This window comes from Cheilinus undulatus, linkage group 17 (genome assembly GCF_018320785.1).
Source record: "Cheilinus undulatus linkage group 17, ASM1832078v1, whole genome shotgun sequence".
Taxonomy (NCBI): domain Eukaryota; kingdom Metazoa; phylum Chordata; class Actinopteri; order Labriformes; family Labridae; genus Cheilinus; species Cheilinus undulatus.
Window position 1 is genome coordinate 13,391,007 of NC_054881.1, and position 497,592 is coordinate 13,888,598.

The window sequence follows — 497,592 nt, forward strand, 5'->3', positions numbered from 1 at the left end:
ACCACTCAAGCTCCACGTGAGTACAAAATCCTTTGAAGTCATAATTTACATTATTTTGCCCTAATTCACAAAGGTGTATCAGAGCAAAGAGGGGCTGGGGGTTGGATGGAGGATGAGTGCACTTGTTCTTTGGATAAGCTGGAGATTGGGTTAATTTTATACTTGGAAGTCAAACTCTTTTGGTTGCATGCCTCATTAAGCAATTTTCAAATTAACAGGGACCCCCCAAGACACTATACAGCTCTCATTTTACATGAATGGCACATTACACATGCCCTAGTAGCCTCTGTCTCACAGAGGTTAAATTGATTCTCTGTAGAACAATCCTTACATTCAAGGTCAGCTGGTAAGCCGTCTATAAATAGACTCCTGTGATGGGAAAAGTCATTGTCTTGGATTTTCCAATAGCCAGATGCTGCTCTTTTATTATGTTCTAAAATTAGCTTCACAATTGACAGTAATGACACTCCAACATATGATGTTTTCAAAGGTGATACCAGACAAGAACTCACATTTTAACTGTTTTGTGGCGGAACCAATAGGACGTGTGTAAGTGTTGCATCACTGGTAGAATTCAGAGCCCCCAGGGTCCTTGAAATGACCTGTCTCTATTATAACAGCCCGCTAATGAGGTTCCATTTATAGACTGTTCATTTATATGATGTCAGTGCTCAGGTCAAGCCAACAGGCACTCTCACATACACACATGCATCTCTATCTCAGGGTCTCAAAGGAGCACATTCCTAATGGGTAAATGCAATTTATGAATACCTTGAGAAGCCTTGATTTCCCAATTTACTTCTCAGGTAATTTATGTAAGGAGTTCCTTTTGACCCATTTACACACTGCTACAGTTACATAAATGCTTCATTTACATAAAAACAAAACTTGAGGTTGTACTTGACAATAAAGGCCTCATGGGTAGCATTAAGAAACCATTGATCAGCCAAACACAGACATCATGGCTGCTACTCTAGCATGTAATCTCATTAAGACTGAGGCTGTTTGTCTACTAAAGTGACTGATGAGGGTGCTGAGTATTTTTGGGTGCATGGCTAGACAAGAAATTGACGATGCAGAGCATTGTCGTCATGACTCGTGATACAGTCACGACCGCCAATTATCAATGTTTTAATCAAAAGAGTTATGCTGAGGGCAGTTCTAAACAGATTTTAGCCTGTTGTGTCACCAATTCATGACTGCTCATATTAGTGTTTGTGGCATTGATGAGGATAACATGAGCAGAATTAACTGGCTAAAGGATTGGGTTGACAGTGAGAACTGTGAGAAAGCACTGAAAACAAGTTAAGATGGCTGAAATGGGTACAAAATTTCAATGAATAAATACATTTATCCCCATTTTGTGTTTTTGAATTAATCAGTTGTTATGATGTATCATGTAATAGTCCTGAATCTCTGTTATTGCTAACCACTGTATCATTGTATTATCTATATCATTAGCCAACACTGTGATGTGATGTCTTGTATCATATCTTGTGTTACCCTCAGTCTTCCAACCCCAGGGCGAAGATGTACCTTCTTTGTGAGTGTCTGGTCTGTCGCTTCCTCCACATATCCCTCTGGTTCATAGTACTCTGGACCTTCCGGTAACTCTTAAGGTTCTTCGGTATTACGTGCAGCCCTGTTCTCTCCCATGGTCAAATGAAGTCCCTTACCGGGCCTTTAAAGCATATCTGATGTTCTTAGATTTCTGTTGTGATTACTAAAGTTAGTATGGTAGAAGTTATCTATCCCAAGAGCCTGGTGTAGAGCAGTGGGAATCCTGATTCCCAAGGAGAAGGAGTCTTCTGCTCTGGTCAGCCTTGTATCAACTTTTTAAGTTGATACAGATATTGTTTCATTTAGAGCATGTGGTTTCCAAAAAATATCAAAGTATCAGACATTTTAACAACCTTTCATCATGGGGTGTATCAGGTGTTACTCTTTTTCAACCCTTGTGACAAAGATGCATCAGATGTGGGGATCTGGTCTATTGCATTGTACTGTGTTTTATCATTATGTGTTGTGTCAATCTTATTGCATTACATGGTATTCTATTGTTTTGTATCATATATCGTATTCTTGCTAACCCAGCCATTCCAAATCCTAGTCATGGCTTACAGTGCCTATAGAACATTCACCCCCTTGGATGTTTTACCCTTTTTTTGATTTTATAAATCAGTCATGGTCAATATAATTTGACTTTTTGACCAAAAACTTTTTAGCAAAGTGAGAACAGATTTCTACAAACTAATGCCAATTAAAGAAAAATCTGTCATATAAAATAAGTGACTGGATAAATATCCACCCCATTCTAAAGTGACTGACCTCAACAGAGGTCCAGCTAATTTGTGCTATTAGTCTCACAATTAGTGAAATGAGGATCACCTGAGTGCAGTCAATGTGTCTCAAGTGATTTTAGTAGAAAGACACCTGTGTCTGGAAGGTTCAGTCACTAGTTAATCAGTATTCCTGGCTACCATTACACCATGAAGACAAAAGAACACTCCAAGCAACTCAGGGAAAAGATTATTGAAAAGCATAAGTCAGGGGGTGGATACAAAAACATTTCCACAGCGCTGAACATCCCCCAGAGTTCAGTTATCATCAAGAAATGGAAGGAACACGGCACGTGTAAATCTGCTGGCCTCAAAAGCTGAGTGACAATGAAAGAAGGCGAGTAGTTAGAGTCACTAAGCTTTTGGCAGCTGAGATGGGAGAGACTCTGCATGCAACAACTGTCGCCCTGGTTTTTCAGCAGTCAAAGCTTTATAGGAGAGTGGCAAAGAGAAAGCCACTGTTGAAGAGAAATTATAATAAATCTTGACAAGAGTTTGTCAAAAGGCATGTGGGAGGCTTCACGGTCAAGTGGAAGAAAGTTCTTTAGTCAGGTGAGACCACAATGGTGATGTGTTTAGTGGACACCAAACACAGCACATCACCACAAACCCACCATCCCTACTGTGAAGCAGGGTGGTGGCAGGGTCATGCTGTGGCTGTGGGGATGCTTCTCATATATATTCTAAGTATTTTCATCATTTATTTGTAGAAATAAGTTCCACTTTGTATGATTTTTTTTTTTTGGTCACAAAAAAAAAAATTACCTGACCATACTTTATTTATAAAGTCAATAAAAGGGTAAAACATCCAAGGGGTTGAATACTTTTTATAGACACCTTATTGCTTGTTTAATTATTTAAGTCCAAATACAATGCCTGCACCAATGCAGCCATTAAATCCAACCTACACTCTTCCTCAGGATGCTTCACAATGCCTCTAAGCCTCTAAATTGGATTTCCTGTCCACCTTGAACATGCTTATTGACATCACACTAGACAGGAAACATTACCTTAAATTCTTCCATCAGCTACTTACTGGTTTTGTTTGGGCTGGGAAAAGGTGTGTATATATGTATATCCTTGAAGCAATACAGACTTAACGTCTACTTATAATCTGATCACTTTTGGTGGGTTGTTTGGCTTCTCTTTATCAAATCTGGGCCACAAGGTCCTGATGAAGTAAAGTAAATAAGTGTTAAACTGTTGATAAAGAGTATGTTGTTATTTCATGATAAAAATGGAATAAGACTCCAAAAGTTGGGGGAAACTCCTCAAAATACCCTTTAAATCCAAACATGAGCAAACCCTATTTTTACATTTCCATTATCTCTGGTTAATCTCTGACCTCTTGGTAATTACATTTTCTGATGGAAAGTGGAATGAAGCAGCTAGCATGCATCATAAGCAATTCACTCAAATTAACTTGTTATGATTGATGTTATAAATAAACCCTACAAGCTAACCTTTGTTTAGCAGATAAACGCTGCTCTTACATCTTTCTTGAGCCTGGCTGGAGGTCACACAGCCTGTCTCATGTCAACCTCCAGGACCCCTGCTCCAGGTCAGGGCAAAGGCCGGCTTTGAGACGACCGGCGTCCCACATGGTGCCGTACTTAAAACTCCGCCATTCTGCCAAAAACAATCACGGATTGTGTTCACTCACTTTGATGTCCAACTTTGAAAGGAATGGTGGTTATGAGCTGAGGTCTCATGCAGATTACACTCCTAGCAGCTTCAGACCCAGAGCGTAACATTTTAATGGCATAGCATGGCATTATTTTTATTTTAGCAGGCTCAGAAACAACATATGTATGGCTTGAGGCCTGGAAATACAGAAACAAAATGCAGCTTGGAACTTTCACTTCTAACCACTCAAACAAAGGGTCATTTATTGTGCAGTCATATTCATCCTCACTTGAAAAGAAGCCATCTGTGCTTCTTGTTGAAATTTGTCACCATCTGTATTTTCTGGCAAGTGTATTCCCTCCTCTCTGCAGATGGAAAACTCATTTTGTTTTCCTTCATACTTTCTGTGCCTTGTAATCAGATGTTGCTCTGACTTGGCCATCTTCCTGGTTTTGTTCTCGTGAAAGTTATGACAGATGGTGCATTTAGGTCATTGTCACTGTTTTCAATATTCTAAACTCAATTTATCTATCTGAGTACATTCTTAATTTAGCAAGAAATGAACTCAGCAACCCTTGAGAGTGTGCAGTGAAGAGGCAGCATTGTTATTTGTGGTTCTCCGAAGGCCCTATAAAACTAAAAAGTTGTAGCTTTGAGCTGATGTTTGCACCCTTTAGTCTACATTTTTTACCTTGGGGTGAAAAAAAATGGGTTATACTGAGCAGATTTATTTCTAAAGAATGACTCAGAGGAGAAAAATTGAATAAAAAGACAGATGCAGATGAAAGTTGGGTGACCTAGCTTTGTATTTACAGATTTTTTTTTTAACTTGCAGTTAGTTGCAAAGAATGAGTGAGGGCTTCAGTAACTATTCTGACATGCCACAAGCACTTTTTGGCAGAATCCACAGAGAAAGATGCTCGATATGGCAGGTTTATGTAAGTGATGCTGAACGTTGTCCAGGGTGCAAGGGGTCCATCAGAATCCCAGAGGCTCGCTTGTAGAGACGACTTACCAGAGTTGGGTGTCCGGTCCGCTCTGTGCATGGTGCGGCCATAGACCCGGAATGTTTTCCTGCAGCCAGGTCTCTGTTATTATCAAGTCACAGTCGTCCAAACGGTGGTTAGAAATCTGCAACTTATGTCATCCATCCTGTTGGCGAGGGAGCGGGCACCCGCGTGAAAGATGCTTGGTACAGCATGTTTGTGTGGGACCGCTCTTAGCCCAGCCTGCAGCCTGGCGTGTTTGCCCCATTTGCCTTTTCACACAACGCCGTCTCTGCCTCCTCCCACCTGGCTGTAGGTTTCAGGCTGCCTCCACGTCCTCCTCCTGTCAGTCTCCAAGCGCCTTGTTCTCTGGATAATCTCTGTCGGGAAAGTTGCAAACCTTGCAGGCATGCTTCCTTTGCAGTAGCCAAAGAAGCAGTCTCTTATACACAGAATGTCAGTTCTGCAGTTAATGGCAGTTGTTGTTAGCCTTTAAGCTAGCCAAGAGTTGTAGTGAAGACTGACGTCTTCTTTTTCATTTTCTTTTTTTTGTGTGTTTTTTTCTCAATGAAAATTTCCCATTCTTTCTCTCTAAGGTGTCCTGTACTATCCATTTTCTTTGCTGTCATAGGTTTCAACATATGTTGTCAACTTAATTGTGAAATAACACAACAACTCCAACAATATGTTTCTCAAGAGTGCATCTTTGTAACTGCCAACTGCTCACAGAAGATCACTGAATTCAGAAAAAATGCAGAGGAAAAATAGTGATTTGGTTCTAAGGGTATCTTAAGGTTTTAAATCTCGGCAGTTATTAAATGAACTCCAAAAATGATGAATATTGAAACAGTTTTATCAAGAACAACTTGACCTTTCATCTGTTTTTGCAGAGAGTAACCTCTCAGGAATCATTAGTAAATATGATGCATGATAAACACATATTTATCTTTCCCAGTCCTGATTAAATCTACGTTTTTCTGTGTACACCTCCTACTTCAAGTTCTTTGAGAGTCGAATTTTTCCTGCGTGAGAATCAAACCAAAGACCTTTTTTCAGCAAATGTTTTTCACAAAGTGGGAACCTTCAAAACCATTGATGTAGCACATGACAACTCCCTGAATATGTAGATAAAATATCTCAATTGCCACCTTGTGGCTGGCTGCATAATAGGTAATAGAGACAGCTCTCACTGTTTACGGCGAAAAATTCAAATTCTAATATCATAATATGTTAATTAGACCAAGAAATGTATTTGATCTTAGTTTATCTGAAAGTCTGGCCCCCACAATCTCAACACTAAATCTGGCCCTTGTGCAAATGTAGTTGATGACCCCTGCTTTTAACATTCCTCAGGGACTGAGTGCTGGTGCTACCCAGGTGACCAATCACAGCGCTTGCAGTCTACTACATGGGTCTCCAACATATAGCTCAGATGTAACATTAACTTCAATTTTTTTGATATTTTTTGGGTTGTTTTCAGGATCTTGCTAACCACCAAAATAGTAAAAAGTATTTTGTTGGAAATGGGTGGAAATCAGGACCATCAATGTTGACCTGCATGTTGACCAACAGAGGAGGACGGTGTTCATTTATACCATAGTGTATTTTCATCTACGCAGTGAAACACACATGTAGTATAGGGGAACACTTTAAACGTATGTTTTAAAGAACCAGTCATCTCAAAGTTAGGACATTAATCAGCATAATGTGTCATTCATATCTTCTAAACTGTTGTGATAAAATTAGGTTATGTGCCTTTTCACCCCCTGCCGTCACCAGCCTTGAACGAGGAGAATTTTATCAATCTCAGTGTCAGCTCTGAAGTGAGGTTTTTTTTTCCTGTGACTCAGTACACAACTTTCTGGTATCTGGGAGTGATCACCCGCTGTGTTGAGGCAAAGCGTGATTAATGCCTCTTTTCTGTGTCATGGACATTGCTAATCACAGCCTGATTTGTCATAGCACCTTGAGCCTGACGACCCTTTGTTCAAGTGTTTGTTTCCACTGCTCCTGTTGGTCCCACTTTCAGAACCTGGCAGTACAAGCTGACATTAAGTGTGTGGTGTTAGGTAACAGGTCTGTGGGCGAGGGGAGGACATGTGTTCCTGTTTAGGTTTCGTGTGATTAAGTGAATCTACAGTGAGGTGCTTCCTTGACATTTGCAGTGAAAGAAAGAGAGCGACCGGATGTGGGCTGTTTTTGTGTGAAAGCCATCTAATTATTCTCTGCTGACATCAGTACCACATTTCAGTTCAATAGGAAAACCTTTCAGTAAATACAGCTGATCACTTTGAGATCCAGTCAGCTCAGTGAATAAGTCCAAAATCATCTACACTTTCTCCAATCAAACGTTTATTTTTAATCTGTCCCATTTATTGTCTTGTCAGTCTGTAACAAGTTCCTTTTTCCATGGTTAAGCTTGTGTTAAAATCTACAGATTCAACTCCAGCCTGTGGATCCTGTCCTGCATGTCATTCCCCTCTCTTTCATCTGGCAACTTCAAAAAGACACCTGTGTCTGGAAGGTCCGGTCACTAGTTAATCAGTATCCCTGGCTACCATTACACCATTTAGACAAAAGAACGCTCCAAGTAACTCAGAGAAAATGTTATTGAGATGTAAATAAGGGGATGTGTGCCAGAAATGCTCAAGAAATGGAATATGGCACATACGTAAATCTGCCTAGATCAGCCCATCTAATAAGAGAGGCCACCAGGACACCTATTACTACTCTGAAGGAGTCACGACCTTCATCACCTGAGATGGGATAGACTCGGCAAACAACATCTGTTGCCTGGGTTCTTTACCAGTCCAAACTTTTGGGAGAGTGGCAAAGAGAAAGCCACTGTTGAAAAAAACTCAAAAAAGCTTGTTCAGTGTTTGCCAAACCGCATGTGGGAGGCTCAATGGTCAAATGGAAGAAGATTCTTTGTTCTGATGAGACCTCAGTGGAGCTTATCGGCCATCAGACAAGGCATCAAACACTGCACATCACCACAAACACACTATCCCCACTGTGAAGCACTGTGGTGGCAGCATCATGCTGGGGGGACACTTCTTGGTAGCCAGTCCTGGAAAGCTTGAAGGTAGAGGCCAAAATGAATGAGACAAAATATAGGAAAATCCTGGAGGACAGTCTTATTTAGTATCGAAGAAAACTATGGCTTTGGGAGAGATTTATTTCCCAGCACCACAATCAGCCGGAGCATACAGTATACTATATATATATATATATATATATATATATATATATATATATATATATATATATATATATATATGCAATATTCATACAATCACTTATTTTATATGACATGTTTTTATTTACATATTTTTTTACATTACTTTGATACATTACCCCTTTGAGATTAAATACATTTTTTAGATTTTTTTATTTTTTTGTCATAAAGGCCGAATTATATTGGCCATGATTGATATATAGAATAGAAAATAGGTTAAAATCTAAGGGGGTGAATATTTTTATTGGCACTGTATGCATTTAAAGTAAGTAATTAAAATGTATAAATTTAGCTAAAATGCATTCACATATAAATTGAACAATAAGGATGAATCAATTAATGTAATATGTGCATTTTTATGATGATATATGATGTAATGTGTAATATATGATCAATTCAAAGCATTTTTCAGCAGCTAACCTTTTTACTTTGAGTTATGAAAGAGTTTAGATTTATGTTCATTTACTTGGCCATATATATGGAACCACAATAATTTCATAGAATAAATCAAGGTAAATTCTGATCGTCAAATGAAAAAATGTGTTGAAATCAACATCTTCTCTACAAAAAGGAGCCGTGACAGTTTGATTTATGTGTATACATACAAAGTATATAATGAGGCATTTCAGCAAACAGGCAAGCTCTGTGTGGGACACAGAACACCTTCACTGCAGTTACAACCAAAGTCACTGAAAGAAAGTTCTGTTCTGAGCCTCAGGCATGCAGAATATGGGGGTTCCTCACTCATGGGGTTTTTGGTGACTTAAAACCCCTCCAGCCTTCTTTAAAACTCTCAAACTGTGAGAATAAGGAAAAAGAATTTCTCACATTTCTCATGGCTGTGATGCTGAATTGTTGTCAGTCTTTGGTGTTTGAACTTTACAGGACGACAGGGTGATGAATGCTTTCCCTGAGTCAAACCTGCCCATGTGAAGTCCTCACTCTGGTGGAGGAAGTGTCTGCTGATGATGTCGTCTGAGGCTGAAGAGATGAAGAAGCTAATCCAAGTGTAAAGACAGGATGGTTAATGAGATGACGGAGATGATGAAACTGTGAGGATTTGGCAGTGATGGGGAAGTGGAAGGTCGCACGTGATAATGGCATGAATGGACTAGAGGAGGAGAAAGCCATTTAAAATGGCAGCGATATGATAGGCTAACACTGAGGGAGTGGAGCAGTGCTACTGGATTAATGTGGCAGGTGATAAGAACAGCTGCTGACCACAGGAAAATGAGTGAGCGCAAAGGAATGAATTAAAACGAAGGAAAATCAGTTCCTCTAATATTCAGTAGTTTTACACTTGTCAATGTTAGATTTGTCATTTAAATGAGTGCTACACTGCTACACCAGTAGATCCGAAGCCATGACATAAGAGGAAGGAGACGGAGTAGCTGCAAAGTGCTAACAATGTAAAATACAGTGTTCTGTACTGTTAAGAAGCTCACAGGAGCGCATGTACAAAATTACTTGCTCAAGTTTAGTGACTCCCAGTAAATGAAATATTTTCAAAGTGCTTTTTCCTGTGAAACACAGTGTTTAACACTGTAAGGAAGTTTGCAGGAGTGCATGTACAAAATGACTCACTGAAGTCCAGTTATCACAGATTAATGGGATAACATATGCACTTTTCAGGAGTTTCAGTTTAGCTTCCTTTATCCAGTAAAGGCAGTCTCAGACTACAGGGTTTTTTATGGTCATTCAAGACTGCCCCATGTCATGAGTATTACCTCTAGTTTCCAAATACATCAACTGCACTGCGATCAGCTGGTGAATTGTAGTGTGGAGCAAAATGCTCCCTGTTTAGTCAATCAGAGCAGTTCCACTGCCTATGCTCAAGTCCAGCACTGGCGTGTCCCTGAAGCACCATAACGCTTAGCTTCACTGGAGATACATTGCAGGTCTTTTTTCAGTGCTGGCCGCTGCCAAACCAGGTCAGTTTCCATCTATCAGAAAGCTAACCTGACACGCCAGATGGATGTGTTTCACACATCCATCTGGGAAAGCTTCAATAGGAAACGTTTGAGAAAAGGCAGAGGCTTTGAAAAAAGCTCAGAGTGTGGTTGGATGAATGTTCTGTCTGTCACATCTCTACGGGCCAACAGGAGCAACAAAACACGTGACGTAGCAGCTATCAAGCTGCACGTGCACAGCAACCAGGGAATAACACGAAACATGGCAACTATAGACATGTAAGTGCTCGACTTTTGTCATTTTTGAAAAGAAACAACCCACTGCTGTTCTTTGATCTTCTTTTAACGAAGTATTTTTGTCAAGTTCTGATAAAACTTATGCTTTAGCAGCATCCACGCTAAGCTCTTCCGCATAATTGCACCGACCTCTTGCTGCTGCTTGTTTATGTCACGACTCCGCCATGCCTGAAAGTACTGCCCCTCGTCGCTGATTGGTCCTGTCACTTTCTAACTGGGCCCAAACTGTTCAGATTGGAGCTTAACAGGATGGATTCACCAGTGGGCGTATCCATCTGCTTTGCAAGGTTATCAGAAAGCTCCAAAGCCGAAAACATAGAGTATCCAGTACTTTCAAAATACAACACAATGCATGGACTTCCATTCAGTAATCATCACCAGATCAACATTACGTCTCATTTGTGCAACGCTCTAAACACGCTTCCAGCGTGCAAGGTCGCTCACCTTGTATGTGGAAATTGTGGGTCAATCACTCTACAACAGAAATGCTCTTTGTTACTGTGGCGATCTTTTGTTCATAAAAGAAGAAAAAAATGAACTTATGGGCGAGCAGATGGTCGAGTGGTTTAAGGCCCTACCCATGTACACGAGTGGCCCGGGTTCGAATCCGGCCTGTGGCCCTTTACCGCATGTCTCTCCCCACTCTCCTCCCTGTTTCCAATTCTACCACTGTCCTTCCTCTATCCAGTAAAGGCATGAAAAGGCCCAAAAATAAATCTTTTTCTAAATTGGATAACAATTATGGACATATCAAAAGATGGACAATATTGACTGGTTCTCCTTCAGATTGAATTTCACGTGTGCATGTGATAAGTGTTATGAAATAAAGTGTGATGAAATAAAATGTACACAGTTCTTCAAAGGAGTAGGGATTCTGGTAAAGGATGATGTGAAAATAAGAAGCAAATGCTTTCCAAATAGTAGGCATCAGGATTCACATCGTTGACGTTGGGTTGGGGTGTCAAACTAAACAGTGGTGCAGAAATGTATGTTAGTCTTATCAAGTCATGGTCATTGGGTGTCTTGGATGCATTTGTAATTCTGTCCCACTACAAGAGCTCTTGCTGTCCCAGTGCTCATAATCAGGCCTGAGCCAGCCTTAAATAACCCAAGTAACAATCAAGCCATATGATTTTCTTAAGAATTTCAATTACTATGCTTTGACTTGCTAATTTTTACTGCCTTAAACTAAGGGTACTCAACTTCCTGTTTGAATTTTTTGCTTTTCTTTAAAAAGAAAATTAGGAACTTCTTTAAGATAATAGAATTAGTTTAGCCAAAGGTAAAAAGAATTTGCAACAGAGATAAATTTCAATTTACTAGCCAAAAGGAATGGTAAACAAAAAAAAGTATCAAGCTACAGTGACTGAACCATGGTTTGTGTAAAATGACAAAATAACACAAAATCAATCTTGTATGAAATTTGTATTTTGATTTGTATATTTTGGACCCTTATTGCATCATGAGTAATACTAACAGCCCTACTTTTAATACAAGTTGAGCTTGGCATCCTGATATATAATTATGCTCTTTTTTATTGCTTATTTTATTCATATGTGATCAATTATATGCTGTCTCAAGCTTTCAAATGTGCTTTATAAATAAACTTGGTGTTGCCTTGACTATTGAAGTCAAACAAAAGACACAAACAGGGGGGTCATCTTGAAGACTTGTAAAGTAAATCATAACAGTTTATCCCAAAGTGACACATCAGAGATAACACACATCAGCTAGCACTTTCTAAAGCTGCTTTTAACTGCCTGTCAAATATCAATGGTTTACCTCACCTGATCTCTAAATATTGGCTTCCACATTTTGAAAGCATCCACATGATCCAGACTGAAACCTAAAGTAATCAATAATGCTCCTGCTGTTGTCAGAGGCTCATATTGCAGACTGTGGGAAACCTGAAACTGCTGTGCTTCCTTGTATACCTGCAATTTTTCAAACCACCAACTAAGTACGTGGGACGCAGCGTCTGAGACAGGAATAGATCCAAAGGAAGTGAAAGCAGTCATGGGGTGGAAAAAGCTCATTTGTCATCTCTGAGCTTTTTACGAGGCTTCTGTGGCTACAATTGTAGATTCAAAGACAGTTTATTCTGCCTTTTGTCCAACCCACCAGCCAAATAAAGTGCCTTTTAACAGGAAAGAGATGTTTTTAACAACCCCAGGGATATTTTAGAGACCAAACTGCTGCTCTATTTTTCCAAAATCATCCTCAATCCCACGTGTCTGCTGCTGGTGATGTAACTGTAGTGAGAACAGTCAAAATTTCAGCCTGAAGGAGAAGAAATCAACAAAGGATACACAAAGGGATGGAAAAATAAACAAAACTGAAAAGCTGCACCCCATTATCAGCAGGATTTTCAGACTTTTATGTAAGCAATTTCCATGAGAGATGAATGAAAGAAAAGACAAGCCATTAAACACATGTATGATAATGACAAAATCAGATGTCAGTGACCACAGGTGGTTTGCAGGTCTCTGTTATGACGAGTTTGTTGTTCAGGGACTGTTGGAACAAACATAGACAACATTTTTGTCCTTACATCATTCAGCAGAAAAGATACTTCATTTAAAGCACTCAGAAAAACTCAATAGATACAATAAGATACGATGATAGGATATGATATGATACAGTGATACAATACAACGACACAATACGAAACAGTACAAAATGATACAATGATAGGATACAATATGATACAACAATACCAAATAACGATATGATATGATGATAGGATACGATATCATACAACAAATACATTGATACAATAGGACGATATGATATAAAACAACAAGACATGATACAATACAATAGGTTCATATGCTCAATATGAAACAATACAATATGATACAATGGTACGATACGAAACAATGCGATAAAATGATACGATATGATGATATGATATGAATACAATAAGATACGATACGTTGACATGGTGCGATATGAAACAGTATGATACCATACAATGATAAAAAACGATACCAAACAATAAGATACAATGCGTTTATACGATGCAATATAAAACAATGATACGATACAATAATACATTACATTAGAATACAAAACAATATAATACGATACAATGATAGAAAACGTAACAATGCAATAAAATTATATGATACAGCCAAACAATTCTAAACAATAAGATACGATACAAAATGTTGATATGATATCATATGAAACAATACAAAACAATGATACAACGATACGAGGCCAAACAATAAGAAATAGTACGTTGATTCAATGCAATACAAAACATTGAGATACGATATGATACGATATGATATGTTGATACGATACAATACGAAACAGTGCGATACAATACGATGATTTAACATGTATATACTATGGTATAAATGAACACTGTTTTCTAGCCAAGGGTGTCCCACTGTACCTGACTGGGTCCTGATGCCCAACCACTTGAGACATATTAGGATACATTACATGTCACAATATTTTAAGATTTTTTATAGCATGATGCAATACAATGTGTTATAATGCACTTGGGATACAAGGTATGATAGATATGACAGGATACATAATAATACAACATCACAAACAAGGAAAAATTGTATAATATGGCTCTTTAGTTTGTATCATAACATGATGCAGTTCATACATTAAGAGAAATTATGTACCACATTATTTGGGACTATAAAAGAAGACATTTTAGGATACATTTTGTTATTCTACAATATAAAACCATAACCTAGGATACATTATAACACAGCATGATCAAACACAATGCTGTGTATCTTATAAAACAATGAGTATTACATTTGATAAAGATACAAGATATAATTTATTTTCCCCAATAGAAAAAAAATGTCTTAGATTAGAAGTTGCCACATATTAGGCTCCTCCACAGATTATTTACACAGCAGTCCTGCTACACAAAAAACATTGTTTTTGCCATGAATGCATTTTTGTTACAAACTTTATTGATATAGCTTCATATTCAGCTGAGTGACTTTTCCCATTACTTGAACTGAATCCACAAAAAACTGCGGTGTAAAAATAAACCCATCACATTACTTAACAGACCAACGGCGCTTCGATTCTTCCAGGTTGGAATTTCTCCTGCTGTTCTGAGGATTTGAGTTATGAGATGAAATGGAGCAGATGTTCTGCCTCTCAACTTACACTCATGCTGTGCTTACAACTTAAAAACTACATTTATAATCCTTGTAACACTACTAGATTTATTTAGAGTTTATTTTCATCATAATCTAACATTTAGAAAGAAAGATAATCTTGCAAATCACACCGTATTGCTCAATGAATTAAAGCAGTAGCACTGTTGTATAATTTCATTGAATTATAGGAGAACAAAATTGTTATAAGTAATTGTTTTTAATCAGTAAAATAGATCTGATTTGCCAAATTTTACAATATAAAGTTGCAAAAAAGGCCTGTCGTGTCCTTTCCTGACCAATGCTATCATTTTCTTGCATTTTTTGTGCCGTAGACAGTATTTCCTCTTTTCACCCTATCATTTCTCTCTTAGTCTATTTTTACACGTCACACAATTCACACTGATCTGGCAGCTTACAAAGCCCCATTAAAATTTGGCATTGTGTAGTTACAGGATGTGGCCAGAAGCCAACAGAAAGCAGCTGTTGATGCGTCTGACTCTCATCCTTTATGACAGCGGCATTCCTCACCCAAACCCCGCCCCCCTGAGCCGCCCTGCCTGAGTGATGTGACGGATAGAAAGCAGGAAACAAGTCACTGATATGTCAGATGGTGTGTTTCCATCAGGCGGTCTGGTTTGGCATGGTTTGGGACCTAAACTCTGTTATAGCATGTTTCCTCAACCATTGTCTGTCTGGTCTTGTTCATAGTGATGGAAATTCCAGTTCTTTTTAAAGATCTGGAAGATTTGACGTACCTCAGTAATAAGAGCTGGTCCTTCAGCTCCCAAATGGCTCTTCATTTAGAACCACTTTGACTTTTTATGTATATTCAACAACAACCACAACAGGAGCAGCTCCCTGTTGTTTGTTTAAAAGCGCCAGACGTAAAGTTTATTTGCTTGATAGTATATCGCTGTTCAGGCCTTCCCACAGAGTTAACTGGGCCCTTGAAAAACCCAGACAATGCCTGTGCCTGTGGTTTAGTGATGACATCAATTCGTGTATGTTGAATCAGTATCCTGACTAACATTTACTTCATTTTGAAGCTGTGTGTGAAGCTGTGTCAAACTGTTGTTGGGTTCTGATGAAAGAATTTTACTTTTGACCTGTTTCACCACTTTTTGTCCATTTCTGCCACTTCTTGTTTCCATGTTTAACTGATTTTTTCTGCTTTCTGACGGAGCTTTATTACACTTTTGGAACATTTTTGGAGTTTTTTGCCCACTTTATGCCACGTCTCACTCATTTTGCCACTTTATTTTTTTTTTTTTTTTACACTTTTAGCCCATATGCTGCTTTTCACCTTTTTTTTCCCCTCTTTTGGACCAATTCTTACATCTTTTAGCCCATTTTTACTTCTTTTTATCTACAATCTTTATTCATTTTTGTCTTTTTTTGCCCATTTTTTTTTGCTTCTTCTCAATCATACTGACACTTTTTTTCCACTTTTATCCCACTTTTGCCCTTTTTATTCCACTTCTTCCCAATTTAAAGCCATTTTGCAGGTTTTTGTGACAATTTTGCCGCCCACTTTTAAACATTTTTCCCTTTTTTTTATTTTGCCCATTTTTGCTGCTTGTCCTGCATTTTGTTACTTTTTTGCCAGTTTTATCCATTTGTGCCGCTTTCCTTCCTTTTTTCCACTTTTAATATGTTTTTGTTCCACCTTTAGCCTACTAACTCCAGTTCTTTTTCTAAATTTTTTACCCATTTTTGAGCTTTGAGTCACTTTTATCCTTTTTGTCCCTTTTGTTATCTTTTTGCTTTTTATCAATTTTTGTGTTTTGCGCCCATTTTTCGTTTCTTCTCAATCACAATGCCACTTTTTCATTTTTATCCCACTTTGCCATTTTTGCCACTTTTTTCCCAATTTAAAGCAGTTTTTACTTTTTTTAACCAATTTTTGCAGCTTTTAGCCCATTTTTGCCTACTGTTTTTATGAATTTTTTACCCATTTTTGTGGCTTTTTTCCCATTTTGTCACTCTCACCCAATTTGTCACCTTTTTGCCACTTCTGTCCCATTTGTGCTACTTTTTACCTGTTTTCCCCCACTATTTAACATTTTTGGCGCTTTCAGCCCATTTTTATCAAACTTTTTACCACTTTTAAACTTTCCCCAATTTCAAGCCATTTTGCAGCTTTTTGTCAAATTTTTTTATAATTTTATTCCATTTGTGCTGCTTTTTCACCCTTTTTGCCACTTCAAATCCACTTTTGAAGCTTTTTGCCCATTTTTAGCATCTTTTTTTCACTTTTTTGCACTTTTTCTGCCACTTTTTACCATTTCTTTTTGCCTCTTCTCTTCTACTTTATTTTCTGGCATCCTGATTTTTGTGTACCTCATGGCTTAGCTCTGAAGAAAGACATTACTGTCCTTATTGTTTAGTTCAGTGCACCCATCCACGTTGTTAACATTACCAAAAAAAAAGGTCATTCTGTTTTCAGAGAAGGACTTTACTTTTTAAAATTCTATATTGAACCACATCATAAATTAGTATTTTTTGTTTGATGTGAGTGGTTATTATTCAGGCTAAAAATAAAATATAGTTATCACAGCTTAACTTGACAATGGACTCTGATTTTTCTAACCTCCGTAGGCCCCCAATTTATCTGGCCCCACAAAGCCCTCTCTTTTATCCGCCCTTATGGGCAGCCGTGTCACAGTTTCATTTTAAAGCATCTTAATGACAAAACAAGGGAGAAAAGTTGCTCAGCTTTGTACAAAATATGACATGTTTTTTGTTTGCATGGCAAGTGAAGATTTTGTCATCAAGTCAGCGGACTGGAGGGAGAGGGAAATGCAAATACCTGCACACCATACTGAACTGAACTGAACCCGACTGCTTGGTGGAAGCCCAGCTAGACTTTATCCTGTCTCAATGATTGCATAACTGCACTCACTGGGTCGTTACAATCCCTATCAAACCATACTTGGGTTGACCCCACTCTTGTCTGTGTGAAAAACAGAAAAGTTCACCCAAAAAACCCTAAAAAAGTGCTGAAGTATTTCAAGGATTGCTGCTGAGAGTTTGTTTTGGAGTCATCTCTCTAACAGTCAGACTTACTTGATGCGGCTATAAGCTCTTACTGTATGTTTTCCATCCTCACGGTATGCAGCAATATTTGCTCTCAAAGCATCCTTCGAGGAAATGGTCTTCTGGGGAAAAGTTTAGACGTCTTAGGAAACAAGAGAACCTTATAGGATCTACAGAAAATGCAGAGCCAATAATTGCATGGTGTAGATAGAAATGTATAAGCAAGGGGTAAAAAACAACCCAGTTTGAGCATTTTCCAAATATATGTTTATAATAATAATATGTTATTGATGGAGGAGAAAGTTACAGTTGTGAAATGAGAGTTGAAGCAAGAGCAGTTGAGTTATTTAGGGTCAGCATCTCTAAATAACATCTTATACAGATGAAGGTAGCCTTCATAGTGTTAATGGGGACCATCAATAACTAGATAGTGTTGCAATGAGCCCCTGGTCAAGTGTGGATGTCCCAAGGGCCCCAAAACAGCAAACAGTTTTCATGCATATTACCAGGGGTGAAAAGGCCCAGACAGACAGGTGCTGTTAAGCTTGACCTTGGCTGCTGTGCAACACTAGGATGTTGACATGTGTCAAGCTTGACTCTTGTAGTCCATCCCCCTTCTTCAGCCCCATTTGGCTCCATAATGAATCCACAGCACCTCATGTGCCTGAAATGTATGCACATTAGAGTATGTGTGGTATTACTATAGCGTATACACTATACTTTAGCTAAAATATGAGCTAAATATAATGGTGGAGGCTAAGAGATGATGAAGACAGATGAAGCTATGAAGAGAAAAAGACATATCAAGAGTTTGCATGCAACAGGCTGTAGATGCTAGCACAGTCATATTTGTGTAAAATCCTTTATTACTGTACTCTACAGGAAAGATGGGTCTTCTCTGACCTTGCTCCTAACTTGCAGATATGTCTTCAGATTCTCTGAATCTTCTGATGCTATTATGCTCATGGTGAGTTCTCTAAATTCTCTGCAATGACATGTTAAGGAACGTTTTTCATGAACTGTTGGACTATTTGCCCATACAGTCGTCCACAGAGTGCATAATCTTGTGCCATTGTTGATTGTGAATGGCTGAACCAAATGTGGCCTGCGAGCCATTTTTGACGAATGAAATGAAATATGGTCCACATTAGAGCATGAAACTTGTACTAGATTACATTATTCCTCTGAATTTCAGCACAAAGCAATGCTACCATGCTAATTCTGCAAACAAACATTTTGAGGGGAGGAATTTGTTCATGTTCTTTTTTCTTCATGACAAAATTGAGACCACACCGTAAATTGTAAATATAGACAACCAAATTATAACAATATCTTGATTTATAACACCCTGATAGATCATGACAGCAAATAGCAGTACCAATGACGTTCCAGGGACAGAGCCAGTGGTATCAATGGCTGACCAGAGCCCCCTGAAAACTGGCCACCTCAGACTCCTTAAAATGATTAGTTATTTGCCTTTTCAGCCATTAAATAGCCATTTTAGCATGCCCAATCACAAAGCATTATTTTCTACATAAGACTGGTCTTACTAACTTTAATGTCCTCAAGGTGAGGTATATGAAAGTTGCCCCACCATATCTCTGTATGTGGCCCTGAATGGGAAAAATTTGGACACCCCTATTTTACACCCAATCATGGTCCTATTACAAGTTACCAGTTAACCTAGTCACCTGTGAAGTCTTCCACAACTTCCCCTGCCATTTCTTGCCCCTGTACCAAGTTTTTTGGAACACATTGCAGGCATGAAATCCAAAATGTGTGCACATTTTTAACAAAAGTAATAGTTTGAACACTGAATATCTTATCTTTATGCTGTATTCAGTTACATGTAGGTTTTAAAGGATTTTCAAATCACTGTACTCTCACTTTATATTTTATTCTCACAATGTCCCAATTTTGGGGGGAATTGTGTTTTTAACATTTCAGAACCTTATATTTTCCTTTTTTTGGGGGGGGGGGCTTTATTCAGAGAGGACAAGAAAGTGGACAGTGTAACAAATCAGAGAGAGTGTCTCATATTACATATTACATTATTACTAATTGTGCTACCTATTTATGCTGGATGTTTCATGAAAAATCATTTTCTGAATAAAGTTCTTTGATGGAAAAGCATCATAAGCATGTCATATAATTAAAGAATCCAAAAGGCCGAATATTTTGTTTTATTTTCTCGAGGAAGCATCGTGAAAATGATCATATCACTTGCAGTGTGAGCAGGATTGTTGTTCCTGTGCTTCTTGCTCCAACACTATTGCTCCTTCTTGATATATTTTTGTTGTAGAAATGATAGCATTCACAGTAATGCTATTATTATCATCACTATTATTATTGAAAAGTGCCCATAAACGCTGCGCTCTCATTTGAAACTGTGGTTTCTTTCCTCCTGCATTAACTTGCACAGACTTGGCTGACACATTAATCCTCGGGGAGTTTGCAGATGTATGACTCACTGCCAAGATGGAAACCGCTGAAAAGCCCCTTTGCTCATCCAACGCCATCAGTCACCACAGCCTCAGTGATGGAAGATAAACGTTATAAGGCAGAGATTGGATTGATACTGGATGCCAAAATATTTCTCTCTTTGTGTTGCTGGGGAAGATCTCTGCCAGACGTGTCTTACCTGCGCCTTATGTAACAGCTGTTTATATTTCAGTATCCTGAGTATAGGAATGATTATTCCTTTGTGGTTTCTTTCCAAAGTGAGTCTGTTGCTTCTGGTTTCTGAGTAAAAAGGAACAAAAGCTCTCCTCATAAGCAGCTCAGACTTTTAATTGGCTTATTATTACATCTACAAACAGGCCTGGCTGCATGTTTTTTTCTATAAATGGCCTTGCTTATCTGGCATCTCATTAGCCTCACCACCTCTATATATAAACAGAAAATCCTATTACTAATGTGTGTCTTTTTTTCTGCGATAGCAGATGCTTGTGCTTCTTTTGTGTACAACACACAAGGACAGCTGAAATGACAAGATGGAAAGCAATAAAAGCTGAGAAAGTGTCTGGTCAGTGTTAAAATGTTACATAACCAAACAACTGCAGAGAAACGGAAAATGGATAAATCATTCATCTGTGGCAAACACCTGCAGATGCAGCTCAGTACACCTAATCCATGTGTAAATCAAGTATTGATTAGTTCATGTGGGTTATATGGGACATAAAGGGCAGAGTGTGTGCCTTTGTGACTGTGTATACTGTACAGGGAGTGTAATTAGTCTCAGGTTATATGTGTGCAGAAGCCTTCCAGCTTCTCTGCAGTGGCTCTGAGTATTGAAATGCTAATACAGAAATAGCTGAAATTGTGCTTTTTAGAACATGAGGGGGTGTGAGAGTAACAGCATCACAGGGCACCTTTGATAATCTTTTCAAGTCAGTTTCCTACTCCTCTTATGTACTCTGAAAAACAGATTTTCATTTTATCATTGGCGCTGAAAAATTCAATTTAAATTCAGAAGTAGACATTATGTCTTTGATTTCTATCTGGTAGATGCAAATGGTATTTATTTGGGGCTTTTTATGCCTTTATTCAATGGACAGAGGCAGAGAGAGAGTACTGGAGAGAGTAACCCACCATGGCCTCAAACTTGGAGTTGCTGACCCTCATCCCAACTGCTCCACACTTCCCGCCCCAGTGTCTGCTGAAGGTCATCGGCTGTAGAAGCCAACAGAACTACATCATCTGCAAAAGGTAGAGAGGAAACCAAACTGGAAATCTTCCTCCTCCCAGCTGAGTTGGCCATTAAAGGCAGCTGCTAAAGCCAATTTCAGCTCATTCAGCCATAACTTTAGAGTCACACAACGAACTTGAAAGTTGGGCCAACTTTCAGTCAGACTGTACATTTTTGTTATGCACTAAGTAGTGGGATAAGACGGGCAACCATGACTAGACTACTGCCCCAACCAGCTGCTTCCAATTGGTCGGATGGATTTCGGACATGTTTGATATTTTGGTCACACGACTCAGAACATTTCCAACAGTGAGAGCAGATCCATGTGCAGAATCCTCAACTTTAGGGCGTTTTTACCATACCAGGGAAAATGTCAGACCACGACATCGGCAGAATTGACTTTCAAAATTTTTTCTATCTTGCAGTACACCTTAACAGCACCAATAGCTAGTCAGCAAACTCATGCCAAGACATGGCAAGTAAGAGCAAAGACATCTTTTCCACCAAGACTAGCTTTTGGTGCTGATCTTGCTATTCTTTTATCGAATCATCAACATTACAGCATTTTACAATAACAAAAATGACAATTACAAATGAAGTGCAAGACAGATGGTCAGTATCCATCCTTCAAATTTTAAGACAGGGCTGTCACTGAGATTATTATTAAAGTCATAGACAAGTGACAGCCTGTCACCAAAGGAACAACAAGAGCCAATAAAATACAGTTTATTTCCCATACACATATCGAGGTGGAGGACATCGAGGTGGTGACATCGTATAAATATTTAAGTGTACACCTGGGTAATAAGTTGGATTGATCTAAAAACGTTGACTTCATCTACAAAAAGGGGCAGAGCCGCCTCTTTTGTCTGAGAAGACTCTAATCAATAGACATCTGCAGTAAAATGCTGCAGATGTTTTATCAGTCTGTGGTGGCAAGTGTTTTGTTTTATGCTACAGTCTGCTGGGGAGGCAGTGTAAAACACAAGGATGCAAGGCATCTGGACAAACTGGTGAAAAAAAGCTGGCTCTGTGGTTGGAATCAAGTTGAACTCATTGGAGGATGAGGTGAAGAGATGCACAATGAAGAAGGTGGAGGCCATTTGGAGGAACATGGATCATCCACTTCATATCACCATAAATGACCAAAAAAAAACAACAGTGGTGGACGGCTCCTCTCTCTTCGCTGCAGGACGGAGAGATCTAGAAGATCTTTTATACCCTCAGCAATCGGACAATATAATTGTACCATAAACAGATGAGACTTCAGACAAATGAATTTCCCTTCAGGGATAAATAAAGTTATTGTATTGTATTATACATTAATTGAGGCACTCAGCCTGTTGTGTTTTTTTTCCCTTCTAGAAATGATGAAAGTTCTCTCTATATCTTACCCCAAAGCTGAAATATTTACCTGTACAGAAAGGTTAGTTTTTAAGAGTATTTGACAAGCTAGAAAGCTGCCACTGCAAACATGGTCTAGTGTCTTTTAGGCCATTTCAACCGAGTGCTCCAGTTCCGTTCGGTATGGCAAGGCACGCATTTTTTTGTGTATCCATAGAATGAAAGTTGGAAAGGGTCCAAAAAAAACGACCCGTACCATCCCACTTTTTTGGCACCCTTCTGCAGGGGTTCCAATACCTATCCGTCCCAAAAAAGTTGAAACTACACAGACAACATTCTGGGTTTGCACTGACATCACATCAGTGTGTGTCATGACCGCTCAGCTCCGTGCTGCAAAACACAGAAGTGCTCTGTGAGGCAGAGCGAAAACGGTAGAAAAAAGACTCATATCTGCTTAAATCAGGGATATTTGGACTCCACAGACATCCATACTGCTTCCTAGTCTGTGGATATTGATATGCGGGATCAAATCAAGTTTCCTGACGTTTATCTGGACCTGATTTTAAGCAAACAAAGCAGAGCCTGAGGGCACACATCAGCCTGGTCTATCTGTAATGGATATTGCTGAAGTTGTGTGAATACAAAGCTTCAATTGATTCTCTGTATTGTAGCTAGCTATTCATCTACTTCTTATTTTAGGTAACTTGTGAAAACATCAATCTGTGGTTGTTTAATGTGTTTGTAAAACTTCAGACTGCAGACTATTTAAAACCAGATTAATGTATAATCTGTCATATAAACTGTTATAGACTAGATATATTGCATAATAACATACTGCTATAGCTCAGTATTTCTGTACACATGAACTGAGGACCTGCACTGACAGCGGTTAACATAACTAAGAGGTAGTTATTAAAAAACAGCAGTTTTCAGCTGAAATAAAGCAGTTTACTGTGTATTCCTACTGATTTCTGTCACTCATCATTTCTATAAACCAGCAGCCGGCAGACTCACGTTGCATGTGACTGCAACAGTCCACCCACAAAGTGAGAGTGCGGGTGTCTATGGAAACGCAAACTACTGGTGTTTAGCGTATGAACCATACCAAACTGTACTGAATCAAACTGCACTACCTGATGGAAAGGTGACTTTTGTTCTCCTTTAATAAACAAATGTAGTCCAGTGTGATAGGAACTGTCATTCTGGCTACATACAAATCTAATCCCTGATTGCCATTTAAAAACGCAGACTTCTTAAGGGACGAGAAACGAGAGAAATACCATTTGTTGGAATGTGTTCATTGTGGTCTTTAGACTACCAACCCCAAAATAACCCTAATGGACATATCTGAGTGCTAATTCATCAGTTTTTATAATAGGTGTAATCCTGGATGTGTGCATGAGTATTTCTTTGTCAACTTCCTTCCAGATCGGTCTGATTGGATCATGCCTTGATCCACTTCCAGGTTCTCTGTTTATTCCAAGCAGCGGCCCGCGAGATAATCCGGATCCACATGGCAGCAGAAGATAGTCGAGTAGTTCGACCTTAACGCTGCAAGGTTAAGAGTTGTCCTGGTACTGGTTGGATGGTACAGAGGTAAAACAAAGCTGGGTCAGACTCTGCACTGCTGAGCTAGATCAGAGAGGACTGATGTTTCCTGGATGAACTCTAACCAAACACAAACATCTATCTGACTTCCTCTTCTGCCTCTTGATAGTCGCTCTTTTCACCCAGAGTGTTAAGATATCCAGATCCTATCTTACAACTGGGTCACAAGAAACAAAGCCAAGAGAGATAAATGAAGCATGCTGGTTGTTCTGCATCTTTCTTGAGATTTGCGTGCTTGAAATCTAGTTTCCATATCCTGTGAGGTCCAAAACTGGGGCTGCAAGACATCAGTGTCACATCAGACCTAGTACACAAACCTTAATCTGTTTTCTGGTGCAAGCTTTGGCCTTTATTTTGCTTTTGACAGCACTTCCAGGAAACCATTTCTTATTCTAAGTTGCCAAAGGGGCTGAAACACTAATGCTACTGTGTGTTTTAATGTAAAAAAAAAAAAAAAATCTGCATTTAAAATCATTTCCCTCCGGCCGACTCAGATGATGAGGTATTGACGTTGTTGTTGCTATTTTCACCAATGCATGAAATCCGCTAACTGAGGAGAAAATTACACTGGTTGGTTTCTGTGCTCCAGTGCTCGAAGATTTGCAAGAAAAACGACGCTCAGCAACATGCAAGTTCATGGTCACGTGCAATGATGTGTGAGCGTCATCTTTTCACAGTCATGGATCATCATTCCTCGGATTATGCGGCTCATTTTTTCCATTTTTCCATCAGCCTCCAGACTGAAAGTTTCCATATTACAAGGAAACTGTTCTTCTAAAAATGTTACCCAGGAGTTATTCTTGGTTCAGTAATTTCACACATTTCCCAAAATATTGTAGCCACACAGAAATAAAGTCAGTAAAAGCAATTTTTTGTTGAGATTTTTCTTAGAGCGAGCTTGGGGAATGGAAAACTTTATCATTAAACTGTGTGTGGGCGTTCTGACTGCAGATATCAGTTCCTTCCTGGGTTGTGATTACTCTGCATGCCTCTACACTGCCTATTTTATATAATCTGCGATCAAACGCATCAAAAAGCATGAGTCAGTCCAGATTTTAGAGTGATGTATTTGTTAGGACCTGCCGTGGTGATATCACAAGTTTGATTCATTTCCGCTGCTGTACTTCCCCACACTCTCTCAGACTCATTAATGCCAGATAAACAGATTCAAATGGCTCATTGAGAGAAATCAAACAAGAGTGTTTCATGATGCGCTGCTACTAATCTATGATTCTCATTAAAGAAATAAAAATAAAGAGGCACAGCAAGAAGAAGAGATCCAAGCTGTTGGATCCTGTTTAGACCTTACATTAGCATTGATTAGTATCCCTTTTGGGCCTTGGATCACCTGATCCTGAACGCTAAAGTTAGTCACACCTGAAGACTGGTCCTGAACACAGTTTGATTTCTATTCGCTCCGACTGCAGAGGTGGTCTGGGATGCCTTCATCTAAATTGATTTGATAGTATAGACAGGCTTCTGCATCTGGAAACTGCAAATGCACTCATTTTTTTCTTTGCAAAATTGCTCAAGCTCTGTCAGGTTGCACAAGGATCAGTGTGAACCGCCCTTTTCAAGCCCAGCCACAATTCTCTTTTGGACTGAGGTCTTGACTTTGACTCAGCCACTCCAGAACATTCATTTTGTCATCTTTAAACCTTTTCTGTTTAGCTTTTGCTGTATACTTCGGGTCATCTTCTCCCAAGCTGTAGTTCTCATGCAGGCTGAATAAGATTGTCCTCCAGGATTTTCCTTTTTTTTGCCCTCTACCTCTATGAGCCTTTGAAGGCCAGCTGCTGAGAAGCATCCCCACAGCATGATGCTGCCACCACCATGCTTCACAGAGGGGTGTTTGTGATGATGTGTTTTGTGATGTGCATTATTTGGTGTCAAAAACCACCATTTTGGTCTCATCAGACCAAAGAGCTTTCTTCCTCTTGACCATGGAGTCTCCTGCATGCCTCTTGGTGAACTCTAGTCAAGATTTAATGAGTTTTCTTCAACAGTGGCTTTCTCTTAAAGCTTTGACTGGTGAAGAACCTGGGCAGAGGTTGTTGTATGCAGAGTCTCTCCCATCTCAGCTGCTGAAGCTCGTAACTCCTTTAGAGTAGTCATAGGTGCCTTGGTGGCCTCTCTCACTAGTCTCCTTCTTGCAAAGTTACTCAGTTTGTGAGGATGGCCTGATCTAGGCAGATCTACATGTGCTATATTCCTTTCATTTCTTGGTGATGGATTTAACTGAACTCCAGGATTTTTTTTTACTTATACTTTTCAATAACCTTTTCTCTGTGTTGCTTGAAGTGTTCTTTTGTCTTCATTGTGTAGTGGTTGCCAGGAGTACTGATTAACCAGTGACTGGACCTTCCCGACACAGGTGTCTTAGCGAAATTACATTCACTGCACTCAGGTGGTCTACATTTCACTAATTGTAAGACTACCAGCAGCAGCTGGCTGGACTTCTGTTGAATTAGATCAGGCACTTTAAAAGAGATAAATATTTATGCAATCAGTTCAAGGGGGTGAATACTTGATAACTGACTCTTAATGCTCGTTTTTTTGTGAGAGACACATCTCAACTCCCTTATCAAGCTTCCACCTTTGACAGACAGTAATCTGGCCAGATGTGGTCATCTATCACCTTTCTACAAGTGGCTGTAGTATTTTTTGAAGAAGGGCCACTGCTGCCTCTGGTTGATTGATTCACATAGTGGAAGACCAACTTTCCATTCCCATTTATTCCTGATGGCTGTCCCCAACTTTCTGACCCGAACTGACATTAGGGAACGATGATTACAAACCGCCTAATATTAGCTACCTCTAAAGATGTAAGAGAGGAGAATATGAAACCATTAGCCATTAGATTAACTTAGTCTTTAAACAAAGATTAACTATTTGTTAATCTTTGTATAAAGACTGTAAACAAGCTGACATTAACTAAATTTGAAGGCGTGGAAAAGTAAATATGAAACTGTTAGCTTGACAGAAAGGGCAAAAACAGGTAGTATGCTGCTGTTGCCTTTGCTTAGCATATAGCCGACAAATAGGTAGACATGGAACTAATACCAGTTGGTTGACTTAGCTCAAAGACAGGGAAAAATTGAACTATTGCTAGTTAAGATACTGTCACTGAGCATAAAGATGAAGACAGTTAAGTTTAAAACAGTGCTATATAGCTTAGCTTAGCATAATGGTTGTAAATAAGTTGATACCTAGCCTATTACTGTCAGCTAGAGAGCTTAGCATGAAGAATATAAAGAAGCTGATATAAGAATTGTCATTTAGCTTAGCTTGGCTTAGCTTAGTTTAGCTTAGCATAAAGGCTGGGTAAACAATTATGAAAACAGTTACCAATTTGCTTTGAAGAACAGAAATTGATAAAAATTAAACTATTAGATATTAAACTGTTGCTAATTAGCTTAGCTCAGCATAACAGCTGGGGAAAACAATTATCAAAACTATTACTGCTTTGCTTTGAAGAAGAGAAAGATAAATACTAAACTATTGAATATTAAACTATTGCTAATTAGCTTAGTTTAGCTTAGCATGCAGGCTGGGGAAAACAATTATGAAAACTATTACCTCTGCTTTGAGGAACAGAAAGATAAATATTAAACTATTGAATATTAAACTATTGCTAATTAGCTTAGCTTAGCTCAGCTTAGCAGCTGGGGAAAACACTTATGAAAACTATTACCTCTTTGCTTTGAGGAACAGAAAGATAAATATTAAACTATTGCTTTTTAGCTTAGCTTAGCTCAACTTGGCTTAGCGGCTGGGGAAAACAATTATGAAAACTATTACCTCTTTGCTTTGAAGAACAGAAAGATAAGTATTAAACTTCTGAATATTAAACTATTGCTAATTAGCTTAGCTTAGTTTAGCTTAGCATGCAGGCTGGGGAAAACAATTATGTAGGCTACACTATTACCTCTTTGCTTCATAGAATAGAAATAGATAAATATTAAACTATTAAATATGAAACTATTGCTAATTAGTTTAGCTTAGCTTAGCTCAGCTCAGCTTAGCTAAGCATAAAGGACGGAAACAAGTAATCAAACTATCACCTCTAATTAGCTAAGAATAAAGGCTATAAGTCTGAAAATATGTTACAAACCAGAAGTGTTTCCTAATGCTGCCAGTACTCTATGGATTCTCACTGGGGTAAGAAATTAACAAAAACCTTTTACAGTCACAGCAAGGGAGGAAATCCAAACTGTTAGATTAACTAGAGTACCGGATGATTAATTAAGGATGACAGAGGGATGCAAAAAGTCGTGGGATCACCAAAAGTTCAATGCTTAGAGTGCCTGCGCTAAATTGGAAAGTAATCCACCCAGCAGCTGTCAAGATTTTTGGTGCTAAACCCCCAAATGTTGACATTTAAGAAGTGCCAGAGTGTTGTACGGTGAGGTTTAATGGGTATACTGGCAAACCGGTTAGTGATGGTGGAGATATGTCATGCTGGGTCAACATTTGATCCAAGAATACATTTACAGAAATGATCAACAGTGAGGGTTAAAGCAGGGTAAAGTCCAACTGAAATTAAATGTATTTTATTTTTGTTACAGCATACATGTCTGCTCTGTAAATCCCATGTCCTCAGATGTCTTTTATTGTAATACATGAGCAGGTTTGGGAAACAATACTATAGATACTGTTGATTGTGGAGTAATCTGATGGGGTCAGTGGATTGTTTTTGGTTGATGACAATCCTATTAGTGGGTGCATTATGGCAGCTTAGTGTTGTGTGCTTACAGTCATCATTTAAAGTGTGTGGTTGGGGAAAAGCTCACCTTTTGATGTGTAAGAAATAGCTCATTATAGCTTAGTGACAAAAAATAAACCTTGAATGTGTTCTTTTTAGGCAGGATTAAGATGTCAAAGGAAAGCATCACAATAAAAGCAAGCGTTAAAGGTGAAATGAAAGGTAAAATCATTAAAGCTACTCTTCCCGGATGCTTCCAATTGCATGCACTTTCCTCTCACTGTCTGCCTCTGATTGACCTTGCAGAAGGTCCCTTTGATTCTTCAGTTGGGCTTAAAATAAACTGTTGCATGGTGTTGATTAAATTCTTTTCATTAAAGAGGAACCATCTGGAGTGGTTTCAGCGCTAAAGCTTTCCCCAGGAGGAAGACCGTGTCCTTGAGCTTCAGCTGTGGACCCTCAAAATAACTCTGCAGGAGAAATCGAGACAGCATATTGGTTTAAGACACTGGTCTGGTCCCAGAGAACAGCTGTTATGTAACGTGACTGACGGTTTGATGATATTAGTTGAGAAGTTAAAGAGAACAAGTAGTAAGACAAAGGAACAGGAGGGAGCAATCTGCCAAACCTTGACACAATAATTGCAGAGCTCTGCACATGACTGCAGCAGCAGAGCACGATGATAAATCACTTTTAGATAAATACTCAACAAGGACTGTGAGTCCTGGCTTCCTTTTTTTAAGGAAAGTTTCATTGATTCAAGATTTTTTAAAGTTTTCTAGCTAGAATTTTGATCTGAACTATTTTCCATAAGCTTAGTTTGGTATAAGCCCGAAACAAGCAAAAATAAACTATTCCCAGTTAGCTTAAATTAACATAAAGGACAGAAACAGGTTAATATGAAAGTATGGCTAGGCAGCAAACAAGTGGATTCAAAATACTGCAATCACTATTTAGCATAATCGAAGCCTACAAACAGGACAGTCTGGATGCAAACATGCAGATGCAGTTTCTGTCAGAACAGAAGTGCCAAAATATTCCGATACAACATATTTCCGGTTTTCAGATTCATTCGTAAACAAAGCCTGGCAGTAGCATTCATGAAATAACCACATTGCAAGCATTACAGACTAAGAAACATAAAGGTCAGAGGTCTAATTACATGAATGGTGGCTTGCTTTAGTTTCATCAGCGTTAGCTAAAGCTAACATAGCTAGAGTAGCTACATAAATAACGTGACTTCATAAGCCTATGTAGCTAAGCTAGCATTAGCAAAATGAGCTATAGCAAACTTAGCTAAAGCTCATATAGCTATGTAGATAATGTAGCTACAGCACTTACGTAACTGCTTTGTGAGCTTAGCTTAAGCAACATCAGCTACCTAACTACATTATCTATGTAGCCTATGCAGCTAATAGAGCTACAAATGCTACTTTTGAATGTTTTCACAGACAGCAAGCTTTTTTCCTGTAAGCAGACTATTTACTTAGCCTTATCAAATGTTTTGTGAACAGGTTTTGCAGGCCGGGTTTTTAACTTTTATTTTTTGGTGTCCTTGCTACACTCTAATCCTTACCCTGACGCTAAATAGAAGTTTAATGCAGTTTTATTTCAACAGTTTTAGCAATTTCCATTCTGACAGGGATTGTCAGGGATGTATGTTCTGCCAGACCTTCTTGGTAAATATGAATTTGTTGACAGTTAGCTTTACCCTAGCTTAAAGGCTGGGAACAACTAGGTTAAATATAGCACTAATGCTAGTGAAACATTTATAAGGTAGTTCAACTTAGTATGGGGGCTTGAGGGAGGTTAATACAAAACAATGTCTCATTAGCTTAAACATTAAAGAGAATATAGAAGTGTTGCCAGTTATCTAATGTAGACACAGTGGAAAAAAAAGATGCAAAAGCTGGTGAGTCTGGGTTAGCTTAGAAGCTAACAGCTTAATATTAAACCACTGTGAATATGAAATTTGTGCTAGTTTTCCTAGCTTAGATGAGCTAAAATAAGTGCACAGGTAGATAGACAACTAGGCCAATATTAAAGCAAGCATAAAGGATGAAAAGTCATCAGCATTAACTAATCCTATATGTATGCATGTATACATATTCATACACCACGGACACAGGAGTGGGAGCATCCATTAGTATACAGTCATGAGCATGTTTTAGGTGTACTGGATGCAAAGGATTTGACACAGGGCCCAATGTTTCGCAACCCAGGACTGGAGAGGGGGGACGGCAAGAGACAAGCTGGATACACGTTGACACACAAGAGTGTCGTTTGGCAGCCATTGTCAAGCTTGGCAATCTTTTTATGTTTTTGTTTTTTTTTTTTTTTTTGGTCTGGGCCTTTTTACCCTTGTTAATAGGCATGGAGACCGCGAGCGGTAATGTGCAAGGACATCCAGAGCACAGTCAGGATTGTGTCAATCCTCTTTCCCACCTGATGGTGCCATCAGGCCAGCTTACTTGCCATAACATGGCTTAAGAAAACTAGGCTAAGGTGTGGCCAGTTGATTGACTTTCCAATAGGTAAGCAGCCATGTGGACCGAGGGATAAGTAAAAGCAAGGTGAAACAAAACAGCAGATGCCACAAAGTGCAGAGATGACAGTGGCGTCAGACTTCTAATCTCATGTAAAATACTAAATGAGCAGAATGTTTATCTTAAAGAAATCTGTATCTTTCTTTTATCCCTTCCATGGGCACCATATTGCAAAAACATCAGCAATACTTGAGGTCATCTATATATAAATCCAGCCTTTTCTGAGTAGACCTTTGGGATTGAGCAGCCCTTTTCATTCTGCTTCCTTCCTCTGTCTGTTGCTGTTTTTAAAGTCCTCTTCTGCCAGCAGCAATGACGACATCCGCTTAAACTACCCAGCGACATGCTAATGATGGAAAACTGGACAAGTACTGGAACTGGCTGTGCATGCAACGGCTAGAGTGTCAAGTGTGAAATGTTCCACAATAAAGGTGAGCTCAGCGCAGTTAGGGCTCCCTCGGCTCATTAAAATAGGAATATAATTTTCACTTGAGTCAAACTTTGGAAAAACTGGTAACAAGCAGAAATGGTGCAAAAATGTAAACATATTTTGACTCTAACAACACTGAAAGTTCACATAGTTGGTCCAGAAGTTGAATGAATACTTCAGAATTAGACTCCCAGGTGAGACTCTTTTATTTGTCCTTCATATGTTGAGATCTGGGCGACTGGTGTGAAAATGAGCCAAGGTCTAATGCACAAGAGAACAGACAACAAACAAACACCAAACAGGATTTAAGAGACAGCAGTTGGGTAGACATGACGCTTCCTTTGTTAACCTGCCAAGAGTTGAAAGGATCGGCCGATCGGAGAATTAAGGATTAATCGAAGCTTAAGCCCCTTGACTGCTGCACAAATAGATGAGATCCGGAGAGGGAAGTCAGCAGTGCTTCTGTTTTTTTAACATTATTGTAGGATTAGGACAATGAAAACAGAACATTATTTCACAATTTCAAGCCACAGTATGTCGCATTATTTCACTGATTTTTTTTTTATTAATCATATTCTATCACTGTAAATCAATATAAGGGGGATACAGGGGGGAGCTTTCAAGGGCCCAGCCAAAGTGGTGGTCAGTAAAATCATGATCATTTTTAGTTAATCTGTAACCATATTTAATTTCTAACTTGAGTAATAATAACTCTTATCAGAGCAACAACAATTTATATTTTTAATATTATATTTTAGCATTACCTTTTCACACATTAAATCATTAGCAAAGTACGTCAGAAGTCAGGAGGCCAGAAAGTAAAAAAAACTGTGACTACTTTAGTGAAAAATAATTAAGTAATAACAAAATGGCACACAAATTGGCACCAAGTGATAAAAATGGCTTAAAAGTGGAAAAAGAAGGTAAAACTTGGTTTAAAGTAGCAAAAAATGGCAAGAAATGGCTAATAGTTAGGAAAATTGGTTTAAGTGCCAAAAAGTGGTAAAAATGTGCCTATAGTTGCAGAAAAAAGGGACAAAAATGGGCTAATAGTGGCCAAAAAAAATTAAAATTGGCTAACAGAGGCAAAAAGGTGGCAAAAATGGGATAATAGTGGAAAAAAGTGGTGCAAGTGGGTTAAAAGTAGAAAAACTGTGGCAAAAATGGGCTGATGGTGGCAAAAAAGGTGGCTAAATGGGCTAATAGGTGGGGAAATGGGTTGAAGTCGAAAAAAGTGGTGCAAGTGGGCTAATTTTAGCAGAAAGTTTACAAAATTGGGCTAATAGCAGCAAAAAAGTGGTGCAAATTGGTTGAAAGTGGCCAAGCCCAGCCAAGTCTGTTGCCAGGCCTGACTACTGAAAAGAAAGGTTCTCAGTGACGAAATCCTTAAACCCAGTTATTCCCTTAATATTGGCTTGCACAAGTCAACCCTGCAGATTGAGAGGCAGCAAAAAGTCAGTACTTTGCCAGGGTTGTCAAGGGGGAAACTCCTCCTTTTGTCTGTGTTTTGTTTATGTCTGTGTTTCCTCTTGAGACTCATTTAGTCTCCTCCAGACAGCTGATTACCAAAGCTGGAAAAAGGGAAGAGGAAGACACATAAGTGAATGATTAATAATAAATGAAAGGTTGAGTGGAAATGAAACTGACTTCCTGCTAAAAGCATACTTCATAAGTGAGTCACCACCATAGGCAGAGCTACCAGGTGGTTTACAGAGCTTAAATACATAATTATCTAAAGAGCCCAAAATCTTTCAGGTTACTAAAAAAAAAAATCACAACTCCATACCATCCCCAGACAGTTGTGCTGAACAGAACAATGGCAAATAAATGGAAATTTTTTCAATTATTGAAAGTTTAATTTTGTGTCACACAGACAAAAAACTATAAATTTCTAAAAGCATGCATACACACTATAAAAATAAGACTTTAACACAAAGTATGTAAATTATGCGAACAGGGAGAATATGTTATGTCACATTAAAACGGAAACAACTCACAGTTCCTGCCTTCTCCTGGAGGCCAAAACAAAAAAATACTTGTCTTCCGCATGTTGTAGATAAGTATTTATCAGAAACAGACAACAGTTTGAGAACAATTAGATATGAAAAATATGTTGGCTGTCCCTAACAGAGATAAACTTACAGGAAAGCATACCCCTGGACCCTCCTTGGTTTGGGCTAAGCCCTGGACACTTGGCCCTTCTGGCTCCACCCCTGATCCCCACCAGTGAACCTTATGACCTTACAGTGTTGTGCTAGCTTCATACTGGCCATTGTCACCACCCTGATGTAAGACCAGAGCAAATGGGAGTGTAGCCATATGTCCTTAGTCTGTACATAAAGCTAATGCTAATCTAAGCTAAGCTAGGACAAGCTATATGGTTTTACACTCAGTGGAAATATAGACCTGTAAGTTCTTCTAAACTTCTTGGCTAATTATCTTTCTGTCCAAATATTGATATAATATGGGGGGCATACAGTGCTTCACTTTTTTGCTAGTTAATCCTGTGATAACATGGCTAAAAGAGAAAAAATGACAAGTAAACAAGACATTTGTATCTTAAAATACTGTATTACACTAAAAACTGCTGTGGAGTCAGATAAGGCTTGTTACTCCACATCCTGATGACAAAGTTGTGAATGACACAAAAGCCTGACAAGAGTCTGCCACAGTATTGAGAACGCTGATCACCATATTTGGTACAGCAGAGGAAATGCTAGCTGCTGTGTTTTTGGGGCTCACGTGACGGCTGAATTTGAAAACAATGACAGACAGCGTGATATGGTTTACACAGATTACAGAGAGGAAGGAAGCTTGGACAAAGGGATTTGGTGAAGGAATCCGGCTCAGGAGCGAGACCTCAATTGTCTGGTATGAAAGATGAGCATAAAAAAATACAAGCGTGGGTTCTGGAGACAAAGACAGTCAACAGGGAGCAAGACTGAGAGGAAGCAGGCCGAGAGAAGCGATAGAAAGGCTCCTGACAATTCCTTTTGGAAGGAGAAGCTGTGACTGTCAAAACAGATGGCAGCTGGTAAAGAAGATTAAGCGTTGTTAGTTCTGTTTCCAACACCACTTCAGGCTGATCAAACCTCCCCCTACAAACACAAACACTCCACTATTTCCTCTCATTCTAACCTAAAAACTCAGACAACACTTCAGAATAACAAGACAGCTGAGTTCAGGACGAATGCTGATGATATATACGCTGCCTTAATATGCGATCCTCCATCATTCCTCCATAACCAACAACGTCTGTAAGTTAGGGAACAGTCTACTGGGTTTAATTTATGTCAGAGTTAATTCTGTTCTTCTTTAACAACTTAACATTAGGGTTAGCTTAACCCTAGCTAATTATTCTTTTGTTGTAGTTATTTTCAATGCTAAGGACGCTACAACAAAATACTTATAGGATAGCATGGCAGGGCTAGCTTAGCTCCACTCATAGTTCACCACTACATAGTTCACTTGGCTACTGGCTTATACAGGATGTACACCTCAAAAAATTCTTAAAACACCTTAAAATCACTAGTTATTGTAATTATGCTGGGATAGACTCAGACTAGCTGTTTCATGCTAGGCTAAGTGATAGTGAAGCTTAACTGAGTGGCACTTAGCAGTAGCTAATGTTCTCATAAGCAGTGTTTCTGCCTTGACAAGTACACGGAAATAGAAAAATGGTTTAACCTATAAATTTCAGTCCATAAGAGTAAGTTTGTATTAGTTTGTAGGCTAATCAGTTACTGAAGTCTTTCTGCCAAGCTAAGCTTCACCTAGTAGGCTAGCATTTTATGCTTTCATGCTAACAGAGTGGTAGCTGTTTTTACTTGTATTTACATATGGAAAATGTCAAGAATGTGACATTTTTAAATCTAAAATGAGATATAAAAGTTGTGTTTTAAGCTTAAAGGCTCAGGTATGAAACCTTAGTTTCAGGCTAATCTTTTTGTGCTTAACTTAGCAGCTAGGCTAAATATAGCATCAAATAGCTGTAGCTCAAACAGTCATCGCAGTGGAATTACATAGTAAGGAAAATGTGTCATTTATGAATCTATGTCCTTTAAAATATGTTTTTAAGAATACGGATAAGAAACTTGGGCTAGATATTTTATGCTAAGCTAAGCAGCAGCTTAGCTATTGGTACTGAACAGTACTTTTTAAAACAGGCTAGCCATTTCAGGCTTTTATGCTAAGCACAGTTGTAGCAGTATTTACTAAATATTTACATATCAGTGAGAGAGAGTAAGTGTCAAGAGCATGAAAATATATCAAAGGAAAAAAATGTTCTACACTTTTCTAAAGGCTTTGGTATGAAACTTTAGCATCAGGCTAAGGCTACGTGCTAAACAAAGAAGGTAGGCTAAATGTGACAGTGGCTGGATGTAGCTAAGTTGCCACTCTAGTAAATACTGTAATAAATGAGCTTTAAAGGGTTTTTTGGCAAACCGTTTCGTACATTAATGCTATACCAAATGTCAGTTGTATTCGCTGGTATTTACATATAAGTTTGAGCACAGTAGCATCAAAAGCACAAGTAAGAAATAAGATTAGCAATGTTAGATTAGGTCCTCAGCTTTTTAAAGGCTCTTTTATGGCAGGTAGTATGCGGCTAAGACTTTTTGCTAAGCTAAGTAGCAGCTAGGCTAAATGTAAGCTAAAGTGCATGTTACTTACTGAATTGATATGGAATACCTCTTGAACAAATGAGACACGTATCAAGCTAAAATGTTAAAAGGTGTGAAATCTGTAAAACATGTTAGTTTACAATTCAGTATGTGAATTACAGGTTGTCAGGGAACTCTGGATGAAATCAGAATGTTTTTTGAAGCCTGAATGCTAAGTTACGCCACAGAAAATCTTAATGTAGCAGCAACTTGCAGTCACTCCAGATGTGAGAGAGGCATTGAACAGGAAAATAAAGCAGCAAAATCAAAACAAGGTTTATGAATCAGTGAGACAGTGAAGATACTGTAATGAAGTTTCCAGTCCTACTGCCAGATTGTGAAGCACCTGGCAGTAGGTTTATATTTGCTAGAGAGATAAATGAAGTCATTACTGTGCTCTTAATGGATGTGTTGGGAAATTTTGTAATGAAACGGGCAGGTCGCTTCATGTTTTTGTGGTGAGCTTAGCAGCAGCTGGAAATCTTTATTTTCTCGATTTACATATGAAGTTCAGTTCCTGTGTTGCCTCGATTCTTATTATGTGTCTTGGTATTCATATGTTTGAGTGAATAATGTTGATCAAACTTTTTCACAGCTTCTTTAGTTGTTGGGGTTCAGTTATTTTGTATTGTTTCGTCAAAGCACTTTGTAAACATTTGTTTTTGTAGTGCTATATAAGTTCAGTTATAGTTTCTTTGCAGGTGACATTACACATTAGCAGAGAAGAGCCCTTGGGGGAGCAATTAATGGTTTCACTGCCAAAAAATCCATATTTTGAGCTCTTTACGACTATGTGTATGGTCCATTTCTACAAAGCAGTCTGACTTGGTTCGATACAGTTTTGTCATGGCTCATTATGCTCTGATCTTACCTGTGTTTCCTGATGTCTGCCCCAACAACCTCAAGACTCACTTGTTGTGACGCGAACCAGTTTGGCTTTTTTTTTTTTTTAATGTGGATTAAATAACGACGAAGGATGGAGGAAAGGAAACTGGCATTCAAATGGGAGCTAGCTACAGCGGCTAAAATTAAAGAGCCATTTTGTAGCTCAGGCTTGTTCATGAACCGCTCATCATCTCTTACTCGCTTACCCAACAATGTTTTTTTCGGTTGACAGTGAATCACCAATCCAATCAAAAGCATGTTGTGACAAAATGTGGATTTTTAAAATTGTGTTTAAAGGGGCTCAGCTAGCCTCTTGGCTTATTACAAGACTCCTCTAGACTCTTGTCTCCCTTCATGTGACTAGACGACTCTAGTAGACCTGCAGGACTGAGTAAATTGTGATATTGATTGCCTACCTACCAGGTAAATAATTTAAACTGTGGTTAAAATCCCTAATCTTTTTCTAAAGTGTAAGGATTGTATTCAATGTATGTAGAAATGCAGAATTGTTCTGATGATAATTGCAGACCCCTGACCCCCAACCGACATTCAGGATCATGTGACTGCAAAGAACCTATTTTATTGCTTTTATTGCTCATAATGCTTTCAAACTCAAAGAAGAAGCCAGTGAACCTGCCTCCTATTACTGTTTCATGATGATGGGCTTGAGTCTGTCTTATAAATACCTTGGAATCTTTGGTGATTCTCTGACTTTTAAGCCTCATATTGAGCAACCTGTAAAGGAGTTAAAGTTTCATCTCAGCTTTTACTGCAGTAATACCTCTTGCTTTTCTTTTGCTGTGACAAAAAGACTTATTGCTGCCACTTGTATGCCTTTGATTGATTATTCATACCTCTTCCCAATGCCTTAGATCTTTGGATTCTGTTTATCATGGGGGACTGGGGTTATCTCATCATTGTACCCTGTATGGTTGGCTTTCTTTGACCAGACATTGGCTAAATCATCATACACATTTATAATGCTATACTTAATCTGCTTCCATCATACTTGTGTGATTTTATTCATGTTAAAAGTTCTGGAGGCTACAGCAACAAAATTTACTTCTGCTATCTGTGCCCAAAGTCCGTATTGAGATGGGTCAAAGAAGTTTTGGATATGCTTCTCCTGCAGCCTGGAATCTTCTGCTCGTAAATGTATTCCTTATGAAGATGGTCCCTTTAAATTAAAAAAACAGATTGAAGGTCTTGGAGGATGATGTATCAGGTTGTAGATGGTTCAACTGGTGACTTTCTGCCTGTCTTGGCTTCTTGTAAATAAGATCATTCATCTCAATAGGGTCTGTCCTGGTAAAATACATTTAAATAAATAAATAAATCAGGCATGTGATTGTTATCAAGTAAGGAAATGAAAGGGTGTGAAAACCAAACTGAGACATATGCCTTAATAAGGGAACTTGCTGCTTGGAAACTTTGGATGAGGTCAGGCCAAGTTTTAAGAAGTGTTTATGTGACAATAATTTACAGCTGAACTAAAAATAGAAGCAGCTTGAGTAGCTTCATATTAACCAAACACTTAAGACAGTAGTAGGGTACTTGAATCAGTGCAATCCAATACAAGAGAGTAAGTTTGAAACTGGCAAAATTATCAAATATGTTAATATCAAAAAAGCCACTACTATCCAAACAACTTTCTGTAGTGTACTGGAGTTTATAAACGGCTGATCATTCTGGGCTTTCTTTATCCGTCTGTAAGTAGAAATGCACATAAGAAAACTCACACCACCACACGTTACTTCATCAGTTGGTTGGTTTATTTATCATTAGCAATGACACCAAATGTACTCTACTGTTTTCACTTGCTATCAGAGGAGAGATGCATTTTGAATTGTAAACAGTGAAAATGATAAAATGCATTTCAGAAACTCCTTACAAGCAGTGTATGACCAGGAGAAAAGAGCAGATGGGACCTGCTCTTGCTCATCTATTGTTATTTTTTTTTTAACAATACATGTCATCTTATAGTTTTGAGTCTCTCATATTTACATAGATACAGCTGGGCTCCACAGTCATCACCAGCAGAGACCTATTTGTATTTTGTTTTTGTTTCTTTTTAATGTGTTATCACATAGTTTTCTTAAAGAATTATATTTACAACCATAATGCCCCCAGCTGCCTGCTGCCAGGGGGTTAACACACAGTTAGAATCACTTGCTTAAAATTCATTTAACTACTTATGTTTCTTGAGAGTTTGTAAGTCAACCTTATAGCTCTACGTTTGTCTTTTTTTATGTCTCTTAACAAATAAAGTTAATACAGAGCTCAAGCTGTTCGTCTTTCCCATAAAAATTCAAAAATTATCCAAATAAATGAACAAACAATAATAAAATAAAAATAAAAAAAATATTGCACTTAAAGTTCAGGACAGCATTGGACCTGTTTGGTGGTTAAGAGGAGAAAGTGAGAGCTTTTAGCTGAGTGCTTAAGAGGAGGTGAGGGTGTCTGTAGAAGCATCCAGCTAAATAAATAGGCAAACTTTTGTACAATGTGAAGCATTGAGCAACTTCTGGTGTGTTGCTCAGTAGGTCTAGGGAGTGCAGTAGGAACCCTAACGCATATAAAAACAGTGAGAGTGTAGAAAAACAAAGAAGAGCTGAGATAAAGGTGAATCTGTCATAGCAATGTCCTGAGAATGCTTCCTCTGTTAGTCCTCAATGAGCTACAATGTTAAAGGAAATGTCGTTTGGCTGCGTGGATTCTCCTTCTTCTTGTTCCTTGTTGTAAACAGTCTTTGGAGACAGGAAGCAGGTCGTCTTTTTGTTCCATTTGTGAGTCTTTTAATGTGAGAGTGACACCATCACAGTCCTTCATGCTTTTGCGCATCTCTGCCTCCATCTTTGCCCTCGCTCACGGTATCTTTCCGCAGTCTTGGGATGAGCTGATTTGAAGCCTTGTGAAGGTGGAGGTGTTAACAGAGCCTAGCTTTCATTCAGACATCTTGTGTTTTCCCCGCTCAGTCATACAGAAAAAAGCTACAGGAAGAAGAAAAAGGACTTGGCGTCGTACCAGGAGCTTTGAAGTGGCTTCACAGAGAACAAGGTGGAGGAAAGGAGGGGAGGGAATTAAGGGGAAAAAAGTGACAAAACAGTACCGGACTGTCTTCATGTCTGCGGGGTTTTCAAACAACCCCTCCTTTTCTCCAGTACAACTGGACAAAACTTAAAAAAAAAAACACACAACAAACGAGACAGTGATCAGATAAGCGTCCTGCTCCTGCTCCGGCCCTCTCATGTGGGCGTGTGTATTTTTAGTAACATCCATGCATCCATTCATGAATCCACTCATTCATCCATCCACCTGGTAACTGTAAACCACATTCCTTGCAGTGCCATAGCTTTTCTTGTCCTTTCACATCATAAAATAAAAAAAATCATAGTGGACATGAGGACAAGACACAAAAAAGTAAAAAAAAAAAAAAAAAAAAGGCAAACACAGACCCTCACATCCCCCCCAAACAGTCTACTTTTTTCCTCGTCATCATCTTTGTCTTGTCTCTTATGATGAAGAGGACGTCGGAGTGGAGCTCTGCTTTTTTTGGTTGATTAAGTCCGAGTAGAGTTCTGAGCGCAGGAAGCGGGGGTATGAGTCCTTCTCCATCAGCCCGTATATCCGCCTCTGCGCTAGGTCAAAGCAGGAGCGCGTCACATTCTGCAGGTTGTCCTTCGTGTGATCTCTGGTGTATGAATCCAGATTGACCTGCAGGAGAAATAAGAAGAATGCATCACTCAGGAGGCTTAAAGGGGAAAAATGCATGCTCAATTCTGATGCTTTCTGCCGTTTTACTTACCTCTTTACAAGACTGGATAGCGATGTATTCTGCAAAGATTTTCTTGGCTTTCGACGCCATCTTGGACTGCGACTTGATCTTCTTGTATTCTTCGCATGCTAGCCAGAATTCCAGATTCTCTTCGCTGAATTCTGTGCGCAGAAATGCTCTGAATGCTGCCAGACCATCTGAAGGAAGAGAGGAGGAGAGTAAGGAAACAAGAAAGAGAGTTGACTGCCATGGCAACATCACAGCTAAAGCACTCCTTGGAGTCCCCAAAATAGCTCTGAGACGGCCTTTTGAGTCATGTGGCTGGAAAAGTGAGGCATGAAAAAAACCCTATATTGAAGCGTGTGAAGTGACATCACCCTGCTGACCCAATCCTTCCTCTCTCTGCAGCTTCACTCATGCTGCGTGTGAACAATGAGGTGTCTGTTTTAGTGTAAGTCACTCTGCGCTTTTTTAAAGTTTCACTCCAGTTAATGATTTGAGGAAGACTGCATCCAGGAGAAAGAATAGCAGGAAGCAGAGCCACCCACCGCTCCGGTCTGCACCTTTCCGTTCCCATGAATCACAGAATGCTGTGATAGAGTGAGCCAGAGCACGCGGTCATCCCTTACCTCACTCTGGTGAGCAGAAGTGAGGTAAGAGGAAATTAGGGGAAAGGGGGAATGAAGCTCAATGAGGAACAGATGTAGCGCTGGATTTGTGTCAGGGTTTTTTCCCTTTAGGAGAAACTAGGGCTTAAACTTTTGAGGGTGAACTGTGGGAAACAAAACAAAAAAGATGTCTGCAGGTAGTTTCCCTCCTTTTTTTCTGTGGACTCTGTTTCCGTTTGGATTAAAGGAGCAATCTGCCCATTCACGGCTGCAATATGTGAGTGCATGTGTGTAATCCATTCATGAGTGCATGCTTGTTTCCTGTGCTCACCACCCTCCCCCAACAACTCATGCAAGCTCTCTGTATCTGCTGATTTACAGCACAAGAAAAGACTCCAAAAAGAAGAGGAAGAAGGAAAATTAAAGGAGAGGAATAAAACTTACATTTGTGTGCCAGCAGCTTGTCCAGCGAGTCCCCCCATTTGAGCGCTTCCTCCGGGGTGGGCCTGCAGATAAAAGCAGAGCGGTTCTTTAACAAGCCCATCTCAGCCAGGTTTCTCATTGTGTGACCCATCCGCAGAACTTTGGTCTACGCAGGACGGGTGGAAGTCAATAAATCCTCTCCTCTGCTCACATTCAGCTCAGCTTCTTTACAACACTGTGAATCTCTCTGCTCCAGCCTGGTGGGGGGAAGGCTTTTATATTCCCACTCAATGCAACTTAGAAGGCAGGAGGGGCGGGGCTAAAGGAGACCAATGGGGACGCGCTGACAGGTTCAGAGCCCTCCTCCCCCCACTGGTGTCTGTCTGCCCCCTGCTGCCTCATCCTTTCTGTACTCAGCTGTAAAGCTTGTCTTAACACACTGTAATCCACATCTGAGACCTGACTTGAACCTTAAGGGTGTTTTGATTGTTTAGGGCATGTTTATATGAATTTTGACAATGGATTTGAATATCAGCGTCACTCTGACGTCTTTTTTATTATCACAGCTCTGACGTCTTTTCTTAAATCTAAGCACAAAAATTTGAATGATCTTATAATTTATCTTCTTTTACATTTCCTGTCCACATGTTGTATTCATGATAATAACTTTAAAAAATCACAATGATCCTTTGTTTGAGCACTCCTACAGTGTCTTACTGTTCATGTCGTATTGTGATGTACACATAACTGACACTTTTGCATATTCTTCCTCACATACACATGCTTAAGCTCATATTTTTATGCTCTTATTCGGTGAAGGAGCTATTATTTCACCCAAATTCCCTCCATAGGAATGAATAAAATATCTCTGATTATGACTGTCTTGTATTCAAATTGCCTGCCACATTTTTACCTTGTATTTTGGTATATGTCAGAAATATGTTTGAAACGTTTGGTTTTCAACACCACTTTTAAAGGCCTTTTATTTACACACAAGCCTTACATTGCTATGCAGATGATATTTTGATGTATACATCAAGGAATCTTCATGTGTTCATGGAAAATATTGTCAAATCAATGAAGGTAAAATCAGGAAAATACCAAATATATAAAAAAAGAGCTTCTAAACTGTTAAAAGGCTCTCTGACAGGCATATGCTTTACCCACTTGAATTATTTATGTCATTATAGATTAAATATGTCTACATCAAAAAACATGAATAAAATTCGTCCCGATATTTTCATGTTTATATGTCATATCTCTGCTTTTATTATGAAGGAGCAACTGTAAGGTCCACATTCTCTCCTTGGCCTTAAATAAAGAATCTCTGATTTTGATAGTTTTGTATTTAAGTGTCATTTTTTGCTTATATTTCAGTATATTCTAAGTCTTAACCTCTTATTTTTGCTCAATGCTATATGCCTTGAGAAACATGCAACGTTATGAATGTTTGTATTTAACTATAATATGTAAGGCCCTTCATAAATTCCTTCCTTGTGTTGCTTTGTTGATGATATTTCAACTTATATGTCAAAAATGTATCAGGTTTTCCTAGAAAATCGATGTGAAATCAACAAAGTCCAACTTTAGAAGTACTTTTATTTCAAAAGAACTCAAATGCAGTGAAAATGCTCTCAGACATCAATGCCATTATAAGGGTTAAAAAAGTCCCCAAAAACCCTTCATAAAAATATTATTATGAATAATTCCCCATACTTTTTTGGGTTTAATCTTTCAATCCACTTCTGGCCTGATCAAAACTCCCAAATGCTACCTAAACACTTCAAGGGTTAATCCTTTAAATGTCTGTTGGATTTAACAACGTCACTGTTGTTTGTATTCAGTATTTGTTTTGGGGCTTTTTTGCCTTTATTCATAGAAGAGGACAGAGGATAGACTCGGAAACAGTGATCAGAGAGTGGGGAAGGACAGCCACAAGCTGGACTTAAACCGGTACTGCCTACGTACATGGGGCGTGACCTAACCACTAGGCCATCTGCACCCTGTCACTGTTGTTTATTTATGGGACAATAATCCTTATTTTCTTATTTTCTATATAATAAATAAGAACTTAATGGGAAATCCAATGGCTTATTGGGGTAGTACATTTAAAACTGGACACTGCACAAAAGCTGATTTTGATACATAATTTATGGATGCACCATTTGCATGTACATGCCTTAAAGACCAGATATGATTTTGAAAATGGATGATCTTGTAAGGCATTGTTTCCCAAACATTTTTCCCTTGCGTCCCTCCTACATGTACCTGAGAAAAGTGAAGCCCCCCAGGACCCAAGAAAGAAGAAAAAGTGGCACACTGCCACCAAAAATCAACATAGATTTTAACTGTTTCACTGATAAACCCCCCAAAAAGGCCTGTGCATGCTTTTCTTATCAAAAGATTGTTGTATAAATAACTTAAGAACTTATTTATCATGGCTTGAATCAATATTTGAAAATTTAATTTTGGCAGCCTCAATACAGACAAAGCCTAGCAACCCCCCCTAAGATTCTTGGCGGGTCCTGGACCCAAGGTTGTGAACCAATGTTGTAAGACATACACTTGATGAACTGCAACGTGATTCACTTAAATACATACTTTAGAGGGGATGGGAAAAAATATATTGGTTGTAGCCTCTTGAACACCAAAAATGGCTAAAAATCTAAGAGACAGGAGTGACATAGCAATGCTAAGACCAAGGATGAAAATGAAAGATCTTGGAAACTGAAAGTTTTTGCAGTTTTTCATAAAATTCCCCCATGTTTTGGGGGTTGATTTCAAACAATTCTTCAGTTTTACAGGGTGTTAGAGGGCTAAGGGTCTAAATGGGTTAATCAAACTGGCCATTTAAGGGTTAAAATTCTAACAATGTCTAAATATTTGATATTTTTGATCAGAACTAAAGCTGATTGAAGGATTTAACCCCTAAAAGTTGGTACAAATAATTATATATGAAGTTTTATGAATGTTTTTGGTTCTTAATGGGCTTAAAGGACAGTAAATTTGTACAGTGTATCATACACCTAATTAAAGAAATAGAATTTTAAAAATCCAGTGAGAACAAGCCTTCTTGGAAAAAAAATGCCATTTTGCAATTGAAAAATAAAAAGTTAGAAATGGCTTAAAGGTCAATAATGCTACCAAAGGGCTAAACAAGGGACTTTAATTTATTTGGTAAAGCCTTTGCTTGGCAGAGTATAGCTTTTAATATTAAAATAAATTAACCAATTATCTTTAATATTTTCATGGGGATTTAGAAAGGTTACAAACTTCAACATGTCTGATCTACTTTTTAAGTCTTTCTCAATCACTAAATCACATGTATGGAAACAAAGTAAGAGCTAAATATAGCAGGGATCTAAGATATTTCATCCATGTGATATCCAAACTTGACTTTCATACAAATATTTTCTCTAAAATTAGATAAACAGCATTCAAACTGTCTCCCTTTCCCTCCCTCTGACGTGCTACAGCTCCACAAACATTCTCTCATTCATTTCATTAATTCCACACATAACAGGCACACTCCCATCCCTCCGACTGCCCACACGTCTGTCTTCCAAGGCCAGGTCACGACCGGGTATTGTGGCGAGACCCGGAAAAACAGTCTGACATCCACCCACATGCACACGCCGTCAGGAAGAGGCCACTTACTTGACTGACTTCATAGATTTGTCCAGCTTGCCAGCTGGGTTGCTTCCTGGGGATTCATTCCTCCTCCGCAGGAACGCCAGCCGATTCTTCATGTCTTTGGCCCTGAGTGGAGGAAAGATAGAAAGGAGGAGAGAGATGGCAAAGGAGCAGAGAGGGAGAGAAAGATTTATGGATTTAGGAGGAGGATGAAAAGTGATGAAAGAAGAAGAAAAGAGGGAGACAAAAAGAAAGAAAGAGTGTTGAGTCCCAGTCCAAAGTCCACATTTAAACAATCCAAGGGCTGGAGATCATCAATAAAGTTCTTCAGCACTGTAAATCCACATGAATCAGACCCATCAATGCCAGAAAAGAGGAAAATAAATGCTTTCTGTTTACATTTCTGTCTTCAGTCTTGGTTGAGAGTTAGAATTTCTCCAAAAAGGCCGATTTCAAGCTCCCTCTCCTCGCTGTCTCGCCTGTCAATCTGATATCTCTCCGCTGTCGAGATGTGTCCCTGGCAGGTTCCTCGGCAGGGACTGAGTGAAAGTGACAGAGAAGGAGGAGAGAGACTCAATCCTCACTCCTCTGTTTCATCACGCCATTCCTCAAAGTGTGCCCACAGGGGGCCACAGGGAGGAAGCTGACCCCAAGGGCCATGGCAACAGCAGTGACCCTCCTAGTGCAGGATCCAAAACCCTCCTGACCGGCCCACCTCACCTTTTCTCACCTTCGCCCAATGCAGATCTACTACCTTAAACCGCAGCCCCTCAGTCCCTTACATTCCCATAATCCCCTGGTGCGTGTCCTGGCTTTTCCCGACCTGGTGCACGTGCTGCCTCACTGGGACGCGACCTCACTCAACACCCATTTCCTGAGTCCCTGCTTTTTTGATTTCCACTGTGGATTGCTCTGGCCCGCTAATAATGCAGCGCTGAAGTGGCCCTAATCACTGCAAGCTGTCCCTCTGCCAACCCAAAGCCCCCCCAAGGAGAGAAAGCACGCCCCAAATTAAGACCAAGGCTTCCAGTAATAGATATCTGTCAAACATGCATACGCAGGAGGGGGTGGAAGCCCCCACAGCTGCAGATTAGCACAAACACAGAGCTCCAAAATATCCAGATGGGGATGAGAGATTTCAAGAATCACCCCCCTCCGTTTGTGCCAACTCATGCCCACTTCACTGCCGCTTTCATGCCAGCCACAGGTGTTGGAAAACTCCCCTCGTGTGTGCATGTGCATGTGAAGGGAAGTGGCAGAGACAGATAATTTATGCACGTTCAAACATACGTGGCAAAAAGAAAGTGAACAGAGAACACAGTCAGCTGTCTGAGGTGAGTTTTTCCAACAGGAGAGGTAGAAACATGCCCGCACACATGAGACAAGATGACTGTACGAGCTGTTGGAAGTGGATGAATGGGTCTTTTAGAATCAGGTTAAAGGTGACTTTGTGGGGGTTTGATTTGAGTGTGTTTTGGTTTGGGGGGTTGAGCCGGGGCAGGTTACTTAAGTTCATGAAGGGATGTATGAGAGGCCTTTTTTGGCCAAATAGGTGGTTTTGGAAATTAATGCACAACCAATATGAAAAAACAGTTAGTTTAGGTGGGGCATCTTAAAAAAAAAAAAAAAACAAGTTGAATGTTTTTTTCTTCTTTCAGGCAAGGTAAGGAAAGTTTTGATCTGATTTTATTATATGTAACTCATATATAAAGCAGCTGAAACAAGCTTACAAGACACCAATGAATCTGCTGAGACCAGAAACAAAGGCAAACTCAGGAAAAATATTCAAGAAAAAACATCCCATTGTTTTTTTTTACCATACATCAGGACTATACCATACAGTAGTGTATGAAACAAACAATGTGATACATTAGTATACAACGTAAGCAATCTATCACAATATGATACCATACAAGTCAAAGTGATATGTAGAGAGACAATAAAATAAAATGCTATAAGCTGGAGGATATGAAGCAATGTGATGCAATCTGAAAAATGCTATAAAATACCGTATGATATAATAAGATATGATACGATATGATACAATGTGAAGCAGAACAATATGACTGGCAATATGACACAACACAATATGATACAATAGTGTATAAGAAACGATATGATAGATATGAGATCACACTTTACCATACATCAGGACTATACCATAACATTCTATGCCATGCCTTACCATACCATGACATTCTATGTCATGCCTTACCATACCATAACATTCTATGTCATGCCTTACCATACCATAACATTCTACGTCATGCCTTACCATACCATAACATTCTATGCCATGCCATGCCTTACAATACCATAACATTTTCTGCCATGCCACACAATAGTATGCCATGCCTTGCCTTACCATGCCATAACATTCTATGCCATGCCATGCCTACTTCTCTAATTTTATTTTATATTAGGTTTGTTGGCACAGAATAAAGTTTGAATAACTGAAATGATTTTCACATTGAAATTTTAGATATTCAGTTAGTTTTATTTAACTATAATATCCTTGGATGGGATATAGTATAATTTCATGCTGGAGACAATTCAACACAACATATGAAGCAACATGTTACAACACATTACAATACCATAGAAGGTGATGATACAACTTATAATATGACATGATGCTATACTACATGATATAAAGCATCAGGATGCAAAGAAGTATGCTATGACATAGGATGTGATGCAATATCATACCAAGCAATACCATCTGACACAATAGGATACAATATGATCAGATACGATATAATACCTTATGTGTCCCATGACAACAATATCATCACAATACAATGATTCTAATTTAACTTGTAGTGAGACATGAAACACTAAGTGTGTCTTAAAGCTTAATCATGAAGATGAATGTATTTGTTTGTTTCACCTTTTACCACACTAGTGTATTTTCTAATCCAGCACAGTCCCGCTGTCTTCTTTGTCTTCTTGTATCTAACTGCCTAAGGGTGCACTCACACTGGGCCCAGTTGTCATATAGGTCGTTTCTGAAGCTTGTGTGTCCCCCCTCTCTAGTCCTGTGCTGTTCTGCATTCACACTGGGCCTTGGCACGGAGATGTTCTCACGTCGTTATATGACAGCAGAGTTTACAAAAACATGCGGTGTCATAGAGTCAGCCCAATATAAAAATACACAGACAACACGACAGTAACTTCACTCACCTTGTGGATTATTTTGAGTCATTTTGGTCCGATACGCTCTCTAACACTTTGCTATTGTTTACAGTTATTGTTGAGAGGAACAGTCGTATAATTATATGTCATATGCATGTTGCACACTGCTTTTGTACATGCTTGAGCAATTGTAGTGAGACAAAGCCGGCACCTCTTTTATCTATACATGTGCTCAGGAAATGCACCATACCAATTTACTCTCACTCATGTCATAAGCATCATTGTAAAGAGGCATGAAGTGGTGACGTGATGAGTCAGTCTGGATGGAAAACTATTTTGAATGTTGTATCAAAAGATCAATTTGATGATTAAACAGGACAGGAATGCTGAATATTAAACATTTGCTCCACCAGGATGCTGCTGGTGCACCAGAGTGTTTCACAGATTTAAAAATACATTGTATTGAACACGTCATAATAGGGATTATACTAAAGAAAGATTCATTTTCACCCCTTTCACACCATCTCTTACACTTGTGGATAAATAATTCTGTTGACTTTGAGGTAAGGAGGTGGAAATGTTCAATGCAAAGAGAAAAAATGACAACAGAGGCATAGAAATTTTCATTTGAGGAAGCAGATTTTTCTGTCAAAAGCCAGAGAGAAAAAAAAAGGCACATTCTCACTTCAAACCCTAAGGAACACCTGAGCTTCCTCGCACCGTCACTGCTGAAGTGATGACTCATCCATTGATTGAAAATAAAGCGAACGCCCTGCATGAAGCAGTGTTACACCACATGCAGAACTGCTGCACAAAATTCAGGCCTCTCTTTCATCTTTAACAGCCTGAAGGACATTATTACCCAAATAAAACCCCCACTTGCTGTTAAATAAAGTCATAACATCAGAGCAGGATTCATTAGGCTGTTCTATTTTTAGCTTGCACTCAAGGCAATTAGGTCTTGAGCTATGCAAAAAAAGGGAGCCGGTGCGTGTGAAGAGGATGAGAAACTTTGCTTTTATGAGCGCTGGAAAATGTTTTGTTGGCAAACAAAAGGTGGTGTATTATTTATGTCTGGTTTTATACAAGCTGCGCTTGCATGGGAATGATGTAACTGTGATGTCACTTAAAAGGAAATGCATGTTTCTATCCTGCCACCATGTGGGTGGCACTGGATACTGCAAACACAAAGGACGTGACACTTTAAAGCACCGCTGCCACACAGACTGCTTACAATGCATTCTTTGACTCGAGCCGCTGCAACAATTTCAGCTTGCAACATAGTCTGATTTATGTTTCTAATAATTGTGAGGACATAAACACTTCTCTAGATGAAAACAAATGGTAAATATTATGGAGACGCTCCAGTCAAACAAGAACATATAACTGCAACACTTAAGCAACACTTTCCTCCGCAAGACTGCAGTCGCACTGGATGGCATCCCTGCATATACAGACTTTAAACACTGCTGCTTTTAGCCATAAAAACTACCTAAAGAAAGGCAGACACATTCTTCACCTTCAAACAGGCTTATTTAGAGGGTTAAGATTATTTCTGTTCCCCCAGACACACAGATTAGCATCAGTATTACACCAGAGATTAGCAATATTAGCTAACTATTACTAATCCCCTTAATAGAACAACACCAGCACCATTAGCACACAGAGCAGAGCTTCTCCAAGGAAACTCCTAACTCCTGAGACTGTAGATTTGAATACTATTCATACATTGCAATACACTTTTACATTAGACACAAACAAAAAACAGTGTATTTACAAAAGGAAGGCCCAGTTTCCATGTACCATGCTAAAGCACACCTTATCACTCCCCTGCGGGCCAGCAGTCACAGTGCTCCAAGCCCAACTGGAAAAGGGTTTATCTATAGGCTTGCAGGCAGCAGTTTCAGGCCTGCAGTTTCAGGACACCTAAAAGAGTTTTACTTGGTGGAAAAGGCTCTGCTAAAAGATCCTCCCTGGGTTAGTCAAGCAATATGCTTTGACTTTCTCCATTTATGACAATGAATACAATAAAATTAGATCAAAAGCTATTCATCCATAGTAGCATGAATTTAAGCCACCAACCTGCTTCGCCATTCAAACACTACAGTAGTGCTAGCCTGTATGGCTCAGGTTAGTTTTGGAGCTGCGCATGACAGGCAGAACCTTCATCCAATCACCTTTCAAGAGTTTTTTGAAACGTCTTGCCCTTTTCCAAATGCTTTTTATGGGAGATTTCTGAAATGAAGGTAAAATATATCCATGCAATGGATATACGAAACAGTCTATCTGGTGTGTTGGGCTATAAAAATGGGGCTGTACCTTTAAATTTTCCCCCTTGTTTCTTGCTCTTTTGTGCTAACGAGGCTTATTCTCATAGTCCCTCAGCATAAAGAAGTGTTTAAAGTAGGAACCTCACTCAGTAAAGAAACAACAGTGAAGTTTACAGTATCTCTCCAGCTGAGCTGGCACTAAAATCATACTGTACCAGACTCTAAGCATTCATTACACACCATGACCCCTTCACTTAACCTAATCTGCTAAAAGACTGACACATGCTCTGCAGAGGATTATCACATTAGGATCATCTTTGATCTAACATGCCGCCACTACAAAATGAACCACACTGCTTCCCATACGTGCAGCTCGGGCCTTGTGTGTACACACGCCTGATTGTCTGCTTGTGTGAGGAAGATTTATGTGCTCAAGTGAAGGAGCAAGAGGTCTTTAGTTTTGCAATTATCTGCAGGTTTCCGTCCTCTTTATTCCCTCTTTGCTTGGCTCACATTAGACGTGCTAATAGCACCCCGCTGGCTATTCCTGGTGTTCTGTAAAAGTAGGCCGCACTCCCAGGGAAAGGCTCTGGGAGCACATGTGGGGAGAGCTGCAGACAGACAGACGTACTGCAGAGCACAAAGCACCGAGACAAATCCACAGCTCTGCTTAAACCCCACTTTTTTAAGCTTGCATTGTTTCCCACAGTGATAGGAGTTAGTTTGTAAAGCCTGGCGTGTGAGGTCGGGGGTGCAGCAGCGAGAAGTGAGAGGGGGATAGAGGTGCAGGAGATGAAATGTGCACAACGTGTTAGCGTGTTTTGATTCACTCTGCAACTTTCTATTTACAGAAGGCTGTGTGTGTCTGTGTGTGTGTGGGTGTGGGTGTGTGGGTGTGTGTGCGTGTGTGTAGTGGATACAGGACAGGGCAGACAAATAACACCAAGCAAGTGTGAGGGAATGTTTGGGTATCCATTTCTGGACACATGTAATAGGTCAAGAGTTGAGTCAAAAGGCCTGTCTTTGCAGATTTGTATGCATCATTTCTGTTTTCTTTATATGTTTTTAACTGCCTATTATTATTTTGCTTTTATAGCATGCACAGGAAGGGTTGTCACAGTACTCGAGCCTACACAGAAGTCATAAGCACTTGATACTGGGTCATTTTTTACTTTTAATTACCAAAAATTGCCCATAAACCTATGCACACTGTCTAAATTGCACAAAAATGTTGGAAATGTTCCATTATCAAAACATTGCCAATGCTTTTGTGCAATTTAGATGTTTTTTTTTTTGCAATTCTTGATATAATATGAATACGATTCATCGTTAAAATAACAGATTGCATCATTTTAAGACACATGGCATTGAAAAGAATCAAAGCATCTGGCATTTTGCCAACATAAATAGGCATTTTTTTGTATTAACTATGTTCAAAATTGGAAAAAAGGGCACTAGAATCAACTTTAACTCTTTATGGACACTAAGTGGAGTGTGATCAGAATATTTTAGGTGATTATCATGTCCGTTTTCCAAATGCAAAGCAGTCCAGAGCAGTGATTTTGTAAAAATATGCACAATCAATACAGCTCTTCATTTAAAATAATGAGAAAGTTGCACCATATTCCTAGAAGAACTATAAAAAAAAAGGAAATTGTCCTCAATTTCCTCCATAAATATAACACCATCTCATTCACAGTCTCACTCAAAAAAGTCAGCTCTATTTCTGAGCAAACTCACCTTCCTAGCCACCAAGACCACATGAGCGCTCCTATTCCTGAAATCCAGGCTGCGTATAATAAGAAAAAAGGGGCAGCCTCAAGTTAGAAGTTAAAAAAGCTGCCTCTTCTAAAATAGTTAGCCTCACGGGGGATCCTTTCTCCCTCACTGCGACTGTCAAATGAGATCCACGTAGAGGTCACATAGCTTCCTACCAGCTTGAGAGGAACCGCTCCTATGGGACACAAAAAAACAGCCCCCACCCTCGCCTCCCTTCCTTCCTTCCTCAGCCTCCCCTCTGATGTTTCTAATTCCTGATAAGGAAAACACAAGAGCTTGCATAAACAAGGGCTGCGCTCTTACCTTTCCAGGTACTTCTCAGAGAAATCGACCATAGTGTGAAACATGGGTGCCGGCCTGTGCGCGGGTTCACTCGCTGCATGTAAGCGTGTGTCAGGAGTGCTGGCGCTCGGGGTCCAGGGGTTTTGTTTGACAATCACATTCCTCTAACCCCTGAGAGGCTCTTGTGGAGCTTTTTATAGTCAGGAGGGTCTGGAGAAGGCGGACCCTCGGGTCAACCAATCACAAAGCAGTGTTTAGACAGGATGGAATCTTTCCACTGGGGCCTGGTCAGGATTTGGGTTTTAATGGGTTTGTAGATTAAGATGACAGTGGCAGAGAAGTGATCAGACTACTGTTAAGATGATTTCATCTTTGAAAGAAACACAGTGGTTGAATCTACACCAGTGGTTCCCAAAAAGTGGTGTGCCATGAGCCAAGACTGGGAAATTTGTGCAACTGTACATCATTACTACAACTATGCAGCAACTAAAGATAGTGGAACATGTTTTAAAGAGCTGGTTTGTATTGATATGATGGGCCTTGAGAGTTTGTCTTATCTTAGGTGTGCCTTGAGCAAAAAAGTTCAAAAAGCACTGATCTATACCAAAGAATCCACATATTCAATATTTCTCAGTAGTTATACTGCACTTGATTCTAGTGATCCTCTGTTTTTATGTTACTGATTTATTCTAATGAGGCTGCAGGTATCTCAAGAGGCATGATGTGATGCTAAAAAGAAGCTGCAGTGGTAACTGTGTAAGTTATACAGATGAAATGGCAGTTGTTGCTTATATATCAACACTATGTGTTGTTGAATATATCCAAAGTATCAGCAAAAGAGTAGAAAAATCAGATTGGCAGACAGGGCAAGACTGAAGTGGCTTCATGTGGTTCTGCAGCTGTAGCATGATATGAAGCCATAGCATCAGCTCATTTGCTCACAGTGGATTTTCCTGTATGTAATCTGTCGTACCTCTTCTGGTGCCTTTACACATGCCCAAAACTTTGAAACATTCTAGGGGCACAAGGCTGCACACAGCAGACATCCATAAACACATGCAGCTGGTATTACCTCTTGAAATCAAAACGCTCCCCACCCTGCCGACCTTTAAAACGTGCCTTATTGTCATTTAATTATTTATCCCTGTGTTCTTGTTTGCTTGTGCTCTATTTCTACATTTTTACTGTGCAGCACTTTAGTTAACTTTAATGTTTTTAAATGTGCTACATTAATAAAGTGGATTGGATTGGACATCTGAAAGTGCATGAGCAGTTAGCTTCTGCAAACACCACTATCCACTGTAAATATTTAAACGATATAATAAAGTAACTTAGAATCAGCCATCCTATAAGGCCCTATCCTAACCACAAATTCTCAGTTTAAAAATTCCAAATGGATATCAAAACATTGGATATATTAGATATATTCAGCAATGATAACGTCTGATGTTTAATAATCAAAACAAAAGCTGGGAAAAATAAAGGCATGTAAATAACTGGTGAACTTTAAAAACAACAAAAAAGTGATTTGAAACAAATCGATTTTAAAGTCTGGTATACCCACTATTTCAGTTTTAAATGACAAAACACAAATGTTGCTGCCCATAATTTTAAACTCTAACAATATTAAAACCCTAAAAAGACGCTAAGGAGAACTGCTTTCACCAGTGAGTCCTCTTGATTCACAGATCAACAAGTGACCTGAATGGACATGTGTTTGTCAACTGGTCTGGCATCTCCCCCTCCTTAAGAGAAAATTTAACCCAGTTTTTTGAAAATGTTCAACTACTCAAATAACTTTAATGAAAAGTTGTAGCTTGGACAGTACATGGAAAAAAAACCCCACACTGAACAAAGACACAGGGCAAAACAAACACGTTTAAAATCCAAAAAGGAAGAAGGATGTGAAGGATTATTTTGGGAACACCAGCTGTGTTGTCCAAAGAAAATAAGATAAATAAGGAGAAATTTCAGGACAAATACTGTAATTAACTTGTTATCATAGGAAAACCTAAAGAGAATGAATATGAATTTACTGTATATCAGCTTAGTAATTCTGTACAAAGGTTTTTTGCCACATTTTTTTTTCCTGACACAAATTTGCAACCCACTGGAAAGAGCTTCATGACCCACCACTTAAGAACCTCTTTGCTAAATAATACCCACTAACATTAAAATGTGCATGTGTTCATGGATGTCTGCAGCCAGGTACTGTTGAAAAATACACTACATTTTCAGGTATCAGGAGTTTCAGTTTCAGGAGTTGCATGTGTGAATGCGGAAAGCCGAAATTTTTGGTATGAGTTCCTAGAAGTTTCTCCCAACAGCCTGCAAGCGTATTTCCCATATTTAGTGTGTATATGTGAACACAGTAACTAGATGGATTTGTTTCACACCTCCATCTGGTAAACCTTCCATAGACTGCGTTTGGGAAAGGGCGGAGGGTCTGAAAAAAAAACTCAGAGGCGGATTCGATGAATGTTCTGTCTGTCACATCTTTACGGGTCAATCAGAGCAACAAAACACGTGACGTAGCTGCTACCGAAGGTCACCACTACGGAGGATTAAACTCCATAGAGAGCTGCATAACGTGACTGTGGCGACTGTAGACATGTCAGTACACGACTTTTGTCTTTTTTGAAAAGAAAACAACCCAATGCTGTTCTTTGTTCTTCTTTTAATGAAGAAATGTTGTCAAGTTCTGATAAAACTTACGCTTTATCAGCATGCTAATGTCTTCTAAAATTTCACATATAACTTTTTTGTATCACATTGATACATTAGGCATATTGGCAACTGATAATCGACTGGAGGGCATTTTTATGATTTATCAGATTTTATTCAGAAGGTTTTTAAGTAATTTATGGATCATGTTGATTAGTTAGAGGTCTCATAAAAGTGTGTATCAAATATGATACAGTAGGCATTAAGGGGTTAAGATTTGGTATTGTATTTTATATTTTTATTCTATGTATCTATGCAAAGAGTCCAGATGATAAAGATACCATAAAGACATAACCAGTTTAATTGTACCACAGTGTCAACATTGACTCAACAACAGGGTCAGAGAACATCATTCACCTTGACCAACTTTCACAGCCCACGAGGACTGCCTTACGTGCCACTCTGGAGCAAATCAGATGAGTCATTTGCCTGAGCAATGCTCCTGCAGACAGCGCAGAATCAGTATCATACTGAGAAGCACAGCTCTATACTGGCAGAGAAGCATGTCATCGACATATAAATGTAATTTGTGCTATGTTCTCTAAGAACACCTTACAAACACTCTGCCTTTTATCCTGTTGTTCTCTGTCCTCTCAGTCTAACACCATTTCATGTTTTTTTTATGATATAAAGTTTGATACCATTTCTAATAACTGAGCTATCTCACGTCTTTTTCTTGCACATTTGTGTAGTAAAGAACACCCAAAGAAATGAAAAACTCTGCCTCTGGGTATGCATCATGTTTATAAAGTTAGATTAATCTGTTGAGGAGCTCACATTTCTGCACATATGAGCCTGGTGCTCTGCTCAGTGAGCTGTTGGTTTACAGTTTTATTGCAACTCTTTTTGTAAACTGCTGGATGGGAAATCGGGATCTATTACTTAGGGAAGCAGAACACCTGGGCTGAGTAAAAACAAAAGGTCATTATGGAGGAAGGGAGAGGAGGAGATAATACGGACAATTTCAGGAAAACAGCTGTGCTGAGTCTAGAGGAGTAGACACAAGGAGCTAACGGAAGAGGGCTGGAAAGAAACAAAATATAAAAACAGGGGAGTCAGAGAAGTAGTCAGGGTTGGAAGGAAAATCTGAGGTCTGAATGGGGTTTTTGTGATAGATGATGCATGAATGACCGCGTGTTTTATAAAAGTAAAGAGGAATATTCCAAGGTGATTTTTTTCCATCTAATTTCATCTTAATTACACAGCTTTGGTTGATGTTCTTGCTTCATTGATTATCATCTGAAATCTTCTAATCACTGATGATAACGAGGGTGTAAAGCAGATGTTTTATGGTACGACTATAACAGGGGAATTGACCTTTAGGGGACAAGATAGTAAAATGTATCATAGTACAGGATCATATTTTATGACACCATATTGTATCTTATCTTTTGATACCAAATCATATAATCTCGTATCCTGTTTGATCAAATGCTACTATGTCACATCCAGTCTTATTGAATCATACTGATATGAGGTATTATTACATAATAAATTGTATTTTATTGTATACTTTCTTATCCAATAATTTGATTTGTATCCTATCAGAACATAAAATACAGCCATTTTATTGTATTTTTTATTGTATTCCTCGTGATTTACTGCTCTGTTTCATGTCACATCCTCCTGTTATATCATCTTGTGTCCTATTATGTCATGTTCAATCCTATTCCACCATATTGGAATTTCTTATCTAATCTATCATTGAACATTGTTGTGTATATTTAAGAATAGTTATGTGCAGACTAACGTTTTAAGGATGTCTTTTAAACATTTCTTTAATTCCAGCATAAATCTCACCAAATGACCATGTTCTTATTTTACATTTAGGCAAACTTATGCATTTTATTTATTAAAAGGCATAAAACAGCATAATAGCATGTTAAATAATTTACTTTTACTTTTAGCCACATTTAAGTCATTTCTACCCCTTAGGGCTTTAGTCTTGTTTTAGTCCATAAAAGTCCCTCCATTTTAGTCTTAAAGGTCACCTATTTTACCCTTTTAAGACAAGTTTATATTGGTCTCAGAGGTCCCCAAAACAGACCTGTTAAGTTTTGTTGCTGAAAAAACACTCCAGTATCGGGTTTTTGCATGGCTAAAAACATCTGTTTCAGCCCTGCTCAGAATGAGCTTTTTCTATAGCTTTAGATGTTACTGAGCTGTCTGACTCCGCCCCTGACTCTGCTCCTCTCAGGAAATGGATGCGACTTGATGGATTTTGTTCTCCTGATCCTGTAGGAGGATCAGGAGAGGAAGACAGAACTTTCTTCCAAGCGGAGAGGGCAAACCAAACCTGGGGGCGGTGCTAACTCCCCACATGACATCATGAGGGGAAAATCTGAGAACGGCTTGTTTCAGCACACATTTTCTGAAAGGTAAAGAAAGAGGTGGATTTTCCTGATTCTTGGGGGGATTGTTGACAGGCCAGGGGCCCATATTTTTGCTTGAAAAGCCTGAAAGTATAAAATGTATTTTGCATAATATGTGACCTTTAACTTTTAGTCCAAGTATCTATTCTGTCCTAAGTCTGGTACCAAATCATGGTAGTGTGTTCTCGGCACTCTGCCAAACCTGGGGTCCCTGCTTTCCACAGCTGAAAAGCAGAATGGATACAGATGCATTGTATTTTGACAGATTTACCCAGAAATATGATGGACTTTGAATGTCAGACGAAAATTACATTACATTTTAGTCTAGTTTTTGTCATCTTGACGAAAACTAAAACAACTTTAAGTCAGTTTAAGTCATCAAAGAGCTATTTTTGGCAAGTCTTAATCTAGTTTTTGTCGTGTGAAAAAAGGTAGTTGACAAATATTTTTAGTCATTGCTTTATTTGACAAAATTAACACTGATAACATATTGTGCTCTATGTTATCATATTACATGGTGATTTAATATACCTAAACCAGGGACGTAGCTAAGGATTTTGGGCCCTCAGAAAGAATATTACACAAGACCCTCCCCCTTAACCAGCAATTTTTTTTTTTTACAAATATCTATGCATTTTAATGCATTTTTGAACCATAATTTCTGGATTTATAAGCAATGTTTTTACAATGGTTAAATCAATTTTACTTGCATTATTTCGCAGTGCTGAACTATAACATTTGGACATTTTTGAGGGAGGTGCAGGGGCCCCCAGTTTTTTATTTTACTCTATTTGATATAAATTTCAGTCTGTTGACCAATTGATTTAGTTGCTTTTGATTTAATAATGACACTGAATACTGTACTTAAGTAGTTTTTTGAGAACCCGTACTGTTTTGAGTACATTTTGATAATCAGCTATTTTACTTTTACTTGAGTGCATTTTGGGGGAAGTCTTACTTTATAATAAAAGTGTGACACTACCTAAATAAGCAGATAATGTGTATCCTTGTGTTGTCATTGTAAATAAGGAAACATCATATTTAACCATGCATCTTCCCAGTTGCTACTCAGTACTCAGAACTTTCAGGAAAACCTTAAATTAAATACTTTTTTACTTATACTGTTTACCTATTTTGCCCAAAGTTACTGTACTTTTACATGAGTAAAATAGTCGCACTCTTTCCACCTCTGAATTACCCTAATGTATCCAGTCGTTTTTATTCTACTGTATCATATTGTAATGGAACGTACCAGAACATTGCATACCCTATCACAACAAATCATACCATATCATACCCCATCACATCATATCATGTTGTATCATATCAAAGTATTCCCACCTATCCTTTAATAACTAGACTTAAACCATCTACAGATGGGACGTTTCTGTGGTTTGTCCATGTTCATATTGAACTGATCTGGTAAAAGTTAAAAACCCACTACACATATTGAACACAACAGGAGGGACAGTGAGAGGACAGAAAATCAATCTGCTGCTATTACTGCAAACTCTGCAGCAAAAATCAGACAGCTTGAGGTCAGACTTCCTTCTTCAAGCTATAAATTGCTCCATCTCTCCATGTTTTTTCCAGGATATAAGATCCTTCTGGCTCCTGTCATGCATCTTCTTGTCTCCCCTATATGTTATCTATCAGCCCCTAACATCTAGAGAAAATAATTTAATTTCCTTCATGCTTGGTTTTAAAGAAAGCCTGTGATTTCTATCTATAGCAACATCATATTGCATTTGTATTCCTCTGAGAAACATGGGAAGATATTGTATTGAGGGCATGTTTATTGGTGTGGCTTATTATGATTGAAGAGATTATTGCCCCTGTTATTGGTTTACAGAGTGGCATAATGAAAAATGGTTGAAAATGGGTCAAATGCTGGACAATGAAAACCTATTTATAAATGATAACAGGATCATGGCATTGTGGGTTTAGTGGAAATGAGGGCTGTGAAATGCAGGAGACAAGTGTGTAAACATGAAGAGTTTCCACCACGCTTTGTGGCTCGTCCTTGTTGGTTTGGCTAATGATGATAGACAAAGGGTTGAACTCAATGGTGGGAGGTCATTGTGACTACAGAAGATTGAAGGATTTCTATCAGGCAGCTTTTAATGCCGATAACAGACGTGTCTTTAATGGTAAAATCAAAAGTCAACTTTTGGAGTTCACCAGTATCCCGTTTTCAGAATGAACCATCAAAATCTGGTAGAAATGTAAATGCGTTTTTAGAATTATCCATTTATTTGAAGCTTCTGGGACTGCCTGAACACTCAATATCTATGTACTATATCTATGCATACTGAGAAAGAAGGAACAATTTTGATAAATGTGACAAAATACATTGAGATGCTGTATCTTAATCAGAAGAATGTTTTATCTGCAGACTTTAGATTCATCTTTTAAAGTCAAGCTTATTCAAACAAATATCCCAAAAAGGTCCTTCAGCAAGATTTCATCGCTACTCATGAAGAAATAAAATAGTAATCCTTGCTTTAAAAAAGCCCTATAGATTTAAATGCTATTCTTATATTTGCAATTGTATTTTAATTTCAATTATTATTTATTGTTATTTGCAATTTGGTCACTTTAGGTTTTTTCAAAGCTCCGTCATCTTCATGCCTTCAGGCATCTGCACTGATACCATGATGGTGTAATATTATCAACAGTGAGTTTTGCAATGCAGGATGATGACAGTACACGGCACACTGGGAGCTCCACATTGTGAGTCATCGTCATTCAAGTCAAAATTGTTCTTTATAAGTAGTTTTATTTGTTGTCTCTTTTGAAACCTGCATACCAGCTGATCAAACAGCTGACCAGTGCTGAGGCAGAAAAACACACAGCCTATTTACTGCATCACAAAATAGTAAAATAGTGCCAAACAGAGGGGCTTTTCTCTGTTATGCCTTCATTTAAGCCAGCACTGATTTTCAACCCAATTTGACATAAAATTCTCTAAATTACTCAAAACAACTAGGGCTTGGGTGTTCCAACAGCCCCACCATAATACAACTCTACCTGTCTGCAGCGCTGTGAAGCCCAGCTTGCTTACTCGTACCCTCAGTACTCTCCTTAAAGGGGTAATGCAGACTTTAATCTCTTGTTTAGTAATACAGTTACTACTAAGAAGTACCATTAACAACTTCCAAAATACCAAAATGCCTGTTGAAAAACATATTGCACTTGGAATTGGGCTATAGAAACAATCACAATTGTTCTTGAAACCATGCAATATCATGATAGATACTATGCAAATCCAGTATAATGATACATGAAACGTTGTGAGTTGAGTGGGTCCTTTCCTCCTTATACTGAGTACAAAATAATTTACTTATAATGTTTCCACATCTGTGCAAATATCTATAAGTTTAGGCATAACACCACAATTGTACATTTACTGCTGACTTTGTTGCTGCTATCCACACCAGTATGTTTCTCTTCCTGATACAGTATTGCACTTTTAATCCAAAAACAACTCTGGCTCCTGCCTCTTGTTTATTTTTCTAACATTTCTTCCCTGTTTGTCCCACTTCTCTGCACGTGCAGATGTACTGTTCTCTAGGGATCAATAAAGCTCAGCTAATCAAAGAACAACCTCCACATACGAAGGTTATGTATAATATTAGACAAGCTAACATAATGATGCATGTTTGTTTACCTATTATTGCTAACATAATCACTGTTTGCTAACCTCGACCTGTGTCAACAAATACTCTCAAGCAAAGATGTGGAGTTCTGCCATGTCTGACTGTGCTGGTTCAAAATGTACAGTGAGTCAGTCAAGTTTTCAGGTGAAAAAACTCGATGTTTCTGAGTTTTAAAATACTTTGAGGTATAATTTACAGAAGTCCCCAGATTTACTTGGTATTAGGGGAAACTGAATGGATTTAAATGTATGAATGCTATTCTCATGGTGCCTTCAAATTCATGAGAGGAGACCACATGAATGCCCTTCTCTTATGGTATTTGACACACTGTGATAGGAAATTTTCTGAAAGCGGCAACTTCATGAGCTGTGACGTGTTTGGTGACATTTTCAGAAATGGCAGAGCTTATGTATTTCAGTTTTTAGACTCACATGAAACCAAAAGGAGTCATGGCAAATGTTAATCTAGATCAGCACCTTCATCTTCTTGTTTTATTTTCCTCCGTGTGGCATTTAAACACAAATGAGTGATGCAAAGTGAGCATTTCCATGAAGAAAGCCAAGAGAGAAAGGGATGTGGGCAGTAATGGATTGTAATTTCTTTCCAAAATGGATCAGAAATTGATCTCTGATATGTTTTAATCTCTTCTTTTCAGCAAACTGAAAAAATGACATGCAATCTAGATTGAAAAATGTGTTTAAGTAGGAGCAGAGCCCCCAAAAATCACTGCTGTGTTGTGTTAAATGTCTGCTTTATTAAAGGAAATGAAGCTGGTCAGAAGCCTTCAGTAACAGCTGCCAAAAAGGAAACATACTCCAGATTCTAGGAAAAAAAGGGGGCTGAGGAATCTTAATCACTTAATCTGCTGGTTAACCAAACAACATAAAACCACAGCTTGTGTGGAAGAATGGGTGGCTATCAGGCCTGAGGACAGCCTCGCTGAGTGGTTTCATTGTCCTCATGGCGTGAAATGTGCTTTCATCTTGATGAACGGGAGCGTGAATACAGCTCATTCAACAGCTGATGAATCACCGAGGTGTCGACTGACACATCTGACAAACGCACACAAACCTCGATTCTCACACTGCTGAGAATGTGTGGCACACATATGGCTCCACACTCTTCAGCAGCACACATCATTGGCTACTTAATTAAAAGGATGATCATCACTGTTAAGTGATTCGTTTATACCTTCACTATCACCTTAAGATGAAAATAACTGATGAAAATGAGACTAGTGAAAAGTGTCAAATCCATCCATCCTGGCACGGACATGTCCTGACATTTCCCTCTCTACTGACCCAGTCACACCATCACCAGGTGTCAGAACTTAAGTCTCAATTAACCCCCCATGTGCTCTAGAAGGCTTTCATCACTCACCACTGGTTTGGCATTAGAAAAGACATTCATTAAAGAATGGTTGTAAAAAGGGTGTGAAATTTTAACCCTTTCATTGATTTACCATGTTGATTAAATTTGCATGGGAAGGAGCTGATACCTCAGTGTTGACCGTAGGAATGGTTAATTTTAGATAACAGTTGAGACTATAAAAGCAATCTACATTTTACTAAATGTTGTATTACCATTTGTTTCCCTACTAAATACAAAGTGTCACAGTCATTTTTTTATTTGACAAATAAAGCAAAAAGTTTTTTTTCATGGTACTGGTCTGGCCATGGTTATTATATTTCACTAAAACTAACTAAAACTTAAATGTAAAAATCATTTTAGTTAACTGAAACTAAATAAAAAGCAAGCTTTACAAAAAAACTAAAACTGTATCACATGCTTACAAAACTAACTAAAATGAAATAGAATTAGGGACAAAATGTCCTTAGTTTTAATCTTTAACACTAGCATACTGGCTGACATGAACACCCAAGCCTGGAAAGAGTAAACATGCCGGATTTAATTGAAGACAACTTTAAACAATGGTAATTTTAGGTCTTAAACATTAAAATTGAATTATTAAAATATAGAAGTACAGAGACCTTTTGGGTCTTGCGCCTGGCAGGTATCTCTAATTTCAAACAAAACTAACACTAAAACTAATAAAAACTAAACTAAAACAGAGCATTTTTGCAAAATAAAAACTAAAATAAACTTAAAAAACAGTGGTAAAAAAAAAACTGAAAATTGAAACAAAAGGTGAAAACCAAATAAAAATAAAACTAAAGAAATTTTCAAAATGATTATAACCTTGGGTATTCTGCTTAGTTTTATGTAGCAAAAATGTAAAAGATAGTCATTTTGTCATGGATTTAGCTATGTGGATTCGTAGTATCAAAGCTCTTAAAAAATATCACACGTTGCGGCTGAATTAAAGATGTTGAATAAGGGATATGAATGCCAGAATCCATCCATAGATTGGCAAAAAGGTAGGCTTCTGGATACAATTTACTTCATAAAGATCTGTTTGACGGTTCCTGAGATATTGAAAACAACGCATGCGCTTCCACTTGGAACGGTCAGTGATCCTGGGCTCAGCGTGTTTTAAGGTCTTAATCAGTGATGGGCAACTGGGGGCCACATATGGCCCTTTTTTTACTTGATGCAGCCCACAAGTCAATTTAAAAAAAATCAAGACACAGAAAAGTAAATTTGAGCTATACCTGGCTGTAATTGTTGCTGATTAAATAATATTTCTATGTATTATTAGAAAGATTTGCATTAAATATTATTTTTGTAAAAGAAATATTATAATATCCCTAAGTTTATGTTCATTGTATCAAAGAAACAGTTTAAATTCTGTGTCTATCTGATTAAATCAGATGCCATCATTTGCATTGCGTTCAAAAGTATAAATGATTTGTTAAGGAATTGTGATGACAGCTATGAATTTGTCCCTTTCATTTAATTAGAGCTTATTATCCTTGTTAACTTGAAAGTATCCTGCAATTTGTCCAAAATTGGCCTTTATAACACGAAAATTTCATTTTTTTCCTCAATATCTTGCCTTATTTGTGATGTTTTCTCACCATGATTGAAAGGTCATTTTAACCTTCTTTATGGCCTCCAGCATTATTCGTGACAGGTTAAGGTCCATCATTAAGGAATTGCTTTTTCTTTTAATTGCTATTAATTGCAAATAAATCCACCAATGTTCCTTAATGTCTCAGTACACTTAAAAAAAAAACTCAGACAGGTCAGAGGACCAGTCAAAAGTCAACTAGACCTTGTGTTACCAGAGAGGGAACTTTTTAAATGGATAGATAGTTGTTTATTGTCATTGCATTGTAAAAACACAATGAAATTACGTTTCATTCTCCTCTGTAGCAGGAAACACAGTTGTCTAAGCGTGGGTTAGAAATCCTTCTGTCGGTAAAGATGTAAACTCCGTGGGTATGCTGTCAGTTCTGGTGTACATGTAGGCTTTGTTTTGCTGCTAGTGATGGAGCGCCAGGCCGCTGCGTTTGTATGCGCTGCCCCATGCTATCTCAATAGGTAGCATTCAGTAATCTGCTGTTGATCAGGCAGTGTTCCATGACAGTTACTGGCAGTTGTTGTTAGTTTTTAAGCTAGCCAGGAGTTGTAGTTGAGACTGAGGTCTTCTTTTTCATCTTCTTTGGGTTTTTCTTGATGGAAATTTCCCGTCCTTTCTCTCAGAAGTGTCCCGGACGATCCATCTTCTTTGTTTTCATAGGTTACAACATATGTTGTCAACGTAATTGTGAAAAAACACTATAGGTGTTACAAGATTTACTGTTTCCTTATTTCCTTTCCAATCCATAACAAGTTCCTTTTTCCCTGATTAGGTTGTCATAATCTTCAATCTACCCAAAGTCTCTTATTTTCTTCCAAAGTAAAGGAAGGTCCATATTCAAACAGGAAATGAGTTACCCTTAGTTTGAGATGGATCAAAAATCCAAAATGAAACAAGAACAGTTCTAAATGCAAAATAGGGCCATGAGGGCAATTACTTGTGATAAACAGAAATTCTAAAATTAATCGCCATTTAAAAACTTTTAAACCTTTGACATCCCTTTTTCCTAAGAAATTCATTAAAAAAAACAAAACAAAACATAGCGCTATAAACCCAAGATAATGACATAAATAAGCTAAGATGTCCAGAAAACATTCCTAAAGTGACCATTATTCCTTGAAAATGAATCTGAATCAAAGTAAAGATGTATGTCTGCTTCGGGCTTCCATAGAAATTCACATTCAGAAAAAACATCAGTGCCATTTCGTCATGCAGCTTTAAACACAATTAAATTCTGAATGAAAACTTAGTACAAATGAAAGCACATGAAAAATGAAGATTTGACTCACAGGTTCTTGGATTTCTTCTTCTTTGTCCCGTCAGAGCCAACCTCACAGCTACAGGGGGATCCGGAGCTCAGCTGGGGGGAGATGAAGGAGAAGACACACTGCATCATCCGGCCTCCTCACAGAAAGAAAGGCCCTGTGCTTAAAGCAGATACTGTCTCTAGCTTTAACTCTTCCCAAACACTAACGAAGCTAACTTGTAAATCCTCAGTGAGTCCAGTTAGGCTTGACTAAAACTGGCCTAGTCTGCAGCACACAGCCAGCCACAAGAAAGCTTAATCCATAGCAGCAGTCCACAGAGTAAATCCCAGCAGGCGCAGCTCCTAGTGGTGAGTAACACAGAGAGTGTGTATGCAGCAGATGGTGTTTGTAAACAGTTTATGTCTTGGTTTAGCAAAGTCAGGAGATTCTGAGAGCGTGTGAGAGTGTGAAAGACCGCGGCTGTTGTTTTCTGTTGGCCTCCAACTGTGCTCCAGGTTTGAAGTGTGGAGCCAAGACCCCCGGTTTCACATTACACTTTCTGCCAACCCTCCATTGTGATTGGTTGGTAGAAAAAAGGAAGTTGCCTTAGGGTGGGGAAGAGGTCAATCTGCACTAATCTAATGGCCTGGAGCTGCCCCATTGTATGTGTGTGTAAGGCTCTAAATAATGAGCCATTGTATTACAGGAACAGGAGTTGAATCAGAGCTGGACCCCAGTAACAGCTGGTAACACATGGTGAGTGAGGATTCTATCAACCTTCAGAAGGAGGACGTTTTGACCAAAGTAGGGACGCATTCAGGCTGACCTTCTTATTCTCAAGATGTTTGAATTAAAGAACACATTCAAGTCATCCCCTATAGTTTTAAATTTATACCAATTTCCAAAAAAGTTGAGGCAATGTGTAAAATGCAAATAAATCAGAATGCAACTTTATTCACAGTAGAACATAAACAAAATATCAGATGTTGAAACTGAGACACATTACCATTGCTTATTTTGAATTTAATGGCAGGAGCACATCTAAAAAAAGTAGGGACAGGGCAATAAAAGGCAGAAAAAGTAAGTGTTACTAATGAAAAACAGCTCAAGGAGCATTTTCAAACTAACCAGGTTAACTGGCAACAGGTCAGTAACATGATTGGGTATAAAAGGAGCATTTAAGAGAGGCAGGGTCTTAGATGTGAAGCTGAAATTGAGGAACAATTTCAGAAAAATGTTCCTCAACGTAAAATGGGAAAGACTTGGAATATCCCACCATCTACAGTACATAATATTATTGAAAGATTCAGAGAATCTGAGGAAACATCTATGTGCAAGGGACAATGTTGAAAAGTAGATAGTGGATGATCTTTGGGCCCTGCATTAAAAACATGCATGATTCTGTTATGGGAATCACTGCATAAGCTCAGGAGGACTTCCAGAAGTCAGAAACACTACTGTCTTCTTTTGACAGAAACTCTTTTACGAGGGACTCAGGCAATATGGAAAACTGTTTGAAATTCTCTATGAAAACCAAAGATGTGGTGTCATGCAGACGAAAGGTTAGTGGGACCATCTAGCTTGTTATGAGCGCACAATGCAAACTCTGCATCTCTTGCCTTATAGCAAGATGGTTCCTGCTTCTGACAGGACAGGTTTGAATATTCTCCCTTTGCATGGATGGGTTCTCTCTGGGTACTCTAGTTTCCTCCCACAGTCCAAAACCATGCTGGTTAGGTTAACTGGTGAGACTAAATTGCCCACGGGTGTGAGTGTGACTGCTTGTTTTTTTTTATGTCAGCCCTGTGATTGACAGGCGACCAGTCTATGGTGTACCCCCCCTTCTGTACAATGACAACTGGGTTTGGCCCCAGCCCCCAACGACCCTGAATGGGATAAGTGGGGTGGATAATGGATGGATGAATGGATATAACAAATTGCATGTGACTTGTATGCTATATATTGCATTGCATTGTACTGTCTGCCATCTAATCTTTTTGTATTGCATTGCATCGGGTTGTATGAAACGCATGCACAGAATTTTAAACAGCTGTTATCAATTTAATTAAACTGCATTGTGTTGTGTAAACCGTGTCAAATTTTATTGTTTCATACCCTGTTGTGCCCTGTGACTGACTGGCAACCAGTCCAGGGTGTTCCCTAACTTTCTCCCAATAACAGCCAAGGATTGGCTCTAGCCCTCCTAGACCTTAAACACAGATAATGGATGGACATCCTAATGAATTGAAATTGACTGTATTGCATTTTTTCCTAATTTTATTGTATCGAATATATTGTATTGTATCAAATTGCATTTTGCGACTTCAGATCAGTTTGTTATGTATTGTATGATAATACCAATTTATAGCATTGTATAGTTTCAAATAGTATTTCATCATAGTGAACCATTTCAAATTAGCCTTTCAGGATGTCAAAAATATTTAATTTTTCAAGCAACCCTTTATGTAAGGAACTTGACATTTTGGGAAATCTGATTTTCTCTCCTTCAAGAAATTGAAATAGAAGATTAGTACATAACTTTTATGTGTCCAATTTTACACTCATACATTGAAAGTATGTTTTTGTGTGCAGACAATGTGCTTTTCAGACTATCATTTTATTTGAAAAATAACACTAGTCCCCATTTTCTGTGTTTTTTGGCGATACATCTAGGTAAATATAGCAGCTGCAAGAAGTGATATCCTGTTGTGCAAATGGATTCTTGATGAACCTTGTCAATACATCACCTATATAAAGCTGTTTAAGCGACTGGCAAAGAATACAGAAAAACAGCAGGTGCCAGTTTAACCCATAAGGACCCACCATAGTAGAGGTGTCACATGACCTTTCAGTGTTAATTCATGAAGTCCCTAAATTAAACTCACTGAACATTTGAACAGAATTCTTATTTCAAGATAGAAAAAAATGGGTTACAGAAATGCAAAAAGGGGTAAAAATGGGTGGAAAATGTTGAAAAGACGTTAAAAAGTGGCAAAATTGGGTATAAAGTGGAAAAGTTGCAAAAATCACCAGATGAAATAGGAAATTTGGGTTCAAAAGTCACAAAAATGAGTTAAATGTAGAAAACATGGGCTAAAAATATAAAAAGTGGCATAATTGAGTAGGATCAGTGGTGAGAAGGGGTTAAAAAGCCCACATTCTATGAATCCAGCACACATGCATTGATGTCATCAACGAATCATTACTGTTTTTGAGTCTGAAAAAAAAAAGACTTTTCTTGTTAAATCTAATTGATTTGACTTGTGCTGTATTAATACAAATGAAAATGTATAGGAAGTGTTATGCCCCCCCTATGTTTTCTATTAGGAGAGCTGGGTGCTTTATGACTCAGCACATGACTGCAGGAGATGGGGATTAACCTCCAACCTTCCAGTTGAAAGACAACCAACTCTACCGACAGATCCATGGATGTTTGAGGAAACTCCTCAAAGCCCTCTTGAGATGGTGCTTTCACAAGCAAGGGATGAACAGGCTCAAAAACTTTAAACTTTGAACCCCAAAAATTGAATCAGTTCATCCTTTAGCCAGAGTGAACATTTCTGCACTGTTTGAAGAAAGTCAGGTAAAGTTCTTGAGATACTGCATTCAAAATGATGGCTTGGAGATGGCCAACCTGAAACATAATGCAAACAGCCTCTGCTACCACCAGTGCGGAGGCTTAAAAGGCTAGCAGTTATTTTTCTGTTGTTATAAATAAAAGCTTTGTACCAGGAGAAGAGCATAGAAACTACTCATGGATGTCATGGTTGAAAACTGTTCCTTGTTCAGTGCTGATGTGGGTCAGTATGTGTGTAAGCACTCCTTGACCTGAGATATTCCTATCTGAGTTATAGTAAGTGAACTATCTTGTTTTCTTTCTGATGGTAAAAATGAATGTTAAAGTCTGTAAACTGATTCATCTGCTCACTTGTCCAGGACATATCTGCCTTATCCCTCCACTTCATTATTCCTCTCTCCAACTGAGATTCAGATTGAAGGAAGTGTACGCTGATGCACTCAGTGCTTTCTGACTAAAGTCACAGTTGACTGTGAAAGGTGAGCGAGTGTCTGTTATGTAGGAGCTGTCTAAAAATAAGTACAAGTTAAGTGAAGGGACAGAATATTTTTAGAGCTGCTGTTTGATGGGAACAAAGGCTTGCTGAGTGTATTCCCATGACTTCAAAAAGGCCTGGTGTGTATTTTCAAGCTAATTTAGTATTCTGTTTCATAACCAAAACCACCATGATGCATTCTCACACTACAATGATATATCAGGTCCTAAAGTTACTAAATCATCCTTTCCGAGAGAGTCTCTGTCACAAGGTTCAAGTCATTTAAGGTAAGAAAAAAAGATAATATCTAATCATTAATCTCAGCAAAACAAGGAATTTCCAGTCTTGGAGGAGCTGCCAGCCACGCTTTTCCCTGAAACCACTCCAAACAGTCAGCAGACGATGTAAACTTTGCCCCTTCTAGAGACACGTCACCCTGCTGTAGCCCCCCAGGACAGGATCATTCAGTGGAGTGAATTATGCTGCGTAGTCAGTGGAGATCAGAGGGAGAATGGTCTGCTTGCTGGGTCAGCCTTTGCTCGACTCACTGCCTGCATGCAGGCTCTGAATGCTCATTGACACTACGCTGCTATGTTCCAGCTGGATGAGGTCCACATGGAAACTCACTGAGTCAAATGTGTCTGAGTCCAAGCTACAGCTGCCATAACCTAATTGGATAATAACAACAAGATCTGAGATGCTGAAGCTAAAACATTTAACCATTTCATTAAAATGTTGGGTTGTTATAAATTTGAGAGTAGCAACATATCTCAAAAAAGTAGGGACAGGGCAACAAAAGGCTGGAAAAGTAAGTGGCGCTAATGAAAAGCAGCATTTTGCATTTTTAAAGAGGTTGATTGGCAACAGGTCAGAAACATGACTGGATATAAAAGGAGCATTTTAGAAAGGCAGAGTCTCTCAGAAGTAAAGATGGGCAGAGTTTCACAAAGCTGTGAAAAACTGCATCTAAAATTCTGAGACAATTGAATATCTCACCATCTACCATGTATAATGTCATCAAAAGATTCAGAGAATCTGGAGAAATCTCTGTGCCCAAGAGACAAAACGGAAAGTCAACATTGAAGTGATCTTCGGGCCCTCAGGCGGCTTTGTTAGTGCAAAGTTGTTAGTTTTTCAGGGCTGATGCTGATATCAATTATGAGTAGTTTATAAGACCATTACCTGATATTTGAAACCAGTTCGCAACAGTATGACATACAAAATATACTTAATATTGCAGAAGTAAAATTGCATGATCAAAAAAGAGAAGAGGAAAATAATAATATGTAGTCCTAGCTCTACCAGCATTAAAAACTGCACAAAGCAGTAGAAGCCAGTACTGGTTAGTACTTATGCGACATCCAGCCAATCAGACTGTGTTGTAGCAAGGACATTTGTGGAGACTGTGGAGAGTGAAACAAAGCCAGAGGGGATACTGCTGATACTGATAATCAGCCAATTGCCATACAAAGGGGGCCAGTTATCAGTTAGGCTGACAATTGGTCGACCCCTAGTATGCTGTGCCATCCATAAATGCAAGTTTAAGGTGCATCGTGCAGAGAAGAAGCCAGAAGCGTTGCCATCTTCTCTGGGCCTAAAGCCTGGTATACACTGTGCGGTTTTGGGTTTCTCCAGATGAAAGATGACCAATCGTGGTGATACCTTTGGTCATGGCTCTAAAATGGGGGTCCTATGTCACACTGTGAGACAGTCTGGCAGACAACCATTGTCATGGTCTTGCAACCAAAGTTAGCCCGGGATAATATTCTGATAGTGTCAGAAATTTAGGATGACCAGTGACACAATGTGACTGCTGTTACGACCAACATCGACCAACCAACCAATAGGAATGCAGCAGGAGAATGACAGAATGATGAACGTGACAATGGCACCAACAAACAAACAATTTATCAATGGAATGAAGACAATGCCAAAATGCAGAAGTTTGTGGGATTCCAACAAAGAGCAAAATGTTGATGTTGCTTTGCTTCATTATTTACCGCAGCACTGATGGCGTAAATGGATGATCTATACTGATGACGTTTATTTCATGGATATTGGCAAATGTAGTAGCCTGAGATTCAGCGGCTTTTAGAGTGAGTTGTCATCGTTCAGTCTTCACACATCAAACTTGAGATTCATGTCTCACAGAGCAGTATGCCAGGAACTTATAAGATTGCTAAAAATGCACAGTCTGTAGGAGTTTTAAGCACATTTAAAATGGATGGAGGCAAATCTGGAAAACTATTCAGTGGTAAAATCAATCAAAACTTAAAATTCTCTTTGGAAACCACAGATGCTGCTTCCTGCAAACTAAAGAGAAGAGGGACCATCCAGCCTGCATCTGTGATGTATGGGGTTGCATTAGTACCTATGGAGTGGGCAGCTTACACATCTGGAAAGGCATTATTAATGCTGAAAAGTATAAAGAGGTTTTAAAGCAAAATATTCTCCAATACAGACAGCATCTCTGTCATGAAAGGCCTTGCATATTTCAGCAAGACAATGCTAAAACACATACCGCATCTATCACATTAGCATGGCTTCACAGTAGAAGAGTCTGGGTGCTGAGATGACATGCCTGCAGAATATCCAGGACTGTTGACCTGCTAGAATCCTTTAACTGACTAGAATGGGACAACATTCCTCTCCCAAAACTCCAGCAGCTAGTCTCCTCACTTCCCAGACATTTACAGACTGTTGGTAAAAGACGAGGGGATGCTACACAATGGTAAACATTACCATGTCCCTACTTTTTTGACATGTAAACCTGCCATCAAATTCAATATGAGCTCATATTTTTCATGAAATGTCTCAGCTCCAACATCTGGTGTCGTTCATCTTTTATTGTGAATAAAATATGGGTTTCTTAGTTTTGCAAATCATTGCATTCTGTTTTGTATTCACATTTTACCTAGTGCCCCAACTTTTTGGGAAATTGGGTTGGAAGTTTAACCTCAGATTTCTTTTTTATCTTTATCCCTCCTGAAGCTAGACCCCAACCAGGCCCCCCACACAAGGGACTTATCCACTCTCTCTCCCAGACTGCCCGGCAAAGGCCAGTGGAGCATAAAAAGTCTGACTCTGTTCTAAAAATAACCCTGGTGTGTGTTCAGGGGTGTGAGTGTGCATGCATATGTGTATACTGCTCACCGAAGACAGAAAGAAAACACTGATTCTGCCAAAGACCACACAACAATACAGCCCCCTGAGGCATGTGATGCAGATGTTGACACTCTTAAGGGCTGCTGGATGGCCGTGCAGACACACAGATAAAGATTGAAATGGGCTACATGTGTGTTGCACACGTGTTTTTCTAACCACTTCTACAGTCTATAGTGTTTCTTTATGCACTACACGTGTGAAGGAAATCACGTTTCTGGCTAAAGTAAGTTCAGGAAAAAATTTTGTAGGCACACATGACCTGTCAACATGTCTGTTTAGCCAAAGCGAAGAAAGAATAGTGTGTGTGCATATCTATGAGTGGGAAAGAAGTTTGAGACACAAATGGTCTGCTATTCCCTGATAACTGTCTGTCTTTGTCTCAACAAACGTCACATTCTTCGCTTTTTCTCTGCACCAACAAACACAATCAAGGAACAATATTGTGAACGTAGCTCAGAGACAGTCTTGACCCACTCAACCCAAACTCCCAATCCTCCATCAACCTAAAATCATGACAGGTGGAGTAATGAATCTCTCTTTGTGTATTTAAACTTCTTCTCACCAGCTAAACTCCTGCTGCTTTTCTTCATCAGACCTCCCTCAGGCTGCTCGCCTCCTTCTCGTTTCATTGTTTCTTCTTTTATCTTCAAATAAATTGGCATGCCAGCGCATAAACAGTGTTTCTTGGATCCAGACAATCTCCTACTCGTTTAGCACAGTCATAGATTGGTGCTCTGTTTTGGAGGCTAGTTTCCTGACATTGTGGGTCTGTACTGTGTGAGTCATGCTGCTTTTAGGGCTGACGCAGAAACATCCTCCAACCTGGCATCACGACCTTGCTGCTCACCTCAATTTATAGAAACTGTGAGGTTGATCGGCCTCCAAAGAAACACAAGTTTTCAGAGTAACTACAACGAAGCAAGCCAGGATAAGTGTTGTGATACACATCATCTTAATGAGCCTGATGGGATAACAGATTAGCAAATGAACCATTCCTAATCACAGGTAATGTTATTTGAGCATCAAAAGAAGCAGAAGAATCATGGTTTAAACTGTCTTCCTGTGTTGGGATTTCTATTGTGTTTTGCAACTTCAAGTTTCCCTGCAGCTGTGCAGCTCTTTAAGTTTAGCTCTCATCCTGCAGTAACATAAGCTGTGTTTCCATTATCCTTAGAAATGTGCAAAATCTAAATATTGCAATAAAAAAATTGTTAATGGAAACACCTGAATTTCAAAAACCCTCTCAAATATTGCTAAAAAGTTTTTACGCTCTCATGAGGAGGTTTTTCAGACGTTTCGGTATAGAAATATATGCAAAAGTGCAATGGAAACACTTTTTTCCTATTAACAAGTCACAGGATTTGACATATGGTGTCACATGACATTCACTCTGAGACAACATTGCATGGTACGTGTGGACAGAAGAGGAGACGAGACTTTTCTTAACATCATACTTAAACCCTTAAATGTGGCTTTTGCCATACATACGGACTTTGCCTCTGAACTGTCATTCATTGAGTACGTCTTTGTTCAAAATCATCAAGACAACCGCTGTAGATGAAATCATGACTGTACCAACTGTGCTGAATGTTGTTACTCATTGTTTTGGTTATATATGAGTATGACCTGGCACCAACTAAATTTACTTTATCCCCAAATGGTGCCAAACCGAGCTGTCAATAGCTACTGTTTGCAGATGGTTGTGTTACAATTAAATACTTCCAAAATGAGTATTTGACTGGGGTTGTTAGCATGAAATGATGGAAAAATGCTAAGAATTTAGTTAAATCACTAGCCATTCTTTTGCTCACTACAGAGGGATCCGTCTTAAACCATTTAGCTGCCTACTCATGTGCATCTGTGAAAGTAATGTGTCTAAAGTAAAGCAGTAGTTTTTTTTTAAACCAAACTAAAACAACAATAGGAATAAAGCTTTATCTGTCAACCAGTCAACTTCACTGCTGAGCTACAAAACACTGCACTCACTTTTCAAAAGTACTGTCAGCCAAGTCAGTAACAGAGGAAGGGCAGGGGTCATGTTGATTCTACCTTAAAAACACTGTTCCTTTAAAGGAAAATTGCATCTTTTAATGTTTCTTCTGGGAAGAAGGCCCTTTTATTCAGAAGTTTCATTGAATCTGTAATAATCTTTGTTTTGTCGCTATTCCGATAAGAATAGACTAGGAGGTCTTGTAAAAACAGCCAGTGAAATCTCAGGAAGCTGGCAGATTTGGCTTCAAGCCATTTATAACAGGCAGGACCTGAGGAGGGCTAAAGCTATACTGGATTGTCCAAATCCTCCACATTAGACTGAGTCTGAGCTTTTGCCCTCAAGCCATCATTTCTGGGAATCAGTGAAGACTCCAGATCTTGTTATGCCCTCAGCAATTCAGAATGGAAATTAGCCCTCAGGCTGTGCTTCTTGCACTATTATTGTACATTGACACACCTGCACCTTGCACTCTGCACTCCTGACTGATTTTATGGTTGATATTAAAATTAAATCTTTTATATTATGTTACTCTAATAGTGTCAGGGCTGGTTTTAATTGGGGCTGGTTCTATGGTTTATGTTGTCCTTCTTTGTTGTCTTTCTGTGCGCTAATGACGCAAATAAAGATAATTTGAATCTGAAGGCTGCCAAAGATAGAAAAATATGAAAACCTTGTACCCTTGTTGCACCAGGTCTGAATGTTGAAGGTCTGTTGATAAAATTAATCAATAATAGATTGGCAGCCTCAAGTTAATTGAGGGATAAAGACAGTAAAATAGGTTAGAATTTTCAGAAAAAAATACTGAAGAGAACCGTTCTACATTTTGAAAACTATGGATGTTTAACGGTGATAAGTACGTGGCTTTTTGTGAATCTGGTTACAGCATCATGCTAAATTTACTCATTAAGGATTAAAGGATCCTGACTTATGTTAAATGCAAAGCACAAAGTCACGTAACTAAGATTAATATTATGTGGCCAAAATGGAAAGAGGACAACTTTGACCATAGATATCAACAATGACTGCAAAGATTGGGCTTTTACACAGTAAGGTTTGCTTATGCACGCACACAAGCAACGGTGTGCAACATGACCACGCCATATAGGGACTACCATTTCAAACAACTGTGGAGTGCTGGAGGGTCGTATCGGAACAAAATGACTCTAAACGAGCAATAAAGTGATTAAAGTTGCGTTCATGTCCTCTGTAATGTTCCACATTGTGCTAATCCTCATAAACAAACCCATGGATGTGTGGCATTATGACATGACATTTGTACGATAGGTAGCCGTGCTCCAATCTGGGCCTGGGACAACTGAGCCTTGTGAGCCCTAAACAAAGCAAAACAATAAGCTACAAGTTAGATGTCACAGGAGGAGAACCTAAACCACTATCCAACTAGTCACATTCAGTGGGCTGAGAGTCTTATTTTTCACAAGGAGACCAATCAGACAAAATCTAAAAAACTTCCCTTCTCTTTCTCACAGAGCTTGCTTGTTTGAATGGAAACAAACAAAGCTTTCTGTGATTTATTGGGCCCAAAAGCACTTTAAACCCATTGTTTTTAACACCGTTTGAAAAGCTGATACTTTGAGAAGAAAAAAAAAACACACTTGTTGATTAAGGGTTTTCCCTTTGTATTTACTTTCACTTTCCACCATAAACCACTGGAAAAATCACCCATTTAAAACTTAACCAAAGTCATGTGTCTTTACCAGGATGCAGAGCTATTAAGAACAAAAATAGAAGGGGAATTATTCTCTTAATTGTCTCCATGTGACTTACCAAACCAGACTTTTAATTCATTAGATGCTTCTGCTGTTTGGTAAACAGAAAACATGGTCGCTAAATGTATTCAGCTACCCAACAATGAGCTACAAAGGCAAATAAAAAAAAACATAAAAGAAAAGTTTTAAGGCTTATCTGTGTTGATGAGAGGCTTTAATGTATTTATGAATTTAGTTTAATATCATTAGATTCAGGTTTTTATTCTTCCCAACCTTCTTAATCTCTTCAAATGTTTAATAATGAATGGAAACAGGATTGATATAAAGAATGCTGGTTTGGCACAGGATGAGATGTGAATCACAGCCAGTTAACACTTGCTGTTTCCTGTAAGGGTGTAAAAAACAAATTAACCACTTATTAGACTGACGTGTCAAACACAGCAGACTAAAATTGATGCTGTTTTTAAGCACTGAATCAGTCTGCTCTTTGGTTTAAGTAGAGACGTGGAAAATAAAATGTTAATATAACTTTAATAATGGCTCCATTTTTATAACTATCCTTTATATCAGTGGTGTCAAACTCATTTTCAGGTCAGGGGCCAGATTTGCTCTGATGAGATGTCCTGCAGGCTGGACTATTTTTTAGCAACATCAGTGTGACCAAAGACTGATAAATCGGCTGCTGGAATATTTATAAATGATATAATATTAGATGCAGATGAATGCTTCATGTTTGCACACAAAAAGTTAATTAGCTACTTTAAACAGAGGACTTACCTGCAAGAAACTCAAACAAGTCAGACAAAATATAGTACATATGGCATTATATTACACACATTCATTGTTTTTCAGAATTGGACAGATAAATAATCCAACATGCTGATGATAATTTCATTTATGTGCATAAAGAATAGATGAATCAAGAGAATAAACCAATATCAGGGACACTGGTTATGTACTATCTCTTGCTTCTTTCCTGCATGACCTTCCTCACTCTTTCTCCCCAATTTCCTACTCAATCCACAGACCTTATCTAATAAAGGCATAAAAGTCCCAAAATAGATCTTAAAAAGGATTATTTTATATTTTTTTTACTACATTACATACTACGTTTCACTGAAATTCATGCTGTTATTCATCATTGCCAGCATTAGGCTGCACGTTTTTAACTGCAGCAAAGATTCTGCTGAGAAGGCATCATGTCTTCTACTCCACTACAGAGAACTCTCTATGTTTGGAGCAGGGAGTAGTGAGTCAGGGTGTGATTTTGTACACAGTGTTAGCGAGATGGAATGTGTCTCTGTTGGAATTTGATGGAAATCTTAGAAAAAAAACATAGTTTCAGATATAAACCTAAAGTCTCTATTTGTAGTCCTGTTATCTGGACACAAACATACCTAATTTTAATTCATGAAGAAAAACATAAAGCTGTTTGCTGTTTCTCTGTTGAAATGTTCATTTTTAATAACAGGCATTAGTAAACCAAATAAATAGGTGGACACAGTCTGCTTGTTTAATGATATTCTTGGCCATTTCTCTGCCTTGATAAATGTCAATACTTCCTGAGAAATACCGGCTAGAGGGGTGAAAGAAAATAAGGAGAAGTAGAGGAAAACAGAAGACTGGACTTCCTCTGTGAGGGGTTTTGAAGGAACAATAAAGCCTTGATGAGAGCCAGAAAATATAAGACAATACTGGATTGAAAATTGAAAGAAACACAAATTTATGTTGAAGCAAAGGACATGTGGGAAAGACAACAAAAAAGAAAAGGTGTGTTTGACCCTTAGGAATTGTTTTACTGACTATACAAATATACAAAATATTGTAAATTAATATTTCATTCTACATTCACTGAGCTATTTTTCACCCACAACTCACCTTATAACTGATATCAAACACTCATTAAGGTTTTAAAGATTTTAACCCTTTGAATACCAGTTTTTGTCATGATACCACCGTATTTTTCAGTGAAAAAAAAGAAAAGTGAATTATTTTCAGTATAAACTACATGCAAAGTAAATGTCTGTGTGTTGAATTGTTACAGCCTGGAATATGTCAATGATTAGCAGCAACACTGATTTTTATGCATTATTATTTTTTGTGTAATTTCACATACTCAATAACAAGCTGGTAAGCATGCAAAACGCACTTTTCATAAGGTAGCTATAAAAACATATTATACATTAATATTTAATTCTATGTTCATCTAGCTACTTTTTTCACCTAAAACTGACCCAATTATTGATATAAAATATTTATCAATTTTTAAGGATTGGCATGTTTTTTTCTTAAATGCCAAATATGATCAAAATGATGCCATCTGGTGAAGAGTAGTAAAAATGGTAAATTCCTAGGCAAAAGCCCAGATTGACACCCTGATATAATAAAATGCATGGATTATGCTTTAATGGAAGAGAGATCAAAAATTGCAGTTTGAATGGGTTTCAATGGTGCATTTTTGGCACTTAACAGCTTGAGTGTAACTCTTGCCTGTAAACTGTATTTTTGACTTACTGGAGGAGTTGAGCTGGAAAATAAAAAAGATGAAATAAAAGTACCACTCTTACCACATGAACACAGCCAAAATAATAAGAAAAGCACATAAAATGTGAACAACCTCCCTTAAGGGTTAAGTGTTTATTAAGCAGTTTTTCGACAAATGTAATATCTCAGAACACAATTTAAAATCAATACAAATATGGACAACACATTCGTACAATGGTGTTACACTCTCCAGTGGACCAGAGGAACCAATGCTATTAGGTTACTTTGTATTTTAGTCAGTAATGACATTTGCAGTGTATTTTGGGGCCATAACAGCAACAGAAAGTAACATAATAGATTTAGCCTACGAAGCACAAATGTTGGTCAGTCTCTAAATGAGCTTACTCACTTTGAAGGTGCTCACAGAGAAATTTATTCAACACAGAACATCCTGTACATTATCAGAGGCCTCTTGAAAAGGCAGAGCCTGAGCTGTATTGACTCAGGGAGATAAATGACTGCATCATTTTGCATTGGGAATATTATGACCAAAACTGTAGCTATAAAATATAAATAACAGTGACCCCAAGACTCAGCCCTGAAGAACACCATTTTTAACTTTAAAGGTAAAGTCTCCTGCTCGTACGCACTGCAATCCTTATAATTTACCGTTATATAACTGCTTCAACAGAACTTGTTCTCAAAGATAAACTGTGTGTATTTTAGGATGGTTTTTCCTCACTCTTGATGCTTGGATAATATGATGTCTTTCAAGTCCAAAAAAAGGATCTTTTAAAATAGCACACCAGAGACATGTTTTCCCATCTTTGATCTTTTATAACAATACTTTCTGAATTCCCTGGTATTTTTGTTTTAATCTCTCTCACAGGAGATTGTTCTCCAGTTTCCATGTAAGAAAAAATGAAGGAAACTGGGCTGAAAGGAACCTGTAATTGTAGCTGAGGGACTATCACTTTGTATTTATGTTTTTGTGAGAGCATGTGAGCTTGTGTAACTGGATGACAGTGGCAAACACACACTAACACACAGAACACACACATACAGTCGAAAATCAGAGCCAAAATATGCAGTAATATCTGTAAATACACCCAGTGACCCACAGACAGGATACTGACTCATTCCTACTCAAACTACATAATGAAAGCGGATACAAATGGTGCATTGTGAGCACAATTGTGTGTGTGAGTGTATTATTTTGTGTGTATTTGATTCTCCTCGGCCTCCTGTTTTTCAGCACTGCTCAGGAGATTGTTGCTTCCTGCAGAAGTACTTCCCATATCGCAGGATGTTAATGAAAAATACTCACACAGCGTCACTTCTGTGAAAAGTGCTCTGAAAAGCTGTCAAGTTACACCGTCCAGTAACTGGAGCTATCTATTAAAATGTTGTTGACATTTTCTGACCAGGGGATGACCTTTCTGCTTGGTATTTTCACGGCTGCAGGCTAACAGTCTATTCCGAGCATAAGCAGCAGGTCCAGTCAGTACTTCTAGATTGATTGACAAATGAACTGACAAATCAGGAGTGAACTTTGACGTACAGAAAGTTTGTTATGTTTTTCCATTGGCCAAATAGCAGCCTTCTTGGTAATGACACTGATTGACATTATTTCAGAGAAAGTTTTACAGGCATGGTGCATGTTGCAAAGTTTTGGTATTTCCCAATTTTCATTTGGCTAAAATTAGGACAGGGGTTGTTTAAAAACAGAATATATTGCCGTTTTATAGATTTTTGTCGGGACACGGAACACGGAGCCTGAAAACGGGACTGTCCTTGGTAAACTGGGATGTATGGTCACCCTTCGCCAATGACTTCTTCTTGTCAAAATGTTTGTTTACAGAAGCAACGCAGCAACACTGCTGAGTGCAAAAAGTAAGGAGTGCAACACAGTCTCACATAAGGCTCATGCTCTGTTGCAAGCAATATTTCACTTTATTTTTTGAACTTGAAGCCACTTAAAAATGGATAAAGTGGCACGGACTGTGGTTTGGACCACCCTGAGTTACTAATCTGAAACTGTAACCACCTTAAGAGTGAATATTGAAATCTGTAATAGTAGTTGGGCTTGTGAATTATAGTGACCTAACTAACTGCCATACTTGATGAAAGCTTGGGTTGTTCCGATTCCGACACCAGTATCGGAAATACGCCTGATACTGCTTAAAATGCAGGTATTGGTATCAGCAAGTACACAAGTTAATGCACCAATCAGATACTGTTTTGTTTAGCTTTATATTTTGCTTCATTTAGCCATGCTAAATGTTAGCACTATAAAACATAAATCAATTCTTCTTTACTGTTTGAAAGCACTGCATGCACATGGGATACAGTCCATGGGGCTATTGTAGAAGAACCAAAGGACCCACTGCAGCAGAGAATGAGGGCTGCGTGAGTTTTTCTCTGAATGTGATCGTTAAATTGCCTTCCAGACCGGCGCTGTCGTACACAACAAGAAGTGGCACAGCTCATCAGAAGACATAATCTTTAACCCATAAATCGTTGCCTCTTACTTGCTTTCCTGTTGAAGCTAGCCGTTGTGCCTCCCCATTGACGCTACTGATGACTCTGAATCCCTTGCAGCAGCATTTTCAGTGAGCCTGGAACTTGTGTGACTTTTGGGGACTTTACTGATTAAATCCACACCACTTGAATCAAATTACAATCGTTTATTACCGCTAGAGAGAGCCTGCGATGCAGCCGTCTGTATTATTCTTATTTTAATGTTTGGCAGTAAAACTCAACAATCGACAGAAAACAACTTTAGGGTCACAGAGATGCTGTACATCATGGTTCCATTTGTTGAGTCGAATATAGGTCTAAAATAATTTGCTAGTCTGCACAGTCAGTCCAGAAAGTTCACACTGCTATCAGATCAGTACTCGGTATTGGCCGATACCCAAAACCTTGGTATTGGGAAGGAAGAAATGGTATCGGAACATCCCTAATGAAAGCCTGTTTTTAGGCAGTACTTTGTCCACTTCCGACACAGGAATGCTATTCAAACAATTGTATATATTCAGAACATAAGCTCCTCATTTCCAGAGAAAAATAGCTTTATTTGGATATCAAAAATTCCTGATGAGCTTTTGACGCAGTGATACATTTCTCAAAACTTCTCCTCCAAAGGGTTAAATCACCGAGGAGATGCTTAAGAGAAGAAAATGCTGACAGTGAACTCTCAGACTACTTTTTCAATCAGGCTTTGGTTAATTTTTTCCGGTGTGACTGATGAGGCTGCTGGTTTCATTGCTCAATCTAAATATCTTCATCCCATTATTAAAGCTGCACTCATTCATCATGCACTATTACTACAACATTGCTTTGATTAAGTAATTATCACAGCTGTAGTCCAGTTAAATAAGCTTATTACGTGTACTCATTCTAAATTTGTTTTCGGACATGATGTACTTCAATACTCTCTGTCCATATACATACTTTTATAATGGGCACTTTTAACCAGCATTCCAGGCATACTGCTCATTATTTGTATTCATGTATTGAAAGAATAAAGTCATTTTTATGTACAGAAAAAGCCAAGCATCACTGAAAATGCATTTCTCATGCTATACTGCAGAGCTTTATTTTTTGAGCATTTATGTGAGTGACGTCCAGCACAATATCACACCGGCCTGACGTTGTAGCGTGAGGCTTGAAGGCTGTTGCCGATGCCTCTACACATTCCTCTCCCATTCAGCGCCTCTGACAATGCCGCAGCCTTGACCTCGGTGCGGTAACACCCAGAGAAGGATAATTGATATCTCCACTTAAAGAGGTGTTGTGCAGGTGCTGCTAGGTACCAATTATTAGCTACAGGAATTCTATTCGCAGCTTAAATGAGGAGTGGGTTTCCAGATAAGCAAAGCCTTTTTCTAGGAAAGCAGCGTGTCAGGAAGAGATGTTTGGCGGCCGAGAGTGAAGGGAGGAATGCTGCGAATGAGATTCCGACAAGGGCAGCCAGGGAATGATGTTGGTCACACAACTGCTCATGTAAAGGTCGCGCTTCACCTCCCAGTGGAAGTAAATAACACACAGCAGTCATGGAATATCTGACTTTATGTTTGGACTCTATTTGTGGAGTGACAGATGAAATTGAAGCATCTCTTGAGCGTGTGTTGAGTGAGACCTGTGTCAAAGATACAAGCTTCATAGCCTTTGTTATATAATCAAAACCATTAGAGTGTCTCAGCTATATTTATTATCATAAATCATGTATGCGACAGGGGGCTGGTTTGGTTGGTAAAGCAGGCACCTCATGTACAGAGGATACAGTTCTCATTGATCTGGTCACAGGTTTGACTTCTTACCCTGACACAGTTTGTTGCACATCTTTCTCCAACCTTTCTCTCTTTAGTTGTTGTAAAGCCCCCCAAATAAGCATAGAGGTCAAAAGATACAAAAAAAAAAATAACAAAGGCGAACTGAAAGCTGAAAAGAATCTATGAACACCCATGCCTAAAATAATGAACGGTTCCTGCCAAGGTCTTCTGAAGAGAAAAAACATAAAAATTCCTGAGGATCACATTGATTTAAATACTTGAACTCCAAATTAGACTGAGAAGATTGAGGATTGAGATAAGTTTCTCTAAGAGAAGCCAACAATTTTAGCCAAACATCCATGGAATTATTTCTAGCCTGGTATTTTTAAGAAATTAACAGATGTAATCTCTGAGTGTTTGGTGTTAACATTCTTTTTTTTGCTAACTTTATCTCTTTTGGGGAGAGATGGTTGGAGCAAGGCGTTAATTCTATGACGTTTCTTTTCGTTTTCTTTTCTCTTTGTTGATTGTAAAGTTGGTGGTAATTCACTACAAATCATATAGGATCATCAGTGGTTGTCTCTTTTGGGTGCTTTGTTTTTGTCTTTAAAGATCTTACATGGTTAAATGAAAGTTGAGTTAGACATAATTTTACTGCACAGTTTATTTTGTTTTGACATGGATAGAAAAGAATATGACAATTATTTTTACACAAGATATAATAACATTTATTCTGAATTGGTGCAATACATATTCTGATTATTTGACTTATTGATTAGCTGAATGTGAAGCTCAAGGAGTTGCCCTATAAATAAAATATATACACTTTTATATGCTTGCTGTATCATATATGAAATATGAAGTTTGACTTGACTAATCTTTTTTGTACAACATACATTTTAATACACAGTTTATATTTTTTACAATTTTTTCCTTTTCATTTTACACTATTTTTTAATTGATTGTTTTTGTCACTTTTATTGTACTCATGGAATTTTTTTTTACTCATATTTTCGTGTCCAAAATGTGCATATCTCTTGGGGAGAAAGGTACTAAAACATTTCTTTAGTCCATTTTTCTATCATAATTTACATTTCTAAACTATCACTGTCAAATTGAGGTTTTTATCTTGTATTTTCAATTAATTCAATGTTAAAAATGTGCTTTTTCTTAACTTGACGGATGCAAAAAAACATTTGACTCTGTATAAAAGTCCATATGAAAAAAAATGTGATAAAATTAAACTGAAATTTGAAGTGATCCTTAAGCCTGTCAGATAGTTATATCATCATGCAGGTCTTTATCTTACATCAAGGAGTGAACTTCCTTCTCTCTACCTCCAGGACTCTCTGTTTCTGTTCTCTTGACCTATAACAGCGTGTGAGCTCCCATTATCCCTCCAGCATTGTTCACCCTGACTCCTGCCTCCTGTGAAGTGTGACTGATAGTGTGTATTTATTGTGGGTTTGTACTTTGTTTCTGTATGTGCTACTACACTCGTGAGTCTTGCATCCAGTTAGAGCCAAGGTAACATGCTGTTGTGGACCGCATAGCCGGCATGCAGATGAAGAACACAACGTTCTTGTTATCTCACTGTATGTTCTGTTATTTTATCGCTGGAGACGGAACACACCAGGACTTGGACAAAAAGTTGTGTATCGAACACGCATGGATGCAAAAGCCTTCCTTAAATGGCAGTGGATACGCATTTAAAGGTGTAAGTGCTGATTTCAGGTGCAGGAAAGCCCAACCTTACAAAAAATAGGGAACAGTCAAATACAACTTTTAAAGACCTTTATATCACACATAATTGACAGCACTAATAATCACTCTGAATACATTTTTCATAGAACACTTCTTTTTTTTGCTAACCTATTGACCTAACACTGAATAACTGATTTAGACCATGCTTTAGTGAGTGACATAATGTTACAGTGTGAAAAACAACATAAAAAGGGAACAATCATTAATCGTTGTCATTAATCTTTGTTAAGCTTTGAGAGCAGGTCTGACAAAGCGATCTTGAAGCAAGTGACACACTGAGAATGCAGGCCAGGAGTCTGTGAACCTAAAATATCTCAATGTGTATGCACATGTTGCAGTGATATAACTCCACTAATGGTTGGGTCACTGTTTAGAGAAGCAAACAAGTTGTTTAAGGTTACTCAATGACCTTGGTTGTTCTCCAAATGGGTCATTATCAAGGTAAACTCGCTCCTTACAACGACTGTTGAGGGCTGGGAAGAAACATCAAATATTTAGGAATTCCTTTCTTACTGACACAATAAAAGTCCTAACACTTTATACTACACTGTTTCAATGTTAAAGTTTTCTGTCTTTTCTCCAAATAGTCAAAGATCCTACGGCCAGCTTTACGAGGATGAGGTCATGTGTATACCCTTAAGAGAAACCATTTATGAACATTTATGTAACTGATTCCAGATTCAGCCAAAATTCTGCTATGGCAACCAGCGGTGTAAACACGTCCATTCAGGCATGCACAGGACACAGCTATGAAACAAGGGGCCTTCTGGATCCTCTCTTGGGTTAGGTAATGTCAGGAGAAAGCTTTGTAGTAGCAGTGACAGCATCCATAGTCCTGTTACTTAATAACTGCATAGAATCTGGGGCATTTCAGTGGGCAGAAAGCGTGGGATCGCTAAAACAGGCCCAGTTACTCAGCGCCATGACATCAAACCATCACGTCTTAATGATGCTGAGGATACTAATCATTACTGTTGTATATGAGCTGAAGTTGGTCCTGCGTAACATATGATGTGTCTTTGCGTTATTGTATTAGTCACGGTGCTTGTCTTCATGTTTACTTACGCAGTCAGACCGGCCAGTGCCAATGGAAACAATGCCCAGCCTCCACCTCCACTATTTCCAGGCTTTGGCCAGCTGGATTCTACTGTAGGATGTATATAATGGAGCTCCTTTCACACATGCACTGAGTTAGGGCTGTCACCATCACCAGACTGAAACTTTGATTCAACACTAGTAAAAAGAAAAAAATATTTGAGCCTGTTTCAATACCATGGTGACAAAAAAAGTAGTCCTAAGCATGCAATATAAGTTATTTCTTTGATCAAAGCTTGTAGGCGCTCTCCTGCACATTACAAAGGTTCTACATTACTTAGGTAACATTTAGTATTGCCAGATAAATGTGTGCAATTGAGATTATGAAGGGAACAGAAGCAATTCGACGGAGCATTGTGCTCTACCCACCTTTGTTGCCTACTTGCCCTTGTTGAATTGAGGAGTCTGTTCAACAAAAACCTCTCCTGATACTGTCTATTTATGATTACATAAACTACAGTTGTCAATCTGTGAATACTTTTCTCAAATTTAATTAGAAAAGATGCCAGAAGGAACTTTTAAACATCTTTTCTCTCTCACTTTAAGAAATTCTTTCATGAAAAACAATAATTTCCTGAATAGCACCCACACCATGTGGAGTTCAAAGTAGGGCAATACTGTTAGACTGATGCGTCCTGCCCTCATCAGGGTCAGTAATCATTTGTATACCCAAAGTCTTTGGTTTGATAAAATTGTCATCCAAACTTCAAGGTTTGCTAGAACTTGATGTTTCCTTTGAGACTATTTCATCCTCAATACATCTTTGTTGGGGAAGTTGTACCAGAAATACCTACTCTAGTTCTGCATTTCCGATCAGGCTGACTCAGACTACATGATTTTTCAGGCCTTTTGCTGTTGCACCACGTCAGACTATGCAATGAGATTCTTGTCCCATCTTGGCCGACAACCTGGTCATCATTTGCTGACGTCACCACTGTTTGTCTTGGTCATGTTGTTAACCATGTTACACTACAAGAGCATTTGTGGTTCCTGACGCTCATCATCGGGCTTGACTTTTGACAATAAGCTTCAATGTGGCGGTCGGGCCAAAATCTGGCTGAATTTGTATAGTCTCACCAGGCCTTTAATCTTAACTGATCTTTGTCTGTTTTTGGTTCTGTCCAAAGGAAATTTCAGTATCTACCGACCAGCTACTGGTTAAAATATGACTGATGAAATGAAGCCTAGCGTTAGTTCCTGTAAGACAAGGTAGTCATACCCCCAGCCATGATCAGCTGACAGCCAGCTGATCCTAATCACTGTCTCCCACAGCCAATTACACCTTTTTCACTCAACACAGCAGTGTATTTAAATCTGATGTACTTCTCACTAATCCCTGCTTGCTTTAATGCTGATGCACCACACTGCTGCTAGTAAAGCTTAACCTTCTCTGCCCCAGCCTCCTCCTTTATAGCATAAAGCATGTTGCACCCTCATATTCACATTTGTATTTGTGTCAACTTTTCCCTGAAAATCTCCAGACACTGTATAGATAGGAAAAGTGCTCAACCCCATTTCAGGTAGACTTTTTCCTTCAAGCTCCCTAGAAAAAACATTTTTGTGAAGTTGGGGTGAACTTGTGTGAATGGAGTTAGCTGAGTGAGGACTTTTGCTGCTTTAAACTCTCAACTGCTCATTTTGATTAGAAGTGTTCATTTCTAACTATCTCACAAAAACATCTTAATAAATAATGTAGAGGATGTTGTAACAGAACACTCCACCTTCTAAACTGTGAGCGTTTTGGTAATCTTCCACTGTAAATGTGCAAATGTGAACAGGAAATACCTGATAATATCAGAGCCGGAGTGTCCGGAAATGATCTAAAATAAGGCAAGAGTTCATGTGTGGAAAGAAAAGAGTTATTATTGATGCTTCCTGAAATGTACATGTGAGCATTGGCTAAAACCAGTCATCACTCCTACACCAGCAAGATAAAACATTAACAAATTGTTGGTGGGAAAACATGGACTGCTGACATGTTCTTAACTTCTACAAGCACCAATCAGTTAATGATTGTTATTTTCACATGATAACACACTTGAAACCAGTCATTTAAAAAAACTATCAAAACCCATCTTTAATTCCTTGTGAGGTTTTTCTTAAGTAGTTTTTGCTTTCCAATTAGTCTCACTTTTGAGTATTTGGATCTCTGGTTGTTTTTAAATGTATCTATGTGTTTTATTATTCAGCTTTTATGCTTTGATTGTACAGCACTTTGGTCTATTTTGGCATTTTTTAAATGTACTTCAATGGTACAGTATGTAGAATGAATTGTGTACATTTATTACAAAATGACTACTGCTATGTTATTTATGTTTAACACAATATATATAATTAACTGACTACAGTACTTAAATTCCATTAAATATTTTCAACAGTTTTCAAAACCAGAGAAATTCTTAATTTTCATGGTTTCATGTCTTGTTATGGTGGCTGTCATGACTGAGCCAAAATGATGGGCACAACCTCTTTATTATTGCTGGAGAAACATTGGATATTACATGAAAGACTGTTACATAATAAAGTATGAATTGTGACCAAAAGATGTCGTTCTGCTATTGAATCTCATTAATGTTTCATGCTGTTGTTTTGTCCCTGCAATCAAGAGGATCTGGCTGCAGACCTCTATGATGGGACGTTTTGGGCTCATCTGTTGCAGACCTCTACCATCTGGGGGTGGGAGGTGAGGTACGTGACCCAAGCCAGACCAGAATTATGTACTGAATGATGCACATTTTCCCCTCACTGTCCCACTGTCAACAGATGAGCCCAAAACACCCTATCAGAGAGGTCTGACCTAGGCTTTTCCAGGTCGAGACGCACTGCTCAGTGCCCCAGCCTCTGCAGCTTTATTCTTTTATGAATCGAGGACTCTATAAAATAAAACCTATAGTCCATCAGATGTATTTACTAAAGAGTAAACTGATGTTTTGGTTTCACTGGTGAATTTCACATAATGGGGGAGAAAAGCCGTTAAAAGTAGTTTGTACTTTGAGTTATCCCAGAATGCTCAGCATCAACCAGGAAGGTCACTTCTAACAGCTTTTCCCCCTCATTATTTGAAATTTATCCATGAAACCAAAACATCAGTTTACTCTTTAGCAAATTCACCTTAAGGAATGATCTACAGGGTTGGTTGGAGCTAAGCAGCATGTCTCTACTCTTCATCTTCTTATCATTTTGATTGAGAGCCTCCTGGTGGTAGAACTTACTTGGGATGTGTGCAGTTAGCTGGTTAAAGGGCTAAATTGCGGTATCAAATCAGCCAGCATGAGATTTAAAAATAGTTTAAAATGATTATCTATAATTCATCTTAAGAAGTTCATCGGTAGCCACTGCAGCTTCAGTTAATGTTCGCTACCTTCCTGCAAGAGCCTTCCCCTGGCACCATGCTGGATTGCTGGAAGTAAAAGAGATAGCATTTGTTGTAGAAACAGCATGGTATGGCAGTATTTTAAACTAGAAAATGGACAGATAATTAAATGTTGGCTCTTGACGGTTAAACGCATGCATACCTACCTAACTGAAGTGATAAGTAACTAACCTTGCAAAGCAGATGGATACACCTGTTTCCATGTTTCTCACTGGTGAATCCATCTTTCAAAGCTCCAGTCTGAATCGTTAGAGCCCGGTGAGAAAGTGACAGGACCAATCAGCGATGAGGGGCAGTACTTTCGGGCACGGCAGAATCGTGACCTATGCAAGCAGCAACAAGATGCTGGTGCAATTATGGCGGAAGAGATTAGCACGGATGCTGCTAAAGCGCCAGTTTAATCAGAACTTGATGGAATTCCTATGTTATAAAAAGAACAAAGAACAGCATTGAGTTGTTTTAAAAAATGACAGAAGTCATGTACTAACATTTCTGTAGTCGCCATGGTTCGCGTTGTGCAGTTCCCTATGGAGTTTAGTTCTTGTTAGGGGCGCAGCTCAATAGCGGCTACGTTACGTATTTTGTTGCTCTGATTGGCCCGTAAAATTGTGACAGACAGAACGTTCATCGAATCACCCTCTGAGTTTTTTGCAAAGGATCTGCCCTTTCCCAAACCCTATGCATGAGAGGTTTACCAGATGGATGTGTGAAAAAAATCCATCTGGCCTGCCTGTTAATGAGTAACCATATTAAGCACAAAATTAATCAGCAAAGATGAATGAAAGCAGGTGGAGCTAGCTGCTAACTTTAGCCATGCTCTACTAAGCATACTGGCTTCACATCACACAGCCACTGACACAAGGACCCTGAGATTAATTTGACTGTTTTCTGAGCATTTTCTCCATTGTAGACTAGTCATTTTAGCGCAATTTAAATGTGCAGTCTAGCCAAATAGCTGCCTGGAAATATCCTTAGAAGTTACACACCGTGTTTAAAAATAAATTTGGATAGGATTTGTGGGGTGCTTATAAATCAAGGTAGAGGTTTGCACCAATCAGTGTACCTGCTGGTACCAGAAACCACATTTTAGCCAACATTTAAAGCCAATATATGACATGATAACCATATCCAGACAGCCATTCATTAAATCAGTTATTACGCATTCTATCCCTGCTGTTAGCTTGTCACGTACAGCTCTGACATGAAACATTTAACTTTTCCTCTTTCATTCCTTCTCCTCGGTTCAGATCAGAAACTACCAGGAACACATTACTCCATGGAATCAGTTCCAAAGAAAGCTCTTACATCCCTGATTCACAGTGTATTACAGTAATACCAGAGTTAATAAATGGAAACAGAATGTTCCCACGCTCCTTCACGCACACACAGTTCACCGCATTAACAGTCCAGGTAGCTCATTAAAACCCTCCAGTAATCACATTCAGCCCACTAACAAATAAACAAGAGGAATGCTAGATTAGCCCTTGCAGTGGGGATTTGTGCAAGGGGGAAAAAAATCTCTGTAAAGGCCTCTGAGTGCTTTTAGTTTCAGTAGAGGAAAAGTGTAAGAGGGAAATTGAAGTGAACAGGTATGCAGGCACAGTTTCTGACCATGTGGGAGCTTCTTTGGCAAAGATGGACAAGTGTGGGAAGCTATGAAGCCTCATGAGGTCAGAAGGAGTTTGACAAGAAAAACATGGAAATTTCAGGGGAAGAAAACCAATAGATGCATGACTTTGTTTTTGGCATAAGCTTGAATAACCCTACTGGTGTTGTGCAAAAACTTGGATCTTAACACTTAAGTTAGTTCTCTCAACTTACTGGAATAAGAAATCAACAGATCAGTGATGTTTATCTACCACCTTCTTATCTAATTGGGTTATTTTGGCACCCTTATTCTACTAATGTAAGAATTAAAGTAAAAAGCAGACACTCAATTGTGCCCAACTTTCACTGATTGCAGTGAAAAATAGAAATGTAGTAAGATTTTATAAAGAAGAATTAATTCAGTTTGTCAGTTGAAGTTAAAACAGAAAGTCTGTATGAGACAAGAGTGTAAGGAGTGTCTCCCCTATACATTTTTTTCTTATATCACAGTTGCTTAGATGCCAGTGGACTTTCCCTTTTCTGTCATCGTTGCTGCTAGCTCTGAAGCATGAATATCTTTTGTACTCGTCTCTGTCTGCTAGTGGACACCTTCTGAGAGAGATGTGTATATTAAGTAAACAAATTTGCAACTGGCTGTTGCTACAGCACTCCACAGGACAGTAATTATCCAATGATAGCTTAGCAACAATAACAAGACACAACATAGCCCATCAAGCTTTGGATCTTCAGCCTGTTGAAGTATTAAGCAGAGATAACAAGTAAGAAGAAAGCTCAGAATCGTATTTAAACATTTTTTGACATTTGTTCAAGAAAACTGATCATCAGTATGATTATCTTTGTTTCTTTTTACATTTTTTGAATTATTTTTCAAATCTGAGACTGAGAAAAGAAATCGGAGTTGTATTTTTCTCAATTACCTGTAATATAATTCCTTACATCAATAATCAATAACCTTTTGTTTGATAAAGAATTCCTGTTATCGGGGTGCAGATGGCCTGGGCCATGCCCAAGTGCACAGGCACCCTGGGTTCAGGTCTATCCTGTGTGCCTCTCCCCCAGTCTCTTGTCCCTGTTTCTGACTCTGTCTGCTGTCCTCCTCTCTGAATGGCGGTGCAGAGGGCCTAACAAATGTATCTTAAAATAAAAACACCTTTTAAAAATTGCTGTAATATTGTACAAGATGAAGAATTTAGGTTTGAAAACCTGCGTTTTGCATCCTGGGTTCTTTTGTGACCTTCTGACTTTTTGTGAGTCGGCCACTCCTGGTAAGGTTCACCACTGTTGCAAGTTTTCTCCATTTCGGGATAATGGCCTTAGAACTGGCTTTGTAGATGTCAAAAAACTTTGTGTCTCATCTCTTGATTGCGGCATGATGTGTTGCTTTTTAAGATCTTTGTCAGACAGGTTCAATTTAGGTGATTTCTTGATTTAACAGGTCTAGCAGTATTCAGGCCTGGGTGGGACCAGGGACATTGACTCAGCTTTCCAAAAACCGTGGTTAATCACAGTTCATTCATGATTTAACAAGGGGGGGCAATTTTTTCGCCACGTAAGGCCAAGTGGGTTTGGATTGTTTTTTCCATTAATAAAGGAAATCATCATTTAGAAAACTGTTTTTTGTATTTACTCAGGTTATCTTTGTCTAATATAAAATTGGTTTGATGATCTGACACATGTTAGTGTGACAAATACGCAAAAAAATTGCTCAGGACACAAAAGAGGACATTAACCTGAAAATAGAACCCAAAGCAGGTGATTTCATCACTTCTAACTTAAGCCATTCTCAGAAAAACACAAATATTTTAGTGCTCATATGCTAGTGATTTTCACTCAGAATATTCCACCAGTTTGAATTTGAATTTTAACAGACAAGCAAATTGGTGAGAACATATCTAGATGAGATTATAGTCAGCCAAATAACAGAGTTTGATCTTTTAAGATTCAAACAGCAGTAAACTGCTCATGCTACATTTGAAAGCACATCTTGTCAAAAAGCCAAGGAGGGCAAATGTTAAAAGGGGGCAGTTTGATTTATCATACTGTACTTTAAATATAAGCAGAACCAACACCACACTATTAGCCATCCTATGTTTATGTGTGTGCATGCCTTTGGGGCCTTTAATTTTATTATCATAAATTTTCACAACATGTCAAACTATTCAGGCCAAGGTTATGAATAACAAGAATGAAGAGAGCTGGGTGCATAATGGAATGATAAGGTTAGAGGTTGTGATATCTATCTTGGTTATGACTCTGAAAACTTGCCAAGAAATGGCTGTATATGTGTTTGTGTGTATTACAAAAGAAAGAAAAAATATTCCCTTTTTTGTCTTCTGCTGAACTTTTTTTTCTTTGTATTTTGTACAATACTGTCCATTATCTGGGTGGTTTGAAGGCTATTAAAAACCAAGCAAACTGAAAAACATCATGTCCAGTTCTTTCATGAAACTGTCAATGTATACAGTACATGGGTGTCTCCACACTATGTTGACTGTCCTGGAAGGTTGTTCTGTTTGCAGCAGTAAATATTTACTTTTTACTTATTTAGCCTGGACCTGGAAAGATCCAGCCTAGTTTAATGAACTCTGCAGACCCTTTGTCCCAACAAGGCCACTATGGTCAAACAGAGCTTCTACCGTAAAATACTGAACTCTTGTTTGCCTACATTAGGTCTAATTCAATGCTTAATGGAGTTAATTAGCCCAATCAATTCAGGAACATATTTTTTCATATTAGGTTAAAAACACATTAAAGCTGAGACTGGTGATCAGTCATGTATTTTTAAGCTTTTCCATGAAAACCAAAGTAGCTCATTTAGCAGAAAACACACTATTATTAGCTGCTGTCACGTGCCCTGACCCGTGAGGAGCACATCAGTTTGGAAATCAACATGCTCTTCTCCTCTTTGTACAACAACCTTATAGTTAACTTTGGAAAATTACAAGGAACACGAACATTAGGGCTTTGTTTGAGAGGTCAGAACAAATAGATTTGTCTTGGAAAACCACTGTGAGTCTAGACATGGAGCTGAGGTACTTGCAGAAGAGTGGAAAGTACAAGTAGTTTACTAATATTGTGCTGTGTGAACCTTAAATAGCATATTTAGGTTCCTGTTACTGTTTATGCTGCTTATCTCAGGGCAGTGGACATCAAGTGGATGTCCAGGAAATGGAAGACACAGTGTCCTCAGGCGGTACAATACTCCAAACATGTTGTTTTAAACACATTTTTCTGTGCTTAACTCAAGATTTGGAATGTATATTTTTGCGACAACATGTAAATGTACTTTAAAAGAATCTTTCTGGGGTCCAAAGCAACCAGCAAGCATACACATTTCTGCTAAAACACTTAAAAGTCTAATTCACACATGCAGAAACCTCCTTATAGGCTCACTACAATAACTGGTGGCATTTGTCCTTGATGCCTCTCAGAAGACTTCTTGGATGTACCTGTTTGAAAATGGTGCCATAACAAAATCGTAAATATCTACAGATTTTCTATAAAGTCCAAATTTGTTACACTTCACCATCCCCACGATGCACAAGAGGAGACGCTCTTAAACACATACAAAAGGCGAACATTTTTTTGTCCTTTGTCCCTTGTGAAATCTGAGGGAGAGGTCAGGGTGAACTAATGAATGAATGTAGAAGGATATATTCCTCAGGAAAATTCCCCTCAATCAAGTGGGAGGGGTTGATGATGTGTGTATCTTGGGACTGCCACACGACAATGCAATCTTTGTGTAAGTACTGAAGCTACATCTTTCTGTGAATCCATCCAAATAGTAAATAGTATGGTAAACAGTCTTGAGCTTGGACAAAACTTTCCTTGTCAGCAGACCACTAGAAGCACTGAGGATGCTCTTTAGAGTGGCCATTATTATTAATTAATCCCATTCATATGCACCTATATACGCCTCTTTGCGGAGTTAAGTGTCCTGTTGTGTGTACTGTCCAAGGACACATTGACTATTGACTGAAGGAGCTGCCCTCATCGTGTTGGACTCTGTTGCTTGTCCACCATGTTGGGACGACATTTAACTTCATATCTTTACTCTAAGATCCTACTGTCTGGCAGGGAAAAGTCTTCTACTGTGGAGGACATATTTCAGGAACAGATGGAAGTTTTCAAGAGATTTTTAGGCGTGCATATGCTAAAACAGCTACATCGTCATATGTCCCTGACGCATCTTTGGATGTATTTGAATTATGTATCTTGCAGTATGTTCACTGGTCATGGCTGCAATTTTTTCTGAAATACTGTTAACTGTGGCTCTCTGTGTTGGCCAGAACTCTGTAAGGTTTAACTTTATGGTTTATGTGTTTAAAGCTTTAAAATCCTTAAAGACCCCACTTTTCTCATTTACCACCATTCATTTTGATGGAATGCTTTCACCCAGAAAAGGGCGGGCTGGCATTGTTTAGGCAAAGTCCCCGGAATAACAGCTCTTATCAATTCACTTGGAGTCCATCCAACCTACTGTTTAGTCTCATTTACTTTCCTGTATATTCATTTTGGGGATTAAGCTCCAAGGACAAAGGTGACTTACATAGATTACATGAAACAATGTCTACTGCCCAGTGTTACATTAGCATGTACTCTTTAGACTGCTATTTTAACCTAAACATGCAGCCAAGTCCAACCAGTCTGCAGCTTTTGTTGATTTGCCTATGAGGTGATTTCTCACTAGAGTCATTGTGGGTGTTGGTGTACTAGAATGCATAATATTGGAAGGCATTTGCACTATTATATTTCTACCCACCCCATTAACACACAAAAGGAGGGAAAATATTGGCAACAAAGACTGAAAATGTACAAGCTTCATAAAGGTAGAATTTATTGTAGAGCGAGGCTGCATTGCATTAGAGAGTAAAGGTGGGCTTAATACTATGGCTGATTAGTGTGATTTACATTGTAACTTTAATTAAGTTGTGCAGAGGCCTACAGGCTTGTATTAAAAAGAAATAAAAGATGTGCTGATTATATGTGCAGTGTGCATTTTAAATGGAAACTGGCTCCTTGAGTGTTGAATTTTTACAGCAGTAAATGTTAAACTAGATATTATCTTCTCCTGTCTCCATTAAAGAGTGAATTGTTTATATAAATGATTGTTGGTAATGTTTTACATCTAGATTTTATCATGAAAAGACTGAGATGTAATTAAGTAAAAGTGATAAAGCACAGGAGCGAATGTTCCTCTGTCTGATTAACCGTTCTATTTCATTTTGTTCCTCACAATCTGTACAAAACTCCCAGTTACTCCCTCCAAAAGTCAGTTCTGCAGAACCAGAGCATTCACATCTGCTCATTCTGAATCACCCTGTAGGTGTCGAGTCCAGCATACCACATCTATGTGTCAGAGTCTGCTTGTGTAGAAGCCGTGAGCCCACCTGCTCTCAACTATGAATGCATGATAACCCAATTTCATGTGGCCTGTGCTCTCCTGTGCATCCTTGACACAGCACAGGAATGTATGCCATGACACAAACACCAGTAAACACAAAAAAATATGTTTCTCTTTGACGTCTGCAAGGACAGCTGATATTTATCCACATTTCAAACAAACACTTAGACCCTGTAAACTAAATGTTTGGCCTGTTAAAGCAAAAGCACTACAATCGGACTGTTGTAACAATGTCTGTGTGGATACAACACATTCACAAGCTGGAGCTAGATGATGGATGGAGTGATGGGTGGAAGTTAAAGAGGGAGAATTTGATGGATTGAAAGGCGAGAGGAAGGTTTAATTTAATGGTGTTATCGGAAAGAACATGCAGTGGTTTTGTTTTACACTGTAAGGATATTTAGTGCATGCCTTACGTTGTTTTGTGATGGAAAGTTGGAATTTATTCGTGTCTGAAGCTCCACTGAGGTTGCAAACTTGTACAGGTCAGGAGAACTGGTTTTATGACTTTTTGTTCCTTATTCCATGAAATTTCCATATCTGTGGTTTTACTTCCTTTAATTTTAAATGTGGTTTTCATGATGCCTTCTTTGTTAGTATTCATGATCAAAGCATTGTTTAAGCAGCACATATTTCCTCTAACCAATGCTAAATGCATGATTTGGATCTTTTTCCTACAGCACTTCTAAAACCTCCTTCAGTCACAGTGTAGGATAATTCGGTGTGCAGACTAGGGGTGAGACAAAATATCAATATGGCAACATATTGATATCATGACTTGTGTGTTTCCATCAGCAAATTATGGGTGCAGAATACAGATCTTTTATCAGATTTCCCTTCCCTTTTCACTCACTGCATCACAACTTCTAGACTCCCCAAGGCAGCATTTTCTTTAACAAGGCTTACTAAGCCCTGCCTTGCCATCACTTTGGACCCCCTTTAGAGCAGTGGTTCTCAACTGGTGGGTCGGGACCCAAAAGTGGGTTGTGAAGCTGTTTCCAATGGGTCGCGACCAGTGTCTGGGAAAAAAAAATGCTGGCAAAAGGTCCGAGAAGTACTGCAGTCTTAGTGGGCGTGCATCCATACATGTTGTTTTACTGTCTTTCATCATAATAATTGGTAAATGTAAATGTTTTGTCAATATTTCAACTTAATTGTCTCCTGTTCTTGCAAAAACAACTTTGCTTCTCCCATGATAATTAGATAATTTCTCAAAATCATTTGAAATTATAAAAACATGTATTCATGGGGAAAATGGGGTGAAAACATGTTTTATGTCTCTTTTTTGCAGTCATTTATTTGATCTATCCCATATTCAAACTGCAAAATTATTCATTTAATAAAAATACGTTTGTTTTTTTTTTTGTTTTTTTTTTTGTTTTTGGGGGTCCTGATTTGTCAGTGAGGAAACTGGTGGGTCCCCAGACTTTGGGAATCATTGTTGTATGGTCTGTAATGGTGCTGCACAGTGTTTTATGGTATGGTAATAATCTGAATGTACACCATGATTCCCACCTCTAGTTCAGTCTGTGGTTTCACTATCAGACTGAGCCAAACATAAGCACCAATAAATGGGTCAATCAAACATGTAAATCTCTACTGAACTGGCCTCATAGAAAAAGGCCAAATATTTAAGTAGGCCTCCACAAAGTCAAGTTTTTGATCAATATTTCAAACCTTCTCTCTCTTTATTGGTGCTTTTTGCCAGCAAATTCAGTAAACTTAATGTAAAGACACACAAAATGCTTGGATAATGAACGCAGAAAACAGATGAGGTTTAATTGAGCAGATTCAGACAACTTTTCCATAGTGAGTGTCAGGTTAAACACAGTTTCCATTAGGCAGCAGTGAGAAAAAATGTCCTTGTCAAACAAAGTGACATTTTCTCTCTTAACCTGCTCTCTTTCTGTCTCCTGCATGGATGATAGTGCACATCAACTGAGAGGGAACGGAGCAGAGAGAAAAAGGTGCAGAGTGGAAAGACAGACACCAGACTGTGTGTTTGTTAAAGGGCGAGTAAAAACAGGCTGGCAAAGAAAAGTGAGGTGACAGAGACAGGGGGCAAGAGAGGCTTCACATTATGCAACATCAGTGGAATAACAATGTGTCTGTTCCACTGTCACACTTCTATTATTATGGATGTACTATCCCGTAGAACAAATACATTCACACTACATACAGCACTGAATAACTTTGAATGGGTCTAAATCTAAATAAATATAAGGTCTGGATTTCTTCCAAAAGGATAAATGCAACCAAAATCAGTCCAAATCAGCTTCACATGATGGCCCTATGAGCATTCTTTCTTGTGCACCAGTGTGACCAATCTTTGAGTATCCCATAAAGTTCTCTGGGTCAGAGGCTAGACACACAAACACACTAAACCTCTGCAGCTAAAAATGTCATGACATATGAACAAAAAGGAGGGTGAACTGATCATTTAATGGAAAACCCAGCCCTAAAGGGACTGTGTTCATGACGCCAATAGGTAGTAAAATTACCCTTGAATCTGCCAAGAGCAATAGGCTACAGCCCTGTCTGCTGCATTCCTCCCCTGCACAGCTCACACACACACTGCCATTTAAGGCTGCCGAGTGTGCTGACAGACTGCTGCGAGGAGGGAAAGATAAAGAGGAGCAGAGCTTCTGAAATTCAACAAAGACAGAGTGAGCACTTCATCACTTTGTGATTTGTGTATCATAAAGTCAAAATGATGTCTGAAGCTCTGATATCACTGTCATGTTCGCTCTCTTTTTTTTCTCATCATTTGTCTGCTCTTGTTTTTGAAAGAAGAGTCAGTGGGAAACTCATACTGATGACTTTGGTTTGCTCGTTCAGACAATGAAAAATACAGTCTCTGGGGAAAAGACTGCAGACAAGATGACCTGTCAGCATTCCAGTCAAGGTGTAATAATTTTTGAAAAGTATTTCTAATCATTACTCCATTTTTAAAAGGAAAATGAGTCACTGAGGGATTTTTCTCATGTATTGTTCATTGCTCAACCTTGGCTGGGATGAAGTAAGAAAAGATGTGATGCACTTTAATGAGAGGCTGTGGGGCTAACAGACTGTGAAGAATGGCTCCCTCTAATGGAGATGTAGCTAGACTACTACTTGCACTTAAATTAACAGTGGTGTCACTGCAGAAATTATTCCTAATAAATGCCAAATTGTTATTATTTATAGTCAAAATATATGAAGAAATTACCAAATTGAATGACAGGATTTGCTTTAATATGTAGTTCATGTAAAAGCTGAAACTGAAATGTAAAAATGTGCAAACCAGGATAAGATTTAATCTCCTATAAGCACTTTAAAAAGAAAAGGTATTATCTTACATTAGAGGAGTAAAAATAAAAGGGTTTTAATTGGCAAAAAACTGCAGACAAACTCAAGCAAACAGTCTGAACTGCACATTTTGCTAATGCTTCATCACAGAAATGTTGGCAACTCATTAGTGCAGCTGAGACAATGCTCTCTTTGCTAGTGGCAGCTTTTGGTTTGAAATAAGAGTGAATATCTGAAAGTTTTCTTAAAGCTACATAAGTCATGACTCAGCTCATAAAATGGGGCACTGTTCTTTTTTTTCTACAGATTCACTTAAGCACATAATTTGCACAAAAAATACAAATTGCCCATTTTTACATGATACATTAAACTCCAGTGAGTTTCTTTTAGGTTGTGTAAATTCTAGCGCTCCTTTGAACAAAGCAGCACTTCTTATCTCTTTACTGATTCTATAGTATGTAATGCTTTTTGGCTTAAAAACTCTTCCTCTTTTGTTTTGTATATCTTACATGACTCACATGATTAATCTTTGGGATAAAAAATGGCAACAAAAGCTGAATCTGCAGCATGCTGTTAATCACCTCATCTGTCACCTACCCTACTGCAGCCATGCTTACAGCTATATTAATGCCATATATGACAAACAAATAAACATCTATGGAATCAGTCATCTTCCAGCTTGTTTTGTTAATGTTTTGTTGTAAAAAAAAAAAAAAAGGCATTAATTTACATTTCAGTCTGATTCCTGACAGGCTTACAGCTTTCACAGTTTTATTCTCCACATTTTGGACTGTAAATGAGAGTGGAAACTTTTGTTTTTGATAAATATTTAGGTGTTTTTAGGAAAAAGGGAGAAAAATGTACAGTCTGTGAAAAATAAGGCATGAAATCTTGTTATTAGTTAATTTATGAATAAAAGAGTGTGAGGTCAGAAAATTGAGGTTAATCCAGCATGTTTAAGCCTCCTCATCAGCCTATGTAACACTGTCTGTGAGGTAATTGTGTTGATATAGTCAAAATCAGAAAATACAAATGTTTGGCTAATGCAAGAAGCTTTTACGAATGCAAATGCAGCTGCGGCTTTTAACTGCTCTGCCAATATTCATTAGAATATTCATATTATATTACTAAGGTATTTGGTATTTGTCATGTTCAGGAATTTAATACATTTTAAACTTATTTTCAATCTCCAGTGAGGTGGAAATTATTAGTAACATCATACAATTCATATATATACATACATACATACATATATATATATATATATATATATATGTGTGTGTATGTGTGTATACGAATATACATACATCTTGCGATGTCCCAGGAATGAGACGATAATTACCTTGTGATAAATTGGCATTTTGCAGGTTAAAACTTGGAAATATGGTAATATTAAAGAAGTATTTAAATAGTGATAATGTTACATGTAATATTGTGTCAATTATCCAATAATTAGGTGGTGTTTTACCAAGTCATTTCTTACAAATAAGATGAAGAAAAAAAACGTTAATTATTTTGGCCCAATAAATCAAGGCACCTAATTACAAGAGAACTGCCACATTATTATTATATTTAATAAATAATATCTAATTAATGGGTAAATACTTTCTTAACATATCATATTTCCAAGTTATTACCTGTAAAATGCAAATTTATGAAAAGGTAATTACCACCATATTCTTCAGAAATTGACAGATAATTTCCAGTTATTACTATATAATTTCCAGGTAATTAAGACCTCTTAGAGTCTTACTAACATTTTCTGCAGATATTTAAAGCTGATAAAAGTGCTTCATGTAAGAGCAGGTTTACAAACATGTTTTTGCAGCAAACTACTTCAGCTGAAGTGTATTTAATGTCCTCGTTGCTTCAAGCATCCAGGACTAAAGTTTCATGTCTTCACTTTATTTTTTTGCACTTAAGAAGAATGTCCTCTCGTTGTTTCAAGCACATTTTTAGGTAGCAACTCTGCATACCTGTTTAGTACACAGAAATAATATTAATATGAAAGGTTAAGCTCAATAAAAACACGTTTTTTATAAAGTGTGCCATGGAGCTTTACTGTCTAAACCACGGGTGTCAAAGTCAGTTTCAACCTGGGCAACATCAGCTATAATTGTGTCCATAAGGGGCGTGTAGGAGTCATACTTGGAGGCCATAAGGTGTAATGCACACATCTTTCCAGAAGATGTCACTGTTGAGTACAGGTAGATCACTTTTAGGTAGGAACCTTTATTGAGTTGTTAGGTGTTGCTAGACGCCACGCCGGGAAACACTGAGTGATAATTGTGAATCTTTAAATGGGAGTTTATGGATTTACTAGAATCTTGCATATGAAGAGCATTGAAGACCATTTCTTGATTACAAATAAATCTTCCATTAAAGAAAGAGGATATTGGACTGTCTTATTTCACAAGACGCTCAATTAGTCCGTCTACGTAGCCCCTCAGTGGCTTTAAGTTTAGCCTTAGCCGCTATAGGGCGGTTGCTACAATAAAAATCAATGGCCTGTTTGATTATCCTCATTTTAGTGATAGATTAATGTATGATAATAAATTAAAGTATGCCATTAAAAATAGTTTGGTAAAGACAACAAACGCTTGTATTAATGTATGGAAATGCAACATTTTTATTCACCCTTTTTTAGAGAGAGAAAGTCATCATTATACTCACTGATTTATTTAGATAGTACTTAATAAAGTTCTTTTTATATCACCCAAAAAAATATTGTCAAGTACTTCTTATTAAATGAATAACAGTGTGACTGCACTTGAGAAAGGAGGAACTACAGTATGACACAGAGATTATGTAGGAAATGTGATAATACTGTAATTTGACTAAAACAAAGGTTAGCATGCCACTGATAAACTCCATATCCTACAAGGCCATTAAGTTGATCTTCAGTCAGTGGTTTCGAATTGTCTTATAAAAAACTTTGTTCTTCAGAAGCTCTCGCAGGCCGCATAAAACTATGATACTGGCCGGCTTTGGCCCCAGGGCCTTGAGTTTGACGTATGGGGTCTAAATCTATATCAGTGCTGTTTGTATCACTCAAAAAGCAGATGAAGCTTTTTACCTTTTAATGCCGTACCATTCAAAGCAGTGTTAATTTAGACAGCTTTAAAAATTTAAGTCTTAGTCTTCAGATTTAATGCCTTTCAGTTTTAGTCACATTTTAGTCATTTTTACCCTTTTTATTTTTAGTCTAATTGTAGTCCATAAAAAGTCCTCACATTTCAGTCTTTCAGTCAAAGCATTTAATCTCTGGCCTGAATCTGGTACCAAATCATAGTAGTGAGCTCTCCACACCTTGCCAAACCTGGGGTCCCTGCTTTCTGCAGCTGAGAGGCAGAATAGCAACAGATGCATTGTATTTGGACAAAATTAACCGACAGTGGAGAAATATCTTGGAATTTGAATATCTGACGAAAACTAGATTACATTTTAGTCTAGTTTTAGTCATCTTGATCAAAACTAAATTGCTTTTAGTAAGTTTCAGTCATCACATATCTATTTTTGGCTAGTCTTAGTCTAGTCTTTCTCATGGAAAAAGGCTGTCGAGTCATAGTTTAAGTCGACAAAATTAACACTGATTCAAAGACATTGTTTCTCATTTCAGAATGTCAATACAGGAAATGAAAATTGGAAACACATTGTCTATGTCAGATTCAAATGTTTGTCTTATCTTTTATGTCCATTTATACATAAATAGGATGTCACTGTAAGAGCAGTGGGTGAGTTATAGGACTTGGTATCCAAGCAGTGATGGAAAAGGTGCACAAATATCAGTATCAATAGCTGTATCAGCTATAATGAGTCTGGAAATATTGGCATATATGTGCAAAAATCCATTAACATGCATCCCTGGACTGTACTGGTGCACAACTACAGGTTTGCTTGTTTAAGGCTCTTGTTACTGTTGGAGTAAAGTGCAATAAAGTCAACGCCATACATACAGAATGACTGTGTATCTTCTCCTTCTTACCACTTGATGTCACCCTTTTTATAGAAACCACTAAACTGAAGCTTAAGCCTGAGCTGTGACATCACCTCATGTAAAGGCTGCTGATGCAATGGTGAGAAGAGTGCAGGTATATGTATAGCATGTGAATCAGAGAGAAAAACTGCATAGATATCAGTTTAAGTGTGGCTGTGTGCTCATCATCATTGATCTTTCTCCTCCTCTAATTTAAATGAAAACTGTCTACAGTAAAAACAAAGTTTAATAATCATGGCATGAAGGTCTCTTTGTCTTATTTGCATTACTGTGTCAGTTTAAGTCTGCCTACCTTCCTCCCAGAGAACAGCATACATAGCTGGTGCATGGAGCCTCCGTTCTTGGTCAGCTCTTTCTTCAGGGTCTTAGGTGATGGGAGCGTCCACCCGCCCTTGTGCCCTCCCGCCGCCTCCAGGCAGTTGATGGCGTTGTCAGAGGTGAAGCATGGCGTACGGGGGTCCTGCAGCAGGCTCCCTTCGCTGTGCGTGCGCCTGCGGAGGGAGTTCTGCACGCTGAGCCCGCCTCCTCCGTGTTTCTCACAGGTGGCCCCCTCCACCATGCTGCGCCGCTTGCTGTCGCTACGCTGCAGGTAGGCATCGTCGCTGTCGTCTTCGTCGTCATCCTCCTCCTCTTCCGATTCTTCCTCTTCGTCTTCGTCATAGTCTTCATCGTCAGTGTTAGGTGAAGAGAGGGCATCGGCGCTGAAGGAGCGATCGAGGCGCAACTCTGGGATGACGAATGAAGACGAGGAGGAGGAAGGGGGAGCGTTGGTGTCTGGTGGCTCTGAGGCGTTGTCTTCGTCTGTGTTTGACACCACCAGGTTCACGTTCACCTCCTCTTCGTTCTTCTCGCCATCCTCCTCATCTCCATCCTCTTTCTCCTCCCCCTCACTTCCTGGACTTTTCCTGCTTCTTCCATCCTCCCCTTCATCTTCCTCCTTCCTGCTCTCATCTTCCTTCCCCTCTCTCCAGATCTCCATCTCATTACCCTCAATGCTCTTGCAGTCCTCCCCCTCGGTGGAGGGAGGCGGCGTTGGAGGCACCTTGTGCCGCTCTTCGGACCCCATGAGACCCCCAAGTGGCATGTAGATGTCATCCAAAGGGGTGAGAGACTCAGACGGGTGAGGACTGCCAATGGTTGGTGGCTCTGATGGGCTGGAGGGATACAGGCTGCTCTCCTCACCCTCAGAGCTGCGAGGAGGCAGGTGGAGGCACACACCTCCGCGGTCTCCCGCTACTCCGCCCAGCTCACATGAAGGGGCATCCACCTTAGGCTCCAACATCTGCAAAAAGAGACAGAGAGAGAAGCATTAGTCAAATCTGTTTGGACAATTAATGCACTGTCTATAAAAGTAACAAGTTTAACTCAGCATGATTGAGATTTACTTCACAGCCACCAGCAAATCCCATTATCACAACCATTCCATTAGCAGCTATTGAATTAGCTTCTGAAATGTCTGTGCCAAGCTAAATGTTGGTGTAACTGAGCCATTATACAAAGATCAGACTGGATGACATTTGTATCTTTGATAAGGTCACAATGTCAGATGAAGTGATTATAGTCTGCCTTGTGTCGGCCATGAGATGGACGACTTATTGAACTCTGGCTGACCAGATCATACAGTCTGTTGTGTCTTCTGACCTCAAACTGAAGGCAGAGAGTCGGCTTCCTGGGAAGAAATGTCTGCAACTGTCAGACTTTAAATAGAATCCTTGAGAAGGATATAGACTGTGGAGGAAAAGTGAAGCTGATATAGAAAAGGGAAGGGTCAAAATTAGGGGTGGGTATGAGAATTTAGGAAGTCATTGTTCCAGTAACGTTTCACAACATGCACACAGCATATATGCCATTTTAGGCTACAATGAATTAACTGTGATTAACCACATTTTTGGAAAGCTGAGTTCAATTTCACTGATGAGAAACAAAGTCAATGACACCGATCATTCTGAAAAGGATGACAAAGCCATTTCTAAGGCTTTGGGACTCCAGCAAACCACAGTGAGAGCCTTTATCCACAAATGGGGAAACAGTGATGAACCTTCCCTGGAGCGGCTGGCCAACGAAAATGACCCCAAGAATGCATTGATGACCCATCCAGGAGGTCACAGAAGATCCCAGCACAACGTCTAAAGATCTGGAGGCCTCATCTGACCCAGTTAAGGTCAGTGTTCATGATTCAACATTAAGAAAGAGACTGGGCAAAAATGGCATCCATGGGAGAGTTGCAAGGCTGAAACCACTGCTGATCAAAAAGAATACAAAGGCTTGTCTCACATGTGCTTTGATGATCCCCAAGACTTTTGAGAGAATAACGTGTTATATTGTGTCATGTCATATCATATTGTGTTGTGTCTTATCGAGAGTTACCCGTTGATTCCTGCCCCTTATATAAAAGTGGCCTAAATCTGCATTTTTTTTCTAGGGGCCTGAGAGCCTATAATCAACAAAAAAATGGAAAAATATATGATAACAAATAGAAAATGGGCCCTATTTCAACATCGAAATTCAACCTTTTGGTCTTACTTGCTGGTTTAAAGTCTTCTTTGGGGTGCAGATGACCTAACGGTTAGCTTGTACCCCAAGTATGTAGGCGGCCTGGGTTCAAGTCCAGCCTCCTGCTCCTTTCCTGCATATAATGATTGACATCCCACTCTTTCATCACAATTTCCGACTCAGTCTACTGTCCTCCTCTTTAGGTAGGGGCATAAAAAACTTCAAAACATATCTAAGTCTTCATTTAATACAGTATAATATTTGTGATTAATGCTTCTATAAAAGTACATGAAGGATAGGCATAATGTGCTTTGTGTTGTGTATTGTGTTTACACTTTGACCTTGTAGAGTGGTCACATCTGGTTCCAAAACACTGAGATAGATAACACTGAAGTCTAGGTATTTATCAGTAAACATAGTAAACAAATTCTACTTACACAGGAGAAAAAAACTGTAATCTAAATAAATTTCTTTTCCAAGAGTGTCCTTGCCAAGACAGGCAGCAGAACAAATAAAGTTTCCAAAACTCATAGCAGTCAAACATACAGTACAAACATATTAGAAGATCCATAATAACTTAAATACAAACAGCGTAGTGTCTATTGCTTTGCCCGGTCCTAAACTGCTTTAACATGACTGAAAAAGGCTGCAGTGCAGGAGATCATGTTGAATGTTGTATGAGTGCAATAAGTTAATATGCTGATGATTTCTTACTCTTGCAGCTATATAGCTACATCATTATGCTTTCTGCACATATTCACTCAAACTAGCTGGTGCTGGGCCCTCAGGGGAATGTGGGATATGAAAAAAGCCCTCATGTAGAAATTTATAATATTGCTGTTTCAAAGTGTTAGCAGCCACATGGATGTGCTTCCATCATTTTGACATACTGTAAATTTCCCTCTGGTCCAAATGAGCAGCAGCATCTCAGGGTTGAAGAGGAAAAATCTCTACCCCGACTTTTAAACCCATGTATAGAGCACAAGCAGACACACAAAGCTCGGCCTCATCCACTGCCTTTTGTAGTCTATCCGTGAAACCTCCCTCCTAAAATCTGCTGCTTTTTTAATGCGGCTTTAACCTCTCCCACCTCACAGAGACCTCAGTGGGACGATCATCACAAATGCTTTCTGTGTGGGCCAAATTTGTGCAAATCCACAGAACTGCATTTTAAATTCAGCTTGGAATCAAATGTTGTGATGACACTGAATAAGTCAAGCTGAATTAAGAAGTTCTGGGAAAGTCAAAACAGAAAACATTTTGATATTTTTCTCTCCAAAATAAATATGTATGCTTTTATAATTGAAGTATTAAATAAGTAAAATCAATTCTTGCACCTTGAAGTCAACAGAAAGTCTTGTGAAGAGTCTCATTGTGCCGGACAATTCAACCCATGATGCAAAGCTGCAGTCACAAGATACTCTGCTCTAAGTAAAGATAATGATGCCTGCTATCAGAAAGCTCTCATGATATTTCACAAGCTGTTTGTGCACTTTTTGTGCTCAAATGAATTATCCCCAGATACCCCTAAGCCTCATTTGTACCAGCCCCTAAACTTATAAAAACTGTACCAAGACTTCAGGCCAGGAAGGAATCAAAAATTCAATACAAAAACTAATTTTATGCATATAAGCTTTTACAAACTTTGTACAAGAATATGACTGTAATAAATCAGATTAAGACTGCATTTCTTGTCTTACATTACCTTGAGTTACAAGCAAACTCTTGCACTCAATCTAAAATACACAAATAATTTACATTGGGAATATCAGGTACCAAAATATTGCCTGTCTATTGTGCCTTTTAGACAGTCACCACTGCTCTCTGAGTGCATGTAAGACACATAAATGTAACTTGGGTGTCTTTATGAGATATCTAAAGCAGTGTTTCCCAACCATTTTTTCCTTGGAGCCTCCCTACATGTACCTTAGAAGCACAGTACCCCAAGACCCACATGAAAAGAGAAAATGACAAATTACTGTCAAAAATCAACATAGATCTTAACTGTCTCACTGACAAAACCATAAAAAAAGACCTATGCATGTTTTTTCTTATCAAAAGACCTTTGTTTAAACTACTTAACAACTGCTTTATCATGGTTTTATTCATTATGTGTAAATCTGATCTTTGCAGCCTCAGGATAGATAAAACCTTGAGATCTCTGGTGCTGCCTCTTGGAAGGAGCTTGGACCTCAGATTGGAATCCAAAGCAGTGATTCTCAACTGATCCGGCCTCAGGACCCAACACTAACTCCTGATCGAGCAATCGCGATCCAAATTTCCTAAAATTTTAATACATTGTTGTAGAGACCCTTAACTGATATGAATGCACAGACTGTATTTTATTTCCTATTATAAGGTGTAAATTTTGGATGTTTTCTAGAAATTCTGAGAAACTAACACATTACATCAAGAAAGCCAGTTTTGTGTTCCTCAGAAAAGGAGTTAAATAGGTTTAGATATCAAGAAAATGAGTGAAATATATCATGGGAAAACAGAGTAAAATAAAATGTAGGAATGTATTTTGGCTTTGGCCCTCCGTCAGTCATGGACTTTTAGATGCAGTTTTTCTCCACAATCACCTTCACACAGCTCCACGACCAACTTCAGGGTCCTGACCCACCAGCTGAGAACTACTGATCTAAAGGACTTGAGAAACGGCAGTATTTGCCAATGAGATTTTAATCAATCCCAGCTGCTGTCCCTGTTTTGCTTGTAGCAGCTTCTAGCTAAAGCAGGGTTTAAAGTATGGCTTAAAACTGTTTAAATGTCAGTATTTTAAGACTACTGGTCATTAAAATAACAGATAATCAACCGATTTTTATAGCATCAATTAACCTACTTTCTTTGTAGCAATGTGAACTCTAGGCCCATGCCTGATACAGCATTTCTCATTAGGGTCAGTGCTATTTGTAGAGTGGAGAACCTCAAAGCTCTAATTTAAGCCCATAGCTATTTACAGTGCAAATTGTAATTTACTGGGACTATCAATCAGCCGATCAAAATGTATTTTATCAACATTAAAAGTGCTAAAACAACTCTGTTGCAAAGTCACCATAGTAATTTGCACTGGGCAGAAAAAGTGAGCTAATAATGGCATTTTGAAACCCCGTTATTCATGTTGTGCACTTTTGAAGAGTTTTGCCTGTTTTGATGAAAAGTAGTGGTGCTGGCTTCAACTGCAGCCTTGATTAATGATGGGATGAATCATTTGACCACACAGTATCACTCAGAAACATTAACAATATAATCATATTCAAGTGTAATTCAATCAGCCAAGAAAAACATCACATAAATCGTTGGTTGTCTTTGGTGCTACTTCACTCATCACTCACTGACAGCCTCTCAAAATTAAGTGAAGATGGGGAAAGAGAGGCTTTTAAAGGGACATCAGATTCACTTTTCTGCACTTTGCAGATGTCATGGTGACCTCTGTGTGATACTTAATAGTCAAGCAGAAAGAGGAGAGAATATGGATCCAGCCAATTTAGTTCATTTTCTACTAAAATGACTGAATTTTTCCCTTGGGTAGCATGCCATATTCAAATCCAAATCTATTTTCAGCAGTTATCAATGGACATAAATTGATTAAGACAATTCAAGAAGCACAGTGTAGTTCTTCAAAGGTTTGTCTGGTGTCATTATGTCTTGAAAGAAGCCAACTGGTGGCTCAGGCATATGGTAAGTGAGGCTTGTGAGGCAAACAGAAACCTCCATGGTTGCAAGTGCAAAAACTGTCATTTTCCTCAGTGCCCTACTTGAGGCTGATTGCAAAAGCTTAGGAACACCGGTTGGGTCCCATAATGAAATGCTTGGATATCTAAACAGTATAAGTATACACCCGTGTAGTCTGTTTCAAAAACAAATTTGTTATCAATAGCTAATTTCTTTACAGGTAAAACTGTTTCTATAGTGTATTTTTAAAGGAACCCTGCATTCCCATATCTGTCAGATTGTGCTTACCTTAATGTACTGTACATTGCAGTAACTCTTTCTGATTGTCCTCTTCACTAATACTGCAGGTCCAAAGGCTCTAAAGACAACTCTCTATAGGACAATGAACAATACAACCATATGATATTGCTATCCAGAGTGCATTTCACAAACATAGCAAGCTTGCATGTGAATCTAATCTATACATTTTCTCAGAAATCTAGAAATATGGTGTCTCTTTGTACAACATACAGTCATGTGCATACGTTTTCAGCAAGTAGGGCACTACTATTCATAATGGAGTTGAATGGAAAGAGGGGCTACCAACGATGGTTTTTGGGCCCTTGGGACATCCACAGGTTGAGTTGACTGGTTAGAGGATGCATCGCAGCTGTTTGCAAGGTGGTTTAAGTCTCACTTCAGCTCTACCTCTGTGCCTGTTTCTAATTGAATTCAAAGACATGTTGAGACGGCATTTCCAATATGTCTTCTGAAACCAGTAAGTGACATCACTGAGCCTATGTCCATGTTTTAAATGGTCTGAGAACATGGATAGACCCAGAACTCCTTAGAGGAAACATTTCTCTCACAGCTATGCCTCGGAAATTCATGGAAACTCCAAAAGGACTGATAGTATTGCTTAAGAGGGATGCACTGACAGACTTGCTAAGCCTATTGCCACAAAAATCCTGACAGAAAAGGGACCAAAGAAGGAAATCAAGCACTCAACAATCCCAAGCCCCTACAGCAGAAACCCAGCCCTTTTTCCTATATAACTGACAACCCATGCAATATTGTATTTTTTGCAAGCTTTTTCCATTCTAGAAGGGAAGAGAAGCCCAATCTATAACTTACTGGACCTTTAATGTGTTTGTTTATTTGTTTGTTTGGGTGTTATGGGTTCAATTTATCATGTTTCCCAGTGTGCTGACTGTGAAACCTCTTGAGACATGAGCAAAAATGCAAGGCTGTAAATATAACCTTGGCCTGTCTTGATGTTCATGGGTATATATGACTCTCCCCCCAGGTGATCCAGACTCTCATAGTGCGTTCTAACTCCCTCTTAACCTCGCTCTGATCCCATCCAAGGGTTCACAGTGGTGTTAAAACCAAGACATCAAGGCTTCTTACTGATGCGCCGGCTGGACGAGGGGTATTTTTAGAAGGCGATGCACTTTCATAAAAGCATCAATGGATGATAGTGGAAGTAAAGCCTCTGTCTTTATCCCTTTCTGTCCCTCCTTTCCCTTGTTTATTCATGGTGGTGGAAGTCAGAAAAGAGAAGCACTGTCAGAAAAATTACAACTTTTGATTTGCGATTCTTGTCGTGAGTGTGAAAATTTTGAAAAATCACCAGAGAGCCATTTCTTCGTCTTCCTATCCATCTTTTATTCAGGCCTGTGATTTACACGGACAGCTTCTCCTTCCCTTTTGTGACTTTGCTGACCTCCATCTCTCTTTCCCCGTCTTCCACACATAAACCCCTGTCTGTTGAAGATATGGCTTGAGACACAATGGAGCCACCTGTCCTGTCAGATACACTTGTTTCTTCTTACAGCCTCTCCGGTGGACACACACGAAGGAACACGCTGCAAACAAGCTATGTAGCGAGAAAAATCCCTCGCGTCTTTCAAGCCTGTCCTCTTGTCTTATATGAGGTATGAAAAGAACAGAACATATTAACAAACATGTAAATCTTCAAGGCATTTTCTAATTTTGCTAATTACCACCTCCTGCATTCTTCTTTCAATGAGTCTGCTTCAAAAGATGAATTAAAAGGCACCGGCTAATGAGCAATATGCTTGTCGTCCTGTGCATGTTTATGTGCAACACAAATGTATTCAACTACAGCTCAAAGTCATCAATGATTCAACACAGTACAAGCTCTGGCATCGCCTCAATTAAGCAAGGAAACAAAAACCAGCGCTAAAAGGCAGAGAGAGTGGAAGGCAGGGTGTAAGTGATGGAGGAGACAAAGTGGATAAGACAAGCAGAAGGGAAGAGGGGAGTGGGAAAACGGCAGTGACACAGAAATGAGATGAGGACAGAGACAAAGACATAAAACAGGAAGAATAAATCCTGGAACATGTCCATCTTGGTTTTATCATGTGCATGCACCATGAGCAGAATAACAGTTCTTACAATAACTCGACAGAATAGGCAGATATTTCTCATAGTCTAACAAGAAGAATAAAAATCCAAACATCCTTTTTGATTGAGTGTTTTATACATCGTTGCACCAAAGAGTCAAATAATAAGATCTGGATTCAGCTAAGTATAAAGATGTAATTTAATGCGTTGATGGCCTGCTAACTCCTTGTGTTCAATGAGCTTACACTCTGCGTCTTGGCCTTTTTGTGCTCAAGGCCAGGAAGCAGACATACTGGCTACTGACATTTTCTACCACGAGGTAGCAAGCCCCAGGGAGAGTCACTCTGGGTCTTTTTACACATCTTTTATGTGGTTGGCTTTAATCCAAACACCATTTACCTCTCTTTTATTTCATGACAGAAAGATTTTACTCTTCCTCTTCTGTAGTGGACATGTTCATGCATGCTTTTAAACACACTATGGCAGGGATCACCAACTACATTTGCAAAAGGGCCAGATTTTTTTCTTGGCGACATTCTGGGGGCCAGATAGTTGAATAAGCAAAAAAATCTATTTAAGTGTCTTTTATTTCCTTTGAAATACTGTATACCTTATTTTTAGCCATTAGCAGTGAATTCCGTCCCTTTTGCCTTTACTGCAGTCAGCTACAAGGGGGCGATTGAGCTATTTTAGCCACATATTTTAGAGCTGTCCCATTGTTCATCACTGGGTTTAAGTCAAATACATCAAATCCTGATTGGTGAAAAACACATGCATGAAACAGGTTTTTTGTTTTTGATATCCAGGCATTCTTAAAGCACCTGAACTGGCAGGTTGATACTGTAACCAGCAGCTTTAACCAAGAATGAACTGATGAGTATATATTTGTCATGCATCTTAATGGCTGATGGGGGATTTCTGTACAACTGTGCAAGCATCAAGCCAATCTAGAATAGCTGTAGGGATTTTTGAAAATGAAAAGACACCGTAACAAGTTTTCTGAATCTAATAATCTTCTGGGGGCCAGATGGGAAGCTGTGGGGGACCTGATTTGGCCCCCAGGCCTCCAACTGATGATCTATTCACTATGGGCATTAGAAATCTCTTGCTCTATTGTTATATCATTTTAAATGAGTTATGTAAGTCTCAGAAGCACAAAAAACTCCAAACAACTCTGAAATGGGCTGTCATGACCCTGAAAACTCTAGTGATCATTTTTTAAATTTGAAAAAATCTGTTAATTAATTCATGGTAAAATACCTTCTAAACTAATCACTCTTCCAAACACATCTAAGATTATTCACATGCACTAAAGCAGCATTGGTTGGTCGAGACCCAAATGTGGGTTACAGAGCCATGTTCAGTGGTTGTAAATGTATGTCTGGGGAAAAAATGCTGGATAAAGTCTATGAAGTACTTGATTCCTTAGTAGACATGCTTTATACATTTTATTCAACTCTGTTAACTATGATAATCGGCCGAATTACATTTTTTCTCTAGATTGCAACACATTCCCCTAATTTTGCAATAACAAAGCTGCTTTCCCAAAGTAATGAGGCAACTCGAGATCTTTGGAAAATTGGCAAAAATTGTACATATGAGGAGTAAAACATGTTGGTTTTGGCCTGACTGTTCTTTTCAGGCAGTTTTGTTACATCCAAGATCCAGACTGCAACAGTTTTCACTGAACAAATGTGTTGTTGAGAAGTTTTGGAAATTTCACAGCAGAACCTGCATACTCAAACTAACACTGTCAGAGTAAATACTAACATTTTCACAGTGTATTTAAGGGTTCACACCACAGAGTGTTGATTTAACTCTTGTTGGAGAGTTGGTACCTAAACACTATTTCAGTGTCATTGTTGACTCTTAACATTAACCAGTGTTACTGTAGCCCAACACTTACTTTTAGTGTTAGAAATTTACTCTCTCAGTGTAACATTTTTAGAAGATGAGAGATTTCCTTTCATTTTCAGTGAAAATTCAAAATTGTCGCAGTTTCTAAATGTTTTTAGTATTACATAATATTTGTCATAGTTCATAATATATGCTATTTGATATTAGACATCTGTGGCAAAGTCAGATACTCTTTAGTGATGGGTCATTCATGAACAAGCCGCTTCAGACCCGGCTCTTCTACATGAACAATAAGAGCCGGATCCCACTTGAGAGCCGTTTCATATCATTATTACTATTAGCAATTTTATTTTTATATAGATTGTGTGTGTCAGTATGTTATTTGATGGATTAGTAGAGATGATCTTTTGTCCTCTACCCTAGGCACACCATGCATGATAGACTTGTGTTTGATGGTGTATCATAAATGTTTTATTCCAGGTGTGTCATACAGCCTAGCCAATGAGCAGATTTTATCTGATCTGCAAGGTGTTTTGGGGAAACAGCACATTTTGAAAAATAATTACATGATATTTTCATCAATTTTAAAAACTGAGCATAGTTGAAGTAAAATACCTGCCAATATATCAATCAAATGTTATGACATCGCTAAAATTAGCAGGTCAAATGAAGCCAAACCCGTACCCAAATGAAGAGCTGTTTGGGAGTCAAAAGAGCCGGCTCTTTTTACTGGGCTGAGCCAAATGATCCAGATCACTGAAAAGAGCTGCAATTCCCATTACTAGTGCTCTCAGGTAAGGATGGAGAAAAGAGCATAATGCAGAATCAGGAGGCATCCATTTATAAGGAACAGCTCACTTTCCTGGGGATCAAGCTCAACCACATGTGGGAAGTCTATAACCCAATGGGCAATGTCACTCATGGTGCATATGTGTCTAACATCTAAAACAATAATCCACCAGATACATGAGCAAATGGATCCCAGCAGTGATACTATACAACAGGCAACATCTAAACACATATAAATACATCCAAAAACATCTAAAACACATCTAAACACACAAAGCATGATGGGAAAACTCTGCTCCCAAGATTTGAAGTGGCAGTGTGCAGAACTATCACTGAATGTATTAACACTGTCAACTAACTCCAACACTGAAGACCATTTCACTCAGAATGGAGTTAAAATTACACTTAGGGGCTTCAAATCAACTCTGAAATGTTTAACCCTGAGATTTCAACACTCCAAGTTTTGCTGTGTTGGGCCATGGTTTGGCATTAAAGAGACTGGTGGGTCCTGAGGCTAGACCAGTTGAGAACCATTGCTCTAAAGCATCGCACTGCTATTTCCACATGTTGACTAATCCATGAACTTCTTTTTTGGGGGGATGAATGAATTGACTATCGTGGCATTTTGCATTTTGACAACAGTTTTGCAGACCAAATGATGACCCTCAGTGCTCTGCCCCCCCCCCACCTCTGCACCTCACTAAACCCAGGCATAAACTGTGCGATTTGAAGCCGACTCTATGACAACTGTGGTGGGAAGCCAGCTCACACTGTGCGTCTGTATCATTTACAATCACGCACGATAAATGTACTACCATGCTACAATCTCATGGCTGTAAAGAACCTTAGTTCACACTAGATGGGTTGGCATGCATTGTGACAAATGCCAGTGGACTTTTCTTTAAAAAGTCTCACATACTGAGGTTGAAGTCATAAAATCTTCTCTCTCTCTTATCATATCTCTCTCATACACACAGAAACGGTATCCCCAGCAAGCACATCTAGCGGCTAAATAATAAATATCAGTGAGAGGCCTTCTTCTTGCTTGTTTACTCCCTTTATTATAAGGAAGACACATCAAAGAGGCATTCCAGCTGTTTTCACAGTGATTTAAACACTGTCCAGCAGTAAACAAAGGAAGAAATGCCCACCAAAAAAGTTGGAGAATCTACTCATGGCTCGACTCTCCCTGTGAGCAGTCATGCAACAAAAGTATCAAACATGCCAGAAATCCATCTGACCCGGTCGGGAGCAGCTGGTTGGGCTGTGGTCTGCCATCACACAGCTGGACCAACAATCATCACCAGACTGAAAGTTGCCCTGACTTCAAGGAGAGTTTGAACCTATGTAGAAGCCTGTGAACAAAAATGAAATATCAACCTAAAAACGCCACAGACTGCGAGCCCTGTGATTGTTCCACTAGGTAGCAGTGGTCAACTGCCATTCTCTGAGTAATGTCTTCAAGCATATGGTGTGTACTCTGGCATGAGATTAAAGGCTGCAGATGACAAAACGGTTCATCAGATCTACTTGCAGTCATCTGAAAATATCAGAAGTACATTATCCCATCCTTGTCTTTCAGTGGCTGAACAGGTGCAAAAAAAATTCCCATTCTCTGCCTGAACTAATTCAGCAGCTACAGTCCATCTCCTCCAAAGTCTACTCTCTTTTCTTCCTTGCAATAACTGCAATACATCAACTGCTGCTCAACATTTGTCAGCTCCAACAAAACCTGCATAGAAATCAGACAGCAGAGTAGCATTTTTGCAGAGTGTAGCATTGTGATGCATCACACTACAATAACGTAGTGATGTAGCAAAGTATAAACTAGGTTGAAGCCTCTTTAGGCAGCTAAAAAGTATGTAATTGCATGAACCAATAAAGGAGCATGTACAAGCAAAGTAGAGTCAGCATACTATCAGATGTTAAGGGCTACATTCCTGTGATTAAGGTCAGTTTAGTCTTATTTCCAGAGAGCAAATTTCAGCGACAGAAAAAAAGGTTTTCTGGAACCAAATATGTGGGAAAAGGCTCTATGGCTCTGAAACTTTATTTATGAAATGCTGAAAACAGATGTGTCTCTTTCCCCGTTTGATAATCACTGCAGGCAACAGGGTAAATAGACTAAACAGTCACACTGATACTGAGCATCTAACTGCACCCAGAAAAAACAAACAATGAGTCACTGCCAAACCATATGCACGCTCTTCAAACTTGGGAGTCCAAAAATAGGAAATTTAGATTTTTATAGTAACATAGGGCGCAGAGGAAAGCTCCAGTTTCCCTGAGGCCACCGAATTCCCTGCATTCAGCTGCTTGTTGATACGCACAACTACACAAAGAAGGCTCAAAACTGCATTCAGATTGTAAAAATACCAATGATGTTTAATTTTTTAAATCTGACTATCCATTTGAGCATAAAAAGCAACATCTAAATAAATATGACCACCAAAAAAAATGACTTTGACATCGGGTGTAGGCAAATTTTTTGAGGATTAATTTTTGGGCTTTAGAATGGGATATCCCCAAAAATTTTAAAAGATGTGTAATTCTTCGAAAATGTTGAAGATGCTCCACATGACAACAAATGATTGATTAAACAGGGATTTCTGCTGGTGTGTGGAAAGCCCTTACTTCTGTGCTTATTTCTTCAGTCAACCTAAACTGGTCTTAAATTTGGTCTTTGGACCTTCTGCATCCGACATTACATTAGTCTGTCCCGTCTGGCTTGGCCCACATCTAGATGGCAAAAATGGGAAAAATATTCATTAGATGCTAGTGTTAAATGAATACTCCTGTCAATGGAAGGTTTAAAATCTTGAAATGTCAGTATTAGATGCCTGAAAAATATTTTATAAGGTTTATAACAAAGTATTTTCTGTGGTAACATCTAATTTGCTGGAGAAGCACTAAATGGGCTGAGGCTAATACTAGCAAAGGTCAGTGTTACAGTTTAAACATGATCCTGTTTACAGATGACTTTCAACCAGATGGGATGTCTGATCACTCTCATCACACCTTGGACCATGGGAAATTTGGACTAGATAATCTATGTTCTTTATTTTTCAAAGATTCATCTTTCTGCTTTTTTTCCTTTATTTGAGAGATAGGACAATGGACAATTTCAAAATGTATTTAACCAGAAGAACCTCTTTGACACCAGGAATCTCATTTACAAGTGACCTGGACGACCTGATGCATCATCCTCTTAACCTGACACGCCAGATGGATTTGTTTCACACATCCATCTGGAAAACCTTCAATACTAAGCATTTGGGAAAAGGCAAAGGCTTTGAAAAAGTGTGAATGGATGAACGTTCTGTGTGTCACATCTTTACAGGTCAATCAGAGCAACACATCACGTGGCGTAGCCACGACCGAGGTGCGTGTGCGCAGCCACAGTGGAAAAACGGGAACCATGAAAACTATAGACATGTTAGAACTCGACTTTTGTCATTTTTGAAAAGAAAAAACAAATCACTGCTGTTCTTTGTTCTTCTTTTGATGAAGAAATGTGTCAAGTTCTGATAAAACTGGCGCTTTAGCAGCATCCATGCAAATCTCTTCTGGCATAATTGCACCAGCCTCTTGTTGCTGTTTGCTTACATCACAACTCTGCCGTGCCTGAAAGTACTGCCTCTCAATGCTGGTTGGTCCTGTCACTTTCTAACCGGGCCCAAACAGTTCAGACGGGAGCTTTGCAAGATGGATTCGCCAGTGAAAAACAACGAAACGGTTGTATCCATCTGCTTTGCAACATAATCATCCTCCAACACCTTTAATATACTTTCATAGATTTAAAGAGACCAGCTGTCCAGACACAAACTCATCTGTAGCTGATTCCAGGCTGCAGCATACCTCAAAGTCCTTAAATCCATTTCAAACAAAAGTACATTTTGTGACAGAATCACAGACCAAAGACCTTAACTTCCAGCACTTTTCACATGGATAGAGCTTGAAACAAGGATGAGAGTGGGGAGTCAAAGGGTCACAAGCACAATCCAGGGATCCACCCTGAGCTGTCTGTGAGGACGCCACATCTGCACATTTTTCATCTTAAGAGGTGTTGGAAATGCTACTGTGCCAGGCTATTCAAACACCAAAATTTAGACTCTGATATACTGAGCCTATAAAAAGTTTTCACCCATGTTTAAAATCCTCATCTTTAAATTCAGCTGTGTCCATATCTGACAAATGTAGTAGAGTAAAAGTACAAAGTTTGTCTCAGAAAGATGGTGGACTATAAATATATCAGGGTCCAGTGCACATTGGGACTGACCCAACCACCAGTTATAAAGAAAATAATAAACATTAGTGTTTTTCCAACTTCTCTGGCATTCTTATTTTTTTTTAATCAAGATCAGATCTGATCATTAATATCAAATGTTAATTACCCTTTTTAGGAATTTAACACTGTCAATGCCAATTTGAGCACCAAAAACAAACAAACAGATTTCTGTACTGTTAAAAACACAAAGAATTTATATTTTTACGTGAAAATTGGATTTCCTGGACTGGGATTATCACAACCTTGAATATGTTTATAACAGGCAAAACTTTTTATGCATTATTTCTTCAAATGTTAAAATGTTAAAGTCCCTGTAAAGTGAAATCCACTGAAATCTATGAGTGACTGATTTTTTTTATTTGGACTGTCAGAAAGTTGTTCATCTCTTTCCTGGCTTCGTCTAAATCAGGTCAATTACAGCAGCTCATGACATCACTGGTCGTTATGGGGAATTACCCCGCCCCCTAACGCTACAATGACATAAAACCACCTCTCAGTACAGTCTGTTATTAGCTGATGTCACCACCTTCATCAAAAGTTAACAGCCAGCTACATGCTGTGTTCTTGTTTGTTGTGAAGTCATTTTTTTAAATCGATCAGCCACACTGGCCTACAGGTCATTAAAGTATCATAATGGGAAGATTTGTGCCAGAAAACAGTAAATTTAATCCCCAACTTTTGTCTTTATGCTGTGGCTCTAGGCATCTGTGCTCTGGCCAGAAGCATTTTTTCAAATTTGAGAGGGCTGTATTTCTCATGAGTAGGCGTGGCTTTGGCTCACTCAAGTGACATGCCCACTCCACCCTAGAGCAGATTCCACTGCCTCATTTTTCATGATTTTCAAACTTGATTTAATAAACTTAGAGATGTTTTTCAGGACTGAAATTAAGCCTGGTTGTCATACAACAAACCTGAAATAAAGATTGTTTTTATCACTTCATGGGGACTTTAATAAATTGTTGTTGACATTTGGTGATGAACAGGAACAACTGCACATTTGAAGCTATGACTCCAGAATGAAAACTTAAATGGTAAAATACATGTGTTTTGGTTTTAAGCAGCTTCAGTGGTGCATTTTTGGTCATGAACACCCTGAATGCATACAAAACATGTACAGAACTTATTATTGACATTACAGGTTTTGATAATGAAATTTCAAAATTTTATGTAGAAAAGCTTACTGTCCAAATTTAATGTCAGCATTAATATAGTCAAAACAATAAAAAAAGAAAGAAAAATTGACCAAAAAAGCTGCAAAAAGGCTACACCACCCTCTACGGTGTAATTGTCACTTTGCTTCATTTTGTCAGAATGGGAGCCAAAGGGCGCAGGTGGCCTAGTGGTTGGGTCGTGCTCCGTGTGCATGGATGGCCTGGGTTCAGGTCTGGCCTGTGGCTCTTTCACTGCATGTTCCAACTCTTTTATGCCTGTTTCTGGCTCTATCCACTGTCCTATCGCTCTCTAATTAGGGCAAAAAAAGCCCCAAAATAAATCTTAAAAAAAAATTGAAAACAGGAGCCAAAATCAGTTTCATTATCTCCTAGTATGCTCTGCTTTACCTGTATCAAGCATTATGTAATGAGAATAAGAATTAGGTATCAAAAGCACCCAACTGTCAAAAGATCCCTCTCCACCTGGCATATGTATTAAACTAAAAAGCATATGCCTTCATTTAGCACCATCTGTTAAGAAAATCAGCTACACCTTCAAGGTAAATCTGCCAAATTACTCCATCATGACTCATGCAAAGTGTAACAGTGCCAACTGGGTGGAAAAGACGGAAAAGAGAAGGGGTCCTTGGTGCAGATTACATCTTTAAAGTAGTGAAGAGCAACAAAGCTTACTTTCATTTTTAAAAATGCTCATTTTTGAAGGTCCAAAACTCTGAAGGTCAGTGTTGTCATTTAAAGATAGAACAGGAAGCAGACACTGAAACACTCATGTCATCCAGGGACAATCCTGTGACCTCTGTCCCAGTTACCATGGCAACAAGACCCATCCCAGGGGAGCAGCTGTTATCCAAAAGCTAAAGAAGCACCTATGAACCCTGTCAGTGTATTTTCCCCCAAACCTCTCCCGCTTCATAATCTCAGGGTGTCATCTTTCATCTTTATCTCCTTCCTTTCTTTTCCTTCCCTCCTTTCTCCTTTCCTTATTTAATTTCCTGTTTTTTAAGCACACAGAAGAGCATTAAAGCCTTCCTCTGCCTCACTCTACTTAGTCTACTATTAATGGTTTAATGCTTCTACCAATACATGTGCCAAGTCAAACTCCAAACTCCATAAATCCATCTCAACTTAATGCTGTTAAACGTATTGTACAGTGCCAAACAGAAGGGCATGTATTCATCTCTTCCTCAGTACCACTCCCTCAGTCTCGCCTCTCTTCCTCACCATAACTCAGCACTGGTTCTGGATGACAGGAAGGTGGCTGGCAGGATGTCTAATTGATGTAACTCCACCCGATCAGTCTGCATTACTCGTTTGCCCCGCTCTTTGGTTTTCTGTGCCCGCGGACATATCGATTTCCTCAAAGGACATGTAAGGTCAGAGAAGTGGAGACTTCCTGCTTTGAACATTATATGAAAAAAGGGAGAACAAGAAAAAGGAACAAAGATAATAGAACGAGGCATTGTGCACTGGTTCTTTTACTTTTTGTTTACATAATGATTAATGATGAAGACACGCTGAAAGAAAAAACTAGTGGTTTCATGCTTCAGCGCTTTTGAAACTACAAGCAGTGATTTTTTCTACAGTTTAACAGATTTACCCAGCGTGGAGGTGAACACTATCACAAATACTCAGTCCTGCAGACCTCCAAGCGTCATCTAGTCAGGTGAAGGTAAACACAAGTCTTGCAAGCAGCTAACAGGCTATCTGATCATTTTCTCATAAACATTAATTGAAGCATGGATGTACTATCAAGCAAGTAAACCTTGTGTGAAAAGTGACCGAGTAATGATGAGCCATTCACGTACAAGCCTATGCTAGGAAACTTATGTTAGCTGTAATAGCTAGCTCCAGTTTGAGTGCCAGTTTCCTTTCCTCTATTCTTTGTTGTTATTTGATCCAAAGTTAAACTGGTACCAAATGAAAAGCCGTTTGGGAGCCAAACAACCAGCTCTACTTAGCTGAGCTAAATGATCCATCTCTAAAAAGAGACAGATTTCCCAAATCCCGTCACAGCTGGAGGTTGGTGAGACGGACATCAACTGAGGAAATACAGATAAGATCCGAGTTTAATGTGCTAAACCGTGACAAAACCACACTGAACAAAACTGGACTGTTTTGTGGAAACTGACCATTCACACGTGTTGTGTGACACTGCTTTTCCAGAGACTTTTTTATTTCCTGTCTGCTGACATTTCTCTGCACAGAAGTTGCTTAAGCATTATGAATGTTTATATTTTTACACTTTCAACACTTGATGTGGTCATAAAAAGCCCAAAACATGGCCTTTTTGGTAGCGTTTCTCTGTACCGCTACTGTTCTCCGCTACTGTGTGATGTCATCTGCAAAGGACATATTTACAATAAAAGTGTCAGATATCACCATAAGAAGTCAGTTAACTGACTATTATGCATGCAGAATCGGTGTAACCCCTGCATGTGTGTTTAGGCCACTGCTGCTGCCATCACAGATACACCAGCATGATGCTCAAGGCAGACACTCAGTAAAGCAAGGCCAAGGCAAGTGTGTTCCAGCGTCTCAGCAGCATTTCATCCCTGTGCTTTCAATATTCTTATATCATGCTTCTCTTACTCTTGCAACTTTTTTTGAGGTACACTCACAACATTTGTCTGGTAGGAATATTTTCATGGGATTTATAAAAAAATTCTCAGAGTTAAATTGACAGCTTCAAACAAGCGAACAAACTGAACTAACTCGGCAGGGGACTTTATTTTATCAACCAAATCAAACAGAATAGCTATGAAGGCACTCTTAGAAATATTTTTATACCACTCGAATTTAAGTGATACAACAAATTATTTAATGATTTTCAGATGTGTATCGCAGGAATTAATCCATCAAAAGTTATGAATAATCCGCTGTCTAAATAGTAAAAATATTTAGGATTTCAGTACCAAAACATTGCTACTGTTTATGTGCAATTAGATGTATTCTTAAGTGTGCCTTCATTTTTTGGTCATTAAAAGCAATCATCCAACACTGGGTGTGAAGGACTTCAAAACAGGAAGATGCATCATTAGATTTTTAGTAGTTATAAATCTGGCATTGTTACAACCCTATCATGGAGGCAGTGCTAATTAAAACATGAGTCAACGCAAACTTTAAAGGTGCAAAATTCAACTGAAGTGTTAAAAACAAACGTTTTCTCTGTGAACAAGCAATGTCATTGAAATTCTTTCATTTAAATACTAATCGCTCATCAGTCTGTTTTCCTCTATCATCACTAAGAGGTGTTGTTTGATTACACAAAAAATGCAGCTGAAATTTGCATTTGGTGCTTTGAAAGGTTTAGTTTGGATCATTCATGGCATTATTTTTTATACAGTACAGCAGCTAGAGACAGACATTGGGGGAAGAGAGAGTGACATGCTGGAAAGCAGCCACAGGCTCTATGTGAACATGGACTGCCTGCTTGGAGGACAACCACTTTTGAACACAGGGCACATGGCCAATACTAGAGGCTATTACACCTTCAACCTTCTTTCTTACACTGAATTTACAAGGGCCAGTTGTCTACATGCAAAACCCCTGATGATTTATTACAGCGTTGTATTTTGATGTTCCCCTGAGGAGGGTTTGTAGCCAAAATTATCTCTTCTGAGTCAGTGGAGTAAAAAGAAGACTTTCCATCTAAGAAAGCTGTTTGTGGAGGGGAGCAAACCTTACAAGGAGGTTTTTTCTACATGTAGGCAAAAAAACATTCCCTTTAACGGCCTCCCATTAACAAACCACGTCAGCTGTGTCTACAAAGCACAAGGACTTATGTTATATATATGTTTCCCTACATTTTTCCTGCCAACCTGAAACATCAAACTGGTATTTTGAGGGGGGGAATTGTAGTTTTCACTTTACATTTTTATCTTACAGAGAATTCAGATCCTTGACTGAAGTTAACGGAATAAACTCTATGCTTTTATACATTATAATAATCACTTAATTATCATGTATGAATACTGATATGGACCTATAGGTCTGGAATAGAGTATAAAGTAAAATATATTATCTCATGAATATTTGCAGAAGAATTCCCAGATAAACTGGCTTCATCTATTAAGAAGTTTTCCCTCCAACCGATCCATGTAACAAGTAGCAATTGGGATCAAACTTTAAAATCCTCATCTGTAAATTCACCTAGGTCCATATGTGACAAATGTAGTAGAGTAAAAGTACAATGTTTGTCTCAGAAAGATTCAGGATTATAAATAAGGAGTTGCAGATTATGGAGTATCATTGATTTTACTTAACCTTTTGGCACTGACATTCACAACACTAAAATATCACAGAAGGTTAGAGTTTTATTATTTATAGCTCTGGTAGAAACCAATTTTACCTGAAGAGGAGCTCATGATATATGAAACAGAGAACAAGAGGCACTGACAAAAGTTCAACAAGCATTTGATCTGATAAAAACCCACACTCTCTGGGCTTTAAAACCTTCAGTCATGACAAACTTTCCAGCACGTTTTAACACCAGCCTTAATCATGTAATACTGATATTTTTATGAAAATAACAAAAATCAAAGTGTTACCACCTCATGTGCCACTTATGAAATGTAGGAGGGTAACTTGAGCAAAAGTTTATTGGCCAAAGGATGATACGACAGAAAAGCAACGGAAGACAACAACGGTAAAATTGCAGTCAATTAATACATAAATCATACAATATTAGATATTTTGGATCCTTCAGTGGCAAAAAAGTAACTGATCATTCTACGAATCTCCTGCAAAATATCAACAAAATGGCTCCTGTGTGAGATTACCACAAGAGCAAAGAGCACATTGCAATGCATAATTATGTATTTTAGCGTACCAAAAGGTATCGTTTCATATCTTATTGCATTGTACTGCATCATGTTTTCTTGTATTGTATTGTGTCCTATTGTGCTCTAAATAACTTTTCAATTATCAATCTCTACTGTCATACTTGTGCCTAAGACTAATCCAAATTTCACCAGGACAAAAATCTTACCGTACCCTGTCACATTGTGTTCAATATTGTTTAAATGAGTACATTTTACAGTTAGACTTGTGCCTTATTCCTAGACGAATTAATGTATTTTATCACTTCCTATAATATTGTATTATATCACATTACAAAAAGTTAAAAACCAGGGCAGTATCTATAAATTAACATTTGAAAACTACCATTTACTTGTATTTTTGTTTGAGATAAATTAGTACAAGTATGGTGTTTAAATTAAGAAATTTTAAACAAACTAGAGTTTTTAAACTTATTTGTGGTTTGTAAATCAGAGTGTCTTAGTTCACTGAGCGATATTATTTATAGACCGCAAACCAGCCCAACAGACAAACACATTAGGTAGAAAATAACTTGTGCTGTTAAGTGAATGATCAGGTGTTACCCCGAGGTAGCTGAAGTTGCTGACTGATGTCCAGTGGTCTCTCATCAGTGTAATAAATGTAGCTCGGGCCAGCTGCTCCACTTTAGTAGCCTTTTTAGCTGTCATACAGTTCAGGGATTGTTGTGACAGTAGTTCTCGTAGGTGTTCTGTGGTATGGGTCATCCGAGGCGACCCGGATGATGTCTTGAAGCCCCTTATTGTCAACGATGTCAATGGTCTTCAGTCTCTGGCGACCCATTAGCAATCGCATTAGTTAGCTTTGGTGTTGTTGTATTGGGGAAAAATCTGCTGGACTGCGCCAGTGTAGCTTGGCGCTATGGCTTGATCCCATGTTGTTGTTAGCGTCTTTGCAAGCATTAGCGACATTAGCCATCATAGCTTGATCCTGTGCTGATGTAAGCGTCTTTGCTAACATTAGAAAAGATGCGTTTTGCCTGGAGGTGGTACTTCAGACTCGTGCTTTGGAGTAAAGACAGTTCATCACTGCAGTATGTACACACAACTTTTGTTTTATCCAGACTTCCATTAAGCAGCTTTTAAATCAAAATTGGCTGAGAAGCAGACCTGGGTCTGTCTCCTCACTCATCACTGCTGGCTGCGTTTGACCCGCCTTTAACCTTTTCACCCCAGGGACGTAAACATCCGTGCAAGAGGACTACGGGAAGAAGCTGTGGTCAAACTAAGTCATATGATTAAATTACGTTAATCTTTTAAAGCGTTAATCTTTCCAGATAAATCACGAGCGTTAGCACATTTATATTAACAGGCCTAATTTTTTAGTAAAAAGCACTTTCAAAGAGCTGTACATAAAGTTAAAATAATGAAAATGAATACCTGATAACAAGAATCTTTAAAAATCTGAAAGTTATTAAAACTGAAGAAATGCTGTGATTAATCATGATAAATCACAGCACAGTGATGTGATTAACTTGATTCATTTTTTTTAATCAATTAACAGCACTAATTTAAAGATACTAAATCATACTGTGTGATACATCATATAACAGGTTACCCTTCAAAATCCCACTCTCACAGTGAAACATTTTTATTTCGAGACACAGAGCCTTGTTTTGAGTGTTACTCTTCCTTCCTCCCTTAACACAAATAAAATCTTGTTTTCCAAAGTTCCTGTAAACCACATTTTCTTCACTAACTCCTTTTTAAACACCAAGGTTATTTATTTATCTAGAAAGAAATCATTTGCTCAAACCTACGTCACAGGTTGTTATGCAATCTCAATCTCATGGTTCATTTTCTACATTCCTGCATTCACAGTCACATTTAAAATTGACTCACACGCTTTGTCCAGTTTGCGGGAAGTTTACATGTTGATAGTATTATTTGATTTTATCATCCTGTTGATGTAAAATGCCGTTTGAAAAAAGTTAAAGTTATCTCAGCATCTGGGTGTGTGTGTGAATCTATGCCTGCATGTTTGCACCAGCTGAATATACATTAGATATGTTTTGACGTGGACTGTCCAGATCAATCTGTGGTCTGAGGGTTTAGGAGCCATTATTGTTTTGTGTTATACCAATAACTCGTTAAGGGGCCGGGCCGTAGAGATGATCAATCTCTGAGTGGACTCATTATATGCACAGCAATGCGCTGGCCTATTTTCCCCTCGATTTCACTGAGAGGAGAGCGATGAGACAGTAATAGTCGTTTATCTGTCAAACCCTGTCGTTGTGATCAGGCCAAAGGGGAAGGAGAAAATGGAAGGAGGAGCAAGGGATTAAAGGAATAGAGGGTCTGTAGATCAACGCAACCCAGGAGGAAAAGAGAAAGGTTGACATTTGGAACATGAAAGTACATATTTTAAAGAAATGGTGGCATAAGACTGCTGGCTTAAGAAAGGGATAAAAAGGGTTACAGGTTTATGGAGTTTTTAAGGGTCTCCAGTGTTTCTGAAGACTCCTGGCCAAAATTAGAACCTTTTCATACAAATAACAAAGCAAAATTGTTGTGTTTTACTTCTTAGGACATGCAAAACAATGTTGATTTGATCTATTTTTACATTTATGATAAAAATAAGTGGATGCTGCAATGCAGAAATTACTTTTACTACCATATAAACATAATATATTGTTTTTCCTCCTTTGACAAACTGTCACATGTTCACTCGGAGGCAAGAGAATGGCACTGACTTCTTCAAATTGAGTTTTGAAAGTCTTCTATCTTTGACCCAACTTATATAGACTTACTGATTTACAGAATATTTTCAAGATCAGTGAAGTTTCAGTATTAAAATCAGCTGATTGCAACAGTCAGCAATACACAATGTCCAATTTAGTGGGCAGGTGTTCCAACAATATTTTCTCCAAACCCAAAGTCAGACCTAGAAATTTAAACTATTGCTTGATATAGTAGACCACAGCAGGATTTACGAGATAATGCTGGGCTGCATGGCATTTCTGACCTTCTGCAGGCTATCTTAAATTGAGAATTTTTTTTAATAACCTTATTATAGCTGAATAATGAGTGGAAAGCTATGGGAAGACACACTTCTGTCTTCTAAAGTGGCTGATGTGAAACGATTCCATTAAAACCAGTGCAAATGTTAGAAAATGTTTCGAATACCTGTCTACTGTAGTGACCACTATGTCTGAAAGACTAAAATGTCAAACTTGACCTCTGCAATATGATAACCAAATTGTGGATGCACCCATACCACTTTTATTCAGATCAAGTTCATATACAAATATCAGGGTACATACTGATACCAAATGTGAAAAATGTCTCACAAAATAATCAACCATCAAGCAGTCAAGCTGAAGTGAAAAGTGTCCTTCTATTGCTCCTGATGGTTTAAAATCATTTGTGTGGCAACTAGTAAAGAATCTGAGCACAGCTGATCATGACCACTCTGAATCACCACTGACATCCTCCTCGATGCACACATGTATGCACAATAAAGCTGCATTTTACCTACAGAAAAATAAATCATTAGTGAAATAAATCTGCAGCTGCTAAATATAATTGTGCAGTCACAGTGAGAAGAATAACGTGTTTAATTAGTGCATATATTCACGCCGCTCCTGGAACAGAGATGGCTTGCAAAGTGATGATATGCATTACTTCCTCAACGTTTGCACCATTTATCTCACCGCATCTGTGTCACTCAACTATCAGCTATTAGCTATATGCCATATCAATCAAAAACTTACTGTAAGTAATGTATCAGCCCATTTTGCACTGTGGTAAACTCAGTAGAACAAACTCAGCAGTAGAGTGCTTTATATGCTCCAAAAACTGGAGGTATGCTGTTTGTTGTCTGACACACACACTGCTGAATGAATACATGTTATTGAAAAGCAGATTTCTTTGAATGTTTGCAGTGGTATTGTCCCTGAGAAAAGATGAGAAATATTTGAATTGAAGTGGTGCAGCGTTTTACATTTTGGACTGTTTTACTCATTTAAAAAAAAATTCAGATACTTCAGACTTATCATACTGCTTCTATCATCGTTGTTTTCATTTGAATTGTAGCAGCAGGAGGTGAAGTAATGTGGATGTGACACAATATTAACATGCATAAACATTTGATATGAAGTGCTGTTAAATGCCTGTTTGAGCCCTGACTTCCAAGAAATTAACTTCGGTATATATATTCACAGTGATATTTAGTGCATAAGGAATGATAGTTAAAACTTTACAAAATAGCCACTGTATAATCTTCTAGTCATATATTCTGCTAACAAAGTTAAAATATAGTGTAAAATCTTGTCTTGTCTCGTTCTCATCAGCCTAGATCTTGTCTTGTCTTGTCTCTGAGCTAAGTGTCTCGTCACACTCCTAATACTGAGACGCGCCTTCATCACTCAGAGTGCAGCTGCCAACATTACCTACTGTATGTGACCTGACACACTTCAAAATACATTCATTATGTAAGCAGAAACGTCACTGTACTTTCTGGGATACAAAGTGATGCATACCAGGCTGGTCACCCTGCTTTTTAACATCTTTTCTCCTTCACAAGTCCATGATGCTGCAATTAAAGAAAACAGTGTTGTACTGTGAAGTAGAGTTGGCATACTGGTTTGATTGGAAAACATTTTTTAAATGCAGACAAAAAAATGAATGGGGACTCGATCGTCAGCACTTCACAACGATCAACACAAGCTGACACTTTAACTACTGTACAGGGAAGAGTGCAAACTCCACATGGGAACAAGTAAAGGAGCTACATGGGTGCACAAGAAATGAGTGCTGCATTATTAATCTAATCAAAATTTCTATCGCGATGTCAGGCTGTGCAATAATATGACCACATAAAAGGCTGCAATTATATTTGGATTAAGTCGCACTTAAAAGAATTCTAAAAATAAGTAAAGAAAGACTATTAAAGGTGCAGTGTGTAATATTTAGCCTCGTAGCATTTAGTGGAATAATATTTACTGTTACCACCAGAAATGTGAGCATCACAATCTAGAATCTGACTGTTAGCTGTTTCTAACATTCCCAATTTTACACACTGCACCTTTAAGTTTACAATAGTGCCACTGCATTTGCACTTTCTAGAAGTGCCTAAAAACTGTAACTTTTAAGGGAAAAAAATAATTTTGAAAGCAGCACTGTAAAAACTTCAGGTTTTGTATTTTTCTTTACACTACTTAACATCTTTATGTTTCGAGTAAAGAAATACACACTTGACTATCATTACTCTCTCATTATTCTTAACCAGCAAGTATGATACCATTTATGCATCATATTATATTACAATCACAAAATTGCAACATTGCCCAGTATCATTGCAATTACACATTGCACCACACAAATAAAAATCTTCATTTAGGAAGATGTTTCAAAGTGTCTCATACTTTTGCAACACATCAAGACTTAACAGCATTCACATGCAAAATCAAAACAAAGCTTTCATCCTGTTTCAATATTGAAGGGTAGCAGATTAATCTTCATGTTAGCAACACTGACTGAAGTAGAAAAGCTGCAGGAATAAAGTGGTTCAATATTGCACATGAATACTTGGCACTGAGTTAAACCTTGGAGATGTCAAATGCATTTTATTAGCATGAAATCTATCCTCATTAATATTAATGCCAAAACTCAGAGCTGGTGACGCTGCAGTCCTTTATGCGCGGGTCTATTTTGGTTATTCCATCCCAGTAAAGCTAATTTTTAGGAAGAAAATCTTTGGAAGAACTTAGAGGCAGTCTCTCTTGGTAAAGAGGCCAGAGTGGAGGGAGAGATGGGGGGTAAGGGAAGGCTGGGGTTTTTGGGGGGGGGGGGGGGGTGAGAGTATGTGTCACATCCAAAGATGCAAAGGCATTATTGATAGAAGCCGAGGGTTTCGGGAGAGAAATGTCATTGACGTAACTTGCCCCGTGACGCCAGGCAGCTGAAGACAATGTGACCACTGAAAAAGACTGGGGAAAAGGAGCAGAGGGAGATGTGTGAGTGCCTCTGTTTATGTGAAAGAGAGGCTGGGGAGAGAAAATGCATCCATCTTTTGTTTTTATTAGTCTGCCCTGTTGCGTGTGCTGTAGGGGTCGTGATGTGTGCGAGATTGTATTTCCCAGCTTATAACAAAATAGCAAACATCTCATTTGTACAAGCTGGGACCGGCTGTGAGAGCGGCTGATGTATCACATTCAGTCACAGACACGCTCTTGTGTGCAGCAGAGGGACAGGCCGGTGACACTAACAACTATTGATCAGGGACAAGGGGAAGATTGAGGCGATGAAACTCCATATCTTTACACCGCTGTACTGGAAAATCCACTCAAATGCATGCCTACATTTGCTCGAACATCACTCACTTCCTTATTTGTGCATCAACAGGCAAACATCTAGAAACAACACTCCCTCTCCTTATCCTTCTAACTAGACGATAACCTCTCAATTCCCCTAATGAGGAAAAGCAATTTTCCCCAGTGAGCTTCCTGTTGTTTATTTCCCCCTCTGGTCCCTCTGTTTGCTCTGTCTTGTCTCTGTCGCGTTGAGCTTTGCTCCAATTCGGTTAAGAGTACATCTTCTTATTAGCTTTCTCCCTCGTGCAGATTTACATCGTACGACTCCCCAGCCATGTGGAGGGCTAAATCATGACACTGGAACACGGCCAGAGCAGGAACGAGTGAAGTAAAAGTGGCAAAGAGGGGAAGTAAACAATTTGTTGTTCAGGAAATGCTGCCCAAAACTCTCATTTGTTAAGAGGGAGGCGATATTGCAAAAGAAAGAAGAGTGGATTTAGTAAAGAGAGTGAAATCTAATAAAGAAAATCACAAAGTTAAATGGATCAAAGAGGAGTACAGACTCCTTTTATGAGCCTGCCATAAAGATGCCAAAAGATAAATTCGCCTTTATTACTTTTCCTATCTTTCCTCCCATCTCTCCGTCTTTGTATGACCAAACCGCTCCCTCCCCTGTGGCTGTGCAACTATAAGCAAACTATCAACATGAATACTCTACATATTTTCCTCCAAAGCTGCATAAAAGCGCAGAAAAATCACACCTCCTTTTTTGATAAACATTTCCAATAAGAGTAAAGAAAAGTAAAGCGATGGTTTGTAATCCCTACCTGGCAAAAGGAAGCAGTTCCAGGTTACAATCCACTTACAGGCACTCCACACATCCCTATTAAAGTGGCCTACTTCCTCTGACAAACTGAGTGTTTGTGGCCGGCTCGCTGGGCTGGTGTGTGTGAGTCTGTCAGTGTGGGCTAGGCCGACTGAACTGTGCGTACAGAGAGAGAGAGAGAGAGAGAGAGAGAGAAATAGAGAAAGAGAGAGAGGGAGCAAATGCCCAAGAGGCTAAGAAGGTAGACTCCCAAGCTGCACAAACAAGTGGGGAGGAAAGGAGGAGAGGGAGGAGATAGCAGTAATGAGAGGAGACAAATGAGCAGTGAGCGCTCAGAGAGAAGCACATGCATGCACGTGTGTGCTCTGTATACATACCGTCTGGTTTCCATGATTGCAGATGTGTGTCTGCAAATATTGTCCGACATATGCGTGCATATATTGTGCCCATTTGTTTCTGCAAAACACCCCCGCCCCTCTTCTCTTTGTGGAGACATTAAAGCACTACAGGCAGGTCCCACAGGATGCACAAAGACAACACAACGGATGTGCATACACACAAATCTGTGCAGCAACAGTTAAGTTATATGTGTCAGATCATCACAATAAAGCTCAAAGCTGCCATAAAAAGGCAGGAAGTACGTTATGTTGTAAAAACTTCCTATCTTTAAAGGAAAAAGTTTACAACCTCTCCAAATCTAAATGTAGGAGGAGCAGGTGGGCTGTGAACATTTTACTGCTCTAACTGTTAAACATTTAGCAACATAAACTTTCCAGATTTGAGTTTCTTTTCCAAAGTACACATGTCTGCATCCTCTAATAGCTTATTTTAGCGCTAAATTTCAGAGCACTTCTCCCTCCTGCTCACCAAAGTTGGCACACAGCATTTGTGCTTCTATCATGTCTGCTTAAAATTGCTCTGATTGCTTAATATTCACTTTACTTCCAGGATATTTTCTTAAGAAAACATAAAGAGTAAAATAATCATATGATGTACCCTGAAAATGATAATGCTGATTAATTTATCCTCTGCGGCTGCAGTTAACAAAGTTGTCATCGTTCAACGTCCTATCTGCTTTGGAATTTACTTGGTCATAGGGCTCAAATATTTGTATTCCTCCAAAAATGTCAAAGTTCAAAGGTCAGGGTTTGGTGCATGTAGTCACATGAAAAATGCATCTGAATGAAGAAAAAAATCACACACATGGCAGCCTTTACACACCAATCTATATGACAGTAAGGCATGTAACTGCTAACTACATAGCAAAGACACTCAGCCCAGATCCGGCTAAAAGCTGGCACAGATCTGGTGGATCAGTGCCAGCTTTAAGGTAGACTCCCTATTAGGTAGATCCGGCTCAAAGCTAACACAGATCCGGTGGATCAATGCCAGCTTTTTGATCTAGGCCGACTCTCTTGGCAGTGTGGGAACTATAATAAGCAGAGGAAGTGGGCACAATAAAATATACGAAGAAGAAAAGTTAGCTGTAGTAGCAAGACGAGCAGAGTAATGAGACCCATCAGATTGGATCCTTCTCCCTATCCACTCCACAGTTTTTGAAAAGCCTCTGGAAAGCAGAGGGTCAAAGACTTTACTGTTGCTAATAACAGTGCGCTGCTCAGGCTCCATTGCAATGTGCCATCCTGTCTTTACATTTACATTAGCTAGTCTGGGGTCCTTCACTGGTGTACATGAGCTACTAAATATGTGACGGCGTCACAGAACACTTTATAAATCATAAATATGACACTGAAAATGCAAATATTTTAATTTGCTTTTTTTTACATTGTATTTATTTTAGCACTGCAAATCAGAAGATATTAGGCTATTCATGTCTATATTGCTTTTTTTGCCTCTCAGGCTGTACCAACTATTACTGGTAGTTCTAGATAACACTTAATGGATCAAACTGTAAGTTGCACTACTTTCAGTTAAAAGTGATAAATTAGGGAATCTTCGAATTATAAACCCAAGACTTTATGTTGCTATAGTCCTGATGACCCAAACCCATACTAAACTGTGACCCCAAAACTGAGGAACGTGGAAGAAGCTAAATTACATTACATTAATTTATTGATTTTGTATGTGTAAAAAATGGCATGAGTGGACACTGTCCTGAAAGCCCTTTCACACATGCACATAACCACATAAAAAAAAAGCAGAGTCAACTACAAACAGTCAGGTTTGTTTTATACTGACCTTGCCCAGAATTTTTTTCTGCAAACTAGTCAAGTGTCTGAGAGAATTCAGGACGAGCCAATGTGTGAATGCAGCTGGAAATATTCAGGTAAACTCACTGTGAGCAGGTAGGAGGGGGTGATGACAATCATATCCTGTAACTGCTGCATGACCTGTGCAATCTCAGTGCATGCAATAAGGGTGCTTCATTATGTTTTCTGCTCACCAGCATGTTCTTTTCCACTCTAAGTATGTCCAGTTACACATAGCATTGACAGAAAGGCTGGAAGTGTCATCATCGGGCATGATTGTCGTTTGTCCATTGTTTGACATCATGTCCAGCCTCCTGAGATCCCGCCTTCCCCACCACATCTGACAGAAAAATATTGCCATTGAGTGGGAAAACAGTTAAAGTTTGCAGCACTTTAAGCATTAAAAGAATTCATTCACTTTGGATATTTGGCTGATAAATCTTACAGCTGTAAGCCCTGACATCTATCCATAGCTTTTTACATATACAATATGTTTGAATGCATATTTTTCTATGAAAACATATTTATTTGTATCATTCAAATAAAGCTCCTCACTATCATTCAAATAAGTCCAGATGGGATGGGGTAACGTATGCAGATGTTCACTACCAAAATAAAAGTCTCTTATGCCGAAGCATTGTGATGTCTTAACTACATATTGCACTTGTACGACAGGATACATCTAAAACACAGTAATAAACAGAGATTTGTATCTCCTTTTTCTGTTTTGGGTTTTATTATAATATTACTAAACACATTGGTAAAGTTCATATGCTTTATACTCGTGACTTGTGATTAATCTGTAGCGATAGCACAGACGGTGATTCTGTTTAACGTTGTTGTCTTGCTCACATGTGCTATATAAAGATATGTTTTCACTTTTCAACAACACTGAGTCTCTGAGTCAGAGCCTGCCACAATAGCCTTGACTCCAATGACATCAATGCACCTTTCAGTTCAAACACTGCCAGAACGAGACAGAGAGCAATGTGGACTTCATGCACCCTGCAAGACAACTGGAACATGTTAGCCTACTTTCAACTGAACCAGACTAATGATGGCCTCTGACTTCAGCACCTTGGGCTCCAGTGCTCCAAGCAGACAAATGCATTTCTGCAAGTTACTGAGGTGAAATAAACAAACTCAAGAAAATGTCTCACACAGAATCTACAGTGCCCAAAAAAGTATTCTATCCCCTTGGATATTTAACCCTTTTATTGATTTTATAAATCACTCATACTCAATTTTAATCAACAACAAGCACCAGTTAATCAGTACTAGTAGTCTCACAGTTAGTGGAAATAAGGATCACCTTACAGTAATGCCATGAATGTGTCTCAAGTGATTACAGTATAAAGACTCCTATGTCTGGAGGAAGGTCCAGTCACTGGTTAATTAGTGTTCCTGGCTACCATTACAACATGAAGACAAAAAAGCACCCCAAGTAACTCAGAGAAAAGGTTATTGAAAAGTATAAGTGAGGGGATGGAGACAAAAAAAAATCCAATGGACTGAACAGCCTCAGAGTTCAGTAAAATCCACTATCGAGAAATGGAAGGAATATGGCACATGTGAAAATCTGTCTGCATCAAACTTGAGTGACTGTGCAAGAAGGAGACAAGTGAGAGAGGCCACTGAGACACCTGGAAAAGTGTCACGTTGAAGAAAGCTCATATATCTCGACTACAGTTAACCAAAAGACATGTGGGAGACTCCACGGTCAAGTGGAAGAAAAGTCTTTTTGTCAGATGAGACCAAAATGGTGCTTTCTGGCCAACAGATAAGATGCCAAACACTGCACACTACCACAAACACACCATCCCCACTCTGAGGCACTGGAGTGGCAGCATCATGTTGTGGGGATGCTTCTCAGCAGTCGGCACTGGAAGCCTTGTAAAGGTAGAGGGTAAAATGAATGCAGCAAAATATAGGAAAATCTTGGAGGACAAACTTCTGATACATTCTGGCAGGGGCATAGCTAAGATTTTTGGGGCCCCGAAAGGAATATGACACAGGGGCCCCCTTAACTGGCTAGCCAAGCCACAAATGTTGTGCTATTTTTTCAAATGTCTATGCATTTTAATGTATTTTTGAACACGATTTCCCCATTTATGAGCAGTGTTTTAACTATGGTTAAATAAAATTTACTTGCATTTTGTTGCAGTACTGGACTACACCATTTGGACATTTTTAAGGGAGGTGCAGGGCGTCCCCAGTATTTTATTTGACTCTATTTGATACAAATTTCAGTCTGTCGACCAACCATTTAGTCCTTTTTGATTCAATAATGACACTAATTAATAAGAAAAAATAAATAAAAACACACTTTTCATTGTAGGCTTCTCAAGGGCCCCTCCCTACTGTGGGCCCAGGTAATCAATACCTCCCCCCCTCTTGTGATACATCCATGCATTCTGGTACCACAGTTCCTTGAGATATCTATTACTGACTTATTTTCAATGTAACAGAAGAACCAAAGTATATGAGCAACAGTTTTTAATGTTCTTAACACTTCACTTGTTTTACAATGGGGTTGCACGCATAACTATAAATAAAAGTAAATGCTACTAAAAAGGCAGCACATGAATAAATCTGTACTTTTATTTCCAAGAAACTGCCTAAAACTTAAAAACCTCAGACTACAAAAGCAATATACTTCAAAGTCAAATGGAAACAGACTTAGCAAATAAATCACAGCATGTGGCTCAAACATTTAGTGATGCTTCCTCTCCATGGTGAGACTGAAAATAGCCACCCACTAAAACATAAGATCTTTATGGAACAACACTAGGCTATGATATTTGTCAAATTTATTACATTTAAAAGAAGATAATGTTTGCAATTTTTTTTCAAACACTTCAAGGTCAGACTCTTTTGATGCATCCTTATATGGAAAATCTTTTTCAACCCACACAGAACCAGAGAACTAGCACTGCTGATCCTGACTTAGACAAACAAATGTTCTCGCTATACCTAAGTGGCTTATTGAACCACGCTGTACTTACTCTCATACTCACTCATTCACACAGACGCTCTCACTCTAGTCTCTCACCTTTCCCTTCAATCTGTTATCTCAAGAGCCTCTCAGTGCTACTCAGGACACAGGTTTTTTATATCCTCGCTTTGACATGGAACATACGGCAGCAAAAGGTGGAAGACACATACCTGCAGCTCTCAACAGGACAATAAAATACCTTTGAGTCCTGAAAGTTCAGTTCACCAAAGGTGTCAGGGTTGTTTGGTTCGGGTAAGATCAGACTGATTATGGAAGCAGTGTGGAAATAAAGCCAAAAAAACACCTTGCAGTTCCTCAGTTGTCCACTTGAGGCTGGCTCTAAAAGCCTCAGAAACTCTATTAACAATCATGTTGTTTAAATGTTGAGTTCAAAAACAGTCTTGATCTGAGTACCTCATTTCCTTCCTTTCTTTCTACAGACTACAAGGGGTGGATATTTTTAGAACTGTTTCAATATCATCAGGGCTAAAACATATGCATAGATTTGTATAACTAGGGTACTGCTGATTGGATTGACAAGTTACTGTGTGGACCACTTTGTCAAAAAACACCTGGTCATTAACCCTTGGTAGTGTCTCCCATGGCAAATTGGTCCCAGGGGAGGGTCCGGTCACAGAGCTGTTCAAGACAGCCCTTATGAGTCTGAACCTTCAGTCTGGAGTCATCTCTCCCAGAATAGGGACACAAGGGCACCAACCTGGAGCTAGACCTAGGAGGAGCGTTTGGTGGCCAGGTTCCACTTCATGTGGCCCGGTTGGGCTTAGCTGGGAAATTCAACATGGAGCTGCCACCTTGTAAGCCCACCACTTGCAGGCATGAGGGTCTGGTGCAATGGCGACCGGATGGCTGGTTTTGGATACAGGAGACCATTGGGCAGATCCAGAACTTGCTGGAGGGGTTGCATATCACATCTGGCCTGAGAGATCCTCGGAATCCCCCAGTAGTAACTGGGAAACATTGCTGGGGACAGGGGTCTCTGGGTTGACATACTTAGCCTGCTGCCTGACCTCAGATAAGTGGATGGATGGATGGAAACATCTATGATCCACTGAGGAAAGAGCTTTGCAACACACTTTTGGATCCCGGCCCACCAGTTTGGAACGAAGGGTTTTGAGGGTTGTTTGACCATTCATAGCAGCAGCAGCTGCAGCTCCCTGTCTCTCTCTTCTTTGCACCATAGCTTCTTTTTAAACACTCTGTTGTGCCCATTCTATGGGTACCATCGATAGCACACAATGGATAATGGTCAAAATTTCTAATTAAAACCATTTACAAAACAAGATAGAGTGAAACTGAAAACACAAGTTAGTGCAAAAAAACTGGAGATGGGCTGAGCCAATCCTGGGGTTGAATATCAGTCTGATCCTGACAAAAATAGCTAGACCAGTGACCATGTAGCGATGCATGGCGCTGATTCTTGAAGTTGAGGTATACATCTCACTCTGTGTTTACAACCAGCATGTGCGTCCGCTGTGTGCTGTTCTCAGTGAGTTGGTAGCCCTGTGCTTAGCATGGTGGAAGCTAATGTTAAAGGCTAGATGCATTTTACACCTTAAATGTAGCAAAATTGAGCAAAACAAGTCAAAACAGAACCAGTTTTCTTTTTTAAGACCTTGGCTATAGATTCATAATCTATCCAGCCAATAGACAATTTTAGATGTAATCCTTTTGTTAACAAGCCTTTTCAAATTGGGTCAAGAAATGTTCATGTCAAGAATTAACTTATGAAAATCTAGTCAACAAGGGATGACTATTCCAAAGCCCTCAATGACATATAGTAAGAGCAATTTCAGCAATGTTCTTTACTCGGAAGACGATCCAGAGTGATAGTAGACGTAAGCCAGAGATAACATCCTGCTGTTAGCCAAGGGAGGAAAGCCATTCAAGTTAGTTATCTCCAAAATCAAAAAGGGTCGTCTCTACCTTGATGGAAGCAGTCATGGATAGCTGCAGAAATCCAACCCACTTAGCAAGGACATTATTGCACCGAGGGTAAAAAAAAAAAAAAAAAAAAAAAAAAAAATTGGGCTCTGACACAAAGGAGCAGCTGTGTGCCATCATGCGAAACTCTCCATTCAGCCTTTAGCAGAATGAGACAATCTCCTTTGACAAAAAAACAAGCTGTAGGCACACAAAATGTCCCCTGTAAGACCTCCAACAATCAGAGGCTGAATGAGGAATTATATCTTTGTAATATCTGGGAACAATCCCAAAGAGACAGACCGTTTTTAATTAGCTTGACTTGTATCTAAGGCAGTACTCACTCCAGGCTTAAAGTCCTTGGATGTGATAGTGCCCATCCATAGTTGCCTTCAATCCCCTGCCAAAGGAGGAGATCCTGCATACCCTTACATTCCACCAAGTTAAAGCATTGTAAATAAATCTAAAAGTCCCATCATTCATGAGAATTTGAATGTTATAGTCGAGGCAATAAACAAAGTAAAAGTCCTTGACCTGAATGACGGACAGTTCTGACAGCTGTGTCAGGAAAAACGGACAGATTTGCACTTGCTTTAGGGGTCTCTTCGACCTCCATGTTCCCCTCTGGATGGGGCAGCCCTTTCAGGCAGATGTTACTGCACGCAAGCCTAATATCAGGAGTTTCTTGTCAACAACCAGAGCAAAGGCAAGGCTCCAGATTTGATTCCACTCTTTAAGGGGTAACAAACTTGCCAAGTATACCAAGCATTACCCAAGACATCAAGCACATTTTTTCCATTTACAGATTTTTGGGGGAAAGGAATTGATTTTTGACTTACCATCAGCTCCAAGTTCAAGAAATAATTTCTCTCAACTCACTAAAACCAACTTTTCTGCAACTTGCAGGGAAGAAACTGACATGAAATGCAAGTCTAGATCAAAACAAGCTCTTACAAAAATCTGAATCTCAAATTTCTAGACATTGCTATTGTTTAACAATAATGACTATAATATCTACCACATGGCCTCTTAAATTTTCGGCAAACAAATTCAAATACATTCTAGTTGTGGCACTGGTTAAGGTTAGTTGGTATAACAGATGCCCCACATACAGATGCCACTGCCCTCGTAACACTGGTTGCAAATTCAACTCACGTCCTGGTGCCATTTAGAGCATGTCATCCCCCAGTCTCTCTCCGAAGGCTTAAAAGCCCAAAATATAACCTCTGAAATATATTCCAGCTGACTTATTTTAACAAGGTCATGAGAAATTCTGATAAACATTTACAGCCAGGGTAGAAAATTAGATTACACTGTATTTGATTGGGAATATAAGACACCAGGATAATGGTTAAATGGTCAAAAATAGGTCAGAAAATTACAGAAACCCTGGTGAACCAATATGCATGTTTAACAAATGATAGTATCTCTCAGAAGGTGAATGTTTAGCAGTTATACAATGGGCTTGTGTAAAACACTATGTGAAATAACTAGTAGAAGAAAACACACAAAGAAAAAAACTAAAGCATCAGTGATTGTAAAAGTTTGATTCAAGTGTAATCCACCTTGTTGTTCAGTAATGTGTCAGGGATGGTGATGTCAAACAAAGTTATAAGTTGCAATCCCTCGAATATAGTCGACTAACGGCCTGATTCACCTTCATAACCTTTGAAACACTAAATGATAACAGAGATGAAACACAGAGAAATGTGCCAGTTTTTCAAAGGGAAGCAAAGAAAATGAAGCAGAAGAGAAAAAAGTCACAACAATCCGCAGACTTTCCCACACGTAGATACACAGGTGGGCCACCCAGGTATATTTACAGCCACATAAGAAAATTTGCCATTTTTTCTGGTATTTATCTTTTAACAATCCTAATCTATGAGAGAGAAAAGAGCTCAAGTAAGAGACAGCACACTAGAGCATGAGATCCCTCCTGTAAATTAACCAATGTAGGTGCAACATCTCATGTTGTTTTAATAGTTTTCTGCAGTTGCTTGCTACCAATGCTGTCCTGACCTCATAGTTTAGAATGATTGCTGCAATATGCTATCTGGTTAACAACAAGCAGCACAAATGAAACATTTTAAATAGTAATTAGGGCTGTCAAATAATTAATTTTTTTAATCGTAATAAATATCTCTACCAGCTCAAACTTAGGGTGAATTACTTCCTGTTTAGGTAAAGGCCTGCTTCCATGGGTCGACTGAAGATTTTAACACGAATTTACCCACGTAAGGAGGTTGTTATGGATTGTAAAGGAAATAAAGGGATAGTATTAAGATAAATGTTTGATTTCACATGGTGTGGATGACTTCTGACTTGTCTACTGAGTGTCTGACTTTTTTAAATGTGAAATGAGACAATAAGGACTACTTGTGGAATTGTGGGTACTGGATATTGCATTTTTGCTGATATCTGATTTTCTGAGGTCTGCACTGCAGCGCAGGGGTTGCCTCACAGCCAGAAGGTTCCAGGTTCACTTCCCTATCAGGGCCTTTCTGTGCACAGTTTGCATATTCAGGCATGGGTCCTCTCCGGGGACTCCAGCTTCCTCCCGCCACCAAAGACATGCTTGTTAGGTTAATTGGTGACTCTAAATTGGCTGCAGGTGTGAGTGTGAGTTGTCTGTCTCTATATGTCAGCCCTGCTGGCAGTGTAACCTGCCTCTCGGCCAGTGACAGCTGGAATAGGCTCCAGCCCCCCCATGAGCCCAATGGGATAGGCAGAGTAGAAAACAGATGGATGGATGATTTGCCATACTTCAACACATATTGATACTGGTATTTAAACGTAGTTACAACACACTGTTTATAGTTTTAAGATGAACAAATTAACCAATTTCAGTCCTTTAAACACACTTTAAAGCGTAAGAAATGATTTTTAAAGAAAATGCCTTTAGCTGATGTAGGTCCAACCTAAAACTCCACTGACTTATTTGTTTGTATGTCCCAATATCTACAGCAGATTTAAGAATATCTAATCATTTAGAAAATTAGGCAATATTTAGGCTATTTTGGAACAGCCAAAATATTGGCAGAAATTTTCACATCTGCCAATACTGATATGCTGATATTACCGTGCATTTCCAGGGGACTTATGTGTGCTGAGAGGGACTATAAAGCATGTAGGTAATCGGGATTAAAACCATAATGCAGATCATAGTAAATTGTGATTAATGTGATTAATCTTGAAAGCCCTAATTGTAATGTCACATTATTTGAGATTCTTTATAAAATGTATTGCATTATGAAGCATGTATCCATGCTGTTTGTTAGCCCTATGCTGCCAACTGAGTAAAAGATTGCTTCTTAGGTTTAAAGGAGCATCTCACTGATGTCAACGGTTTACTTTACCGGATGCGCTACAGCAGGGGTGTCCAAACGTTTTCCACTGGGGGCTACGAACAGAAATATATAAGGATGTTGGGGCCATTTTTATATACCTCAACTTGATATTGAAGTTAGTAAAACAGGTTAGGATATGCTCAGTGACTGGGTATGATTAAATGGTTAGTTGATGGCTGACAAGACAAATAGCCAATCATTTCAGCATTTCTGGGGAGGCCAATCAGATTTCAGGGGCCCTGGTCGGCTCTAGCCACCACCGTCATTGGTGCTGCTTTTTGCTACAAGAATCTATTAGGGTGTTATAAATCAAGATATCTTTATCATTGCCAATATGTTTAATATTTATAGTGTTGTCTCAATTTAGTCCTGAAAACACCAGCATAAAAACTTGTCAAAATGTTTGTTTACAGAGTAAGCATGGAAGCACTGCCTTTTGCTGGCACTAAGAAGAATAATACATTCTAGTTCAAGCTTCATGCTCCATTGAGGGCCACATTTCATTTAATTTCAAAGAATGACATTTTTTGGTGGGCCAATCAAAAATGGGCGGTGGGCCACATTTGGCCCCTGGGCCATAGTTTGAACATATCTGCGCTACAGATACAGTATGGCAGTAGAATTGCATTACGACCAGGCTCTGCTGAAACTAACAGAAAAAATATAGTTTTAAGAGTACTATTCATTCCGTTATGATCTATAATAATTGAATGACTATTTGTCTGATCAAAAGCTATGCCTCATCCCTATCATGTATTTATTATACCCTGTCAAATATGACCTCTCTGCTTTAGAATTTCATAATTGTTCTCATATAAATGAGTGAAAACTAACATCTTGAATTTTAATTTCTCTGCTTCTGAAAATACATGCGACTCAACTTACTAAGAATGAATCACACTGGAGCTGAAGCCAGATTTCTCACATACTTTTTTTAAAATCAATGCACTCTGAATCACAAAATGGCATAAATTAAGAAAACTTTTTTGACACCATGTGGACACAAATGAAGAGTCAGAGCAGACCACATAAAAAATGACTGGTAGGATATTCAGATCACAGAAGTGAGAAAGAAAGAACATATTCATGCTTGTCACAATGAGAAAAATGCTGTAAAAAGCTTTTACAAACTCAAAGAAAGAAAAACTGTGCAATGTTGTGTATTTCTTAAAGTAATCCCAGATTATATAAATGTGTGAAATGTAAAAATAGTTTTGACCTAACTAGGACAACATTTGCATTCCATGCCGACAGAGCTCCAACCTAACCTAGTCAGATTTATTTACACTATTTTCACCATATTTACAGGAATAAGCATGCACACATGAAGAGCAAAATAATCCCAATCTCTATGAAACACCACCAGAAGTCTGATTAAGTTTGACCTTGGTGAAGAAGATGTCATACGTTACCTTGGACACAGGCATCTGGACGCGTACTGTGCTCGCTGTCTTGTGTGTAAAGGAGTTATAGTTGGTGTTGTGTCCCGGGGTGAACGCCACAAAAAATGGCACACTTCTTACACACTCACATAAACACACAGTCAAAAACGCACATGTGCAGCCCCAATGGATACAGGCTGCTAATCCAGTGTGACCATATGTGACTTTTTTCTTCCTGTTCAATTTCTCTGGCTAATATGTCAATGCTTCTTTTTGTCTCCTCCTTGTCTCTTGTGTCTTGTCTTGTCTGTGTTGCTGCTGCAGTCTTAGCTTCAACCCCCAGCTTGGCAATAACGTGCGTGCCAACGTGTGCGCAAAAGAGAGTGGAGCGAGAAAGGGCGAGCAAGGGAGAGGGAGAGGGAGCGAGAGCGAGATAGGGGGTAAAGAGGGATTTGGTGAAGGAGGAGGGAAATGAAGACAGATGGCATCAGGGAGAGAGAGAGAGAGGTGTGAGAGTGAAAGGAGGAAATGTAAGAAAGTGATGTATGAAAGATGCAGAGGGAGCGATGGTGATGAAAAGATCAAATGTAACCAACTCTCAGGGGACCAAAGCGGTCGGTGTCCTTCGTTCTGTCTCCCCCTCGCTCTCTGTCTGTCTCTCTTCTGTGTTCTATATGCTATTTTTAGAAGTTGCTCTGTAGCAAATCAAAGCAGTGAATCAAAACCTATCAAAGAACAAGATGTTAAGGACCATGTCTTTCACACCCAAACACACATGAGCCTTTCTATAACAGTAGATATGTGTCTGAATCAGGCCTCAAGGGAGCCATTTATCAGGTCTTATCTAATCTTATCACATGTCAATAAAACGCATTTAAAATATACACTTCTCACAAACTGATACCTTTGATACTAGATCATATTATAATTTATTTAACCCTTAGGCACTGTTTAAATATTAGTCACACTTAGTGCAAAAATGCCCTTTTCATACAGTAGCTATAAAAAAGTTCATGCATTAATATTCAATTCTACTTTCATTGAGCTATTTTTCCACCTACAACTGGCCTCATTATTGATATCAAATAATTATTATTTTTAAAGTTTTAACCCTTTTAATGCCAGTTCTATGTCATGATGCCACCATGTTTTTCGATGAAATAAACAGAAAAGTAATGACTGTCAATATACTACATGCAAAGTAATTATTTTGTGTCCCTTATTTACAGCCTGGGATATGTCAATGTTTAGCAGGAACATTGATTTTTATGCTTTATTATTTTTTGCACATTAGTATGTTTTTCTCCATATGCCAAATATGGTCAAAATGACACCATCTGGTGGAGAGTAGTAAAAATGATCAATTCCAAGGCCAGATTGACACCCATATATAATCAAATGCATGAATTGTGCTTTAATGGAAGTGAATGGGTTTCAATGGTGCATTTTTTGGTGCTTAAAGGGATACTTCAACATTTTGGCAAATTCACCCATTGCCATAATTCCTATAGTCTGAGTAATAGGTTAATTTCCGTTAGTTGTTGGTGCAAGCTGTTTCTAGATCTGAGGGGACAGATATACCAGCTGCACAGCTAACGCTGTGTAAGCAGACAGTATTTTTTGCTTTCCCTCATCAAACTCATCAAATACACAATCCAACAACTCCAAAACCCTCTCGTGGACAAGTTGTGACCTGCACATTCACCATGCTATGAAATAATCATGGAACGTTACAAGATGGAGATGTTTTAAAGTTAAATGCAAAGCCGGAACTACACTCCAGACATGGCTGCTGCACTGTGTCACTCCGCCCAGTGGTTTACTCAAGAAATAGTTCAGAGTATTTGCTTTATGTATCGTAATGTAACATAATTATACGTTATTATTTCATAGCGTGGTGAATGTGTAGGCCACGTCTTGTCCACAAGAGCGTTTTGGAGTTGTTGGATTGTGTATTTGATGAGTTTGATGAGGGAAAGCAAAAAATACTGTCTGCTTACATAGCGTTAGCTGTGCAGTTGGTTTACCGGTCCCCCCAGATCTAGAAACGGCTTGCACCGACCACTAACGGAAACAAACGTATTACTCAGACAATAGGAATTATAGTGATGAGCTAAAATTGCCATAATTTGCTAAAATGTTGAAGTATCCCTTTAACAGCATGAGTTTAACTCTTTCTTGTTTATAGTGTATTTTAGACTTAACGCTGGAGCTGAGCTAGAAATAAGTTCAAATAAATCATGTATTTATCATACATCAACATCTTTACATTTAAAAAAAAGAGTAAGACATTAGTTGTTTTAAATTAATGTATGTATATGATTTTGTTACAGCCTAATACTAATGTTGTAAACTAATGTTTTTATTTTTCTAAATACTAATACTAATTACTTACTAGTAATACTACTATTACTACTAATACTAACACTACTAATAGTAATACTACTATTACTAATACAATTACTACTTACTATTTTTATTAGTTAATGTTTTTATTAATGTTTTTAATGCATTATTGCATGATTACATCATGCAATAGCTATGAGATCAAAAGATGCTGTTTGAATGGGAGTCAATGGGACGTTTTTGTCCACGAGAGATTCAAAAGAGTCGTAAATTTTAAATCGGATGCTACACAAAAACTAGTAATGCATCAAAGTCAATATTTTGGCTACTGTTTGACATACCCAGGACTGATTAACCCCCCCCCCGCCCCACCAGCATTAGTTATCTGGAAAACAATCACTGTTTTGTGTGTTCTTTTAGAAAAAATATGACCATCCTGTAATTAAACTTGCATTTAAAGGGTTAAAACCCAGAAAATTATTCAATAATCGATTGTTTTGATAAGAACTGAAGTTGATCAAAAGATTTGACCAAAAAAAGCAGAAAAAAATATTAATGTATACTATTTTTATTGCCATTTTTGGAAATGGACGTTTTTGTCCTTAATGACTTGAAAGGGTAGTAAATTTTAAATTGGATGTTACACAAAAACTAATAATGTATCAAAGTCAATATTTTTGCTAATCACTGACATATCCAAGCTGGATCTAGAAATGATGCCCCAGCCATCCAACATTTGGTTTAAGGAAGATATCACATTTTCACCTTTTTCCTTAAAAAACAACATTGACTCTAAGTAATCAAACTGGCATTTAAAGGGTTAAAATCCTCAAAATAATTGAATGTTTGGTAGTTTTGAGCACAGCTGAAGTAGTTTAAGAGATGTATGTAAAAAAAAGCAGAAAGAAATATTAATCTGTTAAGTTTTTATAGCAGTTTTTTGGAAGTGGACATTTTTGTCCTTAATGGCTTTAAAGGGTAGTAAATTAAAGTGATGCCTGAGGGTTACATTGTATTGCACAATACTGCTATTATTACTCCTGATCAGCTTATTTTACTTAGGTCATTTTTAACGTTATAATGGACACTGACCAGACGCCAGTGTCCCTCACTGTCTCTGACCAAAAGTACTTTTGTTTCCATATGAGAGTGTATAAAGTAATGATTGACACCAAATGAGTAGAGTATCAACTGAACTGGTTTCCTCTGCTTCCACACATTGCTCTTTTCCTGTTAATTTGTAGCCGGCTGTTTTAATCCGTCTGTAATCAAACACTTGCACTAATCAAAAGTGTCCTTGTGTTAAAAGAAACCCTGTTATTTGCAAATTGGACTATTATCCCTCTCTGTTGCATGCTCAGTGGAGCAGACGTCATCTTCCAGAGTAAAGAGTGCGCGTAATTGAAAGTGATTTCATGCTCTGCTGTACCTTCTTAAGGCTGAGACTGGGAGGCTCTTATCTATACCAGTCCCCATGCTGGTGCATAATTGCCATTATATAACCGAGTTATGAATAGTTAAAGGTGAGCTAAAATAAAGCCAAACACCACTCCATCAAAGGGAAATCATTAATGTTTAAAGAGGGACATGGGAATTAATCCTACACTACAGGCCACAATGAATAACATGGCTGAGCCTGGTGTGAGTGCCAGCCTGTGTGTGTGTAATGGACAGAGAGGGGAAGGTTGATAGGAAACAAAGGCAGCCATAACGGTAGATAGAGAGAATACGGAGGTGAAATACGAAATATTTGCACTTGGCAGGTGTCATAAAGATTTGAAGGGTAAACAACTGATAATCACTGGAGTGGAAAAGACAGGAGAAGAGAGAAAAGGGGTGTCTGACAGAGGTTAAAGGAAAATAGAATAAAAACAGGGAATGAAAAGTAGAGGGTGGACAGAATTTGACCTTTTGGAACATTTACATTCTTCTTTTGTGTGGTCAAATGTTTAGATTTTCATTGATAGCTTTGACAAAAACGAGGAAATTGCATCAGGAGCTTAAAATTAGATGCTTGCTAACTACATTTATAAAGATATCTTTTCAGGCTTTAGAGAGGAGGACAGTAGATAGAGTTGGAAATAGGGATGAGAGAGTCGGGGTAGGACAGGGGGAAAGGAAAACTGCAGGCCAGACCCAAACTTCTTTTCTCAGGGAGGTCTGGATAAGATAGCAACAAAGTTCAAATTGTTTGTTAAAATACTAATTTAAGACAGTGTTTCCTAACCATTTTTCCTTGGAGCCCCCCCCCCCTTCATATACCTAACAATAGTGGAGCCCCCCACAGGTCCCAAGAGAGAGGAAAAAGTGACACGCTGCCACCAAAAATCAACATAGATTTTAACTGTTTCACTGATATTCTGTTTCTCACTTAATCAATGCCATTCTGCTGTCACTGGCACCTGCTCTGCTCTGTTTTTATTTGCTGCTTCTCTCCCTGCCTCAGGCCTTCATTGTACGCCCAGTAAAAGCAGGAACATGTGCTGTTACTGCTTGATGCTTTCCATGCACAAGAAAAGTGAAAAGTCAAGCAATCAGTGAAATACTGTGCTAAATTTGCTGCCACATTATAACAATGTGGCATACACAGAAGACAAAGCAAATTTTTAATACCTTGAATACTTAACTTCCAGTCATGTATGATTTCTCTGCAAAACCAAAGATGCAAAAGACTGTCAAGGAAGTTTTCAGAAATAATTTTTTAACTAAAGGTCAGAAATATGTTCATAGAAATGTTCCCAATTTTTTAGTGCTTACTAACAGACCAGCAGGGTAGAAATGCTGCATTTAACCTTCATGAAACATGATCTTTATAAGGGATACATTACTTCTTGGATCTCCCCAGAAGTACCTTTTCTTAAAAGCAGTGATCTCATGACACTGCACAGTCAAGAAAGAAAGCTGCACCCTGATGTAAGTGCATCAGGATTGTTCAGCTCGGTTCCTGCTATCTGCTCCATTTGAACAAGTTCTAAATTTGGATGTCACACTTTGAGAGACTGACGTCCCACAAATAGCATGCAGCATGCTGTTTGTGTGTGTGTGTGTGTGTGTGTGCAGACGTGTGCATGGGCATGCATGTGTGAAAATAAAAGACGAGTGAAGACAAGATGAATGGAATTCAAGCGTGTCTAATTAGAGACAATGAGGGGAAAGTGTGTCTGTGGAGGGGAAACAAAGACAGAGGAGAAATGTTAATCATGTGAGGCAGAAGCACAGATTCTGCATGTATTCTGCTCATTAACAATCCTACTTAAAACAAAATGCCGCAATAAGACGTTCACAAATGTCTTTTTATATTACCTAGGAGGGTTTTATTTGTATTCTTACTTCCCCACTTAGAGCAGGTGTCCAGCAGCCTCACTCTCACCGAGACTCTCAGAGGAAGAGTAGAGAAAATAAGCTGTTAGACATCTCACACACTCCTTTTTCAATTACTTTTTAGCTTTGCTGTATTCTCCTGTGTCAGTCACTTCCTCCAAATGGGCCTGTCTCTGTCTCTGCACACTGCCCCGCACCAGATTATCACCTCTAATGTGTTTCTTTTATTATCTATGTCATTTCACAGTCCCTTATACCTACAAAATCTCTCTGGCAAAAAGACCAACAGTCCCTCAAAAGCTCCTGAGGGAAGCTGGTGCATTTTGCTGACATTTGACCCCCTGAGTGACAAAGAGGGACAATTTTTCCCTTTAGTTGTCTTGTCCCGTACATGTTTGAGCAGCACTATCTAATAAAAATAGCATCAGTTAGTGTCTAATGTTACTTACTATAAATCTCTGGCATGAAAACTCTCCAAAAGCCTCTTCTTGTTCCCTTTTTCTGCAGTTAATCATTCCTGCTGACACCAACCCTACAGTCGCAATCTCAGGCTGTAACACAATCATATATTATTAATCCAGTTTTGCTGATAATCTTCCTTGCTTTCAGAGATTACATGGAGACATCAGATCAATCTTCATCAAGCAGTTTGGAAAACCAGCTAAAAACTCCTCACTGGAGCTTAAAGTTAGTCGAAGATTAGGTAGGCACACATCAAACTCTGATGTTGACCTGGTTCTTCACAGTTTCTCTTTACATCATGTCTAACAGGCCTTTTCTCACCTGCCTTGGATCCACTTTGCACGAACACTTCCATTTATGTACCGCATACTGTCACTCAATACTTCAGCAACATGTTAATTTAATCTGGCATGCTAAATATCCCCATTTTCTAGATCAAAATACAGCTAAACTGCTGTTCCTATTGGATGGCATCGATGCTGTCTGTATGTCGTTTACATTGGATTAAAGTGCATTATAGCTGCATGGCAGTAGCCAATAATCACAGCTATAGTGGCTACTAGTTGCGTGTGGCTGAATTAGTTTATTCGACTGTGACTGTAGGCTTGAACTGATGAAATATATCATCAATTATTTTAACTAACTAGTAATTATAGTTGTCTGGCAAGGGATTAAAATGTAACTCACTTAGCAGGCTAATCACAAACCTTCCTTACACAGTAGAGGTGCTAGAAAACTTGATTCACATGAAAAAGCAAATATAGTTTTCTACAAAACAAGACCACACATAAGGGGCATAAAGGGGAGATTTTTCTGGGGCCCTGGTTAGGTAATGATAACAATGTTCAAAATGGGGCAAAGAATTTGTGAATATTGGTTGCAAAAAAAGTGGCAAAAAGATCCTTCAAAGTGGCAAAAAAGGAGAGAAACTGGGCTAAGACTGAAAGAAATTGTGGCTAAAATGGGTTCAAATTTGCATAAATTAACTGACGGTGGTAAACGACAAATGGATTAAATTGGTAAAAACTTGCTTAAATTGGCTGAAAGTGGAAAAGAAAAAGGCCTTAAATGGGTTAAGATTAGCATAAATGGGCTAATAGTGGTTCAAAAATAGTGGCTTAAATGGGTTGGAAGAGGCAAAAATAAACTTATAATGGTAAAAAAAAGTGTCTAAAATGGGTAAACAGTTGCAGAAATGGGCTAATAGTAGTCGAAAATTTAAGCTAAAATGTGTTAAAATTGGTGGAAATAAGCTGATGTAATGAAAATTATAAAATTGGTTAAAATTAGCATAAATGTGCTAATAGTGGTTAAAGAGTGGTTATAATGGGTTAAAAATTAGCATAAATGTGCTAACAGAGGTTAAAAAGGGGTTATAATGGGTTAAAATTTGCATAAATGGGCTTAGAGTGGTAAAAAAAAATTGTGTCTAAAGTGGCATAAATGGGCTAATAGTAAAAAAAAAACAAAGTGGCCAAAATGGGTTATAAATGGCATAAATGGGCTAATAGTGATTAAAGCAAAGAGTGGCAAAAATGGGTTAAAAGTGGCAAAAAAAAAATGTGGTGACAATGTGTTTCAAGTTGTAGAAATGGGTGGAAATAGTGGTGAAAATGAGGAAAAAAGTGTCATGATTAAAGGATTTAAACATCAGACCCAATAAAAGCTTGAAAGACTTTTGAGCTCCAAAATGAAGCCACTGTTAGCCAGGATGCTAGCACCAATGCTACCAGTCCAACACACATACATTGGCATCGTAAATTAATCACACCTGGAGAGGGCCCATTCACTGGGATTTACTGGGTGTGGGTAATTTATTAGAATATATATTTTTGGTAATTTTATGCCTTTATTAAAGGAGGGGGATAGCGGATAGTCGGAACTAGGGATGAGAGAGTGTGGGTGAGATATGCAGGTAGGGAGCCACAGGCTGGGCTTGAACCCAAGCCCCTTGCATACATGGGGCACGCCTCTGTGCCTCTTAGTCTGGGTCATTTTTACATGGATCTGTCTGGTTATGGAGCTGTGAGCTACTCAGCTCATCCTGTTTTCATAAAAGAAAAGTGTTAAGACAGGCTGTGGATTTTACAATCCCTGGATAAGAGGAACCATGGCCTGATGAGTATGCTAGGTGTACTAGACTAAAGTAAAGTAGCCTTTGTCTGGATGAGTCAAAAACCTAAGATCCCAAAGTAAAACTAAGCAGAACAACAACCACACTGGGTTAATTGATTCATAAATCTTTATGATGCTTACCCAGCTCACACTAAGGGATACCATGTATTCCTCTTGTTTCTGGAAATGGTTTCAAATGTCTCTTTGTGTTTTCCTAACAAAGAACTTGTGCACTACCATTACTTTATTTTCATTTTCCAGCATTGAAAAGAGACCCAGAGGAGCTAATGTGGTAAAATTATGGTAGGAAGGCAGCACCAGGGAGTACAGTCAAATAATGGTATTTCCTGTGAGGATGGCACCGTTTAAGACACTGTGACAGTGTGTGCGCTTCCTGAAAATCTTTATAGACAAGGAAAAATAGGAAAAAATGAATTATTCAGTATTCTGGATAAATCCTAAACTCAGAGAGAGCAATCGTCTCATTCTCTGTTTGTTATTTTTTGTCGCTGCTTAAGATTCAGTGTGCCCTCGTAGTGAGATATGAAAAAATGCATATTCACCGACACTTCCTATCTGACGAGAGCTCAGTGTGACATTGATGGAGCGTGCTGAAATATGAAATGGAGTGAGAGCAGAGGAAGGAAACAGAGGAGGAGAGAGACCACACCACAGTTTGTAGAGTATGGAAATGAGACAAGGTCTTTGTCATAGTGCGTCACTGCTGCCTCCAACATAAATGCTGTATTATAACCACTTCAGCAGCTAAAACAGATTCTCATAAATGTCAAATGAGACAGCCAGAGAACAAGCAGAACAAGCTGCCTCCAAAGCTCCACAGACACACTTTGTTCATTAGCAGCAGCCCTTCTTCTTTTTTTTGGTCCGTTCGCGATGGCCCATTCTCTCACATGGAACATTTAGGCGACTTTTACTGCAAAGAGTTTGCTTTCCTCTTCTGACTCAAACATGGGGAGCTAGTTTCGCTCATCAAATGCAAACAGAGCATGATGAAGTGGGGTTGTCATTTTCAAAATGGCCAGTCTTGCTTAAATTCCTATTTCAGGGTTCTCGCATGTTTGTGTGTGAGCGTAGCTGAACAAATGCATCTCTCCAGCAGTCCCATGGCTAATGCAGCTCAGACAAGAATGTACCGGAAGGAAGGAAGTCACTGACTTATGATGGCAGCAGGAGACCAGACCAAATTGTACGTGTTTGTCTCAGGAGGAAAAACAACGTTTATATAATATACACATTCAAACTGCCTGATGTTGCTTGAAAACACATACATCATCTGAGCTGATTTGGAAACACAACCTTCTTTCTCTCCTTTTACTTTGATTAATAAAACACTTCAAATCTAACAGGGTTCCCACTCTATACTATAGATCTTCTTCCAGGATATTTACTAACATGACAATCTTGCTGTAATGGCAGACATGCATTGTAACGATTCAACATGATCCTTTCTGAGGAACTCTGATTCAGAAGATGTGCATTCTATTATGAACATGAACTTTAACATAGCGCTTACCATGGTATAGCATTCATTTTTTCCCACAACGCCACACGTCTCCCATTGGTTTCATAAGTCAACTGTGCACTTTCACATACAATTAGACATGTTTGGGCCAAAAATTGAGGCTACAAGAAGGTGTAGATGTGAGGAGTAAGCTGAGAGCACCATCAGGCTGGAAGGAGGATTGACACAACCCCGGTCGTGCTCTAGATGTCCTTGCATATTACCAGGAGCATGGGAAATAAACTAACTAAAGTCCACATCTGTAGGGTGGAGTAAGAGGTACACTTTATTTCCAAAAGAATTCACTCGCCCATCCAAATAATTGAAATCAGGTGTTCCAATCACTTCCATGGCCACAGGTGTATAAAATCAAGAACCTAGGCATGCAGAGTGTTTCTACAAACATTTGTGAAAGAATGGGTCGCTCTCAGGAGCTCAGTGAATTCCAGCGTGGTACTGTGATAGGATGCCACCTGAGCAACAAGTCCAGTCATGAAATTTCCTCGCTCCCAAATATTCCACAGTCAACTGTCAGTGGTATTATAACAAAGTGGAAGCGATTGGGAACGACAGCAACTCAGCCACAAAGTGGTAGGCCACGTAAAATGACGGAGCGGGGTCAGCAGATGCTGAGGCGCATAGTGCGCAGGGGTCCCCAACTTTATGCAGAATTAATCGCTACAGACCTCTAAACTTCATGTGGCTTTTAGATTAGCTCAAGAACAGTGCGTAGAGAACTTCATGGGATGGGTTTCCATGGCCAAGCAGCTGCATCCAAGCCATACATCACCAAATGCAATGCAAAGCGATGGATACAGTGGTGTAAAGCACGCCGCCACTGGACTCTAGAGCGGTGGAGACGCGTTCTCTGGAGTGACGAATCACACTTCTCCATCTGGCAATCTGATGGATGACTCTGGGTTTGGCGGTTGCCAGGAGAATGGTACTTGTCTGACTGCACTGTGCCAAGTGTAAAGTTTGGTGGAGGGGGGATTATGGTGTGGGGTTGTTTTCCAGGAGCTGGGCTTGGCCCCTTAGTTCCAGTGAAAGAACTCTGAATGCTTCAGCATGCCAAGAGATTTTGGACAATTCCATGCTCCCAACTTTGTGGGAACAGTTTGGGGATGGCCCCTTCCTGTTCCAACATGACTGTGCTCCAGTGCACAAAGCAAGGTCCATAAAGACATGGATGAGAGAGTTTGGTGTGGATGAACTTGACTGGCCTGCACAGAGTCCTGATCTCAACCCAAGAGAACATCTTTGGGATGAATTAGAGGGGAGACTGAGAGCCAGGCCTTTTCGTCGAAAAACAGTGTGTGTGACCTCACAAATGCTCTCTGAAAGAATGGTCAAAATTTTCATAACACACTCCTAAACCTTGTGGAAAGCCTTACCAGAAGAGTTGAAGCTGTTATAGCTGCAAAGGGTGGACTGACGTCATATTAAACCCTGTGGATTAAGAATGGGATGGCACTTAAGTTCGTATGTGAGTCCAGGCAGGTGAGCGATTACTTTTGACAATATAGTGTGTAGCATGGACTAGGTCTCTGGTTCTCAACTGGTGGATCAGGATGTGGTTGCGAAGCAGTTTTCAGTGGGTTGTGGATGTGTGCCTTAAAATATGAGACAAAAAATGTATGATGTGCTTTTATTTTGAAGGATATGCCTCAGCCCCTTTGTTTTATTATATCTTTTGTTCCATCTTAAACTCAAAATGGCACCAATTTCATTAAAAACACTGAGTTATGATTGCAAAATATAAGAACTTTGGGTCATGATTTGTTGTTAAGGAGATAGTGGTGGGTCCTGACAATAGACGAGTTGAGAACCACTGACCTAGGATACTTTGTGAGAATTTGTGCCCATTCATTCTGTAGACCATTTATGAGGTCCCAAAGGTGATTAATGGGTTTGAGGTCAGGGCTTTAAGCAGACCAGTCAAACTTATCAAACCATGTCTTTATAGTCCTTGTTTTGTACTCTGGGGCACAGTCATGTTGGAGGGGAAAAGGGATTTCCCAAACTGTTGCCATGAATTTTTTAATTGCAATTAATCTCAAAATTACTCTAGTTACCCGCGATTAATTTCAGCCATTTTATTGCATTGTAAATCTACACTATTTTGCATTCCAAACTGCTTTTGTGCCATTTTGGATTTCTCTACTGTCTTAAACTAATGTTACTGATTTTCTGATTGGACACTGACCTGGTCAAAGATTATAACATGAGTTAAACCACAGAAAGAGGAACTTGCTATGGATCTTGAAGGAAATACAGGAACAGTAAAAGGATAAATGTTTGATAAAACAAGGTGCAGATGACTTTTGACTCGTGTGCTAGAAGGCCCATTAAACCATGAGATAGATCATGATAATAAAGTGTAGTAATTCTGGCCCTTCATTAATCACAATTAACTCGATTAATCTCGACAGCCCTAACAGAAATGTCTAAAACCTATCTGTATGCTGAAGCATAAAGATTGTCGTTCACTTACTGACTGTTGAATACCCAGCGGGGATAAACTTTCACAAACCATCTAACTGCAAATGTGGCATCCACCATACTCATCCCCACCTTGATGCCTAACTGAAGGTTTAGGCATCAAGGACAGCTGAGGGGGCTGTGTAGGACAGCTGAGGATCACTCTTGCATTAAAACCCTTGAAAGTGCAGCTGAATTTTGTCATCACCCTCGGTGACTGTTTCTAAGTCAGAGAGAAAGAGAGGTATCAGTTATTCAAGTTGAGGTTAGTCATCGTAAACATTCGCCCCCATTCCTCTGACTTTAAATGAAGCTCCACACAGAACAGAAAACTCTCATCTCTCCCCACTCACAGAAAGTCTCAAGGATTAGATAATCTCTCAGTGAAAAGGGCTCATGTCCAAATATTTCCATTCAAAGCAGCGAGGAGCTGGGGGACAGCTGCTGACACCAACACTGTCGCAGAGTAACCCCGTTTACTGGAAAAACATGAATGGAGACAGTGACGTGAATAGATGGATGTGATTTCTTCTGCATGCATGTGTGAGTCTTCCCTCAGGAGAGGATTCTGCTCTCTCTGCACACTCCAAACATGACTCTTGAGTAAAGTGCATGCTTCAGCTAAGTGTGGATTTACTCAGCTTTGTGCATGAGAGAACAAATACCGTTTCTGACACAAGGGAAATGTGTGAGTTGATGGGTAATTTTCTAAAGCTCCTTTGCTAAAACTCTTACTCACTGGCAGGGTTACACACAGAGCATCAGAGACATGCTCTATTCTGGTGACAAACTAGGTTCATGTGTTGACTCAGTAGTGATAATGAGCCATGGAGTGATTTCAGCACAAATGGAGGAATATTCTTCTATCAAATCAGTGAAATATTCATGGATGGCTCTCAGAATAACCTTTTTGTTCCTGTTTTGTGCACAAGTGTCAGTCAGTTTAAAAAGTCCTGTTTATAATCCAATGATACTTCCAAAGATGCACAGGATCCTCCACGTCAAACTATCAAACAGCAAGGAAAAAACTGTGGCATCCTCATCAAACTGCCTGTCCTCGACAAAGCCGGTCTGCACATAATTAAACCCATTTGGAGTTGACTGAATACAAAGTATTTGCCTCTGAGGTACTCTGGAGAAATGCAATCAAAAGTGAACTAATTTGTCAAGACGTAAAATATTATGATTAAGCACGTATTCCCCCTGCCTTCGGGACACCATTCAACGCTCGTTTAATAAGGGATTACAGTAAAAGGTTCTCATAACCACAAAGAGATGCAAACAGATGTAACCCTGCAGGGCAATCCATGAATGTGAGCTTGCATAGTTTGCTCACTGGGACTTTTCAAGGAAATGTGTTTAAGTTTAAGTTGGAGAAAACAGGGTTAACATGCATGCCAACAGTGCTCTGCAGCTCTGTATATTCATGCAAATCCACTTTGTACAAAGAGAATTTATGAAACAAGCCTCAATTCAAAAATTCCTCCACATTTTCTTCTAACCCTTATTTTATTTACACGGGGCAAACACTATGATTGTATAAATGTGGAAAGTCAACTCACAAAGGATAAGTTAAATGTTTATGATGCATAACCAAAGCTCATGATTCATGTGTTTACACTATGCAGACCAACCTTCAGTGTGGATCTGAATGCTCAAAGTCAGTACATGTACGTGCAGTTAGAAAAAGGGACACAATTCTGAAAGAGTCGCTAAAACTAGACTTTCATAATGCATATAGACATGTTAGTCTGGCTGTAACTGTACTAAAGCAAATATCTCAAAGTTGGACAAATACACCTAGATAATGCGGTTGAAGAAAATAAACTCACATAAACTCATAAACTCACTCATGTATACAACTCAATCCAAGGCTTAGATCCAGAAGTTACTCAGCATAAAAGCTTAGTGTAACAGATCCTGTCTTGTTACAATATGTTACTTTATTGTAAAATTTGTCTGCTGCACATCAAGCTGCCAGGTAATATTGTGTAAGTAACTAGAAAAGCACTGGGAGAGCGCAGACCTCCGTCATTAGCCCTATCTCCCAGTAGTAAAGAATCCATCTGGATCCAGACGGTGATCCGGATTACTCCCAAAATCTAATCAGTTCATCCTTTTGCCATTTCTGACATTTCCTGAAAATTTCATCAAAATCTGTTTATAACTTTTTGAGTTGTGTTGCTAACAAACAAACTAACTAACTAACAAACTAACAAACCCTGCCAATCACATAACTTCCTTGGCAGAGGTAATGAATTAGAACTATTGAAACAATGACCTCGTGTACAGAGTCGCACATATCAATAAAGATGCAACTACATAACCCACACATATTGCACATGCCCATACTGCAAAAGGGTCTCATGGAAATAGTTAAAAAAAAATGCTGGCAATCGATAATAATAAAAAGAATAAAATACAGCAAGATAAAATGTAAGATAAAAAGATAACGTGACATTATTGCACAATCTGGCTACATTTTCAGAAATCATTATTCAAAATCCTACTTGAGGTAGGCACAAACAAGATTTGTCACCATAAGCTTGGAAAAAACTTGAGATGAATGCCTGGCATTCATCACAATTGTACCAAAAGTGAAGATATGGATGGAGTGTATGGAAACAGACAGTAGGGCGGCATGATTTTGACAAATATGCTAATCACAATTATTTTGATTAATATTGAGATCACAAGTTTTAAACTTTTTAATCCCAATTAATGTTTAATGAAAGGGACACATTTTTTTATTGTTACTGTTTTATTTTGAAAACATAAATGATACTAAACTTTTTCTGGGCTCAGTCTGGACCAATTTGACAAAGCACATACAGTACATATATCAGAGTATAAACAGAAAATCTGATATAAAATTCAACAGTTTTCAATACTTTTTTAAGACCCTCCTCATACATTTAAAAATTCATATCTTTTGGCTTGGTTTAAGTTAAAACTGTGACAACATAGAAAAGAAAATGGGTGAGCTTTCTCAGAGATTTAGAGAATTGATTATGAGAAAAAAGACCTTGTTTTGGTACTGTAAGGTATTCAAGTGTCTTTTTTTGAAATAGCTGACAAAAATCCTACTTTCCTGTTCATGAACAGCATAACGTCAAAATGATCATCCCCTTCAGTATAGCAATTGATATCAAATTTGATATACGAACCAAAATCCCAATTAGATTGTTTTTTTTTTTTTTTGTTTTTGTTTTTGTTTTTCAAATCTTTCATCCCTAGTTTAATTTATCTAAGATTGTGCTGGCTGTAAGATAGATTTATTGCTTGAGTTTGTTGAACAATACATACGATAAGGAACTTAAAAATAATTGCAAATTAAATCATAATATTGGAAAAATATTCACACGGATTATTTTCACAAATTGTTCAGTCCTTGTCACAATTGTGATTGTGATTAGAATATAAATAGTGCAGACCTCATGTACACAGTTGTAAAGTCTGTCCATGTTACCGTTGGTCAACATACTATGGATTAGCTGTTCACTAAATTGTTACAAAGGTAGACAGAAATACGGTCCCTAGTTACTCGCTGCAAGGAGACATATCACCACCTACTACAGTGAGGGTGACAATAAATCTGTCAATAGATCATTTTTTCCACTCTGCCTATATACTGGGTAAAGTCCAGTAGTCCAGTTAAATTCCTTAATCGATCAATCACTACAGCTTTACTGAAGTGCATTATAAACATAATGAGCAAAATAAGTTACATCAGGACTGAGCAATGACAACTGTCAATTAAGTTTCATTTAAAAACTCCCACAGATGAAGGCTGAATCTATGTGTAATCTATGTGCAGTTTGTGAGGCTGCAATCTGGAAAAAAAGCCCTGAAGTTAGGGGATTAGTGTGTGGCTCTTAACCTCTCAAAGCTGATGGATTGGCCAGATTCCGTGTCTGTCATCAGAGAGATCTATCTTGTAAAGATTCAATCTGAAATGTTCTTAGTACGAGACTGAACGGACCAATCAGCGTCATTCAAAGAGAGTGAGCCAGAGCTATGGTCGGGGTTTAGTTACACCGCAAGCCTGTAAACAATGGCAACCAGGGATTAAGTTGGATGCAGCTATAGCAGCAGCTTTTATCACAATGGACAAGATTAATTTATTAAATGAAGAAGAAAGAATGACACCGAAAGCTTGTCATGCTATAAAAGGGTTAAGGGACTTCAAAATCAGCTTACATAAAAAAATTAGACAGAAATGGTCCTAATTTGCACGTGTGCCCTGCTTTACCATTCAGACAGGTGACCAGAGCATGTGTTGGAAATGTAAACCCTTCACTCAAAGTATTACTGCTACGAAACAAGCCAACAGGCTGACTGAAACACATGACAAGTGCTGTCTAATTAATGCTGTCTCTAGGTAGAAACACATTGTAGAGAACTCATTTAAGGCTTTGGCGATTTTTTTGCTTCCAATAAACCTTTGAAATTAAAAACCTGAATCTTTCAGAAGCATAATGACTTTTCATTTATACAAATATTTATTATTTACACCAGCGGAATACTGCACAGTAATCATGGCACAACAAATACAAATTGGCAGGGCTGTTTCTTTACCACGTCTTTACTGATCAATACTCTTCTTGGTTCAATGCTGTTTGGGTAAATCCTATTGACTGACGTGACTTAGAATGCTTGCAAAGCTGTTACATTATTGAATGTATTGACCACTGCAGTATGTGTGTAAATGTGCTTCTACATTCAGCTGAGTGCACATAAAAAACACAGAAATGGAAGAAGGAAGGCGTAAAAGCAGTGCTGTGCTGATGCTGAATGCTAGAAACACATTTTTGAAGCTTATGTATCTAATTTTTTAAGTTTTAGAGTTTGAGGTTATTAAAATGTTAGGCAAAGTTTATCAAGTTCATCATAAAGTATTTCAAATATGGGAGAATAATCCAATACAGGCCAAGTTCTGGGTCATTTGCACTTCTGGGTAATCGGCTCCAATCCTCCATCTTTGCATATATGTGCAGCACACAGGGTCACACATGAATCCAACCACGCAGAGAGAGAGAGGGGGATGAAAGAGTGTCGGTTTGTCTCTCTCTCTTTGTCTCTTTCATGTGCTGATGAAATGAAGCCCTAATGTACAACAGGTGTGACGTCTTCACACAAAGCTATCTATCTCTTTTAATCACCTTTCAGCTAAACTTAAATGAAATCCCTCAGAGGGCTTTTCAATTTATGACGTGAGCTGGCTGTCTTTGGTGTTCATAAGGAATAAAAGAGGTGAGAAAAGAAGAAAATAAAGAGGCTTTAAAACTGAGTCTGAAATGGTAATGGATCTCCTATAACAGTCAAGATATTCCACACCTCTGAGCGCGTTTCCAGAGAGCACAACTGTTTTTCTAAGGTTCATCGGAGTGGCAGTCGTCAACACAGCCTCCGAAAACATCCCCTAATAGCAATCAGCAAGAATGAAAGAAAAAAAGATGGAGAGCATATTTCCCCTGATAATTGCTGAATGACCGAATTGGGCCACAGTCATTTCTCTCTCTCATCTCTTCAGCTTCACTAAGTGCTGTTCATCAGTCACAGCAGCATACCCCTAACAGCACCCAGCACAACCCTGAGCTCCATAACAAGCAAAAGATTATTGATTAATCCAACAAGGATTTTGTCTCAGTCTTCTTTTTCAACATAGAATTTTAAAACATTTACTGTGCATGGCAGCTTTGATCTATATTTCTATAATCTAAATATATAAAATCCTCTTGGGTAAGTAAAGAACCCATTTAAAATCAGACCTGCCAATCTTGGCACAATATTTTGAGTACCACTTGTGTCGTGCATCTTTTTTTTAATTAAGATTTATTTTTGGGCCTTTTCGTGCCTTTGTTAAATAGAGGAGGACAATGGGTAGACTTGGAATCAAGGACAAGCCACCGGGCCACCTGCATACGTCATGCACGCCTTAAACCACTCGAGCATCTGCACGCCCATCATGCAGATTTTTTCGCAGAGTTTTGTGAATGCTTTGCTTTGCACACAGTAATTTCCCCATTCACTGGCTGGACCTGTATGCTAAAACCAGACGTGTATTAGCTTGTTAATCAAACAGCAGCAGCTACAATATTAGTGAAGAGAAAATGCATCGTTTGATACATTAATCTTTAATCAGACGTTTGCACAGACTGAGGGTCCTCACTAACAGCCAATTCACTGTGACCATGCATGTCTAATTGGAGAGGACGAGGAGAATGGAGAAGTCAGCTAAAAGATAGTCGTTTTAAAACATCGTCCAGCCTACCTACCTTAATAAAAAACTTGGGATTAAAGCAGCACTCCTCTTAAACATGAAGACCACCTGTACTGCGTATGCCCTGAGCCTGCCCCCTTCTGTATGAGCTGCTGCGGGTCACATTCTCACCATCGTATCAGCTGCGGAGCGTGGCCGCTCGCACTCCAGATGCAGAGGATTACGCATGTCGAGAGGAAGCGGGGAGCGGGGATATAACACTATAGGTTCAGCAGACTCGTTATTCTCCGCTAATCTGCATAATTTGTTGAAACTGCTTCACCACGCTGCTGCATTGTGCTGTCAGACACGAGTACGGCACATGCACATTTCCAACAGAACTCACGTCCACAGCTTGTTGCATAGTTTAGAGGGGCGAGTCATACCAGCGTATTTACACGTCAAATTGCGTACCTGCTACGCAAAATATGTACAGGTTGGCAGGTTGCCCACCAATTCACGCTCATATAGGTGAGTTCAGGTACAACAGGCAGCTATTTTTGCAGATTTGAACAGAGGAGAAATGAGCTAGTAGCTAGGGACTAGAGAATTAAGCACAAAAGAGGAGGATGTTACTCTCAGGAGTTGGTAGACAGAGAGAATATTGCAATTGAACACATTCAGGGAACACAGATCCACTCCTAGCTGAATGCTAATGCTGCTACATTATCTGCTTAAAGACCTTCTGTAAAGTGATAATAAATCTGTTTTTAGGTGTGTTTACTGTAGTTTATGGTGTTATGAACCCCAAGGTCAAATTTCAGTCAAACAAAACATCTCTAAGTTTATAAAATTAAGCGTCAAAATCATGAGAAATGAGGCAGTAAATTCTGCTCCAGGATTGTGTGGGCGTGTCTGTTGAATTAGCTGAAGCCACGCCCACTCATGAGAAATATAGTGGTGCAGGAATGAGTCAGGAGAAATGAATCGCTTTGTACATTTTCAACACAGCGTACAGGCAAGCCAACATATTTTCTTGGTCCATATTTGTGCAAAACTTGTTAAACTACGCCATTATGCTGTGGATCTCACTGCACTCATAATAACCACAGGAGCAACTTTTACAGGAATCACTGGAGGCTAATGCCACTATCATAGCCAAGCACCTCATCAACCCAACTTCAAAAATCCCCAAATATCCCTTTAACTGTGTTTTCACACAAGGGTAAAAAAAAAAAAAAAAAAAAAAACTTATTTTGTTAAAATAAACTTTATCTTCAAAGCATGTTAAAAAAAAATCAACAGCCTGCTTTTATAAGCAACAAAGATAATTTAGCAAAAAAGCCTTAGCACTGAGCAGAAGACAACCTGAGTGGGTACTAGTGAACAGAAAAAACATTAAGCAACTAAAGACAGAGAGATGTTACTCTCAGAAGATGGTAGAGAGACAAGATGTAGGTTTGAGCCCTTTTTACTCTAAAGCGATTTTCTGCTACCTTTTAATACTTTTATATTACAGCTCATCTCATCTTGTCTAGTCTTGGGAACCAGCACCATTTCTTTAAAGAGAAATAATGACTCAGAGTTTTTAAATTTTTTTTATTTAATATAATCAAAACTGTTCTGGTTTGGACCTTAGATGTAATAAATCTTATGACTCAAAGAGACCAGGCAAAACATGTTTAAATGGCACATTGCAACAAAAGCCCTAAGAGGACATGCATGCACACATTTATTTTACCCTTTATTCTGTGATAATATGCACATTTTGGTTGTTTTCTAGAAATCTCAAGCATGTTTAAATGGGAAAACCAGCTTAGTCATCTCGAGGTAAAGAGATACTTAAGCCATAGATGATTCTGGACCCTTTTAGGAGTATTAGGGAACCCCTTATTTTCATCTCAGCACCCCTAAAATAATAACTGGGGAAACAGACGTAAAGTACATTTTCAGACCACAACCTCAGGTTCGATTGAATGCTCCATTTCTGCTTAAAGCATAAATACAAAACACAGTGGCTAAAATGAAAGCCATATCAGCTCTGCAGCTCTTTTCATTGACCTTTTATATCTTTTTTTTTTTTACTGCCAGTGGCCAAAAATCATCTCCATCCCAAAGCACACATTCAACTGACATTACTTTTAAGAAAACTTTTGCCCTCAACAACAAAAGCTCTTTCGGCGCTGTCATCATAGCACAGCTAAGCTAGCCCTCCTCAACCATTCGGTATTTCTAAAGCTTTGACACCAGTGTGTCCTGTGTAGAAATTTATTCAAATAAATACAACAACTTAAGTTTAACAAGACCATATTTACAGTGTAAGTTTGCAAAATATAATTTAAATGTATGAAGTAACAGGAGAGCAAACTTTACTCCTTTATCACAGCTGAACAGAGAAAAGTCGAGCTGACTTTGCTCTGAGTTGACTCTTCATTTAAGCTACAAAACCAGCCAAACAGATGGATAAGAGGAAGCCCTAAACTTGCCCAAAGAAATAAGAGCAAAGTGTAAAATCATAATGATGCTAATGCGAGCTGCAGGAAAGAGTTATATGCTACTGACAGACTGTGTTTGCTTGGGAGTGTGTGATTCTTCCGGAGTAATCTGCAATGGGGGCATGCACAGAAACATGCATTCCCATGTGTTTACTGATTCATCTGAAATGAAACAGGAAGTGGCCCTAGACGTGTGCGTCCGTGTGCTGTACCTGTTCAAAATGCGGAACGGGAGGCTCCCTCCTGTGAAGCTGGAGCTGCTTGTCAATGTTGTCCTTCAGGCACTGACACACTCGGCGCTTCTGGTCTGCAGAATAGGCTTCCAGGCTGAGCAGACAGTCACACTTCTGGAGACGGAGAGAGAGAGATGAGAGAGGAAGAGGAGCGAGAGGGGAGGAGGAAAGACAGCGGGCAATTAGGCATCTACTGTCACAGAGGAGATGAAGATGAGTCCTCTGGTCTTTGGATAGTGGATAGAAAGCAAAGTAGAGGTAAACGGTATAAACGGAAGAAAAACTAAAAAGCAGGTTGAACAATCAAGAGTCTGTACGAGTTGCTTATAACTGACACTGGCTCTACTAGTTCAGTCTGTGCTGTCATTGTCACCTTCTTTCCTCTCAGACTTGTCTTTTGCATGCTCATTTGTCATCTAAACTTTGTTTTCATGATAGAGTAGACTGTCAAGTGGCACAGCCCTCTGGCCAGCCAAAAAAAGCCAGCATTAGTGAAATTAGATAATGGCCTGTATCGACTTTAGGCAGAATTTGATATGCTGACAAAACGACTGCGTGACCAATGGCAAGATGGCACTCCTAAAGGAGAACAAATCAATATTCCACTGCAGGGAGGAACGTAAGAAAATTTGACAATCAGGGGTTAAGTTAGAGTCAGGAAAGCTTGGTCTGATATCTTTTCACTCATCAGAACACAAATACCATTAGGGGACTTTCCAGAATATGCGTTTAATCTCAATCAGACCAAAACTCCTAACAGTTCAATGGCCCCATTTTAAAATTCAAGCCATAAACATTTGATAAAAGAATCTTGTAGAGGAAAAAACTAGTCCTTGGTACAAAGCAGGACATCTATTAAGTTCACTATAGCAGCAACCGCTTTTCTTAGGTTTCCACAAGGAGTGTGATTGGGAATTTGTTCCAGTTCAGCCAAAGTTGCATTTGTGAGGTCAGGTGCTAATTTTGCATGAGAAGACTTCAATCCACTCCCAAAGGTGTTCAACTGGGTTGAGATCTCCTTCAAGGCCATTAGATTCATCCAAAACAAGCTCATCTGACCATTTTTTATAGGACATGTTTCATAAACAGGGGCAAAGTAATACAAACAAAGTGTTTACATATGGTTGGTGGCCCCCAATGGACTCCAGTATCTTTGTGTCCTGTGCTACTGAAACCCTTCATAAACCCAAAAAACAGAACAAATGACACCAAACTTGACAATCAAACTTCCACTTTGCAGCCACTTTTGTTCCAGATGACTCCTGCATGATTTGTGATTGACTTCATCAAAGAACAGGTTTCTATTTTTCCAGACTCCTTTGGCTGCATCCTATACAATACCTTAAGCAATGTTTGGCATCATGCTTGTCACTCATAATATACTGCAATTTAGGTGGTGGAGGCTTTCGTTTTTTTTAAATCTCTTTATGGTATAAATCTATCTCTTTAGAAATGTGGATTGAGCCTGAGACCAATGAAACCAAGGCAGTAGCCTCTGGGTGCCTAATCTACCAACTAAATGACACCAGCGCCCAACAATTTTCTTTCAAATTAAAAAAATGTAAGAGTAAAAAGCCTTTTATTTGGTTTTTGCGGCACTATATGGATTGATACCCAGATTTGTTTTGTTGTTTTTTGTCCTTATTTGAAGAGGACAGAACAGTTGATAAGACTTGTAAATCAGGGAGATAGCAGAGACTGATGTGGAAAAGGAGCCACAGGTCTGACTTAAACCCAGGCCACCCACCTACTATGGGGCATGATGTAACCTCTAGGCCATCAGTGCTCCTGTTACCTGGCTTGTTAACATGCCCCTTGCATGCTTTTAGTTTTTTCAAGATTAAACAGCCAATATGAGGAACCATGCCATGGATTTACATTGCTATGCCAATGATACCCAACTGTATGTGTCAGTGAAACCCGAGGATAAAATTTAGTTATGTAAATTAGAAGCATGCCTTAAGGACATTAAGACCTGGAGGACTAGAAATTTCCTGAGGTCATTTTGCCTAGTCCCAAACACCTCCGAAAGGCTTTTTGTAAGAGCGTAACTGCCTTACATTGCACTAGCCTGACATCCAGCACCACTGTGATAAATCTAGGAGTTCTATTCGATCAGGATGTGTCCTTCAACACCCACATAGAGCATGTGTCAAAGACAGCCTTCTTTCACCTTTACAACCTCGATAAAATCAGGCAGAACTTCTCTCAAAGCGATGCAGAAAAACTTGTCCATGCTTCTGTTACCTTTAGGTTGGACTACTGTAATTCTCTTCTATCAGGCCGTCCTGGTAAGTCACTAAGACCCTTCAGCTGGTCCAGAACACTACAGCATGAGTCTGGTCTGCTTGACATTCCTGCCCTATAATAAGGAAGGTTTTTGTTGCCACTGTAACTGGGCTAAATATTGCTAGTGTGTCACTCATGGTGAAAAGCACTGGTCTAATATCATAGGCCTGGCCTAGACCTGCCCTCTTTGTAATGTGTCTTGAGATAACTTTAGTTATGAAGGCTTTTTACTGATCACCAGAACAGTGCCTTGGTGGTACTTGTGGTAACAGTGGTACTTGTTACTCTGGATCACGGATGCCATCGGATAGTGAACCTACATGAGGGGATGTAGATGTTGCCTAACAGCTGTGATGCTGTCCTCAGACTAGCAAGGGGCAGGATGACCAAACCTGTATATAAAAACGACTTACAACAGCAACGTCAACAACTCTGGCGAAGACTGCAGGATGAAAGGGGTCAAACAAGTCAAGGAAAAAACAATTTTCAGTGAAAAAAAACACCAGATATACAGCCATATTTTCAACCAGAGCAGCCACGAGCAAAAGGGAGAGAGAGGTATTGTGCAGCAGTGGGCAATCAAAAGAGTGCAAGCACAGCTAGAGACTAACAGAGCGATGATCCTGAGGAGTAAGACTTTATTTTCTGATTGTTTCACGGCACTTACACTCTAAAGAACTTAGAAACACTCCAATACCTCAGACGTGAAGGGGGGTTTAAGGTTTTGTTTCATTATTGCAGAATAAGTGCTTATTTCTGCCTGCTCTGCTGCACCTGCTGACACAGCTTCTACCTCATAAACTGTGTAATTTACCAGCGAGCTAATATGTTTTATCCAGCCTCTTTAGCATCTTATACAGATACACATAGTAATCTTAAGGTTTGCTCAAATGTGCACAAAAATCAATGCTAATAAAATATCATAGACTACAGAGAGATCGGAGTCACTGCATACACTTCAACTGGATTATTAATTATAATAATGTATTTCGCCCTTCATGAGATTATCATTTTTATTTTATAGTATGTCTTCAGTGATTCTTTCTCATGTGTGAGTTGGAAATAAAAAGTAACTAAATCAACCAGATCAGGGAATCATTTCTTGTATTGAAGCAGGTATCAATACTGTTGGATTTTTGCCATCTTGCCAACATTTTCAATCCTGGTAGTGTGTCAACTCTATTTTAGATTATTATCCAACCAAACACTCATGCATGCTCACACGAGCTCTCATCCAACTCTGCAGTAACGTCACCAAGGTATTTCCAGCTGAATAACAGTTTCCATGATTCCTCCCCTGTCTCATTTTAGCCACACATGAAAGGACACCATTGTGCCCAAGTACAGTTTAGTTTCTATTTTTTCCTCTTTCCAATTCGATTACTTCCATCCACCTCGGCTGCTCTGCTTCAGGCGATGTCAGGAAAAACATTTGTGTCCTGACATTTTTGGGCACAAGTGGGGCTACTAATAGGACATTTAAATTTGTGCAAGTCTTCAGAGACCAACTTTAGTCCTCAGGGAATTGTTTTGACGTTCTGTGCCCTGGTCAGTGCTGAATAATGATGCTAGTTGATTTTCCTGTTTCCTGGCTGAACAGGCTTTAACGTGACCTGCTGTGCAGCTAATAAATGGACTGCATGTCGCTTTCAATGTCACTCAATGTCACACTGATGTGGGATAGCTGCCAGTGTAAGGTGTCAGTGTAGTGGCACAGTGTTTGGAGAGTTTAGCCAAATAGCGAAATAGATGCTTAGGAACATTCTTATTCAAAACCTACAGAAATCAGTGGTGATGTTCTTTGGTTTTATATCTCAGTTTACAAAGGCCAAGCAGAGGCAATAATACAAATAAAAAATGGGATTTAACTGCCAAAAATCTTGTGAATTCTGGTGCTGATGACAGAAGGATTTGACATTTTAGCTGGTTAATTTCCATAAACTGCACCACTACAGCTGAAAAAATTTCACATCAAAGTTGAAACAACGGCCAATGTCAACATGAGTTTGTGTCTGTTGTCCAAGTAAATGAAAACAGAGGCAACCCTTTCATCATTTTGCTAATATAAGCATTAAAAAGCAAGGAAGACTTTAGGAAATTATGTCTAGCTTGTTTCCTAATCAGAGAAGAGAATCATTTGTCTTTATTTAGCCAAAAATCGTTCTGACTAATTGACATCAATTGATTTAAATGTCGCCCAGAGTTTAAAGTGTCACTTCTTATGCCAAAAATATGTCAATCTGTTTTGCACCATGGCTATTTCCGAACCTTTACTTTAAACAAGACAGATACACCCAGTGCACCTTCACTTTGTCCAAAAACACATTTTTTTATGTAGTCTCACACTCGTCCATTCAACACACATTCATGCACCACATTCTCACTACTATCAACATACATACGCAAAAAATTGGGATCAGCTGCATACTCAAGATACAGGGTTTTTTTTGTCATTCAACCCTTTCATCATTTTGCTAATATAAGCATTAAAAAGCAAGGAAGACTTTAGGAAATTATGTCTAGCTTGTTTCCTAATCAGAGAAGAGAATCATTTGTCTTTATTTAGCCAAAAATCGTTCTGACTAATTGACATCAATTGATTTAAATGTCGCCCAGAGTTTAAAGTGTCACTTCTTACCCCACTCCAAACTAAAACAGCACTTTGTGCAGTTTGGGTCTTTCAAAAATGACTCCTAGTTACACCCCGAAGAAATGAAGACTCAGTTCTTGACACCTGTTAATAACAGCCAATATTACTGAATTTTGGAAGAGTTGTGTGTTCTCTGTTTTTACATCAAAAGTATCTAAAAAGCTTGAGAATTCCAGGAAAGATTGCCTCATGAGAGAGATTTTTCCAGCAATTCTCAGCTGTCCCACCTTAGAGAAGAAACATCTGTGAGGAAGCACCTCTGGGTCCCAAAGGAATATGTTTACCTACATCAGAATGCACTCCCTTACTTTAAGATTACTGTACACGCTACAGTTTACCTTACCATACATTCCTACTATAGCGACATATTTACAACACTAGTAAATAGAGAAAGGCGACCAGCTGGGCTCTCGGCTCTCTGAGTCATAGCGAGGCTCAGGTCCCTGAGCTGCATAAGGGCTAACATCCTCATCTGTCAGAGAGAGGAAGTGTGTATGTTTACACAGGCTGGGTGTGTAAATATGAGACCGTGCATACCACACTGTAAACCACTCACTGACATCATGCACATTTAGTCTTGGGTAAAGAGAGAAGAGGGGGAAATAACACATGATGAGAGATGCAGAATAGAATCAAGGCCGCTCTTATTATTATCAGTGAGCGTACACGGTCAAACATTTCCCTTTTGGCTTTTTAAAATAAACGACGCTCGAGCTACAGTGTCGCTGATGGTGACCATCCTTTTGTTTATTGGTCTATACAATTATTAGACATCATTCTGCTGTGCTGTTAGGCCGAGACACATCATACACATCACAGTATTCATCAAATAGATAATCAGTCATGCCGGCAAATGAGTAAACTGTTGACAGCTGGTCTCAGACCACATGTTTGAAGCAGGAATTGTCTGCAGCCAGCTGGAGCTTCTATAACGTTGGCAGTGCGCTCTTCTTCACAGAGCAGCTGTCTCTTGGTTTGAACCAGATTTAAGAGGATGCATACAGAATACAGAAGAAGAAAAGATTGTTATTTTTATAATGATGTTATTTAAAATGTAGCCTCATATTACGGCTGGGATAGATTCGGCTTCAGCATTGCTATTGTTTAGAGTCTGCAGGAAATTCAGTGTATTCGCTCCGACTCTGCAGAAGCAGGTCATAGGGGATTTTTCTTTTAAGGTTGTTTGGCTTCTTGGTATTTAAAAGCTTCCGGTCAGCGTTCCAGACTGTGGCTCTACACACAATAAGCTACCCTTTTTCTACCCTTCAGTCTGAGCAGGTCAGAAATAATCACCTAAAACAAGAGGTATTAACTAAAACAGCTAATTGACCCAATACTACAGCCCCAGATTTTCTTCACTCTGTTTTTAAATCTACTCATCCAGGAGATAAACATGGGAGCTAATGAAACAAAATTCAATGAATGGCCACTGGCTTACCATGGAGTAGCTAAAAATACAGGCAGCATTTCCCCTTAATCAGATTGATTAAAGTGCTCCATGCTTGAAGCCCTCCCCCTGAGCCATCTGGCAGATGAGTTTTCACTGTGTTACTGGACTGCTGTCAACACAGCTCACCTAAGCTGTTTCACTGCAGGTTAGCATGCTTTCACTCACAGTTAATGCACAATCAGGAGGAATTTGATGTACTCTCTCTGGTAGTATGACCTGATTGTAATGTTTATTTACATCATGTTGTATCATATGAGGGGTAACTGTAGCTCAGAGGATAGAGTCGGTCATCTCTCAACTTGAAGATCAGGGCTTTGACTCCAGCTCCTGTAGTCACATGTCAAAGTGTCCTTGGACAAGACACTCAACCCTAAACTGCTCTCAATGCTGGGTCAACGGCAAGTGAACATGTATGGCTGTGATTAGTTAAACTAATGCTCACTTTACACAGCCATCAGATAGTGGATGTGGAGTTGATGGGTAAGTGTGCCCTACAGTGTAAAAAGCACTTTCAGTATGAAGACAACTAGAAAAAGTGTTGTACAAACTCAAGTCTATTTACTTTATACCATAATAATGTTAAGGGAAAACACCTATTTTTATTCAAGTCAAGAATTAGACAAGGATAGATGCAAAACTTTAGTAACCTAAAAATGAATCAGCTGATTTGCTTAGTTACATAGATACTCTCTCTATCTCTCTCTCCATTCTGCTCTATTCAGGCAGCAGGATGTGATGACGGAACAGCCTGCAACTGGCTGACAGACCCGCACAAAGGGTAAACAATATGACTGTTAGCATTCAAGCTAGCGGTAATAAATGGTTGTAAATGGATTCAAATGGATAAAAAGACATTCAGTATTGGGTTTACTGGTGTGGATTTAATCATTAAAGTCCCCAAAAGTCACAAGAGTTCCAAGCTTGCTGAAAATGCTGCCACAAGGGATTCAAAGGCATCAATAGCGTCAATAAGAAGGCATAACGGATAGCTTCAAGAGGAAAAACAAGTAAGAGGCAAAGATTTATGATTCAAAAGTTATTTATCTTTTGATAAACTTTGTCACTTCTTGTCGTGTACGACAGCGCCGGCGTGGAAGGCATTTTAACGATCACATTCAGAGAAAAACTGTCACACAGCCACCATTCTTCGCTGCTGCAGTGGGTCCTTTGGTTCTTCTTCGCTGCTCAAAAAACTGTAGCCCGTGCATGCAGTGCATGCAGTGTTTTCGGACAGCAAAGAAGAAATGATTTCCGGTTTATAGCGCTAACATATTGCATGTCTAAATACAGCAAAATACAAAGCTAAATGGTACTGGATCTGTGCATAAACTCATTTACTTGCGGATACAAATACCTGCATTTTAATATAATCAGACCTCTTTCTGCCACTGGTATCGGAATCGGAAAAACTCTACTGAAATATTTACAAAAACTCAGACAGAAAGGCCTTTAAGTTTACAATAGTGTCACTATGGCTTTTTGAAGAAAAAAAAAAGTTATTTTGAAACTAGTACTGTAAACACTTCAGGTTTCTTTTCAAATGCTTTGAGCAAAGAAATTCACACTTTAAAACTATCACTCTCATGATAACATTAGTGTATAATATAGTCATTGCAGTAGCAAATTGCAATGCCGTCCAGAAATTGCAATCACATATTATTCTGTTTTGTTCAATTTACTTCAACTTATCCATTGCGACACTCTCAGTATTTAACTTTTACTATTCCTTCCATCTGTAAAGAGGTTGGTTGGAGGTCCTTCTGCTTTAAGGCTCCCTCAGACTGGAACCATCTGCCTCCATCACTGAGGTCACTTACCACCTTAGGCTCCTTTAAAATGACTTTATTTACATATTTGAAAACTGACTGTCAGTTTTTTTAATGGCAATGTTTTCTCAACACAGTGAAACAACTATAGATATATTTTATATAACTATATATACAACTATGAATACATAGCTATATATATTATATATGTATATGTGTGTTTATGTGTATGTTTATATATATATGTGTATGATTGTGTATGTATATATATATATGTATTATGTGTACATGTATGTATATGCATATATAATTATATAGATGATTGTATGTAAATGTATATATGTGTGTTTTGACTCTGAGATGTAGGGGGGGTGGGGGGGTTGCAAGCAAAATTGTCTTCTTGTGTTTGTCAGTATTGGCTGTTCTGTGTTTTGTACTCTGTTGTATGTTTTGTGAAATGTTACATGTTCTTGGTCCCCCTTGAAAATGAGATGCTGCCCCTCAAGGGGATTTCCAATGAATAAATTTCAACTTATTACCAAAGCACTAAAGGAATGCATCAAAATTTGCTTGCAAACTTCCTCACACTCTCTAATTGTGCATATACACTGGCAACATTTTGTCACCAGTATGTTGCTAGTGTTTTTGTGCATTTTGGACAATGTGCATGAGTTTGCATTAATGCTAAGTCAAGAAACGTAACAAATCACTCAGTTTTGGGTGGACGGGATTTCTATTTGTAATGCATTAAAACAGGTATCAATGTAATTTGAGGTTTATGGGAAATAAACTTGACACCTTAGAAAGTCATTGCTTCTGCTAGGCCTAAACAATTTGCAAAAAAATCATCTAATATTGATTTTTTTTTTTTATCCAATATGGCAATTGAGATTTAATGTGCATTTGTTGAAAAACAAATACAAGCAATAAATCATTCTATATTATAGCCTATATAATATTAGATGGAATAAAACAGGGCAGATCAATTAAAAAAATATCTATCTGCGATTATTTTGGCTCTTAGTGCATAGATTGAAGAGAATGGTCATTTTAATGTCATTCTTGTTTCGATTAAGAAAAATGTAAAGAAGAGAAGCAGGATTTTTTGTAAATTATTGTACACAAGGACTTGAATGTTTGCAGAATGTGCATAAACTCTGCTGCAAAAAATACATATTAAACTGGTATTTTGGCACATTTCAAGTTAAAGAAATATTGCAGCTTCAAAATTTGTAAATTGTTGCGATTTAATTTAGTTTGCAATTATTACCCAGCCCTAGCTCCCACCTGAAAATGTTACTGCAAATAAGGACTCTCAGAGCTGAAATAATCCTTTTTATTGTATTTATCATACAAAGATAGTCTTCTGTGGTGTTGCTCAGTGGTTTTAATACAAAAAATAGTTCAAAGACATGAGATCTACTCATCTTTATCAAACTGGAATTTAAAGAGTGACTCTCAAAAAGAGGGATGCAGTACACTGCTGGGTCTTGAGGAGTGCTGTGGGAATTCATACCACCAGGCACAACAACCGTAAGATGTGAAAGAGGCTATTTTTTACATGAATATAATGTGCCTTGAGCAAACGTTGTTCCTTGCATTGTTTTTTTCTCTTTTTTGCCACAAACAAAAATAAAGAAAGTCTCTTTTTCTCTGTCTTATTTGCTCCTATTTCAGATTTAACTATGATATTTTTGTTGATTGAAATTTGTTCAGAAACACATTGAATTGTTTTGAGAGCACAGATGGGAGTCAGATTTGGCTCACTCTTGAAGATAGATTGTAAACAAACTATGAAAAAGCACACAGGGTGACATAGTCATTGACAAATGTTAAAAAAAGCAAGTGAAATCTGCCTTTTCCACTGTCCACACCACTGAAGATCAGCGCACAACAATGAGAACAAATATCCTCAATGTGGTAACTGTAATCTCAGTAAAGCAGTTAAACAGGTCTGTACGGAGACACAGTGCCAGCAAGTGCACTAGTTTTATAAGATCATGAACAAGATGTCAGTACTTTTACAGAAAAAAGCAGGAGCAAGAAGGGTGGGGTAGATAATCTAACCATGTCTGTGTCCAGTCCAGTCTTTGGTTTTTCTGTGGAAATCCCCATAAAGTGTTACAATGAGGTACATCATACCTGATCAGTCACAGTTCATACATCGATGCTAAACATAGTATCATGACCTGACAAAATGCATCAATCAAGTTAGCCACACATGAACAACAAATGCGTAATTGTCCTTTATTATCTCATGGGCTTACTTCATGAAAAGAACATGACTGACCATTCCCCCAGGGCCAGAACCTTCATCTTGCTTTCGTTTTCTGTGGGTTTCATTTTCACAGTTTTCTGTAAAAGATGTTGGGGGGGGGCTCTGTCTGCTCAGATGTTGTCAAAATTAGATGTGCATATATTTGTTAAAAACCATGATAAGACATAATGTGCGACAGCCTATTAGGGCCACCCAAAACATTAAAAAAACAAAAAGGATCCGTTTACTTTTTAAAGGAAAAAAAAAAAAGCCAAAATCTAAAAAAAAATATTTTTTGAGATTATATCGTAGATATATACAAGAAACCAGACTGAGTATTTCAGAGTTTAAAAAGTAGAAATTTATGAGAAAAATGTGTAATTTTAAAGTTGAAATAGTAAACAATTTTGAGCTTAACATAAAATTTCAAGATTTTTGAATTTCCAACATCATAATGTTGTAAATTTACAGGAAACTCAACTGAGAACGGTGGATGGATTGCACCAGTTTACAGAAATGTCCCTTTTAAATCTCGATCAGTGGTTCTCAAACGGTGTGAGGAGGAAAGTCAAGGTGTGCCTTTGGAATTTGTGCAACCATGCATGATAAAAATGACTACACAACAACCAAAGATACTTTTACATATGTTTGCACAGGTATTTTTGGATTTTGTCAATGATTAAGATAACCACTTTTAAAACTCACAATATCATAAGGTATCAAAATATTCAAAAAATAAACAACCTCTTGGGCAGCTAGATTTTTTTCTGCAATATTTTGTGGATTTTCTCACTGTAACTTTATTTAGTGTGCACGTATTTTGGAAAATCTTGTGTAAAAATACCATAAACAGTCTAGACTGGCTACAGCAGATTACTTGAATCAGCAACTGTGTATAAGGCTGGTATTGTTAAAATTTAGACTGCAAAAACATACATTTTGGCTTTTTTTCCTGTAGTTCAGTTGTTCCCAGATGGTGGAGTGAGGCATGTCCAGGTGCGCATTGTGCTTAGACCATTTGCTCCAGATGATAATGAAAATGTGATAATTCTGGGCTAATAGCACAATTATTTCCTTTTGATCAGTCCCAATAAGAAGTATAATTTGATTAGGCTCTCAACTGCAGTACTAGTGCAAGGAGAATGCAAATATACAACTTTTAAAGTTAAAAAAAAAAACATTCTCTTGTAAATTTGAAACTGTTTTCACTTAAAAAGGTTATTATTTTTTTTTAAATTAGTAGATCCTCTTCATAAATTTTTCTTCTAAAGTGGCACTAATACAGCATTGCAGTAATGAATAGTTTATAAAGAGATCTTTTGGAAATAACTTGTCATGTAAGTAGGCTCACTATTTCAGGATTTTGTCAATTTAATCAATTACAATTGATGTTTAATTTTTCCAAGTGGATCATGGGGGGTCTTAGCTTTACCTAGATTTGAGTGGGGAGACCCAAAGGAAAAAGGTTGGGAACCCCTGTTGTAGACCACGTTTTACATTTCTATACAGTTCATGAAGTCTTGCATAAATGCATGCTAACATATTGCATTAAAGCATTTAATGACAATAGTTGTGTCCCAATGCAGGAGGAGGCATCCTTTGGAGGAAACAGCCTTTGATGGAACCAGTCCAAGCCTGCATAGACCAATCAGGCTGAGCTAAATGGTCAGGTCCACTGAGGACTTCCTGTTTGTTTTGCCAGCTGAATCTGCAACCTTAATATCCACAGAAAAAAATAACAACTAGACTTTTTAATAGACAATCTGAAGGTTCAAGAATCTTTTTTGACAAGTTTATCGCAAGATTTTCAACTGGTTTGTTACTATTTATTTGCATTATAAAATGCATGGCTTAGTCACTTGAGAATTCTCCATCTTGTTTTAATTAGCATGCAATGAATCTTGGAATATGTTTGACTATGAAAGATGCAACAGATGAATACTTTCTAATCTAGAAAGAGCAGGGCACAATTCTTCATCTGGGTTTGAAGAATGCTTTTGCGATGAGACAGCCTTGGGCACACCTCTGTGATGCAATCAGCCTTGAAATGCAACCTATAAAGGATGCAACTCCTGAATTGGGACCAAGCTGTTGCCTTGTTAACTTCAGGTATCAATATTGCTATTAAGAAAATTTGATAATTTTATATTAGCACCTAGCTAAAAGAAATTGGTTCAGTTAAGCTAAACTGACAGGTCATCAGTTCTCTTTATCAGGATACAATTTTGTTGTTTCCTTGTCTAAATCAGAGGGATGTTTGTTTTTTTTTTACTTTATCAGAAGGTCTAGTAAGGTCAGGGTGAGGTAATGGCCTCTGGCTCCTCTGGTTTTGCATGACTGTCCCATGACCACACTAAATAAGGATGAAGACTATAGATTGCTGAACCTGAACTCTATATAATCAAAGGTCATTGGCTGGTTATGAAAGGGCTCTCTTTACAGTTGAAGTAGAGACTTAAACATTGCATGAATATTGTGTAATTTAAACAGAAAAATCTATGTCCAGATTATGTCAAGTTGACCTAGGTCCAGTAATGTTTAAATTAATTGGTTCGGGATAATTTCATTGATATATGTGGTCTTAAAAGTTATTATGAACAAACAGCACCACTCACAAACAAATGCATTCCACAAATGTAAACAGCATAAAATCTTATTTCCTCTTAACTTAGGGACTTTTTCCACACTCTTTCATCTATTTCTGGTTTGTTTCTCTGGTCTCTAGCTCTTTTTAGTTTGCCTCTATAAAGCTGCCATGAAAAGAGCATGTAAAGCGGAGATCCTGACCAGATGTCTTTTGTGTAGCCACTGGGGAGGATGATAAGCACATAACAGCCCCTGGAGGAACTTTTCTGAAGTTATGTAGTGTTTTAAACAGTAAAGGTTTTTTCAATGATGTTTTGCCTCTTTTTATAGAAACAGTAGTTTTCCGGGTTTTCTTTCAGCGTAACAAAAACCCAGTCACTAAGTTCATGGTGCATTTGTCTTTTTTTTTTTTTTTTTTTGCCTTTGTGCGTCACAGTTACAGTTGTTTTTTGGTTGCATAAACTTCAATGCACTATTTTCATACTTTAGCCCTCAGGTTCATACCAATTTATTTTTTTTAGTTTGTTTATTTTTTAAGTTTTTTTATTTTCATACTTATGGGGAGTTTCACAATCAATTCAAAGGCTAGGATTCTTGGGTTGTCAGTAAATATCACAGACTGTATACAACATGGACATAGTCTCAGTAACATCACCCATTAGAGTGTGACAAGGAATTATGAAGCCCAAAGATGATGGCTGCCGTATTGGAATAGCAGCCTCAAACTAACTTTTGATTTACCCAGGCAGGTTTTCAAGGAAGAGTAAGGTATTTTGAAATTGGGTTGAATGATGTCTTCTCAGTAGGAAGTATATTAGCATCAGGACATGTTGCGCAGCTACACCCTGCCAGAGCAAAACCAGACATGGAGGTTGGGTTACACAACTTTGCAGATAGGGCTGTTTGCGCCAATCTTTCAGCCAATCTTAAAAAGAAAAACAGATCTAAAAGCAGTTTTACACTATATAACAAAAAAAATCCAAAGTGATTCACATTTGCTACCAAACCCCTTTCAGACTAGCTTTTCCAAGACTTAGCTAAATTACGTGTATAAAAACAACCATGTCTGGGTGGCTGTCTAGCCTAACTTGTGAGTTGCCGCAGCGGCCAGTCTCTCCCTTAAGGGGCCACAATGACCGGCATCCTCTGTGGCTAATACAGAGGACTTATTACTGACAAATACCTCATACCCCACCTCCTAGCAAACAGCTGTGAACACTCAATGTGTTAGCTGAATTAGCCATGCCTATTATTATGTAAATTTCTGAATATCTACAAAGCTAAACCCAAACTGATGAGACATTTGAAAAATCCCTCTGTACCACTGAAGACATGAGCTACCAATTAGGAATGGGTACAAGTACTCACATAGGTTGTCACTGCTCAAGAAATATTTAATCACTCATCGACTGCATTTACAAAGTTTAGGCCACAATGATCCACCTCATTTAGTGTTTTATTCAAGGGGCGGAAAGCTACTAATTGCATTTACTCAAATTACTGTAACTGAGTAGTTTTTTGGGGTACTTATACTTTTTTAGTACATTTTGAAATCAGTACTTTTACTTCTACTCAAGTAAACTTTAACCAGAGTAACTGTACTTTTACATCATCGTTGTTCTTGCCGCAGGAGACCCACCTTACTAGATTTTCAAGAGTTACTGCAGCTCTGTCATGATGTCAAATTTTAAACGCTTTCAAATGTGTAGTTTAACTATATGTAGTGAAGACCAACACAGAAACTTTTACAATGTTAGATTTAACTCTATGTGAGTTAAATCAACACTGTCAATTTTGCTGTGTATTTTCCTTTATTATAGAGGTGTAACTTTAACGTGGTTACAGAGCTGTTCTCTTGTAGTTCTTGTCAGTAAGGAAAGATCATATTTTACTGTACAACTCCAAAGTAACTGCTCAGTACTCCATACTTAAAGTTAACTTAAAATAAAACACTTTTTACTTTTACTTGAGTACATTTATACACCGGTACTTTCGCTTTCACTTAAGTAAATGCAAACATAGTAACTTTTACTTGATAATAGTTGTGTACTTTTTCTACCTCTGTGTATTTATAACCACAGGCATGGACCTGAACTACAAAAACACCCTACATTGTGTTTTCATTTACACAGAAAACTCCTGAAAATATCCTTAAATTACAACTCCTAGGGATGCAACAAGATGATATCGGCGTGATACTGGTATTGGCAGACATTAGCTAAAAATGGCAAATACTGGTATCAGCAGATATCAAAATTTCTGCTGATATTTACATCCGATATTTTGGCCACAAATATCAGCATATATCAACTGTAAAATTTGGCCACATATACTAATAAATTAGTGGAGTTTTAGGCTGGACCAACAGACCTATGGAAGTTGAGATCTTTAAAGTGTTTAAAGAAAAAAGTTTGTTTCATTTTTCATCCTCAAACCTTAAATTGTGTTTAAAGGACTGAATCTTTAGTTATGTAAGACATTTAAATATCAATATTGATATTGATATCGGATACAATGAATCTGTAAATATCAGCATATTGGATATTGGCAAAAATCCAATATTGTGCATCCTAAAGAATTCCCATAAATTGCAATTAATGGATGGGTTCAAGCACTACTTACTTGATGTGGCTGGCATTACTTGAGTATGCTTTATTTCTTGCTGACAGTGCACACATTGTTTTAGGCTACAATATCTCAACTCATTTGGCGTTACATGTATAACTACATTTCCATGTTTGTCTGACCTAAAATACTTGGTGGGAAACAAGACAATAACAAATGGTACACAGCGCTGTAAGTTTGCCATAGCTTTGGCTTTTATTGCACAGGGGGCCGGATTGCAGCAAGAACAACTGCTTTATGACAGGTTCAGAAACTCTCAAAGGACACACTACTCGAAAAGCAATTGAAAAATTTATCTTGTTAGCAGACATGGTCCAGGTGGAACCAGAATGGAGAAGATTAGAAAGCCTATAATGATAATGGTGACTAGAGATGCTTCAGCTAGCTCATAGCATCTTTGTTGATTTAGAGTAGAAGCTACCATTACGACTAACAGCTAGGTGACTGTAAAAGGGGTGTGACAAGTGTGTGAGGAGAGAGCAGCAGGATTGAGTGGGTACGTGTCCTGGAGCTTAAGACTTGTGGCAGATTTCTCTGGAAGTTGAATGCTACTTTGTCTCACAGTTGCAAGTTTCAGTCTGGCAACAATGACCGAATAAAGTTTGAACACCTCGTGCTCCATGTTAGAGTTTTCTTTTAATTTATATCATTACATAAATCATTACCTTTTGTTACATGATCACTTGTAATTATTTAACTCACAACAGGGGTTTGAGGTACTTATTAGTACACTGATTTTGTTTTATATAATTTCTGTAAAATCCTATCCAATACCAGTTTCTTAACAAGGCTGTACACATGATTATCTCTGCTGTTAAAATTGGCATGTTAATATGGAAACTAATAAAAATTCTTTGGTTTTTGATGCCAGCCTCCAGTGAACCCTCAAGGAACTGCAGTTTTTGTAATTCAGTGTTGGTTTCATATTCAACACCCGAGGTTGCCACATGTTAAATACTGCTGGTACAAACATACCAGTGGAACTGAAAGATGAATTATTAACTTGGAGTTACCTCTGTACTCTTTCCCATAAAACCCAGTGAATAATGCAGGAGCTGATTACCATTTGCCCTGCGTCTAATGCAGCAGAGAGATAAACTATAGTTCAGTGCAGCTCTAGAGAATACTTTAATCACTGAAATCAATGTTGCTGGATAAGTTGTTGGTGGTCATAGATCTCAATGCAATCACATTGGTTGGATCAAAGTCTTTAAGTGATTATATTTAGATGAATGGCCATTGTAGATGCAACGCTGCCAATCTGTTCTAGAAAATTAAATCAGAAAAAAAGTAAAGTTCACTTGAAGTTGTGGCCAAACTGGAATGAAGAAGGTACATTTCAGTCCAATCACACCCCTGAGAGAGCAGTCCTGGCCTGGCTATGTTATGGATGACTGCCATAAAGAAGGTATTTTGCTGACAAGAGCCTCTGGGTGCCTATCATTCACACCCTGCCTTCAGACTCCAAGTCACAGCCTGTTTGTCAAGTGGTCAATGATGACCCTGAAAGCACAGAGGAACAGCAGAAATGCATTAAAAGCATACTGTTCTCTATTTGTATGTATATATGGCAACCAAGTGCATGTATGTTGGCATTATAGATATCTTGAGATCTCTTCTTTGTAATGGAAAAACTGTCTCCCCTTGAAGTAATCAAATCAAAGCAGCACTATTATTGACTGTGTCTACAAACGTCACAAGAGCGTCACTCTCCGCATAATAAACCGAGAACAATCTGACATTTTATGGTGCGGACTCCTAGCAGGAAAAAGACTATCTGTACGCACAACACTCTGCTTTGTGAGCCTGATCACAGAGCTGCCTCGCTGTTCCGCGGCCTACACGCAAGCCATCACACTGTGATTTCACCTAGTTTGGCTGTGCCTCTCTGCACTCTGGCTCTTTTATCTCATCTTATCTCAATTACCGCTTTCCCTCTGGAGCTTTTCAGGTTGACAAAAGATAATTCAGAACCAATAACTTCACACACCTTATCAAATATGATTAACATGCATGGCTCAGAAGAGAAATAGTTTCCGACATCTGACCACTGTCCAAGTACAACTCTGATAAAGTGATGGATTGTGATGACACTAGTAGTTTTACTCACTGTTGTTGCTGCTTTGTAAGCAGAGATTATTCAAGTTTTCATGCTCATTAGTGTCGACTTCACTGCACCAATTAGACACAAATGGCTTCAATGGCAATTTAGGGGAAATAGATCTGAGTAACTGGCCATGCACTTAAGGGAATTCTCAGCTTTCACCTTAGGAAACCATTAGCACAACAACCCTATTTATACTGTAAGTTTTACTTCAGTGACAGTGCCTTTAAAAGTGGAGTCCTGTCTACCAGCAGGCACAAGTGGGGCTATGAAAACCTGGATAGAAGAGGTGGCAAAATAGAATGAAAATTTAAAAAACAGCTAATAGCATTATTCTTGGCAAAAGCATCAGAGAGCAGTTTTTCCCTGGGCTTTACTAGTTAGCAGGACTCTGCATGCTCTGATGTTGTCAAAATTAGATTTACTGTACATATATTTTTTTTTGAAACAATGTTTGGAAAAATAATGTATTAGGGCCAACCTAAAAGCTGAAAAAAATGAAGAGAATCTGTTCATTTTTGTGCAACAAGATCAATATTTTCAGGAAAAAAACTCAATTTCAAGGATTTTAAAGTCATATATAAAAGGAATCAAATTCAGAAGATGTTGGAAATTTACAAGAACGAACTAAAAATGTTTCAATTTTGACAAAAAATGTCAAGATTTAAAACCTAAAATTTACAACAGTGTAAAGTAAAAAAACAAACAAACAAACAAACATGAAAGCTGAAAACAGTGGTTGGAATTTAGACTTTATAGACTCAAAAATGCTATGTTTTGGTTCAAGTACATTTATAACTTTTAAAGTTAAAAATTTCAATTTTTTCTTGTAATTAACAACTTTTTAGAAGAATGTTGGTTTTTTTCTTTAAAATTAAGAAAGATTATTCACTGTCATAGTAATGGATCGTTTATACATTGATATTTTGTCAAGAACAAATGTATGTAAGCGTATTATGTTGGGATTTTTTCAATGAAAACATTTAAAATTGATGTTTAATTTTTCTTAGCTTTTCTTAGATGTAAATGGGGGGAGGGCTAAGGAAAAAGGTTGGGAACCACTGCTCCTGGGGTATCCTCTTATTTGACCTAACATGATAAAGTGCCCTTCCCTATCCTGACCAAGCTCCTCAAAACAGTCTACATACTACATCCCCAGTGGCAATTGCTTGAGTAGAGCAGACTGAAGTCGATACAGACCCAGGAACAGATGCAGGTAAGAGACTTGTGAACTTATGCTGCTGTCTATTAAGGTGAACTTCCCAGTCGAGCAAGGGCTCTGATATCTCCAAACACATGGCCAAAATAAGAATTCCTACTCCAATTCCAGCCCCTTGACTACTTCTTCCCTGACTAAGCTCCTTGCTGTAAAGATCATTTTCACTGACGTCCTAACTTTTGTGAAATATATGGTTTAATGGTTACCAGATTCTTTAATACACTGGTATAGTAGGTATAACCACATAAAGTTTAATCCTAACCAATCTTTTTAATTATTTCACTATAAATATGATATATGATAAACTGATGCAACAGACATAACAATGGCATCGGTGATATTTTGCCCAATGAACAGTTTGTCCTGTTTTAGCCAACAAAATAGTTCACTGTAAGCTCTTGATTTATCACATCGTACATCATGATTTTTATCATATCTAACATAAATAGAGGAAAGTTTTCCAACTTCATGCCAAGAATTAATTATAGAACTTATTTAAAATTGTGAATGGGTACATTTTAGTCGAATTGACTAGCATTAAACAGCCATAAAGTCATCTATTTTATATAACTTAACTTAAAAGCATAAAGACGTCAGCACTGGCAATACATATGTAACATTAAATAATAGCATCGAAGGGAAAAGACCGTTTTCCTTTAGCCCAAGGCTTTAGTCTCACCAACTTCCGCTTTTCCATGCTTGCAGTTCATATAATCACTTCTTTGATAAATGAAAGGATTTCTGATGATTTCTTGTTGCTTATAGTTAAATGTCACTGTGAGAAAAAAGCACATCCCCTCCTCTAAATCTCTGAATGCACCAGAAATTGATCACACTTACATCTCCAGAGTCAGATAGCAGGTGCCGCTGCAGAGAACTTGCCTCCCTGATGAAGCGTTTCTTAGGCCCGACCCGGTCCGATAAGTTTCCCATGATGGCTCTCTGTGATGACCCTGATACACTCGACTGGTCGGTAATCTCACACAGCGTCTCTCCTCACTCTCTGTGTTTGTTCGTTTACCTACAAAACGCTTTCTTTCTTCCTCTCCTCCTGCGTCACTGACACACTTACACACAAAACACACATTTGACTTTCCTGAGACACAATTCCTCCTCTCTCCTTCATCTCACCCCACATACATATACACACACACGCACTTTATTTAAATCTGGGTTAGATCAGTTCCGTTTTGAGCAAGCGCTATAATAAGATGACCTCCGGAGATGGAGGAGAAGGGCAGGACGAGACAAAAGGAGGCGAGCGGACCGTGACAGTGTGAGATGGAGGAGAAGATTGACATTGAATAACTGCTAAAAACAAGGCAATGTTTTCTAACTTCTGCAGAATGATAGTGCAGTTTCACCTTAATCTAAACCAACATCTTTTTTGTGCCTGTAGGGAATTTCTTTCACAGAGTGACAACATCCAAACCAAAAAGCCTGAATTTTTTAGGACAAACAAGAAAAGTCCAACAACACACTCAAAATTTTGCCTATTGCATGGAGGCCTGAGCATAATCTCCATGCTTTATCGCCATTTAGATGCAGTCCAGTGAAGCTAAAGCTGGCTATCAGGGGCTTTCACATGAATTGGTTCCAATTCAGTGGTAAAAAAATTGCATTGTAGATTCATTTTAGATTCAGGAGGCACATGTTGCAAATACAGATATTGTGCAAAACACTGCAGAGGGCCACAGAGAAAGTCTGGGACAAACTTTCTGGTTGTGTTGATCTTGGACCCCACTGTGAACAAAGTGGAAGGCCTGATCTCTGAGCTCATCCAGCCCTGTACATGTGTGAATCAGGTCAGGTCAGTTATGGGAGCATATGCCAGTTCGGCACGTCAACCATGGTCCTGCTCTGCTCTGCCCTCCTCATGACCATCATCCAGGCCTGCACCAGGCCCATACCCCATCTCTCCAGGTTTCCTCCCAGCTGCCCCCTCCACAATGCACACTGTCTCCCCAGGTATCTGAACCAGCCCACTGGGTCCTGGAGCCCCAGTATGTGGTGAGCTGGATCAGGCCCAGGAGAGTGCACAATACCCCAAAATGCACCAAAGAGAAGTCGTCACAAAGCAGTACAGTTAGTGCCTCTAGCCACCAGTCAACATCCAGGCCTCACAAGACTCTACTAAGACCAGGAAGACCAAGGACTGAAAGACTGACTCTCATCGGGGAACACCACAGTCTCTTGCTCATAATCCATGTGTAAATGGGTTTTTGCTTTTTTTGGAGGGGGGGGGCAAAATATTATCTTTGTTAATCATTTAAATCTGACACTCAACTTGCAATATCTTTGGCATAAGATTTTAAAAAAGGCATGCTGTTATCAACTTCTTAGACACCTACCTCATGGCTGCAGGTTTAAGCATTCATAATACCTACAATGTTATTCATTGTCTCTCGGATACTTGCTTGCTTTTGTGAATCTTAATGAGGTATATCAGACCGACATTTCAGAGGCCTATATGCACGCTTATGTTTGTGTTTAATTTTCACGAACATAAGTGGCTAGTATTTATGATTTAACAGTTTTTTAACTTTTCATAGCCTGTGTCACTTTTTTGTCTACAACACCAGTTTCAGAGGGTTAAAACTGTAATGGAGCCTCCTGCTAAGAGTAGCCACTGTTGCTTCAGTTTTACTCATGAACAACTACTCAACTAAGGTGATGAGTTACCACATTAAGTAAAGACGAACTAAGGCTGTTGAAGGTAGCTGCTAACTTTAGCCACACTCTACTCAACACACCAGCTTCACATCATATACCCACTAATATAAAGACCCTTTCATCATTTTGACAGTTTTCTGAGCACTGTTTTCTACTTTAGACTAGTCAGTTGCACACAACTTAAATGCTCATTTGGTTGAAAAGGGAAATAACTAGCAAGAAAGCAGGTAACTTTATTTATGGAGCACATTCCAGTTACACTGAGGATTTAAAAACATCAACAAATATTTCCAAAATCATACAAAATGCTTAAAGAAGCTCGTTAACAATCACATCAGAGACAACACATAGATTTAAGCATTCGATCTGATTCTAGGTACGGCTAAAGGACCATCACCTGACGTTATAAACTGTGAGCAAGACAGAAATGTATTCATGGACTGAGCCATTGAACCATAGCAGCCTGGGAACATCACTTGTTATCATACTTATATCTTTATAGCAAAATAAGACACTGCTATTATACACTGCACTTTCTTCTTCTTAAAGCAAGTGGGATGCTTACTTTTTATGTTCTGGCATTTACAAATCAAATGGCAAAGTCTGTTGGATGAAGAGTGAAAAACTGTACTTGGTGTTATATAAAAACCTACTCAGAGGTCTACACTAAAAATCTAATCTCCAGTTTTAGACCCAAAATGATTTCTGTTCTGTCCTGAGGTTGCTGCTACAAACACTTTTAAATATATTTATCAACAGTGTAGGGGAAAGCCTGCCAGGCTGGTAAATCCAGTGGTGGACAAAGTATTCAACTCCAGTACTTGAGTCAAAATATTGATACTTGTGGTCAAATCTTACTCAAGTACAAGTAAAAGTTGCTCGGTGAAATTTTACTCAAGTTAAAGTACTAAAGTACTTACTTTTAAAAATACTTAAGTATTCAAAAGTACAAAGTACATTTTCTAATATCAGTACATTGCTGTATTGTTTTCTCAGTGCTTTTACAGAACCTTGTAACTCTCTGAAACCACCTAATGATGTACTGACTTACATGTAGAATCACTCTGCTAAAAAAAAGTCTATAAAAACACCTGTATAAACTTCACCATAAAAATGCAATCAAAAACAATAAGGACAACTATTGTCATTTAATTTTTATGATATGAATAATTTCTTATTTCTGAAATCTCAAATATCGAGCTGAGATATGGCCATGGGTGCGCTGGTTTTTCAGCTTGAATTTCTCCTGCCATCTCCATTGCCGAGTTTTGTTTGAATGAAGGCGGGAGAGCTTGCTACACAGAGCGAGGATGACGTAGCCTATTTCCAAATCCATCCCAGATGCGATTGGTTCTCTTCTGTGAGGAGCACAGTGTGTGCTCCTCACAGAAGAGCACACACTGTGCTCCTCACAGAAGAGAGGAGCACAGTGTGTGGCCAATTGCATGTAGTGGAGTGAAGGTCATAAGTTTCCAAAAAATCAAATACTTCAGTAAAGTACAAATACTGAAAAAAATGTACTTAAGTACAGTACTCAAGTAAATGTACTCTGTTACTGTCCACAACTGGGTAAAGCTGATTTAAATTCTACAAGATACATCCCGGGTTTTGATGCATTTGAAATGTAGATCTTGGAAAAACATTGCAGAAGCCCATTTCCCATGATTATGATAAATTTAGTTTTACTATCTCAAGATGTTGACTTTTTTACCTCTTTATCTTGGGCACTGGTATTCCTGTTTCTGGATTTGGGTGCCCCATGTAGACAAAGTGGTATATTTTATCTCTATGCTGTACATGCATAAGTAGTTTTTTAAACAAAAAAATCTCTTCCTGAAATATGCCCCATGTACAGAAGCTCCTTAAAACAGCTGGCCTGGGTTCAGATTCAGCTTGTGGCTCCATTCCTACATGACATTCCTGACTTTTTCTCTCCAGTTTCTGACTCTACCCACTGTGCTGTCTAAATAAGGCACAAAAGGCCACAAAATCTTTACCCATAGAGAATCATTGGTCTGGTAAATATCTTTGAAAAAATACCATAAACTATCTCGTCTGACACCTTCCCCTTTGGCGGTGGTTACAGGTATAGGAAAATTGTGATATAGACATGGTAAGTGATAATCTCAAAATTATTCAGAAACTATTTCAGTATATCAGTAATGATATCAGTCGGTTTCATAACCAGTTAAAAACCCCTCACAGAAGCTTTAAGAATGGGCAGAAAGCCCACATCAAATCTGTTTTCATTACATAAGTCTGTAATTTACTTAAAGCCAAAATAAGGCAGAAGTGGTCTATCTACTTAAAGAAAGTGGGGTAAAAGTCTTCCAGGCAAATGCAGTGTTTAACTAAAATCATGCAGTTAGCAATAAGACCGCTAATTCTGGCCCCTTCTTTGTGTTTGTGTCTCCATGTCTGTGACCTTTGCACAGACAGGCCAGAAAGAGCAATTCAATTAGAGTCCATCACATAACACACATCTCCGATTGGGTAAACACAATCAAACACACAAACAAACAGAGCAGCATGAGCCAAGGTCGAGCTCCTTCAATCACTTCAAACGTGCCTTCATCTTCTCTGATCACCAGAGTTAGATGGTCTTGCTTTTCCAGACCACAGGGGATGTTTTTCACCTGTCTCCTTTGAAATCTTTTCCTCTTTCCTTGTCTTTTATCCCTTTTCCACCTAACTAGTGTGTACAATTGGAAGAACTTGAGGGCTGCAAAGACTCATCACTCAAAGATAAACTAACTTGCCAAGAGCTAAAGAGAAGCTCACTTTGAATTTACCAGGGTTAAAAAGAATAGCACAAAAAAGGATGCCCCACTGTTTATTTGCTCCATCATCAGCATATTTTAAACTACACTTCATTCTAGAATATGGTTTGTGAGACAAAAAGTGCTGTTTCAATTTAATCTTGATACTAATACCTACATTTTGGAATCTGCAGATACAGGATAATGATCAAATATCAGCATGATACGCTTAAAAAAAGCAGTTAACTATTCAATAATATGATATAAATGTTTTCTTTATATATTTCCACATTCAGAGTCAATGGTAGAGACCTTGATCAGATGGGTATGGTGGGCAGTGAGAGTTAGTATGGATTGCGTTGACTCTGGAACACCACAACCAACAATCGAGCCTCCTAAAGGTGTCATGGACCTAAATTGACAAAACAATGCTGGAGGGAGATGCCCATTAATAACTATGTTAATGCATTGACTAATGCATTCTAGTTTCATGTATTAGAGTAGGTAGCACTTGCATTGTCACTACTTGGTGGTTGCAAGTAGCCTGGTTCTGTTGATGGGGTTGAATTTGGTCGAAGTGGTTGGGCTATGTGGTCGGATATCTGAAGTACAGGTTGGGCAAATACATCTCAATCCTTCTCGTTAGGGCACAAATATCCTGTCTTTCTGTTATATTCTCTTATTATGCAGTTAATCTTTCATTATAAATGACCCAGTATGAAGATGATTTGTTCAAGACAACTCTCTCATCTTGTGTCTAATTAAGAGACTTTGGGAAACACTTTCTCAACGGGAAGCTGCTGTGTTCATGTTTAACAGTTTTAATTACCAAATTGGCTTGATATGAAGATTATTCTACTAATTATCAGTTCTGCAAATTAAGGAGTCACAAACAAACAACCGAACTAAGATAAAGCTGATCAAATGCCCATTCTGATACATAAGCTATGTTAACACGTGCTTTGTTTTTTTTACCTTGATTAAAACCATTCTGATTTGGGTTTTCCCTTCGGTCTGCTCTACTGGAAATAAAAGGAGATGGTGGTCCAACTGCCTGTGCTTAAAAACAAAGCACTGTCACTACAATTGAATTCTCCTCTTATCTCGCGTCTGTATCTTGATGTCCAAATTTTATTATGATTTAGAGTCTCCAGATCTGTTTAACTTTTCTTCAACTCGTTTGAGGAACTGTGAGTTTCTAGCCTTTTGACCATCTAGACATTCAACAACCCCAAGTTCTTTTAAAGTTTCCAGCATTTAAGACTACAGACCAGGTTTGCACTGCTTCTGCCATGTTTGTATCAATTCCAGCGATTAAAAATAAAACTTATAAATACAGTATAGTATATACTATATAGTAATATGGATGAGAAAGTCTATTCAACAGATAGTAAAGACACTGGATTATTTTGGGTTTCTTTAAACAACATAAGGCTGGACATGAGTCAAGTGTGAAATCTATGTAAGCTGTGCAAAAACAAGGTAAAACACTGCTACAACACAGCCAACCTCTATACATGACAAGACACCAGGCTAATTAGCAGTTAGCAATAACTGCTAGGCTTGTGGCCCATGTGCAGTCACATCCAGCTCTGAATGATGCTGTAAAGTCCAAATTTACCTCAACTTCTGAACAAAATCTAAAACTTACATGCAACACTTTTATGCTTTTGCTATTGCAAAGACTTGAGCCCTGCATCATAGCTGATAATGAAGGCTTCAGACAGCTGCTTTAGGAGTGTGAGTAAGGCTTTAATCGTCACTCATTGATTGTTCACAGAATTGTGTCCTACATTAAACACATAGGTGATAGTGTGTTATGACAATGACATTTAACTGTGAAGCAAAATGTACCTTGAGGAGGGTAACTGGGGAAGACAAAGAGTCTGCATGGCCCCTGATGAATTTTAGAACCTCACAGACTCGCTGAAGGACACCATCTGCAGATGGATATTATCTGCTGACCATTCATCTTTTGCTGTTGCATACCATCCTTGCATGACGATGTAAATGTAGACTTAAGCACTGTTAAAGGATATTTAAGATGTTCATCACATTGCAAATTGTCATGTCTTTGTACCTGACCCAGCTGCTTTAATAAAGCCTCAACATACTCAACTCGTCTGCCTCTCTGTCTTCCCTGTGTTCATCTCCTACCAACAAGAGGTAAAGCACAAAGACATTCTTGCAAATACAAGTGGGCTTACAGTAAAGCAAAACATGAATATTATTGTATGAAAAACAAAAGCAATACAGACAACAGAAAAGGCAATTTCAAGAAAAAACAGATAAGATAATACATTTATGAATAGCTCAGTGATCATAAATAGGACATTTTAGTTTACTTTTATGATCTCTTAGCACTAAAATACATTTGTTTAAAGTTTTAGGATACTCTAAATTTTGCCTTTGCTGTTATTTTCAACAATAAAGAAGAGCTACTGTTGTAAATTCTGTGTTGGGTGTTTGTTATCTGAAATGAAAGCATTTTGTGATACGAAAGAAATAGGTGAACATGGGGCTCAATGATCTTTAACACTGACCTTCCAAACCTAGTAAGTTCCTCCTTAAATCACAGTGGACATTGGCAAAGTTTGAAGAAAATCCCTTAGTTTCCTTGAGATATTGTATTCACAAGCAAGGGAATATCATGAGGTCTAACAGCATTGACCTTTGACCAGTGACTGCCAAAATCTCACTGGTTTGTCTTTTTAGTCAGAGAGGACTTCTATGCAAAGTTTTAAGACAATCCTCAAAGCAGCCTTGAGATATTGCACCCACTAGGGATGATGACAAAGCCTAGAGACCTTAACCTTTGACCTATGACCTCCAAAATGTAATCAGTTCATCCTCGAATCAAAATGGAAGTATGTGCAGAGTTTTAAAATATTAATTTAAAGGATTTTTGAGATATTGTGTTTGCAAAAATGGCTTAGATAGACTGACAGACAGAATGTACGACCTGAAAATATGGAAAATTGCTTTGTTGTATAAAGCTGCAATGTTACTCCTACTTTTGCTATGTGGTAATCCATTGTCATAATATGGATAAATTACTCAAAAATGAGTTCTTTTCTTCTCTTAAACAGAGAAAGGTCAGAGAAAAATGGAGGTTATTTAGAGCTGGCTACTGTTAGATGTATGCTCCAATATCAAAGGCATTTTCTGATACTGGTCTTGGAATTGGAACAACTCTAGTATGTGAGGAGTACATGATGATACTATAGATCCAAGAGAACATTTCTGTTACTGCACTGGTGAGAAATAAAGAGCTAAGATAAAAGCGAACTGCATGCTGTGTTTTGTTGTAGGTACTCTGTTTCCCGGGATATGAAATGAACGGCTGACAGGTGTATCAAATATAACAGACGACTGCACTTTTGTATGTGCTTGTGCTTGATTGTGTGTGGGAGTCTGACAGGATGGATGGAGAGATGGGTCTGATGGAGAGAGGGAGAGGAAAATGAGCAGAGTAAATCTTAACTGTAAACAAGCACACACTCACATACAAAATATCTGCACTGTTTCTCTGTCAGTCTTCTGTCATCTATTCGGCACTAGTTTGGTATTTTTGGGATCATCCGTGAGAGGCTGCATCAGCTGACTGTTTTGCTGCAGAACTGGTAGGTCTTTTCAAGCCTCAAGTGTCAAACTGTCAGCTGTTCTCACTGCTGCAGGAGGATAATAAAATATGAGATGTATTTGTTCATATTTGTCTTGTTTTAAGCATAAAAACACAAACAGGCTACTAAAGCAAACAAAATAATGATTATATAAGGGATGCAATGCAGTTACAGAAAGTAAAATACATCTCACAACATCCATAACCTGCCTTAAACTCACACAAACTCTCTCCTTTCCCCTCCTTCCTGACTTACGTAAGAGATTCTATTTATATATGTTCCCTAATTGGATAGACTGAATAATTTTGAAGACTTTTTCCTGCCTTTTTTCCAGCCTGTGGGATGGATATCAAGCCTCCTCTCATTCTGTCTGGAATATCTGAAAAAAACGACTCCCCCTAAAAGATTCATAAGCTGCTAATGAGGTTATGCACCACATTTCAAAGCAGAAAACTAGTGTGACGTTATGTGTGTGTGTGTGTCTACGTAAGGAGGAGCTGGGCAAAAGATTATCCATATGAAAGACATGCAGTCGCAGAGGTGTCACGGTACTGGGATGGAAAACAACGCCTGCAGCCACAAGTTATGCAGTTATGATGTTGTAAAGCACCAAGACAGTCAATGTGAAGTTTTAGCATGTTTTTAAAAGCTCCAGTTTTACAGAATGGTTCTGATGATGGATGGGTTGTCTGATGTGATTTGTTTGGGCAAGATTTTACAGATTTACATGACATTCATTTGGGTTGAATTGTGCATTTCAGGGTCACAGCCCCTTATTTTCAAAGATAAAGTCAATTTAAACTGAAGATATCTCATCTAATCAGCAGGATCAGTATCAAGGCTGATCTGGAAACATTTTATTGACTAAGATTATTTCAATTAAAACCAATCTAGATGTAACATTTAAATTCTAACAGGTTTGCTTGTACCTGTTGCCTTCTCTATTGAAATGTGACAATATATTCAACTTTAGGGCAGATTTGCTCTTTTTAGACATACTTCCCTCATCCTCAGCCCTTCCTGCATCCACACTCCATTCACCCTGTCAGTGAGATGGAAAGTGACAGACAAGTGCTGGAAAACACTTGAAAATAAGATTCTACGAGAAATTTCAAGTGACAGTAAGCATCTCAACTTTAACGTTTATCTCTCTTCCTCCATGAATACATTTGGCAGTACATCCCAGCTGGGTGTAGATTTTCTGCATGGGGAAAACATCTTCTACACCTACGTTCATCGTTGAATGACTGACACCATTTCTTACTGACAGAGTGGCCCACTACCAACTGGCTGAAACACACTCAAAATGTATTCTAAAATAAATAAATAAATCTATATTTCCTGCTGTAAAGTAATTTTAGCCTGTGGTCTTACTGATCCAAAATAAGTGCGAGAAACTAAAAAAACGAATTCCAAGCAAAAGCTCGAGTGTCAGGAGGATATAATATGATATATGATATAAAGAAACACATTAGGATAATATGATACCATAATATGAAAAGACAGTAGGATTAGCAACAAATCCCTTAATATGCAATACAATACGATATGATACAATAACAAACAATACAATATGAAAAAACACAACATGATAAGATACGATATCACAAGATATGATACAATATGATATGACATTCTACATGATACAATATAATATGACTAGAGCCCTGTGAGAGACTCTTTCCTTAATTCCACTCCTGCCTGGATTCTAAGAATCCATGTCAAATATTTAGAATAACAAGTTATTATAACAGTTTTTAATTAAAGGAATGGTAAAATGAATGTGTTAAGCACAACCTTGACAAAGTTTTCTCCCTGAATGAAGGAAATCTAAGAAAACAACCTCAACACTCAGGTCTTCTTCATGCGTAAAGTTGCCACACAGGGATAAAAAACAGCTGAGAGCCTTAGACTGATTTAATTCCTGGTAATGGCTTAGAAATAGTGATGTCAGAGTAATATTTACTGACCTTGTTTAGACATCATTTATCATAATTAATGTTTAAGTCATACAGAGGCTGAATTGTTTGAATTAAGCTGTAGATGTAGGTAATTGTGCCTACAGATGTGAAACATAGAGGGACATATTTTGTCTATTGCACATCTTGTAAACCTAAGTCTGATAAAATTACAGTAAAGATCAGTGAGTTGGCTGCAGCTTAAGAAACACGTGATGATAAAGTAAAAGATATGCCAGGATAAGGGCTAGTGTTAAGTAGATGTGATGATGAAAATCCCATATGGCAACATACAAGTGTAATAAGACCTGCAGCTTCAATCCCTCACTACACACTTGTGAATAAAAACCATAATAAACAGGCCTGTAGCGCAGCAGTAAGAAAGGGAGGAGTGGCTGAGGAGACAGGGAGAGAACAAGCAGCCAACACAATCTGCAAACACGCTCATTAACTGCAGCAGAGCTGTCAGGGCTAAAGAAAATTTTAAGACTGGAAAACAGCCAAACGGGCTCCAGAAGTATCACATCCTATCACGTCTCTTCTATCGAGTGTCTGTCAGATCAGTATCACATCGTCCTTGTTTCTGCCTCCTTCCCAGCAGCAGACTTTAATGCTGTCGGTTTCCTCCAACCTGAGCTGTTTGAGTGCAACTGATCCAGTTTTTTCATGACTGTGAACGCAATGACTTCACATTATTGAAACTACTTGGAGGGCAGGCACTGAATAAGAAAATAACAGATACTTTACATCACCAAGTCCGATGCCTGGCATCGGATGGAGCGGTGCAGTCCTGTGGAGCAGTGGAAACATGTTCTGTAGAGTGACAAATCACGCTTCTCTGTTTGGCAGTCAGATGGGTAAGTCTGGGTTTGGTGGACACCAGGAGAACTTACCTGCCTTTCTGCATTATACCAACTGCACAGTTTGGTGGAGAAGGGATAATAGTATGGGGCTGATTTTTAGGGTTTGGGCTAGGCCCCTTTCACAAGTGAAGAGCAATCTTGATTCTTTAGCATACTATGCTTCCAACTTTGTGGCAACAGTTTAGGGAAGGTCCTTTTTTATTTCAACACGGCTGCGCCCGACTAACAAAGCAAGGACTGTAAAGACCTGGTTTGATCAGTTTAGTGGAAGAATGTGACTGGCCCACACAGAGCCCGGGCCTCAACCCCCTCAAGCACCTTTGGGATGAACTTGAAAAGAAATTGCAAGCCAGGCATTCACGTCCAATATCAGTGCCTGACTTCATATATGCTCTATAGAATGAATGGGCAAAAATCCCCACAGAAACACTCCAAAATCTTGTGGAAGTAAGCCAGAGAGAAGGTGCTGTGTAATTTATATTTTGCCTGTTAACTGAGGCTCATGAGAAACAGATTAATAAAGCAAAAGCTGGTAGATATTACAGATGAAGACCTAAATGCTGCACAGAAAAGAAAGTGTTGGCTGAAATAAAATGATTGCAAATGGTTTCCAGATTAATATTGTCCTAACAAGACCAATAATACAAATATGTAATAATGCAGCAAAGCTCCAATTCAACATAAGAACTGTTTTATGTTAGATGATATACAAACATTTTTGGCCCAAATGTATCACAACAAAACTTTTTAAAAGCTTGATTCTTCAAGTAGGTCACTCTGTGGTTTAAAAATCTTCATTATGAGATGCATATAGAGAAATCAAAAGCTAATGCATGTTGTTTGTGTGACAGAGACAGGCCTGAGGAGGATACACAGAGAAAGACATTTTCATTAGAGCTTTCTGCTAATCCTTGTGTCTTCCATGTAATGTGATTTCCACCAGAGTCGATTGCCCCTGCGGCTCACAGACGAAATAGGCTGCTCACATTAGACCAAGCTTTTACGCTGTTTTCTTTCACACAAACACACAAACATGAAACTCAATCCTTTCCCTTACCTCAGTCATGTGAATCAAGTAGAATCTCAGCTCTTCTGCGTAATCTGTAAGACAAAAAAGAGAGAGTTTTATCTTTCACGTGCTCTCTCTGTTTTGTTTTTACTAACTTCCCTCCTTTGTCTTGAACATCAAGCAGCAGCTTTGATTTCTGATTTTGATTTTGATTTTGCCATCACATTTTAAGTGATGGACGGCTTTTACTTTAGGTCGGCCTTGCAGAGATCCTCCCATAATGCACTGCAGTATTCCTCAGTGAGACAGGCCTGTGGGTCTGCAGCCGAGATAAATGGTTTTTAATCGAGTGGGCCAAAGAAAGACACTCACACGTACAGCCACACAATCTATACATGTTGTGGTGTTGTTCATTGTTATATTACTAGTAAAGACAAACACAGAGACAAACCCACATTATGACTGACAGGTAATCCCTCTGCCCAGGGTAAGATTCGATATGATTACATACATTTCATAGAGACAGGAATCATCCATTCATGCCTACATACCTCCTTTTCCCATCTGTCCTCTACCTTATATTGGTAAAGATAGCTATCTAACAGTCCATCATTTATTAATGTATTTTTCGACCAACCAGTATCAGTTATACTCCTCTTTTCTGTGAATGAGTTCATCTGAGACTTATTAATGTGGGACTCTATGGGTCCATTTTGATCAGTATTGATCTACAATGACCAAACGTTACAAGATTCATGTTCTCTTTTATGATTTATGTTTAAGCTTTTTATACCTTTGATCATAGACGAGGACAGAGGATAGAGTAGACAAACAGGGCTTAGAGTGTGGGGATTAAAATGCAGAAGGAGCCACAGGTGGCATGTGTAAAGACGTAACTGCTAGGCCATCTGCATCCTGCAAGATTCAGGTTTATATGCGGTTTGTTGTTTTTTTCCATTGTTTTTATTTAATAATTACACAGTTAAATCAGTTAAGAATACACACCAGCTGAATCCAAGGAATATTTCTCTAAGGGGACTGTAAAATGTACCATAACATATTGCATAATATCTAATCTTACCCTATAGCATGGCAGCATATGATATCTTACTGTATTTTTCCACTAAATTCCACTGTATCATATTGTTTGTTTGAATAAAGGCTTACACCATACTGTGCCCTGTCCAAAGGGTATCACTAGTATAAAATGGTTATGTACAGTAAAGTATGGTGTGATCATGCTGTGTCTTATTAGGGTTGGGTATCATTTGGATTTTATTTGATACTGGTACTAAATAAATACTTTTTCTATGGTTCTGGTGCCTGAACTGATACTTTTGAAAGAAAAAAAAGTGTGTTGAAAGTTGGCAGGTGAGTCAAAGCTTTCTTGGTATCAAAAATGATTTACAGAAATATCTACAAAGGATACCAGTAGAACATGGGATAACCAAAGTGGAGAGCGTGCCTTTCATTTTGGGTGAGAGTGAGTCGCACTGGGGTGGCAGGGTATCAAAACAAAGTATCAATATCTGTGTTTTGATTTGGCCCAATTGGTACCGGTACCATATCGGATTTCATTACTCATCCCTATGTCTTCACCATCATACCTAACGGTATGGTATTGTACTGTATAGCAGAGTTTCCCAATCATTTTTCCTTGGAGCCCCCCTACATGTACCTAAGAAAAGTGGAGTCCCCCCCCCCAGTACCCAAGAGAGAAGAAAAAGTGTCACACTGCTGTCAAAAATCAACATAGATTTTAATTGTTTCACCGCTAAAATCCCCCAAAAGGCCTTTGTATGCTTTTCTTATCAAAAGACCTTTTGAATAAACCACTTAATAACTGCTTTATCATGGTTTTAGTCAATGCTTAAAAATTTACTTTGGGCAGCCTCAGCGCAGACAAGGCCTGGCTTAGTTCCAATAAATGAAGGTTAGAGTCAGTTTATGAGGGCACAGTAGCCATACTCCCACCTATGACCAGCTGACGGCCAGCTGATCCCAATTAGTGCCTCCCAGCTCCCACAGCCAATCAAAGCCCTTTCTCTCAACACAGCGGTGTATTTAAATATGACATACTTCTCTCTGTTCCCTGCTTGCATCAATGCTGATATACCACACAGCAGCTGGTAAAGCTTAACCTCCTCCACCCCGGCCTCCTCCTTTACAGCATAAAGCTTGTTACACCCTCATATTTAGATTCATGCCACTATGGATTAATTGCTTTTGAACTAATTGGTCGCACTCAGTACACATTGTCATATATGTATCCATCCAAAATCGGGGTTTCTAGCTATACACCCCCTAGAAAATCAAAGCATGCTGCTTGACTAGGCCAGGGAGTATTTTTGAGCAAATCCTTCTCCACCAAGTAAAACTGCATATTCATTTTGCAATGAAATGGTAACATGTATGAAAAGTGTTCCTGGCTGAAAAAAGTTTCTGTCTGTGTTTGCATTATCTATCAAAGTTTATCCTAAAGATGATGAAGTAATTCATCCAAAAACTGGTACTTTTCTAAATTTAACCTAATCTTTTTGGTGTCCTATCCTATCCTATCTTAATTAGTATATTGGTTATAGTGGGGTTAGGTTAGGAAAAGATCAGTTTGGCCCAAGCTTATAGGTCAGCGTGGATTTCTGCATGAGACACAGCTATGTCCTGTACATTTGGGCCAATATGAGCACACTGCTCTGCAGCAAAAGAGATTTTTTTCCAAAAACTATGAGGGCAAACTCTGAAAATGAGTCCCAGCTAATCAGGATGGTATTACTTGCCAATTACAGCGCAGACAGGTGGGATTAGATGGTCAGCTTTCAGGGACATGCTAAGAATCAAATTGGGGTCTGAATTTCATTCTCTAGTAACTCTATTCATGATTTTTTTTTTCATGTCTTGTTATTCACAGGTGACAAAAACAGACCTCTGAGAGGGACTGACTGAAACAACTTACTGTTTCAATACTTTAAAAAATAAATCCCCTATAAGTCCTGGGGCTGTCTTTATTTCTAAGTAACATTTTGTGTCAAAGTTCTAACACTTTTGATGTATTTATTTATGTTTTAAGATTTATTTCTGAGCTTTTATGCATTCATTCAGATATGACAGTGGATACAGTTGGAACTGGGAGGGGAGCCATATACTGGATTTGAACCAGAGGGCTCTTTCTGCAACAACTTTTCCTCTCCTTGTGTCTGGTTCCTTATGATGCATGGAGAGAGTACCTGAATGTACTACTTGCACATATTTAAGAGGCAGCATAGGGAATCTAACCCCCTGAGACCCTGCATGCACAGATGAGGACATTGTTACCCTTTGTCTTTCCTACAACATAGTTAAAAAATTCTGCTATTAGAGTTTTTTTTTTAATAATTGACCAGAATTTCCATAAAAGTTTAAGTCATTTTCTTGGGATGTCTAGAGAGTTCTCTTAGAAATTTTCAGAAATCTTCAGACTTTTCCCAGTAAATTTAGGGAATATTTGAGGACATTTTGGGGTATTTTTGAAGAGATTTTTGGAATTTTACATTGATTTCTTGTAATGTTTTGACAATCTGAAAATTTAGGGGGATTTTTATGTTTTGGAAGTCTGTTCAATTTAAACAGAATTTTTCAGGACCTCTAGAACTTTTAGCAGAAATTTTGTTTCATACCAGTCCTTACTGACTGAAGGGCCCTCTACCAACTGGCCCTACACACTCGAAATGTTTAGAAATGTATATATCAATAAAATTTTGTGTGTTGTACAGTTAGATAAGTCTGTTGTCTAGATATGCGAACATCATATTTTGGTCAAAATTACTTTCTGTTCAAAGACGGGACTTAGGTTTTTCATTATCAGGTCCTACTGATCCTAAATAAGTGAGAAAAACTAATAATGTGAGGATATTCTCAGAATTAACTGAAATACTTGATTTATCCACTGGGAGAATTGAGGTGACAGTTGCTCTGAAACACAATAGCAGCAGGAAAAAAAGTTATTTAAATGTCAACAGGAATAAAACTTAAAATATCAAAAAGCACTAAGCATTTAAATAAATAAAACCATGTGCAAAAAGCCCAGTTTTGACTGGTAAGATTTGCACAAACTACTGCACTGAAAACAGTATCCAGTTTAATATCCATGTATTGAGAAGCATAATAATTAGAGAATCCTGCCTCTTCCTCTCCTCTCTGAATAGTGGCAGCAGCCAGTCACTGCAGAGGAAGTCATCAGGTCTTTAACTTGTTCCTGTTTCTGTATTTCTCCATTCAGAGCTGCAGCTATTGATAGTGGGAAAAGAGAGAGACGAGCGCCACCCTGAGGACGGATTCAGATTCAGAGCAGGAGGGGTCAAAGGCAGTGTCTGATGTAGGTGGGCCCGTGTGAAATGCTGCATTTTGCCAATCTATAAAAAAAATGCTTCTTCTCAGAGCCAACAGCAGAGGTCACTGTTGGATGCATTTCTGTTTTCAGAGTGTTGTTCTGTAGCACAACTGTGAACTCCCAAGATGTCAAAGTGTGGAAAGTTTGGTAATCTGCTGTGACTAAATTTCACTTCCTATCAAATCCAGGGATTTTTTTAAGCCCTCTTGCAATGTGGCAAAAATAAATGATTTAAATCTGGTCTCCATTCTGACATTTCAGATCACACTTTGAAGTGTTGATTTAATAGTCTGGATTGACAGATGTTAATTATCGCTCTCACAGTTTCCCACGCTCCTCGGTCGAGTATCGGGGTGACAGGAACACAGGAAAGCCCCTGTACTGAACTCTCACAGTGTCATTACACACATGCTCACACACACACACACACATTGGTCAAACACACCCTCACTGAAACAAACACAATCCCCCGGCGCCTCTTTCCTGAGTGACGCTGCTGAAGCGAAATAACAATGACAGGCAGCAGGGTGGAGATGTGTGTGCGTTCGAATGAAGCACACACTCATGAGACAGGCAAACTGGACTGAATCCCCACCCTGGTGATCTCCTGATTGTTTGGGTGAAGGGTGGAGGTCCAAACTGATGTGAGGAAGAGCAGTTCAGGCCACTCTTAATCATGGTGATATAATCTTGTTTCAGAAATATCCATTCTGGTGGGTCATTGACTGTCTTTCAGGACACTTTTTTTCTGTTGTTACATTTGATATACACCTTTTTAAATGGCAAAATCTATGGTTTCTCTTGATTTAATTTATACAAAAAATCAGTTAAAGACACACCTGTTGGACAGACTTTTAGGTGAGAAGCAGGGTGCACCCAAATGGCAACATCTGTGATTAAAAAAATGAAGAGAATGCTTAAGTGCAAAAAACTGCAATTCCTTGAATGTCCACTTGAGGTTGGCTGCAGAAGCATCACAAATCAAATATAAACCCTATGTTTAAATCTATGTACAAACCCTAGTCCATTTTAATTTTAATATGGATATGAGTTCTGCATAATAAAGGGCATGGCTGAAAAGACTGCAAGCTAGTGAATAGCAGCCATTTGCCAGGAGGCCCAAGGTTTGCCTCAGCCCCATCTCTGTGTCTGTCTCCAGTAGGGGTGGGCGATCAATCAGAGTTTTGATTACATGGCAGTCATCAATTTTCAAATCGCAGATTGCAATTTCATTTAATCATAAATTTGTGTTTAAACACAGTTTAAAAACTTCTTTTATAGCAGAGATGTTACAATGTCATTTAGCAGATGCCTTTGTCCATCATCATCATCATCATCATCATTATCATCATCAATTCAAATTGTTTTCACCAACAAATAATGACCAAAGTACCAGGTACTGGGTCACTCATAAAGAGCTTGGCACAAAACCCCAGAAGCAGAGCAGGACAGTGCGAGCCAACAGTAGTTGGGAGACTCCAAAGAGTTGGGTAATTCATTCCACCATGGAGGGACAACAAAGAAGAAGAATTGAGCCAGTGACTTAGGGCAGTGGTTCCCAACCTTTTTGTCCTTTGAGCCCCCCTACTTGTATCTAAGAAAACTTGAGCCACCCCCAGGACCAACACAAAAAAAAAAAGTTAGTGACATGTTTGTATGAAGTCAAAGACACATTTTAAAACAATCCCTCGGTCAAATAAATTCAGTTTCATAGTACTAGAAATATTTTTCAAAACATTTTAACTGCTCATATAAGCATCAATCTTTTACTACATTTCAAGGTGTCTTCACATCCCTGCTAACCAACATATTTTAAGAGAGATCTCAGTGCAGTGCTTTTGGATTTTCTGGCTTTTACTGTGCAGGAAACTGAAAGCAGATGTTCACATGTTTCTCGTGTGATGGTGCAGCTTGCTTTCAATAGCAGATGAAGCATCATTTGTTTGGCTGACTGAATACCATAATATTCAATCATTGATCTCAGAGCCACACTTGTCTTCCCCTCCGCTCACATTGACTCCCGTGATTAAAGTCATTATTCTGCAGGACTAAGCATACAATCTCCTCTCAACAACATCCTTTTAACACCTGTTATCCTGCTAAATCAATCCCATAATCCCCTGGTATTTCAGTCTTATTTATCGACTCTGCTTTGACACTATTGCCACGCAGACTTCAGAGGATGCACTGCTTGTTTTTGTGGTTTATATTCCACTTAGCATCATAATGACCTGATCCGACAGGCAGTATGACAGTCAGCTGGAGGTGGGAGTCGTTTGTGATGGTTTAGTACTTATCAACTTTCAGCAGACTAAGTAAACCTCCTCTCGTCTGTCTCCTCTGGCTCTCTCCCAAGCATGACTCCAAACTTTGTCCCTGCCTCCGCCCACCTCTCTAAACACAGATATTTACAGTCAGCACCATTTGTTTGACTCGCCCAGGCTTTGTGCTGCACTGAAGGCCAGACTATTCTCTCCATAATGTAAGAGGAGGTGACTGTTTACAAGAAGGTGAAAGAAAAAGACAAAGCAGCAGGAACTTTGGCACCATTTTCATAAATATCCTGCAGTTCAAACTGACTGAAAATATCGCTGTTGCATTAGTAGAGAATGTTTATTTCTAGCTGCTCAAATTATGTGCTTTATTGGGAAATTTCCCTTTTTATTCAGTGTTGTATTGTAAAAGCTTCAAAATGGTTTATGATATGATTGTTTGGAGTTTTTTTTACATAATCTCAGACACCATAAACTGACCTATACTCACCAGTTTTTTTCTACACCATTCCCCCATGATAATGAATAATTCCCAGCCTTTTTCTCAAGACCTTGACTTATTTTTGCAGTTTCTTTGTGGGAAAATAACTGATATAACTTGCTGTCACATGAAAACCAGTGTCATTAAAAGTTAAAATCTCAAAAATAGAGCTAAAATTCAAGTGTTATCCCTTCAAAAAGAAGTTAAATACCATGTGTAGATGAATGTCTTCTTGGGCCTTTTGTACATATTTCAGTTTTTGCTTAGTTCATTGATGTGGTAACATAATTTCCTCTTATATTGTTGCGCTTAACTTCAATCATGCCAGACTTTTGCTGATAAAGTAGCTATTTACTAAGAAAGCTGGGAAATTTCAAGCATTTATAAATGGAAACATACCATCCTGAAGCCTCAGCTGTCGGAGGTACAGGGGACTCTGGAGGACGTTACACCTGCCTGGCTCATCCTCTCTGGTCACCAACATCAGGTCGCTGTAGACAAACACTGTGACCTATAAGATTGGGGAGGGAGGGAGGACAAGAGAGGGATGGGAATTTTGTGAAAAAAGGAGGAAGAGAAAGAGGGGAGATGGTTTAGAATCAGGTGAGAAGGAAGAGAGAAAAAGACAGCGTTTAGATTTAGATTTAATCCTTAATGTTCTCACCAATCACAACTTACAACCATACATCTAAAGTCCAGTGACATGCACTAACAACTCCTGAGACTCAAAAAAAGGTTTGCACAATAGGGTTAGGGTTAGCAACAGTAGCTGCCGTTTCAGCTATCTTGGGTATTCTAACAGGCAAAAAAATTGAGCTAAGGCCAGTCTTTAGCCTCCTAGCAAACAGCAGTGACTTGTTCACTTGTCAGTCAACTCAGCTACTCTCCCAATCATGCAAATGCAATAGTAATCCTTAGCCTTTTTACAATGAAATAAAATAAAAACAAATAAATTACATTTGTTTAAAAATCACCACCCATGTAGTGTACACCAATAAAGAAAGGAGCTCTAGAGACCAAAAGTGTTAGCTGAAACAGGCTGTAAATATGTTTAATAAGGAATCAGGGATGTAAAATGGATGGAACCACAAACATTATACTGATCTGCAGTTTTTAACAAAATAATCCCACAGGCGTAATTAAGTTTAAATGGATTAAAATGTGTCAAAACAGTGTTCTGAGGAAATTATTAAAAACACACAGCCATTTTTATTGTTTTACAATAACTTAACCAATAAGAGCCCACACCCATTTCTTCTCATAAGAAAATTATGGGGGGCATAACGCAGACTCAATGGACCAACACATTTCTGACCTTTTTAACACCTATCACTAATGCCTTAGATATAAAATATATTTTATTTGTATGTACACAGCATAGGTCAAAATCATTCAGTTTAAAGAACAAAAATAATTTTAAAGTTTTGATCCCAGCACATCATCCCAGTGAAGGGGTCCTCCCCAGTTGTGGTTTAATGATGGCATCAATGCATATTTGCTGGATCAGTAGAACTGGGGCTTTTTACTCATTTTCACCACTGTTTCTGCTCGTTAGTGTAACTTTTTTCTATTTTCAGCCCATTTTTTTCACTTTTAATACATTTTTGCCACATCTGAACCGCATTTACCAATTTCATATGGCCATTTTTGCAACTTTTTTAACCCCCTTTTACAAATTTCCACCTATTTCTACCACTTTTTTTCCAATTTTGCCTACTTCATTTTACTGTGACTTTATTCTACTTTCAGCCAATTTTTTCCACTTTAAACTTGTTTTTGCTCTTCAACCCATTTTTATCCACTTTCTCCCAATCTTTAACTGCTTTTCACCATTTTCCCCTTGCTACATTTTATGTGGCAATTTTTTTTTCTATTTAATTTTTTCCTCTCTTGAAACCTTTTCACCACTATTTCCCCTAATTTTGTAACTTTTTCTTCATCTATTCAATTTTTTCAACTTTTAACTCATCTTTATACCCCTCTGTGGGCAGCCTTGCCAGTCACATGACCACATCGGAATTTTTCATGTGTTTCACTCAATAACTTCATGAGTTAACATTTAAATATCATGTGATACCTGTGTTACAGTGGACCCTTATGGGTTAAAATCCTCATTCACACAAAATCTTAAGTTTGTGCCCTTTATGTTTGAGACACTGCAACTTGCTTTAATAGGGAGAGAAGTCAAACTTTGATGAGCCAGCACACCCCTGTCCTTTGAGCTTTGTTCACGTGCAAAATAATTGCTTTTAAATTTTAATTAACATATATTTGGATCAGATGAACCCACTCAGAGGACTTAATTCAAGAAGAACCCCTTCTTCCAAAATTGATATCAATCCATTCCTTTTCTCATTTAAATATTTGGTGTTAAGGTTCATGGCACTACCAGTGTTCTAAGACTGCAAAAAAAAAACTTCCTGTTTCATGGCAAACAAAAACTTGCTGTAAGTAATTTTGATGTTGACCTGAACCCATTTGTAGCTGTAAAAATGCTACAAAAATGACCATGACTACCATTTTTCATATTTACATTACTTTTATGTAATGTTAGGAGGGGCTGTCATTTATTTTCTGACAAACACAATAAATCTCTGCAGATATCAAAGTTATTACATTGGCACTAAGCAGCTTTTATAAGGTTTGTGGTAAATGTATTTTGTTTGTGGGATAATTACACTAAAAGCTGCAGATATTTATTACATTCATGGTTTATTACATTTGCAGGGATCCAATGGGGATTCCTAGGCTTTTGCAGCCAGCCTCAAGTGGTTACTGGAGGAACTGCTTTTATAATGCATCCTGCATTGGTCTCACATTTCAGCAGTGGAAGTTGCTGCATATACCCTCCCATCCCCCAACCCCCAAACCACCATCAACACCTTTATCTTAACACAAGATGCAGTCCACACCTACAGCCACATATATGTGAGCGCACTTTTACCCATGTCTTGTTTTGTAGCTTGTCAGATATTAATCCTTTGCATACGATGCTTGTACTATTCAAGCCTCCAATTAGTCACAGACATTCATACTAAACTAACAATATTAATTAAACAAATAGAGAAACACCTGTTGTGAAAATCAAGTTGTTATCCAGCTGCTAGTTTCAATGTTTTTCATTCCTTCGGTGTAATTCTTTACTTCTTTATTTCAAATGAGATTTGAAGTAGTTAAAGTGTTTCTAATTGTCCTCATCTTAAAACAGTAGAACAGTTCTAACAAACTGCTTGTTGCTGATCTTTCCCTAAGACTACCCTACAAATTCCACTGCCTCCTAGTGCACATGCTCATAACACTAACCATGCTCCTACTCACACCAATGGACAATTTAGTGTCACCAATTAACCTCCCAAGTGTCTTTAGACAATCCATCCTGATTAATTGAGTGAGCAAATAAATTATTGGGTGCACTTTTGATAACTGAACTAGCTGATAGAGCTCATTATATTGAGTTTCTTAAATTATGTAAGTTATGCCAAGTGATATGAATATTTTTATAGGAAAAAAATTATTTCAACGTACGTCTTTAGCTATGAGAATATTATGTCAACTAATTGGCAACATGAAGTAGCCTACTAAGTTGTTTATTGTTTTGGGCTACAACATTCTTTTTTACAGTGTAGAGAGAACCAGAAAACTCCACAAAGCAGGGTCTAGTCCAACAAGGATAGGAACCAGGAACCTTCTTGCTCTGAGGCAACAGCTCTTACCCCTGCACCACCATGCAACCCCATAGGGTATCCAATCAATTTCAAAACAAAACACCAAGTACAGACTGCCGATTTCATGCGCTATCACTGTAGCAAACAGCTGTTTGTATGCTGTTTTCTTTATTCCTGTATGATGTGAACATGTGATCAGCTGTGTGCTGGGCTGTGTTCATGAACAGATCCAGTTGGTTAAGGCATGCCTTGTTGAATAGAGAAAAAATGGCACACACAAATCCTGTGGGTCTTAGGAGTTACGCTCCCACGCTGCAGACTTTTCTCCATTGATCTCTAAAACAAATCAGTTTGTGACGACTTCTGCTAAATAAAAACCTCTCCTCTCAATCAGCAGTTAAGTGCACCAGTTTACTAGCATTAAATAGCTGAAACCCAACAGATGCATATCGGCTACTGACATGGGTGCATGCCACCTTATTTCAGGTCGATATCTGTCAACAGGGCCAACATTGGCCAACACTGTTCAATTGACACGCTGGTGCGCCCTTAATGAGATCAATTTCATGTTTTGGCAGAGTGTGTTCGGAAAGAAAAACTGTGGCTGCCGTATTAATAGCTCCAGTCATTCAATAGCTTTTGAACTACATTACTACTGACAACAATAACCACATCGAGTCCATTCGTCTACTATGTATTGGGCCTCTGCTGCTTTTAATTCATCATAAACCCCTCATTCTTTTAAGTGTAGGAACATCTAAAACTCATTTTGCTTCCTAGAAAGTGTGACAAATACTCTTTGGTCCATATCACGTTTATGCATTAAAAGGTGGCTGTTATGACTTATAACGTGAAGCCTTAGTGATGCTTTATTTTCCAACTCTTCCTCAAACTCAACACTTACCTAATTTACTCAATTTTTAAATTTGAGTATGCTTATTGCTGATAATATGTGCAAAGAAGCAGCACAGTAGCCTGAAGCCTTTAAAATGCAAACTCCAACCTTCCCTAGAATAATTTCAGAGTGCTACTTCAGGGATTTCAAACAGTTTTCCACTGGCTTTATGCATCTGTGTTTGTTAAGTAAGTAAAGTCGTGCCAGCGGGGCAGTCAAGTGAAAAATAAAGGAAAGGAACAACGTATGAAAATGAAGAGCGAAAAAGTAGCTGATCTAAAAATAGCCTAATGTATGTAAGGGAGTTCATTACATGAGTTTGTGCTTTCATGCAACATAACACGCAAACAGTCTCATTCATGTAGATGGGCAGAGTTTCAAGACAATGCATTTGCTTTAGTGGTTTCCTCTGAAGGGTGAGATAGTAGAGAGGGTGTTTTACATGCTAGAATGTGGTTCGTGTGCATGTGTCTCTGTGTTTAGGTTTGAGTGGGTGGAAGAGGATGTTGGTGAGAATATGAGCAAGGACAGGGCACATGAAAAGCAAGTCACAATCAGATTATGAAACCCTCACATACTTGCTGGCAAAAATATCGTCCTAATTTGCTTTCAGTGTCTAACCGCAACTCAGAATGTCACTTGAAGTTTAAAAAGGCTATTTTGTACAGCCAACTGTTAAATCAGCTCATCTGACACCCACCTAACAGCAGCAGTTCAAAGCATTATATATTCAGAATGCTCTTCCCTCTGATAATATTCTTTGCTTTTGTGGTCATATAGGGTTATCCAGAGGGGTAAAGTTATTTGAAAGCCCCAGGTAAAGACTGTTATGCTCTTTCCCATTCAGCCAAAAGCAATCTGAGTGAGTAAATTAAACAGTCTAAAGCATGTTCTCTCAGATTAAACAGCCACAAAACAACAAGACAGACTCAAATCTAAATTCTAAACACCCAAATACCCTCCTATACTTCCTCAGCTCTTAGAGGAGCTTAATAAAGTGCCTATAAAAAGTATTCTAACCTCTGATGTTTTAGCTGTTTATTGACTTTATAAAGAAAATATAGTCCATATAATTTGGCTTTCTGGATTACAAAAACCTCTTTAATGTCAAAGTGAAAACAGATTTCTACAAAGTAATGTCAATTAAATGAAAATATGTAAGGTAAAATAACTGATTGAATTAATATTTTCACCCCCTTTAAGAGGTGACTGATCTAATTCAAAGGAGGTCTAGCCAACTGGTGCTACTAGTCTCACAATTAGTGAAATGGGAATCATCTGAGTGCAGTGAGTGTGTCTCAAGTGATTGTAGTATAAAGACACCTCTATCTGAAAGGTCCGGTAACTGGTTAATAAGTATTCCTGGCTACCATTACATCATGAAAACAAAAAAAAACTCCAAATGCTCAGAGAAGAGGTCACTGAAAATATGGCACATGTTCAAGTCTGCCTAGATCAGGCCATCCTCACAAACTGAGTCACAATGGAAGAAAGAGACTAGTCAGAGAGGCCACCAGACACCTATAAAGCAGTTACAAGCTTCAGCAGCTGAGATGGGAGAGACTCTGCATACAACAACTGTTGCCCCGATTCTTCACTAGTCAAAGCTTTGTGGAAGAGAAAGCCACTGTTAAAGAAAACTTAAACTGAATCTGGACGAGAGTTCACCGAAAGGCATGAGGGAGACTTCATGGTCAAGTGGGAGAAAGTTCTTTGGTCTGATGAGACCAAAATGGAGCTTTTTGGCAATCAGACAAGACACTATGTTTGGCAGACACCAAACACTTCATGTCACCTCAAACAAACCATCCCCACCATGAAGCATGGTGCTGGCAGCATCATGCTGTGGGGATGCTTCTCAGCAACAGGCTCTGGAAGGCTTGTTGAACGAAGAGGGTAAAACGAATGCAGGAAAATATGGGAAATCCCTGAGGACAATCTTTTTCAGTGAGCAACAGAACTGCAGCTTGGGAGATACTTGATTTTCCAGCAAGACAATGACCTAAAATAACAGTGAACGCTACACAGAAATGGTTTAAAGCCATCAAGGTGAATGTTCTGGAGTTTCTGAGTCAAAGCCCAGACCTCAATCCAAAAGAGGGTTAGTGGCTGGACTAGAAAAGGGCTCTTCACACCAGATCTGTGTGCAACCTGGCAGAGATTGAGCTGTTTTGCAAGGAAGAAAGGAGAAAAATTGCAATGTCCAGATGTGCAAGCCTGACTGAGACCTATCCACACAGACTCAGTGCTGTGATTGCAGCCAAAGGTGCAGCTAACATACTGACTTGAAGGTTGTGATTATTTATGCAGTCACTTACTTTAAAGATTCTTATTTAATTGACTTCACTTTTAGAAATCTGATTTCATTTTGGCATTAAAGAGGTTTGTTTGTACTTTTCCTGTCAAAAAAGCCAAATTAAATTGATCATGATTTATGTTTAAAATCAATAAAAGGGTAAAACATCCAAGGGAACGAATGCTTTTTATAGGCACTGTGACTCAAACTCATTGAAATGTGTGGTCATGTCTTATGGCCAAAAAATAAAAGTATATTTATTATCACTATTGCTGCAATATCCGTTCTTCTGCAGCAAAACATCCTTTTTTATTGCATCCCATTTTCATGTTTTACCACACAGAAATCCACAAATTTAAACTTTAAATATTCGTTTTGTTTTCACATATTATAATTAAAGTTTCTCGTGTTATGAACAATAGAGTTTATGTGTTTGCCTCCTTCGTAGACTTTTCTGTCTGTGGTGAATAATGAGTAAAAGCTGGAACACCTCTGACATGTCATAAAAAACAAATCGTATAAAGAGGCTCAGTGGAGAGAGAAACTCCCTCGTAATAAACTCTGGCTCTTAAATATTTGTTTTATGATCGACCTCGAACAGAGAGAGAGAGATAGGGCGGGAGCAGCATCATCCTCCATGCCAGCAGTCACCACACTTCCCTGCATCACACAGCAAAAATGATCCGACAGGAAGCACTGAAGAACAGCAGCGAGCCTGATTCGATACAACCGCTCTGTCTACCTTTACTCTTCCAAAATAAATACAATTCTTGAAAAACATCAAAAAGAGCCAGTCTGATTCACTTATGGTTACACAGCATCTTATCCTGATATAACCTGAAACAGCTACTTAGAAGTGATCAATCTTGTCTATAATTTTTGTTTTTGCTTTGTTGGGTCAGAGGAGACTGGATATGGTTTCATAATGTTCTGAACTAGCTAAAACTCACAGAAGCTTCATTTAAACTTTAATGATTAATCAAAGTAATTATGAGTGAGAATGCATTAATGGGCATCACTTTTAATTCCAGCAAAGTATACAAAACATTTCTACAGCTCTACTGAAACCTTATACTTCTATTTATTGAACTTTTACACATTGATATATTTCCTTTTTTATACAAATATATCAGAGATTTTCCACTTTTTCTTTAATGCATAGCTTATTTTTATAACACAGGAAACCTTTCCATAGTGAGCTTAATGTAATGTGAAAGCCTCATAAATTTATATTGAAGGGGCTACAGCTCTTGTTGATACATAAAACAGAATTTCTCTCTCAGTCAGACCTTTGGCACTCGCCATATTTATCAATTATTCATCGTCCTCGTCTGCTGTGGGCCGAAGAGTTCAGAGTAGGTACAAGTTCTCAGATCGTTTCCTCGTTTTCTTCTCGGGATGTGGCTCTTTACTTGTTCTTTCCATCTTCACACACATAACGCTGAAACATGCACATATTTTGTCTTTGGGATAATAGACCGTCACTTTAAGTCTGGCCAAATATACAGAATATGCAACTGGATGTGACAAAGCAACAAAATGTTTATAGCCACAAGTGTTTCAGTAACAGACTTAGAGAAGAGAGGAGAGGAAAGAAGAGGAGAGATGGGGATCCATAGCAGGATCCAAGTCTGTATATATCAACATGAAAATTATTCTATTATTTCGTGTAAAGACAACTGAAATTACACCCACCCCCTTCAAAGGAAGGGCAGAGATTTCAAGAAGGTTCACTCAAACTATCTATCCATTCATCCATTTTCTATACTGCTTATCCCGTTAGGGTTCACGAGGGGGCTGGAGCCTATCCCAGCTGTCACTGGACGAGAGGCGGGGTACACCCTGGACTGGTTGCCAGTCAATCCCAGGGCTGACATATAGGCCTAATCCGAATACCCACACTCACACACTTGCTGACTTTGAGGCCCTGCTAAGCCCGTGAGGGCTTAGGGCTGTCCCACTGTCAATCATAAAGTGCGTGACAGTGGGACTCTCGCTGACTTTTTGAGCCCTTCATGCACCCTTTCCTTGAGTGGGTATCTCTGCAGACTTAGCGTGAGGGAATTACCCATAGTTCATTGCATTGTGGCGTATGACAGGGATTCTCGGAGGATGCCCGCTGATAAACGCTACAAAAGTGAAGTGAAAAGAGCAGAATTGTAAACAAAAACCATGAAGGGTGCAAAAGGGGGTGGACGTTGCAAAAAGTAAGTATTTTCCTGTAAGTATATTATATAAAACAGGCTTCATCTACTGAGAAAATATGTCTGTAGGCGAGGCACGCTTGTTTTTATCTTTGTTTTAAGCTCTGCAAGATGCCGACTGTCAACCGAAAAAACAAAGGGCTGTCCCATTCCTGTTTCTACCACTTCAAGCCCTTGCAGCCTCACTCACTCAATCACTTTGCAGGTGCAGTCAGTTAAGTCAGTGTGGGCTCAAGGCTCAGGGTTCAGGGAGGAGTTGGAGATTCAGCCATAGGGACAAACAACCAAGCACGCTCACACTCACACCTACGGCTGATTTAAAGTGATCAGTTAACCTAATGAGCATGTTTTTAGAGGTGAGAGGAAGCCGGAGTACCAGGAGAGAACCCACACATGCACAGGGAGAACATGTAAACTCCACACAGAAAGCGAACCAGGGACCTTCTTGCTTTGAGGCAACAGCGCTAACCCCTGCGCCGCCATGCAGCCCTCAAACTATCTAAAATCATGATAAAATTCATATGAATGAGTCATCCAATGGTCTTTCAGTAATAAAACTTGTGTTTTGGGCTGTTTTGTTCAGCTGTAAACGATGAACATAATTCAAATTTATGTGTATTTTTCATAGTTATATTTCACTTTTTTCTTAGCTATGTGAAGGGGGGGCTCAATGGGAAAAAGGTTGGGAATCACTGGTCTAAATGCACCTAAAAATAAACATAAGCATTTTCCTGCTTGATAAATCATTTTCAACCTAGTTATGAATAGTGACATAACATCTGACTCAAAAATGATCACACAACAGTAACTAGCTAGTATTATCAAATAACTTCATATCATTATTTTTGTCTTATTTATGATGATAACAACTAACCCCTGGAGCCCTAAGCTACTTTTATCCTATTTTGTCTCACCTGGACTTATTGTCTTTAAAGCTTGTGAAACATCAGCCTTGTAGTGCACATTTAAGCTCTTCAAATACCTTTTTTTTCAGGAAAACCTGGGCTTTAAGAATATGTGTGCTGCAGTAGTTCACTTGGATATTAAAGTTATGGGGCTATAAAGACAAATCAAAAAACTAAAAAGAAATTAAAACTCAGATTTTTATGGGTGATACATAGTAAATAATAATGACTAAGACTTTTTTTGTCACAAACCTATTCTCCCATCTCTTGGGGACAAAAAAAGTAATGTCATGCTGGGACAAAAATTCTTCAAGATATTGTGCTTTTTCTATTTGCACTATTTGAGAGATAATTCCTCTCTGCAGTGACCCAGAGGGACACATTCCAACATCTCTCTCTTTATTATGATAAATTCAGGTAGTCTCCTGTATGATCTAAGTGTAGATACAGCAGAGATAGCATGATGCACCAGCAGAACAGCCTGCCGTTGGTTGTCACAGCCCCTCAAAATCCTGTTGTGGGATACAAAATGGTGAAGGGCATTAGCCACTAGCAGCTGAAACAACTGAAAAAATTCTTAAAAAGGGATCGAAAGGCACTAGAGGACTATAGAGCACTATATTTCAGAATCACTAGTGTGGATTTAATCTTTTAATACCCCAGAAAGTCACCCAAGTTCCAGGTTCCCTAGAAAAGCTTAGGTAAGGGCTACAAAGGCATGGATAGCGCCATTGGAAAGGCACAGTGGCTTGCTGCAAGAAAAAATTTAAGTGGCTATGATTTATGGTTTAAAAGTTGTATTAACTTTTTGTAACTTGTGTCTCTTCTGTTCATACATGACAACGTCAGCCTCAGAGGGTTTAACAGGACCCTCTGAATCCAGCCAGCACTGTGTAATTTCTGAGTATATAGCTGACAGCATGCAGTCTGTTTACCAAGGTGAAGCAACAACAAATTGGCACTTTGGGACATAAAGGAAAAACATTTAAACACTAGGAGATATCACAGGCTTTCTCCCATGCTCTCTTTCTGTATGTAAAGGACAATAACGTACATTTTAAATGTTTCATAAAGGAACTTAATACAATTTATTGGCAAAGCAGTGAATTAAAGGTAGCGGGAGTAGATGTGGCAGTAAGGCAGAGCAGCGATACTTGCAGCACCATATCAACATAAATTCTGTATCCAGATCGCCTACTGCTGTGCGCATCTCTCTCTCCCTCAGCTGCACGCTACCATTTCTCACAATAAACTTCTCGACACTTCAAGATCAAACCCTGCACGTTATAAGCACCATTTTGAGCTTTTATGTTTGTTTCTTTATATTAAGTCCAGTTTAGGTAATTTTAGCATCAAATTTCTGACTTTTATGAAAAACAAACTTCCCACCCAACACTGTAAACTGACATGAATGCTCAAAGACATTTAAACAAGGCATAAAAGTACTGCAGCAAACATGCATACAGCTAAAAACATTCACACAAACACAGAGCTGCTGCTTACCTTGAGAGAGTGATGCTTGCTCTCATGTAGTATCATCTCCTCAGATATGATGAGAGCTCGGCTGCACAGGTCAAGAGGCTGCACATGTAACAAAAACAAACCAACAAGACTAATTAACCTCCTTTATCAATGCTTAATAAGTGCTGTTTTATTCGCCATGGTACATCGCTGGATTTATCACCCCTATCAAAGCAGTTAAGCCATAAAACAAAGTAAAAATCAGTCAGTATAAATTATATTGTGTTTCTTAATCATTAGTATAATAAGTACCAAGTCCATTTTGTCTCCACAGTCCATTAAATCCAACAGTGAGTCTTTTCTTATGGTGAGAATCTCAACTGAAACTGGTTGCACTAAGATTGAAAGCGAGATGCGACAGTGAGGCGCAGTGTGTGGTGTGTGTATGATGAGACACTAACACTTAAGATGGGCTCGAACAACAGCGTTGGTGAAGGGGACTTCCTTTTTAAGTCTGAGGTGTGACACAGAGACAATTCAATGTATAAAAGTGCTGCATACTCTCACTGTGTGAAGTGAGGTCAGGGCTCAAGGTTTCTATATGAATTTACAGGAAGTAACAATTCTGCAATGACACGGGACTTCACAAAAGTTACTCCTGAAAATTTAGACATTTTGGCTTTATGACAAAATACAATACATTAAAATCAAACTTTGAAAAGTTCATGGTATTTTGACAGGATGAATCACAAAAGGCATTTCATGTGTTGCTCTGCTGTAATACTAATCCTGTGTTAAAAGGGTGACATAAAAATGTTGCACAACCACGTTACACAGAAGGTCAGTAGCAAGACAACATCACAATTGATGCAATACACACTGGAGTGGATGCAATTTTCAAGCCCATTGCATCTTCAGGTGAAATCAAAATTCTGAACTTAAGTAATGAATAAGCCTGACTCCATGATAGCTAATCAGAACTGAAATAAGAGAATAAAAAGGATAACATCAGAAATGGAAGAAAAACAGTCTCATCATCAGGAGCCCTACATTTGAACTTAATTTAGCTGTAGAAAAAAAAACAAGAGGGAGAAAGGACAAAAGCATAATAAGAATTTGAAAATGTATGGGTTGGGGCAGTGGTTCTCAAATGGTGTGGGGAAGCACACTAGCGCAAGTCTAGGTGTGCCTTGGGAATTTGTACAACCGTACCTTTTTACTACAACTTAATGAAAAGTACTGTAACAAGGTCCACCCACAGAATTAACTGAGCCCCGAAAAACCTGATGAGTTGTTATTTATTGATGATATCAATGCATGTCTGCTGGGTCTGTAGCACTGGTGAGTCCTGACTAACTAACAGTTCCCTCATTTTGGAGCTGAAAACTGTGGCAAGCTATTGTTGGGTTTGGATGTTAAAATGGTTTATTTTTGGTACTTTAAACCAAATGAATGACTTTAACTACCAATTTTTGCCAATTCTTTTGACACTTTAAACCCATTTTTGCTGCTTTTTGCCATTTGCCACTTCTTTTAGTGGCATTTAACCCATTTTTATCCCTTTTTCCCACTTTTTAGCCATCTGTGGCCCATTTTTGCCTCTTCTTCTCACCTCTTTTAACCCAATTTGTTACTTTTTAGCCAAATTTTGCCACTTCTTCCCCAGTTTCTGCCATTGTCTGGCAACTTTTTGACCAATTTTGCCACATAAACCCATTTTCTGCCAGTTTTCACCCCTTTGTTGTCTCTTTTCACGGTTATTCAATTCTTTTTAATTAATGTTGCCTCAATTTTTTTCTGGTTTATTTTCTGGCATCCTGATATCTGAGCACATTATGGCCCAGCTATGAAGTCAAAATTACTTTCCTTGTTAATTATCAGCCTGCCCATCCATTTTTTTTTTTTTCAAGATGTATTTTTGGGCCTTTTCATGCCTTTATTTGATAGAGGAAGGACAGTGGATAGACTCAGAAACAGGGAAGAGAGTGGGGAGAGACATGCGGTGGAGGGCCACAGGCCGGATTTGAACCCGGACCGCCCGCGTACATGGGTGGCGCCTTAAACCACTCGACCACCTGCACTCCCCATATTTTTTAACATTACCAATAAAAAGGTAACTCTGTTTTAAGATGATTGCATTTGAGGAAAGCTATATCCTACCAAAACATAACTAAATAAAATTTATTTTTGCTTTGATAAGTGTTATTAATTGGGCTAAATATATTGGTTATCACAGCTTAATTTAAGAATGGACCACGGTTTTGCTGACCTCCATGATCCCCCAGTTGGCTGGGATTCAGAAAGGTGTCCCCTTCATCCCCCCTTATGGGTGGTCTTGACTGTAACATCATTTAAAGAGTCTGTTTTGTATCAATATGAATATGATGTGCCTTGAGACTTTTGGCTTAACCTTAGGTGTACCTTGGGTTAAAAAATGTTGAAACCCACTGGGTTAGTTATCTGTTTGTAGAAAGGTGATTTATTTTGGACCAGGTTAGCAAACATCACAACAGTCAGCACAACTATTGCTGACTAGCAGTATGCACTACTTACACTACGTATTTGGAGACATTTATTGTGTTCTTTATCAGAGGAAATACACCAACAGAAGTGGGTTTAAGTTTCACTTTTACACCAACTTTTGTCTCCTCTGACAGACTATAAGAAACTGTAGTTTCAACAGCCTTAGGGCAAAACTTCAATAAAATCAGCACACTAATTCTGTGCTTTGTCTGTAAATCCCACTATCCCAACTTACAGTGATAACAGTACCTTTATCTACATAGCAAACAATGTTTATAAAGTGTGTTAACTGACAAGCATAGTCCTGAACTTTGAATTTGATGAAATAAACATCAGGCCAACCAGAGAAATGTTGAAAAGTTGTACAAGTTTAAATTCTCAGACAGAAGGTCAACCTGTTTCATCTCAGCAAACCACAAATGTCAATTTCCTCTGACCTAAATTTCCTGCTAACGTCATCAGATGAAGAATTACATCTAGAATACAAATCTGAAGTGCAGTCATAGTTTGCAGCAATTATACAGAGATTCACTAATTGTCCACACAGGACTAATGATGGTCCTCAGTTGGTCTATCCTCATCAGGACCCACCACAACCTCTTTAATAGGAAATCTTGACCCAAGTTTGTAACATTTTCTAAGTTTTGTATGAAAAATATAGCATTTTGAATCTTACAGGGGGGAAACATATGATTGAAAAAAGAGACAGGACAAGACAATCATGTTTTAAGGTGTGCCATTACTAAAGCCCAGGGTGGACATACATGCATAGCTACATTTTCTTTACTCTAAACCGGTTCATTTTGGCCATTTCCTTGAGATCTTTGGTATTTCAGATAATCATGTGAAACCCAATGTTGTTATTCCAAGACACCTAGATAAATGAGTTCAGATATAAAGAATACAACTGACTACACCTTATTATAAGAAGACCAGCGTTAATTTATTATAGTAGAGAAGTCGTATTACTCTTGGATTCAATGAAACTGTTTCAGTAATGATTATAGAGGAAAGAATGATGTTAAATGATGAAGCAATGATCACTGTAAAACTAGCATTAGCAAAAATGATGGTGGTTAAGAGAAATATGTATAACATATATAAAGGTGATAATGGAAATGCTATAAAAACTATTTATCCCCATTTTATTGATTTTATAAATCAATTATGGTCAGTATAATTTGACTGTTTGACAAAAAAAATTACAAAAAAACTCTTTAATATCAAAGTGAAAACCAATTGTACAGTAACATAAAATAAATAAAAAATATATAATGCTAAATAAATGCATTGAGTTTCCCCCTCTTCAAGTCAGTATTTAGTAGATACTCTTTTGGCTGCATCCACAGCACTGAGTCTGTGTGGATAGGTCTCATTTAGACTTGCACATCTGGAAACTGCAATTTTCCTCCATCCTTCTTTGCAAAACCATTCAAGCACTATCAGCCCTTTTATAGTCACTCAACAAATTCTCTATTGGACTGAGGTCTGGGCTTTGACTCAGCCACTCCAGAGCATTCATCTTGTCTGTAGCTTTTGCTGTATGCTTTGGTTCATCGTCTTACTGGAGAATAAATCCTCTCTAAAGCCTCTCTTGGGAGTTCTCTTGCAGACTAATTGAGATCCCCACAGCATGATGCTGCCCACCGCTGTGCTGCATAGTGGGGATGGTTTGTTTGTGGTGATGTGCAGTGTCTGCCAAACACTGTGTCTTGTCTGATGGCCAAAAAGCACCATTATGGTCTCATCAGAGCAAAGAATTTTCTTCCACTTCACCATAGAGTCTCCCTCATGTCTTCTGATGAATCCAGTCAGGATTTCATGAGTTTTGTGACTATCTCTTTGCCTTTCTCCCATAAAGCTTTGACTAATGAAGAGTCCTGGCAACAGTTGTTGTTCTTCCCATCTCAGCTGCTGAAGCCTGGAAAGTGTTTTGTATCCATCCTCTAACATACATTTCTATAACCTTTTCTCTGTGTTGCTCAGAGTGTTCTTTTGTCTTCATGGTGTAATGGTAGCCAGGAATACTGATTAGCCAGTGACTGGACCTTACAGACAGAGGTGATCCCCATTTCACTAATTATGAGACTAATAGCAGAAATTGGCTGGGCCTTTGTTGAATTAGATTCATCAGTGTAAAGGGGGTGACAATTTATGCAGTCATTTATCTACATTACATGTTTTTGTTTAATTGACATTACTTTGTAGAATCTGTTTTCACCTTGGCATTAGAGAGGTTGTTTTTTGATGTAAAAACTGAGAACGGCTTGTTTCAGCACACATTTTCTGAAAGGTGGAGAAAGAGAGGGGGGGAGAGAATGGATTTTCTGGTATTTGAGGGTATTGTGGACAGACCAGGGACACATATTTGTGTTAGAAAAGCCTGAAATAGTGATTTTTGCATAATATGTCCCCTTTAAAAAAGCCAAATTATATAGACCATGATAGATTTATAAAACAGTCCAAGCGGGTCTTCACTCGTCACAACTTTCATTTGCCTACATATCATTTATCTAGCAGTGCACTGCCAGCTGATGGTTTTTATTTTAAAAAATAGAAATCAACAGTTTGACATTTTGGGACACTCGTTTGTTTTCTGAGAAGAGAATCAATAACACTTTGAAATCTGATGATTAAATATTAAGGTACATCAATGCAGCACAAGAAGAAAAAGGGCTATATTTTGTGTATGAATTGATTATGTGTCCTTGTTATTCAGTGTGTATTCCAGTTTTGAGGCTATAAATCATGAAGGTTAACTTTTATGCTCACATCTCTGTCTGCTATCATTCCTGTATGTTTAATATTCTTCAAAAGAGCTTTAAAGACTCCTGTTTATGGAGAAACTGCACAAAAATATTTGACTTTACTTGCTGAACACTGAAGCTGGAAATGACAGCTTTTCTTACACAACCACACAAGAAACTTTCTGAAAAAAAAAAAAAATCAGGGCAGCTTGTCCTTGAAATCTTCCTGAGTTTTTCCTCCAAATATATGACAGAGTCTGACACAATAATGACAGTCGTTGCCTTTATATGAATGCTTTATGTAATTTGACACATCAAAGGTATGAATAAACAACTGAAAAAGACCAATATAGAATGCATTAAAGAGCTGAATGAAGCTTCATAGTGGGGTAAGAAGTAAGGCTCTTTCTCTCACACATGAAGCTAAATAAACACAAGCTAGCTTACCTGAACAAAGATGGGGAAGATAAGTATTTTAGGTGCCACTTTAACGTATCCATAGTTGGCATGTGAGGTGTGCGAGCGCACAATCGTACAGTTCTGGTAGTTGGCGAAGTTGGCATTCTGCTGTTGGTAGTTTGGTGCGCCAGCGTTAGTGGAGGTGGAAGCAGTTTTGGTTGTCTTGGAGTTGTTGGACCGCCGTAGGAAGCCCGTACGGTTGGAGAAACCAACTCCACCTCCACCGCCACCGCCGCCACCTCCACCACCGGTCACACCTCCAGAGAAAGCAGCCCCACCTCCACCCTGGGACTGCTGACCAGGCGTCTGTCGTGTTGGGTATAACCGGGCAGCTGTGGAACAAAACAGGTAGAGCAGTTACAATCTCTAGAGAACGTTTGCAGTACAAGTTCTTTAAATTCTAACTCATTTAAGCAATCTGAAGCATGTAAACATTACAGGAAACGCACTTATTTACTTTTTTACAGGATCCTAAAAAATCTCAGATGTTAGCCAAAACAAAAATTGGTCAAGGGGTCATTTAGCTAGTAAGACTCTGCTAAACATTTACAAAGTTATACTACCTATCCCATCTAAAAACTCAGTGCTTTATATTGTCAAGTTCTAGAGGGACAAAATATGGCTTTATGGAGAGCACTATATGGACAAAGGTATTTGGTCACACCTGTAAATTACTGAATTCAGGTGTTTCAATCTGACCTGTTGCTACAGGCATATAAAATCAAGCCATGCAGTCTCCATTTGCAAACATTTGTGATACAAAATGGGTCATTTTGAAGAGCTTAGTGACTTCAAGTATGGTACTTTGATGGATGCCACCTTTGCAGTAAGACGGTTCATGAAATTTCATCCCTGCTGGATATTCGACTGTCAACTGTAAGTGATATTATTAGAAAGTGGAAGCATTTAGGAACAACAGGAACTCAGCCATGAAGCAGAAGCCCAAGTAAAATCCCAGAGTGATCATGCTAAGGTGCATGATGAGTACACTTTGCTAACGCTTCGCTGATTCAATAGCTGAAGAGTTCCTAAAAAGCAAAAAATCTGAGCTACAGGAGCTTGATGTAGTGGATTTCCATTGCTGAGCAGCTGCATGCGAGCCTCAAATCACCAGTCAGACAGGCGAGTCTGGGTTTGGCAGATGCTGGGAGAATGTTACCTGCAGATGGCATTGTGCCAACTACAAAGTTAGGTGGAGGAGGGATAATGTATGGGGCTGGTTTTCAAGGTTTGGGCTAGGCCCCTTATTTTCAGTGAAGGCCAATCTTGCTTCAGAATACAGGGGAATGCTATGCTTCCAACTCTGTGTCAACAGTTTAGGGAAGGAGCTTTTCTAGTCCAACATGACTGTGCCCCAGTGAACAAGCAGACTATAAAGACATGGCTTGATGAGTTTGGTGTGGAAGAACCTGGCTGGCTCAGACAGACTCCTGACCTCAGCCTCATCAGGTATCTTTGGGTTGAATTGGAACAGAGATTGCGAGCCAGGACTTCTCATCCAACATCAGTGCCTGACCTCAAAAGTGCTTTACAGAATGAATGGGCAAAAACTCCCACAAAAACACAAGATTAGAGGCTGTTAAACCAGCAGAAGTGGGCCAACCCCATATTAGAGTGCATGTATTTGAATACTTTTTGTCCATATAGTGTATGTGCTTTGTTTTTTTTAGTGCAAATAATGATTAGTGGCAACTCACGTCCTCTTTCCTAAGGCCATGCAAATACAGTACTTAACTACTAAAACTCCTGTAAACTCCCATCAGGCATTGAAAATCACACGCAGAGTCGCCACAGTTCAAGCTAATGGTCTGAAAACTCCGGTCATAAAAACCCATCGGTATCATTTTTATCCTTTTTCGTAACCACATGACAACTCCTCACATGATCTTTAAGACTTTTAGGAAAACAGGGTTTGAAAATATCCAGCAATTACTTTATTTCTAGGGTTGGTGTAATTTGAAACTACTCCAGTCTGCCAAGTAAATGCAATCATACTCATTAAAATAACAACGTGAAGTCAAAAATTAAATTAACATTGGGCTACATCCAAAATATGAAAGCCAAATTAAACAAAGGCTGTGAGCCAGAATATCCACATGAGTTCACTGCAGCCTTTAACAAAACATCACATGAATATAATGAACAATATAATAGGCGTCTTACCTAACGTCCCCTGGTTGTCTTGATAAACAGGCCGCAAGATCTGAAAGCAGAATAATATCCAATTATATTCAGATTAAATGCACATGTTTAGAAAGTATGGCAACTTATCTTTATACAAGTCTAGACTGGAATAAAGCTATTAAGATTATTAAATTATTGGCATCAGACACTGTGTCATTGCTTAATGCCAAATGGAATAAATTAAATATTAAATATGATAAACTATTTTCTCAATTTACTTTATGTCAAACTTTGAGAAAGATTTCTTAAGAAGAAATAATCATCATAACATTAATATACATAACTGTGTAATAAAACATGGCCTGTAGTGAGTAGTGTGTGAGTATAGTGTGTAATGGTGTCCTGCATGTTTTATATGTAATGCTATGCAGGATGTTTCTATTTTAAAGATTAAACATGTCATTTTTACGTTTAGTTAATACACTAAATGGATATAAATTCAATGCCCAGGATTCAGCTGAACCCGTTTGAACTGCAGAGGATGTGGTGACTCACTGATGGGTTCAACATGTCATAACAAATTAAGATCAGCCGAGCGAGTAAAGAAAGAAGGCTGCCACCACATCACATGTTGTTCAGATTATAATGGCAGGTTAATTAGTGTTAGAAGAGTAACACTGGTGAAACATCTTTTTTCAAGTCATAGGTTATTATGATGGATATTTTCAGCTGTGTGCACTTAAAAAGCTCGTTTTAGTGAACTAGAATATTGTGTCTGTGTGATTTGTCACCAACATGACCCATTTCTGCAGGGCTTTTGGTATATTTAGCTCGTGATGGCCACCACAAAATCTCACCAAATCCCTGCGTCCTTTTTTTTTATTGGGATAGATGTGGTGAATGTTAGAAGGTGGATGTTTGTCCTTTATGTACCTGCAGCTGTTTCCTCTTCTCCCAGAAGCTAGCAACATATTTACATAATTTTTAATATTTTCTTGTGATTTTTCTTTCAAGTATAAGACTTAAAAGAAGTTAAACAGAGGGAAAGATAATAAATAATTAATAATAATAGACTACTAACCCTACATACGACAGCAAAAGAAGTTAATTTGTTTGTTAGAGGAAATGTTTAATGTTAACTGACTCAAAGCTCTAGGCTAAACTGAGACTACATTCTGCTTTTAAAGAAGGCTCTTTGATAATGCTTTTGTTTTCTTGAATTTATACAATTTGTAGGCTGATAGGTTAGTATTTTTGTTAGTTTTGTTAGCTGAGGAATTCATTTCAGTCTTTTTGATTTAATGAGTTGCTTTATTTTATTTTATGATCAAAGCTTTTACCTTGCATACATGATATCATTTATAAAAATGACAAACACACTGTATAAAATGGCAAACACATGTCACACTGTACTGTACTTTCAGTGCATGGATGTTAGACTAAAACTGCACATTGTGCAAAAGACCAGTGTTTGAATATAAGCATTAAAATACTATTCCTTTGACATCTTTCTCTTACTTAAAGCTATTGGTTTTGAAATAGTCTCGTCAGATATGGCTGGTTTGAACGGGCAAGTAGGGCTTAATCCTTTTCTTAAACAAAAAGGATGAAACATATATTTTATTTTACTTCATTTTCCCGCGATTAAAGGTTTATGTTTGTTTTCTCAACATCTAACAAAGCTGTGTTTCCCATTATAAAAAGCTAATTTCAGTCCGTTTCCCCAGAGCTTGAGAAACAACTTATTATTATGGGAAAATCACTTGGCTTTAATCTTGATATACGAACATAAATAAGCTGACATCTTGAGAAAACAACAGGCAATTACACAGAATCATGGGAAAATGGAATATACAAAATTAATCCATGTATGTTCCATTAGGGCTATTGTATCAAAAACTTGTTTTAAATTATGGTGGAACCTAGAGCATCAACCAAACCAGATATAAATAATAAAAACACTCCGTTTCTGAAAATCAGGATTGTTTCTTACAGCCAAATCACTGCAACATCCTATTTAATTCACTTTAGCGGTGTTAATGAGTCACAGCTGTCGTGGGACATAACCCCTTGATTTCACTTCATTTGAGCTAAATTCATTCAGCCCGCAGGCCACTGACTTTTAAACAATGACGTGACCGATTGTAGAGCAGTGGTTCTCAACTGGTGGGCCCAAAAGGGGCACATGGAGCTGTTTTCAGTGGGTTGCGATTATGTGTCTTGAAAAAATAAGTGGCAAAAAACAAATCAATGATGTGCTGAATCCCTAAGTAGTCATCTATCCATGTTTTATTTACCATATAAACCACCCTGATCCAGCCAAAGACTTTTTCATGGAGTCTCCTCAAGATTTGGATCAAAGCATCCTCCTCTGATTTCCATTTTGTTCAGTAAAGTCCATTACATGTAGTTCCCGTGCAGCTGTGTCGCTCTTTTATTACCACAGGTTTTCTGCATAAGGAGTTAGCGCAGCTACTAGCTATAATACTGCAGTTGAGCTCAGCCTGCTGTGATTGCTGTGAGACAAACTCACAGCACATGAGTTCCTCTGCCCTCATCCACTTTACGACAAATTTTGGATTCCACTTCATAGAGTCTTTACAGGGTTTCAGTCAGCCAGCACTCCACACGGTTTATCTGCTTAACAGTATACTTCCCATTTCTTCTAATGCAGGTTTATTAACTCACAAGGGAGAAAAGCGGTTCAAGTGTGCCGCCAAGGGGCGGAGATGGCCTAGTGGTAAATTAGTGCTCCATGTACACAGGTGGCCCTGGTTCAAGTCTGGCCTGTGGCCCTTTCCCACATCTCTCCTCTCTCTCTTATCCCCATTTTTAACTCTATTCATTGTCCTCCTCTCTAAAAATAAAGGCATAAAAAGCACCCCACAATAAGGTGGCGCCAAATCCTGCCAGTATAACCCTTACATATTCCACCATGCCTTAAGCAGAGAAGCGACTGCTTGTTATACACAATGAGTGAGGTAATTAACAAATAGGTCCTGTACAGTGTGTGACAGTGGCACACATAAGAGGCAATGATGGCGCATGTTTTAGCATTACATGAGTTGAGGCATGCACTGTCATTGCATATGTCATGCGTCCTACATACCAATCATTTTGTACATATTATTTTACAGGATGCAGCTAACTTTTTAGATTTAAAAACAAGTTTTAAGTCAGTCCTATACATCAGATTGCTGCTCCTCCTTTTAAAGCTGAAAGTTTTTGACAATCTAGGTCATAATTTCTCATGAAGTCAGTGATAGGTCCTAGGGTAGACCAGTTGAGAACCACTGTAGAGAATGATGAGGTTCAGAGATTCAACTTCCTTGGGTTAAAGTTACCATGATAATAAAATCTGTTAGCCAACTAATAACTATTTCCATTTTGTTTTGAATGAAGATGTAGGTTTTAGTCCACTTGTGGAGAATTGTTCCCTCCTTCAGAAAAAATGCCCCAGCCACCACTGCAAACAGTGATTTATAATCTATGGCACCATTGCTATGTATTTAGTCTATTTGATTTGTGTCAGTTAAATTACATCTACTACAAATGCATTGTTTTCCTGTCATGAACTGTGCTATGTTGAAAGACTGTGATAAAAATGTTGCCAAAGCTTCACATAGTACAAGCATACAATATATTATTAATAGCTAATTGTATGTTATTATCTTCTCTTGCTTTGCAGTCTGTTACTCCACGTGTAAATTGCACTGCACAGTGAGCAGTGTTCATCTGTCTTAAAGCACACATCAATGAGACAACAGTAACCCAAATGGCACAGACACACACAGTCCATCTATCTATCAGCACCGGGGATGAAAGGTAAGGAGACATATCTAGGATGAGCCACCATATGACCATGGTGAGGATGAGGAGGACGAAGGAGATGATGAAGATGCAGCCCACCACCAGTTTGCGGTACCTGGCTTCCGGGATTGATGGGGGCCAGGATGATGTAGTTGTCCCCGTTGGACGCCTTCACCCTGGTGCCCTTCAGCGTGGCAGTGTGAGGGTGGTGGAGGAGTCGCGGTTTCCCGTCCAGCTCTTCTGCTGAGCCTCCCTGGGCCCCCCATGCGAGGGTCCCTAAGCCTAGGCCGCCACTGTTCCCGGCGTCAGAGCCATTGACCAGCAGCCTGCGGGCGGCGGTGGCACGATGGTGAGCGGGGAGAGGCGGCACAGCTGGGGGTGTTTTGCTGTTGCCGAGGTCAGGTGCACGCCTTCGGGTAGGAGGCGAGGGGGCATCGTAGTTTGAGGTGGAGGGCTTGTAGGAGGGACGGTGGATGAGGCCCTCAAAGTTAGGCTTAGCTGAGGGGCCCGTGCGCCAGACGACCACTGTGATTTCATTAGCACTGTTTCTGCAATGAGAAAGAAAAATCAATGAGGAATGTATTTGAAAATGCACATAACTATTTAATATTTAAAGGTGACTTTCAGACAAAAACAAATGCTTTCTTTGAATGCCTCTTTGGCTCCCTCCTCCACTCCAGTCTCCTCACTTCCCACCCCTCCCTTATTGGTTCACCAGCAAGTGTCTGTGAGTGTAGTGAGTGGCAGACATGCGCTGATAAACATCTGAGAACAAGGTTCTGTGAATAACTTCAAGCAATGATAAGCTTCTCAAAGTTATTTGTTTGTCTTTCAGGCCAACAAAACTCTTTTCTTTGTTTTGGAAAGTCTGTTCGTTCTCCTTCAGTTGTTCTCTTACAACACCACTCCATCATAATACCCTGAAGACAGCGTCCCTGAATGGGTTCGGTCGTCTTTCTTTTGCCATGTGGTGGCATGATTACTACAGCTGCTACACTATTTCCAAGCCCATTAGAAACACACCTCTTAACTCCATTGACCTCCTGGTTTAACCTGACTTTTGGAATTGAGGAGTCTTAGTGTTAAGTATAAACTGAACTGCATAAGGTTTAACTACTAAACAGTAAACCACTGATTTCTTTGAATGCATGATTTTGACCAAAAAAAAGCAAAAAAGCTGTTTAACGATCTGTGTCAACAGCTAGCGCTTTTTGCTCTCAGTGCTCTCAGTTCAAAACAGTTCAACTTTTGAATCAATGCCATGCTCATCAATGTCATTTCTCCCACACTGACCAATCAAAATCAATAACGGCTAAATTAGATGAACCAGCTTTGTCAACAAAGATTGGCTGAAGGAAAACTGATCTGACTAGTCGTTTTTGGTGGCAAAGTTTTCATGTCTACAGCTGCTGCTAAAGCCATTTCCTTGAAAAACTGAAAATATCAAGTGCACTGAGTAATATAAAAATGATGTTACGGATACTCAGAAGTCACTTTTCATAACCTTGCAACAATGAACACTGGTTAGAAGCACTCTAAATCTAAGGACACAAAAATGTCAGCTGTGGCCTTAGAAGTGGCACTGCATCTCTGCTTTGCACTTAAAGCTATCCTAGAAATTTTTTACAAGTAACTCCTTGCATTAATGAGGAAGGCATCACTTCCAGTAAACAGCTTGTCTACCTTAGTATCTGAAATTTCTCCCTGCAGCAAAAAGCTGTAGTGTACTGTTTAATAATAAACTATATGGGGTTCAGATTTTATTGAAAAACTCCTCAAAACTGTTGAATAGTGGGGAAACACCATTTCAGATGGGCAGGTAGGAGTACATAAAAATTATGTATGAAAAATGTTGGGCCCACTGTGAGACACAATAAAAAGCTGAAGGAAGCGCAGTCCAATAAGTGTGCAGAAGGAGCTGATAACAATAAACCCAAAGGGAGTTTAAGTTTACTTTCATTTAAAGAAGTCATTACTCCACAATGCATTTACATGAAGTAGAGGTGGGGGGGTAAACAAACCGATTTATCAGTCTGCTGATCGGTCAGTCGGCCTGTAGGTAGGTTGGTTGGTTGGTTTGTCGGTGGGTTGGTAGGTAGGTAGTTCCGACAGCTGGTCCATCGGTAGGTACATAGAATAAGTAGTAGGTCGGTCGGTCAGTGAAGATAGACAGGTAGGTAGGTCAGTAGGAAGGTAGGTAGGTCTGTCGGTAGATAGGTAGATATGTAGGTAGGTCAGTCTGTAGGTAGATAAGTTGGTAGGTTGGTTCTTAGGTAGGTAGATAGATAGATACTTTATTAATCTTGAGGAAACGCAAAAACCCAAAGGTAAAAGTAATGCCACTGAATGGATTTTTGCTACACCGTCATTACTGGTAGAAGTCATTACACCACAATGTATTCACATGAGGTAGTGGTGGGTGGTAAACCAACTGATCTATCAGCTGATCAGTCGGTCTGTAGGTTTGATGGTCTATTGGTGGTTGGCAGGTATGTATGTAGGTCTGTAGATAGGTAGGTTGGTCTGTCTGTAAGTTGTTAAGGCGGTAGGTAGATCAATAGGTTGGTCCGTTGGTAGGTAGGTTAAGTAGGTAGGTCTGTTGGTAGGTCAGTCAGTGAGCTGGTAGACAGGTAGGTAGGTCAGCAGGTATTTGGGTAGGCCAGTAGGTTGGTCAGTCGTTAGGTCCATCAGTAGATAGGTCAGCTAGTATATAGGGACGTAGGTTGGTTGGTAGGTAAGCAAGTGGATAAGTAAGTGCGTAGGTCTGTCTGTAGGTAGATAAGTTGGTAGGTTGGCCTGTAGGTAGGTAGATAGATACTTTATTAATCCCCAGGGAAATTCAGTAACGTCAACAGTAAAAGTAATGCCTCAGAATGGACTTAACCTGCAATACAGTAAACAGGTAAAATGTGTTTTTTCCTTAAAATCAGATGTCTGTAATAACAGCAACATACCAACATTGCTTGCTCTGCAGAGCGTCTGTCAGCCTGTCTGGGGCTTTAACACAACATGTGTTGTCTCAGTTTGTTTTTAGTCCTTGCAGTCATTTGGTATAAACAACTCTTTAAAGGTGTGTTTAAACTCATGACAGAAATGCAACTGTAAACACTGAAGCCAATTAAAGTCTCTGGTACGGCTGCAAAAAAAAAAGAAGAAGAAAAAAGAAAAATCCTGTGTTATATTTTGGCCATATTCCCTAAGCCTAACATGAGGTATAAATGATTTTGATTTATTTGATTTTTTGCTGCAATAATAATCAGAATGTTGCATGTTAAGTCTCAAGTAAATGGATTTAGAATAGAATTATACAGGAATTCAGTTAAGTTAAACTGAAATAAAACATAAATTCAATAATCATGTTATTGATTGAATACAAGTAAATTTCTGCAAGTAAACCATGTAACAATCACAAAGAAATAAATACGTAAACCATCCAAAAAAACAGGTCTAAAGTACCATTAATATGTTGCACAAAGTCTGATGGTTTTTGGGTGTACTTTTTCTTTAATTTCTCTGTGTTTTATCTGTGCTGCCACTGATAAAAGCTGCTTTCTTGTCTTTTTCTGTTTTTATTGCAATGACAACAAAAATGCAATTCTACTCTATGTAATATAATAATTCAATACAATGAATCCATTCAGAGGAAGAAATCTACTGGTGGTATTTGTTATTAAATTAATCCATTAAATCAAAAAATGCATCTCTCAATAAAGAGCCAAAGGCTTTGATAACCTTTCTGACTGAAAGTTTACACTTCTTATCTAATCTTGCTAAATTTTATTTGCAACAGGCAATCAATATTTCAATCACTTCACCAAAGTTCTCTATCAGATTGGTCAAGTCCCAAAATTAACTCCAAAAACCTCCCAGTCTATCATATAGTCATTACAAATCCCAGATCATGGGTCCTGAATAAGCCTAGGAAAAAGACTCTAACATTCTGGTTTTAAATCAGCCCATAATCCTCTGTCCTGTTGGACTCATTACCTGATAGCATGGGCTAAGTCCACACATTTCCACTGCTCCACCGGCTGACCGTTCAACTGCAGGAGAGTGTCCAACTGCTGCAGACCTGCCTGATCCGCCGGACCCCCTGCAACAGTAAAGGAACACATTAGTCCAAACACTGCTCACACTCAAGGTCCTATTGTCCTATTCAGCTCTGTAGCTGCTTTTTGTATCAAATGTGTCGATTCTGGTTCAGCATGGCATATCCATTACTGCACCAATAATCTAAAATGAATATTGTGTTGTTTTATGAGATGAAATGAAGTTTGTACTTCTGCTCAGCTTTCCACAGGGTATTGATCTGATCTGCTCCAGCGTGTTGTTCAAAAGCCTGACAACAGCATGGATGTATGCCAACATGAAGGCTCATTTCCATCCATTGGAAAGACAGACTCCCTATTATCAACACCACACTGCTTAAGTGGGTGCTAAAGGCAGAAAAAGTTACTTATAGATGGACTGAAACTTTCTTGATTCAAGGAACATTCATTAGATCCTAATGCTTAAGACTAAGTAAAAACCATGAGGTGAAAAAGGACTTTATACAGTTATATGTTAACATCATCATCTCTAATTAATTCACATTTAGTGCCTTGTAAGGTTGTCTATATTTTTGACGTTTCATAACTTTCAGTATTATGTGTCATAAAAGCCGGTAAATATTGAGTGGTAGTAGATTTACTGTAATTATTGGTAAGGGAAACATCAGAGGAGACAGACTATATGGTTACTGGACTAGTTGAGGCAAAGGACAGGGGGATTTAGCGATTTAGTGTGCTTGTTCATCCACTGAGACGCAGATGATGAAAGGCATTTCTGACTAGTTGTATTGTCATAAGTAGCCATTTTTCTCACTCCAATGGCTGTAGACATCACTCAGAGGCTGCTAGTGACCCAATGCTACCCAGGTGACCAATCACAGCTTTGCAGTCTGTGTTGTGTGAACACAAAATCCAATTTTTGAGGAATTGCATGTCAGGCTATGTGTGTAGGTTCTGCGTAGGTTCAGGGCTAAGAAAACCTATGACATATGCTTAAACATAGGTTCAGCTGTAATCTAATTTTTGTGTAAAAAATCATAATATAAAGTTCATATTGGTGTCCTTCCTAAATTTGTCATAGCCCTTGAGCCAGGTTTTGAAAAATGGGGGCTCGTCTTGGATTTCAATCTAGAATCTTTTGCATGTACAGTACTGTGCAGAACTTTTAGGTATGTTTGGGCCGAAGATTGAGGCTGAAGTAAAGCAAAGATGTGGTGAGTAAAGCTCCCGAGGGCACCATCAGGCAGATGGGAGGATTGACATGACTTAAGTTGTGTCTAGATGTCTTTGTATATTTCCAAGGGCAAGGGTAAATAATGTGTTGAAAGAAAAAACAAAACCCACACCTATAAAAAGGGCATGAAACAATAAATGTAGTTATCATAATTAACAAAAACGTCTCTCACTCTGACAAATCATTACTGACAGCCCAAGCAAATTTAAAAATTCTTAATTAGATATAACAATTTCAAAACAAGGGTGACGCCATATTCATGATGTCATCGGAATAGTTCGCTTAACTTCTCTAGCTAGGAACGGCACTGAGTAAAACAAGTCAAGAGAGGCATGTTTTCTATTGCCCCAGGCTATGCCAATGAATTTCATAGAGTTTGTTTGTAGATTTTTAGTTAGATGGGAGAAGACTGTTCATTTTCAGTGTTTGCTGATTAAATAACAATAGCTAGCAGCAATAAAAAGGAAGCATCCACCAGTTAGCAGTAATGCTAGGGTTTGTAGTGAGCACTTTGCAGCTCAAAACTACAATACAGAAAGTTTTTTTTTGTTTGTTTTGTTTTTTAATGAGGCAGGAGTAGAAGGGACTCATTGCTCCAAAAGATTAAAATTTCAGGCTTTTCCTCCTGTATTTGACTTCTCTTCTTATGATACTGGGTAGACCATCCTGCCCAATCTAAAAGTAAAGAGGTAAAGAGGAATGGGTGGATGTGGTGATCAAGCATGGACTAAGGTACTATATGGGCAGGTAGGAGGGCACTGTGAGCCCTTGGTCCTGTCCCAAAGGCCCTAAAACCAGGAGGGAAAAGGCCCGTGGCACATTTGGCCCCATGGTGTTTCCTTATATCCTTAAATAGCAACAACACTAGATTTATGTTGAACTAGAAAAATAGCATCTCAGTGGATGTATGTATAGTTTGGGTGTGTTTCTCACACTGAGGGCAGACTGCCCACTTAGATCCTTAAATGGCAAGTCAATAATATGGACAAAAAGCAAAGCACCATGAACCAGATGAGGAATTAAATTAGGATAAGAAAAAATAAAATTCATATTAATATGTAACAGCTACAACTAGAGGAAGTGTTAAAAATCAAATTGTTGAAATAAAGCAGGATCAAAAAAGCAGCCTTTGAAAATTCTGACCTCACTCTAGGGACATGCAACAGTACTCTATTTGAACATTGTGTGTGATGAAATAAAGTAATGGAGTTTGGTTGCATAACTTGTTACTTTCACCTTGAACAGCTTCATAAATAATAAAGATTACAATGACTATACTGTATTAACACATCCTATGGTTGTTAGAGTATTGATTTCATACCTGCAAAAGTAAAAATATCTCTAACAGTAAGGATATGAAAAACAAGTCTTTTTTATAAACCAGCTTTGCTCATGGCTGCTCTCTTTTTCATGAATGAATTTTGTGTGTCGGAAGTAGAACGAAAAATTGAATTGAGCAATGCCCTGTAAAACTTCAAGATATGTTTCTTCATTTTTAAACACCACAGAGCCAGAAGCCAGGCAGCAGAGACATCAAAATTTAAACAACAACCTCCTTCTGAAAAGTAGAGTTGAATTCAGACAGACGTGTTCATGTAAAACTTGCCTGGATCGACAGCCTGCACCCTCACAGGGGAGTCCGAGCAGATGGTGAAGCCATATCCATCCTTTCCTCGAAGGATGGTCACCTGTAGGACACACAAAAACACAGACACACACACAGAGTCAAATTTTGATAGAAAGATAGTGCTTCTCTCTCACCACTCTCTCTCTCCTCCTGCACCGGAGGAATGAAAAGTAGCGTGCTGGAAAAATAATCGACTTCCTTCCTACAGGATGATTAAAAAGATTTGTGCTCTGCTACATCCATTAAAAACTGTCCTGACAGCAGTTTCCTAGTGACCCCAATTAAGAGAGACAGTAGGGGAAAAATAACACCAAGACAAGAAAAAACAAGACATTCCTCAGCTACTTGTTGGGAAAAATTAAGTGCCTTATATTTATAATCTACTAGATGATAAATGAAAAGGTCTAAAAACAAACACAAAAAATATATCTTGGACAAAAACACTGGTAGTCTTACTTTAAAGAGAGCTAACAATGGACACTGAATTTTTCTTTCTAATAAAATTAAAAAGATTTTGAAGCCTTAACATAGACAGTTTAATTTGTTAAACATAGACAGTTATTAGTTAATCTTAGAGCCCCCTTACTGTTTGTTTAACAGCAATTCTGTCCCATGGTGTGCCTCAGGGATCAATCTTGGGTCCCACTGTATTGCCAACCCCATAAACCCTCTTTATCTTATACGTTATCAGTTAAATTGAAGGAACGTCATTACACTCGTATGCTGATGACACTCAAATGTTCACATCTTTTAAGTCTAATAAATTCACATTTTTTGTCTCAACTAAGAACTGGATGAATGATAATTTCCGTCACATTAATATTGAAAGCATTTCTTCCGATGATGCCAATAGCACATTTCCATTGAGTGGTCCAGTTTAGTTCGGTCTGGCATGGTACGCATGGTTCGTGCTTCCACAGGAAAGGCTCCTAAAATAACCAACTGGTACAGTCACACTTTTTTGCACTTCTATAGGGATAAAAAGCGTACCTATCCAACCCTAAAGGGCTGAGCAGCACACAAAGCTTAACATTTTATTTGTTGCCTCACAAGCTGATTTAGAGATACTAAAACACTTTTATATTAACTAGCAGGACTGCAACAATTCCCTTTCCCCCTGCCCCACTTCATCCTCTATGAACTTATTACAAATGATCCAAAACGCTGCTGCAGACTGTTGACAAGGTTCAGCTTGGCAACTGTCAGGAATGATAAGCAACACAGAGTTCCTCCACTTTTTTTTCCTTCTCTGTTTTGCAAATTGTTTTGGACCAGTTTTGATAAGGTAAATAAGCAATGTGTCAAGCTATGTTGAAATGTGACTGGCTTGTCTGATAGTCTTTAATGCACCAGCAGTGTGCATGAAGCTGCTGTCATGTCACCTTTGCATGATATCACAAGACTCAGGTAGAAGGCTGCCGCTGAGAGGATGAGAAGACGTCAACTTGCATATTACCAGACTCTACGGCTGGCCCAGACGCACGGACTTGAATGAAATTAGTCATTATTTTTAGTCACAACCCAACCAAACAAAAACTGAACTAAGAGGAAGATTGGACTTGCTGATCATCGCAACGCCTTCCAGTCCAGCTGGCTGGCATGCAGGTGATCTTACCCAGCTTGCATCTCCCATCTTGAAAACCAGTCCATTCTTTCCTCTGTCTCTTTTATTTAATACACTGGATGTTAAGGCTAGTAGATCTTCAGTTTATGTACCTTGGCTTAGCTCGCAACAAAAAGTCCCATTATTCCTATTTTATTCCACTAAACTAGCTTCAAATTAATTTCAGACTTTTCAATAACAGGGGTGTCAAACGTAGTCACAGCAGGGGTTGGATTCTGAATTTAGGTCAAATCTGAGGGTCAGGATTTAACCACCAACTGTCAACCTCAATTTCAGCAGTAATAAATTACGGAAAATGACTTTGAGATTAAAGAAAAGTAAAGATGATAAGTTTAAGGGCTCAAATCTGAGCTAAATGTCAAACTTATTAGTTCAAAAGGTCGAAAAACAAAATTAAGAGTAAAAAAAAAGTTTTTGAAAGGCAAATATATAAGAAAGTCAAAATTCTACGTTTTAGATGTCAAAATATGAGATATAATTCAAAATCATGAGTTTTAAAGGTCAAATTATGACTTCAAATCTAAGATTGTGTATCTGAAAGGTCTAAATATGAGATGAAATTCAAAATCATGAGCTTAAAGGTCAAAATATGAAACAAAATGCATATTCATGAGTTTCAAAGTCAAATTATGACTTCAAATTTTAAAATTCTGAATCTTAAAGTACAAACGAGATAAAATGTCAAAATTATGATTTAAAAAAGGTCAAAATATGAAATCAAAAAATACAAAGTGATAAGTTGATGTTTTATCTAACTACTTTTTCTTTTTACTTATTTAAATTTTTAAGATTTAAGGATTCTTGAAATCATCAATGTTAAGTTCACATTTTTATACTGGAGAAAATATATATGTATAATCCTATACAAGTGGGCCAGTCATTATAAAAATATGATATTATCTTGTGGGCCGGGTGTAACTGTACCACAGGCCAGATTTGGCCCCCAGGTCTGGATCCCACAGTTCTTCTGATCAGAGAAGACTTGTTGTCCCTTGAGCTCATCTGAAAACAGAAGGTGATTGTGTCTTTGAATATTTGGCTTGGATATTTGGAGCTTTTTGATGCCAATGCTTCAAAAGGATTACAATAGACATCTTTTCTTTTGTGGTTTTCGAACAATTGAAGTATTTTCTACAACATTATTTCTTCTGTAATTTGGTTCATTTTCGTGATTGTTTTTGTTATTAATATGATTATTGTATATCAGTTTTGTAACTTATTTTTTGACCTTGTTCTGTTTAAAGTACAATACCAAATAAGTCTCAATTACTTTTTTACAGCACCAGAAAAACTTAATTACAAACAAAAGTCCAACAGGTGATATCATAAAACTTCATCCAAACTGGGATCAATATGTTAATATGACAAATCTTGAAGTCATGATAGTGAAATTAACACAAACACAACATTAAGATGTGATGTTGATCTACCCGAATGTGCCACATCCGCCCCTACTCTCATGCAGTCACAGGGACAAGGCTGAATCCTCTGTCCTATTGTCTCTCGTTCTCTCTGACCCTGCACCGTCAAACATTGTGTACCTGTGCCCGCCAGTCCGAGCCAAAGTCAACAATGTTCCCATCCAAAACATCTCACTTTCCATCTCATCTACTGTCAACCAGGGGCCCAAAACACACAGACAACCCCCCGCCCTGCCAACCACTCTTTCTCTCGCTCTCTCTCTCTCTCTTTTTCTCTGTCCTCTCTGTCTGTCTTTTGCAGAGGAATGCTACACATACATGCTGCCAAATTACAATCCACTCAAGACGAAGCAACTTGTAGGAACACGGAGATTATTCAGGGGCCTGAAGCTTGTGATGACCCTAAAATGTCGGGTATGATTTTGCTTCCTCATAGTCCGATGATTTCATGTGCCCCATGTTGCGTTGTTAGGGCTACGGCTCCTGTACCATATTTGACCGCCCTTTGTCCCTCTGATCTCTCTCGTCATTTGATTCTAGGTTCAAACTGACAGTGCCAGGGAAATTATTTCACTTTATTATCTGCTGAGGTAGGAAAGAAATTACTGTTGTCACCTTTGGCCTTTTTGATACTCCTGGACTTGATTAACCATCACATTAGATAAAGTCAGTGAGATTTAGTCTTCATAATTAGAGTGGTACCATTTTCATCAGGGCAAGAGTTTAATTTGGTGGCTAAAGAAGAGCTGAAATACCAATCTTGGGTGCACACTTGCTTAAAATACCATGTAACAAAGAACAAGTGGCAATAACTCTGATATACAGAGCAAGAAATACAGAAGAGAAAAGAGATGGTATACAGGGAGAGAGAGGATAAAAGACGGATTAAAAAGTGATAGAAAGAGGGCATTGGGACTTGAAAAATTGACACAGAAGATGACAAATAGAGGAACAGTTGTTAAAAAACAGCACTTGATGCATACTAAAGATCCGCTTGAGATTTAAAATGAAAGAAATTATTAAAAAAGGAGAGAGGATGTCTCAAAATTAACAGAAAAGAAAGAGATATTCCTCTATCCTGCCTCATCTATAACAGTATCTTTTTTATCAAAGCCTCATCCAGACATTGTGTCCTTTAAAGGGAACTCTCAAGGCTGCCTAATTTGGACCCATTCATCCAGACTCTAGAGCCTTTACAGCGTTAATTTAATTTGTAAGCATAGTTGAGCCCAACCACTTGGACTCTGGTCTGCTAAAGAGAGGCAGTCCCATGCCCTCTTTTCCTCATCCTAATGAAAGCAGAGGGATTATTCTCAAAGTGGAACAGAAAAGAGGAGACTTGCCTGAGAATATTGCAAGAAATCAGGAGCAATTCTTTTTAAAAGTGGGTGTTTTTAAAGTGCGTTAATCACAGGACATACTGCACAAAAATGGATAAAGAAAGATGAATCAGAGAAGTTCTCTGCATGCATTAAAAATTCAAATAATATGAGCAATGGATTAATAATTCAATCAAAGACCCTGTGGAAGATGTGACAGGGCTAAAACATCTGATTTTAACTTTGTAATGAATTTCGATGTTCCCGGAGGAAGAAAAAGCCTGCTGTGAGTACAGTATGCTTTCAGGCGTGTGTGCCTCTTTTTACATTCATGCCTCGCTGCAGAAGATAGAAGCAGAAATTCTGCCAGTCTGACTCTGAGGATTACAGCACATGTCTGGTCTGCTTTACAACAGCACAGCAGAGGTAACAATTACAGCAGACAGGTCTGGGTAAACCAAATAACATCTACCAGCCACTGACAATGAATATGTATGTGGAGAGACGGTGTTATCTGTATTAGTAGACCAAAGACAGCCCCAACCATATACAGCAGTGAGCAGCCTCTGGTGTTTTTATCCTGTATGCCCAGTAGCAGAAACAGGATTCAGCTGTTTTGTTATGCTGTCAGCACAGGCTGAAATTTTTTAGTCTTGCTTGTGTTACATAACATTCCTTCTCTTTCTACAAAGTTAACATTTATATTTTTGGTATGTGTTGATGTCAGCGCCCCCTGTAGGCTTAGGTAATTAAAATGATTTGAAACATATTTGACACCATGTTTTCAAATGATACTTTCTCTGGTATTCAAAGAGCATAGGAATAGAAAAAAAAATTATAAATATGCTAATTTCATAAGAAAGTTGCATAGAAGAGGAACATCTAAATTGCCACTGTCTATATTTCTATATCAAAGTGTTGCCCATAGTTTAGTAAAATTCAGACCAGTGTTAAGTTTCTAAATGTAGTCTTAATCTTTAGAATGAAATGCCTTCAAGTCACATTTTAGTCACCTCTGCCCTTTATAGTTTTAGCCTAGTTTTAGTTGACAAAAACTAAAAAACACTGTAGTCCATTTTTAGTTGATAAAAAGTTCTTATATTTTAGTCTTAGTCTACGTACCCTGCAAAACGTGGGATCCCTGCTATTTGCAGCTGAAAGGCAGAAGAGCTATTCATTCATCCTGCCTAACAGCTTGTACTCTCTCATACCATAGATTTCAAACGTCCAAAGAAAACCTACATTACGCTTTAGTCTAATTTTAAACTCCTTGATGAAAATAAAACTGCTATTCGGTAGAGTTTTTATCACAAAAGATCTATTTTTAGTATCTTAATTTAATCTTCCTTATGGAAAAAGGTTTTAGTCAACAAAATTAACACTGATTGAGACAGTGTGAACTTTAGCTGCAACTCTCTATTTCTCTGTCATTTTATTTTTCTGTTCGTCTCCCTTATATAATTGGCTTTTAATTTATTCTTTTTTTTCTTCTCTCATATTAGCTTCTACTTTCTTCCTTTAATTTAGGCCTGAGCACCAACCTCAGTGCGAGAGCCCTGTTGTATTTGCTTATTTTGGCCATTCGTGGTCTGTTTTCAGGGCCTTAAAGTGCCACGAAACTCACCAAACTTTTCCCAAAATTGTCCCCCTGCGGAAATAGCAATCTGGTGGTGGAACAGTGCAAGTCCATCACACAGTCACCTCTGGGGGGGGTGGCAAAAGTAAGATAGGGACCTGGGTAAGACCTGCATGCATGAAAATTGATACACATATGTATCATGATTTGATGGAAAAAAAACAAAAAAAAAATTACATTACAACCATCCTCTACAATGTACAGGAACTGAACTACAAACAGCGAAAGGTAAAAATTTGGCTTTTTTTTTTTGGCCTTTTCCGCTGATGGGCACTTTGCACATTTTAACAAACTTGTCCAAGGGATTTCATCTGATTGACTCCAGATTTTTTTTTCTCAAACTAGACAACCTTGGGACCAAAAGTAAGCAAACTGTGAGTTTTCACCCTAGGGCAGGGCCGTTATCAGGGCCCAAACTTAAACTTTGTTTATTCTCATTATGTTCTTTTTATTCCTAACCGCTCTGTCCCTTTATCTCATTTTATAGTTTTATCATCCTTGTGTTGATTTTTTTGTCTTTACCTTTTGCTCTTATTTCCTAGTTTTTCTAACACTTTTTCTGTCCTATCTTTAACATGCTGTCTCTTCTTATTGCTTTATCTCTTTTTATTGTATTTATTCAGATTTTTTTTTTTTTAACTATTTACATCTTTTGGCCCACTGGCTTCAATTTTTGTTGTTGGATTCTTCATGACGTATTTCTTGAGTTCTTGCAGTGTTTTGGCTAGTTATGTTGGTTTACTTTGTCTTCATGGGTTATGATGCTTCAAACATGCTTTGTCATTGGTTAGGAAATTATGTGTCTTGGTTTTTATGCTGAGTTCTTTGTATGGTCTCTGTGTTTGTCAAGCACTCTTGAAACCCCTGTTTCTTTCAAGATTTATGTTTTGGCTTTTCATGCCTTAATTGATAGTGGAGGACAGTGGATAGACAGGGAAACAGGGATGACAGAGATGAGACAAGAGCTGCAGGCCAAAATTGAAACTTGGCTGCATGGGGTGCAACATGACCACTAGACCATCTGCACCCCATAAAGCCCCTTTTGTAAAAGTACAATACAAAAAAAGTTATTGCTAATATTATAAATTTTGACAATTCAACACAGCAAATTACCCATTATTTAATATATTAAAATACATATTCATATCGGCTTAGAATTTTCATTTTTGACTGCCTTTTCTGATCATGGACTTTGTTAACAACCTGAACAGTCACCTATTTATTTGCAAGTATCAATATTGTTGGAATTTACTATTTTAATATTAAAGTTTAAATCTTTCCCAATTATAGCTCCAACAATTTAAAAAAGTGTTGCATTTTATGTCATTACAGACTTTGTCTTAAGAATGCAAGATGTGTTTAACAAAAAAATCATATCCTTTTTTTTCTAGTAACAGTAAAATTGATCACTTATTATGAAAATTTCAGCAGAAATTGCTGAAAAGAATGCTGTTTCTGCAGTCCTGTTGCTCAAATTGTCTGACACCTACCTTGCTAAAGCTGTGGCAGACATTAAAAATAAGAATAATCAGTCTACAGAAGGTCTTGTTTGCTTTCGTAGGTCATAAAGAGGCTGTTAATTCAAGGAAGTGTCAAAAACAACTAAAACCTCCTCAATGTGAGGTAACTCTAAGTTTGGCCCCCTATAGAAGAAGTGGTCCCTCTCAACTCTTTCCTGACATTATCCTTAACATGCAACTTTAACTCTGACCGCCACAGACAGCATTTCCTACCATCCTGTTTCTTTAAACAGTCAAAGATATTACTCACCACATGCTGTGGAAAATGTAAACAGGCTGTTGTACTTGAAGTTGCCTGATCCCTGACCCCCCTTGCAGTGGTTACACATGAAAAAATACAACACAGAAATATTTAAACTTGTAGCTTAAAGTTTTGTTTGCTATAGTACGCCGTAAGGAGTCATCACTTTTATTTTAAGAGAGTTTCATTGCTTAAAATACTTCTCATTGAGGCTTTGACTTATAAAACTTTTATTGTTGTTCCATAAAGCTCTGTTTCTTTCCCTACAACAATTACACATTTAACTAAATTGGATGTTCTGTTGTGTTACTCTTGATTTGAAGCACTAGAATGTCCTTTTGGATTAACAAAGTTCTGTCTTATCTACTTGTATTTGACTTCTTATTTGTGTAATGTGCACAGAGATGAGCTAAAACTGGATTACATAACAACTGAATCGTACATCTTCACTGCAATACCCGTTTTTCTTTTAATGTAAAGGATAAATAATGTAGAGGACGGAAAGCTCGCTCTCCTCTCAAGAAGCTCTCTCAATTTAAATATCCTGCAGAGCCAATAACTCCTATCAGGATGTGCTGGACAAGCTGTTAAAAGTGCATTTCCCTCTGAACACTGGTGGCATAATAAGCACTGTGCAAAATATAAAGGCAGGTCAAACTTTACAGTGCTTATGTTAAAGAAATTTCATAAGCATATTTAAAAGCTACAGCCTTAGCAAAATATGATCTTTGTTGGCTGATAAACTCATGTTAACACTTGCCTTTATCACCCCTATTCTCAAACCATCATGGGTTAGGGTTAGGCTAGAGGTCCCATTGTTGCATCCGTACCCTAAACCTAACCCTATTTCAACGAGAATCATGTCTCAAGTTTAAATTATGGTATCGTGACAACCCTACAAGAGGCACTACTTTCCAACTTCCTTTGTTTATTTCTCTCAGACACACCTGAGGCAGCCTACATCCGATGCAGAGGTGGCACAGCCCGTGGATAGTGTGCATCACACCTCCACCGCTTCCTCCTCCTCTTCCTCCTCCTCCCTCCCCGTTCAGGTCTGCAGCTAGCACACACACACTGCGGCGGTGATTCTCCACCTGGCTGGCCGCTCTGTTGCCTGAGTATCTCCACAGCCTCCTCTGAGCGGCTGAGTGTGTGCTCCTGGGGCTGCGCTCCAGCGGCGGGGTAGACTTGAGTGTGTTATGAATCATGTTGACACCAAAAAGGGGGTCTTGCTGTGTCCAGAAAGTCCAGGTTACAGTTGAGTAGCTTTTAGATAATAGTAGGTCTTGACTTGCTGGGACAAAGACAGGAATCTATCAGGTGTCATGAAAAAAATTGCGTCCTTGGAGTTTCTTGTCCAGCCAAAGCAGCCTTCAGTGTACATCAACTTTTCCAGAATGATTCCCGAGTAATTTTTCTTGCGTCACTGCCACTGACCTCTAACTTTCCAGCGTTCCCATTCAGGGTTTGTTAAAAGCGCCTCCACTCATCGATCCACATTCCTCTGTGCAAGTTTTACGACACTGTACCTGTCATGTTGCCCTTTTTGCTCCTTCAAAACTTCACTTTGCTCCTCCTTTCTCCTTCCCTTAAACTTTCCTTCACTCTCTTGTCTTCTTGCATTTGCTGTATCCCTGCCGTCCGGCTTCCCGCTCTGCGACCTGACGAGCAGCAGTAGTAGCAGTAGCAGCTCCCGAGATCAGCTGTGTGAGAGTGTGTGTGGCGGCGTCACGCAGGCGAGACTGGCGCTGGCTCGGCCTGCTCAGGCCACACTGTAGCTCCTGGCAGGGGCGCTCATGGGAACTCTTCAACAGCAGAAGAATAGGAGGAAGTGCCTCCCACCACCAACACCCCCCCATCCCCTCCAAACACACACATACACACACTCTAAAACATACCTCGCCATCCCACAGCCAGGACAGCTATGTGTGTCTGCCCCCGATAAGGCCAGTTTGCTTCCTGAGTCCACACTATGAAGCTGTGAGAGGTGCTATAGCTCTCAGTCATTTACAAATATACACTGCAGTGACTAATGTAGGTTGCACCAGTGAATAATACATGAATAAGAAGTAGAAAAGCAGGATTTTTAATGGGGTTGTTCTGGCTACAAAAGCAGACTTGTACTCCAGACTACAGCTGCGATGTAAACGCCAATTTTTTGACGGTTTACAACTCCTGGAGAGCAAATTTGGCAACAAAAATAGAACCAACTAATGTATTACAAGGCTTTCTGTACATCACGTCTTAAAACTCATTTTCATAGACTTGCCTTTATGTGATGTCATCTTCCAACTGTCTCTTACTGTCTGCTTTACTGTCTTGCTCCTCCTTCTCAGGCCTACCCCAGTGTTTTGCACTTACATTTCTAGTGGTAGGATGTCCTGGTTCTTGTTGGAGTGTAGGGGTAGGGTGAAGTGGTAGGACTACATGGCCCTTCAAATGGAGTTTTTCCAGAGTGTTATCTCCAAAAATGCAAGATCAGCATGATTTGACATTGATGAGATCTCTGTTTATGTAAATGCTATCAATAATGTATTAGAAACTTGAAGAGCTGTCCCATTTTTGAAGGGAGGTTTCATTTCTACCTTTCTTACCTCTGCTACAAGGGGGCGAAAGGGCACTCAGAAATGACAGCTGAAAGTTTGGAACTGGACTGAGCCAGAGTTTTCCAATTGCATTCAAAATTTAACTTTGCAAAGCAGATGGTTTGGTCAGACGCTCTAGCCACATTTCCACCAGGTGGTTTGGTTTGATTGAGTATGGTTTGGTATTAACCTTGCAAAGCAGATGGATTCACCCATTTTCTTGTTTCTCACTGGCGAATCCATCTTGCAAAGCTCCCGTCTGAACCGTTTGGGCACGGTCAGAAAGTGACAGGACCAATCAGCGACAAGGGGCAGTACTTTCGAGCGCGGTGGAGTCGTGACGTAAGCAAACAGCAACAAGAGACCGGTGCAATTAAGGCAGTTTTATCAGAACTTGACAACATTTCTTCGTTAAAAGAAGAACAAAGAACAGCATTTAGTTGTTTTCTTTTCAAAAACAACAAAAGTCGTGTACTGATATGTCTGCAGTCGCAATGGTTTGCAGAGTTTACTCCTTCGGTAGGGGCGCAGCTCGGTAGCGGCTACATCACGTGTTTTGTTGCTCTGATTGGCATTGCATTTCCAAAGACACTCATACCCTCACTTGGTGAGCATGCATGTGAAGTCACATGCAGAGCGAGTCTGCTGGTCTAGCCACTGAGTTGTACAAAGGATGAGTGACAGATATCAGTAGGGAACAAGCATTAAACAGCTTTATTCAGCTGGATGAATTCACCAGGCTGATATGAGCCTTCAGGCCCTGCTTCGTGTACTTAAAATCAGGTCCAGATAAACATCAGGAAACTTGATTTGTGGCCAGATATCCACCGACTAGGGAACAGTGTGGATCTCTGTCAAGTCCAAATATTCCAGATTCACGCAGAAATCATTCTGTTTTTCTCCTGTTTTTGTTCGCTGTTCACAATGCAGACTTCTGTGTTTTGGAGCCTGGAACCAAGCAGTCGTGTCGCACGCTGACGTGACGTCAATGCAAACCCCCATTGTTGTGTGTGTAGCTCCACCTTTTGGGATGATAGGTAAGATTGGTACTCCTACGGAAGGTTGCCAAAAAGTGGGACAGTACGGTTGTTTTTTTGGGACCCTTTCTAACTTTTGCTTTAATGAAATGCAAAAAAATGCATACCGTGCCGTACTGAAACTGAACCGGACTGCTCAGTGGAAACTACCTATATGTCTGTCATCAGGTAAATCCATCTAGAAAATTTCTGGCCTACATTTGTGCCAAACCTAAAATGATTCCGACCAATCAGCATTGTTTGAGGAGAATTAGTCAGTAGCTACTGGAGGGGTTTTGTTGTACTGGGGTTTGCTCGGATATGCTATAGTATAGTGGCAGTTTTATCAGAGCTGGGCCACATGTCTTTACTGAAACAAGAGCAAAGCGCCTCACTGAAAGCTTTTCATGATGGAAAAGATGTTTTTCGCTCTTCTACTGAGGTTGTGCTTGTTCCAGGGAAGGTTGAGTTTTACTATTAGCCAGTAGTATTTAGCTTGAATGTAGATATAGAAAAGCAGCAGTTTAATCAGACCATGTCCATATCACTTATCATCACTGAAGCTGTACTATTACTTGAGTACTATAACCTAATAATCTTTCCACCATTGATATCTAACATGTTCTTACATCTCTAGTTCTTAGGTCCCTAGTTCTGTAGTAAAGGTCCTGTATGCTTGGGTTTGTATAGGTTATTCTAGGTTCTCATGATGTTGGCTAAATTCTTCAGGGATTCTTTTGCTGTTGGGTTTGTCTTTGTTGTTGTGTCCTCCTGCTTTTTTTTTTTAAATATGCCTTTGCCTGTTGTCAAAGCACTTTGTAAACTCCTGATTTTATAAGTGCGATACAAAAAGAATTATTATTATTATCATTATCAAAAAATGCCCGACACATAAACGCCTCATCCAACATTCTCACCCTCTTTCCACCTTCGCTCCCACACTCCCTTGTCTCCGTCCAGACATTATGCTTGTTTGTTATGCTTTGTACTTCCATATTTCCTCTGCTTTTCCTTTCAGCCGCCCCCCCCTTTACCTCTCCCCCTCCTCATCCCCAGCTACAACTGTACCGTGCGGAAATTCACAGGTCTGTGAACTCTGACGGGCCTCCCCTCCTCTTCCATTTATCCAAACATGACTTTTTATTTGTGTTTTTCATATCTCCTCGCCTGGGAAAGAGGTGGAGATGGGAGGAAAAAAACACAAATAATACCTCAATGGGAGTGCATGAAAAGCTTGTTTAATTACAGCTAAAACAGTGGCCAATCTAACCCCTAGCAACCCCATTAATTCCCAGCTTGTGTCTTCTCCTTTTTTACCGTTTGGATGTCTGGCTGAAGGAATGAAACATGGACAGAAAAAGAGGGAAGAGGGTGAAAGAGGAGCGATGCCGCACTAGTCTGTACAACGCTAATAAAGTGGCAGAAAAGGCCGTTGTCTTAAGATCCCGTCATGCCAGTCGTAATGGCAGCTTTTCCCTGTTTGCCTTTTGAAAAGGGCGAGGGTTACCCGTCAAGCTCACAAAAAACACTTTCTCTCCCTTTCATGCTGCGCTGTTCACCTCTAAATAGGCAGAAGGACGGATTAGAGGGAGAGAAGAAAGGGGGAGAAGAAAGCATGTCTTAGGGAGAGGAGTGAAAGAAGAGTTTGAAAAGCTTGTCTAGGAGCCAGACGAGGCCAATCTGCTGTTTAGTAGTGTGGGATCTCTCTCTCCCTCCCTCTCTGTTGCTCTCTCTCTCTCTCTTTTTCTGACCTGAATAAACAGCTATCAAAGGAGGAGGCGTCTTCCAAGCCAGTGAACACAAGATGGGTCCAAGGCCAAGTTCAGGGTCAGAGCTCAGGTTGTACTTAAAATCCAAACTGTGGAGGCTCGACATATGGCCTTGGTATAGTAACAGCGTTTTGAAGGTGATATTGTGCATAATGACACAGTGAGATGAGGTGTAGTGTTTAAAATAACCTGTGCCATGTTTTAATTTAACTTTAGAAGGTGAACATCAGTGCACTGAGCAGCTTTCAGTCCTGCAGGGTGAAACATTTGTGTAATTTTGAAGCTGACTGTCGGCACCCTCAGCTTCTTATATTTGGTTTGTCTCTGCTTTTGCCCAAACTTCCTCTGTCTCTCCTTTAATTTCAGGGTTCCTACACTTTTCACAAGCAAATTTAAGATGTTTTCAGACCTGAGCTGAGAAAAATTAAAGCCACTATTTATGCAGGAAACAGTCAAACATGAGAGGAGTGTGAGATTTCGCAATACACTTTAATGCACTGTTAATGAAATGTGAATTGATACGATACATTTTTGGGTCATAAAATCTGAAATATGATAACTCCTGGACTATTTAATGCCTCTTTCTATAAATATAATACAGTGATATACATCATGACATACATACAAGCATATGCACAAAAAAATTATAATAAATGTAGCTAGAAATGAAGGTTGGCTAAAGACATGTCTTATTCAATGTTCCTTCTAAAATTTAAGACCTTTCACAATTTAAAATAAGTCCTTTTAAGACTTTGTGTGGTCTTAAATGTAAAAGTCTCATTTAAGACCTTTAAAGGTCACATATTTTACCCCTTTAAGACAAGTTTATATCGGTCTCAGAGGTCCCCAAAACATGCCTGTGGAATTTGTTGCTGAAAAAACACTCCAGTATTGGATTTTTGCATGACTAAAAACCTCTCTGTTTCAGCCCTGCTCAGAATGAAGTGTTTCTGTGACTGTAGCTTTAAATGTTAATGAGCTGTCTGACTCCGCCCCTGACCACACCCCTCTCAGGAAATGGAAGTGGCTTAATGCTTAATCCTCTCAGCTGAGGATCAGTAGAAGAGGGTGGAACTTTCTTCCAAGTGGGAAGGGCCAACCAAACCTGGGGGCGGGGCTAACTCCTCACATGACATCATGAGGGGAAATCTGAGAATGGCTTGCTTCAGCACACATTTTCTGAAAGGTGGAGAGGGAGTTCTGATTCTTTGTGGGATTGTAGACAAGCCAGAATTGGGAAAGCCTGAAAAAGTGTATTTTGCATAATATGTGACCTTTAAATACTTTTCAAGGATCTGCAGGAATCCTGTGGACCAGAGATTCACCTTAAAGTTTCCACTAGGGCTACAAAATTTTGCCAAAATGAACATCACATTTACTCTTAGCTAGGGCTGCAACAACAAGTTGATCAAACCAAGGCTAATCAATTTTTAAAGGGGTTGGCAACAAATTTAAGTATTAATTTGCTGTGTCATCTGATTCTCACATCATTTGCCATAGCATGGAGCTTTCCACATCACACATAAACCAACAAACTTAATTTCACATAGCCTGTTATGTTGAGGGTAGTAATTTCTTGATAAACGAAAGTCATTCAGAGAACTGTTCATCAACAACCATCTTCTTTGACAGAGTTAAGACGCTGGCATCATAAAAATAGATCTTGCTCGTAAAACTCCAACAGATAAAACTATACCTACAGGCTGTCTGTCATTCAGAATCCTTCATACTTTCCCCACAATATGTCTTATATGTCCATCAAAATCCAAGCATTGCCGAGTAGAGATAATGTGTACACTGCAGGCACAGAGCAAGAGGAGCAATTGCTTGTGTGTCTGTGTGTGCATCAGTGAATAAAAACAACAGAAACAAGGACTGTCGGATGACAAGTTTTATGGACCTAAAGATAGCTTGGCTAAGCAATGAGTGATGAAGGTCTGTGAGGTATGATAACATCAATAACCTTTGAAGACTAAATGGAATAAAGATGTATAAAAACTGTCAGAGGGGTTAAACGTGTAGCTTTTCTGTGCTAAAATGTTTGCTAAAGAGTGTAGGGAGAGCACTCTCACTACACTGTGATAGTATTATTTTACTGTTATTCCATGGCATGTTACAGATATTTGATGTAGCAAAGCGTGTAAATAATAAGTCTGTCATTTAGTTTTTAATGAAAACTTTTCATGATTCCATATTATTTTCACAGCTGTGGGGATATATATCTTGTCTTTGAATAAAAGAATGGAAATAAACATCTGATTCAGCACTTACAATGCGTTATTAGCTATAACCGAGCTAATCAGTCCAGCAGCAGCCATTACCGTCATGCTGAAGCAAGTCAGAGGAAGAGTGAAAACATCTTTCCCTTCATGAAAAGCTTTCAGTGTTGTTGCTCTTTATTTCATAAACAAATGTGGTCCAGTTCTGATGAAACTAACACTATGCTATAGCTACATCTGAGCTAATAGCTGCACTAGCAGCAGCCATTGCTATTAACTTTCTTACATCTAAACCTCACCGTGGCTACTGCCTCATTCTACTCAAATGATGTTGAATTGTTTGATCGTTGTCAGGTTATACTCTCTATAGCACCGAGTGATGATATCCAGCACAGGAGTGGGCACACTAGCTGCAAAGAGGACTGAAGGTTTGTGGAAACAATCAGCTGATCAATAAATTATTACAATAATAATAGTTGCAGCCATGCATGCTGTGCACCTCATCTATTGCCAGGACCGGACTAGTACAAAAGGACCTTCCCTTGTATTTGAACCTTACCAGCTCTTAATGACCGCCAAACATGACCCAGCAACAGACCCAGATATACTCCCACTGTTCTACTCTTATGTTCATGCTCAAGTACAAGTATTTTAGAAGAGAATGTTAAAGACAAAAGAGTGTGTTTTTAAAAAGGTTTTCAATATTTTTAACGTCATTTGACAGCTTCTGTAAGTAACCAAGTAGGTTTAACAATCAAGCCAAGGACTCTCCTCAGTCTTCTGTGCTGTGCTTTGTTGACTTGTGCTTGGAGTACCTTATCTCCTGTTTGGGTTTTTAAAAATGCTTTTATGTTGAAAGAGAAAAAAGTCAGGCCTTTGGCATTCTCATCTAAGACTACTATTGTGACACTGTATAGTTTGCACCTATCAGGCGTATAGATTATAACTGATTATAAATGTGATTTATATGAATCACCTTTCTCATAGTTGCCATAGGCAGCTCTGGTACATATTTATAAAAAACACACTGATGCTTATGTTGACTGGGTTAAATTGCCCTGCTTTAAAGTATCAAACAAACAAAATACAAAAACTGAACTGTAACATGTATAAAAAAGGCCAACAGGCATGTTGGCAGCTCTTCAAGGATCACTTTGGCCTATAGTAGCCTTTGAGCTAACGTCAGCATAATGCGCTGACAAAGATAATGTGCTGATATCTGATAACATCAATAACTGTCTCAAGGTTGTATGCCTCAGCCAGCCTATTAGGGTTGCAATTTACATCCATCAGGGTTTTACCCCGAGTAATACAGCAACCTTGGTTAGAAAAGGAGACAGAAGACAGGTGATCAAATTGTTTACCAAAAGTGAAAAATGAAAAAGGTGGAGCAATCATTTTCAGGAGGAATAAAATACCACAGGACCATCCTCTCTCTGTGGGTTTCTCTGCAGAGCATGTGCTTGTTAGAAGACTCCCCTCATCAGAGCCGTGCAAAGAAACACTCAAGAAATCATCTTCTGATTTAAAGTGCTCTTGAGATATCACATTCACAAGGAAGAGATGAACTTGAGTCTTAACAGCCTTGACTTTTGGCCGACAAAATCAGATCTGTTCATCGTTGAGTCACAGTGGATACATGTGCAAAGTTTGAAGAAAATCCTTCAAAGCATTGTTGAGATAACAAGTATGGTACAAAGAGATGGACATACATATGTACTGTATAGGCTGGTTGCAGTCACATGATTCCGATGACAAGTGAATGCTCCATGCAGAGGCAGGAAGTGGGGGACAGCCATTAGGAATGAGTGGGAATGGAGAAAAGTACGAATTTCAGAGCTCTAAATGGACCCGTGCACTGCAACTATCATCAAAAATTTCTGCAAACATTGGGTACAATTCCTGCACTTTATACAAAAGTATGTTTTTCCAGTTTAACTGCTCTACATAAATTACTCAGTCCTTCAGACCTCCTAGCATCTAGCATCGCTAGACCAGGGGCTCTCAACCTTTTCAGCTCATGACCCCCAAAATAAAATTGCGAGAAACCGGGACCCCCACTGTACCTGAAGGTAGTTGAACATAGCCATGCAAAATCCAGAATAGTCATGTGCAGACAAGGCTGTCCATAAGGGGAATAAAGGGAAGAGCTTCCTGGGGGCTTTCTGGGGCCCAACAATGAAGTCAGCAAAATTATGGTCCATTGTCATATTAATCTGTGATAACCACATTTAATTTGTTTACCTGAATAACAGCCACTGTTATCAAAGCAAAAACTGTGGGTGTTTTTATTAACTTGTGCCATAATATATAATCACCTTAAAAACGTAAATTCCTTTTTTTGATTTCGAAAGGTGGTAAAATGGGTAAAAATTACAAAAAGATGGTGGAAAAGGTGGTGAAATGGGATTTTGAAAGTAGCAGAAATGGGTTAAAAGTTACAAAAAATTGATACCAGCGGCAAAAAAGGCATAAAAAGTGGTAAAAAGGGTTAACACTGTCAATATTGGCTTAAAAGTGGCCAGGAGTGGCATGGGGGGTAAACATGGGGAAATCAGATTAAAAAGTGGGAAATATTGGGTTAAACTGGCAAAAATGGGCATGACAAATAGCGAAGTGTGGTTAAATTGGTGCAAAATTAGGTGAAAAGGGGTTAATGGGTCAACAGAAGCAAAATTAGGTGGGAAAAGTGGTGGAAAAGTTTTAAAAGTGATGAAAATGTCTTAAAAGTGGACAAAATGCACAGAAAAGGCATTGAAATTTGATTGAGAAGTGGTAGTAATGGGAGTAATGTAGCAAAAATGTATTAAAAGGGGCAAAAATTGGCAAGAAAAAGTGGTGAAAACAGGTTAATATTTGGCAAATTTTGTGTAAAGTGGCAAAAAAAGGGTAAAAAGAAGCAAAAATGGGCTCAAATTGTGCAAAAAATATTCTTACTTTCTTAAAGGCATCTGCCCCCAGCATTGAGAACCACTGGTCTAGACAGATGAAGGGGTCAAGGGTCTTGAGGAGTCTTGTGCTGAGGTAAGAGTACCTCCCTGCCTCTGCCCCCCTGGCTATTACTGGTGCAGAAAAACTTCAGTTCTTCAGCAGCTGATGCAAGAACAGTCATATCACCACCATTTCTAGGATTCATAAAATGAATATCTATAAAATATTAGGCTGATTTAGTCAAGATCAAAGTAGTGGACTATCCAACAGACTATCATAGCCATTCAGTAAGCTTTTTCCATCTGACTAGGACAAATGTCCTTAAAAAGCCTCCTATTCACCCTTCTACAAACATACATCAATAGCAGCAAATCAGCCATACAAGGCCCAGCCATCTGGAGCAATATGGAGTTCAGGGTTTTGCTCAAGGACACAACATGTGGGCAGGAGTCGGAAGGGATTGAACCACCCTGAGATTAATGGGCCAATCACTCGCCCACCTGAGCCAAAAAAGTCTGTACAAAGTGATAAACACTGCAACTGCAGCTATAGGCATTCAATCTTCTGTCTGAGTTTTGTTCTGCTACTTCTTCAGCAGTAAACGTGCACGCAGCAGAACAGCAAGAAGAAACGATAAACACTCATTCATCCTCCGTCTCAGCAGAAAAACAGAACCACCATAAGGCCTGAGCCTTAAAATACTCACAAAGAAATACGTTCTGGCTATAAAATCAGCCGTTCTTCATTTATTCTGAGATGCCTGCCAGAAACTCTGTGCCCTTTTTTCAGCTAACCTCACCCTTCCTTCTCATCTTACCCATCAGACTCAAGTGTCAGACCCATTTTCACAGCAACGGTGTGGGAGCTAATGCTAGCTGACAAGCAGAGTGATGCGGGAGGACACATTGTCTGGGGCGTATCTTTAGTTAATATGCATTAACTCTGCTCACTGTCAACAAAATGAACATACAGTTAAGCAGGGTTTTTGCCAGTAAACATGAATGGTAAATGCTGACATGGCAACTGAGAAGGGGAACTCTTATGATACATTTAAATTCTCTTACACGTCACAAAGCTCTATCAGTGACAAGATCTATCTAGTGTTTATTGAATGGCTGTAAATACTGCCACAGGATCAGTGTCATATAAAATGTTTTTGTATATTGAAGAGACAGATGTTTTTACACTTTCCATCAAATATCTACAATGCATAACTGTTTCATAAAAGTAGGATTTTTTTTTCTTTGGTCTAAAAAAGTACTTTACAAAGGGCCGGACAAGAAATGCCAAGAGCTGAGATGACTTATTTTGTCCACAGGGGGCACCAAAGTCTCCACAAAACAAAAGCTCCTCTCAGGAGCTTTAAACACTCTAATGTCAGCAGAAAGAGGCTATTTACATTCACTTCTTAAGATGAAAATCAGCTTTAATCAACATGAAATTTGAGTTGTTAATTCAGGAAAACAGAGTAGTGCTTTTAATTTTCATGAGTGAAAGCAATATCATTTTTTCCCCTCTAGTTGATGCCTTTAATCAAGAATATCTGTTTGCTTGAACTCTGACAGGTAAATCAAACCTACAATGACAGATATCACCCCTATGCATTTTAATTATGCATCACATCCTTGGTTTTCTTCACTATACAGCTCTAATAAGATCTTTGACTGTACTAAACACTGTAACACACTTCATTTAGAGCAGGGGTCATCAACTACATTTGCACAAGAGCCAGATTTAGTCTTGACAGAGACTCTGGGGGCCAGACTTTCAAATAAACAAAAATGAAATAAAATATTTTGATCTAATTAACATATTACTGTATTAGTATTTGTATTTCCTTTCAAATCACAGGAACTTTTATGCAATACAGTGAGATCTATGCCTAGGCCCCTGAAAATACCAGAGAAGGGGCCCTGCCCAGTTGTAATTAAGCACCAATACTTAATCATATTTGATACTTTTTCTTACACCTTCTCACTGCTTAATTTGGCCATTTCTGCAACATTTTTTGCTAACCCATTTTTTTAACAGTTTTGCAACTTTTAAACCACTTTTTGTCCATTGTTCCACTCTTATCCCCTTTTCACTATTTTGACAGGCTATTGTTACATTTTTGCCACTTTTGACCAATTTTTTAGTATTTTTTTGCCCCTTTTTGCCTTTTTAATCCAGTTTTCCCATTCTTTTACCCATTTCACACAGCTTTTCTGCATGTTTATTCCTTTTGTGCCACTCTTACCCATTACTTTTCATCTAATTTGGCCACTTTTAACCCATTTTTGATTGGCATTTATTGACATTTTAACCTCTTTTCACCATTTCTCCTGCCCATTTTTGTCCCTTTGTGCCACTCCATAACCCATTTTGACACTTAGCCCCCATTTTTGCCGCTCTCTAACTTCTTTTCACCTTTGAATCTGGCCATTTTTACAACATTTCTGCCAGTCATAACCCTTTTTTTAATTACTAATAATGGCTGATAAGTGAATCTCTGTAAAAACAGAGCAGATGTTAGGTTATTCTAAAACTATTTCAATATTAATTGATTTTGTGGTGAATCTGACAGCTGCAGACATTCAAAGCCAACTCTTAAAATCACAACATCTTCTTTTCTAAATTCAATGATCTTCCAGTAGCCGGACAGGAAGCTTTAGGGGGGCCTGATATGGCCCTCAGGCTGCCAGTTGATGATCAGTGATTTACATGTGTGCCCGCACTAGTAAATAAACCTTGTGGATTGCTGGTTTGATTGGAAAGACTGCTCATTTAAAAACAAGTGACCAGCTAGTCTACTCTTACACTTGGGTTAAGAGCTTAGCTACTGTAGCGTTAGCAGGAAAGAGTGTGAATTCCACATGTCATATTTAGATGATACTATAGAGCCATACAGCTGCACAGAGATAAGGATAGTGGACTTGTCTGGATGCAGTAGAACTCATCAAGCAGAAACCCAGTTTAAACTTTTTCCCTCTGGGAGACCCCAAAAACAGACCGTGTCTTATATACTAGTGTGACATATTCTGGTTATTACAGCACCTATTAATAAAGATTATTATTGCAATGGCAGTTCAGTAAAATACTTAAAGGTATTGTACTTGGGTTTTCTTTGAGCGAAATAATGAAATTTTCTAAATATCACCCCGACTGAAAGCTGCAATTTCATTTCAAAATTTCTGTCCCTGTCTAGGACTAGTGTTTATCCAAAATGCCACCTTTTCTTGCCTAAATTATCTGGCAAAGTTCATCACAGGAACCCTTTTTTAGGAAGACTTGAAGGTAGCTTCAGGTCAGACAGAAGAAGCAAAAGAACTCGATTGGTGTGACATTTTTAAAGGATAATTCCTACTGAACATGGCAATTATGTAAACACAAAAGACCAATAATCAAAGAAAAGAAAAAGCTGGAAAAACATTGTAAAAGTGCAGCCAGTGGATAGTAAAAAACTTGAAATAGCCTTGTGGTGTTGAGAGAGACATTCCTCTATGGGTATCAAGTGTCATCTTCAGCAAATCTCTGTGTAAATCCCTGAAATTATTCACGTGCAAGGTTGTCATCAAACACAGAAAAATGTTTGAGGAGGTACAGAGTGGGCAGTTAATGACACCACAGAGCTCTTTGTGCAGTGGGGGCAACGGCCATGGAGTGAGAGGGAGAAAAAAGGGGAAAAAAGTGGAGGAGGAAGAGGAGGAGGCCACAACAGTGAGGGAGGAAATACTCAGCGGTCTGGAAGAGAGCAAAGACAAGGCCAACAGAACAGAAGAGAATGTCTAAAGGGTTTTCATTCTCTGTTAATTTAGTCAGTGGATGTACACCCCCCCCCCCCCCACCCCCACCCCACACAACTCTCCTGAGACTGGCCCATGAAACCACACAATCATCTGTTACTCTGATTCACCCGGAGAAGAGGAGGAAGACAGAGGAAGACAGAGGGGGAAGAGGAGCATTCCCAAATACAGATGTAAACTTCAACTTCCATATGACTTCAACAGCTCAGACTCTTGGCATGCTAAGTATGGTAGCAGCAATATAAGCTATGCCGCAGATACACAGAAAAACACACTTCGCTTGTGATAGAAGGGGGAAAATAGAAGAAAAGGCCCAGAGTCAAATGGCTTGACTATGTGAGATAAGAAACGTCTGTTTTTGTGTGAGCTGCACTGAGTGTAAAGAAAGGAGGAGTGTGTCAAAGGAGAAAGTAAAGTGAGATCCCCTCTGTCTAATCCAATCCAGTCAAGCTTCTTGGCGATATAGTGCCTCTGTATGAGCACTGTTTTGACAGAGCTCACATCCTGGAAGCAATGCGGATGTGCTTTACATTCATACTGATTCAATGAAGAGTCACTACAGGGATCCAAGCTGTAATTATCTATGCTTAAAGCTCCAGTGAAACTTTAGGTTGTGCTTATTTTGTTGCCCCCTTTCTACAAAAAAAGGGTGATTTCTCTGCTGATTTTGCCGTGTACAAAGTAGGTAGCAATATTAATTTCAGATTTCCCACTAAAAATCGCCCACTAAAAACTCTTCATTGGAGATTTGAACTAAACTAGTCTTGGAACAAAAATTAATGAAATTTGTGTTTGGTAGATTATTTCTTTGCTGTAACAATGCTCTTGGCAATAAATCTTATAACGTTGGAGAGATGGTTGTGCCCATGAAAAATCAGCCAAATATTCTCTGTCAATGGCAAACAGCTTATTCTGCTGTGGCCATTGGCTCTTGTTCTGAGCATGCTACAGCGATCAGTAGGTATTTAGTCCAAGAATCAGCACGTCACATTTGACTGATCTGGATAGGGCCAGTGCAATAGGGCAACTTCAAGCTGGTGTTCCACAAAACCAAGTTGCAGCACTATTTGGAGTTGGCCCGAGTACCATCTCCAAACTGAAGGCGAAGTTCTATGTAACAGGAATGTCAGAGACAGCCCACGATGGGTGCGTCTAGGGCTGGGCGGTTATGGCAAAAATCACAGTTAATTAACTTTTTACCTCGATTACAATCAATGAACGATTATTCCACCCCCAACCTCTGACTCGGTTTCTTCTGTAAATATTTGTAGAATCTTAAAACAAACAACTGAAAGGAACATGCACAGATTGACAATTTATTGTTATTTATTGAAACATTTGAAATCAAAACACAAATCAGCTGAAATGAAAATGTTTTTCACAAAAAGTCCAATCTTTCCAAGAAAAGGGGAAAAATCGAAATAATTGCCAAGGCAGGTTTATGTCGGTTAGAGGCTTTAAATGCCGGCTTCGATTAGTTTTCGATTAATTGCCCAGCTCTAGGTGCGTCCAAGGACAACAACACCCCAAAAAGACCGTTTCCTCACCCTGTGAGAACTTAGAAAGCGTAGACTGTTGTTTACAGATTTGCAGGACAATATGGCCAACAGCCAATCTCCAGTCTCATATGGCTGCCAGGAGGTCTGCCATGACTGCCCTTCACAGTAAGGCCCATTTGTGCTAGTGTCAGCAACACATGCACTGGAACCTAAAAATGTGGATGAACATTGTGTTCAGGGACAAGTCCAGATTCTGCCCATGAAAGTTGGATTGAGGGTAAAAGCGTGAAGAAGACACAGACAGCGCTATGCTGATTACTGCACCAATAGAGCAACATCTTGTGGTGGAGGCAGTTCGATGGTGTGGGGCGGCATCTCCCTCATGGAAAAACAAGGCTTGTCATCATCTGAGGCAATCTCAATGCAGAGAGATATCGAGATGAGATTCTACAACCAGTGGTAATCCCATATCTCCAAAGTCTGGGACTGAACTCTACCCTCCAAGACTATAACACTCACCCCCACGGAGCAGGGTTTATCAGAGACTACCTCCAGAACTTCGGAGTGAAGAGGATGGAATAGCCTACCAGCAGTCCTGACCTTAACCCCATTGAACACTTGTGGGATCAGCTTGGGCTTGCTGTTTGGGCCGGAGTGAACAACACAACCACGTTGGCTGACTTGCGACAAATGCTGGCTGAAGAATGGGATGCCATCCCACAGCAGTGTGTGACCAGGCTGGTGACCAGCATGAGGGGGAGGTGCCAGGCTGCTGTGGCTGTGTATGGTTCTTCCACACGCTACTGAGGCCCCTGCTTGTTAAACTGTTTCTTCAGACTTCAATCATCCAATCTAGCAAACACCAAACAAGAGTCAACCGCAGAACAAGCTGTTTGGCACTAGCAGAGAAGATTTGCCACATTTCCATGAGCACAACCTGAGCTCTTCTGCTCATCCCACTGGGCCTGTTTGAATTAATATTGTAAATAAACATTGCAAAGGACTGATTCAAACTCAAATAGGCTGAAGTCAGTATGGTTTTGGACTGAATTAACTGTGTAAAAAAATGCTGCTCAATTCTAACCATTTTCATTGTGTTTTTTTAACTCAGACTAGTCACCTACTCTAAATTCAACTTTAACAAAAAGGGAAATTTGTTGACAGGAACTTCTCTAGTAAGGGCACTTCCTTTCTTCAGGAAATATCACTTATTAAAAAAACATTTTGTCCTGTAATAACTGGGCTGTTATTCAACAATTTTTTTATTTCAACCCACAGACTTCTGTCTTGTGAAACACAACAGACAAGACATGATGTGAACCAAATGCGAAAGTTGTGCCACTTCTACTCTGCAGTTCATTACTGTTGCTCTTCATTCACACAGAACACCACAACGACCGCAGAAGAGCACTATCAACACTTTAAGTACACATAATGGATTATTTATTCTGCAGCTGAGTGTCTTCTAGTGAATGCTGAACATTGCAGGTTCTCTTGGGGGTTTTTGCCCTGCTTCTGCACCACCACAGGTTATCAAGCAACCTCTTAAAACACCGAAGTTTTTTTAATAAGAGGCCACTGAGCTTCACTAGAAGTAGAGGGTTCAGGGCTAAACTCAGAGAGTGAATGTGCAGTCTTTTTTGTATGTGGTGAGCATATTTGGAGCAGACCGGGGCATCTGTCATGTAACAGACGGTTGGGCCATGTGTGGTTGTGGTTTTCACTTTCTCAGTGCTTATGGTCTGTCAGTATGTTTTATTATGATAGCGCTTGAGCTGCACAGCACTCTGATGATTCGCTGTAAGGATCAATGGAGGATATATGTTTTGATTGAATGCTGCTTAATGCTCTGTGTTTCAAGTGCGTATGCACTGTCTTCATTTGTGTCCTTCAGTCTGGAGTTGTAAATATACCAGACTTAATTATTTTGGTATAATAGTGATGAGTATCATTTGATACTGATCTTTTCATACCACTGCAAAAATAAAGATCATGGGCATCCAGTATTGGATAATTTATTGTTTTAACCACCAAAAAACTGCACACATTAACAAAATGTTGGCAATGTTTTTGTGCAATTTAGATAGTGCTCTCCCTTACTCTGTCTCTCTCTCTGTGGCCTTCTAGGCCATCCAAACCTGCCTGGCCCGGTGTGAAATAGTAACTGCCCCCTCAACCAAACAACTGACTGGTCCACCCAATAATTTGCAGTGAGTTTTCACATCACTGTGGAGGAATTTTAGCCCACTCTTCTTTGCAGAATTGTTTTAATTCAGCCACATTAGCGGGTTTCCGGCACAAACGGCCTGTTTAAGGTCACAGCATCTCAATCAGGTTTAAGTCCTTACTTTGACTAGGCCTCTCCAAAACCTTCAGCCGTTCAGAGGTGGACTCTCTGGTCTGTTTTGGATCATTGTCCTGCTGCATAGTTTACATCAGCAGTTTCAAATGGTTATGAAACAGAATCAAATGAATACAAATGCTTTTTTTGCATTAAAAATCAAACCACGTCATTAAGAGGACTGATTGTTCTACATAATTGACTTCAGTCAATCTTGCCACAGGGTAGATGCCACATGAGGTTTTTCACAGCCTGCAGCAGAAACAAACTTTTTGATATATTTGCATGCCAAAGAATGATGAGTGAATCCACTTTTAGGCAATCAAATTAACAAAAGTTGAGATTGTAAAAAGACCTACTGCCACAGGTGTATAAAATCAAGCACATAACCAATGCAATCTCCATCTGCAAACATTTGTGATGCAAAATGTTTTTTTTCTGAAGAGATTCCACCTTTGCAACAAGACCGTTCATGAAATTTCTTCCCTCCTTGATACTCCACAGTGATAGTGATATCATTCTGAAAGTGGAGGCATTTAGGAACAACAGCAACAAAGCTAACTCCACATTAAAGTGCATGTATTTGAATACAAAGTCATTACTGTTGCCACTGGTGTAACGCTCAGGTGGTCAAATACTTTTGTCCATATAATGCACATTTAGAAGACAAGATCAGCTAAGAGACAGACTGTACAGCTTTGTCCAGCAGTATCAGATAAATAAACACAACATGTTCCTCAGAGGAGCTAATGCTAATGCCAAATTGCCAAGAAATATCTCTACATGGGCTGCTACACAGCCACTGCATTATCACCTTCACTGTGCATTTATCCTGAATATTTCCAGAGTTGACCTATATTTGAGAAAGGCAGAAACACTTTATGTACAAAACAAAACAATAAAACTAATATCTTCATAAATAAAGCAGAATGTTGTGAACAACTGTTGTTTCAAAACTTCATGTTCAAAGGTTGGCATATTTTTGTTGTACATGTGTTTAATCCAAAGTTGGTCCAACATTAACACCCCCTTCCTTCGACCATGTTTTTCCCCAAGTTCCTCAAGCTCTAAAGTATTTCCGTAACTTTGCTGACAAACAAATAAACGGCTAAGAGAACTCCCTCTAGGTGGAGATAACAAGTCCCTCGAGTTTGACTCAAGTTATGTAAGACAGAAACACCAATGAAGGGAGGGCACTATACATCTCCTCTAAATATAGTCACTGAGACTTGTAGATAACAGCCTGTAAAAGTGAATTTGCTGAAGCATAATCCATGGAGGTATCATGTGGTAAGAGGAGCCGGAGTAAATTTTCCATGAAAGTCACTCTGGAAATTTGCCAACTCAGAACCTGGCGGGATTAGAAAGTCATGGAGGAACAAATCTCTCCCCACAGCCATAGTGTGAGCAAAACACATGCAAAAAGATGCAACACTTGTAGCAAAATGGCAGCTACTATCTGTGGTGTGACTCTGCAGGGAGGGTCAAATGAGTCAGGGAGTAAAGCTGGAGGCAGTCGTCCTCTGCCAGCAGAAATGTGCCTATTTCTATACGTTTCTTTATCTTTATGACATTAACAACACTCTGCTAGTGGCATTGTGCATTTAAGCATGCATACAACTGCAGAAACCTTCTCCCTTTCATTAGAAAACAAGCTGATGTAAAGCATTTAAATTTTATCTTGTGTAGTCATAAAGGGCTGCCTTTGTTATAATTTTGTGGCATGAACATCTAACCCACACTGTCTTAAATCCACAAAGTATTTTTTTTTCCTCTTAAACACAGCAAAAAGAACACAAACTATCTAGTTTTTTTCACTGTAAAGGCTTGAAAACATCCCAAACTTCAGTCCAAAGAATGCACAGTTAAAGCAATTTCCAAATGCATCCTCCTCGTCATTTTAATTGTAGAGGAAGAAGAAAAGGCTTTAGAAATGTTTCAGAAAGCCTCCAATTGCTTTCCGGCCTTCAGGACCTTGTGCGGCTTTGCTTTGTTTCTGAATGACAGCTGAGCCCACAGTGGGACAGTGACATGATTGTAAGCCCCTCACTCTGTGAACTAAAGCTCAAAACCTTGGGCACAAATTGTTTAATAATAGATATTAAAGGTTGGCAAACACTCTCATTAAAACAAAGCCATATAGTTGTTGAAATGGCCATGGCTAAAGTCCTATCTGGCATGAAAAACCATGTTTCATTTATTCTGTCCTTTCAATTATGTGTTTTTAGCTCTCTCTTAACAAACCAAAGTTGTTTGAATAAATTATTTATCCCAGAAATAAAACAGAAACAATGGGTTATGTGTTTCCATAAAAGCTGAGTGATTGCTAGTGAAACAATGCACTTTTCACAGTGCTGACATTTGGTTTACTTTGGTGGTGGTGGGGGGGGGGGGCACAACAACAATGACATATGATTTTTTGCCTTTTTTTGCTATATCTTCCAACTCAACTATGATACAGTTGATCACTGAGGTTGTAACTTTTAGATTACTACAAATTTTTAAAGCTGCTATTTGTAGTATCAGTTTTAATTGTGGTACTGACTAACAGTAGGGCGATATCTTTCTGGCTGGATATGATTTCCTTTTCAAAAGACTATTTGAGGATAAAGCCGTGGCAAAGAAGTCTCAAAAAACCAAACACAAATTCAGTTAAGTTTACTAACACAAATGTTTGGCAAATTTAGATCAGACAGTCAGTATATAAATTATTTGTGTCAACCGAGTAAAAAACTAGATTAAAAACAAGCCTCGTAATAAAATAATCACAATTGATCGCATTATTACCAACACTATAGGAAGGATTGCATTAGTGGTAAATTTAACAATCTGAAAGAGTATGCTTATCAACAGGATAAATATTAAATGAAAAAAATGGAAAATATATAGATAAAGGCTGTAGAAGTAGTCCAGATGAACCTCAGCACCTCTAAGTATGCAAGAGGAGGAAAGGCTGAGGGCAGATTTTACACTTATGGATCAATTTCAGACGATGCTGAACCTTGGGATGGACGAAATAATACAAATTAAGAGCAAAGAACAATTTTTTCATGTTTTTCATCATATTTACAAGGCTACAGTAAATGGTTGTGTAATGATGCCAGAGTTCTATTAATCTGCATGCATTAATAATTCTGCTATTTTTTCTGTGATTAATTAACCCAGATTAATCTAATTTTTGGCAGCACTAACTAAAATGCAAAAATAGCCAGATAAGTTATTCATATAACTTGTAAATATTCATCCAGACATAACTGTAGGTTTACATTTCATACCTTAAAAAACAAGAAATATTATATGCACATGCAACATCCCTTTCAGTCATTTAATATAATTCTCCAATCTGCTGTGTGCATTCTTACAAGGATTGATCTGGCTCCATATATAACTAAATAAAAAAGCCTCTTACAAAAAATATCTTAGACCAAAAAGCTTGAATGCGGACAAATTTGAAATCAGCTTACTCTTTCTAAGCATTTATAAAACATGAAGGAAAAAATTTCTCAGGCTGTATTGAAGGTCCTCTTTGGGAAACATTTATCAGACAATACTTAACATTACAGCTATGAGAATGACCAAATACCTTTTACATTCTGTCAACTACAGCTGTTTAAAATTTTAAGCCTAAGGGCCAATCTTCATGGGAGGAGTCGTTGTTGTCACCTCCATTCCCAAACCTTAATCCTGATTTATTTGTTTTAATGTGTACCACTTGTTTTGCCTTTGGCTGTTTTTAGGTCATCTTTGGGAGGCATTATTGAGGCAATACGTAGTGTTACAACTATGAGAATAAACACATACTTTTCACATCTCTTCAGCTGCATTTGTTGAAAAATTTAGATCTGTGAGGCAAACTTTATGGACGATGGTTAAGTTTGTGTTTTAACTCGTGTCCCAAAAGCTTAACAATGCTCAGGAGATTCAAATGTTCTCTTGTTATTCACTTCAGTTGCATTGTAGATTATATTTGAGAAGCATTATTGAAACAACTGTCAGTGCTACAACTATAAAAATCAACAAGTACTTATCTCATTTTGTTAGCAACGTAAGTTGAAAACTTATGACCTTTGGGACAAACTTTTTGAGAGATAGTTAACCCCAATCAAGGATTTACATGGTAGATAAGATCAATTTGTTAACAACTTTGGCTGTATTATAGGCCATCTTTGGGGAGTAGCGCCAAGGTAACACTCAATATTACAACTATGGCAATTAAGAAATACTTTTCACATCTTGTCACCTAGATTAGTTGAAAATTTTAGAACTGTGGGGAAAACTTTTTGGGATTTAGTAAACTTTTAGTTACTGTGTTTGACCTGTTTTGCCTTTCTGTATAGTAGGTCATCTTTGAGAGGCATTATCTAAGTGATACACAGTGTTACAGGAATGACACCACACATTTTTAACACCTTGTAAACAACATTTGTTGAAAATTTTAGACCTGTGGGACAAACTCTATGGGAGATGGTGAGTTTTACGTTTGTGGAATAACTGGTTGCCTGAAACCATGACAGTGATTGGGGGTTTTACATGATAGATATGTTCTACTCCTTTTGCCTTCAGCTGCATTGCAGATTATGTTTGGGAAGCATTATCAAGGCAACTTTCAGTGTCAAAACTTAAAAAATGAACACCTATTTTTCCCACCTTGTCAGCTATACTTTTTTAAGTTTAGACCAGTGCAAAAAAACTTCATAGGACTAGTAAGTTCTAATTTTTGTGTCATAACTGGTGTTCTCAGACCTTAAGCCATATTGGGGATTTACATGGTATGATCCACTTGTTAACTTAAGCTGTATTGTAGGCCATCTTTGGGATGCATTATCAAGGCAGTCATAAGTATTAAAACATTGTAACTTTCCAAATACCTGTAAAATCTTGCTAGCTTTTTTGAAAAATTTAGATCTCAGGGACAAACTTTATGGGAGATGGTCATTTTTGTTTTTAGTTAAAGATGTCACTTGCTTCCCCAAACCTGATCTATTTCCATGTTAGAAGTTGTTTCACTTGTGCCTTTGGCTGTTTTGTTAGTCATTTTTGGACACATTATGTAAGTAATACTCAGTGTTACAGCAATGAAAATGGACACATACCTTTCACAGCTTGCTAGCTACATATGTCAAAATTTAGAAATGTGTGACAAAGTCTGTGGTGTAACTTATGGCTTGAAACCATAACAGTGGTCGGGGGTTTTACATGATAGATGTTTTCCATTTATTAATGACTTTTGCTGTATCATAGGCCATCTTTGGAAAATCATTATCAAGACAACACTCAGTACCACAACAACAAAAATTACCACATACTGTTCACTTCATATCAGATACAATTTTTTTTTTTTTTTTTTTTTTTTTTTGTAAATTTCAGTCTTCGGACAAACTTTAAAGGAGCTAGTAAATTTTAGTTCAAGTTGTCACTTACTTCCCCCATGGGTCTAGATGGTAAAATGTGTTTGACTTATTTTTCCTTTCTGTATAGTTGGCCATCTTTGGGAAGCATTATGTCAGCAATGCACAATAATGAAACTATGAAAGTAAACACCTACTTTTCACATTTTGTAAGGTACATTTGTTGGAATCTTTAGACTTTTGGTACAAACCTTATGGGAGATGGTAAGTTTTAAGTTTGTGGTGTAACTGGTGACCTGAAACCACAACAGTGATCAGGGGTTTTACGTGATATTTATATTCCACTTGTTTTGCCTTTGGCCGTATTGTAGAGGTTCTTTGGGAAGTTATATCAAGGCAACGTTTAGTGTTACAACTTTAAACGTTAACACCTATTTTTCCCATCTTATCAGTTTTTTTAATGAGTTTGAAGTTTGTGTTGTCTTTGCCACTCCCAAACCTTAAACCTGACTGGGATTTAGATGGTAGATATGATCCACTTGTCAATGACTTTTGCTGTATATTAGGCCGTCTTTGGGAAGCATTATCAAGGCAACACTTAGCATTACAACTATGAGAACTACCACATACTTTTGACATCTTGTAAGCTATATTTGTTGAGAATTTTAGACCTGTGGGACACACCTTATGGGAGCTAGTAAGTCTTTTGTTTGTGATGTCACTCCCATCCTAAATTTTAGCCCTTATTTAAATGTTGAACATGCTCCACTTGTTATTGCCATTATTATCTCTGCCAAGGAGGTTATGTGATCGACAGGGTTTGTTAGTATGTTAGTTAGATTGTTTGTTAGCAACATAACTCAAAAAGTTGTGGATGGATTTTGATGAAATTTTCAGGAAATGTCAGAAATGACATAAGGAAGAACTGATTAGATTTTGGGAGTGATCCGGATCACCGTCTGGATCCAGGAATTTTTTAAAGGATTCTTCACTATTGGGAGCTAGGGCAAATGACGGAGGTCTGCGCTCTCCGAGTGCTTTTGTAGTTGCTGCTGTTGTCAAGCAAATACAGACTTCAATAATGACTTCTTCCTAATCCCGGCTGCAAAGCGGGTAAAGGTTTCATCAGTCATGCTCCAGTGTCTCAGTAAACAGTTTAAGTGGCCCTCCTCATTCATTTTTAATTAATTCATGGCTACAGTCAACAAAGTGGAAATTAAAAAACCTACTGTAAAGACTACTCTGATAAGCTCTGTCTACACTTCTGACTATATGCTCTACTCTCCCTTTTTGCCTTTCTCATGACAAGTAATCATTCTGCTCCACATGTGACTCACACGCTAGCGAGCTTTATTCGACAAATGCTGTCTTTCAAGAAATGACATGTTGCTCCATTCACTGCTCAGAGCTCAAATGCATGATTCAATTAGTTACTATGGCTGCTGAGGATGTGTAACATGGAATCCATGCAGTAAATATCTTAGTGAGGGCATGTTTATGCATGATGAGTTTGTTGGCATTGGTGCAATATCACGGGTCAATAGCTTCATATGTATTAAACACAGGCCTATCCATTCATGGTGCAAAGGCATGCAAATGCAATGAATAAAAACATGCAGCTTTTATGAGAAAAAGTATGCACAGAGAAAAAGTCAGAAACTTTCAACAAATAGTTGCTGCTGTAGATCTGTCATACATTTATGTAATAAATCTTAGGCTAAGTTTACAAGCACTCAAAGAGAGCTGAAAAAGTCAAAGTTATGAGGATGTTTAAGCTTTACAGGCACAGAAGAAAGAAAAGAATAGGTTACACTTACTGTTAAGCATTGCATATTCTCAGGGCGATTGGTCTCGGGGGCAGCACCATGGTTTGACAGCACAGCCTCTGAAATGTAGACAAAGGAATCACGGGCTGAGACAGTGCCTTTGGAACACATTTCCCTCTCTGGCAATGAAAAACAGCCTTCTGGATGCACAAAAATAAAGTCCTCAAATAGTTCTGAGAGTCCATAAAAAGTGACTGGGAGAGATAACAACAAGCAATTATGGCAACAGTTGTCTGCAGCAGCCTTTCGCCGGGCTGGGATTCAAACTTCAGAGTGTGCATAAAAGGATATAAAAAAAGGAAAAAGAAACGGGGCAGCCGGGTTAAGGAAAATCCAGTAAGATGCGAGGATCCAACAAACTGGCCGGGAGAGGAGTGGAAGTGGGAACAAGTGAGAGGGAGAGAGAGAGGGAGGGAGAGAGGGAGGGAGGGGTGAAGAAGAGAAAAGGAACTCCTCTCTCACTCTATTATCCGTCCGTCACAGGGCTCCTGGGAAGTTGCTATGGTTACAGGGACTCACGCCTCAGTGTCCTTTTAACTATTGCTCATAAAGGCGCTATTCAGCTTTGGGCCACAATGCACATCTCCCTCTTTTTCCTTTCTACATTTCCTTCTGTTTACATCTTTTACTCAGCATATACATCTTTTCATCTTGTCTTTTTCTTAAACTTAACAAAAAAAAAGAAAGAAAAAAAAAAAACAAGCCCATCACCCCCCTCCACACTCCCACCTCCCTCCAAGCCCGACCTCATTCTTCTGTTTTTTTTTAATCCGTCTCTTCTCTACCTCCATCACCAAAGGAGAGAAATTATCCCACTCCCCGGACTGTGAAATGTTATTTTCCAAACTCTGCCAACCAAGTCCAAACTCATGCAACACAAGTCAAAGAGTTTAAGAGAAGAAGTGTCTCTCTATTTACCTCAAATCAAGTCTGAATAATCACATTACATTCAAACGCATACCCTGAAATGTCCATTTAAGTGGCTTTAAAGTAAGAAAATGCATATATTCACACTGCATTACAGTGCTTTTTATATTTTCTTGAAAATTCCTGAGTAACACCTCAGCAGCTATGTCACTTGAATACCAGATAGTGTTCAACCTAAGATGCAGTCTTTAACATCTTCTTACCATACAGGAAAAAGACAATTCCATGTAAAACTTCATGATAAAACAAGCATTTAAAGAAAGCCTGCCAAATATATCAGACAGTAAAGGCCTTGCTGAGATCAACAAAAACAACCTATGTTTTTGTAAGCTACTTAGTCCCCAAGCAGCTGTAGTAATTATGGCCCTTGTCAGCTGGGAGCAAAGGGGGAAGTTTGGTGATGTTATAAAAGCGCCAAATGGTCCGTATTAGAAGAGACCTTCGTTGATGAGCTGGTCAACAAATGCAAGCCTTTTTTGTTTGAAACCGACACTCAATATTAGTAATGTGTTTGGAAAAACTCCTGTGAATGGGCCCTCCCCAGCTATTATTATAAACGTATGTGTGTTGGATCTGTAGCATTGGTGCTATCATCCTGGCTAACAGTCACGTCATATAGGAGCTGAAAAAAGTGTTAACCATTTTTAGGGTTCTGATGTTAGAATTATTTATTTCATGCTACTTTTCAACCAATTTTCACACTTTATCCAGCAATTTTGGCAACATCTACTCTATTAACACTCTTACTCTATTTTTTATACTTGCTTTTTTTTAATCTTTTTATACCCCCAAGCCCCTTTTTGCCACTTTTCATTGATTTCTGCCTCTTTATGATATCTTTTACTACTTTATATGGCATAACTTACAACATTTCTGCAACTTTTAACAATTTTTGAACACTTACATAGTTAATACTTAATGTAACTTAACCCATGTTTAATATTTTTTATCTTTTTAACCAATTTTCAACATTCTGAGCTGAAAAGTGTGTCAAACTGTTATTGGTTTCTGATGTTTAAATTATTTATTCGTGCAACTTTTTAACCCCTTTTCACACTTTATCCAGCAATTTTTTGCAACATTTGTCCCACTCTTACTCCATTTTTACACTTCTGCCAATTTAAACCATTTTGCCTCTTTCAAACCCCTTCTCACTACTTTATCTGGACATTTTTAATAAAATTTTGTCTCTCTAAACCTATTTTTACACTCTACCAAGCCCCTTTTTTGCCACTTTAAACCCATTTTTTCATCCATTTTATGCCACTTTTTACTTCTTTATAGGGCTTTACTTTCAAGATTTCGGCCACTCTTAAACCATTTTTGATACTTTTTGCCCCATTTAATCATTTGATGCCTCTTTTAACCTTTTTTTGCCATCCCTTGACCCATTTTCCTTACTGTATCCAGTCATTTTAACAACATTTTGCCACTTCTCCCCCATGTTTGCAACTTCCCACCCTTTTTTGTCACTTTTAACCAATTTCAGCCAATAATCTCACGTTGAAATCTGTATAAGCATTTATTATGCAACACAATATGTTTGGCGTCAGGCTCTGACTTAATCACTCCTCACAGATTTTACATTCAGAATTGGAGGAGTTATAAGATAACAGCTTAAACCCCCCACTGGGAGCCAACAGGAGGATGCTGGGGTGGAGGTGGGTTGAAGGTGAGAGCAGTGTTGATCCGGGCGCAGCAATGCAGCAGAGGAAGAGACTGGGATCCTGGCCGCTAAATAGCTCACTAGTTTAGGAGGACATGAGTCATGTGATTTAAGATGACTGTCAGGTGTGAATGATTGTGCTCGAGATTACTGACAGAAATAACTCGCAGGCTTTATTTAATTTTTGCCACTTTTGATCCAATTTCACTACTTTCACCAGCCAGTCTTTTGTTGCCCTTATCAACTTTTTCAACCCATTTTTGCCATTCTTTGACCCATTTTCACTACTATATTCAGCCATTTTGCAACATTTTTGTCACTTCTCACCCATTTTTGATACTCCTCCCTTTTTTCACCACTTTTAACTTGACTGGCTCACTTTTAATCCATTTTCACAACTTTCATCAGCCAGTGTTTTTACCCTTTTCGACTTTTTCAACCCATTTTTGCCACTCTTTAACCCTCTCTAATATGTTCACTACCATACAGGAGGCGGTTCGCTTTGCCGAGGTTTCATTCAATCCATCCTACCATGCAAGAGCGGGTATTCTTCTTCTTTCTCACATAAGCAAGCAGACTGTAGGTACACCTAGTACTTTTCCATTGTTGCACTAGCTCCAACAATACAAGTCAGTGGTGCACTGGCACCACATGAAAGCAGATTATTTTTTTTTTTTTTTTAGATTTTAGATTTATTTTGGGGCTTCCTATGCCTTTATTCTGAGAGAAGGACAGTGGATAGGGTCAAGAACAGAGGTGGGGAATGTCATACCAGAAAACAGCCACAGGCTGGATCTGAACCCAGGCTGCCCACATACATGGTGCACAATCTAACCACTACGCTTTCACAGACTTCCTTTATCTCCTCTCCCCTGGCCAGCATTAAACATGATACAAGTGAATTTAAGTAACAAAAGCCACATTAATGGACACTGAATTTTTTAGTTAGAATTTAGTTAGAATTAAGTTAGAGTTTCTTACGTTTATTTTTTCAAAAAACATTCACATTAAAAATTATAAAACAATTCATACTGGTGATAAACAGATATTGTGTTAGTAGATTTGTGCCCAGCTCTGTGTTTACTCTCTAAGTTTGGTTATTAGTAGGAATGTGAAAACATGAACAGAGTTTTTTTAACCTTTTTTTAACTCCTGCTTTCCTATATGGTCAAAAATTTCAAATTCATATTCACTACTTTTTTTATCTTATGCCCAGAATTTTACTTCACAGAGATGTTTTTTTAGTAATTATGAAAATGATATTTAACTACTTTAATCTAATAGTTTAATCTATACCCTATATTGATCTTTAGTCACATCAGAATTTTTAACATGTTTTATTTTAATGTCTTACTGACGTTAGCGACTGATTCTCTTTTTTCAAATCATTTTAAAATTGTGTTCCGATCTTTGAACTCCTTTTTTTAATTTGTAGATGACCCTAAATTGCCTAGATGTCAAGCAGAGGTGAGCTAAAAATATGCATGTGGAGGGTGGAATTTTTCTTTTTTTTTTTTTTTTTAAAAAAAGCTCTTTCTGCTTTCTTGAACAGTCAAATGTGTCATTCACTGAGAGTCTTAGTGGAAAATGTAAAAAAGGCCATCTCTGCAGCGTGATGATAACTTCATCTGGCACCTTCCCCATGGCCGGTACTAAAAATAACTAAAGAAATAAAAGAACATATATATGTGCTGATGGTTTCTCTAGCTTTTGTAGCCCATAAAGATGCATCATACTGATATCAATCTGTTTTATAACCTTCTAATAAATACTGAGAAAATGAACTGATACACTTTAATAGCCATTACTTTAGAGTCTGATTACTTTACAGCATGTCCTTTTGAGTTTAAATTTCCAATGAAAAAATGTCTACATCAAGACTTTAAAGTGGTGATATCGCTTTCTAGTAGCTGAACTTTAACTTAAATGTGTTGCTTATTAAATACTACATGCAGAAAATAAAGCAAACATTTCAGACACAGTTACTTCTTTATCCTGTGAGCCCACAGTTTAACCCCACACTAGAGGGCTTAAACCCATAGATGTAATTACCATGGTAACCTCCAGGCTTTTTTCAATAGTAACGGACTCTTTCACTTGTGAATCTGAAACCTCCAGGGGTCCACAGGCTAACCTGGCTGGCATCAAGCCCAGGAGAGGAGCCTTTTGTGTGGGTGAGACTTCAGAAACAGAGGGCATACGAGGGGAAAGATGTGGAGCAGCTGGTAACGAGAAAAATCCAGCATGACTGACGTAAAAACAGAGGGATGAAAAGAGATAGAAACAGCAGACAGTGGGAAAAGTCCACACAAATTAAATTCAGGGAATGAGAGAAGAAGATGGAAGCAGGAGATTGTAATAGTTGAAGAAAGCAGATTATATAAAAGGAACAAAATTAAGACAAACAAAAGACAATAGAAAAGAAAATAAATCAAAGGTGTTGGCAGTCTCTCACAGAGTCAGCGTTCGTCTCAGATCTGCCAAAAACATAAAAGCACTCGACTCTGCTCAAGTCCTTCACTGCACCACTCACCCACTTGACACCCAGACCCTCTTTTCACCTCCTGTCGCCCACAAACAAACACTTGATTGAGAGGGTGGAAGAGCCAAGTTGGGAGGAGACTGCCTCCACTTCAGAGCACAGTCTCTAAAGATCAAGAAATGTTTATTGATTGGAAACTTTTAAAGCCACTGGGCTAAGACTAAACTGTTGCCAAGGCTGGTAATCAATCAGCACATTCCTGGGTCACTGTAAAAATGGTTGGCTTTAGTGAACTGACTGAGATTAAAGTGGCTATAAAGTCCATGAAGTATTGTGGTTTAATAGCTGGAAAAGTACAGGCATTAAAGAACAGTAATAGCTGCAGTTGCAACATTACAAGGAGGTACTGATAGAAGATCTTTCCTGATGAAAGATAAATAGATCTACAAAGTAAGGACTCTAAATCCAGTATGATATTCCTAAACGTTTTAAATTAATACGCATAGATTACCTTCCCACATGGCTCAATTCTTCTGTGATTTTAGCTATGGGGTGTGAAAAGTTTGCCTGCTTTTGCTGTCGTCTCTTCCTGTTTTTGCCTGAGAAAAGGCTTGCATCCATTTAACAAGAGTAGATTGTTTTTAATGAGGTTTGGTGTACAGGAGAGTTCTTTACGGAAGTTTCTAGCTGCACACAAAAAAACCACAGAGGAGTTGATAGAGATCAGAAAACAAAGAATAAATTATATGACAGCAAAACAACTACTCATAACCATCATTTAGACAGTAATTTTACCATCCAAGTGATAAGGAAAACATCAGTAAAAGTAACAAGGCAAACATTACGATCTGTATCCTGTCAAACCACACATTTGATCACACTCAATGATCACTTAATCAGGTACACTTCTTCAACTGCTCGTTAAAGCAAATATCTTATCAGCCAATCACATGGCAGCAACCAATGCATTCATAACAAAGGAGAAGGTGGCTGAAGTGATCTGAACGTGCCATGGCTATTGTTGCCCAACAAGTCTGAGGATTTCCCAAAATGCTGATCTATAGGGATTTTCCAAGCACCACTATCTCTAGGATGTTCAGAGAATAATGTACTGTAAAGGAAAAGGTGAGTTAAGTTTAGAAATATTCAAGTGAGTAGAAAGTTTTGAACTTGACCTTGGAAAGTAGACAGATTGGCCAGATTCCATGTCTGTCATCAGGAAAATCCAAGCTCCAATCTGAAACAACTGTGCCAGGTCTGAAAATGGACCTAAGAAGAACAAGATAGTAGCTACACACAGGGTTCTGTTGTACTGGAAATGGATAGCAATGGCTGCTACTGGTGTAGCAACTAGCTCAGACATAGCTATAGTACAGCGGGAGACCAAAGAACCTCACTGAAAGCTTTTCATGGCTGAAAATAAGTTTTTGCTCTTCTTCAAACCTGCTTCAGCATGAGCTTGGATAGTAACAAGTGAAGTTTAGTTGTACTGTAAGCTTGTGTTTACATTGGCTACCACCAGTGTCGTGATTGGCTTAAATGTAGCTATATTACAGTGGAAGTTTCATCAGAACTGGGCGTCATGTTTTTTTATTAAAAAAAGAGCAAAGAGCCACCTTCTCTTAGCAGAGAAGATGTTTTTGCACTTCAACCGACTGGCCTGGGCAAGCTCTAATGTGACAGAACATTTGTCCAATCCCCTTCCGAGGATTTTTTTAAAAAGTCCTGCCCTTCCCAAACGCTTTATATGGGAGATTTCCCAGATGATTGTGAACATATATCTAATACAATGGATGTATGAAAAACTATCAGGTGTGTCAGGTTAGTTTGACCTCATAAAGCAAAATATACATAGATATCTTTTAAAACTCGAAATGAAAATATAAATGTAGAGTTGTGATTACTTGGACAGTGACAACATTTTTATCGTTTTGCTTATATTTACCACCATAATTGACCTGAAATAAAACGATCAAGAAATGATTGAAGTATAGAACCTATATCACTTTCTAGCATTCCCCTGTCTGGTTTTTGGACCCAGGTGGTATCCTAGTGGGACCGGTGCACACCTGGACCAGTACATCTTTCTTACATTTACAGTAATCTACTCTGACCTGCACAGCTTCCCTTGTCTATACCAGGGGTTCCCAAATTTTTCAGCCTGTGACTCCATAAAAAAACAGCATCAGAGATCAGGGACCCCCACCTTCCCTTGAGGGGGATAAAGTGCATGATTTTGCACAAAGCATCATGTACAAAACTTGCATTTTAGGGAGTGTTTTTAACTTTTATTTGCATTTAAGCACAAAAATCAATACTAACTACATTTGGATTTTAATTTGAACTCATTTTAATATTTTTTCATAATAATAGATAAAATGTATGATTTTAAATTAAAAGAAATTTCTATTTGTTTTAAGGAAAGCATCCCATTAGCCCCTTCACTGTCTCAAAATCCACAAGTCATGTTGATATGTCTATTAAATCTATCCTTGCAATTTCACCATCAACAGAACAGAAGCCATGTCCAAAATGATCAGACTGACAGAGAATAACTGGGGATGACATGCACTGTGAACACTGACTAAGTGGCAAATGTCACCCACTTATAGCAGGGCTTTGTGTGATTCTAACTAACAGCTAACTGAGTCATTCCTCCCTTTTTTTCAGAATCATCTTGGCAAAGCAGCTTCTGGATTCAACAAACCTTACTGTTTTTTTAAAAAGAGAATATGGTAGGACAACCGCTTGGCCTCACTGAACTGAGCTTTTTTTTTTTTTTAATCTGCATGCAAATGTGACTTTTTAGTCTAAGTAAAGCCCTGCAGAGATGGTAGTCAAAACTCTAACTCTAGAAATCTTTTTGCTACAGTGAGCTACATGATAGACATTGAGCATCTGATACAAGCAGGAGCCATGTGATAACATGTTTCATATAAAAGGACAAACTATAATGAAATAGATTAAGACACATTAACATATAAAGCAGACCAGTTGACAAACAAAAGCGTGAACAGAGGTTGAGTTAATTGAATGTTTTCCACCTTTGATGGAAACTTTATTAACAATGACAGAAAAATCTGAAGGCTGTCCCTCATTTTGACTGATAAAAATTACAAGTCTGGCAGTTATGATGCAGGGAAATCCCATACAAATTCAAAATCCCATTTACAATGCCATAACATGTCCCACTGGAAAGCTCCTTACTGGATATTTTCCCTGTTTCTGAGCGTTCTCTGTAAACCCTGGTGTGTGAAAATCCCTGTAAATCAGCAGTTTCTGAAAAAACTGAGACCAGCTAGTCTGGCACCAACAACCATACCACATTTAAAGTCACTTAAATCCCCTTTCTTCCTCATTTTTGATGCTCGGTTTGAACTTCAGCAAGCCTTGACCATGTCTACCCCGTATTCCAAGTTATTATGCAAATTATATTAAAAAAATATATATAAAAATAAAAAACTAAAGATGCATTCTTCCAAATTATTATGCCCAACACAGTTTCAAAATATTTAATAGGTTGTAAAGAACTGAAATGGTCATTTGTTGAATTTGCAGCATTAGGAGGTCATATTTACTGAAATCAAAAGCTATTTCAATCAAAAACATCTTAACAGGCCAAGTTACATGTTAACATAAAGACCCCTTCTTTGAAATCACCTTCACAATTCTTGCATCCATTGAACTTGTGAGTTTTTGGAGAGTTTCTGCATGAATTGCTTTGCAAGATGTCAGAATAGCCTCCCAGAGCTGCTGTTTTGATGTGAAATGCCTCCCACCCTCATAGATCTTTTGCTTGAGGATGCCCCAAAAGTTCTTATTAGGGTTGAGGCTCCTTTTATGCTCATAGCAGCCAATTACTCAGTGGTTTGCTACGGAAGGCACAGTTCTTCTTTTTATACCATGGAAGAAAGTGGTCCGTCAGAAACTCTTTACCGAGGTCATTTTCACACCTTCAGGGACCCTAAAGGGGCCTACCAGCTCTCTCTCCATGATACCGCCCAAATACCTGTTTGCTGATTTGTAATGGCATTTTAGCAGCTGCTCTCTTAATCCAATGAATTTGTCTGGCAGAAACCTTCCTCATTATGCCTTTATCTGCACAAACCGATCTGTGCTCTGACTCGGACACAAATTTTTTCACAGCATGATGATCACACTGAAGTTCTCATGAAATATCAAATGTTTTCATTCTTTGTCCAAGGCATTGCACTATCTGACGCTTTTCAGCAGCAGAGAGATCCTTTTTCTTTCTCATACTGCTTGAAACCTGTGGCCTGCTTAATAATGTGGAACGTCCTTCTTAAGTAGTTTTCCTTTAATTGGGCTCACCTGGCAAACTAATTATCACAGGTGTCTGAGATTGACTTCAGTGATCCAGAGAACCCTAAGACACTATACCATCCATGAGTTACACTGAAAAACAAAAAATTAAATGTTTATGACTGTAAAATCCAATTTGCATAACAATCTGATTATTTGATATGTGTGTTAACAAGCAATTGAACAGGTGTACCTAATAAAGTGGTCAGTTAGCGTATTCATGCAATGGATATATGAAACGGTATATCTGGCGTTGAAATGATATTGCCATTGTAATAAAGGCATGGATTTCTGAGGGGTTAAAAATTTGCAAAGGCTCTTTAGGAATTTGCTTCATCATTTTTTATTTTTTACATTTTTCATGCCTGTAGTGTCTGGTTTCTCCTCTTTTGATTGTGCATAATGTTCCTCCATTTTCCAAGAGCACCTAGGACTATTTAACATTTATTTTACTTAGACCTCATTGAGCAGCCAGTCACCCCTCTTTGTCTCTACATACACAGTTGAGATTTCTAAAGGGGATCATGGCCACCCCCCTTAGACACACCCTTGCTATAGACTTCATTTCAATGCAGAAAATGAACATAGCAGTCAATATACAACTAATTCATCAAAAAAAACTTCAATCTGCTCTAAAAAATCCCAACATAAAACCCTTTAGTTTCTTTTTAACAGCTTTATTATTTATTATAATGACCTGCTCTTAGTTCTTTGATTCTTTCATTTCATGCCAAGGAGAGCTCAAAAGTAGGCCAGTGTAATGCAAACATGTTTGTAAATGGATGCCCAGGTAATGTACTGTACGTGTTCAACAGATACAGTTTGATCCCTTGGTGGAATGCATTTTGTTTATGCATGAGTAATCTGCACACTATCAGCCCAAAGCTAAAAACATCTCAAACATGACGCAGGAGTAAAATTTACATGAAAAAAAGATCAACAATAAGAGATGTTTGTGCCCTGCTTCTGGCTGACAACACTAACCGCTGAGCAACTGACTCATTTATTGCATGAAGCCTTACAAAACAAGACAATGTGATGAGTTTTGGCCGCGCAGGATAGCCGTTCAGTTGTGACTGATGCATTTCCTTTTCTGCCTCTGTCCAACGTAAGCAAGGCAGCACCGCCAGAAAGGATTAAGTCTGCTGTCTGCTCACTCAAAGTGTTGAATGATTGTCCCTGAGAGAGATTTGTAAAAAGGATTTGGAGGGAATAAACGTGGAAATATGAGAGAATAGGAAGCAATTTCAGCCTCTATAGAACCTCTAAATCCAACAAATTTAACCACTACCACTTAATCAGGTTTATCCTTTGATTATGAAATCAGAAACACCTCAAATTACATGTTCTTATCTGTGCAGCTGAAGTAATCTTTCTCAGAACTGTTACAAATCACCAAGTGAATACCCGACTTCCACTTTAATGCTTGTTCTATATCTAACATTTTGAATGATGAGTTGTGTAATGTTTGGCGTTGCACTTATATTTGTAAGCATAAGAGATAGGGCTGCTGGTTTATCATCCTCGAGTGAAGATAACTCTTTGCAAGAAGATCAAGTTTGCGTAAGCGGGAGCATTAAGCCACCCTGACCTCATTAATATGTATCTTAAAGCTCCTGTAAGAAGTTCCCTGATGGATACAACACAGACTGAAATTAATATTGATGCCTATGAGCTAAAAAGTGAATTAAGCTGTCAGAATATGAATGTTTCCATTTAGTTTATTTTCAATGCCTGAAACCTGCTGCTGTGGGCAGGGGTCAAACAAAGTGATGCATATATTGATATCAGCAGTAGAATAAGACATGTTTCACTGAGAGATGTCAATGTTTCATCCAGATTTTTTATATAAAATAACTGACTGAAACATAACTACTAAGAAAATGAACAGTTGGACAAACTCAGCATAACAACTCAAAATTACAATAGTTTTAAGAGTGATAAAAAATGATTTTCTGCATATTCTAATGTTATCTGACAAAAGAAAAGTATGTATTATAAGTATATATTCATTAAAATGGTCACAAAAAGCACTTAGACAGTCTAAACTAACAGTCTTTGTAGAGGAGTCTTTGCTCGAGTATTTCATGTCTGTGTTAGGGTGGTCAAATGATTAGAATTTATAATATAAACAATCTCAGCATTTCTATAGATAATCATGATTCAATCCTCCCTTTTCATGGTGCACTTTAAGGTTCCAACATTTCGTATTTATACTGTTTTTGTTTCATTTTGGATTTTTGTTCCATCTCTAATTGACTTCCTCTTTGGATATGGACCTGGTTTTATTTTGAAAGAAAATACAAAACGTCATGTAGATTATCATGACATGAACTCACCACGAAAAAAATGAACTTATGGATAAAGTAGTGGTTGAATGTCTGAATCGTCACACAGATATGAACTAGCAAACTAAAAATAAGGGCTAACAATTAAAATAGCTGACTTAAAGCGGAAAAAGTTAAAACTAGAATGGCCGTCTGAGGTGGCAGACAGACGCCTAAGCAGCGCCACCGAGGAACTCACACTCTCATTGATTACTATGGCGTTCAAAATGCGAAGTCCGAGAAAAACCAAACGGGTGCGTGGATCGTCACCAAAATCTAATTGATTCTTCCCCGTCACTATCCCAATATTCCCTGAGAGTTTGGTGAAGATCCAACTTTCCGTTCTCAAATTATCTTGTACACATACAAACAAACAAAGAAACAAACAAACAAAGATACAGAGCCCTTTACATAACCCCTTGCCGATTTCATCGGCATGGGTAAAAAGGAAATAAGGGAACACTTAAGGCGAAAAATTAAGAAACACAAACTTCAAATGACTTGTGACTCGTCTACAAAGCACTGAGTTTTTTGGGTTTTTTTTTTCTTTTTTTTAATGAATGGAGACATTAAGACAGTGATGGACTTATTTTAGATCACTGTGGCTGCAGAAATTTCATTATGGGAGATTCAAACATGGCACTGTAAAGATGCTACAAAAGCTGAAAACTAAACCAGGTTTACTTAAAGATGCAGTGATGAAGTTTGGGCTAATGTTGATTTTGGCACCCCTTAAAGTCCAACCTCTATTTTTTAATCTCTTTGCTGATGCTGTCCTGTACATGCTATGTTTTAATGAAACGTCACCTGCTGTTTTTAAACTCCCAGCTAATCTCTGCCATAGAAAATGCAACCTTATGCTGTCATCACAGGGCTATGTTATCATGTTATCCAACAGCTACCCTGCAATAGAGTTTACAGCCATTAATAAAACTAAGGAGAAACAATCAATCTACTAGTCTTGTTTGCTTGGATATGTCATACAGACACATCTGTGTCAGTTTCAGTCTGTTTTATAACTGACTATAAAATCCTCACAGGGGCTCTAAGATGCTGGAGAACATTAAAACTGTTAGAAAATGAATGAATGACATTTTTTAGCTTTAAAATGCAAAAACACTCTCAAATGCAGTCCTTAAATTAGTTGAATTATTCTGAGCTGTTGCTTAAATACATCTTTGTTTATGGTGTGAAAATGATGTGTCATTCACCCCAGAATTGCAAACATAAGTTGTGACACATGATGGTGATGTTTTATAGCTGAGTGGCTTAAAATGGGCAGGATGGGAGCATGTTCTTTCTCTACATGACTGCGTCCCTTATTGGCAATCACACTCCCTCAAGTCACGCCTACTTAGTTCCGCCCACCTCAGACAGGCTCAGCCTTTCTGCTTATCAGGAAATTAATTCAAATTAACTTTGTGTCCATGACGACATTCAGCCGCTGAGGTTCATTGCTTCTGACCCTGACACATGGAGGTGTCCACCCACTGCAGATTAAACACTGTGACTATTTGGGGGCTGGCAGTCTGCACAGATTCATGCCTGTGATGCTCAGAATTTGGATCGTAGGAGGCTGAATTTTCTCTGCATGTCTGAGGCTGAATGTCCGCCTTCCCTTCACCCGTCACGCCTCTGCTGGTAATAATCCCCCTGCAGTCTGCAACCTTGTTGTTCGGGTCATCATCAGTGATCACTGAAACGTATCCTTCATGTATTGGGTGGTGAGAGAAGCACTTTAATGTATCTGCTTCAGTTAACAGAAAATTAGCTACTTCGGTATTGTTCTCCTTTTGTTCTCTATGTTCTTTAAATGTAGGGACACATTAGGTCTAAAAACAGCTCTAAAAACAGCCATGAAACCTGTCGCACACTTTAACGGATGTTTAAACCTGCAGTGCTCAAAGAGAGCAGAGGGATTAGTAACATCAAGTGCAGTATTTCCTCTCAAAGCTCTTCCTAATTTCATCCTGAGTAGAGGTTTAATCACCCATAATAATTGAAAAACCTGTGTGTGCACAATTTCTTTCAGACTTTACACCACAATGGAATCCTATTTAATCACATTCTTCTTTTCAACATTTAACCTGCTGACAGAGATGCTTCTGAAGCTCCAAAAGTACTATCGCCTTTGTATTTCCACCTTTTAGCAGTTAAATGTTAAGAAAGCTTCTGTGTGGTTTAGGGATGGCTATGGTTAAGATTTTATGCATGCCAGGGTTAGCCATTTTTCTACTGCCCCCAGTCCCTGATGAAGTCTGATGAGAATTTTCATTAGGAACTCACTTTACCAAGGACAGAACTAGATGAAGGTTTCATTTTCAATTGCAATAACCGTATTTTCCCCCGTGGCAGTGGCACTTTACTGTAATCAGCCAGAGCAGCAGACACAGCCAAAACTACCCAAGAGGTGAGGGGTGACAGGAGAAGTGCAAAGTTGTTCCTGGAAAGCATAGCATAGCTTAGAATTGAGTAGGGATGATAGGAACATGTCTCTACCAGTATCCAGGTACCACTGAGTTGTAGTAGTTTTTGGTCAGTCATCACACAAAGTCCCAAAAAAATTCCACAAGACAGTTTAAAAAAAAAAAAAAAAAAAGTCAAAAGTCATTAGTGACTGAAAAGGCAGAGGCAGAAGAAACTGCTTCTAAAAGCCTATCACCTACGCTTTTTTTCAGGATGTATCTTTGGGCTTTTTTATGCCTTTCTTTGTGGAGGAGGTCAGTGGATAGAGCCAGAAACAGAGATGAGATAGAGGGGACTGACATACCAGAACAGAGCCACAGGCCAGACTCGTGTTCATGGGGCACAACCTAACTGCTGGGCCTTGTGCCCCTTTGGCATGATTTTGTCTGAAATTTAAAACTACTAAATCTACTACTAGATCTCTGAGAGGGCGTTCGACCTGTAGAGGGATCATTCATAAGACAGCTGTCACATTTGTGTCTGGAAACAGAAACTGCAGAAAGCAGAGGATTTGATGTCCATAACTGGAGGTGAGAGTTGTAGAGCAACTAAAAAATACAAAACAGGACATTAGATCATGAAGATCAAATGTCCTGTTGTCATTTATTGTCCATAAGTCAGGAAGTCTTTATCTTCCTGTGGAAACATCAAAATATAGGCTATAGTAATTTAGCATATAGCATCAGTTCAGGCAGCCAACAGAGTTAAGTGCTGACATAATTGAGTTCAGTTAGCTGATTTACTCTAGGCACACTATTGGTTGATCGCTCTCATGCTGCTTTATTATAACTGCTTTTACCCGGCTACGATCTGCTGCTCTCTCTGCAAGCTACCCTTGCAACCTTCCTCCACCCCAGCTCCTCCTTCATTCTGCTTCTAACTTAAAGGTAACATAATATGTAAAATATACCTTTTCCCCAGCCTGTCCACAGTTCCCCCCAAGAATCCCCCCATGATATTACATTAAAAATGTAATATCATGAGGACCCTACTACATACTATAGCTTACTATTTACCATTGTGCTTGAGTATTTAAAAGATAAGTTTCCTGTGAAAACGGGCATCTGAATTCACTTAGTTTGGTTTGATTTTGATCCCTATAAACTTAACATTGTTTAATAACTTATCTAAAGAATTCCATCCTGCTACGCGTCTCTGAGACGGGGAAATGAATTGTCAATTAGCACAGCTGACAGTGTCAATTAGGTGCAGGAGGTTCAACACAGTAGCCAGGAGTTTGAGCTAAACAGGTCACATGCTTAACTTTAGGTCAAGTGGGAATCAGCCGGAGGTCAAAACATCAAAAGCCTGGCATGTCAGACACATTTACACCAACACGCTGTCTCATGCACCCTCTCACACACGCACACATTCACAGCTCGTATTTAACAGAACAATTTAACAATACAACCCCTCCTCCCTCCTCCATGCCCATGTCCAACCGCCCCATATAATGTAATCACACTGTGTCATTTTAATCTGCTGAGTTGAAGACACAGCTTGCCATCTGGAAAGACCTGGCAGTGTTTGCGTGTGTACAGTACGTCTGGACAATATTCATCTATAATGAAAAGTGAAACAAGTGTACGATGCAGATGACACACTTTTAGAGCCTGAGCCCAATGGCTGTTTAGCTATTTTTTGCTTTCATGCATATACAGACCACCTGACCCACATTGTAAGCTTGTTGGAGGGAAATGCATTAGCCATGGTCAGAAGCACACACACGTACATGTCACTGCGGGTCAGTTGTCTTTGTTGACACACTGCGAGCCAAAAAATAAGCAGAGCTGAAGCGGTCTCTTCAACACTTGCTCGTTCCTCACATCAGTAATTAATGCCTAGATAGAGAACAGAAACATATGCTTGGCAGCAAAATGCACAGATGAGCAATAATTTACCCAATCTCCAAACTAAAAACCTGCCAGCGCGATGAACAGCATGCCTAATTTGTTGGTTAGAAATTAATCATGAGCGCTCCAGTGTTCACTGCTACAGTACATAATTAATTTAGCATAAAACAAATCCCTGTTAATCCAAATAGACTGCTTTCTGCTGCTTTGAGACAATCCACAAACTACACACATTTACACAAACAACTTTTAGAAAGGCTTAACAAGGAGCAAGAGCATACTAACTCTGAATTTCTATTCCACTTGCATAACAGTCGGAGTACACTTTAAACAGTCTTTCTCAATAGTTCTATTCGATGAGCTTTATTAATCTCCCAAGGTGCACTTGGTCTTGAGCAAAAAAAAAAAAAACTTGAAAAGCAGCCCTTTACAGACCTTAGAGAACAAGGATGGAGTAAGATATTCAAAAAATGTTTTTTAATAGAGAGTGAGGTTAAGGCTTAAGGGGCAGCCTTAACCTTTAAAATCGTTGTGCTCAAGCAACAAAGAGAGTAAGAGCACAACAGTCTCCGAGTGGATTTGTGGATTTGATCCAAGAACAAACTCAAACAAAGTAGAAACTCCATGCTACAATATGTACATTTTTTGCACTGAAATGTCTACATAAGTTTAAAATGACTTTTTAGTATATTATTTGTTGAGGTTTTACATTACCTCAAATATTTCCAACATTTTTCAAAACCAGACACATTCTCATTTTTTATAGCTGTAACCAGAAATGTCTTCAGCTGATGGCTGTCTTAATGGAGCCACATTTAGGGGCCATTACTTGTTTTTACGTTGGATGTTATATGGGAAACAGTAAGGCGCTGAGCTGTCTGACTCTACCCCTGACTCCGCCCCTCTCAGGAAATGGATGTGGCTTAATAGATGTGGCTCTCCTGATCCTTCTCTCAGCTGGCATGTCTTCCCCAAAACTCTTTCTCCCCATCTGTCCTATCAAAATAAAAGCAACTTGGGGACGTACCCCACGTACGCAGGTGGCCCAGGTTCAAGTCTGGTCTGTGGCACCATCTCCTGCATGTCTCTCCCCCACCCTCTCATCCCTTTTTCCTTTGTCCATCCACTCTCCTCCTCTACCAATAAAGGCATAAAAAAAGCCCCAAAATACAGTTACAGTGCCCATCAAGTGATGCCAAAATGCTTTAGAAGTAGCCTACAGCAGGGCTATTCAATTACAAATTTAACAGGGCCATATTTTAAAATCAAGAAGCACAGCCTGGCCAGACATGTTAGGCAGCCAAAAAGTAGCTGGTAATAAAAAAATTCGAAACTATACAGATCAATTTGATGAAAAACATGCACTTTTTGGAGCCACATTTAGAGGCCTTGACTTGTTTTTAGTCTTAGTCTCATAGTCTCCCTTTAAAATTTGCCAACATGACAAAAGCACAGCAAAAAGTACATAAAAGTACAACAACAGAACTGCATTTGAACATAGCCCGAGGTAGTAGAATATTTTTATCACTTGAATAAAAATAAATTGGAATGAAAAATAAAATGAAATTCTATAAATCTGTGGGGTTTTTTTGCCCAAGGCACACCTAAGGTTAAGAATATTTTTATCACTTGAATAAAAATAAAATAAATAGAATGAAAAAAATAAAATGAAATTCTATAAATCTTTTGCCCCAGGCACACCTAAGGTTAAGCCAAAATCTCAAGGTACACCATATTTAAACTGATACAAAATAGACTTTTTAAATAATGTTACAGTCAAGGTGGCCTATCAGGGGAGAAAAGGGGAGAGCTTTCTGGGACCCATCGCTAGCCACGCTTCAAAACAACGCAGTGCATTGTAGGTAGACTCTTGCTAGGCTACGCAAAGTGTTGCATTCACTGTCTAAAATACTGTGGAAATTTATGAAAACTTGCACAACAGGTTGCCCTCAGCATCTCTGGCATGACCACAGGCTGGGCCACTTGGGGGTGGGGGTTGGTTACTGAATAGGCCTGGCCTACAGTGTGTTAAATTCTGGTCATGAAATTGTACAAAATTCATTTTAGAAAGTTGTAAAGAGATGATCTTTTCCTGACATCACATGTAAACATATAATGATGGCATTTTATTTACTTTTGCCTAAAAATCAATTTACTGACTAGACTTCAAACACAAGTCTGGTAGCACTCCAAGGCCTGATTTTTGACCAGATATGCCTCCCTGCCCTGATCATCACAGGGTGGCTCAATTAACACTTGTCACAACTGATTATTTGTCTAAATAATCCTCAAGTGTGTGAGGTCAATACGACTGTTTTACTTCACCTGATTAAGTCAAATCATCCCCTATCTCAAATAACAAATCTCAAACATGTTTGCTATTTACAGTTCCAGATCTGGCAGCCTTAGAGAAAATACCAGCAATAGTTTGTGAGCGTCACCAGCAACATGGTTCACATATTTACAGCTCACAAACATTACAGCCAACACAAATGCAACTGTGTTTAAAGCCAAATGGATTCATTAAAGAGAAGATCAGCTTGTGGAATCGTGGCAACAACTGATAATATCAATCATCCTCCATGTTTGTTTTTCTTCTTAAGTCACATTTGACCCTGAGTTTCTGCGAGACCTCATGTCTGTAAATACCACTGTAATATTGTTACCACAATCTGCAGGTGTGTGTTCTCACGATCTGTGTGAGTTGTCTTGTGTGCAACAACTGAAACTGTCCTTATGTCTGTTGTTTCTTACATTTTTAAAAAATCTGCAAAGTTTCTGAAATAATCAAGTGTGTTATCAGCCTAAATAATCTTCATCTGGTTCAGAAAGCTGGCTAGCTTATAGCTGCTGATTTCAACATATTTCAACACTGGATAAATATTTTTCACTACAAAGTCTGGATGTGTTTACTACTGCTGCTTTGAGAGGAGGGGGTACTGTATTGCAGCAGAAGCAGGAGATGACTGAGATTCAATCAAACAAAGGAGCTGCTCTTTAGTTTATTTTGCACCAGCAGCTGGTCTTCAAAGACATGTCTTGACTCCATGAGACAAGCTTAAACATTGATTTTCAGGTTTTATATAGGTCTGATCCCTATGATCCCTAAGGACTGATTAGATTTATTGATTTTCTTTGTCTGGTTAAGACGTAGAGTAGACCAGTGGTTCCCAATCCTTGGAAGCCCCCACCCATTTTGATTGTTTCATCAATAAAACCCTAAGAAATGGATCTATATGTTTTGCTGACCAAAAGACCTTTGTATAAGTTTTTAATCAGTGTTTTATCATGGTTTTAGTTCATATATGCAAATTTAATTTTGTCAACTTCAGAGCAGACAAAGCCTTGCACCCCCTCTTATATCTGTGGCATCCATCTCAGGGGTCCCGGACCCCAGGTTGAAATGTAAACTTCATTCTTTCTTTTTTTAACAGGTACTGTTTGCTTCACATGGAGTATGTTAGCTGATATTATTGTGTAGATGTACTTTTATAATTGCTTTAATTGACTATTTTTTCTTCCTATTGTTTAATAAGCATATCTAAAATAAACACCAATCAAAAAATCAAATTAAAATGTTAGACAATCTGGACAGCACAACAAAATGACCACTCTTGCTAAAAGTATAGAAATTATGAGTATAGCATATGTTGTAATTATTTTTGTTAAAAAGCATCTAAAGAGTTGTTTACACCTTTCAGTTACACCAAAATTTACCAGAGTATGACACAAAAATGTCCTGAAAATCAGCACTAATTGCTCTGTCACTCGTTATCTCAGGGATGTTGTTTGGCTGCCACTCATGCACAGCCCCCACATTTCAGTCTCTCAGCTGGTGTAAAGCAAAGTAAAGATGGCAGCCTCTTTATTGTCCCCCTACGGTGTAATTAGCTGTCAGCGGCAGGCTGATAGGTTTTGTTATGGAAGAGGAGGATGCCGCGGGAAAGTCTGTCTGGTACGAGTGAGTACAAGAAGCTCGGCTTGTTACTATCTGATATAAAGAGAGTTATTACTTTTTACTCCATATGTGAAATGCTTGTATCTATGTCTAGTTCTCCTGCATGTTTCACTAGGTGTGTAAAATACTCTGCTATTATTTCCACATTCAATTTCACTCAGACTGTCCTCTTTCAAAATATTGAACGTCCCGAGTGAGCTATTAGGTCAGTGTGCTGCTCCATCACGTGCACAAATGCTGCCAGCTTCCCAGTACAACTTAATTCTGCCCCCCAGGATTTTTGGCCTGGCACTGTCCTGGATCCGAACTGGCACAGGTCACTGTGTGAGGGATTAGTCAGACACACTGATCCAAATAGTTCTCCCCTTGTGAAAGTCTGTGCACATTAACATGGATTAATGTAGCCGAGCAGTAAAATACTTGTTTCAACAGATGATGTTTGCTATACAAAGTGCAGCTTTCTTTTGATGTGGATATGGTTTTATGGGATTAAAGCAGTTCAGCTGTTAAAATTCAAAGTCTTTCAGGTCGACAATAGCTGTGAAATGTTTTATTATAATCAGATCAAATATTCAAACTGTGACTCTAGCCTGGTTAAGCAAAACAACATGAACGATAATGACCAAGGGTAGTTGCTTTTGGTTAAAAATAGGAATTCAGAGTCATTATTTCACTCCACTGACTAGGGTTATCACAAAAAATGTAAACTTTGATGATACTATATAACACTTTTAATACAACAGTAAATAACATAAGCCCTAGCCACCCTATATTGGGATATATCATTCTTTTGTTTTTTTAATAATTGCATTTAAATGTCCGCCCACTGTCTAAAATGCACATAAACATTACAGTGTCTCCTCCTCCGCTATCTGTCTGTTTGTTAAAGGCAAGAAACAACTTCTGCTTCTTTATAAGACACTGAAAGGACTTAATAAACATCAGTGTTTGCTAGCCTGTGAATTTGAATGAACCACAGTTGCTCTGTGATGAAAACGTGGTATCAGAAATAAGTGTTGATTGATTATCTGCCAAGCTGATTATTGGGCCAATGTGTGGCATTTGGCCTTTTATCTGTACCATTGTTCTATTTTTGCATTTGCATGAAATTATTAATATTTTTTTTTTTAAATGCATAACTTTTGATCTGCTGCAAGATGTGTCTTCCCCTCTGGCTCTGTTTCACTCTTCAAAGTCCCTATCCGAATCAACTTTAATCAATCTAAATATACATTTTAGAAATGAACATATCTGTAGTTATAATCTAGTTGTTCAATACTATTCCAACATTCAGTTTTACTATTCTAACATTCAATTTTACTTTTTTATAAATTGAAAAAAAGTATTATAAAAATAATATTTCATTTGTCATTGTTACATTTATTTAAGCAGTTTTGAATGCAATATTTACCATTGTATCAGAGTATTTTTACAGTACAACATTGTTACTTATCCATAAGGGAGGAATCTAAGCACTTGTACTACTAGTCAGTACATATTCCATATAAGATGTACTGTTTTCAGAGATAAAAACTCAACTTTATTGCTGTTGTGCACTTTTATCTTTAATAACTAGCAATCAGTTAGCATTAGCAATTTCAAATGACACAGGGTTTGAAATAAATGTTTTCTTCTACCTGCCACTGTGGCCAGGGGATTCAAACATCTACCAGCAACAAACATTTTTACAAGTCACTCTTTTTTTAACAAGCAGCATTATTTGATGAGGTATATGTAATATATTCATCAAGACTTACAGTATTCGAGTTATAGACTATTTAACAAGAGAGTGTTGGTGCATAAATGATCCGAACTGTCACTCATTTTTAACCACGTTTTTCCTACAGGGGTACTGTAAATTCATAGGCATTTTCCTGCATTAAAAGGGTCCAAATTGAATATTTTTGTGCACAATTTTAGCAGTCCCATGCCACAGTTCTGGCTTTGCTTAACTTACTAAGACTCAAGACAAGCAAGCAAATGGTTCAAACAAATAAGGAGGAGGATTAAAAATAAGGAAAGACACAACGGTCAACAAATATACTTTGGTGACCTGCCTTGGCATGATGTGTGCTATGTGTTGGAAACACTGGGTCAGTGAGCGTGTAGCTCCACTCAGCTTGGCTGAAAATGTCAGTCTGAACAGCCAGAAAAAAGGGGGTTTAAAAAAGGGGTTTCATTGTTGCTGTTTACTGTAACAAAATCACTCCATTAGGTTAGGCTTCTTTTATTACCTGCCCCAGTGGCTGGTGAGTCGAGCAAATTCACCGGACACTGCTCAGAAGTACCAGCATTTGGCTGGTGGGGGGGTATTAATCCCACCTAGATGACAAAGCGAATTTTTGCAGTAAATGTGTATCTGTTTTCAAGTTCAGTCATCAGTCTCAAAGCCCCAGTGTTTCCAACACATATCATATCATGGCAGGCCACCCAAGTATATTTGCTGACCTTTATGTCTTCTTTTATTTTTTGTTCATCCATTTAAAATTGCAATTTCTGCACAAGAGAGGGGTGCCTACTTCTATGTCCCTTTTGTAAAAGTACCATCTGAGGAGTATGTCTAACGTTAAAAACTGAGCTTCTAATGCTGTTGTTTAATGCTGTTGCATTCTTGGATGATGAATGCAATATACAATCTCAAAATCTCAACTGCTTTGGTTATAGAATATCAAGTGCAACATGAGCATCTTTATACAAAGTAAATCTGATAAATACTGTCAAAAAACAAGAAATATAAAAAATATATAAATTTCCAAAATTAGGTGGAATGGGATGACCCCTGCTGCTTCCCCCTCCCACCCTATTATAGCATCTTTCTGTGGGAGATGCTGAACCCACTACTAGTTGGTATCGGTATAATACCTGATCAAACATCTCATTCTGAAGTCAACAAAACATAAAACTTGGCTAAGATTTCCTGATGAGCATGAAAATTGTACACTGTGCTTCAACTCTTACACTAAGAGCTCTGAGGTCCATCCATTATCTACACCACTTCTCCCGTTCAGGATCACAGGGGGCTGGAGTCAATGCCAACTGTCAGTGGAAGAGAGGCGGGGTCACACCCAGGACTGGTCGCCAGTCGATCAAAGGGTTGACACATAAATACAAACAAACAACTCTCACTCACACCTACAGGCAATTTAGAGTCACTAATTAACCTAACTGACATGTCTTTGGACTGTGGGAGGAAGCCAGAGTAGGTGGGCAGAACACATGTATGCACAGGGAAAACACTGGATTTAAACCAAGAGCTAGTGCTGCACAATTAATCTAATCACAATTGCAATCACAATGTCAGGCTTTGCAATGACACAATGGCATAAAAGGCTGCTATTATTTTTTTAAGGAATAGTGCTTGAAAGGTTAACAAAAATACCCGCAGAAAGGCCTTAAAGTTCATAATAGTGCTACTACTGCACTTTGTAGATGCACCTTTATTTTCATAGAAAACCGTTTTTGTTTTTTTATGCTACTTAACATTTTCAGGTTTTGAGTTGAGAAATTCACATTTCTAAACTATCATTATTCTCTGCATTTTCCTTGATGACCAAGCAAGTAGACTCATGATACCGTTAATGTATTGTATCTTAATTGCAAATTGTCTAGTATACCTGCAATCAAACAATATTACCAAATCGTGCAGGATTGCCATGAAACTTCTTGCTGTGAGGCAACAGTGCCTAAACAGAGCATACCATAATTTTCCAATGTACGACACAAACAAGATGCATAACCAAATACAGTCATAACTGGACAGCTAATTCTGAGCACATACCCAGATAGTCATCCAATGACTTGCTCACTGGCAGCAAAATAATACACAAACTATGGTTGATTTAAACTTAGCTTTCAACTTAAATTGAAGAACAAATAAACTATTCTTATTCCTTTATTAAGTCAGTTGAGAAGAAAGTGACAATAAAGGTCAGAACCCCTATAAAGTTGAGTAAGACAAGTTAAATCTGGAACTGCACACACGTTTTTGCCTTTTTAGAGATCACTGCTTTCCCAGTAATGCTTAAGAGCATTAAGGAAGAAAGAGAAAGAAGAGAGTTAGGATGACATGTAGGAAAAATGATAAATTAGCCTTGAGTCCTGAGCTTTACAAGAACAAAGTGAGCCTGCCAAGCTCCCTGTATGCCTCCTCACTCTTCTGAAATTGCAGGATTCCCTTAAAATATATATACTGCAAATACAGCAAATCATCGACTTGTGCAGTAGGGCGGCTGGTGTACCAACAAATTGTTTGTTTTCTAAAAGCCTTTTTCTTTCTGCCACATTGCTGGGTTACATAAGGGATGGACTGAGGACCAAAAGAGCAAGTAAGAAACAGTGGTGAAATCAAAGGAGAGGCAAGAATACAGGCAAGAAAAATAGTAAGAATACAAAAGACAAATATAAAGTTCCTTATGTGCTGATATATGAATTTGTGTACTCAAGTTAAAAGGGACTGGCAAACAGAGAGAGGATAGGCGCAAAGAGTAATATGATAATTAGAGGGATTTTGGTCATTTCAATGCCAGTGCATGTCATGGTGCAGCAGTGCCTGCATGGCCTACATTCTGCCAGCTGGTAGCACACATGTGCATGCATGGGTATGCAGCCCCCATTCACACACATGCACACAGCCACACGAACGTGTACACACATGGATCAGATGAGACAGTAGTGGGGCAGTAATGCCATAGTGAAAGATTATTACATTCTACAGTTATTAAAACAGCCTAGCATGCTGTTTCTCACTTATTTAAACTCACTTGAAATTAATGGACATAAAAATATACAACTTAAGTGGGTGAAAGTTGTCGTTGTTGTGCTTTATCAGCAGATGTGGCTATGTATGTCTAAGTTAAACACTGTTCAGCCTATTAGCTCACAGTCAAAAGCCCTCCTCGCCTCTGTAACCCTCGAGTATACGTCAGGATTCCCTCATGCGAGCCGGTAATGGTTTCCTGCTGGCTGAGTCCAATCTGATACCCCTTGTCCCAGTTCCATCCACAGAAGCATAAAACTAATTTTAAAGTTGCATGAGGCAGATTAGCCTAGTTCAGCCAGGCAGTGTAAATTGGGATGGGTTAGCTAACGTCTTCTGATATCACCGTCACTCTCATAACCCAGAACGGAACAACGTGAATAAGCAAAGAAGAATCAGCGACGCTGATGGGAGGGATTGGAGCAAATAAATGGGTCTGTGGGAGCATGTTATAAAGGGTTTGTGTACAAAAAGTGTGCTCATATGGTAAGTAATCCACTGAATGGGTAAGCTAAGCTCCTTCAGGGGTCTTCCAGGGAAAGCAATTGTTCCAAATTTAGCTCAGTAAGAGAAAATTAGATAAGATTTGGCAGACAGGCAGAGTATGCAGAGTAACAAAGAGAGATTAAAAGTAAAGTAGGTAACAATAGAAGACCAAAAACATTAGGAGGAAACAGGCAAAGAGAGGGAGAAAGATAAACAAAACAGTGGAGATGCAGAGCGAGAGTGCAACAGAGAGGAGTCCAGAGAGCATCCTGAGAAGATTTCACTTTATGCTGTGAATTTTCTGCATGCAACTTCCAAAAGAAACCCACAAACATCGAGTAAAGTCAAGACTGATAACACAAACATAGTACTCACCTAGTCTAGGCTGCCCTTATGGCTGGCACACAGTAGCATAACTCCAACACATACACACCACCACCACCAAACTACGAGTGAGTGCACACATAAGTAAGAAGAGGAGAAGCACGCGCAGGTGAAGAGAAGAAAAACTGATTTCCAGATAAATGTGTGTGCGTGTGCATGTGTAGGTGTGTGTGGGTGTGTGTCAGCGCGTGAGGGGAGATCCACTCCAGCAGCGAACGTTAACCGGTGAGCTCTGTCTCTCTCTCTCTCTCTCTGGCAACTATGACGCGTCAGGGTTTCGACCAGACCCCTCCCTCCCTCCTCCCTCCCGCACGCTCTCTCACTGTCTCTCCCTCATTCACTCCCCCACAATCCCTCTTTCCCTCTCTTAATCCCTTGCTTCCACAGTCACCCCACCTCCCGACCCAAAGTCTGATAAAGACTTAGAGCAGTTAACCTTACACACGACAGGCATTAAAAAATACATGAGGATGCATAAGGCGCAGGCCTAAATGATTTTAATACAAGTTATTTTTATGATTTGCATTTAATTTTTAAATGTTTTTCCCTATGAACATGTTTGTTTTTCCTTTCATAACTTGGCTTTGTAAAGTGTTGCAGTATCATGAGAAGTGCTACATAAATAAAATGCATTAATAGAATGTTTTTATTAGTTTTTTATATAGAGTTGGTTTGGCCAGATTATCTTGGTCCACCAATTTTAATCCATACCATTGTAAGTTATCTTTAAAAAAAAAAAAAAAAAAAAAAAAAAAAGGAAAAGGAAAAAAAGGTCAAAAATGAAGGTATAACTTACTGGCCAACCTTTCAAATCTTTCCTCCTAATGTACTGCTGTTTATCAAATACTTCTTGTTTTATAGTTACTATGTATGCATCTATTTTTCTGTTAGCATTGCACCGATCAATCTGGAACATCTTTATCCACAGTTGCTTTCTTGTCATCATTTTGATGCAGGGTGGGGTGCATGGCCATGCAGGGGGTGAGTGCTGTAGCCTCGCAGCAAGAAGGTTCTTGGTTCACTTCTCAGTCAGGGCCTCTCTGTGCAGAGTTTGCATGCGTGGGTTCTCTCTGGCCTCCTCCCACCACCAAAGACATGCTCGTTAGGTTAATTGATGACTCTAAATTGGCTATATGTGTGAGTCTGCCTTGTTGTTTGTCTCTGTATGTCAGCCCTGCAATTGACTGGTGACCAGTCCAGGGTGTACCCTGCCTAGGGTCCTGCAAACCTGAAGGGAATAAGTGGTGAAGAATATGGATAAATTTAAAACAAACACACAAGTTCAATACAGACATTTAACTGAATGGAAGACGTCACCTGTTGAACAAATATGTTGTCTTTAAAGATATATATTTTTGCTTTTTATGCCTTTAGTCAGAGTGTAAGACAATGGATAGAGTCGGAAACAGGGATGAGAAAATGGGGGAGAAACGTGCAGGAAAGGAGCTGCAAGTCGAAACTGAACCTGGGCCACCTGCATACATGGGGTGCAACATAATCACTAAGCCATCTGCACCCTGAATTAGTTTATTTTCATGGTCAAATCTGAATGAAAATGTCTTCAGTTTGGGGTTCTTTCACCATCTCTTAGAGAGATGCATACAGTACATGCAGTCTGTGTGACATGTTCCATTTAAAGAGATGGGCCTTCTGACAACATTTTAAACAGATTAAAACTCACAGCTCATTTGATAAACAGGAACAAAGATCTACCAAATGTGTCTGTACCAGGGAAGCAGGATAATACTGGCATAAAATCAGTATCAACAGTATTGAAAATTCTGCTGATATATTGAACTCCCATATCGGCTGTAAACATTTGCCTAAATTGGCTGAAATATCAGCCATATGTTGGAATAAGTTTGTGTAGTTTCAGTCATGCCAACAGACCTACATCAGCTGAAATCTTTGTCCTTGCTCATCCTTATTCTTTAAACTTTAAATTGTATTTTGAGGACTGACGTTTTAGACCTGGACTATGATGTTAAACCTGTATCAATATCTGTATCGGCTAGAATGAATCTGATATCGGCAAAAATCCATTATCATGTATCCCTAGTCTGTATCTGAATTGGTACCAGTATCTTTATCTCTACTAGCATCGTTTCTGTGTCTGTACCTTGATAGCATTATTCAGATCTGTACTGGTCTAAGTATCTAGATATGTATCAGTTTAAGTATCCATTTACTGGAGAGTTTGCAAAATACACCACATAAAAGCCAAAGGGGCTTTCATGTGGTGTATTTTTAGTGAATTTTTCTGCAATTTATTAACCCTCTGAGCCCTAAGCTATCATTTTAACCAGTGTGTCTCACCAGGACTTTTTGTGTTAAAAAGTTTGGAACTAAGGGGTTTCATACAAACTTGGTTCTCCCATTTCTTTAGGATCAAATAATTAAAAAATAATCATTCTGTGACAAAAAGTCTTAAAAATTGTAAATAAAATATTCACTTTTTTTATCCTTACACTATTGGGGAATTGATTCATTATTCAAAGCAGTTCTGATCTGCAGTGATGCTGAGGGCTACATCACAACCTCTCTGTGTCATTTTCTCTCTATTATGAGTCATTCAGGCTCTCTTCAACAGTTTCAAAATCTGTGCACAGGCACAGTTCCACAAAAGCATGACGACGGAACAGTCTGCCATTGGTTTTCACAGCCCGGTCACAAAGCATTCTGGGATACAAACAGAAAATATGGCAGCAGGCTAACGCACTATCTGCAGGAATGGATTAGAAATGGATAGAAATGTGTAATATCAGAGTTACTTGTGTAGATTTAATTTTGAAAGACCCCAGAAAGTCACCCAAGTTCCAGGCTCGTTAGAAAACTCAATGTATGAGCTACTTATGAAGGCGTGGGTAGCTTCATTAGAATGGCACAACAGAGAGCAGAAGCAAAAACAAGCAATTGCTACGATTCAGGGTTCATAAGTGATTTAACTCTGAATAGCACATGTCTTCTTCTTGTCGACAATGCCAGTCTCAGAGGGTTAAGGAATGAATGATGGAGTATTTAGTGTTGCATTGCCTTTTACAGTGGTTCCCAACTTTTTTCCTTTGAGGCTCTCCACTTGTATCTAAGAAAACTTGAGCCTCCCCTGGACAGACACGGAAAAATGGAGATACTTTGTGGACAAAATTAACATAAATGTTATTATTTCTTTGTGTAAATACAAACAAAGTAGCTCTAAACACAAATTGTTTTACCCAAAAACCATTGCATGAATTATTTATAGGTATTAAAACCATGATTTCTGTTAATATATGCAAATCTAATTTTGCACATATTATTCTGGTTACCCCCCTAGGGAGTCCGGGACCCCAGGTTGGGAACCAAGGCCTTTATACATAATTAACATATTTGCAACATTTCTGTAAAATGTAAAGAAAATGTTGTGGGCACTTGCTTCAGTTATAATAATTTTAGGGCTGCTGAGATAAGATTAAGTGATCCACCAGCACTCCCTAAAAAAGGGTCTCTAACTGGCTATGGCTGGGGTTCCAGAAGGCTGCCAGCAATAGTGGCTGGTGACTGAAAATAGAGTAAACTCTGCTATATCTGAATGTTTATCTGCATAGGCCTTGATTTTCATTAATGACAAATCCCTATTTTAATGCAACTTGTGCATTTTTGTGACTTTGGAGTCTGTTTATATACCCTAACTTCGTTCTGAAACTGGTGCCAGGTTCTAAAATAACACCTTGGTTAAAACTTTTATTCTGTGTGTGCAATTAAACTTCAGCAAATTAAAACTTTGCCTGAAATACATATACGCACAGAGAGAAAAGTTCCCTGGTTTTAATGATGACATTTCTAATCAAAATAGAAACGAAGCAGGCCTAAGAATGTAACCCAAGCCCTTGATGCTATCTTTCAAGGCTTCCCACTATTCCACATTGGTAACAGCAGGAGCATATCATTAAAAGTAGGAGTTTCGACCCAGTTGGTTAATTATGATTGCCTTAACTTACCACTGAAGTGGCAGCTGTCGTGTGTGGGCACTTTGAGATGCTTCTTCCTCCCCAGCTCTTCCCCAAGTAGATAGTACCATCCGTGAACCTCCTGCAGCACACGCACAAACAATCACACAGTGTTGTGTTCAATACGAGCATGTGTAGGCATGACTTCAAGCTCAGGGATTCAACCTAATGAGAGCTAAATTTAAATGAATCCTCTTTGTGAAAGCATAAACATATTGTACAGAAAGACACACAAACAGGAGCTCAATAGTTTGCTCCTGCAGGGCTGGTAACACACACATCACTCTCTGTACTTTAGCTTATTCTAGCAGCTGATGCCCCTCATCTCTGCACTTCTGCCTTGTGAGCCAGATGGCGTATGTGTGTGGATTTGTGCAGATGTGTGTTACGTGTTTACAACTACTGTACGTGTGTTACATAAAGTCATGCATGCTGTGGTGGAGAAAGTCTGATTTGTTATCCTGATGTGTTAAAAACATGGGAATGAGGATGGCTGTGATGTTATTTTACTGAGGTACACACATATTACAGGACGCATACACGCACTGCCAGCCTCCTCTTTTGTACTAAATAATGTGATGCCATGGACAGTGACAATAATCTCCATTTTAAAAGCATCTTATCTGAGTGGACAGATTTCTGCGGGCTGTGGGACAAGTGGGGGAGGACGGGCGGCGGACTTGTATAGAAGATGGGGGAGGGGAGGGCATATGTCCTGGAAGTCAGGGAGGGATTTACGCCATCGTTCAATATTATACCCAGCGCATGTGACAAAAGGGGAACCGTTGGGGCAAAGAGAGCCTGAGCGGGTCTGGAGAGGGAGAAAGAGAGAGATGAGAGTGATGAAAAGAGAAAGCAGGACATGGAGAGAGAAGTAAAAAGCACAAAGTGGCAAAAAGGTGCAAACAAATGACAAGATGTGACAGGCAAGCAAAGCAGGTAGCAAAAATAACAGCTAACACTCATACGCTCCAAAAGCTCCTGGAATAAAGCGGGAACACACCGGAGGGAAACCGAAAGGGATGGGTTCAAAAGGAAGAGGTGAACGAAAAAAAGAAAGAAAGATGTGATGGAGGGGTAAAGAGGCATAACTCTGTGTGACTCAAAGCTAAATCAGCCATTTGCATATTAAGCCAATTAAATATTAACAGGGATAAATGTTAGAGGAAGGAAAGCAGGACTGAAATATAATTTCTTTCCGTTGTTTGTTTTGCTTGCTGACGAGGCTGTTAATTGAACTGACAAAAAACACTTACTGGGAAAGAGACAACAAGAGGTTTTCCTAATTTGTTGCCATGTTTAAGCCTCAGTTTATTTCAAAAATTACTTTATCTTTGACCAACTTTTAAGCCAGCCTGAGAGAAAACAACAAAACTCAGAGAAAGAAAAAGATGCATGCATGGTGAAAGCATAATTGAACGCAGGCGCTGTTTTCCTGCAACTTAAACAGTCAAAGTTAGCGTTGGCGCCTTTCAGAGCGGTTCTAAATATTTGATCAAACAGCCAAAATTACAGAGCAATTCTCATGACTTATAACGAGACAAAAATATTTATATTTAACAAAGTAAGAGAAGACTCAAAGCTGAAAGAAAAGACACCAACGGAGGATTGTTTTTTCTGAAGGCGTTCTTTTTTCTGAATGATTTAACTCAATCTCAGAAAACATTTTTCTCTAACTTTAGGGAGAGCTCTAATTAAATGTTTTCTTTGATGAAAGTTTTCACTTTTCTCTGACAGTTACTGCTCAACTGTGCTGTAACCATAATGATCAGACATGTTTCCAAAGGAGAATCTGGTAAGTCTGAGTACACTTCTTCTTTGACACCAAGCAGGAACAATATTTTTCTTACTTTATGCATACTTCAAATCACTTAATGACCCAATGGAGGCTTAAAATACACACAAATTCATTCTCCATGATGTAAGAACATACATAAATGATAAGAGACAGAGGCATTACATAACCAGCGTTCACGGTAGTGACTGCACTAACCTCTACAATGTGGAGTTTTTCTTTTACATTGCAGGAGAAAACATGAAAGGCATCAGTAAGACAGACAGACAGGTAAATTAGAGTTAAATAATTCAACAGTGAAGGGAAATAGCTGAGAGAGGATATAGAGTAAAGAGGAGGAGAATCTATCCTGACTCATGTTCATCTGCGATCACCTGGGACAGTTTAGGGAGGAAAGACTGGATGTGTTGCAACCCCTTGTGTCCCTGAGCAATGAGCATAAAAAACTTAGGGTCTCACAGACTAAGAATTCACTGCTGATCTTTGAATGTCATTTTTGTGCTCATTGATCCATATTCTATTTTAATTAAGAGTTAAACCACATAATTAAACTATTGTCCTCTAGTCTAGGAATGCTCCTTTTTCAATAATAGGACTTGATCGATCCTTTTCTCACTCACAAAGTCTGCATTTTGGTGACCTTATAAGGAAAACACATTTGCCCATTGTTATCTATTGGGAAAGTATAATGAATTAAGGACCAGCCAAATGCCACTGCTCCAATGGCCTAACAAATATGACAGTCCACCTTAAGTTACTGGGGTGATTTATTCATGCACATGCTATGGAGACTGATTAGAAGTGCATGAGTTATATTCAGAATTCATTTAAAGGTATGTGGTAGTAATAACTATGTCTACATCATAATCTTTTAGGAGAAAACAGGCAAATACATGTAAAATTACACATTTAACATCCCTATAGAGCTGGAATAAAAGATAATTGTTTTAGAAACAGGTTTACGATTTGAATGAGACTTTTTTGAACAAACTGCCAAATGAGTGTGATCACCCTTCCTCAAAACTGTGTGGCAAATAATTGGGAATTAGTGGCTGGCAATGACGCACATAAGGGGAATAAAGGGGGGAGCTTTCTAGGGCCCAGCTGAAAGGGGGGCCCATGGAGGTCAGTAATAGGTCTATTGTTAAGTTAACCAGTTATAACCATACCATTTTAACCTGAATTGTTTATTTATCATGTTAATACTGCATTTTTTTTAATGTGAACCCCCTTCTTAATATAGAATTACCTTTTTTGAACTAACACTGTGGATGGGTGCATTGACTAAACTTTGAAAGCAGTGTCAGACTTCATAGCTAAGCCATGATGTGTACAAACTCAAGGATGCCAAAAATAAAGTACAATGAACTGAGACAACTTTAGGGGGAAAAATCGATAACTGCAAAAATCGGTGGGGAAAATAGTGAAAATGGGTTTAAGAGTAGCAAAAAGGGTCATAAGATGGAACAACGGTATTGTTACGGCCTCTTAAAAATTATTAATTTAAACCGGGAAAAAAAAAATAAGGCTCGTATCAAAAGAGACCATAACATATATAAAAGGACACAGACAAATGGTTTGAGTTCCAAAATAATCCAAGCTTTATTTTAATAAACAGATCAATGAATTAATTTAAACATTAATCAAATCAATGAAATAAAAGGGCTGCAGCTGCCGGCCAAAAAGAACAAAAGAGGGGTGGTGGACTGGCTAACCACGCAATGGGCCATTGGACCAGCCACCACCCCTAACTAAAACTACCTAACCAAAAAAAACTAACTATTTAATCAAGAAAAGAACACAACGAGAAAACAGGACTACCGACGACTACAGCCAAACTAAAACAACAAAACCCAGCAATCTAAACATGCCTGGGGAGGGAGGAAAAGGAGAACGGGAAACAAAACGCTTGGTTAACCGAATGAATTAATACTAAACGAAAAAATAATTACTCAAATACCAAAGAAAACAAACCTCCTCGCGCGCTTCTCCATGAGAGTGTCACGGGTGCCTGGCCCAGCTCTGCTCTCTCTGCTCTGCATGCTCTACTCCCCTGCCACTCTAAATACTCCCCCTCCTCCACCCTGAGTGCTAACAGCACACAGGTGTGCTGCAGCCCACAGGTAGAGGGAGGAGGGAGACCAGAGAGCCAGGGAGAGAGAGGACATGCAGCACTCCAGGACGCACGTAACAGGTATTACAGAAGCAAAAAGGGAGAAAAGACAAATAGATGTAGAAGTGGCAAAATGGGTAAAAGTAGAAAAAATTGGGTAAGTTGAAAAAAGTCGTTGGATATAGTATTGAAAATGGGTTTGAAAAAAAACTGACAATAATGGGTGGAAACAGTGGGGAAAAGGGGTCAAAAGGTGCACATATGAATAATTTCATTACAGCTTTACACACTTGTCCACTCCAAAATGAAACACCTGTTAGCCAGGAGGCTAACACCAATGCTACTGATTCAACACACATGCATTGATATCATTATTAACTCAGGGAGGAACCCATTCTCTGGAGTTTTCAGGGGACCAGCCAGTCCAGTGGGCAGGTCTGGTGATTGGATCTGGGATGCTTCTTCTGAACAAGAATGTTTAACAATGTGTTAAGTGAATTAAAAATGCCATTTTTGAGTAGTTTAAACCAACTAAAAGTGGCTGAATATGATTAAGGTGTGGATGATATGACTAGGGGAAAGATAAAGATAAAGATAAAGAACAGTTGCCCCTGACGAGTAAAAAGTCTGCAGACGAGACACGCAACGACAGCGAACACGAACCGGAGGAGCTAATGCAACAAGCTAGTGACATGGCTAACCTACACACAATACTTCAAGAGTTAAGAGACTTTTGTTGGCAAAATGCGGACTCTCTCAGGGGAATTAAAGAGGGTATCAAGACAACTAATAAGAGAATAGATGAGGTCAAAAGCTGAATCTCTGAATCAGAGGACAACATTCAAGTGATGGAGGAGGCTCTGTTAGAAATACTAAAACTACAAGAGACTCTGGAGACCAGACTCACTGACCAAGAGGGTCGTTCCCGGCATAGGAATCCACAGCGTACCAGAAGGTTCGGAGGACAATTCGGCAACATTTTTAGAAGGCTTGTTACGAGAGAAATTACATATTCCCACCCCGACCAAACTGAGAATTGAGAGAGCCCATAGATTCCTCTAATCTAAACAGGCACCAGCCCCCCCCCCCCCGAGGTCACTGGTTGTTAAATTTGCCAGCTTCAAAATTAAAGAGGAAGTTTTAAAACCTGCCTGGCAGAAAAAGGGGTTCTTTTACCAAGAGAGAAAGGTTATTATTGATCACGACTACGCCCCAGATCTTCTAAAGAAACGTTGGGAATACACAGAGGCAAAGAAGGTCCTGAAGGAGAGTAAGCTACATTTTCAGACACCTTTTCCTGCCAAACTGAGAGTATTCTACGAGGAGGAGACGTGTGTTTACAACTCCGCTGCCGAGGTGGCCAAAGACATGGCAAGGTGAGGGCTCCCCATGTCTGTTTTCAAGATGTCCGCGAGCTGGTTCAGCGTGTGGGATATAAAAAGAAACTCGAGGCTTTCAGAAAAGACGAGCTTATGGTCTTGGTAACTTGCACAGCATTATGACTGAAATTTTACCACTTCGAGGTAATGTTTTATTAGGATTAGTTTTATTAGCACCTGCACAGGTTTGTGTTTTATTATATCTTTAGTAGGATCACTGATGTGATGAAGAGGAAAAAAGACTGCAGCGCATTTACAAATGACTGTTTCCCCACAATTTGGAAAAAAACATCTTATTTAGGGGTCTCTGGGGTAGCTGAAATGAAAAGTTGTTTAAATGTGGCATACTGGAGCAACAGAGGAGGGCTCTCTTTATTCTGTGTGGAGCAGAGAAAATCCCTCTGAGCTGTCATTGTATCACGGCTCCTATAAGGTCATAAGAAAGACCTCATTACTACAAGTTTAATTTCTCATACCCAAGTTTTTTCAGTGTTCTATTGTTTACTATTATTGAGTTTTGTTCTATATTTGAGTAGCAAGGAGGGAATTTCTTGTATGTTGATTTTATTTTTCAGTAAAGTATAGCAGGACAAACAACAACAGTCAGGGTAATTACCTACAATGTAAAAGGTGTCCTCAACCCCACAAAAAGGAGCAAAATGTTACATAAAATGAGAAAAGAAAAAGCAGAAATAGGATTTCTACAGGAGACTCACTTGTCAGACCTGAAACATGTGAAATTGAAAAGACAGAGATTTAACCAGGTGTTTTCTTCATCGTGTCGCAACACCAATATCTGCTAGAATTCCATTTGAAAAAATGTCTGAAGTCAAGGACAAGGAAGGTAGATATAACATGGTGAGTGGTAGAATAGATGGAACGGCGGTCACTTTGCTAAATGTATATGCCCCTCCAGGGGCTAAATGGGCATTTTACAAGGATATATTCTATTTAAGGATAACCAAAGCACAGAGAATAATAGTATGCGGAGGATATTTCAACTGAGACTAAATCCACGGAGAGATGCATCTGGAAACAGTAACAATCCAAACAATGCTCTGAGTAGGAAAATGAGAAGGATGTTAAATGAAATGGGTATATTTGATATTTGGAGAGTGTTTACTCCAACAACTAGGAACTACACCGTTTTTTCAGCGCCTCACTCATCCTATTCTCAGATTGACTATTCTTTTATGTTTAATATGGATGTTAATGGAATAAGAAAGTGTAAAATTGGATTGATGGACCTCTCAGACCACAGCCTGGTATATGTGGATATTGACATAAAAAATAAAACACTTTTTCTTGGAGACTGAATTGTAATATACTTAAGGGACCACTCAAACAGAAGCTACAAAGAGATATTCAGACTTACTTGGAGGACAACGACAATGGGGAGGTCTCCCTAAGCACACTCTGGGATGCCAGTAAGGCAGTGATGAGAGGGAAAATAATTGCTAGATTGGCACACTTAAAGAAACTTAGACAAGAAAAATTGAAAAAACTAGAACAAGACTTCAACAATTTAGAAAGAATAAATAAACGCAGTGTAAATGTGACACTACACAAAAAATTACAGACATTAAAAGCCAAAAAAATAAACTATACTCACTAGAAATACAGAAGAAATTGCTATTCATGAAACAGCGATACTATGAAGTTGGAGGCAAGTCCATAAAATTTTTGGCTTACAAGCTAAAGAAACTTCAAACAGATAGAGTAATACTCAGAATAAAAGATCCAAATAATAAACAAGTAAAGCACAAAATCCAAGCTATTCAAGGCAAAATTTTTTATTCTAGAAATCTATACACTAAAAAGACCAGAAAAGGAGATTCTGATTACAGACAAATTCTGTAACTTCCTGTAATCTCAGATGAGCAAAATACAGCTCTATTGGCAAAAGCAACACTCAAAGAACTGGGAAGCACAATTAAAAGACTAAGGAAAAACAAATTTCCAGGATCTGATGGATTTAGTGCTGAATGGTACAAAATCTTCAAAGATGTATGTAGATACATATAGATGTATTATCACCTTTATAATTTTGTCACTCTGTACCTGGGCCTAGGACCTGAGATTATTGAGGGTTTTTCAAATAAATATCTGTTTAATATTTTAATGTTAGCAAGTAAAAAAGCTCTCACAAGAAAATGGATGTCTGTAGTAGTACCCACAGTTGAGAATTGGTTTGATGTGATCCATGATATTTTAGTAATGGAGAAACTCACTTTTAGGCTTAGACTCGAACAAGAGAAGTTTGTAAGTTGTTGGACACCTTGGACTTTGTATATCTACACATTGGCTTTCTGGTCCTGAAGAAGCGGTGCGCATGTGCTGGCAGTTTTTCTACATCTGTGAGAAGCTCTGTAAACTTTATCTTTTGATCAAGGTTTCATGACATTTTTTAAAGCAACATTTTAGATCCTGGTTGTTTTAGGGCATATCTTTATTTGGTGTGCGTTTTGTGAAAATGTCCCAAGGGTTGAGGACTTAGATCCGATTATTTATTTTTGTTATTATTATTATTATTGTGTTGTATACATCCTTTTTGTCTCAGTTTGTTTTGTTTTTCTGAAAAAAGGAACAGGAAGTCTTGTGGCCAAGTTTTGATGTGGAATGTTATGGCTCTGTTCTCAATAAAAATCAAAATAACAAAAAATAGCAATCTGTAAGTCGTTTCATCGGAACTTCAAACTATGACAGGTAACAAAGTGGGCATCATACTTGCACTGCAGAAATAGCTGTAGGTTCTTTTAGTCGTGGGAAAGTTCAGTGTTCACACCAGCAGGTAGCCGAGCACAGAGCAAAAGTTGGGAAATGCACAGTATGTGCAATGACAACAGGACAGGATGTGCTGTTTTCTGACAGCTCAAACGCAGGATGACAAAAGGACTCAACTTTGGGCTTTGTTGTCGTTTTGACAGAAAACAACAGAATATGGTTTTGTGATCTTGGCAGCAACAGTGATAACAAGATTACATTATCTATTGGGATGTACTATTTACTGCTGTTTGGCCGTATCGTACAACACTTCATTCATTTAAAGTAGACTGCGGCTGCCAACAGCTCAATAAATCAAACATCAATTGTGCCTGCAATCTGCTCTGTCTCAAGGTACAATTTAAAAGCCTATTGCACTAATGATATTAAAGAGCAAACAAGACCACAGTAATAATGAAGTACAAACATGTCCTGTATAATGACCTGGACAGTCTCCACACATGGTGACAAAGTAGTGTGTTTATGCAGGGAATGAGCCTCTGACAGCCCCAGACTGATTTAACCCCTTGTTATAGGGCTCATTGATTTTACAACAGCAATACCGATGTGCGCATGTGCAATAGTAACATCACAGGATGTGCAATATTAGTCACATGATCTGAAGCATATCATGTTGCCACTTCTGTGTAATTGGATGTAACCCACTACTGCAAATTTTCTTGTTTTTAATCCAAATTAAATTCTGCCTGATAACACCGTCAGCAGAGAGCTGAGCAATGTGCAAGCAGAGTATGGTTCCTTGTGCATGTACATTCAGGGGGATACCACAGCCATCACAGATACACCTGAATGAGGCCCCAGGCAGATGTTCAATCACAAGAGGCCGATCTTACACAAACAGATTCCTGCTAACAGAAGCGTTTATTTTACAGCTCAAAGTGAGTGAGTAAAAATCAAAATATATATTACAGAGAGACAAACTATATTAACGTCATTTTTTTCTGTATCATTCAGTCCTACCCGGTTATATTAATTTCAAAGTAAAATGCATGGACTTAGTTTACAAATAACTGGATTAAGCCATACAAAAGCCCAGTTTTTTGAACTGACCACTGGAAAGCTTATGCAGGACATCCCTTATAAATACTGAGGTGCTTGGGGTGCTAATTCTGTGTGCACCCTGTACAGAGGCTGTTCAAATCCTGCCGTGGCTTCCCCCTTAAATATCATTCCCCACTTTTTCTCTCACCTATTTTGGCAGTGTAATCCTCACACCCACTGACTTTGCCTCACACCTGGGGCAATGGGTGTACTGGACAAGGCAGTGTGATGCTTCCAGCATCTGACCATAAGGATGAAAGTCAGTTCCTCTAGGTCTTTAGTCCTCCCAGTCTAACTATACTCTTAATAGGCCTGGATGTTGACTGATTGCCAGAAGCCCCCCACTGGACTTCTTTTGAATGACTTCTCTTTGGTGCATTTGTGGGTATTGTTCGCAATACCTTGTGTCTAATGCTGACATGCTCAGGAGAGCAGAGATGGGAAAGGTCATCTGCTGGATACAGGAGTAGCAGCTATGGCTCTACAGGCACCCAGTGCACTTTCCCAGGCCTGATCCTGCTCTTTGCATATTGGGGTGCCTAGGATCCAGCTGGTTGGACGAGACCTTGAGGGCAGCCTAATGCATCATGGAGGGATCAGCTGGGAAATACTTGGAGAGATGGGGCATAGGCTTGGCGCAGGCCTGGATGATGGCTATCAGGAGGCCAGAGCAGTGCAAGGCAAAGGCTGACTCTGTTAAGTGCCAAACAAGCATAAGCTCTCAAACCGGACCTGACCTGACTCTCTCTCACCCCAGTGTCTGATTCGATCCACTGTCTTATCAAAATGAAGGCATAAAAGCCTCCTAGAAATAAAGCTAAAAATACTGTAAATGGTTGTAAATTAGATGCTGTTTGGCACCAATTCAATGCATGATTAATTAGCATCAATGCACTGAGACTGGAATTTAGGGATGCATTCAACCATTTCTGTATGTTTTGTGCATTAGTTAGGGTCTTTTTTTAATCTCATTTGAACAGGTTTAGCGGGTGAAAGTTAAGCAATATTTTTGTAAATCAATAAAATTTGTATCTTAAACAAGGCTAATGCACTGGCAGAAAGATCTGACTCTAAGTGAGAGACTCAAAAGAAATGCATGTGTGATCCCATGTGACCCTTAGCATTTCAGCAGAGAGTGTGACTCATATTGTGTTTGACTCAATATTCTGGAGGCATTGCAGCGATCTAACACTGGTAACCCCAAACTGTTTCCTCCTTTAACTATTGAGGTCACGAAATTCATTAAAACTGGGCTGAACTCTCAGTTTTAAGCTGCACACCCACAGAAAGAATTAAAGGTGAAAAAGATCCTAATGAGGCTGTTAACAGACCTTTAAAGTATCTTAGGTGTTGGTGTTTAAACCCACCTTGTCCGGGTCCATGAGGGAGCACACACCAAAGCTCATACAGCCCATCAGTGCACTGATCCTGTGATTACAAACAAGGAGATAGACAGGGAGAATTTATAAGCAGCAGAAAAATCAATTAATCCTCTAAGTAAAGCTTAAGTGTGATCAAACGGAGGTCTGACATTTATTCTGTGTTTTGTAACCTCCAAAAGTGCTAGATCCAACAGGCCTTTCTTCAAATATAAACGGATCAATGTGAAGTTGTTTAAAATTTTATGGTGTTTTCCATCTTGGTGTCAGTTTGTGAAACCTAATCCTATTCAACATTACTGCACAGAATTATTTATGACAAAAACGATAAAAGAAAGATGATCCCTTGAGTAAAATCTGTACTTTTATTGGCACATTAAACCCTAATGAGGATAAACAAAGCAATAAAATGTCATGCTTGAGGTAGCTTTTTTTCACCTTGTCATCCTACTGACTTTTGATGAATATATATTATTACAGTCGTGGGAGTCTGCAGTGTATGTGGTGGAAATAAGGGTGGGGATGTTTAATTATGCATAAATGAGAGAAACTATTCCCGACAACCTCCCAGCTGGACCGGGCTAATGCAACTGCAGATGCTGTTCTGAGGGCAAACTGGCCGTCAGCACAAATGAACACCAGAAATGTTTCTAGGCTCCTCTCAGCTGAATGAGCCAGTGACCGAAAAAGCTCAGTAGCATTGACAGAACGTCACGAAGACAACGATGAGTCTAACAGCAGAACCCCCAGAGAAAACAGACTCAGCTGTTTCCCCAGAACAGGCAAATTGATGCTTTTAGCTAAATGTTGACTTACGTACAGTACATTAGCAGCCTAATATAGGTGATGTTATAATGCTTATGTTAAGCAGGGATGTTGAACCAGTGCATTATCTTACCTAAGCATATATATTTCCAACAGTAATCACTTAACATAATTGAATTGTCAGCATTTTGTGGATTTCTAAATTGGGTGTGCTGTTCCTAGATGGGAGCACATGTTGCTCTAAAACCTTGATGTACTTTTCAGTATAGATACTGCCTTTCCAAATGTGCAGGCCGCCCATGCTATAGGATTAATGCAACACCGTACCATCAGAGATGCAGGCTTTTGAACTGTGCACTGATAACAAGCTGGATGGTCCCCCTCCTCTTTAGTCTGCAGGATACAGTGTCCCTGGCTTCTAATCAGAATTTCAAATTTTGATTCATCTGACCACAGAACAGTTTTCCATTTAGCCTCAGTCCATTTTAAATGAGCTTTGACCCGGAGAAGGCAGCAGCATTTCTGAATCATGTTCACATATGGCTACTTCTTTGTATGATACAGATTTAACTTAGATTTGTGGATGGGACTGTGAACTGTGTTGACAGACAATGGTTTCTGGAAATGCTCTTGAGCTTATGCAGTGATTTCCAGACCAGAATCACTCCTGTTTCTAATTTAGTGCCACCTGCCAACTAGAAACATCAAGAGCATCCAATATTGACCTTCGGCCTTGTCCTTGTGTCTCTTTTCTCTAGATTCTCTGAATCTTTTTATGATATTATGGACTTTAGATGGGGGTATATTCAAAGTCTTCACACTTTTACATTGAGGAACATTTTTCTGAAGTTATTCCAAAATCTTCAGATGCAGTTTATCTCAGACTGGCGATTCTCTGCCCATCTTTACTCCTGAGAGACTCTGCCTCTCTAAAATGCTCCTTTAATACCTATGCATGTTACTGACCTGTTGCAAGTTAGCCTTGTTAGTTGCAAACTTTAGCTGTTTTTCATTAGTATCACTTTTCCAGAATTTTGTTGCCCCATACCTACTTTTTTGAGAAGTGTTGCTGTTATCAAATTCAAAATTGTCTAATATTTTTCATAAAATTATGAAATGTCTCAATTTCAACACATGATATGTTATTTTCATTCTACTGTGAATAAAATATGGGTTTATGAGATTTGCAAATCATTGCATTCTGTTTTTGTTTACATTCTATACAGTGCCCCAACTTTTTTGGAATTGGGGTTATATGAAATATTACACTTGATATGAATAAATACATTTACTGTTAACTGTAATTAGGGGAGATTTAGGGCACTGAAATGTTGGAGATTTTTACAAATTTAAGGTATAGAGACTTCAGAAATCGCAACCTCACATTTTATGGAAATAAACGGTATATTACTTCTCCATTACATCAAGAGGTTAATTATTCACACCTTCCTTAGTGTGGTAGAAGTAATTTAATATACATTTCATTACAAAAGAGCAACATAATCAACCTTAGACAGCTTTTCTCTACATCTTTTCAAAAGAAACCTCAATAATCTTTGTTATCAGATATTCTGCAGATCAAACTCACTCTCTGTTTGGCCAGATAACTGTTAGCTCGTTAAAGCTCATTTTCACCATGCTGCGGCCTCACTCCCCTTATGTTCATAATGTAACGCCACTTCCCTGACACAAACTCTTGCACCGTCTGTTTCCTATCTGGCAGTGCGACGTACTTCTCCTCCTCCATCTGATCTTGTGTATGTTCCTAAGTGGCGTTTGGTATAAAAGCAGCAGCACTGCAAGGACTGCAGAGTCTTTACAGATTCCGCAGCATCTTGATAAAATAATTTTGACTTTGCACTTTTTATGCATATAAAACTGATCATTCTATGTTGATATATGACTTCCTTCAAACACTTTTACTTTCACTGTGCAGGCAGGATGGGGAAACTTAGGAAATGTGATTGGGCAAGCCAACTGGCACTATGAAGAAAACAGCCAATGGGCTGCTTTCCCTGCTATGTGGGCTGGAGATTGGCGTTCACACACAAGCAAAAAATCATACCAGCCCCAGTGTGAGTCGGCACAACAGTAAAAGGCCTGGTATGCCATATTACCAGTCCAGCCCTCATACCAATCTGGCGTTGCCACTGTGTTGCCACATTCAAAAACAAATGTTCATGTAAAATACAGTACTGAGTAGAACTTACAGGCATGTTAAGACTAAAACTGAGGCTGAAGTAAGGCATTGATGTGATAAGTAAGCCCGCCTGAGGACACCATCAGGCAGAAAGGAGGATCGGCACATCCCAGGTCTCTGGATGTCCTTGCATATAACCAGGGCCATGGAAAATTACCTGTTGAAAAAGGAGTCAAGTCTACACCTTTAGGACACAATAAAGGATGGATGTGGCCAGTCAGCATGGGTTAGGGTACCATCAGAACAGGTAAGAAGGTTGCAACAAGCCTTTACTCTACAAGCCTCGGTTGAAAAAGGTCTGGACAAAAGAGATGCTGTTGAGCTTGACCTTGACTGCTGAGCAACACACATGTGGGTTGACATGTGTTAAGCTTGACTCTGCCCTCCCGCCCCTGCCCCCACGCTGTGATGAATCCTTAGTGCACTACATGCCTAAAACTAAATCACATGACTGAATATATACTTCATGATCGTTTAACACAAAAGTTTTTTTATACCCAACCTCCCCGTGTGCAAACACCTGCTGCAAATCACAACCACTTAAATTTAAATTATCTTGCTGTGTTCACAGTGCCAAACAATGTGCAACCAAAATCAAACACAAAACAACAACGTCTCCAACAGTAATTTGTCAACAAAAGGATTACAATCTGTTTCTGAGACAGGGGACACACAGTCTCTGCTAAATTCTATCAAATTAGAGTTGAGAAAGTTCCCAAAAAAACAAATATGCAAGTCATGGTGGTTCTAGTTTACCATCTCCACTATCACCAATGTTGGAAAGAAAAACGGGGGCTCCTTCAGAAAGAGAATAACACAGAAGAGTTTTCTGAAGGGAAAAGACGTTCTTGCACTTCTCCCAACAGGCTTTTGCACCTGCTTGTTTTGCCAATTGGCTCTGCAGATTGTCTGAGGTGGGATAGTCACAGAGACGAAAATCCAAAGCTCATGACAGCACCTTTAAATGCTTGTTTGAGAGTGTTTGATCTTTTCCAGTTTCCAAGCACAGTTTATCAAGCCATTAGAATGCAGAGATTATGTACAATGCCATGACAATGCCCAAAATCAACTCTGCCTTTGCCTTTTAGCAAAGACAGCAAACGATGCCATTTTACTGGTTTTCTTGTGTTTATACGACACTACAAGACCAAAAGAGGTACACCGCTTCCCACATTTTTATGCAAATGACATTTTTCCTTTATTTTCCTAAATATTAATGCAAATTACAGTCAGAATATTTTTCAAGTCATCAGCCATTAACATGTAACTTGGCCTGTTAAGATGTTTTTGATTGAAATAGCTTTTGATTTTAGTAACTATGACCTCCTGTTGCTGCAAATTCAATGAATGACCATTTTCAGTTCTTTACAACCTATAAAATCTTCTAAAACTCTGTTGTGCTTAATAATGTGGAACAGTGCATGTTGAGGTTTTTATTTTTTTAAAAAGTAATGGTTATCATTATGAAGTTTGTTCAAAAACATTTGAATTATGCTCTAACGGTCAATGACTTGAAAAATATTCTGACTGTCATTTGCATTAATATTTAGGAAAATAAGAAAAAAAAGTCATTTGCATAATAATGTGGAAACCGGTGTATGATGGAATCAAACAGCGCGATCAGAAAATGGTTAACAGCACCATGTCAGCATCTCTAAAAAAGTAAGGGGGGGGGGGGGGGCGGGATTCCAGACAAAGAAACATTGTTATGATTGATCTATATCCAAGCACTAAAGTAGTGCTGTGCAGAATTTTAAGGCATATTTGGGCCAAAACCTGTGGCTGAAGTAAGGTGTAGATGTGGCGATTAAGCATTCCTGGTGGCCACCATCGGACAGGAAGGAGGCTTGACACAACCTCAGTAGTGCTCTGGATGTCCTTGCATATTACCAGGGGTATGGGGAAATAAACTGCTGAAAACATTAAAAAAGTCCACACCTTTAGGGCACAGTAAGAGGTGGATGTGGTGGGTAAGCATGGTCTGAGGTACTGTCCAGGTGGGTAGTAAGACCCTGGTTATGCTGTGGATGTGGCACAACAGCTGGGCGTATTACCATGGGTGACAAGACTCAGAAAATGAGATGCAATTGAGCTTGATCTTGGCTTTTGAGCCACACATGTGTATTGACATGTGTCAAGCTTGAGTGTGCCACCCCAGCCCTGGGTTGTGGCATGTCGTGCCCCGTGGTGAATCCTTACACCCTACATTCCTAAAATGTATGCGCAGGACTACAGGTCTGAAAAAAGACTTAACAAAAATGTACATCTTGAGTGTGTGGATACCAATGGTTTTTTGGTCTTGAACTCACCCCCTTCAAAATTATTCTCTTCAATGAGCAGCATTGGTTTAAGGAATGTCATTATGTCTGTTCAAAAATGAGACATTAATCTTATGTAACTAAGTACAGTTTCAGTGGGACAGATAGCCTACTTAAAAGTCCTCAGTGCGGGTTGCCGAAGTTCAAATCTGGCCTGTGGCTCCATTCCCCAAGTGTCACTCGCCACTCTCTCCTCTGTTCCTAACTGTATCCAGTGTCCAGCTTTCTAAGGCAAAAAGCCCAAAATGCAAATCTTGAAAATAGACCACTTTTAGTTTGACTTACATAAGCAATCAACTTTTTAACATAATCTGAATATACTTTAAGATGTTCAAAAGGATATTTAACTGTTATTGCTGCTGGCTAAACAGCAGAATAACTTTGGCTCACCATTTCATCTTGGTAACTTTTATACTGTATAAACCAAACTGGCAATTAATTCAAAACATTTTACTTGGATCTTGAGAGGCATTTTCTGCCAGTAAATTTCACAGCCTCACAAGAATCTTCCCAATAAGTTCAAAAAGAAAAGTGGCTCTCTTTCAAACAAGAAAGAGACGGCTGGGAGAGGGAACAGAAAAGTGACTCATAATACAGAATATTAATTATCTGCATCAGTGTTCATTGCCCCCTATAAACCTTTCTCTAAGAGATATATCATGGGACATTCAAAACATTAACATAGTAGAAATTAAGTATGTCATGTCAAGTCCTTCTGGGTTTGTTTTTCCCAGCTTTGTGTTTACACTGACATAGCAGTGCAACCTTCAGCTCATTTTTGTTTGACTCAGAGGCTCAGACATGTTTTATCCATGTTTTTTTTCACATGAACTCAGCCTTCTCAAACTTTAGGGGCGGAAATGGCTGCATCCACACAAGCATGCTGTATGTAGGCACAAACGGGGGAGTTTACAGGTGCATCTCAAAAAATATGAATATCATGAGAAAGTTCAATATTTTTTTCACTCTTTTCTGAAAGTGAAACCCATATATTATATAGACTTGTTACACATAGAGTGAAATATTTCAAGCCTTTATTTCCATCAACATTTCAAGCTATAAAGGATTCAATACATTTCACTCTATGTGTAACAAGTCTATATAATATATGGGTTTCACTTTCAGAAAAGAGTGACAAAAATATTGAACTTTTTTAATGATATTCTAATTTTTTGAGATGCACCTGTAGACTATCCAAATCATAGTAAAGACTCTTTGGTCTAAAATACTCAGAAGAAATGAGAATCAAGTCAACTTTAGGCTATCCATTTGAATGTAGGTCAATCCTACACTTGGTCTGAACAGTAAGCAAGGGCGGAGGATGTTGCATCGAAGGACAGTGAGGGTATGGCTAAAGAAATGTTTTAGTCTAAGAAAATGATGCTAAAGTGTAACACTTATTGGACATCTACTCTGAACACTGCATATGATAACATTAGTCATTATTTTTTCTTCTTATAAACACTAAGGGTGACCATGTTCTGCCTTGAACTCATAACTGTCCATACATTACAGGAATGCTCCCAGTCATGTAAGGACCAGCTGGTCCTGACTACTGCACCACCATGGTCAATGTGCAGTGGAGTTTAAGAGGATTTGCTGACTGCTGCCCACAACTTCTTCACAGCAAGACAGCAGAGTTGAAGAAGCACATTTTCCTGACATTTTAGCCTCAACTTTGATTCAAACTGCTGAGGAATATATGGGTGGTACAGAGGTTAAGATTTCCTCTGCAGAGACCACAGTTAGTGGGCTCCGGTGTGGGACTTTGAACGTGTCCAATAATCTCTACAGGGTCTTAAAATCCTCATTTTGAGGTGTACTGAGGCTTCAAGACCAGATTTTATAGTTAAACGCCAGATAAATTGGCATCTTGTTCCACACTGTCATTTTTTACAACCAAGGGATTTATAACTTCAGCAACTTTTACGCCTTTACATGAGTGTCTTGGGAGGGAAGTCTTATCACTTTCTTGCTCTTACATTACCATTTAATTAGTGCTTATAAAAGACCTTATAGTGCCATTTTGCACTATCATGAGGGACTATTTAAAATTTGATAGGGTTTCTGGAAATTGTGAGTAACACGGATCTTTTCTGCACTTCTCCCCTGTGTCCTTTGCTCTCAGAGACGACCCATTCAGAGTTTACAAATGAGCTAAAAAATACACTATTCTCTTCTCCATGAAGAGTTCAAATCAGTCTTTTCATGCACAACAAGGCTGCTCTGAATGCTACGATTTTGTGCTGTCCTTGTGTGTACAAGGATGTACTTTTTCAACAGGTTGTAATTTCAGGGTCATTTCCTCGAGCAACTCTGTGATAAAGCTTTGGAAAGGGTTGTTCGGATCACTGCTACCCATCAGACTGCTAACGGTGAACAGATGCTGCCCTGGTTTATCATGGAATACTACTTTTCTTTGCTTGACAGAGCATCTGGAAAACCTCTGGTTATGTGTGAAATGGCTCTGCATGGATTTGAGGTGCGTGGACAAATCTGCTAAACAAGAACACTACCTTTGGTTCTAAGTCATTTTGAGAGAGAAAATTGGAGCTGCTTGGGTCCTGCAGCCAATTTATACCTCATACCAGGAAAGAAAGTGGAGAGGAAACTACAATTTACACATAGCATCATATCAAAACCCAAAAATATTGCCCAATCAATAGTGTCCTGCCATTGCAAATATTTACCAAGTGACATTTGATGTGAATGAGGCTTAATTGCTTCCCAAAGAGAAGTAAATCACTCTTAATCTGTGGCCCAGAAACTGTCTGGTTTTAAGAACATTCAATGAAGTTCACCACTAACATAAGTCTGCCTCTGTATACAACACATCGTCATGCAACTGTTTAAATATGTGGTTAATTCAGGAAACAAAGTGCATTACAGTGTTTAAATTTCGTGGTAAAGAGCCTTGAAGTGTATAAAACCTGTTTAAAGGGATGTTTTTCAGCATTTGAAGTACACAACTTTGCTTTTCATCTGTCTGCTCAAATACAACAAGGCACAAGAAATTTGTGACTCATCCAGCCGTATGTCCTCCATCCTCAGCTATGACCCTGTTTCTGCTTCAGTGTGCTGAGGCAAGAGTAACACAATCCCTCTGCCAGATTCAGGAGCAGACTTACAAAATTACATAAAAACACAAAGAAGCAGGCAGCATCAATTATAAAATGATATTTAACCACCAGGGGAAAGATTTGTTCCTGTAGAAAGTTTAGTGTGATCAAAAATTTAAACACAGGTTTATAGGACAATAAAACAAAAATCCATTTGATGTTAAAACCTTTTTGATGGGAATGTACAATATTGTAACCTTGCAAAGCAGATGGATTTGCCCGTTTCCATGTTTCTTACAGGCAAATCCATCTTGTAAAGCTTCCATCTGAATCATTTGGGCCCAGTTAGAAAGTGACAGGACCAATCAGCCTTGAGGGGCAGTATTTTCAGGCGCGGCAGAGTCGTGACTTAAGCAAGCAGCAACAAGAGGCTGGAGCAAATATGGCAGAAGACATTAGCGTGGATGCTGCTAAAGCGTAAGTTTTATCAGAACTTGATGACATTTCTTCGTTAAAAGAAGAACAAAGAACAGCATTGAGTTGTTTTCTTTCCAAAAATGACAAAAGTCGTGTACTGACATGTCTACAGTCACCATGGTTCGCGTTATGCAGTTCTTTATGGAGTTTACTCCCTCGGTGGGGGTGCTGGCGCAGCTTGTTAGCGACTTTGTCATGTGTTTTGTTGCTCTGATTTGCCTGTAAAGATGTGACAGACAGAACGTTCATCCTATCACCCTCCGAGTTTTTTTTTCAAAGGCTCTGCCCTTTCCCAAACATTGTCTATTTAAGTTTTTCACACACCAATCTGGCGTGTCAGATTAACGATATTGTATTTTTTCCAATATCCATAATTCCAACATTTACAAATTAATTTTAGCTGATACTGATATTTATATGTAGATGTGCAATGATTAAGAAATAATGATGAAAAAGAAAAAACTTCAGATGATGTTGGGGAGAACAAGATTGGTTGTCACACTTTTTACCCTAGTGTGAATTAGTCATCTTACAAACATCTTTCAATAGTCATTCCAACATTAAATTGAAGCCTAAGGTTTTGGCTTGAAATGTGTATCCCTGTCATTTTTCCAATTTATTGTAACAAAGATGTAATTAACTTTTAAAGACATTGTGACACATTGGGACAACCAACCTCATCACGGGGACAGTTTTCACACAGTAGGGTTGGTTGTCACAATGATTTTAATGGAAAAGTCTTAAATATAAGGCTAGAAGGCAGAACTAAATTTGAAACTTTAATTGCCTTGACAAGTTGACAAATACATAACCTAATGCAACTTAGCATGAAATGAGCAAGGAACATGAAAAAGAACATCTTTAGAACAGTCTATAGGCCTATAGCAACATAAAAAACAAAACTAATAGGGCTAAAAGTAACAGCCTACTCGACTAGGCTAAACGAATTCACTATCTGAGTTACAGTGATGGCAACAACATTCTCCCATAGGTCTGTTGGTGCAGCCTAAAACTCCTAACACTAACTTATTGTTAATTTGGCCAGTATTTACAGCTGATATAAGCAGATTTTTATAGCCTGAACATTGGTTGTAGAAATTTTCCTATCTGCCAATAGTATTTTGCATCACTACTTTTTGATCATCTTCAGTAACATTTTCCATGGTTTTCTATGTGTGCTCTTGTAAGCATAGGTTAATAGATCAGCAACAAATACAAAGATGCAAAAATGCATGCAAAGATCAGCAAGTGTGTAGAGCACTGAGTTGTATTTACAGTATAAAGTGGCCTTTCAACTGGCTGCCTATTTCCATATCAATTTTGCTATGCTTCTGCTTTCAAGAACCACAAACATGTTTCGATCCACAAATGTATGAAATACAACCTTCAGCTCAGACTCTCAGGCTTACATTGGCTAACCTCTTCTACCCAGCCTTTATGGTTTTGTTTTTTTCATGAATCCATGAGTCATTTTTGATCAAGTAGCACCAAATGTGCAGGGATTGATATCAATATTCTGATATATCTAAACTGGTATTTTAGACAATGTCAATATTGATACCAACATATGCATACCTCTAATATTTAAACATTTAAGGATATATCTACACCTTTTTAATGATAAAAGCTCTATAATTCTCCACATTCATAGCAGGTACCTTGTTGCGGTGTCAGAGTTCCACATTGTGAAGAGCAGTCGTTTATGAAGGTCCTCTTCGGTGACAACACTAAAAAAGGGACAAAGTCAAATCTTAAACTACTAAATTTATTATACTGAGCATTGCAATATGTTAAAACTAAGACTGTCAGGCATTAATAGCAAATATTTAAGGTTCTGAAATCCTTAACTTTTGTTTAGCCATTGCAACGTCTCCCTGCAGCCACACTGATTTAAAATAAGTCCACCACTGCTCCTCATGCTCCTTAATTTCTCAATTATAATCTCACAGACAGCTTAGTGGACAAGTCAAAAGTCATCAGTACCTTGTGTTATAAAACAAGTACCTCTTCACTGTGTCTTTATTTCATTTTCAATCCATACCAAGTTCCCTTTCCTTTGGTTAATTTTATGATATAAACTTCAATCTGCCCAAAGTTCCTTAATGCCTTTCAAATAAAAGCAGGTCTGTGTCCTTATAGGAAGTCAGATACCCTTAGTTTAAAACAGTACAAAAATCCAAAATGAAACATCAGTTTAAAATTCAAAATAACAGCATTTTGAAATGTAAGAAAAGGTGTGATAAATTGCAATTAGAAAACAACCAAACAGATCAACTGTACTTCTTTGTCCACTGGGGGAGCTAAAATCAACACGAATCACAAGATCCCCAAAGCCGCTTTAAAATACTTTCACAGATTTAAAAAAGTATATTACTGCATGCTTACAAGTAAAAGGTTTGCAGGAAGATTGGGCTCCTGCAGTGAGGAACCATCCTTGTCTTCTGTCTTTCTCTGGGATCACTGTCTGGGAACATGCCAACCTGAACGGGACAACAAATCAAAACTTAAAACATTCTAATCTCCACAACTGTGTAATATTTCCCATGGGTTTTCATCATATCTGTGTATGGTGATTAATACCTTAACATAAGAGTCACATGGCCCCTGGCTGTCCTCTGCCATACCTCTAGCCTCTAAAACTGTGAACACATACAAACAGAACTGAATTAATTATAACTCAGTTGCATTAATTATGTATGTGCATCTGCTCATTTTCAGGTGCTCGGTCAAACTGTCACTAGAACAAACAGCTGACCTACTATTTCTGTACTCCACTGTAAAGCTGTGTGTGGTTACAATCAGAATGTTGTGCAGTGTTTCTGAATGAATCATGCAGACAATCTTTGTTACGAGTCCAGGGTGAAGAAAATGCAGCAGTCTTTTTAGTGTTTTGTATTAGATGAACTGCTGTAGCTGGCAAAAAATGCTGTTAATTTAAAAACAGTTTGCCTCCCTCCTATTATTGCACTCATAATGCCATTTTTTTAGGTATGGTGATACTGGGTTTGTTGTCCAATTGTTAAAATTAGATACTAAAATCATTTAAGGCATGTTTCAGTACTTCAGAACTTTAAAAGTGAAGTTGCCAATATATAGAAAAGGCTAATCAAAATGGGAGTGTAAATCAGGACTTAAAGAGGACTTATTTTACCCTTTTAAGACAAGTTCATATTGGTCTCAGAGGTACCCAAAACATGCCTGTGAAGTTTATTGCTGAGTAAACACTCTAGTACAGGATATTTGCATGTCTAAAAACCCCTCTGTTTCAGCCCTGCTCAGAACGGCTTTAAATGTTACTGAGCTGTCTGACTCCGCCCCTGTCAACACCCCTCTCAGGAAATGGATGTGGCACTCCTGATGTTACAGACACTTTTATCCAAAGTTAGGGACCTGACTGGGATTTGAACCATCAATTTTCCTGATCGGTCAGCAGGATAACCCACTGAGCTATCCAGCATCTCAGCTGGCAGCTGAGAGGAAGATCAGGAGAGGAGCGTGGAACTTTCTTCCAAGCAGGGAGGGCCAACCAAACCTGGGGGCAGGTGCTTACTCCCCATATGACATCATGTGGGTAAAATCTGAGAACGGCTTGTTTTAGCTCTCATTTTCTGAAAGGTGGAGAAAGAGAGGGTGGAAGGGAATGGATTTTTCTGGTATTTGAGGGGATTGTGGACAGGCCAGAGGCACATATTTTTATTAGAAAAGCCTGAAAAAGTGATTTTTGCATAATATGTCCCCTTTAATACATGTGTTCTCTACCTTAGCTTAGCAGTAAAGCCTGTTTCAGTCAACCAATCTTTGTTTGTTTAGTGCCAATTCATAACCAGTGTCTTTAGTGAGTGAGTGGGTGTCTTGTCTGAGTTACAAAGCAGGAAATTTCTGGTCATCCAGGTCTTAACGTCTTTAAGGCATGCCCTTTACCAGGAGCAAAATCTGAGAACGGCTTGTTTCAGCACACATTTTCTGAAAGGTGGAGAAAGAGAGGGGGAAAGGGAATGGATTTTTCTGGTACTTGAGGGGATTGTGGACAGGCCAGGGGCACATATTTGTGTTAGAAAAGCCTGAAAAAGTGATTTTTGCATAATATGTCTCCTTTAAAAAGTACATTGTCCATGGTCTGATAGAACTATTTCACAACAGAAATATCAGTAATTGTTCCAGAATTACAAATTAAACATCCCAGCTTTTGTTGTCGGAAGATGTTTTGATTATAGATGACATAGTTGTACTCAGCTGCAATATTTTGTTCCCCTGAAGTGCGTAATTTGGAGTAGTAAAATTAGATGTTTAGGTTTTCAATAAAAGTGCAATGAAAAAGACAAAGAGTGGACAAGAAAAACATGAAGAAAAACATCTAGCTTAAACACTCTTCACTCAGTGAAATGACAGCAACACAAAAGGCGTTAAGAGAGGAGACGGAGATCGACAAACAAGAGTAGGAGGGTGCATGGCTGTGGTTGCTGGGAGACCAAAATAAACAAACACTTTTACTGAACTCAGTTTGACAAGTGATCCACACCCTGCCTTGTAGTTTTTACTGTCCTTACACTGATAACCAAAGTTGGCTTGTAGCAAAAATTCCTATGACTGAACATGTTTTTGATGTTTATTTGACTGTGGAAAATGTTACTGTGTACTCACCACTGACAACAAGAACCTCATCCTCTGGGATGATTGACAGCTTCAGCTGACCTATCCAGAAAGAACAGATATGAGACTAACACAAAGTGACAGGAATAAATATTTTATATATTGGTTTTAATTGGAAATATTCTTAATTGCTCAATCATGAGGATCAATACCACTCTGCATCAAATATGAAGCCACAGCCAGGAGGTTATTAAATTAGCTTTGACACAATCTGGTCCTAGTGGGAGTTATGTGTTAGACTTAACATGGCTGCAATGACTGAGAGAAGTCTCTCTTTGTTGACTGGAGACCTCACAAGTCCAGGGAGTCATAGAAAGCAGAAACACCCCTCTACATAACCAACCGAGCAAGCGATTTCTCCATTTCCAGCCCAGCATAGCATCTCCTCACTGAAGCATCATGCCTAACAGATCCTCTCATCCATGTTTAAAGAAGAGAGCTGACATTTCCAAAAATGTCAAACTTTCCTTTCCTTTATAACATTAAAATAAAGAGCACAAATTTCACATCAATAATATCAGTTTCCACTTTACCCTGAATGCATCTTTCTCTGTTTCAAAGATAAAAACAATAACATTTGCGTGATGATCCTTAAAACATGCTGAAAGCATTAAAAACAAGTGGCAGCAGTGAAAACATGAGCAAACAGCTGTGAAACACATCTCACATGCAAAACAAAAAATGTCAAATAGCCTCTAGAGACCCACGACTTTTGGGTGTACTTAAGTGTGCTTACAGAAATCTACAAAACCAGCTATGTGTTTTTTGGTAAAAGCTTTGTGAATGTTCTTTTCATGGGACTTGCTGGTCCACAATTCGACAAGAAATACTTTATTTTCTTTCAGCCTAGGCTGCTGCAAGTGAAAGAGGCAGCACTATGTCAGCCTTGTGTTGGTAATCAAACACAAGAAATTACCTAACATTGGTTGTCTATGGCTTTTAGTTTTGCTGCTATGCTAAATCCAAACAGTTCATCCTATAGTCAGTGTGGATGTCTGTGCAAAGCTTGCCGAAAATATCTCAAAGTTCTTCAAATATGACATTAACAAACAAGGGGGTACATGAGACCTACTGACCATGATCTTTAACCCATAAACTGCAAAATATCATCTGCTGGTCCCTGAGTCAGAGTGGATGTTTTTGCAGTAGAGGAAAATCACTGAGAGTGTTCTTGAGATATTGCATCCACATGCAAGAGATGGCTTTAAGGCTCAATGACACTGACCTATGACTTCAAAACATCTAATCAAATGTTGGAGGCAGTGCGGGTCTCAGGAGGCCAACCACTGGCACACTTTCTGGGATTGTCCAGGGATAAAATCATTTTGGTTAGAGTTTCATAATGCATTAACATCCATTATTGAAACAGACATACCTCTACATTTTGCCACTTTATTTTTAGGAAATGTAGATTTCCAGGTCAGGAGTAGTGATAAATATCTTTTCGGCATATTGACGGTGACGGTGGTTGCTTCCTGAACCCCCCACAATCTAGGAGTGGCTTAATATTGTAAATGATATTTATGCTATGGAAAGAGTTACTTTTTGTTTACGTCTGCAAAAGATGTTTTTGTTAAACTCTGGACCAACTGGGTTAAATATGTCAAACCCATTCAGACAGATTTTGTGGAGGTGATGATCTAAGGAATTTGTGGTGCTATGTCATCTTGGCAAATAACAATTTTGTTGTGTTTTTGTTTTAAATTCCGCCACTCAAGACTATTTATGGTGTATTTTTGGTTGATCTTGTGTGCACACTTTGTCTCTCCCATGTTGCATTTAGTTCCTTATACTTACATAAGAAAAAGAAAAGACTGAATTGCATTGGAAACTCAGGTATTCTTTCATGTATATGATGTGCTCTGATGTCTGCGTTTCAGAACTGAAAAATAAAAGAATTTCACAGAAATTCTGACCTCCCAAATCTGATCAGTTCATCCTTGAGTCAGAGTGGGTGTCTGTACAAGTTTGAGGAAATCTCAAAGTGTTTTCGAGATATGGCATTCACAATTATGGCATGTACACAAGTCCTAATGGCCATGACTTTTAACCCATGACCTCAAAAAGCTAATCAGTTGATCCATGAGTAGACATTTGTGAAAATACAGTGTTCATAAGAATGGCCTAGACAGATGTACAGATGGACTGATGTACTGGCATAAAAAGTCCACATTTCGCATCCATGCAATGCAGCCAACAACTAATTATTTAATATAATAATGTCCGGTCAGACAGCGTTTTCAGCAATTGTTTTAAAATACTCTTCCATGATTATTCTCGCATATTTTACTGTACTATGTTTTAGATCATCTCTTCTACTTGTACCACTCTGATACTCAAAGAAAAGGTGGCAGAATCTGAATATGTCCTGTGTTTCTCTGTGCGCAGACATTAGTGAGTGTGTGTATGCATGTCTTTGTCCAGTGTCTATCATCTGTCATGGTTTCTCCCCCTCACTCCCACCTCCTTTCAGCTGGTTTCTCTCCTTTCCTGTAAGTCTCCTAGCTGTGACTTGTTAGCAGTGTTGACACGGCCACAGCTAACACTGCCTTTGTGCCGTTTCAAATTAATCCTGCTCATAAGAGTGAAGTCTAAAGCTAAAATGTGGGAGTCTGGGTGTGTGATAACGCTGCTGGCACTTCAGAGCTTGGGTACAAGGGATGTTTGTCGTTCCCACACTGAACTTGGCATGGTTTTGTGCTTCTGGCCACGGTGGAAGAACAAAGTAAAAACAGTGTTTGAAATGTCTTCCTGAACATTAAGGTACAGATGAAGCTGTCTCAAAAACACTGAATGTCGATGTACCCCTGCAGGTATCAGACAAATCAAACGGTAAACAGTAAATGCAGACATAAACAACATTTCAGGACACCTACAAAGATGAGTGAAAATTGAAAACTGCAGGTTCAATGGTGTGGAGAAAATAGCATACAGTGTGGTGAGCACTGATCAGTAAAAGCAGATCTGATCATTTGTTTCCATACAATTTAACAAACTGACAAGGTGGGCACAAAAGCTGTATAGATACTGTGAGTGTTGCTGGTTTGACTGGTTAGAATAATGATCAGCTAGTATAAGCAATCAAAGTTAAATATGCAGAAGTTTCTTGAAAACATTCAAAAAGGAAGGAACAAGGAGGCACAAAAGAAAAAGAGAGCTGTCTCTTTCGAAAGCAGATGGCCTGTAGGAGTGGAACCACGACATTGTGGAAGCAGAGGTTACAGCCTGAGAGAGTAGGAGTGAATTAATAGGGCATGGCAGACGAGACAGCACTGTGGGTCAATACATGCTGAAATGAAAACACGCCCACGACACAAAACACACAGGAAAATGCACTCCAGCACAGCTGCAGTATGGATAAAAGCTACTCTGCCCATTTTTTTCCGCCCCAACAATATTTTTTCATGTGCAATGTATTTTGTATTTAGCAAAGACGGCACAAAATAATGTTTGGAAAACTATGCCATGCATTTCTAACCAATTAACAAAAAGACAAGACCACAGCCATGTTTGTAGCTTTCAAGAAAACTTTCAGACAGCATGCCCCGGAAATCTTCTGATGTTACTTATTCACATACGTCCCTCACAACGTGAAGTTTTCCCTGCCTCAGGAAGCAAGACATAGCACTGCAGGCATCACACAGTATTAACAAAAGAGCGACAATTAAAAATACTGGTGAGCGAAAAAAACTATAAGTCAGGTTCCTTACACAAGACTGGTCACAGGATATTAATGCCATCACCTCTGCCTGCTCACTCACTTTAAATTTTCTGGAATATTACTTGCTGACACTGGCTCACCCAAGTCTTCGTGGTAATCTAACCATGGGTCCCGTATAAAAGTGGTTGAGTAGACTCGGGTGAATATTTCTGCTGTTTGTTTTTACATGTGCAGTTAAAAAATAAACAAATAAATAAAGACGGACAATTTTTAAGAGATTTGTGCAGGTGTGAAAACACCATATGAATAGCTTGCAACTGTCTGTAGATTATTACTAAGCATACCAATGTAGATAAAGGCAATGTTGTAGGGCTGACAACCCTCCATTCAGTGTCTGTTAGTTGGTCGATAAGTTCTCAACAAATCAAAATCTCATTGGTCAGATAATCACAGAGTGGGAGAGAGAGAAAGAAGGAGAGACGTTGAGAGACGATGCCACAGACAGACCTGGACCCCTAATAAAGACAGACTGTGCACCCACTGCAGCCAACAGGTGGCAGAAACAGAGCTGCACTTTTAGAAATGTAATTTTTTTTAACCATAATTTTACCTTCTAATCTGTGAATACTTTTACTGAAAACTTTCCCTTTTAAAATCAATTTGTAAAGTTTAGCCTACTTTTTTATATATGATGATTATAATACATTTATCTGTTTTTCTGTAATTCCATTAAAATACATCATTTATGATTTGTAAAATACTTCGACAATACAAACAAAGGTTTTACACACCAATAAAGTTTACTGAAATGAATTCATATGAATCAAGAGAGAGAAAGAGAGAGAGGCAGACAGATAACACTCACAGGGAATGAAAGAGAAGCATGGAGACGGAGGTAATCAAGGAAGAAAGAGGAGCAATGGCAGACAACCAAAAGGGACGCAGACTAATAAGATGTTATTTTCTGACTGTTTCATAGCAAATACATCCTTAAGAACTTAAAAAAAACATTAACAACTCAACACAAATGAGTTGGAAGGTGCAAGGTTTTGTTTGTATTGAAGTGGCACCGTATCACCACTCTTCCCTTTGTCACAGCCTTGACCACCACTGTCTTACTACCCATCAGCAGAAACGTCTAGCTAGTCCCTTCTCATCAAAATGTACATGTTGATGTTAGAGTCTGTGAAAAAAGAGAGCAGAGGAGAGAGAAAGTGCTTCTCAACCTGGGGGTCAGGAACCCCTTGGGAGTCATAAGACTCTGAGAGGGGGTCGCCAGATTCCAAAAATCAAAGAATATTTTTATATGATTTCAAATTGTATATTTGACCCATTTTTTAGAAAAATATCTGCATAAAATTGTTCAATTAAAATAAAATGGTAATTTGGTGGGATTTATGCTCAATCAAAGTAATATTTTAAAAATCCTTAAAATGTAAGTCTTCACATGACTATTCTTGACTTTGCACGGCTGTGTTCAACTGTGCTTCAACTACCCTGAGGCACAGCTTCTGGCACATTGATTTTGAGGGTCACAGGCTGAAAAGTTCGAGAACCTTGTACAGGTACCGTACAGGTTTTTTGTCGAACTACCAACCAATTAGTTGAAAGTGTGGGTAATTCAGTTTGCCAAGTTTAAGTACTTTTTCAATAACCATCAGCAGCATAATAGAACTATACTCCATAGGTTAATGTGTGATAGAGACTGTTTTCTTCTGTGAATTTCTTGATCTGGGTTTGTTTCACAGACTTTCTGGCTTTTAGCAATATTTTTTAAAGCACTTTTGTTGAATAATATATATTTTATTTACAAAACAGTCAACATTTATTCTCCCAATTCCATGGCTTGGATTTAGGAGTATTCTGATGTTTTGCCCTGAATAGTTTCCTTCTCCTCAAGCTCTGTAACTCTTTAGTTCCTTTGTCTTTTAAAAGCCCTGTAAAGCCAACCTTAAATCCACCTCAGGCACAACTTACACAAACATGTGACCTTATGATGGTGCCTGAAGAACAGTTAAGTAACAACAACTTGTCTTGAGGGAGCTTCAATTCCTGGACCAAATCCATCACAACAGTGGACGAAATATGTCATTCAAAACCATAAAGGTCAACGTCATGTTATAGGGGAAAAATCTGAGACAAGCAGTGTAAGAGAGTGTAACTCTGTTAGCAAATAATATACACCAAAAAGCATCAGATTAATATATTTTATATCACATGGACACCCTATTATTGTCAGACCATGTACTGACTGTGACTCCAGTCCTTACAGAAAAACATTTTAGACCTGTTGTCCTACGAAGTCACAGCAATAAAGTTTATTTCTTGTCTTACTTAAAGAAAGTACTTTTGAAGACTGCTGCACTAAAATGCTGCCCTCCTGGATAATTCACCAGCACTAATGGATGGCAACCCAATCTACTGCAGTCAGAGAGATTTCATTAAGGGTGAAAGTTAAGCTACCAGAGGAACTTCAGTGAGAGACACCACCTTCTTGTTGTAAGCCGCTGTCAGCCAATCAAGTCACAGATTTGATCCATCATGTTTCCAACAGAGTGGTAGTGCAACCTTGACCAGGATGAGTCATATTTGTATAATAAAATACATTAAGGAAAACTTTGGCAAAACAGCAGTGTAAGTGGGTCTGCTTCAACAGGAGAGATGGAACAATAATTTAGTACCAGCATCGCCTGTTTCTGTTCCTCTGCTGAGCATGTGATTGTCAGTGAACCGTTTCGTAACAGCACACGAAAAATGTTCGTGAGAGATGGGGTGAAGACAGATTTTTAACAGGCAGCATTGTTTTCTCAAAGGCTTACAAAATGACAAGAGATACAATAAAATTCCATCCAAGCGAGGCTGAGGTACAGCATGTGAGAGGACAGAACAGTGGATGGAAATTGGGTTTGCTGTGATCCTCATATATATCCTTTTACCTCAAAATTCTGATCAGTTCATCCTAGGGTGCATGAGGATTTAGTGCCAAATTAATTCTGAAGCAAAGATGGGTTGTTTTTTTCACTGGGTAATGGTACGTCACAGAGAGGTTGATGTTTTTGGATAAGAACCAAGCAACAACCTGCAATATTAAAGAAAACAATATAAGAATGAAAAAAACATTAAACTTCATGCTGGCTATGAAAGCCAAGGAATCTTCATTAAACCCCCTTTATAAGAAATCTCTTTGACAGCAAAGGTAAACATGTTCAGTCTGTTTCAGAAGCTGTTTTTGTCTCAACAGCTCTTTTGTGTTTGTAGAAGCAGTGTGGAGGTTGCTTTTTTACATAACTCATTCATTATAATTATATCAAGGCTACAAGTTTTGCATAAATTTGGCACAGTTGCATCATGGCTGAGTTGTTTTACAGATGGATGTTGTAGCTGTTTGCCAGGATGCTTAAGATCCGTCTCAACTCTTTTTCTGTTTCTAGAAAAAGAAACAAAAGTTAATATTTAAATCATATAATGGTACCGATAGTTGTAATGAAAAAAAATTATGTTATTAAAAGCAAAAGAGTATCACATTTGTGAAAAAGACTGGTTCAGTTTCATTTATTGCTTTTCATGAATATTAAATTACTATTTTCCCCCCTCACTTGATAAAATATTGTTGAAGACATCATCCCAGATCATCCTTCTGATATACAGCAAGAGAAGACAGGGAGTCATGGCCATTTTAGACACTGTAAATATCACAGAATTAAACTATTTTATTCAAAATGATGTTTCTCACACCCTCTGCATCACCACCAAATATACGGAGAGTTGAAGGCAGGTTATTCAGAGGTAAAGAGAAAGTCACAGAATGAATAACATCACAACACTAAAGTTAGCTTTCAAAGTTAGCTTCGTAGAAAGCTAACAGGTTTGCTGTCCAACCACGTGAGCTTCCAGCCAATAAAAATGTGAGATATCATCACAGCCAGTCATTATGTGCTACATCATCAGAAGGGCAGGCCCCGTACAGATCTGTCAGCTTGGACACATCTGGTACCTGCACCGGACCAAGACCACCTCTTTTGGTCTGACAAAGCATCAGCTCTTTGGACCAGACCACAGTCCAAGGGCAGTTTCACACTTAATGTTCTGGTTCAGATCAAACTGAAACATCCGTAGCAAAAGACACAGGCATGTGAAAGACCCTTAAATCACTATCGTTGTAACTTTGTTTGTAACTGCACTCAGACCAATGTTTGAACACTTGGCCATAAACATCTGAGATATGACTGTATGAATTTCACTTAACCTTAATTAAGTTACCCCTAATGAAATCAGGGGAGAGCTGAGCAAAAGTGGCAGCAAAACACAGTTTTAAGAACAAAATAAGTCAGGCTCATACACTATACATTAAAGTCAAAGCGAATGCAATGTTTCCCACTCATAAAAGATACCGTAGTTGTTTAAATCTGCATATAATTATCATCTCTGCAACTGGAAGACATCCACTAGCACTTCCTTCCAGTAAATGCACTGGTTAATGAGCTATTTATCCTGTTTGTTTTCAGCTCTTTTTCTGCAGCTTCTTGCAGCTAGCATTATCTTGTACTCCTGCTCTTATGGATGAAGGTACCTTATCACACATGCAGCTCAGCTGCTTTGATTATGGAACAAGGCGAGTGATATACCTGCGCATGATTATACAATCTACTGCTAATAAATGCTTCTGAAAGCACCAAAACAACAGAAAAATAAAATCAATGTAGAAAATCAGGCAGGGTGGGGCGGCTAACCCTTCTGCTCAAATGTCATTCCATAGGAAACACCTGGATGTTTCTGTAAAATTCAAAGATGCTACCTCCAACTGTTTCTGAGATAGTGTATTCACAGGAACAGGCAGAGGGACAGACAGATGCCAAATCCTGAAACATAATTCCTCTAGCCACAGCGGTCACCACACATAGCCATAGTACACTTCTCACACACTGGCCGACTCAGCTAACTGTATGACTTAGTGTGCTTTAGCTCATGGCAAAATTGTCCGGGTGAAGTACTTTAAGGTCAAAGGAAATCAAACCTTTGGTGCATGGGAAGTGTTAACATTACAGAGTGAAAGAGAGAGAGAGAGAAAGTAATTAAAGCAATGCAGCGTAATAAATGAAACTTTTTATGGCAGCAGTAAAAATTAATGAGATCCCTTGACAACAAAAGTATTCGGTACTTTTGGAGCACAGGTTGTAATAAAAGGTTGATATCTAGACAGGACCCAATCGAAACGACAAATTCAACTATTGTGCTTGAGTAAATATTTAATACTCTGAATGTATAAAATGAAGAGGCTCAGTTTCATTTTCATGTGTTTGCTTTTGAGTCACATTTCTAATGACCAAGCTACAAGTGTACAGAAATTCAGTGACAACTTTCCTTTTAATTCATTTTTTGCTACAGAAATTCAGTGACAACTTTCCTTGTAATTCATTTTTTGCTACAGAAATTCAGTGACAACTTTCCTTGTGTAATTCATTTTTTGCTACACCTTCCAAACTCACAATTTACAACCACAGCTGGGCTCCAGTTTGGGAAAAAAAAACTTTAAAATGTTGTAGCTACTTTTTCCCTGCAAAAATGCCACGCTTCTATTCGTCAGATGTCAAAGATGAACTTTAACATTTATTTGTTATTTTTTCTAGTTCCAAACATAACAGCAGCATCCACTTTGCAGATTCTGTCACATAAAAAAATGTTTGAAATGCTGTCCTACTTTGTTATTGTAACAGCAGCCCTGTCACCATGCTGTCACTCAGAATGATGCTGCGCTGCCATGTAGCTCTGAGGCTTCAGTCCTGATTCAAGGCAGATAACAACCCAGGGCCATAACTAAAGAAAAGGACACCAAGGTCAGGTCATCTTTTTTCATAAGGTGTGCTTTTACCACTCCAGAAATACACAAAGAAAACTCAGGAAGGAGTAAAGAATGCCACCCCAAAATATGTCTTCTATTTAATGACAAAAAAAAGAAGAGAAGGTCATACCAGGGTTTTGAATGTTTTTTCCTTTTCCTCTACCTCCCACTTCTTCTCATCCTGCTTTAAAAGACTGTGCTGCCTATTTGTCACATTTACATCTGAAAACCCTGTGCCCCACCAGCACCCAATAAGGGCCATACAGGGGACACTGTTGGTCTTTATGTGACAGTTAAAGCAGCAATTATCGGCAATAAGGAGCCCGGAAAGAGACTGCAGTTAATCAGTGTTCTGTAACGAAGACGTTTTAGAAAGTTGGGAAACTGCTGTGCATATGGGATTTAAAGTTTTCAACTGGGGCGGTTGCCAATTCATCCTATTTGATCCACGAGGGAACAAAAGAGCAGATTTGATGGGCACCACACAAGGTGAATTTCTTTTAATGGTCTTGCTTGTTATAAAACTTCCTGTGCCTCATCTTCTCCTGTGTAAGCTGCCAAAAGCAGTGGCATGGATCTCTGATCTCAGGACTAGATTAAATTTATTGTGTTCATTATATTCTCAGAGGAAGACACCATTATGTCAGATGCCAATACGCTGAACAGAACAGTATTATTTGATAGCTGCAAAGAAAAAAGGTCTGCAGGGAATCAGTCTCTGGAAGACCCCACATTTCATATATCTAAAAGGCCTTAGCTTGTGTTTAATATTTAATCATCGGAAATGCTCAGTGCACTTTAATCATGACGACAAGGAGCTTCCATCAATTACACACAATTATTGGCAGGTGTGTCCATCCTGAGGTTAGGGAGAGAGATAAAAGACACATGGATACAAATGTGGTCAATTCAGCTTGAAAAAGTATATCTATAAATCCACATGTTAAAACTCCAGTAAGGTGTATGTCTATTTTGATGCCCCTATGGACCAATAAGAACATTTTAACCCTTTGCTATTTACTCTTGTGTATGTGTGAAACATGTTTTTACTAGGGGTAAAAAGGATCAGCCTGGCTGAATACTGGGGCCAATGTTTGCCATTTCACCAATAACCCCTATGGCAATTTTACTGATTAAAAATAAAACAAATCATTAATTAAAAGTGCATTATTGTGCTCCACTGTGACATGATGTCTTCTCCATGAGCTTAGTATTCATTCTCCACATTCTCATTTAATATAGGGCTGGGATTTCCAAAAGCTTCACAATGCAGAGCCTGCACTATGATAGGTATGGTGATACATGCTGATTAGAGATAATGAACATGTCCTGCAACGGGTTCACTCCAGTTCTTTGCCATAGAGAATAGCAGCAAGGGGATAGTTTTAAGCAGTGGTTCCTAAATGGTGTGGCAAGTGTGCATTGGGAATTTGTATGACTATACATTACCTCTAATATTATACAACAACTAGAGACAATGGAACATGTGTTTGCATTGATTTTTTTGATACTATCAAAGATTAGAATAATCAGTGTGACAACTGCATCGTTCTAAACACACATCATACAATTTATATTCATATTTCAGTCTGTTGTAAACTGTTTTAAAGTACTTTCAAAATAATCTAAATGTTTTTATTATTACTGTAATTGTAGCAATGGGTGCATAATTTAAGGAGGTGGTAAACTATTAAAACGAAAAGTCTGATTTGAAGAGTATTAAAATGTACAGTTTGAGTCAGAGCTAGATAAGACAAACTGTACGTAAGCATTGATAGCCTGTTAAGAAAAAAGAAAAGTTAGTTTAAACATTTCCTAATAGACCTGAATTGCTTTGCAATCATGACTTTCAGATGTATAAAGGACATATTTTCTGTGCATGTATTTTTATTTTATTTTTTTTCAAAATTAAACAAAAATGTGTAAAATCTCATCATGTCTCATTCTTGTGAGCCTAAATCTGATTACCTGTGTTGGGGGGGAGGGCATGACGAGGGCCACTGTCTTTTTCTTGTACTACAGAAGCCATCATTCTTAACGACACTAAGACGGAGCAGGTCTTAGTAGTACTGACTGTGTATTTATGGTAGCAGGAGTAAAAACCAGCGGTAGCTTCAACAGGCTTGTTTTATGTTGGCTGCTGGCTGCAGTGTTATCGCTATGATATCTTGCTCTCAGATTCGTTGCGTTGTCTGAGTATTTCCCTCTGGTGTGGCATAGCCTGCAAACAACTTGACTCCTGTCTAAGTTTGTACTGTTTTAGTGTTTCTGGGGCCAAAATAAGTCCACATATCTGCTATGAATGCTACAGAAGCCGCTCTGCTTAGTAGGCAATAGTGATCGACTCACTCAGACCCATAGACTGTAGAAAGAACTGGATAAAACCCTGTGTGACGTCAGCCGTTTGCTTACAATAGGCGGACTCAAACAGCTCTTGAGACAAGTTTGGTTTTTTGAACCAGGCTGTAAACCAATTTATTTTTAATGTAAAAACCGGCTGTTTAATAGGTGTCCAGACAGGACTTCCAGTGTTCCTGCAGCCAGCCTCAAGTGGACAATCGCTATATTGCAATTTTTTGCACTTCCACATAGGCTTCATTTTTCAGGACCAGAGGTTGCCACTTGCTCAGACCTGAAGGCGTGATCTCGTTGTCTAACCAGAAGAGAAGAGGAAAGAATCAAATGCCTGCTGCCAGCTAGCGGTGTCTGCCGCCAACTGGCAGTCAGGGGTTAAAATTATAACATAAAACTATAGCAACAAAAAGTAAATTATTGTAATATATTTTATATATATATATATATATATATATACATATATATATATTATATCGATACAGTAACGCACTACAAAATATTGCAACATTTATGTGTATCAATATTTTCTAACACCCCTACCTCCTACAGAGCTTTAATGTCAGTCTAGCAAAGGTCAACAACTGGAATAGTTTGAAAACTTGAAAATATGAGAATTGAAAACATAGTGAGATAAAACTTATCAAAGACAAAGAAAGAAAAGACATTCTGGTTATGAAAACAGTCTCAAATTGCATACTATCAAGCATTCGTCTTTTTTCTCACACATACAACCAGCCATATAGCGTCCCAGCTTCCTTATGTCTCTTCCTAACAATGGCATTTCTTCAGCCTGAGTCAGTGGTGCTGTAATCACTGATAGATTTTTAGTGTGACTGCACGCAGGGTAGCAAAAGTCATAAACACAGAGGAAACAACTTGAGCCAATAGTTATGCATCAAAGCTTGTTGCCCCAGGATTAAACTTGACTATTTTCAGTTTGTTTATACAAGCACAGTTTTTTTGGGGGGGTTGTGTCTTTTTGGTTGTTTTTCTGTGTGTTTATTTGGTTTAATGGCAATAATAATAAGTGGAAAAGGTGCGCAAAAGTTGCTAGTGCCTGTACACATACAGTACCTCAGTAAAGTCACTGCCACAGTAAAATGTAAAGAACTGCAGGAGGGATTTGTAGAAGTGAAATATATACAGTAGATAAGCTACAGGTACCAAGGGAAATGAAAACATCAGGTCCCGACCCAGTTGGGGGCTTTGAATCAGTCTTGGGCAGAGAAAATCTTTTCCTGAGGGTGACAGAAGAATTTAAACTTCTGGAAGAAGTCGAGCTCAGGGCAAAAGTTTGACCCAGTTCTGAAAGGGCACGCTATCAGAATGAACTCAGTGAGCACAAAAGTGGGAAGATCATCCAGAACGTAACATTACAGATTAAAAAGATTTAATTTGACTGTTTTGGATTGCATGCCAGATGGGAGGGATCCTGAGCATTGGTTGACAGGGCCACCAAAATCACTCAAATTTATCTACAGCAAAACACTTAGGCTGAACATTTGATGATTGAAGGGTTAAATATAAAACTGTTAGACCAATATGAAAGTAAAGAAGGGTGTTCAAGCCTTTTTTTGGAATAAAGCCCAGAGGGGGTTTTCATGCACCACGGTTCAAACCTAATTTAATCCAGCAACAACATAAACACCTCTCATAAGCTGTCTTAGGCTACTTGGGGGGCTTCATAAACCCTGGATGAAACAAAGTGATTGTGTAGCTTCATTTGCTTAATGTCATCCATACATTATCCACATCGCTTATCCTGTTTGATCATGGGGGGTTTGGAGCTGATCCCAGCTGTCACTGGGTGAGAGGGGCGGGTACACCCTGGACTGATCACTGGTCAACCAAAGGGCTGATATATTGAGACAGACAACTAGGCACGCTAGCGCTCTCACCCACAAGCCATTAAGAGTCACAAATTAACCTAACAAGCATGTCTTTAGAGTGTGAGGGGAAGCTGGAAGACCTAGAGCCTTTCTCAAACTGCTTCCTCTTCACTCTGCCTCCAGTACAGCATAAACTCTGTACCAGAGTGAGAGTCAATGTACTGGAGTAACCTCTTTCCATAACCTCCTTCCATTAAGGTAGAGGGTTTAAACCGAGAAGCAGGCTTTGGGACAATCTTCCATCACTGCCACAGAAATTTGAACTTTATGTTAGGCGGACTCATTAAAATCACTCCACAGTAGGAGAAAAAATACATCTTAAACATATCATAATTTTAGTGTGGCGACTCTTCCATGAGTTCCTGCAAATGGAGAGGGAAGTGCAGGAGAGGGTGGGAGCAGTTTGAGAAAGGCCCCCAGTGAGAATAGAGAGAACAGTACTAACCACTGCACCACCATGCAGTCTTACTTAATCTAATTCTTTTTAATGCTCTTAATACTCTAAATGTTCTGGGGTTTCTTTGCTCTGTAAAGCCCTTTAAATTGATGTATGCAAGACTGGAGCTATAAAAGTAAACTAGTATTGCCTTAACTTTTTTACAAAAATATCACACATTTGATTTTCTTGTAAGTCTTGAATCTGGTCGTATGCAAACTGTGTTTTGCAGTGACATCATTGTCATCCACAACCAATGGGAGCCGGTGTTTGTGTAAGCACATTAAATCACGTCATTCTTCAAAAAATGTTTGCGAACGTAGATCAGTCTGGAGCCGCTGAATGTCCACTCAAGAGATTGAAAAACTGTTCTGATCAGAGCTGCAGTCAGATCTCCGCACCTGTGTGTTTGTGTGCCTTGTCTGTGAATTTATTCCAGGCTGACACGACAGGTGCGGCAAACTGTCACAGAAATTTTCAAAGTAAAAGCTCGATCAGTTTGTTCCTGTGGTGAGACTACCCATGTTTTTTCATACAGTACTTTTATTCTGAAGTGTTTCTTAAATAGTTCAGCGGTTATTGCGGTAACATACCAAGTTGCTTCAGTGTTTAACTTTCCTTTTGCTTCTACTTGATGTAAATGGCGATCTCCATCTCCTTCTACATCTTTTTCTCTGCCCAAAGATTGTTGTTGGGTATTTCCACCAGATGCATGATGGGAAAAAATCTCAAAAGGAATCATATTCAGGTCTTGTAGTTAGTGACCACCATTCTTTGCAAAATCTTGGTTTGAGACTAAAAACTCCAAGGCTTGCTGACAAACTGTCTTCAGATGTGAGAGGGTCTCAGGTGTCAGTCTTTTTAGAGTCTTTTGAGTTTTAGCAGTCTACTGATGTAAGGCCAGCGTTAGTTGAACAGATGACTGAAGAGCAGGGTTCCTACACACTTTTAAGAATCAAATTTAAGACTTTTTAAGAGTTTTAATACCTAAAGTGAGAAAATTTAACACAATGTTTTGTGCAGCAAATGGTCAAAAACAAAAGCAATCTGAGTTTTCTTGATACACCAGGTAAAGCTGAGTTCTCTGAACTGTAAATAAAATGTCATCTACATAAGACAAATATTTTTTTGGTCATAAATCTCCAAATTTTATTGATGATTTTTAGCACATGAAATGCCTCTATTCTATCAATATGACCAACAGTGATGTTTATCACAACAAGTATATGCAAAAAAGAACTATCAAAATTGAATTAATTGTATTTAATTTAGCTAGATGATGATGAAGACATGTCTTCTCCATAGTGCCTCCTAAAGTTGAAGGCCTCTCCTAAGTAGAAATTAGGCCTTAAATTTTTCAAAAGTCCAACTTACGACTTTTTAGGACTTTTCATGGATCTGTTGTAACACTGGAAGAATGTCCTTTTTTAAAAAGTAAAAATATTGAATAAGACATATTCTCCTGGTTTTATTTCTATACACTGTGTGGAAATTAATCTTTCTCTTAGACCTTTAAAGTCAGCAACAGCTGGAACTTCCCCCGCAGAAACTGTTACGGCACACCCACACTGGCATCACAGCCTTCCCTTTCGCTGTTACTGCACCTCTGTATTACCTTCTGCATATTCATCAGTACTGGATAATGAATGAGGCTTTAGCCTCATAGTAAACAGTACCACTGCTCCCTCCTCCTCCTCCTACTTAATAATTGATTCAGGGTGCCACAGGATAAGGAGGGACAGTCTCATTACCAGACCAAACTACTTGTTGCTACATCTGAGCTGGCTTGTTGCTGTGAGAAATATGCTTCTCACATGAGAGCTGCTGCAGGATCGAGTGTCGGTGCAGGCATATGTAATGCAATCCTTTAACATGGATACATTCCTTTACTCTTATTAGGCCTGTACCATTACAGGAAAATATGCATTTACACTATTAAATTTACATTTATTGAATTTATCGACCAACAGCTAACCTTAGAGTTAGCTGAATACACCAAAATGGTTTGAAAGCACAGCCATTAAACTAAAGCATTCATTGTAAAATTGTAAGCATGCTGGAAGAGAAAGCATTGCTTGTGTATACAAAAAAAATTTCCTTTTTCATGATAAATCCAGGCCTTATGCAAAGTGTTTATTGCAAATGTGCTTACCTCCAAAACAATGACATTGCAATTAATTGCCTAGCTCTAGTGCTTATTATGATGGATTGAGACGGACAGACAATGTGCTCCTCCTGATGTTTTTGTTAATATAATGAGAACTATTTTCAAGCTATCATCAACTACTTTCTAAAACCAACAGTCTATTTTCCTCGGCATGAAGTGAGTCTAACAAAAAGTGAAAGGAATGAAGCTCACCATGGGTACTGAGGAGGAAGGACGATGTCTCGAGGGGGTTGGCAGGGGGCTTCCGCAGGAACACTCTGACACAGGTCATGTTGGAGAGAGCATGCTAGCTGCCGCAGCAGTGGAGAGGGTTTCAGTCACTCTAAAGGAAGAGAGGATAAGAAATTTGATGCTTGCTTGTGTGAGGATGTGTCTGTGTGTATTTGTGCAGGCAACACAGAGGAGATACTGCAGGTAGCACAAAGGAAAGAGATCAAAGAATGCTCCAAATGATGTGAAATGGTTAGATCTTTTTTTCCAGCAGTAGGATGTGACCCATTAGCATTGCCAGCAAAAACAAAAGGCTCACACTTCTTTGTTTTTCAAGCATCCTGTTGGATGTAGCAGCTGAGTCAAAGTAATTACTTTTTAACTGCATACAATAGATACTAAAAGACATCCTACATAATAACTCTGGAGACTCTATGAATCACTTTTCAATAAAAGCATGTTAAGGCTTGGCTAACGGCATTGTCCCTGACCTTAAGCACACTCTGAGCAGTGAAAATGAACAATAACCATCAATCCTGAGATACAGGATCCCACTGTACATTTTAATAAGGTCAGACTGAAAAACTCTTCAGTCCAGCAGGCCATTGTAAAATTGAAAAAGGAGAGCAATGTTGTCCCATTCTTGTCTAATGTAGGATTCTAGCTGCTCAACAGTCCTGGGTCTTGTTTGCTGTAGTTTTCGTTTTATGATGATGCCCCAGCTGTTTCCTATTGGTTAAAGGTCTGGACTGAAGACAGGCCAGTTCAGCATCCGGATTCTTCTACATTGAAGCCATGCTGCTGTTACAGTTGTGGTATGTGGTTTAGCATTGTATTGCTGAAATATGCAAGGCCTTCCCTGAAAGAGATGTAACTAGATGGGAGCATATGTTACTATAAAACCTCTATACTAGTGAATCTCAAAAAATTAGATTATCATGAAAAAGTTCAATATTTTTGTCACTTGTTTCTGAAAGTGAAACCCATATATTATATAGACTAATTACACACAGAGTGAAATATTTCAAGCCTTTATTTCTTGAAATGTTGATGATTATGGCTTACAGATGAGAAAACCCAAAATTCAGCGTCTCAAAAAATTAGAATATTCCATAAGGTCAATAAAAAAAGGATATTTTCAACAGAAATGTCAGGCTTCTGAAAAGTATTATTTCTATGCCTTCTTTGGGCCTCCTTTTGCATGAATTACTGCATCAATGCAGCGTGGCATGGAGGCGATCAGCCTGTGGCACTGCTCAGGTGTAACTGAAGCCCAGGTTGCTTTGATAGTGGCCTTCAGGTCATCTGCATTGCTGGGTCTGGTGTCTCTCATCTTCCTCTTGACAATACCCCATAGATTCCCTATGGGGTTCAGGTTGGGCCAGTTTGCTGGCCAATCAAGCACAGTAACACCATGGTCATTGAACCAGATTTTGGTACCTCTGGCAGTGTGAGCAGGTGCCAAGTCCTGCAGGAAAAATAAAATCAGCATCTCCATGGAGCTTGTCAGCAGAAGGAAGCATGAAGTACTCTAAAATGTCCTGGTAGATGGCTGCATTGACTGTGGACTTCAGAAAACACAGTGGACCAACACCAGCAGATGCCATGGTATCCCAAATCATCACTGACTGTGGAAACTTCACACTGGACTTCAAGCAACTTGGATTCAAGGTCCCAGAGTCTGGAGGAAGAGTGGAGAGGCACAGACTCCATGTCGTAGATCCTGCAAAAATATGGCTTCTTCTTTGCATGATACAGTTTTAAATTGCATTTGTGGATGGCACAACCAACCGTGCTGACAAACAATGATTTCTGGATGTGTGCCTGTGTCCATGCAGTGATTTCCAGTACAGAATCATGTCTGTTTTTAATGCAGTGCCAAATGAGGGCCCAAAGGTTACAGGAATCAAATACTGACCTTTGACCTTGTCCTCTGCACACAGAAATTTCTCTGGATTCTCTGAATCTTTTGATGATATTATGAACTGTAGATGATGGGATATTCAAAGTCTTTTCAATTTTACATGGGGGAACATTTTCCTTTCTCTTTTGTTATTGACAACAATCATTTCACAGAAAAATCTTTATTTTGACACTGGGCTGAAGTTTTCCTGCTAATTTTTGTTATTAATAATAAAAATACCTAATATTTGGTGCCTTGGACTTCTAATTTTGTTGCTGTTGTCATCAAACAGATATAGATTTTGTTTATTTTTACTAGATTTGTATCAAAGTTCAAACATTCTGGTATCATGACAACCCAAACAGCAATATCACTGATAATATAGTAGCTTTTGAGTCTATCCATTAGGCTAAAAAGCACATCATCATAAGGATCTGCGACAGCCGTCTAAGCCTGTTTTGCAGGGTTCATCTGAGTGTTTTCATTCATTCTGTGTAATCTGCCCATTGTTTCATGTTATGAAAGAGCCTCTGGTAAGCAAAGGCTTTGAATCTGATGTCAAACAATGTTGTTTCAGAAAAGATTGCTTTCTATTGTAATGCAGCAGTTTCCTGATTTTCTATGGGTTGGTTAATATTATACCATTTTGAGTCACGACAATGAGAGTTTTATTGGCTGTACTGCTTTTAACTACACATGGAGGATTACAGATAATCTGCAGTATTATACACATATAAAAAGAACAAGTATAACATTTGTTTCCAAATAACAGTATCTGCCTAAAACCCATGAACTGCAATAGTGTGAATACAAACCCGTAGCTTAAAGGTCACATATTTTACCCTTTTAAGATAAGTTTATATTGTTCTCAGAGGCCCCCAAAACATGCCTGTGAAGTTTGTTGCTGAAAAAACACTCCAGGATTGGATTTTTGCATGTCTAAAAAGCCCTCTGTTTCAGCCCTGCTCAGAACAAGCTGTTTCTATGTCTGTGGCTTTAAATGTTAATGAGCTGTCTGACTCTGCCCCTGATCACACCCCTCTCAGGAAATGGATGTGGCTTAATGGATGTGTCTCTCCTGATCCTCCTCTCAGGTGGCAGCTGAGAGGAGGATCAGGAGAGGAAGGTGGAACTTTCTTCCAAGCAGGGAGGGCCAACCAAACATGGGGGTAGGGCTTAAACCCCACATGACATCATGAGGGGAAAATCTGAGAATGCCTTGACAGCCTTGAGGGGGGGGATTTTTCTGATTCTTGGGTGATTTGTGGACAGGCCAGGGGCACACATTCTTGTAAGAAAAGCTTGATAAAGCTTTTTTTTTTGCATAATATGTGACTCCTGTGATGCCATTTCAATTTTGTTGACTTTGGCGCCCCCTGTGGACAAAATGGTATGATTTATGCCTCCTGATTTTGTTCTGTACATCTGTGAGTGCTCATTTTTGTTTTTTACAACAAATCTCATCCTACTGTATCGATCAAATGTAACGTGCTGTGAAAAAGGTAAAAAAAGAAAAAAAAAAAAGCTTTTTGAGTAGCACACCGCCACTGTTACAGGCAACAATAATATCAAAACAGAATTAATCAATATTGCCTCTTATGGTCTTACATGCCATTTAGAGATGTTCATATTAATTTCAGTCTGTTTCATGACCAGTAGAAAGTTCCTTATAGAAGCATTAAGATGGAGCACTTGAATTCAAAATAAAAGAGGCTTTCATCATCCCCTTGAAGTGTAATACAGGGAGGTTAAAAGGGGATTAAGTTTGCCTTATTCATAGAAGCCAACACAGAACAAATGACAGAAAAAAAGCAGTCTGCCTCTGGAGCAAACAACACAGATGAAGACATAAAAACACACGTCTTTAAATCACAGATTAAGTTCTCAGTGACTTTGTGTCGTAGAATCGATGGAACTAAGCCAGTGTTTTGGTTTTGTGGCAATAATCCAGATTACTTTTCAGCATGACTTAACGCACCTCTGGGTTAAATGTGACACAACACTGATAACTACAGCACATTGTTTTGACATCTTGCCCAGTGGCAGTGTACCAGTAACCCACAGATGAACCGCGCTGCTAAGCCTGATTACAAAACTGCCCGCCCACCAAGCAGGCACTCAAATCACGCTTTATTTAAGGTGGATGAAAAATTTACAGAGCCCAAATTCAGTATAGAAACTACTTCACACACATGTTCTACTACTTCTCACATGTTCACGAGAATAGCACGGCTATTTTGAACTGTCAAACACCATATCTCCTATTATCTGTTCCTCCTGTCCTTTCCTCAGGACTTAAAAAAGTCATAATCATTTTCCCTTTTCCTCTCATTCTGTCCCTTCACAAAAAGCCCCTGATTCATTTGGTGCTTATCAGCTATAGTGATGGGAAAAACAAAGGAGTTCTCTGAAACTCATACACTGCCTCCCTAAAGGGGAAGCAGGGCAGATAATGCTGCTGTGGCATGGCCTGGTCTATCTCTGACAAACTGAAGTCCAGCTTTGTCCCCTATGCAGAGTCAAAAAAAAAAAAAACCCTCTGGGACATTTATGTCCAAAATTTAACGGGCTATTAATAATCAATGATGCAGTCTCTGTGAAACACTTCATGTTACCAAAATAAAACAAATGTCTTATCTTTACAACAATATTTTAAATTCAGTTTTCAAGCTACAGTGTATTGTCTGCACTCAATGAGAACATAAACAAAGAAGTGGGTAAATGTTTAGCTGCTGGTTGAATTTGAATGCTTGATTTGAGGCTCACAATGGTCTACTAATGCTCTGTACTTTCTCACTGTTAAGGCTACAGAGCACTTTTCCTTTCTCCCTCCTTTTCTCCTTCTGTTGTCTTTAAGCTCTGCAGGAGTGTCTAGTGATAAGAATTATGCGCTTTATATGCTGACGATCTGCTTGAAAACTTCAGGTGAAGCAGACATAGTAGAGATTTCTGCCTTACTGCCTCTCCAACAGGGATGCTGTGCTTTTGCTGTGAAATTGTGTTTTGTTAGTTTAGTCCTTGGTCGATCTTTGTTTTATTAACTGGTAAGGATGCAGCAAAATCAGATTTTTGCTGATATTCGATATGCCGATATTCACAAAATAACTGGAGCTGATACCAATATTGATAATGAAATATAAATGCAGTTCAGACCTAAAACTCCAGTCCTTCAAAAGCACACCTTACTTTGCAAACTAATCTTAGTCACATAGGGCTGCCATAGTTGGAATATAGTGCTCACAACCAGAATAAAATATCTCCTCCTATTAGTCCATAATTTTAGTAAACTCAACACTTCCACATAGGGCAAAATGTTTGCGCTGGTCCCACTGACTTTGTCAGGGGGCCACATGTACTTTCTCCTGAGAGTATTTGCTTCTAGATAGTCAATATTACAAGCAACAAGTCTGATCAAAATCAAAGTGCCCTGAAGACAAATTGCATACCTTCTTGGACCTGTGTCCCAGACAGGTTCAGCCATGATAAGGAAGTGCACCCAAAGACAGTTTTTCCAGGTAGGGAAGTTTGAGGAAGGGGCAACATCAGGTGCAGCTATAAGAGGAAGGCAGAGGCGAGGGAGACTTCATTAAGATAGCTCAGATAAGGACAGGAGAGCGGAACATGTTCCCCCATAAGATGCATTTTTCAATTTATCCTCCAAGATTTGATGGGGGTTAGATGTAGAGGGAGGAGAGACGAGGACTGTGCAGAGATGTTCAGATTGCCATAGGAAACAGATGTACCATGACGACTTAAGTTCATGGCAGTCTCATCAATTAAGTGAGTCTCACACTACAAATACCTACTAAATAAATGCACACAAACAACTTGGCAGTCTTGTTTGTTGTCTGAGAATTCTTTCAGTGAAAAGGGAACTGAAGCATCTTAGAGGCATGCTTTTTCTTTTTGAACAAGGGTTAGTTTGTGCCAACTGCAAAATATGCCACAGTAAAAGAGAAGTTTTAACGATCTCAGAAGAACAAATTATCCTTCTCTTATTCAACACTTGCCAGAAGCTCCTCTTTCAGAAAATATTTGTCCTGCAGCGGTAGAAGAAACAGGGCACACTTGTCCTTGCTCAGTTATTCCCAGATTTCTTCTTTATTTCATGCACAGGGCAAATCATGTTAAGAAATTTTCATGGTTTTTACTACTTTTAGATGTAAGGTAACAAAGATGAGCAAGCCTAATCATAGATAAATGCTCTACTCATTCATTTTTACATGAATGATTCAATGCAAGGGTGTGACTGGACTTATGCAGATTTGTTCACTCAACTTCCATTGTGTCTGCAGGACTGCTGACTTTGCAGGAAGCTTAACATTTATGTGACTTTGTCGATGTATATTCCAATTAGACATTCTATCTTTATCGTCCATAATGGTCCATTAAGTATATCTGATTCTAGGTACATTATCCCGCTTACTCTAGCCGTCTTTTCCTGGCACAATGTTTTTAGTCAGTGGTTTAAAGAAATATCATTAAACTAAAAATACAATTATTTTAAATTGTTTTATAAAACTCTTTCACCGTTTTTATCCTTAATAGGATAGAATCACACTCTAAAGCAGTTGTCCTAATGTTTGTGTGAAACAGAACGCCTTTATAATAAATGTGAAGTGACTATACTATCTTAAGTATTAACCTTTCATCAGTCTAAAAAATATTTAGCTTCTGACAATGCATTGTTCTACTTGGAGCAAAGCCACAGCCAGGGCATACTTGAGAGAAACATCCAAGCAACACTTAAATGTTTCAAAGGCAAAACAATGGCTCCCCCTACTGGACTTATAATAAAATGCAGTTTAAAGTCTGCAGACGATGATAGTGTAACTGGAGGAATATTCCTCTAAATGTTAGTCCCCACAGGTAGTAAAAAAATATACCACATTACCAGCAAATAAACTTTATTATTCATATACGTTTGGATTTTTGAACAGTGGCTATGTGATGTGCATTCAGATCGTTCCATCAATTTCATATGTATAAAATTAATTTTATATTTCAGAGTCCATATTGAACAAGTAAATGTATTAATTACCCAAAAATTAATGATAACAAGCACCCATCCGTTTGTTTGCTGTTAAGTGGAGCTTCCTGAGTCAGCACCGATATCCCTGGAGTTTGCTGAGTTGAGTAGTTGCCTAGTCCTGTCAAAGGAACAACTTAACATTACATGCCTAATTTGATGATATTTTGATATAATTATATTCTAATGTCTTATTTTTTCTTCATGTTGTGTTTTTAATGTTCTTGGTTTTATAAATATATAAATATATAATATAAATATATATGTCACTATTTGACTTTTTACTTATCTGAGATTCAGTCTTTTTTTTTTTTTTTTTTTATTTACTTAAATTGCTTTTTTTTCATTTTGTCCATAAGTCATTTTGGGCTTGAACATTAGTTTGCTTACCTGAGTCTAAGCATTTTCTCTTTTGCGAAGCCATGCACCACAGTCTTGTAAAATGCTTATTCAATCAAACAAAAAGAGGCGAAGAAGGGGAAAAAAAACAGAAGTATTTACCTGCGACCTGAAAAGAACTTTCACGCCGAGATTTTCATAAGTATTAAAAATTTGCACTGAAAAAACTAATATTCCAGCCAGAAGTAACGCTCTATGTTCCTCCCCTTAAAAAAGATAACTCGAAATTCTTCAATGTTACTGCAATGAGTAGCTATACTTAAGGTATAAGTGACATAAATGCAGATAAATGGACGTTAACAAACGCCAATAACGTCAACGGATAAATGCCATGTTGTGCCACCATCCCTGTCACATTAAGCTAGTTTTATCATAGTAAAAATGCACTTTTTATTATTCTTTACGTGAAATAAGCACATTTTCTTCACTGCTGGACAACTGCGCCTTGGAAATGTATTCATGTCACATAATGATATCAGACAACTATATTTCGAGAGGCCGTTTAAGCGTTTAACTTTCCGTCGAAATAAGATTATTAGCCTGGCCTGGGACTAGCAAAAACTTGGGTCTCGTGTTTCCCACAGCCCACCTCCTTACCTGAGGCAGTTGAAAGTATTGTTTCAAAACAAAAATAATGGTCTTCCATGGTCTGTGGAAGAAAATTTACTTATTTGATGGCTCTTGGTGAGTTAAAGTTACAATTCATGGAAAATAATACAGAAAAAAGGTTGAAGCTCGTGACAATAATTGGGCAGTTTGGCCCGTCAGCGTCAGGCAGAACTTCTCAATGCGCACGCGCTTTAGAAACTATAGCGACTACGTTTGTAACGTACATCAACAAACGCAGTCATCGTCACATTATACGTACTGGTTTTAACGTAGTTGGAGTCGTGTTTGGGTCGGTTTGGATGAGTGCTTGTGCTAATTTTATCGATTCACTTAGCTATTTGCCGCTTTCAGTAAAGCATTATTAGACAGTGGTGCAATAGAACAGCACCTTCTACTCAAAATACTGGGATAAGCGGTCTCTTTTTCACCCGGAAGAGCAGCTCAGTAGGTAGGAAGCTCTTCACATGCTCATCTGAGTTAGCAAGTAGCAACTTAATAACGCTTTGTGTGTTCTTAACTCATTGACATAGTAGTTAATTGAAGCTACATTGCGGAGGGGATTTTCACGACTGTGTTTTAAACGCGACTCTTTGCCAGCTAATTACAAGAAACTATAGCGACTACAGACACTCATAGATACTTGGATTGCTTCGATTGTAGCTTTCACGTAAATGCTTCTGTGAATACCACTAACTTACGACTATGCGATCAAATGAATGTAGTATGAAAATGACAATGACAGCAGGAGCATAGAAAACACGAAACCGGGTTCTCTCATCATTTTTGACAGCCATGGAGTTACTTCCTGTGCTTGACCCAGTAGATAAGCCAAAAGGAGGACTATGGTGAGTAAAGTCAGTTTATATACTTGCTCTTGGATATGAAGATACAAAATTCTTGCTGAACTTGTCTTGTCCGCAGGTATTCTCTGATACCCAGAGGAAGTGCTCCAGGTGTTAGTGTGGGTCACACCTGCACCTATATCCCATCTGAAGATGAAGGAAAAGGCAGAATCCTGATTGTTGGAGGAGCAAACCCAAGTGGCAGTTTCTCACATTCAGATATCATAAATCTAGGTAAAAGGACCAATCTGTGCAGAAATGATATGGTTACTGGCAATTTACAAAGCATATGCAGATATGGAGCTATCCTTCTTTGCTTTCACTGTGGAGAAGAATTCACATATGTACTTTTGTGGATACAGTTCACTGATTGAAAATTTGTTCAGGAAGCTAATAAAGTAAAATTAAAACAAATTTAACCTAGGCAAGGTAGGTGTATGATCTATTTGTCATATAACCCAAGATTATTGCTCATGCAAATTTAATTGGATGAAATTTAATTTACAAAGTAAGATTGGGAGTTCAATGAGGGGAGATGCAAGCATTGTGCAAAGTGTCACTTGTCATGTCAAAATATTGCTTAACACTTTTCTTCACATTTTTCTACCTGAAACTCAATTTAGAAAAAACCCACTTTGCTTGTCGTTTGTTGTGCACTTTGCAGTGTTAACTGTGTGATTTATAATTGATTTCATTAGTGTTTTTTATTTTTGCCTCTCTGACTCACCTAGATAACCACGAATGGGACATCCCAGAATGGGAAGGCTTGGAGCCACGTTATGAACACTGCTGCTTTGTGCCAGAAAGCTGCCCTCAGAGCTTGTGGGTGTTTGGAGGGGCACAGCAGAGTGGCAATCGCAACTGTATACAGAATTTACAGCTAACAGGTAATCATCTATTCAAGTTCATCTAAGAATCTCTCATTTTTATTTGTAAAATGTGCTCAGATTGTTCAGAGTTTAATCAGTCAACAGTACTTTGATTTTTTTTTTCTAAATTTGTTTGGGAATTGATCTGGGCTTTCTGAAGACACATGGAGTAGTCAACCTGTTGGAAAAATTAGACAGCCAGTGGGGTCAGAAAGCTTAATCCTCTGGTTTATTAAACCCAGTGTGGAACAAGTATGAAATGGAAATCTGGGGTTCCTCCCCCAAGAAATGTCAAGCATCCAACACATGATTCCCCACAATCTGGTAAATATAAAAGCAACAGTCTAGGGTGGGAATTCAGTTATGAAAAAGGAAAACACAAAGTTATCAACTTATTATTAACAAAAGGTGACAAGATTTGATTATTTACATTTTTATTATGATGTTGGAAACCAGGGTTTTAATGTAAAAGACAAATCATATTATTTAATTATGTTTACCTCTTTTAACACTTGATTTATAAACTCTGAGTTGGAAACCTAAGTCACAAACCTTAAATAACAACAAAATAAAACTGTTGATGATTCTACCATAAAAAAAAGAGGATTAGGTCTATGTTTATGTAACAAAGAGACATTTTAATCCAAAATTACTTGTTTTTAAAGATAATACACAGTTACAATGAGTTAAAAATGTACAAGAAAATAAATCACAGCTTGGTAGCAAACAATGTATTCAGTCAGCAGCAGGAAAAAAGTAGCTGGCTGTAATTAGGTAATTAATTGTCAGCTGGTGCTTGTGGAAATCCCTGAATTAATGCCAGATTAAAAAAATGGCAAGCAAGGCTTATTTTAATCTTACTCTGCCTTTTGTACAAATTTGTCATAGATCTTGGTATTCTCCTTAAATATTTTCATCTTTTTTTGCTAATTACCAGGAATAAATTTCCTTTACTTGTTCAATATGCACTCTGAAATATAAGATTGTTTTTATATGTATGAAATTGGCAGAATAATCTGAATGCACATAGCCACTTTTCAAAAATTCAAACATATATGAATAATAAGGTTTATTTGAAAGTCTGATTTTGTAGGTTTTTCACTTATTTTGTGTTTATTTTCATTATCCCTAAAAGCCATCCCAGATTCCTCTTCTACTCCCCCAAAGACGAAAACAAAAAGCTGCTTTCTTCCAGGGCAAAATTGAATGTACAGACCTACACTAAGTATTATAAAGGCACCATAAACGTGAATAAACAAAATCTTTTATCTAATCCAGTACTTCTAAAACCTAAAGTGTTGATGATTTTACTGAAACTTGGCAAATATGCAAGAAGAATTTGGCCCCGATAAAGAAATTAAGTTAAAAGGGAATAAAAAACAAAGTAAACATTTATTTCTTCCTTGTTTGGGAAAAACTCTAACTTTTAAGTTCATAGTACTTGTGCTAAGAAATATACAACACATAATTTCAGTTCTGACATACACCGTATTGCCAAAAGTATTCGCTCACCTGCTCTGACTCCCATATGAACTTAAGTGACATTCCATTCTTAATCCATAGGGTTTAATATGACGTCGGCCACCCTTTGCAGCTATAACAGCTTCAACTCTTCTGGGAAAACTTTCCACAAGGTTTAGGAGTGTGTTTTGGGGATTTTTGAACATTCTTCCAGAAGCGCATTTGTGAGGTCACACGCTGATGTTGGATGAGAAGGCCTGGCACTCAGTCTCCGCTCTAATTCATCCCAAAGGTGTTCTATCAGGCCGAGGTCAGGACTCTGTGCAGGCCAGTCAAGTTCATCCACACCAAACTCTCATCCTTGTCTTTATGGACCTTGCTTTGTGCACTGGTGCACAGTCATGTTGGAACAGGAAGGGGCTATCCCCAAACTGTTCCCACAAAGTTGGGAGTATGGAATTGTCCAAAATCTCTTGGTATGCTGAAGCATTCAGAGTTCCTTTCACTGGAACTAAGGGGCCAAGCCCAGTTCCTGGAAAACAACTCCACACCATAATCCCCCCTCCACCAAACTTTACACTTGGCACAATGCAGTCAGACGAAGTACCGTTCTCCTGGCAACCGCCAAACCCAGACTCGTCCGTTGGATTGCCAGATGGAGAAATGCGATTTATCACTCCAGAGAACGCGTCTCCACTGCTCTAGAGTCCAGTGGCAGCGTGCTTTACACCACTGCATCCAACTCTTTGCACTGCACTTGGTGATGTTTGGCTTGGGTGCAGCTGCTCAGCTATGGAAACCCATTTCATTAAGTTCTCTCTGCACTGTTCTTGAGCTAACCTGAAGGCCACATGAAGTTTGGAGGTCTGTAGCGATTGACTCTGCAGAAAGTTGCCGACCTCTACGCACTATGCGCCTCAGCATCAGCTGACCCCACTCCATCGTTTTAAGTGGCCTATCACTTCGTGGCTGAGTTGCTGTTGTTCCCAATCGCTTCCACTTTGTTATAATACCACTGACAGCTGACTGTGGACTATTTAGGCGCAAGGAAATTTCACGACTGGACTTGTTGCACAGGTGGCATCCTATCACAGTACCACGCTGGAATTCACTGAGCTCCTGAGAGCGACCCATTCTTTCACAAATGTTTGTAGAAACAGTGTGCATGCCTAGGTGCTTGATTTTATACACCTTTGGCCATGGAAGTGATTGGAACACCCATTTTATTTATTTGGATGGGTGAGTGAATACGTTTGGCAATATAGTGTATATAAACATAGTAAATATCAAGAGACTGAAGTCCACAGTCAGAAATCTCCTCTTTTTCTGCTATGGATCTGCATCTTTACACAAAAAGAGCTAATAAACGGTTTTGTATGAAAGTAGCAGTCAGACGTACTAGAAAAAATTCAGACTCTGCCCTCCCTCATAAAATGATTTTGATCTTTCAAGTGTAGAGAATAAGTCTATAAACGTTACAGCTTCACTTTGTTTTTAATTGTGTCCAGTTTAGTTGCCGTCGTCTGAATATGCTGACTGATGTTGTAGTTTGTAACGATTTATTTCTGTGAACTTATTTCTGTGTCACCAGACAGTGATTCTTGCTGGAAAAGTGTATCAGTGAATGGCAAGCCCCCCAGTCCCAGGACATATCACACCAACTCGGCCTGCCTCGGGGACAGACTTTATGTCTTTTCTGGTGGGGAAGCAGGAGCTGCACCGGTCTCAGACCCAGCACTTCATATATTTGATACAGGTTTGTGCTGACTTTATCAGTTGATCAATAGAGTTCTGTCATGCAGTGCTCTACAATGGTACAAGCATTGATTCTGTGTTAGATAATAATGGACAGAATGCTTCAGCCGGTGAAAAAAAAAACTTGTAGAGCACTGAATCTCTGTACCACATGTGTAACTTCCTCCAAGGACACACTGTAAGCACAACCCAGGCTAAATTAAATGTGTTCTATACTGTAGTCTCTATTAACTTCTCAGAAAACACAAACACCTCAGCCACTTGTGCATACATGCAGACAGCCACAGAGCTTATCAGAAAAGTTTGGATATATGCAAGTAAAAGAAAATCAAAGAGTGAAGGCTGGGTTCAATATTTAAATACATTTTCTTTTTATTTTAGGAAAAGCTGTCAATAAATGATAAAATAACTAGATCTGAAAGGTGATGGTAAAAAACTACACATATTTTGTTGCTATTTAAAGGTGCTTTACATTTAATACATGCAAAAATCATGTGGACCCCAATAATTAACTGAGTTTTTGGATATTATACGTTACGTTATTTGTTTTTATAACATATTTTGGAATATTCCACATACATAACTGTATATCCATACTATAGTTTATATGTATATGTAACAGAATGCATATGTGTATACTGTTTTTAACCTGATTTTTCATCTTTTTTTGGACCAGTGTTGCTGTGTAATTGCTACTATACAAGAATTTGTATTTATAGTGCAACGTTTTATCTTTTTTTTATTCTTAATGCACATTTGCAGAGAAACTTGCGTATCTAGACTGTGAAAAATACTGGAAAAACCCTTAGTCAGCCATTGGGTTTCTGATGAGGGGTTTTTGAGTCCAAGCCGGGCATTTTGAATACACCATCTATAACTAATTTTAGATCAACCTGGTAACAAAGAGGAGAAGCAGAAGTGGTAAACATCGTGCCAGCTTGCAGTTCTATCAGCCATTCCTCTAATTATGCATAACTCAATGCACCCTAAAGGCGTTAACCATTCTGGTCAAAATATTTTTTGCCTGGATTTTTTGCAGTTTCAGTGCTGTATATTTTGTATTCAAGTCCTGCTTTTCTTGTTCTGTGTTGTAAATATCACGTTACTACTGCTACAGTCATCTTAATTTCCTCCAGGTGTCACTGAAGTAATCTAGCTGTTGACAATAGTAACTGAACATGAAATAACCTTTATGTTTTTTCCCACAGTGTCTTCCGCCTGGTCCCAACCAGAAACTCAAGGCAAACAGCCACCAGCCAGACATGGCCACGTTATCGTAGCAGCAGGTCCAAAGATCTACATTCACGGAGGCATGGCTGGGGAAAAATTCTACAACGATATGTACTCTCTTGATACAAGTAAGCCAGATAGGTATCTCCTGGATCAGAACAATGTATATCTACTTCCCAGCTTTCTCACATCTTAGATAATACTAGACAAAATGAAGAGCCTCAGAACTTGATCATTTCAAGAGGTTTTTTGCTTGAAAATAAAAACAAGGTGTCTTTCGTTCAAAGGAAACATGAAGTGGGAGAAGGTGCAGACCAAAGGAGACATCCCACCAGGAGTAGCAGCCCATTCAGCTGTGGCGCTGGGCAAGAACATCTACATATTTGGGGGGATGACTGCAGATGGAGCAGGCAACTCCATGTACAGATTCAACACAGGTACCTAATATTTAAGAAATCTATCACTTTATTTGTAGCTTTTTCTGTATAAATACATGCATTACTGTTTTTAGAAATGTTAAGGAGCACTTTACTCATTAAATATTAGCCTTAAAGTTTACCCTCCATTGTTATTCCCATTTTTGCAGACAAGAGTCGATGGGCCCTAAAGAAGTTTGAAGGTGATTTGCCCCCCAACCGTCTGGACCACTCCATGTGTTTACTGCCTTGGAAGATGTGTAAGGAAAACAAAGAGCAATCTGGAAACCCAGCAGCATCAGAGACAATATATTTAGCCTTTGTATTTGGAGGGATGGACACCCAGGGTGTCATTCATAATGACTGTGTTGTTACAGTGGTTACATGATGGAACATTTTTCAAAACACTCATGCATTGAAGATGCTTTTTTTTTTACCATTAATGAAGATCAGAGCTGAAGAATAAATCTTTGTGATACAAGACAAGGCTGCAGATATAATTCAAATTGAGTGAAAGTGAGAGTGAATGCAAGGACGGACAACCAAGTTGCATTTTGTATCAAACATTTATTTCAATGTCTTTCCAGAAGTACAATGATCAGATTCAATAAATAACTTTTAGCCTTGCCTGTGGACATAATGAGCCCTTAATCCCACAGACTGGCTGAATCTCAAACTCCTCCCTAAACCCTGAGCTCACATTGACTTAACTGACTGCACCTGGAAAGTGATTGAATGAGTGAGGCTGCAAGGGCTCGAAGTGGTAGAAACAAGAATAGGACAGCCCGTTGTTTTTTTTTATTGACAGCTGGCATCTTGCAGAGCTTAAAACAAAGATAAAACAAAGAACAACAAAGAAGGCTGTTTTATATAATATACTTACAGGAAAAATACTTCTTTTTTTTTTTTTTGCAACATCCACCCCATTTTGCACCTTCCATATTTATTGTTTACAATTTCGCTCTTTTCACTTTACTTTTGTAGCGTTTACCAGCGGACAATCTCTGTCATACGTCACAATGCAATGAACTGTGGGTAATTCCCTCACACTAAGTCTGCAGCAATGCCCACTCACGGAAAGGGTGCATGAAGGGCTCAAAAAGTCAGCGAGAGATCCCTCACACACTTTATGATTTGACAGTGCCTGAGAACAGCAGCAGCAAGCCTCATATCCAGGCTGACAATTATCTCTGCCTTCCAGCGAAGAGAACACCTCTCACACACTGAAACTTTTTTGAAAGTCTTTCAGGGGATTCGGTATGGATGCTTGTTAGCGCCACCCCTTGTCAACCGTTCCTCTCACTATTTGAGTCCCATCAGTTCAATATGTACATCTAGGTGCCACTACCAGAGGCAAGGGGCAACAAATGTCGACAGCAGACCTGCCTACAACTCATCCTTCTCATCTTGCTCGGTTTCTGCGCCCTCTGGTGGTGGTCCTCCTGCACTACCGTAAAGCTTGCTAATGATGGGTTGGACCACCTCTTCAAGCTCCTTCTTCTTGGCCTGGAAGTCCTCCAGCTCAGCCTCCTGGTGTGACTCCATCCACTCAATCTTCTCCTCCGCTGCCTTCTCAATTGCTTCCTTGTCCTCATCTGACAGCTTGCCACCCAGCTTCTCCTTGTCACCAATCTGGTTCTTCAGTGAGTAAGCGTAGCTTTCAAGCTCGTTACGGGCATCAATTCTCTCCTTCAGCTTCTTGTCTTCATCGGCGAAGCGCTTAGCATCGTTCACCATGCGCTCAATGTCCTCTGGCGTCAGGCGATCCTGGTCATTTGTGATGGTGATCTTGTTCTTGTTGCCCGTGCCTTTGTCCTCAGCTGTGACACGCAAGATACCGTTGACATTGATCTCAAAGGTGACTTCGATCTGTGGTACGCCACGAGGGGCAGGAGGGATGCCAGTCAGATCGAATGTGCCCAGCAGATGGTTGTTTTTTGTCAGTGGACGCTCACCTAGAAACAGAATCCATAATTAAACATGCAAGTTTTTCATTTTTGCTCTGAACTCAAAGAAATGAAGTTGATCTACATTTAAATAGTGTTTTTGCTTACCTTCATAAACCTTTATGGTGACAGTAGGCTGGTTATCAGAGGCTGTAGAGAAGATCTGAGATTTCTTAGCAGGCACCACAGTGTTCCTGGGGATCAGTTTGGTCATCACTCCTCCAACGGTCTCAATACCAAGAGTCAGGGGGCACACATCCAGAATAACAACTCCTGAAAGAGAGCAAAATGTTTAGTAAACCAATCAAAAGCTAGTTACAGTAAACACTGTGTGAGAGGAAGATGACCTACCAGGGTCCTCCTCTCCAGAAAGCACTCCAGCCTGCACAGCAGCTCCATAAGCCACAGCCTCATCAGGGTTAATACCCCTGGAGGGCTCTTTGCCATTGAAGAACTCTTTCACCAGCTGCTGGATTTTGGGGATACGGGTGGAGCCTCCAACCAGAACAATCTCATTAATATCAGACTTCTTCAGGTCAGCATCTTCCAGCACCTTCTGGACAGGCTTCATGGTGGAACGGAACAGGTCCTGTTATAAAAGAAAGATCAAAAGGTTAAAAGATATTTTTATAAATTCAGGTTTAAATTGTGTTCAAGTCACTGTTTTGATAGCTTAGGATATAGTTTAATAGTTTACCATGTTGAGCTCTTCAAACTTGGCACGGGTCAGGGTCTCAGAGAAGTCTTCTCCCTCAAAGAAGGACTCGATCTCAATGCGAGCCTGGTGCTGGGCGGACAGTGCTCTCTTTGCCTTCTCAACCTCACGACGCAGCTTCTGCACAGCACGGTTGTCCTTGCGCACATCTTTGCCTGTCTTCTTCTTGTACAGCTTGATGAAGTGCTCCATGACGCGCTGGTCGAAGTCCTCACCTCCAAGATGGGTGTCACCGTTGGTTGCCACCACCTCAAACACACCATTGTCAATCGTCAGCAGGGAAACATCGAAGGTGCCACCACCCAGATCAAACACAAGAATGTTCTTCTCGCCGTCCCTCTTGTCCAGACCATAAGCAATGGCAGCAGCAGTTCTAAAGAATTGACATAATGAGATCAGGTTAATAATGAGTAGATGATAAAATTTCTTCTGTTTCCAAATACAACATACAATTACATTTTTACACTTACGGCTCATTGATGATTCTCATGACATTGAGGCCAGCGATGGTACCAGCATCCTTGGTTGCCTGACGCTGAGCATCATTGAAATAAGCAGGGACGGTGACCACAGCATGTGTTACCTGAGGAAGAGATTAAAACATTAGATGACAGTTCTACATTTTAAACTACAAGTTGTGTAATGTTTGAATTGTATGTTTTTACCTTCTTGCCCAGATAAGCTTCAGCAGTCTCCTTCATTTTAGTCAGCACCATGGCAGAGATCTCCTCAGGAGCAAATGTCTTCATCTGTCCACCACCAATGTCAACCTGAATGTGGGGCTTGTTCTTTTTCTCAGTCACCTAGAGAAAAAATTAATCAATTTAATATCTAGGGTGATTCTCAAGCGTTAGCCAACAACCTTGACACTCCATACCAATTACTTTTACAAGTTTGGAAACTTACCTTAAATGGCAGGTACTTGATGTCCTGCTGCACAGAGGATTCTCCCCATGTGTGCCCAATTAATCTCTTGGCATCAAAGACTGTGTTCTCAGGGTTGGAGGTCAGCTGATTCTTGGCAGCATCACCAATAAGACGCTCACCCTCACTGGTGAAAGCCACATATGATGGGGTGATGCGGTTACCCTGGTCGTTGGCAATGATCTCCACACGCCCATTCTTGAACACTCCGACACTGTAGGAAAAACACATTTTAGACGTAGCCCTATACAAAAGGCATCAAATTCCAAGTTTGAGCTATTTGTTAGAAGTTGCCCAGTTGCATTGTGACTTAATACAATAAAGACAGCTGTCATTGCTCCACTCACCATGAGTAGGTGGTCCCCAGGTCAATTCCAACCACAGTCCCAACACTGTCCTTCTTGTCGTCGTCATTGGCAAACACAGTGCCGGTCACCAGTAAAAGAACCCACAACAGCTTCATCTTTACTTTCTTTCAATCAGATCCACAGAGAAATCTAGAGAAGACATAACTCGTTAGAACAACGTGGCCTTACGCTCCTGACGTGTTATCCCCGCCTTCCTTGTTCACCATGTTAACAGGTAATGCTAATGCTAAATGTCATTTTCTAGAACTCAGACTCATGCAAGAGAAGTGTGGTCTTTTCCAATTAGATAAAAAAACCATCAACCGACTAAATCCGGAATGAACATGGGTCAATGGGTGGAGCTAAACTGTCTCCTTTCAGCGTTCACAACCCTGACTAGTTTTTTTCCCACCCGCTGGTGTTCTGTCATTTTTAGCTACCCATCAAAAATTGCTACCGTGTGGTTCTGCACATGCACCCTACGCCATCAGCGTCATGCCCATAAGGGTTAAGGTTAGGGTAGGGTCAGGGTAGTCGATAGACGTGTTTATTGGATAAAGCATCGGTAGCAAAATCTGACAGAACACTAGCTTAATCAGAATGAAAAATGCATCAAAATGACATCAAATGTACAGTCCCTGACAAAAGTCTTGTCCCATGAGGACATAGTAAGTTAAAATGGCATATAACTTTATTTCTAATCAATCGATTGTTAAAATAAATGTTTCATTTTAATGTCAAGGGCTTTCACATTAATAACTGGGTGCCAAACGAAACCGTCAAAAAGTGTCCTGATATTCACAGCTTGGTAAAGCCCATAACGTCTGTTTTTGCAAGGACAAAAGTCTTGTCCTGTCTTTAAATGATTCAACCAATCACAGATTAGAGCTTCACCTGTGACAAATACTGTAATTAACACATTCCCAGGTGTGTATAAAAATAACCCCAGCACACCAGTCCTTCATGTGAAGTGTAACCTGACCTCTGACAACATGCCAAAGATTCAACCACAGACCAAAGTGCTGATCATCAAGAACCTGAAGACCAGGTCTGCTCCTGAGGTGGCAGACATCTTTAATGTATCCAAACGTCAAGTGGAGAGGATAAGACAAAGATCTGAAGAAACTGGGGATGTTCATGACAAGCCCAGGTCAGGCAGACCCTGCAAGACAACTGTTCGAGAGGACTGTTTGTTGCTTCAGCAGTCCAGGGCCAGCCCATTTTCAACTGCAGCCGAACTACATGTGAATTTCTCACCAGAAACCCCTGTATCTACAAGAAAAGTTTGTTGAATTCTCTCACGCAGTGGTTTCCATGGCCGAATTAGTGCTCAAAAACCAGCATTAAACAGAAGACAACAAAAAAATCGTGTCACATTTGCCAAGGCCCACAGCTTGCAGAAAGGATGCACAGTGGAAAAGTGGCAGAAGGTTGATTTTTCTGATGAATCATCCAATGAACTGCATCCCAATCGACGTAAATGCTGTAGAAGACCTGTTGGAACCCGCATGGACCCAAGATTCACCCAGAAAACACTCAAGTTTGGTGGAGGAAAAATCATGGTTTGGGGTTACATCCAGTATGGGGGTGTGCGAGAGATCTGCAGAGTGCATGGCAACATCAACAGCCTGAAGTATCAAGAAATTCTTGCTGCCCATTACATTCCAAACCACAAGAGGGAGCAAATTCTGCAGCAGGATGGCGCTCCTTCTCATACTTCAGCATCCACGTTGAAGTTCCTGAAAGCAAAGAAGGTCAAGGTGCTCCAGGATTGGCCAGCCCAGTCACCAGACATGAATATTATTGAGCATGTCTGGGGTAAAATGAAGGAGGAGGCTTGGAAGATGAAACCAAAGAATCTTGAAGAACTCTGGGAGTCCTGCAAGACAGCTTTCTTTGCCATTCCATATGAAGTTATGTGAGTCATTGCCGAGACGTATGGATGCAGTCCTCCAAGCTCATGGGAGTCACACAAGATATTGTTTTTTGCAAGGTATCATGACTTTATGTTCTGATATTATTGTATCATGTTTGTGTATTTGACAAGACTTTTGTCCAAGTGAAATCTGACCCTTCTTTCCTACTTAAATGATAAAATTCAATGAATGATACAAAACTTTATTTTGGTATAATAAACATTATCTAGAGGGCTTTGCCTTTCATATAAGCCATTTCTGATTTCAGTTGGTCAACTACAAGTCAAGTTGTTATCTGTTGTTCCTACAACTTGGATAAGGTGCAAGACTTTTGTCAGGGACTGTAGGGTTGCCAACTTTTGTGCATAAAAATAAGGGATGCCCTGCACTCCTTGGGGCCACAGCCACCGTGGGCCATTGCCACATCTACTATTAATATTCTTTTTAGCTTTCTTGTGTAGGCCTACTAGTACTTAAAAAAAAACACTGATTTTAATCAGGTAATTTTTGAGAAAATTAGGCTTATTGTACTTTTGCCATATTACACAGCATTTAACGAAAACAAATGTTTAAAAAATGGTTATCCAAGCTTTTCATCACCATTCACCAGTTATTTTTCTTCTGTTTAAGTGAATTTTATTCAAAGACACTACACTTCTATATGAATACATTATTCTGTCAGTCTTCCTTCCCCTTTAAATCATAACTTAAAACAGCAATGTGAGGAGAGTTTGGACTGAAAAATTATCATATGTCAATTGTATATACCAAGATAGATCATTACATTTTTATAAATTTGAATGTAGGGATCAATAGGCAAGTACTTAAAACTTTTTGAAACTTTTACATTGACATGAAAAATACACAGGAATCTCTACTGACAGTTTTAGTCTGGGCAAAAATGACTAGGTTAAATATTTTTTTTCTCTAAGGACTGTTTGATTTATTAATAAATGCTGGTTCTTTCAGCTTAGCTAAACTTCTATCACAGTTGTTTTCTTCTCGGAAGGGACACATGGCATCCGAAGCCACGCCCACTGCTCATTCCTTCTCTGAGCTGAGTGGAGAGGCAGGCTGACAGACAGAAAAACCTCATGATTCATGACGTTTTTGACGATTCATGATGTCCCATGAATGGAACTCCCATCAAAAAGGGCTTTAAAAGCTGTTATTATCAGTCTCAGGGCATGTTTTGGTAAAAAAGAACCGTGACACCACCGTATGTCTCTTTTGAGTCCTGAATCTGTGTTACTCTCTGGAACCTTTTTGTACGTCTGTCAGCCCACGGTGCTCCACAGAAAACACTTGAAAGCACAAACTGCATATGGATCTGTATTCACGTTCACCGCTGCTGTCTGACCAAGTGTTTACTTCTCCCGTTCACTTCCGTGCGTCTATAACTGCTCCAGCTTCAAGTGCTCGAAGTATCAGCCCCGCTCCGTGTTTTGCAAAGAGATGACCCGCCTTCCTCTGCCTCTGATTGGCTCTAAGTCTTAGCTGACCAATCGAACTGACGAATGCAACGGGTATTAACCAACTACCGGTCTTCACGATGCCTCGAACAGCTTTTGCTTCTCACAGTAAAGCGTGTCTCTCCTGCTCGTCTTCTCTGTAGTCTTTGCTTTTTGAAGTGATGCTGAATGAACTGTGCTCTCTCTATATATAAGCCGTCACTTCTTCCCAATCGCGGAGGCGCGCGATTTGCTCAGCAGTAGCTCGTTGGAACGCGCTGATTGGTTACCCCCGGCATGCTGGCCGCTGCTGATTTGCACACATCGGTTCATGGCGACGTCACGGCTTTTAAACACCGTGCCGGTGTTTCATCAGATGAATTAGATTGTCTGAGCATTTCATCATATTTTGTATACTATGATAACTTGGGTCAGCATCCCCATTTTAAATGCAAGTAACCTACAATAGGTCAGTTTGCACATTTAATAGTGGCTTATTTTAATATGTCTTGTAACTCAACAGCATTTAGATTATGGATTTACTTAAATATTTGCACACTGAAAACTATTATAACAAATACTGATATAAAATAGTACAGTCTTTTATTACAAAAGTCCAAATAGGTCAACATGAGGTTGCCTTAGCAAACCCTTTCAATTATTCAGAATCATGATTTATTGTAGTTTTACAAAAATACTTCATCAGATGTCACATGTGTTTATGTTCATTTTAATACCCTCTCTTTTTGTTTAAGAAACCAGCTGTGATTTTTTTTAAAGACAGAAGTACCAGAATGAGGTCTTGCAAGAACAAATCTTCCAATTGGAATGAGACCCAAATACAAATAAGTTTATTTCAAGAATTTGTAGAATGAAGGGTTATTTTTCCTTTCTTTTCTATTATCAATTTTTTTATTCATCTTTCAAATAGTTCACAACAAAATTATTGACACATAATTAATATAAATAAGAAATACATGCATATTTCGAAATAAACTGTGTTAAGATGTTGAGTTGTCTCCTGTCTACAGGTTATAGCTAATGTCCCCAGTAAACTGAAGGGGGCTGCCAGCCTAGGGTCATGTCCCTGTAACAAGTTGTCATTACACTTAATTGAGTAAATCAAACACTGGACAAAGGAAGACATCACACTTCCCATTCTGTGAGTGGAGGTTTTCAACTCAGCATGATGGCTGTGAGGATTCATCTTGATTCAGGTTCAGGGAAACCCCTGAAAGAGTTAGAGTCCCCCAAGATAAAAAGGCTTGGTATAAATGGGATATCCAGACCAGCTTCTGGTTTGATTTTGTCATGATTGTTGTCCACTTAATCTAATCTACTCTTTTGCAGGACCACAACAGCAGAGTGCTTGTGGTTTCTCATTACATCACCAGCAAGCTGGGTCCACTCTCAACCCTACCCTATACAGTTATGCAGGGTCCATTAAACTCTTTCCTTCTTTCCTTTTTTACATCAAAGCTTTTCAGCATATTCTTTCCTGATCTTTAAACAACACAAAATAAGCTACTGGTAGGCCTGTGTGTTAAATGTAAGCTTTGATTAGACAATGACCAAGTCTGACTGTGAGCCAGGTTTATATTTATGTGTGATAATGATTCTTAAACACAAATAGCCTGTACCATTCTGCTGTCAGTAAACTGGCCCTGTGGCTTACACTTTTTCTTTCCACAGGCAGACTTTTATTTGTTTATTTGCTTGTTTAATTTCACCCTGCATGGGTGGAAGAAGGCCACTGTCACATGCTGGGGACGATAAAGAGATAAGGGAAAAGACCAGTAAGAAAAAATAATAATCATAAACTGATATTTATTTCTTTTGTTGTCTCCTTTCTTGGTGTGTCAGTTTTTCCATTTGTTTTACACAAATAATCTTTTCCTTTCAACCTTTAAGCTACTCAATTCAGTAGCATTGACTGTATTACACATTTTTCACCTATAGAACAGCTATTTTATAACTATTAAATGCAAGGTTGAAACATTTCTGATTGCCCTCTTATCTTGTTGACATTTTTTAAAATATTATCTGCTTCTCTTATAGAATATCTCTGATAGAAAACCAATAACTTTGGCTTTAACATTTGGCCAGAATGGACACTTTGTTGAGTTATGTTAATCTATGTCTGTAGTAATTTAAATATCTGCCTGTGTATTCTTACAAAACATATTTTATGAATTATAAACATTGTTATTGTTAAAAGAATGCATTATAACCAGAGTAAGATGAAGTAGAAGTTGAAGAGCTTATTGATACATTTAAACCTTTAAATAGATTTTATTTTAAAAACAAAGTATGTCATTAACAGTGTCATAGAAATTTCAGCTACTGCACTATGAGGTCAGTCCTCAGTGAAAAGAAATAAAAATCCCATATTGAAATAAAAACTCCATAACAAAATAAAAATCCCATGTGCTTGAACTTGACAAGAAACATAAATGATATCTAAGGATGGCAAAATTGTTATCTTTGATTTTTCTATCTGATTTATTTGGACTGTCAAGTTATAGGCTGATCTATGGTTGATAGAATTAAATATTTAATAAATATTTCTCTCATGTTTGTTATAGTGCTTTGTCTTATTACTTTATTTTTATGTCTGCATTAGCTGACCAAACCGAGCCAAAAAGACAATTTAAATGAGGTTGTGTGCAGGTAAAACAAAGTCAAAGAACATAAAAATGATTATGTTTATTTTCCATACTACAGAAGAGTATGAGGACCACTGAAAAAAAAATTGAGACAATTTTTTTTCACTTATGAGAAAAAAGTCAGAATTCTGAGATTAAAGTCAGAAATCTGAGAAAAAAGTCAGAATTCAGAATTCTGACATTAATCTCAGAATTCTGGCTTTTTTCTCACAAGTGGAAAAAAAATTATCTCAACTTTTTTTTTTTTTTTTTCAGTGGCCCTAATACTCTTCTGTACCATTCAAGCACTGAATCAAGCACAAAATAATTAGGAATGTATAAATAAAATTAAATGTGTTTTGTGTGTTTTTATCTCATCTCAGTCTGGTATTTCTTCTTTTTAAACGGTAGGACCACAGGCCGAGACTACGCCCCCTATCGGCAGAGACATTGACAGACTGAAACTGATAATGTGGTTCGGTCCATTGACCAGAGCAGCAGTATGGCCAACCAGAGCAGGCAAATTAAACTCGCTGCAGCTAAGAAGAAGGTCAGTTCTGGCAAGATGGTGAACTGAGCAGTTGTTTCCACCTGAGCTCTAGCTAAGGTGCCGGAATATTACATTTTTTGACGATTGTAATCCAATTTAATATTCAAAAAGAAAGGAAAATTAGCCCAAATATGAACAAAAACAACAACATGAAATCTACGGTGGCGACAAACCTCCCGTTCACAAATCGAATTAACACGAACGAGCATGGCTACTCAATGCAATTGGCAGCGGTTGAAGCTAATGCTAACAGCAACAAACAAGAAAGAGGGGGAACAAGTCCAGCTAACATCCCAGAAAAAGCGCACAAGGACAAGAAACCAAAAGGTTTGTCTCAGGGAGAAGATCACTATATATATACTGAAACCATATTGAAAGCTATCGAATCTCTTGGAAAACATGTCGACGACCGCATGGAGGAAGTTAGCAAACAGATGCAACAGCACAGCTCCATGCTAGCATCCATCGCTAAATCTGTGCAGCTAAACACAGAAGAGGAAAAAGAGTGCAAGACATAAATTAAACACATGGAAAGACAAATCGAGTCGCTCACAAAAGAAAATGGTGCTATGGAGGATCGTTTATTAAATCAAGAAAGATACAGACAACGATGGTGCCTCTGCATTAAAGGCAGGAAGGAGAGGGTCAATGAGAACATCAGAGCAGAAGTGGTGGAACTTCTGGGAAGAATTGCACTGGACCTAAAGGAAAAGATGGATGAAGCAGTCGACGTGGTACATAGAGTGGGGCGAGTGGCAAATCATCGTCCTGTTTGCAAGGCGCACAGAGAGAGACGACATCTGGAGACGCACAAAGGCATCACCAGTATGCAAAGAAGAAGGGATCCATTTTGCTGAAGGTCTGATCCAGGAGGGCTGGCAGTCCTCAAGCACTATGGCCAAAAATTGACCCGGCTAGAAAGGAGGGCAAGGATGCATGCTTTAAAGGCCTATTTGGCTACATAGAGGGCAAGCATATTGTTGAATAGATTCCAGTTATAGACTGTTTTCAGATTTAGTCAAGTCTTCTGATTTTTTTGTGTTGCTCCAATGCACATAAAGGCAATAAACACATGTATACCAAAAACATTTGTAATTGCAACAATTTCTGCGAGAAATGGTGTATTTTCTGAAAAAATTCCAAGGGTGCTAATACTTTCATCCATGACTGTAACGCTGTTTGGCAGAACATTGCTAACCAAAACTGAGTCATTATCCAGGTTAATCTATCCATCCTATCTATAAGCATACTCCCTAGCAATCCCTTCATGGATTATGAAAGAAGTTAACAGAATGAATTTCAATTTCATATGGAAAAATAAACATCACTACATCAGAAATAGGGACTTGGTGAAGAACAATGAGGATGGTGGTATAAATGTAATTGGTTTTGAAATTATTAAAGGAATGTTAAAGATTAATTGGCTCAGATCCTTTCTAAGAAATGCAGATGAGATTTCGTTCTCCTTACCCACCCTTATTTTTTGACAAAGTCGGAGGTATTGAATTTTTATTAGTGTGCAACTTCGAATTATAAAAATTACCAATTAAACTGTCTAAATTTCCCCAACAGGTTCTATTACAGTGGAAAATGATGTTCAGACAAAATTTCAGCCCCCATAATGTCCCATTGTGGAATAATAGAGTAATACTGAGTAGAAGGAAAACAGTGCCTGAAGCAAGCTAATAGCACCCAGGCAAATAGATTATACACTGCTATAGAAAAAATTGACTTATCCTGACCCCTTGTACTTTCTGTTTTATTTTTGTTGTTGTTTTTATCCAATTATTATACAGTGCATCTGGAAAGTATTCACAACGCTTCATTTTTTCCACATTTTGTTATGTTACAGCCTCATTCCAAAATGGAATAAATTCATTTTTTTCCTCAAAATTCTACACACAACACCCCATAATGACAATGTGCAAATTTATTGAAAATAAAAAACTAAGACATCACATGTACATAAATATTCACAGCCTTTTCTCAATACTGTATTGAGGCACCTTTGGCAGCAATTACAGCCTCAAGTCTTTTTGAGTGTGATACCACAAGCTTGGCACACCGATCTTTGGGCAGTTTCGCCCATTCCTCTTTGCAGCACCTCTCAAGCTCCATCAGGTTGGATGGGGAGCATCAGTGCACAGCCATTTTCAGATCTCTCCAGAGATGTTTGATGGGATTCAAGTCTGGGTTCTGGCTGGGCCACTCAAGGACATTCACAGAGTTGTCCTGAAGCCACTCCTTTGATATCTTGGCTGTGTGCTTAGGGTCATCATCCTGCTGAAAGATGAGTCGTCGCTCCAGTCCAGAGGTCAAAAGCACTCTGGAGCAGGATTTCATCCAAGGATGTCTCTGTACATTGCTGCATTCATCTTTCCCTCAATCCTGACTAGTCTTCCAGTTCCTGCTGCTGAAAAACATCCCCACAGCATGATGCTGCCACCACCATACTTCACTGTAGGGATAGTATTGGCCAGGTGATGGTCTGAGAGTCCTTCAGGTGCCTTTTGGCAAACTCCAAGAGGGCTGCCATGTGCCTTTTACTAAGGAGTGGCTTCTGTCTGGCCACTCTACCATACAGGCCTGATTGGTGGATTGTTGCAGATATGGTTGACCTTCTGGAAGGTTCTCCTCTCTCCACAGAGGACCGCTGGAGCTCTGACAGAGTGACCATCGGGTTCTTGGTCAACTCCCTGACTGAGGCCCTTCTCCCCAATCGCTCAGTTTAGACGGGCAGCCAGCTCTAGGAAGAGTCCTGGTGGTTCAGAACTTCTTCCACTTACAGATGATGGAGGCCACTGTGCTCATTGGGACCTTCAAAACAGCAGAAATTTTTCTGTATCCTTCCCCAGATTTGTGCCTTGAGACAATCCTGTCTTGGAGGTCTACAGACAATTCCTCTGACTCCATGCTTGGTTTGTGCTCTGACATGCACTGTCACCTGTGGGACCTTTTAATAGACAGATGTGTGCCTTTCCAAATCACATCCAATCAACTGAATTTACCACAGATGGACTCCAATTAAGCTGTAGGAACATCTCAAGGATGATCAGTGGAAACAGGATGCACCTGAGCTCAATTTTGAGCTTCGTGGCAAAGGTTGTGAATACTTACGTATATGTGATGTCTTCGTTTTTTATTTTTAATGAATTTGCAAAAATTGAAAAAAAAAACTTTTTCTCATTGTCATTATGGAGTGTTATGTATGGAATTTTGAAGAAAAAAATGAATTTATTCCATTTTGGAATGAGGCTGTAACATAACAAAATGTGGATAAAATGAAGCGTCGTGAATACTTTCCAGATGCACTGTATATCCATTCTCCCCTTGCTCTTTTCTTCCAAATATTCTGATCTGCATTCTTGATTTACATTTCAGGGAATTGTACCAAGGAGGTGTGATAACTCTCTGATTCCAATTATGGAAACTTACATTTGAGTATGTTAATGTTGTTTATTATCCTCACATTATGCAATGATTATTATATATTGTTGTATAATATCCTTATATGTTCAATAAAAAAAAAGCTAAGAAAAAAGTAAAGTATTTTATTACTTACTTTACTAAAAACCATTAGAAGAACTGGCTCATCCTCTGTTTTGAGAGTTTGTGTTGCCAGTTTTTTGTTGTTGTTGTTTTTGTTTATAATAAATTCTTTGCGGAGCAGGGGTGTTGTCATTACACGTGCTCCGACCTCTACGCTGTCACTTATCCCATCTCTCGCGCCTGTGCAGGCTTCAATGCACAGGATAACTGGTACTTCTTTCTGGCCTTTATTGATAGCATTAACTTTCCCAGACTATCGTGACTATTTTTAGTTCATCGTGGCATTTATACCATCCCATGCTGTTTATCCAGCCACTGTTGATATTCGGTTCCCTCTTTGTCATGTCTCTGTCGGTGATGGTAAATATGTTAAAAGCAAATTCTACATGTACCCTCTTGATACAAGTAAGCCAGATAGGTCTCTCCTGGATCAGAACAATGTATATCTACTTCCCAGCTTTCTTATGTCTTAGATAATACTAGACAAAATGAAGAGTCTCAGAGCTTGATCATTTCAAGGGTTTTTTGCTTGAAAAAAAAAAACGTGTCTTTTGAAACATGAAGTGGGAGAAGGTGCAGACCAAAGGAGACATCCCAGCAGGAGTAGCAGCCCGCTCAGCTGTGGTGCTGGGCAAGAACATCTACATATTTGGGGGGGGATGACTGCAGATGGAGCAGGCAACTCAATGTACAGATTCAACACAGGTACCTAATATTTAAGAAATCTTATCACTTTATTTGTAGCTTTTTCTGTATAAATACATGCATTACTGTTTTTAGAAATGTTAAGAAGCACTTTACTCATTAAATATTAGCCTTAAAGCCTTTATTCCCATTTTTCCAGACAAGAGTTGATGGGCCCTTAAGAAGTTTGAAGGTGATTTGATCCCCAATCTTCTCGACCACTCCATGTGTTTCCTGCCTTGGAAGGTCTGTAAGGAAAACCAAGAGCAATCTGGATACCCAGCAGCATCAGAGACAATATATTTAGCCTTCGTATTTGGAGGGATGGGTACCCAGGGTGTCATTCATAATGACTGTGTTGTTACAGTTGTTACATGATGTAACATTAGCAAAAGTTAATGTTTATTCAAAACACTCATGAGCATTGAAGATGCTTTTTTACCATTCATAAAGAACAGAGCTGAAGAATAAATTTTTGTGATACAAGACAAGGCTGCGGAAGCAATTCAAATTGAGTGAAAGTGAGAATGAATGCAAGGACGGACAACCAGGTTACATTTTGTATCAAACATTTATTTCAATGTCTTTCCAGAAGTACAACGACCAGATTCAATAAATAACTTTTAGCCTTGCCTGTGGACATAATGAGCCCTTGATCCCACAGACTCCCAACTTAATGGGCCTCAGAAACACCCCCCCCACCCAAACCCCAGCCCACCCACTAAGTCCCTCCCATCTACAGAACCCCAACAGAACTGCCTGAGAACAGCAGCAGCAAGCCTCATATCCAGGCTGACAATTATCTCCGCCTTCCAGCGAAGAGAACACCTCTCACACACTGAAACTTTTTTGAAAGTCTTTCAGGGGATTCGGTATGGTTGCTTATTAGCGCCACCCCTTGCCAACCGTTCCTCTCACTATTTGAGTCCCATCAGTTCAATATGTACATCTAGGTGCCACTACCAGAGGCAAGGGGCGACAAACGTCGACAGCAGACGTGCCTACAACTCATCCTTCTCATCTTGCTCGGTTTCTGCGCCCTCTGGTGGTGGTCCTCCTGCACTACCGTAAAGCTTGCTGATGATGGGTTGAACCACCTCTTCAAGCTCCTTCTTCTTGGCCTGGAAGTCCTCCAGCTCAGCCTCCTGGTGTGACTCCATCCACTCAATCTTCTCCTCCACTGCCTTCTCAATTGCTTCCTTGTCCTCATCTGACAGCTTGCCACCCAGCTTCTCCTTGTCACCAATCTGGTTCTTCAGTGAGTAAGCGTAGCTCTCAAGCTCGTTACGGGCATCAATTCTCTCCTTCAGCTTCTTGTCTTCATCGGCGAAGCGCTCAGCATCGTTCACCATGCGCTCGATGTCCTCTGGCGTCAGGCGATTCTGGTCATTTGTGATGGTGATCTTGTTCTTGTTGCCGGTGCCTTTGTCCTCAGCTGTGACACGCAAGATACCGTTGACATCGATCTCAAAGGTGACTTCGATCTGTGGTACGCCACGAGGGGCAGGAGGGATGCCAGTCAGATCGAATGTGCCCAGCAGATGGTTGTCTTTTGTCAGAGGACGTTCACCTAGAAACAGAATTCACAATTAAACATGTGCAAGTTTTTTGTTGTTGTTCTTAAATTAAAAGAAATGAAGTTGATCTACATTTAAACAGTGTTTTTGCTTACCTTCATAAACCTTTATGGTGACAGTAGGCTGGTTATCAGAAGCTGTAGAGAAGATCTGAGATTTCTTGGTAGGCACCACAGTGTTCCTGGGGATCAGTTTGGTCATCACTCCTCCAACGGTCTCAATACCAAGAGTCAGGGGGCACACATCCAGAAGAACAACATCACCTGAAAGAGAGCAAAATATTTAGTAAACCAATCAAAAGCTAGTTACAGTAAACAGTGTGTGAGGGGAAGATGACCTACCAGTGTCCTCCTCTCCAGAAAGCACTCCAGCCTGCACAGCAGCTCCATAAGCCACAGCCTCATCAGGGTTGATGCCCCTGGAGGGCTCTTTGCCATTGAAGAACTCCTTCACCAGCTGCTGAATTTTGGGGATACGGGTGGAGCCTCCAACCAGAACAATCTCATTAATATCAGACTTCTTCAGGTCAGCATCTTCCAGCACCTTCTGGACAGGCTTCATGGTGGAACGGAACAGGTCCTATTATAAAAAAAGATCAAAAAGTTAAGAGATTGTTTTATGAAGTCAGGTTTAAATTGTGTTCAAGTCACTGTTTTGATAGCTTAGGATATAGTTTAATAGTTTACCATGTTGAGCTCTTCGAACTTGGCACGGGTCAGGGTCTCAGAGAAGTCTTCTCCCTCAAAGAAGGACTCGATCTCAATGCGAGCCTGGTGCTGGGCGGACAGTGCTCTCTTTGCCTTCTCAACCTCACGACGCAGCTTCTGCACAGCACGGTTGTCCTTGCGCACATCTTTGCCTGTCTTCTTCTTGTACAGCTTGATGAAGTGCTCCATGACGCGCTGGTCGAAGTCCTCACCTCCAAGATGGGTGTCACCGTTGGTTGCCACCACCTCAAACACACCATTGTCAATAGTCAGCAGGGAAACATCGAAGGTGCCACCACCCAGATCGAATACAAGAATGTTCTTCTCGCCGTCCCTCTTGTCCAGACCATAAGCAATGGCAGCAGCAGTTCTAAAGAATTGACATAATGAGATCAGGTTAATAATGAGTAGATGATAAAATTTCTTCTGTTTCCAAATACAACATTCAATTACATTTTTACACTTACGGCTCATTGATGATTCTCATGACATTGAGGCCAGCGATGGTACCAGCATCCTTGGTTGCCTGACGCTGAGCATCATTGAAATAAGCAGGGACGGTGACCACAGCATGTGTTACCTAAAGAAGAGATCAAAACATTAGATGACAGTTCTACATTTTAAACTAAAAGTTGTGTAATGTTTGAATTGTATGTTTTTACCTTCTTGCCCAGATAAGCTTCAGCAGTCTCCTTCATTTTAGTCAGCACCATGGCAGAGATCTCCTCAGGAGCAAATGTCTTCATCTGTCCACCACCAATGTCAACCTGAATGTGGGGCTTGTTCTTTTTCTCAGTCACCTAGAGAAAAAATGAATCAATTTAATATCTAGGGTGATTCTCAAGCGTTAGCCAACAACCTCGAGACGCCATACCAATTACTTTTACAAGTTTGGAAACTTACCTTAAATGGCAGGTACTTGATGTCCTGCTGCACAGAGGAGTCTCCCCAAGTGCGCCCAATCAATCTCTTGGCATCAAAGACTGTGTTCTCAGGGTTGGAGGTCAGTTGATTCTTGGCAGCATCACCAATGAGACGCTCACCCTCACTGGTGAAAGCCACATATGATGGGGTAATGCGGTTACCCTGGTCGTTGGCAATGATCTCCACACGCCCATTCTTGAACACTCCGACACTGTAGGAAAAACACATTTTAGACGTAGTCCTATACAGAAGGCAACACATTCCAAGTTTGAGCTATTTGTTAGAAGTTGCCTAGTTGCATTGTGACTTAATACAATAAAGACAGCTGTCATTTTTCTCCACTCACCATGAGTAGGTGGTCCCCAGGTCAATTCCAACCACAGTCCCAACACTGTCCTTCTTGTCGTCGTCATCGGCAAACACAGTGCCGGTCACCAGTAAAACAACCCACAACAGCTTCATCTTTGCTTTCTTTCGATCAGATTTGCAGAGAAATCTAGAGAAGACATAACTCGTTAAAACAACGTGGCCTTGCGCTCCTGACGTGTTATCCCCGCCTTCCTTGTTCACCATGTTAACAGGTAATGCTAATGCTAAATGTCATTTTCTAGAACTCAGACTCATTATGCAAGAGAAGTTTGGTCTTTCCAAAGAAATAATAAAAAAAAAAGGCAACTGACAAAATCCGGAATGAACATGGGTCAATGGGTGGAGCTAAGCTGTCTCCTTTCAGCGTTCACAATCCGGACTAGTTTTTTTCCAACCCACCGGTACCTAGCTTAACCACGTTAGCGTGCTTAGCAGACAAGGAAGCATAATTCACCACAATGACCATTAAATTGAAAATTCTTTTGACTTTTAATATCACTATCACATTATCCGACTATATGCATTGAAGGCTGGGTAAATGTCTTTAAAATAAACGACGACCGTCAAAGGGTAGCTTAGCTAGCTTAATCAGAATGAAAAATGCCTCAAAATGACGTCAAACGTGATATAAAATACCAGACATTGCGTCGTTGCATTATCATATCTAAAATAATGTTGATACATACCTTAAATGTAGTAATGTCAGTGAATTAACGGCCTTCACGATGCCTCGAACAGCTCTTGCTTCTCACTGTAAAGCGTGTCTGTCTTATTCGTCTTCTCTGTAGTCTTTGCTCTGTTAACTGATGCTGAATGAACTGTGCTCTCCATATATAAGCCGTCACTTCTTCCCAATCGTGGAGGCGCGCGATTGGCTCAGCAGCAGCTCGTTGGAACGCGCTGATTGGTTACCCCCGGCATGCTGGCCGCTGCTGATTTGCACACATCGGTTCATGGCGACGTCACGGCTTTTGACCACTGTGCCACCTCTGATTGGCTGTCTGTCAGGCGAATTCATTAACACGGTTGGAGCACTGACACGCCACTCTAGAGACTAGGGAAGTAGGCCTTTTCCTCAATTCAAAGGCTTTTATCAGAAGAAAGTGCTGCTTTTTTTAAATAATGGGTTTCAAGTATAATGGATTGGCTTTCATTTTCATGTTTCTGCGGTTTTAAGTGGTATGTTTGAGTGCATACTATGTTGGTATTATAAGCAGTTATGATGACTCACTCATGAGTAAGAAACGTTCAAACCCTGTGTAATATGTGACTAAACAGACTAAAAGCAAAGGTTGTTACATCAGATGAATTAGATTGTCTGAGCATTTCATCATATTTTGTATACCATGATAATTTAGGTCAGCATCCCCATTTTAAATGCAAGTAACCTACAATAGGTCAGTTTGCATATTTAATAGTGGCTTATTTTAATATGTCTTGTAACTCAACAGCATTTAGATTATGGATTTACTTAAATATTTGCACACTTAAAACTATTCTAACAAATACTGGCATAATATAATAAAGTATTTTATGACAAAGTCAAAATAGGTCAACATGAGGTAACTGGTTGCCTAAGCAAACCTTTTCAATTATTCAGACTCATAATAGCCAAGGTTTGTGGAAGCATTACAAAAATACTTATTCAGATGTCACGTTTTTTGTTTTAATTTTAATACTCTCCCCATTTGCCATCCTTTTTTGTTTAAGAAGCCAGTTGGGATTTTTTTAAAGACAGAAACCCTAACCAGAATGAGGTCCTGCAAGAACGAATCTTCCAATTGGAATGAGACCCAAACACAAATCAGCTTGTTTCAGGAATTTGCAGAATGAAGGGTTATTTATTTTTTCTTTCTTTTTATTATCTTTTTTTGTTGTTGTTGTTTTTCAAATTGTTCATAGCAAAATAATTGACACAGTTAAAAGAAATAAGAAATAAATAAGAAATGCATGTACATTTCAAAATAAACTGCATTAAGATGTTGAGTTGTCTCCTGTCTACAGGTTATAGCTAATGTCCCCAGTAAACTGTAGGGGGCTGCCAGCCTAGGGTCATGTCCCTGTAACAAGCTGCCATTACATTTAATTGAGTAAATCAAACACTGGGCAAAGGAAGATCCCACACTTCCCATTCTGTGAGCAGACATTTTCGACCCAGCATGATGGCTGTGAGGATTCATCTTGGTTCAGGTTCAGGGAAACCCCTGAATGAGTTAGAGTCCCCCAAGATTAAAAAAAAAAAAGGCTTGGCATAAATGGGATAGCCTGACCGACTCCTGGTTTGATTTTCTCATGGATTGTTATCCATTTACTCTACTCTACTCTTATGCAGGACCACATCAGATATGTCAGAGTACCTGTGGTCTCATTACATCTGGGTCAACTCTCAACCCTACCCTATGCAGTTTTGCAGGGTCCAGTAAACTCTCTCTCTCTCTCCCTCTCTCTCTCTCTCTCTCTCTTTCTTTCTTTCTTTCTTTCTTACTTATATCAAAGCTCTTCTGTCCTGATCTCTGAACAACACAAAATAATCTACTGGTAGGCCTGTGTGTTAAATGTAAGCTTTGATTAGACAATGACCAAGTCTGACTGTGAGCCAGGTTTATATTTATGTGTGATAATGATTCTTAAACACAAATAGCCTGTACCATTCTGCTGTCTGTATACTGGCCCTGTGGCTTACACTTTTTCTTTCTACAGGCAGACTTTTATTTGTTTATTTGCTTGTTTAATTTCACCCTGCACGGGTGGAAGAAGGCCACTGTCACATGCTGGGGACGATAAAGAGATAAGGGAAAAGACCAGTAAGAAAAATAATAATCATAAACTGAAATTTATTCCTTTTTGTCTCCTTTCTTGATGTGTCAGTTTTTCCATTTATTTAACACAAATAATATTTTCCTTTCAGCCTTTAAGCTACTCAATTCAGTAGCATTGACTGTATTACACATTTTTCACCTATAGAACAGCTATTTTATAACTATTAAATGCAAGGTTGAAACATTTCTGATTGCCCTCTTATCTTGCCAACTTTTTTTTTTTTTTAAATATTATCTGCTTCTCTTATAGAATATCTCTGATAGAATATTCTCTGATAGAAAACTAATAACTTTGGCTTTAACATTTGCCCAGAATGGTCACTTTATTGAGTTATGTTAATCTATGTCTGTAGTAGTTTAAATATCTGCCTGTGTATTCTTACGATAACCATATTTTATGAATTATAAACATTGTTATTGTTAAAATCATTAATTATAACCAGAGTAAGATGAAGTAGAAGTTGAAGAGCTTATTGATACATTTAAATCTTCAAATAGATTTTATTCAAAAAACAAAGTATGTTCTTTACAGTGTCATAGAAATTTCAGCTACTGCACTATGAGGTCAGTCTTCAGTGAAAATCATATAATGAAATAAAAACTTCATAACAAAATAAAAATCCCATGTGCTTGAACTTGACAAGAGACAAATGATATCTAAGGATGGCAAAATTGTTGTCTTTGATTTTTTTATCTGATTTATTTGGACTGTCAAGTTATAGGCTGATCTGTGGTTGATAGTATTAAAGATATAAAATTAAACCAGTTTAAACAGCAAATCTATACATTTTTTAGAAGGAATAGATATTTATCTCTTGTTGGTTATAGTGCTTTGTCCTTTATTTTTATGTCTGCATTAGCTGACCAAGTAACCAAGCCAAAAAGACAATTTAAATGAGGTTGTATGCAGGTGAAACAAGGTCAAAGAATATAACAATTATTATGTTTATTTTCCATTCAGGCACTGAATCAAACAAAAAATAATTAGGAATGTATAAATAAAATGAAATGTGTTTTTTGTGGGGGTTTTTCTCATATCAGTCTGGTATTTCTTCTTTTTTAACGGTAGGACCACAGGCCGAGACTACGCCCCCTATCGCCAAAGACATTGACAGACTGAAACTGATGACGTGGTTCGGTCCGTTGACCAGAGCAGCAGTATGGCCGACCAGAGCAGGCAAATTAAACTCGCTGCAGCTAAGAAAAAGGTAAAGTATTTTATTACTTACCCTACTAGAAACCATTAGAAGAACTGGCTCGTCCTCTGTTTTGAGAGTTTGTGTTGCCAGTGTTTTTCTTTTGTTTATAATAATTTCTTTGCGGAGCAGGGGTGTTGTCATTACACGTCGTCCGACCTCTACGCTGTCACTTGTCCCGTCCCTCTCGCGCCTGTGCGGGCTTCAATGCGCAGGACAGACCGGTGCTTCTTTCTGGCCTTTATTGATAGCATTAACTTTCCCAGATTATCGAGACTATTTTTAGGTCATTGTGGCATTTATACCATCACATGCTGTTTAGTTAGCTACTGTTGATATTCGGTTCCCTCTTTGCCTAGAGGTTTTGTATGTCTCTGTTGGTGACGGTTAATATGGTAAAAGCAAGTCTTGACGTGCTAACTAAGGCAAGTTAACGTTAGCAAGCAGGCTAACTAATGAATAGTTGGCTGTGTGTGAATGTAAGGAATGTCATACAGCACTCAGGCAGACTTCTTCCTTGTCTGCAGGACATCTCAGTTATTTCAGAAAATGGCTAGTAAACTATATTTTTATACAAACTCCGGACTAGCATTGTAGCACAGTTAGCTTTTGAGAATGACGGGGACTGTTTTGACAGCTGACACCCCTCTTTCCTGTCCTGCTGTGGGCTTTGGCTAGGTATGTTGTTAGGCTAGTCAGAAAGATGGCCTTATCAGCTGTGAAATGCTAGCTTCAGGAAACGGCTCGTCAGCGTTTGTGTTGTCCTACCAAAGTCTTAGAAAAGTGGTCTTGCTAATAAACATGAAACATTTAGCTGCAGTTTATCCTAAATGATTTAAACTTGAAGCTCTAGCTGCACCCCTTGGGTCCTCTGTGGTCCCAGACGACAGCTGCCAAGGGCCGCATGCCAAAACAAACATATCACCTAAGCACAGATGATCATAGTTTGCCACATGTTATCAGCTTTAACTTAAGTTAAGAACAACCAGTCATTAAACAAGCAAGCCAGAGTTACATCCAGTAACAAATTGCCAGAGGCCACATATTCAGTCAGCATTTAAAACTTTATCTTTCAAGTATGTGGTGTATTGTCAGTGCAACTATGTGAGTCTACACCACTTTCCACATTATTAAGCAAATAACATTTTTCTCTTATTTTCCAAAATATTTATGCAAATGACAGTCAGAGTATTTTTTAAGTCATCGGCCGTTAAAGCATAATTCAAATGTTTTTGAACAAACTTCATAATGATAACCGTATTTTTTTTTTTTTTAATAAAAACCTCAAAATGCACTTTTCCACATTATTAAGCAGGCCACAGGTTTCAAGCAATATGGGAAAGAAAAAGGATCTCTCTGTTGCCGAAAGGGTCAAATAGTGTAATGCCTTGGACAAGGAATGAAAACTTTAGATATTTCACAAAAAATTAATCATGATCAAAGAAATTTGTGTCTGATTCAGAGCACAGACAGGTTTGTGCAGATAAAAGCATAATGAAGAACGTTTCTGCCAGACAAATCATCAGATTAAGAGAGCAGATGCTAAAATGCCATTACAAAGCAGCAAACAGGAATTTGAAGCTGCTGGTGTGTCTGGAGTCCCACCAACCTCAAGGTGTAGGATCCTCCAGAGACCTGCAGTCGTGTATAAACCTACTATTCAACCGCCCTATCCAATGTTCACAAGCAGAAACGATTGCAGTGGGCCCAGAAATACATGAAGACTCATTTTCAAACTGTCTTGTTAACTGATGAGTGCTGTGCGACCCTGCATGGTCCAGATGGAGGGGTAGTGGATGGTTGGTGGATGGCCATCATGTCCCAACAAGGCTGAGACGTCAGCAAGGAGGTGGTGGAGTCATGTTTGGGCTCTGACTGACCACTTTCTTCCATGGTAAAAAAAAGTAGCAAAATTTTCTTCATGCATGACAATGCACCATCTCGTGCTGCAAAGAATACTTTTGTGTCATTGGCTGCTATGGGCATAAAAAGAGAGAAACTCATGGTGTGGCCCCCATCCTCCCCTGACCTCAACCCTGTTGAGAACCTTTGGAGCATCCTCAAGCTAAAGATCTATGAGGGTGGGAGGCAGTTCACATCAAAACTGTCATTCTGGGAGGCTATTCTAGCATCCTGCAAAGAAATTCATGCAGAAACTGTCCAAAAACTCACAAGTTCAGTGGATGCAAGAATTGTGAAGGTGATATCAAAGAAGTGGTCTTTATGTTAACATGTAACTTGGCCTGTTAAGATGTTTTTGATTGAAATAGCTTTTGATTTCAGTAAATATGACCTCTTAATGCTGCAAATTCAACTAATGACCATTTTCAGTTCTTTACACAAAAAAAATGTTTTAAAACTCTGTCGTGCTTAATAATGTGGAACAGTGCGTTTTGGGGGTTTTATTTAAAAACAATAATGGTTATCATTATGAAGTTTGTTCAGAAACATTTGATGACTTGAAAAATACTCTGTCATTTGCATTAATATTTCAGAAAATAAGAGAAAAATGTAATTTGCTTAATAATGTGGAAAGCAGTGTACATCTCAATTCTGTCAAATTATCTAAACCATTAATTGATTATTCCAGCCAGTCAGAATTGATATTTCCTTTCAGTGTACCAGAAACAAAATCAAAAATCGCAAGAATCAACCAGATGAGTTTTTGTCTGTTACATCAAGGTTGTCTAAATTTCCAGTATTTTTTGCATTTTTGATAGCAAATGTTTTAAAAAGAAAGTCTAGCTTATTTTGATAATTGAAAAAAGCACTTAAGTTTTAAAACTGCAGATTTTTAGTCATTTGTTAAATCAAAAGCACTTGCACATTGTCTTAATTGTCTGTGTTTGAAACATTACCAACATGTTAGTGCAATTTAAACTGTGCAAGAGGTTATCTACATCTTTTGGTAATTAGAGACAAGAAAATTTCTACTATTGGGCTCCTAGGGCACCAGTATGGATTCTTCCAAGAGCTGTATCAAAGTTTAAATATCTGGCATTGTGACAACCCTAGGTAAGATATGAATCGCTCATTGACTTATTTTTGCATGCATTGTTCCCTTATGTGCTGCTCAGCTGAAGGAGTTCCAGCAGAAGAGCTCCCCTGCTAGTGTAGGAGGAGAAAAGGGTGGTGGAGGAGTAGGAGGTGGAGGTGCAGGGGCCAAGAAGAAGAGGAAAGTGAAGGGGCCGAACCAACACGATGCACCTTCACAAGACAGAAACTCTCCGGTCAATGTAAGTCAGTCCTGGTTGTTGCACTTGTCTTCCTGTTTGTTAAGTAACAACCCCTCCTTGTGCTCTGTAGTGTCTAAAACCTAATATGACCCTTTGAAATCAATTGAAATATCCTGGAAATTTAATCCTGCTGTTGAACATTCTTACATACTTAACTATACAGCTGTTTAACTGCTTGTAAAGTTGCATACTCTTTCGAAATACAAAGTTTGAAAAAAACAGCACTTATTTGCTAAGCTGGTGGCAGGTTGAAAACTATACCTATCAAGGAAACTAAGGAAACCAGGCATAGATAGTTTTAGCATGTGGCTGAAGTAAAATCTGTTGTAATTGCCAAGATTGAAGACAGGTACAGTTGTTAAAAATTTCAGTCACATATCAAGGATTAATTTGGAATCAGAAGCTTTTCAAGTCTGCATCAGTTGGCTTGCAAACACTGGATTTTCTTGTCCTATTCTTTGCACCATTGTCAATGAAATATACATTTTGTTTGCTCCTGATTTTTCCAACATGTTATCACACTTTTGACAATGAAAGCAGACTAGAGTTTTTCTAACTAGTCACTTTGTCTACTTTATGAAAAAAAAATCTTATTTGAGTAAGTTGCTAGATACTAGATAACAGCCTTAAATTGGTTGAACTAAACAGATAAACATTGCTAACATATGTATGCTTATTCCACATAATGTGATGGATGGCAGATATTTGTAAACAGGGCCAATATCAGCTGATGCCAATGTCAAACCAATGCATGGGTGCGTCCCTGTTTCACATTGTTCTGATTTTGTGGCTTGCATTTTCTGACATTTTGAAAAATTCCTTATATTGCAAGTGTTTATGAGCTGAAGTCTTATTTTCTGTCACATACTGATTAAAAACCACTTGTTTGATCATTTCTGCTGCTCTGATAGAAGTGACAGAATGTGGACAGATGAACAGGAATTTCGACAGTCTGTAACTTCTACGTCTAATTCATTTTGATAAATGTTTAGAGCCATGAAAGTGTTAATAACTCCAAAATGCTGTGACATGTCAAAATTAGACTGGCTGGAGAGTTGAAACATCTCAAATGCCTATCTGTTAAAGCTCAAAGACACACAATTTGCTTGTTTTTTTTGTTTATTGCTACTTTAATATTGAACATCAAATATTGTCTCCAACTGGGCTGTTTTTTAAGCTCTTTCAAGCAAAAGGAGAGTGCCATTGGGGACACACAGTTAGACATGTGACTCTGGCACACAGCTTTCACACACAGGACTGGACTGTCGGGTCAGTTTTCCAAAGACAATGTTGGTCAGTAGTTTTTAAGCCTGATAGGAATCCGAGCTTGTCAGAGTTGGAGAGCTTGCTGTTGTGTCTTGTTTGCTCAGACAGAGTTTTTTCCTAAGGATTTTGGATATTATTTGGCCAAGATATCAAGTTAGAATCATGCAGTCTGAAACAGAATAAGACAAAGGAAATCTATCTTATTTGTGAGATGCTGATAAGTTTTGGGTATCAAGGCACAAGAGTTGTTTTAAAATAATGCAGGATGATTGCTCAAGTTAAAAGATCCACATTTCTGCTTATTTAGCCTCTAAAAGACTAATAATTGACCTTAAGTGTGATTGTGAGTAATGAATGACTTGGTATTGGTTGTTCTTATAAGGAGAAACATGAGCAAGGTCAATTTGTCCATTTGTGGTGCTGATTGCTGAGGATGCTTCAGCAGCTTGGAATTTGTAATCAGAGATTCTCAGGTACTAATTGCAAAAATGCCGCTCTGCCCCAGTGCTCTTGTAAAGATTTGAGTAGTGTTTACATGAGTCATATTGATGCTGATAGGGTACACTTGCTTCAGTCTTTAGCAGACTGAGTAAGCAAGCCTATATTTCTCCTCCTTACTCACCCTTGCCACTTCTTAACACCCTCCTTCTTGTCCTGTAGCTGCTGCTTCTCTGTGCCTGTTTACCTACTTCTCTATCACTGTCTCAATTTCCCACCTCTTCCAACTCCATCCTTGTTTCTTCTTTCCTGTAGTTTGACCGTATCTTGAAAGCGTTTACTCAAAGCAATGGAGTAGTCCTCCCTCCTTATGGCAACAGTCAGGTGAGCCTCTGTCTCTGACTCTTTTTCTCCTTTGTTTTTCTCAATCTCTGCATTCCTCAGCAGCTCCTCATGCGGTGTTTAATATTTCACATTGCTTTCCTATCCTGACTTTCTCCTTAATTCAAGTGTGCTTATTCCTTTTTGTCACATGGAGCAGAAAGCATGGGACTGACTTGAGTGCAAATTCTTGAATTAGTGTTGCGTTTGTCTAAATCCTTGGTGAGAGAGTGACACAAAAGGGGGTTGTACTGTCAATTTTCTGAGATCATCATTTATTGACGTTTAGTTTTGCCGAGCAGGATGCTCACATTGAGTTGCATGGATCTCAGTTGGTGCATGGCTTTGATAAATAAGCTTTGGTGCATGCATGCATCTTTGGGATGAGAAATGTAAGTGTAGGCTATTTTTCTTAGTTTGTTTTCTAGTTTTCTGTGTCTTGTTTGCATGCACTCTTAGAAGTATTCATGTACAGACTACAAATGTCTGGTATGTTGAATTTAATGGTGTGAAAGTAAGAGTCTTGTAACAAAGAAGGATCATTTGTCAGTTGTTCAGATTTATGTTGGCATTTACGAAGCACAGTCTGAGTTCTGTCAGTGCTTTCATTCTGCAAGTGTTGCAGAGAGCCCCATGGGTAGCTGGACTATCAGGGAAACGGCTTTCTAGCTTCAGCTCTCAACACAAGCAACAGAGCATGCATTCAGATATACCCAAGTCCCTGCCTCCATCTTATTCCAATATTAAGTTTTCATAGACATTGCACTATCATGTATTACTTCAGCATTTAATGAGACTAAACTACACCATAACATCAGTGTAGTTCATCACAGTTTTCACTTTTCATGCTCATAAGCCCATGCCTATGTAGTTCAATATGTTACTGTTGTCTTTGTGTTGCTCATTCCTCATAACTGCGTGTTTTCCTGCCATTAAACCAGTGTGCGCATATTTTGTGTGTGTATCACCTCAGACATTTGCCAACATGGAGGTCGTGGGCTCCTCAGATCCCCCGCTGCTGGAGGACCCATCGGCCGAGCCTGGTCGCAACTCACCCGTGTCTAACACCGCTAGCGCTAACACTACTACTAACTCAGAGTCTGCCGGTCACAACGCTGACCTGCAGGTGTGTGTCCTTTTCTCCCAGTCTCTGAGAACAGCTTTTATACTCCTGTATGTGTGCTACATCTAAGATGTAAGAACTTAATGACTCTTATGTGTGTATTGCCACTTGCTGTATTTTTACTAATGTGTGTGTCATGAAAGCTACAGTTCCTCTGCTTGTGATGTGCAAATGTGCACTGTCATTGCAAAATATGTTTTAACTGTATCTTTTTATCTCTCTTTCTCAATATTTCTTCCCCTTTTGGTTGTATGCTCTCTCTGTAGGACTATCCTGATACCAACGGCAATGAAAGCTTAACAGAGGAAAATAGGTAGGTTACTCTATTTCACACTTGTTGTGACTTTTGGATTTGTTTCTATGGAATGCTACTCACTGCCTACTTTATTAGCACATCTTGCCAGTACTCCCTTTTGCTTTCTGTTTTGCCTTAATTATTTGTTGCATATACTCAGTAGGGAGATGAAACAATCCCAAGAGATTTTGGTCCATGTAGACTTGATAGCATCAGTTGCTGCAAATTTTTCAGCTGCACGTCCTTGATGTGAATTTCCTGTTCTGTCACATCCCAAAGGCACTCTATTGCAGTGGTTCTTAACTGATGAGTTTGGGCCCAAAAGTGGGTCAGTTTCAGTCAGCCCCAAATGTATGCCTGAGTAACTTTTGAACCATAAATTGTAGCCACTTCTTCCCTCTGAAAGCCCTCCATTTTGCCATTCCAATGGTGTTATCCATGCTTTTGTAGCCATTACAGAGGCTTTTCTAGCAAGCCATGAACTTGGGTTACTTTAAAAGCTCTCTAAGCATTAAGTAGTCCACACCACCACACCCAATACTGAATGTCTTTCTTATACGTTTTTAATCAGTTTTTCAATTGTTTCTGCCACTAGTGGCTAATGCTGTTAACCATATTGTTTTGTCACATGGTCTCTGACTACCAATGGCAGGCTTTTCCGTTGTCACGTCATGCCTTTCCAAACTGTGCCTGTCTTTACTCTCAGATCATGCAGGAGACAGCCTGAAAGAAAGAGAGACAGAGAGGCTGTGATGTGGCTCTCTGTGTCACCGCAGACAGGAACTGCTTTGATAATGGCTATAAAAACAGCCAATTCAAAAAAAAGCACAAGGACTTCATGTAAATATGTGAATATTTTGAAAAAAATATCCACAGAATGATTATTTTTTCACTTTTTGGTTCCTAAGAGATGAGAGAACAAGTTTGTGTCTAAAAGTCTTAGTCATTATTGTTTACTGTGTGACATAAAAATTCCAATTACATTTTTTTAAAATTCTAGTGATATTACTTATGCACACACACATTCTTAAAGCCCAGGTTGTCCTAAGAAAGGATGTTTGGAGCTTGACTGTGCATCACAGGGTTGATGTTTTGCTAGTTTTTAAGACAACAAGTCCAGGTGAGACACAACAGTTAAAAAATAGCTTCAGGCTTGGAGAACATGTGTTCGAAAGTCTGTTAAAGGCCTTCAAAACCAGTTTGTTACATTTCTTTGGTTTGTCATGTGTCGTACATTTTAAGGTCCAAACTGCATGGTTTTTACATTAGATAAAACTAATTAGTGGTAAACTTTTAAGAATTTGGGTTGAGTTAGTGGTGGGACTGAACCCCCGCTAGATAAGCTGAAGAAAATGGATGGATGGAGTTAGTGGTGGGTCCTGAGGCTAGACTAGTTAAAAACCACTGGTCAGTTTGTTGAAATCTGGTGCCTGTGAAAGCCATCTTGGAATTATAAATTCATGATCAAGAAACCAGTTTAGGATGATTTAAGCTCTGTGATATAGCATATTACCTTGCTGGAAGTATCAATCAGGAGATGGGTACAGTAGGGCCATGGTGGGATGGACATGATCAGCAGCGATACTTGGGAAGGCTGTGGTGTTGACACGATGCTTAATTGATTTTTGGTGTTCCAGTAAAATATTCTGAATACCATTATACTGTCACTACCAGCCTTATCTCTATGTCGTTGATATAAGGCGGGATGGATCCATGTTTTCATGTTGTTTACACACCAAATTCTGATCCTACCACCTAAATGTCATAAATCCAGACTCATCTGGCCACAATTTTATATCATTTCAAGTTTGATGAGCCCATGTGAATTGTAGGCTCAGTTTTCCGTTCTTAGTGGCAGACTTGGCACCTTAGTTGTGATGAGTGGTAATATGAGTAATTGTTGCCTTTCTGTCAGCTCAGACCAGTCTCGTCATCCTCCTCTGACTTCTGCTATCAACACAGCATTTTGGCCCAGAGAACGGCCCTTGCTGGATATCTCTTGTTTCAAACCATTCTCTGTAAACCCTAGAGATGGTTGGGAGTGAAAATCCCAGTAGATCAACAGTTTCTGAAATATTCAGACCAGCCTGCCTGACGCCAACCTCTGTACCATGTTCTAAGTCACTTAAATCATCTTTTTTTTTTAAATTTTAATGTTCAGTTTAAACCTCTGCAGATGTGTGTCTTAACAATCAAACATTAATGTATATTTGAGGTTGATCATTTCTGTGTGTTTTCCACAGACCATTGTCTTCCACAGAGAGCCTGCGACAGCTCTCCCAGCAGCTGAACGGCCTGGTCTCTGAGGTACGGCTGTAAAACCGCTACTGTCATTCTGTCTCTCTCACCCACACAGACACACACACTTCTTTGTCAGATAGTGTAATGCTCTTTACAATACTGCACTGCCACTGATGTGCACTCTCACCGAGGGTGTGTTACGTCTATTTTTGGCAGGAATGCACTGGAAGCATTTTCAAATTTGCCAGTTGTTCCCAGTGGCCTCAAGCACACTGGCAGCATCAACTGGTGCACCAGTACAGTCAGATATATTTACTCTGAATGTCGTAAAGTTGACAACAAATTTGCTGATATAAGAGAGTGATATAACAAGTATCCTAATGGTTAATCTTACAGTGAGTCTCACATAAATGTGATAAGCATGCTTTTTTGTATTCTCTGTATTATTCTTAAGGTTTCTTTGAACTAAATGCATAAGAAATGCAGGTGTAACAACTGCTGACTAGGCAGAGTGCCCATCTGCTATGCATCTAACACATCAGACTCAGCCTCTGAAAGAAAGGTCATTTTTTATTAGAGCGCTTTGATACATTTTCTGTTCCATGTCTACAGGGATAGCTGAAGGAGAGTATTGTCTTGAGGCAGCAGAGAAATTGAATCTTTTTGTATATAGGATTTATGTGATTAAGGTGATTTAAGCTAAAAAATGTGTGTTTGTCTTGTCTTTTCAGACAACTGCTGCTTATGTAAATGGAGATGGAGCACCTTCTGTCAGTGAAAGAGAACTGGAGGTATGGTGGGAATCTAACATTAAGTATAGCTTTGAAATATAAGACTAAGGTCAGAAGCTTTTCAATAGCATATTAATATCATGGGATTTACAGCTGTCTAGAAGCCATGCAAAATATGGCCCTCTAGATTGTCAGTATAGCCAACAATTTAAATCAGAGTTTAGCTTTTGTTGGTGCTGGTATTTTTCGGTAAAAGACTTAAATCTTATCTAGTGTATTGTCTAATTTCTGTCACCTATTCCGACCATTTCTGCTGTGTTTATACATCAGAATTGGCCAAAATATCTCATTACACTGAGTAGAACCAACACTGACACAACAAGTTCTGTTAAAATCTTATTTCAAGATATTATTAATCAAAAGTTAAGGCCATTATTACTTTTAAGTAAAAATATCTGCTAGTGTGGCAGGCAGAATGTACTATAGTGTCTTGAAATAAGATAATGATTTAATTTTAAGAAATTTAACACGTAAACTTGTTTTCTACATTGGCAGATAACTTACTTGAAGCAATTTAGTCCTTTGTCAAGAAAGTAGACAAATGCACTAAGATTTGAACTTATTTATCGTGATATCCAGCATTGTAAATGATTTCAACATTGACTTGCTGTGACTCTTTATGTGAGGGTAGCCACTCTTATTTGGAGTAATCTAATGACAAGATAGAATACATCCTGTAACTGTGCATATTAAAGAGTAAAAGTGCAGGTGTATTTGGGTTTGCAGCAGGGTGAAGGAATTAGCCCCCGCAAACAGCCAAACGCAGATACTTTCAAGTGGTGACAGGTGAATTTGCTCAAGAGCTGCTGTTAGATGTTTCTAGGCAGCTGTGTGTTGGGATGGTTTGACTCAGGATCATATGAGAGTAGTTCTCCACTGCAACTGGTGTATCTGCAAGGAGTTTGTTTAAATCAATGTCTTTCTTGTTGCAAGTCCAGGGCAGTTAAAGAAAGCCTTCAATTTTGGCTTGAGACTGCAAGAACTGCACACAAAATAATTAATTCTTGCAAGTCTAGCACCTGTAATGCAGGAAAATGCCTATGAATATACAGTGCCGACATTAGAAGTACAGCAAGCATTTGCATGATTTAAATATAGACGAATCAGTCAAAAATTTAGGTTTGGATCATTTATGCACCATGAATACTTGGAGCCTTGATTATTATATTATACCTTATTGAATAATGCTGCTTGTTGAAATAGAATGGCTTTTTTAACCACCAGATACAGTGGCAAGTAGATGAAAAAGTTAATTTCCAACCCTGTGTGTAGATAAGAGAATAGAAGGGAAAAAGTCTTTTTAACATACACAAATTTAATATTCATATAACCTAAAGAAAATCAGGTTCCCTCACATCACTCACCACCCAGGTACAGCTCCGTTCTGTGGGAAACACTGTTATGGGTGGAAATACGAGTAGGTATCATTATAATGATTGTCTGTGTTGTGACAATGAGCACAGATTATGAGCAGACCACAGACAAAGGGCTGTTTTGGCTTATTTTACATTTTGTGGCTCAGTAAATACTCCGAATACCAAAACATGTACAAAAAAACCTAAAGTGGGGTTTTCATGATATGCCCCCTTCAAATAGTTCAGGGTTAGGGTGCCAGTAAAGTAAAAAAACAATAAGATGGTACACAACATGATACTGTATCTTCTTTGCACGGTTTTGTATTATTTTGATGACATACTGTTGAGGTTTTTCATTTAATTTGCCCATTAAGCGCAACTTAGAAACTGTCAGTTTCTTTATATGACAGTGTGAACTATTTAAGCTCATGTGCCTCCCCTCCTCAGAGAGATGTTACATAGACCGATGGTAATGAAGACTCAGCTTTGTTCTAAAAGCCCCTATTAATCAGTTTAACAACCATCATGTATTTTAATCATTTGCTTCTCCTCTCATTGAAACACATTTTTTTGCCATGTGTGCAGGTGCTATTTTTTGCCTCCATGTTGATAATACACATGAATTTTTCTTCTCCTCCCACGTATTCTCTGTTTGACTTTTATCACTGCACTTTATCCCTCTCTTCTTTTGTTTTTTGTTTTATTTTGTTCTTTCCCGGATGCATGTGTGCACGTGATAGAGTCGGAACCAGGAGCTGGCAGCCGCCCTGGAGTCCAGCAACCTAACAAACTCTCAGCTCAATACCAAGCTAGACCAGCTGGTAAGAAGCTGTGTTTGTACGCAAAAATGTGTGTGTATGAGTGTGTGGAGTAGCCCCTTTTTCCCAAAAGTACCATCAGTGCATGAACTGCTTGCATTCTGCATGTCATTGTCATTAACACGTACAAAATAAAATCACGCATGTATACCGTGTCACTCATCTTTCATTTAGGTTGACTCAAATATTCATTCAAAGCATAACAACTCCATAAGATGTGTTCTAGCTCCAGAGCTGTCATAACATGACAGAAGATGCCTAACTAAAGGATCTTTCATGCAACTTCAGCTCACTAACAGCACAGACTTAAGCTTCAAATAAACACAGACTTTCAACATAACATAGACTACAAAACTGGTTCATTAATCCAGTATATCTTGCGCTATGCCTGTCCTGTCTGGTATGCAGATGAGTGCTTTTGTGCAAGAAGTTTGATTACTTTTCAAAGGGTTACAATTATATAACACTGCTGAGGTGATGAAAGAAATGTTGATCTTTGTCGAATTTAACAATACATTTTTCTCCTTCTGCCAGGTTCAGCAATCTCAAGGGCTTTCAGATCAGCTGCAAAAGGTAATTTTTTTCATTTCACTCCGTCTGCTCAGCTGTCTGTTCATTATTTTCTCGCTTTTACTAGTCTATTGAATTTTTCCCAGGAGGTCACTCTTAAACTTGGGTATTGTTCCTCCCACAGGAGCGAAAAGAATTTGAACAGAGATTTTCAAAGGAGCAGGGAGCCATGCGGGAGCAATTACAGGTAATTTCCCCACCCAAAATATGATAAGAGAACTTGAAAGTGTGTTTTTGTGTATCTGGAAGTGTGTCATTGCAGAATAACATTAGTTTAAAAAAATCCTCATTATACTTGTAGGTAATGTGTCAATATATAATGCCCAAGATTATGGCGTCACCCTTTCCCCCTGATTTAATAAGAGAAATGATGTTATTAGTGCTCATTTTACCACAGGAATTTATGTCTGCTATGACAATGTCTTGTCTTAAACGCAGACTAAAAGCGTATCTTTTGCACAAGCTTTTGGCCAAATCTTAAATAGTTAGATTGTACACAATATGGACAAAAGTATTTGGCCACATCTGTTAGTAATTGACTTCAGATGTCACAATCAGACCCGTTACCACAGCCTGGTACTATGATGCATGCCACCTTTGCAATAAGACAGTTTGTTGAATTTCAGCCCTGCTAGACATTCCACAGAAAACTGGGTGTATGGTCATTTCCTTGCACAAATCTGCAATTATCAATCTGGACGTTAGCAGAGGATATGCTCAAATCTCAATTTTGTCAGTAGGCATTACATAATCAATTGGTCCATGTGGAGATTTCAATAATATGAGATTTAAATAACCATTATAACACCGCTGTGCTTGCACACAGACCTACAGCTAGAGGTTTTAAGACCTCGACAGGACCTCATCCTGCCTTTTCAAAATGTAAGAGTTTAGATTATGTTTGGCAAAGGGGCTGTGAAAATGCCAAATAGCCAATCCATCAAACGCTTTATTCTTTTATCCTTTACCAGACATTTCAGGTTTTCTTAATCTCTCAAAATCCAGGGTATCTGCGGGTTCTTGAAAAGTATTAAAGGTGATAAATCAATTTTGGGAAAATTAAGACCCTTAAAAAGTATTAAAATGTCTTATCACGACTTTATAAAATCTTAAATTTTGAAAGTATTTTTTCTGAATTAGCTGTCCTAGAGTTTGAGTCCCCAAAACATCGTAAAAGTGTGTGAATTTATTCATTTTTATTAAAAAAAAAGATGAACAGGTACATAAAAAACTAGGCTATTGTGGGTGCGTCCGTAAATTGTCTCCAAGAGCGCCAGAGCGAGCGAGCGGGCGGGCAGGCGGGTGGAAATTCAGAAGCACAAAGATTTACTATCCCAGCCTATTTGAATTTTGTTGTATCATAGTGGTCTGTAGTCTTTTTCACAAACTAAAACTGTTAAGTTAAAAATATCACTGATGTAAATGGTTACAGCTTGAAGTGGCGGTGAGGTATTAAAAAATATTGAGAAGGTCTTGAAAAAGTCTTAAAAAGGTATTAAAATTAACTTCAAGATTCCTGCATATACCCTGAAATCTCATTAGTAGCAAAGAGAGAGCAGTTTATCTCAGCCATAAACTTGCATCGATGTATGCTCCCAACTACCTATGCCTGAAAATGAGGAAAAGCAGCAACTCCCTTTGTCTGGTGAAGATTTGGGCTGGTGTCCAGCTGGCCTCCTCTGCCTGGGTGTTGCTTCTTTTGAGCCACAGCACACTCTTATGTGGTGATCTAAAGGGCTGAGCACTTTTTTTCCTAAATGTAAAGAACTGTGATTAAATCATATACAAGTTATGCACACCAATCAATCAGTTTTTGTTTGTATAGCGCCAAGTCATAAATGAAGTTATCTCAAGATGCTTTACAACGAGGGCAGGTCTAGACCGTACTTTCTGATGTAGCGTATCATAAAAAGACCAGCATTATTCAGCATGAACTCAGCACTAGCAGAATTTAGCCGCATTACAGTGGTAGGAAGTTACTTCCCCTTTAAAGGACAGAAAACTCAAGCAGAACCAAACTGATGTTGACAGCCATCTGCTGAAGCCACACTGGGCTTGGAAAGGGGTAGAAGGGGTAGAGGGTTGGAAGAAAAGCAGAAAGAGGAGAAGGACAAGAGAATCAACAAAACAATGACACATGAATGTGTAATTAAATAGTCAAACATTAGTTGGAGTTCAGTTGTCCACAACAACGCTATTAACTACACCTGATTGATAAATGAGGGTCATTGACTCTATGCTTGCCATTTGAAATTTGCTAACTAAATTAAATTGATTTGACTTAAAAGTTGTGCTCACTGTCAAGCTGTCCTTTCAAGGTTCACATCCAGACCATTGGCATACTGGTATCAGAGAAATCAGAGCTGCAGACAGCACTGCAATACACACAACAGGCTGCACGGCAAAAAACAGGTTTGTCTGCGTGTTTTAAAAACTTACATGCATGCACTTGAATGGCATTTTACCATTCTGACATTGACCTCACTTCTACAACACGTAATAGTCGTGCTTTTGTCTCTTTGTGTATGTGTTTGCAGGAGAGGCAGAGGAATTGAATAACCGTCTGCAGGCAACAAAACAGAGGGTGTCAGAGCTGGAGAGAACACTTTCTTCTGTATCAACACAACAAAAACAGTTTGAAAAGGTAACAGTCTGCTGTTATTGCTCCACTGTTGAAGCAAAATTCACTTTACATTCAACTGCTACAAATTTTGCAGACATCAGGCTGTATATATATATATATACTTTCATTCTTCACTTGCTTAATATAGATTCAATTAAGAATTGCAGTCATGCTGGCTAAGTTTCTTTGCAATCTCTAATATATCCTTTTCTCTCATTATCCTTCAGCACAACAAAGAGTTTGAAAAGGAGAGAGACAGCCTGAGATTAGAGGTGTTTAGACTAAAGTAAGTCACTTAACCACAGCTGAAGCCCATTAATGCCTGTTTAGAATTTGTCAAATGGTCCGCAGTTGTATAGTTTGCATAAAACTCTAGTAGAATAGAAGTAATGAGCATCCTTTGTGTGTTTACAGCAATGTGTGTGAGGAGTCAAAGCAGCAGAGCTCCGAGCTGTCTGAGCAGTTGCGGCTCAGGACGGAGGAAAACGGAGCAATGAGGCTGGAGGTAGAAGATCTCCGCAAGAGGCTTGAAATTGCAGACCTCATGCTGCAACAGGTGAGTAAGGACGCTCACCCTATTCTTATCAGTAATGCAGTGTTCATCAGTGTAGCATCCAAGAAACCCACTGCAGGGGCTTGGTGTTAATCTAGGGCCCCAAATATTCACAAATGAGCCATGCTCACCGGCATTTAAATCTGATGTTTATCTCTTTTATTTCTATCCAGTGTTCCAGCCAATCAGATCCCTCCAGTGCCAGCCAACAGGTCCAGTTGCTGATGGAAGAGAAGCAGCAGCTAGAGGCACACAATCACCAGGTCTGTTTTAAAGGGGTGCACAAAGGTTTTTTTGTATTTTTTTTCTTTAAGCTTCTGCAGCTGCAGGTGTTATTTTTACAATGTGACAACATGATACCAAATGATACGATATGATATGATACAATACACTTAATTGTCCCTTTTGGAAAATTTCTCTTGATGTCCAGTGCTGCATACATTGAGCCCTCTTCTGCAGTAAAGTCAATAAATTTAAACAACAGAAAGAAACAACAATCCTCAGAAGCATATACCAGTGAAAACCAAGGACATTACATTTTGCATAGTTCCTGTATTGTACAAGATCCATTAAAAAACAAACATAATGCTAGAAAATTCTAACACCATGATGCTATTGCATAACCTATACAGCTGTAGGAAACATGCTTATTTAATCTACAGACTGACTTCAAGCCATTATTGATTATGAAGAACCACTTTGTTTTAAATAATTTGTAGTTTAGCATCAGTTTGTGTTTGTGTCACTTGAAGTCTTGCATTTTAATGACATGTGAAAGCTCATATAGCCATCATACCTTTTCTTACCTTCTGACTATTATTATTTTATATGTGAACATTTCCCAAATTCGTGTAACAACCTTTGCCTGTTTATCTAATGCAGCCTTTCTAAATCAGGGTTCCACTACACTTCAGGGTTCCTTTAAAATACTTCAAATTTAACCAAAGAATTACTGTGAGCATGCAGATCTTGCATAGATAATTATTATTGTCCTATATGCCCTTTGTATTTATGTTGGGGCCAGAGAAAGAGTATGCTTGTATCAGCATACACAGTAAAAAATCATAGTTTTTTCCTTTCTTTTCAAGGTCTACACTACCATTCTGTAAAAATATAGACGTTTTATTGTTATTAGAGAATGCTTTGTTGCTACAGGAATCCTTCTGCAGTCACTGGATGTACAGTGTCCATCTTTTTATTAAATTAAAAAACCTAAGTGTCTTTATTTACTTTATGTAAGGTGACCTTGGGTGACTTGAAAGGCGCCTCTAAATAAAATGTATTATTATTATTATTATTATTTGACCAAGAGAAAAAACTTATTGAGATAAAAAAAGAAAAATCTCTTTTCAAAAGTGTCCTTGCAGAGACCAGCGGCAGCCCTGACAAATTACAAAGTTGCAGATAAAAATGAGTAGCTATACATAGGAAATTTTTAACCCATTACAAATTACAAGTAAAACAGCAGATATTTGTCAAAGTCAACAACATCAAAATACAGCATCCAAGATGTGTCTGCCTCCAAGCCATTTACCTTCCTCTCAAAACATCCGATAAGACCGGATCATTAAGTTTTAGATCTTTCTGTAAATCAGAACATTTTGACTGGGAAGACATGGGATTTTTCAAATCTTTTTAAGGGTGCCTCAACTTAACAATAGTAAGAAATGCTGCTCTTTGTTGTAGCTGATGGAGTCAATAGCCCAGCTGCAGACAGAGAGGGACGTCTATGCAGGGCAGATCCAGGAGGAGGGGCGTGTTTGGAAGGACAAAACAGAACAGCTCCTAACACAGGTATACCACCCTGTACATACCAATAACACACCTCTTACTCTGCACTTTAGCTTTTAAAATCAAGAATGTTTTTTAATGTACACTTTAATAAGATTAGTGGTTGATGTGCATCATTTTCCCTGTTTGTGCAGGTGTCTCTGGTTGCAGAAGAGAGGGATAGAAATATCAACAGAGTCCAAGAACTAGAGGCTAGCATTGCAGAGCTAAAAAATGCTACAGGTAAGAGGTTCACACTGCCTTTATAGACTGTGTTCTCTTTTATTTGATTCCTGCAGGTCTTCACTTGGTATTAAAGACACCACTTTCTGCAAAAAAGCCCGATCATAGCAGGGTGCACAGAATTAGATAGCTGGTTTTCCTTGTATTCTGGTAATAAAACAATGTTGAGGTGCATCTGACGTCAGGGAAAGGAACCTGCAGCACACCAATCAATGAGCTGATTATTGCCTTCTGTAAATCACCCAGTGTGCTTGAGTCTTTTCTTCCTCCATAGAAGATCATTATCGTCAGTGAAAGAGCTTACTTTCAAAATAGTTTAACGACTTGTCATGATAAACTACATTAATCATTACTTTCAAAGCTGTGGTATATCATCAGTATTTTATATCTTTAGCATAAAGCATTATCTCAGTCAGCTAAATTTGTGAATTTGTCACTCTTCCTCCTCTTCTCCAGCTCTGTTGTCTCAGGAGAGCCATGCTCAAAAAGAGGCCGAGCCTCAGTCCTCGGGGCCATCAGAGAATGAAGTGGCTCTGCAGGAGGCCCTCAGCACTGTACAACAGGAAAAAGACGCTTTAACTGCACAGTACCAGGCACAGGTATACATGCATTTTCATTCTTTATAAACATTTTTACATTGAACTATTTTAAGTAGTGTGATGGTAATTTGTCCCCCAACCGTTATTGATCTGTTCATTACACATTTGTTCAAAGATTACTGGTACACTTTGGTTTGAAGCTCCTATAACCAGCCTGTGTGCTGTGATGTCATGTTTCCTGCAGCTCCGAGATAACGAGCAGCTGAGTCGACTGTGTGCAGAGCAGGAGACGCGTCTGGGAGAGCTGGAGCGGCAGGTGGAGAGCCAGGTTCAGGAGGCAGAGGACCGCAGGCGCATGTTAGAGGATGTTCAGTCAGACAAGGCGACTATTAGCCGTGCTCTCACCCAGAACCGCACACTGAAGGACCAGCTGGCAGAGCTACAGAATGGTTTCGTCAAACTGGTGAGGATGAAAACGAGCTCACCATCTGTCCTTGTATTTAATGACACATTTCAAAAGTGTTGTCATTTATACTTGGTATTTATTTAGTTTCTCTGGTGTGCTCTTTTCTTTGTACATTCTGCTCTTTTTAGCTTAGGATGCATTTTTAGCCCAACATGTCTTCATGTCTTTCTATTTGTTTATTTAATGTAGTTTTTCTTAAGTCTTCATTCCTGTCGATCATATCTATGTAAGAATGTCAGAGTTTTTGTAAATTAGTTAAGACTGATAAGGCAACGGCTGTCTTAAATCCTTAAGTCCTGTCACATTTTCGTCACTACAGACTAATGAGAACATGGAGCTAACCACTGCCATCCAGTCAGAGCAACATGTGAAAAAAGAGCTAGCTCGCAGAATGGGTGAATTACAAGAGGACCTGCACAACGTCAAGGAACAGGTATGAATACACAGTCCACTCACTCTTTACTCTATTACATGATTGATGAGAGCAGTCATATGTCACTTCCCACTCTCCAGGGTGAACCTAATCAGGTGCAAACAAGCCCAGGGACTGAATGGTGATATGTTAGAAAATAGTGGTAGCAAGTAACACAATTAAACACTATGGCATTGTTTTTTGTACTTAAAGCTCTGGGGCTGAAAGTAGAGAGGAGTTATGTGGTAAAATGAGCAACTGGCTATAACTATGACAGCAGGAGCTCTAGCCTGCTCCCTGTCAACAGAAACTAGCATAATAATGATATTTTAAAATTTAAGACCTAACTCATTAAGGATGGTTGAAATAATGTATAAGGTATGCAATGTTGACGTTACATCTGGTCACAAGATGGCCTTGTTTATCCAGTCTGATGGCAGGTGTCTGAGCAGACAGTAATAAACACCTATTTTTATGGTATGATTCCAGTCACCTTTCAGAAACGTCTTTCATGCTTAACTCAGTGGCCACTGGATTCAGGATTTTAATAGCCTTTAAATTGTATGGCTTTTGTATTTTAAACTATTAAGTCTATTTTTTAAAAAAACATCTTTTCCATTTACAACCATTCATTTTGGTGGAATGTTTTTTACCCAGAAAGAAGTGAGGCTGGCATAGTTTGGGACTAGTAATATACTTACAATATAGTAATATAAGTAAGTCTTACAGTAATGACTTTTTATGTACGTATATATTTTTTTGTAAAATTCCTAAGTACTTCACAACCAGCCAAAATACATCACAAAATGATAAATCTCAAAATAACAATACATTATTACACTTAATAATGTTTTAAAAGAAAAACAATGCATTCAAAAGAAAGATAGAATAAATAATGTCTCACAAATAAAAGCCTTTTATAAAGTAAGGTTTGAGGAAAAAATAATTGCTGTGACAGTGTTAGCAAACTTGATATCAGTTAGTAGGTCATTCCAGAGTTCAGGAGCTCAGACTTTAAAAGCCAGACAACCATTAGTGTTTAGCTCTGGGTAACCATCCAGTAACCCCTGATCAGCTGATCTGAAAGGGGGAACAGGCTCACGGGGTGTTAAAAGGTTGTAAATATCCTTAGGAGCTTGGTTGTGCAGTGCTTTGAAAGCAAGTAAAGAAATGTTAAAATCTGAATGTAAATGGAGGCCAATGTAACAAGACCACGTCTGGGGTCTGTTGTTTGTTCACGTTTTCTTGAACTAGTGGTTAGTCTGGCTGCAAACGTTCAAGACCATTTGATGGCGCTGTAAGGAAGCTAGAGTAATACCTCTATAGAGTGAAAATCAAATTCATGATCAACCTTGTGTGAGTCATTAAGAGAACCTGATACTTGAACTTGAAAGAACTGATAAAAAATCTGAACAACTCTCTTTACCTTATTATCAAAGTACAGTTCAGATTGACATCTTCTGTATTGATGTACAGCAGTCCAACATTGTAGTCCACGCTGAAAGCCTTCAGACAGAGGCTGTATCAAAGCTCTTATCTGCTTATTCTAAGTTTTAATTTTACTCTTCATTTCTTCTGCTTCAGCTTGAAGTCAAATCTAAGGAGACTCAGGGTCTGATGGAGCAGAGGGAGCAGTTAGTGGCCCACCTGCAGCAGTACTCCGCAGGCTACCAGGCTATGGCCTCAGAGCGGGAACAGCTCCACCACCAGTACCTGCAGCAGGTTCAGCTCATGGACCGGCTCCAACACGATGAAAGTCAAGGCCGTGTGCAACTGGAGATCAGCCACAATCAGCTCAAACAGGCCCAGGTGTGTATAAAATCACTGTTGATGAATAAAACGCTTTTATTTTAACAGTTTGGCTGATATAGTTTAATGGAGGGGAAAAATGTCATGCACTTCTATTGTTCATGCTTCAAGGCTGTTTTGAATGACTCTCTGTCTCCCTCTGCAGGAGCATTTAGAGTTGTTGGTCAGAGACAATGAGCAGCTGAAGGCTGAAGTGAAGGAGCTGCTCAATAGTTCAGCTCTCAGTCCGTCATCCAGAGACCAAGGTAAAGCTCAAATGGTCTTAATAGAAATTACTTAAGAGGCATGTATTGAACCGCACAGTGGCTTCCTTTTTCACTTTGTTGAACCAAAGAAAAAACATAGAAACTGAGAACTTATTTCTGAAAAAAATTCCGAAAACTTTCAGGACCACTGTAGCTCAAACTTTAGACCAGAAGTCTCGACTCGAAGGGCATCACTTCAGGCAGGGGAAGTAAGAGTGAGAGTACTTTTGAAACTAGTGCCACCAGTTTCAAAAGTTACAAAGGAACTGAATTGCAGTCTCAGACTACTCTCTTGAGGAAATGGGAAAATATTTGAGTGTTTGAGTGTTCATCCTTTCATTTGTCTCTGTCACTCAGGCGATGGAGTGGAAAGCCAATCCCTACAAGAGAGCCCAAAGAAGTCTTCCTCCATAGTTATCCCAGAAGACTTTGAGAGCCAGAAGGAGATGGTAAGGAACTTAATGTAGAATCTTCTGCAAATTCTTCTTGCTGAAAGACTCTTTTTTTTCCCTCAAGAAGTCCTAAATCAAATTGAAATTTAGTTTACAGAGGTTTTGCACTGCCCTCAATACACTGTTTTAAACCCCACAGGAGGAGTTTATAAGAGGAGCCTTGGCTGAGTTGGAGGCGGAGAGGGATGAGGCCAAGAGGCAACTGGAGGAGGAGCACCGGCTCCACATGGCAGCCCGGCACCAGGCCACTGTGGCTCTCAGTCTTCAGCAACAACACCAGAGCCATCATTCTGTTCATGACCATCATCAGGAGCACGATCACTCTCAGGACCACCACAGTCACTGTGAACACAGCCATGAACATTCAGGTGAGGAAGACGAGAAGGTTTGTTTGGATTATTTCTCAAATAAAATGCATGGATTGCATCTTCAGGGAGTCTGAATATATATTTTCAAAGTTTGATGTTCACATATTGTAGTTGTGGGTGTCGGTATATAGATAAGTTTACACTTTGTTGTCCTTTCTGCAGATGGAGGAGTACCAGTGGAAGTTCATCAGGCCTTGCAAGCTGCAATGGAGAAGCTTCAGCAGCGTTTCACCTCCCTCATGCAAGAGAAAGCAGACCTTAAAGAGAGGGTGGAGGAGCTGGAGCATCGCTGCATCCAGCTGTCTGGAGAGACCGACACTATAGGTGAGACAGGATGCTCTTTTTTTATAAGGAGAGAAGCAGAAAAACGGTTTATCACCTTAATAATTTCTTCTTCTATTTGTTGGTGGTTTTTAGGAGAGTACATTGCCCTGTACCAGAGTCAGCGGGCCATCATGAAGCAGAAACACCAGGAAAAAGAGCAGTACATCAGCATGCTGGCCCAAGACAAAGAAGAGATGAAGGTACTAGAAAGCGAAGGTTTTATTTAAAATAACAATCACAATAGAGATTTTTTTCTTGATGCTGATGTCTCCTTGTTTGATGTCTCCTTGTTTCTGTTTTCACCAACCACCAGGCGAAGCTGGCAGAGCTGCAGGATCTGGTGATGAGGTTGGTTGCTGAGAGGAACGACTGGTACAGCCGCTACACTGGAGCTGTGTCAGGCACAGGAACAGTGAACCCTGACCTGCTTCCTGCCGGGGAGGATCACACACACCCAGAGCACCAAGCACGCACACACCCAGAGCTGAACGCTGTCAGTGGAGCAGGTAGGCACCATTGCAGTGTCCATGCTAGCACACGAACTTATGAAAAAGTAATTAAGTGCTGATCTTGTTCCAAAGGAAAGTCCAGTTGTATCTAAGCAGGGTTGTCCAGATCAGTGCAACTTTCTTGTATTTTAGAAATAGGATTTATCTCTTATGAAAGTAATACTGGTGGCTTTTTTATAAAATATGGGAAGCAAAGACTGGTCTGACTGCGTCATAAGTCATGCATAGGGCCCTATAATTTCCGCGTTAACAGAATCGCGGAATTGGCCGATAAAAACGGAATTTACAATTTCACGCAGAAATTGAATGAATTTGACTGAAAATGCTGTGTTTTTTTAGAAAGAGGAACGTATATATGAAGAATATGTTCCAGGGATCACTAAAGTGCACATTGATAAAATAGAGATATTAAATGTGCCAGATTCTGGTGTTTATGACCCAAAATGTCTCTTTCCTGTACTCTTTGACATTTTATAAACAGTTTTTTGAATCAGAAAATTCAGCACTGGTCTGGTATATTGAGAAAAGTCATATGCCTTTCACTTTTGACTGATTTTCACACAAAATCTGGTATTAATTTTTTTGCATTTCAGGTCTTTAGAATGTCGTAAAATGTCTTAAATTTCATATTTAAGAGCATGTAGGAACCCTGATAATGTTACCCATCCCTAATTATATCGCTAGTTTATATTTCAGTGAACAGGCATTTATGTAAATAGTTTTATCAGTGTTTATTCAGATGAAGATCAGCATAAGATGATTGCGTGCAATGTAAATGTTTGTCTGCTCTTTGTATTAAGAGTAAAATGCAACCTGCTGAAACCCTTAAAGGACTGTATTTTTCATGCATTGAAACTTGAACCTGTGACTCCTCTTCTCCTTCTGTACTACAGATGTCATGGAGGTCATTCCTCTGACAGATTCCACCACAGGATCTGAAGCTCCACCATCACAAACCATTTCCACTGGCTCGGCTCAGTCTGACTCGAAGCCTCTGGGGCCTAAAGAAGATGGCACGGCCCAGCAAATCATGCAGCTCCTCCAGGAGATCCAGAACCCCCAGGGGGCGCCAAGATCACCCCCGTTCCTTGGCGAGAACCCCTGCATCCCTTTCTTCTACCGACCAGACGAACAGGATGAAGTGAAGATCCTGGTGGTGTGAGGTGTGTGTGTGCCAGAGGCCGTATGTGTGTGAGAGATAATGGACATGTCTTGAAGTCTTGGGAGAAATAAACACCACAGTTTCTTATTTATCACAGTCACAAACACTTTAAGAACTTTAACACCATGCAAAACTGGTCACAGGAATGTGAATGGTCATTTACATTCAGAAGCCTCCTCTCTGTTCTGTGTGGGTGCATTGTTAGAAAGACAGATTTGTTTGTTTTATTTTTGTCCAAGTTACTCGTCCCGGAGATGAGATAATCAGTATTCCTTTAGGCAGTCTGATTATCCTCCTTACCACAAGTTTCTCATCCCCTCTTTCGTCTCCCATCTTACACACAAGTGCAATAAAGGGGCCGTATAAACCGTCCCCTCACTGATACAGTACTGAAAGAGCTGTAAGATAGAAGTAGCCTACTGGTGTGCAAAGTAAATCTCAGTTTTTACACAATTCACTGTACAAATGCCAAAAAAGAGCATCACGTTTGAATGTAATAGACTGATAATATACGTGTGAAATGCAAGGAGAAGTGATGAAAATGTAAGAGATAAGAGGTGAGATTTAAATGAAAGTCAGTAAAGAAACTTAGTGCACATAATAGCTTTCAAAATAAAGCGCTGTTCTGTTGGAAAGTCAAGAACGTGGCGGTTCCATGATCGGGTTCAGGAAGACGAAGGCAGGTGTAACAGATTGGTACTTTCCTTCTTGTCTATGTTGTTGTTTTTTCATCCGAACACTGAAATAAGACGTTTGTACAGTGCAAAATGCTAATATATGTGAAACTTGAGTGTTGTCAGAGAAATCACCGCTGTTACAAAAAGGTGGTTTCTGTCATTGAGGGGGATGGATGAATTTGAAGACCCCATGAAGAAGAAACACACAGTAGATGGAATTTTTAGGGTATTATATTCTAAATAATATAGCTCTCCACACTTTTGTATCCTCAACTTTGACTTTATCTTTAATCTTTTTGTGTTCCAGATACAATTGCACAGTGGCATGATGAAGCTTGGCGCGAAAATTGTTGTTTCTGCACCTCAATTCGTCTTTCGTCGTCATATTTTTTGTATTTAGGAGGCATTTCTATGCCTCTCATACTTGAGCTCCACCTTCTGTTTCAAGGGGTCTTTTTCCAAACACTATAAAAAAAGGCAGGTCTTTTCTGTTACGTTTGCTTGCATTTTTCCACATATCAAAGATCAAATCCTGCACATCCTTTACAACTGGACTGAATGAGTGTGTACGTGATGATCCAAACAGTTCCCCCTTTTTTCAACCGAAGTTGCATCTGTTGTAATTTTTTTTGTAGAGTTCTATCAAATAATATGAGTATGATTGCACCAAAACTGTACAAAGCTTCTCATTCTGTCCTCTAAAGAGACGTTTTCCACCACAGAGCCTCTTATTAACATCTGTGGAGGAGGAGAGGAAGCCCATGAAGCCATTTGGCTAGGCTGAGGTTTCCAAGTGAAGCAATTAGTGTGTTTATGTGTGCAGTGTTGCACTTTGAGGATGAAGTAGGAAGGTTTGTAAATATGAGAAGATGTAACAAGATTGCTCACTGCAAAAAGTTGTTGAATAATTCCTGAGAGTGAGGGACCAATCAGGATTTAAGAAAATGAACAACTCTGCAAAACAGGAAAATTAAACGAGTCAGTGTTTTTTTTTTTTGTTTTTGTTTTTTTTTTTCCCGAGACTGATCTTTTTTGGGCATTAAGACAAGAAATGAGATCTGATCTTAAACAACTTCATGTTTAATGATATCACAACTGCAAGAGAGGGACAGTCATATTCACAAATATTGATTGAAGCCCTTTTCCCTTTGACTAATTTCTTAACATTTTAGATTAAACCATAACCAAGGCTCAGTCCCAATGCACCCCTTGCCTCTACTCTTTTGCTGTACCTTTATGTTTTGCACATAAATTCTTGTCAGAAGAGGCCCGAGATATACTTTTCATTTCACCTTGTGTTTGCATACAAGTCTAGCGGAGTCATTAGCGTTCCTGTAAATATACTTACCTATATGCAAAACTGCAGGGCACATAAGAGAGCCCAGGCCGTGTAGAAGTACCTGATGTGTGGGATGTAAACTAACACATGGAAACAGTGAATACGGTGATGTTTTGAGCTCAAAACTATTGTTATCAAAGTTAGTGATCAATAGAAACATCCAAAAAGCTCAGACTGATGACTGGTGGTCAGATCAGTCCGTCTGAACTCAGTTTCTTCAGTATTTTCCTCCATGCACCGATGTAATGCTCCCTGGTGTATAGGTTCTTAGCTGATGATGTTACACATCTGCAGAGAACACCCCTTGCGGGGCAAGAAGTGATTTCTACATAGAGAAACTCTGTCAAAAAGGCCACATTTTGAGCTGTTTGTAACTATGGCAAGCATTCAAAGTGTGAACAGATGGACATTCTTAATTCTTAAGCTACATTTGTGTCCTGAGAGTAGTTAAATATTTAGGCAAAACATTTGAAAAGTTATTAAAAAGTAACAGAGAAACAGCGACGGAGGATTTTTTAAAAAGCCGCCGTCTTTAAAACTTTGCTGAGCAGAGTCATACAAAGCTGGTATGGTCAGTTTCCACAAAGCGGATAACTTCAGTTCAGTATAGTGTTTACTCAGCTGATGTCTCTCCAGCCTCTCTCGGGACATGAAATCCATCTCTTTTAAGAGATCCAGATCATATGGCTAGCTGGTTGTTTGGCTCCCAAACAGCTCTTCATTTGGTAACAGTTTGGCCTTTTAAATGTGGATTAATTAACCAAAAAGTAAGGAGGAAAGGAAATTGGCACTTAAACAGGAGCTAGCTATCACGGCTAACATAAAAGAGCCATTTTGTAGCACAGGCTCATTGACGAACAGCACATCATTACTCGGTCGCTCACCCTTCTCATCACCGTTTCAATGAAAAACTCAAATTTCCAAATGAGGATTTTTTTTTAACTGTTAAAGGGGCTCAGCTAGCCTTTTAGCTTACTATAAGTCTCTTCAAGACGCTAGTTTGCCTTTATCTGGCTTTACAAAGCTAGGAGGTCTGCAGGACTGAGTAAATTGGGATATTGATCGCTACCACGGCAGGTAAATCAGTTAAACTGTGGTAAAAAATCTCTGTTTTGTAAAGTGTAGGAATTGCACTCAATGTAAACAGAAATTTTGTGATGATGGAGGTTGATTTAGAGCTGTAAAGTACTAACTTTCCTCCGTTTCTATTCATTCCTTAAGGCTATCCCCCACTACCTGACCCCAATGGGCATTCTGGATCACTTGGTTGCAAACAACCTATTTGTTTTAATTAGTGACTGTGTTAACTGGAGTCTTCCAGCCAACTGCATTTGCACATGTCATTGTTACAGCAGCTAATGAAAAGCAAAGGATCACTAGTTTTCACGGTGACTTTTTAAAAACACCAATCTTTAAGGTCAGCCTCTAAAACAGACTTTCTGTCCCAGCTGCTTTAAAAACTTGTCTCTGTGAAGTGACGGTAACACATTGTAAAAATGTAGAGGATTGTGGACTTTGTTTACCAGTTTGTCTTTGTTGTTGTCGCTGCTGCTGTGTTGATCGTCACACCTTCTCCATTTCCATGCTTCTACTACACACGTATACCACATATCTTGTTTCTGTGTTGCATTAATTTTTTGAGGACGAGCACAGCTGATGCAAGGGACACGTAGCAGCCCTGATACGTCTGCGTCCATGTCCACGTAGTTAACAGGAAGTATATCTCTGGCCATGGAGGGGTAGGGTGAAATGCTCAGGGTTCATGGCCCTTTAAATAAAGGTTTCCCAGAAGCACACTCCAAACAGAGTGCTGTGGGAAATCTTCTACCTTCATAAAGTATGAAGGTCTTGAGGGGCCGCCCCATTTTGTAGGGGAAGCCACTACACCTTATAGCTCTGTTTCAAGGGGCAAGGGGTCACTCAGAAACGTATAAATGGGACTGAGCCTTTTAATCGCTTCATGATTTTGAAATGCCTTTCAAGGCTCTCATTTCTACCTTTTGTTTTTCCCTCTGACTTGGAAGTCTATGAATTTCAATACCTCTTGCGTTTACCTTGAATTAGAGGACACTTTAGTTAAATTATTTTTGCACACTTGGTATTGATCACTAAAAAAGCATTAGTGCAAATTCTAGTAGTTGAGGCCTATTATATAAGCCAAAATGTGTTTAAATCTTAATGTGGAGGCCATTCTGTATGTAATCGATGCACTGCATCTTCCCTGAACAACAGCGCTTTGGTGTAAGCACTGTGCTTGCTGCCATTTTTGATTTAAAATTCCTTGCTTATAGCATTCTTCCCCTCCTTGATTTTCTTTCAAACAGCCACGAAATCAGACTTTTCCTTCATTTTGTATTTGGGAGTGGTTGTACCAAAAGAGATAAATATACAATAGAATCATAGTGTTACTTCGGGGCTTGCAAATTAACAAATGTGGATGAAATGACTCCCCACGCTTTCTAATTCACTGTTAAATATGTAATGTGTGATTCAAAGAAATAGCAACGTGAAATCATCTATTGTCTTTATTGTAAAGGAGGTGGTGTATATACTGTAACTGTGTAACATATTGTATATTCATTTTGCCTGGTGTGTGGGGGAAAGCTGCTCTGCCATATTTGCTGGCAGTGTGAAGTGTGTGTATGTTCAGTCAGAGTCGGGGCATTGGCGGTTGCTGACCGGCTGTGATTTATTACAAAGATTGACTAAAAAAGATAAAATATTCTATTTATTTGGATAAGTTAGTATCGCAACTAATCAGTTTTATTGTAAAATAGAAATGACTGATGGATGGAAATGAAGGATCTTTCACAGAACTGATCGGTTGGAGGGTTGCTTCTGACAGAAGCTTACTGATTTGTTTTTTCTTCCTTGAGTAATATTTTCTCCTCTTTTCCTGAATAAAGCTGATTGAGCAACTAAAACACATCTTGTGTCTTGATTTATTTATGATTCATCACAGCCTTTTAAAAGCATACAGAACTACAACTACAGCCTGGGTTTCTTCAATCAATCACAGGATGCTAATTATAATGGGAATATTCTGGGAAAAATTTACAAGCAATATCTTGTTTCCCAATCCCATTTCAATTTGACTGGGCTCTCCACTGCCGTACTTGTGCAATGCAAACAGCTACATCTGGTATGATTTTCTTCCACATAAAAGGCTCTTTATAACTTTATAAATAATTTAAAATGTTGTGGTTTTTCTCTCTAAAATATATATCTTTTTATTGCTTACAATTTTGAATGTTCCTCGTAAATAATAGCATTATAAGCTAAAAAATGAGTATTTCTAATTAATAAAGGAGTTAATCTCAAACATCATTGGTTTTCTTTTTGAGTATTCCTTCTTAAAAACTTTTCAGACCTAAATTTTGATTTCTTATAATTTATGACTTAATAAACTCAAAAACTGTTAAGTTTCTTGCAAATTTTCAGCTTTTTAATATCAAAATAATTAATTTTTGGCTCCTCGTAAATTTGCAACATTTGAATCTCAAACATTTCTATCTATTTTGTTTTGTAAACCTGCAACTTTTAAACATCAAATTCTAAGTTTTTTACTTTTTTTATTCTAGCATCTAAAATTTTGAAACATCTTTTTTTGTCAATGGTCTACTCTGTGTCTCAAATGCAAAATTTTTCTTGTAAATCTATGACTTTTTAAACTCAAATTCAACTTTTCTAACTTGTGTAACTGGAAATTTAAGGTTTATCTTGTTGATATGACTTTATAATTGTAACTCAAAAAATTCTGAGTTTGGTTGCTGATAAATTTAGGAATTTATAATCTTAAATTTTGAGCTTGGTTTCTTGTCAATGTATGGCTTTATGAAAGATTAGGAGTATTTCCCCAATAATAAAGGGATCATATTTTTTTCTTTTTTAGATTGGCCCTAATGCCTTGAAAAAGTATTTGCCCCCTCTCTGATTCCTGACTTTTTGCATATTTATCACACTTAAATGTTTCGGATCATCAAACGATTTTTTTATATTTCACAAAGACAACCCAAGTTAATACAAAATGAAGTGTCTGAATGATTGTTAAATTTTTTTAAGGGGAGGGGGAAATCCAACTGCTCATGGGTAGGTTCACCACTGTTCCCAGTTTTCTCCATTTGTGGACAATGGCTCTGACCGTGGTTTGCTGGAGTTCCAAAGCCTTGGAAATGCTCACATTTTCTAGACTTATAGATTTCAATCATTCTGTTTTCTTTTTCTTTTTTTTTTTAAATTTCTTTGAATCGTTGCATGATGCTTTTCTTTTTGAGATCTTGTAGCCTACTTCACTTTGTCTGACAAGTTCTATTAATCTATTAATTCCTTGAGTCAACAAATCTGGCGGTAATTGGGCCTGGATGTGGCCAGTGAATTTGAACTCCGATTTCCAAGAACTGTGGTTAATCACAGTTAGCTCATGATTTAACAAGGGGGGCAATTACTTTTTCACATTAGGGCCAGAGAGGTTTGGATTTTTTTTTTTTTTTTTTACCCCCTTGAAACATTAAATAACCATTCAGACACTGCATTTTGTATTTACTTGGGTTGTCTTTTTTAAATATAAAAAGTTGATTTGATGATCTGAAACATTTAAGTGTGATAAATATGCAAAACATCAATCAAACAACTTATGTCTGCTCCATAAATTACTGTCACCACAAGAGTAACATGTAAATTCTAGTATAGGACAAAGGGATCAGCATATATCATCAAAAATAAAATACTGTGCAACCCAAGCTTGTAAGTAATGCTGGAAAGAAAATTAATATGTGGTTCAGACCATGTCGAAACATGTCTGTTTTGACCCTGTTTGTCTACTTTATCAATGGTCGCCAAAAGGCAAAGAAAGAAGCTTCACTCAGTACATTGAATTTTGATTTAATGTGTTGACAAAGCATGGCAGTCCTGCAGGGTAAAGTCATCATTTCATCCACAGCAGCTTGAACAAGATGCATGGCCTGTCGGCGGCAGGAGTTCACACATTCACACTGGCTCTCCCTGAGAGAGAGACAAGAAAACAAACAAAAAAACCCTCTGCTACTAGCTAAAGTATCAAACAAACTGCCAACATCCATAATATTCACTGCATTACACATTTTTATAAGTTTTTAAAATATGATTCCCTTGTACACATACTCATTTGTTCAGAATAATTTAAATACTCAGCAATTAAATACATTGTGGACTAAAATAGCTAAAGTGGAAGTATAAGTCCCAGAAGATGCACCACACATATACATAATAACACATCAAGATATGTCCATAATAAACTATTTACTGGTAAATAATAAGTAGGATATGCTTTTTGTGTTTGAGTTGCAGTTGTGGAGTACTGAGAGTCACAAGAAATCACGTTTGAGGCTGGTGGGTTTGTTTCAGGAAGGGATCAAAAATTCAACACATCGCACTGACAGAAGAGTTCAGTGACAAAACACGTAGTGAAAAGACCGGATCAGATCACAGGTTCTCAGCAGCGACATGAGGTGGAGACAGGAGGAGCGAGTGATAGTTTTATGCATAGACTGTGGCTGTTTTCATTTTCTCACTCACCCCCGTGACCACTGAGAGAAGAAAGAAAAAGATGAAAAAGAGGGGAGACAAAAAGAAAAAAGAAACAAAATAAATGGCAAAGCAAAATGATAAAATATATCCTATGATATGTATCAACTGATTTTACATGTAAAAGCCATAATTTCCTCTGATATGACATCAAGGGAGAACCTAGCGACTGTTGCATTGTCATACTGCTGTGTCCCAGGCTGATAGTATGATATGTAATTTATAAGTGAAAACCTTTAGGATTACTGGGCAATATTTTAAGGTTAAAATCTATTTGAAAACCAGTTAGCAAGTCTTAGCATTCAACATTTTAAGCTGTAATTGACTTTGATAGTCAACATCTAATCACAAACTTCTTTCATTTTCAAGCTATTTATTTTAGGTAGTTTTCACGTTCTTTGATAACTTTTTTCATTCCTTATTTATAGCAAGTATGACCTTAAAAAGCTGTTACTTTCCATGATAGCAGTAGTAATCCTTTTAAGTTTCTTTGAGGTCCTAGCAACCATTTATTTCTTAATTATCCTATTACTATCTAGCAATAATGTTACAGGCTAATGATAACACTTGTACCTAGAATACATGTTCCTAGCTAACTTTTTTTTTCACAACCAACATTTACATTAATGTGCTAATATAAATATTGCAGGCTAACATAATTTACAAGCTGATACACTCCAAACCAACTTTTTTTGTTTTACTAACATTCACATTTCTAGCTAACTTGAGTGTTCAAGCTAGCATTTCCAGTCCTTTCTCATTACTAGAAAATGTGAATGTTCTAAGCTTATAATTTTGATTTTACAGAAAATGTGTGCCTCAAGCTAGCATTAACATTCCAACCAACATCAACTTTTCTGCCAGCATTAAAGTTCTTTCTCACACAAATTTTATGTCCAAGCCAACTTTATTAGTCTTAATATGTAAAAGATCCAAGCAGATATTTTACTTTTGTATCTTAAGTTTATATCCTGACATATTATTTTCTGTCTTTGCCAACATTAACATTCATCAGTCACATTCAGCAAACTCAAATAATTTAACATTGATGCTTGCTTAGCTCTTGCACTAGATGCTCCTAGAAATCATTTCCTGGCTAGCACAAGTTTTCTAAGCTCATGTTCACATTTAAAGCAACGCTATGGATAGCATTGTTATTTTTCCTTGGTAATATTTCCTGTCTAAGATAACTTTCACATTCCTAACATGAATGTCCTAAGCTAATGTTTTCACTACTCACTTGCATTCACATTTTTAAAAGCATGAAAGTTAGCATAGAGGTTTTTCGCTCACGTTGATTTTTGACACTGTAATCTGTGGTAAGACCAGAGAAAATCAAATAGTAATGCTATCAAGTTGCCTAAAAGTAGCCATTGTGTTATCAAATACATGGTTGTTTATGAAATACAGCCTAATTTGGCACCAGAATTTTACTTTTTGATATCTTGACTGATTTGGATTGGTCAGATAGAATATAATATCAGGATTTTTGCCCCATAAAAAACAGCTTTATGGCACTGAAACAGCCTTTCTCCTGAAGCATTGTACCGAGGGAAAATGACCACCACATAAATAAGGTAAATGGTTGAGCCAACAACAAAAAATACACTTCTAATATCTAAAACCACTTTCAAAAGGAACCTCATTCCCTCTGAAAAAAGGACCATTTAGAGCATATAACAGTCTTTAGGGTGCGACCCAAGCCACCAATTTCCTGCTCTCTACTTAAAATGTACTCCAATTCGTCTTTGTCTGCTGCCATTTAAACTTCAGCAGAAGGATATTCAATATATTGCACTTTTAATTTAAATCCAGCCTCGATAAGATAACTTGTTGCTAAGAAGAGAGAGGGAAACATGTCATGGGGGCACCTCTTTAAGCCAAAATAATGTTGGGAAACTTCTTTGTTGCATAGGTTCTGTGGAAGCACGGACAGCAGCGCTTTAGAGAGGTGTTTGTTTGAGATGATTTGAACTTTATGGCTGTCCACTCAAAAAGAGTCAGTCACACATGAAAGCTTCATCATAGGTTAATTTAGAGACAAAAGGAAGAAAAGATTAAGAGCAGCAGCCCTGACAGTGGTGATGGGAAAACAGGTTAATGGGAGGACTGGTAGGGAGCTCTCAGAAGAGAAAGAGTAAATATAGTAATAGATATGAAAACACTTGACATACAAGAGAACCCTCAGTTATTATAAACATGGTAAGACCCAGCAAAAGTACCTCATACATATTATTTTGTTGCCTGACGTGCCATGTGAAAGAAATATTATCCCTTTGACTTAACAAAGCATGAGCTTCTGTAGAGTTTCTACAAAAACAATTACTATAAAATAACATAAGTGGTATTCAGCTGCTCAGTATGTTGTAAAACATGAATTGTCTCAAAAGAACCTGAACAGAAGAATTATTTTTAAACATTCAGATACTATTTTTGCCCTTCAAAAGTAGCTACCCTGAAAACAAGAAGAAGCAGAAAATTCTTCTTCAAGCATGACATGCAATACAAGGTGAGATAGTGATGCACACAAAAATGGTGAAGTATTCCTTTAAAGAAAAGGAAATTAAATTAGAGTGGGGAATAAAGTATTGTGTTTACTTTTTAAAGAATACTCATAAATAGGCTGCAGTAGGTAAAGTATCATGCTTAGTAAGTGAGAACAGATATTCTGAATGTATTTGCCTGTACATATAAACTGTAAATATATGCGTTTGTATTGATGAAAGCACTTGTGCATGCATGTGTGTACATACACACAATTTTTTTTAATTCCATACCCTCTACAGAGTTTGTTTAAATTTCGGAGGATGCAGCATGTTTGTATGTCAGTCATGCAGGTGTGTTTCAAGTATTCTGCAGCATCTCTGTACAAAACAGAGGGGTGAGGGGTGTTGGTGTGTGTGGTGTTGCTGGGTAAGGAGGTTCTAAGAGGGTTGAGGGAGCTTGGCTTGTAAAGGAGCAGGAGAGGGTAGCTGGCCCAGGTCAGGTGTGGTAGAGGACGGCAGGAAGGTGGCACTGTTGTCCATGGCCTCTTGGATAAATAGGCGAAGGGACAGACGGGGAGGGAGTAGGTCAGGAGTCTAGTGGGTTGGAGATGGTGGGGGTCTTCGACTGCCATAGACACATAAAGACAAACAGGTTAGATTAGTGGTTTATAGTTATTTGTTTTCTTCATTTAACTTCCGGTTAGTGTTCACACTTACATTTCATCATATAAAAGCCCCTTGAATCAATCCATGCACATAAATACAATACCTTCACTTGCTAAGACAGTCAATTTTATCATAAAACAGCACATTAAATGGAACCTCAAAACACAACCAATATCACAAAGATATTGACTTTAGTCAACATTTCCAAAATGCAGTAATGTATCATGTTGCATTTTATGACGTATCATGATGCATTTCCTCAAATGGTACTTGCACAACTCAGCTCAACTCTACTCAGCTTTGCTATCCCTGTTGATACTCTAGTACCACTCTAATGTAGGTAACATCATAGAAAAGAGACAAGTTTTTTTTTTTTTTTCCCAGGGATTGTTGCAAGCAGCAAGACCATACAGTTCACGGTTTGTGAAGTCATACAGTAATGCAAAGCCAATAACAAGAGGGGTTTGATTTCCATATTGTGCATCCCACTTGTGACACTCCTGGTAAGAATAATCTCTGACCACTCCAGGGTTTGCAGTGTCTAGTGGTCAAATTTTAGTATTGGCTTTGCTCACTTGGAACCACACCAAAGGTGACAGCATAAAAAATAACAGTTATGATCATTATTAGAAAATTAAGAACTGAGTGGAGTTGAGAAGAATAGAACAGGAACCACATAGTGGAAAAGCACTACGACTTTGTGTCTTAGTTGTGTCTTCAGCTGCATGCACAATACAGGCTGGATACTAATCTGAGCTCAGTTATGGGTCACAAATACAGATGTATCTAAATTTGGGGACAAATTTAAGAGGAAATGATTTGCTTTCTTGCAAAGATTTGAATTCATCTAAGACCCAAAAGCAATGTCAGAATAATTGAGATTAAGGTGGTCTTAACATGAAAGCTTACTTCTTTATTTCCTCTATTAACAGTCTTTTCCCTAATTTATGACTTAGGAAATGTTAGTGTTTTGACTTCTTGCATGTCAATTTGTAAAACAGCAAACAGCAGTGCAATATTATAGAAATGTTTGAGCTTCTTGCCCTTTCCATGACAATCTGAGAAAATCACTTACCATGTATGTAAAGAATGAGCCAGTTAGTTTAGCTTAGCATACAGACTGGGAACCTTTCAGCCAGTCCTAAACTAAGGTTACGGACTCCTTTAGCTAGCCTGAGAAGCCAATTATTGTACTCCTAAAGATAAACAAATTAATCCTATAATAATACCTGTTTAAGGGTGTAGATTCCCCCTTTTTAGGCTAGTCTGCCTTTTGTTATATCTTCCTTTATTTCAGAAGGCAACTAAAAATTTCTGGCATTCCCTAGCCTTGAAAAAGTTTTGCCCACATACCCATGATGCTCCACAGGATAATGACATTGAAAGATACCATACATCTCAAGGACAACTTTTTTTCTAATTCAAGACCATTTATGGGGTGGATGGGATTACATGGCCCACATTCCTTACATTTAACAACTACAAGGCAACAATAAAAAGGTTTTTGGACATTGCCGTTGACTCATGGAAAGTCATTTCCCCCTATAAAATCAGAAAAATCTTCAATCATGTAGACACATTCTCATACGTTGACACCCCCTGAATAAACAATTAAATTAGCATCAACTCCAAAAGACTCAAACACTGATGCAAACACACACATCCTCTGAGCTGGGTGTGTGTTTGCTCATGCAGCACTCTGAGCAAAGAAACTAAAAGTAAAAGAAAGAAAATGTCATGCTTCAAAAAGATGCTCATTGCTCATCAAGATGTTATTGATGATGATAGTTGTGCTGATGATGATGACTGACAGTACCCGAACATACCCAAAATGTTAGTCCTCATTGGTCAGTGATTGTGATTCTGTAAAGGGGACCATAGTCATGTGTGGGACAGAGATGGAGTGAGGTAAAGAAGGATGACAAGAGAAAGGAGTGCAACAGTTATACCGCAGGAAAAGACCAATGTTGCATGTGTTCAGCTCTCACTTTTGACGGACTAAATTACATAAAAACAATCACTTCTGTTGAGTTTAGTTGAGGCTTTTTTTTTAGGGTTTTTAGATCTTAAATTATCCAGTGAGAGTTGAACTCAGCAACCTTTGTGGCCCCTACTTTAAACAAAAAGCAAAGCTGCTACTCTAATAGTGAATCCAGGATAAAAAGAAGTTAAAAAAGGCAGGCATACAGCACATTTAAAAGGAGCAAAGGCAGATATGATTGCTTGAAAACGATTCCAGTGAAACAAATTTCTAAGTATGATGAGAGTGGTGAGGTGGGAGTAAGCCATGATAATGAGAGTGAGAGTTATCATTTGTGATGTTTGACAGCATGTTGGATGTTCAAAGGTGGAGGCAAAAAAGGCAATTTTTTTCCAAAAGCAAAAGATAAAGGGGGTAAAAGTCCATTGATAATGATAAATAAGTTAAAGTCATGTCTATACATCTAGTAGGGTTTGCTATCAACTATTCTATTCATCTACTACAACCAGATTTCTAGCGCTGACATTTACCTCCTTTATCCCCTCATCCAGGTGTCTTCACATCCCCCTTAGCAACAGAAATATCCACACTTCAGGCTGGATATCTTGTTTTCAAATTGTATGTAGTGGTTTGGATTTTAAAGTCCTTGATCTGTAAGAAAAGTTGGCTTTTCTCCTTGTTTTCACTCACCTTGGGACACTGGGGGGTGCACGGTTAGGCCGAGAGGGCACAGTGGGTGGCGGCCCACTGTAGGGGTCCGGAGAAGCCCCTGGGCGAGAGGGTACAGGGGGTCCCCCAGAAGGAGGAGGCCCAGGTGGAGGACCACGAGAGACTGGGCGACCTGGGGGTCCTGGTGGAGCCCGGCGGTTTGGAGTAGGGCTGGTAGCGGGTGACCTGGAGACATAAGGAGAGGAACCAGTAAGTATGAAAATACTGTAAAATCACAGGGTTTGATGGTCCCTGGCTAGCTTAATTAATCCATTTAACACCAAGGCCTAAATGATGCTTTTTCTTTTGAATTATAGTAGAAGAAAGAGAAAGAGTTACATTTTTTCTTCCTACAAGTCCTTGCTCTGTCTGTTTTTGTCTCTGCTTACCGTCCTCCAGAGCCTCCACGCTGCACCTGTAGCCAGGAGTCATCCACAGGAGGCGGCATAGCTGTGCTCACGGTGGATGTGCTGATGTCACCGATGATGTTGAGGGCCTCCTTCAGGGCAAAGTACATCCGAAGCATCTCATCGCGATGCTGGGCCTGCTCCTGAGACTCCTCCATCAGCGTGTTCTGGTCGCCACATGAGTACAGCTGGGCTAGCAGCTCAGCGTTTATGAACTCTTTAGTCTGAATAACAAAGAGGACATATAAAGAAAGAGTTCACAGCTGGAAAATGTCATAGAGCTCTATAGAGACAAGCTTTTCATTTCACCGACTCTCATTTTATGAGCAACTTTTACAGTGTAGGGAAATCAGGCTTTATTTCAAGTTAAAACATCACATCTAATCACCTGTTAAGCTCAGTCATTTAGCAACTAATATTAGTAATCAGTCACTTCATGAATAATAATATCATTATCTTGTAAGTGGCTAACAGCTGGTATTACTTGAATTCTTGAATGCAAACCATTTGCTAGTTTATTTCCTTGCCGGTGTAATGTGAGCGACAACTTTTACTTGTTTGATTAGTGTTACAGAGGAGTTAATTCAAAGCATTTTTAATTTAACCAAGGAATTTACTGGCTCCTTTGATTGGGGTAGTGTTAACCGTGTAAATGCCCTCCACTATGGTAATCACTAAATCAAAAGTCTAATGTTTCTGACATCTTCGAATTGACAAGTAATGACGTTTTTGATGTCGTTTTCAAAAATGACAGACCTTAAAGAATTCATTTGCTAGCTTATGGAGCTATGGGATGTGTTTATCTAGATCAGTGGTTCCCAAGCTTTTACCTTTAAGCCCCCCTTTTTGTACCACAGAGGAGCTGAGCCAGGGCCCATGTGGACTAAAGGTGATACATACGGGTCAAAAGTTAAGATCAGATTTATCAAGCTAAGCATTAGTTCATGCTGGACACGGAAGTTTTTATGCCCAGCTGATGGCAAGCTGCAATTAGTGTCTCCCAGCTCTCACAGCCAATCACAGCTCTTTCTCTCAAACTGGCGGTCCATTTGAATATGGCGTCCCTCTCACTAAACCCTGCTTGCATCAATGCTGATGCACCATGCTGCTGCTGGCAAAGCCTTACCTCCTCCACCCCAGCTTCCTTACTTATAGCATAAAGCTTGTTGCACCCTCCTATTCAGATTCATGCTACTTCCACTTTTACTCATGCTTATAACTTAATTGCTCTTGAACTAATTTAATTGTATTCAATATGCATTTACATAAATTTATCTATCCATATGGGGGTTTATAGCTATGCACTCCCTTGAAAGTCAAAGCATGCTGCTTGACTAACCCAGGAAGCATCTTTTGAGCTGAGCCTTCTCTGCCAAGTAAAACTGTACATCCATTTTGCAATAAAATGGTTGAATAAATGATGACTAGAATTAGTTTTTATTGTTCAAATCCAAACAAAATAGCCCTGAAAACCCTGACACACCCCTAGGAGGGTCCTTGATCCCAGATTGGGAACCAGTGATCTAGATCAATATCTTTCCCGTTTTGTCTCAACAAGAGACAAGGAATCTGTTGTTACTTTATGCAGCGCTTTAACATAAACATATTATGTAATGTATCCATTTCCATATAGAGAACCAGGAGAAGAAAAAGCCGTTTTTGGCATCTATGTGACCGTTGCCCAACAACATTGTTTCTATACAGGTAAATTTACTTCCAAGCTTTTGTCATGTTACCTGGTAGTTTACCTTCTAGTTTACACAATTATAGATTGAAAGCACTTGGATCCTCTCGACTGCTGTGAAATTGAAATATGGCTCAATATCTTTTAAGTTTCTGGCTTTAAATGACTTACATGGAAAACAGAACATCAATATCTTAAAAGCAGATGAACTTCCATTCCTCAGCTTGACGTCAGAGGAAAATGTCATGATGAGTGACTCACATTGTTAATCATGAGGTGCATGATGGTCTTGGGCATCAAGTCGCGGACTGTCTTGTTGACGATGGCCATGTATGAGTCAACCAGATTACGGATGGTCTCCACCTGCCGCTCAAGCTGTGGGTCCATGCTGTGCATTAAGTTATCAGAGCCATTTTCATCACCGCCGTCACCCTGTGGAGAGGAAGTACAGAAATGTAACACATAAAAACATTCTAACATTTGTTCCTATTTACATGTTTTGTGTGAAATGTCACATAAAAGACAAAAAAACGCTGAAGACTTACCTTTCCTTCCTTATCCTATATGGTCAAAAATCAATGATGACAACATGAAAAGGGAACAGATAGAGCAACACATAAGAGACTTAACAACATTAAAATAAACTCCAAAAGCAGTGAAGACAACGTGGCAGAAACACTTATTAATTTGCTCCACTTTTTAATCCTGTATTGTGTATTTAGGCTTATGTTACATAAATGGCATTAAAGGCAATAATCAATAGAGACATATTGACTTTCTATGTCATAGTACAGTTTTTGTAAAAGCTCTTACCGTGACACGTTCAGGATAAACTCCAGCTCTTAGGAAGGAGGCCTTCCAGGCATCCACGTCCTCCTGACTCTCACAGGCCAGCTCCAGCTGACGGTAGTCCTTGTACACATTCCTGTGAACACAAAAAATAAAGGAGCTGTCACTGAATTGTGATCTCATGTTCGTATTTTGGTTTGAAACAAAAAGGGTTTCAGCCGCTGTATATCCTTAAAAGGTCACATATTATGCAAAATACACTTTTTCAGGCTTTTATAGAAAAAATTTGGGCTCCTGGCCTGTCCACAATCCCCCCCAAGAATCAGAAGAATCCACCCCCTGCCCCTCTCTTTCTCCATCTTTCAGAAAATGTGTGCTAAAACAAACTGTTCTCATGTTTTCCCCTCATGATGTCATGTGGGGAGTTAGCTCCGCCCTCACGGCTTGGAAGAAATTTCCGCCCAGCTCTCTTGATCCTCCTCTCAGCTGGCAGCTGAGAGGAGGTTAAAACAAAGTTAACAGGTAGAGCATGAGACAAAATCAGGGGGATGTCCCTCATTTGGCTATTTAAGTGGACTTTTGAGGCTAATTTGTGGCATTCAGCATGTTGAAAATATTTTCTCTAACCAACTTTTGATCAGCTGGCCTGAAAAACAGATAGAGGTGGAGTTGATGCAAGTCTTACGCCTGGCTGTGCTGGCTTGCAGTCATATCAGAAGCACCTCAGTACATTCAGAAAGTATTCAGACGTCCTTCATTGTTTTTTAGTTTTGTTATGTTGCAGCAAGCCAGTTCCTTTGACCTCATGGCTTAGTTTCTGCTCTGATTTGCATTGTCAGCTGTGAGGCCTTCTATAGACAGGTGTGTGCCTTTTCAAATCATGTCCAATCAATTGAATTTACCACAGGTGGACTCCAATCAAGGAGTAGAAACATCTCAGCAGCAGTTGAGAGAAATGGGAAGAACCTGAGCTAAATTTCAAGTGTTGTTGCAAAGGGTCTTACAATGTGATATTTCAGTTTAAATTTTAAAATTCTGTTTTCACTTTGTCGTTATGGGGTATCAAGCGTAGATTAAGGGGATTTTTTTTTTTTACTGTAGCATCAGGCTGCAACATAACAACATTTTTAAAAGTGAAGGGGGTCTGAGAGCAATGTATATGATGCAGTTACAAGTTACTTTTTAAAGGTGATAAATCCTGTATATCTTCTCCGTCCTGTCTTAATGTACCTTTGTTCAGTGTTGAAAAGAGCAAAGATGTGTTTGCTGGACATGAAGCCTTTCTCCACATCACGCAGCTTCAGGTTATCCACCTGCAGCATGTACTTCTTTTCTTTCTCCTGCAGAGGGCGACAGAGAAACACGCTGGTTACACATGTGAGAGACAGGAGGAAAGAGACTGACTTTATTCCACTGGAGAGAGAAAGACTAACGATATCTGCACTGACTTTACTTTAGAAAAACTCTTCTAGGGTTAAGAAATGTCCTACTTCATCCTATGTGCAGTTGATATTTGAATATTTTGCAACATTAGCATGAGAACCAGGTTTAGAGAAATGATAAAAGCTGTTAAATTAAAAGTAGAGAGGACATGAAAGGGTTCAGAAAATCAGCAGACATAAAAAGGGAAGAAAAAGGGGGAAAAGGAAAGTCATACACAATCCCTGAGTCTGTGGTTTTGATTACAGTTGTGCAGAGTACAAAAAAGGGGGGCGAGCGACAAATGAGAAACACACACTAAAGAGAGAGCAAGAGAGCGAGAGAGATGCGTTCCTTGTACTTGTAAAACTGCACACAACATATGATATCCAGACATCCAAGTATTTATGAATCAGAGAGCCTCAGAGTTAGTCAGCCCCGTCTGACACATGCCAACACGCTCCACCAACTCTATCACAGTATCCCTATCTCTGTTTTTAACACATAAACACACACACATGTTGTGGTTAAAAGTCTTTTGTTTTAGAGTGAAGTTACTTTGGATATGTGCGTCTGTGAATGTTTTACAGTGACAGTAAAAGGAGGATTTAAAAAAAGAGACGCCGAAAATAGGACAGGGTGAGCGGGTTTACACATATATACACACAATAGGGCTGGGAAAAAAAATCCAGTTTTTATTATGTAATTATAAATGAAATATGGGTTAGACAATATCATTAGTATTGATATGATTTATGTTTACATTGATTAAAAAGTAGATGTTAGATCTGATACTAAATAAAAGATTTTTCACAGTAAAAACCACAAACAGAATCATGTTAGGGACCACAAGATAAACTATTTGAAATGTAAAGTCAAAATAGGGAATTATCTTATTTTCTTAATTCAATTAAGGAGCCTTTACACTATATGGTACTGTATATTTCCAGGTTTTTTTTAAATTAAACTTTATTCATAAACAAAGTCTAGCAGTTACATTCATGAGATAACCACACTGTAGATTAAGAAACATTTCATAAATAAAATAAAGAAAAAGGTTAGAGGTCTAACCTAGGATTAAATTATGTATAGACTCATTTTAGAAGTAGTTACATGAACAGTGGCTTGTTTTAGCTTTGTTAGCTTTAGCTAAAGCTAGCACAGCTATGCTAGTTAGGTGATTAACATTACTATGTAAGCCAATGTGGCTAAAGCTAAGGTAGCTACGTAAATAACATGCCTATTAGCTTGGATAGCTACTTTGTGAGCTTAGCTCTAGCTACATTAGATACGTAGCAGTGTTAATTTCGTTGACAAAAAGTATGCTTAAAAAAGGTTGTCGACAGCCTTTTTATCCATGACAAAAACTGGACTAAGACTAACAAAAATAGATCTTTGATGACTAAAACTGACAAAAAGTATGTTTAGTTTTCATCAAGATGACTAAAACTTAACTAAAATGTAACAAAGTTTTTGTCACAGTCAAAATCTGTGATATTTCACCTCTAAGGATAATTCTGTCAAAAAAACAATGCAGCTGTAGCTATTCTGCCTTAAAGTTGTAGAAAGCAGGGACCCCAGGTTTGACAGAGTGTACAGAACACAGTACAATTGTTTGGTACCAGATTTAGGCAAGAGAATAAATGCTTGGACTAAAAGTAGAAACTAAAATGTGAGGACGTTTTATGGACTAAAACCAGACTAAAATGTTTGTTTTTGTTGACTAAAACTAGACTAAAGGGCGCATAGATGGTCGAGTGGTTTTAGGCGCTACCCATGTACACAGGCACCCAGTTCGAATCCAGCCTGAGGCCCTTTACCGTATGTCTCTCCCCACTCTCTTCCCTGTTTACAAGTCTATCCACTGTCTTCCTCTATCAAATAAAGGCATGAAAAGGCCCAAAAATAAATCTTAGAAAATAAATATAACTAGGCTAAAACTAAAAGGGTAGAAATTACTAAAATATGACTAAAACTGAAAGACATTTCATCTAAGGACTAAGACTAAAATCAAAACTAGCTGCCAAAATTAACTCTGCTATGTAGCTCCATTCTCTATTGCTAAGCTAGCTTTAGCAGCCTGAGCTTTAGCAAGCATAGTTAAAGCTAACTTAGCTATGCAGATAACATAGCTATGTAGCTTTGTGAGCCCAGCTTAAGCTGCATTAGCTATAATACATAGGTATGTTATCTACATAGCTACTGGAGCTATATGAGCTATACTAGCTGCACTAGAATGTTTTCACGGAGGTCAAGCTTTATTCCTGTCAGCAGACTCGGCTTTATGAAACATTATGTAATTAGGTGTTTCAGGTCAGGTTTTTAACTATTAACTTTTGGTATCCTCACCCTTAACACAAACACTAAACAGAAATTTAATCCGATTTCATTTCAAGAGGTTTAGCGTATATTTCCTTTCTTAAATATGCGTCTCAGGTCAACGGTCTGTGAGAGTGGCCATCACAAATGACCGGTCTTCTTTATGCTATGCTTCCAACTTTGTGGCAACAGTTTGGGGAAGGCTGTTCCTATTCCAGCATGACTGTACCCCAGTGCACAAAGCAAGGACTATAAAGACATGGTTTCATGAGTTTTGTGTGGAAGAACTTGACTGGCCCACACAGAGCCCTGACCTTAACCCCACTGAGCACCTTTGGGATGAACTGCAGCAGAGATTGTGAGCCAGGCCTTCTTGTCAAACATCAGTGCCTGACCTCATAAGTGCTCTACAAAATGAATGGGCACTGATTCCCAAAGAAACACTCCAAAATCTTGTGGAAGGCCTTCCAAGAAGAGAAGGGGCTGTTAGAGCTGCAAAAGGGGGGTCAACTCCATCTATAGGTGGCTGAATACTTTTTTACAGTTGGTGTATATTGTGCATTGCCATTCAGTTTAAACATTTTAAGGTGATCATTTTTCGTCCGTTTTGCCCAGCCCTAACACAAACTCCTTTGGTTGCTAACAGCACCTTTGAGCGTACTCTCTAACTAACCTTAAAACCATCTGGATGGCTAACCACGGGCTGGCCCTGCCCAACCCAGAGTGTATGAGTGTACGATACAAAGTGTGTAAGGGAGAGAGAGAGTTTATGTGAGTGACAGAGAGAGCAAGATGGGGGGTTGTGACCAAACTCCTTCATCAAAGGATTTATGACCTGTGCAGCCAAATGGTCGTATCCCCTGAATGCATGTAAAACTCTCTCTTACAAACACACACATTTGGCAGCAGCAGCACACCCAGGTGTCCGCTGTATAAAAAATGTAAAACCAAACAATCAGCCGCTCCAGACATGCTGACATCATCATTTAAAGTGACGGTAAGGGCAAAGAAGTCCCCGTCCTCCGTCTCTTAAGTTTGTTCAGTAATTCTCCATCTTTGCCTTCTTCCTTCATCTTTTTTTCCCTCTTTCCCCCTTGTTCCCTCGCTCGCTGGCTTTCCCTCTCCCTGGGAGTGAGCAACCTTGGACTGATTCATACATTTTCCTCTCCTCTGGCCAGTAAATCCAGTCAGGAGAGTTGGAAAGGGAGGGGGGTATGAGTGTGCATGATGTGTGGAAAGTACAGAGAGAGGGAGCTTAAGCAGGGACAGAAGGATAAAAAGTATGAAAGAGCATACAAAATATGATAATATAATGCAATAAGATGCACCCTCTGTAGGTCATTATTAGAAAAAGGTGGCTAAAAAGAAAGGAATTACATAGGGCCACAAAAGAGGTCTTATCAGTAACACGTTCCCCACATTGTTAGCTTATCTACATGTTTCCCGTCTGTCAATCAGACTGTCCTGCATGTGTGTATTTTTTATAGTGCTTGTGTAGTTGTGCTGAGTGAAGTCGGGGATTGAGTACTTTCACATATGCTCCCATAAAAGCCAGGCAGCTACAGCGGGGCCAACTTTCAGACATTAAGCACACACACACTAGCAGACTCAAGAGAAAACAAACATTCAGATGCACACATGACATGTATAAGTTATATGAAACGCATATGTACAACACACACTAAACCTTTGAAAGCAGCGTTTTACGCCGATAGATCCGAATCTTTGTGAATCAGTGTCCAAGAGACAAAAACACACAAATACTGCCAGTGAAGAATGGATTCGTGACGGCTAATTCCCTACTACTATAAGACTTTAAACTGTGTAATACTTTAAAGTTTTTTGTATGCAAATGCTTATGGGAGGTTGAAGGAGTGCAGTGTGTTTTCAAGGACATGTATGGAGTAAAAAGTTCTTAAAGAAACAAACATCCCAATGAATACTACCTGCTTTTTGCTTACTTTAACAGTTAACTTTAGGTATTTTATCTAAAATACATTTATTGTCAAAAAATAAAAGTATGCACCAAATAAGACTGTGTTCTGATTGCATTTTCCCTTCCTTGCCACTCAAAAAACCCTCTAAAACTAAAGTATTCTTTGCAAACAACACCAAAAACCTATAAGTTTTATTTAAAAAACAAAATAAATAAAATAAAACTGCACAGAATTTCCACATGTACTGAAATGTATATTTCTCACATCATGCCAATCATGTTGCAGTTTGTCATAAGTCTTAAAAATACGGTTAAAGTTAGCTGCTTATTTTGTGTTTCCACATGTTGAAATATTTCATCTAAGCATTTTTAAAGTAATTTAAAATATGTCTTGGGAAAAGAAGGACCTTGACATTTTACTAGCTCTGTCTTACATTAAATTCTAGCAGCACAGCCAGCTGCTTTTGTCACCACTTTACCACTCTAAAGATGAGAGACCAGATAAAGTTCTCTACTCAAAATAGTTATTGCTAGTGGCAGGCTTAATGTACATTATATCAAATGTATGTATAACAGAATTATATGATATCTGCGTGAGCAACTGTTTCTGTGAGTAAAACAAGGCAACATGTTACGATGGCAGATAAAATATTCTCCAGCTTCAGTGTGGTGACTTATGTACTTGTGGCCTTGAGGTTATGAACTTTCCACCTTTTATGCTTTTTTAGACAAGGGCCATCTATAAAACATTGAAACAGTATTTACTCCATTTGACTATATGCACTGTTCTTTAGTTGAACATTAGGAGTGCTGCTACACAACCCCTGCATGTCAGCCAAGCTGAGTGGAAGTGAATAGTGTACTGACTAAATAATTAGCAGGTTAGTGTTTAAAAAAACGTACCTTTATAATAAATGAACTATAGGAGCAGACTTTTTGTTGATTTGTGGTGCCACCACTGTCATTTGCTTTAATATAGCAGTGCACCAACAGTATGCTTTACACACCTCATTCCAATAAAGCTTGCGACCTCATCATGTGGTTGCTGGCTGTAAGAACTGAATCAATACACAATTACAAACATCCAAAACATGCATTTTTGCACAAACTATATCTTGAACATTTCCTACCAGTTTCCACAACAGCACCATGATGAGGATCTGCCATCATATAAGCACTGAGACCTTCATATTGATGTGCAAAGGTGGATTATTGATGTCCCCATAAAATAATTCATAAGATGTTTTGGCATTGCCCCTAAGAGTAGGGCTGAATCATTTGAGAAAGTAATCTAATTGCGATTTTTTCCCTCAATATTGCAATGCGATTTAATATGTGATTACTTTAAGGTCTCTCATCTTATGTATCTTTAACAAACAATAGCAAAAAAAAATGTAAATTATAACCAATGCAATACTAGATAAATTAAACTGGGGAAAAAGAATTTGAAAAAAATAAATAAATGTGATTTTGGCTCATGTGGGGTGGGGGGTAGGGATGATAATTTTTTGTTATTCTCATTTTGATTAAGAAAATCATATACACGAGCATGAAAAGTAGGATTTTACTTAACTATTTTGAAAAAAAAAGACACTTTTATACATGTGCACTGGTAGAGCATGAACATTCTGCTGCAAAAAATTGTATCAGATTGGTATTTTGACACATTTCAGGGGAAAAAAAAATAACACTGCCTGTGATTTGAAAATTGCAGCAGGCAAAACTGCAATTTAATCTAATTTGTGATTAATTGCACAGCCCTACTAAACCTGCGCGGACACATAGCGCTGTGCTCCTACAGAGGCTTAAACATCAGGTCTTGAATCTACTATCTGAACAAATGTGAATGGAGCAAGCAATTTTTTAGGAAAATTCACAGAGATCATGGAAGTGGGTGATGACGTTTAAATCATGCAACTAGGTGGCAACCAGAATGATCCTGCTCATAATAAAACTGCTTCATCTTGGTGTATGTTTCAGCATTTTCTCTACTCTTTTGTTGATACATAGCATTGATATGAAGGTAAAATCTGCTTACACTGCACTGAAGTCTTGGTGCATCTTTTTTAAGTAAGCTCTTGCCTTTGGAAACCACCGTCCAGTTTTAATGGCCAACTTTCCATTGTTAGGCACATGAATGAACATATGAAGTATCTCAGTAAGATTTCAAGAGGCAGTCTGAAATTTTCTCAAATTTTACGCTTGCCCATTTACACTCTGAAAGTTTAAGCTGCTATGTGAAGTGTCCATCAGTATTAACTTATCCATACACATTTAGACTTTACTGTCATGATAGTAGAAGCATTTAGAAGTTAAGATGATGGAGCTGGGGATCGAACGCCAAACGTCAACCTAGGACTGCATGTGGGAAAAGTCTGACCATTGACAATAAGATAGTGATCAAGACTTTTGAAGGGTACTGATTCAGTCTTTTATTACTTGATCATTTAATAAACTGTCTATTATTTATGATAAACATCATTAATAACCTAGCCTTCATTTTGTCAAATATTTTATTGCTCCCACACGCAAAAACAGCAGCCGAGGCAATACTCTTGGTATGTAACCTGTGGTGTTTGGCGCAGTTGTGAGAGCGAAGTACTTTCCATGGTTTTGTTTTGCTTGTGAGTAATAGCCCAGCTCATTATGAAAAGCCAGAGGAAGTTCACTTCTGGATTCATAAAGGCACTTCACCACTCTGCACACCGTCCAACAACGCGCCCCACAGACTTGTACACTATTTCAAAACGTGGATGAAAAATGGCCTCTCCTCGCTCACACACACAGAAATGCCACAGTATGTATAAACAGCAGAAACAGACACATATGGGCGCGTTACACAAACCAGATCTAATTAACACTTGGGAACAAATGCGAGTAGTTTGATTGGTGAGAAGACAGTCGTTTACACTGTCGTTTATGTTGTTTTAACAGGCTGTATGTCTTTGTGTGTACGTGTGTGGTGGTGTGTATGCTAATGCGAGTCTGATAGAAAAGTCCTGGTGACTTGGGCCATGCATCAAAGAGCTGCGGAGAAGCCGCACGGCATCTGGGAGCAATAACGTTGCTTCTAACCCTTCATTACCACAAAGATTGGGCCCTGGGTGGCAGCCAATGGCAATTTTCACAACCCTCCTCCTCACCTCCCTTCGTTTTTCTTTCCCTCCATTCTTCTACCATTCCCCCCATTGGGCTCCGTCTTCAAAAAAATTAAACACAGAGAGCATTTCTGTGATTCTTACACAGTGAGGAAAGGGAAAGACATTAGAAAGATGGTACAAGTTGGGTTTGAGGCATTTGTGGAAAGCTTGTTTAGCATCATCCAAATGACTCCAAGCAGAGCTGTTTCTAGAAAAGGACAGATATCGCTGCATCCACATTGCATTAAAAATCCCGCTACGCATGCAAAAATGTGTTTGGGCCATGAGTAATGCGTCTTTGACAAACAGCATCTGAGGAAACTTGTCTTTTTGGATGTAACTTAGAGTAAAACCACATGTTGCTAGAATTTAAAACAGGAATAGAAAACAATTAAGCAGAGAAGACTGGTTTTTCTGGAGTAATGTGTAAAAACTCACAGCTGTTGGTGACTCATCGAGCAACAAGGTTGTGCAATAATGCTTGAGACAAATCACCTTGGATAGCCTGTCACTGTCCACACTTTTTAGTGCTTTATATATGATGGGAAGTGTGAATTGCTAATCATTTTCACATGATTACAAACATAAACAAATACAAAGAAAGTTGATTGTTTTAATTACATCTCAGTCTTGGCCAGCAACAGTGAAATCATCATGGTGCCAAGCCTGGTGCGAGACTGACTCTGGAGGATCATGCAAACACTGCCCAGGTGGAGCCCAACAACAACCAAAAGGGACATGTACAAGCACTACCTGCTCCTAGAACCCACCAGGAATGACATTAAGTGGGGTCTGCGGGAAAGGGAGATTAGCAGAGGCACCAGCTTCCTGGAAATGGTGGTAAAGCAGGAAGAACAGTGACCAGTCACCAGAGACCAGCCCTCCAATATCAACCCTGACCTGGAGCATCAGTTTCATTACCAGCTAAGGGCCCTCTTTGGTATTCTCTCTAATCTTGCACTGCAAGCTGACCACCTCACCACTAGATTCCCCAAGGGTCAACTCTTGGCTCTGCTTTTTTTTCCTGTAAAAAATGACTTGCTGATGACTTTTCCTGAGGCTGCTTCCTGCGTTACGCAGATGATGCAGTCGTTTATGCTGCTACTAAGTCAACAGAAAGTCTATGAGTTGCTGGAACACAATAAACGGGTTTCAATGTGTCACTCAATTAGAAAACAATGCTTACTAGGAAGAGTTAAGATAAAGAATAAAGACAGATAAGGGTTCAAGTTATTTGATACAGTGTTAGATTCAAAGCTCCATTATTATTGATTTTATAGCCATATCCTTCAAAAAGGGAGATAGATTGATAGCCACAACTGCCATAAAATTGTCTTTCATTTGTTGTTTTGTTGTTTCTCTTGTCCCTCTCCTCTTCTTTTCTCCCACCCTGTACCCCCCCACTACCCCTTTCAACCCTCATTGGTGCTACCACAGAGGGTTGTCACATGTCTGGTCTAATAGACATTCCTACCGTTTAAGGGAAGGTTTGTGTCGCCACTGTAGCAGGGCAAAATACTGCTAGTAATGTGCTTATGGGGATTAATGCTGGTCTATATTTTAACAGGCCACAACAGAGAGTACAGTTGAGACCTGCTCCCTTTGTAAATTGTCTTAGGATCATTTCAGTTAGGAACTTGTGCTATACAAAGACTGATTACTGAGTAATTGTTTTTATCAGTGTGCAGTCAGGTCTTGAATATAATAGACAAAAGGAAGCTATCCAGATAACGACTGAAACTACATATTTCTGGGAACTTAATGCATTTTTGTGCCATTAAATTGGTTTCAAATGCATTAACAATCTCACCCCTGAACCTTCCTCTTAGATATGTTCAAAGACAAAACAGAGTAACTATAGGGATGATGAATGGAAACTGTAACATACAGTATCACTGCATCACATTAATTAGTTTGTACACATTGGTACAAGCAGAGTCAAGCTTGATGTCAAAATGCCTAGAGACCACTGGTGGTTTTCAGGCCCTTGGGACATCTACAGCACAACCGGGGCTCATGACAACCTTACGACCTCCCGGACGGTACCTTAGGCAGTGTTTACTCATCACATACATCCCATACTCCACCGTGAAAGTGTGGACTCTATTTTTTTTTTTTTTTTTTTTTTTTACAGATTATTTTCCCATGCTGCTGGTAATAAGCAAAGACATCCAGAGAACGGCTGGGGTTGTGTCAATCCTTCTTCCCACTGAGGGGGGCTCAGGTGGCTTATTTGCCACATCTACGCCTTTCTTCAGACTTCCTTTCTGGCCCAAAGAAGCCTAAAAGTTATGCACAGTACTGAATTTATTTCATCTTCAATATATGAGCTCTGATCACTTCCTTATGAAGACCTATTCCACAACTCATTATTGCAAATATTATCCCAGCCAATCACATGGGCATGTGCCAATGCATTTATACATGTAGACATGGTCAAGGAGATCTGCTCGAGTTCAAACTGAGCATCAGAATGGGGAAGTAAGGTGAATAAAGGGACTCTGACTGTGCTATTGTTGTTGGCGCTAGATGGACTTGTCTGAGTTATTAGCAAAACCTCTGATCTACTGGGAGTTTTGGTGAAAAACTGTCTCTAGGGTTTACAGAGAATGGTTGGAAAAAAAGAAAATATTCAATGAGGGGCAGTTCTCTGATGGCAGAGGTCAGAGGATAACTGTGGTATGCAGAAGAACATCTCTGAACGAACAACATATTGAACTTTGAACCTTAGGCTACAGCAGAAGACTACTTTCCTCTTCTGCCTACTCAGAACAGGAAACTGAGACTACAATTCCCATGGGTTTACCAAAATTGGAAAACAGAGGATTGGAAAAACAAGCCTGCCAGACCACTGATAAGAATAGCTAAATAGATATCTGCATTAATGAGTAGTGGTACAGGTGTACCTTAAGTGACAGGTGAGTATATCTACACTGTTTTATGTTACCGAATATTGCATGCTTTAGAGAAAACAATAGCAATAAACTGTGCAAAATGTCAATTTTATGCTCTGTATTGAAATTGTGTTAAACTGCATTGTTCTTCTACATGGATTTAAATTCTCACGTTTTTTATTTCAACATGATTTTTTCTCTGTCAAAGCTTGATTTGTATGTGAAATCTCACATAAAAAGTGACAGTTCTGTCTCTATTTAGCTCTTCCTGTGGGAACCAGCACAAACACAAATAAACATTGGGAAAGGAAACATGGTGTCCACATGACAATGACACATTCAGTCCACAGTCCGGTCAAGTATCCTGGCAGGTCGGTGATACCTTCCTGTTTAGCAGCTAATTGCCGAGCGGTTAATTATCCGCACTGTGTTTTACTTCAGCAGAGGGTCAGTGTAACTACCCAGGGGGTCGAGCCGCGACATGTGATCAATCACTGCTGACCACCAAAGAGTCAAAGAAGGCGGGAGGAGGCGACACAGCCTGCTAACCACATAAACACGTGAAAATCCTGACACGTCCAGCGACTGCTGTCTGACAGAGGGTAAACGCTCTGGTCAACCTGTGTGTTTAGAGTCTGAGTGAAATACAATCGCTGCCACATGCTGACATGAAACCAAAAGAAGGTTCTGTGATGAAAAAGGCATGTGAATTTAGTTGAGGAGCTCAGTCATGCAAAGGAACTAATTGCCTTTACTCAAGCTTTAAGTCACAAAATTTGAGACATTTATTCACATAAATATCTACATTACAAGTCTTTTTTTTTGTTTCATGTCTACTACAAATATGGTGACTTTTTTAATGACAAACTAAAAGATCAAGTAAATCTTACATATTGTCACCAACTGCTGACTGCTGATTGGTCATTGACTGGAGAGATATGAATTATTGTAAATGTGGGGGAACACAAATATTGCTTACGTGAGATAGGACGTATTTGTTCTACTAAGTTAGCTGTGATAAGCGTTTTGCTCACGAAAGTAGGCAGTGTCATGCCCAGGTTGACAACTATTCTTGGAAACAATAACCAGCAGGCCCTGCCAGTATGACTGCCCTCTGCTGGGCAAATGGGCAAATTAACATCCAGGCATGGTGCAAGCCTGTAAACAATGGCAGCCGGTGAAGACAATGTAGCTATAGCATCTTCTCTCAACCAGCTTTGGGAAGGGTTTCATTTCCCAGCTGGCCCCACTGATAGCAAACAGTAGTACTGGCTGATTGTGCAGCTTGCGTTATATTTACTTCCTAGGTCGGTGCATGCCTACTTTGTAAAGGCCTGTAATGAATGTAGCAGACTGAAAGTTCATCCAATCATCTTCAGAGATTATTTAAAATTGGTTTTGCCCTTCCTAAATGTGGTGTATGGAATGTTGTTCAGATGCATGTGAAATATATCCCAGTCAATGGATATGTCAAAAACAGTTTAAATGGTGTTTCAAGTAATACACCTGAATGCTGAGATTGATTAACATGTACAGAAAAATCAGTGTTTAAGCTTGACTTGCATTATATTGTATGATGGCTTTTAATGGTTAAAACAGCCTGGGCAATGACACTGAAATGAGTATATGTAAAGACAAATCAGTGTTGCTAGGATAGTGCACTTTTTGGCTTTTAAACTGGTTAAAACCAGGAAAAGGACTGTTAAAACTGGGATGGGGTATTGTTTTATAGACATGTGTCAGTTTCAGTACATGGAGCTTGAAACTGAATGGTCTTCGTCAATCTAGGATGCGTGGTCACCCCAAGAAAGGGGTGCCCAAACTTTTTTAATTGAGGGCAACATATAAAAATGTATAAGAATGGTGGGGCCACTTTCATACACCGCACCCAGAGGATATTAAAGTTAGAAACCAGTCTAAGGTAGATTAAGATATTTTTCATGATTGAGAGTGCTCACATGGTTAGTTAGTGGCTGGCTGACAAGGCAAATAGCCAATCAATTTAAGGATTCTGGGGAGGCCAATCAGATTTCAGGGGTGCCTGGTTGGCTCTGGTTAGCACTGGCTGTGGACCTAGAACACTGTTGGTGCTTTTGCAGATTTTGGACATCATCATCAAATAGGCTGTGTAGTTTTCCTTTAAAACATGGCCGCATTTGCCTCTTTATGTTTCTAGTTTCAATCAACTTAACCAGTGTTATCTACAGTATTGAAATACAACATACACAGCGGTATTACTAATCCCGAAACAGAAAGAGTAAAACCTGAGGGAACGTTGCCCTGCATGAATACTGTTGGCATTTTGATCAACTTTGAGTATTTTACAGTGATAACAGCTCCATATTTTTGGTTGGTTGAGTTTTTCGATGCAAGACTTTTAACCAGCAAGTGTAAGAATATTTAAGTAGCCTACATAGAATTCAAGATTTTGCACCAAAAAATAAAAAGTTATGTGTGCTCATTCCCAAAAACATTCACATCCAAGAAAAGGATGTGATGTAAGAATATGGTGAGGAAAATTTCCAAGCCTTTGAATAAACATGAAGTCACATTATACAAACGTATACTCAGCTTTCTGTTCTGATCTGTGAGTGTACACAATATAGAGCCCTATTATAGCATCAGGGAGTTTGCATAGTCCTAACCCCTAATCCTTAATTTCCCAAATTACTACTGTCATTTCATCATCAAAACAGCACCAGTAAAATATGGAAAGAGCTAAATAAACAGCTAGAGAACTTTTTATAGGAGAGTGACTGACATAATGTCAAATTTTCACCCCTAAATATAACTTGTTCTACAAAAGTAGACAGAGGGTGTGTTTGGACTGAGTGTATTTTTATGACATGATTGTGCCGACGGTGGGCAGCTTTAAAAGTAGAGTGTACACACTTAGTGTAAGGCTTGTAAAACTTTGTAAATGTAGAAATCTCTTCCTAATGTCAAATATTAAATCTCATTTATTGACTCATTGAGAAAAAAATCTGAAAAAAAAACCCCAGAATATATTGGAAAGTATACAAATACAGATGCCTGCCACATGACAGTGTTCTTCCAAAGAATATCAGGAGTGATTAAAGCATCCAGTAATCATCAGATGTCCGTCAATTTTCCTTCAAAGGAAGCAGAGAGCCTGCAGAGTCTCAAACACACGTCAAAATTAACACACACACACACACACACACACAGAGGCTTTATGCTACATGCCAGGAGATATTGCACTTTTATGGTTTCTTTTCATCCGTCTTGTATCTGTTTGAGTCTATTCCAAAGCTTTGCTCATCTAATTATTTTGGTAAAGACAAGAAGTTCTTTAATGATACTTGGGATCTTTCAATACTTATACATATATATACAATTTCAATCATTTTAACGATAAATGGTATTTAAAAAGTAAGGAAGCTTTTAAAAATAAACATATTTAATCATATTTAACCCAAAGCATTGAAGGACTCTGTCAGGAGAGGATGGACTAGTCGATTTCAGAGGCAACTGTGGCTCAGTAGGTAGAGCTGGTTGTCTCACAATCAGAAGGGTGTGAGTACAATTGCCAACTGCCAGTCATATGTCATGAATGCATCCTTGGACAAGACACTTAAGCCTGGTTTGCTCCCAGTGCAGCATCAGTGCAGTGTAATCAGTATGGATGCATTTGACTGGAACTAGCTAATACTGATGGCTGTAGACCCTCTCTACCATCAGGATATGAATGTGGTGTGAACGGGTAGTTATGAACTGTGGTGTAAAGGGCTGGAAACTAAAAAAGGACTAAACAAGATCAAGCCCATTAACTGTTTATTTTTCTTTACTGAAGACTGAAAAGAACCAAAAATCATCTTCAGTGCTTTTCATCTCTGCAGACAAAGACAAGATGGTCTTGTACAGCAAAGTTTCCCACTGAACAGAAAAATAAACAGTGTGCAAGATCTCTGAGTAGAAAGACTTTTATCAGTTTGTGGATGAATAGACCTTTAGCCAACATTTACTCAAAATTGTAGAGTTAGAAATGAAAATCAACCTTGTACAGTCTCCTACTAATGCTGCTGTAGAAAATGAGTTTTAAATATGGGATCTAATAGGAATTTCTAGGCTTTAACACAGGGTTGGAAAGTAACTAATTATATTTACAGATATTGCTGTGATTGAGTAGTTTTTTTTTCTTTTCTAGTACATTTTCAAATCAGTACTTTTACTTCTATATAAGTAAGTTTTAACCAGAGTAACTGTACTTTTACTTGAGTACAATACTCCTGTACTTTTTTCTCTTCTGTTGAATAAATAGTAGCACATAGAGAGAATGACCCTGCATCACATCCCAATGCTGCGGTTGTACACACACTGGAGTGTTGATATCTTAAGAACTGATTTTGACTCCAGAAGTCTAATTCTTACTCCATTCTGAGTGAAATGTTAGTTCCACTCTGTAAAGAGTCAAAGAGTCAATACATTTTAGCTCTGCCCACTGTGATTTCAAATCTGGTGGGACGTGTGGAAGAAGTTTCCCATCATGCTCTCAGGCAGAGTGTTTCAATGTGATCATATGTATTTAGCTGTGTTAGGATGTTGTACAGGGATTCCTGCTGGCGTTCTTTTGCTCATGTTTCTGGTGGATCGTTGTTTTTGATGTGAGACATTTGCACCATGAGTGAAGTTTTCCACTGAGTTAGAGTTTCCAATTTAGGGCATATTCTTCATCAGTATGAATTTCCTTACAATGAGGTTGACTTGCTGCTTTATTCTTGCTAGAGGGGACCCAAACCTGCCACAAATTTTCAAGAAGAGAGTTTAACTTTATGTCAGGGGGTGACCAAACCTTTTTCACTGAGGGCCACATACTGAAATATGTAAGAATGGTGGGGCCACTTTCGTTTACCAAACCTTAAGGACATCAAAGTTAATAAAAGTGATCTAATATAGGTTAACACATTCTTAGTGATTACGATTCTTACATGGCCAGTTTGTGGTTGACAAGGCAAATAACCAATCAATTCAAGGACCTTGGGGAGGCCAGTCAGATTTTAGGGGGCCCTGGTTGGCCATGGCTACCACTGACTAGGGACTAGAATATTATTGGTGCTGCCATTTTCTGCAGTGATCAATGGGCTCTAAGCATGAACTGCTTCTGCATTTGGCATTAGACCGCTCCCACACTTCCAGTTGGGAGAAGAGAAAGGCGTATGATGGCAAATTCGTTGCGGTTTACTCGCTGTTTGCATGAGTTACCTGAGCTGACTGTCAATGACGAGTTAAATTTAGCTAGAGATGAACATTGCAGCACGCAGCAACGATGTCCAGAAGTGCTTTTTACCTGTTTTTGAAACATCATTTTAGCATTTTTGGATGCCAAGCGATGATGATAGAGTAAACACAAACAACAATCAAAACAAAAAAAAACAACGAAATGGAAAAATTAAGGCAGTATAGGAGGGTTTAGATTCCGTTTTGGCTTAGCACGTATTGTTGGGCGGAAGTTGTGAACCGGTCTTATTTTCCAGCGGAAATACGCAACCCCCTGACGTGCATAGAGCCCATTAGGGTGCTATAAATTGAGATATTGTTATTAATTTGGTTGCCAATATGTTTTTATCATTTACGATGTTATGTTTCTTTAGTTACAAATTCAAAAAACACATCAAGAAATTCTTCTTGTCAAAATGTTTGTTTACAGAATTAGCATGGTAGCACCACCTTGTGCTGAAATGAAGACGTGCAATACAGTCAAGCAAAAGCTTCATGTTCTAGTCTGGACCATATTCGCTGCGAGCCAATCAAAAGTGGATTGTGGGCCGCGTTTGGCCCCCAGGCCATAGTTTGGACACCCCTGTGATATGTAGTGTGGACTGATTTAAACACTTTTGAAATGTTAATTTAACTCTACATGAGTTTTATTAATGATGTCAAATTAGCTGTTTATTTTACTTTGTCATAGCGATGTGACTTTAGCTGAACAACCTGGTTCGAAATCTATCCTCCTGTTCTTGCCGATAAGGAAACATCATATCTTACTGTACGACCCCTCAGCAGCTCCTCAGTACTTAAAGCAAACTTTGAATGAAATGCTTTTACTTAGAGTAGCTTTATAGACCACTTATTTTACATTAACTTTAATAAAATCTAACTAGAGTAACTGAACTTTAACTTGAGTACAATAGTCATCTACTTTTTCCACTCCTTCTTTCACACACTTAAATTGGCTGCTTGAAATATGACACAACCAAGTGACATATCAGGATTTCAATTTAAAACTTTTACTTCTAATCAGTTTTTTAAACTCATCTCCTCAATTTAACAGAAAATGCTGGAATACTAATGCCATGTGACAACAGCACTATCTTTTGGACAATATCAAGTATGTGTTTGTCAGTTTCTCGGTCTTCCATGTCAACAAATAATGACTTGATATTTAGAGGGAGGGAGCAAATAACACCAAGCCATTTTGTGGTTTACATTTCTGTTATTCCAGTGAGAGTAATGAAGGATTGACATGCTATCTCTGCCTGAAAAATATCTGTGAGCTCTCACTGTAACTCAGCTGACTGATGACACTCGCGTGACTTACAGTGGATCACATTTTGGGGCTGAATTTGTGGCTTTGGACTGCATACTACACACATTTTTTACTAAATCCACAGCATGAGGTTGACATGCTTTACAAGAAAATATAAAAGATAGAGAGAAGAGTGCAGAGCTAATGCTTTAGGCTAAATTAGAGAGGAAAAAGAGGGTTTTCATTACAATGTTAACAAGCAGATTATAACGCCTTTAGATGTGTCTGTGCGCATACTTTCTCAGTATTTCTGGCTTTTCTGACTAAGACTTAGTGAAGGAAGCTGCCTGCTTGCCTGGTCATCCAAACAGTGGAAACAATGTTGGTGCGACCGCAGCGCTCCCCCCACCCACCCATTAAAATTCACTCCTTCCAATCCCTGAACCCGACACTTAACTGCAACAATAATGAGGATTGATTTCCTCCATCCTCTTTTCTGGCTTCTCTCTCAGCGACATTTTTCATTTCTTTTTATTCCCCAACTCCTTTTTCACCCCCCAAAATTTTTGAGCTGCTTCCTTCTTTCATCCCCACTTTCCTCCACGTCCCTCCATCTGTGCGCCGGTACTGCTGACTCGTCTCTCCTGGGATTGTGCCCTGCTTTGATTTGGGGCTCAGAAACCATAGCTAAAACAAATACGCGGCTGCACAGACGCACACATATTCATACACCTGGAAACACTAGCGCTGATTACTCTTGTCTGCCAAAGAATGGGGCCTAAATGTGCGTGAGTTTGTGAAACGAAGAAGGTGAAGAAGGCAACTTTTACTACTTATGTCTCAACTTTGAACCACCGTTTTTTTTTTTTTTCCACACACCACCTCTTTTGCTCTGGTTCTGATTTACCAGTACTATGTCACCCTTCGCCAGTAGCCCCCCCCCCTTTACTCCCTGTGTGAAGGCAGCATAAAGGGCTCTTTATTCACGTCGGACAGGGAGAGGAAATCAGCTTTAGAAGTAAAAACAGAGGGAGCAGGAGAGAGATGGAGACCACAGGGCTGCACATCTGGAGTTATTACAAGGCTTCCTCCCGCTTGCCAAGAAAACGCCGACATTCCTGCCCCTCGCTACAAAGGCCGTGGAGCCTCTACTCTCATCCAGACCCACTCCTACACATACATCCATCACTCCAAAAACCACATATACGCTCACATGTACCATAAGACGACACTGGATGCAAGAGAGGACATCCAAACGCGTCCATGCCTCAACGTGAGTGCACAAACGCCTCGCCAACCAACATACGCTTCCACTAAAAGTAGTTCCCTCCCTCTGCAGCCAATTCTTCACTCCCTTTCCAAACTTCCTGTTCACCTTTGACCATCCACTTTCTCCTAAAAATCCAGAGAAGAAAGAAAGAAGGAAAGAAGGAGGGTAGGGGGGAGGTAAAAAGCCAGACAGAGGGGAGGAGAGAAAGAGAGGAAGAGGAGAGAGGAGAGGAAAAATGGGGGGCCGGCGAGCTCCTCCTCCTCCTCCTTCTTCTTCTCTCCATATCTCCTCTCTCTCTCTCCTTCCTTTTCTTCTTCTGTCTCTGGAAGGGGGAACTTGATGGCCAGTTGTTTGCCACGTCGAGCCTCCAGCCGGTCAGCTTTGTGCACTTTTTGAGCTGAAAGAGGAACTTGAGGAGACATTTTGGGTCGGTTTTGTCTGGTTAACTTAATGGGAAATCAACAGGAGACTGATCGAGCAGAGGCGCAAGAAATATGAGCGAAGAAGAAGAAGAGGCATCACTGAAGACAACAAGATGAGCTGAGAAGAAGAGGAATGAAATTCCTTAAGGTATTCCTTACAAAAGCAGGATTCTGTTTGGGTTTAGGACGCGCCAAGAAGATAAAAGATGGGTTTTTTAGTGGAAATGTTGACTCAAGCTTAGCATGATCTCAGCTGACCACAAATATGCTCTTTAAGTGTCTGACTAAGAGTCTAAAAAAGCTGGCTTTTGTGATCTTTAATGTTAAAACGATAGTTTCATCTTATGAGAGTAGAAGCGCAAAATGTCCAGAAAATTCAAGTTTTATTTATTATTTCTTGGCCTGGGGGTCAGCGGGGGCAACCTGAGTTTACATTGTACAAATTTGGGCTGAATGGGGTATGACCCTTTCTGTGTGTTTAGACATTAGTGCTTTATTTGTTTGTCTTTATCTTTGTGAGCCGTCTGCTATTGCTTATTTTACACAGCAGGAAAAAAATGGTGAAGATTGCAGGAGAAAAAATGGTGCAAATTTGAGCAATATTAACTAGAAAATACACAGAATTCACAAAGCTAATCGTCAGATATATGAAAGGGATTTCTGACTCTTAAAGAAATCTTTAAGATGCTGATAACTGCTTGAGTTTTCTCTAGAGTTATGTCTGGACTTCTGCCTCTCACAGCGGGAGAAGCAAGAGGAAATGTCATCCAATCAGTGTCTTTCACATCTGTCTAATCTCTCCCCTTCCTCCTTTCTGCCGACCCCTCCATCCCGCTCCATCAGCACTTTCCTATCAGAACAGAACGAGTCTGAATCAACGCTGGAATCACAGTGAGTATAATTCAGAGTATTTCTGAATGAATCCGCTCCTTTGCAGCCTTCTCTACTCGGCCTGGCCAGGCCCGGCCCGCCTGCCCAGTGTTCAGACTACCTGTTCAGGAAGTAGTGGTTGTACAGTAGTCTGCACATTGGTTAGGCTGGCCCGGGGAAGCACTCACAACAACTCTACAGCAGCAGGAAAAAGAGAGGGCATCCGGCACATGAAGTTGCTGTGGGAACACACAGCACCACCCTTCATCCATGTGTACAAACCGAGGCACAAGCCTAAAAAAAGCACCCACCGCAGCAGGCCTAACCCTGGATTTATGAGTGATGGACACATGAGTCCAACTGTTTGACAAAAATTCCCAACTTTGTATGACTTTTGCAAAGTTTGACTTGTCTAAAATATAATCAGATCACTGTAAAGTTGTGTAAATTGCCTTGGAATAAACATTTGTGTATCTATTTGACGTTTCTGTTTCTTTATTTCAAGCAACACAAAGATGAAACAGGATTACACTCATATAAATAGAAGTGATGGTTGCATGACATTCACATCATGTTGTTTATTTTCCTGCAGAAGCTGAAACCAGAAAGAAAGGCTTAACCACACAGGGAAAAAAATGCACGCTTACCCAAAAAGATAACTTAAACACTGAGTAAACCCCCAGCATAGCAGTGCATGCACACTTTACTAAAATGTACAATTACGTCTCTGCCTTCCCTGCTTAACTTTCGGTGGTTTTACCTCAAATGACCATGTAATGCTCAGAGAGGCAGGAAGCCACCATACAAAAATATTCGCCATTTTTATGACTCTTTGTGTAGCCTTCACCAAAGAAAGACAGAAAATTGCTTGTGGTTTTTGGGTTTGTAGGTGACGTCATGTAAAGTTTAGCCTTCTAGCTCTTCATCAGCGGCGACATTTGTCTACCAAGTTGCTTGTGTTTGATAAAAAAAGCCACAGCTAACAATTTTAAACTGCCTTTGTCATCTTAAGAACAAAAAACAATGAAGAAGAAGGGCAGGGATGTTCACACAGTGTCCCATCACAGAGCGAGGAAAAACCACAAAGCAACCTGTTTCCATTTAAAGCCTCTGCCACCACGTCGCACAGCAAAAAAAAAAAAAAGAAAAAAAAAAAAAAGCACATATACACTCAGAGATGGCAGACGTGTTCCTGGTGAGTGCATTGAAAGCAGCAGTCGACCTTCTCCCCCCTCTTCAGGATGTTTACAGCTGGGATGACCAGGCGAGTCTGGCTTTCTGGCAGCTTTACAGCATGAGCAGGGAAACCCGGGCACACATAAAGAGGCAAAAGGGGCAGCCAAAGAAAATACAGCCAGCAAATGACACTGAAGTGGTGTCTGAAACGTATATTTAGGTGCTTTTTAATCAGTTTCAGTCCAATTTTGATCATAAAGTTATATAAAAATCACCCATTGTGGCATTTTTAAGCCATTTTCCTTGATTCACATCTCCCTCCCTCTTTTTTTCTGCTTTGGGAAGCAACAGAGCAGCCTGATTCAAAGAATTGGCATGTCCTGTGGTAATACAGACCAGAAGGTTTCTAGGCACACACATAAAAACACACACACATGCACTCTAACCAAAACATCCTGGCACCGCTCGTTGGCTTCAAAGTTATTATTAGTGTCTGGGGGTGGTGTGTGTGCATGTGTGTGTGTAACCGGGCTGCGGCGAGGGTTTTCCCCATGACGAGCGGCAGTCAATAAAACGGTGCCGCGCTGGTTTGTGAGTTGGTGTAAAGCAAAGTTATTATAGTAAACTAAAACAAGCTAAATAACCTAAACTAAAATATAAAAATCTTTTGAGTTAACTGAAACTAAAATGAAAAACTAAAACGGAATAAAATTGTATTGGGATATTAAAAAACTAACCAAAACAAAATTAAATATAAAGGAAATATCCTTAGTTTTCATAGGTGACACAAGCATAATGTCTGACAGGCCCTTTATGATTCATCCAACACTGTAAGACTGAACAGTTGAAGGCTGTTAAAAAAGGAGTTGTGTTAACTTTAAAATCCAAAAGAGCTATTTTAGCTTTATTTTTCTAAATGAATAAAACACATTTTTAGTTTTAAGAACACAGTACTCGATCGTTCTAAGTATTTTTTTAATTGTACGCAAATTATTTGACAATTTTCCCCTAGACAGCAGAGTTATCCCAGAATGCCTTTGGGCATCAGACACTTTTGCACCATGAGTGAAGTTACTGACTGAGTTAGGGAAGTCCCACCTGTGAAAGCAACATGAAGGATGTTATACTCAAAATGATGGAAGAGGACTTGCTGGTTCAGTGTACACCTTTCTTTTATTTTCACTTGAAGTCAATTAAGTTTGTCCTCCCTCAGTGGCATAAAGATTCAAAATTAAAGTTTGTTATAGAACTAAAGGGAAATTACAGTGGATAAAGAACATGTATGAAAAGTACTTAAACATGTTGTTTTGAGTTGAATTTAACAAGAATGTTGTGAGTGTAGTAAAGTTTCTAGTGTAGTTTAACGTAAAAAAGGTAACACAACATAAATGTATGAGTAAATTGAGTTTATATAGCTTTAAATGGCTAAGAACCTGCTACAAAACAGCATTTTTTCAATTACTTGAAACTTTTATGTAATCAGTTGCCTCTAATGCTTTGATTTTATCAACTCACCAGGGATTATTAAATAAGTATGTCTACTACCACTACTTAATAACGTTATCAGTTTTTACACACACACACACACAAAAAAGAGTATTTTCAACTTGTTCAGTTTTACAGTGACATTGATTTATCTGCTCATTGCCAAAGTTAGAAATTACTGACTTTGGACTTATGCAGGAGTGGCCTTAAGTTTGTATTCACACATGAATGAATAGCATGTAATATATTTACATGTTCATCAACATCTCCAATTATCGAGTCTACTTTAACATCAAATATTTAAGTCAAAATGTTGGGCCATCCAAATGTTCCCCAAACCAACTAAGCTTTGTGAGTGAAAAACTTTCTGATCTGATTGTGCAAGACTTCACTCAATTCAAATTTTAAGACTTGAATTGAACTTAAATATCATATTTGAATACATAGCATGAAAAGTGAAGAGAAGCCTATAGAAATATATTTCTAAAATGGAAGACTCTACTTCTCACATTACTGAAAAACAACAACACCATGTCTGAACGTGAGCAAGCTTCAGCGACAAAATCATCTTGATTGCACAGATTAATACTCTACTATTCTGACAGCACGCAAGCGAAGCAGCACGAAGAAGCAGGATTGCTCACTTTGAGATGGGTGAAAAAACAAGGAAGCAGGTAAGTAGCGAGGCAAAAAGAGTGCTGGATGAATTTCCTTGATTTTCTCTCACTTTCCTCACTCTACAGTAACCTCATATGCTGTTTTATATATCTATGCATGGATATATTTTACATTCATCTGGAAAACCTCCCATAAAAAGTGTTTGGGAAGGGTCGCATTCATTATGGGAGGATCAGAGCAACCAGAGCTAACCTGAGCTGTGCAGGCAAGTGCTGCTATAGTTTATGAATGGCAGAGTTTGTTGATGGAAAACTCATGCTGAGGCCAGTCAGGAGAAAAAACATCCTCTCAGCCAAGAGAAGCTTTCGCTGTGGCTCGTTGCTCTTGTTTTAAAAAAAGAAAAGTGGCCCAGTTCTGATAAACCTGCCTCTATACTAAAGCTATATTCAAGCTGATTGCTGCGCTGGAGGCAACCATTGTACATACACCGGCAGTACAAGGAAACCCCGCCCGTAACTACTGCAAACTCATATCGAAACAAGTCAGGAGAATAGCAGAAACATCTTTACTAAAGAAATGTGGCCCAATTTTGATAAACCTGCTGCTATACTATAGCTATATTAAAGCTGATTGCGACACCAGAGGCAGCCGTTGCAGTACAACCACTGTGCGAAATACGGGGGGTCTGGGGGGGGTCTGAGACCCCTTAATTGACACAAGAGACCCCTTGAAACCCTCAACTGCAAAATTTTGGGGGGTCTCTTGAGAAGTATTTATAACGTCATTTTTTCACTTGCTATTGTCACTACAAATGCCATTTGAAAGTACGTCATGTTTGTTTTAATTAAGTTCATTGTAAAGAATTTATTCACATATAAGAATACGGAAGAATAATGTCTCTGATAAAGCTTTCAAACATAGGGGGCGCTGTTTCAAATGTTCCGCAACAATGACCTTGTGTAACCCTGCCATACAGCTTGTGTATTTCTTACGGCTTTGGTTACTCTCCTGAAATTGTGGACTCAGTGTGCTTAAATTCAGCGAAAAATGTCAAAGAGAAAGCAAAGTTCTTTGCTTGAAAACTTTGGATTCACATCTAAAAGACTAAACCGAAACAGGGATGAAGGTTGAGCAGAGACATCCCGAGCTAATTCTGGCGAGGCAGCTGCTAGCACATCTACCGGTGAGTTGGGGTCTCCAAAAAAAATCTATTAAACCCAGACTTAATTAACTGAATGTGATAGACCTCCTGTGCTTCATATTGAAATACATATTTTGCCATACATCGGTTGGCTGGGTTCATATGTGCGTGTATGCGTGTGTATGTGTGAGCGCGCGCCCACACGAGAGGGACGCGTGAGTGTCCTATATGGTCACAGAGCAGAGTTGCCCTGTGGTCCTGCAGCTGTGTGCAGCTTTGTTGACGATGATGCTAGATTGGGTGATGTGCGTTTAATGTGCGTGTATGCATTACTTGAGGTCCTGTATACTGCATGCTGTGTAAGACTTCAGCCTGAAACTGGAGCACTAGTTTGGGTGGACCCCCCGATTGAGGCTGGGTATTTCGCACACTGAGTACAACCACACCCATAGCTACTGCCTCATTCTCGCAAAGCTATTCAGATCAAAGCTGTTAGAAGCTTAATACAAAGCACCAGAGTTCTGATTCTCTACTTTCAACATAAAAGGCTTAGATTGCTATATTTTTCCAAGTTGAATCAGAAATTCACAGGGCAGAGCATTAAATATGTAATTAATCCATTGTGGATAGCGAATGAATGCTAAAAAACAGAAACCAAACTAAAACTAGAAAAGCACTTACCTCGCAGACCTCCGCCATTAGCCCTATCTCCCAATAGTACAGAATCCTTTAAAAAATTCCTGGATCCAGAGGGTGATCCAGATCACTCCCAAAATCTAATCAGTTCTTCATTATACAATTTCTGACATTTCCTTAAAATTTCATCAAAATCCGTCCATAAATTTTTGAGTTATGTTGCTAACAAACTAACAAACAAACAAACTAACTAACATACCCTCCCAATAACATAACCTCCTTGGCGGAGGTAATTCATGGTTTCCACTCGGGCTGTCAAAAAATAGTATTTCAAACAGAGATTAATCTCTGAATTTCTGCAGTTAATTGCAATTAACTGTATCCTTTTTATTAAGATAAAAAATTCTACTACTGTGCATTCAAAACTGTTTTTGTGTCATTTTGGATTATTAAAAGTAATTGACTTCCTGTTTGGATACAGATCTGCTTTTAATGGTAGATTGAAGATTATAGCATGAACTTCACCATGGAAAAAGGAACTTGTTATGGATTGAAAAGGAAATATAGGAACAGTAAAAGGTAAATGGTTGATAACATACGGTAAAAGTGACTTTTGACTTGTCCACTGAGCCGTGTGTGAGTTTTTATAAAAGTGACACATTTAGGAGCAGTGGTGTGCTGATTTTACATCACTGTGGCTCAGGGAGCCACTGACGTGGCTTAACCAAATTGTGCTGAAAGCGACAATAAAGCAAGCAAATAACTGCTATAAAATGCACTGTTTTTGGATCCTAGTTAATTGAAATTAATGTGATAGGGTTTTTTCACTGACAAGTATCTAATTTTACTGAAAACTTACAGTAAACAACTAAAACCCAAACAAAAATGAATAGTTTTTGCTGAAAAAAAAAACAGCTTTAAGAAGTAAAAGTGAAAACAGAATCATTTTTATGTGTGGAGTTAAAACTGGACAAAAGACCCCCAAACTTTCTTCTCTTTCTGTCCTTATTTTCTTTACTTTAAATCGAAACACATATCTGCTTCCAACTTTTCATCAGCCGTGTGTATTTTGGCGAGCGTTTACCCAGGTGCACATGTGTGTATATGCCCTCATGAGAACCTCTTGTGGGGCGTTTGTGTGTGACTGGACTATAAAAATGTTCAGCTTTGATAGAAAACATAACGTGAAGCTCTTTTGCAGTTTCCCTTCAGCCTTGGCACCCTGTGTTGGTTTTGGGTCTCTGTGCGCCCTCGCTGTTCCATGTTCAAATAAATATACAGTACAAGTAGAGAGGGGGGAGGGAAGGGGGAAAGAATGAGACAGAAAGAGAAAGGAGCGACACGTGAAGGGAGGAGAGAAGAAGAGTTTCCTCTGGTTTTTGGGGGATAAAGCTTGGAGGATGAATGAGTGAGCAATGGGAAATGAGAAGAGGAAAAAGATAGGAAGAGAGGATATTAAAGCAAAAACCTCCACTCTGGCCCTTTCTCCCTTTTCTTCCCCACCTCTCCACTTTCCTCCTCCCCCCTCAGATGTTCCTTGTTACTCCTGCTGCTAACCAGCTAACAAGAGACACTCCTGCCTCCTCCCCTACGATCCAGTCCTGCTCTGGCATGCTCTTTGAAATGAACTAAGTTTATTAGAAGCAGCTTGTATGTGTGTGTGCGTGTGTGTCCAAGTGTGTGTATAATTGGGAGCAGGGCAGGGCAGGGGGCTCTGGTATGCACATGTGGGTGCCAGCTTCGGTGTCTGACATTCTGGGGGGTCTTGACTCTTTGTAAAAGGCCTTCTCAGTTCCACGCACATACAAATACACACAAACTCATATGTCAGTGAGCAGCGGAGCGGCTGTGGCTACGGCCTGGAGACACTGAGACTGTGGCTAGCTCCTAATAGTTCTGCAAAGCATCATGGGATACTGCTTTGACCAGCCGGTCCAGTAACAAAACACACCAGGTCAAAGCGTCTCAAGACAAACAGTCATTTCTGCCTTCGGACAGGACAGTGGGACATAAACTCTCAACGCTAACACTCACATACAACAAAAAATTCTTCTGTTTCTATGATTTATTGGAAAATATTTAAGTGTTATACGAAGAACTACTTTATTTGGATGATGATGTATCGAATCATTACACTTAAATTGTTGTAAAAAAATTTTTCCCTTCTTCCCAATTTCTAAAATTTTGCATATTTGTCACACTTAAATATTTCAGATAATCAAACAAATTTTAAAATTAGACAAAGATAACCTGATCAAATACAACATAGTTTCTAAATGATGATTTCAATTATATCAAGGGAAAAAAGCCATCCAAACCTACCTAGCCCAATGTGAAAAAATAATTACCCCCTAAACCTAATAACTGGTTGTGCCATCCATGGCAGCAACAACTGCAAGCAAAAGGTTGCAATAACTGGCAATGAGTCTGTGGAAGAATTTAAGCCCTCTCTTCTCTGCAGAATTGTTTTAATTCAGCCACATTGGCAGGTTGTCCAGCATGAAAGGCCTGTTTAAGGTCATGCCACAGCATCTGAATCAGATTAAGTCCGGTTTTTCAGTTTGCCACTCCGGAACTTTTATCTGGTTTTTGCAAGCCATTCAGTGGTGGACTTGCTGGTGTGTTTCAGATCATTGTCCTGCTCAATAACCCTAGTGCCATTGAGCTTGAGGTCAGGAACTGTTAGCCGGTATCTCCTTTAGGATTTCCTGGTAGAGAGCAGAATTCATGGTTCCATCAATTACAGCAAGTCGTCAAGGTCTTGAAGCAGCAAAGCAGCCCCAGACCATCACACTACCACCACCATGTTTAAACCTTGGTATGATGTTCCGGTCAGATTTTGGCCCAACTACGTTATCACAGCTCATTGTCAAACATTGAGCCCAATAATGGTGTGTCCAGGATGATAAACAGTCTTGTAGCGTGACATAATTAAAAATGCATCCATGACACTCCACAATCATGACTTGACAAGATTAGCACGTCAGAATTTTTCTTGCATCGTCACCTTATTTGACATCCTGACCTGATGTTAACAAAGATAAGGCTTTGCTCTTATCTTTGTATCATTATTTACCAGAGTGACTGAAGAAGTTGCAGCTTCTTCTCCCTCTGGGTATTTATGTGTACATACAGTGATTTTCTCAACATTTTATCACATTCATACCTGAAGTTCTATTTGAGGGAGAGCTGGTCCATATTGTCCTCCTGTTGATACATTGGGAAAAGTCCATAATTGTTTATATGTTTCTTTCTTTTTGTCAGAGCAAAAGACCGCTAAGCATCACACAGAGTACCTCTATGATTCAATCTCTTTGACCAGCTGCCCCGTGAACTCGTACACAGAAAGTGGTGACATCGTCATATGACGAGTGGTTTGGGTCAAACTTGTAGTGTGGCCAAGATGGGACAAGATCAAGATTTTAGTTGACATGGTGCCGTCATGAACGACCAAAAAAAATGGGTAGTCTGAGCCGACCTTGAGTTAGATATAATGGGATGGACTCCTTCAAAAAAGTTCAACTTTTCTCTCATCAGTCCACAGAATATTTTCCCAATAGATGACAAATGTGAGACGAGCTTTAATGCCATTTTGCTCAGCAGTGGTTTTTGCCTTGGAACTCTCCCATGGATGCCATTTTTGCCTGTCTCTTTCCTACTGTTGAATCAAGAACACTGTCCTTAACTGAGTCAAGTGAGGCCTACAGGTCTTAGGATGTTGTTGTGGGTTCTTTTATGACCTCCTGGATGAGTCATCGAAGCACTCTTGGAGTAACATTGGTACGCCGGCCACTCCTGGGAAGGTTTACCGTTCCAAGTTCTCCCCATTTGTGGGTAATGGCTCTCACCATGGTTTGCTGTAGTCTCAATGCCTTAGAAATGGTTTTGTAACCCTTTCCAGACTGAAAGATGTCAAAAACTTTGTTCCTCATCTGTTCTTGAATTTCAGGTAGGTTTTGATGCCTTTTTGTTCCCTCAATAAATGAATTCAACATTTAAAAAAAAAGCGTTTTTCATTTGCTCTGGTTATCTTTGTCTTAAATTGAAATCAGTTTGATGATCTTAAAAAGTTAAGTGTGACAAACATGCAAAGGGTGGATGAGAAAGAGTTAAAACATTAACACTTTTTCTGCAAATTAAACTCTGAACCCATGAGAATCATATAAACTCTGAAAAAGCGTTAAACTGAACAGTATGGGAGTTGGATGTGTTGTGTTGTCTCTAATGGTTTGTTTGCTTTTGCAGCTCATAAAGAGGCACCACTTATAATTCCAGTATGTTTAAAAGTCAGCTAAAAGGAGCTTTAAATACATCATTATAATGTTTTCTGCCATGTAATGAATTCCTCATTTTTCCTTTGTATGGAAAAAGTTTTCTGCCAAGTGATCCTGCTCTGCAACAAACTAATCAGCGATGAGCTTTGTTCTTATGACAACACTACGAGGAACATAAACAAGCAGTCAAATCAACTGTTGCATCAAAAACTTGAATGAAGCCTGCAGCTCTGTGGAACTAATCGGAAAATAATGCAGTGTGCAGAAACACATGTAAACTTTGTATTTGAGTCTTGTGTGCGCGGTGTCTCACCTCATCATCCTTGTACCAGGAGAGGGACTCGGCAGTAAGGACGAACCAGTACTCCTTGGCTCCTCCCTTCATGATGCCGATGTTGTTGATGGTCAGCCAGCCCTTCCTGATCACCTATGAGACACACAGGTGAGAGACACACATTAAAATAATATTCACATGCTAGAAACACATGTTAATGAGAGATTTGACAGCATATTAGTAATCCTGCAGCTCTAACAGACTACTCCTGCCACACACAGCAGGAGGTTAACGCTTCACCTACATGACTAAACACACTCCTCACACACTTTTTTCCTACTTTCTTCTCTTCTTTATGTCATTCTCTCCACCATAAACACAGACTACAGACACAAACAGTACATGGTGTGCGTGTTAATTACCTTAAACCGATCGTTAACTCCTCTCTCCGGCTGGATGAGAATGTGGAGAGAAGGTTACAAAGCTATACGCCAGCGCAGGGCATTTAGCAACAAGGTTAGACCCGCACATTACAGCTGGCTGCTGGGACGGCAGCGAAGGGGGGCTGCAAGCAGGGCGGGTGGGGGGCAACAAGGGCAATAAGGAGGCTATAACAAGAGTGGTCCATGTCCAACCTTTTTAAAGACCATGCAGGGAGGTGCAGGGGGCTATCTGTGTTTAAGACTGACATTTTCGTCTTTTTATTTAACTTTTCTTTTGACAGTATCTGAATATAAGGTGCAAAGAATACAAAAAAAGGGTTCTTGCTTTTATTTAATGACTGTTAATCCTGCAGGATGTTAGGGTTAAAATGTGAAACAGCGCATTTTTATTGTAAGGAGGCTACATGTGTTTTCAGGGGTTTTCTGGAGGTCACTGGGTTGTTTAGTCAGTAAAACAGAAGCTGCAAGCCGAACTCCATTTATCTCTTAACAGGAAATGCAGAGCACCACTTTGTTTACTATGCGCCTCAAACCTCTGACCCCTAACCTGGGTGGTTGTTATGCCAACTGACAACTACCTATGGAGGTGACATATGTCGGGTCCTCAGGGCCTCGGGGCCTCTGCTACTTTGGGTGAATCAGGAGGGAGCTGGGAAAAAAATCAATACATTGGAGGGAAACGTGTACATATGCCCACATTTTTGATAATCTATTTTTATTCCTGTTTTCCCCGCTCTCCTTCAGATGCATTCAAGAGCAAGAGGGTTTTAATTTGTGTTGTTCAGGCTAAAATTGGGGGTGCCCCTCTTTACTGCTAAAGTAAACTGTCTTCAGTGTCAGAATCACATAAGCATTTCAACACTGAAACTTGGTGAATCAGGTCAATTCGTCCAAAAAAATCTTCTCTGATATTTCTAAGCTGGCTGAAATATGGTGACATCTGTGTGTTAGTGCCAGATTTTTCTGGTTTTAGAGACTTGCTCATTTCAGGATTACATCGAGGACGTAAACTATTCTGCTTAGCAGAGTTTTTTGCCACAGCATTGGTTTAAATCCCCACTTTGTATACATCAATTTTGCTGTGGTCTTATATTTTAATCTATTTTACAATTGACAGCTTTTTTGCTATTTTAATCAACATAAAGTATTTTTTATCTTGACTTTTGATGCATTTAATTTCCTATTTTTGCTGAGTTCCACATATTTTGACGCTTTTTTTTAAACTTAAGATCTTTTTATTGAAGTTTTTCAAAATATAAAAAAAGTGCAGCGATGGCTGATCATTACAAAAAGGATTAACCAGGTGTTGGGTCACATTAGTGACCAATCAATCATTGTTATCAATCATTGTGGCCCACAAGATAATATCAAATATCAGTCAATTGTAAACATGACAAAATCTGCCATGAAGACACTTAAAATAGGAACATTTTCATAATAATTGATGACTCTTTGCAAGAAATTGGAGATAAAGTTGACTTTTTTCCCTGTATATTTTACATGTATTAAAGACACAACGTGTAAAATTCCACCAGAAGGGGATCTCAACCAAAACAATTACACATATGAAGAGTACAGATCAGCACTGTCCAGCTCCACCTATGCCCTCAGTTTACTTCTTGTTTAGAATGGAGGACTCTGTTCAATAAAAACAGCACCTCATAAGGCGTGTGTACTAAACAAAAAAATATTTTTTTGTTATTTATACATTTCTTATAGTTAGGGAGAAATGCACTTAAAGTGCTCTTCCTGGTTTGCACTCTAAGAGGTCCCAGAATGCACATGTGCCTAAAACGATGGTAGAGTATATGCACATCCTGGGGCTGCTTCCATGACAACACATGTCCTATTATAATAAGGGCTGAACACTACAGGAAAATTATCTAATTGCATTTTTTTTCTCCAATATTGCGATTGCAATTTGATATGCACTTATTTATTCTGTTTCTCATCTTACGTATTTTCTGTCATGTAAGCAGTAATCAATACTATATTATAACCAACACAATATTAGATAAAACAAAGGTTGAACAATATTGACAAAATATCTAATTATGGTGATATCAACTAGTATTGGAAATTGGAAACGAATTGTTGTATAGAGGGGAGTGACAATTTTTATGTCATTCTCATTTAATAAGAAAGCACATACAAAAATGAAGAAAAGTAGTATTTTTTTGTAGACTAATCTCAAAAACATATTTCTCAAAAAAACACATTTCAGGTTAAGAAATATTGCACCCTCTGCAATTTGAAAACTGCAGCAGGCCATGTTGCGATTTAATCTTATTTGCAATCAATTGCCTAGCCCATAAAAATCATAAAAGTTAATACCTCTTTCTTTGAAAACTTATGGAATTATTTGAGAAACTGGAAGACCTCAGTTAAAAGTCAGATAACTTAGGAATGGACATTTTTAAAAACATGAACTACAGATATTTCAGTGCAAAAATTCTTTTAATATATGCATTTATAAAAGAATAGAAATTTATGGTGAAATACACTAAAATAAGCAGTAAATATTTGGTTGATTGCATGTTCAAAAAGTAGCTTAAACTAGCCTGAATTCTGTGTGTAGTTCATTTAATATCTTTAGATTTTATAGCTTTACATTTGCCTGTCTTGTTAAATGTGAAGTAATTACAAGTGTTGATTTAAGAACATCAAACAATTCCATCAATATGCCCCCTGCAGTAAAATAAAGTTGATGTTGCCCTCCTGGTAATCAAAGTTTTTCATACATGGTTGAGAAAATTTATAATAAGAGCCAACATTCCTCAAAGTAGAAGAAATAAGATCGTGCATGTGCAGGTATTTTGTAACTCTGACTATGAGGTAGAGTGACCCCTGGGTGCTGACGTTATTTATGGATAACTGATGGGGGGAAAGGTTTCTAAGAATGTGTTGTGTTTCTGCAGTGACGACGCAGCTGAAAGAAAAAGAGAAAAGGGAAGCAGCCAAGCATCCCCCACCACAGCCACCTGCCCATCTACTGGAGGATAGTACAAAGCTCATTTCATACAAACACATCCACACACTCATTCATAAATCCACAGTCAGCTTTAACTCAGCACTCAGACATGTAACTGTACACATATTTATCCTGAAATATGCAGAGCATGAAATAATGAGAACTTATGTATGAAAGCCTTTAATCAGACATGCAAAGAATTGACCAATCAAACACATTCATTGTTCACACACCGACCACACGCTACTCACCATGATCTCATCCTGGAGCAGAAAAGTCACAGAGAGGACAATAAAGAGACGAGACACAGAGAAGAGAGAAATCACTCACAGGAAATGAAATCAGAGAAACACCAAACAAAGTACAGAAGAAAAGATTCAACGTGAGGAAGAGGAGATTTACATGCTTTAAAAGAGGAAAAAAAAACAGTAAAAACATGCAAAATCAGAGTCTGTGTTGTATTTACAGTAAGTTTTGTTTGTTAGTGTTGATCTGTTTAATGATTACTGTAAATAAATGTGGCAAAAATGTAAGTGGAGTTTTGTGAAAGGTAATGTTATTGTCCAGGAACTCAATTAAGAAATTCTCAATATTGTGGCAGTTTATAAAAGATTTTTCTGTTGTTTCTTTAATAAATAAACTAAATAATTTATTTCAGTTTAAAAAACATTGTCAAGTACTCATAAACCAACTATTTTTATTGTAGAAGATGAAAAATCGATCCATCTGCAACAGTAAATTCAGTTTATTTTACACTTTTTTTAACATTTTACACAAACATAGGCTGACTAAAGATACAGATAGGATCTAGTGGACACTTGTTAAACTTGTCAACTAAAACTATGACAAAAAAAGTTCGCTGGCTACCCTTTTCCATGAGGAAGACGGGACTAAGACTAGGTAAAAATAGATCTTTAGTGAATAAAACTGACTGAAAGTGAGTTAAGTTTTCATCAAAGAGACGAAATCCAGACTGAATTGTTTGTGCTGGACTGTTGGACATTCAAAATCCATGATATTATTCCACTATGCATGTAAAGCGTGTCAGTATTTTCATCACTTTATTTTAAATCAGTCTAAATATTCATTGCACATTTATTTGAGTGCTTTACCTACATATTAATTCCACAGTTTTACTGCTTGTATAAGTTCAAGTGGATAAATGCAGTGTTAATTTTGTCGACTAAAACTTTAACTAGAAATGTTCATCGACAGCCTCTTTCCCATGACAAAAACTAGACCAAGACTAACAAAAATAGATCTGTGATGACTAAAACTGTCAAAAAGTAAGCTTTGTTTTCATAAAACTAGGCTAAAATGTAATGTAGTTTTTCATCTGTCATTCAAAATCTGTGATATTTCTCCACTGTGGGTAAATCTGTCAGAAACCAATACATCTGTTGCTATTCTGCCTCTCAGCTGTAGAAAACAGGGACCCCGGGTTTGGCAGAGTGCAAGGAGCACACTACCATGACTTGGTACCAGGTTTAGGCAAGAGAATACATGCTTGGACTACAAGCAAAGACTAAAATGTGAGGACTTATTATGGACTAAACTAGACTCAAACTAAAAAGGGTAGAAATGACTAAAATGTGGCTAAAACTAAAAGACATTTCATCCAAAGACTAAGACTAGAATTAAAAATAGATGCCAAAATTAACACTGGCTAAATGTTGTGACTTAAAGTAAAAAATGAAATATAAGGGCTTTTTATGAAGTAAAACTGGACTAAAGTATTTTTAGTTTTCGACTAAAACTAGACAAAAACTATAAGGTTAAAAATAACTACAATGTGACTAAAGCTGACAGATATTATAATCTAAAATCTACGACTAAATCTAAAAAAAAAAAAAAAAAAAAATTAACACAGCAATAATGAAGAGATGTCAGAGTGAGGGCTACTGCCCTTGACTGAGCAGCTGGGGGTTTTCAGGCTTGCTCAAAAGCACCCCAGAAAGTACTGAGGAGGTGAATGAGCACCCTCCAGTTACAAGATCAATTTCCAGACTTGGTGTGACTGAGACTTGAATCATAAACTCTACTGTTCCCAACCCAAGTCCTTACAAGCTGGGTTAATTTACTCTAATTTACTACTGGCGCTTAAAAACAATGTAATCTTGCAACTTTCCATAACTTTTGTTTCTTATTTCTGACAATGACTGTATGTTTATTTTGGAGAATGAAGTACTGTCCAGCAGGGGTCCTTGGGGATCACCAGGGGATGATAGCATGGTCATGGAAATTTGGGGGGGGGGGGCAAAAAAAATATACTAATAACATTAATAATTAAATTTAAATGAGTGTGTTTTTATATATCTGATCTTTCAATTCAAAATAGCACACACGACTGTGGCCAATGATATAATAAATGAATACTTTATGAGAAGAAATAGATGACCAGACTGAAATGCCTCAGCTAAAAAGAGCTTAAACACAAGAATACCTCCAGGAGACCTTAAACTATAGCTGAAAAAAGCTTGCATACACAAAGTACAGCTTTACTGCACAAGTAAGAGTGCCCATGATATGAAATACTGAATATAATGAATAAAAAGAAAGATAAACTCAAAACAAACACTGTTACCATAAATGTTGATTACTGTTAAGACAGGTTTTAAAATACAGTTCGCAATAAAGATGTAGAATAAATAATGAGACTATAAATGTGTATAGAAATAAGGAAATGTATTAACAGGTTGAATGTTTAGTTTTTCTATATTTTCTATTGTGACATATAAGGAATTTAAGAAAAACTGCAATCATGGGATCCCCTCTCAGAAGCTTATACTATATGTGCTTAACATGGCAAAACTGAGAAACTGTGTTGATTTTCATGTCTCGACCAAATCTCTATCATAAATCAATGGATTTTAAGGATTGAGGATTGTGTAACCCTTGCAGAGGAAACATTGTCTGTGATATTAACGCTATAACTCTTCATATTAAAGTCATAAACTGTCTCAAGGTTCCTACATCTCAATAAAACTGAGGTCTAATATTCTGCAGCAGACCTCTTTTTGTGCTGGCGTCGCCGTGATTTCCACCAAAAAGAACAAGTTGTCTCGAGATCCAACAACTGTTGTCGATTAGCGTGCAGAAGAGCTGCATTGTGTAGGATATGGACTGTCGCCCAGGGTAACAAAATACGGTATAGCTGTGCTACATTTAGCATGGGCAGAACGCAGAGCTGAGTGCTAACAGGAGGAAGCCTTGGGGAAAGTCTGTATGAGGTTCAGATGTCATGTTTCTGGCAAACAGACGAAACATGAGTTCAGTGAGGAAACACGTCCCTGCAGCTTCAGGAGAATGGCTCTGGATTATAACCTGTATAATGTAGAGGGGCCTGTCAGTGTGGGGTTTACAGTACCTGGTTTCCAGATGCTTTCTTCTTGTTCATTTGGCTGATTCTCTGCTGAGCGCTGCGCAACAAAACACAGCATAGGATACTTCATTAGGCCTTGAACTGTGCATGAAGTTACTGAGCTGTAAGTACTTCAGTATGTTTATAATGTAAAAGAGGAAAAAAGAAACTCACTTGGCAAATCCAATAAAGTCCTCATGGTTGGTGTTCATGTAGGATAACTCAATGTCTATCAGCAGCAACACCTGAACCGAGAGAGAGTGAGAGAAAGGCAGCTTTTATTAATCAAAGACCTTTATTAATGATTGGATTTTTACATATCTTTGTTTAAGGAAGCTATAGCCTGACAATCACACCTACTGTTTAAATGTAATATCATTTAAAGGAGAGAAGCAAGAGTTAAGTAATATTTTTTCTAAGGAGTTTAAAAGTTTCTAAAGTCAACAAATACTGGATAATTACAGCATTTACAAGAAAACCTTGCCAGAAATTAATCCAGTTTTTGTCACAACAAAACTATATTCATTTATTCTTCGTGAACTTACCTGATCCTTGGTGCGGCTTTCTCTGTCCCTGATATGTTGGGTGACAATCCTCTCCATCTCCTCTCTCAGCTGGGGATACTGGGCCAGCTGCGAGCACAGAACGCAGTAGGTAGGTAGCAAAAACACAAAAACACACACATGCCAAAACACTTTACACATACACACTGTCTAAGAACCACATACAAGTTCTAGTCAACATTTACATTATCAACTCACTGAAACACATCACACAGTTCCACTAACACAACAAAATACACTACAGAAACACAACTGAAAGGTCATTTTAATGGAATTTATCGCAGACTCAGCTCTACTCTCTGCACACCCAAAACAATGGATGGATTTGAATTTAAAGTCCAATTTAACCGTCATAATTTGCTGCTTATATGCAAACAAATGCAGAAGAATAGCGCGAGGTCTGTGATATTACTACACAAACACAGAATAAACAATGTTCCTGGCAAAAAGGCATCTTTTTCCCCAGCACACTGCGGGTCTTTTTCCATGAGCTCATTGCAAACCCACGAACGCAGACATTGGTGGGCCTCCAATGTGACACAAACACATTTGGAGAAGTGTGAGAGAAGAAGAAGAAAAATCAAATCAAAATCACAGCCCATGGAAGACAAATACAGGCCGTTTAATTTCAAGTTACACTGCATCTTTCATGACTGGTGAGTTACCTATTTCTGGTGCCAAAGTTGATAAAGGTTTTTTTTGAGGCTGCTCTTATTATAAAGCCCTGTAACATGCATGACAAACAACTGTGTGTTATAACTATGGGGAAAGCTTGACAACAAATTAGTGTAATTCTGGCTTCAGATCTAGGACTTTCAACCGTAAATTTTTCTCACATTGTTCTTGGAAACTAAACTCTAAAATCTAAAATAAGATGGATTTATCAAGCCAAGAGAGATAAAAAGATGGATGGATTTATACTTTATTAATCCCAAGGGAAATTCAAGAGCCAAAGCAGCATCTGCTTACAAAGTTTTGAATTAGTGTGCATGGGGCTGGAGAGTTGTCTTTTCTAGCATTAGCTGCCAATGTTAATACAGCTAAAGTGGCTACAAGAACAAGGAGTAAAATATTGACATTATTTTATCAGAAAAACTCCATATTACCACTTAATCAGTGTCATTTCATGGTGCTACTGTCCTTCAGCTTACTGCTCCTTTATTTCCATACAACATGGAGCACGACTCAAGACATGCTAACATTCTCTCAGGAACTAGCATTAGCCTCAGTCTGTTTAAATCTAACCACTACATATACACTGAGTATGGTTTAACATGTTCAACAACAACAAAAAAAGAGGTTTAATAAAAGGTTTTAGCAGCTGGAAATAGAGGTTACATCAGTCACAGAGTTAGCTTAGAAAGCTAGCAAGCTACAACAGCAGCTAACTGACATGCTAACTTTTTTTTAATCTGGTAGCTATATTTAGCTTCAGTCTTTATAAATATTATCAACCATCACCTGTAGAGACGCACAGGTGACATACTTAACTTCGTTACGTAATGGGAGAGCGAGAGCGTTTATTGATCATAGACAAGTTGCTAAAAAAGGCAAAAAAAGGAACACTTTGTCACTCTAGTTAACAGTATGGTGTATGATACATAAAAAAATGTTTTGTATGGAATTTAGAAATAAAAATCCCCATTGCTGCTTTCATGCAGCGCCTCCATGCTTCCCTTCAGTCAGTAGATTTGTTTTGATGTTGTCTATCCCACCACAACAAACACTGATCAATAAACGAGTGATCTCTCTTGGCTCTCCCATGACCAAGGCTGAGCCTGTCACCTGTGCTTCTCTACAGGTGATCAGACGGAGAGGAAGACGAGAGCTGTTCTCTGTCCTGTTAATGTATGAGTGTTTAAGACACTAACATAGAATCGTGCCTGCCTCCACAGTATGCCTTATGCCACATATCAATGTGAAATTATACCTCATCATTGCATTTAACAACAAAGAGATTCTCTCTTTTCCTCATAAACACACAGTGTCTATGATCCGCTGTTAATAAAAACTTTTTTCTCAACATTTCAACTTTAATCTCTAAATTACGTTTCAACTTAATTCTCGAAATTTTGTCTTTTTTCTCATCATTTCAACTTTAATCTTGAAATTGTGTTTCAACTCTTTTTCTCGATATTTCGACTTCATTCTCGAAATTTCGACTTTATTCCCAAAATTTCAACTTTATCTCATCATTTCGACTTTAATCTCAACTTGCCCAAAATTATTTTCTTCATCAAAAATGGCCCTAATCAGCTTCCGTAAACAACTGTATTGCATGTTTGACACAGAAGAGTTTTGAGCTGGAGATAGGTTTAAACATAGTTATGGAATTGGCTTAGTAAGCTAGCAAGACACAACAACAGCTGAAGGCTACGCCAACTGTTTATCAGGGAGCTAGCTTTAGCTTCAGTCTTTATAATCAAAAAACTTTTACTTAAAATTGTTTTACATGTTTGACCTAAAATTAGTTTAATATAAGTTTTGAAAGCCCAGCTGGAAATAGAGATTACAGCAGTTTACCAAGCAAGCTAGCTACAATTACAGCTAAGTTATATGCTGTTTTTTTATTTTAAAGACTGACCTTAGCTCCAGTCTTTTTAAATGTATCAAACACAATTTGAATACTGTTTTATACGTTTGATATAAAAAAGATTTAATAAAAGTTTTTTAAAGCATGGCTGGTAATAGAGGTTACAACATAGTTATGGGGCTAGCTTTAGTAGTGTTAGTATTATCAGGGAGCTAGCTTTAGCCTCGGTCTTTTGAAATATAATCAACACATGTTTCTTTACTACTATTTAACATGTTTGACAAAAGTGTCCTAGGTTTTACAAGCACAGATGGATTACAACACAGGGTTAGCTTAGCAGGCTAAATTTATTCAGCCTTCAGTGAAGCTCTTGAAGTCTTTGAGTCACAGGAAAGGCATAGCTTTCAAGTGGTAATTATGTGAAAGTATGCTTTAATTCATTACATTCACAATTCAAGGCATTTCCTGAATTGTTATCTAAAAATTGTGTAGACGATGGAATTTAAATGTGTATATTCTGTGCTATAAAAGATGCATTGTAAGCTGAAGGAGTACAAAGGGATTCAATATCCGATGAAGAGTCACGAAACGTGACACTCAAACACAAAACTGACAGCAGAAAATATGTTTTTAACAACCAAGGCAGCAGGCAGACGCATTCAAATTCAGACCAACATGCAATGCAAAGGAGTGCAGAGGATGGGAGGAAGGGAGTTAAGGATGTGAGAGAGGGTGATGGAGGAAGACTTTAAACTGACCCCTTTATGGATTTTCCCAACCACATCACAAACTTTAAATTCAGTTTTTGAAAGTAAAATCAGGATAAAAGTGTGACTGAGAAGAGAAATCCAAAGGAGGTCACGCTCTTTTTCTGGTTTATTTTGCTCTGCGAGGAAGCAGCAGGTTTTAAAGGGTTAAAGGACAACAGGATGGAGAGGATGAAAGAGAAATAAAAAGAGAAATAAAATGATGAACAAAGTTGGTTAATTAGTCAGAGTGGAACTACACAATCAGTCACTCCAATGTATTAAACCATACTGACAAAGACAAAAGCAATATGAGTCTCAATAAAAGGTTTTTAGATCTCTTCATGTCAGTAACTTGCATTACATCCTGGTTGAGAAGTACAACTTTTGACATTTTTAAAAGGGGGCCACTTATTGATAAAAAAAACAAATTGCAAAGAAAGTTTACTTAAACTGTAGGTTATATAGGCGCCTAGAAGAATCTGGAGTAAGGATAGACCGATTTCTGCTGGATGGAGCATTACATTTTTGTATTCATATAGCCTATTATTGTTTATATTTTAGTTTTTTCCCACAAATGGTGAAGGTATGCTTCTGTTTTTTAATGATAGATCCCACCAGAATGCATAGAGCATCAGTAGGTTGGCACTTTTGGCCACGTCATACTGGACATATTTACAGGGGAAAAAAGGAGAAATTCCATTTCACAATACACATATAAGGAATAAATAATCTGTAAAAAACAAAGAAAATATTTTTCAAGATGAAACTTTAAAGAGGCTTAGCTTAAGTTGTAAGTACCTGCTCAAAGAGTCCCTGATTTAAAAAAGAAAAAAAAAAAAAAAAAAAAAGCAATGCAAACCTACATTTTTTTTTTTTTTTTTGAATAGGTCAGTTTGATTTTATGTTAATGCAAATAGTCTGTGATCTGCTTTTTGCTAACTGTACGGTTAAATAAAATATTTTATTTAAAAAAGCATAAATCAACAACACATCTATGTTTCCAAATAGATGCAAATCACAAGTCTTTGATTTTTATTTTTCTATTTAACATTTTTGGAAAGAAGAAAATATTTCGGTCTAACTACACCTAAATGCTAGAGTCAATATTTAGGTAAAATTACATAATTTAAAATTTAATCCATTAAAATTTTGGTTAAAAATGTTGCTAGTTTAACCCCTAAATGCCTATTGTATCATATTTTATGAGACCTCTATCTAATCAACATGATCCATGAATTACTTAAAAACATTTTAAATACAATCTGATAAATAATAAAAATGCCCTCCAGTGGATTATCAATTGCCAGTATGCCTAATGTATCAAATGTGATACACAAAAAACAAATATATGCTAAATTCTGTGGCAATTTTTCCTTTTTTAGATTTTGGTAGAAGGTTAAATAAACATTTCAGTTTCAAAAAATTAGAATTTTCTGGCTATTATTTGAGTCATCAGGCATCAAAGGTTAATCTCATGATAATTACAAAATTAAAATGTCCATTATATAAAATGTATCTGATCTGTGCCACCCTCCCTTGCAGGCCAGCTGACAGATTTGCTTGTGTCCTGACCAAAAAGACTCTTTTTGCTGATATTTCAATGGTCACAGGTCATTTAAGTTTAGTTTCGTTGAACTTAAATCATTTCTAAATTTTAGGTTTGGCTATTTGTTTAGCTTTAGTTAAAGATTGTACAAAGAAATACTGAAAGGAAGCCGTTGAAATGATTTTTTTTTGCCTCTTGTAACACCTAATATCACTATAACTGAAGTCCAGCCACCGGTCTACACCTACACATATAATTAACAGAAAAACTGTCTTTGCTCTTGTTAGGGTTTTACCTTTTGACTACACTTTTGTATGGTGGAGGTGAGTTCACTCACAACCATATCTACACACTTCAGTGTGGGCTCCTTCAGCTTTTGGATCTGCTTTTTCACTATGGCCTCAAAGGCAAGGTCAGGGGTGAAGAGCCCCGTCCTGTAGGGATAAACAGGCAGCACGGGGGAGAGGAGTAAAACAAAAAACCGAAGATAAAAAGTTGGAGAAAGAGTAGAAATGAAGGTAACAAATGAGGAGTTGCAAGATGGGTAAAGAAAAGGGAGAAATGAAGGTGGGGATATGAAATCAAAAAGAGTAAAAACAGATGGTGAGGGAAAAAACAAATCAGAGACAAGGGAGGTTAAAAAAAATTGGAGGTGGAACAGAAGAAACAGCAGATTGTAGATAAAGACGAGGAGAGGTGCGGGGGTTTGGAGGGATAAACAGCACAGAAGGAAGAAAATGCAAGTGAGACATTTGATTTCCCCGAAGCCATTCTAAAACAAGACAGCGCTGGAATCTCTCTATCAGTAAAGAGAAAACAGAAAGAAGAGATAAGAGGAAGAGGATGAAAAAGAGGGAGCTCCCAGCCTGCACAACTCCACCATCAGCCAAAAAACTCCAAGCAACATAGTGCGAGACCGCAGCTGTGCACCTCCGACATTCAGCCAAAAGACCCCGATCCCTCCTGGTGTTGACCCGTATTCCACCCGTCCTTCCTTCTCCTCTGACTTCTGGTGGGAGTGTAACCATAACATTTATGATCCCAAGGCCTCCAGGTTGTTTCTGCTCCAACCGCTGTTAAAATTGTTTGGTCACAGCGGATCAATCTGGATACAGACTACTGCTCTTTCTCTGGCCACACTCACAAACCAGCGTAGCTGAGAGAGCAGGCCCTGAGGCCCGTTGAGGAGCAGTTAAAATGTAATCGTCATGGCTCCTGTCTGCTGCAGGTGCACAGCTGCAGCCTCACACATACAAGAAAGTCTGGATGCTGAGGTCATCCAATATGGTTGCCAGGGACTCTGAATAACAGACAAATAATTCTCCTAACATGTAAAAGTAAAGATGGCCGACTTGGAATCAAAGGTGATGATAATCTTTTCTTCATGACAAAACTTGTAAAGAGGCTGCAGTAAAGGGACAAACTCAAACCACATGCCAATAAAACTAAACACCAACTTTGAGGGAGAATGGACACATCACAATTTAACACACTCGATGTGCAAGCAAGATAATAACTTGAGGAACAAGATTATCAATTGCACAAACAAGATAACTTGTGAAATCAAAATTTTTGCTTGCAATAACCAATGTTTTTATTAACTTGCCTTTTAAATCACTTGTTAGAACAAGATATTATCTTGCATGAAGAAGATATTAAGTTGCATTAACAAGATTAAAATGTGCAAGAAAGGCTAACTTAAAATTCTAATTTGTGAGAAACATAGGAAAACAAGATTAAAAGAAGGCAGTTTCAATCCAATAATTGTCTTATTGGAACAAGTTACATTTAGTATCTTGTGTGAACAAGATACTTAAGATAACTTTTGCCAATGCAAAAAGACGTTTTAAAAAGTAAGTAGCCTATGCAAACAAAATAATCATGTGCAAACAAGATACTGCATCTTGTCTGAACAAAATATTTTCTTTTGCAAACAAGATGAAGTCAGTTAAAGAGTATCTTGTCCATTTAAATATTTCTTGAGCAAATTCTTGAGCAAAAGTCTGGAATTTTTAGAAACAAAATGCAAACAAAATACATGTTATAGCTTGTTCTAAATGGATATCTTGCACAAAAAATACTTGTAATATCTTGTGGCAAGATCAAACTATATCATTGTTTGTCTTTAACCCTGGCATGATGTCGCATGACGACCAAGAAAGAAAAAAAAACAATCTTGTCAAATGCTGCTTGTCAACACTGCAAATGTGATCTTGACCAATCTCTGCATGCTCTCCTCATGACTGTCTTTATGAGTGTGCTCGAGTTCAAAGGGCGTCAGGGAGGCGGGATAAAGAGTGTGTAGAGATGTTGAGCTCTAAATGGAAGAAAACAAAAAATAATGATTGTGGACTCATCCCTATGCATCAAGAGCAAGACAATATGGACTGAGTATTCTTCAAATACAACTTCAGATATGATTGCGATAACAGGTCAAGACAATTAGCCCAGTTAAGCTAGCTAAGCTAGCTTTGTTTTATTAAACAGAAGGCCCTCTGGAAGGGAAAGATGCTGATTTTGGGGAACTGTATAATAATCCCTCTGGTTGGTTTAGATTCAGATATATGTTTAATGTTGAGAGAGGAGGATGACTGGGCGAACAAACTTGCAACAGCAAAAAATGAAAGAGTGACTTGCCAGATTCGTGACTGGTGGTGAATCAAAGCGCATAAATATTCCTGGTTAATAAAGGATATTTATCACGTCAGAGTGCCTCGGACTTTCAGTTTTGACTACCATTTCTACTATGGACTATTTGCAATTAATCCGGCGAGTTATCATTCATTTCTTTCTATTTATACATTTAATTTTGTAGTTAGGAAGTAAATGCTATCTGAGTGGATAGCATTAGGGTACATACTGTTGTCATCAGGTCAGGCTGTTAAACTAGAGCATGGGCTCCAAATCTGGAATTTGGGCATCAGAGATTTTAGTGGGGGTTCAAGGCTATGTCCACTCTAACGTTATCATTTTTAGATTTGCTCATGTAACTAGATATATGAATGAATGGATAGTAATTGGTTTCCAACCTGGGGTCCGGCGCCCTGGGGGCGACAAAGATTTCAGGGGGCTTTGTCTGCTCTGAGGTTGTCAAAGTTAACTAAAATCATTTAACACTTACTGGATGGTTAGTATATTAATCTTTTGGTTGTGACGAATGTGTATGAGCCTGTTTTATTGGGGTTTTATAACAAAAAAGTTGATCCTGATCTTTTACAGCAATGCTATTTTTTATGTCCATGTTGGTCCTGGGGGGCTCGCCATTTTTTACGCTACAAGTAGGGGGTTCTCCAAGGAAAGAGTACCACTGGTTTATACAGTGATCTTTGGGTAAGAGAAAGTGTGTTTAGGCCTATAACGTTAGGATTTTATCAATAAGAGCGTGCCAATTTGCTGTGAATTATAACTTTTATCCATGCAGCTTATCTAAGATACAAGGAAATAATGCTCAAAGGGGAAAATGTAAGAAGAGGGAGGGAAGATGTAAGAAAAAAGCTGACATGTCAGGCTTGTTGAGGGGTCATGGAGCATCCTGGAAGCATTATTGTTAATGTCACACTACATCTGTCACTCCAGTTTATATTTGGGCCTGACGTTTATAATGGGCTGCAATGATGCAATTTGGTAAAAGTCCAGCCAAATTTGTGTCATTTAATACAGCCTTTACCGAATCAATTTAGGTAGATGAAATAGCAAACCAGGTCAATGAAACAATATAACATGTTTGATCAAGTTGTATGAACCTATGTATTCTCTACACTGTCATGTTGCGTTAGTTTGCCCCTACAGCCTTTTTATAATCTTGCATTTCAAACTTCATGCATCTACAAAAGTAATCATAACTCTGCTTTGAGTTGGTCAAAAAGAATAACCCATGCTGACAATTCAGGCATGAAAAACCACTCAGTCGTAGAGCACCTCTAATTTTCCATTTTCCTTCTTGACTCATTTGCAGAAATCCTTTTAATCAGATTTATACACATAACTCCTGAGGCAGCTTTGACATTAAATCTTTGACAGGCAACCATATATAGATGACTGCTCAGCCTCCACACTGGGTTTATTCAGCACAGCTTTCTGCCATGGCCAGCCTGTCCAGCCAAACACCTCCGAAGCGGTCAAGTAGGCAGGCAGGCAGGTACACCGCAGCCCACCCTGTCATTCCAGGAGACCCCTCGCCGTCCCAAGAAACAGCGAGGGCTGGAGCGAGCCGGGTGGTTACAGTCAAAGGGAGTGAACAGCAGAGGGACTTTGCAGATGAGGGTTTAAAACAACAAAAGTGCTTTCCACTATTTAGTCTCTTTGTTTACCTTCTTAGTACACGCCCTAACCGTACTGACTAGCTCAGAAATGACCATGTCCACACATTTGGTGCAAGGCTCTTTAATCTTCCCAATCTGCCTTTTCACAATGGTCTCAAAGGCCATGTCCGGGGTGAAGAGGCCAGTTCTGCCCGACAGAACAGAGAAAACCAGCCAAAGAGCCAAAAAAAAGAAGAGGGGGATGGTTGAGAGAAAAAAACAGATATGGGGAGGAGGGTTGGGTGAAGAGAAGAACGTTAATTGTTAAGAATTATCCTCAGTTTTATGAGCTTTTACTCCAAACACAAACACAAAGAAACACAAAGAAAGAGAAAGGGAATGAAACTATGAAAACTGTCCAAAGCTAAATTTTGAAGAAATATTAAGTACTGAGGCAAAATCAAAGAACAAGATAGCATGTGATTAATGTCATTCTAAGATCTTTTTGCATATGTTTGGAAAATATTCAGTCATTTCACTCAAAGGCTAAGGAAGTGTTAGGAATGTAATTCACAACCCCAATTCCAAAAAAGTTGAGGCGCTGTGTCAAAAGAAAATAAAAGAGAATGCAATAGTTTGCAAATCTCATGAACCCATATTCTATTCACAATAGAACTAGATGTTTAAACTAAGACATTTCATCATAATTAAAAATATTAGCTCATTTTGAGAGGGACAGGGCCGTTTTTACAATTGTGTAGCATCCCCTCTTCTATTATCTGTTAACATGTTGGAAGTGAGCAGACTTGTTTCTTGAGTTTTGGGAGAGGAATGCTGTCCCATTCTTGTCAATAGTCATGGCTCTTTTTGCTGAATTATTTGTTCATGATGCACCAAATGTTGTCTACCAGTGAAAGGTCTGGACTGCAGGCAGGCCAGTTCAGTACCAGACTCTTCTACTGTGAAGCCATGCTGTTGTGATGGATGCAGGATGTGGTTTTGCATTGTCTTTCTGAAATATGCAAGGCCTTCTCTGAAAGAGACATTGTCTGGATGGGAGTATATGTTGCTCTAAAACCTCTTTATACTTTTCAGAACTGGTAGTGCCTTTCCAGATGTGTAAGCTGTCCACACCATAGGCACTAATGCAACCCCCATACCATCAGAGATGCAAGCCTTTGAACTGTGCAGTGATAACAAGCCGGATACTCCCTCTTCTCTTAAGTTTTCAGGATACTCATCCATGGTTTCCAAGAAGAATTAGAATTTGGATTCATCTGACCACAGAACAGTTTTCCATTTTGCCATTGAGCTTTGGCCCAGAGGAGACGGTGGTATTTCTGTATCATGTTCACATACAGCTTCTTCTTTGCTTATTTGTGGATGGTACAGCCAACTGTGTTGACAGACAATGATTTCTGGAAGTGTTCCTGAGCATATGCAGTGACTTCCAGTACAGAATCATGCCTGTTTTTAATGCAGTACTCCCTGAGGGCCCAAAGATCATGTGCATCCAATACTGACCTTGAGCTATGTCTCTTGCACGCAGAGATTTCTCCAGATTCTTTGAATCTTCAGATGATATTATGTAATGTAGATTCAAAGTCTTCAATTTAATGTTTAGGAACATTTTCCCAAAGTTATTCCACAATGTTTTAATGCAGTTTTTCAAAGACTGGTTAACCTCTTCCCATCTTTACCTCTGAGAGACTCTGCCTCTCTACAAAGCTTCTTTAATTCCCAGTCATGTTACTGACCTGCTGCCAATTAACCTAATAAGCAGTAAAACACTCCACCTGTTTTTCACTGGTTCCACTTACTTTTCCAGCCTTTTTCTTGCCCCGTCCCTACTTTTTTGAGAGATGCTGCTACCACCAAACTCAAAACAAGCTAAAAGTTTTCATGAAATGGTAAAATGTCTCAGTTTGAACATCTGATATGTTGTTTATGTTCTACTGAACTTTAAATATGGGTTTATGAGATTTGAAAATCACTGCATTCTGGTTTTATTTGTATTTTACACAGTGCCCCAACTTTTTTGGAATTCTGGTTGTAAAACTTTATATTAAGAGAACATATGGGGTTTTTTGGGGGCATGATAATTTTTTTTTAGTCTGCTGGTTTTGGAGGGATACTATCAGTCAACAGGATATTGGAAAATAGCATCAGAACATCTCTAGTATTTTGTATATTTTCACAGAGGACTAAATGTTTTTGGAATCAAGGTTTCATTGGGACACTTATCTTTGGATAACAGATCTGTGAGACAGAAAGACACCAATATGATGGGAAAATATAAAATAAAAACAGACTGCAAGGTCACAAAAACAAGTTCCACTCAAGACGTAGTCCCCCATCTGATCCCAACTGATGTCATTAGTATTCAAGAAAGCATGTAATCTAAGTATGGAGGTCTTTGTGATTAGATTAGCAAAGACAGTTAGAAGCTGTCTGGCCGGCAGAGGTGACTCAGATGAGAAGAGGAGGGGAGTTAAAGAGGGGAGGGAAGCAGGGACGAAAAGAGGGGTGAGCTTGAGGGCGGACGTGCCTGATTCCGTGAATGTTCTTGATGGCGTAGCTGATCTCCTTGCGGAGCTCTTTCTCATCAAACTCCATCTACAAGAAACAGACAGAGACAACAGGGAGGATTAGATACAGACACCGTCTCTCCTTCTGTTCAGCTTTCCCACATCAAAGATCCATAATTTTCTCAAAGCATGTTCTATAAAAATCTAAAATATCATAGTTTTCTCTTTTATAAGTCAAGCTTCTGGCTTGGAAACAACCTGCTCTGTCCACGCAGCAGGAAGTCGACACGCTACTTTTTAAGGCTTCATTCACAGACACTAAGTTTTATATCCACAGAGGGAGGGTGAGAGAGGACAGAGAAGAAATATGGATGAGCTGAGAGAGAGGGTTGGTGCTGAGAGAAAATGTTAAGAAAGGATGGAAGATTTACAGTAAATGAGAGTCGTTTTATAGATGTTTGGGTGACGTAGAAGGATGTGGGAAAGGAGGTAAAATGTGACAAAGAAGATAAACTAAAGAGAGGGAAGAAAGCAACCATTGTTTGGGGGAGAAAAGCCCAGAATAACCATTTTCTTCCTTCATTTTATCAGAATCCAATCGACAATACTTGTACACAGATCTAAAATCTTACTCTGACCACATTTTCAGTCGCTGTGAATCAATCTTTTACTGGGATATGAATGTTTTATGTCAAACAAACACTCTGAAATATCTTTTCTGCTGACTAAACAGGCCATATTGCCACAAATCAATACAGAACAAAAAGAACAAAATGGAAATAACCACAAGTCTGATAAATGTTCCAAGGAATTTTTGGATGAATCTTTAGTGCATAAATATTTACGGCTAGTAACAGACATGTTTATGGTTTAGTGGTTTTGCCAAAGCCTGCAAAAATCTGATGTTTTTGTTATTGAAAATTTCTGCCACAAAGAGTTACATTAAGGCTGCTTTCCCTGGGGTTGTAAAGATTGAGAATAATCACTCGTTATTTCTTCCATTATTTTCAAAGGAAAGATCAGACGGACAGAAAAGTGAGTCTCAAACAATGTTTAATGTGTTACCAAGTTTAGTTAGACATGAAGAGCTTTCCAGAAAACAAAAGTTACAGCCCTACAGTGATTTAAATGCTGTCATCAACTTTGTCGCTGCATTAGATTAGCTGATTCATTATTACAAGTGGTGTGTTTAAACAGTGTAATACTAACAGGAGGCTAAAGAGTGTGACCTTTAGACGACCCTTTCTTCCTCACAGTGGACTTCCATATGGAGATCTGTTCTGCATTTATCCAAATGTGTTAGGTAAAAGATTACTCAACATAAGGTAAGGTATTATGCCGAGCTTATGTGACTCCTGTCAGAGTTGCATAGTTAAAGTGGAATAAGTATGGTTATCTATGGCTCATTATTTCATCTGTTTGGGGAAAGTCCAAGCCTTCAAAGGACACATATTATGTAAAATACACTTTTAAGGCTTTTCTAAGAAAAATATGTGCCCCTGGCCTGTCCACAATCCCCCAAAGAATCAGAAAATCCTCTATCTTTCTCCACGTTTCAGAAAATGTATGCTGAAACAAGCCATTCTCAGATTATCCCCCTGTGATGTCATGTGGGGAGTTAGCCCCGCCCCCAGGTTCGGATCGCCGTCCCCACTAGGAAGAAAGTTCCGCCCTCCTCTCCTGACCCTCCTCTGAGCTGGCAGCTCAGAAGAGGGTCAGGAGAGCCACATCCATTTTCTGAAAGGGGTGGGGTCAGGGGCGGAGTCAGCCAGCTCATTAACATTTAAAACCGCAGACACAGAAACAGCTCGTTCTGAGCAGGGCTGAAACAGAGAGGTTTTTAAACATGCAAAAATCCAATACTGGAATGTTTTTTCAGCAACAAACTTCACAGGCATGTTTAAGGGAACTTCGAGACTAATATAAACTTGTCTTAAAGGGATGAAATATGTGACATTTAGAGTGACCTTAGAGTAGCCTGACCTGCCCAACAAGGACAGAGCAGCTAGTCTCCTAAAACACTTTAATGAGTGTCTTAATGGACACTGGGACACTGACAGAAGATCTCTGGGTTGACGGCTAGGTACGGTTTGTTATTGTTGTCTCTGCAATGATGCGATCTCTTGAAATGATATATCTTTAATTGCATAGGGTCCTTCTGCATATATCAAACTGTTCCCATTATGTGAATATTTATGGTCTTCTTATCCTGTCAGTGTGATTTTGAACTGCGAGAAACTCCATGTAACCACATCATATGTTTGTTTGTTAGCTTGTTCTTCTCTTCGTATCCCCCTGTTAATTTTCATCGTGCATTGTTTAAAAAATCTAAAGAAAAAAAAATGTAACACAATATATTACTGGCGTTGGCCCAAATCTTTGCATCTCCAAAATCACCATGGCTTGCAGATTCTATGCATGGGCTAAATCTTACTCCAAGCTAATCATGGTGGAGAGGTAAATTTCAGAAAAACAGGAGCATAATGTATTTTGTTTACTATTTTGGTGGGCCAAGGGAAAGTTTCAGTTGTGTCAGCATTCCAACTAATGCCACTATTACTAAAGATATATTTTTAAACGTTTTATGCCTTAATTCACAGAGGAGGACAGTGGATAGGGCTAGAAACAGGAATGAGTAAAGTGGGGAGGAACATGCCAAAAGGAGCCACAGGCTGGACCTGAACCCGGGCTGTCCACGTAAATGGGGTGTGCCTTAACAACTAGGCCACTTTTTAAATTTATATATCTTTCTGTGAAATTATCCAAATGTCTATTATCTAAAAAGCTACTTAAACTATACTGCAAGTTACAAAGTCAAAAACTATGCACAGATATGAAATGATAAGTAATTCAGCATTATTCTGACAGATAGAAGATGTTCCTTTCCTTTATCCTTTTTAATCCAGCGACAGGACAAGCAAGTTGATCCAGACAATCCAATACCTACTACTTTATCTGACCCCTCCTGGGAGACCCCAGTGGCATTCCCAGGCTGGAAGGGATATATTCTATAATCCCTCCAGCAAGTTTTGAGTCTACCTCTAGATCTCCTCTCAGTTGGTCGGGCAAGGGAGGCATCCAGGAGGCATCCAGGAGGCATCCAGGATGCATCCTGATAAGATGCCTGAACCACTTCAACCTCTTTTTGGCATCTCAGCTGGCTATGCTTCAGTTTAAGACTTCTTTGTTCAACAGTGACAGGAATAGTCCGCCTTTTTTTAAATGATCTGATTAGTGCAATAGTGGCTGTTTTGGAGATGACATATCCACTTGTAAAATAAGGTTTAAAGTATTTGTTCTCAACTGGTGGGTCAGGATTCAAAAGTGGCCACTTTCATTGGGTCACAAATGTGTGCTTAAAAGAAAGTATGTGGCAAGAAGTCTTTTGTTCCACATAAAGTCAAATCTGCCACAATTTTCCTACCAAACATTTAATTTTGGTTTCAAAATGTACGAAATTTGGCATTGTTGTTGAGAAGGAGGTAGTGGGTCCAGATATTAGACCAGTTATGAAGCACTGGTTCAAAGCTTTGATATTTAAGACTGGTACTTGAAATTTTTTTTTCATCAGAAATCAAAACTTTACTGATTCTAACTGGAAAAAACAAACACAAACACACGTGGCTAACACACACCTTGACCAGTTCAAAGGGGAAGCGCTCATGGAAGATGCGGTTGATCCTGGCACCACCTGAAAGCTCAGCTGTGTCAATCTGATCTCCAGAGCCTTCGATACACTTCTCAAAGTCCACAGAGAACTGCTGCACCATCCTGCACAGACGGAGACATCAGTGAGCCCGTATATATCTTAAAGTCTATCCTTTATTTGTATCTACTCACTGGAGAAGAGCCTTGGTCTTGCGGGATGGATCGTCAGGTCTGAAGTTCTTGTACTCCTCCACTTCCTTCTCTATGGATAGGAGCTGACTCTGCAGTTTGGCCCGTAGACCCGGCAGGGTGTCCCGGATGTGGTTGGTCAGTTGCTGCAGGGGTCAAAAGATAGACTCTTTAGGTCACTTGGACTTTACTGAAATATCTAAACTCCACCATTTAAGCTAGATAAATATTTCACTCAAAATCCATCTTTTAATTCACATTAAGTGAATAAAAGTTAGTAAAACCAATCCAGTGTAAGGTTATTATTATGTCTTAACAGCATGCAAAAATACTGGCAGTCCATTGTGCACTATATTCACTGCCCTGTAAATGTCAGTTTTCACTTTCTAAAAAATATGACATCTTGTGCTTTTATTTTGAATGCTGGGAAACAAAGGTTTTGTACTTTGTGCTGACGAGCCTTTGACGATGTGAGACACATGGTTTTGCCTCAGTATCAACAAAAGTCAAAGCATAATTATTCAAAAACAGATATAGATAGTATTCATGCACCACTATTTCTACTCTGTAAAACAAGCTAACAAGCTCTATGAGTGAGAAAAGTGGAGAAAATTTCAGTCAGTCTTCCTGTCAGACACTCTTTGGTTCCTGCTCATCTCCCTCTCTCCTTGTTCCTTGCCGATGTCAATGTGAGCAACAGAAAGGAAAATAAGAACAGGGCAATGGGAGAAAAATGTTGTATTTTGCTACATCATCCAGGACATGTCTCCTGTGGGCTGTAAGGAAACTACAATAGGAAATTATGAATAGAGATATCATTATTATTTATAAGGAACAGGAATGTTGATAGGAATAAGGAATTCCTCTTATCAAAATGTTTGTTTACATAATTAATGCAGTAGCACTGCCAAAAAAGTCGAAACAAGGAAGTACAGTATAGTCAAGCATAAGTTTCATGAAGTTGTGGACAAATCGGAGCAGCAAAACAAACAGTGCCTATGAAAATTATTGAACCCCTTTGATGTTTTGCCCTTTTATTGATTTTATAAATCAATAAAATCAATATATTTTGGCTATTTTGACTAAAAAACACCCCTTATTTGATGTCAAAGTGAAATTAGATTTCTACATTGTAACGCGTGAAGGTTGGACTTGGACTGTTTCTTTCTTTCTCTCATTAACCCACCTGATTGAGGACTTTCTGGAGGTAGGGGGTGCCCATACGTTCAGCCAGGTGTCTGTAGCTAGGATGAGTGAGGAAGAACTTCCTCTCAGCAGCCATAGCAGCATTGATATCCTTCTTACCATCTATATCCTTCTGACTCCTGTTCACCACACCGATGTAACCTGGACACAACAGGGAAGAGGGTTTAAAACATTCTGGAAATGTTGCAGAAAACCAGGTGCAAACATTTTTATTACTTCCTGGAATAGTTTAAGCAAATTGAATATTTGGAGTCTGACGGGGGATTTAACTGGAAGAACTCGCCTTGGCGCAATTACTGGGATTGAGCTGAGCTCTCAGTCTTTTAAATATCAACTAAGTTAAAAAGGCCAAACCAGAAAAGTACAAGCCCTCCTTGACCAAACCGCTTAAAACCATGTTTAATAACATTTAGCAGAGGAAAACCACATTTCAGGGATTACAGAAAAGCTCTATAATAATTCTGAATAGAGGAAAGAAGGAGGGTAAGGAGGAATTAAAAGAATAAATGTCTGCATGTGTGTGCCCAGCTTTTTAAGACAGAAAAAGAAAAACAAGAGGAGAGTTCAGGTCACGTAGATCCTGTTTCACCTCCAGTTAAGTTTTCTCATGCATCACTCAGTTAAAGGCCGTTTCATGCTCTATAACTAATGCAACGCCGAGCCAGCAGCCTTGTAAATGTGAACATCCACACAGCACTAGACAGAGAGGGAGAAGAGAGAGGAGGGGAGATGGGGGAGAGAGAAAAAAAACATAGAAAAACAAAAAGACATGGAAAATATTCAAAAGCACATGCCTGGGTTCTAACCAAGTGCAAATGGAAAAGAAAATCGCTGCATCAGCACATTGCAAAAAAGGGCAGCTCATAAGATGCATGCAAGCTCTTTTCCAGGACGCTCTTTTCCTCTTCTCCTCTTCATTCCCTCTTTCCCCTTTCCAACTCTTCCTCTTTTTTTCCTGTCTGTCTTTTGATTTCTTACACAGTTAATTTTTATTCATCCCACCAGCCCTCCGTCCTTCTTCTGCTTTTTGATTTTTTAGCGGTTGGAGAGTTTCTGAGTGCAGCTGCCGTGTTACCACAAGAGGGAAACAGAGGGTCACTGCAGGGCCCTAAAGTAAAGAGAACCAGTGCTGTGTGCAGGTTTGTGTGTCTGTGTGTGTGTGTGCGCTCACCCCTCCTGAGTGGAAGCAGCTTATTCTCCAGGATGTCCTTGGCATCTGTTCCCTCATCCATCAGGTCCAGCTTGGTGATTACACCGATGGTCCTCATACCTACATAAACGTACCACAATTAGTACGATAAAAGCCCAAAAACCAACAGAAAATATGTTAAAATGCTATATAAATAAATGATGTAAAGTCTTGTAAAATACTGAGAAATACTGATGACAGTTTTCAACTGGAGCTGTCAAATGATTAATCTTTCATTCCCACAATTGATCACTGAATTTTATAGAAAGTGACAATTGCATGTTTTTGCATTCATAGCAAATATTTAGATGCATATTGACAACATGAAGCTTTTCATGTCAGTGTCATTCATACCAGATGTATTAACCCCTACTAATGAACGAAAACAAAAGCCAGTGATTTGAAAATGGTTCTCAACTTACGGTATATTCTGTTGCACAATGACAAAGTATTTTTTGTTAGAACAGACACATCTGAATTTGATGCCTTCAACATTTTCAAAAAAGTTGGGACAGGTTCATAATTATCTGTATCTCATCACCTTTTCATCTGGCATTGTAAGAGTCTAAAGCTACTAATTATTGAAGTTTTGAAAACAAAATTATTTCCAATTTTCAATTCTTGGTCAGGCAGTGTATATTAATACTGTTGGTTATAATTCCCCACAATTGCCTGGCATTTGTCTGTTTCTTTTTTCTTTTGCATCCTCCCCTTGCCCCTTTTGTATAAATCCCAGTGGGAGAGGTGAGTGCCCATAGTTTTGTCCAAAATTATATCTGTTATGTTAAATTTTGATGCATATTTTTTTGCACACTGATGTGCTTTAAATTTCTTGTATACTAAGTTATTTGAAAGTCAAAGACACTAGTTTGCCACACACGGCAAGTTAAGCTTGTTTACATGGGCATTATATTCATCTAACCTATGTGCACATAATTTAAAGCTAATAGGTCCAACGTATTTTTATTTTGTGCAGGATCTGGAGTGGGCTGTGAAGTTTCATGGAGGTTTTTGTCTCCTAATCATTTAGAGACTCTCAGTGTTGCAGTATCCTTTCAACATCTTTATAAACACAACACAGATATTTCCACCAGTTACCTCTCAGTATTAATGGTGTTTTTACAGATGTGCAAGTGACACCCCCCCCCCCCCCCACACACACACACACACACAAAAGATAAAGTCTGTCATTTGACATTTTGTCATTTCAGTTGAATATAGGTTGAAAAGCATTCACAAATAATCAAATTCTGTTGTTATTCACATTTTACGCTGTGCCCCAACTTTTTTGGAACTAGAATTTGTACTTTGTAATCTTGACTTTAAGATTTATTTTTGCAATTAAAGCTGTAGTGCTACATTAAATTTTCATAGTTGCGCAGAAACATTCATTCCCCCCTCAGTTGACACCCATCCCTAGCACCATTTCTAAAGAGAGATTGAAATTAAATATAAATAAAAGTAATGAAATGTGAAGTGAAAGTTCCCCTTCAGTATAGTTCCTATCATTTTATTTAGACACCCCGTTGTAACTTTCCTTTACTACCCTGTCTGTGTGAGTTTGTGTCTGTGACCACACACTCACCCTGAGGGTCGACCTCTTTGGCAATCTTTAAAGCGTCAGAGTTTGCCAAATCCGAGTTGGCCGGAGACACGGCGAGCATCAGGCAGTTCTCTTTAGTGACGAACTGCATCAGCATGTCTCTGATCTGGGCCTCGATGTCTGCCGGCTGGTCGCCCACCGGCACCTTGGTCATCCCCGGCAGATCCACCAGCGTAAGGTTCAGCACTTGGATGAGGAAAAATACAAGGATGACTCAGCTGAGCTAATTTAAAAACAACGCTTATTCAGATGTATGGCATGTAAATAAAAAGCTTTTTCAGACAGTGAAAATAAGATGAAATGCACCACAAATACTAGAGGTCTGAGTAAGGATTTATCACTCTCACCGTGAGGGGAGTAGACACGCAGGTTTATGGGGACAGGAGAGATGCCCTTGTTGGCTCCGGTGATTCGATCCGTTTCTGCCTCAATCTCCTGCCGGACTTCATCAAAATCTGTAAACTTTTTGCCCTTACAGTGAAGAAACTCCGCATATTCTGGAGATAGAGAAGGAAAATTCATCAGTTTAGATGTGTGATAAAATGGATGTGATGGAGACATAGGGAGACATCATAGATTCAGAGTTAATAAAGATTTTAACCAAAACGACATATACTAATTAGAAAATTAAATGTCAAAAATACCAGATAAAAATAAAAACTATAAGACTAGATCATCATCAGGTATGAAACTGACGAAATTATTAAATTAATTTGACTTTGAGTTGGTTGATTTTTCCATGAATGTTTCACACTGAGATCCTGATTATTCTGCTGTGTATTATTGTTAAGGTTTATTACGTGCTGTGGGACATTTCCTCCTCAGAAACAAACAAGGGGCACCAAGAATTTATTGACCAGTTAAACCAACTTGTTAGTTAATATATTTTTTTTTTTATCAGCAATATGTGCTGAATTAAATTGTAGCAGCCTCTTTTGACATTATACCCACAAAACTTTAGACCATCATCACTAACTTCAATTCTGAAGAGCAAGTAAAAAGCATTTATCAGATTAATACACAGATTATCTTTCACATCATTTGTGCATCAAGTCAGCAAGATAACAGTCTTCATATTACTCTTGTTCTCTCCTGACATGCTGCTACTGGGCTTCTTTAAGAGGAAACATAACATATCTTTCACTGCTATGTCGACAACACTCAGATACATTCATGTGCCTAAGTTTAAGGCATGTAGGGCGCTAAGGATTAATGATGGGGCCCAATGAGCCACAATCCAGGGCTAGAGAGAGGTGGGAGGGTGGCCAGAGTCAAGCCTGACACATGTCCACACATCTATTGCCCAGCAGCCAAGTTCAAGTTCAATATCATCTCTTTTGCCTAGGCTTTTTAACCCCTTCTGATACACTTGGAGACCACAAGTATTTTTTGAGGCCTCTGGAACCTCTACAGCACGACCAGGGGCTCATGGCTACCTCATCACATCCACCTGTACGCCACCCTACAGGTGTGGATTTTCTTCGTTTTTCAGATACATTTCCAATGCGCCTGGTGATATGCAAGGACATCCAGAGCATGACTGGAGTTGTGTCAATCTTCCTTCCCACCCAGTGGTTCCCCAAGGCAGCTTACTTGTCACATTTACGCCTTTATGCAGCCCAAACATGCCTAAAGTACTCCTCTTTGGCCCATTTGCTCTCACCACCCAAATTCCAAATAATAGTAGCCCACTGTCAGAGTGTAAAAAAAAAGCTTTGGTGTGCAAAAAAACCAACCTTTGGTGTGGTCTTTGACTCATCATTGAATTTTGAAAAACAAATCAACTGTGTGATGAGACGCTGCTTCCTCCAGCTAAGAACCCTCACCCCTGTTCCCTCCTCCCTCCACTGGCTCCCCATCCAGTTTGGAAGTCATTTTAAAATGTTATTATTCTTTTATATCCCTCCATGGTTTAGCTCCTTCTTATTTATCTGACTTTTTAATCCTCTACACTCCACTACAGTCACTCTGATCCTCTGATCAGTCTGGTCATCCCTCGGACTCAGAGGTGACGGTGCCTTGTCAGTTCAGTTAACCATACGGATATACTGTATGTTTATTTGTATCTTGCCTTTCTCTGTGAAGCACTTTGGTTGGCTCATGCTGTTTTTAAATGTGCTATACAAATGACACAGCAGTAGCAATAATCAGGAGCAGAATGTTCAAGAGGCTATAATATTCTTGGAGAGCGATGTGTAAAGCTCTTCCACATGTTAAAGCAGCAGCCATGACTGTGTCAAATTAACTTTAATTAATTCCTTAGCTGCACGGTGAAGCTGTGCAAAAAGGCGTACTTGCAGACACTGCATCAACCTAATGAAGTTTAACTACAGTAAAATAAGGACGCAGTGATCCCAGATGAGAAAATGACTTTCATGCCTTTCAGATCTAAAACTGCTTTTTCTTTCAATTTTCTTAAACTAAGAAATAAACATCATTATGAAAAAGTTGGCTTTGTGTTATTGAAAGTTTGACGTGAAACAAAAGGTCAACTAGAATAGAGCATGAAAATGTCTTTAAAATGCAATTCTTTTACTGACCACAAGATGCTGCATTCAACCCAAATCCAACAGAATCAACAGAGGAAAAATGCATTACAACTTCCTGCCTAAAAAACATGTTTTCTTCACCTATGTGCTTGTCATATCTTCAAAAACTCTTACAGTCTTCAGAGACTTTATTCATCATTGCCAGTTCATGTGCATCATGCATCAATAAACCCTCTGAGGGGTTTACAGGTGAGGTGAGTTTACCTGTGGGACAGTTCATGAGCTGCAGAACCAAAGGACGACGGGTCACAATCCCAGAGCCACGGGGAAGGAAATCCCTGCAACACAACAAATAAACAACAGGAGACAGTCAGTAAAATCATCTCCAGGTCCAGAGAGTCTAGAATAAAATGTAAATAAAGAAAGACCGGTATATCAACAAAATTTAAATGGTAATTCAATAAGGATTTGACTCGTTAAGCAGAGACAAAAAACACGAGTCAGTGCAAAATAACCAGTAAAAACAAAGATTGGGGTAAAATGGTAAAAAGTAAGTTAAAATTCAATAGGGTCCTTGCTTTGAGGCTGGTGCTCAAACCCTATTTAGCTCCAAAAAGTAGAACAAGTAGAAAGCATATGTTTGCTTGTGTTTACAGTGATAGTGTTGAACCAAACTCACATAGAAAGTAAAAACAAAAGATATTTCACTTTTGTAAAAACATGTAAACGTTAAGTTATAGATTTTTACTGAAATAAAGAAGGGACTATCTTTGTTTTACATGGGGCTACTCCTTTAGGTAGTAGGGGGAGGTAGAGCAACAGCCCAGTCTGGCTAGCACAGAGCTTATTTATTCATTAAAAAGGGACAGAGCACATTAATGAAAATAAGCATAAAAGAATAGGTCTGTAAATGTATGTGCATTCATACCGTACCCATTCAGTATGGGCCTCTCAGTACGGCACAGACGTGTACTGAATGGATACATGTGCATGTGTTGGCTGGGAAATTTTTGTGTTTAAAGAATGGGTATAAATATGTCAGTATGTCAATATAAATAACCTAGTAATTCACAAATTTTTGTGTTTAAAGAATTAGGGGTGTAACGATTCATCAATCTGGATCGATATATCGATTGTTTGAGCAATGATTCTGTCAGATCGATTGAAAGTATAATAATCGATATCCATCATCATTTTTACCTTATGCTTTAATTTTGAAAGTCGCCCCACACGCTTGGTTGACAGTTTCCACCCAGCCACGAGTCACAATGCTGAATAAACACTGCATTTAAAACTGACAACTGCAGCACTTTAAAGTGAAACACAAGCATTTGTTCACTTTGTTAAAGAATGTTTTTCATGTAAATGCCTTAAATACTTGGAAATAAAATTCTCAAAACGTATCAATACTGTGTTTATTTCCTTTATGTGAAAAAATAACAGATTGTGGTAAATGGGTTCACAATATCGTCTGATATTGATCACAGGCCTCTAAGTCAATCTGTGAGAATCATATCGTATCGTATCGTGATGAAACTGGTGATTTACACCCCTATAAAGAATGGGTATAAATATGTCAGTATACCAATTAAAATAACCTAGTAATTCACAAATGTATTTATTAATATTTTTATTCACCTTTTGGAAGGAAGTTGCAGAATTATTAATAATTTGAATGTGATTTATTCAGCCTATTTATTTTGATACAATTTAAAATTTTTCAAAAACCTGTTATTTATTCATTTTAATCGCCGTACCGAAAACGTATCGAACCGTGACTTCAAAACCGAGGTATGTACCGACCTGAAATTTTTCCGTACCATTACACCCCTTGTTGCTCTTGTCCTTCTTTCTGCATCCCCCTCTTCTCTCTTCCTGCCCAGTACCCCCTGCAATTTTTCCAACTCCAGCGTGGCTTCCACAGACAGCTGTCAACATGCCTTTAGTTCTGGTTGAGATTCCTGCCTATCAAACAGAAAGTTGTTTTTTTTTTGCCACTGTAGTGAAGTTAAATACTGCTACTGCGAAGTTCATGGTGATTAGTGCTGGTCTTTATAATAATAGGCTACGTCAGATACAGTCTAGAGCTGCCCCCTTTTAAATAGTCTTGAGAAAACTTCAGTTATGAATTGGCGCTATACAAAGATGCTATCTACAATATTACATAGATTAAACCTGGGCTCAATTTTGGAAAAAAACAAACAAACAAACAAACAAACAAACAAAAAACAATTGTGATTATTTGTATTCATATTGCAAATTCATTATTAACTGCTGTATCAAAGGGAATGATCATTTTTTTAAGTCAGTCTCATTTTGATTAAGAAAAACATACAAAAACAAGGAAAGTAGGACTTTTTGTAAACTATTCTAAAAGAAATTGGCACTAGACTGTTTTCATAATGTGTAGGGCATAAAAATTTCTGCTGCTTTTTTTTAATTAAACTGGTATTTTAACACACATTTCAGGCTAAAGAAATATAGCACCTTCTGTGATCTGAAAATTGCAGTGTAAGACATAATGCATTTATCTAATTTTGATTAATTTCTCAGCCTTAGTAGGCAGGATTGCCGCTGTCACTATTGGGAGCTTGCATGTACATAGTCTGTCTCCTTTAGAAAATAGCATTGCAGTTTGGGCATGCCTGCATGAGAGTGGGTGGTGGCATTGAGGCACTGGAGCTCACTTTTCAGCCCTCCCGAGGTGTTGTGATGAAACAACAGTGAGGAAAGGTTCCCATTGGCAACCCCTGTGATGTCCTGGCGCTTGCTGGCCATTGGTTGACTTGTGGGGGTGAATAAAAAGGGCATGGTTGGGACTTGAATTATGTTATAATAGAAAGAACTGTGACACAAGGAGTAAAACTTTGCATTAACTTTTTTCTGTAAAGAACAGTAAGTTTTAAAAATGTTAATTGATACAACCAATGAATAAAACGACATTTTAAACAATTTCATGGATTTTGGAGACTAGCAGAGCTAAATCTATGAACGAAAAAGAAAATTGGCATCATCAGTAGGACAAAAGCTCCAAACGTTTCAGAACATTTGTGTAGCTAAGACACATTACTGGCTCCAGGAAGAAAAAAATGAAAACTGGAAGCCTCCAAAAAATTAACTCCCTTTTGGATTCATTTCTTTAGTAAGTAATCCTTTTATTTTTTTGAAGATTAAGTAAACTCTAGGCTGGCAGCACAGATAATGTTCTTATTGTAATCTAATATATTTCCCTCTTCTAACAACCAAAATACTTAAAGCTCCTGTTAGGAGATTTTAACTTGTTATGAAACAGACTGATATTAACACTGATGTCTCTTTATGACCCACAAAAGAGAACAAGATCATCAGTGACAAGACTGATTATGACTTTATTGTTATTTTTTATTCAAGTAACTTTACTGCCATGTGGTAGGAGTCAGGCAAAGCAATTCACAGCATGCTGAAGAAACACACTTTGATTACTGATGTTGCCGGATACACTGCTTACTTTTGTGCATTTGAGAATATCAGCAGTACATAGGGACTGCTTTTTCCACTAGGCAACCTACAAAGTAAACCAAAAGTTCCTCACAGAAGCTTTGAAACATCCACCACTTGCTTTCCAACTATGCTAATCTAATGCAAATGTTTGCATCTGTAAATGACTGAAACACTGTCCTGAAGTATCTGAGGAGAGAACTTTGTTTACACATGACAGCGTGTGTCAACACACATGACTGCCTGCCAATATGTTTTTACATTGCTGTTTTTTTTTCACACACAAAACACACTGTTTTCTTCCAGGGTGCGTTCAGCTGCTTATGCAACATCAGCGTCAGCTCGCCACTGGCACTGTGTGCTCCCCAACCAGCTGACTGGACCGTTCCTATTCAGTGATGTGTAGTGTGACTGTCTGTGAGATAGTGTGTTTACACAAACAAGGGGCTTTTCCAGCCTTGCGTTGTTGTGTTCATTCTTAATTCTAATGTTGAACCTATTGGCTTGCCTTGCTAGATGTTAAAAGATTTAACATACTTTTAAGTGACAGAGTTAGCAAAAAGAAAAATGTTTAGCCCTTCCAAAGATCAAGAATAAATGTAAATGTAGTCAAATTAGAAGAATCATAAATATTGATGGAGGGAGTCTTTACCAGTAAAAATTAATTAGACATACATGAGGCTCCTAAAGCAAAGCCTGGGGCAGTTTGGATCCACACGTCCTGAGCTGAGAGTTTAACAAGGCCAGACTGCTTTTCTCCAAACTGTGACTCAACTTAAACATGAGAACGAGCTTTTATGAAAAATGTTTGCATCAATACCATTGTTCTAGCATCTAGTTAACTCATTGATTGCCATTGACATATATATATGTCATTTATAAAACAACGCTTGAGTGCCATTGATGTATATCTATATATATATATATATATATATATATGTCAAAGTGTTTTTTCGGCGGCTGGCACAAGGGGGCGCTCTCACGCTCCCTGTGAGTAATTTTGGGGCTTCTGGGATACGTAGTCAGAACACTACAGGACAAGCAGGAGAGGACATGGGCGTATAGGGAGGTCCCGTGGAGGCCGTCCAGTTCCAGAGTGTGAATGGCATGACAGTGACTGGAAGCATTGTTATTTATTTTACAATAAAATAACATTTGCAATACAATTTTCAGATGTCTTTTACGTTATTGAAGGCAAAAATATAACATTCAAATCACTGTTCTGCTTGACAGACTCTCTTTCACAAAAAATGCATTTTTCTCAGCTTTCTAGAAAAAAGTGGTCTTTTTGGTGAAACTAGCCTCTATTCAACTCAAGATAAACCAAGAACGGAACAAGCTACAAACAAACGTTTTTTTCCCATGATGAAATAGAGAGGTTCTTCTTTCATTTGAGCTATTTGGTGTTTTCAGAATCATAGTACAAAATATTCTGTGGGTCTCGAAAGATGACTCAAAATGGCCAAAAACGCTGGCACAAGCCACTTTCCATTTTATAAAAGGGCTGGCACTCAATGAGTTAAACATCTAAGGGACCTCTTACCTTATTTTTTACCTTTGTTAAGAGGAAAAAATTTGATAACACTGTAATGTCTGTGAGATATAGAGTATCAAGCTGGAGCTAACAACCAGTTAGCCTAGCATAGAACTGGACAGGTTCAGTTAGCCTGACTCTGCTAAAAGGTGAAAAAAAAAGAAATGCTTATCTGCTCCAAAGGCTCACCAATTGACAGACTGTGTTATCTGTTCTATACATATAAAAAAAAAAGTTTAAACAAATTCCATTAATATTTAGGTGAGTTTTTGGTACATTGCTTCTAAGTAAGCTAGTAACTGGCAGGAAGTTACAGGACAGTTTAGGTCTTACACCATTATGTTAAATATTCTAGTTTTAGAACGACAGTTTAACTTATTTGGAAACAATTATTTCTTACCAAGAGCGTATTTTGGAAAACTGATACCACTTTTATTATTGTGAGCTGTTAAGCATACAACTGGAGCTAGACGCCAGTTAGCTTAGCTTAGCATAAAGACAGAAAACAGCAGTTAACACTTAGCTCAGTAGCTCAGCTTGCGCTAAAAATATCTTTCTTTACCATTTCTTGCTTGTTTTAAAAAGCACTGATTAAAACAATACATTTAAAGATTAAGAGAATATCTTAACCACTTTGGCATTCCTCTTAGAAGAGGGAAATCTTAGCTTGTTGCCAGGCAAATAGTCATCTACAGTTAACTCAATAAAAAAAGATTCAAGTCATTTTAGAAGTAGGTTATTTTATCTTACATTTTTCTCACAGAATAACATAAAAACAATATCCTTTTTAATTTTTTGACACATGTATTCTTCAGCAACTGTTGTCAGATAAAAGAAGCCAAAGGTAAATGGCACCATCTCCTGGTTAACAGGAGTATTGCAATATACATATATTTTGATTAATTGGTTCAAATAGAGCAACACTACCCAAGTTAGACTTGGATAATAAGTAAGATAACTTCTTTTCAAGAAAAAACACAGTTTATTCAAATACCCACAATCTTAGAGTGTCACAGTGACATTTCTGATTAGTGGGGTCTCTGGTAACCATGGAAATTTCTACTATGCCCACGAATGAAAACTGTTGACCGATAGATGCATGCTGCCATAGTATGAGGCCAAATTTTTGCAAACTAGGATATATTAAAGTATTATAATTTAAAATGTAAACAATGCAATAAAGCACTGATAAGAGGTACTTATGTGGTTTTAAAGCTTGAAAAACTATGCTAACAAACAAAATGAATCACAATGGATTGTGGGACACATAGTTACTTCAGTCTCATAGAGAAATATGTGTACAGTCTTGAACTTTTGACTTTATCTCTGCAATAATTATTTTTAAAAATGGCTATGGGGGATTTGAATGGTGAATTTTACTTCCAGAACCAGAGAAAAAGTGGGTGAACACTGTTAAGCTACATTTTCCTGTATCTTGTTGAGTTAGTCTGTTAGAGAAGTCTCTCTTTTCATTTTCTGACTTTGCATTATGACACGTTCTGCATGAGAAACAACCTTTGAATGTGTGATTGATACGATAGGCCTAAAATGTCATAGCTAATATTTGCCAAATTTCTGCACCTGCCACATTAACAAAAGCAACAACAGAGTGTCTAGTTTTTGTGCATTGAATCAATACTAATCCTTCTCTGTTGGCTTTTAATTGTGTCTGTCCATCTGCTAGTCTACCTGCCTGCCAGTGTGCACACTGATGTGTATTTGTGTTGGTGGGCCGTCCCTCTCTCCCACTTGGACGTCTTTTCAGAGCAGACAGATGGCTTAAACTGCAGGTTTTCTCACTTTACTCCTCTTCATCCTCCCATCAAACCGTCTCAACAAGAATCCCCCGAACACACACACTACACACAGCCCTACTGTATGTTTTCATGTACATCCTGCCCTCTAAAACACCATAACAGGGAAAAAGATGTGACAGTAGTGTTCACTCATCATATACCTAATCCTGCTGAGAGGGAAAGAGCACCTCCTGCTGCCCCCACCCCCTCCTGTGTTTTCATCCCCACATGATAAGGCAGGCGAATGAAAACAAACGCTCATGTGTCTGCCAAAAAGCACAGACACAGTCCTGCACACAGGAAAGACACAAGAGAACTGGAACAGGAAAAGAAGTACAGACAGTGATGGAGACTCAAGGAGAGATGAATATACCTTCAGCATGCACTTACCTATAAGTGCACTTAGCATATACTATCTATCTATCTATCTATCTATCTATCTATCTATCTATCTATCTATCTATCGATTTTTATCTTTTAACAGCCCTAGATATGATATGTAGATGCTATCACAAGTCTATTCACTTACTTATGAAGGAAAATCAATGAATAATGATACTTTTAAAGTGTATATTTCTAAATTCAAATATTAAGTAGCATTAAAAGAATACAAAACTCTATGTTTTTACAGCTCTCTTTTCAAAATAAGTTAATATTTTCCAAAAACTAAAAGTTTTTCCTTTTCAGAAAATAAAGGCACTCCTACAAAGTGCAATAAAGGCACTGTTGTAAACATAAAGGCCTTTCTGCACTCATTTTTGTGAACCTTTCAAGTACTACTTAACACAATAATTGCAGCCTTTAATGTGATGATGCAACTGCACAGCCTGATATTGTTTAGCACTAGGTAACACACATACACCTTTTCAGCCCCCCTCTGCAGAAAAAAAAGTGTATTTTCCTGCCAACTGCAGTATAATTAAACTATTGATTAAGGGTGGGACAAAATATTGATACGGCAATATATCCTCATCCTGACTTATGTGGTACAATTATTGCATCACTCCTGCCATGGTTCTCTAATTTAAAAAAATGCTGCTTTGACAGATTTCCCCACCAATGTGACTCACTTGGTCAAATCATGTCATAAATATTACAACTCAAACTCAACACCCTTCTCTGTCAGTCTCTTCATATGCAAACAATCCTCTTATCCTGTTCTAACACCCCAGCCTCACAGCAGTGAAGAGGCAAAACCAAGCAGTGATTCTTCCTGTCAGTGAATGAGTCTGCCTTTTGGTGATGAGTTCACTCCCACACATACACTTACTGCTGAAAGCAACAGTTGTCAGATAGCCAATGAAACGGCAGGTTGCTGGATGGTGGACATCCAGATTAGACGGTAGCCAATGGGAGAATGTGTTACAGGTAAACTGCGGCCCAAACAGAGATTAGAGTTAATCCTCTGTATCGGGACAAACGCTCGCCTCTCTTCCTCCTCTGAGTGCTTCCTCTCTCTTCCTGTGGTCAGACACACTGCAGGTTTTTAATTACATAACTCTTTGAAAGTCATTTTAATAGCAATAACTGTAATAGTGGCAGCTTATTTTATGAGTCTAATAGATGTTGATCAACCACCATGATGTGACCTCATACAAGGATTTTATAATTTAGTACAATCATTTTTCCATAGCAGAAAAAACAATCTGCAGCTTTTTTGACAGAAAAAATGCCAAACAATTGCCTGCTTCTATCTTCACCACTGTCAGGCTTTTGTCTTTTATACCAGCTAACTACAGAGGGAAATTTAACCGTTATTTCATAGGATAAACTCAGTGGCCATTTCATTAAGCATACCTGTTCAACTGCTTAATAACACAAATATCTACTAAGCCAGTCATATGGCAGCAATCAGTGCTTTAGGGTATGTATACATGGTCAAAATGATGTGCTGAAGTTCCCACTGAGCATCACAATGGTGATTTAAATGACTTTGAATGTGCCATAGTTGTTAGTGTCTGACTGGCTGGTCTGAGTATTTTATAAATTGCTGATCTACTCCATTGCATAGATATCTTTAAAATTCATCTGGGAAACCTCCAATACAAAATATTTGGGGAGGGCAGGAATTTTTCAAACAATCCTCAAAGGTGATTGGAGGCTGGGCTGGAACTATCATAGTTTTCAAACAGCTGAGCTTATTAGTGGATAAAACACATGCAGAGGCTGGTCTAGAGAAGTGTAAAAACATCTTCTTCCCCAAGAGGAGCTTTCAGTGAGGCTCTTTGCTCTTGTTTTAATAAAGAAATGTATTCCACTTCTGATAAAACTCCTGCTATAGCTACTTTCAAGCTTTTCACCACACCACTGGCTGTCATTGCTATTGGCTTCCAGAACAACTAAACCCTGCGAGTAGCGACCACCTCATTCTCCTGTAATAATGCTGATTGGTCAGACTTGGAACAACTGTTCCAGATTGGAGCTTTGCAAGATGGATTTCCCTGATGACATACATGGAACCTAGCCAATAGATCTGCTTTGCAAGGTTATCATATACGGTTTTCTATGGAAAGGGGTTGTAAAAGGAATTTTCACAGAAAGTACACACTCATAATCATTGTTTTTCCTTAGCTATTTATATTATTGTGTTATTTTTGCAGCACTAGTAATAAATAATCACCTCAGAGGCTTAATGGGGGGATGATGTGAGCCCCTGTTGTGGCCTCCAGAGAAACAAAACATGAACTGAAAGATGGGGACATGTAATATGTGTATCACTGTGAATGTCTCACGGCATAATGATGGCAAATGTACTGTGAAAACAACTTGAATTCCTGTACAGACCCTGTTAAGTTGTTCACCATGAGTCCATGACATCACTGGTCTTGATGGGATATTACCCCGACTCCCTAACGCTACAATGATATAAAATCACCAAGCAGTTCATCTCAATATAGTGTGTTGTTAGCTGATGTCACTGCCATTGAAAATCAACAGCCAGCTACACACTGTGTTTGTTCATTATGAGGTAATTTCTCAAATCTATTGGGCTACGGGTCATTAAAAGTATCATAATGGAGAGATTTGTACCAGAAAACAGTAAATGTAATCCCCAACTTCTGTCTCTCTGCTCTTGCAAAGCCAGGCAGCTGCACTCTGATCAGAAGCATTTTTTAAAAGTTGAGAGGACTGTATTTCTCCTGAGTGGGCGTGGCCTCAGTTCATTCAATTGTCATAACAAAAACCCTCCTAGAGCAGATTTTACTGCATCGTTTTTCATAATTTTGAAGCTCAATTTCATAAACTTAGAGATGTTTTTCATGCATTAAATTTGACCTGGTGGTTCATAACACAGTGGCCTGTCATACAACAAAACTAAAACAGATTTTTTTTAATCACTTTACAGGGACTTTAAGATTGTTCTTTGAGTTACACATTAGCCTTTGGGCAGCTGTGGATCAGCAGAGTTGGTCATCCCTAAACCGGAAGCTCAGGGCTCGATTCCTAACTGCTGCAGCCACATGCCAATGTGTCGTTGGGCAAGACACTTGACCCTTAAATGCTCCCACTGCTCCGTCAGTGTTGTGTGAATGGGATTAGTTAATACTAAAGGCCAATTCACATAGCAGCCTCCACCAACACTGTGTAAATGCGGTGTGAATGGCTCAGTAAGATCTGCATCGTAAAGGCATTTCAGACTTGTTTGGAAGACTAGAAAAGTTATACAAGCTCAAGTCCATTTACCAATTTCATTGTTTTCTGACAGTTAAGACTGAACAACTAAACTGGTAATCAAAACCCTCTGAATGTGTAGTTGGCCTACTATAAATGGTGGCAAACATAGCAGAAAAAATGACAAAGTGGAGCCATTCAAAGCGGAATATTACTTCCTTCTAAAATGTTTGGTTTACGAGATGTTTTAGTTGTATTTTCAGAGAACCTTCACTGAAAGAACTGCAAATACATTTAGAATTGTAAAAATTGAGCAAAAACTTGCAATAGCACCAAACAACCAAAGAAGAAAACACAACATTCTTGGACAAATTGTCAGCCATGTATGTTTAGCTTACCTATTATTTACTTAGCTCCACTAAAATTTCAAACAAAATGTTGTCATTGCTAATCTCCCTTAGATCTAAAGACCTCTGAAAAAGACTACTATGTCCTCTGTCACTCTATAACCCGAAAAACAGCCAGATCCTTTCAGTGTTTACTGGAGAATGAACTTTTACTCCTGATTGTATTTCCTTATGCAGCATCTTCCTACTCCACTGCCCTCCTCCTCCTGCTCCTGCTTTTTTACTGAAAGGCATAAAGGCTTTACCGGAGCACTTTACTGTCCTCATCTTTCACATGAATGAAGCTGCTGCTACCCGTCGTAATGCCTACGGCCTCATCTGTGTTATGTAATACACGAATCCAGCTATATATCATTGACTTAATCTCTGAGTGGGGGTTGGAAATGGTGAAGACAGCAGACGATGAATAACGTCTACGTTGTTGGGGTTTAATGTTCCTGGGTTGCACTAGTGGCCTGTACTTATAACAAATTGCAGAGGCATCCCAGGAAAATGTCAGAAAGCTTGTTTTTTGTAGGCCAGTGTCAGCACTAAGACTGACCCTAAATTCTGCAAACACCTGACAACCATAAATTATTTTGTGCTCGCAGTCTCAAGGCAATCCTCTGGAGTACCAACAACATAGCACTGCAAACATTTGATACAAACAGGAAGGCCAATATTCCCACATATTTAATCAATTCTCTTTTTAATGTAGATGTTAAAAATGCCTTCCATGTCCATTATCTTTTATTCAGAATTTGTTGGTTGTGTTTTTATAGAGGCAGCTGCGGTGCTGATTTAGGATTAGCAGTTTTTAAAGGAGCTGTCCGTGGTGCTGAATTGTCTCTGTACAAAAACATGAAGCTGTGATAACACATTATGCTTTTATAATTATCATCCTTACTTCGCTGCATGCAATAGGAAGAGGCTCATTAAATATGAATTATGCCTGCTGAATAAAAGCCTCATGAAAACTGTTTACTGCAGAAATTTGGTGGATTCCAACCTCTCTTTACTTCTAGTGTCTAATGAGTCAAACTGACAAAACGTTTAACTTCAGAAAAATGAATAGGAAAAAAAAATGAAATAAAAAGCTTTGTTTCCTTTTGCCATAATCAGGGTGTTAGAATATATAAGTGGGTACTGTAGCATACTATATTTATTCATAAAAGCATTTTTAAAGAAAAAAATCTATGATTTTCAGAAGCTACGACTTATTTTGCTCAGTTTACCTGTGACAATAACTATATTTTGGTGGTTTTCCCAGCACATGACTTATCTAATTTCAACTTTGGGATAATGACACAGGTTTTACAGATATTTCCAGTGAATTTCTTAATATGTCAAGTAAAATGGGACAGTAATAGCTAATCCCATTGAGGGATTAGTAAATTATATCTGTAAACAGCTGAAATTAAGTTGTTTTCACGGGCAAATCAGTGCTGTAATCCCAAGATAATAAGATGAATGAGTCAAGATGTTGAGAAAACAACTCAAAGATACTCTTTATCACAAGAAATTGAGGGTTAATCAAATTTGCTGATACAGGTCAATTTAGGGCTTTTGTATTAAGTAGAAATGTGCAGACATTAAGCTTCTAAACTTAATTTTGGCCTGCTTTCAACACTACTGGTGCAATTATTTCACTCCACTCAAAAATAAATGTGACAATAAACGTTACATTTATTTAAGGTCAACAGATGACCTTATATCCCTACGTCCAACTCCACCTAAACAGGCTGTTTAAGGCACTGGAGACCACTGACACTCCCTGCTATGTTTCTGGGTAATTAGACTCAAGGGAGAGTAAATTACACAGTGGGTGACAGATGCAGATGGGAAACAGGGGGTTGTGCTCTGATTTAGATTGTGGAAATGTCTTATTTACTGTTGAATCGCATGCAGACCAGTGGATCTAACTAAGAATGATGCTTGACCTATGACTGCAGATTTAGTAGATATAGTTCAGAAGGAGGCGTCTATTAATTCATAATTGCATCAGATATAAACATGTCTAATTATACTCTAATTACTCTAAGGGATGTCACAACAGAAAATATACATTTTTATATGTTATTTATAAATTTCACATGATATAAATACCTGTTTTGATATGGCAACAAAAAATGACACCAGATATCGGGTCATTACTTGATTTTAAGTCTTAAATTAAAGGTAAAATGCACTAAATTGAATAGAGCAATGTTTCTGTGCAACTTAGACATTGTGCAAAAGTTTGCCTTCAATTTTTGATGGATGTATTTCTCTCCTACACACCTGTCTTATGAAGTAAAAGCAGCTTTTAAATTCTGGGCCCTTTTTGAAACTACTGACCAATAAATTAACAGAAACTGCTTGACTATGAATCCTGTGGTAATGAAAAAGTGTTGAAGTATCGAAAACTGTCACAATTTTAGATCTGATATATTTTAGATAAATTTTACTGTGTTGGAGTGGCTTTGGTGTTTCTGGCTTCATTTTAAAGTAATTTTTTAAAATTTTCTGACAGTTATACACTTAATTAGGGCCTCAAGCACCAAATAGTGCAAGAGCCCTATTGGAACCCAAGTTTATTATCATTTCATATATTTGGCTGGACTTTGGAGTATCTAGACAGGCTCCAGAAGTCAGGAAATTTGCCACGTGCATCAGGTTTGGTGAAAGATTTTATGGTTTATTTTTTCTCAGATATGGATGTGGAACACTTTTAAAATGATGCAAATGGCCTGGTGGCTATGGGACGCCCCATGTATGTGGGCCACCCGGGTTCAAGTCTAGCCTGTGGCTTCTTATCCACATGTCTCTTCCCCACTCTCATCCCTTTTTCCAACTCTATCCACTGTCCTCTATAAATATAGGCTAAAAATATACATATTATAAAAGACAGTCCCTTGAGTAGGTGTCACCTATATAAGAACTGAAGAAGCCTTTTGGAGGAGAGGCTCAACATTTTCAAGAGCCTCAGTCAAGTCCAGTCAGCCCCTTGACAGATGTTTGGATAACCATGACCTGGATGAATAAGAACCTACACAGACATCACCTAGAAAAGTTTTGGTAGGTGTATCCAGCACTGAGACTTAAAAAAAAGTTTACTGCCATTGTGGTGAAACCCACTCAGGAAGTTCATCAAAAAGATAGTAAAATTTAGTGGGGGTATTTCTGGCCTTTTACAGGGTTATTCTAGGATTATGTCCTACAATGGTACCCATCCAGTCTGGCTAAATGTTGGTTTACAGCAAAAAAAAAGAAGACCTCAATGATGAAAAATCCCTCAACTTTTACTCAAAGGGTGCAGCCATGGCAAGCTCTTAAACTTGTATGCTTCACAACTAAACGGTAGGTACTTGTTATCTCAGCTGTGCAGGCTTATATCCAACCCAAACTTGTAATGATATGGCAGTACTTGAAATCAGTAAAGAGGCTCCTGTTATTTTATGGATTTAACAGATACAAATCCAATTATTCAAAGCAAAAAAAAGTTTTGTTGCAGGCCTAAAAATAACAAACACCTTGATATTTTATAGCATTATCAAGTCTAATGAATCTCCCCGAAAAAAGGAAAAGCTGCAAATCAACCTAGGAAATAGGATAAATACAGTCCTCGTGCACCAAATATTTTCTTCGCCACTGTAATATTATATCAGATAGATCCCGCCATCACCGTTTAACCTCACTGCTTTTGCCTTGTAGTTAAAAACTTTCATTTTTATCAGAAAAAAAGCCGCTTTGAGGCAAGTCTAAACTGAATGAGACAGAAAAGTCTGGGATGAGAACGCTGAACAGCCTGTCTGTGAGGACAACTGATGAAAGGAGGATCAACAAAATGCCTGAAGGACGATACAGGGGGAAAGAGATCAATTTGATTAGTGTCCTCAGATGTTCTCTCATGCTATTAGCACAGCATATCTCTGCACATTGGGTGTCCTTGTCCCTGAGGCCCACCTACCAGGCATCAAAATCTAATTCCTCTGAGGGTAAAGGTGTCACGGCTAACTATCGGAGTCTGGAGGGAAAGTGAACTCTTCTCAGCAACAAATAAATCAAGCCTGTGGTTGCTGGTTTTTGCCTTAACCCTTTCATCAAAATGCAGACACCTTCTTGATGTCTATAAAAGATAAAATAAGAGAAAGCATCAACTTTCCCGCAGGTAAGATAGGTTTGATTAGGTCATTTATCTTTGTTATTGTCATTTAACTGGATACTAATGGTTTGTGTTAACTGTAAGCTGCAAATGAAGAAAGAAAAAAGCCAAACCTGAGCTCTGTGAGCAAAATAATCACTCCAATATTACTGCCAAATTTTGCAGCATTGCTGGCAGTTTCTATTAAAAGTAAAAAGAATTAAAAGGGAAGCAGCTTAATAACAGCCAGAACGATTACTGCTCTGATAGAGAACATCACATTAAATTGGTTTCTGAGTGGGTTTCTGAACAAGAGTGCAAGGGAGGAGGATGAAGCTATAGAAAAAGAGCACTGTGACATCCAAACACACAATGCAAAAGTGTTGTAGGGTGTGTTGCTGCTGGGAGATAAGCCACACAACACAATGGGAGCACTGGGGGGGAGGACCTGAGCGACGTCACCACAGCTGCATAGATTAACACACACACACGAGCGCTGCATGACAGGATGATGCTGAGCAATCTGTTCGCTGTAATGAGATGGCAGGGAGTGCAGCTTTAACTGGCATGTATAAACAAACCATCTGACATCTTTATTACACTAAAATGTTGCCTTTATTCAGTGTAATAATGTTCCATTTTTTCTTTGTCTGTCTCCTGTCAGGATGGGCTGAACCATGGGTCCCTCGGGTGAGGCGGCGTAATTAGGCACAAGCTGTTTCTATGGCTACAGCTGAGTGATTGCAGTAAATCTAGCCCTGCTCATCAGAGTAGGGAGATTGTTTTAATAGAAATGACACAAAAAAAACTCTTGCTTTATCAAAGAGGAAGGAAGGAAGAGATACAAGTGACAAAAACAACAGATGCTGTCAACAATTCTCAAAAATATCTTAATTGTAGGCTGTTCAAGGGGATAAATACCTAAGTATCCTTATGTCACTTTCTATTTTATTATGATTTATTTAAAATCAAGCAGGTGCTTAAAAAGTTTTAGGGGAATGAACAGTGATATAAGGACATTTTGCTTTAGGCGACACTATGCTATATTAAAAAAAATACTGTCTCAAGAGATGTCAGTAGAGCCAGAGTCAGATTAGGATAAAAAAAAAAATTTAATGAAGGTACAGAATAAGACAGAGGAAAAATCAAACAATGTCCATCCATTATTCATTGCAAAGCTAGCATTCTGAGACTACCAGTGTATCCCAAATCGCATATCTTTGTACTAAATACTTAATACTCAAGAGTGCATAAGTGCATAAATAGTGATGTTGCAGATATGCAGTGTGTCTCATATCACATTATTCTGTTAGTATAGTGTATTACAGTACAAGTAAATACAGTACAGAGCACTTAATCACAGCACGTTTGTATTGTCTCAAAATCTGTGTTACGGTTTTGCACTTACATGAAGAGACAGAGGTTTAACTGCTTGTTTTCTTCTACTTCTACAGCAAGTTATAAATAGACATTAGGTGACTATAATCAAAACTTGATGGCTATTTTCATTCACAATTAGATTTATATGACTTATTTCAACATTATTCACTATAAGAAAATTGACTTATTCTGCCTCAAATGCCTTTTTCTTGATTGAAATCTGCTGCTGTTGCTAATACTGGTTAGCTAACATGCTAGCTAGCTAATGGATGCTGGCGTTAGCTAGCGTACTAGCTTGCTAACAGTACCATATCTGCTATCTTACCAATATAGCGTTCATTGAGGGTGCAAAATGTCCATTTTTCCACACTCAATTCTTGCATGGTTTTGAGTGCACCAGTAGTACACTGCATTAGAGTATAATTCTCAGTGTGAATGCACTATGTGTACTTATGAACTCAAAATGTTCAGTATTTAGTACAAAAGTATATGATTTGAGGTTACATTGATGCTACTGTTAGCATGCAAAAGGGCTAGCAAATTTTAGCATTCCTAGCTAGCAAGCTAACATGTCATTAGCAACAGCAGCACATTTCAATCAAGAAAAAGGCATTAAAGGCAAAATAAGTTCTTTAAATTCAAGTGAATAATGTAAACATAAAACTGAAGTTACATAAATTTAATAGTTAGTGTATACGGATGTAAAATTTTGGTTAAAATTGCCGAATGGGTGTAAACAACTGCAGTTTAAAAAAGAAGTAGAAGAAAACCGAGGCGTTAACCATTGTCACTTTCTGTCAATGCAAAATGGTAGTACATGATTTGGTACAATACAAACCTGCTGTGATTAAGTACTCTGTACTGCATTTAAATGTACTGAAACACAGTGTACTAACAGATGTATGTGATTTGAGACATCCTGTAGGCTACAGTAGTTGTTTCCAGGCTAGCACATCTGAATTTTGGATTATCAGTGTTTATTTGTGGGTTACGTAGGCAACAAGTTTAAGTAAAAAAAAAAAAAAGTAACAGTGGAAAATAAAGGAAAGTATTTATGTTTTAGACTTTGGTTTCATTTCAACTTTAAAAAATGACAGTAGTAAAATATTGCTAGCTTAGCTTGAAGACAGCAGCTTGAAGCTACATGAGCCGTTACCTGCTATAGTATCAGTATTGAAAATTTCTTTGGTGGTTAAGGGCCACATTATTGCAAAGACATTTTTTTTGAAGAAGAAGAAGATAAAGAAGATAACTCTGGATCATGCCTAAATTTTAGTATTGGTGTACAAAAAATGTGGAAGTAACTAAATGCCAAATCCCAGGTGTGGGCTAGCAAGCTAGGTCAAAGCTACATTAGCCAAAATCTCAGTGGTTTAATTGAAGGCTATGCATGCATCACATTTTAGTAAAGAAAATAATGAGTGGAACAAACATGGAGAATCAGTCTAGTTGTTCTGCCTTTGATTTCATTTTCAATCTAAAAATGTCAGAGGCAAATAATGTGAAGTTGTAGAATGCTAAATTTCTGTGTGAAGCTAGTTGGAGTCTAGATTAGCTGCTATTGAACCAAATTTAGGGTAGGAAGAAGAGTTAGTGGAAAAAATAGACCATATTGATGGTTCTTATTTCTTATTCTGTTTATTTTAGTTTTCTGTGGAAGAAAAATGTAAGACACTAAAGCCTTAATCTGCTTGAAGCTAACAGCTTGAGGCTACTTTACATGCTGATAGCCTAACTCGCCTGAATTTCTCCCACATTAGGGGTCAACTTGCACTATGTACCAAATTTCAGAATAAAAAGATCAGTTAGTGGGGAAATAAGAACAATGCGCCTCTGCTATTTCTGCCTTAAATTTATTCTTAGTATTAAAAAACAGGAGTCATATGCTAAGGCTCTGTTTGAAGCTAGCAGCTCCAAACTTTTTGAAAAGAGACTAGCATACCTAAATTTTCAGGACAAATCTCAACATTTGTACACTGTGTTGTTGGTTAAGTAGGTAACAACTTCAAACAAATAAGAGTTACAGGAAAAGAAAGGAAATAACTGAGTTGAGTGCTTTAATTTAATTCCACTGTAGAATTGTTACAGTAGCCAAAACGCTAAATCCGAGAAGGGTTCGAAATCTCCTGAAAGGCTGTGTTGTGTAACTCTTCAGCTTGACAAAAATATGCCTTTCTCAAGTGGCATGGTAGATTACCCTGTCGTGTTAACGTATGCATGTCTCACCTACTCTTCCTGTTAAGTTGAGGATTAGCACTTTGGCCATGTGGTGAACTCTGAACTCAGATGCCAAGCAAATATAAAAAGATTGAAAGTATCAGATAGAAATGGCAAATGTGCTGACACTTAATGAGATGTAGCATTGAGTGATGGCTCAGTTTGAATCAATCAATGATCAGTTCCTGCACAGATAGATCCTTGCCTGTCCTCTGGGATGTAAAGCATTTTGTGTTTGAGTACCCAGGCCTTGTTTAAAGTGGGGGGATGAGCTGGCTCAGAGCCACACACAATCTGACCTTGCTTAAGCAGGAAATACTGCTGAATCACACACTCTGCACACAGGATCCAAAAGGCTTATGTCTGTGGGGTGCAAAAATTCTTCAGATCAAGTGAAATACAAGCAAGGAAGTTAGCCAGTACCACTTGTGTTGTTGTTGCCTGCATGCAGTAAGCTTCACTTACAGTAAGCACTGGCAGACAGATGGATGAGCTGAGCTGGAAGGGCTCAAAGCTCAGGTGGACTCTCTCTCTCTCTCTCTCTCTCTCCCTCTCTCTCTCTCTCTCTATCTTTCCCTCTCTGCAAGGTCATACTGCAGCATAGCAGATCTGATCTGTTCCCCTTTTTTTGTTTGTAGCGTCATCATCTATGACAGACAGAAAACTGTGCAAGTTTCCAGGACTGAAACCTCAGCACACACAGGGCGAAGCATCATTTTGCACTCTTGGCTGGTCAGGATTAAACAGCCTGAGGCACTGCCACAATAACAACAACCTGCCTGTGACTGTACCTACTGTCCACGGGGGGCAACTATAACATGACCCTGCATGTGTGGCAGATGTTCAAGTCTTTGCAAAAGCAATACTTTGTGTAATTTTTGCAACAAAAAATATTAACTTTAATAACTTACTTCGTATTCTTTATCATATCCAGATAGGTTTTGTTTCTCTGAATAAGTTATTTCTCTGGCTACGTGTGCTTCATTGAATGCATCACGCACCAGTCAACAGATAAACTTCCCTGAGGATTTATACAGGCCTAACAAAATAATCTCCTCGCCTTGGTGTCGTGTACATGGGCGAAGAGGAGGGGGATATGTTTCAGAGAAGCCTGTAAACCTGCTTCAGAAGAAGGGGGATGGGAAAAAATGTGTAAAGTGAAAAATTAAAAAAAGAAAAAGAAAAAGCACCGAGCCCGTATCAAGATGCATTGCTCGGAAAATCGACTTACTTGCCCACGAAGTTCTCCAGCACCGAGCTCTTCCCTGCGCTCTGGCCGCCCACCACGGCGATCTGCGGCAGGTCCAGGTTCGCGTTTTGCCCGATGGCGGAGAAGGCATCCTGCATGCGGTTCACCAGAGGAATCAGATCCTCCATCCCCCGGTTCCCCATCTTTGCTGCCTGGTTTCCTTGTCAGACCAGGGAGTGGACTGAATTCTTTATTCCCTCCTTCCCGTCACCCTCGCTTTCTGAGGGTGTTTTTGGATGGACTGCGCACACGCCGGCTCACTCCTCGGTTTTCTCCCTCATTGACTGCGCCTCCTCGGTGTGTCAGATCACCTCAGTTGGCCGGACTCTCTCCAACAGCGAGCATGAACACTCCTCTCTCCACCACCGAGCACCGCAGGGGGGGAGGAGGATGATCTCCAGTGTTCTCTCAGGAGATCCCTGCAGTCCTTCACTCGCACCGCTAGGTGGTGACACTGGTGTGCGTTCGCTGTGATACATATGAGCTTCTGACAGAGCAAGAAATGTCTCAAATCTGATTCGATATGGTAAAAGCCTGTTTTTGAACATGAATTAATGTAGCTGTATTTATCTATTTATCCATTTATTTTGTATTATTCTACAAATGTAATATTTTTGCATGGCACGGATCTGTCCGTGGTGCTGAATCTGCACCGTGGACAGTAGATAGAGGGCACTGCAACTTTCTGTAGGCCCCAAATGAGTTTTATTGGTCCAACATCTTGGTTTGGAGTGAACGTTTCTAAAATTTACATGACAGTTTTGCCAGTTGAACTGGTTATTTATAAAATTAGGCTGTTATAATTCTACGTATCCCTTGACTTTATGTTTGTCTGTAGTTTTGCCTTCAGAATTCATTTTAGTTACTCCCACTCATTTAGAATCAGTCTGACCAAGTAGTAGTATAAAACCTAAGCCTTGTCTTTGAGAAGTAAGTAGTTTCACAAAAAAATTATGTCTGCATATGAGGATATCAGCCTTACCTTACTATGCAACACAAAAAATATAGATTTCTGTTATCAACATCTAATTCATTCATTATCCAATAAAGTTTATTATTTGTTTAACTAGTATAGCAAATCATCTGCCCTCTATCATAAGCTTTAAAGGCTTCTTATCTACTTGTTGCACAAGTTTGAACTGTTTTCAATGTTACATTGATTGCATAAAATACTGATTTTTAAAAATTGTATACATTTTGATTGTGTGTCAGCCAGCTGGGATGGGGCCATTTAGTCAGTAAGAAATTATGTTAGTCATTTAAAGATGTTCAGTGTAGTCCTTGTTCTCATGATAGACCACAAAAACTTTTTAAGGCCAGATATAAACTGAATTTCCATTAAAAGTTCTGGAGATCTTGGAAAATTCACTTTAAAATTATGATGGATACCTGAGAAAAAAAATAAATTCCCTATAATTTCTAATACATTACAATTTCTGCAAAATCCCTTAAAAATACCACAAATGTCCCTAAATATCACCAAAATGTTTCAAGTAAGCTTTAAAAAAAGAAAGAAAGAAAAGATTTACAAAATATTTTACAAAAAAATTCCATTTGAATTCCTGAAGATTTTCTAGCAGGTTCCCCCAATTATTTCTAAATTAAATTCCATGAAAAATTATGGAATTTTCCAAACATATCCCCCAAAGTCCAAATAAATTCCCTTTTTTCCCTTATGAAAATGTATACATACATTCCCATTAAACTACAATAAATAAATAAATAAATAAATAAAGCACTGCTTTAAATCAAACTATCCAACATCATACAACTATACATGTTCCCCAAAATTTTCAAGAAAATTCCATACAAATTTCAAAGATCTGGGCTGGAAAAACAACAATTATTACAGGATAATAAATTCAATCAATTATTATTTTATTAATATATTTTACTTACAACTTTTTAATACTGTTTCCTTATTTCATATGTTTATAACTGTATACTGCATTCAATATCATACAATTCATACATTGTTTGCATTGTTGAATTTTGTTATAAAATTGTTAATTATTAAAAAGAACATAGAAATATGAGAAAACTGTAATATATTGATGTACACTTCATTCAGAAACTATTTAGGCTTCCATCTATCCACTCTGCCGTCAGCCCAGATGGGTGAAGGGCTACAGTGATGGTTGTCCTTCTGAAACTTTGTCCAGTCTTCACACAGGATCTCTGGAGCTCAGTCAGTGACCATCGGGTTCTTGGTCAACTCTCTAACTAATGCCTGTCTCATCCAGATGCTCAGTTTGGCCGAGAGAGCAGCTCTTCAAAGAGTCCTAGTCATGCCAAATTTCCTCCAGCTGAGAATTAAGGAGGCCACTATTCTTTGGGAACCTTCAGTATCACAGAGTTTATTTTGTAGCCTTCCCTACATCTGTGTCAGCAACAATCCTGTCTGAACTCTGCAGCCAGGTCCTTTGACCTCATGGCTTGGTATTTGCTCTGATATACATTGTCAGCTGTGAGGTCTTCTAGAGAGATGTGTGGGTCTTTCTAAATCATGTCTAATCAATTTAATTTGCCATAGATGGACTCCAGTCAAGACGTACAATCTCAGGAAAGATCAAGAGAAATGGGAGGCACGTGAACCTGTTTTTGCAATAAGTCTGAATATTTGTGGCAATGGGATGTTTCAGTGTTGATATTAATTAATTTGCAAAAATGTCTAAAATTCTGTTTTCACTTTGTCAAGATGGGATACTGAGTGTAGATTAATGAGGAAAGAAGATGTCTTTTTTCGACTGTAGCATCAGGCTG

General features: G+C 38.7%; 6 protein-coding genes across 11 annotated transcripts; 2 read left to right on the forward strand and 4 right to left on the reverse strand.

Annotated features, from left to right (window-relative positions):
* Positions 1 to 39,201: 39,201 nt before the first annotated feature.
* rgs3a (regulator of G protein signaling 3a) lies at positions 39,202 to 338,376 on the reverse strand. 3 transcript variants are annotated; one of them, XM_041810282.1, is made up of 23 exons: positions 338,298 to 338,376; positions 321,750 to 321,800; positions 319,689 to 319,747; positions 319,494 to 319,588; positions 318,767 to 318,835; positions 308,278 to 308,338; positions 297,790 to 297,880; positions 268,176 to 268,243; positions 235,084 to 235,165; positions 232,182 to 232,287; positions 228,310 to 228,742; positions 224,424 to 224,463; positions 222,249 to 222,592; positions 216,574 to 216,651; positions 205,505 to 205,616; positions 198,034 to 198,077; positions 166,134 to 166,268; positions 104,857 to 105,846; positions 66,380 to 66,450; positions 45,911 to 46,012; positions 42,275 to 42,336; positions 41,253 to 41,419; positions 39,202 to 41,161 (listed from the first exon to the last, which is right to left on the reverse strand). In XM_041810282.1, the coding sequence occupies exons 1-23, from the start codon at positions 338,374 to 338,376 to the stop codon at positions 40,961 to 40,963; spliced, it is 3,540 nt and encodes a 1,179-aa protein (XP_041666216.1). In that variant the 3' UTR covers positions 39,202 to 40,960. The 3 variants fall into 3 exon arrangements, with proteins under 3 accessions (XP_041666216.1, XP_041666218.1, XP_041666217.1); XM_041810284.1 differs by lacking the exons at positions 297,790 to 297,880; positions 308,278 to 308,338; positions 318,767 to 318,835; ... (2 more) ...; positions 321,750 to 321,800; positions 338,298 to 338,376 and adding an exon at positions 293,804 to 294,023; XM_041810283.1 differs by lacking the exons at positions 268,176 to 268,243; positions 297,790 to 297,880; positions 308,278 to 308,338; ... (3 more) ...; positions 321,750 to 321,800; positions 338,298 to 338,376 and adding an exon at positions 243,813 to 244,626.
* Positions 338,377 to 346,498: 8,122 nt separating this feature from the next.
* Positions 346,499 to 353,309, forward strand: rabepk (Rab9 effector protein with kelch motifs). Of its 2 annotated transcripts, none has more exons than XM_041811744.1 (8): positions 346,499 to 346,703; positions 346,978 to 347,100; positions 347,177 to 347,331; positions 347,829 to 347,984; positions 351,019 to 351,183; positions 352,391 to 352,540; positions 352,700 to 352,849; positions 352,999 to 353,309. In XM_041811744.1, the coding sequence occupies exons 2-8, from the start codon at positions 347,048 to 347,050 to the stop codon at positions 353,214 to 353,216; spliced, it is 1,047 nt and encodes a 348-aa protein (XP_041667678.1). In that variant the 5' UTR covers positions 346,499 to 346,703; positions 346,978 to 347,047; the 3' UTR covers positions 353,217 to 353,309. The 2 variants fall into 2 exon arrangements, with proteins under 2 accessions (XP_041667678.1, XP_041667677.1); XM_041811743.1 differs by having other exon boundaries at positions 347,046 to 347,100.
* Positions 353,310 to 353,443: 134 nt separating this feature from the next.
* On the reverse strand, positions 353,444 to 360,281 carry LOC121525652 (endoplasmic reticulum chaperone BiP-like). The gene is made up of 9 exons (XM_041811742.1): positions 360,017 to 360,281; positions 356,761 to 356,910; positions 356,396 to 356,627; positions 356,155 to 356,292; positions 355,960 to 356,072; positions 355,472 to 355,862; positions 355,126 to 355,363; positions 354,883 to 355,047; positions 353,444 to 354,783 (listed from the first exon to the last, which is right to left on the reverse strand). The coding sequence occupies exons 2-9, from the start codon at positions 356,874 to 356,876 to the stop codon at positions 354,215 to 354,217; spliced, it is 1,962 nt and encodes a 653-aa protein (XP_041667676.1). The 5' UTR covers positions 356,877 to 356,910; positions 360,017 to 360,281; the 3' UTR covers positions 353,444 to 354,214.
* Positions 360,282 to 368,107: 7,826 nt separating this feature from the next.
* On the reverse strand, positions 368,108 to 371,964 carry LOC121525679 (endoplasmic reticulum chaperone BiP). Its single transcript, XM_041811785.1, has 9 exons — positions 371,819 to 371,964; positions 371,110 to 371,259; positions 370,743 to 370,974; positions 370,502 to 370,639; positions 370,307 to 370,419; positions 369,819 to 370,209; positions 369,474 to 369,711; positions 369,228 to 369,395; positions 368,108 to 369,125 (listed from the first exon to the last, which is right to left on the reverse strand). The coding sequence occupies exons 2-9, from the start codon at positions 371,223 to 371,225 to the stop codon at positions 368,557 to 368,559; spliced, it is 1,965 nt and encodes a 654-aa protein (XP_041667719.1). The 5' UTR covers positions 371,226 to 371,259; positions 371,819 to 371,964; the 3' UTR covers positions 368,108 to 368,556.
* Positions 371,965 to 375,093: 3,129 nt separating this feature from the next.
* golga2 (golgin A2) lies at positions 375,094 to 404,076 on the forward strand. 3 transcript variants are annotated; one of them, XM_041810424.1, is made up of 27 exons: positions 375,094 to 375,159; positions 378,225 to 378,383; positions 380,403 to 380,471; positions 381,858 to 381,904; positions 384,130 to 384,193; positions 384,859 to 384,918; positions 387,014 to 387,094; positions 387,626 to 387,664; positions 387,786 to 387,848; positions 389,980 to 390,073; positions 390,199 to 390,305; positions 390,512 to 390,570; positions 390,699 to 390,840; positions 391,011 to 391,100; positions 392,524 to 392,631; positions 392,763 to 392,850; positions 393,307 to 393,449; positions 393,634 to 393,852; positions 394,175 to 394,288; positions 395,852 to 396,076; positions 396,222 to 396,321; positions 396,679 to 396,770; positions 396,913 to 397,141; positions 397,304 to 397,465; positions 397,559 to 397,665; positions 397,779 to 397,971; positions 398,868 to 404,076. In XM_041810424.1, exons 1-27 carry the CDS (start codon positions 375,112 to 375,114, stop codon positions 399,134 to 399,136), a joined length of 3,171 nt encoding a protein of 1,056 aa, XP_041666358.1. In that variant the 5' UTR covers positions 375,094 to 375,111; the 3' UTR covers positions 399,137 to 404,076. The 3 variants fall into 3 exon arrangements, with proteins under 3 accessions (XP_041666358.1, XP_041666357.1, XP_041666359.1); XM_041810423.1 differs by lacking the exon at positions 380,403 to 380,471 and adding an exon at positions 381,442 to 381,594; XM_041810425.1 differs by lacking the exon at positions 380,403 to 380,471 and having other exon boundaries at positions 375,112 to 375,159.
* A 2,117-nt stretch (positions 404,077 to 406,193) lies between these two features.
* Positions 406,194 to 495,169, reverse strand: dnm1a (dynamin 1a). The gene is made up of 23 exons (XM_041811674.1): positions 494,812 to 495,169; positions 475,320 to 475,393; positions 472,914 to 473,063; positions 472,549 to 472,752; positions 470,946 to 471,044; positions 469,755 to 469,915; positions 468,572 to 468,714; positions 468,367 to 468,502; positions 464,752 to 464,819; positions 462,273 to 462,411; positions 453,117 to 453,203; positions 452,746 to 452,816; positions 452,578 to 452,629; positions 449,462 to 449,473; positions 446,219 to 446,248; positions 445,836 to 445,949; positions 416,666 to 416,775; positions 415,460 to 415,571; positions 415,192 to 415,206; positions 414,908 to 415,078; positions 412,945 to 413,186; positions 412,538 to 412,741; positions 406,194 to 409,825 (listed from the first exon to the last, which is right to left on the reverse strand). Exons 1-23 carry the CDS (start codon positions 494,970 to 494,972, stop codon positions 409,795 to 409,797), a joined length of 2,586 nt encoding a protein of 861 aa, XP_041667608.1. The 5' UTR covers positions 494,973 to 495,169; the 3' UTR covers positions 406,194 to 409,794.
* Positions 495,170 to 497,592: the final 2,423 nt, after the last annotated feature.

Excerpts from the sequence above, each read along its gene's own strand:
- golga2 (XM_041810423.1), top strand. The coding sequence starts at position 375,112 with ATGGCCGACCAGAGCAGGCAAATTAAACTCGCTGCAGCTAAGAAAAAG. Across the intron at positions 381,595-381,857 it reads GTCACAACGCTGACCTGCAG|GACTATCCTGATACCAACGG; the intron begins GTGTGTGTCCTT and ends CTCTCTCTGTAG. Across the intron at positions 392,632-392,762 it reads CAGAACAGCTCCTAACACAG|GTGTCTCTGGTTGCAGAAGA; the intron begins GTATACCACCCT and ends CTGTTTGTGCAG.
- rabepk (XM_041811744.1), top strand. The coding sequence starts at position 347,048 with ATGGAGTTACTTCCTGTGCTTGACCCAGTAGATAAGCCAAAAGGAGGA. Across the intron at positions 347,332-347,828 it reads TTCAGATATCATAAATCTAG|ATAACCACGAATGGGACATC; the intron begins GTAAAAGGACCA and ends TGACTCACCTAG. Across the intron at positions 352,850-352,998 it reads CATGTACAGATTCAACACAG|ACAAGAGTCGATGGGCCCTA; the intron begins GTACCTAATATT and ends CCATTTTTGCAG.
- LOC121525679 (XM_041811785.1), bottom strand. The coding sequence starts at position 371,225 with ATGAAGCTGTTGTGGGTTGTTTTACTGGTGACCGGCACTGTGTTTGCC. Across the intron at positions 369,712-369,818 it reads AGTTCGAAGAGCTCAACATG|GACCTGTTCCGTTCCACCAT; the intron begins GTAAACTATTAA and ends TTTTTATAATAG. Across the intron at positions 369,396-369,473 it reads TTCTGGAGAGGAGGACACTG|GTGATGTTGTTCTTCTGGAT; the intron begins GTAGGTCATCTT and ends GCTCTCTTTCAG.
- rgs3a (XM_041810282.1), bottom strand. The coding sequence starts at position 338,376 with ATGACCTGTGTCAGAGTGTTCCTGCGGAAGCCCCCTGCCAACCCCCTC. Across the intron at positions 319,589-319,688 it reads CATGTGACTCTTATGTTAAG|GTTGGCATGTTCCCAGACAG; the intron begins GTATTAATCACC and ends TGTCCCGTTCAG. Across the intron at positions 318,836-319,493 it reads TTCCTGCAAACCTTTTACTT|TGTTGTCACCGAAGAGGACC; the intron begins GTAAGCATGCAG and ends TCCCTTTTTTAG.
- LOC121525652 (XM_041811742.1), bottom strand. The coding sequence starts at position 356,876 with ATGAAGCTGTTGTGGGTTCTTTTACTGGTGACCGGCACTGTGTTTGCC. Across the intron at positions 356,628-356,760 it reads CTGGGGACCACCTACTCATG|TGTCGGAGTGTTCAAGAATG; the intron begins GTGAGTGGAGCA and ends TTTTTCCTACAG. Across the intron at positions 355,863-355,959 it reads ATGAGAATCATCAATGAGCC|AACTGCTGCTGCCATTGCTT; the intron begins GTAAGTGTAAAA and ends TCAATTCTTTAG.
- dnm1a (XM_041811674.1), bottom strand. The coding sequence starts at position 494,972 with ATGGGGAACCGGGGGATGGAGGATCTGATTCCTCTGGTGAACCGCATG. Across the intron at positions 452,817-453,116 it reads AAAGCCGCACCAAGGATCAG|GTGTTGCTGCTGATAGACAT; the intron begins GTAAGTTCACGA and ends CTCTCGGTTCAG. Across the intron at positions 416,776-445,835 it reads CCTGGTACAAGGATGATGAG|GAGAAAGAAAAGAAGTACAT; the intron begins GTGAGACACCGC and ends CGCCCTCTGCAG.